Raw genomic sequence first — 526,133 nt, forward strand, 5'->3', positions numbered from 1 at the left:
TTACTATGCATACTTTAGATCAGGGGTGTGCAACAGGCGGCCCGCGGGCCACAACCCGGCCCGCCAAGCCATTTAGTGTGGCCCTAGTTGTTGTAATCTAACCATGTGGCTTGATCTGTAATCCAACGCAAATGGAATATTTTTAAAAGCATCGATCCTACGGGATTCCCAGGCTTCGACTCGACAAACTTCTAAAATTATCTTTGCTAGAGAGGAGCAGGCCGAATTCGATTGGTCGGCCTCCTTAGGGCATGAATAGGTGACGTGCACTAGCACTATTGTCTACGACTCAACGTCATGTCCTGAACCTCGCCTTCGCCCGCTGGCGACAATTTTCCCTAACCTCTGCAGTCAGTCATTCATTACTAGTGAAAATTTTATTACCTTTTACAGTTACTACAAGAGATTGAAGGTAAATTGATTATTATTTAGCATATTGTTGTGACTTTACTGAATTTATTAAAATTTTTGCTTTCAGATGCATCTGATTCTATGTACAGTGTGACCTCGTTATTCGCGGTGGTTACGTTCTTTACCCACCCGCGAATAGCGAAAAACCGCGAATATTGGACGCAGTTTTAAAACGTATATGTATGCGATTATATACTATATGAAATGCTTCCCAAACACTAATGATACTTATACTCATTGATGCAGTAATAATGTAGCAATATTGCATACTGTTATGTATTTCACTAAATTGTACCGTGCGTTACCGGGCTGTGCTTTGCCGTTTGCGTTGTTGGGGAAGCTGAGGCAGTCAGCCAATAGCAGTCCAATCTTGTTTGGTGAAGACGACAATTGATAAAAACGGCTTGATTGAGTAAATACTACAGAAATCTCCTCGAAAAGCCCTTTCAGTCTCTGTGACCTACAAAACGCAGTTCGCGCATAACCCGCGAATATGGGGGCCGCGAATGGCGAACCGCGAATAGGCGAGGTCACACTGTATTTTGCTATTCTCAATTAATTTAAGTACTGGAAGGCTATGATCGGGATGTCAGTTTAGAAACATGTGTTTCTGTCCATAAGAGGTTCCATGTGTAAATAAATTCTATGTTTTTTTCTACTTTGCTATTTTCGTGAGAATAATTTTTGTTTTGATTTCAGGGCTAGTAAAATGTCAGCAGTTAAGAAACGAAAATTGATGATGAGGGAAGGTTATTCAACAGTGAATGGTGCACAAAATATCTTGTTGTCCCACATAATCAAGGTGTTGTCTGCCTCGTCTGTCAAACTACAATTGCAGTCATGAAAGAGTACAATATTAAGCGACATTACGCAACTAAGCACTCCTCCCAGTTTGATGAAATTGTTGGTCAGGCACGAAAGGACAAAATTGAACATTTAAAACATCCATTGAAAAGCAACAAGGTGTTTTACCACTTTCAAGAAAAATTCAGAACTGGTGACAAAACTGAGTTTTAAGCTTTCTGAATGTATGGCAGAAAAGGGAAAGCCTTTCAGTGATGGAGAATTTATTAAAATTGTTTAACAATATTCACAGAATATGCATGTCCAGAGAAAAATATTTGGTGGAGCAAACTAGCCTTTCCCGCTTTACTGTCTCACGCAGGACAAAGATCTTTCAGAGGACATCAAAGAAACTTTGAAAGAGAGATTGAATTCGTGTGAAGCTTTCAGTCTGGCTTTGGATGAAAGCACTGATATCAATGACACATCCCAACTTGTCATTTTCATCAGAGCTGTTACTGCAGGCTTTGATGTTTTCGAAGAGTTTTAGATATGGCAAGCCTTTCCTCCACAACCACAGGACAGGATATTTGTGAACAAGTGCTTAAGGTTGTAGAAAAGTTTGAACTGAATCCTTATAAATTATGTGGTGTTACAACAGATGGTGCTCCTTCCATGACAGGTAGGACAAATGGATTCACCAAGAAATTTCTAACTGCAATTGGAGCACAAGACGTAGTTGTAAGCCATTGCATTATTCACCAAGAGAGCTTGTGCACCAAAGTTCTGGATTTTGCAGAAGTCAGGAAAAATGTCGTCCAATGCGTAAATTATATTCGAACACGAGGATTAAATCATCGACAATTTAAAACTTTTTAGATGAGCTGGACAGTGAGTATTCAGATGTTTTGTACTTCTCTGCTGTACGTTGGCTTAGTAGAGCTGCTACTTTGAAGAGATTCTGGAATCTGCGAGAGGAGATTAAGTTCTTCATGGAGAGCAAACGTCAGAATGTGGACTTCTTGAGCAATGAGAACTGGCTGAATGACTTAGCATTCCTCACAGACATTACACAGCATCTGTCTGATTTAAACTTAAAACTACAAGGGAAAAGTCAACTTGTGAATAAGTTGTTTGAGCATATTTGTGCTTTTGAGAAGAAATTGGAACTTTTCCAGGTTCAGTTGAGAAGAGCCATATTGACCCATTTTACATGTCTTGCAACCAGGAAACTGGAATTTCCTAATCTGGATTGCACCAAATATGGAACCAGTGTACAAAAGCTGCGTGATGAGTTTGCAAACAGATTTCCAGATTTCAGACAAACTGAAATTAGATTGAAATTGTTCGCTCAACCTTTGATTTGGCAGTGGAAGACAGTCCTGATGATTGCCAAATGGAACTCATTGAACTGCAGGCTGACATGGACACTAAAAGGAAATTCTCTGAAAACAGTTTGCTAAACTTTTACAAACTCTGTGTACGTGAAAAGTTTCCCAATTTGTCCCGTCATGCACAAAGAATTGCCTCCCTTTTTGGTAGCACCTGCTGCTGTGAGCAATTTTTCTCCAAAATGAAGCTCATCAAAACCAAATGTAGAAGTCAGCTGACTGATGAACATTTGACCAGTCAGTTAAGAGTGGCAACCACTTCTGTCAAAGCTGATATTGACAAGCTCTGCAAGGACTCTAAATTTCAAGTGTCGCACTAAAATGATCACTCATGCAAAATATAAAATATTATTGCTTGCATTTTGAGAATTTTTTTAATTTATTGTGCATGTACACGAATAAGCTTGTTTTTTAAGTGGCCCCGCTTGATTGATGAAGTTGGTTATATGGCCCACCGACGAAAAATGTTGCACACACCTGCTTTAGATGAATATACTCGTTGAAAATATAATGATGTACTAAGAGTGTATATATTTTATAATAGCAAAGCCTCATCAGGCTATGTGTTGAGTCCACCGTGAACAATCAAACTGCTGATTTGAGCGTTGTAAATCGGTAGACTTACCGCTGTACTAGCGGGGATATGCTAAGCAATTCGACTAAAGTAAATAGTTGATTATTTAAAAACTAGTTTATGATCTGAACCCGTGTTTGTTTATTCACTTTTTTTGGTTATTGTTATATTTATTTATAAACGCACGGAGTAATTTTAAAGTATAGAGAAGGATTCATCGAAAATAAACCCAGGAATAAAAATAGTGGACTAGACCAATAATTGTATCCCACATGCGATTCATAATTTATATAAATAGGTTAATCGCAGTGAACATGTTTCGGGTTAAAGATTTGGTTGTAAGACGATTTTCTATTTGGTTCTGTTTTAGTGACGTTGTAAAAATCTAATAAAGAATCAACTCCATAGGCTTTTTAATTAAGGAACTTCAAACTTACACTCATACGAATACAAATATGAACATCAGGTTTACAACAGTAATTAAAAGAATAAAACCTTTCTATTTAACAACACAGAAATAAGTTTTATTTTTATTTTTACTGTTTTTATATTATAATACATATATTGTGTAAAAAAAGCCTCAACTAATAAATTACAATGCTAATTAACATGTCTAGTAATCTCAGGACGAGAAAATGTAATAAATTACACTTTAAGGTTGCTTGTTGTGTAGTCTTTGAAAAACTTGATTTTTCAGGTTGCTCAGAAAGAGGCGACTTAATATCTAATAAATAAATTAATGAGCAAAGTGTTTCCGAAACTCCTGACTTCATAAAGTCCTGATGAAGAAAGACATTAAAATACTGAAATCTCATTCTTCGAACATAATGGGTTAACTATAAATATTTTCCTTCAGTTTAAAGTTAAATATTTTATGAAGGAAGGTAATTGGTTGATAAACCTCATGGACGATTTCTTTTTGTTAATTTCCTGAGTTAAAAGAATTTTCAAGAATCTTCTGTACCGTGTAATAGTTTATGGTTAAAAAATCAACACTGTTCTTCTTGGCTATAAACGGAAAGTTTACAAAGCTGTTTATAATATTTTTTCTTTAAGTATTGGTTAAAAGGTTTAACGCTTCCTAAAATGTACAGCTTATATTTTCAATAGTCTAGAAGAATGACCTAAATTACAGCTTAAACAAATACTTAAAGTGCAAGCATATCGAAGACCAACGTATGAAGAACGTTAATTGTGATAATTACGAATGAATAATTCGTAATATTATAGATTTTATAGAAATTATAGATTTTTTATATTAAATTTTAAAATATAAGTTTTTTCACTGATAAGATAAAATAAAACAAAACTCACTTGAGAAACATTTTCGTAACTAGGTGGAAGTACTTTCCTTACTCATTTTCAACCATAGTTTATAATTGTAGCTAAAATATTACGCAAAGTAGACCTGATATGGTCAGGTGGTTAGGGCGCTCGACTTGTAATCTGAGAGTCATAGGCTCGAGTCCTCGTTACACCACGCATGCTCACATTTTCAATCATGGGGTCGTTATAATGTTCAATCAATCCAACAATACGTTGGTAAAAGTGTAGCTTAAGAGCTGGCGGTGTGTGGTGATGACCAGCTGCCTTCCCTCTATTCTTACACTGCTAAATTATAAACGGTTAATACAGATAACCCTCGTGTAGCTTTGCGCGAAATTAAAAAAACAACAACAACAAATATTTACGGATAGTAGCGATGGGGCTAGTTCTCATTGTAACACAATAAACATTTACCAACATTATATGAGATGTTAAAATGTTAACACACATCGATAACTATTTCGACAATGGGGTTGGTCAAATATAACAAATATCGCCACAAACTTTAGATTTATAATAACAATAGTAACCATACAGTAAAATTCCCATAGTGATCACGATTTCACAAAAGTTAACATTAGAAACGACACTTTTTAGTAATTTGACACACTCTGCCACGGTTCTTACAACGTTACTGGAGTTACAAACTTAGCTTATTTTTAGTAATTTGACACACTCTGCCACGGTTCTTACAACGTTACTGGAGTTACAAACTTAGCTTATTTTTAAGTGGAACCACAGCACAGCTGTTCATGGATAGGACAGTAGACTTTCCGCCATCAGAAACAGATGTTGCTTGCACGGACATAGAAAACCAAGGTTTCCTGTTTGAGTTGTATGTTTCTTCCAGTGTTCGGTTAAGCTTGAAATGGCGATAGGATCTCTTCAAGAGATGGCGAACCTAGAAAAACAAAACAATTCACCACATCTAAAAACCGCCTAACTGTTTCAAATTTTCCGATAAGTAGAAAGTGTAAAACTTCTTAATATTTCAAAACGTTAATGTCTATATCTCCTTGACTGTGATATAAATCGATCTAAATTTAAATACAATGCAACGAGAGAAAAGTTTCACACGTTTTAAATACATTCTAGATTTCAAACGGTTATATCTGCTAAGTCTTTGGTTTGACAAGAGAAAAAGATTGCTTTAAAACCTTTAATGTCCCCCCGTTGGCTCGTTATTCAACGGAACTCTATGGCTCTATAACGCTACAAATCGGGTTTCGATACTAGCGGTGCGCAACCCATCGTGTAGCTTCGCGCTTAACAAAAAAGAAACTATTATTTTAGTAATATTCCGAAATTAAAATGTCCACGTCTACATCTCTTTAAAAATGTAAAAACATGTTGATAAAATAAATATCATGGAAAAAAGAAATTCTATAGATCCTTCAACACTCTTCAAACCGTTAACCACATGCATTAATGAGCTTCTACACTCATCGTTATTGTTAGAATTTAGGTCCTTTGTAGATCTGGGAGGGTCACACGCACTCTTTCCCTCCTTGAATATTATTTTAATTAAAACTTGTAGTCTATTTTATATTGTTTTATATTTATCCTTTCTTTTTCAGGACCATACATGTGAATGCCATCCATCTGTCCGTGCAGGTGAGGTTCTGGAATAGAGGTGTTTAGGTTTTAAATGTTTTGTTAATTGATTGTGCAGTATTTTGGCTCTAGGACAAGTGTATGATCATAAATTTAAAGTTCACCATACTTCAACTAGTTTTTGAGTCACTGAAGTTAAGAGTAAGTAAATAATCAACATGTAAAATATACAAGATTTCTTTATGGAATACAACGAATATATATGCATGTGCTTAAATGGTGACAGAGTTAGCTGTTTGTGACTAGTGTTGATAAAATCAGTTACAAATTCGTGCATATACTAATTTTATTATTCGTCTACAACAAACTTGTTTTAGTTTTAATAACGAATTTTCCATAATTTCGCTATACATATTAAGATAATAATGTATATTTCCCTCTTATTACGTAAGGATTTCTAACAAGCCGGGAAAAAACAACAACTCTTTCTTAGATCAAATTTACAACAAATTTACCAAAAATATAAAATAATATGTTTGGGCCATTTATGCAACCTCCTGTTGCCATAGAGATGAATAAATAATACTGAAAGGAAAAAAAACATTTCGTAATGTGCATGCAAAAACAAATACCATCCAGAAATGACACGTTATGTGGTCTGTTAACTATTTATATACTAACGGTGTGTTTCTCGTGAGTTGTAGAACGATCGATAAAACTCTCACGTCGCAATTGTTCTAGAGAAATCTATAGTCAGTGGGTGTCAACATTTTAAGCACAACAAAATGTGACCTGATTTCAATAAAAATGATTCACTTATGTAAAAATACACATGATGCTGTACTCGAGGTATAAAATTAGATACCATTTTTGGATTTAATGTACAGAAATTATTGTAGAGCACATATACAAATTAAGACAATAAAACCATCAAGGGCCTGTGTAATCAGACTGATGCAGGTCTACTACATGGAAGAAAGAATGATGAACCAACCTTTAAACAAGGTATATTATTACATATACTTCTTTGTTTATAAATCAAATTTCTGAGTTTCTTTGACATAATGTTTGTTTCAGTCAGACTCATCGTATTGATAAACAATGCTGTGATTTGCTAATTATATACTATTTTATATTTTATTCTAAAGAAAATAAATTATGCTGGCATAAAAGAAATTGTGTAAAAAAATCAAATCCACTGTGAATAATAATCAGTAAAGTAGAAAAAATCAGAGTTAGGTTACTGTACTATTATACAACACAAAGAAACATCTGAATCATCTCATACCTCTTCTATTAGCAACGACCATTACATCACTCTATCAACAATTGAGAGTATATTGAACGTTCATTTTCGGTAGTTCAAGACCCTTTGGTAAAGGAAAACTACATCCAACCAAGGAAGACACCACTGTTACTTCAACAGAGTGGGAAGAATTTATACAGTGGATCTCAAACATTCATGTAGCTGTATAAAACAAAACTGAACAAGATTTCTTTGGAAGCATCGAATCATGTAGTTAGTGTTTCATGTGTTAATAATATCTCCTATTATGTGTTGATTATCACGATATTGATATGTTATTTGATAAGATTGTCTTCGTTTTATCAAATTCAGAATGGTAGAATTTATGTGCACAGATTTCTCATTTTGATAGTTTCTTAAACATTACAGTTCATAATTAAAAGTAACTGAATAGATCTATTAAATTAAATCATATTAATATGTATAAGCCCAACAAGTGTATCCTATTTAACAAAGAAGAAGAAATAACAGTGTGAAATTGACGACCTCTCTCAAATACATCATTTTTGTGACATACTAAATCACGATGAATGTATATGGCTCGTATTTGCGATCACCACTGACAAGAGTTTGGTTCATTTTGAATTTCGCGCAAAGCTACTCAAGGGCTATCTGTGTTAGCCATCCCTAATTTAGTAGTGTAAGGCAGCTAGTCATCACCACCCATAGACAACTCTTAGACTACTCTTTTACCAACGAATAGTGGGATTGAATGTCATATTATAACGCCCCAAGGGCGAGCATGTTTGGTATGACGGGGATTCGAACCCGCGACCCTCAGATTACGAGTCGAGTGCCTTATCCGCCTGGCCATGCCGGGACCTTGACAAGAGTGAATTAATCTATTGTTCAATCTATACTTAACCAAATAGTTAAAGTGATGAGGTTCAATCTCTCGTAGTGGATTCCTTTTCATGATGAGGGACTTCAGTTTGTATTCTCTGAGATATGAAAAAACCACCCACGCCTTTTTCGTACACGGTGATCTGTGATGGGGAGAATAGAATCCTGGTTATTAAGTGGTGTCTGGGGCTCTTCATCACACAATTTTAATTTTGAATTCCTATAGGCAGGTGGGTCTCACAAGGTCAGTTTGTTTGTTATGTTGGGCAAGGGTCAACTGAGTACCAGTGTTAGGTATTCTCAGTGGATGTTGTGAACATTGTATCTGACACTGGTGTTTTGGAAAAGTGCTCATGAATCTCTGGTGTTGTTATATTGTTCTTGTTTATATTATAGTATATCCTCTCATGGGAATACATGGTGGGTGGTGACAATGGACACTAAATCATTATTCTTTAATTATGGATTCCCAAATTCTTAAAAATAAAACAATAAAAAACAGTTGGAAGATTCTATTACATCATCATGATTGAAGTCAGCTTCTGTACCTCGATTTTTAATTATTCATTCTTTTTACGACAAATCCTTAGGGCAAATATCTCCACTTTTCATTCAGAAGGGGTTAAAGTGGTATGCTGACTTCCCAAGTGTGTCAAGAAGTTGTACCATGAAGACATCTTGATGGAAATATCTACACCAACACAGAGTGAACTGTTACTGAATTTAAAGATCCTTGGGGACATACTTATTAAGATTACTCCCCATGCAACTTTGAACTTCTCATGAGGAGGTATTTTTGAGAGAAATATAAAGAACATCCTGGTCAGTTTCTCCGGTCAAGGAGTTTCTGCTGTATGCCATATCTCCACTTTCAAGAAAAGAATTATGCTGCAAACCAATATTTTAATTTTGAAGTTTACATCGTCATATCCAACTGCCTATGCTACTTTGTTAAGGCAGGTTATCTTAACTGTAGGGCACGGCAACATATTTTTAATTCTCTCAGATATGTCTGGTGTCAGCAGTTCAGATATTCTAAAGCATCTTATCGTGGTTATTTGACGTGTGTTTGTTGTGGTGGCAAAGACAATGACGCCCACATATTCTGCTAAACACTATACCAGTTCTAAAGTGGGAATGCAGAGTGACCTTTCTGTGTCTCTATTAGAGTATTTCTCACACCATGTGAAGCGTTTTTGTCCTCCATAGCTGCATGAGTTGACAACCCAATGTTTACTCATGTCTCTGTCCCTTTCACTGCTTCTGGTGACTTCTCGGGTCTAACGTCTTCATCCTCAAAGTGTAAAAAACATTACTTGATCATGCATACAGTCACTGGATCCTCCTTATTCTGTCAGAGATCTATCTAATGGACCGAGGGCAGGTTCCATGGAGCTTGATAGGCCTCCTTCTGATAAAGACAAATGGCATGGTCGAAAGCAGAAGGGTTGACAACCCAGGTATCTTCCACCTAAATGAAAATGGCTACTTTGTTACAGTGGAGCTTTCGAGTTTTCTGTCTAATTTGGATAATATTAAGGCCCTGATAGGTTCCTATTTTCGCCTTATCTCTCCTTACAGGAAACATTCCTAAGGTCTAATACTATCAAAATTTGGTGATTTTCTTTATACAGGAATGACAGGTTGTGTAATGGTCGAATCTATGGAGGGTGGCACTGCTAATTGACCAGCACGTACCATCCTTGTCTATGTCACGTGATACATTCATTTGAGGCTGTTGTTGGTTGTGTCTCTAAGGGTAATACCATTACTGTTTGTTCTCCTCACCTGTTCCCTAGGGAGACATAGTCAGTCAGACCTTGACAGAACAGCTGCTGTTCCCTCTTTTCATTTTGGAACACTTTAATGGACACTATTACCTCTGGGGTGTTACTGATATTGACGGCAAGTCATTCTATGAAGCGTATGCTCTCAAACCACAACCTTTAATGCTGGTACCTTTGCCTATTTTTATGCATATTTTCAGACTTTTACTGCAATTAATCTATTTAATCGTTTCCTTTAATTATTCGTTCATTTATGTGGAGGAATGACAGTGATCATTTTCCCATTGTCAAAGCTAGAGGGAATCTTGGATTACGTTCACCATAAGCATTTCTTTTATCACCAATAACAAATCCATCTGGGACAAGATTTAAAAGGTCAATGAGAAATATTTTCCCGTCCCCTTTCCATCTTGCTCTCAAATTGTCAGGAAGCTGCTAACCTGCAGAGCATTCCTGATACTCTTGGAGAGTGCTTTTCTTACATCTTCATTATTTCTATTTTTCTCAGGCAAGGGAATCATCTTTTACCTTTGAGGTTAATCGTTTCTATAATTATAATTACTCTTTTATACCTGTAAAACTTAACCTTACTGTTATATGACAGTGTACCAGTTGAGCCCAGTTGATATTCACTATGAGATGCTATTCCATCTCTTTCTTAACTCTTTTGCTCTGCTTCTGATTATTTTTAACTGGATCATTCACGAGAAGCGTTTTCCTGATGCAGGGTTGAAGTTATTTGTTCTACCTTTTTTAAAGATCAAAGACTGAAAATAACCCTACATTTCTTCTATCTATCGTCCCTAAGCTTTGACTAGCTATTTTTAAGGATTTGGAAAATGATAGTTAATGCTCGTCTTGTTTGGTTTTAGGGACCAAACAACCTCCTCTCACCCACCCAATGTGGTTTTCGTCGACAATGCTACAGTGTGGGCCACCTTATTCAGCTTGAAACCTCAAATAAAGAAGTTTTCCTCAAAATATAACATCTTGATTCTGTCTTCTTCTAGCCTGATAAGGCTTACCACACTACAAGAAGGAATGACACTTTGCTGGACCTCCATTTGTATAGGTTTTATGGCCACTTATCCATTTTTATTTGTATTTTTTTACATGAGAGACGATTCCAAGTCCATGTAGAGTCCCTCAGGGCTGTGTCTTGTGTATCACACTCTTCAGTGTTAAAATTATTACCATTATTTAACAACTTCCTCCTACTGTTCCAAACAAACTCTATGTGAATGACTTGTCAGTTGTCAAACAGGTTTATTGACCAGCCATTTCTAACTGTCCTAAATCGCTTGTTGAAGTGGACCATTTGCATGCACTTTTTCCACCAACAAATTTTAAACCCTGATTCTAAGCCCAGTTTCTGTGGTGTTGCTCTTTCCATTTTTCAGAAGCAAAGTTGTTGGGGCTTATCTCTGACCATAAACATGCTTTCATTTCTCACAAGAAGCAACTATGTGTCAAGAGTACAAGGACACTGAACATCCTTCATGCCCTTTCTTACACATCCAATGTTCTTTGCTGAAGATCTATTGTGCTCTCATATATTCCAAGTTGGACAATGGGTCTCTAGTTTATGGTCCTGCCACACCATCAGTCTAGAGAATGCTGGCCCTTGTTCACCATCTGGGGTTATGGTTGTACACAGGGGCTTTGCTAATCCAGAGCTTGTACGCTGAGTCCATGAACATTCTCTTCATTTTTTTGCAAAATACTTTACAATGTGCTACTAAGCTTCAATTCACACCACAGCAACTCACATGAGGTTTTCTTTCATCTGCAGTGGGCTATGCCCTTTCAGAATAAACGATCTGCCATTCCTCTATTGTGTCCAGACAGAGCTGGTTGAATTGGGTCTGTCATTTGATGATGTTGCTTCTTCAAGTGATCAGCTAACCTGGTATGGCTCATTACGGTCCTCACTTTGAGTTTTCTGAGAAAGACAGATACTCCTGATTGGAAGTACCATCTCCGTTTTGCCAAACATTTTTAAACCATTCTTCAATTCTACTTTTCGTGAATGGTTAAATATCAAAGGACTCAGTAAGCTCTGACATAGTTTGTTGTGTCTCGCTGGTTGCTCCCAGGATTTCTTCTATAGTTTCAGTGTTTACTGCCTAATTATATGACATTTCTCTTGCCTTGGATCATGTAAAAGTTAAGCACTACACTGATTGTACTGTTTTTACTGACTACCTTAGCTGTTTACTGGTCCTGTAATCGCTTAACGTTAGTTCTCACCTTATTCTCATCGAAATTCAAAACGACTGGGCCATTTTTCTACATATTCCATTTCTGTACAGTTTTTCTGGATGACTGATCCTGTCAGTATTCAGACAAATGAGGTTACTGACACTGCAACTGAGTCTATCAACTCTGACCCAGACACATTCGTGCCTGTCCTATATATGTACTATGGACCTGGATTTATGGTTCAGCTTTACGCCAATTGGCAGTCGTTTTGAAGAGAGCAACTTCACAACAAGCTTTTCCAGATCAAACTTTCTGTTGTTCTTTGACACTTTTGTTTTCATAAAGATTGAAAGGTGGAAACTGTCTTGCCTAGGCCACGCATTGGTCAGAGTTTTAACTCATCTCTTTCTTTTTATCTGGGACTGATCCACCAATGTGTGATTTTTGTGACACTCATCTTTATGGGTTTATTCCTGACGTTGGGTGGCGTCATTGGCAATGGTGACACTGTCCAACGTGATTGTAGCTTTATCTTTTCATAGGCTATCGACCTTTTTTACATCTATTTGAGATTATTTTCTGATTTTTGAGCATTGTTTAACTTTTAACTTGCTTCATTTTACATTTTTCTAGAGTTTTACTTTTTATTCTTATGTTTATTCCAAGTGTTTGACACACATAACCTTGTTGCTTTGCGCAATAAAATGCCAAGCAACCATCTATCAATGAAACTTTTTGGAATACTGTAGAGAAAAACAACTTTATCAGGTTTATCAAGTATAATGTGCAAGCATCCCAACTCTGAATACATTAAGAATAAACAAAATAAGTAAAATAACTGTGATAGCAACAAAACGTTCTCGAGAAATTATTTCAATTGTTATTTCTTATGTTGAAATATATTGTCTTTCACATTTTATAAATCCAATATGTTTACAGTGACTTACAGTCCAATGTAATAATACCTGTGGTATATACATGTTCTAGCTTGTTATAAGTAAAATAAAATAAATCACCATAAATTAAATATAAGGGTTATTCTTCGGGGGATCCAAAGTTTCTTTATTTTAGAAAATTTACAAAATAAACTGCACTTGAAATCTCTAACTAAATTGACTGTCCCCCATCGTTCTGAATATTAAATCAAGATCACGTTACGGTACAGCTTAAAACTGACCTGAGTCATTCTAATATGCCATCTTCAAAATGTGTAAGTAAAGACTTGTAAACTATCACAAATATTCAAATTACGTAAAATATTTAAATATTTAATCATATAACTGTATAAATAAAAATAGTTTATATAAATAAATAAAACTTACACTCACTAAAATGATTTTCAGAGAGATGATAATCCCATATAAGTATTCACCACAAAGTGTATATTCCTAACCAATATCTGTAGATATGTTTATTTAATATTTTCACACACAAATATGTATATAATCAAAATCGAATAAACTTTGTAAAAAGTAACGCTTAAGGATAAGACACTGACTAATGTTTTCAAATTTGTTCACTAGTCATATGACCACCACTTGAGGAATTCAAATAATAAATTCGTTTATACTAAATAAACCAGTTATTCTATTTCTGTAATATTCATTTTTCATATAGTAAAAGAAAGAAATACATGTATTTTATTTCACATTTTATAAATCCATCATGTTTACTGTCTATCATTACAGAATAAATTTTGCAAGCAAATCAAACTGTATATTCACTATACGTTGACTCTGACAATGAAGAATGGATTTTGTATGTCAAAGAAAGTATATTGCAGAAAGTTTAATTCATATAACCTGATAAGTTTAACTATTTGATTAAATATAGATTGAACAATAAATTCATTCACTCTTGTCAGTGCCGATCGCAAATACGAGCCATATACATTCATTGTGATTTAATATGATGCAAAATTGTGTTTGACAAAGATAGTCAATTTCACACAGTTATTTCTTCAGTACTTGTAAAATAGAATACACTTGTTGGACTTATACATATTAATATGATATAATTTAATCGATCTATTCAGTTACTTTTAATTATAAACTGTAATGTTTAAGGAACTATCAAAATGAGAAATCTGTGCACATAAATTCTACCATCCTGAATTTGATAAAATGAAGACAATCTTATCAAATAACATATCAATATCGTGATAATCAACACATAATAGGAGATATTATTAACACATGAAACACTAACTACATGATTCGATGATTAACACATGAAACACTAACTACATGATTCAATGCTTCCAAAGAAATCTTGTTCAGTTTTATTCTGTACAGCCACATGAATGTTTGAGATCCACTGTATAAATTCTTCCCACTCTGTTGAAGTAACAGTGGTGTCTTCCTTGGTTGGATGTAGTTTTCCTTTTCCAAAGGGTCTTGAACTACCGAAAATGAATATTCAATATACTCTCAAAAGTTGATAGAGTGATGTAATGGTCGTTGGTAATAGAATAGGCATGATATGATTCAGATGTTTCTTTGTGTTGTATAATAGTACACTAGCCTAACTGTGATATTTTCTAGCTTACTGATTATTATTCACTGTGGATTTGATTTTTTCCATCACTTCCATAATTTCAGCAGCATTTCTTTCTAACAGACTGAAAAATAGTAAAATATAACAACGTTATTTATTAACGAGGTGACTGAAAACTAACATTACTTTGTCAAAGAAGCACAGAAATTAGATTTATAAGTTTAAAAAGTGTAACAATATACGTACCTTTATAGGCTGGTACCTCATTCTTTCTTTCATATAGTAGAACCACATTAGTTTGTTTATTTATAATGAATGGGATACGACATTTATATTTGAAAAACAACCGAGATTTGACTGAACTTCACACATTTTGTTATAGACAGATATTAAAGTTAAGACATATCTTAACGTATAACTGGTCTCATTAACTTTAATTAGAAATGGCTAACTCTATCATCATTTCAGTACATTGAATCATATAGTGGAATCTCACTCATTTCAGATGTTTATTATTTATTGACTTTTAAAATTCAGTGACATACAAGACCCTTGTTAAATTATATAAAGTTTAAATAACTCATTTTCAGTATTAAGTATAATGTAAATACATAGATAGCGACAATATTTATAAATAACTTTTATTTTAAGGAAAATAGAATGGTCAACACGAGAGCGACCGTTTTCATTAGTCACATTATCGATGATCTTTCTCTCCTTTCAATGTCTTTTCTCTGTTTACCCTTACCATGTTACTAGATTTGTATTTTCTACTCGTTGCTTTGGCTTTGGACTCTTATGAAATGTGATATATGTCTCTATTCTAGAAGAAAGTTCAGGTTTCAAAGAGTTATAAAAAATGGTAAGTATTGTTATTCAGTAAGAGCGTTACAATTCGTTGTATAACAAAATCTCATATGTGTTGAAAATTTATTGTCAGCTAATTATTTTAATGTATAGCTGTTTTGTCTTTATAAATTAAGATCGTGTGTATTCGTCTGCGTGTGTGTGAACAGTACTGTATATATCATGCTTATTAACATTGTAGACAAAACTGATCATGCCATAAAGTTTGTTTGTTTGTTTGTTTTGAATTTCGCGCAACGCTACACGAGGGCTATCTGCACTAGCCGTCCCTAATTTAGCAGTGTAAGACTAGAGGGAAGGCAGGTAGTCATCACCATCCACCTCCAATTCTTGGGCTACTGTTTTGCCAACGAATAGTGGGATTGACCGAAACTTTATAACGCCGCACAGCTGAAAGACCAAGCATGTTTTGAGCGACGGACATTCGAGCTCACGATCTTCAGCTTACGAGTCGAGCACTGTAACGACCTGGCTATGCAGGGCCACCATGTCACGATGAGCGAACACGAAATGCCACTACGGTGTTAATGAACAACAATGCTCATTGGAAGTAAAGAAACATTTTGAAATGTACACAGTTAGGCCCCCCTCCCAGTGGCACAGCAGACTGTGTGCAGATCACAGATATCCCATTGTGTTGCTGTGTGCTTAAATTCAAAACAAACAAACAAATGTACACAATTGAATGTACCTGAAATCTGTATACAACCCTTAATAATATTGCTACCTTTGTAAAACATATGTAATACAAATAAATATATATTATTAAAAATAAAAACATAAGTTGTGATCTCATTCAAATAACGGATAACAGCAGATTTGTTAAAATACAATAAACAGTAAGTTATGGTGAAAGTAATGGTTTAATCATAATTAAATCTAGACACTGATTGCATAATGATATGAGTAAGTAGACTGTCGACCCTTGTAAAAGTCATGTAAGATAAAATTATAAAATAACCTTTGTAAATGAATTATTTTGCTTAGTTATATGGATATAATAAAGTCAAACATGTGTAGCGCCCTCTAACGGCTTATATGCGCAAGAGGTTGTGTAACTACTCTTGTTATTTATGTGTGAGATTTTTATATAATGTCTCTGAACCATTATGTCAAGAGTTTCAAAAGTTGAATCAAATATCTAAGTTTATGTTTTTAATTTTTTAGATGTATTAAAGTGAAAAGGCGAATGATTTTACTCATCCAACATTTCTTATTAAAATGGTATCTACAAAAGAAGACGATTATTGAGATTTCCCATTGTAAGGTTAGAATGAAAACTAGGTAAAAAACATTCTCTACTTGATAAACATTTAATATCTTGAAAGATAATTAGTTATTGATTTGTAAATGTGATTTATTTGAAGTTAATCACAAAGCTACACAATGAGCTATTTGCGCTCTACCCATTACAGGTATCAAAACTAGGTTTCTAGTGTTGTAAAGTCTGGTATAAATTGAAATAATATTATCTGATACAAGGAGCCTTCCTCCTCAGTGGCAAAGCAGTACGTCTGTGGGCATATACTGCTAGAAACCGGGTTTTGATACCTGAAATGGATAAAAAAAATATAGCTTTTTGTGCTTAATAAGAAACAACAACAGAAACCATCGTGATTTAACGAAAATTATAGCATAAAAAATGTCCTGATAATGTTGTCTCTCAGGAGTCAACAGTAAATTTACGAACTAACAAATCTAAAATCGGGTGTTCGATTTCTCGAGATGGACAAAGAACAGAGCCCACTGTTTAGCTTTGAACCAAAACAAAAACACAGTTCCGATAGTGTCTTCCACGAAAATTGATTATAACATCAGAAAACAATGATGATATTATAAAATAATATTTTATCAACGTCTTCTTCCATAAATATGAAATCATCAGTTAATTCTTTCATATACATTATAAAACCCTATAATGTTTTATTAATTCAGTTACAGCTGTTGGCAGCAGTTTTTAGCGCAAAGTAATAAAATGAGTTAACTGTGCTCTGTCCAGTGCATGGAATCGAATTCTGGATTCACACACTCTTAGCTCGGAAACTGACTGCTCATCCCTCCAAGGGACGTTTACAGTATAAATATTAATATAGACATATGTAAGTCACAAAGCATTCATATAAGTAATTCATTTTAAACCATACTTTATGTGTATAAGATTATAAAATGCATAAATTAACTCTTAAGTTTTACTGCAAAAGTTCCGCCAATGAATAGTGTATATGACAAGTAACTTATATCATATTCTGGGTGTTACAAACATCTGAGCACGTTTTGAGGAGTAATATCAATTAAAGGAAAGATGTGTTTGTTTGTTTGCTTATTGAATTTCGCGTAAGATTATTTGAGGGCTTCCCCAACTTAGACAAACACATTGACAAACGTTTGTCCTAGAATTACATCAGTTGTTCTCCCTGATGCGATGTCTGAGGCCATGTAACACGAAGAATTCACGGACTCTGTCGATGACACTAAAAACGTTTTAAATGTGTAACTGAAAATTAATTTTTGAACACATTGTTTCATTTTCGATATGACATTATCAAGTGCAAATATAAACAATCCAGATAAACTATTAATTACAATTAATTATCCTGTAATGCTTTGGAAGAGGGATGTTAAACTTTGCATGAAAAATATGATTTGGCACTTGGCACATAATATTAAAGATCTACCAAGAATCCATAAATGCCCATATAATTTACTGTTTCGTCTTTGATCTGATAATAAAATAATAAAAAAAGAGAGGAGTTTGTTCAAATCACCAGCAGATGTCACAAATGGCTATCTACTGTATTCACCACTGAGAACTGAACCCAGAATTTTATCGTTTTAAGTCTGTAGACTTACAGCTGTCCCATTGTGAGACAAGAAGCTGAATATTTTTACTTCTAAGTTTCCATATTGCTAAAAAATTCATACGTTTAATTAAGGTAGAATCTAAAAAAAAATCATATCATATTTATCTAGCTAAAGGTAAGTTTTATTATTGAAATTCCAAAAGTTTTGGTAAATTATAATACCTTACCTCTCCATTCAAGTAGCAAAATATCAGGGCTACTAAACATCCCTAAAGAAAGACAAGATTTATTTATTAGAATACTTACAAGTTGGCTTAAAAAATAGTTGATTTAAGTTGCTCTTTAATGAAAGAAAGAAAGTTTTGTTAAATTCTATATTCACAGTTATAGCCAGGCCTCGAGTTCAAGGGTTAATCAATATTAAATTACACAGCAAACTTTCTGGCTCCTCACTCTCACGTTCGATAACTCGAGAACCGAAAATATTATCCTAATTTTAAGCAAAAGAATTAATCTACTCGCATTGAAATAATCAATCACTGATAATTCTTTAGGCACTAGTTCTGAGTTTTAAATATTTTACGAACTTTCCATCGAGCTATTCTGGAATACTTTTCTTTTCATAGCCAGTAAATATAATTCACTAAAATTAAAATTAAATTGAGTTTTACTTAAATTTTCTACTGACAACACTAATAATCTAACAAAAGCTATTTTGTGAAACATACACATTGATTAAGAACGAGTTGACTCAAAAAAAGGAAAAATAAGTGGTTAATTGAACTACATTCTATTCTTCTACTTTTGCTTGCCATAAAATGATATTAATAAAAATAAGTAACTTGACTGTTGAACTTATAGTTAAAAATATGGTTACTGCAGAATAGGACTTCTTATGATTGAAAATCTTAATATTTTGTAGAAAAGTCGATAAAATATTTACTTCTAGACCGGATATAAGACTCAGTGTTGCCTGCGAGTTTGTAAAACTGTTGTATATAAACCATCATTTGTAATTACTATTTATATAAACTGTATTGATTTTATTTTTCTATATTAAAATATTATTGTGTTAAAAATATGTGTATCAATCTTGTTGGCAAATTATATAAATTTTATAAATATTAATATTTAATTAATTATTAAGCTCAAATTCAAATTCCCGGTTATTTGAGATAGTAATAAGTAACGTGCATAACGTAATAAATCTGAAACTCATCCAAAATAAAATAATAGTACGTGATAATACTCATTCATTATACAGTATCTGTTGATACTGATCTAACTGTCAAGATCGCTTTTGTTACTTGTTCTGCGATTGGAATTGCACAGATTAGGTCAGTTTTATTAACAATAGTTAAGCAGAATCGACTTCCCCAACTAAAGTTGTGACCAAAACATGATGTGACCAAAACTACGTTTTTCAGCTGATTATGATAAACGTTTTGTCGTCTACGGTGAGTTAACGCATTATTTGTTTCTCTTTCACATTTGTTTTCTTCGCGAAACTTTATTGCAATGCAAATCTGAAACTTCGCTTTAAAAAAATGATTTCTTATATGAATGTGAATTCAAACTATTTTCGCTATACTATATATTCACACACATACACACACACACTCACATATATAAAGTGTTATGTTCCACATAATGTGATACAAGCCACAGCCTAACCGAACTTTAAATTTCAGCATAATCCATAGTCTACCTTAGTCTGACGCACTCCAACCACAGTATAAAATACGTGTAGATATAATTTAGTTCGGTTGAAATTAAGAAAATGAACATTTACCCTAAAATTATCTATTTCTTTTTTATGCACTACGCTGTCTCTGGGATTCACGAGTTACATTTTACTGAGTAATGTATTTATGATTTTTGTTAACCTGACACAACCCTCAGTGTGGCCTAACACAACCTTCAATGCAAAGAAGAATCGATGAAAGAGGGTATAATCATTCATTTTATGTGAAAGACACAAAATTATCCCATCAGAAATGAGTGAGATTACTTATAACGTTGATGGTACTTGTATCTTATTAGGGGATATAACCAATAACGTCGAGAAGACCCAAGCAACTAGAGACACAAATAATTTAGATAAACGACTCTTAAATTAAAATTTAAAACAGCGAATGAAACCTAAGGTCAACTTATAAAGTTATTGGGTAAATAAGCTGATGTATCGTTTATCAAACATGCATACGCCTCAGGCTAATCGCCCTATAGTTTGACTCGTTTGACTTGAATTTCGCGCACTAGCTCTCTCTGGTTTAGCAGCAACAGATTAGAACGAAGATAGTCAATATCGCATAATTGACCATCACGTTATAAAGCTTCCACGGCTGATAGGACGAGTAGATTCGGTGACGATTCGAGCGCCCTCACAACCAGATTACAATAATTTGCAATAAACGATTTATTGCTCCGCTACATTGGTTTGTTTTTGTTTTGTTTTTTGAATTTCGCGCAAAGCTACACGAAGGCTATCTGAGCTAGCCTTCCCTCATTTAGTAGCGTAAGACGAGAGGGAAGGCAGCTAGTCATCACCATCCACCACCAACTCTTGGGCTACTCTTTTACCAATGAATTGTGGGATTGACCGTCACATTATAACGCCCTCACGGCTGAAAGGGCAAGCGTGTTTGTTGCGATGAGGATTCGAACCCGCGATCCTCGGATTACGAGTCGAAGTCTTAACACACCTGGCCATGCCGGGCCTGTTCCAATGGTGAGACGGTAAATATCTTGGTTTATAACGTCAAACACGAGGCTTCATAAACTGCAGTGAGAAGTGCACACATAACCCATAAGGTGCAGTGAGAAGTGCACATATAACTTATTTTGTAGCTTAGTAATTTACAACGACTCATTGTTCACCCTGCACGCATCTTAGCATAAGTTTTTGAAGAACATTTAAAAAGACTTAAATTAACAATTTAAGGCTATTATTTCATGTATATCATAGGTTTTATTTGATCTTACAAGTCTTCAATGCTTTCTAAAGTGACTGATATATGTTTTATTTGTTCTTTTCATGAAGTAAAGTACTGCCATTTACTACAGTTATTTGATTAAAACTATTTAAACGTACGTTAATTTACTCAGAGTGTATTTGAAGTGGCTAAAATATCACGATCAATGCTCTTTAGTACAATGTATTCAAACTTAGACAACTTAATTAAGCCATTTCAACTAATCCAGTGATTTAATATTCGTTGTCGTGTATCACACTTGGCATTTCCTGCATCACTCGTTGTAGATTTTGCTTAATCTAAGAAACTCGAAACTTATTCATTGTAACTCCACCAAATCAAATCTGACGAAATTTCTCGTCAGAAATAACGATATAATTTACACTTGTGCTTTCTTACCTGTAAACCGTCCATGGCATAACTGAAGTAGAAATATGCCTCGATCCAGCCACAGCTCCCTCCAGCGGGCCTATAGATTACTAGTGTAAAGTGGAGACCAAACAAAGGGATCAGAACCAACGTAGCACGGACTGTTTTCCTGTGAAACCATATATACACATTAGAGCCAAACGATAAACCAAACATATTATCAACTCGCACCGATAGACTATAGTGCTTTTTAATATATACCGGGACTCGTACATCACCCCTTAATATTCTTTACTGGCAAATACCGAACCTCAAAGTAATCTTAATAAAAATGTAGATTTTTTTTAAAATCCTATCAAAAATGTCAGACTGTAGCTACTTTATTTGCTGAAAGTAAACACCATGAATTATAGTAGTTTCAATTCCTCAGAAATCGTAACAACAAATATTTCCAGCTAAAACACTATTTTAACAAAGGTTAAATTACTAAACAGTCTTCATAATCATGTTAATGTTTTAAAATATCTTATTATTAAACGTTTCCTTTTGTGCAATAATGTTATAATGTCTACAACCTTATAATGTCTATTGACCGACCTTAACTACAAACTTTTAAGCTATTGGATTTAATAAAACACAAACGAAATAAGTTGTTGAAAATAAAATTATATGTAGACATAACATGTAATAAACTTTCAAATTTAATTTTATTTTTATTCTTCACGTTGTAAACATGCTCTTACTTTTTATCCGAAATAAGCCGTCGATGCAGAGAGAGAGAGATAAAAGACTTTTTATCAATCAAAATAAGTTTAAGTTAAAGAAACAGCGACAGGCAGTTATAAATACTATATAACGCTCGATATCAGAAACTAAAAAAAAAAAAAAGATAATGCCAAACTACCTTGGCAAAGGTTGCCACAGCTAGCTACTATAAACCTTTTATAAAAAATGAAACTATAGATAATTGAAATAAAATTCGTGAAGGACCCGTGATTACAAGGAAAAACAATAAAATAAAAATAAGGTTTAGTTGCTCACTTTTGATGTTATTATGCAGTAGATAAGATCCAGTTTACTTGAAATTAATAGAATCAAATTTGCCCTCAAATTATCTACTTGATTTTTTTACATTTCGCTACCGTTGGAGTCAACATGTTGTTCTTAGCTAATCGATATATGAGTGGTTGCTGTTCATGTTCTGTTTGTATACCACACTACTTACTAGCCAGTGTATTATGTGTTATTATTAATATTACGCCTGGGTGATACACTAATTATTAAAGGCTAGCAGGTGTGTTATGTGTTATTGTTGACACCTCGCCTGGGTGATATACTACTTACTAAAGGATAACCGGTGTAATATGTTTTATTGCTGATAATGTGCCTGGGGTGATACGATACTTACTAAAGGATAACTGGTGCATTATGTGTTATTGTTGATATCCTGCCTGGATGATATACTACTTACTAAAGGATAACAGAGAATTATGTTTTATGGAGTGCGTATCGAAAATATTCGAGTAAGTAATATTAAAACTGTATAAGTCCTACAATCTGGTTATGAGGTTTAGTCTTATTGATGTAAAGTCAATTTATTTCCCTTACCTGAACTGGCTTGGTTCGTTAGTGTGTGGTGCTCGCAATTTTGTCACAAGGACCCGGATAATATTACAGAGAAAGGCCAGGTTTAACTAGAAAAATGTGTTGTTTTTTAATAATACTATTTATAATAGTACATAATTACTTATCAAATACTCTGTATTGACAATGTTTTCATTATTAACTTGTTTATAGTCATATTTTTCATACGTAGTTAAAGTTGATTAGGAAATACGTTTTAATATATCAGGACTAATTATGCAAGACTATTGTCACGTTTTTCAGTACACGAATATTATTAATCATATAAAAATATTTTATGGCCCAAAAGGTAATTTGCAAACATTATACTTGTTTTCATATATTTTAATCTATTTGTTGTTATAAAGATAATTCTGTCTTCGATATTGATTAAAAACAATCAAACGTTTTAAAAGCTGCCGGAACTAAACACAAGAAACAACATGTGTTTTGTACAGGAAGAAGATAACCATTCGGTTTGAAGAGACAAAGATAACACAGCCGATGAAACAGTCTACAGAATTATCCCACTCATAATCACTTAAATTGTTTATGCCTCTCTTTAGGCCTACTTTGTAATCAGCAAAAAGAAGAAAGGTTTAATGTAAAAACCAGAAAAAACTTTTGAAATTCGAGCAGCAATAAGCAACAGAGAAAGACAAATATGTTAAGACAATAAACTAAAAATTAAATTATAAACTAAAATACCTTAGTTGGAATGATTACATACATTAAGACCATTTATCGAGTTTTGAACTGTCTAGAGATGTTGGAGCAAAATTATTTCATTTGAGAGGAGAAAAATTACAAAAATGAATCACACGATGTAGATAACGGTTTGTTTGCTTGATGTTAATTTCTCGCAAAGTTAATTATACGAGGATTATCTGTGCTGTCCATAATTTAGCAGTAAAGATAAGAGGGAAGGTAGATAGTCATCACCATCCTTCGCCAACTTTTGGGCTAGTCGTTTACCAACGAATACTGAGATTGACCATTAAGTTATAACGCTCCCCAGGGGGAGCATGTTTGGTGTGACGGAGATTCGAACCTGCGACCCCAAACTAGGGATGACTAGCGTAGATAGCCCTTATGTAGCTTTGAGGGAAATTCAAATCAAACCGAAATGTGAATTAACAAACGATTTTTGTCTGGTTCTATTCAAAAAGTCTAGCTCATATTTTTAACAATGAAATTATCATAGAATGATTACTTGATGACGAATAATTTTACTCACGTTAATCAAGTATCTATTTAGATATTGTTCTTACTGAAAAAAAACAAACAACAACTGTTGAAACCATTCCATGTTTATTGCATAACTTGTTCGCTAATTGTACGTTACTAATGTACGGCTCAAATTCATCCATAATAACCGGAGGAACTTAGTGCAGCCAATTGTACAGTACAGTTTTATAAACGTTACTAATGTACGGCTCAAATTCATCCATAATATTCGGAGGAACTTAGTGCAGCCAATTGTACAATACAGTTTCATAAACGTTACTAATGTACGGCTCAAATTCATCCATAATATCCGGAGGAACTTAGTGCAGCCAATTGTACAGTACAGTTTCATAAACGTCACTAATGTACAGCTCAAATTCATCCATAATATTCGGAGGAACTTAGTGCAGCCAATTGTACAGTACAGTTTCATAAACGTTACTAATGTACGGCTCAGATTCATTCATAATAACCGGAGGAACTTAGTGCAGTCAATTGTACAGTATAGTTTCATAAACGTTACTAATGTACGGCTCAGATTTATTCATAATAACCGGAGGAACTTAGTGAAGCCAATTGTACAGTACAGTTTCATAAACGTTACTAATGTACGGCTCAGATTCATTCATAATAACCGGAGGAACTTAGTGCAGCCAATTGTACAGTACAGTTTCATAAACGTTACTAATGTACGGCTCAAATTCATTCATAATAACCGGAGGAACTTAGTGCAGCCAACTGTACAGTACAGTTTCATAAAAGTTACTAATGTACGGCTCAAATTCATCCAAAATAACCGGAGGAACTTAGTGCAGCCAATTTTTTTTTATATATCTGGTTTTCGTTGCATTGATCGAGTTTGAATTGTCTTTGCTCACGTGCTCATGGTGGTTGTTAAAAATCTGCAGGATTAATCTTAACGATAACTGGTTAACCATTGAAAAGGAAATAAATACTGTTTACGAGATGGCAATAATTACTTAGTAGAATAATACTCTGATAATCTAACATTTAAAACGATATTCAAAGGTTACTTTAAGCAATACTGAAAGAAATACCTTTAAAGAAGATCTTTCAGTAACATCCGAACAAGTTTGTAAGTTGTTTTAATTTAAAGTGCGATTCCATTTTAACAAAACACATAAAAACTCACCAACAGACTTAATAGATTTGGTGTATTCAATATCCACTCGTACGCTTCTTCAGGTATGGCCCAACAACTACGAAAACAAGAAAATGTTTTCTTCTATTTAAGTTTCTTTTACTTTATGATCTCGTAAGGATGGTCAGTCAATATTAATATCGAACTTTGTATGGTACGATTAATTGTAGCTGAATTATTTATTTTAAAATAAATTCAATATCTTAATTCGCAAGATGCAACAAATACACAGCCGTTACAGTCAATTATTTTACGTTTCTCTTGAGTAGTATGCGAATATTTCTAGAATTTATTTTCCTTCCGAAATGAACAAGATTTACTGTATACACAAATTAATGTATACTTCTAGACCTCACTGACACGTATTCGTATATTACTAGATTTTCTCGTCCTTCCGAAACCACAGGATTTACTGTATATACTACTTAATACGTACTTCCAGACCTTAGGTATACATTTCATTATAGGGTTAAAGAGAGCCCTTAAGAATCTCATCATATCTCGTTGGTGACTTAATATGGAGCTACTGTCGACAAAGTTCACTCTAGTGATATTTATTGATGGATGTTTTTTGTTAGATTGCGCTAGTAACTCCGTGTTTTTTATTATTGTCTTTTTCTTTATATACAGTACTTTATTAATTGTCCAGTTGCTGTTACCTCTGGTATGAGTGACACTTTTGTAATAAAACATTAATTATAGTTCCATTTAGAAATTATTCCTTACTGCATCACCAAAATAACCACACATTTCTGGATAGCCCCTACTGGTAAACTTTGTCTGTACGAAAGAAGAGTAGATCAGACCCATATGGTAAGCCTTGTGTGTGTTAAAAAATTGGGTTAGATATATCTGACAAGTCTTGTGTTTGTGTTAGAAGTAAGAACAGAGACAATATTTCCAGGTTCTACTGGTAATCTTCGTCTGTGTTTCAAAAACAAGAAGAGGAACGCCTCTCCAGATCCTGCTAATAAGTTTCGTTTGTGTGTTAAAAGCTGTATTTCTCCTTGTCCTACATGTCTTTGTCTGTATGTATTGAAAGTAAAGACCCATTACACCAAGTCTCACTGGTAAGGTTTGAATGTGTGTGTGTGCGTCAGATGCAAGAATACAGATCTATCGGTAAACTTTGCGTGTTATCTTAGAAACATGTACAGAGATATTTCTCCAAATCAACTAGTAAACTTCGCCCGCGTGTTGTGTTAGAAACACGTACAGAGATATCTCTCCAGACCTACTCGCAAACTTCGTCCGCCTGTCGTTTTAGAAACATGTACAGAGATATTTCTCCAAATCTACTATGCAAACTTCGCCCTCGTGTTGTATTAGAAACACGTACAGAGATATTTCTCCAGACCAACTAGCAAACTTCGTCAGCGTGTTGTCTTAGAAACACGTACAGAGATATTTCTCCATATCTACCAGCAAACTTCGTCGCGTGTTGTCTTAGAAACACGTACAAAGATATTTCTCCAGATCTACTAGCAAACATCATCCTCTTGTATCAGTTGGTTTGGTTTGGTTTTTGGAATTTCGCACAAAGCTACTCGAGGGCTATCTGTGTTAACCGTCTCTAATTTTGCAGTGTAAGACTAGAGGGAAGACAGCTAGTCATCACCACCCACCATCAGCTCTTGGGCTACTCTTTTACCAACGAATAGTGGGATTGACCGTCACTTATAACGCCCCCACGGTTGGGAGGGCGAGCATGTTTGGCGCGACGCGGGCGCGAACCCGCGACCCTCAGATTACGAGTCGCACGCCTTACGCGCTTGGCCATGCCAGACCCTCTTGTATCAGAAACGCTTATATAGATACATCTCTATACATATCTGTAGACTTCATTTGCTTCTGAGAAGAAAGAATGGAGACAGACATCTCTCTATTAGTAAGCTTTCACTCTGTGTTCCAAGCAAAGTGGAGACATCGTTTTGGATCGCACTGACAAGTTTTATCATTATGTTGTAAACATGACGTTACGAATCTTTTATATTCCACTTCCCATAAAACAATATATCAATTAGCCACATGATATAGTGTTAATTATTCCAGATAGAATCAAAAGGATTAATAAATATAGACTACGTAAGATGTACAGTATTAAGTAATTTATAATAATAATGCACGTTTTATAAACAAAATTCTGATACCAGTTAACATTTTGAATTAGTTTTATTTCTTCATGATATGTTAAAATTAAGATTTCATATAAAGCTCAAAGCAAAGAAAAAATATCAATAAAAAACTGGATTTATTGAAATATATCATACACTGTCAGTTCCGGTTACAGTTAGTTTTTGTCATCATAAAAAAAAATAATTCAATAACTACAAAAGCAAATTATTAACAACTTTTTTCGTCACACACATTCGCATGTTGAAACGTGAAGGCTACTATTTAACAATACTGCTAAAAACCAGTACAACAACGGATACCATGAAGAGATTACTTTTTTATATTTCAAAATATAGTTTTTAAGGAAGATGTCTACTGTTTTGTTTGTGTAAATTTGCCGAAATCAATATAATCTCAGCTTTCTGTTATTGTGAACATTTAAGTTCTATAAATTGCCTTTAATGTACGTTTCTCTACATCGAAATCAAGTTTGTCTTTGTTTTTCTGTGGGAGGGAGGAGCAGAAATTATATAATTTTCAAATCATGGTGAATAAAAGAAATGTCATTCATCACTTACAAACGTATGTTGATAAAATATCTAAATACTTTGTAGCAGCTTACACTGTAACGTGTTACATTCTCACATACCTTTCGTCTGCCAAGGTTTTGCGTATAACGGAATATATGCTTACTGGCAATACAGGAAACGCTATAAATAAGAAAAAACAAACTTCTCATTAGTAGATTTTTTTTTTTAGAAACCAACATTATAAATAACTTATTTACTCCTATATTTTACACACTTTATTACTATTTCAATTGGTTTAAAAATCAGAAAGGGCAATAAACATAGCAAACTATTTGGTGACTTACATAATAGGCCTAGCTTAATACGTCAGTGTGTTTGATTTTCTCGATTTTGGGATTTGTGTTTAAAACTTTCTCTGCCCATGAAAGGTTTGTTTGTTTTTGAATTTCGCGCAAAGCTACACGAGGGTTATCTGCGCTAGCCGTCCCTAATTTAGTAGTGTAAGACTAGAAGGAAGGCAACTAGTCATCACCACCCACCGCCAACTCTTGAGCTACTCTTGGGTTTTACCAACGAGTAGTGGGATTGACCATAACATTATAACGCCCCACGACTGAAAGCTACCCATGAAAGGAGTGATAAGAACTAGCGGACATTTTGAGACACTATGTGATTTCTCGGTAGGTTCTATTATATTTGTCGAAACTTTCTTGTGATGAAGCTTATGAAATTAAAGGAATAACCGTTATTTTCTGGCATGTTATGAATTTTGGAAATTTCAGTGTGAAGACAAGATAGTTAGGACATATTTTAAACGTTTTGTTTAGACTTCAGAAGATAAAGAACAAGGTTCATTTGAAGAAGTCTGGTATGAAAGTATCGAAACGAGTTTTGTAAGTCAACAAATGTTTCCTGACTGTAAACAGATGTGGCATAGACATCGTCCATTTCGTTTACTTGAACGTTTAACAAAGCTAAATTACTGTTTTCTTTCATGAATGCTGTGGTTTGTTTTGTTTTGAATTTTGCACAAAGCTATACGAAAGCTATCTACGCTAGTTGTCCCTAATTTAGCAATGTAAGACTAGAGGGAAGATAACTAGTCATCACCACTCACCGCCAACTCTTGGGTTATTCTTCCACCAACGAATAGTGGGATTGATTGCAATTTATAACGGCCCCACGGCTGAAAGGGCGAATATGTTTAGTGTTAAGGGGGTTTGAACCCGCGACCCTCGGATTACGAGTCAAGTGCCTTAGCCACCTGGCCATGCCGGGCTTGAATGCTGTGAGCTTAGATATTCCAGAAACTTCTTGGCACGACCGGTGTTGTGATAAATTTAATTCTACAGTGTAAGACTAGAGAGAAGGCAGCTAGTCATCACCACCCACCGCTAACTCTTGGGCTACTATTTTAACAACGAATAGTGGAATTGACTGCCACATTATAACTCCTCTACGGCTGAAAGAGGCGAGCATGTTTGGTATAACGAGGATTCAAACCTCGGATTACGAGTCGAGTGCTTTAACCACTTGGCCATGCTGGGTCTTTTATCGTTGACGACAGAGATTGAAACAGTTGCGAAAAACAAGTAAGTGAAGAAGCTTTTACCACATTTCCACCCGATGAGACTTTCGATACACGGGGTGTGCAGAGCACTGGTAAGCCAGTCCAGTTTGAAGTCGAAAAGGCATTGCAGTTAACAGCATGACAATCTGATAGGTCAGTCGTAAACCACTCATATTACTGAAAGAAAATATTGTTGGAGAATTTATGATGGAATCAAGTTCTTTGTTGCAAAACTAAGAAAGTAAACCACTTGATAAATTTGATTGGTGGCTTTTATTTTAAATTTTTACCGAGTTTCTTGATTTTCAGTTTATAATTATGTATGATTCGTGCGCATGCGTAATCACGAGCCTAACTACCCAACAAACATTCAATGTTATCGATTGCATTTACGCAGAGAACCTTATTTCATAAATGCCTAAAGTGTGATGAAAAGGACTATAGAAGTTTTATTATCACCATAACTTCAGCCAGTCCGTTACAGATTGTAAACGAAAAATAAGTAAAAATAGAACTTAGATTTTTAAAACAATCATTCTGGCTTTATTATTCTATTTTGAAACTATCATTATCTTTATGAGCAACAATTATTTGATACTTGTATTTTGAATAACGGAAACCATCAAAGGGTGTATTAAGCAGCCCAGAGAATTGATGGAATATTTATAACAAACATGAAGCCGGTAAAATCAAAGCAATGAAATGTAAGTGAACTAGCTACAAGAGATAAGAGCCGCTTTAAGTCGCTGAAAGGGATGACATTTCACCCGGCAGGTAACACGACACCTAACGATTTCGTATAGAACCTCGTATACGTAAAACAACCTTCAGAATCCGGTGTCTGTTGATATTGATTTCCAATCAACTGTATTCTTGAGACCACTCAAATGTTACACGTATTATCTGCTCGTGTCACTATTTATCTGAAGACGCGTACGTATTTTTAACACTAGTTAACTATCCTATATGTTAACTATATGTTAAAAACAGCAGAACTTACATGAAAGTAAGCGTTAAAAATATCGCAATTTAAAGTAAAACGTATCTTAAAGTCCCAGAAATGACAGGCAAATGTATCTTAAAGAACCAGAACTCATACGAATGTGCGACTTAGAACATCAGAATTTAGTACGTTTTAAAACATTAGAACTTACAAGAAAGTGTGTCTTAAAGCACCAGAACATACAATAATTGGTGTGTTGTACAAAAACAACGTCAGAAGTTAAGAAATTCGTGTTTTACGTCGAATTCAGTTGTGCATTATCACGTGAAATATTCAGCACAAAAAATCAGTTAAGTCATTTTGTACTACCAATAATTGACGAACGTTTGGTGATTACTTTAATCATAAATATTAAACGTACTTCCGCAGTGTTCCCGACAATATTTTGTTTTCAGAGTTAATAAAATCAAAGATGGGAGTAACAAATATTTTTATTTATTGCTTTTGAAGTTTAGATGTCGTGTTGTATTGTAGCCTACAGAAAGCATAATTCTTTTCGCTTTACTGACGTCACAACAGTACAAATTGTGAGTGGTTAAAACAGGTGAACCTTCATAGAGGCTTTCGTCCCTCGTTTAGGAAATTAAAACCAAAAACCAATATCTTTGCTTACCCCATCCAATGGTATAAAACATGAGAAGGTTTTTCTGCTCAGCGAAAGCTGAAGCTATTAGTTTGTGTAGATAGAATCCTTCACATAACATCCACATATACGTGGTCATTCGAAAGTAGCTCTTCAGGATCAACAAAATCTTGCACATCACCTAGTGGTGGTGAAAGAAAACAGTCGCTCACGTTTAATCGTTCACTAGCAATTGTGTGTCCTCAATGACATATCATTGAAATACAAAGTAACGCATTCAATTTCTATCAGTAAAATTTCTTAGAGACAAAGTTTCAACTTAATTAAGTTCAGTCCAACAATAATAGGCTAGCGTCTACCAGCAATCCTGAAAATGTGCTCAAGTAAATTAGTCTTAAAAATGTTTAACTTATCAAAAATTAAAAAAAATTATCACATATGACATTTTAAGGATTTAAAAGACCTCCAGAAAACTCAGTACAGACTAAAGATACTAAATACTTTAAACGAAAAATCACAGCAATTATTGTTAACGTAGACATATTTAGGCACTAATGTACATAATATTTTATTCAAGTTTACTAGGACTATAAATAAATAGTTAAAGTACTTAGTTAGCTGACCTTCAAAATTTCCGATTTGAAACCAATATATATATTTTTTTTGATAACAGGAATTCGAATTAATATATATTATAAAATATCTTAACGTAACATAACGTTTTCGGACAACGTGGGACCCATTCTTAAAATGTGCTTTATGGTAAAGTTTTCTTGTCAAAGTTATAAAGAAGATTATTTGAAAACAAAACAAAACAAAATAAACATTAAACGATTCATAGAAAAGCTTTATTTAGTTAAATTCTAAAGATGATAAAAAGTGGCATTTATATTTACAGTCTCACAGTTTTTGTTGGCGTGGGAAAAACAACAACAGTTAATTTTGATCAAAACAGGTTAAATAATTTTATGTCGGTTTTACAACTGAACTGACCAATCATGGATTTTGTTTTCGAAACGAAAAGTCTTGAAAAAGCATTTCTTAAGATAAGAAGAAACAATACTAAATTTGCAATACTTTCGTTCAATGTACGGTGGATCATAATAACCACTACGTCTATTATACAGGAGAAGTTATAGGAATTCATAAAATATGCTTTACAAATATTAAAAACCTAAGATACTGACCCAAATCCTTATATAACTCACCCCGTTCTGTTTCAGTAAGGAATGTTTATTTCCGACTTCTTCCATTAATACCACAGAGGTAAATGTGATAACAAAGACACCATTCAGCAAGAGAGCCGTAAAAAGATTCTTGTGCATCGTGATTCGATGCACTTGAAGTTGTCTAAAAAATAAACAGGATGAAATAGATTACAATTAATTGGTTATGTATCATAAAGAATCCACTGTTCATGCGAACTCACAAGGTTCCAAGCAAAAGTTAGCAACATGACGCCGCTCTCAACGCCATCTGCCCACATGGTCTCACTTTGGCATCATACTTCTTGATTACATCCTTGTTTCATTCACAGTAAAATCATTTATTTTGTAGAGATTGTCTTCTTGTGTGCATATCGAGCATAATGATTTCGTGTATGTTTCTCTGAAGATCTCTTATCAAAATGTCCAAAAAAATAGATGAAATGACAGCACAGTTGCGATAACGAAAATCAGTTTCGTTGCTAGCTATAATTCATTTGGATGAGAATGGACTGGGTCAGAAGTTTGTAACATTGAGAAACGCCTATTCTTGAGGATTCATGACTTTCTTCTGATCCTTGTGCACAAATGGAGGTCAAAGTGCACATTCCACGACCTTTTTTACAGAGTGCTAATCAACACGATATTATGAATTGTATGCCAGAATTACCAACTATTCATTTTATCCTATATTGTTGATTCCGTGGTAGAGAAGAGTAAATGCCAGATATAAACTAAAAAAAAAGGTAGACATGTGTTTTGGAAGCTTTAGAGATACAATAGATGAACAGATGCAATATGTGAAAGAATGCAATAAATAAAAGTGATTTTATTCTTCATACTAAAAATTATCTTTCACTCTGATTTGTTAGTGTCTGAGTAAGATTGACGTCATCAATTCACAGACATATCTTTGGGATAAATACGTTTGTAACACAACTGAAGTTTTGTGTGCAACAGATTTGTAAATATTAACAATAACTTACTATATTTCATGCAGATACTCAAAGTAAATTAGGTCAATATTCCCTCTCCAATATAGGGTGTTGATCCCGTAGACCGACCCCTTGGACGTTCAGCTAAGAGGATTTTTCAAATTATTCTTTTATTATCTTTTGGGTTCAGGTTTCTAATGTTTTGAATTATTTTAAAGTTTTTTAAACACTTGGAAAAACAATAACGTATTAAAATAAAGTTTAGACATGTAAGTTTTAAATAATTAAGGTAAGTTTTGAATACCATTTAGTCACATATATGGAATGTTCTTACTTGTATACAGAAAATATCACCAAGGCAGGAATCAGAAGGAAGATAGAAACGGCGAAGGTTGCCACTTGAAAATACAACCGGTTCTGTAGATTCTGTAGTCAGAGGAAAAAACAAAACAAATTAGGGAATACTAACAGGTCATTCTATAAGGCACACATTAAGCTTTCTGTATTTATAATTCAATTCTCTTTTGCACCATCTAATCAAAAAGTAAATTACATTTCGAATTTTCCAAGTACAGTTTTGCAGAAAGAGCAGTTTCATCCAATTTAAGTTTAATTTTGATTTTATATTAAAGTTTTCTTTAACTCGTATAAGTTCAACATTGGATCTTCAAGAAGAAAAAAAAAGGTTCAATTTAAATTCTTGGTCGCACCGAGATTTGGCTTCATTATGAACTCGACAAATTGTTAGTGCAGGATTAGCATGTTCCTTCAGTTGTCCTCAAAATATTAAATTGGTGCGTTCTTTTACTGTACGATGGGTAATTTTTTTTGCGAATTCAAAAAGAAATTCCCGATCAAATAAGTCAGGAGTGGATTGGTTCGTTTTGAATTTCGCACAAAGCTAGTAGAGGGCTATCTGCGCTAGCCGTATCTAATTTAACAGTGTAAGACTAGAAGACTTCCAGTCAAGAAAGCAGCTAGTCATCACCACCCATTGCCAACTCTTGAGCTACTACTTTACCAACGAATAGTGGGATTAACCGTCACATTATAACGTCACCACTGCTAGAAAGACGAGCATATTTGATGGGCTAGGGATTCGACCTCGCGACCGTAAGATTACGAGGCGATTGTGTTAACCACCTGTCCATGCTGGATCGGGCCAGGAGTGGATCAAACTACTATTCTACAAAGTTATATGTAAAACTTCAAAATGGAAGTTTGAAAAATGTTAGTACTAATCTTCACAGATTTAATTTTTCTCAAGAATTAAGTTACAATATTTAAAATTTTCTAATTATTTTATTACGTAGTTTTCTGTTTTTCAGCATATATTTACTTTATAATAACGCTAATGGAAATTTACTACCACATCTCTATAATCACAGGTTAGTTGGAACAACTCCACCTTTAAAAAGCAGGTTTCCATATACACTGATGATCCACTACCTTTCACCCTTCACATTTTATCTTTATTTAGCTAGTTTTTAGTTATATAATTAGGTCTTCATAATACGTTCTCCTGAATTAGCAAAATGTACATCATATATGAATATGTTTCTTTGTTCCAAATAAGGCATAAAAGAAGTCCTGAAAGTCGTTTACAGAAATAACATGTGTCGCTGAGAGTTGAAATTAAATAATACACTTATGTGGGCCCGGCATGGCTAGGAAGTTGAGGCACTCGACTCATAATCTGAGGATCGCGGGTTCGAATACCTGTCACACCAAATATGCTCGTCCTTTCAGCTGTAGGGGCGTTATAATGTGTAATTATTCCCGCTATTCATTGGTAAAAGAGTAGCCTAAAAGTTGGCGGTGGGTGGTGATGACTAGCTGCTTTTCCTCTAGTCCTACACTGCTAAATTAGGGACGGGGACGGCTAGCGCAGATAGCCCTCGTGTAGCTTTGCGCGAAATTCAAAAAACAAACACTTATGTGTTACTCATTTAACAATAGGTAGGCCTTACTACATTTAGTTAAGTTCATTTATTTTGTCGTTTCTTAGTTAGTCAAAGTTATGTTTTCTGTTTTTAATCCTAAATCGTTAACAATGCGCCATTCTTGTTTTGTTTCCTCGTTAATTAGTAACGTGTATATTTTTTGTTGCTTTTATCGTCAGTAACGTTTAGGCCTTCATGTTTTGTTTATTGTTTTTACCAGTCAATACAATTTAGAACTAATGTTTTGTTTATTGTGTTTTCCGGTCAGTAACGTTTAGAATTAATGTTTTGTTTATTGTTTTATCGTGTCAGTAACGTTTAGAATTAATGTTTTGTTTATTGTTTTTTCAATCAATAAAGTTTAAAATTAATTATATGTTTATTGTTGGTTTTTTTTTCAGTCTGTATCGTGTATATAAAGTTTTAAGGCATATGAGGTTCTCTCCTACATGTCATAATATCTTGTTTCATTTCCTATAAATATCTCATATTTTACTGTTTATAATGTATTGTCGCTAGAAAACACGTACAAAAGTGACATCACGCTCGTCCAAGTGCCTTTATTTTCTTTATTCCTGATAATTCTATATAGTTATTGCAAAATCGTTCCACAGATACTTGATGAAGAAAAATGAGTTACTCATTTCAGGACTCTTGAACTGAAATGGAACGAAACTTCTAGATTCTTTCATATCGTAATTAAAGCAGAGGAAAACAGTATTGGATAATCAAAACTCCAAGTGCTCGTTTTAATCCGCCTTGACAGTCATGCTTGTTATAAGCCGAATTTCTTTATCTATTATTTTACATTTTGTGTTTAAATACGCATTTCTGCTTTTAAAGAACAAAGAACAAAATGTATCAGTTCAACACTGGAAAGAAGATCGTGATTATAAAATAAGGATGACAAAGTGTAATTTGGTCAGAAAGATACTGATTAAAAGTACGAAACACCTTGCAGACAAAGGCCAAAATATTTTAGTAACTAGTCGTTTCCTGATGATGAACCAGTAATTAATTATCCCACTGCATGGCGCAATAATTAATTAATCTCTTTTTAAACATAATTACGACTAAATGACACTCCCTTCCCTTTGGCATAATGGAGGCTGCTATAAGCAGCTTATTGCATTTTCACTCTTTCGTTGTAAAATTTGTATGGCTAGTCAAGCACTACCACTTTGCAACTCCTTCTTACAATATTATTTGTTTACCCAAAACAAAATGATTGGTAAAGGAATTTCTCTTAAGACAATACCAAGGCTATTTGTGTTTGTTGTTACTAGTTTTGAAGTGACAGACTAAAAGGAATGTAGCTAGTCAATACGATCCACTATCAATTCTAGGCCTACTTTAATTTAATGATAGGATTTTAAGGCTACTTTTATAACGCAACTCACGCGCCAAAGTGTGGAGAGCGAATTTTTATTTTTCTAGTAACAAGTTCTCGAATCCATATGTTGGCTCACCTAAACATTAAGGCATTGTTCGACTTAATTTTGAAGTAACTGTTTAGGGAGAAGTCAGTTAGTAAATATCACCAATCCCATACTCTTAGTCTGATTTAATCGAACAGTAGGTTTGTTTGTTTGTTTTGAATTTTGCGCAAAGCTACACAAGGGCTATCTGCGCAAGCCGTGTGTTTGTGTGTTTTCTCGTAGCAAAGCCACATCGAGTTATCTGCTGAGTCTGCCGAGGAGAATCAAACCTCCGATTTCAGCGTTGTAAATCCATAGACTTACCGCTGTACCAGCGGGGGACGCACTAGTTGTTCTTTATTTAGCAGTGTAAGGCTAGAGGGAAGGCAGCTAGTCATCACTACCCACCGCCAACTCTTGGGCTACTCTTTTACCAACGAATAATGGGGTTGACCGTTATATTATAACGCCCCCACGGCTAGCACAGATAGCCCTCGAGTAGCTTTGTGCGAAATTAAAAAAAAACAATAAAAAATTCTTTTTAATATCAGTTACTAGTAGAGACCCGAAAAAATATTTGCGGTCAAATTATTATCTTTATTACAACAGCACCTCTTTAAATACAGGATTTCTAAAAAAAGTCTAATCGCAAAAACTGAATTTTTAAAGTTCACTTGCTTCAGGCCTAACGTTAGTTAAGCCTTTAAAGGTACGAGCTATATTCGAAAAATCAACACTGTAATTTGTGTACTTTGTTTGCTTTAATTTAGTTAGAGCTAAACTTTCTAGAACTTACTACTATTAATAAATTACCTTATAATGATATTCTACGACCTAACTTTAGAATTAGAAAACAAACATACTTTAAGCTTTGATTATATTGTTGAATAAAATACATTGCTGGCCAAAATCTTAAGGCCAATGAACATAAAGAAAAAATATGCATTTTGCGTTGTTAGGCTCAACCTCTTATTTGAGTAGAGCTTCGAAAGATGAAAATAAGGAAAGGGAAAATATAAAAAAAACTTTTTAGCATTTAATAGGGAAAATGTGATCACTATGAAAATGGCCTAACTACTAGCTGGTCAAAAGTTTAAGACCATACCAAAAAGAAGTCTTAAACAGGGTAGGAAATGCCCAACAAGAGGTCTCAGTAGTGAGTTGCACGGCCGTCATTGCGAATAACTTCAAACATTCGCTTTGACATGGTCGATATAAACGTTTGCGAAAGGCTGCCTGGAATGTTAATCCAAGTGTTGAAGATGGCTTCACAAAGATCATGCATTGTTTGGAATTGACGTCCATTTCTATAGACTTCCCTTGCCATCCACCCCCAAACATTTTCAATGGGGTTCAGTTCGGGTGATCACGCTGGATGGTCCAAAAGAATCACGTTATTCGCCATGAAATTGTCCTTTGTCCTGATAAATAAGGATGCTCTCTCCAACATGCCAGTGTAGCCAGCTGCTGTTTGATGCCCTTGTATAACCTGAAGCTCCATTGTTCCATGAAAGCACCCCAGAACATGATGGAATCTCCTCCACTGTATCGTGTTGAAAGCCATCCGGATCATCCAGGTTAAATTTTTCTCATCAAAGAACAAAACCTTCGTCCACTTTTCTACGTCCCATATTTGGTGCTTCTCAGCAAAGTTTAACCGAGTTGTTTCGTGGTGTGGAAGGAGGCGTGGCCTTTGAAGACGTTTATGGTTTTTAAAGCCTTTCTCTTTTAAATGCTGTCTTATTGTTCTTGAGCTGCATTCTGCGTTCGTAAGGACCTTAATCTGGTTCGACGATCGGCTGGGGTCTTGCCGAACAATCCGTCGAATCCTTCTACTGAATGCCGGCGAAATTTTCTTGGGCCGACCACTTGAAATTCTCGTTCCGTATCCCTCAGGGTCTTTTAAAAATTTTGCAACAGCAGTTTTACTACGCCCAGTCTCACCAGCGATGGCACGTTGAGAGAGATCTTGCTTTTGCAGCTCGACAATTCTGTCACGTTCAAACTCTTTCAAATTTTTAGCCTTTGCCATGTTTTTACCAATGTAACACAGGAGATGTCAGTGGGAGATGTTGACAAAGCTAATGCTTGAACACAAATGACTAAATTTCGTTACGTGTTTACCGATTAACGCTTCGTTTCAGTATGGTCTTAAACTTTTGACTAGCTAGTATTTTGGCTAATTTCATAGAGTTCACATTTTCCCTATTCAATACTAAAAAAAAATTATTTTTACTTCCCCTTTTATTATTTTCATCTTTTGAAGCTCTACTCAGATAAGTGATTGAGTCTAACAACACAAAATGCATATTTTTTCTCTATGTTCATTGGCCTTAAGATTTTGGCCATCAGTGTATTATGTTTTTGACTTCTGTTTTCCTGTTTTTGGCCAGTCTTGTATCAAGTAAAGTTTATAATAATGAAAATGATGTATATGCGCATTTCCAGGACAAACAAAACTGAATGTTGTTATATCTATAATTTTCGATCAGATATAGGCTAGTCACTTCTAAGTGACAGGAAGACAAACTACTTAAATTACATAATAAGTCACAACGAGATCTGTGCGTGACCGAAAGATGAAACAGATACGAATTATCTCTTTTGATCTGTGTTTTACACTGTTAGGTTTGTCGCTATGACAAAAAGAAATAATGTAAATGACGCAAACAAATTCTGTTATATTTGTACTAAATGTTTCTTGGGCTTCATATAAAGAAATTTAATTCAGATGGAAAGTTGGAAAAGTAGCCTAGATTGCATTTAAAAATGTTATTGATAATTTTGTTTAGAAAACAATGAAGACCCACATTACGATAATACTGCCAATAAAATGTTCGATAAAATAAAAGAGAAACCAGGAATTTTCCACAATCGGTCAAGCGTTATTTTTACCTCATTGTTAATGGGAGTATTTTTTGTTGTAATTGTTGTTGCTTCGCTATCTTACACGTTTGTTTGTTTCTTACTTCACATTATAGGATTTTTTCTACCACATACATTTCAGAAGCCCACCTAGTTGTTAACCTTATTTATTCTACACTACATTAAAGGGCATCATTGCAAATTCAGTAGTAAAAAGATTCATCTACACGATGTTAATGTTATTCATAAATTCCATAACTAAAGTAATTTAAAATAAAATGTTTTTTTTTCATTGAAAAATATGTAAATTATTAAACTCAGGAAGTAACTAGCAGTTATATGCTTTTGCTTAAAATATCCACAATAATTTGTAGGGCTTTTGAGTCTATTTTAATCCGCATAAGCATATTTATTTATATACACATCACAATCACAGGTTAAGGCGTGCGACTCGTAATCCGAGGGTCGCGGGTTCGCAACCCCGTCGCGCCAAGCATGCTCGCCCTTTTAGCCGTGGGAGCGTTATAATGATACGGTCAATCCCACTATTCGTTGGTAAAAGAGTAACCCAAGAGTTGGCGGTGGGTGGTGATGACTAACTGCCTTCTCTCTAGTCTTACACTGTTAAATTAGGGACGGCTATCTGCGCTAACAAAACAAACAAACAAACACAATCACAGTAAGTCTAAATGTATTTCTTTGCTTTGTTGACACAAACTGTGCTGATGAGCCTTGAGTAGTCGAAACTGCAATCTACCGCAGAATGTACGGCCAATTAAAGAATGCATCAGGCCTCCACGTCACAGATGGTATTTTTAGTTTTACATTTCGTAAAATATAAAATAAATGTATAACATATGTATATATATATATATATATACACACATAGAATCCATAATAATTGTTTTTATATTTCTATTGCTTGTTCGTTTCGGTTAGGCGCAAGAAGCACAGCAGTGTAAATAATAACTGAGGGCGGCAGTATTATTCTACATTTCAAACATGCTTGTTTGTTTATTTCTGAATTTCGCACAAAGCTACACGAAGACTATCTGCGCTAGCCGTCCCTAATTTAGCTGTGTAAGGCTAGAGAGATTCCAGCCAGTTGTCACCATCCATCGTCAAGATAACATCAGAAAATATGACGAGTTATGAAATTACAAATTATATAAGCATCTATATCCAAATCAAGTTGCAAGTTTTAAATAGGTCAGCTTTATGGGTATATACTTAAATAATTAGAAACAAATGAGACGTGTCAATTTTCTATTACTATTTAATTAGTCTAGGGTTTTCTAACCTACATACCATAATAATGTCCGATATCTCCTGCAACCATCTATACATCTTACTCTCCCACCTATATATCTAAATTTTCATTTTCCCATTACTGAACGCTTCAATGCAGTACATAATGATCCCTTTTCAACTGGTTAAGGAACTTGACTCGTAATCCGAGAGTCGCGGGTTCGAATCCCCGTCGCACCAAACATGCTCGCCCTTTCAGGCGTGGGGCGTTATAATGTTACGACCAATCTCACTATCTGTGGGTAAAAAATGGCCCAAGAGTTGGCGGTGATGACTATCTACCTTCCTTTTAGTCTTACACTACTAAATTATAGTCGGCTAGTGCAGATAGCCCTCGTGTAGCTTTCCGCGAAGTTCAAACTAAAACCATACTTAGAGAAATCATTAGCACAATAATAACTAAAATACCATTTAGCACCTATATAATTCGACTGTTTATTGCGCTCTTCTGTTTATATTATAGAAGAGACTCGCAGCGTATATGGTAATGAATAATAATGAAAAAAAAACGACAAGGAAGGGCTAACGATTTATTTCTTACATTGCACTAATATAAAGAGTAGGACAGACATTCGTAGTGGCAATACTTCTTGAATGGGCCAATATTTTGATCTATATTGTGAGGTTTTCTCCAGGTTGTCTCACTCCAGAATCAAATTTAGGACCGACATTTGTAATGACAGCACTTCTTGAATGGGACAAAATTGTGCCTACATTCTTAGGCCTTCTTCACGTTGTCTGACTCCAGAAACAAAGTTTTAGGATTAAAATTTTGAATGGCCATACTTCTTGAATGAGAAGACATTTGCATCTGTAAACTGAAGCGTTCTCCAGGTAATCTAACTCCGGAAACAAAGAATGAGAAGTCACAATAAATTTGAACCTTATTATATTTACGCTGCTTAAAATGCTGTTGAAACAATTACCCTAAATTAAATTAATTTGTTGTAACATGAATAGACTTTTCTAGTCTTGAGAATATTTATTATGCACACGTTTAATTAACATATTGTTGATTATTTACTTTCATAAAATTATAAAAGTAACACTAATTTAGTCAGGTGGCTTCACTCAGTTTGAGTGGGTTTTAAACAATATTAAAAAAGCATCGTATTATTCATAAAACGAGGTTAACGGAGTAATCGTTATTTCACTTACGGCCGCGTTTTGCTTGTGTCTAAAATGACTTCTCATTAACAACTGCGTTCGGTAAACGCATTTATAAGAGTTTCAACTGGAAAGAAGTTTAATTAATCAACTGTGTTATATAATTCACAGGAACAACAATATATAAACACAAATGCACACACAATGAACGCATTTAAAAAAAAACGGATTCGTTAATCTATCAATAATCAAAGAGTATAAAAAGTATATAGTTCTAGAAGGATTGTTTATTTATTGAATTTCGAGCAAAACTATTAGAGAACTATCTGCACAAGCTGTCCATAATGTAAAGACCCGGCATGGCCAGGTGGTTAAGACACTCGACTCATAATCCGAGGATCGCAGGTTCGAATCACCGTCACACCCACCATACTCGCCTCTTAAGCTGTGGAAGCGTTATAATTTGACGGTCAATCCCACTATGCGTTGGTAAAAGAGTAGCTTAAGAGTCGGCAGTGGGTGGAGATAACTTCCCTCTAGTCTTACACTGCTAAATTAGAGACGGCTAGCGCATATAGCCCTCGTGTAGCTTTGCGTAAAATTCAAAACAAACGAAACCATAATTTAAAAGTGATAGATTAGAGAGAAGACAGCTAGTCCTCACCACCCATTGCCAACTTTTTGGCTACGTGTTACTAACGAAAAATATAACGCTCCAGCGCCTGAAAGGTCGAGCATGTTAGGAGGTAGGGTTCAAACTCCGACTTTCTGATTGTAAATTGAGTTCCTTAAGCAAGTAGTGGGGCTCCGACAGTAAAGCTGTATACATGGTTTAAATAGCTTATTGGTGATACAAAATAAAATATGGAGCTACAACGACAGTGGTAAGATGAAGCACATATTTTAGATAATATGTTCATAGTACAAGCCAAAATACAAATATTTCATTGCGAAGCTCAAATAATTTAAAGGTTTATAAGATACTCGACAGATGGCACTAAAGTAATGCAAACCTTATGAACTGCGACTTTCAGAAAAGGTATTTTCTGGAGGCTACTTACTTACAGGCTTACTTTCTTAAATTTCAGTTTGAACATTTAACAGAACAAAAAGTGTTGGTCATACAACGTTGGTACGTTAATTTTGTTTATTATTTTACTTATAAGGAATCCAGATTTCGTCATTCGAGACTAAAATGAACAGACAATTGTAAAATCATAGCATTTTATTATCATCTGCACTAACAACCTTATTGCTTTGCTATTTGTATGTAACCAATTAACCTTCATACCATATTTGGTGAAGTTACGTCAACAGGGAGAGAAGTAGTAGTAAAAATGACGTAAAAATCTGCAAAACTCATGGTCTATTCAATATAGACTTTCTATTTAAATACATACCTACATGTTATTATATATATATATATACACGCACACACTACGAAAACAATATTACAATAAGATAAACATTTAAAGTTATGTTTCCATTACCGTTCTTGTTGTCATAATAGACATGATCAGTGGTCATAGCTCTTTGTGGATTTTCTGCCTTCCGAACAAAATTCTGACGCTGATGTTAAACTCGCCAATAAGTAAGAGTTGAGAGTTGAGTGCTTAAAAACAAAGTTTCAGCTTCTACTGACTGGTGGTGAAAGAATAATCCTAAATTTAGGTCTCATTATAATGTTGTTTTATTATAAAATTCATTATTGTTTAATAGTGTCGATTTTATTTGCCTATGGACGATCAATGTATGTCATAGCATTAGATATATTGATTTATATATATATATATATATATATACATTTGTGTGTTTGTGTGGGTATGTACGACAATACTTAATAGTTGTGTAAAAAACTAAAAAATCGCAAATTTGAAATGTTGTAGTTATTACATCTTGGATATTACGGCCGGTATGTTTTTTTTAGGATATTTAGTAATGAAATGAATTTTACTTTTGTGTTTTGACTAACGTTTTTTGAAACACTCTTTTTGATTTTTTTAACTATTATACTCATTAATTATTTTAACTGTGATTTAGAAAAATAAGAAAACAAAATAGATATATTATAAAATATACTCTTTCGAAAGAGGGCGTCCTTCGTTTTTTTTTATTTATGTGAAAATACTATGTATGTGTTTTTTTTTATAACAAAGCCACATCGGGTCATCTGCTGAGTCCACCGAGGAGAATCGAAGACAGTACTATGACTTGGATGGAATTGTTAATCATGAACATATTTTGCAGCAAATACTTGTACATTTTAGTTTCAAAATAAATAGTTTAGTGAACAATTTCTGATAGTGTCAGAACATGCGATCATTTTCTACTGAAACTAAATCATTAGCACATCTAAATTTGGACTGGCATGGCCAGGTGATTAAGACACTCGACTCGTAAACTGAGGGTCGCGGGTTCGAATCCCCGTCACATCAGCCGTAGGGGCGTTATAATTGACGATCAATCTCACAATTCGTTGGTACAAGAGTAGCTTAATAGCTTTGCTATAAGAAAACACACTAACACACGGCTAGCGCAAATAACCTTCATGATGGTTTGCACCAAATTAAAAAAAGAAAACAAACGTTATAAGTTGGTGTATTTGTCAGAAAAATTGTCTAAAAGCAATAATGAAAGAAAAGGAATGAAAAATTGAATGCGCTTATTTAAATAACAAAAAAGTTTCCAAAGGCTTCTGACTTTATCGTGTCTTTCTAAATTCGTTGAATGTGTGTTTAAAGCAAATAACACTAGTCAAATGCATTTCCATTAAATTGAAAGGTATATAAAGAAAATACTAAAGACTACATAATTCTACGAGCTCAAAAATATCATCGCATGAAAGACAAAACTGTTTATTCTCTGTCCCCTTTGCAGAGTTTTAGCAGAGATCTAAACTGTATTGTTTCAGGCGAAATGACTTTGTTTGTAGTTAAATATTAGGTTGTTCAGAAATAAATGTCGTAATTCTCACAATGACATTTAGAAGCTGAATATTGAGTTGGTTTAATCCAACTTTTGCCTTAAGTGTCTGTTGTTTCAACTCTACTAAGAATAAGTTTCGTAACCTTCAAGGCAACATGGACAAGAAAGACTTTCGTCTGATTTTCTTCTACGACTTCAATCTTGGACGAAAAGCTACCGAAACTATATGGAACATCAACCAGGCATTTGGCCATGGATCTGTTACTGAAAATATAGTTCAGCGTTGTTCCAAAGATTTCGACGTGGAGATGGAAGTCTTGAAGACCACAAAGGTCGTGGAAGGAAGCCATCCTTAGATGAAAACACATTAAGGAAAGTAGTTGAGACAGACCCTCGCACAACAGTACGTGAGATTGCAGAAAAGCTAGGCACAAGCAAATACTCAGTGCGTTTGGAAAGACTAAAAAGTTGGACAAGTTGGTTCCGCATGAGCTGACTGAAGATCAACAAAATCGGCGTAATGAGACCTGTCAAGGATGACGCTCCAAAAATTGAACGAATTGGGAATCGAGGTTCTGTCTCATTCACCTTATTCCCCAGACCTTTCCCCTGGTGATTTTCTTTCTTTTTTAAAGCAATTTGACAACTTTTGGAACAATAAGCGCTTTCAAAACCAGGCAGCTGCAGAAGAAGCTTTCAGGGAGTTTATTGACCATAGAAACTATGATTTCTACAGCAGGGACATAAACAGTATTGTTACACGTTGGTAAAAGTGTGTTGAAGCAAATGGTGCTTACTTTGATTAAATCATGTTTTACAACACAAGTTTATAATTTTCTAAACCTCGCAGTTCAAAAACGACATTTATTTCTTGAAATCTAATAAAATGTCGTGTATTAAACAGTGTATTAAACTTTTAATTAATTGTTCTAAAATGTTGCCCTGATGAGATATACTGTGACTAGATGATTCAGTTCTAATAAGGTTCTAATAAGTAACTTCGTAAACAGTTCTTGAACAGATTTAGCTACGGATCAACTACGTATCAGATTAAACACTAACTCTTTCAACAGTTGGTAGAAACACTAGATCTGTAAAGTAGAAATTAGAAACCATAGTCAGGCACGACAGTGTAACATCGGGAACTTGCAGGTATAACGGAAATTTTCCTTAACAGTTTTTAGCGCCTGATAAAATCCGTAACATAACCTCAACTTTAAAAAGTCCGAATTTACCTTCACATTCTGATAATATAAGTAATTTGAACCTTGATATAACTTTGCTTTTCTTATTCAATATATACTTAATACAGTCACTATCAAATAATTTCAAGTTTTGGACAAACTTATTCGGAACATTAAAGAGAAATATGTCAAAAACACAAGTAAAACTGTCTTTTAAACGTTCTATAAAATCTTATGATAGATAAAACTGGTTGGTTATTTTGGATATTTGCGTAAAGCTTACACAAAGTTTGTTTTGTTTTGAATTTTGCGCAAAGATACACGAAGACTATCTGTGTTACCCGTCGCTAATTTAGTAGCGATATACTAAAGGGAAAACAGCTAGTCAACATCACCCACTGCCAACTCTTGGAATACTCTTTTACTAACAAATAGTGGGACCGTCACTTTATAACGTCCCTACGGCTGAGATGGCGACCATATTTGGTGAGGGGAAATGGATTCCATGGCCCTCGTTTTGTGAGTGGAGAGTCTCACACTAGGAATATCTTCACTAGCGTCCTAAATAGTTAACTGATAGGCTAGAAAAAAGAAAGCTTACTATTCAACAGCACTCATCCTATTCCTCTGAGTTTCTCTGATCGTATAGTGGGAACGACTGCCAATCTTATAACTCACTCACTGCTCTATAGTATGGGGTCAATGGAACGCGATCCATGGACCCTACGAGTTTCAGTCCGGCAAGCTAAATAATAGGTTACGCCCAATGCGAAAACAGAAACGATTGAAGTAGTTATCTGTTTCAAATTGTATAAACAAGTAGTTGGATCAGCTAATTTTCATGGGTTGAATGGTTTCTCTGTAAAAATGACTCAGACTCTGCAAAAAGAAACTAGCATTAGTGTATGTTTCAGAGCAAACCCACCTTCGGATACCTGCGGTGACCACTGAGGGGAATAAAACCTCTGATTTTGCACTGTAAGTATGGAAACTTGCCGCTGCCCAGGATTTAAATACCGTCACCAAACATGCTTATCCTTTCAGCATTTGGAATATTAGAATGTTAAGATCACTCCCACTACTCGTTGGCGGTGGTTGGCTTAGACTAGCAGCTTTCTCTCTAATCTATAAGTTCTGGATTAGGGGCGATTAGCTCAGGAAGCCCTCTAGTAGCTTTGTGCGAAATTTAGAGACAAAATTATTTCATACATTCCAAATAACTTGCTTAAGTGTTTAATTTTCGTAAACAAAAAAAATATCTTTCCAAGTAGCACTAATCTTTACGGTGTCCGTTTCTCTCAAGTCTTAAAGTTTCGCTTTTGTTCTCACATATATAATATTTGGGGAAAGAAACTTTACGACACAGCTTTTAAACGAATTTGTAGCAGAAGATACTTGAATGCCATAAATCAACATAATTTCTCAACATTACAGTATTTACAAATGATATAGTGTTTTAGTGAGTTTATTGTTGCCAAATAACTTATTATTTATTTTTCTTATTATGTGTTTGTTATAAATCTGTCTGATAGAAATCATATATAATGTATTGTTTGAAATAACATATAATTAAATAATAAACAATCGAAAGTGTTTAGAAGCTCGAGAGAAAACATAAGTGTGTTAGAGTATACTTGTTAGCCAAAAGTGAAAAGTGTTAGTTTTTTACGCATGTATACCGTATAGAATTAAGGTTACTAGATGGTGACGTATTGTTTCAACACATGTATAATGTAGAGGATTAGAGTTACTGGATAGTGAGTTATTGTTTTAGCACATGTATACTGTAGAGGATTAGGTTACTAGATAGTGAGTTATCGTTTCAACACATGTATTGTTTGTTTGTTTTTTTGAATTTCGTGCAAAGCTAATCGAGGGCTATCTGCGCTAGCCGTCCCTAATTTTGCAGTGTAAGACTAGAGGAAAGGCAGCTAGTCATCACCACCCACTGCCAACTCTTGGGCTACTCTTTTACCAACGAACGGTGGGATAGACCGTCACATTATAACGCCCCAACGGCTGAAAGGGCGAGCATGGTTGGTGCGATGGGGATTCGAACCCACGACTCTCAAATCACGAGTCGAACGCCTTAACCCACCTGGCCATGCCGAGCCTCAACACATGCATACTGTATAGGATTAGGGTTACTAAATGGTGAGTTATCGTTTCAACACATGTATACTGTATAGGATTAGGGTTACTACATGGTGAGTTATCGTTTCAACACATGTATACTGTATAGGATTAGGGTTACTAAATGGTGAGTTATCGTTTCAACACATGTATACTGTATAGGATTAGGGTTACTAAATGGTGAGTTATCGTTTCAACACATGTATACTGTATAGGATTAGGGTTACTAAATGGTGAGTTATCGTTTCAACACATGTATACTGTATAGGATTAGGGTTACTAAATGGTGAGTTATCGTTTCAACACATGTATACTGTATAGGATTAGGGTTACTAAATGGTGAGTTATCGTTTCAACACATGTATACTGTATAGGATTAGGGTTACTAAATGGTGAGTTATCGTTTCAACACATGTATACTGTATAGGATTAGGGTTACTACATGGTGAGTTATCGTTTCAACACATGTATACTGTATAGGAGTAGTGTTACTAAATGGTGAGTTATCGTTTCAACACACATACCGTATACCGTATAGGATTAGGGTTACTAAATGGTGAGTTATCGTTTCAACACATGTATACTGTATAGGATTAGGGTTACTAAATGGTGAGTTATCGTTTCAACACATGTATACTGTATAGGATTAGGGTTACTAAATGGTGAGTTATCGTTTCAACACATGTATACTGTATAGGATTAGGGTTACTACATGGTGAGTTATCGTTTCAACACATGTATACTGTATAGGATTAGGGTTACTAAATGGTGAGTTATCGTTTCAACACATGTATACTGTATAGGATTAGGGTTACTACATGGTGAGTTATCGTTTCAACACATGTATACTGTATAGGATTAGGGTTACTACATGGTGAGTTATCGTTTCAACACATGTATACTGTATAGGATTAGGGTTACTACATGGTGAGTTATCGTTTCAACACATGTATACTGTATAGGATTAGTGTTTAATCCGACGAAAGAAACTTTATGAAAGCTTATCATTCAATTCTCAATAAATCCATGATTAAAGTGATTATTCCTAAATCACGAAGCTATTTTATCGCAAAACTTTATGAGATTTAACGTTAAACTTGGAAGATGCAAAAAAAATGTAGTTTCAATTTAGCTATTTCTTCCAGACATTTTATCACTTTCTTATCCCTAAATAACTCTGCGTATCATCTATTAAATTTGCAGGTGGCGAAATGAGAGTTTCGTACATAATTTTAGTTATTGACCTTCCAGGATTATTTTAAGTTTCACATGAGTTTAAATACCTGCTAATTAGAAATATTTTCCTCTAAAATGACTTAAGATTAAAGTTGTTAAAGTCTAAGTTTTCTAATACTTAAAACAGTAGACCTATTTAATCAAGATCCCAATTAGACACATTTTCACGCAACTCACTTAATACTTCTCATGTAGTTGTTGTTGTTTTGAATTAAGCACAAAGCTACACAATGGGCTATCTTTTCTCTGCCCACCACGGGTACTTCCCATGTAAGCCTATCTATCTGATATTAAGAATATTCAAGCATATATATTGCAAAAGTATGAAATCTATTACTAGTTACGATTCTCTTTCAAAGCTACTTAAATTCGTGATTAAATCTGAATTATTCCGAGTTTCAAAATATAGAATACAGAGGCGTTTGGTCATTGCAATAACCAAGAATTGAATCCTTGTCACAGAATGAAATGACACTCTGTTATTCCAATGGCGTAACAAGGTTTTCCACTCAAGGGGGAACCATAAATTAATAGACTGAAATTGATCTAGTTTTTTAAATAAGGTGATCATTAAAATAAATCAAATTAAATCTAATAGTATTTACACAAGTTTTATTTTTTATTAAATGGTACAAAACGAGTTTATTATATATATATGACACCTGAAAATAATATGTGATCGATACGCGCAGTTCTTTTTTCAGGAGGGGACAGTCCATATTGAATATTCCTGAACTCGGAATATAGGATGCTTACGTATTCGATTATCGCAGTAATAAGATATTAGAAAAGTTGTTTAGTGAAATAAAGCGTGATTTACTCGTGGCCCAAAAAACGTAAAAGAGACAAGATAACCTATACAAAAACTAACATATTTTATCCAAACTAGTAGAAAAACAAAAGAATAAATTAAGTGTCAGTCGTCAAGTAAACAAGGTGAAGCAGAGCACATGTCATTATGACTCTCTTATGGTATAATCCAATCTAACAACTAAAACTAAAGTACTATAATTCAATAAATGGTTTAATCCAATCTCACCTAATATTTAAAATAACAATATTCTAACAGGTTTTTACAGTGCATATGATACCGATTATAAATGGATTTTACAGTGTATATAGTGTAAAGTTTAATAAAACTAATGTTTTTAACTTTAAACACTAGTTTTATTACACCACACTGTAGAAAGTCATTGACACTAAATTCAACATACCTGGTTAAATAACAACACACAAAAAACGCCTCTGTTGTCAGTTATTATATTTCTATTTAAAATGTTAACTTACATTTAATTCGAAGTTATTAATAGTTCATAATTAACCTTTATGTTCATCCCACCATTTCAATTACTTAGTTACAAAAAACAGTTCTCATAGGTCGAACTATATAAAGCACTTGGGATAAAACCTTGACATTATAAACAAATAGAATTATATATAACAACAAGCATCACATAATCATATCAAACTTACATAATTAAAGTACTAAATGTGTGTCTTTTTTATGTTGAATGCTGGATATTCTTTTCCATTTATTCTCTATTTATATCTGAATGCAACGTTCAAGCAGAGCGTTGCCTCCCACAGATTATTATCCGTTTGTTGCTCTCAACGCTTCTGCTTCACTCACGTTCATCCATTTATTAAGACTACTGGACTTAACCTCTACTTCGTTTTCCTTCAATTTTTCATGTTAATGTTAAATTCCCTTGTTTGTTCTTTCTAATTGCATGACCTGGTAACTGGAGTTGTATTTGTTATTATCTTATTTCTGTATGGTACAGCTCTTATCAGCACATCTTCATTCATTATATGACATGTCCACGATATCCTTAACATCATCTTTAAGACCACATCTCAATAGCTTATAGTTTGGTTGTCAAAGTTGATGAAATTGTCCACCATTCACCGCTGTATGTAAGAATATATACATAACAATGTGGCGCTCAGAGCTTGATTTCCACCGATACTTTATTACAGCGGTTTTCATTTCTTTCTTGACAATACAGGCTGTCAATTTAACGATAATAAATGTCTGTTTTCTTCTCCTTTTCTCAAATCCTGAATGGTCACTTAATCTTTGTGTTTTTTTTCTGTTTTACTTGTACTTCGTGATTATTTCTGTGACTCCTGCCAAATGACCACCAGAATAGTGGTATAAAAGGAAAAAAAAAACTCATTCAAACACTTGTTTTATGAAGTTGTACTGTTTATACCTCAGCCGCCAGACAATCCACTCCTCTTGTTTATGACGACACTGTCACTTTATTTGTCCTTGTTGTACCTGACTCTTGACATTGTTTGGTTCTTTCTGGAGTTAAACGGTAACAAGTCTAATACAACAGTCAACTCATTAAAAAAGCACCTGAGAACCTATTCATCCATCATATGAGAATTTCTTCAAACATATATTTCTCATACGTTGACAGCCTCATGATAACTCATAAATAATATTTTAAAGCGTATATTTATGATAATTTAAAACATATGTCCCTCATACGTTGGCGACCATGTGCTCATTGAAAAATAATTCTAGATCTCACATTTATAATTGTTTAAAACATACACTCCACACACACTGGCAACGTCAGAGTTAATGATAAACAATCGTAAATTGTATATTTATAATTATTTAAAACATATATTCCTCGTGCACTAGAAACAACATGATAACTGATAAATAATTGCATATTTATAATATGCAATTTATAATCTACATATTTATAATATAAAATTGCATATTTATAATATGCATATTTATAATCTACATATTTATAATAGTTTAAAATACTATACGAGAGCATTAGGTTTCTTTGTTTTAGCTATCAAATGTACATTATTAGAATAAATATACGAAATAGAAATGCAACCAATATTACGATAGTATCGACGTCTAACAAAAACAAATTGTGAATATATTAATATAACATTACATACGCTTTTAAGTTCAACCGGCCAAACAAATGCACCACAGAAGAATAAAAACAGAATCTAAATGAAGCTAAAGTGGTTATATGTCTAAACTAAGCAGGAGAAAGAAACATTAACCAGTAGATGTTACGAGGAATTTAATTGGATATGATTCTTATTTTTTGAAATAGTTTAAGTGAAACTCTCAAAGACTTGCCTGCATGAATGTGAAAACAGCCAATGAAATTTGCTTCTTTTAGATTATTGAGGTTTATATTATCCCATTCAACTTATAATCATCAGAGAGCGTGTGAAAGATTCCTACTTTGTTATACTGAAGATTATAGGGCTGAAATGTTCGAGATTTTTGGTACTAATCACAAGAATTGAAAATAAAAGCATAATATTATTAAGTTATCAATATTTACTATGAAACTGAATTAGCACGCTTGTGTTCAACTCCAGCCATTAATCACATAAAGCGAGGGAAAGAATCGCACATATTTAATATACTTTAAAATTCTGAAATTTAAAATAATTCTTCAGAACTTTTGCTTTGCACACTTATATAGTCGGTTTCATGTTTGCCACGAAACATAAAGAAGTTATGCTACATTTAACTAACATAAAATGAAAACTATCTCACCTTATGGTCAAACATGGAATGAAGTTTCTTAACTACGAATGATAAGATTTGTGCGTAATATAATTTTACGTTTCTCTTCGTCTGGATATTCTATACTTTACTGTTCTTTACATTTGTTGATATTAAGCCGAAAATGGCCACAAACAATATTAAGCTAATACTTAATGAATGTTATTAAACATTAAGGTTTAAACATTAAACTTAAAAACGTTAAGTCTTTAAGTATATCAATCACATTTTAAATAAATTCCCTAAAGATTGGAAAAATGCCAAAAATGTGCTATATACCAATATTCATAAACAAATAAATATTTCCATGCAAAGTTTTTCTACGCCAAGTGAATATGGCAGCGAATCTTATTTCGCATTATTTCAAGTATTTTTAAATTAGTTTTTATAGTGTCTGAAATGACAATTAACTTTAACTTGTAAACAGTAAGAGTTAGTTAAGTTCCCTAACTTGATCCAAATCCATTAAATTTGTTATGTTAATTATTTTATTTTTTTGGTATTGAAATTAAATCTTATATCGTGGATAAAGGTTCAAGGCAAGAAATTAATAACGTTTTAATAACCTTTCCTCGGTATGTTTAAAATAAAGACAAGTCTAGCTAACTTTATAACCCCGTACTAAGAGCAAAGGCCAACCTAAATGTCTTTCGTACCACACTGTAAATTGCTTACTTGTTACGGTTACTGAGCAGAATATTACAATCACCTAAATGCCATACCTTTACGATCCCACACTTCAGATAGTCTGTCCACTCGTTGTTCTGGTCATTGACAAACCACGTACCGTTAGACCAACACACTTTTTCTGCATATCCTGTGTAGATAAAACAAATACAATAACATCCGGGCTGTTTTAAACAAAAACAAGAAAGATAAAATAATTTAAAATTTGAGATTAAAATATAAATTTTAAAAATTTACAAATAAAAACATTACCCATAAGCTCAGTAACTCTTAAGACTATTAAAAACTAGTCTATAAGTAACAGGTATAAAAACATTAAAGTTAAAATGTTTGATGCAACGGGGATTCGATCCCACGACCTTTAGATTAGGAGCCGAATGCCTTAACCCACCTGGCCACGCTGGGCCTAACAGAAACACCTGCATCAGGAATTGTTAATTTTTCGTTATCCAAATTTTAAACAGTTCATGTTTAGTAGTGTTATATATCATGGATATGTATGTATATTGTAGTTTTGTCCAATAATAACATTGGATTTGGAGGTGCTCACAATCATATGCCAAGCCACTCCATATTAATATTAGGTGTTAATTATTTGAAGTTGGAATTTTCCTAAGACTAACTTTTAAGTACAACTTTCTAAAGTAAATTTTACGTTTATTTATACATTACTTCTGACAGAACTGCAAACATTATACGAAGAATATAACTTAAAACGTCAAATATTTAGGCAGTATTCATATCCTCTTTTTGTAGTTTACATTTGCACGTAAACATTAAAACGTTTACGTAACGAATTCAAGACATAGCTAACAACTACTAGTCTCTTATTCTTCTTGCTGTGAAGATTAAAAGATAATTCAAAAATAAAAAATAAAGCATTTTCCTTAAAGGTAGCACTTTTGAAATATTTGTTTCACTCTCCCCTATTGTCTGATTTGTTTTGATTATTTGTGAAGGCGTTGGGGACAAGAATAAGGCTTAATAAGAGGTAAAATGGAGCAACAAAAGTAAAGAAAATATGGAACTAGTTCTGTATGTCATTTGAACTAAAACTACCGATGCTATGAATTATATATAGAAATTCTAGTCATATATATTTATCTCTAAAGCGAAAATAAAATAAGAAAGGTCCTTACTAGGACATTTCGGAGGGTCACTTTTAAAGTAGACATGATCAGGACAAACAGATCTTGTTGTTTTTCCACCTGGTGTGTCTGACCAGCAATGCCAACCATCCCAAGTTCGTGGACAATGCGGGGTGTCTACAAATACACAAAAGTTATAGATAGTGATTCATTACTACACTTTTTACAGAAGAAACATGTTCGATACTTATGTTAAATGCTACAAACTTTGTCCTACTTTTCATCAGCACATTATATCAAAATCTAAATGTATTTTAAAGTAGAAAGAAGTGACACAAATATGGTAAGATAAACGCTTGTTGTAGATTTAACTTCATCAGATAGAATATTTTTCTTCTGATCATTTATAGTTTATTTCTTAGAAGCTGAAATACCCGTTCTTTGTGTGGGTTATGGATTTACAAAAAATGTAGGGAGTGGATGTTACGATAGTTAACAAAATACATGACACATTATTAATTAACACTTCACCTAAAGTTTTTATAACTTTAATAACTAAAGATGTAAATAATTTAAACTATGCGATGGCTAAGGTAACTTTGTAGGAAGAAGTAGCAGATAATGTAGTGATAGAAGTATGTTTTCGTTACCTCTCCCCCTTCAATACCCAGTTTTATATGTCCTTTTACAGTGTTTCACAGTGATTTGTTAGCTGATGGTCATTAGGCCTAGAAATATCTTACAAACTGAACTTGAAATGTCAAGAGTCAAAGTAGAAAGTTGATATAACTCAAGGAACGGCTCTTCATATCAGCCTCATGGTAAATGTTTGAGTAAAAACTTCAGCCGAGTTTATGTATTATTGCAATAATGGCGGCCATTTTTTACCGTATTCCACCATAGAGAGTGTAATAATGGGGGTGGAAAAGGTTTTGAACTACTATTAATGTGCTCGTTGTTCCACATTATCATCCCACAAAGTTTAGTTGCGATTGGACTGGCAATCTAGTATTAGATAAATATCGGACAAACAGACAGGCTTACAGATTTTCTGTGCCTTATACAAGTGTATATGTATCTAGTGCAATATGTATATAGGCTTCTACCAGAAGTAGAATATAATTGGGAACATAAATACTGTACGATTAGGTTTAGCCTTTATGTAAAAAGCATATTCTACGTTTCCTATATCAAGCTGACACTTATATATATAGCGACACATAGACAATGACTTTATTTGAAAAAAACAAAACATTTTTAGTTGAAAGATATATAAAGAGTGTAAAAACAAGACCACCCCACAACCCCGATGTTTATAGCTTTAAAACTTGGGCCAGAAATAAGTAGAGTTCAATATGTGGAATAAGCGGATAATACTACTGTATAATCTAGGGAGTGAAACCCGTAAAGTATTAGTTAGTTTAAAAGGTATCTGAACGATTCGGCCCACGCAATAATGGTAATACACTATCTAATAGTTTGTTTGTTTTGAATTTTCCGCAAAGCTACACGAGGGCTATCTGCGCTAGCTGTCCCTAATATAGTAGTGTAAGACTAGAGGGAGGGCAGCTAGTCATCACCACCCACCGCCAACTCTTAAGCTACTCTTTTACCAACGAATAGTGGGATTAACCGTCACATTATAACGCCCTCACGGCTGAAAGGGCGAGCATGTTTGGTGTGACAGGGATTCGAACCCACGACCCTCATATTATGAGTCGAGTGCCTTAACCACCTGACCATGCCGGGCACTATTTAATAAATTTAACCCCTATTCTCTGGCCTAAAGTATATTTACTATCTGCAGCCAGATGTTCTTTATAAAACAGAAGAACAATGAAAGAAAACAGATTATTAAAAGTAAACCAGTGAAGATGATGAAGAAATCTTGTTTTCTGTGGTTGAAATGTGTGCAGTAGAATAATCTTTGAAGCATTAAAATGGGTTAATATATATGCATTTCTACAAAGAATCGAACTGGGCTCACAGTTATATTGTACCAAGAACCAACCTGATTGCAGTAACAGTTCATAGACTTTTGCGATTGTATTTCATAACAAACATGTATAATTTCTTGAATTTTACAATATGATTTATGAACATTGTTTATGGCAACAATGAATAGAAACATATGTTTGCGTGAGCTAAAAAATCTAACTTATATGAAATCCCTCTGTGTGTGTATGTGTTACTTCACGCTTAATTTCTCAAACCAGGAAGAGTCATAAAAGCTAAAATGCATTTATCCAGATAGGATAGTTCAATCATTGTCTGTTCATTACAATTTTTGACGGGTGTGAAAGAGTCCGTGAAACCTTATAAGTGTAGTGAGTGTTGGTATAATAAGACTAAAAAGTAAAGACGTAGTGTGGGATCACTAGATCTGTAGTTGGCCTAGAGCCAAGTGCATAAAATTTACTATGAAAGTAAAAATATCAATTAAATTTTATACTTGAATCGTTTTACCAGAAGAACCTGGGTTTTCTATGTATTAGAAAGAAATGGTTAACTAACTGATTTGTACCAATAATTATTCTATGAATAATCTTAATTTTCATTTGCTCACAGTGTTATTTATAAGATATTCGTTATATCATTTTTATTAAGCACGTGATTAATGTTTCATGAAGTAAAATCATAACATCAAATTATCAGAGTTGTGTTTACCATATTCAATGTTCTCAGTAGTAGCCATTTTCTTACAGCATTCTCTTGCGGCTTCACAACAAGACACCCATTTCTCAATATAACATGTTGATAAAAATGTCTTAAAAATTGGGTGGCTTCGGTTACTTGTTTCAGCTAGATAGGTAATATTTGTCATCGGGTCCTTCAATCTTCCCATGGACACATACCTGAAATATTAAAAATAATAGACAATTGTCCAACAATTTCTTAATTTACCAAATCTCTCGCAATATTGTGTATTATCTATTTATAACACTATGTAACAAAATTTTTACTTTTTCTTGTTCCTGGGTAGAAAGTTTTTTCTCAATTACTTATGCCTAAAGTAAATGGAAAATACCTATTTTTCTCTTCAAACTTTGCTTTTGTGACCTGGGAGTGTATAACGAAAACATGATGGGAGACTATATTTGGGGGCTGATACATGAAAGTGATTTACATTAAAGTCAAAAATCTCGAAAAACTACTCACTTCTAAACATTTTTGCACAACTTTAGTATAAAAACATGCAAATTTCGATTCATGTGTTGTTTTATTCAGAACTTATGTAAATGAAAATGTGCAAATTTGCCCGTTTTTACATAGAAAATAGGTTAATTTCTAAATTTCATTATCCAGGTCACAAAAGCAAAGTTTGAAGGAAAATAATGGCCATTTTCTGTACTTTTACAACGTAAGCAATTAAGAAATAACACATACTATCCAGGAACAAAATTTGTGTTACATAGTGTAATTATGTTAGGTTTCAGAATCTAACTCGTAAAATATTCAAGCAACCGAATGTTATACAATTAAAGCAAGTTATGGAATTTTGCAAATGCTACACATGGAACTTATTTTGTCACTTTGTTATATTTGTACAACGCACTAGAATCCCCCAACAAAATAACACAGTATGTTAAAGATAAAATTAAAAAAAAAGATACTAAAGTGAGCTCTAATGTCCAAAACTGCTTACCGAAACTTGGGGTTGGTTGTTTTGAAAGCCCAAGTCGGCATATAGAGATAGCAAGAAGCACAAGTGTCATACACGTAATGCTGCCAGGGTAGTTTGTATCCTTTCTGTGTCCGACATTCCACAAATTCTAGTGGTGTAGCTGTGGTGGTAAGGAGTGGAGTCATAGCACGTTCAAAGCGACCTGGGCCCCACAGTGTATTCCAGTTACGACCTGCTCCAGTCAGACCCAAATATTTTGAAGTTACTTTACGTTCTGCAGGAGATACGTCCCACTTTGTTGACAACAGCTCCCATTTGTCACCGAATAATTTTAACGAAGAATCTTCCCATTCATGAACCAAGATGGCAGCACTCCTCTGTTAAACAAAGAAATATCTCTAACATTCATGAACCTAGATGGCAGCACTCCTCTGTCACACAAAGAAATGTTTTTAGCACTCATAAACCTAGATGGCAGCACTCCTATATAAAACAAAGATATGTGAAAAACATTCATGAAACGAGACGGCAACGTTTCTCTGTAAAACAGAGATGTCTTTGGTATTCGTACCCAGAGATTTAGTCTGAAGTTTAAAATATCATGATATACCATTTAGCCCCCGAGTGGCTCAGCGGTATGTCTGCGGACTTACAACGCTAAAAACCGGGTTTCGATACCCGTGATGGGCAGAGCACAGATAGCCCATTGTGTAGCTTTGTGCTTAATTCAAAACAACAACAACATATACCATTTATTACTTTTCACATTATAAGGCCCTGGATCAAGTGAATCTGATTCACGTAACACAATGTACCACAGTGTATTAATTGATATATTGCCCGAGCAACTCGGTATTCTTCTTTCTAAGTTTAAAAATCATAGAAAACAATCATGGAAATAAAATGCTCGCGCTCTTTAATTTGAACGTCTCAGTTTTGACACGAGACGAGCATCTTAGAGTAAATCCATAGTCTGAAGTAGTACAGTATATATTATTAAGAGTCTTATATAAGCATTAGCTAACTAAGAATTATATTACTTTTTATGTTTTTATGGGTAGAAATAAAACTAATACTTTCTCAATAATAGAATGAAATCGGAACGCAGATCCATTGCTGGGTGAAACCTTAAATGAACATGTATTTATGAGGTAGCTCTAATGGCATCCGTATAAAGTCGTCCTATATTACAGGAAATGCACAGGCTTTCAATCAGACCATTCTATCTTTTTAAACAACAAATTATACTTTATTTATACAGCAAATACAAGCTTTCAATGAGTCATAGAATATAATAATATTACTGCTAAATTCTACGTCTGAAAACACTAACGAGGTATCTGAAGTAAATATATTTTGAGCGTTTCATATAATATTACCAGTTGCAATAACAGTTACCCTTAAAGAATAATGTCTCACGAGCCAAAAAGTACCTCAAATCAAACCCCAGAAGCTTGTATGAGATATCAAAGTCTGACTGTTCACAGTATATCTCGATCTGTTAACGCAGTGTATCATTAGCAGGTTAATCGAATACAAAACACTTCAAAATAAGCAATGTATACTTGAGAAAATTGTCATGTAGAGAAATTCATAAAGAATATACGTTTTTATTTTACTTTAGTTTCAGATTTTAGTTAATTTCTTAGTGTGATTTTAGTTAACTTCTTAGTGTGATTTGCCAACAATCTTATTAGTTTCTTAGCAGTTAATAATTCACGTGACCAGTTAAAAGCGGTCAGTATATTAAGAATTGAACTAAATATACTAATAAATGTGAATAATAATATTACTAAAAATAATCGTCACCAATTATATGAATTACATCACTCTTTTCAACGACCTTATTAAATACGTAAGGAGTGGAAACTCAATGTTCGTGTATCTTATCAGTAAACTTATTAATACTGTAACAATTTACAAACCCTACGTACACGTAATATGTAATTAAGCAACAGTAGAAATAATATTAATGTGATATATAGTTCCCTAGACTTAGCGTTCTTACTTTAAAATACTATACGTGTATAGTGTATTTACCATTACATCATCCAAAACTTAACTCTGTCTAAAACAATTTTTATCAAGTAGTTTTGATAGTTTTAGACTATATTATTTGATTCGTTTCTTGTTAAGTACTATGCTACACCATGAACTATCTGTGCTGCGCACATCGTGGATCAGGATATTAAAACCAAACAATCAGCGTTATAAGCCTTTAGACATCTCGCTTAGCCTCCGGCGAGGGAAGGGGAAAGAGGGGTAGAGTAATCAGTCATTCTTTAAAGGAGCAAACTCAAAACATCACTTGTAAGACAGTTTTGATAGTTTTAAAGTAACTAATCAGTGTGTTAAGAAGTAAACTAAAAGCAATACTTATTAGGTATTTGGATAGTTTCAAAGTAACTAATCAGTGTATAAATGAGTAAACTAAAAACAATACTTACTAGGTAGGTGGATAGTTTTAAAGTAACTAATCAGTGTGTTAAGAAGTAAACTAAAACAATACTTACTTGGTAGGTAGATAGTTTTAAAGTAACTAATCAGTGTGTTAAGAAGTAAACTAAAAACAATACTTACTTGGTAGGTAGATAGTTTTAAAGTAACTAATTAGTGTGTTAAGAAGTAAACTAAAAACAATACTTACTTGGTAGGTAGATAGTTTTAAAGTAACTAATCAATGTGTTAAGGAGTAAACTAAAAACAATACTTACTTGGTAGGTAGATAGTTTTAAAGTAACTAATCAATGTGTTAAGGAGTAAACTAAAAACAATACTTACTTGGTAGGTAGATAGTTTTAAAGTAACTAATCAATGTGTTAAGAAATAAACTAAAAACAATACTTACTTGGTAGGTAGATAGTTTTAAAGTAACTAATCAGTGTGTTAAGAAGTAAACTAAAAACAATACTTACTTGGTAGGTAGATAGTTTTAAAGTAACTAATCAATGTGTTAAGGAGTAAACTAAAAACAATACTTACTTGGTAGGTAGATAGTTTTAAAGTAACTAATCAATGTGTTAAGGAGTAAACTAAAAACAATACTTGTCAGGTAGTTTTAAAATAATCTCTCAGTATTTCAAGTAGTAAACCAAAAACATTACTTCCCAGTTAGTTTTGATAGTTTTAAAGCAACCAATCAGTGTGGTAAGAAGTAACCTAAAGACAGTAGACATCAGGTAGTTTTTGTAATATCATTAGAGCAATCAATATTCAAATAAATATGTGCATGTGTTTTTCTTATAGCAAAGATACATTGAGCTATCTGCTGAGTCCACCGAAGGAAATCGAACCCCTGATTTTAGCGTTGTAAATCCGAAGACTTACCGTTCGACCAGCGAGGGACTTTAAATAAATAAGCTTGTTCCTAAATAAAGTTACAGAGAACTATTGTAACTTCTGGATTCTCCACTGACGAAGACCGAAGAGTTTTCTCGTTATCACAGTATTTACGTACAAATACTGGATCCCCTTTCGGTAATTTATGAATCTACTTTAATCATGTGTCACGAACAAAATAACAGCACAGATGTTTATATTTCTATCTCTACTTCCTGTCTCATCTGAACTTTTAATGGGAAAGACGTTGTGTCTTAAAAGGTGACATTGTACAAAACGTAGTCCATGTTCGTTTATCAAAGTTAACAACTACGGTATGTGTAAGTGATAAAATTAAACGAACTTTTCACTTCTTATAAACCAGTTTCAATTGAATAGGGAAAAAACAGTTTACAAGCAAGCTGGTGGGTAAGCATAGTTGTAAAAAATTTGTGCTACAACATCAGACGTATAATAGGCATGCCATAATCCTGTTCATAAGAACGTACTAGAGAAACATTTAAATAAACAATACCATGTCTGCAATCGATTATAGAAAAGAAAATTGTTTGTGTTTTTAACACTACTTATGTATTATGTTTAGACTTATCTGGTTTTGGGAGATACGAATATAATCATGACGTGTTTATAAACTAAAAATAGGTGAAGGGAAAGTAAAGAGAGTCTTTAATAAACTGTTGGATAATTTCCAGCTTTGCATAAAACAACACATGGTAAGTGTTACATGATCACAGCAACGTTAGCAGGATCTCTTTAAAATCAAACAGTTTGGTTTGTTTTGAATTTTGCGCAAAGCTATACGAGGGCTATCTGCGCTAGCCGTCCTTAATTTAACAGTGTAAGACGAGAGGGAAGGCAACTAGTTATCACCACCCATCGACAACTCTTGGGCTATTCTTTTACCAACGAATAGTGGGATTGAATGTCACTTTATAACGCCCCCATGGCTGAAAGGGCGAGCATATCTAATGTGACGGGGATTCAAACCTGCGACCCTCATATTACAAATCGAGTGCCTTAACCACCTGGCCACGCCGGGCCGAAAATCAAATAGAATTTTTTTTCTCTGTTGGATTTTTGTATAAAATGTATTTCTAGTAGTTTTTTCTTTTCGGAATAATGAGGAATTTCCGACTGTTACGTCACAGAGTTTAGAAACTATCATCTTGTTATAAACTCGTCATGTTAAGCCGGAGCTAATTCTCATGTTGAAAAATACAAACTGTAGAAATCCGTTTAGAAACTGTCATCGTGTTAGTAATTCGTCATCTTAAATCACAGCCAATCTTCATGTTGAAAAATACAAACTGTAGAAATCCGTTTAAAAACTGTCATTATCTTGTTATTAACTCGTCATACTAACTCGGAGCCAATATCTATGTTGAAAACATTCCATAAACTACAGATTTTACACTTTTAGAAAGTTAAACATAAGTAATAAAATTAAAAAATAAATAAATCGCTGTTAATCTCATACATTAGAGTTCTTTATTCTTACTACCGTCACTTATTATGGCACATAAAATATCTAAATTAATCTTAATATTGGATTGGTTTATTTTGAATTTAGCGCAAGGCTAGCCGTCCCTAATTTAGCAGTGTAAGACTAGATGGAAAGAAGTTAGTCATCATCACACACCGCCAACTCTGGGCTATTATTTTACCAATGAAAAGTTGGGCCGACCGTCACTTTATAACGCCCTCACGGATGATAGGGCGAGCATGTTTCGTGTCACGGGGATTCGAACCCGCGACTCTCAGTTTATGAGTTGAGTGCCTTAACCACCTGGCTAAGCCGTGCCGAAAATCAAACATAATTTTTTTTTCTCGGTTGGATTTTTATATAAAATGTATTTCTAGCAGTGTTTTTTTCTTTTCGGAATGATGACGACGTTTCGACTCTTACGTCACTGAATTCTGAAACTATCACCTTGTTATTAACTCGTCATGTTACACCGGAACTAATTCCCAAGTTGAAAAATACAAAGTCTAGATAACCGTTTAGAAACTGTCATCTTGTTATTTGCCCACCCCTAGTACAGCAGGGAGCAATGGATTTACAACGCTAATATCAGGGGTTCGATTCCTCTCGGTCGACACAGCAGATAGCCCGATGTGGTTTTGCTATAAGAAAACGCACACACTCATCTTGTTAAAAACTTGTCATGTTGAACCGAAACCAATTTCCAAGTTGAAAAACATAAACTCTAGATATCCGTTTAAAAACTGTCATCTTGTTAATAACTCGTCATGTTAAATCGGAGCCAATCCCCATGTTGAAAACATTACATAAACTAGAGATTTTACACTTTTATAAAGTTAAACACAAGTAATGAAATTTATTAAAAATAAGTCGCTGCTAATCTCATACATCAGAGCTCTTTAATCTTACTACCTACATAAGATCTTTAAATTTATCGTAATACTGGATTGATTTGTTTTGAAATTTGCGTAAAGCTACACGAGGGCTATCTGCGCTAGCCGTTCCTAATTTAGCAGTGTAAGACTAGATGAAAAGCAGATAGTCATCATCATCTACCACCAACTCTTGAGCTACTCTTTTACCAATGAAAAGTTGAATCGACCGTCACTTTATAACGCCCCCAACGGCTGAAAGGGCGTGCATGTTTGGTGTGACAGGAATTCGAACCCGCGACCCTCATATTACAAGTTGAGTGCCTTAATCACCTGGTCATGCCGAACCCTTAATACTGGAAACAACTATTAAATTTATCTTATTATTAGATTTAATTTCGTGCAAATCTACACGAGAGCTATCTGCGCTAGCCGTCACTAATTTAGCAGTGTAAGTCTAGATGGAAAACAACGAGTCATCATCATCCATCGCTAATTCTTGGTGTACTTTTTAAGAACAAGTTGTAGGATTGACCGTCATTATATGTAACTCCCGATGGCTGAAAAGGCGAACATGTTTGGTGTGACAGGTATTCGAACCCGCGACTCTCAGAGTAGGAGTCAAGTGCCTTAACCACCTGGCCATGCCGAACCCTTAATACCTAAAACAAGTATAAAGTAAATAAGAATATGGACGTTCAGAAATACTCAATAATTCACAGTATAACGTTAAGAGAAAAATATGCTATTAGAAAAACTCTGTACAATTAAAACTCAATTTAATATTGCCTTCATCTTTTAACAGTGAATTATTATTAATTTCTTAAACGTTGGAATTCTTATTTACTTTATGAAATTTAAGCACAAAAACGGTCATAGGATATACGAAAGAAAATAATGTGAATTGTTTTAATGACATTAAATTTAATAACATGAGTTTAGTTTTAACGCTATTCGTTTTGATGTTGAATATAACAAGACATAAACTAAAAGTTCATCACTTTTGACTGAGAGGATCTGGTTTATGGATTCTGTACTCTCGTCTAGTGACTTACTGTTTTAAAAAAAAAACAGAGTTATTTGAAAACAAGACGTTTAAGTTAATGTATAAAACTCATAAGAATAAATTATTTTAAAAACTAGTCAAAACGCCGCCCTAAAGATTTTTTTGTCAAGTTCTGCGCGGGAAAAATGTGTTAACTATCGATAATGTTTTGTTAAACATTTAAGACATTAAGTAGAAAATAGTTTTGTAAATGAGTTTTTCGTTTGGAAAATTGCTCAAATTTCCAGAAATATTTTTTCTAGCAAAATCAATGATGTCAATATTTTGAATTAACCGATAAATATTTTACTCATATCGTGATTATTTGCATTCGTTGTGTCCTATTTTAGTTGTTGCCACACCTTAAAGTTTGGTGAGATTGTTTGTATTCTGTTCACTGCAGAGATTGAGCCTGAAATCATACCGTTATATATCCCTATGACATCCCCCTATGGGATAGCAGTAAGCCTAATGAGTTACAACCCTAAAATCTTGGTTTGATTTTGCGTGGAAGGTACAGTAAAACTCAATGTAGCTTTGCTCTGAAAACAAAACAAAAAAAACAACAAAAAAACTAAATGCCTCTGAGCCATGTAGATGGCGTTATTTTTAAAATAAAAATAAAAATTTAATAGGTCAAGCATCATGTTAGCACTGATTTGTAATTTAAATCAAACGTTGGTAAGTAATCTTAATGATAAAGCAGATAGATTAGAAAAAAAAATTCAAAACTATACACGGTCTATAAATAGAGAAATGTTTCTATACTGAAGTTAAGAAATTCCTTGGAAAGTATAGCTAACTCTGTCATTTTTTATTAAGAGAAACGAAATCCCGATCCCACATAATTTATATTTCACGAGCACATTTACTTTGGTCGTCACAGGAGAAATTAGAAATAAATGGACCAGATTTGTGTCCTTCCAAAGAATAAACTAATTATAAATAGATACATTTATAATTTATAACTCTGCTCCTGACCACGGATTTAAGAATTTACGGGTAGATTCAGTTCGAGTATTTTCTTTTCTTACTGCTTGATTCCTTATTTTTCCCAAAGGTAATTTTCTGTTGACCCTAAATTAATCATTATTAAATAACTGGAGATAAAAAAACTGCATCAAAACATCCTGAAGAATCGACATTTTAAAAAATAAACCAAACATGTCTCTATTGAGGAAGCATTTCACTTAAAACTCCACTTAATATTTAAGAAAATGTCAGAAATTTCTTACACTAAAAACAACAACTTAAAAATTAAACTGAGCACCAACAGATAAGGGAGAACTGTTCATTGAAATTCATTTAAGACTTTGAAAAACTCAGTGATAGTTAACACTAAAATAAAACTGTACACAAACACTTTGTGTCCAATTAAGGGAGAACCGTTCATTTGAAACTCCATTCAAGATTGAGGGAAACCCAAAGTTAACTCACGCCCCTCCACTACCAAATCGAATATCCACTGTTTGTTTCAAAATAAGGATGGAAACTGTTTAATTCAAGCTCAATTCAAGTTTAAAAGAAAATTCAGAGTTAGTTAACTCACCCAAAAACAAAACAAAACTGAGTACCAACCTGTCGTGTCAAGACAAAGATGGAAATTGCTTTCTTAAAACTCTGTTGAAAAATTAAAAAGACACAAAAGTTCTATCCACACACTAAAACAACAACGACAAAGATCACGAAACATTGCATAATTCTGATATTCATTAATAATTATATGTATGCAATCTGTATTAAGAAGAAACTTCTTTAGTAGTTATGTATCTTGAAAGCCATTAGTGACGAAAACTATAAAATATATTTACATAAATAAAACATTACATACGTCTCCTACTGCGGTGGCTAAGCAATAATTTTAGTTATAACACTAAACTTATTAATTCGATACCTGAACTGAAAACATCTCAGATAGCTCATGTTATAGCTTTGTGTTTAAACACAAACAATTTATAAAAGTAAACAGACACAAAATAATAAAAATCCTGTAATCCGAGCGCTTTCAAAAGATGGATCATTCTTCAAGGGAAAACAGGGAATCGTAATGTAATCAAATGAATCATATATATTGAGTGACATCTTGAAGATCATCTGGTCTTCTAAGAAATGTTTAATATATTTTATTTCCCATTAGTATTCTTCCACTCTTGTTTTATTATTCTAAGTTACCTCAGTTATCTTCTATTTCTATTTCTAATAGTTCTTTCATCTTCCCCTATCTAAATTCTACATTTCTCCCTACCTCAAGAGACCAAGGTTTCACACTATAATACTTCTATCACTCAGTTCTACCCATTCACTGCTCTTTCATTCTCTCTCAGTCATCCTTCAACTTCTTCTTTATGTTCTGATAATGAATAAACACAAATCACAATTCTCCCAAAACATAACAAATAGCAACATTCGTTCTTCTTTACTCACAAATCCTTCCACTTCTTTGTTTCCAAAACTTCACCAAATCAATATTAGTGTAAACACCACGTGTGCGACACAATCTTCACCTGTTAGTATAAACGCTCACAATGACCCGCAATGCACTTCGTCCATGAGTAATACACGTTGAAGAAGACAACTACCTTTCCCTCCTTCCCTTAAACTTCCTCACTCTCCATCTCACGATTACAACGATATCCTCATACCAACCAACATCGGTTGAACCAAGTGACGAATCACTCAACTACACCAGAAAACAACTACTTCAGAAAGTTAGAAACGTACAAAACATTATCAACTAGCCAAGTCGCTAGTTCATAACATAACCAAAACATATCTCAATCTCTCGCATTAAAAGCACCAATCACAAAGGAGCATATGATCAAAATTTCTGCAACAAGTGGCAACAGATACTTGAAAATATCTTCTTAGAACAAGCGAATATCATTAAAACCTTCTATTAATATTCTAGATAAAGAAACTTCCCATTATTATCACCTGTGCATTTCTTCGCCGGAAAAGAAGAGCTACAAAAATTTACGAACTGATACATTCTTTGATAAAAAAAGAATAACAAAAATCATCTTCCTACCAAGAATACCAATTTAAAAAAAAACATTTCTAAGAGCATTATTTTGAATCCACTTCTTCATCATGAAGAAACTAGCATAGCGCCAAACACTCTACCAAAAATTATCCAACTCCTTTTATCACAATGAGTACCTTAAAAAAAGTTTAACAGCTCCCCCCCCCCAAGAACTAGTGGAGGACAGTTTTGCTAGAAAAAAAAACTATTCAGTTTGGTTTTTCTTAATTTGAACTGATATTTGAACATTTTTATATGCTAAAAAAAGAGCATTTCCTGCAAATTTTTATTGTTGGGGCTGCGAAAAGTGATTTGAAGTGGTAAGGTGGTTGAAATCCTTCAGTGCATCTCAAGCTTAACGGTCAACCACAAGAAGCATGAAAATTTCCATATGACACACAGATGTTTCCAGGAACCGTTTAGAACCACTTTGATAGATAATATGCAACATGCCGAGTAAAATATTATGTCTGTGGCTGCTTTCAAAGTGATTCTGTCTGCTTATCCTACTGCTGACTATCGTGATGCTTCGACCTTCCCTAACGAATCGCAGTTAAAAGCTAAGCATAAAAAGGTGATAGCAAAAGCATAAAAAGTTGACAATTATTAATTAATATTGTTGAGTTTGTTTGTTTGAATTGAATTTCGCCCAAAGCTACACGAGGGCTATCTGCGACAGCCGTCCCTAATTCAGTAGTGTAAAACAAGAGGGAAGGCAGCGAGTCATCACCACCTACCGTCAACTCTTGGGCTACACTTTTAACAATGAGAAGCAGGATTGACCGTAACATTATAACGCTCCCACGACTGAAAGGGTGAGCATGTTTGGTGTGACAGGAATTTGAACCTGCAACCCTAAGATTACTCATTACACCCCATTTCCAGTTTGCTCCTGAGGAAGAAAGATCCACCTTTCAAAAGCGCTAGGGTTACAAGGTTTTTATCATTCTGTATTAAGACTTCTTGAACCTATGTGTTTTTCTAACATCACAAAAGTAAATAAACACTTAAACAGAATTTAAAATAACCATAATAATCATTACAATATTTAGCGATTACTTTAATTTCCAAAGCTGATTTTGGAAACGTCCAAGTATTCGTGGTTATTGTTTGAGTATGAACTGATGACCAGTTACTTGAATAAGCCCAGTTAACATTGTTCAAAAAAAATCGTAAGATTACCGTTCGTCTATTTTTAAGCACAAAGCTGCATGATGGACTATCTGTGTTGTGCTCATTGTAAATTTGAACCTGGTGTTAGAGGTTATAACTTCTCAAGCTTGCCGCTGAACCACAGGGATTTAGAGGTGTGCGTGTGTGTGTGTTTTCTAGCAAATCCACATCAGGCTATTTGTTGTTATCCACCGATGGAAACCGAATCTCTGATTCTAGCGTTGTAAATCTATAGAGCTAACACTTTAAGGGGGCTTAAAGGTACTAATAGTGTCCCAATTTTGTTATCTGAGAGAAGTATTTTAATGAACCACAAACTGTGGCATGTATTCAGTTTAAAGAAGGGGGCGCTACAAGCGTCCCATCCCCAATGGGGCTTTTGAGAATGTTTTCATTCTGCTTCGCTCCACTCGAGAGGGCCAGAATAAGATCGTCGTGGAAGATTGGACATCTTTAGTTACTGCGAGTTTAGATGTTGTTCCTTTTACATATCCGGTTTCAGAAATGTGCGGCCTAGGCAAGAGGTGACAAAACGAGTCAAAATAAAAAAAAAAAAAACTGTTTAACAAGATTAAGCCTTAAGTTAAAAACGAAACACGTCTAAGGTACTGTTTTCTGTTTAGAATCTATTTCTAGCAGTTGAAATATGTAATCGTATTTTTATTATTTAAGGAAACGACTAATAAAATATACTTCATTTTATGTCATTGTCACTAAAGTTTGTCGTTCAGGGTTACAAGGTAACATTTTATGGTCTAAATGTTCCAAACATTTGTCTATTTATTTCGTTACTGAAAGGGGTTTTAGATCCCAATGTAATATGTAGGAGTTTTGATTTGTTTAAGCACAGAACTGCACAGTAGACTGTTTAAGCGTCGAAGAAGAATCGAACGTCAAATTTTAGCTTCCTGGAGAGCATCATTTAGAAATCTTATACACAATTAAAGATAAATATGATTATTTTCTTACTCCCATTATTAATTTCTTACTTTTATGGAAAGGTTTTCACTGAAAAAACATTCAATGTTCTTATACAAATGAAAGTCGTGTGTTGTTTGTCGACCACCAGAGAAATATGAGTTTAATAAAATGGGATAAATCAGCCAAAAAACACTAAACATAGTAGCTAAAACATGCCGCCGAGTTGAAAAGAGCCGTTATTTTGAAATAATTCGTTCTGTATGCCAATAAATGACAACTTCTGTTTTGAACATAGCGAATATTTTTCAAACATTTTTCCAAGATTGAATTTTATTTCAGAAAAATCGCTAGAAAAACAAATAAAAAGGGAGTCTTAGTGGAAAAAACAAAATTATTTCAGCTATTCAGAAATGATGTTTGTGAAATAAAACATTTTAATTATGAGTTGTTGTAAATAATAGTTTATTTTTATAAAGAGTATAAAAATGCACAGTATGTGAATCAGGTTAAAGCTGCAGAACGCGACAAAAGACGATTCTGACAAAAAAACTCCAGTATAAACCAATGCCAGTGAGATTATAAGGTTGAGTTAAGGGATAGAACATCTTCAGGTTTTATTGTTTTATTTGGAATTTAACGGGATGAATGTTCACAATTTTACTTTCGTATTTCTTGGATAACATTATTGTCACGTATATTTTTAGGAGCATAATTTTTATTGGCATTTTCTGGACTTGATACAGATCCAGACGGGGAACGTCTTAAAACATATTTAGTATTCAGTATATAACAGTAAATTAACAAACAACGATTTATAAACATAAAGAAGTGGTTTAACTTTAGGTATTATACTACATGTTTCGACAGAGCATCTGTCTATCTTCTCCAGACTTTTCCTGCTTGTTTTGTATATTATTTAGCCTTAAATTTAAAATTAACTGTATAACTTACATAACAATTTTATACAGTTCAGCATACATCGTATAGGTTTAGTTACCTAGTCGTTTTCCGTTGGAACATCTGTAAGTTTATGGGCTTACAGCGCTAAAATCCGGGGTTCGATTCCTCTTGGAGGATGCAGGGAATAAGCTATTGTGGCTTTACTCTAAACGACTAAAATGGCTCGTTAACGATGGATGTAATTCTTTTTAAGTCATTGGGGTCAATTAAAGTTGCACTTGACAGTGCTCTTGATGACAAAAAAATCAAAAGTACGTACTTGTGTTTTTGATAACCTGGGTATTTGATAACGCGTTTTTTTTTTTTTTTGTGAGTACATTGTTTCTGATAACGTGGGTAATTAACTTACACGATTCCAATATGGCGGTTGCAATTCATGTCTGAGGAATGAGGAACTGGCCCTATGGGAAGTGCATGAAGGAAATGATAGCTCTGAAAAGAGTTATAAGAAATGTGCAATACGGTACCTCAGAAGAGACATTATTTATTGTTAAGGTATAACTTGTGATGTTAATAATATCCGAGGACTGCAGAAAGAAAGTGTAAATCTTTACACAGAACATACCAAAACAAGTTAAAAAAGTTTGAAAGTAGATTTAAAAAAAAAAGGCGTGAATGTGGAAAACCACGTGATAATTCTTTTTCTTTCACGAAGATGGTGCAAATGGTTCTATAATTATATCTAAAGAGTGTTTTTTTTTTATATATGCTTTACAATATTTAATATTATTAGTTTTATCCAAGAATTTATTGATGCAGCTAGAGGGCGTCCCTCTCATTCTCACCTGCAGTAAAACGAAATGAGCGAGCTTTACATTTACTGGGCTGCGAGTTGTGTACATCATGTTTAACTAGTACGATGTGGGTGATGAACGAAGACGTCAGTTAGAGGTAAAAATTTCGGGATATTACTCACGTGCTCGAGATCTTCTCTACTAAATCTGCCATTTTTATTATTTTACTTTTGAAGATAGAGTTTATATACTGAATTATTGCAATAAAAATAATCTAGTTTTTAAACCGAGAAAACTGAGAGACTATAATGTTCCTTTCTTTCTTTTTGTTCCATTTGAATGAAAGTAAATTGCTTGTTTGTTTGTTTTTTAATTTCGCACAAAGCTACTCGAGGGCTATCTGTGCTAGCCGTCCCTAATTTTGCAGTGTAAGACTAGATGGAAGGCAGCTAGTCATCACCACCCACCGCCAACTCTTGAGCTACTCTTTTGCCAACGAATAGTGGGATTGACCGTCACATTTTAACGCCCCCACGGCTGAAAGGGCGAGCATGTTTGGCGCGACGGGGATGCGAACCCGCGACCCTCGGATTATGAGTCGCACCCCTTAACGCGCTTGGCCATGCCGGGCCAGTAAATTGCTACACCGATAACTGATAAACGGCAATCAAGGTGATGGCGTCCTAAACGGGAGCCGTTTCTGAACGAATGTTTTTGGGTTGCTGGATACGAGAAATACAGTTTATCTTGTGCTCTTTATTATGCATAGATTGCTCTGTTTATCATTTCGCGTAACGTTATTAGAATAGGACTTTTCAACTGTATTTGATTGTTTGGTTATTGTTAAATGCAAAGCTACATAACGAACTAGCTACCTGTGCTCTACCAACCACGGGTATCGAAACTTGGTTTTTAGTCTTGTAAACATGTAGTCTTCTGCTGAGTCAGTAGGGAAAGAGTGGGCTTTCAAAGAGAATGGTACTTTATGTGACACATGGGCTAAACCGCTAGGTCACAGAATCTTATAGTTCGGTATAGCGTTATTACAACTGAACTATTCAACTGGAATGGTACCATATGTGACACATGGTATAAACTAGGTCAGAGAACCCTGTATCAATACAGTTTGTTTTCATATTTTTGGACCAATGAGCAAATACAAGAAAGTCATCTGGGAGCATCCAATTCCACAAGACTGTTGTCAAGGTTGACTGTTACTTTTAAAACGCGCCCACAGTTGAAAGTAAGTAGCAGATTTAGTGGCATCTCGGTTCGAACCTTGGAACCTCGATTTGCAGCAGACTAGCCATTATACCATGTCCAGCTTTATTGTTAGACTATTATTAGATGGACTAAGAAAGTTCTCACGAAAATATATTAACCTGAAATAACGTAAGTAACGTTAGAAAAAAAATAACCAAAAAAGATACATTATTAATAGACAGATCACTTCACTATAAACCCTATTTTGTTTCTTCTTAAATAAAGATACCTGTTGAGGAAGAGTGAAATATTTTATTATGCGCACATAAACTTATTCAGCTTTCCACGCAGGATTATTATACAAAATAACCAAATGTATGACAAAAAAGTGTCTAATGTGTTATTCAGTACGTGTAGTAAAATCATGGAAAGGAACCCAGGGTGAGTTATTGAAATTTCTTAAGGATACAGCTGGCACCCACAAAAAAGTCGTGTAATAAGTCTTTTGTTATTTATACTTTGTAAGAGTGAGTTAGTAACAAAAGATCGATTTTGAAAGTTTTTTTTCAATAATAATATTAAATACAGTTCTTCGTTATCGAAAACGTGGGCCAGGTGGTTAGGGTGCTTGACTCGCAATCTGAGAGTCACTGATTCGAATCCCCACGCTTGCTCTTTCAGTTGTGTGTGGGGGGGACGAGGTATAATGTGACTGTCATTGCTGCCACTGTTGATAAAAGAAAGCCCAAGAGTTGGAGGTGGGTGATGATGACTATCTGCCATCCCTCTGGTCTTACACTGCTAAATTAGGGACAAATAGCCCTCGTGTGTCTCTTCGAAAATTCAAAACAATCGTCCCCTACACTTGTGTTTTTTTTACAACAGGCAGTTGCCGTCCATTTCAGTTTACTCACCAAAAAAGTAATATTTAGAAAAATTATAAACTGGAACCTTCTGAGACTAGATAAAACTTGATAAACGGTTTGAATCAGTTTCATCTAAGAACTGTTAAACTCGATAATTTATCTTGTGTCACAAATGACCATTTTTCTGATCTAGAAAAAAGCATGCAACATGTTAGGAATGTGTGACTAAAAAGTAAATACCATAACATACAAAGTAATGTAATGATTGATCTTTTGATAAAGTGAGTACTTAATTATTGTGTTATGAAGCATATTTCTAAAGACATGATCGTACAGGTGTCAGGCCGTGTTATTACCATATAATTATGTGTATGATGTTTTAATAGTGATTTAATAGCAAGGAACTTCTCGCCATCTGGTGTATAATTTTGAAGGTGTGAGCTTAGTTTGCAAACTTTATACATCCGATTCAATGTCAACAGTCAGTAGACCAATAAAAATGAAAGAAGTTTCAACAACACGATCGGATAAACATGTTGAACGGACCATATTTTATTCTTGTTATCCTTACCTCGTCATTCTTCCTTTGTTTCACTGGACACCACTAATCCTGTGTCTCAAATCCCTAATAATCTGCCCGGTTCTTTGTTTCAGTAGACGCTCTGTGTTGTTGTTGTTTGAATTAAGCAAAAAGCTACACAATGGGCTATCTGTGCTCTGCCCACCACTGGTATCGAAACCCGATTTTTAGCGTTATAAGTCCGCAGACATACCGCTGAGCCACTAGGGGGCGACGCTCTGTGAAACTGACATTTTTTTCGTAAGAGCTTACCATATGCTGATTGGTTAAAACATTAATCTCGCTGCTGTCGCAATGTGTCTGGGAAGTGACTCTAAAGCGAAGAAAGAAAACAGAGAGAGAGAAAAGACTGATAGAAGAAACATTTACGGTCAATATATCTTCTAAACAAAATGTTTTTTTTTATTCATACGCTTTATAAAATGTTTCAAAATTTTCAGAATAATAACACCTGTATACAGTGGCTCATCAGCTCACCGTCAGACCTCCATATAAACTTTATTAACTGACTATTAAGAATTTATTTGCTTAAAAATGGTGGGATGAGCAGATAGCACGATGTGGCTTTGCTATAAGAAAAACACACACACATGCTTAAAAATGAAGGAAATCCTACTTTACATAAGCCGTAATAACGTAGTAATGGAAAGTGCAGAAACTTAATTTTATATGTCTTCAAGGAATTAAAAAATATATATATATCCTTCTTACAGTCTTGAACTAATACTTGAACACAATAAAACGAACAGTAAAGTGCTCCTTCTCTACGAAACTCATTATTCGTTCTACACTTCCACATTAGTTGAATTATTGGAGAATTCAGAGACAAATCACAGACTTTGTGATATACAAAATTTGATGGTTCTTGAGAGAATATAAGAAGTTAGGCCATGGTAAATCAGCGTTCCTAAACCCATCAGAAGAAAGTATTAAATTAAAAATGATTGTAAATGAATATTGAAACACACATTCTATCAAACCAGCCCCAGTTCTAACTAGGCCTGCTTTGAGTTTTAATTTCAAACAATGCTCTTATAATAACTCAAATGAATAAATTATATGGAACGTCTTAAGTATATATTTAAAGCATTTTTAATGAGATCGTAAATGTTCTTTTTTAACAACACATGCCTGTTTCAGAGTTTATACGTCACTGTTCTAAGAACGTTGTTTTCTGTCCACTGCGAAGAATCGAACCCTAAATTTTAACATTGTAAATAAACAAATATATCACTGACCCATCAAGGGACTCCTCGATATGTATAATGTTTGTTTTTCAGATGGAGGCCATTTATGACCTCAATAAAGATGCTTGATCTGTATACTATTAAACGTTCCATGTCATTTATTTATTTGACTTCAACTTGTGCACAAGCGTCGATATCCATTATATTCATATAATTCTTTGTTTCATTGTTATCCGTGGGCTTTTATCGTTCAATTCTTATTTATAATTTTCACTGACCGTGACACTTTCAATTTTGACTAATTTTTACTCTTCTGAAAAACTATTTTTTACGTAGTCAAAACTCTTCATAAAAATTCTACAGTTTTTATTCAAAATTGTAATTAAAAATGGCGCAGTGGGATTTATTCATATATATTACGAGACTTAAGATGAATAATCTCAACAAACTGTCTATTTCTCACAAATGCCGCGCCCTATTATCTACAGAAGAACTTCCGAGAAAATACTTCGTAATTTTCTTGAACATTCGGCAAAGCTACTAATTTTGAAGTGTTTCTTCCTTTGAAGTTAAGCACAAAGCTACACAATAAGCTGTCTGTGGTCTGCTAACCACGGGTATCTAAATCCGGTTTCTTGCCTTGTAATTCCGCAGACGTACTGCTGTGTCATTGAGGGGGGGGCAATTCTGAAGTGATAGTCCAGAGGAAAGACAGATAGTCAACCACAAATAACTTTCGAGATACTCTTTATCAATGAAAAATGGAATTAATCGTCACATCCTAACACTATCACGGCTGAAAGAGTGAACATGTTCAGTGACACGTTTCGGTCCCACGACCCATAGGTTATGAGATGAGCACCATAACCGTTAGGTCACTAGCAATGCTGACGTTTAGTTTTAACTAGGGCTGAAGTTTTATCATCACATATAGTCAATACTAATCCATGTTGACTTCATCTGTGTACCCAGTTTCTTGCGCTTAAAGGTGATTCCTGGAAGAATAGTAATAGTACAAATTCAATTTATTCCTTCTATTACTACTCTAACTGTAGAGCAAGTTTTCTTAATATAACAAACTTCTTATAATAAATAAATGAGTTATCTCTATTCTAGGAAAATATTTTCCTTGATGTAAGCTAATCTATGTTCGACAATCACTTTACTAGCACCTCTACTATTTCTTCTTTCGTCATGTATTTCTCTAAACCTCCTTCTGCGACCTCAGAAAAATTTCTCTTTGTCTTGAGTGGTGGGTAAATTTAAATATGGTATACACAACAATTACAATGTCTGCCAACTTTGATTGTGTTCCAGGCTCATTACAAAGTCTGTCAAAAATCATCAGTTCTCACTTCAGACAAAGTTTTTCGCCTTTTAAGCAACTCTCGTTTCTAGAAGGCTTTGCATTATCTCCAGAAGGCTGTCCGTTGTTTCTAGAAGATTGTACATTGTCTTTGTAATCGATTTTTTAAAATTCAATCAGGATGTGGTTTAGTATGAAGATTCTTGAAGATTTTCTATTAAGACTTTTGTGTTGTTATGTTATAGCAATTCTCACGTATGTATTAGCACATTGGACAATGCTGTCAAGTATGGAAGAGAAAATTGAAGACAAAGTTGTGGTTTTTAAAGCGCACCTTGAAAGTACGTTGGACAAGCCATTTCTCAAATGGTGATATTTTGTCAATAATAGGTTGCAGGAGGACAATTGACTAAGATCAGAAAGAGACAGTTGGAAGGCTTAGACCACGTTATAAAAAAAGAACACATTGAAAGTCTGGTTTTAACTGATAAGACTGAAGAAAGGAGAGACCGTGGAAGACAGAAGTTCGTGATGTCAGTAGTCTATCTAAATCGTGAATATATCGACATTGAAAATCCATTGTGCCTCAAGAGAAAGAGATCTGTGAAATACGCCCTGTTTGGATATGGTACATAAAGAAAGAGAGACACTGCAGAGTTGTAGCAAACGCATGTACATCGACGTGTAACGTTGAAAATTCAAGATACGAATTTTCTTTAATATAAAATTTGTTTTCCCATGAAACGTTTTAAAAGCAAATGCAAATTATCCAACTATAAATTTCTACAATACTTTTTGTCACCTGTATGTAAGAGCGCCCGTTCACATCTCCCCCTTCCAACTTGCGTAATTCAAATTGACGTATGTGTTTCTGTTATGAATATTTTTGCGAATCGAAAATCCTGTTGCTGTTGAATATATCATAAAGATGGATAGATAAAGATAGTTGTGAGCGTAGAAAGGTTTATATGAGCATTATTGTTCTAAGCAGTAGGATCACAGGGAGTGGATGAAATGGAACCTCTTGGTAAAAAAAAAAAGTTTATAAATTGTGTGACGGGTGGTTTGAATATTATGTTCCTGACGACTTACGGCATCTGGTCCATTTAGCTTTTCAGAGTTTTTGCATAGCTTTCATATTATTTTCAAACAACAGAAATGTGTTCATTCACATCGCTTGTTTTTCTTTTTCTATGCTGTAACAACATTGTTATATTCTTCTTTCTATGTTGTAACTACACTGTTATATTCTTCTCTCCGTTTTCTAACAACATTGTTATATTCTTCTCTCTGTTTTCTAACAACATTGTTATATTCTTCTTTCTATATTGTAGCTACACTGTTATATTCTTCTCTCTATTTTCTAACAATATTGTTATATTCTTCTCTCTGAGTTCTAACAATATTGTTACATTTTTCTCTCCGTGTTTTAACAACGTTACTATATTCTACTTTTTATGTTGTATCAACATTGTTATATTCTTCTCACCGTGTTCTAATAATATCGTTATATTCTTCTCCCTATTTCCTAACAACATTGTCATATTCTTCTTTCTATGATGGAAGAACATTGCTATATTCTTCTCTCCGTTTTCTGACAACATTGTTATATTCTTCTGTCTATGTTGTAAATACACAGTTATATTCTTTTTTCTATGTTGTAAAACATTGTTATATTCTTATCCTTATATTCTTCTATCTATGTTGTAACTACGTTGTTATATTCTTCTGTCTATGTTGTAAATACACTGTTATATTCTTCTTTCTATGTTGTAAAACATTGTTATATTCCTCTCACCGTGTTCTAACAACATTGTTATATTCTCCTCTCCGTGTTTTAGCAACATTGTTATATTCTTTTTTTTTTATGTTGTAACCACAGTTATATTCTTTTCTCCATTTTCTAACATTGTTTTATTCTTCTCTCCGTGTTTTAGCAACATTGTTATATTCTTGTTGACGTATGCTAACAACTGTTATATTCGTCTTTCTATGTTGTAACTACATTGTTATATTCTTCTCTCTGCGTTCTAACAACGTTGTTATATTCTTCCTTATTGCAATACCATTGCTATTCTAAATTTCAACTTTAGAATTTATATTTTGACATTCTTCGTGGCTTTTCAATATGTTTTGCATTCCTTTTAAAAATACCAATTCGTAAATACCTGGAAAAATAGTGTTTTTAGAACCACGAGTCCTTTCTTTGTTATTTTCATTTTTGGAAACCTTTGTAAATTTCTGGTCACATTATTGACTTTATTTTTTAAGATATATTGGAATTTTTCAACATGCTTGTTTTTGTAATAATTTATTTTTTCTGACTCGTTTTTTCCCTTTTTACATATTTGCCTAACATTTTCTTCTAAGACTACTTTTTAAGGAATTGTAAGATAAAAATTTAATCTTTAGGGCTTAATATATAACTGATAGGTATAATTAGAATAAATCTTGATAATTTAGTGGATAAATAGCAAGTTATAAAGCTATATTAAATTCGTCTTCGGTGAATTAGCGGTTAGTGTACGGACTTACTATTCTGAAGTCTGGGGCCTCGATTTCCCCACGGTAGGTAGAATGCAGGTAGTTTATTGTTTAGTTCTGCACTAAGAAAAATGCAATAAGGTGTTCTTTATAGCAAACTCTTGTGTTGAAAGTCATTAATAGCACCCGAACAGCTTGTGGTATCTGTAATTTTCACGGATTCTGAAACACAGGCAGTTTATCTTAAAACGATCGCAACTTAAGTTGTTTTTTTTTGTATTCTTCATCGACTTAACTCAAGCTATATATTATAACTTAAAATTTTTTTATAGAGAGCCAGGAATATAAATTAGTTCGTGTACCATACGATGCAAATCGTCGAGTGTAACAAGCACTTCCACTGGGAGTCAGGAGCCAGTGTCCTTTTGAGCCAGTCAGAAGCCAGTGGAAAAATTGACATTCAAATACGTGTTTTCCTGCGAGTTGAAGCGTTATGTTATTGTTTTTGTCTTGTAATAAAACTAACTTGTTAGGGACGTAATTGTAGTGGTATAGGGTTTATGAGTTTTCTTGTCAGTACTGGAATCAATCTGAACAGGTACGTACACGGTTCCCTGGATAGACAGCTGTAAGTCTATGGCCTCACAACGCCAAAATCCAGATTTCGATTCCACGTAAAGTAATATGTGATTGAAAAACGTAGTTAGACAGATCTAGAGTATTTTTTTTTTCGATTACGTCATTGATGAAATTTTCAGAAAGATTTACAGTTGCATTTTAAAACTATCATTAATAACATTTTCGACACGAGAACTGAGAAGCCAGATGTTTCTTCTCTTCACCTATTAACGGCGCTGATCTCTTAATTCTTACAGATTTTTACACTAACACTCAAGCAAAGGCCACAGACTGTATTAAAATACATCTTACTATTCATTACATACTTTGTTATTCGGCTCCTTCTGGTTGTCTAAAACATGATACGATTTTGAATACATTAAAAATACGACTTACACAGACATTTGAAGTAAATTCTAAATTTATTACCTTAAAAAAAGTTTGTCATTAAGGCACCGCCATGAACCTAACAACATGAAAACTACAAAAACTAATACAAATTTTTATGTAAAATACAAAATAAGCATCAACGAAACCAGAGCATTTAATTTGTTAAAAAGGTCATTAGGTCAAAACTTTGTTTTCTGCTTTATTTTGGTACAAGTGTTAATACCCATACCAGTTGTCCTGAAATACACTTACATCAAACGAGTTTCTCATCAACACGAACTTATTCAGTCAATTTATTTAACATTGCGTTGTTTGAGGCACGATTCTTCTCTCAAAACACCTAAACTACTTGAACAAATTGTGTTTTAAAATTATAAAATAACCTCACCCATGGTGAGTTTATTTGTTTGTTGCACTTGGCGCAAAGTTACACGAGGGTCATATGTTGTTTGTTTAAAATTAAGCACAAAACTACACAATGGGCTATCTGTGCTCTGCCCACCACGGGTATCGAAACCAGATTTTTAGCGAAGTGAGTTCGCAGACAAACCGCTGTGCCACTGGGGGGGGGGGACGAGGGTTATCAGGATTAGTCGTCCCCAATTTTAAAGTTATAGATTAAAAGACATAGTTCACACCACCTACCTCTATCTTTTGGTGTAGTCATTTTAGGCTAAATATTGGGAGTTGATTTACTATTTTAACGCATTCAGGATTGTTATTATTTTTGTCTAGTAACGAGACACAAACCACGGATCTTCAGATGAACAGTGTGGCACGTTTTTAAAGAATTTTAATAAAAATTACCAGAAAAAAGTATTAAAGAACGAAGTATAACTAGAGTACTGTTAATGTATTCTTTCAAACTCGCTGGGACATTTAAAAACACTAAAGACTGCGTGATACATGACAAAAAAGTTAGGGTTAATCAAAGATAGGAAGTATTCGTAATCCTTAGTGCCTCTTGCGACGGAAACAAACATTAACGTACTGATTAACAGTTTTAGCCGATTCTTGAATTGCTTATCTTTTTGAATTATTAACATTTGTTAAACATGTTCTATTTGTAGTCTAGGAAGTTAAGTACTGAGAGAAATATTTATATTTCTTAATTACATGGGGAAAGTTTAAGCTTCTGGAAATGTTACACTACAGTGGAGAAACGTGATCTTGTTCCTTATTCCAAGGTTGTGTTAGGTATTGTAGACACTATAGATGTAGCTTAATGGACTACTTCTTTGACCACATTTTCAAGCTATCGTTGTTGTTGAATGTAGCCTTCTCATTATAACGAACATTTAAAAACAGGTAGACCTTCTGAAATAAGGCCGAACTGTTAAAATAACTTACAGATGATTAAAAGTAGGGGAAACTATTAACTGTTTTAATGGATTTTTGGAGTAACAACATATAAAGATTATTTTCAACTCTTCTTTAACTGATTCTATAACCAAATAAGTTATCCGCCCATTTTAAAATTATCCTATCGAATTACATGTGTCTATTTGTTAAAATGTTTTACACCAAAGTGGACCAAATGTTTATTTATTTAAAAAGAAGCAAAATGTTAAAATATAAAATGGAAAAATCTTACATTTCAGAATATACCTTATATAAATATTTGGCTAAATTTTGTCTTCTGATCCAGTGAAAGTATTTCCAAATAAAATAATATTACAATAGTATGTTGCACTAGCAGGCACGTTCTACGCTCAGGAGATATTAAACGTCACAGCAAGTTTGAAAGAATACTTCGATACTACTCAAGATTAAGTTATAATTCGTGAATCGCCTGCACAATATGTGTAGATAGTCCTAAAAGCTTGTGAACCGTCCGTGCAATATGTGTAGATAGTCCTAAAAGCTTGTGAATCATCTGTACAGTACATGCAGATAACCCTAAGAGCTTGTGAATCATCTATACAGTATGTGCAGATAACCCTAAAAGCTTGTGAATCATCTATACAGTACGTGCAGATAACCCTAAAAGCTTGTGAATCATCTGCAGTATGTGCACAGAACCCTAAAAGCTGTACAAAGTTATGAGAAAATTAACGTAGTGGAATGAAACTGTTCAGTATCATCAGCTACATTAAATCTACAATAAAAATATATTCCCTAGTCCTATTCTGCCTATTGTCTAAGAACATGGTTAATTCTTGTACTTCGTGTATTTCTCTCTAGAAGTTATATATACTCAGTTTTTTTCGAAAACTTAACTCATCACGTTATACGAGTGAAGTACGTCTTTATCAGAATCGGCCCTTGGGGTTAGAGACGTGTGCCCATATACAGCCACAGTTTTCTTTCGGGCCGGCTCTATTTACTAACATTATGCAAATAACAAGCTCGTTCTTTCTTAGCTTCACACACACACACACAAAGATTATAACTAAATATTTTTTCTAATCACATCATAAGCAATAAATGATGTATAAGCACATGAATCATTTTGAAAACCAATCCCAAATTTAAGTCTCCATTAAAAACAAAAGAACAGGAATTTTTCTACGACAATTAGAAATTAATGCATGATCTTTACACAACTTAGGTGGAAATGGATGTAACTGTGAGGATTCGATCATGCTTTCACATAATGACGCAGAGATATTGCTCTGTTGTAAATGTTTATGATGGTCTCATGTCTCACATCCATCTCTCACCTAATTTGTTTCTCTCACTTAATTTGCTTGATATGTTTGTTTTTAAATTTTGCGCAAAGCTACACGAGGGATATTTGCGCTAGCCGTCCCTAATTTAGCAATTAAACACAAAGCTACACAATGGGCTATCTGTGCTCTGTCCATCACGGGTATCGAAACCCACATTGTAGCATTATAAATCCGCAGACATACTACTATACCACTGCTACAATGTGGATTTCGATACACGTGATGGGCAGAGCACAGATAGCCCATTGTGTAGCTTTGTGTTTAATTGCAAACAAACGAATTATCAAGTTAATTCTAATACACGAACAAATAGCTTACACAATTATAAATACCCTAGTTGTTCATTACTTGAAAAACCAATGACATTTTCCTCATGAGAAACGTTACCTATATGTAATCACAAAAACACTTGAAACTGTAGAATTAATTGAAAACACAAACACAAAAATTTTATTAAATGCGTATCTTAAACCCAAGAATCTTCGTTGTCCCTCTTAGAGGAGCTAATGAATCTTTAACAAATAACAAACACTTTGGAGTACTGGTCTCTGATTGTCGTATCAATGAAACGGCTGATATGAACAATGTACAATACATCTACTCTAAGCCTAACCCTCTTTAATTTGCGAAAATAAGTTTTCGAGGGAGCCAAATTGAAAACACGTAGTTTAAAGCCAACACGACGCAAAGGCGGAGACAAAGAAAGAGATTTTGTTGCACTTCAACCATTAAAGTTGTTCTTACAAAGTTTGATTAGTAAGAAAACTGTTACTGTCACAAGTTGTTTACCAATCATTTAAACAGCTCCGTATTCGGTATGTCCCGATGGTTAAAGCACTCGACTCGTAATCCGAGAATTGTGGGTTCGAATTCTCATTACAATAACATGTTCGCCCTTTCAACCTTGGGGGCGTTATAATTTGAGACGGTCAATACCACTGTTCGTTGGTAAAAGAGTAGCCCAAGAGTTGGCGGTGGATGGTGATGACTAGTTGCTTTCCCTCTAGTCTTACCAACTAAACTAGGGACGGCTAGCACAGATAGCCTTCGTGTAGCTTAGCGCAAAATTCACAAACAAACACATCGTATTGTTAAGCCAACAAAAGCAGAAAAGAGCACCGAACATGGACGTAGATCAGAGTGCGCGAAAAAATATTAAAGTAATACATTACAACAAAAAATATTTTGTAATTTGCATCCACGAATGTAAAACTTACAACATCTAGAAATAACAACAACAACAACAACAAATGCAAGAGTCAACTCATTAATTATCAAATCCATTGAGAATTGCTTCAGACCAAGTTTTATTACAGGTTAATATTTGTAATAGGAGCCGAGATTAATTTCCCAACCTGTAATACAATATCACTTTCTTGATCAAAAATGGTCACTGTGTTAAAATACGAACGTTAAACTTTATATCATACTTAAATTCACAATAACAGGCGAAATGTTGTTTTTTACAGAATACAGTGAGCGTTAACAAAATGTACATAACACTATAGAAAATAACATTTCATTATGAGGAGAAATAACTTCTATATTTGTAGAGAAATAACCCCTTAATATCATATTTAGATAATGAATGTCTGTCGGTGTTTGGGTAAGAAAAGTTCATACCCTGGAAGGTCAGGTTCTCTGTGACCTCTTCCTCCTACCCGTATTTATGTTCTTGACGGATTAGTATTTATAATTGTAGAACTGAATATTATTCTTCGCCAGACTTTATTTTTAATTTCGTTCACGTGGTTGATCCAAGTTAGTTTTGAATCATAGGTCAGACCTAAAATTTTTGCCGATGGGGCAATCTGGAGTAGTGTGCCATTCATATATAATTCTGGTTGTTGTTTTTTGTGTTTTGTCAATTTCGTAAAGACTACGAGTTGTGTTTTTGCTGTGTTTATTTTTATTCTATATTTTTGACAGTATTCACTTATTCTATTTAGTTGCGGTTGTATGTTAGTGGCTGCTTTTTTTTTTTTTTTTTTGGGAATTTCGCACAAAGCTACTCGAGGGCTATCTGTGCTAGCCGTCTCTAATTTAGCAGTGTAAGACTAGAGGGAAGGCAGCTAGTCATCACCACCCACCGCCAACTCTTGGGCTACTCTTTACCAACGAATAGTGGGATTGACCGTCACATTATACACCCCCACGGCTAGGAGGCGAGCATGTTTAGCGCGACGCGGGCGCGAACCCGCGACCCTCGGATTACGAGTCGCACGCCTTACGCGCTAGGCCATGCCGGGCTAGTGGCTGCTATCGTGAATGTTGCGGCACTTTTCCAGACTGCCACATCATCTACGAACTGTGAAGAGAATCCATGATTCGGATCCTTCAATAGCATATTGTTTACATACATGATGAAGAGTATAGGACTAACCACCCCTCCCTGAGGGACACCAGCTTGTGGAGTAAAGTATTCAGAAAATGTTCCTTCAACATTTACTCTACATTTTCTATTTTCCAAAGAGTTAGATAACCAGCGAATAATTCCTCGCGGTAGTTCCATTTCATTCATTCGGAACCTTAGACCATCGTGCCATACAGTGTCGAATGTTTTCTCGATATCAAGGAACCAAGCGACAGTACATTCTTTTTTATTGAAGCTATCTATTATGGTTTTGGTTAATCTGATTAGGTGGTCTGTCGTTTGTCTAAATTTCCTGAATCCATTTTGTTCTTTTACCAATTTTTACTCCAAGAATGTGGAGTGTCTATTACTGATTATTCTTTCAAGAATTTTGCCTACACAGCTAGTCAGGCTGATTGGTCGGTAGCTATTAGGTTTACTTGCTGGCTTTCCTTACTTATGGAACATTAATATACTAGCAAGCTTCCAAGAAACTGGAATGTATCCTGAGGATAGAGATAGGTTAAAAAGTGAATTTAGGTGGTCAAACAATTTCGGAGTATCCTTTTTTAGAAGGATAGCTTGTATTTCATCTTCACCTGGTGCTTTGTTTTTTGTATTTTTTATTGCTTCGACTACTTCTTGAAGGGATATTTCATTTGTTAGTATCGTTCTTGCATAATCTGTGTCGGAAATTGTATTTGTATCAGTTATGTTTATTGGAAAAATTGGTTCAAACTGATGTTTGTTGTTTAATATGTGATTAATGACTTTATTGTAGAAATATGTATCCATATCTGGATCAGTGTGAGTTTTAAAAGTATTTTGAAGTTGATCTTTGAAAGCTTCGGCTATTTCTTTATTTGTGTGTGTTATAATATTATTATGTTCGAGTGGAGGATATTTCTTTGTGTCTGTATTTTCATTTGTGAGTCTTTTAAGATGTGACCAGAAATTTTTTGGGTCAGTTTTATCATTTAGTTTAGAGCAGTAATTGTCCCATTTATTTTGTTTTTGCTGTTTTATTTGTGTTCTGATGTGAGTTCTAATGTTGTTTATTTGCGTTTTGGTTTCTCTGTCTCTTGTTATCATGTACTGTCTTTTTAATTGTCTTCGTTTTTTGATTAGGGTAATTATTTCTGTGGTGGGTTTCCATGTGTTGTTTGTTGTTTTATGGTGTTGTTTTGGTATTGTTAACTTGGCTGCTTTCTGAAGGCACTTCGTAATTGTTTGACAGTAGTTATCCATTTCAATATGGGTTTTAACTTCTTTTATAACTTTATTAGGTAACAGGTTGTCTAATTCCTGTTTGTAATTTTGCCTATCTGCTTTTCTGTATTTAAATTTTTCTTTCCTAAATGTTATATTTTTATGGGAGGCGAGATCAAAGACACAATATATTGGAAGGTGATCACTGTCAACATCTTTTCCCACTTGAAATTGTATTATTTGCTGGCTCAGATTATGTGTACACATACACGGGTCTAGTATGTCACTGGAGTTAGTGGAATACTCTGTATGTGTCGGGGTGGTATCATTTAATAAGACTATATTGTTATCATCTATGAATTGTAATAGAGTTCTTCCATTGTAGTTTGAGCTCCGGCATCCAAAGGTAACATTTTTACTATTTAAGTCACCCATAACTATGGAGTTTTGGTTGTGGGAAAAGATGTTGCTGAGTAATGCCATATCTATGTGTTTATTAGGTGAGCAGTAAATTCCTGCTACGGTTACTTTTGTTTTATTTCTTTGCAGGATATCGACAGTAACATGTTCGTTGTTACTGCTCAATTTAATTTCTGTTACTGAAAGCTCCATTTTGTAGAGCAGCATAATGCCTCTGTTTTCATCATTCTTATTTATTCTGTCTTTCCTTATTGTTGAATAATTTGGTATTTTAAATCTATTGTTATTGTATATCAGAGTTTCGCTTACTATTATAATGTGGGGGTTAGTTTCTTGTATTAGGTCTTCGATCTCATGTTTCTTGGAAGCTATTGCACCTTGGATGTTGATATATACTACTGTGAACATTGTGCTGTGAGCATGTATCCAGTAAGTGTTGATATTATGTCGGGTGTGATGTGTTTTTTGGAGATATTAATCAGTAATTCAGAACACTTAGTTGTCTGGTTTGGTTTGGTGTATTCTGTTACAAATTCTGTAAATATGTTTTTGATTATGGTTGTGAGAAGGGTTGTTTTATCTGGTGTGTTAATATTCGTTTCTTGTATGGTGGTGCTGTTTTCTTGTGGCTTTTGTGTTTGTGTTAAGGTGTTCTTAACCTGAGTAATAATGTTCTGTTCTTGCTGTTTGTGGGGTTCTTTTCATTTTAGCATTTCTGCATATGTGGTTTTAGTTGTTTTATTAAATTCTGTTGATATGTCTGTTTTTGGTTGTCTGTTTGTATTTGGTTGATTCTGTTCTGATGATGGTGTTCTTATCTGATAAATACGTTGTTTTATTTGTTTGTATTTATCACATCCTTTATAATTGGCTGTGTGGGTTTGACCACAGTTACAACATTTGAGTGTTTCCTTATCTTTTTTACACTGATTGATATGGTGTTCCCCGCCACAGCCGCAGGACCTCGGTGTTGCTAGGCAAGCCGCAGAAACATGTCCATATCTTTGGCAATTGTAACATTGTGTTACTACTATTGCTGGAGTTTTTAGTGGTTCTACTTGGTATTTTTGATACCAAAGCGTTATTCCATTATTTTTTAGTTTTAGAATGTTGTAACTGTCGTCTGTGTCTATACGTATAAGATTAGTGGGTGCCTGTGTTTTCTTTGAGATTATTGGCTGTATATTATTATGTGGAATGCCTTGTTCGTCTAAAGTTTGTGTAATTGATTCAAGGTTAATGGTCTGGTGAACCCCTCTTTCTACAATGGCTTTAGGCTGCGGCTTGCTTCCTGGCAGGTGAATTTTAATTTTATCTGGTTTGAAAGCATTCATATTTAGATAACAAAAATTGTTTCTTTGTTTCTGAATTTCGAGCAAAGTTACATGAGGGCTATCTGCGTTGGTCGTCCCTAATTTAGCAGCGTAAGACTAGAGGGAAGACAGCCAGTCTTCACCATCCACCGCCAACTCTTGGGCTACTCTTTTACCAACGAACAGTTAGATTGTCCGTAACATTCTAACGTCCCCACAGTTGAAAGGCTAAGCATGTTTGGTGTGACGGGGATTCAAATCCGCAACCTTCAGATTACAATTCGAGCGCCTTAACCACGTGGTCATGCCAGGCCACATAACAAACTAACACTAATTGATCACTCTCTTCAATATTTCTCCACAATTCAAAAATTAGCGGAACGAAACAACTGACTGATTTAAAAAACAGTTTATTTGAACAATACGTGAAATCAAATTAGCACGTAAACTAAGGTCATTAAAGGTATTTAAGTCAGGGTAGGAAACAAAAGTAAAAATAGAAAAAAACAGAGAACTTTGTAAACATATAAATATCTTTAACTCAAAAACAAAATAAAACACATACTTACTCAAGGCTTACACGTAATACCAGAACACACGAATTGCATATTATTAGCACTTTTTTTAACTTGGCACTTGTCGCATCAATTACCAAAAAATATTGGAACATCAAACTTGTTACCTCGAGGGAGTGTAAGTGTATTTTGGAATAGCTTTTAATCACACTATTCAATAATAAGAACGAATATTTATTAATTTGTTTTGAATTTCACACAAGCTACATAAGGGCTATCTGCGCTAGCCGTCACCAGTTTAGTAGTGTAAGACTAGAGGGAAAGCAACTAGTCATCACCGCCCACAGCCATCTCTTCACTTACTCTTTTACCAACGAATACTAGGATTGACCATCATATTATAACGACCCAGGGTTTATAAGGAAAAGAAAAGTATGAGACAGGGATTCGAACTCATGACCTTCAGAGAGCAGTTGCTTTAACAATATAATTTGTTTTAATAATATAGTTATATTATTAATTTCAAGATAGTAAACTCAGCCCTTATTTTCACTTAAATAGTTTTACCTTTTTATTTCAACAATTTCAGCAAAAATTAATGAACATGTTGTTTACGAAATTCCGAGAAGTTTCAAAATGTGAACCCTGACATTGAAAATCATAAAGCATTTACTTAAAGCGTACCTCAGAAATATCTATATCTGAAATTAAAACGTTTTATGTTATGTGGTTTAGGACTTCATACTGTATTACACTCTGAATTTAAATAAATGTGAAGACGGTGTTACCGTTAGTACCATCATAACTGGTTTAAGTATTATTTTTTACTTACAAAGACACGAAATCTACGTTAAACATTTAATTTGTTGTGAAAAGTCACACGAAAGTCGTTGTGGTATAAATGAATCATTTTTCTGTAAAAAAAAAGGGAAAAAAGAACTTATATCATAAGCAATAAACAGATGTTTTTATTGTTCCCAACGTTTCGTTCTTGGGCTCCTTATTTCTGTGTTCCACCACAGTTTAAAATCAGAATAAAGTGACCATTTATCATTTGTTTGTGATATACTTTTTCCTTTACATTTGTTTTATATAAATTTCATGTTCTTGCTATCAGAAGGCTTATCTATACTCACTTTTTAATATGAAAAGAAAGGGAAAAAATGAACAGTAGAATCTAAGTTTATTCTTACTGTATTAGAAAAATTGGTTTGTTAATGAATGTTTTCTGAAACGTGTACAGACTTTCTCTGCAAGGAAAAAATACATTCAATGTAGCTTCTTTCCCTGAAATATATTCTATCATGACAAAAGATGTTATTTTTACTAACGTGTTATGATTCTACTGCGTTTATTTAATCTTATAAGGTAACATAAACCGCGTGTCTGTTTCTTCCGGAATATTATTTTAAATGAAGAAAACTGAACTTTTTGCCCGCTGAATTTCATGTGGTTCATGATCTGATATTATTATTTATATCCCGCAATGGAACCCTCAGATATATACTCTATTCATATGTCTGATTAATGATGTAAAGTACCCTAATTGTCATTAATACTCTAAAGTACCGTATGTGTCATTTATGGTGTAAAGTACCTTATGCAATGTTAATAATCTAGAGTACCCTATGTGTCATTAACAGTCTAAAGTACCATATATGTGGTAAATGGTGAAGAGTACCCTATACCTGGTTACTGATGTAAAGTAGCATGATGGGTTTCTTCACCTGATACTTTTCACGTTGTCTATTAACTTCTTTCTGGTTCTAAGCCTGTGACAGATTTACTGTTATACATCTATTCTAATATCGATTTTTGTTCAAGTTGAATTTATATTTGGAAATGTACATAACTTATAGTTTTAAATCTGTATTGGTAAGTTCCCATCTATTCATTAAAGTTGTAGAAGATTCTCAAGAGTAAGAACCAACGAGATATGTATGTACATAAACACTAGTGTATCGTGTAAGAACCAACGATATATATATACATAAACACTAGTGTACCGTGTAAGAACCAACGATATATGTGTCTACATAAACACTAGTTTACCGTGTAAGAACCAACGATATATGTGTCTACATAAACACTAGTGTATCGCGTAAGAACCAACGAGATATATATGTACATAAACACTAGTGTATCGTGTAAGAACCAACGATATACGTGTCTACATAAACACTAGTGTATCGTGTAAGAACAAACGATATATGTACGTGAATAAATACTATTATATCGTGTAAGAACCAACGATATATATATGTACATAAACACTAGTGTATCGTGTAAGAACCAACGATATATCTATCTACATAAACACGAGTTTATCGTGTAAGAACCAACGATATGTGTGTACATAAAAATTAGCGTATCTTCAGTATTATTGCCTAAGCTGAAATTTCTAGAAACTCTCCTTACGCCTGTAGATGTACCAAGTCGACGCTTCAAGAAACAGTATATATTATTGGTTAGCCGTAGTAAGCATACTATAAACATTAGAAGCTATAACGTGATTAACATTTAGTAAAAGAACTTCAGATATTTGAGCAGGAATGCTTATAGACTTCTAACCATTTTACTTCAGTGGACTCACATCAGGTATCAGTATTTTTACACAGACATTATGTAACTTTATCAGTAGAAAACTCGATCCAGAGATAACTCGCTTCTCCTTAAGTGAATTATATCTATCATATCAATTCAAAAAATAGTTCGCTCATCGTAAACCATCGATAAGTTATCCAATTCAAAATCAGACAGAAGACTCAATATTGTTTGTAGGTTTGTAAAACTTTTGTACATAAACCTTTATTTGTAATAACTGCCATTAAGGGTATTATTGCTTATATATTAAAATATGTTTGTATTATGGAAAATATAATTAATTTCATACATCTCGATATTTAATTACTGGAAGGCAGCGAAGTTATCACTACATCCTAATGTAAAATCAAATCAATTGTAATAAATGGTAGTGGTGTACTTAGCAGCTGCACCATAAATATAGAGGGCAGTCAAGGAAGTGTGTGTGTGTGTAAACTACACCATTAATTTGATGGAATGATAGGCAAAATATGGTGTTTACTTCTTCCTGAAGTAAACTACAGAATCACAAAGCCTACTGCTTTTCAATTTCCTTCATCTACAAATGAAATTTATTGATTTGTACAGATTGTGAGCTGCTGTCATATATAGCAGTTGTTTTTGCTCAATTGGTTGAAAGCCATTCTCATTATAGTTCGTGTGGTTTTTCTACAGTTAGTCACGTTTAGTCCAGATAATATTCACTTAGTATTCATAAAGTGAAATTTATTTGGACTCAGATAGCCTCCATTTGAATCATTAATTTGGAAGTGCAAAACTAGTGTTTTGAATTCTTGCTACTTTTCCTGATTCAGAACACTTAGTAAAACAGCTAAGAAGCAAATTTTAAAATTCTTAAGAAATGTTTGTCTCATTCAGGTTTTCATTCTTTTTATGACGTCAGTTACATTTCATTATTTAATTAAGAAAGATGACTTCAACTTCCTTATTGAATTCACACGACTTTAGTAAACCAATAGTTACTTGGAATGGCCAGGTGGTTAAGGCACTCGACTCATAATCTGAGAGTCGCGGGTTCGGATCCCCATCACACCAAACACTCCCTTTCAGCCGTGGAAGCGTTACAATGTGACGGTTAATCCCGCTGTTCCCATGAATTGGCGGTGGGTGGTAGTGACTAGCTACCTTCCCTCTAGTATTACACTGCTAAATTAGGGACGGTTAGCGCAGGTAGCCCTGGTGTAGCTTTGCGCGAAATTCAAAACAAACCAAAACATAAGTGGAAGTCGCGGAATCGCCTGCCCTTTAGTCTATCATTTTAAAATTAGAAACAGCGTATAAAAACACGCGACATTCGACTATAACTTACTTCGTGGTCATTACTAAACATAGCGAACCTAAACTGTGTGAACTCAAACTCTCTATTGATACTAAACATCTTTATATTAACACTGTGTTTAATTCAACGTTGTGACATTATTAGACCTGTTGTGTTTAATTCAGTGTTGCGACCTTATTAGCTGTCTCGGAAACGGTAATAACATGACATATTTATTGGTGAAATCCGTTTGGCCATGAATTCGGTTTCTCCTTTTATTGATTATAATATAATGAGTACAATGGTCAGTGTCAATCTCGGTTATTGATTATGATAGAGTGAATACAATGGTTAGTTCCAGTCTCGGTTATTGATTGTGATATAATGAATATGATGGTCAGTGCCAATGCCCTTTTATTGATTATATTATAATTAATACAATGGTCAGTTCCGGTCTCGGTTACTGATTATGATATATTGAATACAATGGTCGATGCCAATGTCCTTGTAGAGATTATAATATAATGAATACCATGGTCAGTGCCAAGCAACTGATTGGAGGTTCTTTCATCCTTATTAAATGGTTTTCACTTCATATCAAGAAGACTGTTACCCTACTTCATTTTGAAAGACTCACATTTCTTTCTTAGCCATCGATCTCGAGAAACATTGGCTTTGTCCACAAACTGTTTTAGAATCTGTGATGTATTGCGTTCAGGTCATAGGTGATTCTTCCCTGTACCATTCATTTTCAAGTTTCATCTACTTCAGAATATTTCCTCCATGATTTGTACGGGTGCACCGAAATCCACATTCATCTCAGTTTTGACAATTTTACTTCTAAAGCTAATTTGACCCCATGCAGATTATTTTATCTGTTGCTATGGTTATAAAAATGTCTGTAGCACACTGAGAATATCTATTCAAAATATACGTTTATTTTTATATTTTTCGCTTTTGCAAACGGGTGAAAACCTTGGGTATAATGGCATCATCTTAGCACTTCAATTACACTGCACAACAAAGTTTTTGCTTCTTGAACACTGTTGGGTGTTCCTTATAGATTTTTGGCTGCTGATCACGAAAATAACATCCAAATTTGCCCATCACGTACCGTTTCATCGAAATCTTCAGTTTTGTCACGTTTTTTCTTATGTTTGTGTCCAAAACGTTTTTATTTCTGTGAGAGACCTATGAACAATATTTTGTGCAGTCTGGGCATGTCCAGGCATGAAATCAGGCCAGGTTGGAAGCTGTTCTGTAGAAGTATGCAGCCCGGGCATGCCAGCTTGACACTGTCTCAGCAGGCTATAAAAGTGGCTTGCATACACAGATGCTGCTCATTGGATTAATATAGACCTTATAGTGTGTACGTATTGTTTCAGAATATTGCATTGCCTCAGTAGCACTGTAACAAGTAAGTTAGATGTTATAGACGTTTTACAGGACAATTGGTGTCGGTCAATATGTCTCGTCAATGTCGTAGAAGCTGCAATACATTTTGCTATATTTGTGGCGAGTACACGCTTGTTCATCAGAGACGCTCAATGACTGTTCTTGTGAAAAAAACATTTCATCTGTTCTTCGGCTGTAAAATTGGTGATCAAGACCAGGAATGGGCACCTCACATTTGTTGTGCAACATGTGCTGTCTGTCTGAGAGCTTGGCTCAGAGGCACTCGAAAGACAAGTGTCTTGTCCCAATTTGCTGTCCCGATGATATGGCGAGAACAGAAAGACCATGTGACAGACTGTTACTTCTGTTTGACTAATGTGTCTGGTTTCTTTGCCAATAACGAGAAGTCAATTGAATACCCTAATCTGTCTTCAGCAATGAGACCCATGCCACATGACGACAGTCTTCCAATTCTGAAACTACCAGAGGAATGGACCTTAGACGAACCAGATGAAGAAACAGCAATGCAGGGAACTGGCAGTGACATTGATCCGGAGTTTGAACCATGCTCCTCAGGCGATCAACATCTCATAACACAGTCAGAATTAAACGATCTGGTCAGAGATTTGAGTCTATCAAAAGCAAAAGCCGGATTGCTGGGTTCAAGACTGCAGGAATGGTGTTTGCTGTCACCAGGTACGAAAATTTATGTTTTTCGAAGCCGCCAAGATGGTATAATCAAATCATTTGCACAAGTTGACAGTCTCTGTTTCTGTGTTGACATCGAAGGATTGTTCTCTGCTTTGGGTTGTGACCATGACCCGCAAGAGTGGCGTCTCCTTATTGATTCATCAATGTTAAGTCTCAAAGCCGTTCTGTTACACAATGACAACGTTCACTCTTCGATACCTGTTGGCTATGCAGCACACATGAAAGACACCTACGAGAACATGGAAATGTTGCTGAAGCAGATCCAGTACAACAAGTACAACTGGAACATCTGTGGAGATCTGAAAGTCGTTGCTCTGTTACTGGGACTGCAGCTCGGCTATACAAAGTACTGTTGTTTCATCTGTGAATGGGACAGTCGTGCCAAAGAGTCACATTATTCTAGACAGAGTTGGCCACTCCGTAAAAAGTTAGTTCCAGGACGGAAAAATGTGGCGCATGAACTGCTTGTCGACCCGACAAAGATTTTTTTTTTGCCTCTTCTTCATATAAAATTGGAACTTATGAAGAATTTCGTAAAAGAAACGAAAGGTTTTCGTTATTTAAGACAGATGTTCCCAAGAATAACTGAGGCCAAGATCAAAGAGGGCATTTTTGTTGGTCCTCAGATCAGACATGCTATGAGTGACAAGCAGTTCAAAGATCTGTTAGTTGGGCCGGAAAAGATTGCCTGGGAAGCCTTCAAATACGTTGTTGACAGATTTCTTGGCAATTACAGAGCCCCACATTATATTCAGCTGGTAGAAAAACTTCTCAAAGCATACAAAACAATGAAGTGCAACATGTCACTCAAGATTCATTTCCTCCACTCACACGTGGACTTCTTCCCCGCAAATCTCGGTGCTGTCAGTGACGAACACGGTGAAAGGTTTTACCAGAACATTGCTACAATGGAAAAATGATATCAGGGCAACTGGAATCCACCAATGCTAGCTGATTACTGTATTATATGTATTGTGTTTGTTTATTCACTTATTACATTTGTACTCCCCAATTATATTTGGTTATCGGTTTTAGACCTCACACTCTAAAGCTTGTTTATAGTGAAAGTACAGTTTTTAAGCATTCTTCTGTTAAAGTACCTTATATATAGTATAACATATTTTTATATAAATGTCTAGTATTAACTTAGTTTGTGATTTAATAATATTTTAAGGAATGAACTATATAAATTGTTTAATAATTGTTTAGTGAAATTTCTTTCAATGTAGGCTAGCGCAGATAGCTTTCGTGTAGCTTTGCGCTAAATTAAAAAAAACAAGCAAACTTTCAGTGTCTGTAAAATAAGTTGTTTCATTTTATAGTTGTTTTATTATTGTGCTTACATTTTTTTCTCCTTGCATACTCCATTTTCTTTTTACAAGAACTTAGTTGTTGGTTGATTGGAAGATCGAAGGTTTTAACCCCGACATGTTGATGTTTACGTCTGCAAAGATATTATAATCATAACAGCCAATCCCACTACTTAGTTAAAAGTAACCACAGAGGTGAAGAATGCTGCTAACTGCCTGCCCTTTCACATCTCTGGTGGGCATTTCAAAATTAGGGACGGCTAGACCTGAATTTTGTGATCTCTGACTCAGCCATTTAGCCTATGCTTCGCAGGTTAAAAATACCTTTTTTTTCTATAACAACTTCTAGGGCATTCTCATATTTCCGTTCTCAATGCGAAACTCATGAAGATAGATGTACGAAGATATTTAAAAGCTTTATAATATTTGAAGCGGAACTTTGGTACAGAGTATGCTCAATTCCTTTTCATACGAAGTTTGTGAACATAGGTTAAATTTGATAGGTATTGTATTCTTAAACCTGTCTAGGGTTCTACCTTTAATGAGAGCCTTAAAAACAAAAACAACTAATGCACATTTTTTCGTTTTTTTGTGTGTATGAGTTTATGTTAAGCATTTTTTTCCGAATCTCGTTTTTTGAAAAGCTTTTTAAACTCAATGTTTTTTTCTTCCTTTAGGCTTAACAATTAGTATAACTGTTGTGAAGATATTTCTCATTATGGAAAAATCATTTTTTTCTAGATTCTGAAGAAAGAAGGCAATACTTTTAACAAAAGTTAGTATTATTTTACCATAGAAACCATGATATTTATTTATTATCTACAACTATTTAAAATTATTATATATTATATAGGCCTATACAATAAAGTGATAAATTGTTCCCCCAGGGCTTGAAAGGGGTGAAAAGAAAATTTCTAGTGAGATACAACTAAATTTTGATAATAAATAAAAGACATAGTCCAAATGGCTACCTGCGATAATCATGTTTCTGCTTGAAATAATAAAAAATATTGGTATCTACGACGTCTACCAATAGTTTGAGTGCGGTGCTTTTCCAAACTGGGTACGTGGGGGAATCCATAATTACGTCATCAGTGCTTGTCAACCAGTCAGCGCTCGCGTAGATGGATATTTCTCGTTTTCTAAGCGGCATAGAAACACCAATGCGATCATTCACAAGATGGAAAAAAGAGGCCTCGTTCACCAGATTGTCTTGTTTCTGGCAAATCTAAAAGGACTAAAACTGTGAATCAAAAATTTAGGAAAGAGTATAGTGCAAAATATCCGGTCATTGCATCAGAAGTCAGTGACAGTCATGCGTTTTGTACAGTTTGTCACATCGATTTTTCTGCGGCGCATGGCGGAATAAACGATTGTTCCAGACATACAAAATCGGCATCTCACCAACAAAAGGCTGAGGCGAAGACAAAAATGATGCAGATAGCGACATTTATTAGTAAGAATTCAGAATATGAAACCATAAATGTAGAAATGATGTTCACGCAATTCGTCATTGCTCATAATTTACCCCTAGCTGTAGCCGATCATACAGGACATCTATTCAGAAAAATGTTCCCAGACTCTGATACAGCAAAAAAAATATGGCTGTGCTAAAACCAAAACCACAATCATTATACAAATGTTGGGTTGTGAAGATGACAAAATGATTTCAAGCATACTTACTGACAGTGTTTACAGTTTAGCCACAGATGGATCCACAGACATGGATGACTCAAAACTGTATCCAGTGATTGTACGATATCTTGACTCTTTGCTTGAAAAAATTGTTTGTTCTCTTTTGACAATGGTAGAATGGAAAGAAGCTTTAACGGGAGAGAATATTTTCAAGCTTTTGGACCACAAACTGACAAAAAGGAAAATTCCATGGGAAAACTATCTAAGTTTTTCTTCAGACAATGCCTCAGTTATGTCTGGTAAAGGTAAAGGTGTGATGGGACACATCTCATGACGACAGCCTAGCATTTACTTCATGGGCTGTGCCTGTCACCTCATGAATATTGCTGCTCAGAAAGCTTCCAGAGAACTGCCCTGCCCAGTTTCTGATATATTGATAGATATCTATTATTTTCTGGACAAAAGTGCTAGCAGAAAACAACATCACTGAACTTGACTACAACAATGAATCCTTACACAAATCTGATGAGGCAGTTTCTATTGGAAATGCTGCCAAGGAATACATTGTTAAATATGAAAAGGACCTGCACCTGATCAGCTTCTATACCAATACCAAGAAATACTATACTGAACCTACAACTTACATGATGAAACATTTCCCTCTAAATGATGAACTTCTGATTCACGCAAAGGTTGCTGATCCAAAACTGAAAGTCAGCAAAGATTTCTCTTCTCTACGCTTCTTTACAGACAGGTATCCTGTCCTTGTCAATACACACGAGCACGACACTATTGACACTATTGAACTATCACATTGATACTTTCTCAGAAACTGTCCTTCAGTTGAATGTTGACAAGTTTTGGGTTCAGCTGTCTACAGTTAAGGATGGAAATGACAACCAGAAGTATGACATTCTGTGTAGGGTTATGCTTGGAATTCTTACAATATTCCATTATAATGCTGACAGTGGAAGGATATTTAGTTTAGTGACTAAAAACAAAGAAAGTTCAGACCAAACTTGAGCACCTCAGTTTTGAGCAGCATTATAACACACAAGATGTGTATGCAGTCAAATGGACAATGTTGTTATAACTCCCAACCATCCAGAGACATTCTCACGAAAGCAAAGGCTGCAACAGCTGCAAAACTATTACAATAAGTGTCATAAACATGATATAAACTAGTCCTTACACAAAGGCTTTTTCTGCTTATTGTTTGTGCATGCTCAATGTTGTTTTACCAGTATGTTTGTTACTCTGAACTAAATAAAGGACACAATTTAAAAAATATATATATTTATTAAATATATAAAACACAGTCATAAATGAGCAATCTATAGCAGTAATAAATGATAATAGTTATAATAATAATATAATAATAAACAGCTTAGAGACATTGGTCAGGCCTAGTAGCCGCGCATGATAAAGGGCTCTGTCTACAATCATTACGCTCAGTCATTTGAAATAGTTGGCATCTCTGGTAATACTACGAATTTACTTATTTATTTCTTGAAAATACTATAAGTTCTAATCAAAAGGGTATAAGGAATTAAAATGTTATCTATGTATCAATCCGTTTTCAAACTGGTAGCATGTCTTTATAAGAAAGCAAGGTATCAGAAAAGTTCCAACACCAATGTTGAATCTCTAAGCCTAACATATGTGACAATATCGGTATCACCATGAATAGAAAGCTTCTGATCAGGCTAAATGTCAAACACATAAAGATATTAGAATTTTTAATTATCTTGCAATATATATCATTAAATACAGAAAGCTCTGGTCAGATTACAAACAAAGGTGTTAGGACTTTTGGCTTTCTGTTTCAATAAATAAGGATATTAGAACTTTTGATTCTTTCTTTCAACAAATAAGGGTATTAGAACTTTTGGTCCTTTGTTTCAATAAATAAGGGTATTAGAGCTTTTGGTTCTTTATTTCAACAAATAAGAGTATTAGAGTTTTTGGTTCTTTGTTTCAATAAATAAGGGTATTAGTGTTTTTGGTTCTTTGTTTCAATAAATAAGAGTATTAGAGTTTTGATTCTCTGTTTCAATAAATAAAAGTATTAGAACTTTTGGTCCTTTGTTTCAATAAATAAGGGTATTAGAGCTTTTGGTTCTTTGTTTCAATAAATAAGAGTATTAGTGTTTTTGGTTCTTTGTTTCAATAAATAAGAGTATTAGAGTTTTGGTTCTTTGTTTCAATAAATAAGGGTATTAGAGCTTTTGGTTCTTTGTTTCAATAAATAAGAGTATTAGAGTTTTTGGCTCTTTGTTTCAACAAATAAGGGTATTAGAGTTTTTGGTTCTTTGTTTCAATAAATAAGAGTATTAGAGTTTTGGTTCTCTGTTTCAATAAATAAGGGTATTAGAGCTTTTGGTTCTTTGTTTCAATAAATAAGAGTATTAGAGTTTTTGGCTCTTTGTTTCAACAAATAAGGGTATTACAGCTTTTGATTCTCTTGCGATATATATCATTAAATACAGAAAGATTTTAGTGAAACTACAAATAAAGGTATTATAACTTTTGGCTCTCTTGCTTCAACAAATAAGGATATTAGAACTTTTGGTTCTTTGTTTCAATAAACAAGGGTACTAGAACTTTTGATTATCTTGTTTCAACAAATGAGGGTATTAAAATCTGCAACTGTTTGATGCGAAATGCGTAATTTGATGAATTAAATATTAGTTTCGACTCATAACAAATGTAGTAAAAATTATACTCTTTAATTTACAATTCTAAATTACTCCATTAACAGTATTGTTACGGAATAAGCCTTATCGAGTGATACTTTAGTACTGAAATATACTCCTGAAAAAAAAATTGTGTATTTTATATAAAAATGTTAGAATTTCAATAATTTTGTAGAAGAAGCATTCTGTGTATCAAATGTTATTGGATAAAATAAAGAAAATCTGACAAAATCACAGAAGAACTGTTATCGGCAACTCTGACTTTGTAGCTTAGTTTATTCCAAGATAAAAAACAACAAACAAACTTCATTTTCATTTTTTCTGAATACTCTCAGAAAAAGTTCAGTGAACTTACAACTACAATTGTTTCATTTATGTTTCTAAATGGATAATATAAGTTTCATTACTTTCAATTTTGTGTTTTTCAAGCAGAAGTACTTCTTGGAAATGCGTTTATTTGTTCAAGTCTTTCGCGACATACTGACAGTCATTTTCGATAAGTTTGTGAAAGGGTTAATAATATGAGCCACAGCTGCTCTTGTTAAAATACAACATATCCACATCAGTGGCTTTGTTGAGATATTTTCTCTCCAGCTGCAGTTGTGTGAGCGTATTATAGGTGGCCTAAAATAAACTCTTTGATCTACGAAGCAATTTATTTATTTTATTTCTCTGCGTGAGAGGATTGGCAAAAAGATTCTCAAGAGATTTTCCTCGTACCATAGAAACTTGGACACAGCGTGGATTTCTTGTAAACGAATTACAAACACTACAACCTTTCGGAAACAACGGCAACAAACGTCTGAAGCAACCCCTCAGCAGTTAGCTGACTAACGAAGTATTACTTATTATATACACAAACATCTTAGAGTGCAGTGTCTGATACAGAACAACCAAAGAACATTCTGCCATTGTCTTGTTAACCAAGTGACAAACGGTCGGTAAAAAATTGGCTGAGGAACAGTCTTAGTGAATGTGTTGTTAACCATTAAAATACCGTTTATTATACATACAAGTGTTTTAAGATAGAACGAGTAATACATGGAAGGAATGAGAAATATATTGCGTTCTTAACACACGTTAGTGCGATTAGTGCAATATCAGGTTGAGTATATTATATTAAAATGATTTTGAAGACAGTATCATATGTTGGCAGCCCCTCTAGTTAATTTTTAAATTTTGTGAAATTTCTGTTGTTTGTTTGTTGTTTTATTTTCTTTGTAGTTTGATAGCTGAAAATCACTTAAGTAAATAACACAGCCTTTCTTTACTTTAGCTGCCCAGGGGCTCAGTAATTCTCTACGAAATGTGTTTTCTTCCAGAAAATGTAGCTGTGGCTTCACTCATGATATCGCGAGATAGACATGTTTTATTTTACTGTGTTGGCGAATCGTGTAATGGCCGGGTATTTCTTAGTTCCTGTGTTGAAGCGTGAACGGATTATTGTCATGTGATTAATGTGCGTGCCGTGAGCAATTTAGCTTTGTTTCTTTTATTGTCATTTGGTTAGTTGAAAACGAGGCTCTTACGCAGTGTTGCTAAGATGAGTTGAGTATTATTATTGTTTAGAGATTATTATGGATTAGAGATTTATAGTCTATAGTTACAGAGATTTTGTGTTTTCACAGTGAGAGGTTAATTTTTTTAATTTTTAGTTTGCTTTTGCTCTTCGTGTAGCTTGCAGTCTCATAGTAAACTAGCAAGAGAGAATCAATGAATGATTCATATCTTTTCTTTACCAATCCACAAACTTATTTCCCTTATTTTATATTTGTGTTGTATTTGTCTTTGACTTTACTTGCTTTAATTAAAGCTATTGTTTTTGTGTATTTGGGGTGTAGACTATTTCTTCAAGACGATCTCGGTCAGAGTTCAGAGATAAACAAATTAGTATTCGACACTCCTTTTCATTGGACACTAAACTGTTTACTCTGTGCGTCTAAACTGTTTACTCTGTGCGTCGAATAAGTAGTTAAGAAAAAGGAAGGTGCAGAAACACCTTTCTTGGTGTTGATGTCGTGTTACGGTTTAGTATAACTGTATAACTGAAAGTTGTTTAAGCAGCTGCTGGACAAGTGCTTTACTTAAATAGTAGGCCCACTGTTTTAACAAGAAAACTTGGGTAACTAGTGTTGTTTTGTTTCAGACAAAGGAGAACGAAATGTACAATCAACATACCATACACTTACAACGAACCCTATGCATTTCTAAGTTCAGTGTTGTTGAGAAAGGGCAAACATCGTCTTCCGTTATTAACCCTTGTGTTCAGAATTGATGGAACTATCTTATTTCCAAAGCCACCTTCTGTTACTACTGAGCTGCGCAAGTGTATACATTAAATAAACCAGCACTTCAACGGCTCAGTCAATCTCACAAGTGAGCGAGTCTGATACACAGAGAAATTGGCGCCTGGAGAAATGTTGACTTTGTATCACACACACACACACCAACCTTGCATGGTAACTGATAACCCTTTCCAACATGACTTGGGTATGAAAAAATATATATATATTGGAAAAAAAATCGATACACTGTAGAGCTCCTGTTTAATTTATTGCCGTTTGGGGGACTGTTTAACGCCATAAGCACTAACAAAAGTTAAATGTAGTTTACGAACTTGGAGTTAGTTTAAATACAAGCCGCTCTATTCATTAATTTTACAATCTAAGAAATAAACGGGGATAATTTGGAAAGAAATGGAAATACGTTAAAGAGAATACTTTGGTAATTATTACAATGTATATTTTTATACAAAGATAAAACATTTATGAAAGATAGACAACACTTTATATGAACGTCGGGTAAACAGGAATCGAATTTTACATGGGTTTAAAGTTGGGATTTTATTACGCACGAGGATAATGATTCTGTGAGTGAACATGATTAAAAATTATTCTAACGGTTATCGGTTTAGCCATGTAGATGAAATGTTTCTTATAAACATAGAATTCCTATTAATCATAAATATTCTTCATAATTTGTATCTCAGGTGCTTATTGTGTGGAATAATAATAACAAAAAGACTCCACGCTTGATTTAAGGACAAATTTCATACTAAAAGTCTGTTATTTATCAACATCTAAATATTTGCATGAAATATGAAGGAACAGCTGCCTTACAGTGAAAAAGTTAGGACACCCTATGAAAGCCTGTGTATTTTTGTAACATTTTTGGATATATAAATATTTAATCTCAATTTTAACAATACTGAGACTTTTCAAGATCTTCTGTAAATGTAATTCTACAAAAATGTATATTCTAACTGAAGAAAACGTTTGGACACCCTACCCCCTAATAGCTAGTGTTACCCCCTTTGGCTGAAATAACTGCAGTGAGACGCTTCTTGTAGCCATCTAACAGTCTCTGACATCGGTTTGACGAAAGTTTACCCCACTCCTCAATGCAGAATTCTGTAAACTGTGAAATGTTTGAGGGGTTTCTTGCATGTACAGCCCGTTTCAAACCACCCCACAGCATCTCAATGGAATTAAGATCTGGGCTTTGACTCGGCCATTCCAGGACTCTCCATTTCTTAGTTTTCAGCCAGTCCTTGGTGGATTTACTGGTATGTTTTGGGTCATTGTCGTGTTGCAGGGTCCAGTTCCGCTTCAGCTTTAATTTTCTTACAGATGGACTCACATATTCCTCAAACACCCTCTGATACATAGTAGAATACATGGTGGATTCTATGATTGTGAGCTGTCCAGGTCCTGCTGCAGTAAAGCAACTCTAAACCATGACACTTCCACCTCCATGCTTCACAGTTGGTATGAGGTATGCTGTATTTGGTTTATGCCAAACATATCCTCTGTTCTTGTGTCCAAATAATTCAAGTTTGGACTCATTATTCCAGAAGTCCTGGTCTTTGTCTACATTATCTCTGGCAAACTTCAGTCTGACCTTGATGTTTTTCTTAGAGAGCAAAGGTTTCCTCCTTGCACACCTCCCATGCAAGTTAAAACAGTCTCTTTCTGATTGTAGAGGCATGCACTTTCACAGTAGCTAGAGCCTGCTGTAGGTCCCGTGATGACATGTTAGGGTGTTTGGAGACCTCTTTTAGCATCTTGCGGTCTGCTCTCGGAGTGAACTTCCTTGGACGACCAGACCTGGGCATGTTGGCAATTGTTTTGAAAGCCTTCCACTTGTTGACTATTTTTCGGACAGTGGATTGGCTGATTTCAAAATCCTTTGGGATCTTTTCAAATCCCTTACCAGACTCATAAGCTGCTATAATTTTCTTTCTGAAGGCTTCAGATGGCTCTTTTGCTTTCACCATGGTGTTCACTCTCACTTCAACAGTCAGGAGCACACCAAACTAAATGTCTGAGGTTTAAATAGGGCAAGCTTCATTCAAAATGCTGAGTAACGATCTTCTAATCATGTGCACCTGGTGTGATACACCTGTGTGTGAGTTGAGCCATATTAAGTAGGTATAAATGTGGGGGTGTCCTAACTTTTCCTCTGTTAGAATATGCATTTTTGTAGAATTACATTTACAAAAGATCTTGAAAAGTCTTTTCTTCAGTTTTAATTGTTTAATTATATTCCTATAATTTCTCAGTATTGTTAAAATTGAGATATATATATCCAAAAATGTTACCAAAAATACACAGACTTTCATAGAGTGTCTTAAATTTTTTACATGACTGTACACGTAGGCCCGGCATAGCCAGGTGGATAAGGCACTCGACTCGTAATTCGCGAGCTCGAATTCCCGTCACACCAAACATGCTCGCCCTTTCATCCGTGCGAGCGTTATAATGTTTCGCTCAATCCCACTACTCGTTGGTAAAAGAGTTGGCGGTGGGTGGTGATGACTAGTTACCTTCCCTCTAGTCTTACACTGCCTAATTAGGGACGGCTAGCGCAAATAGCCCTTGTGTTGCTTTGCGCGAAATTTAAAACAAAGCCTTACATGTACGTATAATGTTTCTTCTGGTTTGCTAAAAAAAATGATTTATTTAAACAATATTATGGCAAAAAATGATTATATCAACAGCCTCGAAGTTAATTTAACCATATTATTTCAACCAACTAAATTCAATAATTTTAAATGTTTTGAGTTATATGAGAGATTGGAATGATGTAGTTTGTTGTTTGTTATTAAGCACAAAGCACGGTTTTTCGCAGTAATAATCAGCAGACGTGCCACTGGGGAGCAAATTGAGATGACCACACTCACAAATTAATATCTAAACTAATTGAAACCATAGCAAGAAACACCGATAAAGTTCCATTCTATGCAAAATAAAACCTTCAAAATTCCTGGTATTCAAAACAAACAAACAATGTTACATGGTAGGTAATCTTCATAAAAAGGTCATTTTAGGAAAGTTAACAGCTAAAGATAAAGTTTATACTTGTTACACCAAAGTGATACGGAATATAAAAAGTGCGAAGTTTTGAAGTAAATACGACAGAAAATTTCACACAAAATAAACACAGACGTTCAGTAAGAACATTTCTAAAACGCACACTATCCATTGAAAACAAAAAAAAATACTGTCCGTACGTTACAGAAAGAATCAATAAATAACCGTTTTTATGTCAACAAAACCACTATAATTAACATTATGTTAAAGAAGTGTTATGACGGATCTCTCACTGAAACATTACTTGACCTCAACCTCTGACCCATTAAGTAGATAATATTAAGTTTCTGAAAAGCAGAAACGAGACAAATGCCACACCTGGTGGATCTTTTTATATATTCTTCCTGATCACAAAGACTGGCGAAACAAAACGTTGATTTTAACCAGAAATCCTGCCCGAATTTTAACATTATTCAAAGCACTCGGCCCACTAAGGTGTAGAACGATACCTAGTGATTTCACTGCATTTAAGAGATCTGTAAAATTATTTTATTTCATACCACATATGTTTACAAACATTTACAGCGAACATATCGCTATTGTATAATAATTAGTGATAAACTCACGTTTTAAATAATTACACTGATCTGTGCAATGTTTACGCGTCTGATATTTCTTTATACCTATTTCATTTCTTTAAGCATTAAACATTTTATACATAACAGAAGGAACCTTCGCATATACAAAACTACACCATGGGCTAGCTATGATTTGCCCATCACGTGTATCGAATCTAGGTTTCTAGCGTTGTAAGTTATACCACTGTACCACTAGGGGATATTGTTTGTTGCTTGTTTTTTTTTTAATTTCGCGCAAAGCTACACGAGGGCTATCTGCGTTAGCGGTCCCTAATTTTGCAGTGTAAGACTAGAGGGAAGGCAGCTAGTCATCACCACCCACTGCCAACTCTTGGGCTACTCTTTTACCAACGAAAAGTGGGGTTGACCGAAACAATATAACACTCCCCCCAGCTGAAAGGGCGAGCATGTTTGGTTTGACGGGTGTTCAAGCCCGTGCCCCTCGGATTATGAGTCGAGTGCCTTAACCACATGGCCATGCCGGGCCGAGGAACATAGAAATAAGTTCCAGTTACATGACGGAATTCGACTGTGTCTGCGTAAAGTGCTGACGTCTGTCATCAATATACATAAAAATATAAAACGGAAAATCTCTGAACTTCAATTAATTTCTTACTGGTTTTACATATTTACAGTAAAAGAAAACATAAAACATAAGAGTTTCAACACCAAAATGATGAACACGTCTCGCAGCTTATGATTTTACTCTTGACACCTATTTTATAGTAACATAAGTACCTCCACCTATCGCATGATCGACAGATAATGCAGTTTTGATTACAATTACAAATTAATTACAGCAACATTATACTCCTATATAATGATGATCTGTCTCCTAATTACATGAGCTCGGGAGGTCAACTGTTATGTTAATTATGTAATGTTCATTTGTCTATCTGAAGATAATTCTTAATAGTAATTTTATAATCAGCATTTGAGATATATATATATATATATATAATACAATTTCTGTTCACTCGACCCTTTTATGTTTACTGCCATTATACTCTTGCTTGATGTTAACATGATTACACTCTTACTTTTACCAACACTTAATATTAACATGATTACACTCTTACTTTTACCAACACTTAATGCTAACATGATTACACTCTTACTTTTACCAACACTTGATGTTAACATGGTTACACTCTTCATTTACCAACACTTAATATTAAAATGATTGCACTCTTACTTTTACCAACACTTGATGTTAACATGGTTACACTCTTACTTTTACCAACACTTAATATTAAAATGATTGCACTCTTACTTTTACCAACACTTGATGTTATGATGATTACACTCTTACTTTTACCAACACTTGATGTTAACATGATTACACTCTTACTTTTACCAACACTTAATATTAAAATGATTACACTCTTACTTTTACCAACACTTGATGTTAACATGATTACACTCTTACTTTTACCAACACTTAATATTAACATGATTACACTCTTACTTTTACCAACACTTAATGCTAACATGATTACACTCTTCCTTTACCAACACTTAATATTAAAATGATTACACTCTTACTTTTACCAACACTTGATGTTAACATGGTTACACTCTTACTTTTACCAACACTTAATATTAAAATGATTGCACTCTTACTTTTACCAACACTTGATGTTAACATGGTTACACTCTTACGTTTACCAACACTTGATGTTATGATGATTACACTCTTACTTTTACCAACACTTGATGTTAAAATGATTACACCCTTACTTTTACCAACACTTAATATTAACATGATTACACTCTTACTTTTACCAACACTTAATGCTAACATGATTACACTCTTACTTTTACCAACACTTGATGTTAACATGGTTACACTCTTACTTTTACCAACACTTAATATTAAAATGATTACACTCTTACTTTTACCAACACTTGATGTTAACATGATTACACTCTTACTTTTACCAACACTTAATATTAACATGATTACACTCTTACTTTTACCAACACTTAATGCTAACATGATTACATTCTTCCTTTACCAACACTTAATATTAAAATGATTATACTCTTACTTTTACCAACACTTGATGTTAACATGGTTACACTCTTACTTTTACCAACACTTAATATTAAAATGATTGCACTCTTACTTTTACCAACACTTGATGTTAACATGGTTACACTCTTACGTTTACCAACACTTGATGTTATGATGATTACACTCTTACTTTTACCAACACTTGATGTTAAAATGATTACACCCTTACTTTTACCAACACTTAATATTAACATGATTACACTCTTACTTTTACCAACACTTAATGCTAACATGATTACACTCTTACTTTTACCAACACTTGATGTTAACATGGTTACACTCTTCATTTACCAACACTTAATATTAAAATGATTACACTCTTACTTTTACCAACACTTAATATTAAAATTATTACACTCTTACTTTTACCAACACTTAATATTAAAATGATTGCACTCTTACTTTTACCAACACTTGATGTTATGATGATTACACTCTTACTTTTACCAACACTTGATGTTATGATGATTACACTCTTACTTTTACCAACACTTGATGTTAAAATGATTACACCCTTACTTTTACCAACACTTAATATTAACATGATTACACTCTTACTTTTACCAACACTTAATGCTAACATGATTACACTCTTACTTTTACCAACACTTGATGTTAACATGGTTACACTCTTCCTTTACCAACACTTAATATTAAAATGATTACACTCTTACTTTTACCAACACTTGATGTTAACATGGTTACACTCTTACTTTTACCAACACTTAATATTAAATTTATTACACTCTTACTTTTACCAACACTAGATGTTAACATGGTTACACTCTTCCTTTACCAACACTTAATATTAAAATGATTACACTCTTACATTTACCAACACTTGATGTTATGATGATTACACTCTTACTTTTACCAACACTTGATGTTAACATGATTACAGTCTTACTTTTACCAACACTTAATATTAAAATGATTACACTCTTACTTTTACCAACACTTGATGTTAACATGGTTACACTCTTACTTTTACCAACACTTAATGTTAACATGATTACACTCTTACTTTACCAACACTTAATATTAAAATGATTACACTCTTACTTTTACCAACACTTAATATTAAAATGATTACACTCTTACTTGTACCAACACTTGATGCTAACATGGTTACACTCTTACTTTTACCAACACTTAATGTTAACATGGTTACCCTCTTACTTTTACTAACACTTGATGTTAACATGGTTACACTCTTACTTTTACCAACACTTGATGTTATGATGATTACACTCTTACTTTTACCAACACTTGATGTTAACATGGCTACACTCTTACTTTTGCCAACACTTGATGTTAACATGGTTACACTCTTACTTTTACCAACACTTGATGTTAACATGATTACACTCTTACTTTTACCAACACTTGATGTTAACATGGTTACACTCTTATTTCTACTTGATATTATCATCGATCTTTTAAAGTTACTGTTTGTTATTAACCACAAAGCTACTCAATGGCCTAACCTGTGTTCTGCCTACCAGAAGTATCGAAATTCCGGTTTCCAATATTAAATTCGCAGATATACCACTGGAGAGGGTGTTAAAGTTATATATTTAAAGTAAACATATAACAGAGATAAATACATTGAAGAGGATATTACACCTATTATTATTCGCCAATTACTGAATGTATCAAACAAAAACTTCTAGGATAAGAGTGATAATAATAATTTGATATTTGAAAATCGATTTTGTCTGTTTCGGATACTTCCACAAAATTACACAAGAGGGCTATCTATCTGTGCTAGCCATTCTTACTTTTGAACTGATAGACTGTACTGAAAGCAACTAGTCAGCAGCCATCTGGTAGCATTGCAAAGATCTAATGATGGTCCAATAGGGTCGATGGTCTAAAAATTCCCCCCCCCCGAAAAAAGGAATAAGTGATAGCGCACATTCGTATATTCCCTTGATACTGGTGGACAGTGGTATGTCTGCGGACTGTTTGTTTCTAACTCTCTGACACTAACTGCAAATACGCGTGACAAGAGTACTGTTAGAAAAGAAAATTTAGATTAAGTATCCAGTACAAATCGTTTAGTTTCACTGTTTAAGGAAGGTGCAATGAAACTAAGTGAAATTTAAAACTAGAATGATGGTACTTAGATATACAAGTGAGTTTTGTACATGCATATAAGTCATATGTTTTCTCTTAACAATACCTTGTAGTTGAAAATGATCCAAACAACAAATATCAAATAGGGGGGAAAAAAATCAAACACTGGACATCCGTTTATACGAATTCGGATCTGAAACTGTATGAAAAGTGAAGGAACACACAAAAGAAATTTATCAAAATTTGGATCTAATCAGTGATGTCGAGAAAACCCACTTGTACAGAAATATATATGTAAAAACGGCTCGTTTGGGTTGAGAAAATATTTTACGTAGAGGAGCGAACAACGTTTCGACCTTCTTCGGTCATCGTCAGGATCGCAGAGAAAGAAAGAGGTAACATATATAAAATTTGGATTTGAATTTATGACACGAGCAAAGGTAAGAAAGTACAAAAGGAATTACGTGAATTTCGTATATTGTGCACCGTCGTTTGTCTCAAAGTTTCAGATCAAAATTTAAGGAATTCCTTTTGTACTTTTTTACCTTTGCTCGTGTCATAAATTCAGATCCAAATTTTATATATGTTACCTCTTTCTTTCTCTGCGATCCTGAAGATGGTTGTAAACTACGAAGCAAACGACGGATCACACAAATGAGATTCCTTAAATTCAGACTTCCTGATATTTTAAATAAAATATTTAAAGCACAGCGCCACCACATCTTCACGTACGAAAATATAAATAAAGAATAAAGCATTAAATCCTATTGTTAAAAAAATATTTAACATTAACTGCGACAAGTAATAGAAACAGTTGCACGAAATATTATTTTGTGTTGTCTATAAGTGATTGACATTCTTAATGTTTCCCCTTTATAACTCGCTCCCCGCTAGTACAGTGGTATGTCTACAGATTTACAACGCTAAAATCAGGGGTTTGATTCCCCTCGGTGGGCTCAGCAGATAGCCTGATGTGGCTTTGCCATAAGAAAATACACACACACTTTGTAACTCCTTCAAAATAACCAACCTATGGCTAGAACTGTCACAGGTCTATAACAACACATACTTTATTTTATGAAATCTTTGTAGCAAAATGTAGCATTGGAAAGGAGATATTTCTATAACAATATATTCAGCGTATTCATGTTTAACAAAATTCTTTCCAAACAACTACGTTTTGACTTACGGTAGTTTAGTGATAAGGAAAAACTTTGTCATCTGTTAAAAATTTATACCAACTTGTAGTAACAGAAGTTCGTACAGTAACATGTAGATTGTAGTAACAGCAGTTCGTACAGTAACATGCAGGTAAAAAAAATTGAGTAAATAGCTAGTTAAAACTGTACCAAAATGTAGTACCAATGTAAGCGAACAGAGAACTTTATCAGCTATTTAAAACTGTAACAAAATGTAGTAACAGCGGTTTGTACAGTCAGATATAGGTAATAAATTATAAGAAAGAACTTCTTTAGCTGTTATAAAAACTGCGCTCTATTTGGAATGGAAGAAAAATCAGCTTTTAAAAGTTCTTTCTCGTTCCTATTAGCTATAAAAGCTTAGAACAGCTCTGTTACCAAGGTAAAAGAAGCCACCTGGCCAGTAAAAATGTTCAAAGAGAACTTTCTCCACAGTAAGAGTAATGGAATCTGACAGTGTCTTTGTCTGAGCATCTCGTTAGTTTCTCGGATCTTGCGTTCTGATAGAAATCTTGTCTCATTAAGAAAGTATATATTTTACACCTTAATAGTTTTTCCTGTCTAACTGGAGCCACCCTGAAATCGGCTAACAATGTTTTAGCTAAATTTATACTTTAAAAGTATAACAGTGAATCAGTTGTTTTGTTTTTCAGCTAAGCGTAGTTCTTCGATCTGTTCACTCACGCAGATGACAATATCTCCTTGTTAACAGCGTTTGGTTTAACATTTCCACAGCCCCAAACTTCGCTAAATGTGAATCACACTGAGTTACAAAACAACACAATTCGTGAGAGTGACAATAGCTTCTAATATTCACAATGTTGCTCAGTCGTGTGTTTTCTCGAAACTAGTTTCCACACAGTATGGCGGACTGTGGATCCAAGGGTTCATGGCTCTCGTCCTTTCTTGTTTTCTGACGTAAGAAAAATAATCAAACCTTACTATTCGATAACAGTAGTCCCAGAGGCGTCGTGGGTGCTATTGACTGACTAGTTTCCTTCCCTCTAGTCTCTCAGTTGAATATTAGGGACGGCTAATGTAGCTGATTTGTGTGACTGTGGGGGAATATACTGAACGTAAGAGAGATGGTTGGCATGGAATTCAAATACTCTCAAACAATCGTTGCTGTTTAAAACTTGCAAATTTTATATTGTCTTGACATGTGTTACACTGCCCTCCAGTGGCACAGCGGTATGTTTGTGGTATCACATTGCTAGAACCCGGTTTCGATATCCGTGGTGGGCAGAACACAGATAGCATATTGTGTAGCTTTGTGCTTAATTATAAACAATATTAAGAAAATGTGGCACGCTTAATGGTAAACACTTAATCCAATAATTTTATCAGACAATACCATGTGTTAATTTAATATTCCGGAACAACATAAAGTGTGTGTACTTATATTATAGGTCGGTTTCATTGTGTATCGGAGTAACATTTTCGTATAGATTGTTTGAGCTAGAAGCACTTAATTTGGGGCACTTTTAGAAGTATTTCACGAAGACCCCTAATTCTGTTTGTGTTTCAAAGTACCGTTTCAGGATTCAGCTGTTAATTAATTCACATAAAAATATATAACACGATACATGAAGACGTTTAGGCATTGGTTAATACTCATAATTTCGTATCAGTTGTTCTAATGTTCATAACAAGGTGGTGAATTGTAATGGTACTTTTTATTATAGGTACATTTGTACCATCAATAACCTGGAGATTTTGTCGGCTTGCTATTTTTGCAACAGTATAGGATCTGTTTAAACAATAATTAACACTAGTGACTTTGTTTGGTCTGGTAATAAGTACAATCGAAGCTGTGTTTGAACAATAGTTAAACATACACGTAATTCTGTTAGACATACTGTTACGTGTATATTCAATTTAAACAATAGTTGATATTATATACTTTGTCAATAAAATTATTTTATCATCTTGAAGGTTAGGTTCATTGTTATTCTCTAACTTTATCGCCAAAATATCTAAATCTCTCCATTATACTCAACAATTTGTGAAAATAAGTTAATACTAAATTTTTTATTTGCTATCACACATGTAAAAGTAGGGGTAGGTTTGAACATCAAATTTCTAGGTATTTGATAACCTACTACAGGAAAGATGACTTGAAAACTCTCGTCACGCTGAGTTTATAACACAAGAAAACTGAGAAAAACATCATATAAACAGAAAATGACCATTATTCCCTTTAAACTTCACTTTTGTGACCTGGATAATGAAATTTGGTTAATTTCTATATAAAAACGGGCAAACTTGCACATTTTCATTTACATAAGGTCTGAATAAAACATCATACGAATCAAGATTTACATGTATTTATACTAAAGTTATACAAAAATGTTTAGAATCGAGTAGTTTTTCGAGATTTCCGGCTGTAATGTAAATCACTTTCACGTATTAGCCCCCAAATATCGTCCCCCATCATGTTTACGTTATACGCTCCCAGGTCATAAAAATAAAGTTTGAAGAGAAAATAGGTCTTTTCCATTTACCTTAGGCATAAGCAATTGGGAAATAACACTTTCTGCCCAGGAACAAGAAAAGGTAAAAATTTTGTTACATAGTGTAATCTGTCTTCATTTACGCACGATCTGTTTGCTAATATTGCATACAATAAGAATCTAATTGTCAGACAGGTGGTAAGTATTTAATCATACGCTTGCTATGAATTTTATAATTAATTGTATTGTTAATTTTAATGAAGCAATGCGTAATATTTTTAGTAGATATGTACGAACAATTCAGATGCACACGATAAACTGTTTTAATTTTCCAGATTTAAGGATATTGTATTTTTTGTTTATTCTAAAAATGCTAGTTATAATATTTATTTTCTCACTTTATCTTTCTTACAACAATATTAGCGCAGATAGCCCTCATGTGGCTTTGCGCGAAATTAAAAACAAATAACAATATTAATAGTTCATCAGAAAACTATTAATTCTAACCAGAACGAAATTAAAATCTCGATATATGGAAATGTTTCATATTTATTAAACGACGACGTTAATAGTTAATTAATTTGTATTTTTTAAGCTTCTATGACAGGATTAACATTTTCTTAAACACGAACTTTTATTCTCCTAGGACGATATTAGTTCCTTGTTAACAAATAACCACTTGCACTCTCAAAAGACCACATTAATTCCTTATCGATCAGCAAAACATTTGACGCACAAAAAAGGCTTTATTATTTTTTATTTTTATTTTCTAAAGATGGCATTAATTCTTTGAGAATAAGAAGTAATACTAACTCTCGAAATACGATATTAATTCATTTCAATCACCAAACGATTCAAAAGAAAACATTAATTGCTCGTCGATCAGCAAACGTTTCACTCCTCAAAGAAAGTACAAGAATTCATTGTTTATTAAAAATTTTTTGGTCCCCTAATGCATTAAGTTATGCATCAAAGATAATATTAACAGCCTTATAATCGTCAACTTTCACGCTATAAAGACACGATATTTTAGCTTTAAACAGAAAAATTAGCATCTTGTTAGTCGCCACACAGTTTACTCTCTAAAGTAAACAGGAACACTAAGTTGGTCAGCAAACCTTTTACTCTCCAAAGAAGACATCACTTTTTTAATAACATCACAGTTCTTACTACAACAAGACAATATTAACACCTTGTTAATGAACAAATATTGTCACTCTGTAATTATCTATTCCTACTCAATAAATGTGTCTCCGACCAAAGAAAAAAAAAACAACTTCATAATTAGCAAACGTTTCGCTTTTAAGTCGAAACATTGGCATCTTCTTTGATCTGCAGATAGAGTCTAGACAGCTTGTTTGTAGGGAGTTTCCGTCTCAATTATTCTTGTGAATCAGTAACATGATGTTAAACATTAGTTCTAAAGTGTGTGTGTGTGTGTTTTCTTATATATAAGCCACATCGGGCTATCTGCTGAGCCTACTGAGGGAAATCGAACCCTTGATTTTAGCGTGGTAAATCAGTAGACTTACCGCTGTACCAGCGGGTGACAGTTTTAAAGCGAATTTTAGGTAGCTGATAGAGTGTTCTCCAGCAGAACAGTGGCATGTCTGCGGATTTACAATAGTAGGAACCGGGTTTCGATACCAGTAATGGGCAGAGCACATATAGCCCTTTGTGTAGCTTTGCTCTTGATATCAGACAACTCTAGTGGTGCTTTTATAATAAAGTTTATACATAGACGAAACCTCTGCCAAAAAATAACAACAACAACAACGGATATATTAGGTCTAAATTATTCCATACGCATGTGGCACAAAAATGCACAAAGAAGCAATGTTAATAAAGATAAGGTTTATAAGGAGAAGCCAAACAAATAATATTAATATATCACAACAACTAAAATAAAGTCATGTTGATACTCTCTAGAAATATTAGTCAAAAACGCAACTGAAACTTACTCGACTATCCGTTTTCTACAGCGGATAACAGAATACTACTTTGCCACGTGGCTATTGTCTGATGATAGATTATTTTAGGGCGGTCAAAGACATTTTTAATACTTTGATTAAAATATGGAAAATAATTATTTTTTTAAACTTCAAATTATGTCTCAAATGATTTTAATGAGAATAACCAGCTGGTGATGATTAGAAACTTGAAAGATGATGCTTAACCATATGTTGTGAGAATAACAAATCTCACGGATTAGCGGAGCACCAGCGGTCGGTAATTATTTTCAAAGGAGAGGCTAGACTTTCAATTTGTATTTCACTTCACGAGATTACTCAATGATACATTGATGCTAAACATAAAGGTGAAGCAGCAGTGGTTCATCAGGAAAAATGTATACAGTATTCATATGAAAACATAAGACGTTCTGTTCACGTTGATATTAAATTTATATGCTAAGCAATTTCTTCAGTGTAAATCACAAAGTTATACGGATCTAACTTCGTATTTAAACTTATGTCTAAATATGTTTTGATTAAAAAATTGTTTGTAAGCTTTCGCTCTGACTTGTAAGTAACCTTTGATTGTGTTAAAGTTAACCTCTCGTTCTGATGTTAAAAATGAACTATTAGGAGTTATTAAGTCAATAATCCTTGTAATTCCTATAGCAAAGCGATTTTTTGGTGCCAGATAGTGGTACCAGGTTCAAACCTCGGATGACATAAAAATGGCTTCCACGAGGTTAGAGATGAAGACGGACTTGGTCTATGAGATGTGGAGTAATGTTTGTTTTTCAATTTTGCGCAAAGCTACACAAGGGCCACGTGCGCTTGCCGTCCCTAATTTAGCAGTGTAAGACAAGAGGAAAGGCAGCCAGCTATTCATCACCACCCACCACCAACTCATGGGCTGCTCTTTTACCAACGAATAGTGGGATTGACCGTACATTTTAACGCCCCCACGGCTGAAAGGGCAAGCATATTTGGTGTAACTGTGATTCGAACCCGCGACCTTCAGAGCACGAGTCAAACGCCTTAACCAGCTGGGAGTGCCGGGCCATGTGGAGTAATATAACAGCTAAGTTGTCTGTAGTTTTTCTTTTGTTAAAGGAGTGCCTTAATTTGTTATCCGAATAACTGTGATATTTTACTGTTGTATTTTTTGCTAAATTTTGATTCCCCCTAATCCTTAATGCGGTATGCATTTATATAAAAAAAATAGAAAATTAGTATTATAGTGCAACATTTAAATTTCACTGAACAAAATATAATACATGTATGTGTGTTTTCCTTATAGCAAAGCCACATCGAGCTATCTGCTGAGTCCACCGAGGGGAATCGGACCCCAGATTTTAGAAAGAGAAAAAAGTAATCAATTTTAAATTTAACAGTTGCGTTATTAAAATGACAATTAACTGACCAATTTTTAAGGTGTCAATAACTCGTGCATTTCCCATAACTGTGCCTCAAGGATTGCATTTAAGATATCTTTTCTAAAATGTTCAAATCTATCACGGCTGATCTCAATTCTCTTTTTTATGTACTGGTCAAGGCAATGGCTTTTAAATTATGTGTTGAGGTAAGTTGCTAGGAATGCCATATAAATCAAGGGTGAAAGGATGTCATCAGTAAAAAAAGTTTGGAAACCACTGGATTAAATCCTTCATTCATCCAGTAACCGTTCCTCAAAGGAAATTTGGGTGGTCTCTGGAAAGATGTTGCGTGTTGCATTGAACAAAAACAATATAAATGATAGTTTTGAATTTTTTTATTTGTATACCCTCGTGTCACAACGAGAAACAAGTGCAATGTGTTGTCATTGCATATAAGCGAACTGTTTCAAAAAAAGCCATACTGATCAGGAAACTACACCATTTTATTAACAGTGTTTTCATGGTTCAGACACCCAGGATTTGGGCTGTATGGCAGATCTTAATGGGCGTCAACCTTAGAAAATATACTTATGGTGTTGTATTGTTGACTTACTCTCCTAGACTTTTCGCTAACATCAAGTATAGTTTGCTGTGTTCTTGGTTATTTGTTTCCGTTCTTGTTCATTATTTCCAGGAGAGATGTCGCGCATTCATTTGGATAAGTAATAATAACCTGGTGCATACCTTCAAGGTTCATTTAGTATGAGTGCAAACTTTCAAGTTTCTGGGTTCTTTCCACTTTGAGTTATGGCGGTCACACGCATACATACAGACATGCCTTTTATCGTAACAGAAAAACCAAAAAATTATCAAAGAAATGGATTGTTTGTTTTGAATTTCACGCAAAGCTACACGAGAGCTATTTGAGCTAGCAGCCATTCTTAATTTTAAAGCAGTATAAGACTAGAGGGAAGGCAACTAGTCATCACCATCCACCGTCAACTCTTGGAGTACTATTTTACCAATGAATGGTGGAATTGACTGCCACATAATAACGCCCCAGGCTGAAAGATCGAGCATGTTTGGTGGAACAGGGATTCGAACTCGCAACTTTCATATTACGAGTCGAGTGCCCCTAACCACTTGGTCATTCCGGACCTGAACTAATGGTTATATATGTCACTTCAGCATATTTCTGACTGCAAAGACCGCCATGCTCGCCCCTTTCAGCCATGGAGGCGTTACAATGGTTCTATTAATTCCACTATTTATTGGTAAAAGAGTAATCTAAGAGTTGACAATGGGTGGCGATGACTATCGTATATAACCCTCGTGTAGCTTTGCGCGAAATTCACACCAAACTGACTGTAAAAGTTAAAGAATACAGTTGGATAATCCCTGAAGACATTCAGAAAGTGTTTTTTTCAATTTTCTCTTTTTTAATCAATATGAGTTTCATTTGTACCTATTGTATGATTTCTGTAAAACAGTGTAAAATAAGTCCTCCTCATAAATCAAAGAAAAATCAATATACCAATCAAGCTCCTCCATTATTTCTAATTACTTTCATAGCTACCCCAAAGGAAATCCATATCTACAAGAAAGAACTGTCAGTAAACTCACCTGTGTGCCAAGTTTGGTCCTAAATGTTTATGACTGTGAGTACAAATACAATTATAACGGTGTTCCCAAGATCTAGAAGAGAAAAAGAGAACACAAATTCTGATGCCATATTCGAGTTCGGCGACCATGTAAGCCTACTCCTAGAAAGACACAGTGTCCCTGTAACTTTTCTAGTGCATTCTAGCTACCCCAAGAAGAACGATGCCCGAATAAAGAGAATGAATACATTCAGCTGTGGTACCTGAGCAATTGTGGTAATTTTGGTCTCACTAGTTGTTTGGGCCCAGCATGGCCAGGTGGATTAAGGCGTTCGACTCGTAATCTGAGGATCGCGAATTCGAGTCCCCGTCGCACCAAATATGCTCGTTCTTCAGCCGTGATGGCGTTATAATGTTATGGTTAAACCCACTATTCGTTGGTAAAAGAGTACTCCAAGAGTTGGAGGTGGGTAGTTATGACTAGCTGCCTTACCTCTAGTCTTACACTGCTAAATTAGGGACGGCTAGTGCAGATAGCCTTCGTGTAGCTTTGCGAGAGATTCCAAAAACAAACAAACAAGCTAGTTGTTTTTTTTTGGGGGGGGTATGACAGAAACACAAATTTCGATGCGATATGAATTCAATGACCATAAAAAATCTTATCTTTATGTATAGTTAATCTTCTGGAATCATTTTAATATTCTTTAGTTGTGGTCTACCTCATATAGATAAGGATATCTCCAAACAACCTCGAATCCGCATTCCAAGTTTGGTTCTGTTATTTCCAAAACGATAAGGAGAAGTTTGCGGAAAAAAAAAATCGTTAAACACAAAATGAAGTAGTACAGGATATCATACAACATACGTATTATGTTACCATGAGGGTCCCTGATGAATGGAAAATACGTTTACGACAAAATGCAATTAGCAGCTTCATAAGATCACGTTAGTTCTTGTTGTAACTTGATTAAAATATACTGGCTTATCTATAGTTTTCTACAGTGAGAATGTGTAGATATATTGACTAATCTGTGGTTTGCTACAGTGAGAATGTGTGAATATACCGACTTGTCTGTAGTTTGCTACAGTGAGAATGTGTAGATATATTGACTAATCTGTGGCTTGCTACAGTGAGAATGCGTAGATATATTGATGACTAATCTGTGGTTTGTTACAGTGAGAATGTGTGAATAGACTGATTTATCTGTAGTTTGCTGCAGTGAGAATATGTGAATATAGTGATTTATCTGTAGTTTGCTACAGTGAGAATGTGTGAATAACAACACAATAAACGTTTCCACTTTCCAATCTTACATATTAAAAAAACTAATCTCTAAATTTAACTACGAACTGAGTTTCCCATGTTGGTATTTTTATCCTAGTCACCGTGCACATATTAACAAATAGTTGTAACGGATGGTGCACATATTAATAAATAGTTGTAACGGGTGGTGCACATATTAATATTTCTTTGCATTGCGCATGCCTTTAAACAAATAGTCCTCTGGACTAATTCCATTAACCTTGGATTCTGTACAACTGAAATAACCCAGTTCTGTTTGTTCACGTCAGAACTTTTGCGCAACGGTATACAATAGGTTTCCTGCGCATAGTCGTCTCTAATTTTGAAATGTTAGATCAGCGGAAACCAGCTTGTTAACTTCACCCAACGCTAACTGTGTGACAGAATATTTAGATCTGACCGTCACTCTTATATCGCGTACTACTGGCTTCCAAATGCGAATTGCGTTTCTGGGACAAGAGGACGTGAACCATAAGTTCTTAGATCGACAGTTAGAGCATGTTAACCACTCTATCTTACATATTTTTGAGCATGGAAGTCCTTACGAGTCATGAATTCGAGTTGAAAGCAGTCTAGTGGTTAAAGTGTTGAACAGTGAATCCGACGGTTAAAACTCATATCCCGTTGCTGCAAATTCGGCCCCGCAGGTGCGTATTAAAAGCGACTGTCAAGTCCCACTATTCAGGCGGAGCAATCTGAGAGTTGGTAAAGGATACTGTTGACTAGCTAGCTGTCTTCCTTTGTAGTCTATCAGTTCAAAATTAGAAATGACTAGCGAATATAGTATTACACTTTGAAATAAATAGATTTTAATCATTCCTGGCTTTCATATTGCGCGTGTTCATTTAATCAAAATAGACTAAAATATGTTGAGCGAAGAATCTCTAATGGAAATGTAAAGTCAATATTACAGTTACAAGGAACTGTACGGTATTTATACAACACCATTACATCGGAAGTTTCTTAAAGTTTGGTGATATATTTTTATCTTAGGAAAACTAGAAACAATAACCTATGTGCGCTGTTTCCGTTGCACGGATCGAGCCCCGAATTTTAGAGTAATAAACCACCTATTTCTCTCATTCTGAGCGACCAATGAGCATTAAAAGTTTTTCTACCCGCTTCCATTCATTTTATTATTGGAAATTTAAAATCATAACAGGATAAAATATGAGCATTACAGAAGCACGCAGTTTAAATCATATTTATACAAAAGGTTGAAAGGTTTGGTTTGGTTTAGTTTGTTTAAATACAAACGTCGGCCCGGCATGTGCAAGCGTGTTAAGGCGTGCGACTCGTAATCTGAGAGTCGCGGGTTCGCATCCCCCTCGCGCCAAACATGCTCGCCTTTTCAGCCGTGGGGGCGTTATAATGTGACGGTCAACCACACTATTCGTTGGTAAAAGAGTAGCCCAAGAGTTGGCGGTGGGTGGTGATGAATAGCTGCCTTCCCTCTAGTCTTACACCACTAAATTAGGGACGGCTAGCACAGATAGCCCTCGAGTATCTTTGTGCGAAATTCAAAAAAACAAACAAGCAAACACAACGTTTTTACAGTGCCTCAATACAATAAAGAACCGATAAAGGATAGTGGATGTACATAAAGTAAATCATAATTGTAATTTAGTATATTTAGGTAAATAAGAAAATAATAATATCCTGCAACTGGTGTAACACTATTTATTTTTGAAATTAATATCTATTCTTTCGTATTAGTTTTAATTTCACATATTTTTATACGTGTACAATATATTGTGAAAGGGTTGGTTTGAATTTCGCGTACAGCCATAGTAGGGCGATCTGCGCTGGCCGTCACTAATTTAGCCGCCACCACTACACACCGTCAACTCTTGGGCTACTCTTTTACCAACGAATAGTGGGATTGACCGATACATTATATGCCTGAAAGGGTGAGCATGTTTGGTGTGATGTGGATTCGAACCCGCACCACTCGGATTACGAGTCGAGTGTCTTAACCACCTAGCCCTGTTGGGTCAAAGCGAAAAGAAAATAAACTCTTACTTAGATGAAATTTACAAAACATGACTACAAGTATAACAGAATATGTTGGTGTCATTTACAAAACTTCTTGTTGGCATAGCAACGATTAACTAACATTCACAAGAAAAAAAATGTCATAGCAAACACGCAAACAAACACTATCAAGAAATGACACGTCATGCAGCCTGTTTGCTGTTTATATACTAGCGGTGAATTTCTCGTGGGTTATTGAACGAACTATAAGACTTTTACGTCGCAATTGATCTAGAAAAATCTATAGTCAATGGTTGTCAATAACAAAAAGTGACCCAATTTCAGTGAAAATGATTCACTTATCTGAAAGAACACATAACGTTTTGTGAAAAATGTATACGCGGTAGAGATAAATGAACATCATTTTCGGATTCAGTGTACATGAATTATTGTCAAAGACAAAAAATTTCAGGTCAATAAAACCATCGTACGCCTGTACAAATGAAAGAGGTTAACGTTCGCGGGCGAATCAATGTCTCAGCCACACAATCGCAACATAGCTAGAAAAATAGAAAAGTCTAACATCTGTGTTTATCAGTGTTTGTTATCTGTAGAAAAATATGTTTGTATACTTGACTCTATTGTAAATTCGTCGAAACAAGGCTAAATAATTGAGGAACACCTGCAAAATTATGGGTTTTTAAACATTTGTATCCCTCTAAATGTAATCGTATCACACACTTTTGTTCGTATGCGTATGAAACCTGTAGAAAGGTATCTTTGTACTAAATCCCATGTAGATTAGCCAAAATACGGTTGAGTAATTGTAAAAAAAAAATGTTTCGTTTGACCCTCGTAACTTTCATAAAGATAATTGGTAAGACTAAAAGATTGAAATCTACCATTTTCGTTTGTCAACGTATGAGGCCTGTAAAAAAATATCTTCGTACCAAATCACATTTAAATTGGGCAAAATATGGCCAAGTAACTAACCTTTAAACAGCTCCTAAAATTATGCTCTTTAGTGAGTTCTGACTCTCCTAAAAAAAAAATCAGAATAAACAAATCCAACTGTTTTGCATGTCAGTGTGTTAAGCTTGTTTTTGAATTTCGCGCAAAGCTATACGAAGGCTATCTTCGCTACCCGTCCTTAATTTTGCAGTGTAAGACAAGAGGGAAGGAAGCTAGTCATCACCACCCACCGCCAACTCTAGGGCTACTCTTTTACCAACGAATAGTGGGATTGACCGTTACATTATAACGCCTCCACGGCTGAAAGGGAGAGTTTGTTTGGTGCGACGGGATTCGGACCCGCGACCCTCGGATTGCGAGTCCAACGCCTTAACCCACTTGGCCATGCCGGGCCTATGTGTTAAACACATGAGAATTTATATTTTTGTCAATTTTCATCTAGACTACTGTAATTATAACCACACAGGATCCAAAAAATACATTTTTAGTTGTTTGACTTTGAACCTTATAATATCTTCAAAAATAGCTATATAGAAAAGAAATATGAAAAAGATAACTAGGCTTATTGGACCGAGGTATAATTCTTCAAGTTTCAAATAACTTTGCCGAGAAATGAAAGAATAGCAGTTGATTAACAAGTGTTTGGAAGAAAAAAATAAATAGAAGGAACAACAGAGAAACGGTGTGTGTCTCTCTGGGGAGACATAAATATCAATATGTTCATATAAGCTCAACAGATGTAATCTCGCTGTTACACATGAGTGAAATATATCGTTTTTGTCTACCCTAGTGAAGACACAAAACTATTTCCTTTACCCACTCCGACAACTTGAAATATGTTTCATTAGTCTAATTTAAAAGTGAGTTTGTTTGTTTCTTGAAATTTACGCAAAGCTACTCGTGGGCTAGCCGTCCACAAATTAGATAACTGTGTAACTGTCAAACACGTTGGTATCCTAGGTAGCTCAACGGTAAAGTTGTAGACTTGGGACGCTAAAAATCGGGTTTCGGTCACGTGGTAGGTAAAGCACGGATAGCCTATTGTACAGCTTTGCGCTTCACAACAAAAAAAACCGAGAATGACTTGGTTACTATTCAGTAAAGAAATCACCACCAAGTGTTAAATATATTTTTTTAGCTTGTCAAACATAAATCTCAGTAAATGTAGAAGCCAATAAAAGTTGTGGTTCTTAATATTGTATATAAAACACATAAATCGTGGGATCTTTGTTCTTGTCTCACAATTGGTTTTTAAGAAGTCATACGTTCTATCATTAAAATAAAACTTCATAAAGTTTAAAGTATTAAAACTTACTACTAATGTGATACCTAACTCACATTTCCTGAGTTGGCGAAACTTTACCAAGTGCTATTGGGATTATGACCGAAAACATCGTTAAATGGGAGAGTACTGAAATAATGATTCACTTTGTGACTTGTACCAAGTTAAGTATTTCTTCGTCAGTTTTGTGTATAGGATTGGCTTTGTAAATTTAGTTACTATTTTCCTTTGATATGCGTACTTTACTAATCTTGGGATAAAATTTCTAATTCACTTATGTAATATACTTTGTTCATTTGTTTCTTGTTAAGTACAAAGCTACACAATGGACTATCTGTGCTCTGCCCAATGAGGGTATCTAAACATATATTTTAGCATTATAAATCTCAAAACTTACCTTTGAGCCTATGAGAGGCTAATGTAATACAGCAAAAGTTTTATTCAGAGACATAAATGCATTATTTATTTTTCGCAAATGTGCCTTTAAAAATGGTCATATGCTCAGATTTGGGGGGATTAATGTATTGTAATTTGAAATATCACCCACAGGCGTCGCTAGGTGCTTAAAAGATTAGGAGATCGGGTCCACAGAGGCGCAGAAATTTTCGGAATTTCAATATGATATCAATTGGGGTTAACTATTCTGATTTTTTTCAAGTTATCAATTGTGAATTCGGAGCACGGGTCCCGATGTCGGTGCCTTGTGAGACCTCTGATATCATCTGTTGTATTGAAGTGCTGTTAACATTATTCATTGGTATCGTGAGCGGGCACTGACGTTCCTTTGAATTCCGTATGTAGCAATTCGGATATTAACCAGCCAAAGATTAAAACCATAGGGAAGGTTTAAAGCAAGTCCGAAGCCAGGGTTCAATAGGACGCTTGTTTGATTGTTGTTCAACGTAGAAACACTATACTCAACCCCGTACCCAGGGGATGCGAACGATTCCTCCCCCCCTCTCCCGCCGGAGTTCCGCTCGCTTGTCATTTTTTCTTTTATTTGATAATGACCTCTCATTACATAATTGCTTTCGTAACGCTGTGCATACGCGTTAAAATAGCACTTTTATACTAATCAGAGAAAAGTTACTAGAACTGTTCATTTGTAGTGATAATAAATAAACCAATACATATTTCGAAATTATTTTTTCGTCCCTGGACACTAAAGTTACACATGAAATGATCTTCACTTTGGACCAAAAATGACCCTCACACTTCGAGACCTGGCTACGTATGGATTTGGTTTAAAAATAAAAGAGAAAGCTTTCATATAGACATACTTTCATGTCGAAAGAACAAAATAAAAAAACTACAAAGAGTAGTAACAGTTTTTTATAGATATTTACCTCACAAATCACACACAAATTATCTTACCTTATTAGCAACAAACATCAAAAGTAGCAGGTAGAACATGGTGGGAAAGTCTACAGAAGCTCTTGAACAGCTAGCTGCAATAAGAGCTGTGTCTATCTCCACTTGTTGTAAACTGACCTTAACAGACATCCAGATGAATCTGGGCGCGCATCGTGCAATTTACTTTTAATGTTATCTCACTAGATGGCGGCGCTGTTCACCACAAAACTTATGTCAGTTGCATCACAGATTCGTATGTTAAAAAGAAAGTTTAAAAAAGTCGAAGAAAAGCAAAAAAAACACATAATTATTTTCTAAATGATATCGTCTCTAAACGGATTAACTTGTTACAGGCACAAGATTAATTGTTTATTTAGTAACATCAATTCATTAGCGAACAGCTACTGCTATGTGAATAGGATACTTTATTTTACGAAAAAAACAAAACAAAAAGGTTTTCACATAACATCGAAGCTTTGCCTTCGGACATTTCACCAAGAGAGTTTCTATTTTCACGTTAAATATATCTGTTTAGACTGTCAAAATGTTGGTGTGTTTGTTTGCTTTCATGAAATATATGTGTGTTAATGAAAACAAAATTGCGAAAAGATATTAAATTAATTATAAAACACAGGCTGTTGCGACCTCCCCAGCGTTTATTTACAGATGTTACAACATAATGGCCATGTTTTGTGTGATTTTTCAAAATAATTTTTATTATCATTTATTCAACTTTTCACTTCCGTTCATAGTGACCAGGAGCGTGTCAGACTTTGACTGAAGGTCCGGAGTTCGAAATATGATGCAGTTGGGTATGTGCCATACTTTCAGCTCTGAGCGCGTCGTAAAGGTAAAGTCAATCCCGTTACTCGGTTCAAAGATCTGGACTAAGCTTGTGGCGGTTGGTGATGTCGATCTTTTGCCTGATCCTGGCCTGGCATGCCCAGGTAGTTAAGACACTCGACTTGTGTAGTTTAAATGCTACACAACCAAATAAATCATTCGCGTTAAGTCTTCTTGATACTGTAGATCTGGACACTTTTTTGTCATTTGGTACATAATTGTTTATCTCATGCTTGTGATTAATGACAGTCTTCTTTCTGTCTCGAAGATGGCCCGGCATGGCCAAGCGTGTTAAGGCGTGCGACTCGTAATCTGAGGGTCGCGGGTTCGAATCCCTGTCGTCTAAACATGCTCGCCCTTCAGCCGTAGGGGCGTTATAATGTGACGATCAATCTTACAATTCGTTGATAAAAGAATATCCCAAGAGTTGGCGGTGGGTGGTGATAACTAACTGCCTTCCCTCTAGTCTTACACTGCTAAATTAGGGACGGCTAACGCAGATAGCCCTCGTGTAGTTTTGCGCGAAATTCAAAACAAACAAACAAACATTCCTATTGATCTTGAGGAGCTTCTAATCGGCACGTTTAACCATCGTGCGTGTAAAGTACTGTTAAAGTTAACATTACTGTTTCGTTGACATAGTTAAACTGGTAACTTAGTCCAACAGTTGGCTTACTTAAACAGGCCTCCCAATGGTACTGAGGCATGTCTGCGGTCTTACAACGCTAGATACCGGATCGCGATACCCGTGTTGGGCAGAGAACAAAGAGTCCATTGTGTAGCTTTGTGCTGAGTTCCAAACAAACAAACATACTTAAATAGTTAACTTAAACAATCTTCTGTAACACACGCACACACACACATATATATATATACATATCGTCAAGTACGATTTATTATTTATGTGCATATTCGTTAAGTTTTCTGATGGTTTTGTACGAGCTCTAAACAATATACAAAAATAGTTGAGAATTTCCCGAATCGGAGAAGCTACTTTATAAATCGCACTTTAAAATCCGAGTTGGAGTAGCCACTTTAGAAATCACACTTTAAAACCTGAGTTGGAGTAATCATTTTACAAATCACACTTTAAAACCAGAGTTGGAGTAGCCACTTTAGAAATCACATTTTGTTTGTTTTTAGAATTTCGCACAAAGCAACTCGAGGGCAATCTGTGCTAGCCGTCCCTAATTTAGCAGTGTAAGACTAGAAGGAAGGCAGCTAGTCATCACCACCCACAGCCAACTCTTAGGCTACTCTTTTACCAACGAATAGTGGGATTGACCGTCACATTATAACGCCCCCACGGCTGGGAGGGCGAGCATATTTGGCGCGACTCGGGCGCGAACCCACGACCCTCAGATTACGAAGCGCACGCTTTAACGCGCTAGGCCATGCCAGGCCCAAAATCACATTTTAAAACCCGAGTTGGAGTAACTACTTTACAAATCATACTTTAAAACCCCAGTTGGAGTAACTTTATTACAAATCATAAGTTTAAACCCGATACGGAGTAACTACACTACAAATCACAATTTAAAACCTAAATCGAAGTAACTACATTACAAATCACAATTTATAACCCCAGTTGAAGTAACTACATTACAAATCATAATTTACAACCCCAGTTGAAGTAAGTACATTACAAATCATACTTTACAACCCCAGTTGAAGTAACTACATTACAAATCACAATTTATAACCCCAGTTGAAGTAACTACATTACAAATCATACTTTACAACCCCAGTTGAAGTAACTACATTACAAATCATACTTTACAACCCCAGTTGAAGTAACTACATTACAAATCATACTTTACAACCCCAGTTGAAGTAACTACATTACAAATCATACTTTATAACCCCAGTTGAAGTAACTACATTACAAATCATAATTTACAACCCAAGTTGAAGTAACTACATTACAAATCATAATTTATAACCCCAGTTGACGTAACTACATTACAAATCATAATTTATAACCCCAGTTGAAGTAACTACATTACAAATCATACTTTATAACCCCAGTTGAAGTAACTACATTACAAATCTAATTTACAACCCAAGATGAAGTAAGTACATTACAAATCATAATTTATAACCCCAGTTGACGTAACTACATTACAAATCATAATTTACAACCCAAGTTGAAGTAAGTACATTACAAATCATACTTTATAAACCCAGCTGAAGTAACTACATTACAAATCATAATTTACAACCCCAGTTGAAGTAACTACATTACAAATCATAATTTATAACCCCAGTTGAAGTAACTACATTACAAATCATAATTTACAACCCAAGTTGAAGTAAGTACATTACAAATCACACTTTATAACCCGAGTCGGAGTAATTATCTTACCAATCAAAATTTAAAATTAAAGTAAGTCCAGGTACTAGAGTATCGAACTGACTGAATTATATTTAAAATTTTAGATAAATTTTGGTTTTTATTTTTAAAACCACACAAGTGTTATGAACTGTACTATTGTGCTTTTAAAACGTAAACTCGGGCACGGGCGGCCAGTTTTTATATGTGAAAGTATACATTAACAAGTTCTACGAATACACAAAAAACAACAACAAAAACAGTGCAACATAAAATGTACCCAAATCAATCAAACAAAGAAGGGAGGTTACAGACTTACAATAATTAACACTAATCGCCCTGTCTTTTGCGTCAGTTATTGATTATATAATAAAACCTTTCTAGAGCGTTCCTAAAACTCATAGGTTTAGGGAAGAGGGGTGGAGATTTTGCTAAAATTCATGAAATTGTGTCTCAAAATTTCTTAATATTTTTTTTTTGTGTGTGTCTTAACAACGAATTGAATTATGTAAGGCAAATGCTTTTGTTGCACGTTTCTTTTAATCAGTCTTTACCAGCCATATATCATGCAAGTTCTGTTTCAAGCCAGTTTTTCCAATGAATTTCACAATGAACATTTATTATTTCATATCATTGTTAACACAGGTAATGATAACTTTGGCGAGGACTAGGACTGGGAGAAACCAGGACTAAATAAAACAAAATAAAAAAGTCATCAACGAGTTTATTTGTTTGGAAAGATTAACCTATGAAACTCAAACATAAAATTACTAAATTTTACCCTATATTTATGCCTAAAGATACTTGAAAGCTTTGCGTAATTTTTCAAATTTTCGAAACATTTTGTTTTTTTCTCTCTGATTAATTTTTTAATGTTAGGCTTGCGAATATGTAGCAACATTTCGTTGCGACATTTGAAACCAGCAAACATAAAAGTGGGGCCTGGCATGGCCAAGCGCGTAAGGCGTGTGACTCGTAATCCGAGGGTCGCGGGTTCGCGCACGCGTCGCGCCAAACATGCTCGCCCTCCCAGCCGTGGGGGCGTTATAATGTGACGGTCAATCCCACTATTCGTTGGTAAAAGAGTAGCCCAAGAGTTGGCGGTGGGTGGTGATGACTAGCTGCCTTCCCTCTAGTCTTACACTCCTAAATTAGGGACGGCACGGTGCAGTGGGCTAACAACCTACTCACTTAAATACTTGTTGAAGAATCCGCAAGCGATTGCGGCCCTATGTTCCTTGATGGAATCTAATGGTGATAACTAACTAACTAACTAAACATAAAAGTGTTTACTGAGTAAGTGAACCTCATCTCAGTAAACAGAAAGGTTGACATTATTTTTAGTAGGAAAAAATAGGACCAACATTAACTGGCACACTTTACCTTCTATTACCATTTACCATAACAACAATAAAAGTCCAACGATGCGTAATTAATATGCATTCTGCTCAAACGCCACTCGAGGCCAAACTGTTCTTAAAATGTGAACAGCTATCAATAAAGTTGCTCACGTACACGGTTGATTGTCTTAGCTGCTAGTTTACTTTGATGTTAACCTTCTCTTAAGAGACATACGTACACCTACATCATTCTGGTAATCTGACATACGTACACCTACATCATTCTGGTAATTTGACATACGTACACCTACATCATTCTGGTAATCTGAAAGCAGTTGAACTTCAACTCTTTAAAACATACTTTTCGAAATGAAAATGGAAATTTATGAAAAGTTTTGTTTGTCAGAAGATTTGCGTAAGACTATAAAAAAGGGTTATCTGCAAATATGTAATTCCAATTTTAAATAAATTAGCTAGAAAGAAGGAAACCAGTCAAGAGCACCCACCGCCAGCGCTTGAGTTACTCGTATCTTCTGAATAATGGAATATAAACGTCACAAATACAGTGCACCTACAGGTGCGAAGCGCGTTTTTATGGTAATTGGTTTCGAACCCTAATCCTTCAGTTTGCGTATACTGACTACTAGGATACGCTCGTCACTATGAAAGGAAGAGAGTAACCAAACTGAGTGAAGTGAAATAACTACTTGAGTGTATTACGAATATTTACCAAACTAACATATTTTTGGTTAAGCCCGGCATAGTCAGGTGGTTAAGGCACTCGACTCGTAATCAGAGGGTCACGAGTTCAAATCCATGTCCCAACAAGCATGTTTGCCCCTTTCAGTTGTAGGGGGCGTTATAATGTGACGGCCAATCCCACTATTTGTTGGTAAAGAGTAGTCCAAGTGTTGGCGGTGGGTGTTGATGACTAGCTACCTTGCCTCTAGTCTTATACTTTTAAATTAGGGACGGCTAGCACAAATAGCTATCGTGTAACTATGCGCGAAATTCAAAAAACAAACAAACATATTTTTATTCCGGTGGATTAGTTGTTGCTACTTATCAGCGAGAGCGTTTCTTTATATTATGGCATTTTATATTGTACGTAATTTGTACAGCAGAACACTTGATTAAGCCCCCTCCTCCATTGACACAGAGGTACAAATACGACAGAAAGTGTTCGTACTCTTGCGTGGTGAGTAGTTTTTTTTTTCTCATAACTTAAAAAAGTATCATAATTAGGATAACGAAAGTATGGTATATTATACTAACACATATCTACATATTTTTTTTATGTAAATTGAACGACAAATAATCTGTTTATAAACAAATAACCAAACATAGGAGGGGCAGAAAGTGTTCGTGCGTCTACTTTAATGGTCAGTTGTGTAGCCTTTCAGGTGAATTACTTGGCGCAGTCTCTCCTCATAGCCCTCCATGATCGTTTGACAGTACTCGACTGGTATTTTCTTCCATTCTTCTTTACAGAAGGCCTCCAACTCTTGCAAGTTTTTCGGATGACGCTGATAAACCCTGGTCTTCAACTCATGCCAAACGTTTTCAATTGGGTTGAGATCGGGTGACTGCGATGGTCACTCCTGAACGCTTATATGGTTCCTCTGCAACCAGGATTGCACATATTTGGATGTGTGCTTAGGGTCATTGTTGTACTAGAAGATCCAACGACGCCCAAGCCGCAAGTTCCGAGCATCATTCTTGATATAAGTGCCTAATATATCAACGTACTCTTCTTTTTTCATGATTCCGTTGACGCGGTGAAGGCTGCCTACACCAGAAGAGCTGAAGGAACCCCATAGCATGATCGAGCCACCTCCGTGTTTAACTGTAGGAACGGTGTTCTTTGGAAGATTTCGTTCCCCCTTCTTACGGAAAATATTGCGAACATCATTGGGCCCGGCATGGTCAAGCATGTTAAGGCGTGCGACTCGTAATTTAAGGGTCGCAGGTTCGGATACCCGTCGCGCCAAACATGCTCGCCCTTTCAGCCGTGGGGGCGTTATAATGTGACGGTCAATCCCACTATTCGTTGGTAAAAGAGTAGTCCAAGAGTTGGCGGTGGGTGGTGATGAATAGCTGCCTTCCCTCTAGTCTTACACCGCTAAATTAGGGACGGCTAGCACAGATAGCCCTCGAGTATCTTTGTGCGAAATTCAAAAAACAAACAAGCAAACACAACGTTTTCACAGTGCCTCAATACAATAAAGAACCGATAAAGGATAGTGGATGTACATAAAGTAAATCATAATTGTAATTTAGTATATTTAGGTAAATAAGAAAATAATAATATCCTGCAACTGGTGTAACACTATTTATTTTTGAAATTAATATCCATTCTTTGCCTTCCCTCTAGTCTTACACTACTAAATTAGGGACGGCTAGCACAGATTTTCAAAATTCAAAAAAAATAACAAAAACAAACAAACAAGCGAACATCATTGTGGCCGAAAAGCTCGATTTTAGTCTCGTCTGACCAAAGAATACTCTTCCAATAGGTAAAGGGTTTATCTACATGCTTTCTTGCATACCTTAATAGTGCTTCTAAATGGACAGGCTTTAAATATGGAGTTCTACGAGGACGGCATGCTTTGAACCCAGAAGACCGTAACATGTTCGTAACTGTATAGGTGCTTACTTCAACCCCAGTTTCCTTTACCAGTTTCTGTATATCATTACGTGTTAAACGAGGGTTCCTACTGACTTCTCTGAGAACCTTCCTCTTGGTTCTCTCTGGAATTTTGGTGAGGCGTCCGGAAAGAGGGAGATTAGCAGTTGATCCTGTAAGCTTAAACTTGGCAATTATGCTTTGAACAGTAGATTTCAGGACATTAAGTTGTGTAGCGATGCCGGAAAGAGACACACGAGTCTTGTATGTTACAATAATTCGTTTTTTTTTTATCACTGGACAGTTATTTCCTGTTCGCCATGACGACCAAGCAGATAATGACGGAGACGGCGCTAAATTGCCGGAAGTACATTTTTTGCTGGCTAAATTCCAATAATTATGAACCAAGTGTCTAATTCTGGAATGGTATAACGTAGTTTATTCACCAAACTAAACAAAATTTTACGGGAATATCAGTTTTTCACACGTTCTGATCTGTACGAACACTTTCTGCCCCTCTTATTTTTGGTTATTTGTTTATAAACAGTTTATTTTTCGTTTAATTTAGATAAAAATATATGTAGATGTGTGTTAGTATAATATTTATAATACACTATACTTCTATCAGCCTACTCGTGATACTTTTTAAGTTATGAGCAAAAAACACTCGGGACACAGTGGTACGAACACTTTCTGCCGTAACTGTATGTCTGCGGACTTGAAACGCAGGATCCATGTTTTGATACCCATAGTGGGAAAAGCACAAGTGGCCAGCTTATTGTGTAGTTTTATTCCTAACTTCAAATATTACCAGGTGGAACAGTGGCAAGTCTTGGGATTTATAACGCTAAAATCACCGGTTTGGCTCCCTCTCTAGAAATGCATGCAAAGTTGATTAATTTTAGTCGTGAATATACAAAATGCAGTATTATTACATTTTGTATCACATTCCGATTATAGCAAACTATCTACTTAAAACACAACTAAAGCAATCTCGTAATAAGTATCGTTAGCTAAATATAGTTTTCTTTTGTTCTAAATTGTAAGAATTAGAATGTACTTTTTCAGGATTTTGCCACCTTGATGTTTGTGGCCGTAAACCCAGTAATATCTCAAGAAGTTTGTTTGTTTCTTTCTTTCTTTGTTTTTCCATGACAGGTTTTTCTATTTAAATTCTCCTGGGAGAAAACTCGGGATACGTACCGGGAGCGCTCAGAAGTGATTTCATCTTTTCATCCCATTCGTAATGGAATTATAGTGTAATGATAATAATAATAATACGTTAAGATAATAAAACTAAATATATTTAACATTCCAACCAATGTTGTTGATGTTTTCTTACAGTTCAGATGAAATCCACTAGGTGTGAGATAAGATGCATATAAGTTCAGGCTTTTTGGGTAAAATGGCCAATTACTCATTTTTCTTTAAAGCATTGTCTGAGATACTTGTATAAAAGAACGCCCGTTCATATAGTACCAATACTCACCATAGAATAAAATGGGTTTAGTTAATATCTTCATAAATCATCAAACAATAATAACTTCTTTAGTTGGCAAGACAGTTCATGTGCTACATGACATATTGTAACAAGACTATTTAACCAGAAGTCACACCTTCCAGACCTTGGAAGTTTATCAGCTAATGGAGAAAGGCAGGATCTACTTAGCCAAATTTTTGGAAAGTACAAATAGTACTGACAACACCGGACACAAGCTACAATTGCTAAACGTTCTTTAACAGTCACATATGAAATTGTTTGTGAAGGCTTAACGGCTGGGATCCCCATATTCTTGAATTAATAGAAAAGAAACCCGAACTTCTTGAAACTGGATTAACCCTTTCCAAAACAAAAGATGGTCGCTGATATTCCTCGATTTTTTCTTCTTCTCATAATGTCATGCTTAATCAAAAGCTGCATAGCCATTTGTTAACTAATGTGGCTTGTTAATTAAACTTTAAACGAAAAAAGGTTAACAGAAAGCCACCTGTACCCAAAAGTAATTACTTACCTTCTGTATACTAAAACGTCCTTCTTGCTGGACAATATGAACGCAGACAAACGCATGTACGAAAAAGTATATGATACAAGCGTTGCTAAGGTAAGGTGACAGTTCCAATAACCAAGTCATTCATGCAAATGCTTAACTTTTTACCAGTCTCTTGTCGTCGCATTAATTTTTCATCGTTTAAGTTAGAAAAGTAACACAGACAATTTAATTACTTTTGAACGTAAATAAATAACAAAATTTAAGACATACAATTAGACAATACTTCAGGACTACTTCATAGCTTATGCAACACCTTTTTCTTCATTATTATTATTATTATTATTATATTTTTAAATTTACACCACGGTATAAAGATGCAAGACCTACGTGACATCTGGCCTCGATTATGCTAAGATACAAAATTTCAGTAAAGAGTGCTTTACAATGCATATAATAATTCACGAAATCCTGTCGGTTCATGGCTACACAGTGATCTACTGTTACGCCTTTCACCCTACCAAGAGAGTACTGGAAATGGAAAGATCTACATATAAATATGTTGAACGATAGAGCTTCTTTACAAGCAGACCTAATACAAAGGTGTGTATTAATATTAGAATATAAGGCTACATAACTTTTTTCTGTCTTCCTTCATACACAAAAAATGTTCCTTGGCGAGGCAGAGGTAAACCTACGTATTTATAAAGCTAAGTTGAAAAGTAGATTCCCCTGGTAGACACAGCAGATAACCTGATGTGGCTTTGGTATGATATTAAAAAACGCACTATACATACATACATAAACCTTACAAAGAAGTACGTCACCAATGAGCATTGTAATCAACAAGTATTTTTGTGTGTGTTGGCGTTTAAGAGTGACTGAGCGTCCAAGAATTTATAGCCACCAACTCTAAATGATTAAACAAGTTTCTAAAGTGCGACAGACATTAATATCTGTCCCAACGTACCGATTTCCTCACCATAAGTTAGGATTATACTAACTATAAATATATTGTAACAACGATATTACCAGGGAAAGCTAACAACCAGTACGAAATCCCATCTCATACATAAACATAAAAGAAAAGCCATAGCGTTAGTTAACTTGGAATCACCAAAACTTTAGTTATCTTCTGACAGTTTCGCTTTTCACACTTTTCTGTAGTGGCGAGAAAATATGGATAATACCATACGAAGCACTTTGTCCTGTTTTCTAACGCCTACATTATGGGCTGCTGGAGGCGGTGTAATGATGTGGAGAGAGTTTTTTGTGCAAGATATTTAGTTCTCTTATTTCTTTGGAAGACAAGTAACACATGACGTTTTAGTCAGTCATCTCCAAACCGTAATGGTATATTTGATGAGGATCAGTGGATCTTAATCTAACTTACATAGTAAGATTGAATCTAAACATCGTGTTCACGTTTACATCCATCTGCTAATAACTTTGTATCAATTGCATAATATATTCATGTGTTGTAAATGCTACTCCAACTTTAAACTATTATTCATTGGATGTGCAGCGATAGGTAATCCAATTCGGTATTAAATGAGGCTTCAATACAATGATCAGTAAAGGTATACGTAACTGTTAATAATATTGTAAAGAAGCGATTTCCTATGAATATACCTTCTTGTTAGAAAGTTTTAAAGTGATATCTAATATCTTCTTTCAAATCAAACTGTTATAACTACAATAAAACTTGGTACTGAACTTCTTATTCCACTATTTTCAATAATGATAATGCATAATAAACAATTAGAAAGGTAATGTAGTTTAAATATTAGCCACTAAACATTAATATTTTAGTTAATCAGTAGTGGAGGTGATACCTGAAGTGCTACACAGATGTTTCTACCCATTTGTCTATTTAAACTTTTTTTTAACGGTACGAACTCTTTATGCTATAGTTTACTGAATCATATTCCTCAAAGGCCCAGCATGGCCAGGTGGTTAGGACGCTCGATTCGTAATCTGAGGGCCGAGGGTTAGAATCCTTGTCACACCAAAGATGCTCGCTTTTTCAGCCGTGAGGGCGTTATAAATTACGGTCAATCCCATTATTCGTTGGTAAAAGAGTAGCCCAAGAGTTGGCGGTGGGAGGTGATGACTAGTTTCCTTCCCTCTAGTAGTACAGTGCTAAATCAGGGATGGCTAGCGCAGATATCCCTCATGTAGCTCTAAGCGAAATTCAAAAACAAACAAACATATTCCTCAAGAAATGGGACGGGATTATTACTCTCTCTCTACTTAATAACTCATATATGATGGTTGAGGCGTTCAACTCGCCATCTGCGAGTTTCGAGATCAAACCCCTTCGCCAAACACGTTCGCCCTTGTTATTATTACGTGAGGTTGATCCCACTGTTTGTTAATAGAGGGTAGCAGGTTTACAATAGGTGGCGTTGACTAACTGCCTTCCATTTAGCTTATTACTTCAAAATTAAGGTCAGCTGACGCAGGTAGCCTTCGAATAGCTTTGAAAGGAATCCAACAGACAAACAGAACTTTAAAAACAATAACCAAAAGAAACATACTAACAGCTCATATTGATCAACAGGAAAAGAAACAGTAGTATATATCATGTGATTCAACACAAAAGGTACTTTAAAAAAAACAACTTAAGTTATCAAAGTCGTTGCTTAAATGCTTATCTTAATGCCACTAGCTTGGTTAATCCCAAAACGCACTTAACGACTATTTGAAGTTAGCCAAAGCGAATGCAAAGCTAATTGCGTGTACTATTATACGTTAGCTTCTTAGGAGCATTACACGCGAAAGTACAGAACTTTAATTTACATTTTACAGCTTTAATAACACACGCGTTGTATGTTTTTAGAAGTTTGTTTGATATTGTTGTTTTGAATAATTCTATACTTATTACACTTGACTTGAAATGGTTCCTGACCATACGACAATATTTAAAGGCCAATGTCAACCTTGTTAAGATTAAAATAATATATATATACACACACACATATACTCTATAAGAAGGAGTTTTGTGGAAATTACCATTTTCACACTATATACGTATGTATAATCGATCAATCTGTTTATATTCAAGTTGTTTTAATGGTTCACTTTGTAGACAACTAAAGATGAACACTGGTTGAACGTATGACTTCCATGGCACTAATTAGTTAGACGTGCAGAATTAGAAACTTAAGACACTTTACATTATTTGTTATTTTTATAGTTTTTATGTTTTTACATAAAACTGAAAATTATTTTTCTATCTCTCTAACTTACTCGCTAGTTTAGAGAAGATAACTTTCTAACCCTTGATTAATAATGCAATAAACATTACATTTGAAGAAAAATGCTTACGAGATTAAACGTATTTATATAAACACTGGAAAGATACAGGACGTTCCTCACATTGTTGAAAATTTAATTTGAAACGTAAACCTCACGAGCAATAGCAACGAAAAAGTCCATATTATAGTGGTAGCAACGTCCCTAGTTTATTTACTAATGTTTTAATAAATGCGATACGAAAAATGTTGTGCTTACTATTAATAATGATGTGACGTAACTAACTCAAGATTCATGACCTGTTAAAGTTCGATCACGTGCCATCAACACAAAAACCTACGCCACCCATACGTTAGAAATGACTGAACATCTTCCAGTTTCCCAGTTATGTAACTTTTCGGCATCATTAATAAACCGTATTCTAAGCTCAACTCCAGACCATAATGGTGTAATGAACGAATAATGTATTGTAGGAAGAAAATATGCACTATTCCTTTCAAAGCCCGTCTTCAGCAGAGACGAACAGCACATTTGCTTAAAATATTATATTCAATGAAGCCTTTGGCTCTCTTTCTTAAAACTACTGCCTATATCCGTTTAATTACTGTAGCAATATATGCAATAAGAGATAATACTAACTAAATAAACACCTATTTGATTTCTTAAACTTTCATCCAATATCTATTTATATCTGTCTTGCAACTCCATTACATGATACATGTGTACTTAAAACTCCTTTGAGTTTATTTACACAATCGGGATTCGACACTCAAGCTGTAAAAGTGCCGTTTAAATTTAGAAAATGGTATGTTTTAAATTACTAAATACGTTGAGGTTAACTTCTGAGAGGCTCTCATCCCTTACCTAGCTACTCACGTCTGCTGATGGCAATGTTTAGGTTTAAACAGAAATAATACGCATGATGGTATGATGTATTATGTGTGATACAGTTGTGTTCTATCCAGTTTAAACAAACATAATATAGTTGATTTCTATCCAGTTCAAACTCACATAATATAGTAATGTTCTTTTCAGCTCAAACACACATAATATAGTAGTGTTATATTCAGTTAAAACAACACGATATAATTGTGCTCTATCCAGTTTAAACACACATAATATAGTAGTGTTATATTCAATTGAAACAACACAACGTAGGTTTGTTCTACCCATTCAAGTCATGAAAACTTTCACAGTCCTATTTAGACACCGAGTAGCTAACATATCAAACCAGGCTTGATGAGACCCGGGTTTCTAATGCAGCTCGCTAGTGGTTCTTCATCAATAACATGGAGGACATTGACCAAGTTCTTCTTAAATTTGGAGTCATAGCGTTTCACGGGCCATATAGTCTTACACTCTACAAAAAGGATGGCGTCACACAGACACAATTGAGTCAAGCGGGACAACTGTAGCCACTTTGACATTTACTGCTTTTATTAGACGATAAATACATTATTTGGCTTTATAGCATCTCAACAAGGGATTTGGTCCTCTTCTGGATGAAGCAGAATTTTGTCAGTAATTTGCCATCAAAACAAATAAGCCTTAAAATGTTCTTGTCTTGTCCTCAACCCTGTCTCCTTTACATTGGCTTGATGTTGTGCTGATGTCAGCTCACGAGCCAACGGTTTGCTAAGAGAGCAAGTAAATCTGCTCACTGTGTAGTTGTTTATTACTAACACTTTAGTATACTATAATATTTATTATAGAACACTATAATACTGATACTGTTGTACATTAGATATACATACGTATATATACAGTATTTATTTTAGTACACTATAGCATCAAAACTGTAGTATTTCTCTAGTAGTAAACTCAAGTATTTTTTCATAAGGTATATAAGAGACACTGCAACACTGTTTGGCTTGACTGCAAAAATCTTTATACTGTAACTACATCGTTATATAGCCGAACTGATAAAACTTTATAAAGGTATTGCAACACCACATGGTCTTATTGTTACATCTCTATAGATAGTGAAACTACGTGACTTAATTGTTAAAACTTTATTCAGGCACTGCAACACTACGTATTTTATTTTTACGTCTGTATTGAGGCATGAACCACTACGTGACTTAATTGTTAAATCTTTATTCAGGCACTGCAACACTACGTATTTTATTTTTACGTGACTTAACCACTACGTGACTAAAAATCTTTATTCAGGCACTGCAACACTACGTACTTTATTTTTACGTCTGTATTGAGGCATGAAACACTACGTGACTTAATTGTTAAATCTTTATTCAGGCACTGCAACATTACGTGTTTTATTGTTACGTCTGTATGGAGAAATGAAACACTACGTGACTTAATTGTTAAATCTTTAGTCAGGCACTGCAATATTATGTGTCTGTATTTTTAAGTCTTCAATCCTGACTTTGTTTTTCAAAATTATTATGAAAAAGATAAATTTATGTTTCCAATTCCAAGAAAACAGGAAAAAATTAAATATACAAATTAGAAAAATGCATTATTCATGGTTCCGTTTTTCTTGAATTAATGTCTGTTATACTGTTAGTCTGTGAACTGATTCCGTACGCTTCAATAAAAAAAACAAATTCTAAATCACTAATTGGTATTAAAAGCACAAATCAATATAAGATGATCACTTGCCTTTATAAATATAAGAGAGGAAAGTTATTCATAATAACAGATGAACAACTTTGCCTTAATATTTTAAAATAGAATAAGATACGAGCCTTATTTCTAGTACTGGGAGAACCAGAACAGAACTTTAAAATACCCTATTCGACCAACCGAGTTCGAATAAAATTATTGTACATTAAAGACTTAAAATAATAAATGAATAACACACAACGTTATTATTTACAAACAATAAAAACATTTAATTCAGGCTAATCTATGGCTTCTGTAACATTGACTCTGCATGACCTTTAAAACGGTTCTAAAAATAGCTTAATACGTATGCCAAACAAAACATTATATGACAAAACATATCTTGTAAACTATTCTATATATAGACCTTTATTTCACATACTATTATTGAACGTACAGAAAGAATCCTTATCTCTAAAAGTGTTGTACAAACATAAGCTTATCTTGTAAGCTATTTTATATACAGTGGATTACCCTGCAAACTATTGTTTATACACAACCTTATAACGCAAACTATTGTACATACAAAAGTTTACCTCATGAATTGTTGTACATACATAGGCATATGACATACAAGCTAATATATATATATATAAGCTTATCCTTCAAACTCTTGCATAAACAAGAACTTATTTCGCAAAATATTGTATATATGGAAGCTTATATTTCAAAGCTATTGCATAAACATAAATTATCTCTCAAACTATTGTATGAACAAAACCTATCTCACAAACTACTGTATATGTAGAAGCGTATCTCTCAAACTGTTGTATCATAAAAACAGAAACTTTTCATTCAAACTATTGTGTAAACAGAAACTTATTTCTCAAGATATTGTGTAAACAGAGACTTATTTCTCAAGATATTGTGTAAACAGAAACTTATTTCTCAAGATATTGTGTAAACAGAAACTTATTTCTCAAGATATTGTGTATACAGAAACTTATTTCTCAAGATATTGTGTAAACAGAAACTTATTTCTCAAGATATTGTGTAAACAGAAACTTATTTCTCAAGATATTGTGTAAACAGAAACTTATTTCTCAAGATATTGTGTAAACAGAAACTTATTTCTCAAGATATTGTGTTTACAGAAACTTATTTCTCAAGATATTGTGTAAACAGAAACTTATTTCTCAAGATATTGTGTAAACAGAAACTTATTTCTCAAGATATTGTGTAAACAGAAACTTATTTCTCAAGATATTGTGTAAACAGAAACTTATTTCTCAAGATACTGTATAAATAGAAACTTGTCTCTCAAACTATTGCATAAATAGAAATGTATCCCTCACACTATTGTATAAACAGTCTTATCTCGCAACTTATTGTTTATAGAGGAGAAATAAAAATGTTCTGAACAATTTTATACAATAAACAAAATGGAATATTATTTAAAGAATGTAATTTTATATTAACTTATGGATATCTGCGCTTCCGTAAAAACAGAAATAACTGAAGATTTGGTTTACGTGTAGTCGTTTCGTTAATTAACGTTCAAACAACAGCACATTGTTACACGGTTTAAACACTGCAGAAGAAAACATATCATACAGCTTAAATGCTCCAGTCACATAACCACAAAAATTCTGAGGCAGTGTAAATTTAGTGTGTTTTCGTGGGTGTTCGTTTTGGTGAAACACATTCAATGTTATGCACTTTGTCACTAAATAGAAACCGTAGAAAATTTGACTTGTATGATTTTGTCCTTTCCCAGGGAGTATTATTGGTAGCATCTGCTAATTGTTACCAAAGTAATCATCGTTATTAAACTTGATGGATTTTAAACAATTCTATGGTGTGTTCATGATAACATTGTTACAACTTGAAACTCAAAACGTTATCGTCTAGTCAAAGCAAAATAAAACTATTATAGCTGAAAACTAATTTTAATATGAGCTAATGTTCGAAAGCCTTAAGTAAAAAAACGGGTAGTTTATTTAAATATTTAGTATTCGTAATCCAACCGACACCTTTTGCACCACATAAACTAAAACTGAGGTGGAAGGATCCCCAGGCTCAAGCGCACTCATCCATAATTAAAAACTGTTTACCTCACAAATTTAGCTATTAAATTAAAATCAGCAAATAGCATCAGCTAAAACTGATGCTAAGATATCTACCCCCCCCCTTCAAGACTAACTGCTGATTAATGCATAGAGTAAATGCTTAGAAATATTAGAATCAACCATAAGTTAGGGACGGCAAGCTTTGCGCGGAAATCAAATAAAATTCAGTAACGTAAGCCAGCGTATTATTTCTAACGTTTGTTTCTTACGGATTTCTACTTTGTACGACTTTGCAGTTTGGTAGGAAAAATCAGATGTGATTTTCGCTAAAAATATATATTACGTATTTAAAGTTAATTTACGAAAACTAGTTTTATCATATTGAACTAAATTCATCAAAATGTTGTGGTTTTTACACATTCTTTAACCCTACAAAAACCAATATTTCATATTTCAGCTATTTCTATTTCTTTGTTATAAAGAAGCAAGCTTTCTGTTTTATAACCACTTAGCTAAAAGCACAGACTTTCAGGGGCATCTATAGAATATGCTCAAATGTTTATTTAATCAAACTTTATTAAATTGTAATATTTTTATAGACAATATAATAATGAATAATAGAACTACGGCATCAACAACGAACATTTGACGTGTGTATGTACAGTAACAAACATTTAATTCTAGAACGTTTCAGAATATACATATTTCATCTTCAGCAAGTTATATTAAACATGGTAAATATAAAAGATTTTGTTCCCTTGTTGGAGCTATGAACACCTGTATTTTAATGGTAAAAGAACTGAAGAACCTAAACACATAAGAACCATCATGATCGGTGTTGAATTTAATGTTTGTCAATGCAGGTGTCGTCGTCTAAACGAACGTAAAGCCCAAGAGGATTTGTTCGTTTGCAACAACGATTAATTTAAGTACGGCGGTCAACAAGTACAACAGGGCAAACTAACATTTATAGTTCATAAAATACGGATAATATATATATATTGTTGGATATACAAATCTGTTTAGTGCAAGCATTATCATTTTGTTTATTTTACTTAATATTTTATTGTTGTACAGTTTTCATAAAAGGAGTCTTGAAGATGGCTTGTTTTAAAAGAGTTGGTTGTAATAAATTTCGTTACGTAACTCTGTACGAGTTGTACGTTGTGTTTGTCTAGGTTTTACTAATACTATAAATAAATCTAGTGTTCCGAAAAATGTTTGACTTCGAAGTCTAAGTACAAGGGAGGTCCAGCTAAATCTGCAGTTAAATCAACGTGTCTTATCGAGTTATATAATGTGAAGAACTGAATAGTGATCAATGACCCCTTTTCTCCATTTCACATATCCAGTGTAAAGGTCTTTCTCACAGTGAATACAAAGCACACTCACACCAACTGTATATTTTTACTCATACATTTGCAATCACTTTACTCAAATCTTCAGTATTTTTTCGTTACCTTAAGAGAGTATCGTTATATTATAGCCTCGCTCGCGCAGCGTCAAGAAAGTTCGAAGCATCAGTGAATAAAATATATAGAGAGATGATTAATGAACGCAAGTTATGTTGGGAAAAGTCAAGTGAGAGATAATTAGATAGATTTGGAATGTGTAACTAGCTGTTTAGTCGTGATGGTCGATTTATAAAGTTAGAAGTTTAGTCACAAAATATTAAGTGAAGTTAAGTATATTTCACTCAGAACAAAACGTAAAGCTATCTTGCATGAGAGTGAATAGCCATAACATGCAATATTTTAAATTTTGAGATACAACTGTGATATCCTCTAGTGTAAAGAATTTTTATACACAAGTTTTAATTGTTTTGAATATATTATTTTTTAAAAAGTGGATTGTGTGCTGTCCGTTAATTTTTCGAATTTATCGTCAACAAGTTACAGACACCTACTGCAGAAGAATCTTCAGCCCACACACATAAAAACCCTAATATGATATATATATATAAAAGAACCTAGATCACCATCGTGTCTGTGCCACATCCCAGCCGGTCTGATGAGCACTGGTATTGGGCGAAATACCTTTTTGACATTTTATATAGCAGCTATTGTGTAGTTGACATATCAGGTATTTCCCCTTGTTTGCAAACGTGTTATTTGAATTATTAATGTAGTTTTCTCCCTTAATTACTGTGGTTACATTACTTGCTCCGGTGAGAGGGTGTATATATTAGGTTGAGGAATAATTCGTGAGCGTTTTTAAATAATTTCATTCAAGCATTACATGCAAGACTATACAATACTTCAATGCATGAACACATTACACCCAAAACATTTATTATGATACTTTATTTCATGTAATACCTTGGTATATAGTATGCATTGTTTTAAACGAAATTGCAAGAAATTAAATGCGAAAAGCAGATGGTGTCGAAAATGCTCGATTTTGTCCACTTGACATTCCATTTAATGAGCTGAAAATGAAAGCAAAAATTAAAGACATATGAAAATCAAACACACAATCTATTAGAGCAAAAAATTATCTACCAAATGACATGAAATATTTTGCGAAAGCGTTTCATTTATGAATATATTTTTTTAACTTGAAAAAACGCTCACGAATTATTCCTCAACCCAATACATCTTGTTCGCCAGTTTTTGTGAATGATAGTTAGTTCAAGACAAATATATCTAAAATTCCATCATTTTCTAATATAAAAAATTGTATGACCTATTGTTTATTATATCTATTAAGTTTCTGGATTTTCAAAAATACATTTTCATTTATTAATAATGGTTTCAAGAAAAGTATTACGAGTTTTGAGTAACATTTAATACTAAAGTTTACATCATGTTTGTATATTTTACGAAATAAATTCTGCATAATTTTTATATTCTATATAAAGAATATTTTTGTAGGTGCGAAATAAACGCTGATTTAAATGAGTGTGATTCTCAGAAATTAAGAGTTAATTTTATGTTAACAAACAAGATAATTTGTATGTCTCTAGAACAGGGTTTTAACCAGGGTGCCTGCACCCCTGTTTCAAGGTGCGAGGATGCCCATGAATAATTAAAGCAAATCTATAGATAATATTGAGCAGAAATGATTACTGATTTGAAAGGTGCAAACACTGAAAAGGTTAAGAACCACTGGTCTGGAGGAAACAACACGGGTACGACAAATACAAATATGAAAGTTTCATATATTTCTTTCACAACTAAGAGTCGTATATTTCTCTGAATAACAAATGATTTTAATTAAATAACGTTAAAACCATCAAATGTTTAGAGCAATCTTAACTATTAAATGAATACAGTTGTGCCAAAACCAAAAGAAAAATATATAATAAATTAATAAACGCACAGATATGCTGCTGTGTAGAAAACGTATTTCATTAACTTCAGGGTAAAACCAAAACAAGAGACCAGATTACATAAAAATTCATACATACTAACTGACGTGCCCCTACAACTTTTAGAGAAAACATAGTACCCCTATAGGATGTATGAAGACCGAACACGTGCCCACTTTTATGTCACAACAGCGGGCTAACGTCTGGCCAATTATTAATGAAAACTCCAGCGAAAACGTGGGAGCTCGGAGTTACGTCACTTCGCGGGGTCCCTAATGATGCTAGTCTTGGTGACAATTAATTTTGTTTGTTTTGTTTTTAAATTTCGCACAAAGCTACTCGAAGGCTATCTGTGCTAGCTGTCCCTAATTTAGCAGTGTAAGACTAGAGGGAAGGCAGCTAGCCATTACCACCCACCACTAACTCTTGGGCTACTCTTTTACCAACGAATATTGGGATTGACCGTCAAATTATAATGCCCACACGGCTGAAAGGGCGAGCATGTTTGGCGCGATGAGGATGCGAACCCGCGACCCTCAGATTACGAGTCGCACGCCTTAACACGCTTGGCCATGCCGGGCCGACAATTAAGTTGCATTTTCCAGTTATAAGTTACCAACCCACATACCTTTGTTAAATAACATATTAAATATATTATTGAAGTTATTGATGAATATTTTAAAGATCATGAAAAACAGGTGGACATGGAACTAAATATGTTATTTATAATTAATATAACACACTACTGGATGTGTTCTTTAGGAACAAGTGGACATGAAACTAAGTATGCTATTTATAATTAACATAACACACTACTGGATGTGTTCTTTAAAAACAAGTGCACAGGGAACTAAATATGCTATATATAATTAATATAACACATTACTGGATGTGTTCTTTAAGAACAAGTGCACAGGGAACTAAATATGCTATTTATAATTAATATAACACACTACTGGATGTGTTCTTCAGGAACAAGTAAACATAGAGCTATATACGGTATTCATAATTAACATAACACACTACTAGATGTGTTCTTCAGGAACAAGTAAACGTAGAGCTATATACGGTATTCATAATTAACATAACACACTACTGGATGTGTTCTTTAGGAACAAGTGGATATTGAACTATATATGTTATTTATAATCAATATAACACACTACTGGATGTGTTCTTTAGGAACAAGTGGACATGGAATTAATGGATGCGTTTTTTAGTTATCAGTAGACATGGAACTAAATATGCTAGTTATAATTAATATAACACACTACTAGTTGAAATTTTTAGGAACAAGTTGGCATGGAACTAAATATGCTACTTATAATTAATGTAACACATTACTGGATAAGCTGTTATCAAACAATGAAATATACTATTAGATGAGTTATTTAAAAACATTGTAACCCATTTCAAAATATTCCTTAGGAACAAGAGATATCAGTGCTGAGTTTTTTTTTTCCTTTATTACACAAAAATAACCCAAAATAATTCAAAATACAAAAGTTTTTGCATTATAAAAGTTACATTATATAATTGGCAGACATCGATTACTGCACATGGAGAAAATGTCTCCACGTTGCCACCAGATCGCCCCATCATGTTCTATAACCTGAGATCTAGTAAACTTCCGCATGTACTAAAGCTACAGTTTGTTAGGTTTCTGTTTTTTTCTACAATTAGTTCTTCAACTCAGTAGCTATAAGGAGAAGTGATAGCCTAGACTTTAAATGTAACTTACACGTACGTTTTGTTTGTGTGCATGTGTTTTCTTATAGCAAAACCACATCGATTTTAGCGTTGTAAATCCGACGACTTGCCATACATTTTGAACATATTATCAGTTTCACGACTTTACACATAATAAAGAATTTGTTGAAAATTTTATCAAACTAAAATTAACTCTGTTTTTATGTTCCGTGTGTAATGCAAAATAGGAAATATTAATGTATTTAAAAAGTTTTGATTATTATCCACATTAAAAGCATATTTGTCTAGCTAATAACTCCACAGTTTCAGACAAATTTGTTCCTAAAATACTTTATTTTGATTTTTTTCAATTAAAAATCTCAAACATTCACTGTTTTTTTTGTTTCTTTTTGCCAAGGAAAAAAATATGACCAAAACACGAGATCAGCCCCTTAACGTGGCGGGGTTGCACCTTAAAACCCTCAAGCTTTTCACATGCTCAGTTTTATGTTGAGTGTTCAAGGGTAGGGACACCAAGAAATCGTTTTGTTTTGATCCAGGGAAGAGGAAAAGGTTCTATTTTTCCCCATCCAGAAGTATTCAGATTATTAAGAAACACTATGGCTGTAGAAAGGGATTACTGAAAATGGTAATATAACTGTAACACGTTTTCCGTAACGTGGAAAAAGTAGGTGTAAAATAAGGTAGGTGTGAATAAACTAGTTGTATAATAAAGTAGATGTAAAGTACATTATGCATATGAATACAAATTCTTGATTTAATTTGTCATCATTTGCGAATGAGCAGTTTTTTATCCCACTCATAACAGACCTTTGTTTATTTATTTGAAGATAAACTCATAGCTACACAATGGGTTATCTATATTGTGCCCATTATTAATAACGAAACCTTACTTTTAGAGTTGGGCCTGGCATGGCCAAGCGCGTAAGGCGTGCGACTCGTAATCTGAGGGTCGCGGGTCCGCGTCCGCGTCGCGCTAAACATGCTCGCCCTTTCAGCTGTGGGGGCGTATAATGTGACGGTCAATCCCACTATTCGTTGGTAAAAGAGTAGCCCAAGAGTTGGCGGTGGGTGGTGATGACTAGCTGCCTTCCCTCTAGTCTTACACTGCTAAATTAGGGACGGCTAACACAGATAGCCCTCGAGTAGCTTTGTGCGAAATTCCAAAACAAACAAACTTTTAGAGTTATAAGACGTCAGACATACCACTGAACCACTTTGAAATACAAATATAGATAATACTGCTAAGTTTTCTGAATTTTTATTGTGGATAATAGCGTTCTTCCTTTCTACTTGTTTTTTGCATCATCTACGACAAAGAATCTTCAGTTGTTATTGACAATATAAAATTATGGTATATATTTTCTGTTGGTAACATTTTTTTATTTTTGATAACGTTTAAGGTTTAGACATATACATTTTACGCAATAAAAATATATGAATATTGGGCTGTTACTAGATGTACTTCCATAGGGCATTCTGTTTCAAGAGTAACTAAATTAGAATTAAGAATAACGAATATTTGTGTTTCTTGCCTTTCGAGTTCCTAAGTCATGCTGCGCTGTAGCCTACAGAGTGCATAGTTCTTGTTGTGATTCATGACACGTGCACATTTTACTGATGTCACGACAGTACAAACTGCAACGTTCAGGGCTCCTTATGTGACGTAATTTTTAATGTCTACTGACTGACTATCAGACAATACATTTCTGCGGTGTGAGTAGTAATCCTCCCAGACTGCCTTCGGCCCCCTTTCGGAAAAAATGAGTAAAACCTTGTGAATGTATTTTTATAATGTAATCATACTGTTTCACAAAAATTAAATAGACGGTTTATTTGGCGACACAGTTAGTTAGAGGTCTTGAGCATAATAACTGGAAATGTGATATCACTGTTCTGCCAGGTACGTCTTAGAGATTAGCGTGTTGAACAATGGAAACGAGATCCAAGTTGTGATACAGCGCTAAATTATTTTCGCACTTTCAACTGTGGACATTATAACATTAACAGTCAAACTCAACCCTACTTTTTATTAAGAGCATCCACAAAGCAAAGTGCTGTTGACTGACTGCTCACCCTTTCGTTAGCATTTCTGAATTAGAAACGTTTATGTTTGTTTTTGAATTTCGCGTAAAGCTACACGAGGGCTAGCTACTCTAGCCATCCCTAATTTAACAGTGTAAGAATAGTGGGAAGGCAGCTGGTCATCACCACCTACCGCCGACTCTTGGACTACTTTTTTACCAAAGAATAGTGGGATTAACCGTTAAATTATAACATCCTCGCCCGCGCCCTTCAGATTACGAGTCGAACGCCATAACCACTTGATTATGCAAGCCTTCTGAATTAGGATTGTTTATGTTTGAGACAAATGAGTCCGTGGTCTGCTCGGTTCATCAATCTGTCTTGTGTAGGCTCAAAATACTAAATACTTTATTTGAAATATTTTGTGCAGAACTGTTTTTCATAATATTACGTTTCCAGTATAAGTTTCAGGTATTTGTGCAAAGCTGCATAAGAGTTACCTTAATGTTGAACTGAGAGAATAGAGAAAACGCTGCTGGTCACACGAACTCGCCACCAACTTTTGGGCTACTCTAAAGAAATAGTAGGATTTAACCGTCATTCTCTTAACACATTCAAGTCCGTGTCACATCTTTACGGTAGCAGGTTGCAATCCATAAGCTCTCGAACCCACATTTCAGTGCGCTAACCACTATGCCAAGCCTGGTCCTTCCACTACAAACTGGCATTCTGGAGTGTATACATCGTTTTAGATGTATTTAGCATCGTTTTTAGCTAAAAAGATCTGGTTTGATAAATTTTCACTAACCACTTGCCAGGAAAGAAAAAGTAAATTCAAAAGTCCAAAATAATTAAAGCTTTATTGGTCTAACCTTCTCCAAGTTTGGAAAACTTAGTCTCACCACCTCGTTACTGCTGTAGTGGATTTATTTACTCAAATAGTTTTTCTAAATTTCCTCGCTCTTAGTTAGTGGTTCTCTCCTTCTTATATGTTTATTTGGAATAATGGTTTAGATAGGTAGTTTAAGGAATGCATCATAACGCACAAGAAACCTGTGTTACTTGTTAAGCCACTGGCAGAGGATGTATAGTGGTCGATATGAGTATGTTGGGCTACTGGCACAGGATGTATAGTGGTCGATATGAGCCTGTTAGGCTACTGGCACAGGATGTATAGTGGTCGATATGAGCATGTTGGGCTACTGGCACAGGATGTATAGTGGTCGATATGAGCCTGTTAGGCTACTGGCACAGGTTGTATACTGGTCGATATAAGCCTGTTAGGATACTGGAACAGGATATATACTGGTCGATATAGGCGTGTTAGGCTACTGGCACAGGTTGTATACCGGTCGATATAAGCCTGTTAGGATACTGGAACAGGATCTATCCTGATTATCCTACTACAAACTCAAGGAATTGAATCTCGAGTTTTATCACAACGTTCAAGATATGTTTTAGTATTATGAAAATCGCTTTAAATTTTATGTATCTAAAGTTTCAATAATTACTATTCACAAGTAATGGTTGGTTATCACTCAATGGAAGATGTAAGTTGTAACTACGACTGTGAATTTGTGGATGACGGTCCGATATAGGCTTATACTCGAATCGTTGCTAATAAACTAAGTTTTTCATTTAGGAATTAAAGGCACACCCAATGTGTTTTTCTTTTTACGATAGCTGCAACTTGATTTTTAAAGTTCACACGTTAGTCTACAATAGTTACAATTTGATTTTTGAAATTCACACTTTAGTCTACGACAGCTACAATTTGATTTTTGAAATTCACACTTTAGTCTACGACAGCTACAATTTGGCCTTTAACTCTCACATCATTGTCCCCAGTAGCCACAACGTGCCCTTAACACTCCTACGAAAAGTGGGGCCTAATAGGCCCCAGAGCAACTTGAAAAGTTATTAATATTAGGCTAATAATTTTGTATTTAAATGAAATTGCCATTTAAATCCATTAATGAATGGATTAACGAGATTCCCACTGTCCCTATCTACTATCTAGCGAAACCACAGCCAGGGGAACGGGCTTGGAGAAATCAGGGCTAGAAACGTCTTTTCGTAGGAGTGTTAACAAACAGCAAGAAAAACCACACAAACACAGAAAAACTTTTTTTCTTACTTCTCTTAAGGTCACTTTCTTTGGACAACGTGTATAACAATTGTTTGATTTGTTTTTGGAATTTCGCACAAAGCAACTCGAGGGCTATCTGTGCTAGCCGTCCCTAATTTAGCAGTGTAAGACTAGAGGGAAGGCAGCTAGTCATCACCACCCACCGCCAACTCTTGGGCTACTCTTTTACCAACGAATAGTGGGATTGACCGTCACATTATAACGCCCCCACAGTTGGGAGGGCGAGCATGTTTGGCGCGACTGGGGCGCGAACCCGCGACCCTCAGATTACGAAGCGCACGCCTTAACGCGCTAGGCCATGCCAGGCCCCATGTGTATAACAATCAATTTTACTTCAGATAGAGAAGTGTTCACGTCTTTCGTTTCACGTCATTTCCGAGACAGTTGCTTGTATTATTTTAATATCGTTGGTCATGATATGTACTTTTAGTGTACCAGTATTGTTTGTTAATCATATATTATTTCATGTGTCTGATTTCTTTGTGTTTCATCTTTTTCCTCTCGCAACTGGAGCAGTAACCGTTTAATAAAAGAACGTAACATATTCAGCACGTAAGTTCAGTAGTGCTATCGAGGAAATGTGTGAAAATTTTTCGGTTTCTCGTTGTGTGATATTTCTGTAGATGTTAGTGTTTTGTTTTCCATCGTAGTTTTAAAAAGATTAAGTTCAATTTCGTACACGCATCGTGTTCATCAAAAATGCTTTGCGTGATTGGAGGTACAGCTGCTTCAATATTATTGGAACTGACAACTGTGTGCTTTAATACCTCTGGTTCAAAAAAAAGAGTTTTTCTGAAATATGTTTTACGAACTAATTTTAAATGGAGATACGTTACAAATGTATCCTTGTCTACGAAACGTTTAGTTCGCTAGCTTTACGCGAATGGTGGGACTACTTCCGTGTGCGAAATGAGTATAAGAACTCGCGCTACAGACGACATTAAACGTCACTTGCATTTGGCGTCGGTTTCACGTATTTTACTGCTAGCATTCTTCTTCAGTTGCGCCTTCATTTGTGGCACCGAAACTATTTTAGGTAGTTCTTTACAGCAACTGGTAACATCAAGACACTAAACATATGGAAAACTCTGCCCTATATATATATATATATATACACACACACATACGCATATAGGTCGTTAAATCTATCAGGAAGAAAATGTCTTTACACTTTATAAATATTTTATATGGTTCTTAGTACGAGCACGTTGGTTATAAACCTGAATTTTTGATAACATACCTGCAATGAAGATGGAAATATAACATCAGTTACACTAAAATCCATTTCCAAGACTGTTTCTTCCAAATCTTCAAGGCATAATTTTTTTCATCAGTAATATACTCTGGTGCTCTTGTTGCATGGTGACTGAAATTGTAAGATAATATTGATTAAAATCTAAGTAAACAGTAATATCTCAGACAAACTAATACTGTACATGCGGCTATTTTGGAAATACTTCGTGGTTAGGGTTGTGAACGTAACCATTTCGTTAACGTCACGGAACCTCTTAAAATCTTCATAAAAGCTTGCTTTCATAAACCTACTCTGAAAATAAATAAGGTAAATGTTACTCGTTCCACCAACTAATCTCTTGGCTAAGCTTTGGTCTCATCGCTACCATTACTACTTACAGAGACTGTACAACTGTTACAGAGCAAAGAGTGATACCACAACAGTTGTATATTGCGTAGGCCTTTTACAAGTAGGCTTAACACTACAAGTAATAATAGGAAAGAAAATTATTTTAATGGTTTTTGTATGACATAAGTGCGTGACATTTAAGATTCCTAAGAATATTTCTATGTAATAGAGTGATTTACTCGCGTTGTAACTGATATTTTGTGTATTCACCTTTGTTACCGCAAAATGAACTGCGACTGAAAACACGTAGGCCTCGTGGCGAAAACAGCGCAACGTATGAACTCGAAAAGCAAGAAATACAAATATTTGTTACTCTTAATTTTGGTTTTATTTTCTCTTGAAATAGAACACTTTCGTGGATCCTGCGGAAGTACGTCTAAAAATATATATATTTATTTAAAGGTTTACGCTTTATATCGTAAATTACTTTTATAAAACACTGTTCTTTTTACACAGATTTTTGCTCTTCTTATCTCGTAACCTCGTGAGCCAGCAGTAAGTTGCGGGATTGCAACTGTGGTTGGATTTCCAGCGGTAGGCGGAACGCAGATACCTTATTATGTACTTGTTATTTAAAATGTGCAACTATACCATTCATTCTACAGCTAAATATGTATGTTTATTTGTACCTTGTGTCTCTCTGCTGCTGAGCCTTATATTTTTTTATTTCGAGTTATAGACCACAAAAAAGGCGACCATTTAACAGAAATCTACTGCTATCGATAACGAATTGTGTCTTCCTTTGTAACGCACCCACAGTTTAAAGTACCTGTAATGTAAATAAACGCTTCTTTGCAGCATTCGGTTATTCCTGCAACGTGTATAGAAGAACGTCCGACAACATTAATGATGAAAAGGAACACATTTCGTCCCGTTGCTAGAATTATATATGAGTTTTTAACGCTACTGAATCAAAACCAATGCCTTCCTCAAACAGTTTTAAAATAAGTTACTGTTTGTTAACTCAAAACTACACAATGGATTATCTGTCATTTGTGAGGATCTGAAACTACACAATGGACTATCTGTAACCTGGAGGTATCTGAAACTACACAATGGACTAACTATAACCTGGAGGGAACTAAAACTACACAATGGACCAGGGGCGTAGATTTTTTACACCCGATGGGGGAGGGATGATTTTTGCAACCACTTATGTGGACTGTTCAATTTGCAAATTGGTAATCTCTGATTACGTGAACCTGAAAGCTGTAAACATGCAGTCACAGAATAATCTTGTTGTCACGATACTTTAAGGTTTCCATGTAGGTTTGTATAAGTGAGGTGTTATGAACAGTTTTCAAAATGTTAATAGAATAAAGACAAATGTGTCACAAATTAACTGCCACATGAATTTATTCCTGCACACTGCACAGTATAAAAGATGGCCATTATACTTGACAAGGTCACTTATAACTTTCATTGCATGAATTACGTTTTCAAATATTAATAAAATTAGTAATTACCCTTGATAAGTTTATATCTACTGAAAAACTGCTCATGCTGTTTGATAAAAATAATTAAAATGTCTTTGCAAACTCTTGAAAATTACACATCAGTACAATGTAGCACATAATTATTCATACTTTTCATTGAAGTAAGATTCATTTAGTCCTCTAGTCTACTTGTTCCCAAACGTAGACCTCCTTTGTGATGATCTGTTTATGAATTCTTTCATAAGCTCTTCTATATTTATCTTGTCGACCTCATCTTTGTGAGTGTGACAAACTGCCACATGGTTGAGGCGGCACTGAGACATAGTTGACCTTAACCACGTCTTCAACCGTCTTAATGCAGAAAAGCTGCGTTCACATTCGCAGCTGGATACTGGACATACAAGCAAATTTTTCATGAGAAGAAACACTTTACTAAACATCTGCTGGCTCGTTTCATGCATTTTACAGTAAACATCCTTCGCACCTTTCAGAGATATTGCTTTTGTTGTTCCTTTGAACATGGGCAACTGAAACTCGAGCCGTTTTGCAGAGATTTCTGAATAGAAGTTTATAACCGAGTTGTCAATCTTGCCAGATGTGATCATGTTCTCAAGTGTCAGATATTGCCTCAAGTCATTGTTGTCTGCATTGAATCTAGTGGTCAGATGTTCTATGACTGTGTCCACAAATTCAAAATATTGGCTTCTGCAGTAATCTCTAGCTGTTGCAGAATGGCGTGCTGATCCATCACCTGTGATCCTAGTGGGGGGTCTGCGAATGCGTGGTAGTTCAATAGGCACCAGATCTAGGGAAGTTACCTTTTTCTCAGTTTCATCAAATATCTTGTTGTAATTTTCCTCTGTTCGCAATACCCGCAATTGCTCAACTGTCATTGCAGATGCTTTAATCACGCCAGATACTGTCGCTGATTTTGCTTGGAATGCACGGTTTAGTTCCTCTAATGCAGTTAATGGATGCTGAGCCATCAACAATCCTAAAACTGTCTTTCCTTTGTCAAATCTGTCCAGCAGACCTCGTGCTTTCACTGCTACATCTAATTTTTCATTTGCTAATTCAGACAAAGAATCACCAATGTCGCTGTAGTGATCATTAGCACATGTAATTGCAGATAAGCGGCACAACCAGCCTGTTGGACACAGTTGGCGGATGTATTTAACTGGACCATTGTGGCTGTCTGACGATACAATATTTTCAAAGATTGTCTTGTATTTGCCTGACGTCTGAAGCAAGACACCAAGTTCATGTACCCACTGGATAGAATCTCAAACACATTCACAAGCTTCAACTGCATGTTGCATTATTAAATTAGCCTTGTGTGCTCAGCAGTGAAAAACAAAGCTGACGGTTGCTTCGCTTCTCTTTTATTTTTGCCTGGCATCCACTGTGCGCACCACTCATGTTAGCGGCTGTATCATAAGTTTGTGCTCTTAATCCTGACAGTGGTAAATTGAGTCTAATCAATACATCAAGTACAGTCGAGGATATTGTTTCAATAGTTGTATTGGAAACACTGTACAAACCAAGAAATGTCTCATGGACGTCAAGGTTCTCATCTACGTATCGTACACATATTGCTTCCTGTTCGGCACCTGTAGCATCTTGAGTGCTATCAACCATTAATGCAAATATTTTACTTTGCTGCACTTCGTGTGCTGTGTTCCTCAGTATTCGATGGCTGAACATCTCCATTATTTCATTCTGAGCCTGGGGTAATGTGAATGTGGTTTTCTTTGACAAGTAGGCCGTCAACTCAGGATCCTTCTCTTCCAGGAGCTTCATTAACTGCAGGAAGTTCCCCTCCGTATCAGTATATCCACGTAATGCTAAACCTTGACGCAGTAAGAAACGTAAACTTCTGAATATTTTGGCTAGACTTCTTTTGCATTCTTCCTGCTGCTTCTCTTTTCCATCACGTAGCTGGACAGTCGTTGGGGTTACATCAAGTGAACCTTCTGGAGATATAGCGAATCTGTTCTGAGAGGAGGACTGGTGTTCGTTGAATTTCTGTTTTGCCTTTTTCCAGTTGCAAAAACCGGTGGATATAAAGGTATACTCCACTGGCCTCTCCAATTTCCCTGTAAAAAAGGCCTCTATATTCCGCCTTGGCACAATAAAAGCATATGACTTTTTAAGTTTGATTGTCGAAGTGCAACCATGGGAACTCATCAAACCACTTGCTTTGGAAGTTGATATTTTGAGATTTTGCTTTCTGTCGTGGTATTAGTTGTGCATCTGGATGGTATGGTTTTCCACATTGTGTCTGTGGAGTGTCAGATGTTTCATTACTGCACAAACTTGTTTCACAACTATCTGGTGGTTCATGATGTGCAATAGTTGCACAAACATTTTCAGACTCGTCCTCTGATGAACATAGTATTTCCTCTGTATGGTAAGTTTCTATTCCTTTACTTGAGGTTGTTGGATTATCTGCATTTGCATTGTCACTTGTAGTACTAGTAACTGGCTTGCAGAACTGTCTGATATCGGAAAGTTTCAGACGCTTGCTTGTCATAATTGGAATCTGTTTCCCAGATGGCTCAACAGGCTAAAATACAGTCTTTATTGAAAAACACTAACGTACAACGAATGAAGATAGAACAGAATGGAAGTAGGACTGAACTGCACAATATATTTAAGTCCAACGCGCGAACCTCACAGTGACTACCGAGCCGACTGACGACCTGGGCATCGCTGGGACAATAATGTGTGTTAGTTACAACACAAGTAATTGCAGGTTTTTCGAAAAATACTTAAACAATCACAAATATATTATATTCCTGTTAAGGTTCATCAAAAGGCAAACACGTTGTGATATAATGTCTATAAGTACGTTTATTAAATAAAAACAACTAAACAAAAACTAGTAATACAATACGAGTAGAGGCTTCAGGCCGTTGAAATCGCTCCTTTTGTGTTCTAATTATACAAGAAAATACAATATTTTTACTATCTATGATAAGAGAATATATTGTTCTTTTACCATAAAGTACCAGCACTTTATTAGAGGGCGGTGATGATCTGAAATTTAATGAATTAATGAAGACCACAAACACAGGTCTAATGAGCTCTGTTGTAAAATCGAGGCTCAGACTAAAGGGAACAGAGGGTGGTGATGTGGGGCGCGTTTGGATCAGAGGGGCCCGAACCTGTCGTTAACTGTACACTGAACTTACACTATGGTCAGCGGATTCGGCAGCTAAGGAGAGTAAGACGTTCGACAATAAAACCGGCTTGACATGCATAAGAAAAAATGGCGCAGGAAAACCGCACAATATACACATAAGATTGATGCTGCTACAAGCTGCAAATGGCCTGCCAGATCTAGATCACAGGAGTTTACGCTTGGGAGTAATATTTTAGAATTTCATGCTCTGTTCTATCTGTTGTGATAAAAATTTTACTTAATCTTACCCTACGTACAAGACGTAGGTAGATTCTGTGATAGTGCTTGCAAGCCTTGCATATATACCTAGGCGTATCGACTGATACTTACGAACTATCGTTTGGATCGAGAAGTTGAGAAGCATGCCTATATTAAAGATGTACATTTCGGCTACTGAAAAAGCCTACATCTAGGCCTAAGTATGTAATTCGATTGGTAACAACAGGAGAATCACAAGAACAAACACACAATTTGTATACGTGTGATGCAATAAAACAATTCAACAGACCAAACTGTAGGGGGATGATTGTATGCACCATATCCCCCACCTAAAATGAAGGGAGGATGTATCCCTCATCCCTTCAGAATCTACGCCCCTGCAATGGACTATCTGTAACCAGTGCACCGCATGGAACTGAAATACAGATAGTTTTAGTGTTATAAGTTCGCAGACTCATCTTTGACCTTCTGAGGACTTGAGAGAAAGAAATGTGTGTTTTTCTACCAGACAACTTATTCTAGTACGAAAACAGTTTAAAAGTGTGATATTTATGTCCGTACATCTGATAGAAGCGTTTAAATATTGAAGAGTCAGGTGGTCTGTATGATAGAATTTATAACGTGAACAAATGTGAAGTAAGACAAAACTCATGTTATGAAGTCATCTCAGAAATATGGCCGTACTTGGAGAGCTAAACGACAAATAAAATATACATCTTAAAAGCCTTGAAGTAATAAATTCACATGTAAAATAAATGCAAGCACTCCTTTTAAGACATTAAGAAACGATGGCCTTTTATAACGAAATGTAAGGGAAAATATATATAATAAATTTCTCTCTTGTTTCAACTCTCACGGGAACTTTTCCAGATCATTTTTGCCTAATATTATTCTTTGATCTTATTTTATAATCCCTTACTTTCTATCTTAGCTCCCTGTTGACTCAGCTATAACTTTGCAACTTTAGCATCAATATTGAGGATTTCTCTGGGTTCAGTATAGTTAGTTTTTCGCTGAACAACAAGCAAACCTCCTCTATTATAACAACTTTAGACTGAGGTCTCTCCTACCTTGCAAACATACACTTTACAAATGGATTTGTTATCTCTCAATGTTTACTTTTTAAATGTTCAGAATGCCTTAAACATTGATTCACAAGAGGTATGGTCAAATATCACTGCCCACATTATTCAAGGATGTGAAATACTATTACTTTAATCTTAGAAAAAAGATTAAAATTCGGTTATAATAGCGACATTTTCTTCTGTAATAGAATAGTTGAGTTTCTAATTAACCACCTGTGTCTTTTAGACAATTATGTATGCCAACCTTGTGTATGGCTATTCTCAGTTCAGATTAATCACCGTATGGTAATTCTGTCTTAAATATTTTAACCGGAAGATAAAACACTTCTTCACAATTTATTCCTCGTGAAACAGATAATCACCACGTCCGTATATGCATATACAAATAAATAAAAGATCAAAAGGTATTTTCATTTGTAATTATTTACTGTACGCAGCCCAACGTAATGTTCAAAATTATTTATTATTGAACAGCTACAAAGTTTTAGCTAAGAGATAATAAAATTTAGTTAAAATGTTCAGGGCTATAAATCCAGTTTTTGTCAGAATATCCGAATATTCGTTGGACCAAATATAAATATAAAAGCGAATTTTAAATGACTCATCATTTTAATGTGTCGATGTATATAAGATAATCAATTTAAGTTAGGATATAAGAACTCGGATATTCATTTAGTTCAGAACATTTTTAAAAAATCATTTTTTATCAGTTTATGTTTTCGTAATCTTATTTATTTTCTATTTTGGTAGTTGATGTAGCTCTGACGAGAAAAAATGTGAAGTTAAATTCACTTAATGGTAAAATATGAATTGCGACTTGTTAGTACAAAATTAAGAGTGGTTTGGTTTGTTTTGAATTTCGCGCAAAGTTACACGAGGGCTATGTGTGCTTGCCGTCCCTAATTTAGCAGTGCAAGATTAGAGGGAAGGCAGGTAGTCATCACCACCCATCGCAAACTCTTGGGCAACTCTTTTACCAACGAATAGTAGGAGTGACCGTCACATTATAATGCCCCCACAGCTGAAAGGGCAAGCATGTTTGGTGTGACGGGGATTCGAATGTGCATGCATGTGAATATATGTATGCAACGCATAGTCGAAGTCTGAGTAATAAAAGTTAAGTAGTTGTTTTGTTTTAAAACGTTTACACTTAAAAATATCTACGAACAAACAAAAGAGCAATAACTATCAGCATATTTGATAAAAACACACACGAGGTGGCGTACTTACGATATTATCACACAATTTCACTTCGTCTTTCACCGGTTGATAACGACAATGTCTTTTGTGTGAAAACGCTAAAAAATTAAACACTAAAACATAAGTTTAAACATCTATATCATGTTACATAATCTAGTTCAACTAGTTCAATTAATTTTACTTGTGAAACGATGGTACTTGAATCAATAAATAGATTAGTTGTTAATTCCTGCTATAATACCATCCTTTTTCATGAACACGTTAATTATATTAAGAAATGGATAGTATTACACGTAAACAATACCATCACCGCATTCCTAGCTTGTCCAATTATGCTTACGAATTGGTAATAACGTCGATGATTTACCGAATAGACGAATGTTTTTTGTTTAGGTCTACTGGGTTTAGTACAAAAACAATCTGTATTAAGATCATCATGTCATCAATACGGTCATGCGTGTTGTTTAACTGGTCCACATGTAGACGTAACCTACATATAAGTATCCTGTACCGTTATTGTGATCGTATTTTGTGACTGATCCAATGCTAATTGTAAAACTTTATACATCATCGTTACGACCAATTTGTTATTGGTCCGCATCTAGACGTAACAACCAGTATTTATACATGCATTAACAGTATTATAATCATAAGTACTTTCTGATTGGTCCAGTGCTAAATTTAAAACTCTATATTATTATGAAGACGTCGAATCAAATGTGATGAATAAAGATGACCTTGAAACATAACATGAAAAAGAGGAATTATTTGCAGTGTCTTATCCGAATCTTAGAAAGGCAAATCGTGGTAGACAGCTATCAAAGTACAAGTAGGTTAGAAACCGTTTCTAACTCTTATCTGGACCTTAGAAACACAAATCTTGGAAGACAGCTATTAAAGTACAAGTAGGTAAGAAACCATTCCTAACTCTTATCTGAACCTTAGGAACACAAATCGTTTTATTAAGGTATTATTAGTTAATACCATTACCATTATTTAAACTACACCAATGAAAGTAGAGAAATATCTCTGATAACCACAACAGTTCAAGTGAAAACTGATTTGCCGTCTTCCTACTACAAACATTATCTTGACTTTGGTGTCTGCATCTCTTACAGCAGACTGAAGTATAATGCATGTAAATAAAACAATTATTAAAACTCTGTAATTAATATTTGATCTGTAAATAAGACAATTATTAAGCCTACTATAAACAATATTTGTTCTGTGAACAAGACAATTATTAAGCCTACTATAAACAATATTTGTTCTGTGAATAAGACAATTATTAAGTCTACTATAAACAATATTTGTTCTGTGAACAAGACAATTATTAAGCCTACTATAAACAATATTTATTCTGTGAATAAAACAATTATTAAGCCTACAATAAACAATATTTGATATGTTAATAAGGAAGTTATTAAGCCTATTATAATCAATATGTGATCTGTAAATAAGAGTTAGATATCTTGTAACCGAGAGTATGTAGCCTACCCTATCATGTCTGTTGAAATATGAACCACGACATCATCTTAGGCTGTTATATCGAATGTACTAGAGAAATTAAGCAACGTTTCGGGAATGGTTGCAAGAGATGTTTCAATGCTTTACGATATGACGTTTCCGGTAGTATTGAGTTATTCGCTATGAACGGAGCTGGTAGCCAGTGCAATCGAAGAAGTAAATTTCGTTACACGACAGAAATTTGGTGAAGCCTTATTTTTCTTTCTTTTTTAGTGAATTAGTGAAAATAAAAAAAACTTTCAGATAAATCAAAACATTTTTATCTAGTGACATATGAGAGTTAAATATTGATATTACTGAAAATAAAGTGTTGCTTATTTGAAAATAAAGCCTCCAATTTCACAATGGTGTGTGTATGCAGACTTATAACATTAGAAACCGGGTTTCGGTACCCGTGGTGGGCAGAGCACAGATAGCTTATGTGAACGTATGTGCTAAACTACAAACAAACAAGTACAATAATTTAAAATAAGCAAATGCAAAGTAAGTCTTATAAAATGCTTGATTTCTTTCTATATTTTCTTTTTTGCAAAGTGTGTACAATTTTCAACCGCATTGCTGTTAATCTGAGATAAACATATATCTTTTGTCAATAAGGCAATAATGACTTTATGAGTCTTACTAGACCACTATTGTGAATAAACTGGCAGTCATACTTGGGAATTATCCAACTCAATTACATTTTAAAATAAAAAACAAAACACAGGCAGAACACTCTAATTGATTAATAAATAAATTCTGGCGTAATTAGTTTGTTGTTTGAACTGCTTGCAAAGCTACATGAGGGCTAACTTCGCTAGCCGTCCTTAATTTAGCAGTGTAAGACTAGAGGGAAAGCAGCTAGTTATCACCACTCACCGCTAACTCTTGGGCTACTATTTTACCAAGGAATAGTGGAAGTAACTGTCACATTATAAAGTCCTTACGGCTGAAAGGGCGTGTATGTCTGGTGTGACGGGGATTCGAACCCGCAACCCTCAGATTTCGAGTCGAATTCTATAACCACCTGGTCATGCCTGGGCCCCTTGAAGTCTGACACAGTTTAGATACATCTAGCATGCGGTATCTTGAAGTCTGACACAGTTTACATGCGTCTAGCATGCAGTAAATTCTCGAAATCAGGCGCAGTTTAGATTCATCCAGAAAATGGAAAGAACTCGAAGTCTGATAGAGTTTAAAAACATTCAAAGTACGTTAAAAAATCAAAGTCTGACTAAGTTTTGATATATCTAGTAAATGGTAAAATTCGTCAGAGCATCTACATATGGTGAAAAATGGAAAAATGACATAGTTTAGATGAATCCAGCTTATGAAAAAAGTCAAAGTTAATATAAGCTGAATATATCTAGCAGTAAGGTTCACTCTGATAAAAATGAAAAACAGTATGGCACAGCTTTGAGACAACTGACAATAAGATTAGTTTTTTGCTGTTCTTGTTTTTTGTAGATAAAATAAAATGAAATATTTCACAATTTTTAACATGGTTAAAAAACGAAACATGTCAATCTATGGATACCCCCAGATTTAAGGTTATGCCTCGTTCGATAGAGAAAAAATAAAAATAAAACAACTGAAACAACTTACTACTAGTAATTTAGATACGTTAGGCTATCACTGTATGTATTATGTAATAATATTTTATGGCTTCAACTGTTAGAACCGAAGGAAGTAGACTTTTATCGAAAGTGACACGTGTGTGTTGTGCTTCACTGAGAACAACTTTTCAATTTAATAAAATAAAAAAACTTCAAAACTTTAACTTTATTTCGACTTCATCTCTCAAATACAGTAACTCGCAAAATAAAACAACGCAAAAAAACAAAATATCAGAAGGGTGTATTGTAATAAAATTAATAACATTATTTTATTTCAAATTTGTTATTTAACTGATGAAATGTAACAAATATTTAAACTTGTTTCTAGAATACGTATGAAAAAATTTGAAGTTTGAATCTTGGAACAACTAAGAGAGGACAGGTATTTATAATCAGTGAGATCAGTTTATAAAAGTATCCTTTAAGGCTCTACACGATCAAAAAACAACAACAGGAACAAGCAAAAAAATCTATGTTTTCAAAATTTAAATCTTAATAATAATAATATATATATATTAATATAAATTTATTAAGCAATAAATTAGACACAAAAAATCAAATAACAATATAAAACCATCAACAAAGAGTTAACTCGTCCTGTGATGGTTAAACACATAATAAAGTAAAATCAAAACTTACAAAATCAAAATAAAGTTCCCAGAATATTATCATCAGTATTTAAGATCCATTGTTTTAAGTATTTCTTTTGATTAACACGATTAATAGAAGATCTTATACTATAAGGAATAAAATTATGAATACGAGGTGCCAAATAAAGATATTGATGAAGTGTAACTGTTTTACGTGGTGTGGGTACATTAATTGGAAAAAAAAATTGAAGTCGTGTAAAATATGAAGTGACTTTAAAAGGCCTATTAAAAGAAACATGCATTGTAGATAAAGCTAAAAAATATAAATAAAGTTTATCATATGAAAGAGGGGAGTTAAATTTACTGAAATCGGTATCAAGCCTATGGGTAAAAATAAGAGAGAAAACACTTTTTTGCAACTTGTGAATAGGAATTAAAAAAAGTCTTATATGTGCCACCCCAAATTGAAATACAATATTGTAAGAAAGATTGAAAGAGAGCATAATATACACTTAACAAAATATGATAAGGAGCACAATGACTAAGTTCAAAAATTAGCATAGAACTATATTTTAATTTATTAACTAAAGAATTAATATGAAATTGCCAATTTAATTTTCGATCTAAAATAATTCCTAAATATTTAACAGAGGAAACTTGAGTCAATTTGGGACACTTACAATTAGGGTAAGTATAACAATCATTGGAATGATAAAAAATAGAAGGAAAAGCTGGAATGACACCATAAAGGTTAAACTGAAGAAGAAAAGATTTAGATATATTTAAGGATAAGCCATTACAGAAAAGCCAATTTTAATTTTATTAAGATCACTAGAAATAATGGCTTCATTAATTAGATTTGGCTTACTATAAACAACAGCAATATCATCGGCATAGGCTTGGATATCTCCAGAAAACTGTTGGTAAAGAATATCATTTATATAAATGAGAAATAATAAAGGGCCCAGAATAGAACCTTGTGGTACTCCAACATTAATTGTAAGCCAATCACTATAATTATTATGGATACAAACCGATTGCTTTCTATTGTGAAAGTAAGAAAAAACCAATCAAAAACAATGCCTCTAAAACCATAATAAGATAATTTATTTAACAAAATTTTATGATTAACAGAATCAAAAGCTTTGGCTAAGTCAAGAAAAACAGCAATTGGATGAAGATCAGAATCCAAAGCTTCTGTAATACTTCCCACAAGTTTAGCAACAGCAACCTCCGTTCCAAGCCCAGGCCGAAAGCCAAATTGAGAAGGAGACAAAACTGAATGTCTATCAAGAAATGATAAAATTCTAATCTTCATAGATTTTTCAAATAGTTTAGAGAAATGTATTAATAAGGAAATAGGTCTATAATTCGTAAAATCAAAAATATTACCAGACTTATAAATAGGAATGACCAATGATAACTTTAAAGCATTAGGAAACTTCCCTTGAGTAAAAGATAAATTAATTAAAAAAGTCAAAATTGGTGCAAAAAGATTAGCATTAGCTTTCAAAATCTTAACCGAAACACCATCTACACCATTAGAAGCTGAATTTGATAAGGAGAAAATATTATTCATAGTTTCAGATACAGTAACAGGATATAGGTAACAAGAAGAAGAAGGAGCAGGAGGCATACCCTGAGAACAAAATTTAGGATCAGAGCAAATAGATTTAGCAACATTAACTCAAAATTCGTGGCTTTCACCAGTATTTTATAAGAAATAAATGTTATGTTTCCCAAGGTTTGTTGTGCTGAAATTATCAAGTGATTTTTCATGTTGTTTTTACAAATTATATTTTTAATATTATAATTTAGTTGTTTGCTAGAGGGAGCTGCAGACCACGATTATGATAATTCTAGATCTAAAAATTTAATAAAATAAGTCCCAAAATAGAAAGTTCGTGACGATCTAATATTAATAGAATTTTGTGGAATTTGGAGAAAGTACAATACATAATAAACACGTGTAATCAATGTGTCAGGATTCAATGAGAATTCATTAAAGTATTCAATTAGTATTTCAATTCATTAGTAGGTAAGAGTTCTCGTGTCTAATCAGTACGTTCACTTGCAAGTTACGCATACCATTACAAAAAAAGTTTAAATTTATACCTACAACTTGAATACAAGTAAACATATAAGAAATAACTTCATTCTTCGTTGCTTGAACTGGACTTGGCAATGTTTTTTTCGTACGTTATTCAAAATAATTCATGGTATGTAACAAAAGATGATCAAGCACATGCGATAAACCGATGACCTTATGTAACAAAATTTTTACTTTTTCTTGTTCCTGGGCAGAAAATATTATTTCCCAATTACTTATGCCTAAAGTAAATGGAAAATACCTATTTTTCTTCAAACTTTGTTTTTGTAACCAGGGAGCGTATAACAAAAACATGATGAGAGACTATATTTGGGGGATGATACGTGGAAGTGATTTACATTACAGTCGCAAATTTCAAAAAACTACTCACTTCTAAAATTTTTGTATAACTTTAGTATAAATACATGTAAATCTTGATTCATATGTTGTTTTATTCAGACCTTATGTAAATGCAAATGTGCAAATTTGCCCGTTTTTACACGAAAATAGGTTTATTTCTAAATTTCATTATTCAGGTCACAAAAGCAAAGTTTGAAGGGAATAATGGCCATTTCCTGTACTTTTACAACGTAAGCAATTAAGAAATAACACATACTATCGAGGAACAAAATTTGTGTTACATAGTGTTATATTTCTACGAGTTGCTAAAAGGTGAATGTTTGATACTGGATGTACTAATAATTTCTTACCTCAATGACAACATCTTAACCAGTCAAAAAATTCAAGGTGGGAAAAGGAAGAGCAATCAAAAAGTGACTTCATAATTTGTCCACAAGATAACTAAAAAAAACCTCTTCACTCGAACTTCTGCGGGATTGTCCCCCTCGTCTAGCCAAAAACTTAATTACGACAACGTAATATTCAAGCGTTCTACAACTATTACACTCTTGTTCTTAACTAAGAACAGATGAAAGAATCTCATAGTTTTCTTCTGGCACGTTTATGTAGTTTCAGATTAATATAAAATCTGGTTAAAAGACTTTTGAGGAACACGAAGCCATCTGGTGACATTTGTATCAAAGGTTGGTTTAGTGTTACAGCTGTGTGGCAAACAATATCAAGTTACGTTTATGACACACAAAATGATGGTATACGATAATATATATATATTTATATCTATATCTTGTACATTAACTCGTCTTGTGTAATCACTGGAAGCTTCGATCTACCTTCCACAGTTTAAAACAATGCATTACTCCAAAGTATTATTTTCATCGCCTATACGTTGCTGTTGATTGATCAAAGTGCCTGGACCAATATTGAAAAAGACATTTACACTGACTGACGTCATAAAGAAACGAAAAGGTAGAAGATAAAGGCCGATGAGAGCGACTTCTCGTGTTACAGGAAATGTGAAAGTGTACATTTTACCTCTTAGATACGACAGACGTTTCCTAACCTAAACTTTAATTCCGTGTATTGTTGAGTAAAACGGCAACACAAAAAGCACCTCGTTTAGTATGTATGAGTTTGAGCGCGTTTAGTCTATTCCCAGCATTTATTAAAACGAATGTTAACACGGTATATTCAAGAAATTTTACAGGGATAATTTTGGATGAACTTCGCGGGCCAAGATTTAATAAAAATAAAGTTACTAGTAATTCTCCATTGCGGTAAAAAAAGGATCAAAACGAAGTTTTAGCGTTTGAAATAAAATTACACCAGACAAATGTTCACTGTAAACTAAGAAATTACCGAAAAAATCTTTAAGGTAGTAATTGAAGTTCTGTCCGAACACTAACTTATGGTTTGTTTTGAAATTCGCACTAGCCGTCCCTAATTTAGCAGTGTAAGGCTAGAGGGATGGCAGCGAGTCGTCATCACCCATCACCAACTCTTTTGCTAACGAATAGTGGGATTAACCGTCACTTTCTAACGTCCCCACGGCTGAAAGGGCGAGCATGTTTGGTGTGACAGGGATCCTAACCTGCAACCCTCAGATTACTAGTCGAGTGCTTTAACCACCTGGCTATGCCGGGCCCACCCACTTATGTATTATAAGAAGATACGAGTTGAATCGTTCCTATAAATTATTATTGTAGAACTGGAAGTTCCTGTTAAATTACCATAAGCCTACCATTATTCAAACACTGTGCATTTTGACCAAGATTATAAAGAAAATGATTCGTTTTCGTCGATTTTTATTCATGAAAACACATTCTTGATTAAAGCACCAAATGTGAAATTCGCTACTTATGACGTCTCAAAACATAAGTCATGTTACAATAGTGTGAAATTCACTATTTATAACGTCTCAATACATAAGAGTTAAGCTACAAAAATATAAAATTCACCACTTACAACGTCTCAAAACATAAGAGTCAAGTTACAATAGTGTGAAATTCGATATTTATAACGTCTCAACACACAAGAGCCAAGTTATAATAGTGTAAAATTTACTATTTACAACTGCTTATTAGAATGACCTTTTAAAGACAAAGGTCAAGCGATATTACGTCAGAACTAACTATAAAGGATAAAAACAAAATTACAGTTTGTTATTACTTCGAATAAACAGCAGAGAAATAATATCCAATTTTCAAGTATCAGTGACAGGGTAAAGTTTTATAGATAAAATGTAGATAGGATATATTACTTAACACCAGCATAATAAATTATCTCGAAGGTATATATAACTTTTTTTACATTTTGTCTTTTTATAAAGTAAGAAAAATTACACCAATAAGCTTTGTTTACTTCTTATTTTAAGAAATGAGTTATAACCATTCACTTCCGACGTCAGTAAAATTAGCACTTCTTTCTTTGTAAGTTCCAAACACCTTCACTAACAATTACAGCTTGCCATAATTAATAATAAGGCAAGGAGACTTAGCACCACACTTAGTAAGCATTTGATTTTTTTCTTAATATGAAACATAAGCTCTAAACTCTAAAGGATATATCGAGAACAAGTCGGAAACCTCAATTAGATCTAAAGTCGGTCAAGAGATGGGGCTACGAGTCAAAAGTATTAAACAAAAACTCGGAGCAATTCTACGAGCTCTTACGCCGCAGCTAAAATAATATTTGTCGTCTTACTTCTAGGTAAGTGTGATCAAACAGGCTTTGTTCGTTTCTGACGACACGAGATGTTCGAATTACATACCATTTTCAAACGCTTTACATATAGTCCGGTGTAGTTTTACGTATGAAACATGCCCGTTTCTTCTCCTTTCTGGGCCTGGCATGGCCTAGCGCGTTAAGGCGTGCGCTTCGTAATCTAAGAGTCGCGCCAAACATGCTCGCCCTTTCAGCCGTAGGGGGCGTTATAATGTTACAGTCAATCCCACTATTTGTTGGTAAAAGAGTAGCCCAAGAGTTGACGGTGGGTGGTGATGACTAGCTGCCTTCCCTCTCGTCTTACACTGCTAAATTAGGGACGGCTAGCACAGATAACCCTCGAGTAGCTTTGTGCGAAATTTCAAAACAAATCTTCTCCTTTCAAATTCAAACAGCTTGCTTATGTTTTATCTTTGCGTTTTTGATATTATAGATTTCGGCTTTGTTGCCCGTTGGTCCGGCACGGCCAGGTGGGTTAAGGCATACGACTCATAATCTGAGGGTCGCGGGTTCACATCCCCGTCGCGCCAAACATGCTCGCCCTTTCACCCGTAGGGGGCGTTATAATGTTACGGTCAATCCCACTATTCGTTGGTAAAAGAGTAGCCCAAGAGTTGACGGTGGGTGGTGATGACTAGCTGCCTTCCCTCTAGTCTTACACTGCTAAATTAGGGACGGCTAGCACAGATAGCCCTCGAGTAGCTTTGTGAGAAATTCACAAACAAATAAACAAACTTGTAGCTTTATAAAGGTTATATGGGTTATAAACGTAACGCTAAGTTCCTTTTTTTTCCCCCCTCAAGGAATCGGATAAAGTCCTCTTCAGATGACATACCGCACCTCCTCCGTCCATTAGTTCATAATTAAGAACTACTACATCTCAAGACCAGGGGTGTTCGTGCCCGGTCAAATAGTTCTCTTCCTCCAAAGTCGTCGTCAATACGATAGAAAGTTTGTTTGTTTTTTGAATTTCGCACAAAGCTACTCGAGAGCTATCTGTGCTAGCCGTCCCTAGCTTAGCAGTGTAAGATTAGAGGGAAAGCAGCTAGTCATCACCACCCACTGCCAACTCTTGGACTACTCTTTTACCAACGAATAGTGGGATTCACTGTTACATTATAACGCCCCCACGGCTCAAAGAGCGAGCATGTTTGGCGCGACGGGGGTGCGAACCCGCGACCCTCAGATTACGGGTCGCACGCCTTAACACGCTTGGCCATGCCAGGCCCAATACGACAGAAAACTGCAAGTAACGTATTAATTTGACCCACAGTAATGTGTCGTGCGACCAAAACAACCTACAAGACACACTGTGTGTTATAAACAGGAGTGACAGATTAGTAATTTTCCACTCTGGACTTTGGTAACCTAAATTATCATATATTTTCAGTTGATGTGTTCTACTGGACCATTACTTCGCACACTAAATTTCGAGGCAATCCGTTAAGAAACACACGATATATAAACTTCCATTTTTGATTGAATTAAGTTTTTTTCTTTTCGCACCGAAAGTACGGAAACTTATTTGATAGAAAACATAGTTAGCTTTCATAGGTTTGTTTTTCAATCTATAAGTAGGTTTCATATTTGGTCTAGATATTAGCTACAGGTGCAAAGTTTTCCAACAAAAACAGCTCAATTTTGGCCAAAATTTTTGCTCACGTCTACACAAAAAGTAACTTGAGCTATCGGTCTGGAATTTTTACTACAGCTTTTCCTAAAAGTATAGGAGGTGCATTTTTATTTTTTATCTTTCAAAGTAAAGACAACTGATTTACAGCAGTAAAATTATATGGTGAAAGCACAAATATTGGTTAGGCCAGGCAAACTAGATTAGCAGTTTCTAGGTCAAATTTTCAAAATATTGTAAAGATGAATGGTTATTGTTAATTATTAATTGTCAACTTTTAAGCACAAATTTCTAAATTTTATGAACTTATCTTAATTAAAGAGCGTTTAACGTGACGTCACATTAGTGCAAATAATGATGCTTGATAACGGCTAATCTAGTTTTCATACTGTTATTACAAAGGAAGCTACTAACACTGTTTAAGAAAGGAAAACTATCACCACATACGTTTAAAAATCTGGTTCGTTCTGTAAAGTATAGGACTGTTTCGAATAATAGGGTTAGGATCCCAAAGTTAATGTATGTGACAACAGTGTCACTTTCTTACTTGCTGTGGTTTGTTGGTGTGTCAACAAAAGACATAATATCGAATCAAAAACAACTTAGCTGTGAATAAAAACGTTCTGCCAAAAGAAAACTGAGTGTCCGTCTAGAGAGTCGGTGTTTGTTTTACGGTAAAGCCACATTGGGCCATCTCATGTGCACATTATGGGGAATCGAACCTTGGATTTTGGTGTTTTAAGTATTTAAACTTACCGTTGTCTCAACAGGGAACAGAGAATCATTAACAGATTATCAAACAACACTCACGACTAGTTTATCTTTGTTTACAATATTTTTGCAGTTTTTTTTTCTGTTTGTACGCGCATTACTACATTTCTTTAACCTTTATAAGTTCATTTATATTTCATGTACTGATAAGCTTTGTTTCTTCTACACCACTTTTCATCAAACTTGATTTAAATGAAAGTTATTTATAATTATTAAAAATACTATTAACTGCACTGTTAACTTTGTTTGTCGATTTAAGCGTTGGTTATTATAAAGCAGAAAGCTACACCATGAGCTATCTGTGTTCTGCCCATCACGGGTGTCGAAACTAATCAATATAGCGCTCGTGTAGCTTTATACGAAATTCAAAAACAAACAATCCCTTGTAACCATTTCTACAAGTTCTACAAGTTGTGACAGAATGTGTCACTATTTTGTTCCCCTTGTTTTTATTGAACTTACTACATTGTATTTATTAGAAAGGCAGTTTATGGTTGATAATATATCAAAAAATAAACGGCAGAAAGTAGGTAACTCGTAATTATCTTTCATTAATACATTTTTTGCACAAAAAAGGGCAAGATAAAGTCTTAATAACCTTAAGAAATTTCAATTCTAAACCATTCTACAATTTTCTTTTCTTTTTTTGCCGAACACGTACTATCAACACTTGCATCAATCAGCCGCAAAGATAATCAGAGAGGAAAGAAAACTGAATATAATTATTTTCTGATATTCTTCAAATACATCCTTAATATGTTAATTCTCTAGAGATAAAACAAACGAGCTAGTGGCTCAGCAGTACGTCTGCTGATTTATAACGTTAAAAAGTGGGTTTCTATACCCGTGGTGGGCACGACACACAGAGTCCATTCTGTAGTTTTGTATTTAACAACAAATAAAATTGACAAGATTTAAATTCCCAACATGTGTAAGTGTGCAGCGACTTACTCCTACCTTACGATACTCATATTAATGGTTCGATTCCACACCGTGCGTTCTTGTTTTTTAAACATACAGATAACGCCAGGCCATTATAAAAAAAAAAACACTTAACTCTTGTGCATAGTTAATTATCAATTGTGTTGTTTCTTTTTCTTATTGTCTATTACTATAAGTGCAAAAATTTAGGATTCTAAACTATCTTATAAACAGCATCCACTACCGTCAAAAAATTTCAAAAAATAAACTTCAGTTATTTAGAATGTAAAAATGTGATGTTTAAACATTTTATTTTTTAAAAGAAACAATGTTACCTTTAAAATTCCAAATGGAATTTCAAAAATTAATTTATTTTAATCATATAAATTTTAATGCTAATCTCAGCATCCTGTTGATACAGTATTTGTTAAATAGTATAAAAATCTTCTTGTTGTATTGAATTAACATGAAATAATAGAACGTATTCTAGTAAATTGTTTTTGTTTGCTTGTTGAATTTCGCACAAAGCTACAAGACGGCTATCTTCGCTATCCGTTATTTGCCAGGTCTCGCGAGTGTAGAAACCCGAATTTTTCTGGAGTATCGTAGTTCAGCCACTGAATATTAACCATCAAATAGCAAAATTTCTATAACACTGCAACATATGACAGAAGTACATGGTAATGACAGTACTTAAATAGGCTAAAAATGCAAGAAACGTTAGTTCTACATGCCTGTATTCGCAACGTCGTCATTTATGCATTTTCCAAAAGCCCAATAAACCACGAATGATATTTACATTTTGTTATTTATTTAGAATGACGCACAAAGCTACATAATGACCTATCTGTTCTCTGCCCACCATGGGTATTGAAACCCGGTTTCTAGCGCCGTGATTGTAGGAAGCAGGTATTTATCAACCAGAAACTACTGACTGATCGCCATGTTTATTTAAACGTTATGCTTGGTGAAAAGCGTAACTTTCAAGACATAGTGGCTTTAAAATAATCTAATTAATGCTGAACAGTTGGTCTTACAATCGGATTCCAGACTAAGACAAAGACGGGTACGTAAATATAGTTCTATAACTGTGAATTCTGCACTTAAAAACAATAGAAGTTATAGTAGCTTGTTTAAATAAGAACACATCTCAGCCCACAGATGAGTGCAGTTTTTATATAAACTATGGCTGAAGTGGAAGAATGTTCGAAGTTATTGTATATGCTTACAATACTTCTTGTCGCCAATAGATGAAAAAACAGCAATCGAACGGAATACTCCTTAACCTTTCGCATACTTTTCTATTTATTTCCTTTTTCGTATATTGAAATATGCTGTTTCATACTTTACTGGGTAAAATACTTCTGTTTTCAGTTCCCGTTTCTGCCTCCAAACTCTTCTTTCCTCAAGTTTAGTCACAGTTGTTGCGAACATCGCTAGTCTGTGTCACAGTTGTTGCGAACATCGCTAGTCTGTCACCGAATTCTTTATTTATGTCTTTAAATCTCACTCTTTATTCCTTAACACTTTTTATCCACATCTGTGACATTTTAACCTTATATACGTTTTTAATGTGGTTATTTTTCTTTCCATCGAACGTTTATTTTTCCTTCCACGTTTCTTTATTCTACGTTTCCTCATCTACTGTAGAACCATCTAATCTCTCTTCTCCTTTACGACTACCTCTGACGTCACTTTAAAGTTCAACAGAAGTCAGTCAAATGAAAGTTTACAGAGCATGGGAAGTTGTTATTGGACAGTCTTTCCCAACTTTAGTCCTGATCCAACTTCGGATCAGGATTCTGCATCACTTTGAAATATTTTTTTATAATGGGACAGATAGAGAATTTTCGCAGTTTTGGGATAATAACTCTGTAAAGTTTGATCTGGTTTGTATCACATTTCACGGACACTTTGAGGCTGAGACAATTATTCGGATCATTGATCAATAAATGCCAACACTTGGGCTATTATTTAACCAACGAATAGTAGGATTGACCCTAGTTCACCTTTTCATTTCACCTTGACATCGGATTTTTGTAGTTGTTGGCTACACTCACGTCGTAAATCTGCAGGAGTTATTTGTTGTTGTTGTTTTTAAGACACAACGCCATTACGATAAATCCTTCTTCAGGTGTTTTTTTTTTAATTTATTAGTAACAGCGTGATGTACCCTTACTAGCCGCTTATAAGTGTATTTGTAATTTTTGGAAATAAGTTAAGTGCTTTTACATGACCTTAGTTAACATCATACACAAGACGCAATTTTTACAACCAGCTGTAACTTGAAATAGCAACCATTTGTTTGTCTTAGTAACGCCATGTGGGAAAATGTTCTATGAAACTCATCCTTAGTTTCGTAAAACCGAGAGAAAGGATACATATCTAAAGATGCGTAGAAACGTTCAAAATGACGTGTGTAAATCGTTTAAAACAACACATAGTTGGCTATAAGCTATTTTTAACCACTACTTGTTCCTTTTGTGTTTAGACGGTATTTCTTGTCGTTACATGTCATTAATAGACAGTAAAATGATTTTATTTCTCACGTGCAAATATAATTTTATTTGATACAAAATTACTAAAGTCACAAGACAGCCTACACATATCACCGAGAATAGAGAACATACCTATATCTAGAAGAATATCAATAGGAAACAACTCGCTGTCTGTAGTAATGATAACATGTTACTGTGGTAGTGGTAACAGATGACTGTGGTAATTATTACAAGTGACTGTGATAATGGTAACAGGTGACTTTGGTAATGATAATAGGCGAATGTGGTAATGATTACAGGTGAATATGGTAATGGTAACAGGTGACTGTGGTAAGGGTAACAGATGACTGTGGTAATTATTACAAGTGACTATGATAATGGTAACAGGTGACTTTAGTAATGATAATAGGCGAATGTGGTAATGATTACAGGTGAATATGGTAATGGTAACAGGTGAATGTGGTAATGGTAACAGGTGACTATGGTAATGATAACAGGTGAATGTGGTAATTATAACAGGTGAATGTGGTAATGGTAACAGGTGAATGTGGTAATGATAACAGGTAACCGTGGCAATGATAATAGATGAATGTGGTAATGATAACAGGTAACCGTGGCAATGATAATAGATGAATGTGGTAATGATAACAGGTGACTGTGGTAATGGTAACAGGTGAATGTCTTCCATAGTCTTTAAATAAATATTACAACGCTAAAAATCGGGTTTCGATACACGTGGTGGGCAGAGCACAGATAGCCCATTGTGTAGCTTTGTGCTTAATTCAAAAACAAACAAACAAACTTTAAATAAATACTTACAGTCCTCTTCTACTCCATCCTCTGCGCCAGCGTCTGTTACAAATCCTAGGTATATTAGATATTTATTATACATAAGGAATACTGACATCTAGTGGTGAAGAATTATCTCAGTGATGAATGTGTGTAGCACCTGTCTACCCATCACTGTCTTCTAGTAGGTAAACACACTAATTGATTGGTGTCTGTTAGGTCTTCGTAAATCTTCATTGCCTCAATTTCAAAGGACAGTGATTCAATGATGAAACATACATTCTTATCCTGTAAAACACAAGTAAAGAATTTTTCTTCTAAATATGGTTGTTTTTTGTTTCTTGTTTTAACCCACTGAGGGCTGTGAGGCGTAATATTGATAGGAGTGGCTCAAATAAATCCCATTACCAGTACTAAAGAGATGTTTTACTTATTTCACAACCTTATTCACCTGTGAAGCACTAATACTTATTTATTGTGTATAATACAGAATGGAACAGATAAGACTTTGGAAGAGCTTAAACAATTGAAGATTATTAGCTTTATTTCCTGCTGTAACTTTCTGTGGATTGATGCACTTGGTAGTTCTGGTTAATATATGGCTAATGATAACCATCAAAGGTTATCCCAAGCTCTTTACTGCTTCTTAGAGACGAATAATAATGTTTGAAAAAGAACAGTCATATCTCGTTCTCGTCAACTTGAAGAGTAGTGACGAAAGAAGTGGTTCTTGAAACAGATCAGTGTTGATAGAACAACAGTCTTATTCCATACTTCATAATGCGTCTTCTGGTTGTCTTACGTGTGCTACACGAATTATCAATCTTGGCATTTTGTCGGTAAAAATAGACAGCTGGACTCTATTGTAAGCAGCTTCCAGATTTGAAGTAACTGCTAAATCGTTTTGGCCAATTTTAAAACATTACAGTGTATCAGATATTCACCATCGTCGATCCAGTTTGTTTTTGTCCACTGTTATATTCATCTAGTAATAATTATAATAGTGGTTTAAGATTACAGGTAAGTCTCCTAATTACGACATTATCTTTGATATTTTCAATAATGCTATGTAGAACAACGAATCGATGGTCTTTAAGACAAGAATGGTCCTTCATGAATTTTATAAAGGAATGTTTCCCTTGCCCAGCTACACTGGTAACCCAACAGTAACTATGGCAGTTTGACTTCGAAAGTTACTCAGAAGTGAAGGTTTTGACATTACCTGTGCTGGAAAGTCCATCGTTAGATGTATTTTTGATTTATGTATTTCCTCCAAAATGAAAACAACTTCCATATTTGAATGAAATTGTTGCTCGTATACGGACTACCATTGCTTGAGCTTTTCTTGCAAGTCACCAAGTATACCTTAATTTATGTGTCTACGTATGAAGGCTTTGTTTTAGGCTTCATTAATACAGAATAAGGTAAATAAATAGCTTTAATTTTTCTTTTGGTTTCTGTGAAAACTTCAGAATTAATTACTTGTGAGACTGGCCTCGCTACACAATAATACCAGTTATTGACACATGCTTTGAAGATTGATCAACTTTACATTAGGGAGTACAGGCTTTGTTCAATGCAGTCGTTGACTCCTGCGCTTGGTTTAGGACTATATCAACTCTGTTTCAACAATACCTGCATGTCTTCCAGGCTTCATCAAAATCACTATTGCATCATTAGGGTTTTTTAATAGCGTTTATTGATTTAAAATATAGCAAGCGGAACTATTTGACGTTGTAAATCCTGCGTAACCTCAACTTTACGTCTCCTATATCTGTACATGCTACATTACAATCTAACGTCTACGTCCTGCGTAAAATGACCTAAAAATTATGCTCTGTATATAAGTGAAACGTATACAATAGTCTTAATTTCACTTTACATGTATTTGTTTAACATATAGGATGATTTGATGTTCAAATTGCTGAAGACTTAAAATTCTCCCCAAACACCATATACCGTGAGACCGAGACAGGTAAACTTGGAAGTAGGAATGGAAGATGCAGAACACCTAAACTCAATGATACTGATATTAAATATCTTTGTTTATGCAGTCTTCGAGACAGAAGGAAGACTGTCATTGATCACAAGTATGAGATAAACAGCCATATACCAAATGACAGAAAAGTGTCCAGATCTACAGTATCAAAAAGACTTAATAAGAATGGAATATTTGGTTGTGTAGCAGTTAAAGTACCCTTTACTTTGATCTCCGAATATTTTCAAGAAATTGAAGTTTGCTAAAAATTACAACAATTAAATTTTCGATGACTGACAAAGAATGTTATGGACGGATGAATCCAAGTTTGCAATATTTGATTTAAATGAGGTTGTATGTCTGGCGGAAGAAAGGTGAACGGTACTCTTACCTCAATGCATTACGTCTACCATGATACATGAGGGGCACAGTGTGACGGTTTAGGGTTTTTTTTTTCTGCTGAAGCAACTCGAAATATTTGCAAAATAGATGGAATAATAGGCCAATGCAACTACTATCAAGTACTGAACCGATAATCACCACAAAGACTCACTAAACCTATGTAGAAATTACTTAGTTAAGAAAAAAGATGCTGGAGTCGTTCAAATAATGCAATGGTCCTCACAGAGCCCTGATCTCAACCCAATTGAGCAGATCTGGGATTTGACAGATCAGAAACTTGACAAGTCAAAATGCAAATCCAAAGAAACTTTATTTGAGTGTATTAGTGCAGTTTGAAGTAAAATTCCAAAGGACATTGCCTGAAAAACTGTCTACAGTTATTAAAACAAAAGGAAGACACAAGATATTAACTGTTTGCTGAACTGTATCACTTCCATTAAGTTTCTGCTGTGTTAAATATGAAGATTAATATAATATTAATGTTTCACCTGTGATTTATTTTCCGTTGTTCTTTGAAAGTAGCCTGTAATATGGGTTTTTTTACTTTGCCCTAACATTTTTAACAGTACTGCATACAATAGCCTAAATACCACTTTATTTTTGTTTGTAAAACATATAGGATGACTAGAATTTGATGCTTTGGATGTTTCTACAACATATACAGTAGTCTGAGTGTCACTTTCTTTGTGTTTGTATAACACACAGGATGGCTAGAACTTGACAGCAAAGATGTGTGTGCAATATTTGTCTTTTCAAAATTACAAGAAAATATCTTCAGCTATCCTTAATATTTTATAAATGTCGTGAGTAAAATTTAGACTCTAGAGACATGACAAAAATGTAATTAAAGTGGTAAAAATATTGTTGTTTTTCTGCCTTTTGTTGAATAGGCCAACTATATAGAAAACTGTTTCTAGAGAGATCGAAACATTATCACATTACAGCAACAGCGCATTAGGATAAAAATTAAAAAAGGGATAAAATGATTGTTGTTCTTTTGCCTTTTGTTGAACAGACGAAAGAAAGACGGGTCTGAAAACCATTCCACTTGTGGATATTAATTTAAACTAGGGTTAAGACAATACAGATTAATATTTTAGGTAATTTTGACACTGAGTTATTCTCCATAGTGACAAGGAACACGCAAACAAATATCAAATGAAGAAATAATATTATGGTCTAAGATACTTTACTTATGTTAATAGCTTCCCCTGGCGGCGTTTCTTGACGCTAAAATTTGGGTTTCGATACCCGTGATGAATAGAGCACAGACATTCCATTGTGTAACTTTCTACTTAACAACAGCCAAACCAAACCACCTGCATCTAGGTTTTGAAACATACTTTGAGTGGAATCTTATTTTGAGTAATTTTTAACGAATTTCTCCGTCAGCCATGCTTACTATGTAAATTCAAGCAACAAAGAACGTTCCACAAGAGATCCCGAAATCGAGATAAGTTGGAATAATATCAAAAGATTTGTAGATGTTTGATCTAATGAGTCACACGCTGTGGCTTTGTTTATGGTTGTAGTATTTTTTTTATTTCCTCAAAGTCAACCACTTTCACCGCTTTGATCATGGCTGCCCACGTTTTCTAACAATTCTGTGAATATACTCGGTCGATATGTAGATGTTTGTTTTTTTCAAATGTTTAGCACATTCACTCGTACCAATAAATATTTTTACCTGTCCTCTTTTTCGACTTGATTTTTTTGGAACCATAAGCGAACAGAATGAGGAGGGAGGGAGGAGATTGCAGCCCCACTCAATCTCACTTTTATGAGAATTCACGTAAGTTCTTTTGGTTTGGCTATTAATATCAAACTACCAACCAATTACTTTAGTTCATTTCACAAAAGATTAAAATACTTTTTTTCACACTGATCAGAAATTTTAAAGCAAACAAAATTCACCTTCCTTCTCCCCACATAAAAAAATCTCCCACACGCCTAGGCAAGACTAGAACTATATCTAGTCCTGATCGCATATTGAGTTTGATTTGTTTTGAATTTCGCGCAAAGTTACACACCTACCTGCCCTATCCGTCCCTAATTTAACAGTGAACTATTAGAGAGAAGGCAACTAGTCATCACAATCCACCGCCAAGTCTTGGGCTACTCTTTTATCAATAAATAGTGGGATTGACTGGCATATTATAGCTACACCCCAATGGCTGAAAGGACAAGTATGTTAGACCCTCAAACTGAGCGTCAAGTATTTTAAACACCTGGCCAAACTTGTTGAAAAGTTTGGTATCTTACAACTTCAAGTAAGCTTTGAATCTGATGTCTCTGGCATCTGATACGCAAGATATCTGTCATATTGACATAAGATTTACAGGTTATTCTTAAAGCTCTTCATAATTACTGGCTTTGTAAGAAGATCTGTGCATTTTGTATTTTATAACTCCATGATCTCAGTCAATACTTAATTACGAAAATGCCCCACACCTGCACGGCGATATATCAGCGGACTTAAAACGCTATAATCCAAGTTTCGATATTCGTGGTGGGCAAAGCACAAATAGCTTATTGTACTTAACTTCAAGTAAGTAAAATTACGAAAATATTTAATGACTAAAAATGTAAAAAACGATGTATTTCTTCCAGACAATAAAACGCTTTTTTATAATTTTTATGTGGCTCGGCACGGCCAGGTGGGTTAAGGCGTTCGACTTGTGATCTGAGAGTCACGGATTCGAATCCCCGTCGCACCAAACATGTTCGCCCTTTCAGCCGTGGGAGGCGTTATAATGTGACGGTCAATCCCACTGTTCGTTGGTAAAAGAGTAGCCAAAGAGTCGGCGGTGTGTGGTGATGACTAGCTGTTTTTCCTCAACTCTTACACTGCAAAATGAGGGACCGCTAACGCAAATAACCCTCGTGTAGCTTTGCGCGAAACTCAAACCAAACCTAAAAAAAGGTAAGTACTGAATTTCAAACGGTCGTTTTTAGCTTTACGTAATTCACTTGGAAACGAAATTTCGAAAAATCTGATGAGATAATTGGAAGAGGCAGTAAGTTTTAAAAAAGTTCGTAATTAACGTTACTAATTGGTTTTGGTATATTCGTATGGCAATCAATTATGTTTCAGATACGTTTAATTATATGTTAAGTTAAATTAACTTAGTCATTGTTGTTTGTTGTTGTTGTTGATTTTTTCTTGTAGTTCAGGTAGTCAGTGGTGGCGACTTAATTAATTTTAGTGTAATTACAAAGATTATTTTTTGAACGGCTTGGACAAATATATGGTGAGTATCAATGTATTCATTTAACTAGGCCTCTTCTTATCAGCAAGTCAATTAAATGTCTCATTATTCAATTAATTGAGTTAGGTTTAAACTTTTTTTAAAACGTATCGTTTATATCTTAAAACATATCTTGTGTTAAATAAACAACTTTAAATATACACAACAAAGGAGGAACGGCGAGCTTGCCTGTCTATTTTACAGCAAAGTCACATTAAGATATCTACTGTGTTCACCACTGTGAATCGATCCCCGGATTTTACTGTTGTAAGCCCATGCGTTGTAAAAAAAACACACAAAAAACAACACATTTTGTACTTTCATCTACGTCCAGGCCCGGCATGGCCAGGTGGGTTAAGGCGTTCGACTAGTAATCTAAGGGTTGTGGGTTCGCATCCCCGTCGCGCCAAACATGTTCGCCCCTTCAGCCGTGGGGGCGTTGTAATGTAGGTCAAACCCACTATTCGTGGCTAAAGGAGTAGCCCAAGAGTTGGCGGTGGGTGGTGATGACTAGCTACCTTCCCTAAATTAGGAACGGCTAGCACAGATAGCCCTCTAGTAGTTTTGGGCGAAATTCAAAAACAAACTTCTACATCCATTCCTATTACAGATTAAATAAAAACGTTTGTGTATCTATAAGAAAACCTATACGTTTTTTTATATTTTATTAATCACTTCTCTTTTACTAGAATACGTTCTGTTATTTCATGTTGATTTTATACATCAAGGAGATTTTTATACTACTTAACAAATACTGTATCAACAGAATGCTGAGATTTATATGATCAAAATAGATTATTTTTGAAATTCCATTTGGAATTCTAAACATAAAAGTGCTTGTTTAATAAAAAAAAATGTATTTCGACAGAATAGTTTGACATTTTTAAGCAAAATCATAGTGGGCTATCTGTTGTATCTACCACGGGAAATCGAACGCTGAATTTTAGGGTTTTGAGGCCATAGATGTACGATTGTCCCACCAGGGAACAGGAACGCTATGTCATAGAGTTTTATTATTTTTTATGTTCCTACACTGTTCCATTTGATTACATCTATATTGTTTTCAGCCGATTAAGAAGTGCTTTAAATTTGATTTTGAGCAAAGCCACGTTGGGCTATCAGCTGCGTTCAGTGCGTGGGTGAAATCAGGGTCCAGATTTTGTATGAATTGCAAGCAGTTGCTCAACCATTTTGAAAGAAAATAACTAAACTTTAAACCTAGAAATAACTAAAATGTTAATGAATACAAAAACTAAACCTAAGCTGCAGGAAGCTCAAAATAAAAAAAAAATGTTTTTAACAGCTTTGACAAAAATTATTAGCAAATTATAAAACTTTTAAATTACTCAGTATTTTTGTTTTAACACGTTCTGAATAATCAGAACAACATAAGATAAACAGGGTGTGTATAGGTTAGTACAGGTTAAAAAATACACAATGTGTAAGAGTGTCTACAGCTGTAATGCCAAGCTCCACTTTGCAAGATAAAATCATGCCTCTCTCTCTCTTATCGTTATTTGGAGGAATCGCGACATTTTCTCACCACTGATTCGAATATCATCCATCATGTGGTTATGGTTAATACAAGAGTGTAAAACAGTTTCTAATCACATTAGAATCTGTACAAGTGACTGATAAAAATGTCATAGTTTAATACGCTTTTTTTGGATTATACTCTAACTGCAAAATGTTGACTCTGCTCAATTACTCAAAAAACTGTTAGTTTCTAAACGCTGATGGAAAGGAAACTTATTAACTAAATATTTCGAAACACACTCGGGAAAGACTTTACTTAGTAGCATGCACATATAACATGCCTTAAGGTCAGTAATCAGCCATCCTTGAGAAGGCTCGGCATGACCAGGTGGTTAAGGCACTCGACTCGTAATCCGAGGGTCACGGGTTCGAATCCCCGTCACAACAAGCATGCTCGCCCTTTCAGCCGTGGGAGCGTTATGACGTGACGGTCAATCCAGCTTTTCGTTGGTAAAAGAATAACCCAAGAGTTGGCGGTGAGTGGTGATGACTAGTTACCTTCCCTCTAGTTTAACACTGCTAAATTAGAGACGGCTAGCGTAGATAGACCTCGTGTAGCTCTGCGCGAAATTCAAAACAAAACAAATTTATTGAGAAATGGACAAACCACAAGTAAGCATAAAAGGTCTAAACATGAAAAAAGAACCGTTGTTAACAGAAAATATGCTATAAAAATAATTGTAAAAATCCCAAGTAGCATATTTTGAACAGCAACAATAAGAATAAAAAGCTCACTTAACAATAAAAACAACTCAAAGATTAACTTTAACCACACATGGACTTAGTAAAACGTAACAAAATACTCATTAAATATGTAAAGATAAGTCGAATATAAGTGAATTATAGTGCAAATGTTAAACTAACGTGCAATACTTATACTAACTCTGATCGTGAAACTATTTGTAAATACGACAAATTCATCATTCTTCCCTGAAAAAGTCTGAAAAACAATGAACCAAAGAAGGCTTGAACCGTAATATCCTCCATTTTTTTTATCCTCCACTGAATTCTACTCGATCTTTGTTTTACTGCATCAGAATAAACTCAATTACTATGAAAATTAGAAAAACTCGTAATTAAAGAAAAGCTTTATTCTATAGCTGCAAGTCTCTCTCAGTTTTGGTTATTTAAACAGTTTATTTAAAAAAAAACGCTATATGAATTATGTTCAACACGGAGATCAAAACCCGGTTTCTAGTAGTAGATGTCCGCAGACATACTGCTGTGCCACTGAGATCTTTTGAAAGAAACTTGGATTTTTGAGTTTCAGTGGATGAAAATTTATGACGTTATTGCTAGTTTACCTTTGATTTTTTGGGGGGATATAAATTTTCCTACTAGGTTTGAGACAAAAGCAAATTATTTGTATCCTTTCAGAAAATCTGTTCTGTCTGTTATAATATATTTTGTTGTTGGTCTAACTTATGATCCTCGAAATCTCGCAATAAAAAAGCGTGGGTGTTTAAGTTCAGTTTATTTTAAAGAGACACCTGCAGCGTTAACTAGTTTTGGACATAGGATATTAAAACTATGAATTTAATCAACCATTAACACAGCTTTTTCAATCTATGTATTACCCAAGAAATTTCCTCTCTTTATTTTGCATACAGACAGAGTTTTAGTTTACCAGTCCTTGTATGTAGACAAGACTGGTCATCTGTAATTGGTGAACCTGACTGATGAATTATCACACTGTAATAACCACCATCTCTCCAAAGGCTCAGCGGCAGGTCCAAAGACTTATAACACTAAATACCTGGTTTCGATACCTTTTATAGGCAGAGCATATTTACTCTTTTGTGTAGATATGTGCTTAACAACGGCAATTATAAAAAAATAAATAACAATCTTCTGGCTTGATGGGCTTCAAATTATAACATACCAACAACTATGAGATAGTGGCAGGTAGAAGCCATATAGAAAATGGTCAAAGGACATCTCTTCTGCGTTAGATGTAACAACTCCAAGTGATGGAATGAGTGTCTTCCGTACCAGTTATGTTGATTGTAGAGACAATACTACTTAGATTCCTCTTTGTTTTTATTTCCTGACCTTTGTAAATTTTAACTGTAACTGTTTATGTGAATCATTAGTAGCCATACCGCGTGAGTAATTCGTTCATGTTGTTTCTGCTGTTACCAAGGGGCGGTAACTGGAATTTCATTAGCACTCTACTGTACCCCATAATTCACGTTTTCTACAAACACAAACAGCCGTACTACCTTTTTGGAGTGATCAGATCAGAGTGAATGTGCTTAATTTCCAGTTTTTACATGTTTCTCAGAGTCTGGTATGGTCTGGTGGTTATGGCTCTCAACTCGCAAGTTACAATGCTGTCACTGAACATGCTTACCTGAACATGTGATGGTAATTAATTGGTAAAAAGAATATCCGAAGAGTTAGCGGTTGGTGGTATTGACCAATTGCCTTTCCTCTAGCCTATCATTTTTAAATTAGCGAACTTAGTGTTAATAACTCTCGAACAATTTCGCGCGAAATGAACTGTCTGTCCAAAGAAAGACTAAATTTTCCTCTAGATTCACAACTTTATGTCGAAATATAAGTGTATTTAGTAGAACGTGCAACATTTTAGTTATGCCAAATAGCCACTATGATTTATACTGTATAGTTTTCATTATCGTTTACTTTCAAGACTTTAAGGTTTTATTTCTCGGGTATTTGTAGCACCCTCTTTCTTAAGATAATTTTTATTCCCATATTAATATTTTGTTTCTTTTTCTCTTGATCCTACTTTATGATTAAAACGTAATAAAAGTGTATGCATTTTGTGAAATTATAATATACTTATTTTATAAAGTAATTCAGTTTCATATATTTATGTAGATTTTTCAAGTATTTATGTGTAAACAATTACAGTAGAGCTACCTCAGAAAAGTGTAAGGTTTCATGTTACATGAAGAGAGAACACGCAATACCTTTCTCCAGTTGTTGAGTGCTTCATGAATATATTTTTATATTAGTTTTTGTTTGTTTGTTGTTCTGTGTTGTGCCCACTACAAATATTTAAACCCAAATTTAATGTTATAATCTTATCGGGGAACCACAGTGAGATCATATTTATCAGTAGATGATTACTCTTAATTAATAAGGTTTTAGGTTTTGTTATCGTCTTTTAGATTACTACTGACACCTAGTGACCTTTTTTGCTATTAAAATCCATTAAATGATACATTTTCGTTTTTTTGGTTGCAAAATTGAAATGTGCACCATTCTTTTTATTGTCGTATCAGAAACATTACAATCGCTTATCTTCTTCTGCCGTATACTTCCCTTTCGTGCGTAATTATATAAAAGAAAATACTTGTGTTTAAAGTCATGGCAAAAATTTACCTGGGATCTTCGATTTCTTATTTAACTTCTTATGTAGCAGCTACTGCCATCTATGAGTTCTAGTGATAATTTCCCAATAAATCTTAACGTTCTCTGAATTAAGTACACCCTAAATCGTAAGACCGAGACAGGTAAACTTGAGATCAGGAAAGGAAGAAGCAGAACACCTAAACTCAATAATACTGATATTAAGCATCTTTGTTCATGCAGTCTTCGAGACAGTATTTTTTTTTTTAATTTCGCACAAAGCTACTCGAGGGCTATCTGCGCTAGCCGTTCTTAATTTAGCAGTGTAAGACTAGAGGGAAAGCAACTAGTCATCACTGCCAACTCTGGGGCTTCTATTTTACCAACGAATAGTGGGGTTGACTGTCACATTACAACGCCCCCACGGCTGAAAGGGCGAACATGTTTGGCGCGACGGGGATGCGAACCCGCGACCCTCGGATTACGAATGGCACGCCTTAACACGCTTGGCCATGCCGAGCCATCTTCGAGACAGAAAGTTTGTTTGTTTTGGAAATTCGCACAAAACTACACAAGGGTTATCTGCTCTAGCCGTCCCTAATTTAGCAGTGTAAGACTAGAAGGAAGGCAGGTAGTCATCACCACCCACAGCCAACTCTTGGGCTACTCTTTTACTAACGAATAGTAGGATTGACCGTCACATTATAACGCCCCCACGGCTCAAAGGGCGAGCATGTTTGGCGCGACGGGGATGCGAACCCGCGCCCCTCAGATTACGAGTCGCACGCCTTAACACGCTTGGCCATGCCGGGCCATCTTCGAGACAGAAAGAAGACTGTCATTAATCACAAGCATGAGATAAACAATCATGTACCAAATGACAAAAAAGTGTCCAGATCTACAGTATCAAGAAGACTTAACGCGAATGATTTATTTGGTTGTGTAGCAATTAAAAATCCTTTACTTTGATCCCTAGATATTGTCAAGAGATTGAAATTTGCTAAAAATAAAAACAATTAGATTTTCGATGACTGGCAAAGATACTTGCAAAATAAATGGAACACTGGACCATCTCGAGTATCTTCAGTTGTTTGTGTGTGTTTTCTTATAACAAAGCCACATCAGGCTATCTGCTGAGTCCACCAAGGGGAATCGAACTTCTGATTTTATCGTTGTAAATCCGTAGACTTACCGCTGTACCAGCGAGGAACTACTGTCAGTAGTTGTTTATTTTTAGTGTCCCTTTTCTTACTTTCATCTTTCGAAGCTCTACTCAAATAAGTAGTTGAGTCTAACAACGCAAAATGCATATTTTTTCTTTATGTTCATTGGTCTTAAGATTTTGCCCAGCAGTGTATTAGAGTGAGTCTAGCAGTGTTGAAGGAGATCAGAAAAACAGTTTATTTCATCAAAATGACTTTTAAAATAATTGAACTTACCATTTGTGGACTTTTACAGAAAGTAGACGATTATTGGGAAACATATAACAGACCTAAATACGAAAATGGAGCAGACGATTTTACAAGCATAGGATACAACAGTAATAACTCGACGAAATGTAAGTGAACTTTGCTCAAATGGTTTTGAGATCATAACAGAGAAAATAGTTCGACTTGTCAACTAAAATTATAAAATAATTAAATAAATCTCAGTTCACGTTTAACAAGAAAAAAAGAACTATATAGTGTTTATGATATGCTTATGATCGTTTATAGTGTAAAGAATTTGTTGAACATGCATTTAACTATATATATATTATTTTAAACACAACTGAAGTATTGTTTGTTTGTTTGTTTGTTTTTGAATTTCGCACAAAGCTACTCGAGGGCTATCTGTGCTAGCCATCCCTAATTTAGCAGTGTAAGACTAGAGGGAAGGCAGCTAGTCATCACCACCCACCGCCAACTCTTGGGCTACTCTTTTACCAACGAATAGTGGGATTGACTGTAACATTATAACGCCCCCACGGCTGAAAGGGCGAACATGTTTGGCGCGACGGGGATGCGAACCCGCGATCCTCAGATTACGAGTCGCACGCCTTAACGCGCTTGGCCATGCCGGGCCTACAAGTAAAGTAAGTGCTGTTTGTTTATTTTATTTCTCAAATATACTAACAATAAATTACAGACACCTACTGTAATCTAAACGAATCCTTATCCCAACAACAACACGGTATATGTTTGCACTATTAAGAAGTAACAATAAAAGCCTTTATTTGACAATTGGTTAAGATAACACAACCTCAACATCTGACATTGACCAATAACTGTTTAAATCGAGACAGCTTGCTTCATTCTCATTTGTGGAACTCTTTCTTCTTCTTCTTTTTTAAGTACTAGATTTGTCTTGTAAATATATATTTAGATATCTCTTAAGAATACTTGGTTAGTTTGGTATGCCGTCGTTGTATCTGCATGCTATTTTAATTTGTACAACTTTATGGGGGTCTTACAAGAGAAGTTTTGTGGTGCATTGACGGTCAAGTTAAAATATAAGCAAATCTGCTGCTTGTGGGCTAAATCTACTGCCCGTCGGTATGACTTGTGTGTGTTTAAAAGATGTCTGAAACAAATCGTATGAATATGTTCCTGAGCAAGAAAAAAAAAAAAACCTATATGAAGTCGTTCAGTTTAAAAACACCAATAGTTTTTGTGGTTTGATTAGGTTTGTTTTGAATTTCGCGCAAAGCTACTCGAAGGTCTGCGCTAGCCGTCCCTACTTTAGCAATGTAAGACTAGAGGGAAGGCATCTAGTCATCACCACCAACCGCCAACTCATGGACTACTCTTTTACCAACGAATAGTGGGATTGACCGTCACATTATAATGTCCCCACAGCTGAAAGGGCGAGCATGTGTGGTGTGACAAGAATTTGAACCCGCAACCCTCAGATTGCGAGTCAACTCTTGGGCTACTCTTTTACCAACGAATAGTGGGATCAACTGTCACATTATAACCCCCCACGGCTGAAAGGGCGAGCATGTTTGGCGCGAAGGGGATGCGAATCCGCGACCCTCAGATTACAAGTCGTACGCCTTAACACGCTTGGCCATGCTGGGCCCTTGCGAGTTATAATTAACAATATATATTTTACGAAAACACTAGCGTATCTTCGAATATTGTTGACAAATGAATTTTTGAGAATTTCGCCTAAAGATGATAAATTTCCGCGCCAATAAACGCTTAAAATGTTCTTTGGTCGCTGTATAGTGTATACTTATAAGCCTCGGAAGCTATAAGTGTGATAAACGTTTATTAATCGGAAAACTACAGATATTTGATCAGGAACATTTATAGATTTTGAATATTAAGAACTGTTCAACTTCAGAGAATTAACTTCGGACGTTAGTATTTCTACGAGGACATTAGATACTGTCGTCGGTTAAAAACTTTCGCGTGCTTCCAGCCATCAAGAGAAGTGTACCTCTGTATCAACATAAAATTAATTCGCTCTCCGTGAACGTCGATAAAAGGCTCGCTTCCCGACCTGATAGAAGACTCAATATTGTTTGTAAGCTTGTAAAACGATTATTTGTAATATCTATTTGTTTTTGAATTTCGCGCAAAGCTATATAAGGGCTATCTACACTAGCCGTCCCTAATTTAGTAGTGCGAGACTGGTAGTTAGGCAGTTAGTCATCACCACCCACCGCCAACTCTTTTACCAACGAATAGTGGGACTGAACAAACATTATAACGTCTCAACGAACATATTTGGTGTGACGGGAATTCGAACCGTCGAGTGTCAGATTAGGAATCGAGCGCCTTAACCAATTGGCCATTTTTAATAATTGTTAGTATAAATTGTATTGTTGTTTGTTTATTAAAATATATTTGTGGCGGGAAAGAAAATTGTGTGTATCAATCTTGTTGGCAAATATCATAAACTTAATACATAACGACATTTAATTAACTTATAAATTCAAATTTCTTGTTTGTTTGAAATCCTAATACGTAACGTACGTAAAATAATAAATAGAAGGTCCGTCCGATATAAATTATAATACGTAACAAATAATTACTGTATGAAAACTCCCCCCGCTAGTAAAGCCGTAAGTCTACAGATTTACAACGCTAAAATCAGCGGTTTGATTAGCCTGGGTGAACATAGCAGATAGCCCGATATGGCTTTGCAATAAGAAAACACACACCGTATGAAAAGATCTAGAAAGTGTAAGGAAGATAAAAATCAAAATATTTTGTGTTATATGTAAAAACAAAGGTGAATATGATATGAGTAATCAGTAATTATTGAATCAGTTCAATGTCAGTGAAGTGAGTTATCACCTTTATTCGGTTACTCAACGAGTTAATGTGTTTGTTTATAGATCTAAGATATATAAATTGGACGTACGTATCAATAGCGTCGGCATTTCTATCGAAATATGTATTTGAAGTCACGCCTTTAAGTGAACATGGCTGTAACATATGTTTATTTATGAAGTAAATTAAATCTTTATCGTGATGTGGATTGGACTTGGGCTTATTTTTCGCCAAATAATCCCCTACAAAAAACCCATCTGATAATAGAACACGTTACAAAATACATAATTTGCGGCACTAAATAAATAACAACGTAAGTAAATCTTAAGTTAGAACTCGAATTGAGCGTAATTTTAAATCTTCTTGATCAGTTTAACATAATGATTCGCAATTTATGGGAATATATAATCATGAAATTATATGGATGGATATATGTAAGTATATGGGTTTCTAACAAAGGAGTTAGCTTGTTGTCCCCCAGCAGCACAGAAGTATGTCTACGGACTTTGAACGGTAAACCAGCTTTCGATACCAGGGGTGGGCAGTGCACAAATTGCTCATTGTGATTAACTTCAAACAACAACGGTTTAGCTTGAAATGTTCTAAATACAGATACTATTTTCACTAAGACATCATGGATAATTATTTCCCTTAACAATATTCTAACAACACTAAACATCACATTTAAACTAGCTAATAAATGAATAACTTTGTGTTAATTTGTGTTAATAATAGCAAAATTATATCATTATATCAACGCGAAATTAGCATTTCTTCTAGCAGGATCATTCTCTGTTTCGAAAATTACAATAAAACTTTCTCGTTTAAGTTCGACTTAAAGTTTCGTATAAAAAAGTCGTGAAATAGCGAGTCATTTTAATATTTCTTGCTTTGAGAATGCAGCATTACGTTAGTGTACTTTACTGATTTCGAACGAAGACGTTTAATTTTAAACTGATTCTCTCAAATATGTGACAAATTTAAGTATTAATAACAAAGCGTTTCTAACTTATACATTACTTAAGGAAATAGCCGTATTAATTGTGGACTCCCCTTTGTTAAAAATATGTTTAATTTTCCTGAATTACACTTTGATAAATATGTATATTGGAAGTTACTTTTATAAATGGTTTATCTTTTCAAATCCCTTTTGAGAAATGTTTTTTGATATATTTGTTCTTCGCAATCGCGTTTTCTAGCTTTCAACCTTTATTTTTCATGATGTTGGCGCCATTAAGAGGAATACTAGGTTTTTATCTTTAAAGATATTTATGTTTTGTTCTCGTAGAGGCTCTTGACTCGTAAGTACTTCATGCAAGATTTTCTTTCTTAATTATTGTAATTTCAGGTTATGATAACTTAAGGAAATTGATATTTTTTTTGTAATTAGATTTTGGTTCAAATAAAATGTATAGATTTTGAAAGTGTTTTTCTGAACGTAGTACAAGAAAACGTAGCCACGTTGTTTTATAGGCCTAAAATATATTAGCTACGTAAAGCTTTAAGGGCAACGTAAGAACTTTTGTAACGTTATTTTGAATTCAGTTTTCTTTTTGTAGATATTATTTTCATTTCTTTCGCCTGCAAATTATAAACCAAAAAATATTATTTTTAACATTGCTACTGTTAAGAAAAGTTTAACATTCGATACTAAATAAGTAAATTACGTGCTATTGTTACCATGATGACCGAATACAGATAAGTTCGTTGGGAAGTTAATTCACTATTTTCGGTCATTTTCCGCTACTCATTTTCAGGACGGTTAACCATATATGCCTTTCTTGTTAAGAGTTATGTATTTAAGTCGTAATTTGGTTCGTGGGTTTTCAATTTGAGGCACACATTTTTGCACAAAATTGCATTACCTCATCGAGTGATAATTCGCATCCACAGTTGCCCTTATTCTTCATACTGAAAAGTAATAATTTGCCTTTAATTTTAGTTGAACTGTGTTCATGAAAGTAATTCAAAACACAGTATGTATGAAGATATTTTTTTGGTATAGAGAACAGAACATTTTATTTTCCTGTTAAATGTTTTGCTTGTTTTTGTTTTTTAATTATTTTTGTTTTAAGTAGATCTGGGTAATTAGTGGTATTTGTTATATAAATGGGCAATGTTCATTAATCAGTTACATCCAGTTAATTGGTTAGTTCAGAGGGACTGCCATGGCCTGGTACTTACGATACTCCACTTGCAATCTAAGGGTTGTGATTGGTACCCTAGGCAACAAACATGCTTGTCTTGTATGGTTGCCACCTGGGTGTAAATATTGTTGATTTACATGGGATTAAAGTTGTTACAAGAAAGCAGAAAAAGATGAATTGATTAGTACATTGTTCCTGATGACATGGTAAATGTGCCCCTTTGCTGTATACCACCTTCATTCGTTTTGTGTTGCACTGCATTAATCTTAATATTTTCACCTAGTTTTATTGGATTTTTTTAAAGCAATTTTTAAGTTACTTTAGTATGGTAAGACATCTGGAGGTAATTTCCTTCTGCATTTTGCAAAAGAATGTATTTTCTGGTTAAAAATGTTGGCATGCATTTTCTCTAAAGATAATTAAGAAATTCCTGTCTGACAACTAACTGATGTCAGTTACAGATTATAGTGCAATATCGTTTTGTTTGTATATTAAAATATGCAGGAATTCTCACACTGACCCTGTGTAAATCAAATTGATAGTTAAATAAAGAAAATGTTGGGCCCTGCATGGCCAGGTGGGTTAAGGCGTTCGACTCGTAATCTGAGGGTTGCAGGTTCAAATCCCTGTTACACCAAACATGCTCACCCTTTCAGCCATAGGAGCATTATAATGTGTGGTCAATCTCACTATTCATTGGTAAAAGAGTAGCCCAAGAGTTGGCAGTAGGTTGTGATGACTAGCTGCCTTCCCTTGCACTGCTAAATTAGGAATGGCTAATGCAGGTAGCCCTTGTGCAGCTTTGAACGAAATTTAAAAAACAAACAAGGGAAATGTTTTATTTTGCAAACAATGCTACAAATCATAATTACAATTGGAAATAATTTAAGTAATCAGTTTATTCATAAACCTCATATGATGGGGATAAACATTAAAATATTTGTGAAAATTTGAGTCACAAGTTTATTTTGCATTTGCTTATCACACTCAGTAAACAGTAAATTTAACTGAGAATAGCTGATTTGATTTAATTTGGTAAATTAAATAGTCTCTTATTTTACAAGTATTGTAGCTTTAAAAATCATAGTACATCTATTAAACGTCAAAGAATAAATAAAGACCCATACATCAACAGTGTAATAGTACAAGGCCTTTAGTAATTTCCAGTCATCCGACTTCTTTTTATATATATATGTATACCAGTGTCTAGGTAAGCAACTTGTATCTACTTTTGACAAAACCTTCTTGAAACTCTGCACTGTGTTAAACTTGAAATAGGGGTCTTTGTTATCCATTCAACCACTCTCTTCAGCTGTGTAAGCTTCCTTATCTTCGTGGAGAAACTTTTAGTAGCTTTCAAACAAATAAAATTTAATATATATTCTTTTACAATTTCCAAACAAAAAAAGAACCTTCAGAAACACATATTTACTGTGCTGTGACAAATTAGCCTCTTTCAATAATATTTAAACTTTGACTGTTTTGAAAGTTGTATTTCACCAGTAAATTATTGTACCACAAGATATGAATCAAGATCTATACAAAAATTAAAAGGAATGCTTTGAAATTGAAAAATAGATGATATATTCTTAATGGGTGATAGGCTTGTGGGTTCTTGGCAAAAATACTTTCTCTGAATGGTATGGTAATTATTTTATTTTAAAAAAAACATTTTGTTTCTTTGCAGACAAAACTTTTCATAGCTATGCAGAAATATGATTTTTTTTCCATATTTCTTCATGGGTTACATTAGGTAAATGTTTGAAAAATGACAAAATATTAATCATAAAATATTTTTTTTAGATTAAATTATTGAAATATAGTTCAAATTAACATACAAAATTTACCTGAAAACTTGTCTCTCAAAAAAAAATTAACTAGCAAAAAATATGACTACCAGACTTCTGGTACAATAATTTAGAATCAAATTATTTTTATGATAAATTTTTTATTCCATTGTTTAACATTTAGAAACAATGAAACCTATTAAAACAATATTATGTACATTTTTCCAGACTTGTTATCACAGACAATTCATTATTGTTGTGCATGTTAATATGTTTGTGACAGTGGTGTATCTACTTGCAACTATGCAACTAAATAAAACCTGTACCTCTGGACTTCTGTTTAAAGTGTATATGCATTCTCTTTCCTTACAACTATCCAGTTACTCAGATACTTTGTAATAAACCAAGAGAAATGAATAATAATAAATTATATGTAATTAATGCATACTTTACGAAAATAAAAACTATTATTTTTCAATATTATGCAAGAATTCTAAATCTAAAGCCAAACAACATAAAATTTAGAATAATTATGTTTATTTTTCAAAACAATGCTTGATAGTTACAAATATGTTACTGAGCTAAAAATAATTAAAGGAGAAGTAAGAATAAAACAACATTATTCAGATAATACAATATTGTTAACAAATAACATTGTTTAATTTTTTCATGCCAACTGCAATATTGTGTTATGTTACAATAATGTTGTGATACCAGTTACTGTTTTAAACCATAGCTGTGGAGTAACACCAACTAAACTTCCATTATACTAATACAGTATCTTGGAACAGTGTTAAAATAAAGTTAATATGTTCTGTAAATAATTAGCTTAGGTGAGCTATAATCCAGTTATTTCACAGCTTATATCTATTTCTAATTATATGATTATAATTGAAATAGTTATCAGTTAATATTGACTACATGAGCCAGCTTAGCATCTTGATGTGGATATAAAAAAGTTATTCTAGAAAGGTTTGGGTTGTTTTTCATAGGCATAAAACATTTGGCACTTATTTTCAAGGTGTAGGTTGCTGGACCTGACCTGAGATCATGAGAACCAACATGGAAAAGTTAACTTGTAGAATAATATAGTAGTGAAACATGCTTGAATTGTTCCAGATGTTGTTGTTTTTTTAAGCGTAGTAATTAAGTTAAACTATGAGTCCAGGTCAGATGAGAAAGAACTTGTTCAAAGATATTCCAATTTGATTTACCATCTGAATTGGAGATTCATTAATTGATTACTGCATTAACAGCAAAACATAATATTATAATAGCTGTTTTTTTTTTTATTTGGGAGGTGGGGTAGAATTGTATGTAAGAAATCACTTATTTCATTTTTTTGTGAAACTGCACAGTAGTGCACAAAGATGCATTTTTGTTCAAGCATGATGCATCACAAGATTGCTTTGCTAGTGATTCTCAAATTTAAAAAATGCCATTTCTCAATAAATATAATGCCCAGTATGGTACCACTAAAGTATAATCCATATAGATTTCATCATGTCAAATTTTCATTAATATTTAGTTGTTTTTATTTTTATAAGCTGTTCTAAGTTTTATTCATTGTGAACTATTGAAATAACCATAAATCACTGTTTTTCAGAGTTATTTCCATATTTACCATTTTAAAATCCTCTGGGCTCATGTGGCAAGTGTTAAAAACAGACATTTCAAATTTTTAAATTGTATGTAGAGAAAAAATTGTTACTACTAGCTAGCTAACTAACTTTGATGAAATATATCTAAAGGAAGCACATTGGTGGTATCCAGAAAAAACTAAGGTAAAAGAATAGCAGCCTTTAACTGAGTTCATATTGTTGTACAGGGTGTTCGGAAAGTCACTGTGCAGTTTTGTCTGTCAATAAACATATAAGTGCACAATGACTTTCCGAACACCCTGTGTAAGCTTAGAAATAAGTTACTGGCTGAATAGAATTGCTGCTTACTCCAGCTGTGTTGACTCAGTAATGATTCTTTAAAAAAAATCTTTTGTGGTAATTAAAAGCTCAATCACATAAAAGCAAAACTTTGAAGACAGCTATAAGAATTGTTTAAATATTGGGTAAAATAAGACATGAATGTCACATAATAGTACAATAAATATAAGGGTATAAGAGTTGTGTTTATTTTTATACAGTGTATGTAAATATTTATATTAGTTTTATTTGCTTATGAATTATAATTTTTTGTATATTGAGTGATATCTTTGAAAGCTACAAACAATTTTCAGTGAAAAAGATAACTTGAGACAAGGTAAGCTTGTGCAATTTGAAAATCAGATGAATGAGCAATGAGGATAACTTTAACACATGAACAAATATACAATGTATACACACACAAACAGACTGTAGTATGAAACAAAGTCACATGGCAGGAAATTGCTTAAGGCTTAATAAAGATACCTTTTTGATGTTTGGTTCTCTGTTTAAAATTATGATTCTGGTACAGTATTTGCCTCCCCTCACAAGCTATTCTTGTTCAGTGCTACCCTCTATATTCAAACTTTTTTTCATGTGTGCCACAAGCCTTCTGCTTCCTCCTGATGGAAGTGGAGGATTTCAACATGTCTATCGTGCCAAGTGCCAATCATTGTACATCATTAATTATACAATTAGAGCATGATGTCCCTAATTTCCTGTACACCCCACAGGTATCCTGAATTCATTTCTTTGTTTTACCATGCCAGTGTTATTGTGGTACCTATCCTTAATCTATCTCCTGTCAGCAGCTCTTCGCTAGACCATGGGAGCTTCACCAAGGTTCTTATCCTTGAGAACCTCAAAGTGTTGATTTCTGTTCTTTTGTTATTATCTGACTACCCTTCTCTTGTCTTTATTGTGTGTCACTGAGGAAACTTGCATCTGGAACTCTCCCAGTTTGTTCACTTGTGAACTCAATTTATTAAAGAATATTGGATTACACAGTGGTTTTCCCTAGTCTTCCACTCTAAATACTCTCTTTCCCATATCTATGTGTCTTTTGCTACTCTTTCAAATTCTTTTTTTATTCAGCTTTTGGAGGAGGCTGTCTTCTTTTTTCCATTTATGAATGTCTTTAAAACATGGAGCTTCTGGTTATCAAACCTCTCCTGTCTGCTACTGTTCCTACTAGAGAGGTTCTGTCACTTGAACATTTGAATCCCTTGTACTCCTCTGATGCACCAATATTCATAATCTTAGCAAATTCTGGATGATTATTGGAGTATATCCAGAAATTCACTATATTTTTGTGTGTGTCTCCTTCGTTCACTTTACTTGTTGCTGTTGTGATGGCTCAGTTGAACCCTAGGCATTCTTCACATTATCTTCACAAACATAGCAGCTTTGTTAGTTTACACCTGCATCATTTCTGGGGTCTGGTCTCCAGAGAGAGGCCTCCCAGGTATCATCCTTTTTCATGTGAAATTGTTCAGATCCTGCTTTTCTTTGTCTTTGGACAGTTTCTTGTTCATACTGTTTATACCTATGGGATTCTTCTTTCTTGTTTCCTTTTTAGGTGTGATAGTTTGTTAGGTTAGCTTATTCTTCTGTAGATAACTACACTTTCCATCTTTTTCATGTCTCCTTTCATCAGATATGTCATCTGATGGCTTGTCTTGCCTCTAGCTGTTTACATTTTCTGGATATCTTAAAGACAGGGGTGTGAATGTAGTTGCCCTTTTCAACTTTTTGTGTCAGATTACTTGCACTACAGTTTCATCTTCCCCAGTTTTTCTTTTCCCTCTGGGTGACTAGAGATAGGAAAGATAGGAATATGCAGATAAGAATGGGAGACATCCAACTCAGTCACTCATACACCTACAGAAAGGAATAAACTTTGTTTCATCAGCTCCAAGCCACCAGCTAGGTCAGTATGGGGAAGTTCCCCTTTGAAGCATTGTAAACCCACTGGTATGATATCAGGTAGGGCTATGGTGTTACTTGAAAATGTAACCTTATCCTGGTGGTTATACCAGAAAGATGGGTCTTCAGTTTGTTCCAGAGGACAGGTGTGGGATATTTTACTGTATCTGTTTATTTTAGTGTTTATACTTTATACGGCGTGATTTACTTTCCAAGCTACTCTGCACATCCATTCTTAGCCCACTGCCTGAGATATACTATGTGATATTTAAGCACCATTTAGAAGGTTCTTTTGACAGTATCATTTGATCTACCACCTTTATTAAATAAAGAGTACTTGTTGCATGAGAAGATTGTAGCCTCGAGCATGGAGGAGGTGTCACCCTCTTATTATTGAAGGGTTGTGTCTATTGTAATTACATCATCAAAGACTTGTGCAGTACATATTAGTATGCGTAGAGGTGAGAGTTTCATTTGAATATTGTTGCATTTGCAGAATGATTTTGCAGTTTCATCAGGTAATAGTTATTAGTTCTGTGAAGAGATGGGTATCTATTTGAAATATGCTTTCAGGTAAAAAAAAAAATGTTAAATTTTATGAGATGCTTACATTAACCCTTTATTAGTGTATCATGGGTCAAAGATCATGTCATGATGTTTATTGGCTTGAATTCCAAATTTTATTGAACTACTATTTTAAGAATTTATGTCAATATAAGTTTGGAATTAAATTGTACATAATAATTAAGACTAACATTATATACAAGTTATTTTTTTAAATTTAAAAGTAAATATTAAAAGAATACATCTAAATATAAATTTTAGTGAGTTGCATGGTATGTTGAATGCAGCAGTGTTTAAAATTAGATGTTTGTGATGTCAGAATATTAAATCTATAATTTTGTACAAATTAGGAACTTAAATTACTAATGTTATAAAGTTAGAATATAAAATAAGAACCTATCTTTTTATTTTTCTGAGATGTGGATTATGTACTGAATCAAATGCAGTGGTCCCATTCACCTCTTTCTGTTTTCGTAAATATTCCCTTGCATAAATTTACTTCAATGTATGACGTGAATAACCAATCAGCAGCTTAGAATGTCCCCAGAGTGATTTTAAAAGCCATTTTAATCTGTGAAAAAAGCTATCATGTTCTTTCAATCCAAGATTTCAAGGAAGTAGGTTGTGTCTTTAGTCTGTTTGAAGTTTTATATTTTTTAAATCTGAATACACCTTAGTTGCTAAGCTTAATAAATTAGTGAAATTCTATGGTATCAGTATAATTACTATAGTTATTTATGATTTTTTGGTTTTTCAACTGTATATATGAAAACTTAAAAATTGTTTGATATCTTCCAACAGCAAAATTTTAAAAGGCTTAGTAACCTATGTCCAGCAACAAGCAAATTCAAAGGTCATGGTGAGAAGAAATAATTGTTTGCTTTATTTCATGATTTATTGTTCTATATTTTAAGAGAAATAACTAATTTATTTCTGAATAGTAATAATCCATATACATAAATAATACATAATAATTGAAGTGTGACTATATTACAAAATACTAGTCCACTAAAACAACCAAGATTGGGAAGACTAAAGGTCAGTTTTATATTACTGGATATGTAACATGAGTGCACATGCATAACTGGAAGGTCAGTAAAATAAAACAATAAATATATTGTGTTATGAGACTTAAGTTACTTAGACTAAACATTTGTATTTTTGTGCTAGTCATTCTAGCATATAAAATGCATAACTTATATTTATTTCGTTTTTTTTTAATGATGGTTACGAGGTTGGTCAAGTGACAGGCGTTACATAGAGTATAGAAAATAACAAAATATAAAGTCTTACTGAAAATAAAAGTTAGAAATATATTTAGATTTTAGAGATTACATATAATATTTAAGATTTTTGAGACAATAGTTTTTTTAATTGTAACATGAAATCACTTTGCACTCAGACTAGTAATGAAAAAGGTTCTGTTATCACAAACAAATATTTAGTAAAAATACTTCAGTAAAACATCTGATTTTTTATACAAAATACTTGTAACTTTTGCTGAAAGTCTAACAAGTTTTGTGAAGATATACATGCTGTACCAAAAGTTATAATGTAAGTACTTAACATGTGCAAATATGTAAGCAAACTTGCAATATATTATACCGAGCACATAGCACGAAGGTTAATAAAGAGTATTTGATGCTTTTTTTTCTTTTCATTTAGAATTACTCAACATTGAGTAGTACAGCTGGATTAACCTATGCTCAACCTGTGGGGTTTCTAGCAAGGAAGTTGTTGAAAACATTGTTGGAGCAGTACACTTGCATATATTTTGAGAATGGCAGACTTTGAAGATAAAAGTGAAGAAGGTAACTCGACCAGGAATGGTAGTGATGACATTTGTCGTGATTTCTTGCGTAACTTGTGCAGACGTGGATCTAACTGCAAATATAGACATCCAGAGCCAAAACAAGAATCGCAAGAAGGAGAAAGAGAGGAGATCAAATTTTGTCATGATTTTCAGAATAAAGGTTGTCGACGAGCAAATTGCAAGTTTATGCATTGCACAAAGAGGGAAGAAGAATATTATCTAAGTACAGGAAAATTACCAAAGCATGTACAGGATGCCTTGGGAGATAACAGAAGTGAGGTTCCAGTCTGTAAAGACTTCTTGAGGGGCTTTTGTAAGAGAGGAATTTATTGTAAGTTCCGACACTTAACGCCAGAAGAATATGATATGGAGATGCGTGGGGAGAGTGGACCTCACATTATGGATGAGCCTGATAGTTTCGATTTTCAACTAAAACGTAAAAGGTCAGTTTTTGATGATGGTTTTGGTCCGTTTGATGGGCCAGGAGTCCCAGGGGTCTTACTGCCAACCCCTGGCCCTGACCGAATGCCTGATGTCCAAATCTTAGAAGGGGAGAACTCAATCCTCCGACGTAAAATAGATGAACTTAAGAAACAAGTTACAGAATTAACTTCAACTGTAGAATACTTGCTGGAGCAAAATGCACAGTTACGTGCAAATAAACTTTCTGGTGTTCCTCCACCTCCTAAACCTCGCACCTCATATCCTGGAGGTGGACAAGGTGCTGGTGTACCATGGTAATTTTTGTTAATACAAAACTTGATTGATTGATCTTTCACTTTCATCATTCTTTTTAAAGGTAAGATTTCTGTATTACTGGCATGTGACATTCTGTAGAAGGAAAGTTTGACTATTACTGCCTCTCTTGTTTTTTTGTTGTTGTTTTAACAAGTTTGGTTCCCATTTGGGTGACATTTAGCTCCATTAGAGATTTTTAACAATACATAAACTTGTGTTATCAATTCATTCTCACACTGTTGTTAAGTAACCTCATAATCTGCATTCGTAAAATAAACAATATCACAGTCTTTGTTGTAATTTGTACTGAAAGATGAACTTAGTCATTGCTAATGTATCAAATGATGGCTTTTATTGATGTTAAGCAGTGTGGCAAATACACATGCAACAACTGTATTTGTACATTAGAATTTTTGTGATAGCATATCGAAGTCATACAAACTTAAGATATTTGATATGTTCTGTATGAAATGTTTTAGATAAATCAGCACATAAAATGTAATTCAACTTTTATATAGAATATATTGTATTTCAACTATATATTTAGTAGACTTGTACTTATTAATTGCCCTGACTAATTAAGTATAATTGGTGGATCAACTTTTTCTTGGTAGCTGTTCTCTGGTTTTCATTTTTAGTAAAACTTAGAAACCTTTGTAAGATTCATACCACTGTATATTTTCAAGGGTGTATTTGATCTCTAATATGTCTACTTGGTTATAAGGGAATTATTTTGTGGCACTACTTCAGACATGTAAAGGTTTTTGATGTGTGTCTGAACTAAGTACTTTACCAGAAATTCTCATTTATTGTATGGTATTCATATCATTGTCAATAAATGTGTGGTGTCTTTAACATGTCCATTGTATTGTATTCATTTTTGACACAAGAGTTGTAACAGGCTTAAAAGAATCACAAACAAATCAAATGTTTGTACATAAAACATTATAAGATCAAAAAATCATAGAAAATGAAACTGTTAGAAAATAGAATCGTAAATCCATGACAAAGTGAGATAAATGTAATCAATAGGTTTGAATAAAAGATTCAGTTCATGAAATACAGTTTAGAAGATTGAATATCAGGGCGTTAGAAAACAGCACCGACCCATTTGCGTAGATAAAAATTTTTTTAAAAGAATATGAAGTAGTAGATTACAATAGCTACCTATAAAGAAACTCAAAATTACGTGACGTACAAAACGATTTTAGGAAATGTTGGCAAAATCGCGCTGCGTGACTGAAACAGAATCAATTGTCTATATTTTCTGAGTGTTCACCATCATCTGGATTCTTTCGTTTTCGAATTATACACTTATCCATATTATCGGATTAAAAATAAAATATATTTAAACACTTGAAAGCTGCACAATGCAAATATTTTCAAGCGCATGCGAAACAACGTACACTCGATAACAAACATCTAAACCAGACTGACGTTACAAAATGGGCGGAGTCTATGGCAATGATGAAGAGCGCAGTGTAGTTGCTGATTACCAAATTTGCGATAAAAATAAATAATTGGAAAAGTTGATTCCTTAACTCGAGCTGGCCACCCCTGCACTAGTATTTATGTACAATGTACGTTGTTGATTCTTACACTCGAAAATTGTCTACAGCTTTAGTGAATTGGCGGGAATTTAACAGTATAAGTTACATGCATTTCTAAATATATATTTAATTGACACAGACTGATATTAAAATAAATATATAATAGTAACTCCGTTTCAGATCATACACGACCAAATGAAGCTAAATACCACGGTACGAACTATTTGTTAGTAATGTGACCAAATTAAGAGAATTAATATTTTAATAATTGCTACTAGTATTCTACCAAAGGACACAGCCCTGAAAACAAAAGAAGATAGATCGGTGTTTTATGTCGCGGAATACCGCTGGTAGCATTTCTCAGTGTTTAATCAACAATTGGGGACGGGTTGAAGAGGAAAAAATGTATCTGACCCTTCCAAGCTCTCAACGACCTAAAACCCAGTGCCGAACATACAAACGACACGGTATGTAAATACAGTACTTTCTACGAAAATATTTAAAATCTGATTCACATAAAATTGTGAGATTTGCCAACAAATTATTTTAAATGATTTTCTGTACTGCCTGGGATTGTACAGTTGGCTTTCCGGCAGATCATGAAATGTAAAAATGTTGGAAGTGCAGGCAAACAGAACAAAACTGTGACGTAACGTAGATCGAGTAACAGAAAAGGGGGCTAAATTTGACATACTTCAGATAACTTTTTCTAAAATCTCTGAAATATTGGATAAAATGCATCCGTGTAGCAGAAAAATCTACGTTGGGGTGTTTCAGTAGGCTGACAAGTGTCACTGGACTCAGCCTAATGTTACGCTTTGATAATTAACGTTAACTTTAAGCTATAATGTCACGTCTATCTAACATTTAGGTTTGGTTTGGCCTAGCCGAAGCCAAAATAATGGCCTATAAATTATACAGAATATATCAGTTTCTCATTAATATATCAAAGAGTCTGATATAGTTAAGGCTTTAGCCTAAAACGAAATTTTAGACCCTATACGAAACAATGAAATACCCAACAAAATATTAAGCATAATGCAAGCTGAATCATTTGTAAGCTTGTCTTATCTTAACTCGGGAAAACTACAAAAATGAAAATCATTCACCCTTCCAGAGACACGTGGTTAAATATCTTTAACAAAACATCAGGAAGAAAAATAAAGTTATATTCCTTAATAAGTAACAAACCAGGAACATAAAATCTTCATTGTTTACCTTGCAAACACTGTACTTATACATAGCTTTCATCACTCTCGCGGGACTGGTAATAGGCTCCAGGTGAACCTATCATGGCGTTTCAATAATGACGTAACAAATTACCCTCTTTTTGGCTTTGAGCGCCTCTAACGGAACAACAGTGTGACTTGCATCGTTACGTCGCGCCTATAGTTTAGTCACATCGTCATGAGTAAGGTATTACGCACGCTTATACTGGTATAACAAAAAATGTTATCGCTTTGACACTTAAAGTATCATTTGCATGTTATGTGAAAGGTTACAATCTAAAAATTTAAATGTGCAATCTGCTTTTATTGTTAGCAACTAAGATGAAATAATTTACTGACGTGAAAGCCGGAGAAGATATATATTTTTCAGGTATTGTTTCTTAATATAATGTGACATTGTTTTACTGGGGAGATGATTGGTTTAAATTTCCTTGGTTTGAAAGTTTATCTTCAGTTCAAGATCTCCATGACAACTTCACAAAGAAAATTGAATGTTACTTTTTATCACAGAACAGACAAAGAAAGATATAAAGAAATCAACACATTATAATGAGAGTTTTATGTCTAGACTCTTTTATCTTTATAGTTTATTACGTATTTATCTCCATTATATCACGTACATGCTTTTAATTCAAACTTAAATTTTAATCGATATCTCCCATGAATATATAGTTTGGGAATAAACAATGAAACACGTTATTTTGATTACTGTGTTTAAAACGCATGTCCATATATATACTGTTGTAACTATTGCTATAACTTTGTGATCTAATATACAAAGGAAGAGTTTAATTAGATTTCGAATTCTCTATTTGATTTTAAATGAGACTGGAAGGTGTCTTTCTCGATGAAAGGTTTCCAGGTATAAAACCAACTAGCCAAACAAAAATAATTCGCTTTTTTTTGTCAACGAGCTCCCTCTACTATTTGAACTTCTTTTTCCTGTGAATGTTTTTGGAAACTACAAAAAAGTGATAACTAGTCTTCGAAATAGAAAATAAGATACGTTGTGACATCAAAATTATCATTCATGTAATTTCACTGAAAGTTAAGACTTTAATATGAACACTTGCTTTACAACATAGTTTAGTTATGACACCTATTATATCTGTGACTTGTTATCATCTAACAACAGAAACAAAGTTTATGTGATGTTTGTTTTCTGAATTTCACGCAAAGCTACATGAGGGCTATCTGCGCTAGCCGTTCTTAATTTAGCAGTGTAAGACTAGAGGGAAAGCAACTAGTCATCACTGCCAACTCTGGGGCTTCTATTTTACCAACGAATAGTGGGATGACCACACATTACAACGCCCCTACGGTTGAAATGGCGAGCATGTTTGGTGCGACGGGGATTTATGTGATGTGTCGACCAGAAAAAAAAACAACAGTAGTAATGCTCATTAAGAAATAGGTTACGTGATATGCTGCACAAAAAACTGTAGTGTTTACGTGACATATCAGTTACTGTCTTCCGCATCTTGATTTATTTTTCGTTTTTTTTTTTTCAATCCCTGAATTAATTAAAGTACGTTCATTGTTAATATAACGTACTCTTATAATAGGATATTGAATAATCCAAGTAATAATTTGTATAGTGAACTCTGTTTTTCTACGGTTAGTGAGGTGTATATGGGCTGTTTGATATCTGTAACACACTATTAGCAGCTATAATTTTTATCCTAATATGTATGACTGAACGTGCAAAATAGTATTTTGAATTTTTTTATTGAATTCGTAAAGGATACTATGAAGGCTAATATTTCGCTATATGATTATTTTGTACTTAAAGACGTTTCCAGTAAAGCAAGAGACACACTATAACTCTATTGTTACTGTACACACACTACTAAAATGAAGTTGAGTATTATCGAACTGTGTCGAAGGAAAAAGAATATTCCAAGTTTACAACACTGTAACATGTAATCAAAAATGTTCATGTCATTCATTTACGAGGTATCGAATCTGGTCGTTTACATTTGTACCCTGTTGGGGCAGCGGTAAGTTTTCGAATTTACAACGCTAAAATCAAGGGTTTGATTCTTCTCGGTGAATATAGTAGATGACCTGCTGTGGTTTTGTTTTTAGAAAAAACATACACGTACCCGTTTACATTTTGTTAAGTTACTCAATGTTACTTGTATTTGGTATCTATCAACCTTGTTGTGAAGTTAGTTATACTGGCTAGCTCACTGTTTATCGATTTTATAACACTACATTATAGACGGGCCAACGAATTACACCTTCCAGTGTTCTGTGATCAAGAGTCCTTTCCTCAGTTAAGTTTACGTCACAATCATGAGCTGTCCTATTTAGGTACACAGAAAACGAACTAAACACAATAATGAAATATAACATGAGACAGGGTCAAATATTAATCGGGATAATATAATTAAGTCATCTTTACTTTGAGAAAAAGTTTCCTAAATCAACCTTTTATCGATTAACAAATTAGTCATTAAATTAATCAACTAATACATGTACCTAATAGAACTAAGCGTCATCATTTAGTGGATGACGTCATAATACCTCATAAACTTCACTCGACGTCACCACAAAAAGCTTACTCTGATTGGTATGATGTAGCTAAAATTATAAACTTAAAAAAGGTCAAAGTAATCTTATTCTCTCCAGTGTAAACTTTCTATAACTTTTGACTTCCATAGAAGGCATACATATGTACTACACGGTATAAGGTGGTTAGGTTATGCTCGTCTCGTGAGCTGGGTCGCGGTTTTGAATCCCCGTCACATTAAACGTGCTCACCTTTTCAGTCGTAAACTTACCATTGTCCCATTGGAAACACCAACTGAGCTGAAGGCTTAATTCGCAACCTATTGCGAGTAAGGCACATTTTTAAAAACACGGAAACTCGATTTATTACACTGGTGTTTGTACACCGTGTTAACTATTGGGTTGAGGAATAATTCGTGAGCGTTTTTTTCAAGTTAAAAAAATATATTCATAAATGAAACGCTTTCGCAAAATATTTCATGTCATTTGGTAGATAATTTTTTGCTCTAATAGATTGTGTGTTTGATTTTCATATGTCTTTAATTTTTGCTTTCATTTTCAGCTCATTAAATGGAATGTCAAGTGGACAAAATCGAGCATTTTCGACACCATCTGCTTTTCGCATTTAATTTCTTGCAATTTCGTTTAAAACAATGCATACTATATACCTAGGTATTACATGAAATAAAGAATCATAATAAATGTTTTGGGTGTAATGTGTTCATGAATTGAAGTATTGTATAGTCTTGCATGTAATGCTTGAATGAAATTATTTAAAAACGCTCACGAATTATTCCTCAACCTAATAGAATAAACTTGACTATTTTCTTCCGTCCTTCGAATAGTTTGATGGAAATAATATGGATGCCCTTATTTCAAGTTGACGTGCATTACAACAGTTTCCTTTGTTCCTGGGGTTTTCGTAAATGGCACAATTAACTTCCCATCAGAACATGCTACCTGTTGTTATAAAGTATGTTATCGTTGAAGGGTTACCTTGAATTATTTGGTAAGAATAATTCGAAGTTACGTTTATGTAACAGTAGCAAATTAATGTATTTCTTCTTTTCTTCGTATGACATTTCTATCGACATGTTCATTTATAAGTCGTAAATCCAACTACACAAAACGTTTTCATCACTACATCACAACTAAATGTAAGATTAACCTTAAATGGCTAGTTGTGGTCAGTTGGTTAGGGCGCTTGGTTCTGATTGTGAGAGTCGTTGTTTCGAATCTCCTTCCATCAGTCATGCTCGCCCTTTCAGCGGTGGGAACGTTATAAGTGGCAGTCAATCCCACTATTCGTTGGTAAAAGAGTTGGTGGTTAATTAGCTGCATTCTCTCTAGTATTATACTACAAAAGTAAAGACGACTAGCGCAGATAGCTCTCGTGTAGCTTTGCGCGAAATTCAAAACAAACAAACAATTAATACAGTATAGTTTATAGTGTTGTATACTATTAGCAGAGCTCAACTTAATCCGAGGTGACTTCACCCTACACACACGGCGATAACAGCTTTCATCCCAGTTTGTCGGCTATCTTCTTTGTTCTTATATCTTTAATTACAACCCTTTCTTCCTACGAAAAAAGAATAGTTTTACGAACAAGTTATTGGAAAGATTAAACTACGTCAATTGTCTTAAAACTACAGTCATAAAAAATATAGAGAGTTAAAAGCAGAATAAACTCTGATGGCAAAAATTGTTCGAATGTTGATAAGTATCCTGTATTTGTTCAACTTACTCATTTGCAAAACAGTAATTACTTTTTATCTTTTGTTAAATCGAATAATTTTGATTCTCAAATTTAAGAAGTCAGGCAAACTTTAAATGTACAATCACACATTGGTCCATTGATAATGTGGAAAGACTAAAATCATATATGTTAAATATCAAAGCCATGATCGCATTTCATTTAGTTTATCACTTATTTTTACTGCCAATTATAGAGATTTAAATATATATATAATATGTATATTTGTAAAACATGGCTACTAATTTTTACACAAGTACACTTTAAAATACGAAATACGTTATCATATTACATCATGTTAAGTGCTTAACCTTTGGTGCATAAATGTATTTTAAAACAAAAATTTAGTTGGCCCGGCATGGCCAAGCGCGTTAAGGCGTGCGACTCGTACTCCGAGGGGCGTGGGTTCACATCCCCGTCGCGCCAAGTTTGTTTGTTTGTTTTGGAATTTCGCACAAAGCTACTCGAGGGCTATCTATGCTAGCCGTCCCTAATTTAGCAGTGTAAAACTAGAGGGAAGGCAGCTAGTCATCACCACCCACCGCCAACTCTTGGGCTACTGTTTTACCAACGAATAGTGGGATTGACTGTCACATTATAACGCCCCCCCACGGATGGGAGGGCGAGCATGTTTAGCGCGACGCGGGCACGAACCCGCGACCCTCGGATTACGAGTCGCACGCCTTACGCGCTTAGCCATGCAATCAATAACAATGAATCTGATGCTTAAAGCTACAAACAACTGTTAACAGTACTCGACGAACGTGCTAAAACAAAGAGAACCGGTGAAAAAAATCAAAATAGTTACGACACTTCAAGATTACACTGAGACTGACCGATTGAAATAAAAATCCAATAAAACATTAATTATTTGCTGTTTTAGTTTCTAATAGGCCTAAAACAACGTATTTATTTCTTATGCTTATCAAACTCAATCAATATTTCCCAAATCGCACTTCACTAACAAAATCATTTTCTCCTTGTTCTATGAACTCTTCCAGAGGTATATTTTTAAAAACTATTTATTTTGGTTTTAAATGAATATTTTCCGTAGTTGTAACCATGAATGTAGTTTCCTTGTTGAAGAAAATTACAAAAAACTTCTTATTAGATTTTATTATCACTGTTGTCCACTTTCTTGACGGTCAGACTAATCCATGACTACCAAGACTGCTGGTTATCTATTTAAATATCTACTGGCCGTCCATAATTTAGAAATGATAGACTAAAGGCAAGGCAATTAATCAACACCACCCACCGTCAACTCTTGGACTAATCTTTGTCAACAAATAGTGTGATTGATCGTACATTACAACGCTCCCACAACTGAAAGGGTGGGTATACTAGGCGTCTTCAATTGTCACAACAAAAGGTTTTTTTTTCCTTACACTATTGTTGTTGGGCTTAGGATTCTTCTACAGTAGATGTCTGTGACTTGTTGATGATAAATTCAGCAATGACTGAACAGCATGCACTTCACTTGTTTTCAAATGAATATATATTCGGAATAAGTTAAACATATCTACAATGAATTCTTCAAATTACAAAGATTATACGCGTACCATAAACACTGTATATATAATTGTTTTCCTCTTGTTAAAAGTCCACTTAGGCCTATTTAGTTACTTTAGAATTTTAGTTGACAAGTCCAATTATCTTCTCTATTACTATCTCCACACTATCCAAATGTAATTCACTTTGTCGTCGAGTTGTATCCTCTACTTTTTAAAATAGTCTGCTCCCATTTCTTTTGTTTTTACGAGAATCTTCTGTCTATTATTTAAAGTCCAGTTCAAAGGCTAGTTCAGTTACATTATAAAGTTTCTTTGACTAAATATACAATTCTGTTCACCTTTTTGTATTCTACTGTTGATTTTCCTGTAACATATTAATCGTTAGACCTTTTTTTCCAACGATGATCGAGCTCATTCTTTTTACTCCATTCCCTCATTTGCTCGTGTCTATCTGTTGTTTCCAGGTTATGTCATACTATTTATATGTTTATTACCAAATCGTATGCTCACTATATTCTCGATATCAGTGAGTTACGAACAGTTTCTAATACTCGTCTGCTTTTAACCATCTTATAATAAAAATGAAAACTAAACAATAATAAAATATTCATTCACAAAATTAATAATATCTCAGCTAAAGAACCTTTTATATCATGACATAAACACCTCTTCAAAATAAATATTTACAGTATTTTTCACCATATATACCAAGATTGTCCTTAGGTCATCCACAAAATCTGCTTCAACAATTTCAGTCTCTCTGATAGCTTCAATATGGAATTTGTAATTCTGAAGGTACAACACTCATTTCATGATCCTCGTTCTGTCGATATTGCACTTCTAAAGTATGCAACTGGTTGATGGTCTGTCTGTATGATGAATTCCTTCCTGTATAGGTAGTCCTGGAACTTCCAAATGGCACAATGATGGCGAGACACTCTTTTTCAGTCGCAAATTAGTTTTTCTAACTATTTGACAGCGTTTTACTTGGTCCCCACTTTATGCCCAACACTCTCCAGCACAGAATGTTCAATGTGGCACTTGGGTGGTCTGGTAGTGAAATTTACTGCCCTAATTCGCGGGAACAACTGTTCAAGTCTCTTCAGGTAGTCTTTCAATCTTGTAGTGTGTGTCAGAATGTCATTCATATAATGCTTTATGTTGGTGGTGTTGCACAACATAATCCTTATCATGTGGTTGAATGTTGGTGCTGAATTGACTAATCCAAATGTCATTCTCTTAAATTGGAAACATCCATCTGATGTCACAAATGTTGTCTCCTTATTAGATCCCATCTCCACCAGGATTTTCCGATAAATTTATTGAAGTCGATCTTTGAGAAAACCTGGCTTTCTCTAGTTTTGCCATGATGACCTCTGGGTTGTCCATAGGCTTAGAGTCGAATTTCGTCACAAGGTTGAGCTTTGGGAAGTCTATACATAAACAGTTTGATCCATCCCTTTTCTTCACAAATTACAACAGGTGAACAGTAGGCTGAATTTGAGGGCTCAATGACTCCAGCTTCGAACATTGCCTCGACTTTTTGCTTTATCAAATCTCACATTGCATAAAGCATCTGATAAGACTTCACTTTTAATGCATCCCTGGCTGTGGTCTTGATCTTGTGTTGTACAAGATATGTCTTTCCTGTTTTATCTGTGATGATATTTGCATTCTGTCACAGTAGGTTTTGTAATGCTTTTTTATTTGCCAGTCAGTTCGTCACTGATGTTGATATCTTTATATGTCTCATCTTCACCTTGTGATCTTAGCTCTAGGAGATCTTCATCTTCTAAGACAAAATCACTTCTGTTTCTGCACATATGAGAGCTACACCTGCAACAACCATCCATGTTTCAGTATTTCATGAGTATATGTTCAACCGACATGTCACTGTTCTTAAGGGAGATAGCAACAAAAGATCTAGAGGAGATGATCAAGTTGGCAGAACGTATATGGAAGTCAATGAAGGTATACCAAGTCAGTCCAAGAACGTCCAGTTAAATTTGAAACCATTAATGGCTGACCAGAAGTTAGAGCATATCAAAGATGACAAGAGGTTAATATACAGAAGGAAGAGATGATATGTTTGTTATAAAATGGGACACAATGCAAAGGAACGCAAGTCCATTACCAGCAAACAATAGCAAAAACCTCAACATAAAGCAGCTAGAGCTATTTACAAATACGGTGTTGGTAAGACCCGTTAGGTCTTCTTTCCCCAAATACTTCTTCGACATAATGGAATGGTAGTTCTTAGCATTCCTGTTTGCATTTACCTTTTAGTTCATTCTATTGAGTACTACCTGGACTTTGAAGGGCCCTAAGGTGAGTTTATTGTAGTCTGTGGGCAGCAAAATTAAGACCTTTTGTCCAGCCTTGAGACCTCAATCTTGGATCTTCTTGTCTTGGGCTGCATACAAACTTTGTCAAGTGAATTAAAAGATCTTTTCCAGTCGAATTCTTACTTCTAACTGTTCTTATCCCATCAATATCTCTTTCAATATTTACATCGGACCTCGTATTGTTCTTCCATACAGTAAGTCGAAGGAAGAAAATCCCGTACTTGCTTGTGGGACTGCTTGGTAAGAGAATATTACAGCCTGGAAGTATCTGTTCCAGTTACATGTTCTCTTTTGGCACATCTTCTTTACCATGCTCTTTAAAACTCGTTTGATTCTCTCACAAAATCCATTACAGTTGGATTGTACAGGGTGATAAAGAATTGATGGAGTTCTGATGAGTCTGCAGCCTTCCTGCATCATTTCTGAAGTAAACTCGGTCCCTCTGTCACTAAGGATTTTTCTCAGAAATCCTACCATGCAAAATATCTTCAGGAGGGTTTCTGATGTTCTCTCTTTGTCACTACCTACACAAGTGTTATCAGATAAATTGTCACATAGTCGAGTATGGTCATCACATATCAGTTGCCCTTGTTAGACTCAGGCATTAATGGCACAATCAAGTCTGCAGCTACTCTGCCGAATCGCTCTTCTATGAGAGGGATCTCCCACAGAGGTACTTCCCTATATGCATTGTTCTTTGGCAGATGTCACATGACCTGCAGAATCTTCTCGCATCTCTGATGACTCTTGATCAATGGAGTTACTAATGATTCTGTCTACCACTTTCTTTGTTCCTAGGTTTCCTCCCAAAATTGATTCATGAGCCAACCACGTCACTTAAGTCTCGTATTCTGTTGATATTATGATCTGTTTAATTTCCCCAGTATAAGTGCCTTCATAGAGTAAGCATAGAATTCCCTTCCAGTCCTCTATTCTATAACAATCTTTTCCTATTGTTTCGTGCTCGACTTTCTCCTGGACATTGTCCCAGAGTTCTGCAGTTAGCGGTCTTTCTTATGTGCTTGCATTAGTTCCTATAAACCTAAATTTGGGATGTCGTCTTTTGACAATTGCAGGAGCTTGATGTCTTATTGCTCTTCTTTTCTTTAGTTCTAGTGGCGATAGCAGATGCTTCATCAATCTGTCTACTTCCTCCAAATTTCTACTATCTGGTACGTTTCCTATCACCAAGTCATGTATTGGTTCCTTGAAACACGTGGCTTTAAGTTCTCCTACATAGTAAGGAAGGAGTACCCACCTTTATTTTTGCTATAGAAAATTTTCTTACTGTCCCATCAATTAGCACATACAGGCGTACCCTCTTTATCATCTGATCGTCAAATACTATACTGGTTCTCACTGCTACACTACTGTAACCAGTGTTTCTTAGAACCTTCACTTTCTTTTCCCGAACATAGCTTTCACATATTGGCATATTATGATTTGTTAATACTTTTGATATTTGTCGCATGCTGTCATCACTATTTACACTGAAGATCCATTTGCTAACTTGAACTGACCATTAGTCGTACACTGATCAATCATGCTTTCTTGTACTAAATTTGACAAGCAGTTTCTATTTTCTTTCTTCTGGCAGCAGCATCCATGCTACTAGTTGCTCTATTTTTGTTTCTTACCAACACTGTATTTGTAAATAGCTCTAGCTGCTTTATGTTAAGGTTTTTGCTATTGTTTGCTGGTAATGGACTTGCGTTCCTTTGCATTGTGTCCCATTTTATAACAAACATATCATCTCTTCCTTCTGTATATTAACCTCCTGTCACCTTTTATATCCTCTTACTTCTGGTTAGCCATTAATGGTTTCAAATTTAACTGACGTTCTTGGACTGACTTGGTATACCTTCATTGACTTCCATATACGTTTTGCCAACTTGATCATCTCCTCTACATCTTTTGATGCTATCTCCCTTAAGAACAGTAACATGTCGGTTGAACATATAATCATGGAATATTCACGTTGGTCTGCCAGTCCCTCGAATCTATTTCCATGTCTGGTCATGTCAGTCTATCTACTGAAATGTCACTGCAGAAGTCCAACAAACTGAAATAGTTTTTCCAAAGTCATTTTTGGCTCCTCTGAACGTCCAATAAAAATCATCTTCAGTAAGTTCGTATCATTTCAGTAAAGCCACTTTTAATTTATCATAATATATGAGATTTTCTGATATGATGCCTACATATACTTGTATTCATTTACTTGTGAAAAATGGGCTGAGACAGACTGTCCGGTCGCCTTTGTCCCAGTTCTGACTTTTCGAACGATTCATTGTTCAGGTTGATGTTTCAGACGTTGGAAATGGAGCAGTACTCTTACAAGAACATGAAGATGAATTGATTCTGAAAACATATGTAAATAAAAAGCAGTTAAATAGTGAGGAAAATTACTTCGTGATTGTGCAAGAGTGCCATTTGGAAGCTTCAGAACTATTTATACAGGAAGGAGCTTATCATACAGACAGATCATCAATCACTTGCATATAGTCAGAGATGCAAGATCGACAATGCGAGAATCATGAGGTGGGTGTTGTATCTTCAGAACTACAAGTTTCACATTGAAGCTATCAAAGAGACTGCAAATGTTGAAGCAGACCTTGTGGATGAAATAAGGACAGTCTTTGTATATAGTTTAAAAAAGTAAACATTCCTCTTGAAGAGGGGTTATGTTATGATATAAAACACTCTTTAGTGTGAATATTATTAATGAGTTTATTTTGTGAATGAATATTTTATTATTGTTTGGTTGTTTTTTTCTTATAAGAGAGTAGAAAACAGACAGTTGTATTCTCTAGACCTGAAGATTACCTAAAAAGGTTAAAACCTTGTTCTGTACTTTATCTTATTTAAATTGCTAACACTCATACCAACCATCTTGAGAATACAATTTTACTTCAAGTGGGTTTCTCATCATCACGAAAATCAGGCAATTATTGAAGGTTGTGTTTGTAACTCATTTATATCGAGAATATAGCGAAGACGCTGATTAAGTAATAAATATGTAAATAGTATAAGTTGAGCGGGAAACATAAGGCAGAAAAGGACAATGGTAGAAGAGAGTAAAGTCACAGCCAAGGAAAAATTCATCGTGAAGTTAAATGTAGTAGAAGCGATAAGCCTAACTTTTAATAAGTCAGAGTAACACTAGCAGTAGAAAAGGAAGAATAACATATTTCTGTCAAATCGTAGTTTTAAAGTAACTGAATCAGCCCGAGAAGATATTTAAAAGAATGAAGACCAAACAATTACTGGAAATGGAAGAGCATTATACGACGACAGTACCTCGCGCTATATTGTAGGTGAATTATACACGGAGATTAAAGTAATTGAATACGCCTAAGTGGACTTTTAGCAAGAAGAAGAAAACTATATATATAGCGTTTGTTATATGCCTATAATCTCTATGTATATTTCGAATATACATATACATTTTATTTTGAAAGTACGTGGAGAGTGCGCTGTTCTTTGAATTTATCACCAACAAGTCACAGACACCTGCTGTAGAAGAATCTTAAGACCAACAACAACATAGTATATATATTTATATTATAAAGAAGTATTATTAAAACATTTCAATTGACAACCGGCGAATATAACACAACCTTCACATCTGACAGTCAATAAACATCATTGAGACATTAGAAGTAATAAAAGGAAACTTCTTACGCATATATATATCTTATACATATATATACATTCGCACTTGAGCGCCCTAAGACTCTACCCACTCACAGCATTTCGGACTGGTTCATTTTCACCACTGAAAACGTGAATAACATATCATTGATAAAAACACGAGAAGCAATATAAAAATAGACATAAAACCACTCCTGTAGCATAAGAACTAAATAGAGAATTGGATTGAACATTGGTTTCTCTCTTTTTGAACTTTGTGCAAATCTACACAAGGACTATCTGCACGAGCTGCTCCTAATTTAGCAATGAAAGACTATAGGTAAGGTAGCTAGTCATCACCACCTACTGCCATCGTTTGATCTTCTCTTTTACTAACAGATAGTGGGATTGAGCACCACATTATAACGCTTCTACAGTTGATAGGGAGAGCATGTTTGGTGGGAAGGGAATTCGAACCCGCGACCTTAAGGTTGCTAGTCGAACGCCCTAACCAGCTAGCCATGATTTTACGAGAAGATATACGAGGGTTGTGTTCGCTAGTCGACCCTAATTTAGCAAATAAGAGTGTGTGCGTGTGTGTGTTTTTTGTAAAAGCAAAGCCACATCGGAGTATCTGATGAGTCCACCGAGGGTAATCGAACCTCTGATTTTAGTATTGTAAATCTGTAGAGTTACCGCTGTACCAGCGGAGAACTAGCAGATAAGAGGAATTGCAATTAGTAAACACCATTCATCGCCAACTATTGGGTAAGTAGGACAAAACTAACATTTTCTATAAAACTATTTAGAACCAATATCCTAACTGGTTATCTCACATGGCCACATCTTATACAAACTTCTTTTTAAAATTTATTCTTAATAAAATATTTCAGAGTCTAATCTTCTGTACCAGAAATACTTTCCTCGAAAGGAAGTCGAAGCCCGCCTGAAAGGTTCACCTGTCTTAACCACTCACATCACTTTACAGCACTGTATTTCTGTCAGTCAGTCAATAGAAACTAAAATGACGTCACAAAACAGACCTTACACTGCAATTTGTGCTGTTGTGAAGTTTGTGAAACGTGCAAATGTCATGTTTCTTTATTTGAAATTAAAACCAAAGCTACACAATTGGATATCTGTGCTCTGCTCATCAAGGGTATTGAAGCCCGGTCTCTAGTAGTTAAGTCCGCAGACATACAGCTATGCAACTGGAAGGCACACATGCCATGAATTACGAGGAGAATTATGTATTCTGTAGGTTACAAGACAACATGATATGCGAACCTAAAAACTAAAAATATTTGTTGCTCTTAATTTTAAGTTTATTTCCTCTTGAAACAGAACACTTTCTGAAACAGAACACTTTCTGGAACTTTGCAGAAGTACATATATATATATAGTCTAATACATAGGTATATACATACATAGAAATGTCCACGCATACTCTTACTTTTATTTCATTATACAATCTTTATAAAATATAATGATTATATATTATATACCCTGTTTTAATGTCATTTAAATGTGTTGCATTTCCGCGTATAGAGAAAATTTACAAGCTGAAGAACCACTTTCAAATGTTGATTTGTTTGTTGATTTTTGTAACCTATAAGCTTTCCAGCGCTAAAACTTGTAGCTTAATAAATGTTTTGCATTTCAACGTGGTACTTGTTAGTGAGTTAGGATTCTGTTGTTGTTTTTCTTCAGGATTATACATTTAGCTTTTCTCAACAATACTTTTTCACTAAATAATGCCATCATAAGTAAGTTTGTACAATAATAACGTCGCTCGCTGTAATTCAAATTTCAATCTGTTAAACGTTCTTTTATTTACTGCAGGAGAAAGCGGTCGATAGTCCCTGAGTCTCCTAGGTCTTTAAGACCTAAAATGCAACAAAGGAAGTGCAAATTCATTTAATCCTTAAACTCTGATAGAGTTTTCATCAGTTCGAGATCTGACGACTATATAAACTAAACGTTTCTGGTTTTTTCTAAGCTAAACACATCTCTTAAACTAAAGATTATTTTGTTCATGTGCAAAGTTAAACATTAAAAGCATAATTCTGTGTTTTTCTGTGATTATTTTTGTTTAAAGGAATATATGGTTTTTTCAAAGTGTACACACATCTAAGAGAAGGTTAAAACTGTATTATGTGTAAAAGGCTAACTTTATAGGTCATTGTCAACAATATCGCTCATAAATGACTGCCTAATATATAATTTGATATGCTGGGAATGTTGGCAATTGTTTTTTGCAAGATGTATTTCTAGGTATTTAAAAGATTGGGAGATTGGGCTTATAGGTGCGGGAATTTTCGGCGTTTCAGTACGATGTTATTCATGGTTTTTATTCTGATTTTTAAAGACACCAGTTGGGGATTCAGTTCAGGTGCAAAAACGTAGATTGAAAGGTCACAAATCAGTGTAATGGTCTCTTTCTGTGTATAATCAAGGTGTTTTAACTTGACTTCAGAGTAAATGAATCTGTTTAAGCCAAAACTCGCACAGTAATAGGACAAACCAAGTTTTGAAACAAAGAAGCTTTCCAAAGAAATCAGGGATAAAGCAGTAGAGAAGCGTAGACCAGGAGAAGATTCCAAAAAAAATTCAATGTCGCCGATTACCCCTTTGAGTACAGTGAAGTACATTATTAAGAAGTAGAAAGCACTTCATATTACTCAGTCACTACTCAGATCAGACCACCTATATAAACTAAGCAGTCAGACAAGCAGGAAGTTGGTTAGGGATGCTACTGTGATAGTGATTTTGAAATATTTGTAAAGTTCCATGTTTGGGCTCCATTGGTGAGCGGCACGAAAGAAGCTATTATTGAAAAAGAATCAACTTAAATTTCCTATTGAGTTTGCAATAAAGCATGTGAATTATACATCATATACGTAGCAGAAGGTTTTGTGGTCAAACGAGAGAAAAATTAAGCAAAAATTCTAAAATTAACCAAAAAGTCTAAATTCAAAGAGTTGCGTCTGGCACAAACCCAGCACAACATATCACCCAATCAACACCATTCTAACTGTCAAGAATGGTGGCGACAGCACCATGATATAGGGATGCTTCTCATCAGCAGAGATTAGGAAGCTTGTCAGGATTGATGGGAAGGTTGATAGTGCAAAGAATCTAAAACTGGGTCGAAAATTCACATTTAAGCAGGACAATGATCCAAAACACGAGACCAGAGTCACACTGAAGTGGTTTTGAAACAAAAAGTGAATGTCCTGGAGTAGCCCAGTCAAAGTACTAACTTGAATTCCAGATAAACTATATGGGAAAACTTGATGATTGAAGCCCATCAACGATCTTCAACGAACTTGTTAAAACTGGAGCAATTATGCTAGAAAGAATGAGCAAAAATTACACCACCTTACAGTGCAAAACTGGTAGAAACATATAAAGAAAAGACTCACAGCAGTAATTGACGTCAGAGGTGCTTCCACCGAGTATTGACTTAGGGGCTGAATACTTATGCAATCAACAAATTTTGATTTATGTATTTTTTGGATATTTTACTAATATTCAACCTTCTTCACATGCAACAGTGTTAAGTTTAATCATTGGAGATTTGAATAAAAACAAGTTCATTAAAAATGATTACATTATTTGTATATTGTAAAAAAAATATGACATTATCGGTAGGAGTAAATATATTTGCAAGGCATTGTAGGTAAAATGAAAGGAGAAAAACATCATCATGAACAACAAAAAACACTACAGTTAGGCTAATATAGCTCCGCGTACGTTGGAAAAACATCTATTCTATCATTCCTTAAGTAAGGTCTGAAAAGCTAAATTACACTAATTTTGTGACCTTCCAAACTAATCTTCCGCATCTGAACTGATTTAGAGTTGCTGCAACAAAGGGACTGAATACTTATGCAATTGGGAATATTTTAATAATCTTTAGAAATCTAATTTACTTACATTGTCAGCGTTATTTTTGATTTTGATTTCTTAGTTCGTCAGTAGTGGCTTTCTTTCGTTTATTTTTCTTTCTTAAACAATTGCAGTTATGCGTCCGTCGAAGAGGGAACAACAAAATTCCATAAGAATTTTACCATTTGTGTTTTTTCTCTTATTTCCAACAATTTTGAATCCAATGTAAATTACCTCATTAAAACTCTGAACGCATTTAAACTTACCCTGAATCTTACTTATGACTTTAAAAAAATTCTTGGTGTTGATCATAGTTTTTAGTTACTCACTTTAGTCAGATTCTTACGAATTCACTATTCGGAGATGGTATTTCTCTAGTATTTCAGTTTTGGAGTTCTGCTTTCATGTTTCTCTTTCGTTTTTTTAAATTACCAATATTCTTTCAACTTGTTTGGAGAAATAAATTAATAAGACAAAAAATACATCTCCTATTTTATAAAATTGGGATTTCTCCTTAATTTTAGTCAATGAACAATATCTTTCATTTTGTCTATTTTTTATATATTAAACATTTCTTTTTCATGTTTTTCTTATTTAATGATATTTATTGGAAATTGTGTTTTATAAAATTAATATTTTGATAAAATTATTAGTGTTAATATTGTATATCCTAACCCGGAACTTGTATGGAAATAGTTGCCACCCTCTGTGATATTAATGAATGGAGAGAGGGAGAGAGAACGGAAATGGTGCTATGTGTCTATATAAAAAGACTCAGCTAAGTCGTTGCTTGTGGTATATGTTTACGTTTAAAAGTGGTACAGATGAAGGCCAGTGAAATGTTCTTAATATTATCGTTGTTATGTGGAATTGGAAATAAGTATCTTGGAGTTTATTAAAGTTTACGATGAGTAAGAATCTTTTTATATAATCAGTCTATATGTAAAGCAACGCAGGAAGAAACACTTATTAAATATCTTCTACTAGTTTGCTACTATGACTTAGTTTCAAAATGTGTTTGTAGTAGTACTTTTAATAAACATTATTTTACATTAAAGACATGATATTGTAATCAATAAGTAAAGTTATAGAAAAACAAAACTAGATTTCTGTCTGCGTTTAGTTTTATTTCCCCTAATTTTAACTATTTTGTAAAACGAAGTAGTGGTATAGTAAAAGTACTGGGGTATTCTATATTTTTAATTCTGGTTTCTGGACCTTTTAAAATTCAGTTTCGGAAATTTTTATCCTATCTTTGAATTTCTTAACGTAGAAAAATGGATTAAAATTTAAAAGTAAGAGCAGACTTTAAAATGAGAATGATGTGTAACTGTACTCTGCCTCTAACTAACAAGTTAGTCTTATTCTTTTGTGTCTACTGTAAATCAAAGTAACATTGGTTATTCATCATAACACTAGATTAAAATCGATCAACAACACATAATTTGCCTTACTCTAAATTGCTTATGTTATTACTTTCATTAGCACAGCAAAAAACAAACAAACAACAACAACAAAAAACTTAAATAAGTTTTTAAGTTCTTATATTGCAAGCATTACTGTAATATTACTACAATATTACTTGCTGTTACTGATACATAGTATCAGTATTTTATTACATTGTTCCTAATAGATACTGATTAGTTCAAAATATAGTCTTGTTCATATTAATGTAAGTAGCATTTTCTTTAATCTTTTATTTTAACAATACATAATTTTTTAAAACATTTTACTATCTCTAATGTTTTTCCAAAGTTGGCTTGCTTTTTGTTGTTATGTCAATGTAATAGATAGTTCTTTATACTGGTTATGGCTACCTTGTGTCCTCAAAAACATGTGAAAGAAATTTAGTGGTAGATGATGACTTTCTATCCTCCAGAACACCAAAAAAACATTTAGTGGTATTATAGTAACATCTTATCCACCAAGATAGAAAAAAAAATTTCAATGGTATCTTGGTTACCTTCTATCCCCTAGGACATCAAAAACAAATTCAGATGCAATCCCTCTTAAAATATGATAGTTTAGATTCTTTTATGCCTTAAAACAAACATCACAGCATGGGTGAAATTTCACAAAGTTCTAGTTTTCTAAAATAACAAGTCTACATTTTGCAAACCAAACATTACACTTGTTTTTTTTTCATATTTGAATTTATATTTTCCACATTTTTATTTCACTCTTGTAGAGACAACTCTCAGAAGGATTTTGAATGCCTAAATCTAGCCATATCTGTATCTAACCTTCAGATACATCAAATTCAAAATTTCAAACTTCTTATCATAGCTCAAACATTAAAAAGAATGTGTTATACTAGTACATGTTCATATCTGCTGTATTCCTAACATAATTATGTCCAGCTAATAGTACAGAACTAATAATGCTTAGTATTATGAAGGGACTTTGCCAGTGTTGTGTGTTACAGTTCATCATTTATTAGAGTTTTTTGATGGATTTGGAAGTGTTATTGTCTTGTAAGGCCTGTCCAGAGCATTCTATAAAAGGGGGAAAATGCCCATTTATCATTAAACAAATTTTTAATTGACTTCCCAGCATTTCCATCAATCACATAAGAATATTAATACTTGTAATTCAACTTATATGACATCATATTTCCAGGGTTCTAAACAAAAATAATTTTATCAACATGTTTTAGTAACTACTAAAATTTTGTGTGTTAATGTTATCTCCCTTTATAATTTAAATTTTTTTTATCTACATGTTTTCCTTTACAAAATGCACAAAATTCATAATATGCACTTGTACTGGCTCCAGTCCTCTCTGTTAAGGAATATAGGTCATCTATGATGGGGGGGAGGGGAGGGGAGGTTGATTTAAAGATTTAGGTACGAGGTAATTTTAAGTATTTAAAAGCAATTGTTCTGAAAATTATTGATTATCTGAACATATCTAGGATTAAGCCTGTTGACAAGAAGTATCTAAAGAATACTTTGTAGAATAGACGACAACTGCCAGTTGTGGAGTCAGAAGTGTATAAGCTGATGTTTCGAAAGTCTTCTGCCATTCATTTTCAAGTCAGTGTGTGCGTGTAGGTGTTGTTGGTCTTTTATTGTGTCCTGGCAGATAGTGAAGAGCGTGTTATGATTGGTTAGATTATCACTGTTTCTGATTCGAGATTTACTGTAGATTCAACCAATGGCAGCCACAGGTTATTCACCTCTAATCCAGAATCTCTGTTTAGTGAAGGTTTAATAGTGTTAATATGAAAAGATTCTTTGATTTGACTGACAACACCTATACACACACTGAGTTGAAGACGAAAGGCGGAAGACTTTTGAAACATCATCCTCCACACTTGTATCTCCACGATAGGCAGTTGCCATCCATTCTACAAAGTCCCATCATGAATACTCTGCCTGAACAATCTGTCAAAGAATAGCTGAAGAAAGATTAGTTTGGTTGTTTATGATTTTTTAAATATTAATTTCTGTTTGTAAGTTAATCTTAATACCCTACTAATAAAAATAATATAGGTTTAGTTGTTAGGACTATAAGTGAGTTATAAGTAACAAATTAATTAGCTGTTTTATTGGAAAGCTTTAGGAAAGCTCATAATAATAGTCTTTACTTAAGTCTTATATTAAACATTTAAAAGTTTTCTAAGATACTGAAGAGAATGTGTTAATTTACTCTTGAGAGCAACTGATATTTTATTTATGATGTATCTGATGTTTTCTTTTACTTTCATACCTATAGGATGTGCATTTTCAGCATCATACTTCTGAAACATATATATGTATACACTAGCATCAAATATTTAGTTTCTTCTAAAGGCACACATACAATACAAAATTTTCCATTATTATTGATTAATCTACTTCAAAAATTATATCTAATATTCTTACTTAACTACTTTAAAAACATTCACAAACAGTAACATTACCAAAACATTGGATCTTTTATACCAGTTTTACTGTTTTATGGATAAAATGTTTTTTACGTGTTTTTACAGTCCAACTTTCATTCAGTGCATTTACTGTCGATTTATAACATCCAGAGTGGTTGACAGTAAATAGCATAAGAGAAACACTAAGCTTATTGCACCTTTAAGAATGAGAAGTATTGCTGTATCTTGTACATTTTACAAGATGTGTAAATTATGTATTACTTTTGGTAGTATAACTATTATCATATACTCATATTCTATTTTCCTCGTAAGATGTACGGAAGAGCTGCAAACTTGTAGAAAAGCAGTAGATTATGCAAGCTTTTACATACAATACACATTAATGTATATATAGAAGTTCAATAGAATTTTAATTTGGATTAGAATGTTTTAATTGTATTTGTAATATTTTATCAGAAGAGTAAGATGGAATTAACATTTCCATACATTATGTTGATCCTATTGAAAAGATAAGTTCTATCAGGTCATGCCTTAAGTAATGTCTGATTTTAGGTTCAGAAAAAGAGAAAGGATTTAAAATACTTTTAATATTATTTAATCAATAATGTATGTTCCATTATTATTAATTACTTTCTGCCAATGATTCACAAACTTCTGAATGCCACTTTTATAAAATTCTTGGGTTTTGGATGAAAAGAATGTAGAGAGGGTACTTTTGATATCTTTGTGTTCAAAGCTCTTTTCCATCAAGATAGTTATGCAGACGTCAGAATAGATGATAATCAGATAAGGCAAGGTCTGGAGAATAAGGAGGATGTGGAAGTTTTTCCCAGTCTAGCTCTTCAATCTTTGCAGATGTGATCCTTGCTGTATGGGGCCATACATTATCCTAGTGTAACACAGCACCTTTATGATTGAACAAAGTAGGCCTCTTTTCTTTCAGTGCAATATTCAAGTGCTCTAATTGTTAACAGTAGAAGTATGATGTAATTGTTACATTGAGTGGTAGCAACTCAAAGTGGATCACACCAACAATATCCCACCAAATGCTTAACAAGACTTTCCTAGAGTGGTGGTTCATTTTGGGCTGTGCTTTAGCCAGTTTACATGCACTGAACCATTGTCTGCAACACTTAACATTTTTATAAAATATCCATTTTTGATCTCCAGTCAGTAGCCTGTCCAGAGAAGGTGAGTTATGTTCACGAGAGTGCAGACAAGTGCAAATGCCCACTCTTACTCTAAGGTTGGCTGTCAAATCATGGGGACCCACTTACCAAGTTGTGGTGCCTTTCCAAGCTGTTGCAGATGATGGTGAACTGTTGAATGGGTTGAATTAAGCTTCTGTGCTAGTTTTTCAACTGTTACAGCACAATCTTCATCAAGTACAGACAGCAGAAAGTCATCATTAAATTGAATAGGACTACTTTAATGTGGTGCATCACGTAAGCTGTAGTCACCTGATCATAAACACCTTGAATGTTTCGTGTAGTTTCTGCTGCACCATTGACGTTTTTAAACTAATAAAGCATTATATGCTTAATGGGCTCCTCAGACACAGCCATCTTTGTAAGGGTTTATTTGATTAATGAGCTGATAAAGTTTATTGGGTTAGTTTATTTTATTTGTCTGAACATTTTTATATATGTCCTACTACATATTTTAGTCATTAAAGCCTTCTACAAAGACAAAAATAATGATGTACTTTCTGTATTACATTTTCAAATATTACTTATAGGATGACCTGATATAAATGTAGGTAACACACATTGGCATTCCAGAAATTTTTCCAAGGGAAGGGGGCAAAGTAGTATGAAATTGTGAAGTAAAAAAAGAATTTCATATACATATGCTAAATGCATGGCAGCACTTGTATCTTATTACATTGTACATGTAAGTTTAATGTAGTATTAAATCTGTGGTAAAAACTTGTTCTAATTTGCCTGCAGTGGTAGCTGGTAAAGACAGGTGTCTTGTTTCCTGTCTGTTCAAGTGTATATATTTCACTGGCTTGCTGTTTGTTGTCATTTATGAATACTTGGACATTTACACTTGTTTGAACTAAATTTATCATTGAATCATAAAATTTATAATTGTGTTGAATCTGTTTACTTAATTTAATGTGAGTGAGAAATTCTCTTCAGTTGACATATATCTTAAAGTTTTGCACTATTAAATGCATGTATTTTGTACACTGCACACTTTATTGTTAGGACTAATATGGATCAGGTGATGAAGTGGGAAGACCCTAAATTTGTCATCAATAAATCTATCCCAAATTTACTTTAACATTTTATTAATATTGTTTTTTTTTAATTTTATTAATTGGTATTTGAGGTCATATCAAATAACTGATCTTTCTGTTCTTCCTTTGAACATAAAATCTATGTGTGTGTATCTGTACATTTTTCACCACTTTGTTGTTGTTTAAATTTATGAAATATCCAATGAAATCTTTTACACCAGTTCTTGACCTAAGCAGAATGTCGTGTTTAAATTCTTACTGTGTTCATGTAAAACTTACCTCTTTGTAGTCATAAAATCTCTGTACTTTGATACAAGCTCAGTAGTTACCTTTTCATTTTGTGATGTAGTTTTAACATATATTAACATGCTCACTGCTCTGAAAATGGGAATGTGTACCTAGCATTTATTTGCATGTGCTCTTGATGCACACGTCATAAATAAAAATGTATTACGTGTTTTAGATTTATTATTGCTATTGTCTAAACTGAAAACATAACTAAAAACTCTAATTAGCACTTGCCGTAGATAATGTCAGGTATCTTAACAGTTGATGTGTTAAAGTGCACTGTTATTAGTTATCATAGTTGTAATTGTTTTATTTTTTTTTAGCTCATGTGCCAGATAAGACATTGATACAGCCATGTCCGTAGACCCGGATGTTATTGTGCAGGCCCTCTATGATTTCAGCTATGTCACTGATGATGGTAGGCAAATATCCTTGAAGAAAGGAGAAGAATATTTACTTTTGAAGAAAACAAACAAAGATTGGTGGCAAGTAATACGTGATGGAGAAAATAAAGCATTTTACATACCGGCAAGTTATGTAGTAGTTGTATCTGGTGTTGGGACCAATCTCAAGGAAAAACCTTTAGATAAAACTGACACCAATGCTAACATAGTGTTGCAAGATAATTTCAGAAGTAATTTTAACAAAGCTGAAGATCATCAGCTGTTGCCTAAAAACAAAGTTGTTACTAATGGAACCAACAACACTAATATTTCAGCTAAGATCATCAGCATTCAGAAACAGTCAGCACTGTCTTTCAAAAATCCACTTTGTAATGATGATGGATTTGAAGAACCAGAAGCTGACTACACTGATGAAGATAGAGAAACTGAAGAAAGTCTGGATGATGATGGAAATAAGTCAACTGATAGTGCATCAGGAGATATTATTAGGAAAGTGGATGAGAGTGAAAACAGCAATAATGCAACTCGTACGTCAGCCGAGGAGACACAGAATGTTCAGGTATGACGTGCTGACAGACGAGTTCAGATAATGAAGGTTTAAACAAATTGCATCCTTTGTACTCAAAAACTCTAGAAGAGAGTTGCTTATTAAATGAAAGTTAAGAAATGGACAATAAAACTTCTAACAACAATTCAGCTTAATTTACTAACAAAATTATTATCATGCACACCATCTTTTTTTCTCAATGTGCTTTATCTTTGCATAAAACATTATTAAAATTACTGTTTTTATGATGAGAGAATGCTACTAATCTGTCTACACATCTGTAAAAAAAAATTATTATACTGGACAGTGAAACAAGGTTAAATATATATGAATAGGACAGACCTTTAATTAAAGTGTTATTTTCTTATTCTTTCTAATTCACTTTTGACCTGATGATAGTTTCCATAAATTTAAGATGCAGCTGAGTATATTTTTTAGTGTATTATAATAACATTTTACATTAATTTTTGACATGAAAAAGCTATGCAAAGAGAAAATATTTTATAAATTTCAACTGTTTCAGTTTGTTTGAAATTACATTGGCTCAGTATGGCCCAAACAACAGATATACATAAATTCTGAACATAATAAGATGGTTAATGAAATGTAATATACTTTAGAAGGTTTTCATAAACTGAATGAATGCACTAGATTCAATGTAAATGTTTACTTCTAAACAATCTCCCCACATGTAATTTAGGCCAAGTAATAAAAAAAAAAAGCTATCTACAGTATTCCAAGGGAAAGAAGATGATCTTTCCTTTTTAATGACCTCTTTTAAAAGAAAATTTACACTCTCTCTTTATTTTTTAAAGTGCTTATATAGCTTCCTGTGGCCTTTTTAGTGGCATATAGTTGATTATAAGAAAAGAACAGAGTTTATAAGTGTGTGAAATGTAAAAATGAATGACATGGTTATACCTTGGATTCTTTAGAATGAAAGATTTCTTTAAAATGTTTTTTAATTTAGAAGGGACTGTGAGTACACACGTATGTTGTACAAGTTTCATTAAAACATCCTCTCAAACCTACAGCAGTGTATGTATTCACAAAGTTTTGTTATTTCTTGTGGAGTTAAGTGGTTTGTTCAAGTTAGTAAAAAAAAAATTAATTTTTTTTACGACCTTCCATTCATCTAATGTAAACCTGTCTGCCACTTACAGAACAAGATGTGTGATGTATGTTGTGTACTTGTACAATCTCCCTTTATTCATAGCATCCAACATTAGGGCCAACTTGTACCACTTTAAATGTATTGAGTTACAACCAGTAAAGGTAATTTAACTCCTTGTGAGGGAGGGCGTTTTCACTCAGTACTCACTGCATGTTTACAGTATCAGAAACGTTCTGTCTAAACTGGTGTTATGTATGACTAGAATAGAAACTTTCTTTGTACTTAAACCAACTAGTTTGTTCCTTAAAGAATTAAATTGCTAAACTTCCAGATATTCCTTGGCAAAATACAGTAGGCTATCTTAACTTTTGAGTGTATATATTTAACAATAAGAGAATGGTTCTATTGATGTGCTCTTACATCCATATAGAATTACCTGATTTCTAGCCTAGTTTATAGAGATGCAAAAAGAATTTGGAATGAAAAGGGTTTCAGAGGTTGAGGTACTCAAATCATTTATATATTTAATTTCTTAGGTTCTTAATATTGTAATGACAGGATGTGTTAGGTTTTCACAGTTGGTTCTTGACATACCCTTTGATATATTATTTTCTGGTTATTGAAAGACTTTTAGTATTGACATTTGCCATGTATTTGTTGTTTGCCTTCGTCTTGTTTGACATTTTTTAAACCTACAGAAAGCTGTTAACATTGAATGTAAGAGGCTTTGGTATCTATAAAATGTGTTCTGTATGTTTGTGTGTGTATTGATTTAAAACATATCAGGATGCTTTTTACTATGATGGTAATTTATATAAATGTAATTGTGTGTGTGCTTAAAAGTGTGCAAGTGTAAGTTTGTCATTATTTTAAGTATAATGTGTACAGAACCTTCAATTTTCTAGATTTGTAAAATGAAGATAAAAGAACAATTTTTCTGATATAAAACAAAAACTTTTTTTAGTAATTTGTATCATAGTTGATGACTAAATATACCAAGTCCAACTCTGGATCATATAAAGTGTGTATGAACATTGATAATACTTAAAATCTATTCATAAGAAAGTGATTATAAATTTAATGCATTACTCATAACCTACATGAACAATTATGTCATGCATTCCAAAACATTAAATTACATATGCATGCCCACATTAGAATGTATTATTCCCTACTTTCAAATAAAATACAAGAAATAATCCTGTATCAGGCCTGGAAGTGCAATGACTGTGTAAATTAATTAAAACTGACAACTGAAAGAGTTCCTTTTATAAAGTTGGTTATTTGACTGTAAATTAATTACACCTGATAACTGATGGAGTTATTTTTTATAAAGTTGGTTATTTGACTATAAATTAATTAAACCTGATAACTGATGGAGTTATTTTTATAAAGTTGGTTATTTTGTTTTCTAAAGATCAAAGGAATGTAGAATATTGATATATTTATAAATTTAATAGTAAACTTCACAGTATCATTTTCAATGATGTTTAGTTTGTGAGAACAACTAAGTTTACTGTAGTTAACATACAGTCAATAGTAAAACATTTGTTCTGCACAAAAGTATTTCTGAAAAAAGGGTGATTTTGATTTTTTTTCCCAATATATCTACTTTTCATATATGAAAAAATACTATATATGATGATTTATGTTACTTGTAAATAAGACAAAATGAGTAATGTATTACAGTTAGAGCTGGGTGATTAACCTATTTGATTACCCATGAGTATTACTTACATCGACCACTGTCATGAAAAATCAACTAATCCGATTTGATGTTTATTTCTGTTTCTGATTATCTCAGCTATTAAAAGTATTGCCATTATAATTTCCCATTATTGTTTTCTATTTGTTGAGGTTGTTCAACTTAATTAATTAGTGTCACAACTAATGAAAATAATTAACTAAATGAAATTAGTGTTTTCAATTATTACTGTTTTTGATTATTGCAACTATTCAGGCCTTATATCATAACAATTAATTTGTTTAATGTAATCAACTTATGAGCTTGAATATTAATCAATTATCAAACTATATTAATTTCCCAGTTCTAAGTATAGTCATAGAATAATGAAATAGAACACAATCCAGTCTTCATGATTTTGAATATAGTAGTCAATACTATTTTCATAAGATATTTAAGTAGACATATAAAACATTAGTTTTATTTGATTATTAAAATGACTGAATTATTTGAAGGGTCAATTGTACTTATAAAAATATTGAAGAAATTTAATAGAATAAAGTCATTTGCTTAGAATTTAAGAAATTAAACATGATGAACCAACAAAATTTTTTTATATCAGTTCTATTTCATGTAGGCATGAATGGCAGTGTATAGATACACTAAACAGTATATATACACTCGTATGCACACACACACACATGGACAGTATTTTGTGTTTACAATTCTGTGAAGAATTTTTTGGATGATAATTCTGAGTGTTTTAAGAACTGACAGACTGTCATTTCTCATCAAATGTACACTAAGCTGCATTTATTATGTGAGTATAACTTTCTAGTGGTAGATACAACCTAGCAGTTGAACAGAACCTTTCATAATTATGACCTAGCATAATAGATAAAATTAGAATGTCAGTGTTTATAAAGTCTACTTTATTATTTGCAGTGCTAAAAACAAACATACCCACATGCATGCACACACTGATCCACATATGAATGCTTCAGTTAAAAGCTTTGATACAGACTTACTCTTTTGTTTAGTGTTTTGGATATCAACATATATATGTAAGAAGGGTTGAGAAACTACTAGTGATTGTTCATGTTCTAAATCTAATCAATGTATGTGTGCTTCAAAAAAGTATTAGTTATTTATGTCTTATAAATGTTACCGAATAAAATTTAGGTATTACTTTTAGTTTTATTAATTTCTGTTTTTTCTTTTTTCAGCAACTGTCCAGTCCTATCTATGCCAACCTACCAGTTGTGTCAAGAATGACCCCACCTTTTCCCTCTCCAAGCGATTTCCCCCTACGTACTTTACTTGATGACTGGGCAGAATATGCAGATGAAACTGGTAGAAAATTTTACTTTAATAAATTAACTCATGAGAAATCTTGGAAACCACCACGACGAAAGAACAATAAACAGGTATTCATATATTCACCCATGATATCTATGAATGTCCTTTGATAATTGTGAAAAATCTTCTACAACCAGGGTTTGGAAAGAAAGAAAAAATAATAGTTTTAGTACTTCACAATGTATGGAAATTTGAATTTCTGTGAAGTGTAATTTTAAATCAACATTTCAATTAGAAGAAAACTACAACAAAATTATAAGCAGAACTAAATCTATACTTTAATGTAATAGTGATTTCCATTGGTCCTTGTGCAAAGAGATCATAAAATACTTATTTATGCTTGTGTTAGTAATAAGTTATCTGCAAGTCTTGCAACTTTAATAGATGACTACTTGTGTCCTTGCAGAATGACTGTTGAATGACAAGCTACATGAATTCTTTAATTTTGTTGTTTCATGAAATGTTAATTACATAAGTCAATATATGAGTTACTGGCTTTTCATTACTGAGAAAACTAAAAATATCTTAGTGATGCAACACTTGCTCTTTGTTTTGGTATCATCCTTTTGTTTTATCAGGCAATAAATGTAAATTAGTTCAGTCTTGTTACTTCATTTTGATCAAAGTATGACTTTTATTATCTTTTATAAACTTTCATGTTAATAAATAATAAAGTATTTATAAAACTTTGAATTTTTGTTGTGGCAGAGTGACTCATATAGTTGAAAAACAACTCAATAGAGGGCTGTGTTAAGAAAAGTAATCCATATTTTATCATGAAAATTAATATGTGCAAGAGTTGGTGATGTTTGTTTTTTCTCTCCTTTACTTTTGAAATTATAGAAAAAGTAATATTGGAATAATTGACTTGTATTTCCTGCTTTTCTTAATGGAAATCTCAAGTACATATATTGTAAACCAAATAATATTACTATTTTAAATGTTTGTGCTATAATACACTGAATGGTGTTATTTATTCATTTCCCCTTATGCCACATTTGTGTTCTGCTATTAAGATTTGTGTATATGATTACTTAGTAGCTAATAAAGTGTCATGCTGGTTAAAAATGGATGCCATAAATTTGTCTTATGTTCTCTCAGCTAAGATAAATCCCTTTATTTTCTCTGTTTCTCTTGTAACTTGTATTCTTGAGGGACTTTTGAGTTTAAAGGGTAAACAATTAGTTAGGATGCCATAATATACAGCTGGAGAGAGTGTTTTTGTCATCTGGACACCATACCCAATTAACATAAAGGTGATATAAGATATGTAACATGAAATTGAACAGTTAATGAAAAATAAAGTTCTGATGAGTTTGCTGTTATAGCTGTTAGTACATTAAAACAGTAGAAAAAAATAAATTCAATAACTCAATTTTCTCTTGGACAACTGGGAAAGGATAAAAAAGCAGTTTTTCTAAAGGCTGCCTAATAGTAGCTAGAATTTGGCCTTATGGGTAGTTGGTCAAGTGCAAACATCATTAATAGGCTGGGAATCAGATGGTATGAACTGCTAATAACGACTTGGAGCATTAGCTAAACTTGTTAGAAATGATAATTTAATCATCCTGATCAGAACTGGATTTAAATTTTGGTTTCTAATGCTTTGTTTAATTAGGCTGGGAACACAACTCTTGAACTAATTTAGTTGTATTTTAATGTTTTGTCTACTTTTACAATTAAATGCGTTATCTTTACATACAGAAATCATTTTCATTTGTAATTTTGAGTATAATGGTTATTTTTATTATATCAGTGTACTAAAAGTTTGACTTTACTAAATTCACTTTGTTGTACTCCTCTTATTTTCAGGACAGCTCTAGTAACAGTAAAAGCAACAGTTCATTGGCAGATACCAGTCCAGATGTTACTAGGCCTTTTTTTCAGTGTGAAATAAAGCAGGATAACTATAGGACAAGTGAAGAGGATGTGTTACATAAAAATGTTGTATGCCTCTCACCACCAAAGTCACCTAAGTCTCAGAATCAAAAGTGGGATTTAAAACTCAATCCTCGATATCATGGAAGCAGTACTGATAGTTTAGACTCCCCTGAGTTACCCTCTACCTTGTCTGGTAAAGAAGATTGGATGAGGTTTCCCCTACCTAATATTCCCAACGGATGGAGACAAGAAGTAGATAAAGCAACAAACGAAGTTTACTTCATCAATAATTTTGCCAGTAAAAAGGTCAGTATCATGTAAACACAACAGTTGCTATACTTTAATGGTAGTTAAGTATATTGGGATGTTAATAACCTCTTTCTGACATGTTCAAAGACATTTATGGGAAATTATTAAAATTGAGATGTAGAAATACAAATAAAATGTCTATTTGTCTTCTATTTGTCTTTTTAGATACAAAAATACTTTTCTCTTATCCTCCCTCTTTTAAATTTTCTCCCAGATTGTGTTTGATCACTGTATGTCACTTCTCGCAACTTCTGTATGTATACAATTATGCCCAATCTCTCCTTTCACTCACAAATAAACAAAATAATGTTAATCAAGGAATTCATGGGCACTGAAAATCAAATAACCCCAAAACAGGTGAATTATGAAGCATCTTGAGAACAATGTTAAAATTTTGAGGCTAGAGACCAAATGTGTACTTGGTTTGCTGAGTGAAAATCATTAATGAAAAACATAACAGTTTTATTATTATATTTGTGTAATAGAATGAATAGCTTTACATATGCTTCCTGATGGTTCAGCTGGAAATTTTTTGGCTTACAATTCTAATAATTTGAACTAAATACATGTGGTTGGCACAATGAGCTATATAGTCTACACTTAAATAAAAAATTATATTACACATTTTTTTCATTTGCAAACAGCTCTTGTTTGTTAATTTTATTTGTCTATCTACAGTGTATTTAGTCACATAATGCATGCAATACAACATATTATTTTTGCTCACAGAATAGGTTTTATTAACTAGAACCACACTATATCAGCACAGATGTTCAATGCACACCACTAGCCTTCCACCTCCTGCTGTTTTCATTGTACTAATAACTTAGTTTTTCTTTACTATTTATTTAAATATTTGTGTTTTAGTATTGTGAAAGGTTGATTTTTTTTTCCCAACCTTTTTGCTGGTGTATTGTGGATCCCAGTCTATGGTATGTGGTTCATAATCAAGTTTTTTTTTGTTTTTTTAAAAGTCCACACTGTGAAATCTGTGACTGTACTTTATGTCAATTATATTGTAATCTTTCCTATTGCAGGCCCAATATGCAAATCCAGATGCCACCAGGTTTTGGTTGATTGACTCTGTCAATGTGGTAGATCTGCTTTTTATAATAGGGTGTAGCAGTCACCTGTGTGCCTTCTCTGGTAATGTTGTCCTCCACGTTCTCCAATATGTTTTTAACCCCCTTTCTTATAGTAAAGCCCAAGAGTCCCTACCAGTTCCAAGCCACTGGGATGGTGGACCATGGAGGCCTATCCTCCTGAGTGATGAATCTCATTTGAGAGTGGGATGGAATCATTTTGCACATGTCACTGGCATACCACACTTCATAACACAGACATGATGTACAATTCCAGATGCTGCCAGGTTTTGGTTATAGTACCATGGCTTATTCTTGTCTGTATGGCTGACTGATTGCTCTTCCCTGTTGTGGCATTCCTCCTTCTTACCATCTTTCAGATGTACATTGCCAGTAGTTCTGACTTTGGTTGGAGATAGCCTGGTCACCACTAGTATCATGTGTAGACCTGATGTACAATTCTAGATTCTGCTAGGTTTTAATGGATGCAGTCTGCCATGTTACAAATATATATATATTATTGCAGTTTGCTCCTATGGTGAAGAGCTGCTACATGATTATTTACATGTAGATATGCAGAAGTAAGAAATTAAAGGCTAGTGGCATGTGTGTGTTGAAAAGTTGTACCAACAGAGAGCAGTGCTAGTCAAGAAAAACTGTTTTTGTTACAGAAGTGAGTACCTGTTGGAAATATGTTTCCAGTGTAGCGAAAAGTCAACTTTTAGCTTGAAATAATAAAATATATACACAATTTGGCAAATTTAAATAAATACTTTCAGATGCAGGTTTCATTTTTACCAAATGTTTTTCTAACTGTTTTTTGTACATAATGTAGTTAACCATAAAAGAATCTAGAGCATTAATATTTAACTAAATTAGGCCTAAAGCATAATTATTTTAAGGTAATTGCACTAAATTATCATGAAACTGAAAACTGTATAAATGCTTATAGCTAACATTTGATGTGCTGTAAAAACTATTGCAAGCTGTGGCCTTGGATGTTTGAAAAATTTGTTTAAGAGTTATCCTTAAACAAGAGAAAGTTTTGTAAGATGTTTCAAATTTATTTGCTTAGTACTTAAAAATCATTTCAACTTTAAGTTTGTGTCAGGTTTCAAAAACTATATGAAATAAAAATTGTATATTACACATTATTGTTGTTTTCTAAAGCTGTAGAAAATTTCAGGATAAGAGTTATTTCACAAACCTGTCTCAATCATGTATCTAATAATAGATTCATACCTGAACATGGTTAATTTCACAATCTTTTATCTGGATACATGGATAAGTTATTTTTAAATGAAATAAACTGCCATTTATGAGAAAACTTCAAAATAAATTGAACTTACCTAGAATACGAAATTGTGAGAGTTAACTTGGACATGTTTCAAGCAATTGAATCTCTTACAAAGTGTGATAGACACAGGAAGTCAGCAAGACACCTTCTTCCTGTGGGTGTGTAAGAAGTCTATTTCCTTTCATAATGTTAGTGCCAAGAATGTTAAAATATCTTAAGTTGTAAAACTAATTCCATTTTGTTTTTTCTCAAGACAAAAATATATTTTGTGTGTGTTTAGCTCGTAGCATAAAATGCATAATTTGTAGTGTTTGTGGTAAGAGCTAATTTCTGATGTGTTTCCAAACTTTATTGATTGATCCTTAAAATTAAGACTCAGTGGTATTATTGCAGAAGTAAAGATACATTTTCTGTCACTTAATTGTTATCTTTATTTCTTAGTTCTCTTAAATAACAACACTCACTTCAATCATTTAAATATTGACTGATAAAATTATGTTAACATGAATATAAAATTTAAAAAGAACAACAACAGAAACCAGAGCTAGCCCTAATCATTAAGATATTATAAACTACTGAAATTTTCCTTTGTAGGGAAATTCTTGCTGGAAACCAAACATCTGAAGTACTTAATGTTGTTTACAGTTTCAATTGTATGGAATATTTAGTAAATACCAATATCACTAGCAGGTTTTTCTGGTTACCTTTTTGTGGAATTACCTATCAGAGTTTGTTTTTTAGTTTGAAGTACAAAGCACATCAGTTTGTAAAACATATCTATGTAATCTTTATTTATTGAATCAAACTCATTAATCATAGCAGTAGCTTTGTGTGTAACAAAAAGAAGTTTCTTTTTTAATAGATATTACAAGTTCTTTATAATATATTTTATTCAGTGAATATTATTGTATTCATATGTAATTTTTTTTGTTTAAACCTTATTTATTGTTCTACTGGTTTTTACAAGTGTTAATAGTTTCTTTCACTTTTTAATTCCATACCTGAAATAGTACTGGTAGTTTTCTTCACCTGGAATACCATAGCTCAAGTGGTAATGTCTTCAAGTGTTGGTAGTTTTTTCACTTGGGATATCCTAGCTCAAGAACTAATGTCTTCAAGTGTTGGTAGTTTTCTTCACCTGGAATACCATAGCTCAAGTTGTAATGTTATGAAGTGTTAGTAATTTTTTCACTTGGGATATCCTAGCTCAAGAACTAATGTCTTCAAGTGTTGGTAGTTTTCTTTACTTGGAATACCATAAACTCAGGTAGTAATGTTTTCATGTGTTGGTAGTTTTCTTTACTTGGGATACCCTGGCTGAAGCTGCAGTGTCTTGAAGTAATAATATATCTAGTTTATCGTGTTTAGAGTATCTTGATTTAATGTTTTGTGAGAGTGCACAGCATGAGTTATTAATGCAGTTACACTGAACTTTAAGGAAGATAAAACACAGATAAAATATAATCTGATCAAGATTATGGAAGATATGTTTTAGTTACGCACACACACACACACACACACACACACACTATATATACTAAGAATTGATTAAACTTTTTGAGGTTTAAATGAGTTACTCTCAGTCAGTCTGGTTGTAAATGAAGGTGAAGATGTCAGGCTCGTGGAGTTTGCTTATAAACATTATAGGTTGCAGCAGTTCATTCGATTTGTGGTCATATGGTAGCAAGTTTAAGGCTTGTGCTCATAATGCTGTTGTGTCCTTTTGAGTAAGAAACTTCAACCAAGTTATGCTATGGGTACCAGCTGTTAACTGGAGGTTGTTAAGCTGTGATATTCATGTGGAATGTGCCACCATTTTCTTGTGCCAATTAAACCAAAGTTCAACACTAGATTCTTTAGGCCATCTTGACATGAGAGATATTTGAACTTGATTGTAGATAGTTATATCTCAATTTGGCTAGCATAAGATGTTTAAACTTCCACTTGTGTAATACCCAAGACTAGCAGATTTTGATTTCAGGATACCATGAGTTCTGTAGATACCAGTCTAGGTTTAATGTATTTCTGCTTGCATGAAATGTGTGTATGTGTATAAATTTATTAAAGCTTACAAAAATACTGTATGTTGTTTGTTTTCTTTCAAAGCAATAAATATCCAATATCACTGAAATTTTTGTTAACTTGTTTACCAGTGGTAGTTTTATCCATCATAAGCTTGATATACAAACTTTGTTACTGAGTTGTTAGTTAAAATGTGAAGTTACTTAGTTTTGTGTTTATAATATCTTATAATCTAGATGGTTGTTTTATTGGGATTACAACAGTTATAAGGTAAATTTGTATTAATATGAGTGAAACAGTTTTATCTGGGCAAAATGACTCTTTAACTGCCTATTCAGAAATAAATGGCCTTGTTCCCAGGTATGCTGAAAAAAAGACAAGATTTTCTGAATGTTTGATTCCTGTGTTATTAATGTTGTTGTTTTCTTTAATCATAAATGTAGACTGGATAATCTGCCCAGAAATTTTAAATTTTTATACATGAATATATTCTACAGGAAATGTTTTCAATATGTTAGGAATACCAGTCTGACATGTGTAGACTTGTTAACCTACCCACAGATTTTGTATCTTTAAAATGCTTTCTCAGTTGACTTTCTAACCACAATCTTTGTGACTTGTCCATAATTAAATGCTTCTTTTGTGAAATACGAGTCTGTATATTGTAATTGCCCTTAAAGGGGACAAAAATCATCTGAAAAGACACTTGTTTTAACCACTTGCACTACTATACAGTAGTACTATGTTGTCTGTCAGTCAGTCAGTACATTAAAATGACATCAGATAAGGAACACTTAATGTCATAGTTCATAATTTCGTAGTATCAGTGAAACGTGCACATACCATGAATTATGCCCTTTGTGGGTTACAACACAGCATAACATACAAACTTCAAAAGCAAGAAATAAAAATATATATTAGTCTTAATTTTATTTCTATATATTCTTGAAACAGAACATTTTTGGAAACCCTGTGGAAGTGCTTCTAGTGAATAAAATATAAAAATAAAATATAAAGTTATGTGGAATGCTTTCACATGGATTTGTTTTTTGTCACACTTCATTTTTATTTCACAATTAGTTAATAGTTATTCTTGTTGGAATGAGAAGGGTTTTGAATAATTCTAGCTACAGTTTTTTTAATATAATATTGCATATATCTGTTAACTTTTTTATTTTATTTCTCAGTGGTTTTCCTCTGTTGATGATAATGGAAGAAGGTATTTCTTTGCTGAAGATAGCAGTGAATCCTTTTGGGATCTTCCTACTATTTCACTCGCTGATGTTAAGTATGTAAAGGTAAGAACCTTCAGTTATTTATGTGTTGAATAATAAACTTTTAAAAGTGCGGTAAAGACATTTGGCTTGATTCAAATGTTGCCTAAACCTTTCTGTATATGTCAAAAGAATATTGCATATATTGTATTTTGAACAAATATATTTTTAGTAGTGTGATGATTGTATGTATGCAGATGGGGAGATGTATCATGTAGGATTTTAATACTGTGACATAACTTTATTTCTGTTGTTTTTAATCTTAAAAATATTTTTGGTAATGCATAGTTTGTGACTAATTTTTGTAGTTAGATTATTTGAGTTTGATAGGATTTTTGTAATGTTGTAACTAAGTAATCAGGATTTACATAGAATAATTGATTCTGGGACTTGAATACTCTATAATTTACAACATATTCTCATCAAGTGAGAAATTAGCAGGAAGAAAAACTTTCTTTACATTCCAATACTATGTTGGAAGACCCTAAACATCTCATGGTTGGTAGGAAACTAATAATGTTTTGATGTACAGATTCAGTTACACCTAGGCCTTATCTTGCAATAGTCTTTCATTTCTTATGTGAAAGGTATTTGCCATTAAGTTTTTTTTCCATCTAACCAATGTATGGAGAAGCAGCTTGTGCACTGGTAGTTTATAAGTGCAAAATCTTTGTTAGTTGTCAAATACATGTTAAATGAGATATATTGAATGTGTTAGCAGTCATCTTCTAGATGGGCAAAGAAGGGTGTCCTTGGCTGACCAGTCTATACACTTCAGCAGTTGTAGTGGCAGGTCTATTATGTGTAGTGGGATGGCAATAGTGGTGTGATGTCCTGCCCATGCTGATGCTGTTTACTGTGTTATAGGTAGTCATCCTTTGGGTATTACATTATGTTGATGTACAAATATCATTCTTGAGAATGGACTGTCATATTTATTCTGTCACAAGTCTTCTCGCATCAACATTGCACAGTAAAATGATAAGGAATTTTTATGAACCATTTTTTAAACAAATATCTGTTTAGCAAATTTTTTTACCTGTGTCAGTTTTCAATTGCACTAATGTATAAATGATTCTTTTAAAGTATAATTAATCCTCTGTAGTTATGTGCCTTTTATTATCACTTGTACCAGACACTCAGAGACATTTAAACATCAAAAGAAAATGTACTGTGCTGCCAAGCCTTCTTTGATGTTTATTTTATCTTTTCAGATCATAATCCAAAATTAAGTTAACTGTTTTTTTTCTACATCACATTATTCTTTTCTTCTTTAATCTTTCAAAATCATAAATGAATTATTTTGATAAATAATCATTTTGCTATGATTTTATCCATTGTCCACTTTCAGTTGATGTCTAAGTTATAGTGTGTGTGTGTATGTGCAGTGTAATTACTTACTGGACTGTTATATGTTTTGGTTATTATATGTTATATGTGACAATTTGAAGGTGTAATAAGTACAGTAGGAATGAGAACCAATGAAGTCTTTGTTATGGTGTAAACTCTATAAATTAAGTAACTACTGCTTTATTAGTTATTAACTCAGATTCAGTTTAATTGGTAATCAAAATGTGATTATTGTGGTTCTTATGTTACTTAGGATACCAGAGATGAAGTTTCACCATTCAAATCCAGACAGAAGAACATCTCACCCCCAAATAGTCTGTCTTCTAGCTTTGTAACGAGAAAAGTTAATTTCTCCACTCAAGGGTTGTCTAGGGCTGATAGGTGTTTACGAACCAGGTCATTGGTTCTTCCAGAAGCTGTCACCTCTTCCTCTCTGGATGATTCTGAAAAAATCCATAATCCTTGTTCAGATAGAGACTTAATGAATCTACAGTGGCCTTTGTTTCAAGATGGGAAATTGGTAAAAAGGTTAAATCTAATTTGTATGACTTAAAAATATTTCAGTAGATCTTAAAACAATTCTTTTTTTTAATCCCCTAATCACTGATGCTTAATATTCAGTTATATACTTAGTATGTAATATAATGTATAGCTAGTAAACATTGAAATTCTATTACTACACACTTCTGAATCTTGAAAATCTCTGTAAGACTAGAATAAGTATGTGTTTAAAAATGTAACAGTCCTAATTCTAATGTATTACGAACAGTATAATTTTATTCATCCTTGCCAGTTTGTAAAGGTGAACACACCATTACAACTGTATTTATTGTATCCCAGTACATTGTTAGCAATGGATATGACAAATATAGTGTGGTTGGAATGCTATTCTTATTCTAATTGTTGAAAATCCCTGAGGGACTAGATTAAAGATGTAGTGTTTAAAAATGTAATAGGCGTAATACAAATGTTTTATGACATTTATAACAGTAAAAGTTGCATGTTCTAACATGTATTGAAGTGTACAAAGTGTGATGGTACTAATGCCTAATTATTCACACTTCACTGGGCACTTTAAGTTTCTTGGTGCCCCCCTCCCCTTTCGAGTGGCACAGCGTATCTCTGTGGACTTGTACTACTAGAAACTGGGTTTTGATATCTGTGGTGGGGAGAGCACAGATAGTCATTTGTGTAGCTTTGTGTTTAATAACAAACAACAACTACTTCCTTAATTTTTTCGTTGATTCTTTGACTACTGTTTAATGTATGAAAGTATCACAGACAGCCCATTTTAGTCTTTCACGTCTAACTAAAACAGACAGTAAAAAAGGTTTCCTATTTATCATATTCTAGAATATTTATAAAAATTGTTCAAAAATAATTTTTGTTATGTAGATTCTTTTCAAAAATTCCCATCAAGTGGATAAAATATTGTGATAAGATACGTTTATGTTTTCAAAGACAAATTTGTAAACATTTGCAAATAAATGATGGAGTTTTCTTTAATTCATCAAAATTTCAAGAAAGAAAAACATTTTGTTACCACTGTCACATGCTAATGCTAATTATTACATTTTTGGAGGTAGTTTATAAAAAAAATAAATTTTTGTTAATGTTTAGTAATGCATATAACTTTTGAAAATAAGTGCAGTAGCATTTATTTTCAATTGGTTTTACAATTAAATATACAGTGGTGGTTAAACACACTTGTTTATCATATTGTAGCTTGTTAGTTTTCTAAAGTAATTTAGATATGAAATAAAAAAGATTATTTTTTTTTCAGTCTGTAATAAAACAAGGAACTCTTAACCGAACCAAAATAACAGAAGGCTCACGACGCCAGAAAAAGAATTGGTCTTCATGCTGTGTTATCCTTACTGATTTGTTTTTGCTTATATACAGAGATATCCGACCAAGTAACATGGTAAGTAAGTAATTTGATGTGGTTAAGAAACAGCATTGGTCTTGTGCAAATGTAATTTACCACATATAATAAGCCTGTGACAATATTCTCTCCCCTTGAACAAGATTTTAATGAAAAAGGATTCCCAAAGAAATTAGTGTGTTTTTATTTCAAGATCTCATTTTGTACCTGCCAATACCAATCTTTCATACTTGTTAAGCTATTTTCACTTTGTAAAGTCAGTCAGAGATATAGTAATGTTACATGCCACTTAACCCAAAAAACTTAAGATTTCCTAAATTTTTACACAAGCTGTAGCCTTTTCCAAAGTTGCAATTCAGTGAGATTGTCCGATAACTCCAGTGCAGGACTTGGCTATGCTATTCCTTCATTTAACATTACACATATTTATATTAACTAAAATACACTTCCTTTTTTTTTTGGAATTTTTACATGGGAACTGGAAAAAGTGATACATTACTATTATTTTCAAATACCTGTTAATATATTTTTAAAAAAGTTATATTTATAATAATTATTTAAATTGTAATGTAAAGTTTAAAGTACTTTTTATTTAGACTGTGATGGATACAAAGCCTGAAATGTGTGTGGACCTGAAGGGTACTTTGGTTGAGTGGTGCCCAGACAAGTCTTCAAGAAAAAATGTATTTCAAGTAAGAACACTTTGCCTTTTTGTGGATTATGCATTAAAGTAAAATAATATTGAATATAGTTGTCTAAAATTTACAGTTTATTTATTTGAAGCTAGTAAAAGTGTTTTTGTTTAGAATTAACAGTACAATACTTTAAAACAAAATTTCATAGATCATTGAAGAGGTTTTTTTGGAAAATAAGACAGGAACAAGATATTACAAGTGTCAGTATCTCTGTGTGTGTGTTGCAGTTGTTTGTTTCAAATGATCATGTGTCTACCATATTGATACAAATGTTTGTTCTATTGTCTTTAGATTTCTATTTTGCATTGGAATTTGACAAATAATTTAAACTTCTTTTAACTTTATTTTTATTAAATCTCTAATTTCTTGTTTAAATATATTTTTATATCTAACAGATTCAGAATCTTTGAAACAATAGAAATAAATTTTATGCCTTTATAATAAAATTCTGCATGATGTGTTTTAGTAATTTTCCTGTCATTGACACTCAGTCATATAATATTTAATATAATAGTTGAAAATCCTTTCCATTTCAGCAAGATACCAATAATTTTAATAGAAACAAAAAAGGTTAAATTTTTCTGTTTTTATTGAATGATTGATTGAATAACAAACTCTGGCAAAACAGTTGTATGTTAATTGTAAAATATTTTCAAATCAGATGGACTTTCATTTCATAATTATGCATTATTTTCAGCTCACATTAAAACCAAAAATATAACACTCATTTTATAAACTGTTTTATTAGAACACTGTAGACATTTTTTGAATACCAGAGACTCTTCATTATACATTTAGTCACAGCTGTAGACATGTACTTACTGAATTATTTTAATATTAATAGATAAGTACAGTGTTGGGACAAAGAATACTGCTTCAGGATAATAATGCTCAGACAAGTATGGATTGGTTCAATTCCATCAAAACTGCAGTGATGCAGCTGGTGAGAAGGTTTTGTACAGTTATGTGATGTATTGTTTTCTACAGTTTTAACAGGTTGTGCTGAGTGAGAATACATTTACTTGAGCTTATGGTCTAAAATTTAAAAAAATAAATGTAATATTTGGAAACATTTAAGTGGTATCTTAATGTATATTAACATTTTAACTAATTAATTAATTAACTACAGTAATAATTTTTGAAGTTTCCTTAATACATTAGTAGATGCTGTAGCATCCTACTGGTATAGTAAGTTAACAAAATTTCCTTCACTTTGAAACTTAAGTTATATTAAAAGAAGAGGCACATCTTGTAAACATAAATAATGGCTATTGGATAGTAAAATATGGGACTTTAAATTAAACATTTGTTTCAGATTATACTTTATTTTCTCCATACTTTACTTGTATGTAGTTATACTGAAGTGTTTGAAATCTGTTACAGGGTTAATATTTGCTCCAATAATTATTTTCTTTCACTGAATTGGAGAGATATTCTCAAATTGAATGATATATTAATAGTCTCTTGGCTTCTCACCATTACTATTTTTATTGTTAGCCCTAACATATTTTCTTATTGAATAATATATTAATAGTCTCTTGGCTTCTCACCATTATTATTTTTATTGTTAGCCCTAACATAATTTCTTATTGAATAATATATTAATAGGCTCTTGGCTTCTCACTATTACTAATTTTACTGTTAGCCTTAACTCTTGAGAAGAAATGAAATTGAACATGATATTATTTAAGGTTTATAGCACAAACTGGAAAGTTCTATTTATTTTTAAAAGGAGAAATAAAATTCCAGAAAAAGTAATTGGTTTTACTTAACCTTATAGAGAGAAGTCTTCCTGTAGCCATGAATCAAAGGTTGCATTATTGCATTTCTTGACTTGCATTCAGAATTTATTTGAATGATTATGTTATGAATTTATATTTATACCTTTGGTGTGAAATTATAGAATATAATTTAAATTTTAATATTATACCTCAGTTAATTTCTTTATATTAAAATATATTAAAAAACACACCTAAACGTTGATTTTTGTATGTCTTGTGGTATGTTGAATGCAGCATTGGTTGAAATTAGGTGTTTGTGTTGTCAAAACATAAAGTTTATAGCTTCATATGAATTAGGAATTCAAATTACCAATATTGACAAGCTAGAATATAAAATAATCTATCTTTTCTATTTACTGAGATACCACTTGTGTAATGAATTACACACTGGTCCTACTCATTTGTTTCCATTTTTGAAAATGCTCCCTTATATACATTTACTTCTACTTAAGACTTGTGAATAACCAATTTGAAACTCAAATTTTGTCAAATCTATTGAACATGTACAGAAATTCAAATTCAATAGTAAAAATAGCAGTTAATTTTTTTTTCTTTTTAAAAACATTTGATAAATATCTGGAGGTTATAAATATTTCACATGTGAAATATAAATATTTTATGGTACATGAAACTATTTTTAATCTTAAATGAAAATTACTTTGGATATTGAACAATCCACATTCTGAAAGGCAAATTTTACAAGAAAATCTTAATACTTAATTCAAAACCTGATATTTTGTGTACAAAGGCCTTTTAATGTTTACCAGTAACCTGCAAAATTTTGTAAACATATGCATGCATTATTAAAAATTATAGTACAATTATTCTTGTGGATACTTTTGTGGTTATGAGCTGGGTGGATTCCATTCAACTCATAATGTAGAGGGTTAAACTTACATTGGGGCTTGTATGAAAAAAAGCTATAATGGCAAAATGTTAGCTTAAATAAAACCAATTATATCATCTGTAGTAATTTTTTACCAAGTTACAGAGCAAAAATAGTGTGAAAAAAATTGCTCTTCATGTTAATAGATAAGGATATTTTGGATTTTAGTGACCTAAACCATTGGTCCTCCAAAACTAAACACTTCTGATGTAGATCAGAGTCTAAATGTATACCATCTTTTGTCCAAATTCATTCAGCCATTTTCAAGAACTTGTGGTGATAAATATACACAAAAGTGAAAACACAACCTACGTCCACTTACAGTGTCAAAGTTAAATATTAAAAACAAAAATGTGTGAATTTTACTTTTTATACTTGGAATAGCTTCAGTAATCTAAGGTTTTCCCTATGTTAAACTGTTGCATAAGTTAAGGAAGAGGTGAGAAAGAAAGTTTTGGTTTTACAGCTGTTGTTTGTGTTTGTTGTAGTATATTGTTAAATATTACCCTTATAGCCATCAGGCTTTGATCGTCAACCTACACATACAGACCAACAGGACCATAATGTGAAAAGGTTGAAAGATGAAAAAAAAAGAAATAAGGTAGCACGGTCAAAATCAACAAAACGTGAGTTCAAAACCTTTTATTTGCTTTTATATGTCTTATTTATTTTAAAGCACATTGTTCAAGTAATGTAATGACAACTTCTGGGTGGTTTTACTTTCATAAAAAGTGTTTTTGGAGGGGATAGGTACAGTTGATGTAACTGTATAATGAATAAAAAAAAATCATATTGTTGGTAGTCAAACATTTACTGTAACTAAGAGATTTCCATTATTGTTAATTATTGTTGTTATCTCAATAAAAATAAAAAATGAAAATAAAAAAAATATAAACTTGTTAGGTTGAGTATCAGTATCTAAGGGTTGCTTTTATCCAAAATAATTAAAGGAATTATATTTTTTGATTGGCATTAAAACTTGTGAAACAATCCATGTATTTCAGCAATTAGAGGAAATGGTGATGAAAACCTTGAAACTAGTCCATTAGAAAAAAAAAGAAAGATACGTGACAGATTACGCAACTTCTTCCTTAGAAGACCTACAATAGAAAGTCTCAAAGAAAAGGGAATCATTAAAGGTACAACACCTTATCCTTTTTTTGAAAAATGCAACTGAATTGATTTTGGATAAAACTTTGTATTATGTTTGTTTAATTTTTGAAAGAAATTTTGAAATTTTAAATTTTTAAACTATTTTTCCATGTTGAAATAAATTAAGAAGTGTAAAGGTGAAGTTGGTGCCATCATCTTAGTTGCCTAAAAGAAAAGAAAATTTCACTAGGTAAATAGCATCAAAATATCCTGAGTGATTACTCGTGAGTTGTTAAAAGTAAGAAAAGATTTAATATTACAGTAAATCAAGAAATGTATTGAAATATTAACTTAAAGTTCTTTATTCTGTATTTTATTATGTGTTTGCCTTATCAGATGTTGGTATTATTGAATTGAATTACAACTTGTATTGTTAGCTTTGACTTTTCAAATCTATATTATTGTTATTTTATAATTAAAAACTCCATTATGAAATGTTTTCTAGTAGATTATAATAACTTTCTTTAACCTATGTTTGTGTAAAGGCTAAGAAATAATATCTTTTATCTATTTCTGCAGTTTCCTTTACATTTATGTGGTTCTAGATTTATATGATTAGTTTGACCAGTAGTAACTGGCTCGTAATGATGACATTTTGACTTTTTCCTAGATGAACCAGTCTTTGGATGTAATCTATATAGTTTGTGTTCAAGAGAGAAAGGGGAAGTACCAAAGTTTGTAAAAAAATGTGTACAGGCTATAGAGAATCGAGGCAAGTTTGTTGGTAAACTAGGAATCTGAACTTAAGTTTTGCTTTTAAGTGATCAGTTATATTCTTTCATTTATATTTTAATGTAGTGCATCTATAGCTACACAACAGCAGAAATATGTTGTAACTCCAAATAAGTACATGTATATATAGTATTTAATTTTGTGCTAGAAAGTTTATTGTTATGGTAGTAAGTTATTATAGTTTTTATTTATTTTTATTTTTCTGAAGTAAAAAAAATAAGGTTATTCTTCATCCAGCTTTTGATTTAGCTCGTGCTGTTTGTTATTTTTAATGTTTTGTTATGCACAATACTAAATGATCACTGGTGTACAACATTCACAGACTTGTCAGCTGATGGGATCTATCGAGTAAGTGGAAACCTGGCACAAGTCCAGAAAATCAGATTTCATGTCAATCAAGGTAAGCATGGCAGATTATGTTTCAACTTTAAATGCACTTGGAAAATTTCCTTGTGTTTGAGGAAATGTTAGCTGTGTATTTCTTTGAAGTAAACTATAAAACTATTAGTGAAGAAAAGTTAAATGTATTTTCCATCTAGTTTTTGAAGTTTGACCCACAAACATAGAGAGAGGGAGTAAATACCTAGGGGTCAGACAATTTATAGAATTCTAGGTAGGTGGGATAAATGTTTTTCTATATTTAAAATCAAGATTTTCAACAAAATAATTATCTGTTTCCTATTGTTACTGTGAGGATAAGCAAGCATTCAGCACTTCTGTTTAAGGGGATTACTGACTGTTTTGCTCTGGAGCCCAGAATTGTTACTTTGACTTATTTGCCAGCATTGTTTGTATGTTTCTGAACAACAAAAACCACAGAAAAGAAAAAAATATTAGTTTCCTGTCAGTAGCCACAGTAAATGAAGCTGTGTTGTTATTGTTAATGTTAAAACTGGTACTATTTCATATCTAAAACAAAGATGCTGAACAATTCTAGTAGCTTTGAGTTTATTTATTTCTGTCTCAGTTGAGATTGACTTAATAAAAAAAAAAACGTCAGGTAATTTGTTTTTGTATACAATGAAGTTACTCTAGACTGATATTTAGTCCCTCAGATTCCAAGATGACACTATTTAGACAAGTATTAATTGCTAATAAAATAAATCCCTCTCTAAATCCATATATGTTTCAGATGTTCTGAAGAGATACATAACAAAATAGAAGTACTGGGTAAATATTGAAAAATTGGTCAGTAATTGCTCAACAAAAGTTTCCAGTATGGCACATCTTTCTATAAATAAATATATATTTTAAAGTAACATTTATGACATTGGTATGGAAGAGAAAGTAGTCTACTCAAATGTGACACTGCTTTTAGGTTTTATAAAAGAATTTTCAAGCGATTGTATCTGTCAAAAAATTTTATAAATATTATAATACAAGTTTTATTCAAGAACTATATGTATATTTATAAAATTATTTTCTGGGTGTGGCACTAAATTCTAAGTAAGGATCATGGAGATAAGACTTGAGATAAGAATGTGATTAAAAAAATGAAAGCTTGGATGAAATTATGAGGTACTTAGGTTACAAATTTGAGTTACTGTCTGAAGTTTTCTAGGAAGAAAAATGTTGATTTGCTTGTGAGAAATTATACAGAACTGAATAACACTTTCATACCAGAGCCATTTTTTCTTACCATGAGCACAAAATTGCATTTGTGAATTGAAAACAATTATAGAGAATGTATATTTTATTGGCTTTTATATTTTATTTTTGTAAATAGTGATATAAAATTAAATTATTTGTACTAAATTGTATTATTTAATGAAGTCTGAAGTGAAATTTTATAGCAACAACAAAAAAAAACTGAAATATTAAGGGCTGTCTGAGAAAAAAAATTTTTTTAAACATTTAAATTATTTTTCCTTGCACTTTAGCACAGGTTCTGCCATCTATGATTGGTATCTAAACCTTTTTTCTAGTCTGCTTTCTTTATAAAACAGCATTTCAGCATCCTAGATCTCAGTTGTAAGAATTTTAGCCAATCATAGTTGAAGGTGCCAATTTCAGTACCATGTTACTCCAAGCAGCATATTTCACATATGACAAATCATAGAATAAGTAATGCATGTGACCAAATGTTGTTCTCTAGATTTTACAACATAAATGTGGGTGGTGCTCATAATTGTAACTGCAATTTTATGCAGAGGTTGTATTTAGTAGTGGTCACTAGTACTTTTATATAAGCCATGGAAAATTTGCTTCTGGAAAAAATTATATTGGATGAATGTGACTTTTATTATTTTTCTAGAGTAATGTAAATCATGCTACATCATATATACAATTTATATTTTTCTTTATATTGAAAAATTAATTCAAAATAGATATAATATTTAGGAAAGAAGTTGATAAACAAACGTTAGGGTTAAGATCTATCAGGTGGTGAGTACATGGTCTTTACATGATATTAGGTTTAGTAATTTGAACTGAAAGAGTTTGTGATTTTTATATTTTTTTGGATTTAAATCAGCAGTTTTAAGTTCAGTAACTTAACAATTTTATATTTAGTTCAGAATAAAAATATGATTCAGCATTTAGAGTAATGATCTTGTGGGATTTGTATGTACTACTAGTACCATGTAAGAATGTTGTTTTCCTTATTACTGTCTTTACTTTGTAGTAAGACCCACACTTATGTTGTTGTTGCTTTATAATTAAAACAGCCTAATAGATATGTATTGAAGTCATTCTGATATTTTGTAAAGGGCTTAAAACTCTCTGCATGAGTAACAACAATAAAATCCATATGTTTTATTGTGAAGCAGACTAAATACATTTGCTTAGATAATATTGGGGAAGCTGCAGTATTCTCACAGTTGTTTTGTCAATACACTGAATAGTACAAATTTCAGTATAAATTTTATCTTTTTTTTTGTACTTTATAGTGTCTATATCCTTTAGTAGTCTCTTGTAACAGGATGTATCATGTAACTAGGGTCAGGTAGTGTTATTCAACCACTAATATGTTAAACTGTCACATACATTCACTGGTAGTGATAATTAAGGTTTCTGTCTGTGTAGTAAAACAACATACAGGTACATGTGCTGAAATAACCTTGTTTGAAAGTTCAAAGAGGTCATATTCAAGTACCAAAAATCTTTTTTACTATAATACCTACAGTAATATTCAAATACTCCTGTGCTGGATTGAACAAAGGTGACCCCCAGTGGTATGATAGTTTAGGGCAAACATGTGAAGTAACTAACCTCTTGGTTTTTTGGTGCAGTAAACAAAAGTATGGCTGCAGTGAAATATGAAGTAGAAATAAAAATATATTTATGAAATTAAAATGTTTTTATATACACATATAAACATGAAATTCAGTTTAAAAATAAAAAGTAATCATTTGTTGTTTAGGCTTAGTTATAAATGTTACTTTTGGTCTTGTATATTACTTGAAACTGTGGGGGTGTACACAACAACATTTTCATTTTATGGACAATAAAAGTTTCTAGAAATTTTAAAATGATGTACTAAAACATATAAGAAGTTCAAATCTCAAATAAATATGAACATTGTGATCATACCTTATAAATACCATTTTCTGACATTAAAATGATAATGTTAAAAAAACAAAATTTATCAAAACAAAAGTAACAGGCTTTATATATCTTGGCCTATGTGCACTTATGAAGTTTCCAACAATTTTACCCACTAGTTATATTTTGGGAACAAACTGCAGCAACAGTTGTGTTGGTTACATAAAGTTAGTAGCTGGTAGTGATTGTGTTAGAATGTAAACAGTGTGACTGACTACTTATTTAACTTAAGTAATGAAATACATAAAGTAGTTAGCAGACACTAAATTCTAATCAGCTTTAGCTGTCTTAAGAGAATACAAAAGTTCAATCGTATATGAAATGTTTTTAGTTGAATAACAGTCGTATTAGTTATTATGGTGAATAATCTAATATTTTTTTATTTAAATTTACAAGAAATCAGTATTTCCATGGGGGAAAAAAATAAAGGATAGATAAGATCCTCAATAGATAGCTGTGAGGAGCTTCTATTACTGAAAGGTTTTAGTTTCGTAAATATTCAACAGTTGATAGTGTTCTCTACAAACCTTTTGTTTCAGGTTCACAAATAACAGATATTTTCTTCAAGCAGTGTTCAATTACTTTTAAATGATGCAAGATGTTAAATTTTGTTTGCAGATGACTACTCTGTTTTAGAGGAAGAGGAAGACATTCATGTACTGACAGGGGCTCTAAAAATGTTTTTCAGGGAGATGAAAGAGCCACTGATTCCTTTTAAAGCATTACCACAGTTTCTGTCTGCTATGGGTAAGTTGTTGGTCCAAGAAAGCTGTTTACATTGTATAGCAACAGATTCTCTTTATCTTTTTTTTTGTACAGATAAATGTAAGAAATGAAACCATTTAAATCAACTTTTTTTTTTTTTTTTTTTTACTTTACTTGTAAACATTCAAGTTAACTTTTGACCTCTTCTGGTATTTTACCAAACAACATTAATAATAATACTTTTTTCTGAGATTTTTAGAAGCTGGAAAGGCAAGTGGCAAAAAGTGTATTTTTAATCCTAAATATCTCTGACACTGTTCATCTTGCAATCTGCAGGTTGCAGGATCAAACTCATCATCACACATATCAGATGTGGGGGTATTATAATGTAATGTGGTGGTCAATCCCACTATTCATTAGTAAATAATAGTTTAAGTAGTCTAAGAGTTGGCAGTGAGTGGTGTTGGTTGTTTGATTTTCCTTTAGCCTGTCATTTCAAAATTAGTGTAGCTAAACTTCAAGTTGCTTTGCATTAAATTCAACAAACCAAATTGAGTTTAAACCTTTTTATTTCATTCTTCACTTGTTTAAAATTTCATATTTTCATAAATCATTAAATTTATTAAAATTATTAATGAATATTGGTCTTGTTGCTACATATAGTAGTAAGTTGTAGTGTATGTTTTCAACACAATAGTGTTTACACATGCAGCTGCAAGTTGCTGCCCTATTGTAGTATTATTATATTCAGATGTAGCTGCATACATTAAGCATTTAATACAACACATTGCTAACTCATACAGCAGTGTGCAAACAGTTTATTCAAAACAGGCTGGCAAGTGCAGCTATGTGTAAGGTAGAATATACAGTTTTAAACAACATAAACTATCCCTGGCAGCTAAAGTTAATTCAGTAAAATTATTCATGACTATTTTGAAATAAAGTAATTATTTTATTTTTCAAAATTGATGTAAAAACCCATCCATTAAAAAATTAGCAAAGTTATGTGGTATTCAAATTTAAGTTAAACCTGCACTGATGATGCCTCTAGAGAAGATTATAGTGTAATATTACCACAATAAGTCTCTGTAATAATCTCTGACATGTCATAGGCTACCATCACTTTTACTTTTAATTAGAATAATACGAACAGTGATGTAATTGATTAAAAACAAAATTATTAAAGTTGTATCTTTATAGTACTGACAAGAATTAATTATAGTGAATTAAAAACTGTAATAAATAATTTCATGACTATTTTGTTATGATAATACAAAGTGTTAATTTAGCACAAAATAGAAGGTTATTTTTGAAGTCGTTAGTTTCTGATGGAAGCAGCACTTTCAACAAGCACAATTATATTGAAAGTTATTCGTAGTCAATAATGTTGGCCCAGCATGGCCTGGTGGTTAAGGCACTCGACTTGTAATCTGAGGGTCGCGTGTTTGAATCTGTGTCACACCACACATGCTCGCCCTTTCAGCTGTGAGGGCATTATAATGTGATGGTAAATCGTACTCTTTGTTGGTAAAAGCGTAGCCCAAGAGTTGGCGGTGGGTAGTGATGACTAGCTGCCTTCCCTCCAGTCTTACACTGCTAAATTAGGGACAGTTAGTGCAGACAGACCTTGTGTAGCTTTACATGAAATTCCAAACCAAAACCAGTAATGTCATTTTTTGTGCAAAGAAAGGATTATGATATAAAAAGTTAAATTAGTAAGCTATGTGTACATTTATCACATCTGAATTTTCTATTACAGTTTGACATAATTTATTAATTACAATATCACCAAATTTGAGATTTTTTGGTTTTTTAGAAATATTTATGATTAGTAAGTAAAAATAAATAAGTATATGCTATTTTAGTCTAACATATTATAAAATATAATATTTGCAAAAGAACTATTTTATATTTGATTAGTCTTAAAACAACAATTTGCTTTAATATTCTGCGAGTAGATCTACAGGTCCAAAACTTTACCATACTTTCCTGTTTTATATTCAATAACCATAGCTTATTCAAGAATTAGGAAGCAGGACCACATATTTTACTTTTCCAACTCAAAAAAATTAAATTAGAATAATTTTACACCACTTAATAACAAACAGAATTACTAACTTAGTTTTCTCCTGCTGCCACTGTGGTTTCTTGCCTCACTCTGGGAACAAGAACACTAGATTGGTGGCTCACCAATTCTTCTGAGTGATTTTAAATTAATTCAACTAATGAATAACCAGTGTTAAAAATAAATAAATAACAATGTGTTATTGATATTTACCCAAATATCTAACTTATAAATGATTTAGATAAAATAGCCTGTAATTACACTTCACCCTATAACAGTCATTGTTCAGGAAATCTGATGACAAAAATAGCACCTAGACCACTACTAGATATCCTAGCTGACTTAATGAGCCTTAGATTTGGACCAAGAGTGCCTCATTGGTACTGGATGTGGCAGATATAGTATGGTTGGCATATAGCATATTTTTCTTTAATGTCACTCATAAGTTCTTAGAATATGGTAGTACCATGTAATATGTGCTAAGTTGTCAAAGTTAGAATGCTTTGATATGGAACTATGTATATTTTTTCAGTCTTAGTATGTTTTATTTTATAACTATACAGTTTAATGACATCAGAGTGTTTCAACATATAATTGTGTGTAAATTTTATATCCAGGACATTGTTTATTAAATATAACTGTATGGTAGTTCTATATCTGAAATAATATTAGTATCTGTAGCTGTGTGGGAAAATGTCATATCCAGGATAGAATTGTTACGTGTGGCTGTATAGGAATATTATATACAGGCTAGTATTATTCCCTGTAGCTGTATATCAGTTTCATATCCTGAGTAGTATTTATATTTTAGGTTTTTTAATAATTATGTGAAATACCTGCATAGTAGTGTTAAAGTTATATAATTAAGATATTAGTACACATTGCATAGGTAAGGTATTATATTAATATCTAGGGAGTTGCATATATGTTCTATAAATGGGACATTGTTACTACACAGAACTGTGTGTTAGTTATATGTGCAGGAATATTTGTCTAAAATATAAACAGTTTTTAATTGCAGCTGTAATTAGAGTCATTCCCTGTAGTGATAGTTTTAGCCAAATGTTGTTCTTTCATTCTTTTATTTACTCTCTTTCATACAGAACAAAGTACAAAACAAGAGAAGTTGAAACATTTCAAGAAGCTTGTACGTTCTCTTCCTCGACCAAACTATTCAACCTTAAAATTTCTTTTCAGTCACTTGCTCAAGTAAGTTTCAGAGTACAATACTGTATTACACACAAGTTAATTTTCTGTATAAATCTAATATGTTGTTATACAATTCACTGTGGAAGTACAATGTCTTATTCTATTTTGCTGGAATTTAAATTACCTTTTGCTAACTTGCATCAGTATTATTAACTCTTTCAACACTGGCTCAATCAATCTGAGAGACCGCTTGACCCCTCTGTACTCATTTGAAGTCTATAGATTTAATACTTCAACTTTTCAGTATAGTGAGTATGTCTTCACAAAATTTGGTAGTTTTTCGGTTGACATTGTCTTTTACACTAAAAAATAATCGTATTCTTTAGTGAAGTATTTTTAATAAACAAAAAAAAGCTGTCCATTAATGTGTTGAGTATTTGTTTTGAATTGCCATGTGTGAAGTAATTTTTATATTAAAATTAAAAATACTATTTCTCATCGCATATTTCCTTATTGTAATCCCTAAAAATCTTCCAAATACATTTCAATTTTTTTTCGGGAAAATTTTATATTTTATCTGTTAATCTTTCTACCCTAAATCAAAATGAAATCGGTTAATTTGACCAACCTTGTAACCATAAAAAAAATCAAAATAAATCTAAAGTATCTTTTTTTCTTTCTAGAATGACTTCAGATTGTAACATGAAATGTTAATTTCTCCTAAGCATCTTTAAGCTCATAATAGTATACATCTATTCACAATTAACTTTTGCCCTTTGACTTTGGTATAACTAGTATCTTTGCCATTATATCCCTATTTTTACATGTTACTTAATATCAGATAAGGTAAAATAAATATAAATCTTATAAAAATGTTATAAAAATATCCTTTTTTTTTACATGTTAGTTACTTTTATATTAATAAATGAAGAATAAACATGAACAACATGAAATAAAATACCCAATATTTTTTTTTATTGCTATTGATTGTTGAGGACACTTAAGCTTACTTTTTTTATACTGATGGTAGCGATTCACTATATAACTTTTATTTTATTAAATAATGCATCAAAGTATGTAGGCTAATAACATGCAAAAAGTAAACAATTTTTTCTACCTCTCATAATTTTTCTTATCATGCGATAAGAGCCGTTACAAATTTTTCCAAGCTAGGCATTAAAGTTCTAACTGAAACATTGCTTGTACTCTGAATGAGATTGATTATTATCAGTTCAGAATACAACATTATGCAATATGCCATTTGATAAATGAAAACCTTTGACTTTCTATCAGCTACATGTACTGTATAGTTAAACGTATAAGAGAACTGTTAACATACTCTGAAAGAGAGGATGTAACAGGTGAGTGTGGCAGGAAGGGTCTAATTTTCTATTGAAAACTCAATAATCAAACAGAATTTAAAGCTATAAAAAATTATGGTTTGTCTGAGCAATAATGATTCTGTAGTGAGTAATTTCTGTTGAAGTTTTTCAGTGAGTGGTGGTAAAATAGGTAAGAAAAGATGTTACGTGTGTTACATTAGGGGAAACTCAAGATTTTTAAAAATATTGCCTTGTAGAGTTAGGAATTTAAAATGTAGCTAACAATTCATATTCTAATACTGCACAAGATTTTATGCTATACTAATTGGTATAACATAAACAAAAGGTAGTTTTATAAAATTTTGAATGTAAGACATTAAAACTTTGTGTCATGCTCAGTAAAGGATACCTGGGGCAAAAGAGTTAAACAGAATGTACTGTTAAAAGTGGCATAGAAGTGTTTTTCCCAGTGCTTTGTAAACCTTGAAAATGTCATATTATTTTAAAATATTAATCTTCAAATCTAAATCTCCAAGTTGTAACCAAATATTTTAAATAATTTACAGATTACAACAAACTTTATTTTGTTGTTGATTAGTGAGTTTTTGTTTTTTGGTAATTAGGAACTGTTGAACTGCTCTTAATTGATACACACTCCTTTTACATTTCGGACTTTTACGAGTTTAATGGGTATTTTCCACTGCACATTTTTCCTTGCTGTGCATAATTTTCCAATTTGAGAACATTTGTTTGACTCACAAAGTCTATATGTTTCTTCCTTTGTCCATTTTTGCTTCATTGTATCTTCTTTCAAAATGTATTTTTAGTCATGGCTTCAGGTTGTCATTAATTTTGCTTGTATATCTTATTGATTTTTTCTACCTTGCTCTTGGTAGTACACTGTTATGTCTGCAGACTTGCAATGTTAGAAACTAGGTTTTGATTTTTGTGGGGGCAGAGCATTGTGTAACTTTGTGCTTAACTTCAAACAAACTTTCTGCCTCTTGTTTGGAGTGAATCATTTTATATTTCTCTAAAGAACTGTTTGTGAAGATGATGATGGAATAATTTTTTCTCAACATGACTTGTTATTAATTCAGTTAACTTACTCTTACACAAACTTATTTTTCTCAGTTTCTGTGATACAGAATCTTTCTGAGTAATTGCAGATGGGTTCCCTTACATAGCATTCTTCTGGTTAACACTTTCACTATGGATATCTTTTTCTGCACATCATGAGGTTTTAGTGAGTTCATTCAAAATTTAATAAAAATACTTTGTTATCATGGTATACAAACAAACCTGGTGTAAAAACATATTTATTAATTTAAATTTTAATATTATGTATTTTAAGTTCTTAGTTTTATAAGGTAAGCCTTTAGAAAATTCTCTCTTTTTACCTAGTGTGAGAATTGTAACATTTGCTCTTTAGGTATCCTCTCTTCTCTAATTTATTTACCACCATGCTGAAAAGTATGAACTTTATTTCATGTAAGTTATAATGTTGTCATCAATCAGACAGAGCATATTTTACATCCTTCGACTTTATTTGCTTACATAGCCATAAAGTAGGAAATCATATCTCTCTTGCCATGACCACCAGTTATAATCCTCTTATTTCACAAAATCCCAATAGTTCTTTCTGATGTTTAATAATATGTTATTTATAACCAATGGAAAGCCCCAGTTTTAGTCTATCAAATGGCATATTACATTGTTTTTGTACATTGTTTATTTGTTTTGGTTATACATTCAGTCCACCTTCCTTGCCATATCAGATCCAAAGATGATGGTTTAACATTGCCCTTTCTGGTAATTTCCTGGTTATGTAGATTTTCATTGTTCACTAAATACTAAACACCCTTTCTTACATATACATTTTAAAATGTTTATCATGAGGTACCTATTACACCTTTTTGCAGAAGAACCTATGGTATCTTCATGAACCCTAATGAATCTTTGGACCTTTTACTGCTTGGTTCTGTTTATTTTTTCACATCTCAGTTGTCTAGTAGTAAAGATACCATGGGTTTACCAGATCTTTAAACCTAAAGGCAGATTTGTTTGGGATTGAGTGGGTAATTTATCTCTGTTAACCAAACCTTGAGTAACTGTCACCTACCACATTCCCTTTCTTACTGTTGAACATTTTACTCTGTGCAGTCTGTTAGACATGGTGAAATTTAACATGTACCTTTTACTGTTTGAGATGGATGTCTGTTTTTTCTAACCCCTTTAATCTAGGGATTCTGGCTCATATTATACTTCTAAATGTGGTGTCAGGGCATTGGATTGTAGATATATATTGTCTAATACTGTGTGAAATGTGTGCAAACAAACATCAAAGAACCATTGACTACACAGGCAATCTCATGCTCGAGTTAATATAATAAATGGCATCACAAGTGTCAAGGAAATGACAGGTCTAGTTTCAAACTCATGCAAAATTCTGAATTTTCTTATTTAAATGCATGTAAAGAATATTTGTTGGTATCATACTTTCTGTTTCAATCTCTTCTTTTCTGGCTAGGACCACTGAAGCTAGTGAACAGAACAGAATGCACGTACAGAACTTAGCCATAGTGTTTGGACCGACACTGATGTGGTCTGAGAAGGAGTCTTCCAACATTGCTTTAGACTTCATGCAACAGAATTTAGTGATTGAATTTCTACTCTTGGAGTTTGATGAAGTGTTTGGATAGTTTTATTTTGCAAACTCGTTGGCAAGTTGCTCATGCTTCAATGTTACGCAGGTGTAACCGAGACTTTAGCTCAATGTTTGTGCAACAGGTTTAACTGCAGCAACAGTATTATGTCTGTGGCATGTAAATATTGTTTTTTGAACTGAATGAACACAGGTTTTGATAATTGTGGTGGAAACGGTGATTATGCAGCTAATATTGCACCTATAACTTTATTTTTTAGGAAGGTTTGAATGGGTACACCAGTTTGAGTAACACATGTGAAATGTGTATATATATTCATGAAAATGTTTAGATCAACCATGTACGTATTACATGTTTTCCACCAACACTATCAGTCCACCAAGAGAACTTAATGTAAACCATGAAATTATCTTTGTTTGTTTCAAAAAGAATATTTCATGGAAAAATATTACACCATTCCAGTTTTTGATTAAGGAATCAAAAAGTGAGAGTTTGAAAACATTCCATTTTCCTGTTTTTTTATATGTAAATCCTTATTTAAGGTAACCAAATTAAAAATCTTGTATTTTGATGAATCTTTAGTATATTAACTGAGTGATTCCAGTAACAAGTCCATGATTCAGTGCCTTTATAAAATTGTTTAATTTCAGTTTTAAAAAAATGTATATAACACTGTTTACAACTTTTATAAAAAAAATATATATATATATATATGTGTGTTAAAAGTGTATAGATTATTCAGAGTCAAATAAAAACCAGTATTTTCACACATACACAAATACTATAAATTGAAAAAAAAATTAAGTAGTTTAGCAAAAAGTTCCTTTTTTTAAGGAGGAAAGTAAAGAAAAAATTATTTGATTTTCCTAAAGTTTATAAAAGTAGCTGATTTATAAAAACTTTATTTTTGGTTTGCAAGTGTTGACTAGTCTGTATGTTGAGTACTAGTTTAGTAGGAGCAAAAGTAAACAATTTCAACACCATAATCCATTTAAAATATTTTAGTTTACATAACTAAAATATTTGTGAAATTCCAAGTACTTTACAGTTGTTGGAACATTTAATAGCAGTGCAATTGACAAGAACATGTCTTTTGCTGTTAATAACCTTATGGTTTGAGCTCGTACAGTAAATTTTATTGACAGTAGATTTGGTAATTTTATGAAATGGTACGATTTGAACGAAACAATGCCTCAATGAAAAATTTGTGAAAATAAACATAAATCTGGCCTTTCAGTGAAAACCTTTACCTTTGTCCCATTGTTTATTTTTGCTTAAAATAGGCATAAAAAATATAGATTTGAAGGTAACCATACATTTTTAACCAGAAATGCAATTTTCAAAATGGTACTTGTTACATAACTATAACTAATCAAGACAGATCGATAGAAAAGCAATGATTTTGTACCATTCTTTTGTGTTTGGATAAGCCAGACTTGATCACAACTGACATGGTAAAATATTTGTCATCACACTCAGAATAATGGATGTCTCCATGAACATTTTACAGATATAAAAATTTGCATTTATTATTAGTCTAATATAAATTACTTAACATTTTAAAAATATTTATTTTTGCAGAGGTCCACTAGCAAGCTTGATAAATTAATTTTTAGTTTTATAGAAGTCATAAGATTTCAGGAACTGTAATTGACATTTTTTGGATCCTGTCAAACTACAGATCCTCCACACACTTTATTAGCAGCAATAATAATAATTAAAAAATTGTGTAGAATTATATTATACTATATCTATTCACGTCCTTGCTATTACTATTCATGTGGATTGTTTTAGAAACACTCCATGCATCTGTTTATACTTGGTATATTTGGTGTTAGAATGAAGTCAGTTAAGTAGTTTTTTGTTGCTTTTTTACCAATAAATAATTGAAATATTTAAATTTATTATGCTTGTACTGATTGAGCACATTTCAAAGTTGATTCCACGACCGTATAAATAGTTGTTAAGCTAATTGGCTAAAATGAAATTATTGTATTTTTACCTCTGTGTAATCATTAACTATCTTGATAATTAGTGTTTGCTTCAGTGAATAAGTTTTGATTATTTAACATTTTACTGCAGTAACAGTAAGTTCATCTGGAAGAACCATAGTTCTGTACATGTTTTGGTGGTGTGTCATGTGATGTGAATAATTGTTTTCCAGAAACCTTTACTCCATACACTAAGATGTAATAATTGTGTGATAAATGTATGTTAAAAGAGGAGTAAATACAAACAGTTCAAGCTCACTACCTGGTATTGCAACAGTTATGTTTGCACATATGTTATTATCGGTTTTGAAATATGTTTGAAAACCTATGTTTAACCTACCCGGGTCATTATATGTTGCTATAATCAGACTGATAATGTTAATATAAGCATAGAAGCTATACAAAAAAAAAAGATAAATATGGTAAAATGTATTGAGTATCAGACTTTCATGTAACAAAATTTAAACTCTATACATTAATTAAAACCACTGAAAGACATAGTATAGAATTAAAGTTTCCAAGGATCTCAAGGTTGAAAGTTACTACAGTATTATTGGATGACATTTTTTTTTTAGCTTGGAAAATATGGGGTTCTTAGGAAGAACTTGTTAAATGGTTTAAGCCAAAGACTTCTGAATTAAAAATAAAATCAGTTCTTTAACTTTGGTTTTTGAAAGACAAGCTTTTCAGTTCAAGAAATAATATTAACTTCTTCAAACCAAAGATATTTACTTGTACAATAGAGGTTTAAGTAGTCTTCCTGTTGGATATTCTAGGAGAAACAGTTTCCAAACTTAAAAATATTTTGATGTGAAACCTGATGAAGGTAGTTCGTTTGTAATATTGCTATAAAGCAAAACGTTTTTCTTTGAAGATGTATTAGCTGTTTCACACCATTCAGTACTTACTGAATGTCAGCAATATAGCATCTTAATTGTTTATAAAATTTTTTAAAAAAGTTATGTTTAGCTAGCACATTGTTTGTTTGTTTCATACCCAAGAATATTTTAGCATGAAAAGTACAGTACCTTGGATTCATTTTTGTTTTTAATTTGTAATTACAAATATATAAATCAAAATATTTTTCTAAATTTTTGTCTTAAGTCAGGTTGCTGTAATAATCAAAATACAGAAATGCATTTTGATGTTAAAAGTATGTTTGTTTTTTAAAGATAAAGACCATTTATTTACCATTTGCTAATTATTGATGTTGATATAATAAAATGTTAAATAAAAAGAATTATTTTATATATGTGTGATTAAAATTACCTGTATTAAAATTCAAAAATATAGTTAGGCCTACTTTCTCATACAAAATGATACAACCTACACAGTTACTTGAAAATAATAAAACGTTACTGGGTTTTATGGTTTGGAAATCATGAACATTACCAAATCAAATTTTAGTAACCATAAGTTTATATTTTTTATTTTGTTTTAATACATATCTATTTGTGAAAAATGAACTATGTGCAAATGTATGTTCTGCATAATGAACAAGTGCCCTGTACTGAGAACATTAATGAACTTCTGGAGTATAAATAGCTACATGAACTATTGTGTGAGGTTTAAACAGTCCAGTAGGTACATGCAATGAAAAAATAGTTACATTAGAAGTCAAAATAAATTATAAATTATCTAGAGAACGAAAAGTATGTAAATGTTGAGCATATAGTATACTGATGTGAAAGTATGGTGACAAACTCAATCATGGTTGTTAAATTATTAACAGTTAACGTTGATGTAGATTCATGTTTTAATTAAACTGAACACAAAGTTCAGTGATATATATATTTAATTAATGTTTATTAAACCTTAAAGTTTTAAAAACAGGTTAATATCATTTGTTACCTAGCCTTATGAAAGTACAACAGAACAGTTACTCGAATTATAAACATAACACTTTACCTTGGTCTTTACACAAGTTTTTTCCAATGATATGATACAAAGATTGTTTAACCTTTCTAACTCGTATGATATTTATTTTGCTTTTTTCTTTTAATTAAAGCAGTAACACCAGATAGCCACACCCACAGTTATTAAGCTCACTATGTTACCTCCTCTTTACAGATTTATCATGCCAATCCAGAAACACCCTTCACCTGATAAGTGTAAAAATATTAGTTGATAACATAGTTTTAACAGTAATGTTTACTTGTGTAATTTCCAGTTTCAGTGTGGAATACAAGTAGCTGTTCAAAGCCTTGTGAAATAGATTATCCTGACTTTATAAAGGCGATGAGAAAATGAAAAAATATTTTACTTCATAAACATTTTTATCTTTATTTATCCAAACTTTGGGAAAAACAAATGTAAATCCTGACCGTTTGGGCTACATTACACTCCTGCATAAATAAACGAGCTATGATTAAAATTTGGAATAATCTAATATTGTGCTAAAGATTAAAGTTCTTAAAAGCAGCACTTTTTTGACAGTACTCGTAACAAAGGAAAATGTTATATTTGTATCTGTGCCAAAACCTTTAGTTGTTAGATAACAGCTGTAAGGGCAGACTTAGCTATAATTGTTCTTCAAAATCTATTATAAAACAGGCAATATAAATTTTTAAAACATTTCTCACATTAAAAATGAAAAGAAATATATTAAATTCCTACCTGGTTTTTAAGATTAAAGAAAGATGTAACATTTTTAAAGAGTTGTTTCTTCATATCATTATGTATATTTAAGGTTATTATTAAATTTCTAAAATGAGTGTTTTCTAATTAATATTTCTTACTAAAGTATATTATCCATCCATTTTTTTTAACAGTAAATACCTATTGTTCAGAAAGAAAGTTTGTAATATTTAACTTTTCCTAGCTACAAAATTGAGGAGACATCACTCAATATAATTGTAGTAACGTGAGTGTTCGTGATATTCTCACCAGTGAAGGAAAGGAGAGGAACTGTGTCATTGTTATTAGAAATAAGAAAGATTAGTTAACACATGATTACACAGTTTGTTTTTTCATAGTATCAAGAAAGAAAGTTGATTTATGATTTTTTTAAAAGTTGAAGCAACAGAAGGTGTCTCACTATACTGAACATTACTAAGACCAAATTGTAGTTGATTTATGGTTTTAAACAGTTATTACAGGAGAATATGTGAAGTTCATACATCATTGTAACTAGCTCGTTACCAAAGTGAAAGTTGGTGAATTATTGTCACAGAAAGAAAAAAAAAAGAAGGTAGATCTAAGTTGGTTGGTGTAAGGAACAAGAAAAAAAGCAAATTGTATCACTGTTTCTTGTTAAGAGGAAAATTTTCCAAATCATTCTTTACAGATGTAAGAACAGAATTAGAAGAGTACTATTTGATGTTCAGTAGCTGTAATATTAATTTCTGTAATATGCAAATATTCTCCCATAGTACATAATTTCTTATCTACAAAATTCTTATATTTTTCAAGTCCTTAATTCAATTGAGATCGTGTCCAAAATTAAGCCTGAACTGTTACTTTTTCTCAGTGATGTCGAGAAACCCACTTGTTGAGAAATTTATATGCAAAAACGGCTCGTTTGGGTTGAGAAAATATTTTACATAGAAGAGCGAACAACGTTTCGACCTTCTTCGGTCATCGTCAGGTTCACAAAGAAAGAGGTAACTGACCGGAAGCTGACCACGTTCGAAAGGGATTCTGTAACTGAGTGTCGGAACGTAGAGGGCGGTATTAGATGTTTGAATATATAATTTTATTTATTTTATTATATTAATATAGTTATAAAGGCGTTCCTTTATATTGGTTTATTTTGGGTTTAAGTTGTTGTATAACTAAGGCTTCTTTAATTTTGCGTTTGTTTATGTTTGTTTCTTTATTTAGTATTTGAGTGTTTTTTTATGGTTATGTTGTGTTTATTTGAGTTGCAGTGTTCGAAAACGTGTGAAGGTGACTTTTTATGTTCTTTGAATCTGGTTTCCATTTTTCTACTTGTTTCTCCAATATAGAAGTCGTGGCAGTTATCACATTGTATTTTGTAAATAATGTTGGTGTGGTGTTTGTCAGTGTAGTTTTTACATAGTATAGACCTCAGTTTTGTGCCTGGTTTTTGAATAAATTTGGTATTAACTGGAATGTCATATTTTGTTACTAGTTTTTGCCAAATGTTGGTTATTTGTGTGCTGATGTCAGGAATATATGGTATACAGCAGTATATGGTTTCGTGATTTTTTGATTCGTGAGATATATTTACTTTAGTTGGTTGATTTTGCTTTCTGTCTAGGTGTGTGCGTATAATGTTTTTTACGGTTTGTGGAGGAAACTTATTGATGTTGATGAAGTATTGTTTTATTTTGTCTAATTCATCGTTAATTTTATCTGGTGAGCATAGTTTTATGGCTGTGTTTATTTGCCATAAAGGTATGACTTTATACCTATATTAATATAATAAAATAAATAAAATTATATATTCAAACATCTAATACCGCCCTCTACGTTCCGACACTCAGTTACACAACCCCTTTCAAACATGTGGTCAGCTTCCGGTCAGTTACCTCTTTCTTTGTGAACAATCAATAGAAAAATAACCACAACCGAACTAAAGATTAATATCAAAAACTTGAAGAACACTTCCCCCGGAATGACCAAATACCAAATATTATTCTCAAAAAAAGTTCCACTCTCCTACTACAACACCTCACAAACATCATGAACATTTCACTAGCGACCGGGTATTACCCTGACACGTGGAAAAAAGCCATCATAACAACGATCCCCAAGAACCAAACTAACAGAACAAATCCAGATAATTTCCGCCCAATCAGTCTGTTAAGCTGCCTTGGCAAACTGATGGAGAGAATTATCTCCAACCGTCTCCTCCATTTTTGCGAATCAAACAACATCCTTCCAGAATCTCAAAATGCCTCCAGAAAAAATAGACAAACAACAGATCACCTCACACGACTCACCGAATCAATCTACAAAGCTTACAACAACAATCAAGTAACCATCGGGGTATTCCTAGATGTCAAAAAAGCATTCGACAGCGTTTGGCACAACGCCATCATATACAAACTAAATCACCTATAAATAAATCCCACGATAGTCAAATGGATTTCAAATTTCTTAACTAATAGAACAGCACAAGTAAAAGTCAATAAAACCATATCCAAATTATTTAATATAACGGCAGGAGTGCCCCAAGGATCAGTCCTCTCTCCACTTCTATACATAATTTTCGTCAGTGACATACCTTTTCCAAATCTAACATACACACACAATTCACAATACGCAGACGACATCGCAATCTGGAGCACCTCCAGAAACCCAGTAATGGCCATGTCTCGCGTACAAGAATCACTAAACAACGTCTCAACATGGAGCAACAAGTGGAGGGTCGTGTTAAATCCGACAAAAACACAAGCAATCACCTTCTATAGAAAACTAAAGAAGCAAAGAAAAAATCTAGAAAAAATAAAACTATCACTTGGAAACACAACCATTAACATGAGCAAAAACATCACATTCCTTGGCGTCATTTTCGACACAAAACTAACATGGAAAAAACACATAAACAATATACACTCATCAATCAGAAAAAGGATTTCATATCTAAAGACTATAACTGGTAAACAATCGAAATGCGCACCGAACACCATTATACAAATATACAAGGCTTACATCCGTCCACTAATGTCAAGTAACATACAATATGTCAAACAACACACTCCAAAAAATCCAAGTGCAACAAAACAGAATATTAAAATCCGCATTCAGTTTACCATCATTTACGCCAACAAATTATCTACACCAAATTAGTAATTTACCAACTATAAGAGATAGAATAACAGAACTTTCTCTCAAATATTATCTAAAAGCAGAAAATAGAAACAAACTAACGGCATCACCACACAAATTATCAAGTGCACCAACAAAATACATATCACCTTACAACATATTTGAAGAATCACAATCCACTCAACAAAGAATCTAAATAAATAAAATCCATGTTATTAACATGAATTCCTTTTTTTCAGGTACAGGGCACACGACAGGCAAAACTTTCGGCGCCTGTCGTGTGAAAGTGGGTTTTCTCGGGGCATTCCCGTTTCCCCCCCCACATCAAAATCTTCAGGCATTGGATTTCTAGATCCCAGCCCAGGCAACTTTTTTGCCAGACCCTGAATCGGGCCGTTTGATTTGATCTGGATTTGAATGAATTACATTCATGTTCACATCTGCCCAACTTTTTCCTTTCGGGACAGGTCCCGGCCTTTCTTTCCACTGCTGCCTTTGCCTCCAAAACAACATTTAGAGAGACATTCTCCACCCAAAAAGTCAAGAATAATAACGATAATTAATTTATTAAAATAATAATAAAAAAAACCACCACTTAATCTTAATAACAATCCACGAAAGGGGACGAAGAGGAACTACAAAGTTCCTGAACACCCCAGTTGGAGAGAGAACTCTTCTGATTTCTCTCTCTCTAAACTGAACCCCTGCCACGTTAGTTTAGTTTTTCTTTGTGAACCTGACGATGACCGAAGAAGGTCGAAACGTTGTTCGCTCTTCTATGTAAAATATTTTCTCAACCCAAACGAGCCGTTTTTGCATATAAATGTTACTTTTTCTATTTTGACTTGTTCAATAAACCTATTTACTGTTCCATGGAATAGTTTTATTGCACTTTTCTTAACTTTATGATTGTCATGTGAAGTAGAAATACTTCTGTATTTTGAAGTTCCCTTTTTTAACTAATTGATCAGATAAAGAGAGAGAGAGAATGTGATTTGCATGCAATTTTGGTGCTTTTAGACTCAGACTCACTGTGATTGTTGAGAAGTTCAGTTAATTTTTTAAGAGAGCTAAAATTCAACATGAAGTCCTGTTCCTGTGTCGCCATATATCTATCAACTCATTGTACACATTTTATACAAACATTGCTCTGGTTCATATTTACTTTAATCTACACTAATTTGAAATACAATTTATTTAATTCTCTTTTAGTTTTTCTCACCTTCCAATACAAGGTCTTGCCACCAAAGATGATCAGCAGCACTGTACTTACCCTTTAAATAAAACATTTCCATTCAACTTCATACCATCTCTGCCCTTTTCATTTCACACTCAAGAAAGCACTATCCTGTTCTTTTGCATATTAAATTCACAAATTTCTTGTTTTGCGGCGATTGAAAGGTACTGTAAGCTAGGCATACGCTTGAATCACCATACCTTATGTTATCTAGTAGCTACAAAGACAGGTATAGAAAATTACAGTTTGATATTTAATAGGTATTAGAATAAGAGAGAAGGTTATGTTTGGTATATTAGTAATTACAAGAACAAGAGTTGAAAGTGATTTTCTGATATTTCATAGCAATAGGAGTAACAAAACTACCATTAAATATATGTAACTGTAGTTTAAGCCTTGTAAGATGCTACACTGTGAAAGATGTACCCTAATTTTGGAAAGTCAATTCTAAGAAAATATTTTGACTCGGCAACCAACACCTTGATGTAACCTTGACTCTTTTTCAACCGAGTAAATACAGTAAAATACATCATATTCTTCACAGTATATCAACAATATTAGTTAAGTTGAATGTTTTATACTATTGAAAATAATTGTAATTGGTAAGTAATGAGATTACGATCTGTGTGAGAGGCCACTTTGTGTTGAACCAAAGCTAGTCTTTTGCCTTAACCCATCACTTTGTCTTGGAAGATGCATGGGGATTTTTCAACGTATTTTACAAGGCATAAAATACAATAGCTTTAAAAACAAGTGAAAGTTATTATTCTATATCTACGTGTAACAGAGAAGAAGAAACTTCCTGTTGTTAAGTATTTATAAAAACAGGAGAACAAAGTTACATGTACTTTCTTGTATTTACACGTAGCTAAAAGAAGAGTGCTGTTAAATTATATGTGTCATTCTTAATAGATATTGAGTTATTAGTTACAAGAACAAATAGTCAAGGAATCAGTCTCAGTAAAATATAAATAAAATATATATTTATCGAGTATAGTAAAAGATAAAAAGAAATTGCCTTGAACTGGAACACCCACTTTTCCTCACCTTAGTATGAACAAATATATAGAATCAATTTACTATTAGTAACCTGAGGAAACATGATGAGTTACTGGACAGTAATGAGTATACCCAAGTGTCCCTCTGAAACATACATGTAGAATACCAATATACAGACATATTCCACTTGTTTCATAAATGTTACAGATTTATAACTTTTTTTGTCTTATTCAAAGAATAGTGGCAAAAAGGGGAGATATTTCTTCTTGTATGTTTATATAACTATAATACAAAAATAACATTTTTAACTTAAAACTACACAAATCCCATACCCATTGGACAAACTCACTTATACTGGAACTTACTACAAAATTATGTTTGAGAGGATCTCTAATTACCCTTTAACAGTAATTCTGCAATGTACAATAAACAACTTTATTTTTGAATTTTTTTTAAAGAGAGTAATGTTCTAAAAGTATTAGAAAAAAATTACTTGTGGTGCAGTAAGACATAATAGGTATTCAAAATACAATACTTGCAAAAATAGTTTGGATTTTTAATTTCTACTGTTAATGAATTTACATGGCACTTAGTGCCATGTTTTTATATCAATTTAGACAAAATATTTCATGATAAAATTAAATTGATTGTGAGACAATTTTGCATATGACAATCACTAGAATATTTAAGAGTTGTTAGAATAACTTGCATATGTGGTCAGGAATATGGACCGTGTTTCAAGGTCACTTCTGTGTTCTTACCACCATTTAAGTATGTTGTTATTATCACTCTTAAGTATCCTATCAAAATAAACTTTCGTTCATTCCCCACGTAAAAAAAAGATTAAGAAATTTATATCACATTACAAATATTGTAATGCTGTAAAACATTCGTTCTATTAATGAAGCCACTACAATTTTGTGTAGATACTTAAACTCTTAATCATTGAAAATTTATGTAATTTAAGACAATAAAGTCGTAAACCATGAAGAGCCACCATAAGTTTGTTTTTGTCATTAAAATAGTGTTATATGTATAATTCATTGTACTAGCAAAATATGATTACCAAAACAATATATTTCAGAATGGTAAGTTTCTCAATTTATTCAACTTTCATTTGCAACAATGAACAAAATGCACACAACACTAATAAGTGCTTGTATTACACAGTATATCTGAGGTATGTAACCATTATGCTCAATTTACTAACTCTATCAAAGCTGCAAGAAAGACATATCAAAACATACCAATGTGTTACAAAAATCAGTGGTCATATCTTAGCAAGAGGTTGAGTTACAGGTGTGAAATTCACAATATAACATTTTTAGTTACAAGTCTCATAAAGATATATAAATATATAGCCACAAAACTATCGTCTCACTAAAACCAGTTTCATATACATTCACTATAAAAACCACTTTAGCACCAAATCTCATGTTAAAAGTACAAATTCAATAAAGTAACAATAAGTTTTAATTATTTATCATATATTTATATACATATATCAATTATGCACCAAGTATACTGACTGCCAGGTGAAAAATCTAACAGATTTCAATTACATAATTTGGAGAGTTTATTCAACTAGAAAGTAGCAGTCATAAGGATGTCATTAAATACGAATGAGCCATTTTGAACCTATAGCATGACATCAGTATTTTACTTTCCTGATGTAATGGTCTATAACTATGTACTTTTAAACAGTTTCATTCTGATATATGTAGTTTACTTTCAATTTATCAGTTCTTACTCATTTGTGCCAGTGAGAAATTCAAATACAATTTTTTTAACTGATCAGTATTTCTATCCCGTTTGCTTCTAGTTGAATCATGTTTTCAGTATCTTCAAACATTGCTTGTTTCAGTTAATCAATGTCTAAATTCTTTGTTTTACAACTGTAGTTACTTTTAGTTTATAAACCTTTGTAATATCAAGATTATTTAAAACAACAATTTCAACTGATTACCTTAAGTCTGAAACAAATAAAATAATTTTAGTTTCACTAATTAATTTTTTTACACATTCTAAACCAGTGTTGATTTTACCAGATCAGTTTCAAATTGTAACAAGAGTATGAAATAAAAAAGCAGGTTAGTTAAAGAATTTTTTGACTACATTTAACATTTGCTCTGAAATATGACTGTGTTAAATTTTTAATGTTATAATTTTCTTACACTGGAAATGTATTTCCCATAGGTACTTAACTCCTCCCACAGAAATAACTATTCTCATTCAGTGCTTCCCTCTATATGCAAAAAAAAAAAAATTATGCATGCTACAAATTTTTTCTCCCCTCCATTGGAATTGGACGATTCCAATGCACTTCAATGCAAGTCATCATGCATCAATTCACCCTCCACTAAATAGAGTGTGACATCTCTCATGTGGCTCCCTCTATTCAATTCTAGTATACTATCATTTTTAGTTTTGGCAGAAGATGGAAACACCAATTTTCAGTGTGGAGGAAGAATTAGAAGTGTATGATGATGTGAGTACATATTTGAAATACATTTTCAGTGTAGGAAAATTATAACTTCTGATGTGGTACATCAGCCCCTCTCACAAAAATAGCCAGAATCCCATGTCGAATAGGTGGAGGGATCAGTGTAAGGGAAAGAAAGAATCATCCTTCAAAAGTTCCAAAGGACATTCCCTAAGATGAGACAGATTCTGATGTGGGGAACTGCACCACTTTTGAAACAAATATACTCTTTGTTCATCTCAAAACAATGGATAGGGAAAAAACAGAGTGCAGCATTTATGAAACTTAATCCCAAAAACAGGGCTCACGCTGTCGCTCGCCATATTTGCCAATGGCTATTATTTTTGTTTTTTGGCGAAGAAAAATTGTAATTGGCGAATATACCGGCGAAACACTGTTTGTTTACAAAATGCTAGACTGGTTCACTACATCAACGTTTTTTTAATGCAAGTATGTGGTAAGCAGATAAAAATCAATAACCCGTCTGCATTCATGCAAGGTCATGGTCAGGATTGACAAACGTGTGAAAAATTGTTCAATCAACAGCGACCTAACGGCTTGACACGAATAACTCATTTATATGTGGCTGATTAGCGGCGCTATAATAAAAGGACGACCACGAAGACTGTGATGGCTCTCACACGTGTAATTACATTATCTAATGGCGCATGGCTTGGCTGGTAAGTTTAATTAAAAGTGGTTACTGGATTCGTACCATAATAAACACGTACTTGTAAAAAACTAAATGTTAATTAGTGGAAAATTTCTCTATAAGTTGAGCCAATATGCAGCAAATTCATCAGATCTCAGAATGGCTTCTTCGCGCAGGCCAAACGCCCCTTAGACAGTGAAAGTTGTCTAATGCCTCCATCAAAAAAATCCAAATCTGAAACTGACAGTTCACGATCATTCCAAGAAAAATGGTTGAATGAATTTAACTGGCTCAAATATGAAGCCTCTACAAAGCAAATGTTTTGCACATTGTGCATTAAAGTACAGAACTCAAACACTTTCACAACTGGTTGTGCAGTGATGAAAAAAGACAACCTAACCAAGCATCAGAAAACAAAAGGTATTTATTGACTGAGTAAATGTTGAGACTTATTTAGATAGTTAAACTTATAAAATTATTAAATATAATAAAAAAATATGCCCATGTCAATTTATTTCCTAATATTTTAGCAGTGTTATTACATTAAAAAGATGTTGTGATGCATGAGGTATTCATTTTTTTTATCAATTATTTCAGACCACAGAGATGCAATGGAGGCGTCCAAGCTATCTACAGCGATGACGAAGGCCACAGTCTCAGCCACAAACAAAAGTGAGACTGCCATCATAGCTGCAATGCACAATGTTTACTTTGCAGCAAAGCATGACCTACCAAGTTCCCTAATTCCAGATCTAAACAGACTATGTAAGATGCAGGTAAGTTATTATGTATACAATACAGTTTTTCTGTTCTTGTCACAAGTGGATTTTATTTGTTGTTCTTAATGAAAAATTTGTTATAGTTACTGATTTACGTATTCATGTTCCACAATTACTAATCTCACAAATTATTTATTATGTATATAATACAGTTTTTATGTTCTTAAATTGTTGAAGGATTATCAGCTAATGTTTTACAAGTGGAATTTCTCTGTTGTTCTTGATTAAATTTGTTACTGATTTATGTATTCATGTTCTAGAGTTACTACTCCCACGAATTATTTATTTATGCATTTATTATTTTTGTTTTAATTCCAGGGTGCAACACAGCTCCAGGATCTGGTAGTAGACCAACATATTACCTATGAACACAACACTAGTATTAGTGACTTCAAAGATTGTATGGCAGAAGTGTTGAGAGAAAATTTAAAAAAACAAACTAGCCAAAAATGGAAAATTCAGCATCATGATTGATGAAAGTACAGACATTTCAGTAAAGCAGAACCTTGTCAGCTACATCCGTGTACTAGAGATGGATCAGTTCGGTACAGTGACACCACAGACCTATTTCCTTGGAATCTGTGAACTTTACAAAGCTAATGCTGAGAACATTTTTACAAAAGTCATTAGTATGTTATCAGAGAAGGGTATTGAAGTGAAAAATTTATGTAGTGTCAGCTCTGATGGTGCTGCTGTGATGGTTGGCTCAAAGTCTGGGGTAGTTACTAGACTAAAGCAATTTGTACCAGGTGTCCTAGCCACACACTGTATCGCACACAGACTAGCTTTGAGTTGTGCCACAGGAGCTGACAGCATACCATATCTTGTCAAGTACCAGGATATTATGAATTCCATCTTTACGTTTTTTAAGTACTCACCAAAAAAATATGGCAACTTTGACTGCAGTGCAGAGCATTATTAATACAGAAGAAAAGGGGTTTCAAGAGATCTTTCACACAAGGTGGTTAAGTTTTGAAGGTACAGTAGATGCACTGCTTTCCAACTACTCCAGCCTTGTGTCTGTATTTGTGGAAGAGACCTCTGGTAAAGCTCTTAGCTTGTATAAACCCATCACTTCATTCAAATTTCTGTATGTGTCACATTACTTGGCTGATTGTTTGAAGCCATTAGCAATTTTGTCAAAAACATTTCAGAGGAAAAATCTTAATTTCTCTGAAGTTCACCCAATGCTTGCTTCAACTATTGAGTGTCTGGAGGAAATGAAACAAAACAAATCTGGTGAAATGCTGTCAACGTTTCTGAATGAGGTGCCAGCTGAGCCTCAGTTAGATTCAGATGGACTGTACACTTTTCAGTTTGGTGAGCATACCATAAGAGACAGTGCAGTTTAAAGGTCTGAGGCAGAAAACATATGTGATAAGTTCACAGAAAATATGATATGTCTGAATGACAGGTTTTCAGATAATGATGATACAGCTATTTTGATTTCCCTCACAAATTTCTTCAACCCACTGCTCAAAGACACAGACATTTCAGCAGTCATTGACATAATCAATGATTATTTGCCAACCTTTGGCCACGAGGGAACAAAACAAGAATTGAAATCATTTTCAAAATTTGCTAGATCTACTTTTGAAAGTGGAAGCAAGTCTGTAACAGACATTAAAAGTTTCTACAGTAAAATACAGAGAGTCCTTTCCTGCAAGTGCAGAACTGGCAGAGAGACTGCTGGTAGCTCCAGTTTCAACAGCTGATTGTGAGAGAGGTTTTAGTAAGCAGAATTTGATAAAAATGTGTCTGAGGAATTCAAGGAGTACTAGAAACCTGGAAAATATCATGTGTCTGTCAATAGATGGTCCAAACACTGGAAATTTTGATTTTAAATGTGCCTTTAAGATCTGGAGTACAAAAAAGAACAGACATATTCTAATGTAATCATTGAAACAAAGGCACCAGTTGTAACTGTAAATGAGTAGTAAGGCACAACAAAATGACATGCTTCAAGGCATGTACATATTTTTTCATTTTTTCATGAATTTGTGTTCAGATTTTCAGCATGAATGTTACTGAAACTTGTCAACTTTAGTTTGGTGATGTTTGAGTGATGATATATATTTTATTAAGCAGGGCTCTCACTAGAGAGACTTGGGAGAAGTGGTCTCCCAAAACAGACCAAACCTCACCTTTCGTAAGCTCAAGGAAAAGTCATCTTATACAGATTATATTATAGAAGAAAAGAATGCTATTGACTGTAAACTTTTCCATAATTTTGTAAAATTAGAGCAAAACTTCTCCCTGGTTTGCAAGTCTAGAGAGGCCCCTGTTTAGCAGCATGTAATAACAGTTACTTTTAATTTAGTGACTCGTCTTCCCATGTCATTATTGTAATGATTTGTTGTGTGAAAAACATTGAACTTTGTAACTGTGAAACTGTTGTTTTATAATAAATTTAATAAATGATAAATTCATTGAAATAAAATATATGATAAGAACTTAGTTGTCATTTATTCTTTGACTGTCTTATCGTATGTGACTGGCTGGAGGGTTGGATACGGATCAAACCTATCTGGCTAAAACACTGGCTAAAATTGGCTACCAAAAAAATCATTTGGCTAATAGCCTTGCTACAGAAAAATTTGGTCCAGGGTAAGCCCTACAAAAATTATAAAAGTGGTTAAAATGAAAAGGATGCAACTCCAGATGTAGAGTGGCTAAGGCAATGCAGATGGAGGTAGGATGATGATCATACCATCTGTAAGTCAACTACAATCCAAATCCTGGCAGCCATGTAGGAGTAGAAAAAAGGATCATACTACATTCTCCTTGAGTTAATGAGACCAAAGGGAATCTTGTATCTCCTGGCTCATGAAGGAGGCACATGTGAATATAAGCTAGCAGATCAAATCACAGAACACAACAGCCAGTATCAAACAGTTGCCTATGTAATGTAAATCATTTTCCTCAAAAGCGAAGTTTATCAAAACCACCCCAAGTGCATTAACGTCCTTGGAATAAGAAACATTGAGGGCTAGCAAAAAGGTTTGGTTTGTTTTGAATTGTGCACAAAGCTACACTGGAACTATCTGTGCTAGTTATCCCTAATTTAGCAGTGAAAGACTAGATTGAAAGTAGCTAGTCATCACAAACCACCAGCAGCAACTCTTGTACTAACAAATAATATGACTGACCATTACATTATATAACATTCCCATGGCTAAAAAGGCAAGCATGTTTGGGAGGATGGGAATATTGGAGGACATTGGTTATCTGCACCAACACAACACTACTGTCCTACTCTCAGCAGAGGGTTTTATAACCATTTCTACATTTTTTTTTGTATTTCATTAACCCATTCAGGAAGATACCTTCATAGACCACCATCCCAGCAGCATAAAATTAAAAAAAGATAAGGACTCTCAAACTCCACTAGAAGAAAAGGAGAGTAAAAATGCAGTAAAGAGTCTAGAGAAATGACAACAACTAAGATGGTCACATAATGGGTAATCACAAAACCCTATTTTTTAAAAGAAAACCTCAACGATTTAATCAAGGCATGGCACAGATGGGCAGCTATTCCCTTTTGCTATAAGTATAATGTGGGACAGGCAAACTTATGAAACAATTCTATCATGAGTATAAACCCACAAGTGACCTTGTGTAACTTCCCACATCTGCAGTGTGCATTTCCTGGCCATGGAATTACAATAGGCAAGTCGATACTGCTGGAAAACGTGGATTCAAACAGTTAAAGAATAACTGGTCATGCAACACTTGCCACAGAGCAATATCAAAAACAAAGAGCATATATAAAAGGAAAAAGTAAGTATGAAAAGGAAAACAAAAAAAAAACTTACCCTGTCAAAGTCTCGCTAAATTCTGATATTCCAGAAATGAAATGGTGCTTACTCTTGTTTTAACTTTGTAACTTTAGTAACACCATTGAATTTGATTACTATTTTATGTATTATTACCCCCAGAAAAGCTGCAAAGACAAAACTATGGTTAAAATAAAAGATTACTTATAATTATTTGGAGTTATGTAAAGGTGTTTTTTTTTTTCTAATTTAATTATAAAAACGTATTAATCCCTCCAGTAAGCACAGCAAATTTTGAAAGACAACTATAAATGGATTCATCATGAGTCAAAACAATTAACACTGACTTCACTCCATTTAAATCAATACAATTTAGTATTTGACCCAAAAGCAACTACATAAACTTTCAACAAACCCTTATATATGATAAAAATTAGTATTTATTTTATTCTTTAAATTTTTATATCACAGATTATCAAAAACACCAGACTATATCTGACTACAGTAACTTGACTGGAAATTGCACATACTTTTACATAAAGCAAAGTCCCAGAAAACAACAACATGAAATTAACAAGAATGCAAAATTGTTATTTTTGATCTGGCTAAAGCATTTCAGTATAATTACCACTCCTTAAGGAGACATCAAACAGAGGTGAATCATCAGTCTGTAACTCGTCTGTCACATGGTTAGAGATCACATAAACATTCATGTTTGTGAAAACAAACAGAACAAACAATACAAGCATCACTACAAATTGCTGAATGTCACACATACATATATATATGTATGTGTCATTATCTACTAAAAAGTATTATTAAATATGTATGTATACATAACAATGATCCAGCCATGTTTAAAGAGTCCTTTCACCTAACCTTTCATTTCACCAGTGATCAGATTCCAATGTGTGTATCATATGCAAAACAAAATAAAAGTTACATTTGGATAAAGTTTTACCACCATATGAAATATAAAATACATAAACACTTAGGTACTAGCCTTCACAAAATATTATACAAACTCACCTGTATCAAACTGGCTTCAAGCTGGATGAATATGCCTTGTATGTCTTCTAAATTAATATTACATACCATTACTTTGTAAAACACAATATATCTGCTCAAACCTCTTGTGCGTTTTCATTACATTCCAGAGTTTATAATAAACAGTTTAATTAAATCACAACCTTTTAGGTACATTTATCTTAAAAACTAGACATTAATCATTCAAGGCCTGTGGATGGAATGAAAAGTGTCTTTCACTTTTGTCTTTTCTCGTTTTCAAAATATATTTTTTCTTCTAATATTGTTTTTCCTTACATAAATACACCAAAATATAAAACCTTGGTGAAAACTGCTTACACCGAGTAGAGAACCAACAAGTAGTTTTGTTGTTCCTCATTAGTCATATCTTTTCAATGAATTAAAAAAAAAAATTTTTATGTTACTTACGAGCATTCGCAATTTAACGAGAAAAATACTCAACGTGTCAGTTTCAAAACACAAAATTCAGTGGCTCCTCAAAGAGTCCAGAGAAAAACTGAACAATGAGCCAAAACTAACAAGATCAGATCTATACTAACAGATGACTAATGATTTAGAAAATGTATTAGTCTGAAATTTATTACTCAACACAGCAAAGCTCTTGAAGAGTGACTAACATTTCCTCTAAAAATAATAATAATTCATCATTTGTTAATATTTCAATACTAACGATCATTGACCATTTAAATTTATATCCAATAAATTCTGTCTTCAAAAACCAAAAACACTAATCAAAACTAAAAATGTTTTTATAAAATATGACTTTTAGTCACTCCAAAACATCCCATATCTCAGCCAGAAATGGTGGAAGTTTTTTGTTTTGAACCTTAAGTGAGAAACACATTTCAGAGTTCATGTTTCCCAGAGTTCTGAGTTCAGTCAATACTGCCAACAGTTTGGCAAAACAATTTTTTCCTGGGGGTCGATGATTTTCGACGTAAGCCTGTAGTGTATCCAAATAAAATTCTTGAATCTTCTCAACTTTTTGTGGTTCTACAAGACTTGGTCTCTCTAACATAAGCATGGAAAGAAATTTCAACAAGTTAATGAAGTGTCTTATAAGTTAACCAAACAACTTATTACTGAATGAACTGTAAAATAGGTGACAACTGCCCATTAGGCGTATATTAGTGACCACCTGTATTAAAGATACATAATAAGGTACTATAGCCACAAATATATTCCTACAAGTGTTTCTCTAATAGGCAGTCATCATCCATTTCATACTCAATGCAATAGGATACTCTTCCTAAACTATTCAACCAAAAAAATAACTTAATGCTCTTTTTAAGAAAAGAGTATTTACTACAGAAATCTTAACATTATCTACAGAGAAAGTAAGGGAGAAATACATGATCTGAGACAATACAATCTGACACCACACTAGCAGTCAAATGAATGTATAACTACAGAGATGACTGTCTCTTTATCATGCTGTTCTAATAATTATAACAATATTAAACAAAAGATCAAATCTACTATATAAAGTCAAAATGTTGTCTGTCACACTGCCACCTCAGTTGTTGCAGCATCAAGCAACATGCAGTATGTTCAAAATAAGATGGCACTTCGGCTGCAACAAGCAAGTTTGTCTTTTCAAAATTCCTCTATCTATATACTGTGCCATATATACACTATTTGGGGTATATAATTAGACTTAAGGGTAGCTTGGTAAAGATTGTGATAAAATTTTATCATGTATACGAGGACCCCATGCTTTGTGTTGCTGGTATACAAACATCACTAAATTTTGTGCAATCTGAGCCCTTGATTTCAACTCTATGCTAACCCATATTTTAACCACAACAGATTTCTACTTTAAAATGCCCAAACTAAAGTGATCTTTGTTCAGCTCAGTAGGCTAACAAAGCCAAAAACAGGACAGTCCAAAGAGTACTCTAAAATTCATAATCAAATTCACTGCTTTCACCACCACAATTAACAGTTTGCAGAGTAAGACAGTTGACCAAGTAGGAACATGTCTTTGAGAATCAGTTGTTTTGCATGTTTCAGTCTATAAGGATTAATCAAGAAGAAAATCTGGGCATAACTTAAGGATATACAAAAGTCAAAATGCTGATCAAGCAATAATTAAAGAAGATACAGGTATACATATATATATATATATGTTGTGTTTGTAAAATACTAAAAACAGAACAGACTTTCTCCACACATTTATTATTACATAAAACACTTATTTACATGTAATTTCAGAAGAAAAATTGACCACTTCCCATCATATAATGGGCAATCAGCTTGTATATACGAGGTCTAATCAAAACGTTCTGAGACTTTTGTTACATCTGTCATTACAGAGGAAGTGAGCTTCACTGTGGTGTGTACAAAATACAAATAGTGATCTACCTCAGGAACAAGCCATTTCTCCGCACCTTATACCCATGTTGTGAAAAACATGTTCAAAGACAGACGTATCCCTTTCCCGTCATAATAAAAATGGACAGAAAAGAAGAGCAACGTGTTTGCATCAAGTTTTGTGTAAAAAACAGCAAAGGACGAACGGAAATCCTTGAAATGTTAAAAACTGCCTTTAGTGGTGACTGATTAAATAAGGCTGTTGTTTATTAGTGGATAAAACGCTTCCAAGATGGCCGGGAATTGGTCGTAGATGACCCACGTTCTGGGCAATCGTTGACACTGTCCACTGATGAAATGGTTGCTAAGGTAAAACACAGTTAACCAGGCCTTTTATAAAAGAGGTCTTAATTTGCTTGAGGGAGAAAGTTAGAATAAGTTGCCATGAGTTATGGGAGAATAATTACTGGTTTCTTCACCATGACAACTTGCCTTCAGACACTGCTGTGTCTGTTCAAGAATTTTGGGCATAAAAAAACATTCCTGTGATACCACACCCTCTGTTTTTTCTCGATCTTGCCCCGTGTGATTTTTTTCTGTTCCCAAAGATCAAAATTAAGTTGAAGAAAAGAGATTTGATGACACTCCAACCATCTATAATAATGTGAAAGCAGAACTTAGTTGCATAACAGTTGAAGACTTCCAGCATTGCTTCCAAAAATGGTAGGAACATTGGAACAAGTGTGTATCAGCTAGGGGAGATTACTTTGAAGGAGATAACATATAATACTGATGTATGTACATTATTCTTCGGGATAAAAGTGAAGCCTTAGAACTTTTTTTATCGCACCTTGTATATTTTAATTTTCAATTATGAGTGATTAGTTAGGACTTAAATATTCCAAGTGATATCATACATTTCATATTAACAAAATATTTACAATTTTTTAAGTCTTAAAACCAATTTGATACTAATACTACCATTCATTTGATTTCTATTCCTGTTATCCTCTAGCACAAATAATGTAGCTAAACAAAACACTATAAAATCAAAAGATCTGGTGTAAGACTTTAGAATTCTCTGTTTATATGTGGGTACATAAGTAAATATATAACAGGGGTGGTTACTTTCCCAGGGGCTATGGGTGAGGAATGTAGTTTTATACACACTTTCTTATATCTGTTTTAATGTATGCCTTTTGATTCCATTACCAAGAGTACAACTTGTGCAAATAGGCCTAATCTGGAAGATGGTATATCCACCACTGTAGTACAAGTCAATAATGTTATATTCAGTGGTTTGGTATACTTTTTCCATTTACTCTGCTGGAAATCCTCATACTAGATAATACCATAGTGGTATCAAAATACTTGTATATTCCATATCTCATCTTGACTATCCACTCAAATGAGTTAATCTTTTTATTTTTATATTTTGTCACACACAAACCTTTGAATTTTAAAACAAAATGTAGAGTAAAATTAAAATATTTCTCATAATTTAACTTTTTTTTTAACTAACATGAAAATTACCTTCTCAAGAATGGTACTTTTTTCAGTTCTGTTGATACAGTTTGTTAGCAAACAATACATTTGACTAATTTGATCAATTACCTGAGAAGATGACGATAGCAGTAAGTAAAGCATACTCTGCATTATCAACCTTCATCATACACATATGACGACAGAAATTAAATAGGGCATCAGCAGAATCTCCAACACTGGCACTGCGATAATTTTCTCTAGTGTAGGGTTGGTTGTTGGCAAAGACAATAGAATCTGTTTGGCTGTCATATTTTCTAGCTGTTCTGAGCATCATTACTTCACTGGAACAGGCCTAAACAGTCCATAATATGAATCCAAACTAATTTACTTTAACTCAAGCTCAGATTACACATAATTTTATATTTGTTTAAATCAAGAGCTTTCACAGTTTGTATAGATTAATACAAAAAAATTACTTTTTTTTGGTAGCTCCTAAACAATTTCTAATATAAAAAATCAAGTATTTACATTGAATCAAAGCATTATTTTATTTTTCTCTCATTCATAAATTGAATAAAACTGATGGAAATATTATGATGTTTTTCCATACTCATTGCATGAGAGGGTAATCAAAGTCATATGTTCAAATGATTTAATTTCTTCATACAGCTAAACTCACTGTAAATTTTCTGTGATTATACTGGTGAAAACATTAGGGTTAACTATTACGATAAACAACCAGAAGCTATAAGCAAGAATTATTAACGGTAGATAATAATATGTACCATATAAAAAAAGGAAGAAGTATAAAAAATACAGGCATTTATTACATAGACTTCTCATGATCCCATAAATGTTTGTGAGTTTAGGTGACGATGTTATGTGTTACAGTAAAAGCAATTTTAATGTGAAAGACACTTTTCATAAAAATTTCATTCATCTCATATTTAATTTGTTACACCTAATTAATCAAAAACCCACTTAGTATCACAACATTTGTTTATAACTTCATTCTAATTCAAACTCATCAAAAATAAAACAAAAAAAATGTAAAACTGAAAAGCCAGAAAGTTAATTATGGCCACAGTAAAATACACGCTCTGAAGGCCCAGCATTTCCAGGTGGTTAAAACACTCGACTCATAATCTGAGAGTCGTGGGTTCGAATCCCCATCACACCAAACATGTTCGCCATTTTAGCTGTGGGGTGTTATAATGTGACAGTCAATCCAACTATTTATTGGAAAAAGAGCAGCCCAACAATTTGCAATGGGTGGTGATGACTCGCTGCCTTCCCTCTTGTCTTACACGGCTAAATTAGGGACGGCTAGCCCAGATAGTTCTCGTGTAGCTTTGCAGGAAATTCAAAAACCAAACCAAGCTCTGAAATAGGGCATGGCCAGAGTGGAAAAAAAAGACATGGGTCACCACTAATTTTTAGTTCTAAAAACATTTGTGATGTGTGCATCAGAGATAGAGAAACGAGTTCAGTATATAGCAGATTAAAATTTTGCTTTGCATTTCATTGACTTGACTTTTTTGTTCTGTTTTCAATGAAGCTCACAGTGATACTGTTTCATATATTGATTCAAAACCTAACAGTTGGCTACTTTGTTTTATTTAGTTTTAGTTAAAAGAAAATTAATAAGTAATTTTATGACATGTATAGGTTGTTTAATAAATCACTTCATGTCATTCACTTTGCATTAATAATTACCAAATTGTCGAACATAAAATGCAAGCATTTGTAAGTGTCAAGTGGGAAAGTATGATTACTTTCAGAAATATATTGCTTTGTTTCAGTTTAGTTTTAAAGTGAATAATCATTCATGTTTATGTCACAATTACACATTAAAAGACAACCTATACAAACTGAACTACACAGATATTGTTCAAAAATGGTGCCACAACAGTATGTTATGGGATTAAACTTTAACATCAGGCATCACAGATGCAATGACAGATAAACTACTCATAATTAAAGTTAACAAGTTTTATGTAGAATCCATTATTATACACATAACAGGCAATAACACTTGCATTGTCTGCAGCATACCAACTCCAAGACAAGAAAATGCCAGCATAAATTTATTACAGTATGTACATTTTAGCTTGTACCTAGGCAAAGTTCTAATAAGGCATGTGCCAGTTAAAAACATACATGCATTATTCTCTTTTTAATAAAAACTAGCACAAATGAGTCATCCATAGAGCATACTTTTAAATAATGTACAAGTTAATACTTTTCCCCTATTGGCAACCATCTACCAACATATGCACGATTTGTTTTTCTTTTCTGTAATTTTCCAAATATGTCAAGTTATAACTACAAAAATTATTTTTGTCTCTGAACAAAAACGTGTACTCCCAGAAGCCCAGCCTGCTAACATTCATGCCATGAAAATTCATTCATTTGAAGGATGCAAATAAGTTCACCCAAAAGAAAAATCACCCTAAAACAAAAACCATATTTTTATGACATAATTGAAAACAAATGCACAATGGCAGGGATACCTCATCTACTGCAGACTAATGCTATTTGCTTTGTGTCAGCTTTTAAGTATTTCAAAGATCATTTGAATATTAAACAGGACAGGAATATGAAACAATCTGTGTATGAACATCAGCCAATCTCTTTTATAAACTATTTTGCTTGGAACTATATTCAAGTTTAAACTCTATTAGGGCTTCCCAAAATGCTGTGTAATGCAATTTTTATGACATATTCCATTAATTAGAGAAAACTAATGTTTACAACTCTTCAGTCTTCTTACATGACTAACAATCAGGACATCTGACTGCGACTTATTCAACAAGTTATCCAGCATCAGACCAAGTGGCAACACAGGTATATGAATGTATGGCAACAAACTCTAAAAGCAGGATTACGAAGTTGACACAGAGATGTCCGAGTACACACAATTATATTGCAATCTCAAGAAAAAACAAAAAACATGAGATCAAAATAAAAGTATTTGAATTATCAAAGGGTTATACACAGCCAATACATGTACTTGGATACTACATTAGTAAGCTACATACCTTCAAGTGGGATCTCTTGTGATTGGTAGATTGGTTAGATACTTGTTGAGGCCCCCTGGTGGTTCAGCAGTAAGTCAGAAAGCTAATGATTCTATACACTGGGTTTTAATATTCACAGTGGGCAGAACACAAATACTCCAATGTATAATGTCACTCTGAACAACAACCACCCAAATGTTGAGTAATTGAATTAGGTAATATATGGAAGGACAAGCACTTAAGTTCATAAACCCAATATAACACTGGGTGGAAGTTCCAGTCCTCTTGTGTATTCTGTCTTGCAATTTGTCTAATGAAACATGATCATATTTCTACCCTAACTGTCCCATATGCAATCAAAGAAAAAATGTAAACAATGTAGCTGTTAAACCTACCGGGGCTTATGATCAAAAGTCCACACATTTTGCCATTTTCTATTTGTACAAACCAATTAAGAAATGACTAAACATGTTACAAATTTTGCTGTTTAAATTTATTAAACTCATCTGTTCAGCAAAGTAGATTTGCTGGGTCATTTGACATTGTTTTACTTTTTTTCAGAGACTTCCTTACAATATTCTAGAAGGTCAAAGTTAATCAATATCTCCATCATTTTAATACAACCACAAACAGTGATATCCACTGGCCATATTTGGAAATAATTACTGTAACAATTAATGAAATAATTTTCATTCAAAAAAGAAAATGTGGCATTGTATGAATTGTATTTTTAATAATTGTTTTTCATTTTAAAAATTAAGACAGAGTAAAATTTTGTAATAAACAGAACAAGTAACATATTCTATTTGTTCAATTTGAAATCAAGAAAAGGGTTAAACCACAACAAATTTTTAATTATAAAATTTAAATCTACCAGAAATCAGAAAAATTGTTTCTATCCATCTACCTTCAAGAGTGTGATTTGATCTTCTTGCAGCAAGGTGTTGAAGCCAACAACACGTTTAGAAAATTCTACAATCAGCTGCACAGTGAGAATGGTGATTTCTGTAATATGCTGAAATCGCCGAAAACTGTCTTCTTCACTGTCACCAGTTGGAAAGGTCTGTAGTGAAAAGTAATATAATATGATCAAACTCGTGTGAGTTACCTCGATTGTAGTAAACAATAACACGAAGAATGTGATGTGTGTCTGGTAATTACTTTTGGAAGTCATCATGAATGACTGATCAAATAAATATTGTATCCAAGAATCTACTGGATTTTAAAGAAACAAACACTAATGCCTTACAACAAGGTTTACACCTTTAGAAGACACAATTGTAACTAAAACCACTATGTTAAGATAAAACTAACCCAAGTGAGTATTTCTATTCACATATTAAAATGTTTTTACAATACCTGCATAACAATCCACCATGATGTATCTATTCAAAGATAACACTATGTAGCATAATTTTTACTTTTTCTTGTTCCTGGGTAGAAAGTTATTTCCCAATTGCTTATGCCAAAAGTAAATGGAACAGACCTATTTTTCTTTTCAAACTTGGGAGCATATAACAAAAAACATGATGGGAGACTATATTTGGGGGCTGATATGTGAAAGTGATTTACATTAAAGTCGCAAATCTCAAGAAGCTACTCACTTCTAAACATTTTTGTTCACATTTGTATAACTTTAGTATAAATACATGTAAATCTTGATTCATATGTTGTTTTATTCAGACCTTATGTAAATGAAAATATGCAAATTTGCCCGTTTTTACATAGAAAATAAGTTAATTTCTAAATTTCATTATCCAGGTCACAAAAGCAAAGTTTGAAGGGAATAATGGCCATTTTCTGTACTTTTACAACACAAACAATTAAGAAATAACACAGACTATCCAGGAACAAAATTTGTGTTACATAATGTAATTCTTTTATGATTTTTTTCATGCATGGACAAACTATATATAACTAGAAAGACAACTATTTCATAATTAATGTAAGTAACTAAGAGCAAGCTTAGAAGTCTATGCTTAAAGATTACACCCAGATTTTATGAAAGTGCATTACATTTTTTAACATAATACTTACAGAAATCTTTTTTAAATCATCTTCTGATGGAGATTCAAATTCTTCTTGGAATATGACTAGTTTGTTAATAACCTCTTCTTGGGAGGAATCTAAAGGCTTTACACCTAAATTTTCAATTTTCTCCTCCTTGACAAAGCAACCTCCTTCCTTTGTCGTGCTATTCGGTTTGTCTTTTTCTCTGCAACCTTTTTTTAGATTCCCTCTTTATGGCACACTGGTACTCTGGAACTACACCTTTTAACCAATAATTCACAAACACATTAGTATATTTTAATGCACCATAATAAATAATCACAACTCACTACATTTTCATACTCTTCAAACGGCATTAAATAAATGTTTTATATATTTTTGCATATGATAGACAACATGTTTTTAAGCTAAAACAACTGTTAACTATTTGGAATTTTATATGGGGATAAGGTGTACCCTCTCCCTCATATTTTGATTTCCAATGCTTTTCTTCTGAAAGTTTTAAACATTTCATACTGTAAATTCCTTCTTTACATACAGCTTTTATTTTAGTGATTATCACATCCATACACAAAACAATAATTACAGGGATGTTTAATAATTATTTTAATTGGGTCTATTTTGGAACTATTTTAACATGTTATATATACAGATATTGAATACAATGCTGTTAAACTCCTCTTATAGAGACTTACACATAAACTGCTCAAAACAATTAAGGGATATGATTTTATAGCTACAATTATTCCTCAAACAACTGAATAACACAGATGAAATTATAATATCAGTTATGGGTCCAATTATTCACCAAACACAGTTAAACAGTTTTACTGGCAATGTATCACTAGCTATAACCCATGAAATGTGAGTATCTTCAAGTTCAAAGCAATCCAAACAAATTAATCCAAACTTGTTAAAATGAAACATTTTGTAATGAGTCTGGGAACCACCCTCGTATTATGATATATTCACATCTGTGAAGTATATGTCTAATGAATTACAATAAGACCTTATGGAAGATCCTGCTGTAGTCAGTGCAATTTGAAGCTCTCTAATTGGATATGATGAGTTAAAGTGCTGACTTACATGATGTCTAGAATTTATATTAAGACTTGTTCCTGACCAATTCATAAATAGTATGGATTCTTGTTCAAGTCATCTTGACTCTTTGACACCGGGTATTATTTTGTATACATATGCAGGGGCAGGTTGCATCATAAAAGATCATAAAATTGAGTCCAACTTCATTTCAATAGATCATCAAGCAATAAGATCATTCCCAGAAGTAACTGATAAAACTTGTACACATCCATTCAAAGAAATACTTCCACATGCACACATCATATCAGAACCACTACTAAAGTAGTCACATTCAAAGACACTACATCAAAACTTCAATCACGTTTGATTCTTCATACATGAATACACTGTTCAGTGGTTAAACCATAAAAACTTCACTTACATAACATTGCTGATATTGCTAGCTATTCAACAATTCTGCCAACGAAAATCAAAATAAGTTGAACAGTCAACTTTAAACAAAATTTGTGAAGTTTTACTAGGTTTCTGATTATCACTGCAGTTGCTCAACAGACATGGCTAATAATTCTTAATAGTCGTGTATTGAAGACACTGATCGCTACAATTTCCCAATGATCAGTTGTTTGAATCTAATTTCTAACAAAAATACTCACCCCTAACCAGTAGGAAATACCATCACACAATAGGTGGAAAGCTTAATGAAAATTGAAGTGATTACTGAAACAAAAAGTCAGTGAATGATAAAATCTCACAATAAAGTAAGGGTTATGCATTTCCAAAACGGTATTGAAAAAGTCAATTCCCTCTACAGCAGGAGACATAATCAATCAACTAAACAATATAAACACATAAAGTATGTTTTGGATGAGAACATTATTTGCAATTACATGACATGCTCACACCCATTGTTAGACAGTCAAACTTCTACTTTAAAACATTACCAACTATAACATGTAACCACATTTTCAATTATTAAGAATGTAATTAACATCTAACAACAGCTGATGTTATACGTACAGAGTAATGGAAAATATGCATAAAAATTACCAGAAAAGGAAATAGATTTGTAAGAATAAAATTAAGCAATTACTTCTGATTCGGTCTCTACCACCACAGTAATTTAATTACTTCTGATTCGGTCTCTACCACCACAGCAATTTAATTACTTCTGATTCAGTCTCTACCACCACAGTAATTTAATTCTGAAATAAATAAAATAATTTAATATATAAACATCAGACATTCCATTGCACTGACCCCAACATCCACTTCATAACAGTACGGCTTAAAGTGACAAGTAAAGGAAACTTTATGAATTGTTCCACAAAACAAAAAAACTTCAACTATGGAAATGATGAAAGCCCTTAAAAAGATAAAGCAATTTCCATAAGAAATAAAAGTAAATAAACAAGTGTATTTTACAATCTCAATGCTTCTACATTATTAAGGAGTAGCACTTATAAGAATTATATCAAGGTTAGGAATATGTTGAAAGAATATTCTACCTCTACAATGATTCTGAATGAAGCTGACTCTGAAGTAATGTATAACACTTCACAATTAAAAATTCTCAAAACAAATTAGTTTCATGAAAAAGCCAACAAAGGTGAGTAGTGTTTTAGCAACATCCATTCATCAGTGAGATGTCTTGAATTATACAGGGTGTTTGGAAAGTCACTGTGCAGTTTTGTCTGTTAATAAATATACAAGTGCACAGTGACTTTCCAAACACCATGTTTAAGACCCGAGACTTTTTAATATGATTAATTCCATTAACACTTAATATCTATAATTCTTTATATAAACTCAAAGTTATACAAAATGGAGACAGCATTTTCATATAAGTTATTTCTTGCACACATGCCATACATAACTTTAAACAAGGACATATCTAATGATGTATTTAATTTAAAGTTTGAATCTATACAAGAAGCCTAATCTGTATGTCTACATTTTTTATCAATCTCAACTAAACTTGATATGTAACTCAGTGGGCCTGGTGAGTATCAAAGGGTGGTTGTCATTTAGATCTGATCCCCCCCATGCTACTTCCCAGGGGACCACTGTTAGTTTGACCTATGCTATGCTTCCAGATTTTATCTTATGTCAACCTATGCTATAAATATTCCCAATATCATTCTTTACATATCTTCCAAACTTCAGTGTACCCTTTGGGCAATCTAGTGAGTGCAATGTGGAGGGGTCAGAATTTGAAACTGTCTTCCTATTTCACGTCCTGACAATCTTGTGTCTGCTTTGTGCTTTGAATAATTATATCACCTAGTGTCTACTAAATTTGCTAAAATTTACACCTTTCATAAGAACATGCCATTTGTTAATCTTTGTATTTTATAAATAAGAACATGCCATTTGTTAACCTTGTTTGTATTTTATAAATAAGAACATGCCATTTGTTATTCTTTGTATTTTATAAATAAGAACATGCCATTTGTTAACCTTGTTTGTATTTTATAAATAAGAACATGCCATTTGTTAACCTTGTTTGTATTTTATAAATTTGATAATTTCCCACATATGTTCCAAATTTCCAACATTACAACTTGTTTCAGATATTTTGTTTCATGTTTTTCTTCTGCCTTCATTTCAACTTAGAATTACGTTTCTTGTCCCTTTCTATCTCTTCTTTTGCATGTGTGTATGTGTTAAAGTGAACTTTCTAGGACTAAATCTATCCTTCATCATACTTACACAATAACTTACATTCTGGCCTCATTCCAACATTGAGACATTTCTTCATTCGGCACTCCTGACACTTCCTTCTCATGTACATGTCAATCTCGCAATTATTTCCATATTTACACTGATAAACAGCATTCTTGTTGATACTTCTTCTGAAGAATCCTGTAATATGTATAGAGTTAATTGGTACTCTAGTATCAGGATAATAATGTAATGTACCCAGTTGTAAATTTACATAGCTTCTTGATAAAATACCTGTGTGTAGTAAGTTTCACCAATAGGCATAAACTGATGATGTCACTGTTTAGTATAATTTTATTGTTTTGTATTATTATGTTTATCCCAAAACTTCCTGACTGCTAGGCACACAAGAACGTCTCACTCAGAGGAAAACATATCAGAACCAAAGTGAGATTATCTTAAACATTAATAGATATATTAATGAACTGCTTCTTGCTTACATTATTTGACTAAAACAATAATCCAAGAAAACCATCACAGGTTAGCAATAATGATTACAAACATTGTGAAATAGCAATTTCTATGTAATTTTTATTTATGATTTCGTTTATTGTTTACATATTTTCCTTTCTACTATTTGGTTTGATATAATCCTATTTGCCTTAAACACTAGCCCACTTGTCTAAAAAATATTATAATAAACATTAAACAAATGATTTTTAGATTAAGATACCAATGCAAGGTTACCCTAATAGTTACATGTGGACAGTTGATATGTTGAGTAAAACAAACATTAAATAGTTAGTCATGTAATGTGTAGTCTTATTATTTGTCAAGACAAAAATCTCTAAAACTTGAAAAGTTAGACAAACAAAAGAGGTGTTATGTTAGAAACTTGTATCACTGATACATGAGATATTTGGTTTGTTGAACTATATTACAGCAAGTACCGTATTTTACGCCTTGTAAGATGCACTTTTCTCTTTAAAAATACCTTGAAAAATTCCCATGCATCTTCCACAACACAAATGATGGGTTAAGGCAATAGGTTAGCTTAGGATCTACTCAAAACAGCCTCTCATAAAGATGGTAATCTCATTACTTACCAGTATTTTCAATAGCATAAAACATTCAATTTAACTAATCTTGTAGATATACTGAAGAATATAATGTATTTTACTGTAATTACTCAGTAGGTCAAAAAAAATTCAAGGTGTTGGTTGCCAAGTCAAAATATTTTTTTCTTGGAATTGTGTTTCCAAAATTAGGGTACATCTTACAAGGTGTACAATATGGTACTCATTCTTCTATTTGTGACTTAACACTACTTCTTTAAGAAGTGTCTAATGTCGTTATTGTGAAGAATGTTACAAACAGGTTTCTTTCCTCTGACACTTTTCTCATGATGTTTTTATTGTTGTCATTATTTTGTGATTTTAATAATTGCTTTTTACATTTCTTGTTGTTTGTGTTTGGAGATGAAGTTCTTTACTTATAAAGTCCTGGTCAGGATCTCTTCTATTATTGTTTAATATATTGTGAATCTTCTATTGTGTTTAATAAATATCCTAAAGTTTTGTATCATGGTAGTAATTCTGTATTTTCATCTTGCAGAGAATATCTGAAATATTTTAATTGCTTTGGAAAAGGTTATAAACAGTTATCATATAAGGACAAAACAAAATCTCTTATAGAACTAAGAGTGTATAGAATAATTCTAATTTATCATCCCTAGAAGCATCTTAAAAGTGTATGGTTTCATGGGATCACAGTCACTATAAGAAAATCATTCCAGATAAACACATGCAACTACATCAACATATTTCTTGGAAAGATTTTTTTAAGTTGCCATGGAAGTAAAACATGCAAAAAATCTCTGATAAGAGAGGAGAATCTTTGTGCTCCAAATATTGTATATGTGAAGTGGGTGTATTAACCCAGCAAAGAAAGCATGTTAAGTCTGGAAAAAAGTTACCTACAGTCAACACTTATTTTGTAACAACTGAACATTATGCTACAAACTACATACATCAGTGTCCTGAAGATCTACTCACATTGAACATAACTGAAAGGAAACTTATTGTAGCTGGCAAGAGCATTATAATCATGACTATAACAATAAAAGCTACAATGACAATAAAAAGGCAGCTAAAGGCTCTACCTGAAGAGTTGTGAGATTCATCCTATAAGCTGCTAGAACATAAAGTCATACCAGTATAAAAACATACTTTATGCCATTCATAAATTAGGCCACTACCACTTCTAGTGATGAACTACACGTTACATTGTAAGGCCTCATGTTTACTTCTAAAACTCGATATACCACTTTCTCTAATGTATGATTGATTTTATTTATTTGGAATTAAGCAAAAAGCTACTTAATGCACTTGGCCATGCTGAACCCATTGTTAAACACATTTTTAAAAATAGGCTTATGGATTTGTTTCAAATCAACATCATCGTTAGAGCAACCATACAGCCCCCAGTGGCACAGCGGCATTTCTGCAAACTCACACTGCTAAAAACCAAGTTTCGATACCTGTGGTGGGCAGAACACATATAGCCCATTAAGTAGCTTTTTGCTAAATTAGGGATGGCTAGCTCAGATAACCCTCGTGTAACTTTGCACAAAATTCCAAAACAAACCCATTTGAAGCTGGCCTATAAGAATAAAGCAACACCAACTTATTTAAAACTCATCTATGCTTAATCAACATACTTTATTTAAAGAATATTATGCTCTCTGAATCAATTTTTTTTAAATTTTCAATGCACTTTTTGTACAGTGACTAATTACATATTACACAGTATAATCTTACAGTTACTCTCCTTCCTTCTAATTCTACAGGATAATAAATGCATTACCTTTACACCCTTCACAAGTTAGAGCATTGTAGTGATATCCAGATGCTCTATCACCACAAACTAAACACAGTTCTTCCTGCAATCGGGGAATTGAACCTTTGGTCTTTCTCTTTGAAAATCCAAAATTGTCTGCAAAACAACCATCTGTAACACTGCTTGGACTTCTCTCTTCTTTAACTTTTAAAAAAACATTAATAATTACATAACTGCTAATATTTCTAGACCAGAATACATGAAAAATTCATCTTGCATTACTTTTATAATTAGTAAGAATATATTAGAGCATTCGTACGTGTCATGTTTAACCCATTATCTCAGCACCAAGTACCATTATTAACTAAAGTTTTTGTCGTTAGGAGTAGCCTAATAGATTTCAATCTGTCCTGTATCCCATGAAAAGGTTGAAACCTGAATTTTAGCACAATAAGCTCTCAAGTCACAATATTACTAATTTATTATTGATTATTATAAGTTTTACAACTCACAATTATTTTATACTATTATTGCGTACTTGAACATTTTTGTGTACTTGCATAAAGTGCATATCTTCACATTCTGTTGAACCCGTCTTTAATACTTTCAGCTCATTAAATTTTTTATTGTATTTCATTTCGCGTTTAAAGTTCCATAACTCACATTAATATTGTGTAAAAACAAAGTATCAGTTAACATCATACGATTTAGTTTGTTTCACGTAATCTGTAAGTACGTGTTTCCTACATCAAGTCTTTTTAGCTGAATTGTATTTTAGAGGGTTTACAAATGTAACACAATTAAAATTAACTCTAAATAATTTCAACTAGACTTATGAAGTGTAAGACAACAACTTATAATAACTGAAGTGCATCGATTCATCAACTGGGTACCTTCGCTGTTTCGATTTATCATTAAACGTAAAGCTACATAATGGATTATTTTTAACTGTGCCCACCACGGGTATCGAAACCCGATTTTAGCATCAGAACTCTAAATACTTACCTCATAGCATTGGGCCCGGCATGGCTAAGCGTGTTAAGGCGTTCGACTCGTAATCCGAGGGTCGCGGGTTCGAATCCCGGTCACACCAAATATGCTCGCTCTCCCAGCCGTGGGGGCGTTATAATTATAACAAGCTGCCTTCCCTCCAGTCTTACACTGCTAAATTAGGGACGGCTAGCGCAGATAGCTCTCGAGTAGCTTTGCGCAAAATTCAAAAAACAAATAAAACAACCTCATAGCCACTGGAGGGCGTTGTTTCAGATTATTTATTGTTAAACATAAAGCTACACTTTTCTAGCGGTATAAGACAGCAGACATTCCGCTGTGCCATTGGGGTGCTTGTTTCAAATACTTAAAGGAAAATTAAGCTTTCGATTATTATCTAAATCTGGATCCGATCATGGATTCTAAGATAGTTATATTATGTTCTAATTTGTCTTGTGTATGGGGTAACGACTCCACGACTGCCACACGAAACAGAGATACTTCCTGAATGTTGTTTTCAAGTTTTATAATTAACACGCTAACTTATAAAGGTGAAACAAATACACAGATAAAGGTAATTAATTCGTGATGATGAGAAACCCACTTTATTTTGGTAAAAGTGTTAATACCCACACCAGCCGTCCTGAGATGTAGTTAAAAGTGTTTTTCAAAGATGCCAGAACTCACTGTAAATTATTATCTTTTCACCCAAAAATTTCCAGCGTCAACACATAGTGTTGATTTAACTTCATTCACATTAATATTTCATTCAATAATTCTACATATTTAAATAAGTTTCCTTAAACTTTAAGTTTGCTTATTACATTGCAATAGTCCAGTCACTAACACAACCAGCCTTTCTTTTTGTTGCTTTAATAATAAACTGATTGTTTTTATTTTAACTTCTACATTGAATTTTGTCTTCTTGTTCGGCTATCTCAACTCACTACGCCCTTAATTCTGTGGTATTTTCAGGTCGAACCGATTTTCCTTAGTGATAAGATGGTTGGCAGAATAACGGAAGTTTGACCACGAAATCTATCACAAAATGATTCTATGTAAAAGAGTTCGTAAGAATCAAACCGTTACCGAGTTAGAACTGTACAAAGATACAATGAACAATCTCTGTTGGAACACACTGTGTTTGTTTTCATGATAAGACAGACGGTTGCTTTTATTGGGCCTATCTATCTTTTCTTCAGACTGTCTTGGTTGAAATATTGACTGGTTATTCCAGCTTGAAAATAAGATAACTTGTACTTTCGAAACATCACTGCCTTCCTTTCTTGTTATAGAACATTATAACTAGAGAGTTATAGCTTATAACTCCTACGAATATATACCAGTTGTTATCTCAGTAGAATGAGTCAGAACAATAAGTAGCTAGAATCTTGAGTAATCATGCATTATGTGAAGAGCGCATATACATTTGATAACTGAAACATTTTTTTTTTTTATATAAAAATGAGAAAAAATAGGGTATGGAATTTCTAACGTCACATTTTCACATACTAAGTCCTCAAATCTTTATTCTTGCAGAGTTCAGATAACCATGGTGAATTTATTTTATGGTGGTTAATAACGTAAGTTTGAAAAGTTGTTGTGCAACAGCTGGAAATAGAACATTACAACTAAACAGTTATCTGGGTAAAAAGTATTGTTTCGAGAATGAAAAAAATTTCCTGATTGAAGACCTACAAGCATTACCACTGTAAACATGTTTACTTAAAACAGGATGTTACAGTAACTTCCTTACACTACACTTGACTATGGATTACATCGCTACAACAGTAACAAGTTTTAACAACAACCATTACAGACGTTGAATTCTACCTTACTTAATCTTCTCAAATATATATATATATATATATATGGTAAAACCTGTCTAAGGCGGAATCGCACGGGACCGACACAGTGAACACGGATTTCCTTAATTATATATAGTTTTTGAGCGGAACGTTATACTTGCTTGACTCAAGGGAAGTAAGATGTTTGTGAATAAAGTTATTATACTGTTTATGCTATATTCATCAGAATACGTACAAAAACAGGCATTCAAAATATACATAAGTACACAAAGTCTAGGAAAAGTAGAATATTCCTATTTCTTTGTTCCATTCTTTTGTTTAATTTGTTAAAAAATTCCTTGAATATAGCACTTGTCATCCACGCTTTATTATTCGCTTTCCATTCCCCAGGCTCCCCGCTAGTACAGCGGTAAATCTACGAATTCACAACGCTAAAATCAGGGACTCGATTCCCCTCGGTGAGCTCAGCAGACAGCTCGATGTGGCTTTGCTATAAGAAAAACACACACCCACTCCACAGGAAGTTGATTCTTCCTTAAATTTTTGACACAGCGTGGATTTTCACTTTTACCTATTACACATGGTAAATTTTCCCTAAATTTTAAAATTAGGGAAGATAGGAATTTATTTTTTCATGAGAATTATTTAAAGAGTGGAATTTTTCACTTTAAAGACAAATATATTTTTATAAATCATGAATCTAATTTAACTGCAAAAATAATGACGGCAGAAAAAGAACAGAATATATTTAACCAATACTTACTGTAACAAAATGTCCGAGAATTTATTAATATTTAAACAGATTATTAATTAAACAATAAATTAATATTTCATCAAAACCTTTTATTTCCGCCTTACTCAGGATTATCCTACTTGATAGATGAGGTAGGTGAGAGGTTCCGTCCGCATTACGCAGGTTTCGCCATATAGATGGCCTTTTATAAGAGAAATCTTAAGATAATACTGCAAAATTTTGATATTTCCGGCTTAAACAGGTTTTTTCTTATATATTTAAATTACAGATAACAGATGGCAGCACTCTAGCTTTTACCCAATAATATATTTTTGACAGCGCACAGTTAACCTAATATCCACAAAGGCAAATAACCACTCATTCCAGTTCTTAGGAACAGTTATAGTCCACATCAGGGGCGTAGATCCTGGGGGGGATGAGGGATATACACCCCCCTTCATCTTAGGTGGGGGGTATGGTGCATACAATCATCCCTTCCCCCTACAGTTTGGTCTGTTGAATTGTTTTATTGCATCACAGACATACAAATTTATATGCAAAAACAGCTCGTTTGGGTTGAGAAAATATTTTACATAGAAGAGCGAACAACGTTTCGACCTTCTTCGGTCATCGTCAGGTTCACAAAAAAAGAGGTAACTGACCGGAAGCTGACCACATGTTTGAAAGGGGTTGTGTAACTGTGTGTCGAAATGTAGAGGGCGGTATTATTGTTGTTCGCTCTCCTATGTAAAATATTTTCTCAACCCAAACGAGCCGTTTTTGCATATAAATTTCTCAACAAGTGGGTTTCTCGACATCACTGAGACATACAAATTGTGTGTTTGTTCTTGTGATTCTCGTGTTCTTACCAATCGAATTACATACTTAGGCCTAGATGTAGGCTTTTTCAGTAGCCGAAATGTACATCTTTAATATAGGCATACTTCTAAGCTTTTCGATCTAAGCGATAGTTCATAAGTATCAGTCAGTAGGCCTAAATATACATGCAAGTATTGTGGCAACAAGATTACACTGTGACTGCATGTTTACAGCTTTCAGGTTCACGTAATCAGAGATTACCAATTTGCAAATTGAACAGTCCACATAAGCGGTTGCAAAAATCATCCCCCCCCAATCGGGGGTAAAAAATCTACGCCCCTGGTCCACATATAATTGTCCTCCTCCCCCTGTATTTCATATTACTTCGTATTATTAAAAATATTAAATATTATAGTTTATTAAACTTCAAAACTTGAGTTACTTAGAAATATTTGGAAGAGCAACAATATATGAACGTAATTCTGCCAAAGTTGCTTCTAAACTGTTTGAAAGTTCTTTTAGCTTGGCCATAAACAACAAGTGAATGAACATAACTCTGATTGTTATATATTAAATAGTTTTAATAACCCTCACAAACATCGTAGCTCCACGTCATATCATATACGAGTACATGAGAGAAGTTTGTTACACAATATAGTAATAACAGTTATGATAATTCCCAGCTGCAAAACTATCAAATGATCTACGGCTTCATATAAATTAACTATAAGCGTAGATGTACGTACAAAAATAAATTAATAAACACCTAAAAAATGTGCGTCTCTATTCGTGTAAAATACGGGTGTATGGTCAAGGTCGGATAACCACCTGATGGTGATTACGTTCCAGGAAAACAAGTTCATTGGCACCGAGAAAAGATCGCCTGTAATTAACTTGATGATCCATCAACCAATCACGAAGAAGAACACATGTATTCAAAAATAACCACTTCAACTTTATATTGGTGCATTGAAACTATTTGGGTTATATAATGTATAGATTAAAAAGAGAAGTAGAAAATGAATACACTAAAAGTACTTGAAGTAAACGAATAAGCCTGATCATCCATTGATATTTTTAAAAAAATCAAAAATCTAACAAAGCAACTCTTAATTTATTTCCTATCATATACCAAAAACAAACATTTAATATACGTTAGGACAGGTGGGTTAAGGCGTTCGACTTGTAATCCGAGGATCGCGGGTTCGAATCCCCGTCGCACCAAGCATGTTCGTCCTTTCAGCCGTGGGGGCGTTATAATGTTACGGTCAATTCAACTATTCGTTGATAAAAGAATAGCCCAAGAGTTGGCGGTGGGTGGTGATGATTAGTTGCCTTCCCACTGCTCAATTAGGGACGGCTAGCGTAGATAACCCTCGAGTAGCTTTGCGCGAAATTCAAAACAAAGAAAGTTTAATAGGCGCTCCTTTATTTTCTCTTCAGAATCTTATACAAAATGCATCAAATAATTCGAGTTTTCACACTAATTCCTACAAAGATTTCCCCTCGGGTGAAAGGTACTTGGCAAAGGTTACAAGTTTCAAAGGCATACTGTGTAAAATGAAAAGAAAATATATTGTTGTTGTTTGAATTAAGCACAAAACTATACAATGGGTTGTCTGTGCTCTGCCCACCACGGGTATTGAAACCCGGTTTTTAGCGTTGTAAGTCCGCAGACATACCGCTGAGCTAAAAACAAATGAAAAAACACTCAGTGGTTCAGCGGTACATAAGTTTATAGGCTTATAACGCTAAAAACCTAGTTTTTATACCCATGGTAAAAGGAAAAGAAAAAAAGATGTAATATCCATTACACCTCACACAAAAGGTTTACTACATAAACAAATACAAATATATCAAATTACATGTACAACTTTTTCTAATTATTTTTTTAATGATTGGTACAAAAGCTAAATAAATAGTAAACAATTCTGTTTAATCTTTGTTGCTGTTGTATAGTATTACGAATCATAAAGCTACACAATGGGCTGACTATTTTCATGTCCACCAAAGGTATCGAAACTCGAGTTTTAGCGTTATAAGTCCTTAGATTTCTGTTTATTGCATGAATAAGGTTATATATCATTTGATTTTCAAATGTTGTATGTGCATCGTATATGTAAGGTTGCTGTGTTTTTCACGGCAATCAAGAATTATGTGCGAACTTCTTGTACTAGTGTTTATTTACATGTTGTGGGCCTCTCGTAGCACAGCGGTAAGTAAAAGAGCTTACAACACTAGAAACCGGGTTTCGACGCCTGTGGCAGCTGGCCACAGCACAGATGGCCCAATGAGTAGCTTTGTTATTATTTATAATCCTGTATGTTGAAAACAGCGGTAAGATAATGGACTTAGAACGTTAAAATCCGAAGAGGACATAGCAAACCGTTATTATCCCGTTGAGACAGCAATAAGTTATGGGTTTTCAACACTAAAATTCGGAGTGGATATAGCAGATAGCTCATTTGTGACTTTGCTTAAAAAAAACAAAAAAAACAGTACAATACATGCAAGTGTGCTTCTGTTACTGCAGTTATAAGTTTTTTAATCAAATTTCATTAAAAATTATCCTGCATATTTGTTATCCAAAATGGCACCTTACGTACTTAAATGGTTAAACGGTCAAACCAGACTCTTTAGTTCAATCCTCAATTTTGAGCTGTAAATTAAATGGAGTTTTTGTGTGTATATATTTCTCACAGCAAAGCCACATCGGGCTATCTGCTGTGTTCACCGAGGAGAATCGAACCCCTAATTTTAGCGTTTTAAATCCGAAGAGTTATCGATGTCCTAACGGTAAAAGTGAATTAAATGGAAAGCAACTGGTCAGAAGCGTCGTTAGGCCCTGGTACTGGGAGTGGGGGATGATCCTATTCTATTCGACAGTGCCTCAAATTCCCGGGTGCTGTCTTGAAAAAAAAAAAAAATAGAGAAACCTTAATCGATATCGTTTTGAAACGCCTCAAACACCCAAGCGTATGGGACCAAACTCCGAACGTTTTAAGATATGCGTGTGTGTGCGTTCTTTTATAGCAAAGTCACACTGAACTATTTGCTGTATCCACCGAGGGGAATCGAACCCTTGATTTTAACGTTGTAAATCCAAATACGCACCGCTGTACCAGCGGGAGACTTTCAGGATATCTAGCGACGCCATTGGAAAAAGGCTACTTTTAATCAAATAACAGAGTAAATGCACCAAAAGCCGAAATCACTAAGTTTGTTTGGTAGTAAGATATTTCAGGTCCAAGACCCTCTGATACCACAAGAATTAGGCCACTAAAACAACGTCTTAAGAGTTGTTGAGAAACTATTAAAATACTGAACATACTATTTGGTTTCCTTTACCCTGGTAGTGGTTATCAACACACTGTGTATATGATGCTTAATTATTTGGTTATGAGACATCGGTAAGAATCTGACCGAACCCCACTAATACAGTATCATTCAAGGCTGACCAATAGGAGGACATCTGGCAAGCCACCTCAAGAAAGTTCGTTATATTCATTCCCAGAAAAGCTAACTGGAGGTGTTGTATTCTGCTCTTTGATGAATGTAATAAAGAACAGAACTAAAATGTAGTGCGGCTATTAGTTAACGAAATTAAAGAGCTAAAAGATAGTGCTTGTGGTTCATATCTAGTATGTGGCGGTACCGAACGAGAGATGTTGTCTCTAACGTAACTTTCACCATGTTATATTATTGTAAACGCGAAATGCTACTGTTCAAACACTTACGTGGACATCTATTAGAGTAAAGCATGTGTACTTCTATATTATAACCATTTAGCTCCGAAAGTTCTCATCATGAAAACAAAATACGCCCAGGAGTAGCACTAAACTTGATTCATTACTCTTCTGGAGCCACCCGCTGGCTCAGTGAGCTTGAGGGTTTATAACACTAAAATTCAGAGTTCTCACCTTAGGGTGGGCACAACACACGTAGTTCATTGTTCCACTCTGCGCTTAGTAACAAACCCTGAACAATTTTGTGTGGAGGTTAGACGGCAACCTTGATTACAGAAAAACAATTTTTTGTTGTTTTTTAATATGGCCGTGACTCTAACTAGCTCAGCGGCAAGTCTGCAGACTTATGACACAAAAAATTGGGTGTCGACACCTGTTTTGGGCAGAGCACAGATTGCCCATTATGTAGCTTTGTGTTAAGTAACAACCAAACTAAACCAAAAACAAGGCCATACAGAAACAGAGGCCTGGAGGGTTTTCATCCCACACATTTTTGGAGTAACAATTCAGAAAACAACAACACACATTTCAATAAAAAATAAATATATTAAGTAAATATTATCTAGGGAAAAATATAAGAAAATAGCTTCCATGAAGCTGTTATAGTTGTAAAGTATATTACTAATAGTACAATCTATAATAATGCCAAGATGTTTCAATGAAAGTCTGTAGTGGGCCACTTATGTCTCCTCACACTACAAAAATCTTATCCAAAGCCTTGAAAATAATATGTGCAGTCTCTGAAGGCCCCACTTTACTTGGTGGTTAAGGGACTTGACTCATAATTTGAGGGTCGCGGGTTCGAATCCCCGTCGCACTAAACATGCTCGCCTTTCCAGCCCTGGGGACGTTATAATGTGAGAGTCATTCCCACTATTCGTTGACAAAAGAATAGTCCAAGCGTTGACGATGGGTGGTGATGACTAGCTGCCTTCCCTCTAGTCTTACACTGCTAAATTAGGGATGGCTAGAGCAGATAACCCTCGTGTAGTTTTTCGCAAAATTCAAAACAAACAAACACGTGGTGAAACATCTTTTAAATTTTACTGAAACAGACTGCTCGTAGCTTCACGATTGTTCCCAAAATTTTTCACTCACTTTTATCACCAGATCCGTATTAAAAGTTACTCAATTTTATTATAAATGTCAGTTTTAAATTAAAAATTAAAACAAAATCATCACTGTTCGATTCACCTACTACTTAAAAATTCCCTTAAAATTCAACCAGTGGTCTTTTTAAATTTCTTTTTCCTTGATATTACAATTACACTTCTTTAAAGAAAATGATTTTATATTTGAGCCTTACAAAGAAAGCACGTTACCCAAGGTTTACTCATACATTAATTAAAATTAGTGCAGCATTTAGTTGGACAATTTTCTACGTTTTTCACCAACTTATTATGTTGATTAATTTTAAATTACACATATTATTTTTTAATTTAGATAAAAGTTTTAAATTTGAATACATAAGAGGGGGTAAATCCCCTTCAAACATGTTTTCTCTGACGAAATAAAACAAGCACCTCCGCAATGTTTTCAGCATTGATAAAGGTTAACCACAAGATGGTTTAGATGGTGTAATTCTCTGAAGTACACAGTAGAGGGCGTCTTACACATGATGTGTTTCCACACAAACAATAGTCTTCTTTTTATTTAAGAGTTAAAAAACTACTCTGAGATAATTAGTTGTATTAGGAGTGGTTAATTTCTTAATAAAGTGTCCCTCGTGGGAATAGCGGTAAGTCTTCGGATTTACAACGCTAAAATCAGGGGTTCGATTCCCTCGATTGACATAGCAGATAGCTTGATTTGATTTTGCTGTAAGAAAACGCACATATTTCTTAATAAAACCCCCTAGTGGTACAGCGGCATGTCTGCGAACTCACGTCGCTGAAAAGCGAATTTCGATACTCGTGATGGGCAGAGCATAGATAGCCCATTGTGTAGCTTTGCGCTTAATTCTGAACAAACAAACTAAATTCTTAATAAAGGTGTGATAATTGTATTTGGAGTGGTTGATTTGATTTCTTAATAAAGGTGTTATAGTTGTATTCGAAGTGGTTGATTTCGTAATAAAGGTATTATAGTTGTAATGGTGTTAAATAAGAGTGTTATATATATATATATATGCACACACACATGTGCATATAAAGAGATGTCCTTCTATCTGTTCTAGGAATACGGTAGACGAACTCAAATGAATTCCTCAAAAATAGAATTTAAATTGACAAACAACCAGACAGTTTCAATTTGGCAATTCTTCTTGTTTAACCGTCTTAAGTCTACAAAAGTCAATAAAGAAGAAATTTGTCTGGTTTGGTTTGTTTGGAATTTCGCGTAAAGTTACTCGAGGGCTATCTGCGCTAGCCGTCCCAAGTTTAGCAGTGTAAGACCAGAGGAAAGGCAACTAGTCATCACCATCAACCGCCAACTCTTGGGCTACTCTTTTACCAACGAACAGTGGGATTGACCGTAACATTATAACGCCCCCACTGCTGAAAGAGTAAGCATGTTTGATGCGACGGGGATTCGAACCTGCGACCCCAAGATTACGAGTCGAACGCCTTAACCACTTGGCGATGTCGGACCGCACTCAATGTGACAAGGTTTTCTTATGAATTGTATTATATTTCAGAAAATTTAGACCTATTTCCTGACCACTTGGCGCATTCACTTGACACATTGTTTAGTTATACAAAGATCAAATGTTATGATCAGAAAGACAGAATAATGCTTTGCCGTAACATACAGTATCTTCCCGCCAACATAAATCTCTTTATTACGCTTATGAATCGTTGTTTGTCAACTCATAGAGAAACACGACACCTTTTCTTAACAGGAATCGCAGGGAATTGGACTAATCGAACGTTTCGGCAAAAAGCACCTTAAGCTGTAAAAATTCAGTTCAGAAGATTGTTTAAAACATTTACTTAAGCTGTAAAGATTCAGTTCAGAAGGTTGTTTAAAACATTTACTTACGCTGTAGAGATTCAGTTCTTGGGATTGTTTAAAACATTTACTTAAGCTCTAAAGATTCAGTTCAGAGGGTTGTTCAAAACATTCACTTAAGCTGTAAAGATTCAGTTCAGAGGGTTGTTTAAAACATTTACTTAAGATATACAGATTCAGTTCAGAGGGTTGTTTAAAACATTTACTTAAGCTGTAAAGATTCAGCTCAAAAAGTTGTTTAAAACATTTACTTACGCTGTAAATACTCAGTTCAGAAGGATGTTTAAAACATTTACTAAAGCTGTAAAGATTCAGTTGAGAGGGTTGTTTAAAACATTTACTTAAGCTGTAAAGATTCAGTTCAGAGGGTTGTTCAAAACATTCATTTAAGCTGTAAAGATTCAGTTCAGAGGGTTGTTCAAAACATTTACTTAAGCTGTAAAGATTCAGTTCAGAGGGTTATTTAAAACATTTACTTAAGCTCTAAAGATTTAGTTCAGAGGGTTGTTTAAAACATTTACTTAAGCTGTAAATATTCAATTCAGAAGGGTGTTTAAAACATTTACTTAAGCTGTAAAGATTCAGTTCAAAAAGTTGTTTAAAACATTTACTAAAGCTGTAAAGATTCAGTTGAAAGGGTTGTTTAAAACATTTACTTAAACTGTAAAGATAGAAGTGCAGTGGGTTCTTTAAAACATTTACTTAAGCTCTAAAGATTTAGTTCAGAGGGTTGTTTAAAACATTTACTTGAGCTGTAAATATTCAATTCAGAAGGGTGTTTGAAACATTTACTTAAGCTGTAGAGATTCAGTTCTTAGGGTTGTTTAAAACATTTACTTAAGCTGTATAGATTCAGTTCAGAGGGTTCTTTAAAACATTCACTTAATCTGTAAAGGTTCAATGCACAGGGTTGTTTAAAACATTTACTTAAGCTGTAAAGATTCAATTCTGAAGGTTGTTTAAAACATTTACTTAAGCTGTAAAAATTCAGTTCAGAAGGTTGTTTAAAACATTTACTTACGCTGTAGAGATTCAGTTCTTGGGATTGTTTAAAACATTTACTTAAGCTGTAAAGATTCAGTTCAGAGGGTTGTTCAAAACATTCATTTAAGCTGTAAAGATTCAGTTCAGAGGGTTGTTTAAAACATTTACTTAAGATATACAGATTCAGTTCAGAGGGTTGTTTAAAACATTTACTTAAGCTGTAAAGATTCAGTTCAAAAAGTTGTTTAAAACATTTACTTAAGCTGTAAATACTCAGTTCAGAAGGATGTTTAAAACATTTACTTAAGCTGTAAAGATTCAGTTCAAAAAGTTGTTTAAAACATTTACTTAAGCTGTAAAGATTCAGTTCAAAAAGTTGTTTAAAACATTTACTTAAGCTGTAAATACTCAGTTCAGAAGGATGTTTAAAACATTTACTTAAACTGTAAAGATATAAGTGCAGTGGGTTCTTTAAAACATTTACTTAAGCTGTAAAGATTTAGTTTCTAGGGTTGTTTAAAACATTTACTTAAGCTGTAAAGATTCAGTTCAGAAGGTCGTTTAAAACATGTACTTAAGCTGTAAATATTCAGTTCAGAAGGTGGTTTGAAACATTTATTTAAGCTGTAAAAATTCAGTTCAGAGGGTTGTTCAAAACATTTACTTAAAATGTAGATTTTCAGTTAAGAGGGTTGTTGTTTAAAACGTTTACTTAAGCTGAAGAGATTCAGTTCAGAGGGTTGTTTAAAACATTTACTTAAGCTGTAAAGTTTCAGTTCAGATGGTTGTTGTTTAAAACGTTTACTTAAGCTGAAGAGATTCAGTTCAGAGGGTTGTTTAAAACATTTACTTAAGCTGTAAAGTTTCAGTTCAGATGGTTGTTTAAAACATTTACTTAAGCTGTACAGATTCAGTTCAGAAGGTTGTTTAAAACATTTACTTAAGCTGTACAGATTCAGTTCAGAGGGTTGTTTAAAACATTTACTTAAGCTGTAAATATTCAGTTAAGGAGGTTGTTTGAAACATTTACTTAAACTGTAAATATTCAGTTAAGGAGGTTGTTTAAAACATTTACTATTAATTGCTAAGGCTGTACACGTAAAAATTCACAAAGAACAACACATGTTAGACTTAGAAGGGAAAGAAATGTGCTAAAAACGGCCCATTTGTAATTATTCTTAGTATTATTTTCTTATCAGCGTACAAAAAAGATGGCTTGGTATTTTACACCGAAATCTTTCGTCGAATACTGAATAACTAAATAAGCCTCGGAGGTTTGTTTCTTTTCCTTTTTCATAGTTCTAGTGCAAATGACGTTATCATTACCCTCTGAAGTGAGAATTTTTACAAATACATGATTTCCTTTTTAAAGCCTAAGTACAGAGTAAAAGAGAAATTATTAGTGAATAAGAAATATACATAGATAGAACATTAGGTGACTGTTACATGTTGATACTCAATGCTTTGTTCATTATACAATCAGAGTCTTTAGGGATCCAATCCTTATTTTATGTATGAAATGAAGAAATAAAAGAAAAAAAGCAACAAGACATATAATATTAAAATTTATCACACCAATCACAGAAATAATTACTTTAAAAGATACAAAGATTTATTCGAAGCGATGTTTTAGACATATATGTTTTATTTGAAAAGGTTACTTTTCTACTGGTAAAATTGTATATGCGTTTAGTGGAGGCTGGGGCTTAGTCCAGGCATTTATCTACCATTGCTACGCATTTGACATAGAGAGAATTCAGTAACACAAAAACTGTAAATGCTAACTATATTCACAAATACAACTCTATTACAATATTCAGCTACAGCTACAGAACAAATGTGATCAACTAACCAGTAGCTACAATAAATTATCATGAACCGTATCTGCTAGCTACTAGCTATGTTTATTATCATTACAATGTATAAAGTTAGCTACCATGTCAAGTGATCCTTTGCCCAGTGTTAAGCATAAAAAATCTAGCAAAGAAGATAAGTAAAAAACTAGGAATTTGAAAACCTGAAAACAGGTCCGTTTGTTTGAAGTTAATCATTAAGTTTCTAGCGCTGTAAGTCCCCAGGCATTCTGCTGTGCCACTAGAGGTCTGCAAACAGGGATCGTAAAAAAGTAAGGAAACCAAGACAGAGATACAGTAGACATTATTTACTTAAACTACAATTTTAAGACCACCAAATGTAATTCTAGGTAAGAGCGTAGAGCCAAAATAAGGGTTTGTAATTTGAGTAAATAATGTCTACAGTAACTCCAGCCTTAGTGCCTTACTTTTTACGCTACATCTATTTGCAGGTTTTTAAATTCCCATTTTTTTATTTATCCTGTTATTATACAAGTATAATATGCTTCCTTATTCAAGCACCTACCGTATCTATTTCTCTCAATATATTTGTGTCTCCTTACAGACTGACTAACAGGTTGTAGTCCCTAAAGCCTAAGGTTAGAAATAACCTTGTTAACACTGAGGAATTAAACAGTTGTCTAATGCTTTTGTTGGTAAATCACCCTCAAAGGGTGCAAGTCCTACGAAGTATAAATAAAACACACGTAACGAAAATAACACTTTCTTACACACTTCGATATTTTGTTGTTGACGATACGCAACACCCCTCGGAGGTGGCATGTATCACAGCTTAGAAGTTAACGGAAAAACAGGCAGATACTGTTTAGGGTTAACAGTATTTGACAGATGTACAATAAATATAAAGTAGAAAGAAAGAGAGAAATCCGAGCATACTATGTTACACAAATTATGTTCCTAGATAGTCTGTATTATTTATTAATTACTTATGTTGTAAGAGTACAGAAAATGGCCATTATTTCCTTCAAACTTTGCTTTTGTGACCTGGATATTGAAATTTAGAAATTAGCCTATTTTCTATATAAAAACGGGCAAATTTGCACATTTTCATTCACACAAGGTCTGAATAAAACAAACACATGAATCAAGATTTACATGTATTTATACTAAAGTTATTCAAGGATGTTTAGAAGTGAGTATTTTTTCGAAATTTGCTACTGTAATGTAAATCACTTTCACGTATCAGCCCCCAAATACAGTCTTCCATTATGTTTTCGTTATACGCCCCTTGGTAGCGGCATTCAAAGTCCAGTATATCTTGGTGGAAGGGCTCGCCTTGCTCCTCTGAGTATGCTCCCATGTTCTTCTTGAATTTATCAAGATGACCGTCAAGGATATGGACTTTCAGGGGCATCCTGCAGCTCATTTTGCCGTAGTACTTCCCCAGAGACACAACCAGTTCCATATAATTTTCGGCCTTGTAATTACCCAAGAAGCCCCGAACTACTGCGACAAAGCTGCCCCAAGCTTTTTTTCTCTTCTCAATGAGCTTCTTGGGGAATTCTGTGCACTCCAAGATCTTCTTTATTTGTGGTCGAATGAAGACAACAGCTTTGACCTTTGCCTCAGGCAGCTTAGGGAAGAAGTCTCGAAGGTGCTTGAAGGCTGTAGACTCCTAATCAAGAGCTGTGACAAATTGTTTCGTAAGACCCAATTTTATGTGCAATGGTGGGAACAACACCTTCTGAAGGTCCGCTAGTGGACCACACTTAACATTGTGCCTCCCCACAGAGAACTCGGTTCGTGGTGGCCAGTGCTTCCTGTTGTAGTGCACTACAGTGTTTCTGCTGTCCCAAAGGGCAAAGATAGCAGGTAAACTTGGTAAAGCCTCCTTGGATAGATCTATATGTTCACTTAGGCAGCTAGAACTAAACTGAAGTGGTGAGTGGTGAGCCCCTGTATATATATTACTATGGAAAGTTCTAGAAAATTCTTGTAAGTTCTACAGCATTCAAGAAAGTTCTTGAAAATTCGTGTAAGTTAGAGAAAATTCTCTATCAGCTACTCAGCACTGAATCTACCTGAAATGTTCTGGAAAATGGGTACATTTAAACATTTCATTACCCAGGTTACAAAAGCAAAGTTTTAAGTTCTTTTCCAATTACTTTTGGCATAAGCAATTGGGAAATAACATTTTCTGTCCAGGAACAAGAAAAAGTAAACATTTTGTTACATGGTGTTATGTTTTCGGTTTCTAAGAAGAAAGAGAAATGTTAATATGAAGCTATCTTTTTAGCATTTCAGAAGGAAAAGAGAAGCAGTAATATGGAACTCTGTTTTCTGTATATCAGGAAAACATGGAGAAACGAGATTAGAAAACTATCTTTTTAGTATATCAGAAATTTTGCTGCGTACGAATTCGTTTATTGACATGCGCTGTTTAATTAGAGGTGAAGGAAATCGTCTGACGTTTGTCAAAATGGTTAAACTTGTATTCATCAACCGATATTTCACACAAGTTCGCTATCCGAAACTTTGATAAGCAATTCAAACAAATAATATCAAATCTCACCGTTTCACATTCACACGTTGCATTTGCATTGTTTTCGCTAATTGCGTGGATTAATGGCTAGCGTTTTTAACTGTGAATCCAGGAGTCCGTATTTCATGTCCTGTTTTCGCAAACTTACGCCACGCAATTTAAGGACAATATTGTGTTATATAAGTAAGTGTCACACATCACTATTCGATTAGAGTAGGCTACGTTGACAACGTAAATTGTCTTTAAACTATCGGTTGAAATTAAAGGTGGCTAGCGCAGATTATCTATTATAATATTACTATCTTCTCGTCTGTCATGAAAATGACACTGTATTTCAGTGGATGTAAACAAAAGTTTGTTTGTTTGTTTGTTTTGGAATTTCGCACAAAGCTACTCGAGGGCTATCTGTGCTAGCCGTCCCTAATTTAGCAGTGTAAGACTAGAGGGAAGGCAGCTAGTCATCACCACCCACCGCCAACTCTTGGGCTACTCTTTTACCAACGAATAGTGGGATTGACCATCACATTGTAACGCCCCCACGGCTGGGAGGGCGAGCATGTTTGGCGCGATGCGGGCGCGAACCCGCGACCCTCGGATCTCGAGTCGCACGCCTTACGCGCTAGGCCATGCCAGGCCCCGTAAACAAAAGGCGGATGTACATGTATTTTTTTTTTAGCAGACATTTTGTAAAACAATAAACTGAAAACATATCAAACTTTAAAAAATATATCTAACGTTAGGTCAAAAAATAACATTATAAACTTATTTATTCATAGTATCAAGTACGGTAAAGTTTAGCCCTTACTAAACTAAAGTAAAAAAACGTTAACAAGTTACAATGATAAATTTATCATTTATTCATACTCATTAGCCAAGATTCCGAATGTTCAACAATATTCGAAGACACGCTAGTGTTTTCGGAAAAACCTATATTGTTGATTCTTGCTTTCAAAATCTTCTACAACTTAAGAGAATAAGCGGGGCCTCCGTAATACACATCCAACAATATATGTCACATGCATCAAACTGAAACGAACGTAGGTATTGAACATAAACGTGTAACAGTAAATCCATTACAGTTAAAATCGCTATCCGTACTTCGGAGTCTTAGATGCGTAAGCGTAACAGTTTGTTTGTTTGTTTTTTGGAATTTCGCACAAAGCTACTCGAGGGCTATCTGTGCTAGCCGTCCCTAATTTAGCAGTGTAAGACTAGAGGGAAGGCAGCTAGTCATCACCACCCACCGCCAACTCTTGGGCTACTCTTTTACCAACGAATAGTGGGATTGACCGTCACATTATACACCCCCACGGCTGGGAGGGCGAGCATGTTTAGCGCGACCCTCGGATTACGAGTCGCACGCCTTACGTGCTAGGCCATGCCGGGCCACATAGTAGCAAGAAAAAGGTTTAACGAGATTTGTTGCTTTCTATAAACACCTCAAAAGTAAGAGTTGTGTCGAACGTGGCATGTTGTGTTCCTCTTATTAGGTTTAACATGGTCAGGTCTTGTATTATTTTATGAATTATTGTTTTGTCTCTTCATAAATATTAATTTATTTGTTGCAATGTGAGAAACATACTGCTACTAACTCGACACAGCTTAAATTATATCTCAAACTGTCACAAACATGTCAGTGCTAACCTAAATATTTTAAGCTAGCCAAATTTAAACATTAATTTAAAACTGTAATAAACAGAGTAAGCAAGTTAGAAACAGCGCCCGTGCAACTGTCATTAACCAAATATATTAAAAACTATAACCAATAGTACGAGCAATACACGTTGTTGAGGTAGTGATACTGTTATTACCAAAATTCATTACAAACAGTAACTAATAGAATAAGAAAGATTGGTGGTTGTTCCTGTGTTACTTTTATACTTAAAAAATCATTTAAACAATATATATAACTAACAGAATAAGAAAGATAAGTAACTCAGACCGTGTTATTGTTATTAATTTATATAAGTCGGAAATATTAAATTATGTACACTAATAAAGGATATAAATAGCAGAAAAAATTAACAAAGTAATAAGAGACAACAAATTATTACTAATTCAGCCAGTAATTATATACCAAAGATAAATCAGCAGTCAAAGAATATCAGCTGTCAAGGAAACTAAATTGTATATTAGTCAATAGACACAGTTCAAAGAAGTGAGCAGTCAAGAGAAACGAAGGCCAACAATACAAAAGATCGGAGATAAGATCCATAAAACGTAACAAAATCACAGGTAAATAAATAGTCCGAGAGCTCAGGGTATCAGATATCAGAAAGACTATAAAGTATGGGTCACTGAGTAGTCAAAGAGCTCAGGGATATCAGATATCCACAAAACTAAACTAGATCAGGTATTAAAGAAAACAATAAAAATCAAAGATTTTTTTAAAGAAATCGAGAACTCGGTAATGAATCCAATCAATAAAAAACACATTAAATAATTCACAAGCGCAGAACAATCTAGAGTAAAACAATGAGCAATCAGGGATAACTAATAACGAATTTTAACAAAAATATAGAAAAGTTACAAACGTAAAACCAATATAGTCACTGAGGAAAGAGAAACTGGGATTAGTAATAAGAAGAGTCGAATAACAAAACATGAGATGCAAAAAACGTGAACGAAAGTGGCGTTTCTTAACCATTTCGAAAGTAACGTGACATTTAAAAATCAGTTACGTCATTTACAAGCTGTAGCACTAACTCGATACGGAACATAGGTTTTTCACGGTCGTCTGGTTAGACCAGTTGAACCAGTTTGAAAATGGATGAAAGACTGTATATGTATGTATGTGTGTGTGAGGACTTATGTGTCTATGCTAACGAAGGTAGGACTAAGTGAAATATTTTGGTTTTATACGCATTTATAAAGCAAATAATATCTCAAGCCAAGCCTACCAGTATTGTGTACCTCTTAAAGAGACCGTCTACAACATTTTTATTTTAAAACAACTTCTCGCCTAGACGATCAAGAACTATGTAAAGGTGCTATTTTGTTATTACTTTATAAATTTATAACTGTATCACTTGGAACAGGACGAGCGGGGAGATACAGTTGCAGTTTTGTTTTTGATTTTTGTTATTATCTGACTTCAGGCTCACATCTACTAAATTATTATGTGTTGATTTAACCTAAATAACAGTCGGCAAGTATTATGTGTTTAAAAACGGCTGGTATGGGCAGAGAAAGCACTAGTAGAGGAGCGAACAATGTTTCAACCTTCTTCGGTTTTGTTGTTTGTTTTTGGAATTTCGCACAAAGCTACTCGAGGGCTATCTGTGCTAGCCGTCCCTAATTTAGCAGTGTAAGACTAGAGGGAAGGCAGCTAGTCATCACCACCCACCGCCAACTCTTGGGCTACTCTTTTACCAACGAATAGTGGGATTGACCCCACTTTATAACGCCCCCACGGCTGGGAGGGCGAGCATGTTTGGCGCGACTCGGGCGCGAACCCGCGACCCTCAGATTACGAAGCGCACGCCTTAACGCGCTAGGCCATGCCGGGCCTCCCTTCTTCGGTCATCGTCATGTTCAGCAAGTATCACAAGCGAATATAGGGACACTTGTTTACACTTATTAGAAACAATTAAGTTCGACACATTAGTATTTAGAGCCTTTAATTTCCCCAGAAATCATGTTCTTTCGCTTCTCTTGCTTCTTGGTAATGGCCCTCTAGCGATGTTGTTAAAATCATTTTTTTTTTTCGAAGAACGTCTGTCACTGGCGGATTCAGGATTTTCAGAAAGTCAAGGAGCAACGTGTCAGCGGGGGTAAAAGGTCCCATTTTTAACTGACAAGAGATTACTGAAAGCGACTTCTGAACTTCTTCTTTTGGGGTAGAGGGGGAGTTACATGCTATAGCCCATGTTTGACCTACCAGTGACTATTTCATCTGTGTCTTAATTATAAGAAAGTGAACGTTAGAAAGAACGTACAAGAAAGTTGACTCTCCATCGTTTAAAAATTTGTATCTGTGAATATTTATCTTAGGAAAGAGAGATCACATACCCTAAAGTGACGAGTCAAGTTTGCAGATATTTTACAAAACCCATTAGCGTAGTTACTTTAATACACAGGACTAATTCATGTCCATCACGTGTCAATAATTCCAGATACATCTTAACATTCACAGCATATATATTAGTAAAACTATAAAGACTAACTGGTAATAAAGTACATAATAGTGACACCATATATTTTTTTTATGGCCAACTATTTAAATCAAATTAAAGTAGAATATATGCCACTATAAATTTATATAGTCTAAAAATATAGAAAATATTTCCACATCCTCCTTAGCGCGGTATAAAATTTTATTTTTTATTTTTAAAAATTGTTACTTTTATTTTTCCATCAAGTGAGTTTTTATCAGACTTAACTAAGAGCCTCATTGTTTTTGCATGAACATTCTTTTACTAGCAGAACAACCTTTCATAAAATGAAAGAAAAAGGAAACTTCAATTCATAAATATGTATAAAATAACCAAAATTGTTACAGTTTTTTTTATAGAATATGCCTCTGTCTAGCATAACTAGTTCCAACATTTCAAGAAATGTATTCGAGTTTGTTTTTTTTTGTTTTTTCTGGACTCAAATTTATAAGATCTTATTCGGATTAGACTAAGGTGCTTTTACAACATAAGTCCGCAGATATATCGCTGTGCCACTTGAAGTGGTTCCCATCGTGTTATGTGGTGATTAAGGCGCTCGACTCGCAATCTGCGGATCGCGGGTTCGAATTTCTTCACCGAAATTATCGCCTTTCCAACCTTGTGGACGTGATAACATGACGGCAACCCCCACTTTTCGTTGGTAAAGAGTTGGGTAGGGGGTAGTGTTGCCTTCTCTCCAGTTTATAGCTTCAAAATTAGTAACCACAATCCCCACAGACAGTCCTCCAGCGTCTTTACACGAAATTCAATTATACAAAAAAGAAAAACAAAAATGAAACGAAGAATGCAGTTATCGATTAACACTGGCTTTCATCGAAAAAAAGTTACACAAGGAATACGCCTTTTTATACGAAAATATTAAACAACTCGACAAATAAATATCCAGTAATAAATCTAATATTCCTAAAGGGCCCGGCATGGCCAGGTGGGAGAAGGCGTTCGACTCGTAATCTGAGGGTTGCAGGTTCGAATCCCCGTCGCACCAAACATGCTCGCCCTTTCAGCCGTGGGGGTGTTATAATGTGACGGTCAATCGTTGGTAAAAGAGTAGCCCAAGAGTTGGCGGTGGGTGGTGATGACTAGCTGCCTTCCCTCTAGTCTTACACTGTTAAATTAGGGGCGGCTATCGCAGATAGCCCTCGAGTAGCTTTGCGCGAAATTCAAAACCAAAAAATTCCTGAACCGCTCTTTGTTTCTTTTATGTTTTCACTGAAAATGACACGGTACTTGTATAAATACAAAACAAAACGTAAAACGTGACTTGGTATATTTCATGAGCTATGGACACTAATTACACTATGTAACAAAATGTTTACTTTTTCTTGTTCCTGGGCAGAAAGTGTTATTTCCCAATTGCTTATGTCTAAAGTGAATGGAAAAGACCTATTTTTCTCTTCAAACTTTGCTTTTGTGACCTGGGTAATGAAATTTTCAAATTTACCCATTTTCCAGAAAATTCCAAGTAGATTCAGTGCTGAGCAGCCGATAGAGAATTTTCTCGAACTTACAAGAATTTTTTAGAATGTTGTAGAACTTTCCATAGTAATATATATACAAGGGCTCACCACTCACCATTTCAGTTTAGTTCTAGTTGCCTAAGTGAATACATAGACTTATCTGAAGGTGTTGTTCCCACCACTGCACATAAAATTGGGTCTTATGAAACAATTTAACACACCTCTTGATAAGGAGTCTGCAGCCTTCAAGTGTGTGTTTTCTTATAGCAAAGCTACATCGGGCTATCTGCTGAGCCCACCGAGGGGAATCAACCCCTGATTTTAGCATATAAATCCATAGACATACCGCTGTACTAGCGGGGACCCTGCAGGCTTCAAGTACCTTCGAAACTTCTTCCATGAGCTGTCTGAGGCAAAGGTCAAATAAAGAAGATCTTGGAGTGCACAGAATTCCTCAAGAAGCTCAATAGGAAGGGAAAAAAAGCTTGGGGCAGCTTTGTCGCAGTGGTACGGGGTTTCTTGGGCAATCACAAGGCCGAAAATTATTTAGAACTGGTTGAGGCTCTGGTTAAGAACTACGGCAAAATGGGCTGCAGGATGTCCCTGAAAGTCCATATCCTTGACACTCATCTTGATAAATTCAAGAAGAACATGGCAGCATACTCAGAGGAGCAAGGCGAGCGCTTCCACCAAGATATACTGGACTTTGAATGCCGCTACCAAGGAGCGTATAACGAAAACATGAGGGAGACTGTATTTGGGGGCTGATACGTGAAAGTGATTTACATTACAGTAGCAAATTTCGAAAAAATACTCACTTCTAAACATCCTTGAATAACTTTAGTATAAATACATGTAAATCTTGATTCATATGTTGTTTTATTCAGACCTTATGTAAATAACAATGTGCAAATTTGGCCGTTTTTATATAGAAGATAGGTTAATTTCTAAATTTCATTATCCAGGTCACAAAAAACAAAGTTTGAAGGGAATAATGGCTATTTTCTGTACTTTTAACACATAAGCAATTATGAACTAGCACATACTATCCAGGAACGTAATTTGTGTTACATAGTGTTACGTAAACTGGAAAATGCTTGACCGTCCTCGAACTGAAGTAAAATAATTGACGAAGTGGAAACAAAAAAGAAAGATGTGTTGTAACAAATTTATTTACACGTAAAAGCATAATTAGAATAATGTGTGGTTGATAAAAGCTCGTTCACACGTTCTTAAAGTTGTCAATAATCGAACACCAAATGAAAGATCAACTGGCACTCACTCATTCCTGATAAATACATTTCGTTCTAATTTATAACAAGTGTAAGATTTCGTTTATAGCACTATCCTTTTAAACTAACTACAACATTAATTTCAACAGTTTTGGTGAACATCTTTATATCTTGCGACATAAAGATATCTCTAGACAAACCAAAAAAAGAAACAGCATAAAGTTCAACTTCCTGACCAAAATTGTTAACATTTTTGCAGTTTGTTTGTTTCTTTGTTTTGTAATTTTGAGTAAAGCCACAGAAGGGTTGTATGTATACAGTCGTCCCTAATTTTGAACTCACAGACTAGAGGAAAGACAACTCTAGTCTGTATTAGTCACGGCCAAGTCTTGAGCTGCACTTATCTAACTGAATAGTAGGATTGGACTGTCACTCTTATTGCACGCACACACACACACACGGCCTTAAAATGCGTATTGCCATTCTTCGGTGAAGAGACGCAAACCATGAGCCCATTAATTCACAATCGAGGCACAATAACCACTTGGCCACGAACGACTGCTGTATATGTATGGAGCTACGTGTTTAAGTACAGGTAAAACTTAAATCGGTTAATTTCTGAGATGAACGCATAACTCCTATAAAATATTCCTATTTTAAATATTCCCAAATATCGTTTGTAATTCACAGCAACATTCGGTGTAAAGTAAGGCTCAATGCACGACGTTTTATAAATTATACAAATAAAATAAAATAGATTCTGTGAAATGTAAATCAAACGGATATTTTAATTAGATAAGTACCTGTGTATAACCTATTTATCAATGTTGAGTCCTTCAAAGTTTGTCTTCTTCATTTTAAGAAAGCTGGTTAATAAATTTGTTTTTAACCTTATTAATCTCGCGTTCTGGTATGGCCAGGTGAATAGGGGCGCTCTATTCATTAGCTGAGGGTGGTGGGTTCGAATATCCGTCACACCAAACATGCTCATCCTTTCAGCCGTGGGAGCTTTATAATGTGACGGCCAAACCCACTATTCTTTGGTGAAAGAGAAGCTCAAGAGATGGCGGTAGGTGGTGATGACTAGCGCAGATAGTCCTCGTGTAGCTTTGCACGAAATACATTACAAAATACTGCTCCTGGTGTTATTTGTCGTTGAATTCATTTGTGCTTTGTACGTCAAACTATCGTATGCAATGTGTGTATATAAACACATAAAAGGTTAAATTCACATAAAATAAAAAGTTAAAACTAGTGATAGCCAAACAGAAAACAAAAGCCTTTTAGTTTTGTTAACTACACTAAATGAGTGTTAATCGCAGACAAAAACATTGATTAGATATTTGTAGATAGACTCACGGATATCAGTATTCCATAAACCGGGATCATCATGTCGAATATTCGATGAGTTTAAACTGGGAACAGGATTCACGTATGTTCCATGGTTTGGACTAACGTTAGAGGACGATACTTCTGACGAACTCTCGTTTAATCGACAACTGACAACATCAGGCTTAGTAGGGGCTTCTTTAATGGACTCATTTTTCGTTAGTTTCCATCTGCTGGACTCCCTGTATACTTTGCTTGGCCTAGTCTGTCTGAACCAGAACAGGACCAAGGGGTCCAACTTAATCGTTTTGGTCTTGATCTCCAGGGTTGATCACGTTGGACTATTTCTGGATCCACTTCATACTTATGTAAAATAATTATTTACTCCAACTCCACTTGCCTGTTGATTTGCTTTAAGACAGTAGCTCACAACCTTTTAGAAAACTGAAAGTAAAGTTAATGTTAAGCTTCTAATACTGGGGAACATTACTGGTGAGTTACGGACTGATTCAACCAGTCAGCATTCAACATTCTCGTATTGTTGACTCACACGTGAATTTTAGTATTTACCTTTTTGTAAATATAAACAACTTTTAAGTTTTAATAACAAAGTACCTGTATCAGGGGTACATCGCTTCCTTATAGGTATTAGCGGTATAAAATGTTTGAAGTCCACTGTTTTACAATATTATCCACCGGAAATCTCTAAACTTCAACGACTGTCAGTTCTAAGTTGTCGACACCAAACGATACAAAACTAATAAAATAAAATCCTCCAAAATCAAAACTTCCGTTATTGTTATCACAATACATCTCATAGAGGTTATTCACCTGTATTCAAAACCCAGGTTTATACAAGGTTTCGTGACATCTGCGAAGATGTATAACTCTTTAATCGAGAGCTCACATCAGGAAACAAAGGAATCTATAGTCACATATAGGTCATATCGTCTACTGAGTGTTGCAGTAAATTTCTTCAATGTGTATGTGAGATTTCTGTAAACATAAACAAGTTTTTACACGTATACAGATGTGTATAATCAGTCCAGAAGCTTCAGCTAATTTGTAATAAAACTTTTCATCCACAAGAAACATGATGTGAAAAATAAGCATCACAACTTCGCAATTTTACCTTCACGACCACACGACCGACGTTAGACTCGTCAAACACACTTGAGTTTGAAAATAAAATTGCATACTTAAAACTTCTTCTTACGAAGAATTACAAAACCAGATAACTAACGAACAAAAAGCGTCAAGTGTAACTTCGTAACTTCTTTTACTCAGGAACAACGGTTTGAACTCAACAATATCAGCTCGAGCTTAAAAGTAGGTTTTACTGACAATTACAATTGGTTAAAACAAGGCCTCATCGGGTGTTCAGGTGTCGCTCATTTTGGTTCACCCTCAAGAACTTGAACTTAAGCTTCAAATGGATATTCTGTATTTAACATTGGTTTACATCAAGCAGTTCAGGTTTATGCTTCCAAACAGATAAGGCTTGCGCTTCTAAACAGGCGTTCTTATTTAACAATGGTTGGTTTATACTCAGCAAATAAGGCTTGGACTTCCAAACAATTGTTCTTACTTCACAGTAATTGGTTTACACACAAGAAATAAGGTTTGATCCACAACTTTCATTGCTGAACAAAACTGATCTTGCGTTACTGTTAAGCAACTAAAATTCATCCCATGCTAACACAAGAGCTTGTATCTGATCCTTTTCCGATTCATCAGTTAATCCTCCAATGAAAAACGTAAAGGCACTGATGCAAACGACAATAATTTTGCCACTCTCGAAGACAATTTTTCAAAACTTAGCTGATTTGGACTTCAATTCATATTAACTACAGATCTTTATGACAACAATGTAGTTTCAACAGAGCATATTAATCCTCCGTCAATGAGACAATGATGACATCGGAATTCTACTTACGAACAAGAGAGCTAATGATATCAGGCTACAAATAATTTCCGTGTTTTAGATATTTCGAGGTTGAACAATATGTGACGAATCAAAGACCACAACGTTCTTGAACTTTTTTTCGACGGTTGATTTCCATCCAAAGTAAATAAATAGACAGATACGCGCAACAACCAACCACAAGCTGCTATCAGACAACTAGTTCTAGTCGATGCGCGAGGTCAAAGCAATGTGTTCCATTCACCCTTTACCATAATTCGTAAGGTGGTAGATGCTACGTGCTCGCCGCAGGTGAATTATTTACCCGAGATTTCACCACGTCATTCGCTTTCACTCATTTCGAGGTGCCGCTGGGTTAAGTCTGGAAAGAGTCAGCTAAAGCCTCTTCGACGCTGGATATAACAGATATAGTGTGGTTGAGATATTATGGAACTATCCTTTACTTTCACTCATAAGTTCTTATACATAGGCGCCCATAGAAATATTTTCAAGGTGGGCTGGGCGGCAAAACATTGCATGTAACGAATCTGCTTTTACAGTGCGAGTGAACAGACAAAAATAATTTTGTCTAATGTGCCTAAACACAAAAAAAATTACAGTTTAAAAAATACTAAAAATACTTACTATAACTACGATGTTTACTTTATATAGTAAAACTCATTTGTGTGTGAAATGTAGGTGAGAAGAAAATACTCGTGTTGCCCCTCCCTACAGGCGCCCATATTCTTATGGCGCCCTAGGCTATAATAAAGACTCTTCCAGTAGTAGCGTACTATTTGCAAGTTGTGACATAAGCGTAAATATTCTTTAATTAGTAAGTCTACTTGGTCGTTTTGATGAACTAATTAAGAGTTATCAGTATGTGTGTGTGATCTTATAGCAAAGCCACATCAGGCTATCTATTGTGTCTACAGAGAGGATTCGAACTCCAAATTTTAGCATTGTAGATCCAAAGAAGGAGTTGCCAGAACGCAACTGTTCACCTGATTAACAAAACTAGTGAAACCAAACAAAGGCGTTACAGTTTCGAAACTAGAAATAAAAAAATATTCTCAAAATCAAACAAATAAACCTTAAAATATTCATTTTGACACGAACTAAATTATACAAGTACTGTAGCAACTGAACGTCTTTAATAAGTACAAAAAAAAGGGTAGTTTTAAACTTAAGTATTTGTTAACACATAATATAATTAGCTAAGTTATTATAATTTGTTCCCCGCTGGAACGGCGGTAAATCTATGGATTTGCAACGCTTAAATCAGGGGGCACAGCAAATAGCCCGATGTGACTTTGCTACAAGAAAAAAAACGCGCGCGAACACACACACTAACACTCATTATACCTTAATTTTCAGTTACACGAAAAAGGAAAACAAACGAGGCGACTCCAGACTGTTAATTAACATTAACCACGTAACGTTATCGGCAGGCAATTATACTTTTTGTTATTAATCAAGCATCAATACAACTGAAATATACATGTCAAAAACGTAAAAGACTTTGGAATTTTCAATCATGAACTTAAGGACTAAGTCAAAGACTTCTGGGATTTGGGTACAAGCTTTCCTAATTTAGAAGTAGTAATTGAGAGGGGGGTATCAGTCAGCAGCAGCCGTCCCCTTATATAAGATTTCTTCTTGCTCTTTTGTTTGTTCTTGGGCACAAAGTTACATACTGGCCTATCTGGACTGTGTCACCAAGAGTACTGATTTTTTTTAGTGTTATAAGCCTTTATATTTACCGATAACCCATTGGAAAGCAGGGCTTTCTTCTTAGCGAATATAGAGATTGACTGTCACTGTCAAAACACCTCCACAGCTAAAGAAAAACGAAGGCGTTCAGCGAGATACCAAAACTCGAACCCTGGAACTTGTAATATGCAACCAGACACGCTAACCACTGAGTAACATGCGCCCGAATAAATCAAGTTATAACATTATTGGGTCAATACTGTCCTCCACTGGTACAGCGGCAAGTCTTCGGATTTACAACACTAAAATCAGGGGTTCTTTTCGCCTCGATGGACTAAGCAGATAGCCCAAGGTGGCTTTGCTATAACAAAACACACGCGCGCGCGCGCGCGTCAATACTGTTCACGCATATTTCAAAATAAACATACGAAGTAGAGGCACGTATTTCGTTCATCTGTGTGCTTGTCTTCTGGTAACTCATTGGCAACCCACAGTGTTTGCAACGCTAAAAACCGGGTGTCGATACCTACGGTAGGCAGATCACACACAGCCCTTTCTATGTGTTTTTCTGTGATAATAATATACAGTCATGGGCACTAAAACCAAATATCCAGAATGGGATTAAAAACAAAAATTAGAACAAGTTTTTTAATGCTCTCTTATGATAACTGTACACTAGTTGGAATTCACGTCCGAGGACTAGGATTCACAGCAAATATATATATATATATCAAGCTTTTTTTTTTTATATTCACATACGTGTTTCTGTATGGTAAAACCCTTAAAGACAATAATTTTTTTTGTAAATCATCTTATTGAAAACATACTTCACCAGTCACAAGTGTGAATACACTAACAAGCCGCATATGTAAAGAGAAAACAAAAACTCTTATTAGGAAAAAAACATTGTAGCAGATTCACACATGCAGATATCAGTAACAAAACATGAACTAAATGTGAATCAGTGTGTGGTGACCGATAATTCGAATGAACACACTGAAAGCACCCCACTCCCTGAAACAATAATACAAATCACTGGGTAAAAATTGTAAGCAGACGAAAATCAAGAAAAATGTAAAGGAAAAAAAACCAAAAAAAAACAGTAATGCTGTAAATCAAGTTTAATATTGTTTTGTGGAAACATACAACTAATTAAGAGGTTCATATGATTCCCCCAAAATTTAATTCATCAACTGTTGAAGAATCACCTCCCCCGGTGAATCAGCGATAACTTTAAGTTTTATAACACTAACGGTCAGGGTTCGAACCTCGCAGTGAGAACAACCCAGGTAGTCTATTCTGTAGCTTTCTGCGTAGCTATAAAGCACATAAACTTAAAGGAAATAAGTCCCCGAATGACTCTGTGATAAGGTTGAGGAGTTACTACGCTAAATTTCGAGATTCGATCCTCGCATTGACTACCGCTCGCATATTTCATTGTATAGCTTTAAGCGTAACCTAAAGACGCACAAACTTAGAGGTAATAAGCCCCCGAACGGCCCTGTAGTAAGTCTAAAAACGTACAACTTTCAATTTCGAGGTTCGATCCTCGTGGTGGACGCAGCCTGTGTTCCATTGTGTAACTCTGTGCGTAACTACGAACCAATGAGTTTTAAAGGTAGGGATATATACTGACGAAAAACGTCATCATTTTTTGTAATGTGAGCGTGTAGACGGCACGAAACAACACATGTCAAACCTAAAGCATTGTTATGGAAATACTAATGTAAATTATTACTCAACAAATTATTACTAAAAGTAGGTAAAGAAAGAGGATGTGACAGGATGGTAAAGCAAAAATTAAAAATGAGCGCGAAAGAGAAAATAACAAACTAGGAGAAAAGCGCGAAAAAACACACAATTTGCTGATAAGTGTAATCCGGGCCAATTTCTTTGCGTTTTAACAATCGTTTCTCTATTCACTTCCTACAATAACTTTACTTACCATGTATTTTGCAATGGCTCAGCGATAAATCTGAGAAGTTATAATGGTAAAAACCTGGTTTCAATACTGGCGGTGGGGATAGTAAAAATAGCCCGTTGTATAGTTTTGTACTTAACAATAAACAAACAAATAAAAGCATGAACCCCACCTGGATACTGTACACCATTATCTGTGGTCGATCACTGTTAACTTGGATAATTGTGTTTCTTTATCAATGATTTGGTTTCTGATTTAGTAAATGCTTCCAGTCTGTGAATGTTTTGAAGTTATTGACCCTGCAATTTTCCACAGACAGTTATTTAAACCTACTTAACCGGAATTATGAATTGATTTGATGAGTTTTCAGTTGCCAAAGACCGAGAAATGCGTAATTTAAACTGGTTCCGTTTTATCTTGTCTATTTCACAGTTTGATGACTTATATTGATCATAAATCAGATATATATGAATTTAATCAACACTCAACACACATGAGAACCTAAATAAAAGTACATAAATAATAAATAAAATCATAAATGGCAGTATTTGCCTTCACCGTTTCGCGGGGCAGCAAAGTAAACTTAGTCTGTTCTTTGGTAGTTTTTTCAATGATAACCACAAAGCAACACAAAAAAAGCTGTTTTTCATTTCACTCGAGCAATACAGCACGATCTCTACATTACTTTAGTCTACAGGGAGAAATGTTGATCTTAGGTTGTCTATTCGTCACATGTCTTTAACGTTGCTCTATGATACAGTCTCTGTAGAATTAAAGCATTTGAAACTGTATCTGCAGCTACCGAACGCGCCCAGTTGGGGTGGGGGTGAAATGTTGTATATAGAAATTATATAATATGCCTCTTTCACTAAAATATTACTGAATCGAAAGACGAGCTCGTGCGCCCGAAACATCACTTTAAATTATATAGTTTAGTCTGCCTTGAATTTCGTGCAAAGCTATTAGAAGACTATCTGCGTTAGCCGTCCCTAATTTAGCAGTGATAGAAGAGAGTGTGTGTGTTTTTCTTATGACAGAGCCAGATTGGGCTATCTGCTGGGTCCACCGAAGGGAATTGAACCCCTGATTTTAGCGTTGTAAATCCGTAGACTTACCGCTGCATCAGCGAGAGACTAGAGGGAAGGCAGCTGGTCAACACCACCAACACTCGGGCTGCTCTTTTACCAACGAATAATGGGATTGATCATAACATTATTATACCTTAGGGCTGAGGACCAGCATATTCATTGATAGTGATTCAAATCTGCGGCCCTCTAGCTAGAAGGCCAGCACCGTAACCATCAGGTCATGCCAGGCCTCGAATAATTAAATTTAAATGTTTAATTTCACATTTGTTTGTTTATAATTTTAGCCCCTTTCTTCCTGCCTTCGTCTCAAAGAACGACTCACTACTCTTATTAAACGATATCCTAAAAACAAGATGGTTATTACTGTAGTAATACAGCCATTTCTCTTATTAGTAACTAATCGGAAAGTTTTTGTCCAACAGTTTTAATAGTCGAATGTTAGAGAGACGTTCCGGCTCAAGATATTACTAGTCCATCTCATAGTTTATTTGTTTACAAAAGTACATTTTGGTAACTCCATTAGCTTTTCTGGGTTACAATTGCCAAACTTTAGGTGATGCTTGATACAGTATATTATTGAATTTGATGTTTATTATAACGGTTTGACAAAATTACCAAAAAGTTTTACTTTTATGGTTATTGTTACGTAATATTTATCATTTCTTCTGTTTTGTAACCGATGTTTCTTTGTGGTTATGTAGCTCTCGTTTCTTTATGTGTTATTACGTAACTGCTGTTTGAAATGTTTTATTCAATGTAGCCTCATACCATAAACGTGCCGACATAACAACATGGTCAGGGCGCTTGCCTTATAATCTGAAGGTCGCAGATTCGAATCCCCGTCGCACCAATTATGCTCGCCCATTTAATCGTCGGGGCGTTATAATGTGACAGTCAATCCCAGTATTCATTGGTAAAAGAGTAGCCCTAGAGTTGGCAATGAGTGGTGTTTACTAGTTACCCTTCATCTAGTCTCTCAAAGCTGAATTAGGGATGGCTAGCGCAGATAGCCCTCGTGTAGCTTTGCGCGAAATTAAAAACAACTAAACAAACCATGTTCAATCTATTTCCTATAACAAAGCTTGAAATTTATGGTTTTGCTATAATCTACTTTATTACCAGTCAGACTTTATAGTTTTGTTAATATATACGCTGTGAATGTTAAGATGTATCTGGAATGATTGGCACATGATGGACATGAATTAGTCCTGTGTATTAAAGTAACTACGCTAATGGGTTTTGTAAAATATCTGCAAACTTGACTCGTCACTTTAGGGTATATGATTTCTCTTTCCTAAGATAAATATTCATAGATACAAATTTGTAAACGATGGAGAGTCAAAACTCACAAGATATTTGAAAAAAAAATCCTAGGAAATCTTTTTAGAAGCGGATTGTTTTTTCAACAGAGTATTTATAACATCAACGAGCTTTTGAACCGTCACTAATTCAATGAGGACTAACGCCTTTGTCCACAAAGTGAAGGCTGTGGTACGTAAGAGAACCTTCCGACCCAAAATGTCATTGTCAAGAAGCCATGTATATTTTCTGGTAGCATTAGCAGGATTAATAATAATAATAAAAAAGAGTTTAATGTTGTCGAAGGAAAATAAACTTCCTCCACACTAAATAATCATAAACAAATAGCCAAAACAATGGAATAAATCAATTTCTGTTGAAGCTCTCGGTGGTAGCTACAAATAATGTTTGTGCATTTGGTGTGCTTAACCGGGCGCGTGGATGTCATAAATTTATATTTCTTGTATTCCAGCCGGCTTGATAAGATTACTTCTGGGCAGAAAACTACGTCAGCAGCTGATATAGCAGATGTAATTTGGTTAACACTTTCTTGTACGTTCTTTCTAACGTTCACTTTCTTATAATTAAGACACAGATGAAATAGTCACTGGTAGGTCAAACATGGGCTATAGCATGTAACTCCCCCTCTACCCCAAAAGAAGAAGTTCAGAAGTCGCTTCCAGTAATCTCTTGTAAGTTAAAAATGGGACCTTTAACCCCCGCTGACACGTTAAGGTTATGCTCCTTGACTTTCTGAAAATCCTGAATCCGCCAGTGACAGACGTTCTTCGAAAAAAAAAATGATTTTAACAACATCGCTAGAGGGCCATTACCAAGAAGCAAGAGAAGCGAAAGAACATGATTTCTGCGGAAATTAAAGGCTCTAAATACTAACATGTCGAACTTAATTGTTTCTAATAAGTGTAAACAAGTGTCCCTATATTCACTTGTGATACTTGCCGAACATGACGATGACAGAAGAAGGTCGAAACATTGTTCGCTCCTCTACTAGTGCTTTATCTACCCATACCAGCCGTTTTTAAATATATAATACTTGGCGACTGTTATTTAGATTAAATCAACACAGAATAATATAGTAGATTAAACTGAAACTGTATCTTCCCGCTAGTCCTGTTCCAAGTGACACAGTTATAAATTTATAAAGTAATACAAAATAACACCTTTGCACAGTTCTTGATCGTCTAGGAGAGAAGTTGTTGGAAAAAAAATGTTGTAGTCGGTCTCTTTAAGAGGTATACAATACTGGTAGGCTTGGCTTGAGATATTATTTGCTTTATAAATGCGTATAAAACCAAAATATTTCACTTAGTCCTACCTTCGTTAGCATAGACACATAAGTCCTCACACATACACACACACATACGTACATATACAGTCTTTCATCCATTTTCAAACTGGTTCAACTGGTCTAACCAGACGACCGTGAAAAACCTATGTTCCGTATCGAGTTAGTGCTACAGCTTGTAAATGACGTAACTGATTTTTAAATGTCACGTTACTTTCGAAATGGTTAAGAAACGCTACTTTCGTTCACGTTTTTTGCATCTCATGTTTTGTTATTCGACTCTTCTTATTACTAATCCCAGTTTCTCTTTCCTCAGTGACTATATTGGTTTTACGTTTGTAACTTTTCTATATTTTTGTTAAAATTCGTTATTAGTTATCCCTGATTGCTCATTGTTTTACTCTAGATTGTTCTGCGTTTGTGAATTATTTAATGTGTTTTTTATTGATTGGATTCATTACCGAGTTCTCGATTTCTTTAAAAAAATCTGTGATTTTTATTGTTTTCTTTAATACCTGATCTAGTTTAGTTTTGTGGATATCTGATATCCCTGAGCTCTTTGACTACTCAGTGACCCATACTTTATAGTCTTTCTGATATCTGATACCCTGAGCTCTCGGACTATTTATTTACCTGTGATTTTGTTACCTTTTATGGATCTTATCTCCGATCTTTTGTATTGTTGGCCTTCGTTTCTCTTGACTGCTCACTTCTTTGAACTGTGTCTATTGACTAATATACAATTTAGTTTCCTTGACAGCTGATATTCTTTGACTGCTGATTTATCTGTGGTATATAATTACTGGCTGAATTAGTAATAATTTGTCGTCTCTTATTACTTTGTTAATTTTTTCTGCTATTTATATCCTTCATTAGTGTACATAATTTAATATTTCCGACTTATATAAATTAATAACAATAACACGGTCTGAGTTACTTATCTTTCTTATTCTGTTAGTTATATATATTGTTTAAATGATTTTTTAAGTATAAAAGTAACACAGGAACAACCACCAATCTTTCTTATTCTATTAGTTACTGTTTGTAATGAATTTTGGTAATAACAGTATCACTACCTCAACAACGTGTATTGCTCATACTATTGGTTATAGTTTTTAATACATTTGGTTAATAACAGTAGCACGGGCGCTGCTTCTAACTTGCTTACTCTGTTTATTACAGTTTTAAATTAATGTTTATTAATTACATTATTAAAGATATAACCACCTATCTTACCGGCTGGAGTAGTTCCACAGTAACCCCCTTCTCCCATCTAATTTTCCCACAGGGGTAATCCAGTAAGGTCTAGTTGCGCCAATGGACAGAAAACACAGTTTATAACATTTTGAAATTGTATTAGCAACGTATGTTCGGTTCATTTGATGTGAGATGCGATAAAAACTGTAATTTAGTTTATCCAGATCGGTTATCAGACTAGTAAATTCAGAATTCGAGCGATTTATATATTACGCCTTTGTGATTCTAATAAGTAGGAGAGAGATGTTCGAATAAGATAGAATATAATGAACCGAATTAAGAGAGACTGGTCTAATTAACCATCGTTTCTACCCAGATATCAAATTTGTATTTCTGGAAGCAGGAAATCGTATATTTCAGTGATTTGATTGATAATTTATGTTGTCATGGTATGATTACAACGTTTATTCTCGCTAGGACTTGTGTTTGGTTTGTTATGAATTTTGCGCAAAGATACACAGTAGTTATCTGCGCTAGCCGTCTCTAATTTAGCAATGAAAGACAGGAAGGAATGTAGGTAGTCATACTCACCCATCGCCAACTCTTGGGCTACTCTTTTAGCAATGAAGAGTGGGATTGACTGTTACATTATAATGCCCCTACGGCTGAGAGGGCAAGCATGTTTGGTGTGACGGGCTTTCGAACCCACGACCCTCAGGTTACAAGTCAAGCGTCCTAACCACCTGGCTATGCCATTAAACATCGTACAACACAAATTATCCTATGATACATAACAATTTAGTGTGAATTCTATCGATGAAAATTACACCAGTAAACAATAACACATGATAAAAAGTAATAATAGTTTTCGATCAGAGTAAACTACGTACTTTGGGCAAAACTCAAAATCAGCCGTACTGTCAAAATAGCTAAATAAATAAACGTTTCTTACGGTTCAATTTATAAAGATTAGAAAACGCCGTTTCATCGGTTGGGTTCCCTAAGTATTAACTATATTATCGGCCGTACTTCTAACTGTGCCTTACGGGTTTGGCTAGCTTAAAATACTTAGGTTAACACTGAATACATATTCATGTTTGTGACAGTTTAAAATATAATTTAAGCTGTGTCGTGTTAGCAGCAGTATGTTTCTCACATTGCAACAAATAAATTAATATTTATGAAGAGACAAAACAATAATTCATAAAATAATACAAGAACTGAACATGTTAAACCTAATAAGAGGAACACAACATGCCACGTTCGACACAACCCTTACTTTTGAGGTGTTTATAGAAAGCAACAAATCTCGTTAAACCTTTTTCTTGCTACTATGTATGTTTTGTTCATCACGGTAATCAAAACTCAGTTTTTATCGTTATAAGCCTATAGAGGAGGGTGGAACTTTTCGTAAAAGGTGAAAAGGAAACAAGCCTCTAGAAAGATGAAAGTTCTACAAAATTAATAATACATCATTAGGAAAACGATCAAGAGACGTTAGTATGACGAACAAAGTAATTTATATTCGGTAATTTTATCCTTTATACGGGGATGTTATATAGCTTATATGAACTGTTCATCTTCCTTGTTTGAAGTTGAGCACAAAGCTGCACAAAGGGTTATCTGTGCTCTGTCCACTAAAGGTATTGAAACCCGGTTTCTAGTAGTTTTTGTCACAGACATACATACATAAATAGTACAGTCAATCGAACGTATTCATGCACTATGAGTTAAAGAAATGTGGATTTCACTTGTAAGGCAAAAAGTGAGTACACATAACTGTATTTAAAATTTTTCTTTCTTGTGACCCCTGTTATCCTGTTCTTTCAGGTCCTCTATTTTTGTCGAAAACCTACATATTTTCATAACTTTGCCCTATTTGAGAGGAAAAGGGAAAATGTTTGTGTTAATTTTTCTGGTCGATCGTTTGTATTTATGTGACTATATGGCTGACACAGGTGTTCCAGATTTTACTGACTGAATTTGTGCAACTTTTTGTACGGAAATATCCAGATGTGTGAAACATCTACAAAAAGAACAAATTACATCTTTAGCTGATAAAATATTTATTAAGTATCAATCACATGAATAACAGGTCATTCTATAACCGTGATATTCTATTATTGTGTGAAGAATCTTTTATATTGTCATATAAACTCAGTTGATGTCATGGTAACGGTAACAAATTTAAGATCCAGCAATTTTTGAAAAAACTTGTAAGGTTTCTCATTTGACTAATAAAGTACAAACATGTCATCAAAATACAGGGTTTAATTATTCTTCAACAAATTATTTCTTTTTAACTTGGCAATAAGCATAGCATTTTTTGCTATGCTGTTGTTTCCAAAACCAGGACTCGAACCACACTACTCTAGGCAGAGTAACCTGTTTCGCAATAACTTTAAGAACAAAAAATTACTTATAAGTACGGATAGCGATTTTACACTGTAACGGATTTACTGTTACACATTTATTTTAATACCTATGTTCGTTTCAGTTTTATGCATGTGACATATATTGTTTGATGTGTATTGCGGAAAATCCGCCTGTTCTCTAAATTTGTAGAAGATTCTCGAGAGCAAGAATCAACGATATAGGTTTCTCCGAAAACACTGGCGTGTCTTCAAATATCGTTGAACATTCGGAATATTGGCTAATGAATATACAATCCGACGTGCCGAGAGATAATAGATTACTGGTCAGCTTCAAATAAGCCTCGGAAGCTATAATTGCGATTAACGCTTATTAATTGTAAAACCACAGAATTTAACCAGCAACGTTTATAGATTTCGAACATTACAACCCGTTCAACTTCAGGGAATTAACTTCAAATATTAGTGTTTCTACAAGGACATTAAATCTCTTTGTCAGTAAAAGTTACCTTGTAAGTGGAGTGAGGCCAGCAAAGAATAAAGAGCTGGTTAGCTTAAGCGAGGTGTAACAACATCAAGTCAAAATTGCTCGACCTGGACCGTCGATAAAATATTTAGTTCTAGACCAGATAGAAGACTCAGTATAGTTTGTATAACTCTTGTACATAAATCAATATTTTTAATAACGTAATAATACTAATGGATCACAAACCATGGACCCCAGGACTCACAATCTAGAGTGAAAACCAATAGACCACGCATGATACAACAAAAACAAACAGCTTAAGAACACCAATATGTCCTATATACGTGATCATATAGCATTGATAATAATTTTATAGCAGATATTCGTGAAGTTACCAGTTTGGTCACCAGTTGTGATTTCATTCCTTTAATTTTCACGCTGAATCCCTTTTTTGACTGCACTTTTTTCACACCTAAGGAGTTTTTAATTAGATATTATGACTTTTTGTCATGACACACCAAATAAGACACTCGATAGTAACCCACATTAGCTTTAACATCGGAACACATCTTTTCTTTATAGAACCAACCAGATTCTTTGAAATATATGGTGGTAGTTTTTACTCCACAAAACAGTGATAATAGCTTCCTTTATAACAACACCATGCAATATAGATTAACAGTTTCTTTTCATCACCCCCATGCAATCGATATCCGTATCAAACATTATTATTTATGCTAATTGCTTAAGCTAATATTAGAACAATTTCATAAGATTTAGTATATCTGTGCTGTAAAGTTGGCAATGAATAACCAACAATAACCATCAGCACGTATAATTGTTTTGAATAGCTGAGCTGGAAACTGCTAATCTAGTCTGCTTGGCATAACCAGTACTTCTGTAACTGCACATTATTTCACGTTATAGTTTTACTGCTCTAAATCAGTCATCTTTAATCTAAATGAGAAAAAACGGTGCACTTTTATTCCTAGATGAAACTGTAATAAAGATGTTTGACTGATATATATGTAAAAACGGCTGGTTTAGGTTGAGAAATTGTTTATGTAGAGGAGCGAACAACGTTTCGACCTTCTTCGGTCATCGTCAGGTTCCCTAAGAAAGAAAGAGGTAACTGACCGATAGCTGACCACATGTTTAAAGCTATTTAAATATAGCTTTACAACCCAACGTAACAAATAAGTTACCTGAGTCCTCTATACTCAGGTTGTGTAACTGAGTATAGGAATGTAGAGTTAATTCGTACTCAATAATACTTAGCTTCAACGCTAGATGTCAGCACCATACATGCATTTGGCCTACTTACAAATTGTTTCACTTTCGATCCAAAATGGCGTCACAAAAAAGTTACAAAATGAAGAAGTATTAGAGTTGTATTGTAGCAGCTGAAATACTTGGCAGTCAACAGGTTAAAATTCCCACTTTTTTTGTGTTATAATCCCATATGCTTACCGTTGAGCCACAACGGGGTTGGAACTACAACAAATATAAGTAAAAAATAAACGAATTAAGGAAATTTAAAGCAATCAAATTTGTATTAAATAATTATATATTAGGTTAGATTACATTTTATGGTGTGTGGAGATTAATTTGTTAATTTATGATTGGTTTGATTTTACATAACCTTTCTGAGTGATAATAATGTAAGCTGTGCCTTTCTTTATTTTGCCCAAAACGATTTTCCGGAAAGAAGAATCAGTGTATAATAGCTCTCCAATTATATCCTGTTTATTGTACTCTTCTGCCAACCCTGACTTTCAATACACACGACAGCCACAGCTCATCAACTGGTTGGGCCGTAACACACAAAGTTTAATGCAAACGCTATTTTTATCAATCGATTATGAGACAGTAGGTTCTAGGCCGTAGAAATCTAACATTAAAGAGTTTAGATATGCAAAGTGTAGTCTCCAAATTTAATGATATTTTGATTTTTCCTAGAAATTCCTGGTTTTAATATCTCCAGTCATATGAAGCGGATTCACGGTATGTCCAGGCAAAAGTTTCTTGTTCTTCGTTTTGTTGAAACTGTGTCGATAAGCTTGCGCTAAAACCAAATATCGTTCTTAAATTAAAATACTGGAACCGATTCAAGCTAAACTGTTCCACTTAGTTGCCTAGCAACACAGGAAAGAGTTCCTAAACACGTGTCTGCTAAAAGGAAGTTAATCATGCGTAACTAAAAGTGATTTTTTTTTTATATATATGGTGCTGGAAAGTGAATACAAAGATATAAATCTCAATATAGACTTCATCCTTCGTTCACACAGTTAACTAAATTCTAACAAAAAAAAACACACTTAGACTTGTGCATGAAAACTAGGATAAAAATCATTCTAGGTATTTACGTGGGAGCCTCTTTACCGAAAATGGAATCAGCAACAAGAGTCACACGCTATAAGTTATTAGAATTTGAAATAAACCTTTGTAAAGAAGACATTTCTATCATATATCAGACACAAATTTATTAAGTTTCAGTTTCATTCATTCAAAAGAATCGAAACTATATTCGTTTCTTTTTTCTTCCTAAGGAGTTAGCCTTAAATGTGATAAACATGTACTGGAGGTGAAATATTCTAACATTTTCCACTTTGAAGGTAATACACACACATATAGAGCGAAGTTTATCCAAGAAAGTGTGAGAGAAAACAACATCTGTAGCTCCACGTGTTTTGTTTGTCCAATGTCTGAGCCAGTAACAGAGACAATTTCTTTATTTTATTGCCACGTGGCCAAACCCAGATGAATAAAATTGCCTCACTAAGTATAATTTACTATGGTGGGCTATTCGCACGTTGTTGTTGCTCAATACGATACATTGATCAATGTTCAAATATTCGACTTCTTCATAAATAAAGACGAATTACTTTGGCTTCTAGCTTAACAAACATGTTATTACTAGTGGTGAAAATCCAACTTTAACAACTCAGCACTTTACACCGACATTAGCTTCTTAAAAACATCCTTATGCTAGATTACTCTTAACTTCCACCCACGTGCTTTCTAAAACAGTCTATTTCACCTTAATAAACTACCTCCACATTGTACGTTCTACAAGCACTTTAATATCCTTTTTTTCTTTCTTTTAAAAACATTGTTCAAAAACACAAAATGCACTGACCTCTAACTTGCCATATACAGTTTTACGTTTACTAACAGCACTTTAATTAATCTAAAACTATGTTCTTTCTGTTTTACAAACATTAGCAATTTCATTTAACATCGTTTTTTCTTTCTTTCCCACCAACACTATTTTACACCACGTTCTTTATTTTTCACAAACTTTATTTTTCTTGGAAAATAATGTAATAATTTGCTTTAAGAAATTAATTCATAGTGAAACAAGTTATTCTACATTTACATTTACAATTATATTATTTCCAGTCGACAATGCTACATGGAGTCGATTGTGACTGTTTCTGATAGCCTATTTTTGTGACGGCCCGGCATGGTTAGGTGATTAGGGCACCCGACTCGTAATCCGTGGGTCGCGGGTTCGAATCCCCGTCACACCAAACATGCTCGCCCTTTCAGACGCGGGGACGTTACAATGTTACGGTCAATCCTACTATTCGTTGATAAAAGAATAGCTTAAGAGTTGGCGGTGAGTGGTAATGACTATCTTTAGTTTTACACTACTAAGTTAAGGACGGCTAGTGCAGATATCCCTCGTGTAGCTTTGCGCGAAATTCAAAACAAACCAAACCTTTTTTTTTGTCTTGTTTTCAAATTGTGAACACATATCTTCTATACGGTTTTGTTCGATCTAGATAACATTCAACATTTCAATTAATTTCTCCATCTGCATTACATTGTGTTACGTTACTTCATTTAAAACACCTGTTTTCAACTGTATGAAAATATTTGCAAACTTGGAACACGCATTTTAAAATCGTAGTAGCTGAAACTGTAAGATTGGTCAACGACAGAAAACTTTCGACTAAAGTTTGGACAGCAACGTCTTTCATTGTTTGATATCGCTGTTGCTGCTGTCTTAAATTTTAGTATTAAACATTTTCCATCTGACAAATTCTAATGAAGACGAGTTTGAAAACTTATGCTCTGTCATCACAAAGGCCACAACGACATTTGTAAAGTAGGAAATACAGAGTCGATATTAGTGTGTTCTGTTATTTATTTTCGATAGAAATTGGGTACGAACTTACCTCATCTGTTCCTAAGTGCCTGTTACAGAAATATATGAGAGATAATGATATATTATTTAAATTGATATACGCACTTGACTATAAACAAACCTCACAAACGTGACCTTCATACATGGTTTCAATGGAACTGTAATTAGTATTTGCTATTAAAATAACGTAAAACTTAATGATTTTAAAATTCGAACCCATGCATGTAATGGATTTACCACATTTACTATAATATTGTGTTTGTTTCCGTACATTCTTGACTATGTATTGCGCAAGGCCCGTCTGTTATCGGAACATGTAGAGAATTTTGAAATCGAGAAACAACAATATGTGTTTACGAAAACGCGTCAGATCACTATTCCCAAGCGAACTTTGGTGAAGGTTCTAGAAACTCGCGTGATTTGTGTAGAAAGTAACGCGCCAAAAAGAGGTTATTACTATTGGACAGTTACAGTCAGTGTGCTATAGGCCTAGGAAGCTATAATTGTGATCGACGTGTATTATTTGGAAAACTACAGAATTTGACCAGGAACGTTATATATTTCAAACATTACAAATCATTCAACTTTAGTGAATTACTTTGGACGTTATTATTTCTAGGAAGACATTAAAAACTTTGCTGGAAGAAGTGAACTTCTAACTGGTTTGAGTCCAGCCAAGAAAGACATCGTTAACTTAAGCGAGGTGCAAAAATATCAACTCGGAATTAATTCGCTCGTCGTGAACTTGGATCGTCGATAAAATATTCAGTTCTAGACCAGATATAAGACTCAGTATTGTTTGTAAGTTTGTAAACCCTTGTATATAAACAATCATTTGAATTGATTAATAATAATAATAACCGTTATTATAAACTGTATTGTTTTCATGTTTGTATATTGAAATATATTTGTGCTAAAAAAGGAAATTGTGTGTATCAGTCTTGTGGGCAAATAACATAAATGTAATATATATTAACATTTAATTAACTACTAAGCTGAACTTCATATTTCCAGTTAGAGTAATACGAAACGCGCATAACATAATGCATCGGTTTGTTTTGTTTGTTTTTGAATTTCGCACAAAGCTACTCGAGGGCTATCTGTGCTAGCCGTCCCTAATTTTGCACTGTAAGACTAGAAGGAAGGCAGCTAGTCATTACCACCCACCGCCAACTCTTGGGCTACTCTTTTACCAACGAACAGTGGGATTGACCGTCACTTATAACGCCCTCATGGCTGAAAGTGCGAGCACGTTTGGCGCGACGGGGATGCGAACCCGCGACCCTCGGATTACGAGTCGCACGCCTTAACGCGCTTGGCCATGCCTAATACATCGGAGACTCTTTCGTAATAAACTTATAATACGTAGCAATGCAAGATTTCTTACAGATGCTCGATATGTAATTCAATGTTTTGCTGTTATGTCACTATAAGCAGCTCAATATGTTGCTGCCATCATACATAGCTCAATGTTTTGCTGCTATACCACTGTGGAATGTTGGTCTTACTTAACTCACACCTTGATTTATCACATAATTCACTATTAGCCATTGTGTATCAAAGATGGCGTCGCAATCTATTCTGCATGTTTTTACCTTGTGCATCATAATAGCGAAAACTGTAATATGGTTGTTTGTTTGTTTGTTTTGAATTTCGCACAAAGCTACTCGAGAGCTATCTGCGGTAGCCGTCCCTAATTTAGCAGTGTAAGACTAGAGGGAAGGCAGCTAGTCATTACCACCTACCGCCAATTCTTGGGCTACTCTTTTACCAACAAATAGTGGGATTGACCGTAACATTATAACGCCCCCACGGCTAAAAGAGCGAGCATGTTTGGCGCGACCGGGATGCGAACACGCGACCCTCGGATTACGAGTCGCACGCCTTAACCCACCTGGCCATGCCGGACCATAATATGGTTGAATGACTAAAACGTTTCGATTCTGTTTACACAGCAAAGTCTTTCACTGCTTAAACATAAGTAATGATGACGACTTAATTACCTTTATTCAAAATATATTTCACCTTAAAAATTCTACCGAAGATTGGTTTGAAAACTAATATTCTTGGATTAAATAATTTTGAAACGTAGGTGGATGTAACGCAGATAGCCCTCGTGTAGTTTTGGACGAAATTCAAACAAAACAAACAAACGATTACGTGGAAACGTTGATCTTGAACCAATCATATTAAGTCAGATCCTCCATTCAAGGTCAAGAACCATGCAGTAAAATGTTACCTGTTAGAACATTTGAATAGGTAATAAAAGATTTGAACGTTTCCTAAACCAATACTGAGAAAGACTTCGGTGTCTTGTAACCCCATAAGTTACTTTATGTTGCATGTTTCGTGGCTGAACTATTTTCCGTGTTAAATAGAGTTCTCTAAAATGATTGGAAGTGTTTGCAATTATGTGACAGTACTGATTGAAACATAAAACTACTTGAGGGCTATCTGTGCTAGCCGTCCCTAATTTAGCAGTATAAGATTAGAGAGAAGGTAGCTAGTCATCACCACCTACCGCCAACTCTTGGGCTACTCTTTTACCAACGAATAGTGGGACTGACCGTCACATTATAACGCCCCCACGGCTGAAATGGCGAGCATGTTTGGTGCGACGGGGATGTGAACCCGAGACTCTCAGATTACGACTCAAACGCCTTAACACACTTGGCCATGCCGGGTCTGCGCGAAATTTAAAAAACAAACAAACAATTCTAGCAGTGTAAGTCCACAGATATACCGCTTTGCAACTGGTCGGGGGGCTGAGAAATGACAGCTTGGCGTTAAGAACAAATAGCTGCATCAGTGCAGCAGAAACTGAAGTACAGTATGAAATAGGCAACGTGTAAAAAACATGTTAAATACACCATGTTTCGTGCTGCATTTGGTCGCATTTTAAGCCTTCTCTTTCAGTTTTAATAAGATCATCTATTTTGATTACACTTTCGCTAACACGCTGTATTAACCAACAGTGAAGATGGTGCAGAAAGGTATTCTAAAACAAGCGGTACAACACGACATATAGAAAAGTAATCAAATACCTCAATGTGTGGGTTACAATAATTTATTAAAGACCCAGTAAGCTACGCCAAAAGCAGAAAATGTGCGCCTTTAACGGACAAACCGTAATATAGTATAAACATTTCGATCCATATACATTAAATATTTATACAGTCACGTCATTTTTAGTGTGTTGCTTATGAAACTGTGATTCGCACATGTGGAATGGGTTTAACTTACATTATGTAATTATAAAAAAGCCATCGTGTAACTGATGGCTTGCGCATGCCCTCCAATGGCTTAAGTTTGCAGGCTTACAATGCTAAAAATCGAGTTCTGATGCTCGTGGGGGACACAACACAGATAGGCCACTGTAAGGTTTTGCACTTAAGAACAACTAAAACTCGTACACTTAAACTTTGATTTGAGATGTGACTAGACGATTTTACAAAATATTTATACAAAAGGCAATTAGTTTGCTACTACGAAAGGATGCTATATAATTTTCTTCGACTACAGTGTATGTTATATTTTAACGTTTGTAAACAAGATGAAAGTGTTAAAGTTTACTAAATCAAACTTAATACTTAGTAATTAGGGTACTCTACAACTAATTTGAGGGTCGCGAGATCAAAACCTTTTGCTGAACGTGCTCCCTCTTTAAACCGTAGAAACATTATCGTATTAGAATCAGTCCCACTATTCGTTGGTAATGTGTTGTCCAAAAGATGTTTGTGAGTGGTATTCACTAATCAGCTGCATTCTGTCCACTCTATCACCTCTAAATTGGTGACAGTTAATATAGATAACATTCGAGTAGCTTTAGGAAAAACCTGAACAGGCAGCACTGATTAGAATCAGCAAAAGACCAAATTAAATGTTCGTATATTTTCATAATCTGACGACAAACAATATTAAAAACTTCTAAAACAATAATAAATAAAAATTACTGTTTACTACAAAGAAATGACTGCTGAGACGAAGATAAAAACGATTATGTCGAGGCCCGGCATGGCCAGGTAGTAGGGGCACTCGACTTGCAATCTGGAGGTCGCGGGTTCGAATCCCCGTCGCACCAAACATGCTTGCTCTTTCAGCCGTGAGGGCGTTATAATGTGACGGGCAATCCCACTATTTGTTGGTAAAAGAATAGCCCAAGAGTTGACGGTGGACGGTGATTACTATCTACCTTCCCTCTAGTCTTACACTGTAAAATTAGGGACGGTTAGCGCAGATAATCCTTGTGTAGCTTTGTATGAGATCCAAAACAAATCAAACCAACAAACCAGAACCAAAATATTAGGATAATTAAGTAATAACACTGGATGTTGGTCTTCATCCCATGCTTAATACTATGATTAAGTAATGTCTCCAAACAGTGGTGTTTCCCGCTGGTACAGCGGTAAGTCAACGGATTTACAGTATTACAATCAGGGCTCGATTCCCCTCGGTAAACTCAGCAGATACCCCATTGTGGCTTTGCTGTAAGAAAAGCACACGTCAAACAGTGGTATCCATTCAATATCTAGCATTATAATTAAGTAATACCACTGGATTCTGGTCTACATCCAGTACTTAACTCTATAATTAAGTAATGCCACTAGATTCTGGTCTCCATCCAGTACTTAACTCTATAATTAAATAATGACACTGGATTCTGGTCTCCATCCAGTACTTAACTCTATAATTAAATAATGACACTGGATTCTGGTCTCCACCCAGTACTTAACTCTATAATTAAATAATGACACTGGATTCTGGTCTCCATCCAGTACTTAACTCTATAATTAAATAATGACACTGGATTCTGGTCTCCATCCAGTACTTAACTCTATGATTAAGTAATGACGCTGGATTCTGGTCTCCACCCAGTACTTAACTCTATAATTAAATAATGACACTGGATTCTGGTCTCCATCCAGTACTTAACTCTATAATTAAATAATGACACTGGATTCTGATCTCCCCCAGTACTTAACTCTATAATTAAATAATGACACTGGATTCTGGTCTCCATCCAGTACTTAACTCTATGATTAAGTAATGACGCTGGATTCTGGTCTCCACCCAGTACTTAACTCTATAATTAAATAATGACACTGGATTCTGGTCTCCACCCAGTACTTAACTCTATAATTAAATAATGACACTGGATTCTGGTCTCCATCCAGTACTTACTTAACTCTATAATTAAATTATGACACTGGATTCTGGTCTCCATCCAGTACTTACTTAACTCTATAATTAAATAATGACACTGGATTCTGGTCTCCATCCAGTACTTAACTCTATAATTAAATAATGACACTGGATTCTGGTCTCCACCCGGTACTTAACTCTATAATTAAATAATGACACTGGATTCTAGTCTCCATCCAGTACTTAACTCTATAATTAAATAATGACACTGAATTCTGGTCTCCATCCAGTACTTAACTCTATGATTAAGTAATAACACTGGATTCTGGTCTCCACCCAGTACATTACTCTATAGTTAAGTAATGACACTGAATTCTGGTCTCCACCCGGTACTTAACTCTATAATTAAATAATGACACTGGATTCTGGTCTCCACCCAGTACCTAACTCTTTAATTAAGTAATGACACTGGATTCTGGTCTCCATCCAGTACTTAACTCTATAGTTGAGTAATGACACTGGATTCTGGTCTCCATCCAGTACTTAACTCTATGATTAAATAATAACACTTGATTCTGGTCTCCACCCAGTACATTACTCTATAGTTAAGTAATGACACTGAATTCTGGTCTCCACCCGGTACTTAACTCTATAATTAAATAATGACACTGGATTCTGGTCTCCACCCAGTACCTAACTCTATAATTAAGTAATGATGCTGGATTCTGGTCTCCACCCAGTACTTAATTCTATAATTAAATAATAACACTGGATTCTGGTCTCCATCCAGCACTTAACTCTATAATTAAATAATGACACTGGATTCTGGTCTCCATCCAGCACATAACTCTATAATTAAGTAATTACACTGGATTCTGGTCTCCATCCAGTACTTAACTCTATAATTAAATAATGACACTGGATTCTGGTCTCCATCAGTACTTAACTCTATAGTTAAGTAATGACACTGGATTCTGGTCTCCATCCAGTACTTCACTCTATAATTAAATAATGACACTGGATTCTGGTCTCCACCCGGTACTTAACTCTATAATTAAATAATGACACTGGATTCTGGTCTCCATCCAGTACTTAACTCTATAGTTAAGTAATGACACTGGATTCTAATCTCCATCCAGTACTTAACTCTATGATTAAGTAGTAACACTGGATTCTGGTCTCCACCCAGTACATTACTCTATAGTTAAGTAATGACACTGAATTCTGGTCTCCACCCGGTACTTAACTCTATAATTAAATAATGACACTGGATTCTGGTCTCCATCCAGTACTTAACTCTATAGTTAAGTAATGACACTGGATTCTGGTCTCCATCCAGTACTTAACTCTATAATTAAGTAATAACACTGGATTCTGGTCTCCATCCAGTACTTAACTCTATGATTAAGTAATGACACTGGATTCTGGTCTCCATCCAGCACTTAACTCTACAATTAAATAATGGCACTGGATTCTGGTCTCCATCCAGTACTTAACTCTATGATTAAGTAATAACACTGGATTCTGGTCTCCACCCAGTACATTACTCTACAATTAAGTAATGACACTGAATTCTTGTCTTCACCTGGTACTTAACTCTATAATTAAATAATGACACTGGATTCTGGTCTCCATCCAGCACTTAACTCTATAATTAAATAATAACACTGGATTCTGGTCTCCATCCAGCACTTAACTCTATAATTAAATAATGACACTGGATTCTGGTCTCCATCCAGTACTTAACTCTATAGTTAAGTAATGACACTGGATTCTGGTCTCCATCCAGTACTTAACTCTATAAATAAATAATGACACTGGATTCTGGTCTCCACCCGGTACTTAACTCTATAGTTAAGAAATGACACTGGATTCTGGTCTCCATCCAGTACTTAACTCTATAGTTGAGTAATGACACTGGATTCTGGTCTCCATCCAGTACTTAACTCTATGATTAAATAATAACACTTGATTCTGGTCTCCACCCAGTACATTACTCTATAGTTAAGTAATGACACTGAATTCTGGTCTCCACCCGGTACTTAACTCTATAATTAAATAATGACACTGGATTCTGGTCTCCACCCAGTACCTAACTCTATAATTAAGTAATGATGCTGGATTCTGGTCTCCACCCAGTACTTAATTCTAGAATTAAATAATAACACTGGATTCTGGTCTCCATCCAGCACTTAACTCTATAATTAAATAATGACACTGGATTCTGGTCTCCATCCAGCACATAACTCTATAATTAAGTAATACACTGGATTCTGGTCTCCATCCAGTACTTAACTCTATAATTAAATAATGACACTGGATTCTGGTCTCCATCAGTACTTAACTCTATAGTTAAGTAATGACACTGGATTCTGGTCTCCATCCAGTACTTCACTCTATAATTAAATAATGACACTGGATTCTGGTCTCCACCCGGTACTTAACTCTATAATTAAATAATGACACTGGATTCTGGTCTCCATCCAGTACTTAACTCTATAGTTAAGTAATGACACTGGATTCTAGTCTGCATCCAGTACTTAACTCTATGATTAAGTAATAACACTGGATTCTGGTCTCCACCCAGTACTTAACTCTATAATTAAATAATGATACTGGATTCTGGTCTCCATCCAGTACTTAACTCTATAATTAAATAATGACACTGGATTCTGGTCTCCATCCAGTACTTAACTCTATAATTAAGTAATAACACTGGATTCTGGTCTCCATCCAGTACTTAACTCTATAGTTAAGTAATAACACTGGATTCTGGTCTCCATCCAGTACTTAACTCTATGATTAAGTAATGACACTGGATTCTGGTCTCCATCCAGCACTTAACTCTACAATTAAATAATGGCACTGGATTCTGGTCTCCATCCAGTACTTAACTCTATGATTAAATAATAACACTTGATTCTGGTCTCCACCCAGTACATTACTCTATAGTTAAGTAATGACACTGAATTCTGGTCTCCACCCGGTACTTAACTCTATAATTAAATAATGACACTGGATTCTGGTCTCCACCCAGTACCTAACTCTATAATTAAGTAATGATGCTGGATTCTGGTCTCCACCCAGTACTTAATTCTAGAATTAAATAATAACACTGGATTCTGGTCTCCATCCAGCACTTAACTCTATAATTAAATAATGACACTGGATTCTGGTCTCCATCCAGCACATAACTCTATAATTAAGTAATTACACTGGATTCTGGTCTCCATCCAGTACTTAACTCTATAATTAAATAATGACACTGGATTCTGGTCTCCATCAGTACTTAACTCTATAGTTAAGTAATGACACTGGATTCTGGTCTCCATCCAGTACTTCACTCTATAATTAAATAATGACACTGGATTCTGGTCTCCACCCGGTACTTAACTCTATAATTAAATAATGACACTGGATTCTGGTCTCCATCCAGTACTTAACTCTATAGTTAAGTAATGACACTGGATTCTAGTCTGCATCCAGTACTTAACTCTATGATTAAGTAATAACACTGGATTCTGGTCTCCACCCAGTACTTAACTCTATAATTAAATAATGATACTGGATTCTGGTCTCCATCCAGTACTTAACTCTATAATTAAATAATGACACTGGATTCTGGTCTCCATCCAGTACTTAACTCTATAATTAGTAATAACACTGGATTCTGGTCTCCATCCAGTACTTAACTCTATAGTTAAGTAATAACACTGGATTCTGGTCTCCATCCAGTACTTATCTCTATAATTAAGTAATAACACTGGATTCTGGTCTCCATCCAGTACTTAACTCTATGATTAAGTAATGACACTGGATTCTGGTCTCCATCCAGCACTTAACTCTACAATTAAATAATGGCACTGGATTCTGGTCTCCATCCAGTACTTAACTCTATGATTAAGTAATAACACTGGATTCTGGTCTCCACCCAGTACATTACTCTATAGTTAAGTAATGACACTGAATTCTTGTCTTCACCTGGTACTTAACTCTATAATTAAATAATGACACTGGATTCTGGTCTCCATCCAGCACTTAACTCTATAATTAAATAATAACACTGGATTCTGGTCTTCATCCAGCACTTAACTCTATAATTAAATAATGACACTGGATTCTGGTCTCCATCCAGTACTTAACTCTATAGTTAAGTAATGACACTGGATTCTGGTCTCCATCCAGTACTTAACTCTATAAATAAATAATGACACTGGATTCTGGTCTCCACCCGGTACTTAACTCTATAGTTAAGAAATGACACTAGATTCTGGTCTCCATCAGTACTTAACTCTATAGTTAAGTAATGACACTGGATTCTGGTCTCCATCCAGCACTTAACTCTACAATTAAATAATGGCACTGGATTCTGGTCTCCATCCAGTACTTAACTCTATGATTAAGTAATAACACTGGATTCTGGTCTCCACCCAGTACATTACTCTACAATTAAGTAATGACACTGAATTCTTGTCTTCACCTGGTACTTAACTCTATAATTAAATAATGACACTGGATTCTGGTCTCCATCCAGCACTTAACTCTATAATTAAATAATAACACTGGATTCTGGTCTCCATCCAGCACTTAACTCTATAATTAAATAATGACACTGGATTCTGGTCTCCATCCAGTACTTAACTCTATAGTTAAGTAATGACACTGGATTCTGGTCTCCATCCAGTACTTAACTCTATAAATAAATAATGACACTGGATTCTGGTCTCCACCCGGTACTTAACTCTATAGTTAAGAAATGACACTGGATTCTGGTCTCCATCCAGTACTTAACTCTATAGTTGAGTAATGACACTGGATTCTGGTCTCCATCCAGTACTTAACTCTATGATTAAATAATAACACTTGATTCTGGTCTCCACCCAGTACATTACTCTATAGTTAAGTAATGACACTGAATTCTGGTCTCCACCCGTACTTAACTCTATAATTAAATAATGACACTGGATTCTGGTCTCCACCCAGTACCTAACTCTATAATTAAGTAATGATGCTGGATTCTGGTCTCCACCCAGTACTTAATTCTAGAATTAAATAACACTGGATTCTGGTCTCCATCCAGCACTTAACTCTATAATTAAATAATGACACTGGATTCTGGTCTCCATCCAGCACATAACTCTATAATTAAGTAATACACTGGATTCTGGTCTCCATCCAGTACTTAACTCTATAATTAAATAATGACACTGGATTCTGGTCTCCATCAGTACTTAACTCTATAGTTAAGTAATGACACTGGATTCTGGTCTCCATCCAGTACTTCACTCTATAATTAAATAATGACACTGGATTCTGGTCTCCACCCGGTACTTAACTCTATAATTAAATAATGACACTGGATTCTGGTCTCCATCCAGTACTTAACTCTATAGTTAAGTAATGACACTGGATTCTAGTCTGCATCCAGTACTTAACTCTATGATTAAGTAATAACACTGGATTCTGGTCTCCACCCAGTACTTAACTCTATAATTAAATAATGATACTGGATTCTGGTCTCCATCCAGTACTTAACTCTATAATTAAATAATGACACTGGATTCTGGTCTCCATCCAGTACTTAACTCTATAATTAAGTAATAACACTGGATTCTGGTCTCCATCCAGTACTTAACTCTATAGTTAAGTAATAACACTGGATTCTGGTCTCCATCCAGTACTTATCTCTATAATTAAGTAATAACACTGGATTCTGGTCTCCATCCAGTACTTAACTCTATGATTAAGTAATGACACTGGATTCTGGTCTCCATCCAGCACTTAACTCTACAATTAAATAATGGCACTGGATTCTGGTCTCCATCCAGTACTTAACTCTATGATTAAGTAATAACACTGGATTCTGGTCTCCACCCAGTACATTACTCTATAGTTAAGTAATGACACTGAATTCTTGTCTTCACCTGGTACTTAACTCTATAATTAAATAATGACACTGGATTCTGGTCTCCATCCAGCACTTAACTCTATAATTAAATAATAACACTGGATTCTGGTCTCCATCCAGCACTTAACTCTATAATTAAATAATGACACTGGATTCTGGTCTCCATCCAGTACTTAACTCTATAGTTAAGTAATGACACTGGATTCTGGTCTCCATCCAGTACTTAACTCTATAAATAAATAATGACACTGGATTCTGGTCTCCACCCGGTACTTAACTCTATAGTTAAGAAATGACACTAGATTCTGGTCTCCATCAGTACTTAACTCTATAGTTAAGTAATGACACTGGATTCTGGTCTCCACCCAATACTTAACTCTATAATTAAATAATGACACTGGATTCTGGTCTCCATCCAGTACTTAACTCTATAGTTAAGTAATGACACTGGATTCTGGTCTCCATCCAGTACTTAACTCTATGAATAAGTAATAACACTGGATTCTGGTCTCCACCCAGTACTTAACTCTATAATTAAATAATGACACTGGATTCTGGTCTCCATCCAGTACTTAACTCCATAGTTAAGTAATGACACTGGATTCTGGTCTCCATCCAGTACTTAACTCTATGATTAAGTAATAACACTGGATTCTGGTCTCCACCCAGTACTTAACTCTATAATTAAATAATGACACTGGATTCTGGTCTCCATCCAGTACTTAACTCTATGATTAAGTAATAACACTGGATTCTGGTCTCCACCCAGTACTTAACTCTATAATTAAATAATGACACTGGATTCTGGTCTCCATCCAGTACTTAACTCTATAATTAAATAATGACACTGGATTCTGGTCTCCATCCAGTACTTAACTCTATAATTAAGTAATAACACTGGATTCTGGTCTCCATCCAGTACATAACTCTATAGTTAAGTAATGACACTGGATTCTGGTCTCCATCCAGTACTTAACTCTATAATTAAGTAATAACACTGAATTCTGGTCTCCATCCAGTACTTAACTCTATAGTTAAGTAATGACACTGGATTCTGGTCTCCATCCAGCACTTAACTCTACAATTAAATAATGGCACTGGATTCTGGTCTCCATCCAGTACTTAACTCTATGATTAAGTAATGACGCTGGATTCTGGTCTCCACCCAGTACATTACTCTATAGTTAAGTAATGACACTGAATTCTGGTCTCCACCCGGTACTTAACTCTATAATTAAATAATGACACTGGATTCTGGTCTCCACCCAGTACCTAACTCTTTAATTAAGTAATGACACTGGATTCTGGTCTCCATCCAGTACTTAACTCTATAGTTGAGTAATGACACTGGATTCTGGTCTCCATCCAGTACTTAACTCTATGATTAAATAATAACACTTGATTCTGGTCTCCTCCCAGTACATTACTCTATAGTTAAGTAATGACACTGAATTCTGGTCTCCACCCGGTACTTAACTCTATAATTAAATAATGACACTGGATTCTGGTCTCCACCCAGTACCTAACTCTATAATTAAGTAATGATGCTGGATTCTGGTCTCCACCCAGTACTTAATTCTAGAATTAAATAATAACACTGGATTCTGGTCTCCATCCAGCACTTAACTCTATAATTAAATAATGACACTGGATTCTGGTCTCCATCCAGCACATAACTCTATAATTAAGTAATTATACTGGATTCTGGTCTCCATCCAGTACTTAACTCTATAATTAAATAATGACACTGGATTCTGGTCTCCATCAGTACTTAACTCTATAGTTAAGTAATGACACTGGATTCTGGTCTCCATCCAGTACTTCACTCTATAATTAAATAATGACACTGGATTCTGGTCTCCACCTGGTACTTAACTCTATAATTAAATAATGACACTGGATTCTGGTCTCCATCCAGTACTTAACTCTATAGTTAAGTAATGACACTGGATTCTAGTCTCCATCCAGTACTTAACTCTATGATTAAGTAATAACACTGGATTCTGGTCTCCACCCAGTACATTACTCTATAGTTAAGTAATGACACTGAATTCTGGTCTCCACCCGGTACTTAACTCTATAATTAAATAATGACACTGGATTCTGGTCTCCATCCAGTACTTAACTCTATAGTTAAGTAATGACACTGGATTCTGGTCTCCATCCAGTACTTAACTCTATAATTAAGTAATAACACTGGATTCTGGTCTCCATCCAGTACTTAACTCTATGATTAAGTAATGACACTGGATTCTGGTCTCCATCCAGCACTTAACTCTACAATTAAATAATGGCACTGGATTCTGGTCTCCATCCAGTACTTAACTCTATGATTAAGTAATAACACTGGATTCTGGTCTCCACCCAGTACATTACTCTATAGTTAAGTAATGACACTGAATTCTTGTCTTCACCTGGTACTTAACTCTATAATTAAATAATGACACTGGATTCTGGTCTCCATCCAGCACTTAACTCTATAGTTAAGTAATGACACTGGATTCTGGTCACCACCCAGTACATTACTCTATAGTTAAGTAATGACACTGAATTCTTGTCTTCACCTGGTACTTAACTCTATAATTAAATAATGACACTGGATTCTGGTCTCCATCCAGTACTTAACTCTATAGTTAAGTAATAACACTGGATTCTGGTCTCCATCCAGTACTTATCTCTATAATTAAGTAATAACACTGGATTCTGGTCTCCATCCAGTACTTAACTCTATGATTAAGTAATGACACTGGATTCTGGTCTCCATCCAGCACTTAACTCTACAATTAAGTAATGGCACTGGATTCTGGTCTCCATCCAGTACTTAACTCTATGATTAAGTAATAACACTGGATTCTGGTCTCCACCCAGTACATTACTCTATAGTTAAGTAATGACACTGAATTCTTGTCTTCACCTGGTACTTAACTCTATAATTAAATAATGACACTGGATTCTGGTCTCCATCCAGCACTTAACTCTATAATTAAATAATAACACTGGATTCTGGTCTCCATCCAGCACTTAACTCTATAATTAAATAATGACACTGGATTCTGGTCTCCATCCAGTACTTAACTCTATAGTTAAGTAATGACACTGGATTCTGGTCTCCATCCAGTACTTAACTCTATAAATAAATAATGACACTGGATTCTGGTCTCCACCCGGTACTTAACTCTATAGTTAAGAAATGACACTAGATTCTGGTCTCCATCAGTACTTAACTCTATAGTTAAGTAATGACACTGGATTCTGGTCTCCACCCGGTACTTAACTCTATAATTAAATAATGACACTGGATTCTGGTCTCCATCCAGTACTTAACTCTATAGTTAAGTAATGACACTGGATTCTGGTCTCCATCCAGTACTTAACTCTATGAATAAGTAATAACACTGGATTCTGGTCTCCACCCAGTACTTAACTCTATAATTAAATAATGACACTGGATTCTGGTCTCCATCCAGTACTTAACTCTATAGTTAAGTAATGACACTGGATTCTGGTCTCCATCCAGTACTTAACTCTATGATTAAGTAATAACACTGGATTCTGGTCTCCACCCAGTACTTAACTCTATAGTTAAATAATGACACTGGATTCTGGTCTCCATCCAGTACTTAACTCTATAGTTAAGTAATGACACTGGATTCTGGTCTCCATCCAGTACTTAACTCTATGATTAAGTAATAACACTGGATTCTGGTCTCCACCCAGTACTTAACTCTATAATTAAATAATGACACTGGATTCTGGTCTCCATCCAGTACTTAACTCTATAATTAAATAATGACACTGGATTCTGGTCTCCATCCAGTACTTAACTCTATAATTAAGTAATAACACTGGATTCTGGTCTCCATCCAGTACATAACTCTATAGTTAAGTAATGACACTGGATTCTGGTCTCCATCCAGTACTTAACTCTATAATTAAGTAATAACACTGAATTCTGGTCTCCATCCAGTACTTAACTCTATAGTTAAGTAATGACACTGGATTCTGGTCTCCATCCAGCACTTAACTCTACAATTAAATAATGGCACTGGATTCTGGTCTCCATCCAGTACTTAACTCTATGATTAAGTAATGACGCTGGATTCTGGTCTCCACCCAGTACATTACTCTATAGTTAAGTAATGACACTGAATTCTGGTCTCCACCCGGTACTTAACTCTATAATTAAATAATGACACTGGATTCTGGTCTCCACCCAGTACCTAACTCTTTAATTAAGTAATGACACTGGATTCTGGTCTCCATCCAGTACTTAACTCTATAGTTGAGTAATGACACTGGATTCTGGTCTCCATCCAGTACTTAACTCTATGATTAAATAATAACACTTGATTCTGGTCTCCTCCCAGTACATTACTCTATAGTTAAGTAATGACACTGAATTCTGGTCTCCACCCGGTACTTAACTCTATAATTAAATAATGACACTGGATTCTGGTCTCCACCCAGTACTTAACTCTATAATTAAGTAATGATGCTGGATTCTGGTCTCCACCCAGTACTTAATTCTAGAATTAAATAATAACACTGGATTCTGGTCTCCATCCAGCACTTAACTCTATAATTAAATAATGACACTGGATTCTGGTCTCCATCCAGCACATAACTCTATAATTAAGTAATTACACTGGATTCTGGTCTCCATCCAGTATTTAACTCTATAATTAAATAATGACACTGGATTCTGGTCTCCATCAGTACTTAACTCTATAGTTAAGTAATGACACTGGATTCTGGTCTCCATCCAGTACTTAACTCTATAATTAAATAATGACACTGGATTCTGGTCTCCACCTGGTACTTAACTCTATAATTAAATAATGACACTGGATTCTGGTCTCCATCCAGTACTTAACTCTATAGTTAAGTAATGACACTGGATTCTGGTCTCCATCCAGTACTTAACTCTATGATTAAGTAATAACACTGGATTCTGGTCTCCACCCAGTACATTACTCTATAGTTAAGTAATGACACTGAATTCTGGTCTCCACCCGGTACTTAACTCTATAATTAAATAATGACACTGGATTCTGGTCTCCATCCAGTACTTAACTCTATAGTTAAGTAATGACACTGGATTCTGGTCTCCATCCAGTACTTAACTCTATAATTAAGTAATAACACTGGATTCTGGTCTCCATCCAGTACTTAACTCTATGATTAAGTAATGACACTGGATTCTGGTCTCCATCCAGCACTTAACTCTACAATTAAATAATGGCACTGGATTCTGGTCTCCATCCAGTACTTAACTCTATGATTAAGTAATAACACTGGATTCTGGTCTCCACCCAGTACATTACTCTATAGTTAAGTAATGACACTGAATTCTTGTCTTCACCTGGTACTTAACTCTATAATTAAATAATGACACTGGATTCTGGTCTCCATCCAGCACTTAACTCTATAATTAAATAATGACACTGGATTCTGGTCTCCATCCAGCACTTAACTCTATAATTAAATAATGACACTGGATTCTGGTCTCCATCCAGTACTTAACTCTATAGTTAAGTAATGACACTGGATTCTGGTCTCCATCCAGTACTTAACTCTATAAATAAATAATGACACTGGATTCTGGTCTCCACCCGGTACTTAACTCTATAGTTAAGAAATGACACTGGATTCTGGTCTCCATCCAGTACTTAACTCTATAGTTAAGTAATGACACTGGATTCTGGTCTCCATCCAGTACTTAACTCTATGATTAAATAATAACACTTGATTCTGGTCTCCACCCAGTACATTACTCTATAGTTAAGTAATGACACTGAATTCTGGTCTCCACCCGGTACTTAATTCTATAATTAAATAATGACACTGGATTCTGGTCTCCACCCAGTACCTAACTCTATAATTAAGTAATGATGCTGGATTCTGGTCTCCACCCAGTACTTAATTCTAGAATTAAATAATAACACTGGATTCTGGTCTCCATCCAGCACTTAACTCTATAATTAAATAATGACACTGGATTCTGGTCTCCATCCAGCACATAACTCTATAATTAAGTAATTACACTGGATTCTGGTCTCCATCCAGTACTTAACTCTATAATTAAATAATGACACTGGATTCTGGTCTCCATCAGTACTTAACTCTATAGTTAAGTAATGACACTGGATTCTGGTCTCCATCCAGTACTTCACTCTATAATTAAATAATGACACTGGATTCTGGTCTCCACCCGGTACTTAACTCTATAATTAAATAATGACACTGGATTCTGGTCTCCATCCAGTACTTAACTCTATAGTTAAGTAATGACACTGGATTCTAGTCTCCATCCAGTACTTAACTCTATGATTAAGTAATAACACTGGATTCTGGTCTCCACCCAGTACTTAACTCTATAATTAAATAATGATACTGGATTCTGGTCTCCATCCAGTACTTAACTCTATAATTAAATAATGACACTGGATTCTGGTCTCCATCCAGTACTTAACTCTATAATTAAGTAATAACACTGGATTCTGGTCTCCATCCAGTACTTAACTCTATAGTTAAGTAATAACACTGGATTCTGGTCTCCATCCAGTACTTAACTCTATAATTAAGTAATAACACTGGATTCTGGTCTCCATCCAGTACTTAACTCTATGATTAAGTAATGACACTGGATTCTGGTCTCCATCCAGCACTTAACTCTACAATTAAATAATGGCACTGGATTCTGGTCTCCATCCAGTACTTAACTCTATGATTAAGTAATAACACTGGATTCTGGTCTCCACCCAGTACATTACTCTATAGTTAAGTAATGACACTGAATTCTTGTCTTCACCTGGTACTTAACTCTATAATTAAATAATGACACTGGATTCTGGTCTCCATCCAGCACTTAACTCTATAATTAAATAATAACACTGGATTCTGGTCTCCATCCAGCACTTAACTCTATAATTAAATAATGACACTGGATTCTGGTCTCCATCCAGTACTTAACTCTATAGTTAAGTAATGACACTGGATTCTGGTCTCCATCCAGTACTTAACTCTATAAATAAATAATGACACTGGATTCTGGTCTCCACCCGGTACTTAACTCTATAGTTAAGAAATGACACTGGATTCTGGTCTCCATCAGTACTTAACTCTATAGTTAAGTAATGACACTGGATTCTGGTCTCCATCCAGTACTTAACTCTATAATTAAATAATGACACTGGATTCTGGTCTCCATCCAGTACTTAACTCTATAGTTAAGTAATGACACTGGATTCTGGTCTCCATCCAGTACTTAACTCTATGATTAAGTAATAACACTGGATTCTGGTCTCCACCCAGTACTTAACTCTATAGTTAAGTAATGACACTGGATTCTGGTCTCCATCCAGTACTTAACTCTATGATTAAGTAATAACACTGGATTCTGGTCTCCACCCAGTACTTAACTCTATAATTAAATAATGACACTGGATTCTGGTCTCCATCCAGTACTTAACTCTATAGTTAAGTAATGACACTGGATTCTGGTCTCCATCCAGTACTTAACTCTATGATTAAGTAATAACACTGGATTCTGGTCTCCACCCAGTACTTAACTCTATAATTAAATAATGACACTGGATTCTGGTCTCCATCCAGTACTTAACTCTATAATTAAATAATGACACTGGATTCTGGTCTCCATCCAGTACTTAACTCTATAATTAAGTAATAACACTGGATTCTGGTCTCCATCCAGTACTTAACTCTATAGTTAAGTAATGACACTGGATTCTGGTCTCCATCCAGTACTTAACTCTATAATTAAGTAATAACACTGAATTCTGGTCTCCATCCAGTACTTAACTCTATGATTAAGTAATGACACTGGATTCTGGTCTCCATCCAGCACTTAACTCTACAATTAAATAATGGCACTGGATTCTGGTCTCCATCCAGTACTTAACTCTATGATTAAGTAATGACGCTGGATTCTGGTCTCTACCCAGTAGTTAACTCTATAATTAAATAGTGACACTGGATTCTGGTCTCCATCCAGTACTTAACTCTATAATTAAGTAATGACACTGGATTCTGGTCTCCATCTAGTACTTATAACTATATTTGAGTAATTGTTTAAAAGGGGGCGGGGTGAGATGGGCTCAAACTCTTGCCTTTCTGCTTTTATACTCAAAAAGTGTTGATTTTCTCAGTCAAACAATACTTCCACAACTACTAAAACCACGCGTAATAATTAAGTCATAATATTGGATTGTAATTTCAGTGTCAGACGTGGCACTATAATTGTTTTTGTTGTTCTATACAGCATATGGTGGACAGACGTAATCGAATGTTTTCCTTACCCACAAAGACGAGAAAGTAGCAAAGGTATTGAAAACAGTTATGTGGTAGGAATTTAATAAAGACACGATAATAAAGTAGCGTTTTAACAACACCAGAAAAGCTTTTCCACAACATTTTGTTTAGCCAAGCCGATCTTTCCTTTCCTGGTGTTAGTGCTCTGCCCAGGTTGAATTGTTAGTGTTTCAACTGCTTCAAAAGTTTCTGAACTCGTATATAGTACACACAAGAAAACTCGGAATACTTCTTCTGACCTTAGCCTACATCATAGACAGCTCACATCGTATGCACTGTAGAAAAGACATTTCATACGCTTATTAGTTTACGAACGAGTCGGTGACAAGCGAGCCCAAAGGCGCACAGCCATGACCCCATTAATCACCTCCCAACTGTGGTAATAGTATACAGAAAATCATGCTAACAGAGAGCATGCGGAGAATAATTCCGAAGACAGGCAGTAAAGAAAACAAATGACACAAATTAGCAAGTAAACATTGGAGGTGTAGGTCTTGTCTTACTAGCTACTTTCTATTGCGTTGTACTAACTGTAACTGGATGCTGGATGGTGAGGGCTTGGATTTCCAAGTACGTCTACAGGACTCAAATAGAGAAAGAGATATAAGCTCATTCTAGTTTTATCTTAGAAATATTAGTGCGATATTCAGTAATCATTAGGCACGTGATTTCTTATTTCCTGCGTCATCCTTATTTTTTCTTTCTGTTTTATTATTTGTTTCCCATCTTTTATTTTAATGAATGACAGTCGCTATAGAAGCAGCAGTTTTAGGCTAGCTTGATGAAACTCGTGTGTTGAAGTTAATAAACACTGTACTGCTTCTACACGCTTCACGTTGAACTGCAACATTTTTCTTGTTTACGTAAATCATCGCAACAACTTCAACCACTGTTGAGCTAGCCCTTCTGACGTCAGAATTAAAATAATATCAGAACATTTCAGTGCTACGATACTCGCCAGATCTCTACTTTAGCGATGTTTTTTGGCTAAATTGAGAGTCTTAATAGCTTAAAAGAAACCTACGTTATTTGTTTATAAAAGTCTCTTACATTGTTATAATAGAGATTTGAGACTATAGTGAACAGTACATTATATGACACAGCCATTTCTCTCAACCTATTCCTGCATACTAAGCGCTACTGTGCTTAGTGATATTTAAGACATATAAACCCCTATACATCCTAACTTGTACAAGTATCTGCATAAACCCTTGAAATAAGCATATTCTCGATCCATGGAGCCGACATAAACAGGATCAACATTTCAAACAATTATTTATATCAACTACAGTATTCAAGTACGGGTGAAATTAACAGCTATTTCAACTGCAACACTTGTAAAGAATGCAGAACTAGAAAATGTAAACATTCTTAGATATCATTTGTACTATCCGAAACAAAATGTGAACATAAATATTTGTAACTCCTTAAACCTCTCATTTCTTCTTATTTATTTTGCAAATCTATGACGGTTGGGTAGAAAGTATGACTGAAAACTTTATCTTGGTGAACCCACACCCTTTTACTACAGACCTTTGTGTTCTTGGATTTTCATTATTATAAGACGCCACGTTCTGCTTACCACGGCTAGTGTACGACTTATTGTAGGTCTCGTTTGGGGTTTATTTATATTTTACACTGATATTGAAACGCAAATTAGTTAAATGGCCAGAAAAGACACCTTTCAGGTGCAGTTTTAACCATCCCTAATTCTAAGCCCTCCCTCCGATGGCTCAGCGGGAAGGTGTGAGGACGGATAATTCTAAAAGTTGGGTTTCGATACCCGAGGTGAGTTGAGCACAAATAGTGTATCTTTGCAGTTAATAACAAGCTGTAATTTTCAAATATTGAACAGAGGGAAGATAGCACCAACAGCCAAAGGAGCCTTAAACTGAGCAACAGAATTCACTGCATCTTTTATAACGCACACATATAACAAAATGCTAAGCATTCTCAGCAGCAATGTGACTTGAACCATGGACCATCAGTAAGTCCAGCATGTTAACAATTATACCCTGCCTGACAGTATACATAACCTCCGAAGTGTTAGATATTTTAAACACAGGTGTAAATAAATAGGTCAAATACAGATACGTTACAGTCTGAGCTAACCGTGTGATATTAGGTGTGCTAAATAGAATGAAGCACGGCGCACGTTGAAACAAGTCAGACTCCCAGGTTTAGCAGAAAGACATCATCTTACAGTTGGTTCATACTTTTAAGTGAGGACGGAACAGCAACGTATAGTTCTTACCTGTTTCGAATGGGAAAGCTCAGCCGTTAGGTTATAGTTCGTTTTTGTTTTGTTTTTTTACTTTTGCTAAAAGCTGAATGAGAATCATCTGCGCTAGTCATTCCCAAGCAGTGAAAAACTAGAAGGAAGGCAGTTTTTGGTAACGAATAGTGGGATTAACCATTACTTATAACGCCACCATAGCTGAAAAGTTTGGTGGAATGCGAATTCGAACCTGCGACCCTAAGATTGTGAGTGAAGCGCTCTAACCGTTTGGCCAAGCCAGGTCCGGTTAGTTCGTACCATTTCTGAAGGTGTGTTAAATACACGTTAAAACAGATAACATGTTAAAGAAACGTAACTTCATTTTTCACCTTCAATACATGATTCAAAATATTTCACGTAAAGCATTAATATTGTTCTCAACACTTACTTAAATTTAGAGAGTTTTCATTTTTCGCTATGATTTTTATATTTTAAGTCGGGTTTTGCTGCTTCTGAAATCCGATTCACATTTCTACTTGTGAAGATATTTTCCCATGTAAGTATAAAGTCTCCTAGTGGTACAGCGGTATGTCTGCGGACTTGCAACGGGAGAAACTGGGTTCAATACCGATGGTTTGTTTTTGAATTTCGCGGAAAGCTACACGAGGACTTTGTGCGCTTAATGACCCTAATTTAGCTGTGCAAGACTAGAGGGAAGGCAGATAGTCGTCACCGCCAACCCTTGAGATACTCTTTCACCAACTAATAGTCGGAATAGCCGTTACATTATAAAGACTCCACGTCTGAAAAAGCTAGCATGTTTGGTGTGGCGGGGATTCGAACCCTCGACCCGCCGATTACGAGTCGAGTGCCTTAACCACCTGGTCATGCCGGGCTTAATATGCCCATGGTGAGCAGAGCATATATAGGCCTTTGTTCTTAACTACAAACAAAGTTTATTTTAAACAAATATAACTTTCAAATACTAATTTTTGTAAAATTTGAAAAATTAGTTTTAGTTCTTTCTTCAACAGAGAGTAAATTTTCTCCCTCAATAAACGACCTGCATTTATTTCCATCAGAAACTGTCGCTAAAGCGTCTGTAATGGAAAAAAAATACAGGCAAAGAGAAAACTCCTTAATTTGCCCTGATTGAACAGCATCCATTTGTTCATTTGCACATCTCGCTTTCACTAGGAAGCTGTTATGGCATCATAAAATAAATGTTGTGATTTTTAATTACGGCCGAAAGTGTTGCTAATAGCGTGGGTTTGGTTTGGTTTGTTTTGAATTTCGCGCAAAACTACACGAGGGCTATCTGCGCTAGCCGTCACTAATTTAGCAATGTAAATCTAGAGGGAAGACAGCTAGTCATCACCACCCACCGCCAACTTCTGGACTACTCTTTTACCAACAAATAGTTATATTATAACTATTTATAACGCCCACACGGCTGAAAGGGCGAGCATGTTTGGTGTGACGGGGATTCGAACCCACGACCCACGGATTACAAGTCAGGTGCCCTAACCACCTGGCCATGCAGGGCCTGAACAACGTGGGTAACCAACTGGCGAATCAACTGGCAGCCTTATAACTAAACATTTAAACCTTATACATAATTTATATTATGTATAATATTCCAGCAACTACTTTAATAGCCAGAGATTTAAACTATACTGTAGAAAAGGTTAACCAAAAATTTGATCGTTAACCAAAATAGCAGTTTTTAGTAATAAAAAAATGGCTTGTTCGAGACCAATTTGATATCACTTCAATAGAACTTGCTCACTGAACACTGTTTGCAGCTACAAACATGGTGAAAACTAAAAACTCTTAAGGTAAAATAAGACCCGAGCCAAGTAATACACAATTTCGCCTATTTCTTTATGAATATTCAACTAATTTGAATCATTTCAAATATCCCAAGCGAATGTGAAAAGAGAAAACAGTTAAGTATTTTTACTGCATTTTAGCCACAATCTTAATAAACCCAGACTGGAGAAAAAATGTAACATCATTTGTGCAGTCTGCTTGTTTGTTTCAGCACAAAGCTATAACAGCACGCTCGTTTCGACCGCGAGGATTCCAATCATGCATTTTAGCGTGAAACGGTACTCTTCCACACAGGAAGACTGCTGTTCTAATCAAAACCCCGGATATGATTGATATCAATTACTCATCGCTTCATCGTCGCTCAATCTACTGGCACAGCGACGTGTCTGCGGACTCACACCACTAAAAACCGTGTTTCCATACCATTGGTGGTCAGAGCGTAGATAGTCCATTGTGTATCTTTATGCTAAATTCTGAAAAACAAAATCTACTATGAATGCGTAATATCAATAAATAAATCAGGCGAGTTTTATATTAGCCCACTAAAAAAAATTGTACAATGTTCATGTTTATTAAAACTAATTTGTTTAAACTCAAGTTTTGTCAAACGACCAGCTGTAACCCATAAGTAATAAAATCATTTAAAATTGAATATAATAGTTAATTTAAAAAATCGTTGTCCAGGTGCGTGAGAGACTGGAGAAATGTATAAAGCAGCGAAAGTGTTGCCCTCTATATTGTTTTTAAAATGAAATCAGGAATCTTCTCACGTTTGTTAGTCTTCATACAAGGGATATTTTCTGTTGGAATGACACACACATTTAATTGTATACATGCATGTGTGTACGTGTTTAGGCCAATAACGAGATGGGCCTGGCACAGCCAGGTGGTTAGGGTGCTCGACTCGCAATCTAATGGTCGCGGGTTCAAATCCACGTCACACCAAACATGCTCGTCCTTTTAACTATGGCGGCGTTATAATGTGACGGTCAATCCCCCTATTGTTGGTAAAAGAATAGCCCAAGAGTTGTCGATGGGTGGTGATGACTAGCTGATTTCTCTCTAGTCTTACACTGTTGAATTAAGGACGCCTAGCGCAGATAACCCTGGTGTAGATTTGCGCGAAATTAAAACAACCAATCAAAAACGAGCTACAATGCGTTAGTTTAGTAACTTCAAACTTCATTTCCAGTGTTACACTTTCTACAGTCTTTACTGAATTTACATATTATAGCAGTGTAAGACAAGAGGGAAGGAAGCTAGTCATCACCACTCACCGCCAACTCTTGAGCTACTCTTTTACCAACGAATAGTGAGATTGATCAACACATTAAACACTCCTACGTCTGAAATGGCGAGCAGGTTTGTTGTGAAGGGGAGTTAAACCCACAACACTCAGATTACGAGTCGAATCCCTTAACCACTTCGCCATGCTGGACCATCGCAAAAAAGGTTTTAATTAGATTCCACTGCAACATAGGACACTGACAATACCTTGACATAAGTAGTCATATAAATATGAATAATTATAAAACATCTGTCGAAATCATAATCTATGAAGATTTTGTGCAGTGTGTATGGGTGTAAAATTAGAATGAATGAACATCCGATCATGGTCCGTCTGAAAACCTTGCATCTTTACAATAGTCCTTCAGCATAAATAGACTGTAAAACTTTCCGTCGTAAGGCTGCCATGTAAACAAAGCACACTCCTCCTCCCTGATTCATTCTATAAGCCATAGTGTACGAGCGCCTGTTTCAATAATAAATTGCACAGAAGTTCATAGGCGATTTTTAAAAAACGTATTGAATAAACTTTCATGATAGCTATTTTGCTCCATGAAGATTTACTCTAGTATCGATTGTGTTTACTTCACACAGCTCATTCATTATAAAAAATTACTTATAAAAAGCTGGAATTGTGAATTCATGATTAATGAAAGGTTATCTTAGGTCATGAGAAATTGCTTCCCTTATATGTAATTATATAAATAAACGCCCATAAAAACTGCAAAACACAAAGTATGAATCTACAATTTTTCATGTATCTCTGCAGGGGTCCAACAAACCTTCATGTCAAATTTTGTGAAGATCCATTAAACTCGGACAAAGACGTGAGAAAATACGCCCAGAAAAACCGCAAGACTAAAATATTGAATACATCGCTATAGACCCAAAGAAAAACATCATTATGTCAAATTTGTTGAGATCCACATAAGGTAATGGTAAAAAAGCAAAAACGCCCATAAAAACTACAACACTGAACATTTGTATGTATCATCCAATAGACCCAATGAACCTCCATGCCAAATTTGGTAAATATCCATCCACATGAGACGAAGCAGTGGTAAGAAATACTAACAAAGACCAGAAAACGCAAAATTGAAAATTTGTATGTAGTTCCGCATGGAACTAATGAACCCCTACATCAATTTTGGTGAAGATCCACCAATATCCTGCGAAGTAATTACATGGACATACAACACCGAATACTACTACATTTATTTTAATAAATAACTACAATGATAACTAGAGAGGCATTCTGTAAAGGACATTCCTTCGCCACACAGCGTTTTTCATATTAATCTTTCAACAAATACAAATATGTGCCCATATATACGTCATTATTAACGGACACTGGTCAGTTTGGGCAGAATAATGAGGAATAATATTCTAGATATGTATACCAAGTTGAGTCGTTTTCGAGAAATCTTGTTGACAACACCCATGGGGTCGAAAACACAACCTCCGTCCACCTTCTGTTAACAGTTATTAACACCTTAACAATTATTGGAAAGACAAATTTCAAGCACATATTAACAATGTTTAATACATACTATTTTATATTTTAAATATTCGCAAGCCAATATGTCTTCGTATTTAACAGTTTGATTTCCAGTTTTCCTTCATCTGTTTGAAGTAGCGACGGTTAAATGAATATCTCGAGGAAACAACTAATCACATTATTGTGCCATTTTTCTAGATAAAGATTCTTCTTTATTATATTACGTACTGCTACTCGAAGACAATGGACAATTTTTGCCACAGACCATTGTATTTGTGGATTCTTCTCTTTTACAAGAAACTACGTCTTTCTTTTCAAGATTGGGGAACGACCTGTTACAGGTCTTTTTTTAAATGATCCTGATAACCCATGTTGATTTATGTTCCTTGGATTTTCAATGCCATTAATAGGAAGGGATATTCCTGCTTCGGAAATTCTAAATATCCAGTCCAAACACATCTTGATAATTAGATTAAATGCATATTTTGTGTCGGAAAGGGCTGTTACATATCCTTCCCAAAAGCGATAAATTTGTCGACGGCACCACACTACTTACTGAAGCCAAACAATGTCAAAATTTAGTTGTGAAACATTCCGTTCAACTGTGACTTAGGATACATTATCGTTGTTAAAGTGACTTGCTGATAATCATATTGAAAATAGTTTTTAATATAATGTTTTTTGTTTTTTTAATTTCGCGCAAAGTTACCTGAAGGCTATCTGTGCTAGACGTCTCTAATTTAGCAGTGACAGACTAGAGAGAAAGAAGCTATTCAACGTCGACAATCGCCAACTCTTGGGCTACTCTTGTACTAACCAATAGCGGGATTGACTGTAAAATTATAACTATCCCACGGCTGAAAAGGCGAGAATGTTCGGTAAAGGGGATTCGAACCCGTGACCCGTATATTGCGTTAATATAACGTACTTCACCCTCTTTTTATTTCTATGACGACAGTTCAAGACAAGAACTGGTGTTTGTGCGTTTCCTAAGTAAGGTATACTATATATATTGTTTATTAACTGTTGCTTTAATTTACCATATTAATTATAACGATGAATATACGTATTATAATTACTCTTTATTTAAGGTTATTGTTTATTATAGTAATTTTATTATAAAAATGTTTTTCACTGTTAACTTAGATTTTTATTTAAGAATAACTTATATCTTCTAAGATTGCCAAACCTTGTGAGATATTACTAGGATTATGGTCGAATATACTGTCAGCCACAAGTGTTACTAATACATTCTAATCTTTATAAATACAAGCGTAAAAAACGTAAATTTAGTTATCTATACACCGATGGTTCGGTTGATTTTTCTTTCGCTCTAAGTACATAAGTCACTTTGATCAGAAATTATTATTATTTATTATGTGTGTGTGTATAAATATATATTACATATACAAATTGAAAATAACGTATCATCTGAAACATGAATGAAGCTTTTCACGTGAAACAGGGCTTCTTATTAATCGCTCAACCATTAAATAAACACTTAGAAACAGGTACAGCACTGAAAGCATTTTCGTGTTAGATATAAGTAAATCTGTTATGAATCTAAAGGATAGATCATTTAAAATATATCTGAAAACCAAAAACTCATAAAGAAATCGCAAAACGAAGTCACTGAATAACCCTAAACTACATATTTACGTAGTTACAGTTTAACTTAGAGAAAATGCAGTTATATATAACTCATAATCGAAAGGAGTATGTGTGCGTTATCCTTACAGCAAAACCACATCGGGCTGTCTGTTGAGTCCACCGAGGGTAATCGAACCCTTGATTTTAGTGTTGTAATAATCGAAAGGAAACTGAATAAACATGACCGCCACGTAAGATATTATAAAATTAGATTTTTCGTTTCGAAACCACCAACAGATGAATTCATTATTCACATTAAACGTTTTCAGCAAGTGCAGTTTTTGTCTGCTGTTATGAGTGAATTTAGCATACTGATATATAAAAGCTGTTGTTAAAACATTCTTAAATTCAATGTGGTAATAATAATAATAACATGTAACGCATTTGTTTTAACTTGAACGGTAAACATGAGTAAAACGTGCGCTAAACGACCGATTCTTCTCAGTTTCACACATGACCATTAGTAATTTAGAATTTCTTATCAAAGGGAAGGCAAACCAGTTATTTATGTAACAAATCTCGCACAAACAGCATGGCCGACTGTCACTTTTATAATATCCTCACAACCGTAAGTACGGAGCATGCGTAGTGGCACACCGTTGATCGAACATTGAACTTACCGAACTGCAGCCTGGCACATTAGCCACTATTTCACACCTGGTCAAGTAACACGTAAGATTCAAACGTTCTACACGGTGGTTAAATAATTCAGAAGTTGCGAGGTTTGTGTAAATAAAATGAATCAATTTGTGGCTCTCGAGAAACGGACAAATAACAGCAGAATATCGCGGTGTATCTTCGTTTGTGACGAGCACTTAGCCATTGTGTCACCCCTTATGTTTGTAAGCCCACCACTCTACGATACTGTTCATAATACTATGTTTTCTGTTACACGTTTAAACATTGGCGCCACGAATGTTGCCAAAATTTTGGATTTACGACTTAAATTTTCATAGAGCAAAAACAGCCAATTGGTCTTACATGTTATTACAGAAATTATGTTGATGAATACTTGAAAATATAGTACGTGATTTAATTATAATCACGAGCTTTATTAACATAATAGAATTTTTTTTAAATTACTTGTGTTTAAATATATGTATTTGTTTTCCAAGTTTAGTCATTTTTGTTTCACAACAGTAGTAAAATTATCGGATAGGGTTTTGTTTCTAGATGATAACACGTGGTGTGAAAGAGGTAAATATCCTTTTAATCTTGGGTAATCATACCATGTTTACAGACATAGTGCGACATCCAACTTGAATACTCTGAGCTACACTAGTCACCAAATACAATTTTAACTCCCCTTACTGGTAAGTGATGTATATATATATACAATTAACGATTATTCTACTTTACATAAGATAATGATTGTTTTAGTTCTCTAAATAAAAGGGATATTTCCATATATTAATTGTGACTGTATTAAGCCTTACCTGGAGGGCTGCATGTATCATAGCTACTAACTGAAGCTGGCGAGTGTCCCATGTTGGTCACTACTGAATGGCTGTTTGTAGGAGAGCTTGGAGAGAGAGACCCCACAGAGGTCTGATATGAAGAAGACAACCACAAGCCTCCATCCGAACTAACTCTGTTGGAATAAAACGGGAATGCTGGCTCTCCTAGTTCCATGGGGCAAGACACGTGGGGTTCTATCTTGACCATACAAGGAACGTTAGGAGACATACTTGGAGGACGTGAAAGCCCACCCACCGCTCCTACGCAACTAGTTTCACTAAACCGTACTGCGGATGGTAGTAGCCCGGGTTTCATGGGCATACGGACACCGGTAGAACTGACTACCGGTACCAAGTCATCCATTGCCTGCCGCAGGCTACCGGCATAGGGTGTTAACGTTGATAATCACTCCACACACTGGCTTTCCAACAAACACCGCTGTCTTCCGCTAGTTGGCGTCTGTAGGCGAGAAAAAGACGAAACGTTAAGAACTTGAACTTGGTCTAAAAACACACGTGTAAAACATTTCAGGAATCTTGAAATTTTTGTTTTTAACACACTGAAAGCACAAAAGAAAAATTATAAAAACAGCGACCTCAGTCTTGAATAAAACAACAACAACAACAATATAATAGAAATAAATTTTTAGAATAATTAAACAACAGTGTACTATACAGAGAAGAAAAATTACATCAACTCATAATACAATTCTTTAATCTTAAAAGTGTGAATTTCATGTTTAACTAGAATATATAACTTACGTTCCAATTTCGTACTATAACCGCCAACTTTGTTCCCTTGTGTCCAATATTATTTTGTAAGGATTGGGTAGAATTCTTATTAAAAATGCTAAATAAATAGTTCTGAATTCAAGAAATAATACAGATGTTACAAAATAGCAAAGGTTAGCTTCAACACAAAAATTACACATAGGTCAGGTATTGCTTAATTTTAGCGTGCCCTGACAGTCAATCCAAGAACACGTTCTGAACAGTGTGCCAGTAAAAGCGCTATACGAGTGGCACATAACTCCCACTATTCGGTCAATTTGATTGTTGAATTTCGCGTGAAGTTACTTGAAAACCACCTGCACAAAACGGCTATAATTTAGAAATAACATGCATGAGAGGATTTAACCAATTAATACCACCCGCCGCTGTCTCCCGGGCAACCCTCTAACCCAGAAAAAGAGTGGGAGTGATCGTAACATTATAACACCTCCATGGCTGAAGAAGGAAGCATGTTCAACGACGGGATTCGAACATACAACTCGCATAGTTGACGGTTGACGCTGTTAACTCATTGTTTTCCTTCTATATCTTCAAAGTAAGGAAGGGCTATGCGGAGATGGCCCTTGTATAACTTTACGCGAAAATTGTACAATGAACAATTGAATTGCATCATTTACGTAACTTGAGTTGTATATAACAGCATAATGTGACCACGGGAAGAGAATTTACCGTTCTCTGCTTCGTTTTTTTAACCTTACTCGTTCAGTGACTTTTAAAGACTTAAAGTTATACCAAAAGCAGGAAGGAAACGAATTATTATTAATAATTTTAGTAACTAGGTAACCAATGAATAGTTTCTAAGAGTCCTTAAAACATGACATATCAGAGTTAAATTGAAGACAATAAGGGCCACCAAGCATCAGCGTCTTGAACGAGTATTCCTAGCCTAGGGTTTTTATGTAATATTTAATGCAGGGGTAGGATACAGTATCATAAACCCTGTATGAGCAGAAATTTAACCTTAATCTACTCTGGTTAGTCTACGTGTTGTCTGTTCATTGGCTGTCCTAACTTCCGGTAAGATGGCACGCAATTGCTGGAACGTCAAGCTGTTCTATTCTTACGCTAACTTTTGCATTTATTTTTAATTTTCAGCGATGTTTTCATTGGCAACATGAATGCCTTCCCAAACAAGAGAGACGAAAAAAGATAAAACGTCCCTCCCCCAAATTTTAGTTAAATAAATAATTTACCTACGGTATGATAATAACTGGAAATAGACCTGGAGTTACAATGTCACTGCGTGCTCAGATAACATGGTAAGGTTAGGAAATTTGAAAATAGGGTCGAAGTATCTGGAAATTTCTGGAACATCCTTAAAAATCTACAAATGACAGGAGAAAATATATATATATCTCCCCCTTTCTGTATCAGAATTTACACGTGAGTCCCTCATCTTACCTATCCTAATAATTGGTATATACATAAATAAAGTTTGATTAGTCACGTTATGACATTTTATTTGGCAGCAGTTACATCAAATATCAAGCGTCTCATCGTCTGGGCCTGGCATGACCAGGTGGTTAGGTCGTAATATGAGACCCGCAGATTTGAATTGTTGTCATCCCAACATGCTTGCTCTTTCAGCCGTGGGGACATTATAAAGTTACGCTCAATCCCACTATTCGTTAGTAAAAGAGCAGTCCAAGAGTTGGTGGTGGGTAGTGATGACTAGCTGCCTTTCCTCTAATCTTACACTTATAAATTAGGGACGGCTAGCACAGATAGCTCTTGCGTTACTTTGCGCGAAATTCAAAACAAACAAACTCATCGCCTTCCATCAAGTTGCAGTGTTTAGCTTGAAAACATTCTGTAGTCTGAAGTATATATATTTCCATTGTTTTTTCTATAAACAGATTAAAATATAAAGTGAAGTTAGTTAAGGTTAGTTAGGTAGAATTAAGGAAATGTTGAAATATCAGTTGTGTCGTGCACCTGTAAGTGCTTGGCAAACAATATCGGAATCTTGCCTAGAAAATCAGAGAAATGTTTTTGGAAAGAATGTGGCCTCTTTGGGTCAAATAAGCGTAAAAGAAAACAGAAGATAAAATGCGCTCAAAAATATTCGGTAAAATGATAATACCTAGCATAGAGAAGAAACAAAATTACAATATTATATGCAGTCTTATAAAACGGATTCCTAGTTGCTGATAAGCACATAGATAGTTTTCCAAAGACCCATCTGCGCTGTACCAACTACAGGGATTAAAACCAGAATTTCTACGTTGTTTGTTTGTAATAAAGCAGAAAGTTACACAATGGGCTATATGTGTTCTGCCTGTCACGGGTATTGAAACCCTGATTCTAGCGTTATAAGCCCTCAAACGTTCCACTGACCCACCGGGAGAGCAGCACATTCTGTTTAACTGTGGCATATAAATATATATCTTATTAAAAGGGATTTTCTCTGTCTTTCTAATAAAGTTTGGATGAAAATGTATATCACACGTAACATACGTGTTTGAAAATTATTTATCGAGTTTACATCTTGCAGTTTATTCACACTTTTTCATGATCGATATTGGAACAGAAACCATTAATCACGTGTCATATCAAGAAAAGATCGTATATTTATTAAAAAAGGAAAACTGGGCTGAGCATGACGTAATGATTAGAGCAATACTGTATTTTATCTGACTATATCTGAGCCTGAAGAAAACGAGCACGCACTGATACACAATCCACAACAGGCATAAAAATCCTTCATTAGAGAGAACCTGAGATTTCCATACGAAAATAGAGTAAAACCTAGTAGAGTAATCTCTAGCACATTTTCTAGTAATCTGAATTTTAGTATTCTTATGACAAAGAGAAAACCTGACCGCCGCCACCGGTACTTTAGAGGTAAATATTAGGGTTTATAATGCTAAAAAACGGGTTTCGATACCCGTGGTGGACGTAGCACATATAGCTGTTAATTATAACAATGCGCATAGCAACAAACAAAAGAGAAAAAAACTGGCTTTACACACATAAAAGAAACACAGGGCAGGCAAACCAGCGTTTTGGTTTGCACATCAGCCGTGCAACACAAGATCACTCTTGGTTTAATTGAATAGTTCTTAGATCATCAGAAAGATGGTGCTGTATATTTTGGTATGTAATAAGTAAAGTTACATCTATATTTCACTGAGAAAGTATGGTCGATGACATCACTAGAGTAACCTCGTTTCCTGCACGTAACTAGGGTGAGAAGAACTTAGTTTTTTCCCCTTTGACCAATATTCTAAAACAGGAGGTAAACATGCCCTGTATACATAGGAACGTTGAAAATCCTGCACAGACAGTGGAAAAAGCATAGTATACATGCATATAACAGAGTGAAACTCAAATCGGATGGGATTCGATCAATGATATAGTGATGAAAACAAGAAGGATTTTTAAACAATACCAGCTAAGATACCTCTCACGTTTTCACTTATTTGATTGTTAAATATTAGTTGACTGACTGGTGTAAAGGACAAAGCTACACAGTGGGGTATCTATGCTCTGCCCACCACGGATATCGAAAGTCGGTTTCTAGCTGCGTGAGTTCACAGACATACCGCTGTGCCACTGGTAGTTGGGATAGCTGTTAAACACGAAATCTAACGAGAAATGTTAATAAGCTTACAACAGAAAGTGTAGTGTTGGAAAAAAAAATTATTTACCTTTTTTTCAAAGACGTGTCAATCGTTTTTTGCTCTTGACCCCTAAACCCAATCTTCTTATTTAGTTACTTGATATAAAAATAACGATTTTGGTATCCAGTTTACTGAGCTTTACCAGCAATGATAATATGTATATATATTTTAACCACACTTAACATTAACATAGTTATCACAACAATACTATGACATTTTTTCTTTTGAATGGATACTTCACTATTAATAATGATACATAGAAATTCCAAGAACTGTTGATACAGTTACAGAAAAAGCTTTTCTTGTCTGCTGATGAATTTACGAAAGTTTCTGAGTAAAAGTAGAACCACTGTTTACCTAATAAGTGCACTGTTAAACATCAATTAAACGATTAAGTACAGTAATAGAGAAATTAAATAGAAGAAAGAAACCATACGAAGTAAACATTTACTAGTCATGTTTGTTAACATAATATGCAATAAAACAAAACAGCTTATAAATAAAGCGATTTTGATAACAATTTTTGAGAAATATCCAACAATTCAGTTAAGTCAATAAAAATTACTCAATACATATCGGTTTGTAGTTTTGAAATAGAGGGATCTGGAGATGTTTTGATAGTCGAGTTATTACAAAATGGAGGATGGCTTGATGATCAAATTGTTAAGAAATGTTGAATGACTTGATGATCAAGTTAAGAAATGTTGAATGACTTGATGATCAAGTTATTAAGAAATGGAGGACGACTTGATGATCAAATTGTTAAGAAATGTTGAATGACTTGATGATCAAGTTATTAAGAAATGGGGGACAACTTGATGATCAAATTGTTAAAAATGAAAGATGTCTTTATAATCAAGTTAAGAAATGAATTTTCAGTGTCATTCCCGCAGTTCCAAGTCAATTTTTTACACCGATAAAATAGCTTTAGAATATAATCCCATATCTTAATTTTATAACACTACTAACAGATTCATTAGACGGGAATCGAAGTTTAATAACGAATAACAGCAGGAACAGCAGGACGGCAATACCAAGAAACATTTGACTCGTGTGGAACGATAATAAGTTTTTATTTCTTGAACGTTTAAGAATAAATATATTCTATATAGAAGCTTGCTGAATCTGGAATGTATATATTTCGAAGAAGTCGGAAATTAAATGTTTGTTACTCGCCTCAAAAAGTTGTTGCTGTCGCCGTCGCACTGTTATTTATTATACATTATTCCTACTTCAGATCTTAGCTGGTCTTCGTGATTCCACATACTGCCATGTTACAAATATATCTCACAAAAACCTGAAGAACATCTGACTGCGAAATCATCTGAAAAACTTACACAATCTTAGATTTCCATGACAACTGCGTGTTACTTACAAAGTTCTTTTGACAACCTGAAATAAATGCACCTTTTTCCTTCGCAGCGACAGAGAAAACACGAAAGTTGAAGGTGTTTGTCCTGGTGAGGGCGCTCGAATCACTCAGTTTTTCTTGTAGAAACTAGAGCTAGATTTACTTTCATTCTGTTACTTCTTGCTGACTTGGCCCGGCATGACCAGGTGGTTAAGGCACTTTACTCGTAATTGGAGGGCCGCGGGTTCAAATCCCCTTCCCACCAAATATGCTCGCACTTTCAGCCGTGGGGGCGTTATAATGTGACGGTCAATCCCACTACTCGTTGGTAAAAGAGTAACTCAAGAGTTGGCGGTTGGTTGTGATGATTAGCTGCCTTCCCTCTAGCCTTACACTGATAAATTAGGGACGGCAAGCGCAGATAGACCTCGTGTAGCTTTGCGCGAAATTCCAAAAACAAACAAGCGAATAAACCTTTCAGTATGTAGCTAACAAGATACCTGCAGAATGGTATGAGTAAATAAAATATCTAAAAGTAACGTAACAAAATAAGCTTATCCATTTTAGGTTTGGTTTGTTTTGTTTTGAATTTCGCGCAAAGCTACACGAGGGCTATCTGCGCTATCCTAATTTAGCAGTATAAATGTCCATTTGGTGAATGTCACAGAAAGCTGAAATCAAAGGAATCTTAAACAACATCAACATATCCTAACAATACAAGTGACTGTACTTATACTTATCATTAGATATTGATATTCAACGTATTATATTTCTAACACTGCATCCATTATTTAGACCCTAAGCGATTTTCAAGAACTTGTTTGTTTGTTCTGGAATTTCGCACAAAGCTACTTCAGGGCTATCTGTGCTAGCCGTCCCTAATATAGCAGTGTAAGACTAGAGGGAAGGCAGCTAGTCATCACCACCCACCGCCAACTCTTGGGCTACTCTTTTTACTAACGAATAGTGAGATTGACCGTCACTTTATAACGCCCCCACGGCTGGGAGGGCGAGCATGTTTGGCGCGAGAGGGATGCGAACCCGCGACCCTCAGATTACTAGTCGCATGCCTTAACACGCTTGGCCATGGCGGGCCGTTCAAGAACTAGATCATACAGTAACAGTATACGAGCAACACTGCATTCGTTATATCCATTGCCGACAAGGTGTTTCGATCAATACCAGAATTTATTTGATTGGCTGGTACAAACACAGTGATGTTCGGCTGTTAATATATATTATTCTAACTGTTAGAAGCGTTATAATACGACAGTCGAAACTCTTTTATCGTTAGTTAAAAAAATAGTCCAAGAGTCGGCGGTGAACGGTGTTGACTAGAAATATACCCCCTAGTCTCTCACTTCTAAACTAGAGACAGCTAACCGAGATAACATTCCTGTAGTTTTGCACAAAATTAAAAAACACTGAAAAAGAATCACCACTTGATAAATTCCGTTACAGTGTTTCACGTAATTATAGTTCGAGTGAAACAACTTGAATATTAATAGTGTTTCTATGACGCCACTGAACAAAACACATCAGAGCACCTCACAAGCCGGCTGGGTTAGAATGAACGTAAAAGAAAAAAAATCGTGTCAGGTATTTAGTTTTTAAGGAAAGATCTTACACATTCCTAGACTGGGGTTTTCGGGGATAATGTTATCCCCTTCGCCCCGCTCGTACAGCTGTTAAGTTTCTGATAAGATCGGGGAGGGGGATTAATAGCAATTTTAGAGACTGTAATTTGTTGACAGAGTTCTCTGGCTAGTCCTATGGCTTCCAACATTTATCCCAACAAGTTATTTACACAAAACATTCAAACAATAAACGACAGACTAACACCCCTTTCATTTGAATACAACTATAAAGCAGAAAAGGAACTTACTTTCGCCCTCCACACAATGACAATATCCCCCAATAGCACAGCGGGATGTCTGCGGACTTCCAACTGTATATTTGTGCTGAATTCTAAAACAAACAAACACAATGACAAGCGCATCATACAAAACATTGTTCCCGTACAACGAATAGCTGATCACGAAAGAAACCTAAAAACACTCGAAAAGTCTGACTAATCCATTTATGTTGTTTCATTTTCAGCTCTAGGCACAGGGCAGGTAGATTATTCGGTGCCTGTCCTGTGAAAGTGGGATTTCTCGGGGATTCCCCCACCACCAGAAATTTCCCTGTAAGTTTGAATTTTGTGATTCCAGCCATGGCATTGGATTTATAGACCCCATCCACTCGTTGACCCTGTTAAAAGGGCGTCCATTGTGGCATACTTTGCACAAATACTGTCGTTCTGGTTGTTCTCGTTAACGTCATTTACATCAACGTCCTCACCAATGCCACGGGTCTTGGTCTTCTCTCTGCTTCTCTCATCCACCAAACATCCGCCTAGTTTCTCCACCAACAATGAACGTTACAACAGTGAGAACTTCTCAAATTCACAACTGTTATAGTGTGTAGGCCCTTACTGGCGAACCATAATATATATCAAATTAGACGTATTATTATCAGACTTACTCTATTTTTAAACACCACATTCTTTATTCGATCTCATATACATAGCTTTCCGAATATGTTTGTTGTATCTCAGCTGGCGTGATGAGCTCTGGTATTGATCGAAAAGCATCGTTGGAAATGAATATGGTGACATAGTGTGGTTGAAATACTATTTGATATTATTTTTCTCAGAAACACGATAAGAGACCGAGTAAAAATTGTGTATAAAAATATAATAAGCCCAATACTATTACTTACTGTTTAAACACCGAAAGCTGGCAAAACGTTACCAATCAACACGTCTAAAAATTTAGGTCTCTTGGTTGTTCATACTTCTACAGCTTTCAGCGATAAAAACAAAAATTCTAAATGTTTATACTACATGTATAAGTAATGTTTCTCATCGTCCAGTATAACTGATTACTTCTGGTAATGAAGGAAAGGTCTCTTGCTTTGTGGGAGACAGAAGACATATCTGAAATGTTTTTTTCTTTACATGTCCCTGATTTTGAATCCAAGATGGATAATTTCAGGGGAATATATTTAGCTTAAATCAGTTTGTCAATTTTATGTCTATCTGCTGCTAACACTGTAACCTTTCTTATTCGTCGTGTCAAACATTTTGATTGATAATGTGAATATTGTTATCAGGTCAATTTATCATGCAAGCGTCATGATTCTCCTAGCGTTGAGCTTTCTTAATGTTCAAGTGGAAGTTTTAAAAAGAAGAAAATTTGATACGTATATTGTATCTTGCGACCAATTTTACTGTGTAGTTGAATATTAAAATATTGGCATTGGTTGTTTTTTGTTTCTAATTTCGCGAAAAGCTACATGAGGGGTATCTGCGCTAGCCGTCCCTAATTTAGCAGTTTAAGACTAGGGAAAGGCAGCTAGTCATCACCGCCCACCGCCAACTCTTGAATTATTCTTTTACTAAAGAATGGTGAGATTGACCTTCACATTATAACGGCCCCACGGCTTAAAGGACGATCATGTTTAGTGTGACAGAGATTCGAATCCGCAACCCTCGGATCACGAGTCGAGTGCCTTAACACCCTGGCCATGCCGGGCCCAAATATTTAAAAAAACGGACGCAGAAACAATACACCTATTTTTACCATAAATAGATAACAGTCATAAAGAACAACTACAATCAGTCTACACATTATTTAATGGCAAACTTGTTTAAACAACTAGACAGACAAACGTACGTATAAAGAAAAGAAAAATATTCATTATTTATTTGAACAATACTATATTACCTCCAAGATAAAAATAGTTTCTGTCTTTCTCTTTGTTAATGTATTTTACTTTTGTGCATTCTTTACATCGTAAGTTTGGTCTAGAGTCTTGATTTTCTTATATCTATATCGTAAATGCACGTTTTACAAAAGAAAAACACCAATAGTAATTAATGTTATCTTCGACCATAGCAACAGAGATTGTAATTTGTTTCCCATTAATTTGTGAGCTTGAAATGTTATAGATACATTTTAATCACGGTTCACATCTCAAGGTAATGTTACGCTCGATCAGTTTACTCGGTTATACTCCCATGAACATCTTTGAAACTGCAGTGAATGCTATATATGGATAATAAACTGGTCGGCGATTTGCGCCCCCTTTTGGTGATCTTCGTTATAAGACAGGCAACATTAAAAAAAAAGATAAATGTTATACAAATACAAATATTATTTAATATATATATATATATTAATACATTTTACGTTAATTGTATTTTTAACTGTGCTATTGTGGAAAGATTCAAATAACAGAAATTACTACTGCTTACATTTGATTCTTGAATACTCTATATGGCCCAAGAGACACGGAAGAGGAATGGTGATCCATACAGAAGTAGCAAAAAACAAAGACACCAGAGGCTTTTCAGAATAAATATATGTATTTTTTCGCTTACAGGTATAAATAAATAGATAAATTTATCGTTTCGCATTTTGATTATGCGCTCTTTTCTTTCGATATTTTTAAAAAGAATGAATTATACGTTGTTTGCTAAAGGTAAATAACGTTGCAATTGCTAAAGATTTTTGTGCAACGTTTCAGAAACCTTTGCTCTTAGAGTTGTTTCTCCCACTTCCAAAACGAATAAAATAAACATTTGCATTAAAAGAAGAAATCAGAGAGCAGAGGACAGTTACAAGGGCTATCTGTGCTAGCAGTCCCTAATTTAGCAGTGTAAGACTAGAGGAAAGGCAGCTAGTCATCACTACCCACCGCCAACTCTTGGTCTATTCTTTTACCAACAAATAGTGGGATTGATCGTCACATTATAACGCCCCCACAGCTGAAAGCGCGAGAATGTTTGGTTGGACGGGGATTCGAATCTGCGACCCTCGAATCACGAGTCAAGCGCCATAACTACCTGGCCATGCTGGGCCTTGACAAGAAGATAGACAACAGCACCCATCACCGACTCTTGAGCTACTGCAACAAAATAATGGAAACCGACTGTTACTATTATAGCGCATCCATCCACGGCCTTAACGTCGGAGAGTGGTTTTGTTGAAAAGGAACGTAAACCATGGATCTTCGGATTCTTACTGCAGCACGCTAACAATAAGCACAATCACGCACCCCTGATGATGAGCGAAAAAGGAAACATGCAATAGATCTATCTTATCAAGTGCGACGCTTAATGCCTCATTGGTCAATACCATGTAGTACTGATCAACGGCTACTCAGCAACTTATTTATATTGATATTAAATAAACTGAAAAATTAATGTAACTAAGATTTTTGGAAAATGTAAGCGTTATACAATAGGTGTTTACTAGAGTAAAAGTTCCCCTGCGGATGTGGCTTGTTTCAAGTTAAGCACAATGATCTATCTGTGCTCTTTCTACCACGGGTATCGAAACCCTGTTTCTAACGCTGTAACTCCGTAAACACACCGCTGTGCCACTGGTGGATCCATTCCCCCAACCCCCAAGTGGGACAGCAGTAAATTTACGGAATTATAACGCTAAAAATCCTGGGTTCGATTTCACACGCTTGACATAGCAGATAGGCCAGTGTGGCACTGCTCTAAACAAACAACCATAACTACTAGGGTAAAACTGAGATTAAAAAAAAAAAAAGCTTTGTTGTTAAGCCTAAAAGCACACACTGAGCTATCTATGCTGTGCCCATCGTATGAAATCTCGATTTTTCGTTTTAAGTCCTCAGACCTACTGGTCAGCCAGGGGAAGGGGAGGAAGAAGTTTAGAAATAATTATAACATATTACCAACGCACTCTGAATCGACTTAAGTGTTCTGGGTTAAGCAGTTCTAGGGACGTGACAATTAACCTACATTTTAGTCAGTACGTAAAGTTTTCTTAAACGTTTTACAACAGTGGCAGCCCTTGCGTGATTTCCGTAACTCAAAATAACATGCGTGGTCACAAACGGTCGTGCAACTTGAAGCTATTCCTGTATACAAAAAAAAAAGCTATACTATAAACGTTTGAAAACTACCTGGCTTCACGAGCTGCATTCCGTCAATAGGTTTCGAAGTCAAACCGAATAAAAGTTGTTGCTTTAGTGCAAAGCTACACAATGGGCTATCTGTCGTAAGCGCGTAAACGTACCACTGACCTATGTGAGGACTTGAATAAAATCGCTTATATCGTGCTAGCTTTATTTTTTCTGCTTTTGATGTACATAAGAGACATATAGATATTGAAATAATATAGAAATTACAAAGAGATCAAAAGGAATTTAAGGATTATGCGATGGTAACGACGGTTAAATTTGTATTATTACACGTTGACTTTCACTCCCGCTTTAACTGTTTATATAACTTTCGGGTGTCACTGTAGCATTGTCGAATTTATGCGACACATGAAGGTCTCAAAGAGTCTCAAGCCCCAAGAAAGAGAGCCTCCAGCGTCCAGTATACATCTGGTCCTGAACGATAAAGTATGGGTTCGAATTCTGGTCGCATCAAACATGCTCGCCCTTTCAGCCGTGGAGGCGTTATAATTTGATGGTCAATCCCACTATTCGTTGGTAAAAGAGTAGCCCAAGCGTTGGCGGTGAGTGGTGATGACTAGCTGCCTTCCCACTAGTCTTACACTGCTAAATTAGGGACGGCTAGCGCAGATAGCCCTCAAGTAGCTTTGTGCGAAATTCCAAAACAAACAAACAAATGTATTTTGAAGTGTGTAAGATTCCTCCTTCACCTGCTGAAAACTTAATTAGTCAGTCTAATTCTCTGACATACGTGGTAATAATGCTGAAGAACTAGAAAATGGGGTGGGGTAACTTTTTTCTTAACTTTCGTGTTTCTTTTTCAATCAAGCCATACTAAAATGATCAAAGACCAATTTAACTGGATAATTTGGTTTTAGCGAGAAATAAACTAAAGTGGTTTCTGGCTAAATGCTGTATTTGCAGTTTGTATTTATGGCAAAACGACTTTAACTAACTAACACTGTCCCTAAGTTTGAACAAATAACCAGATACTTTGGTTTGTTTCAAGTTAAGTACAAAGCTTCGCACGGGGCTATATATGCTCTGCCCACCACGGGTATCGAAATCTAATTTCTAACGTTGCAAGTCCGCTGACATACTGCTGTGCTACTGGTCAGCGTAACCAGACGAAGGGCTGCTTGTCAGCGTCACCCATCAGTCACGATGAGGGATTACCTGACACACTTATAAAACAACCACAGCTTAAAGTGGTGTGAGGGCATATTTTATAGCACTGATCGGACTGAACCCAGTTTATCAGCTACGAAATCCAGAGCTTTATAAGGAACAAAGTGCTAGTTCGAAGGAACTACATGTTTACTTTAGCGTAGACTCTCTGAATTCGTTTAAGATACAAGTTCCAGTTAAAGAAAGAAACGCAAAACGAAAACGTTTTACATCCATAAAAAGTTACATAAATTTTTACTCGACAAAGTGAGTACCATGTTTACTGTTTACATCAGTGTGGAATTGCTGGTATTCTAATAAAGTAACAAAAAATCTCGCATGCAAGACAACTTCGGTAGTTTTAATTAAGACGAAGTTCATTCGAAAACAGCCATGTGGAGCGCATTAGCACACCGAGATAATACATCACTCTGTAGAAGTCACTGTGGTATTTTTTGTTATTTTTAATATTTCCTTCGTTCACATCCGCGTATGTGTTATATTTCTAAATTTTCTGCTGAAATACAAAAGTCGTACGACGTTAGAATTCAACTAAGGCCGTATGTTGCTATAAGCAACAGAAAACTAATTATCCCAAATATTAGGCTATATATGTCTCGTTACATGTATAGTTCTAATTAAACGGCATTTCTTTCTTTTCCGAGTTCTCAGGGCTAATATTACATGTAACGATTTTTGAAAATTTGGTTATTGACAGTACAGAATAAATTAATCTCTTCGAGAGAAAAAACAACAACAATCAACAATATACAATATTTTGTGCAAAAGCAGTCGCGATACACACAGATTAAAACTTGGTAACTACTTTTAGCAATACCAAGCCTCATTTCCTTCGCTTACAATTGTCTAACTACAAGCTGGCCTGGCATGGCCAAGTGGTTAAGGCGTTCGACTCGTAATCTGAGGGTCGCATATTCGAATCCCCGTTACACTAAACATGCTCGCCCTTTCAGCCGTGGGGGCGTTATAATGATACGGTCAATCCCACTGTTCGTTGGTAAAAGAGTAGCCCAAGAGTTGACGGTGAGTGATGATGACTAGCTGCCTTCCCTCTAGTCTCACGCTGCTAGATTAGGATAGAAACGGCTAACTCAGATAGCTCTCGAGTAGCTTTGCGCGAAAACCAAAACACACAAACTAACTACAAGTTAAATTACTTTATATAAAGATGTTATCGCAGCTTATTGTACATGCAAAAACATCTAACATTGTAACGTTTATTGTTCCAGCAAATGGTCGACAGTATACATGTGTACTCATTATTCGCCTGTTAGTGTTTATGTTTGTACTTAGCCTACTTGGCTTATGGCAGTTACATAATCCAGTCTAATCAGTGTTTGTGGCTGTACTTAATCCACGGTTATTAGGTTTTATTGTAGTTTTAATCAATATTCTGTTATTAATTATAAGTTAGGATGTCAGATTTAATTAAGCATTACGTAAACTATAATTTTCCCCAAGTTGGTTTGATAAATGTGTTTATTTCTACAATCTCTCAATAAATAATAATTCGGCCATGGTGGTTTTAATTAAATTGTACTTTCAAATTTCTATATTTTATTAAATATTAAATTACGAGAAGTTACTTCATTTCCTATGGGAAGAAGACGGAGTATTCCAATCGTATCCATCTGTGTAAATGTTATGAAATTAAGTTCAGTGCTACTAGTACTCATATCTCAGTGATGTCTCACTTCGAGATGTTCATCGAAGACACTAGATTTTTCGTGACGTCATCTAGATGTTCTAGCGCTTACTTTATTTTGAAATTATTAAATATTAAATAAAGTATCTGGATGAATTCTTCTTACTTGTATTATAAATTATGAGGTAAAACAGAAGTTTACACGTCTAACAAACGGATATTAGTCTAAACATAAAGGTTCACTTCAAAGTCGTCTGAACGCACAAAAGAATCGATGAAGGTAACAGCCTGTAAACCGGATACACATGTATATATGTATATATAAAAATCAGCACAGTAATGTAAACTGTTTTACATATGAAGGAGAGATATTGTAATTGAGTGTTATCCTCACATTTACTGAACAAACGTCACTGACACCCAAGAAACATATATTGAAACAGTCATTATAAATAAAAGTAAACGTTATAATGATTTCCCGGATGCTTTAAAAAGTAGCCACGTGATAGTGGGAACTTTAGGAAGAAGATAATAATAATAATTATTATTATTGTGCATTCGCTACCCACACCCACACTTTGAAGAAGTGTAACATCTATTGTTGTTCTAGGACTACAGAATAATATAAAGTTGAAAACAGAGGTCAGCAGGATTGGTTTGTTTTGAATTTCGCGCAAAGCTACACAAGGGTTATCTGCGCTAGCCGTCCCTAATTTAGCAGTGTAAGACTAGAGAGAAGGCAGCTAGTCATCATCACCCACCGCCAATCCTTGGGCTACTTTTTACGAACGAATAGTGGGACTGACCGTCACATTATAACTCGCCCACGGCTGAAAGGACGATCATGTTGATGTGACGGGTATTCGAACCCTCGACCCTCCAATTACGAGTCAAGTGCCTTAACCACCTGGTCATGCCGGGCCAAGTCAGCAAGAAGTAACAGAATGAAAGTAAATCTAGCTCTAGTTTCTACAAGAAAAACTGAGTTAAAAATAGTACCATACCACTTAAGGGGGTACCGGAAATCTGATGGCTACAGCTGTCGTAACACTGATGATGGATAAAGATGTGTAACTCTTCCTGTCCTGGGGTTCCTTCCAAGCATCATAAAATCCACCTTCCACCCATATGGATAGTTATAGTCTCGTGTTATTATGTTATGACTTTGATTTAATGCATTATCATTATTGTAGGTTTTAGTTTAATTGGCATTGAATTGTGGCACAAAGTCCTCCGAATCAGTTTCTCACACGTAATTAGATTTCTATAACGGTAAATAAAATCACGACCTATGTCTTCAAAATATAACTTTATTAACTGAATATTTCACTATTATAGCTTCGTCAAGAGCTATCGATGTTGTACATGTTCACCAATCAAGTTAAATCTAAATTAAGAGATTAACGAACTTCTAAGATAACGGTAGCACTTGATGAAACTGTAATAGCGGAATATTGAGCTTGTAAAGTTACATTCTGAGGACATAGGTTGTGATTTTATATACGGTTATAGAAATTCTTCATGATAAACTCGAGTTACCGTTAAACAATGTTAAGAAAACAGAATCAGATTCGTTAACTTATTTTGATCTACAGATTTGGCTTACTTTTTAATGATTGTCTAGTCATGCAAAGAGATTAATTTGTGATCTGTACGTCATAGTAACTGTCTATACAAATAAACACAACAAAGTGCTTCATGTAACAACAGGTATCAGAAGACCAGCCAAAGTAAGGATTAAAAATCGTTTCAAGATTGTAATACTTTCTGTGAGCCGTTATGCCGCAGCTTAAAAAAAAGAAAGAAAACGGCTATTGTTAAATAATGTTTATCAGAGGAAGGGCATCTCGGTCTGTAAGGTTATGAACATTAATACACTACATATATTTAACGTTAACCTTTTGTGTGTGTGTGCGCGCGTGTGTGTATGGGGTTCAAGTTTTCCCTTCTTTTATTGATAGATAGAAAACCTGGAACATTCTAAAGGTGTAACATAAAGTTTTTCTCCTACGAATGTGACGTAGATTCCTAGTACATTTGAACGTAGCTTATATAATGATTTCCGTAAAATATTAGTTAGTTGAGTTCAAGACGGACTGAAAGTGAGTTATTTCATGAGTGAACGTATTTTTAACTATTCCACTAATCTGTAGATGTTACAAATTTGTCGATGTTCACGTTGTATAGTTAGAAAGGCTAGAAACGTAGATCAACACGTTACAACAGTGTTCAGAGGTTTAAAAAACATTACAAGAAGAAGAAGTATACTTAACAGTTTTAATTTAAGTGGACATCGTATTAATTTCACCTGATAATTTTAAATAACTCGCAAAAGAAAAAACCGCGTAAAAACAGCATTCTCACAATTATAAATGGTCTTTGCGGAATGGTTACACAACCTACAAATATATCTGAAACATACCTACTTTTCGTTGGTTTGGTTCGAATTTCGCACAAAGCTACACAAGGGCTATCTGTGCTAGCCGTCCCTAATTTAGCAGTGTAAGACTACAGGAAAGGCACCTAGTCATCACCACCCACCGCCATCTCTTGGGCTACTATTTTACCAACGAATAGTGGGATTGACCTACACATTATAACGCCCGCACAGATGAAAAGGCGAGCATGTTTGATGTGACGGGGATTCAAATCCGCAACCCTTGGATTACGAGTCGAGTGAGTGCCTTAACCACCTGGCCATGCCGGGCCCCAATATTAAATAAAAGGAAGCAGAAAAAAATACACCTATTTTTACCATAAATAGATAACAGTCATAAAGTACACCTACAATCAGTCAAAAATACTATTGTAATTAGATCTACAGCTTTCTTTCAATGTCTTACTAAACATGGTGATCTTAAATGGAGTAGGTAAGCTCGGTTTTCATCCAATCGAAAGCATCACATCGTGACCTTTGTTTTCTCACAGCTTTGCTCGGCTGTAAAATTCAGACAATGTCAACACGCATAGGATATTACAATAACTATTTCTTTCAATCCACATATTGTACATCATTGCAATATCTTCTTAGATAAAACAGCCTGTGAACAAAACAACTGTAAAATGGCTATCACAATGACTTTCTGAACCACCTCAGTAAACGAAAAATTAAAAGAACTGTATCACTAGAGCAGGTAGAGAGCATATGAAATGCTAACTTATCACACTTATATGTGTATAAATAAATATTACGTTTTTCATGTTATTGTTGTAACATGTTTTTATTAATTTGGACAAGTTCGTTTGGATTATTTAGTAAACATAATGCCAACTCGAGTAGATTTCACAATAACAAATTAGTTTATTTCTTCTACAACGTAAAAATAACAAATCACTTTATTTCATCTGCGTTCGACTCGTAATCCGAGGGTCGCGGGTTCGAATCCCGGTCGCACTAAACATGATCGCCCTTTCAGCCGTGGGGGCGTTATAATGTGACGGTCAATCCCACTATTCGTTGGTAAAAGAGTAGCCCAAGAGTTGGCGGTGGGTAGTGATGACTAGCTGCCTTCCCTCTAGTCTCACATCGCTCAATTAGGGACGGCAAGCGCAGATAGCCCTCGAGTAGCTTTGTGCGAATCTCAAAACAAACAAACAAACAAATTATTTCATCTACAACGTAAAAATAACAAATCAATTTATTTCTTCTACTTTTTCACAGATTATGTTCACTCGTCCTTTGTGTACCCAAGTTCATGAACAGTGTTGCAACAGAAATTCCGAGACTAACGGTACCAGGGTCCGGCATGGTCAGGTTTTTAAGGCACTCGACTCGTAATCTAAGGGTCACGGGTTCGAATCTCCGTCATACCAAACACACTCGCCCTATCATCTGTGCGGGAGTTATAATGTGACGGTCAATCCCACTATTCGTTGGTAAAAGAGTAGCCCAAGAGTCTCACATCGCTAAATTAGGGACGGCAAGTGCAGATAGCCCTCGAGTAGCTTTGTGCGAATCTCAAAACAAACAAACAAACAAATTATTTCATCTACAACGTAAAAATAACAAATCAATTTATTTCTTCTACTTTTTCACAGATTATGTTCACTCGTACTTTGTGTACCCAAGTTCATGAACAGTGTTGCAACAGAAATTCCGAGACTAACGGTACCAGGGTCCGGCATGGTCAGGTTTTTAAGGCACTCGACTCGTAATCTAAGGGTCACGGGTTCGAATCTCCGTCATACCAAACACACTCGCCCTATCATCTGTGCGGGAGTTATTATGTGACGGTCAATCCCACTATTCGTTGGTAAAAGAGTAGCCCAAGAGACGGCGGTGGGTGCTGATGACTAGCTGCCTTCCCTCTAGTCCCACATCGCTAAATTAGGAACGGCTAGCGCAGATAGCTCTTGTGTAACTTTGCGCGAAATTCAAAACTAAACAAAAACAAACCAACAGTACCTACACCTAATTTATAAATAACATATACAGAATTTCCTCACTAATCAATAATAAGACAAAAAATCTCGCTTCTGACAATGAACTCACAAACTAATTGAATCTCACGGACTTCACTAACTGCTCATTTGTATTAATAAATACTATACTCTTGTCTCTAAATATTTAACGAAGTTTCTAGATTATTCCATCATCACGATTAGCAGCTCTTTTTAATAAACAAACAACAAAATTATAGTATTAAACATATATACAATTATAATCAATGTGTTTAGATTACTGGTTAGGTCGGAGCATGGTTTTATTGACCTGCAATGTCTGTAAAAATAAATTATATTAATTATGTCCACAAAAAATCGTCATCAAACACATGGGTTAAATTTAATGTTCAGCGAGTATATCAGATAAGAGAAAAATATTGTGACGACTCAAATCTCAAGTGAATATTAATATTTTTGTTTATCCTCTCTATTTATTGTTGTTTGTAATTAAGCACAACGCTACATAAAGAGCTAGCTGTGGTCTGCCAACGACGGATATCGAAACCCAGTTTTTTGGCGGTGTGAGTCCGCAGACACGCCGTTGTGCCACTAGGGGGGTATCCTCTTCGTATAACGTAAATAAATAAATTAGTTGGCTAATTGACTACTTAATTATTTTAATTGCAAACGTAATACGCGTTACATAAAACATTAATACCCTTATCCGGTGATGGTAAGGCAAAACAAAATCGCGTTCCTTATTTTAGAGCAGTGGGGTCTGTGTTATAAGAGTGACCGTCAAATTTCACTTTTCGTGAAAGTGTTGACAGAGTTATTTTGCCTCTAGTCTATCGATTTAAAAATTAGCGACTGCTTAGTACAGATAGCCCTCGCGTAACTTTGCACAAAATTCAACAAATGAAACATACTGTTTTCATAGAAATAAATATTGTTTTTATAATACTGTCTTTAGGTCATTTTAACAGCTGTGATGGTAAACAGAAACAACAGAATTTGAAACAACTTACTACTTTACTCACAGATGGTGTATTTTGTTTACATTCGACAATATTTTGAGCTTAAACTTTTCACCACCATAGTCATAGTTTTATATATATGTATAATATCGCTTAGGGATGACGTAATGTCTCGGCGTTCTCGATACGTCGAATGAATTACCCTTGTGGTAAGAATACTAATAAAATATTCAGACCCAAGAGTTTGACAAACTAGCTAAATTGACTAGTTTTCGTTTCAGCAGATTTGAAAATATTACTTGAATTTTTAAAATTTTCACTGTAATAAGCACCTCCTTTCGATTTGTTTGTTAGTTCAAAGTCGGGCCCCGAACTGCAGCGTGTAAGTCCATAAACTTATCGCTATCCGATTGCGGTATCCTTTCTTCGACAATTTTCACAGCAAACACAGAAATACAACAGTCTATACTTTCAAATCAGTGATCCAGCCGTCATGGTGCTGAACTGTGGATGAAATTAGGTAGTTCGCGTTCTTTTATTATCAAAAAATAAAAATTCGTACTCCACAATTAGGGGCTTTGAGTGTATTGTAGCAGTCACGATCGAAACCACCTTTATCCGTATTGACGATAGAAGAATTGACGATAGGTGATGTTGACTAGGTATCTTTTTCTCTGATATATCACTCCAAAATTACGGACAACAAACGGAGATGGATAGTTCTCATGCAACTTCCCGCGATCACTACCCACCGCCAACTCTTGGGCTATTCTTTTACCAACGAATAGTGCGACTGACCGTAACATTATAACGTCCCTACGGCCGAAAGAATAAGCATGTTAAGTTTTCTAAGTAGCCCTAATCATATGTAAATTCATTTAATGTTTTTTTTGTGTGTAAATATCGCAGAAAAAGTTGCAGCGAAATTATCAAAAATAATATTAAAAAACTGACATCATTAATAACGTATTTAGTTAATATGTCAATGGAAGGAGTTCCACCAGATATTTTAAAAATTGCTCTCATTATACCAAAAATTAAAAGGAAGAAATAAAGATGATTTAAATAATTACAAATTGATTACTTTATTATTAGTTATATTAAATATTCTTGAGAAGACTGCTAAAAAAAAAGAATAAATTTTTAGATTCAATAATTTTGTTCTCAAATTGTCATTTTGACTATCGTGAAAATATGAATATAGTAGATGCAAATATTACAGTAGTTAATAAATTAAAGCAATACATTAATAATGTTTAAATAACATATACTACTTTTCCAGCCCGGTATGGCCTGGTAGGTTAAGGCGTGCGACTCGTAATCTGAGGATTGCGGGTTCGCATCCCCGTCACACCAAACATGCTCGCCTTTTTAGCCGTGGGGGCGTTATAATTTTACAGTCAATTCCAATATTCGTTGGTAAAAGAGTAGCCCAAGAGTTGGCGGTGGGTGGGTGGTGATGACTAGCTGCCTTCCCTCTAGTCTTACACTGCTAAATTAGGGACGGCTAGCACAGATAGCCTTCGTGAAGCTTTGCGCAAAATTCAAAACAAACCAAACGAAACATTACTACAATACGGCCATACCAATTATATTTTCAAAACTTAAATATACTATCATAACGCATATTTGTAAAATACTAAATCGATTCAGTTAAGATCTTCAAAATTGGGGGGAAAAATAAAATAAATATAAGAAACACAAACTGAAGTACACAGAAACTTAAAACTTCTAAAGCAAACAAGGAAATATTTCTGTGTGTTTTGTTATAAGAAAGCCACATCGGGATATCTGTTGTGTCCACCTAGGGAATCGAACCCCCAATTGTAGCGTTGTAAATCTGTAGATTTACTGCTGTACCAGCGGAGGACAGAAAATACTGAAAAAATTTTAAAAAATAAATGAAAGGTAAGCGGTTAGACATACATAAAGAAAAAAAAAGGGTTAGCTGGTTGCTTGAAGACAGACAGAAAAAAAACAACTGATTCCTAGATTTGGAAGAAGCGATATATCAAAACAAAATCCTAGGAATCCAATAAGTATTTTTAAATACATTGTTTCCGAAGCTTATCATAAATATTAAACTGCTTGCATATGAATTTCAGAACTGAGATTCTAGTACTCAATTGCGAGTGCAAATTTCAAAATATATACGGCGTGCATTATTACTATGAAACGAACTATAAAGCCACATCATTTCCTTACGAAGATTGCAACCCGAAATGTCTCGTGCGAAATTTGATTCTTTGCAAGAGAATACAGCTAATTAACATCGTGCAAGGAGTGCAAAACAACACGAAAACAACCGTCAACTGGAACATCATTGAGGAAATGTCGAAATACTCCAAAATGCTCAGAAACTGCAATCTTAATTTGAACGTTTTTAACTGTCATGATAACTTTAGGTTTAACTCTTGAATGATAAATTTTGTCCTTACATTTTATAAAAATATGTTGAAATTACATGAATTATAGTTTCTTAACCCCTTACACCTCTTTGACCACACGTTCACGCATGCGCATTAATTTGTAGACAGCAAAAGAGATTTTTAATTACATGTTATTTCTTGAACCAAACTAGCAGGTGAAACTTGAATGACTTTACAGTTAAAGTTCTGTTGAAAACGATGTGCGTATATTTCAGACATTCCATTGTCTCTTTTGGTTTTTTGCCAGACAGAAGTGGAATAATATGAAATATGTTATCAGCTCCTATATTTAAAAAATAAAATAACAAGACCATACCTCAGAAGAGTGGCTTCGAATTAGCGTTTGTCCATTTCAATATACATATGTAATAACCTATGCAGTGGCGTAGCTAGGGCTTTTAGAGTCCGGGGACAAAGTCAATTTTCGCGCCCCCTCGTGACAAAATGTAAGCCATAATTCCTAATCATGTAACATCAATTTGGCGACCCTCCGATGCTGCGCCCGGGGACAGATGTACCCCCTTGCCCCCCCTAGCTACGCCACTGAATCTATGTTGTCACAATACTTCCTTTTTAACAAGTAATAAGACTCAAAATTATTTGAAAACTGGCAAACACGAATCATTTTGCCTTCCAATTACCGACTTGTGTTTATACCGATCGCTACACGTGAGGTCCACACATTGCATCATGCTAAGTAATTTTATTTTTTTAAGCTATTATAACACTCAGTATAAAAAAAAATAGTCAAACAAGTATTTTGTTTGTTTGTTCGTTTCTTATTAAACACAAAGATGCACGATAGGATATCTGTATTTTGCCCACTATGATTATGGAAACCCAGTTTTGTTTTACTATACATACCGCTGTGCCACTTTGGGACCGAAAAACAGTATATTTAAAAGACCTCAGCAATAATTACAAGACTGATATCAATATTAGTATCATTTTTGTTAATTATATTTCTTTCTGTGGCTCATGTTTTATTAAAAAACCTGTAACCCTTAAAAACATAGACCCATATGCAATTTGGTAAATAAATCATTCGTTTGTTTGAATTTCGCGCAAAGCTGCACGAGGGCTATCTGCACTAGCCGTCCGTAATTTAGCAGTGTAAGACTATATGAAAGGCAGCTAGTCTTCACCACCCACCGCCAACACTTGAACTACTCTTTTACCAACGAACAGTGAGATTGACTGTAACATTATAACGCCCCATGGCTGAAAGGGCAAGCATGTTTAGTGCGACGGGGATTCGAACCCGCGAATTTACATCACTTAACATCAAAAATGGAAATGACGGAATTTATATCGTAGTTATTAACGTGAATGAACTTTGTAATGATGGAGAAAAGTTTGGTACTCTGAAAATTAAACATCACAACAAAATACGTAAACAGCACTTTAAATATTTGTCACATACATTAGTATTAGATCTATAATATTTTTAAGCATAACATTCTTTATCTAGTCCATTAGTGGATTTCAAGTATTGTAACTGTTAATATATGGTTTATGAATTTTGTTCCCACTGGTACTGTGTTTTTTGTATCACAGCCGGCCACAAAAGCTCTCAAATGAACAAAACTCGTCGTCAGTGATGGACATACAGTGTGGTTGGAACACCATTAGTATATACTTTTTAAAACCCTTGAGACAGGAGATAAAGAACATAGTGTTTTAAAATACAATAGGCCTAATATTAATGTTTTATTACAAGTATAATTATAACTATGCTTCGCCAGCTTGTAAAAGGCGTTCATATCATAACCTTTTTACAAAAGTAAAAAATTAATATATATATTGTCGACAGGACTGTTTGTTAACCAATTTCATACCCTCTTCCTTATATATTATTAAAAATATTACGAAACTATCGATTTTGAAAAAATCACATTTTATTACTTGTGATAATTTAAAAAAATACACTTAAGATAACAAAAAATATAGTAAATCAGATTCACAAAACCCAATAAAACCCTTTAGCGCTTTCGACAGGTGAACTGTGTTCTTCATATATAAAAACTTAGAACCTGACGGAACCTTGTATAGATAGGTGGACTGTCGTCTTCGTGGGTAAAGGCTGAGAACCCAATAAACTAATTTAATAATAAAACTGGTTTAACAGTGGTTAATGCACTGGACGGTGGATCCATGGTTTGAGCCCCATTACTACCAGAAAAAGAAATCGGGATCTACACTTTGAAACTATATACGTTATAAGAGTGACGTTCAACTCCCATTGTTTGATTAGAATAGCCTACGAGTTGTTGATAGTTGGTGTTGCGTAACTGCTTTCCTTCTAGACTATTGCTTCGATATTGAAGGGGCCGGCATGGCCAGGTGGGTTAAGGCGTTCGATTCGTAATCTGAGGGTCGCGGGTTCGAATCCCCGTCGCACCAAACATGCTCACCCTTTCAGCCGTGGGGGCGTTGTAACGTGCGGTCAATCCCCATATTCATTGGTAAAAGAGTAGCAAACTCTTGGCTACTCTTTTATTACTAGTTGGTGGCGATGACTAGTTGCCTTCCTTCTAATCTTACTGTGCTAAATTAACAACGGCTAGCGCAGATAGCACTCGTGTAACTCTGCGCGAAATTCCAAACAAACAAAATTAATATTGCGGGTGGTTAGCTCAGTTTGCCCTGGCACCGCTAACTATGCATAAAATTCAGAAAAATCATGTGAACATATTTTTCATTGCCCACATGAGAAATTAAAATATTAAACACCTTCTTCTTTCGTTGGAAATACTTCTCAATACAATTTAGTACACCCTTGATACCGGGAAAGTTAACACGACGAATGCGAGGAGGTCAAGAAACCCGACTACGGTTCCAGCTAAAAACAGTCGATATTTCTTTAACGAAACAAATAATTAGTAATTCTTTGTCGTGTCCTGAAAATTACGAATAGTTAGCCTAAATAACGTCAGTCTGTTTGTTTTTTAATTTTGCGCAAAGTTACTCTCGGTCTATCTACACTAACTGTCCATAATTATAAAGTGATGCAAAGAAGGCTGCTAGTCAACAACATCCACCAACAACTCTTAGAATATTTTTTACTAACAAATGGTGGGATTGTCTATCAATTTATAACAACCCCACGCTTGAAATATCGAGCATATTCGGTGATGAGATTCGAACCAACAACCTAGAGATTACGCGCCCGAAGTACTCTGTCTACTAGGCGATGCTAGGCCTCACACTAGTAAGAACTTTCAGTGAGGAAACTTATTTCATGAAATAATAATCATACCTATGAAAATATTGATCAGTTTAATAATAGTTGAAAAACAATAAGACAAGCAGGAACGCCTTGAACATTTATTTACACAATAGCTGAATAGGCTTGTTTTAGTTCTAAGTCGTCCATAAATATCTAGCATAATAACCGATTAGAAATCAAATGTCTTCTTGGCTAACAGTGCAGCTAACAAGCAAACAAATAAACAGTAATCTGATTTGACTGTATAGGAAATTTGCCAAAACATAAATACAAGTTTGTGTCGGTAAGCCTTTTAGACGTCAGTCTCGTTTGAGTTTGGCGATAAACCAACAACAATCTGAAAGTATATAAAAAAACAAAAAAACATGGTTCTTCCACTGACAACTCCAGTTATGCTCCAGCAACGTATTAATAAGAACATATTGACAGCTCTCTGGACTAAATCGTTGAAGGACGGAATTCTTCTTCCGAAAGAATTTTACTCCTGTGCGAAAATCAAGTCTTTTTATAGAATTGGCAATACACAACCTTTTGCTTGCAAAAGGAAAAAAAAAACCCGTCAGTTTGATGTGCGAAATCATGAAATAAACATTATTTTACCAAACCAATATCATTTTATATGATGAACAGGCTGAAATCGTTATATGCGCTGCATGTAATCGGTCACGAGGTATGATCAGATGGAAGCGTGTATGTCACACAGTAACTAGACTAGACACATCTCATTTAACAGTTCTGTAGCTCCAGTACCAGTGACTAGATGCGCACTGAAACATTTTAAATAAAAACGATGTGGACCACAAATCGTCACTGGCGTTGTGCCAATAACATGCCACCACCATCCCAATGCCTTCCACACACTTTTTTAATAATCCCAAATCCACGTGTAAACATTTCATTAAATATATTCATAATATCGTCTGTATCTGAAACCAGCAAGTGAATCAAAGTAACAACAGATGTTTAACTATAAGAAAATTATAAGACATGTCACTTATTATGGTACTTTGTTTTACTGCTCAGTCTCTCCAAAGTTGTTTAAATGCATGACACCACCTAAAAGCTACATTCAACGCAACGGTTTTGGTCACTAGGTGCGGAATAAACAGTCGAGCGAATATAATTCAAACTTTAAAACGTCTGTATGACTTATTTAATTTTTCGGTTCTCGAAAGTTCTTAACCCTTAAAAAAATTAGTCTATCTACTCAATGATGCATATGAAATTTCCCTTCTAGCTAGGAATCAAGGTATAAGTGTTTCGAATACGTTATCACCTGCTACATGACATTGTTTAACATAACGGCAATTCAGCTTTACGTTACATCCAACATATAAAACAGTAATTTATTCATTACCAAAGAAAATTATTATTAGAAAGGCACTTTTCTATTATAATCCAGACTGTTAGACAGCCGACCTTAATAACTGAACATATTTATAGCATTATTAGTGCATCAGTCTCTCTAAGTTTTCACAATACTACATAATTTCTTTTATTCACACGTCTACCCATTTTTTAGCCGCGGTATAGTGGCTCATAGAACGGCTATGAGTTTGTTTATTGTTGTTGTTTCTTTTTTTTTTCAAATACAAACTTTTTGCACATAGTTCCGTCATCTCTTGACGAATTTGTAATCTAATTACAGTTTTGGACTCAGGAGGCCAAACCCTTTCGATTCATGTATTTGACTAGGCCTAAGGTCTCATAAATTAATTCACTCTAATCATGCCTAAAAGATTTCAATTTGAGGGTAGGTTATTATAGATCCTGACGAATAATAAAATATGATCAGGTATACGTGTCCCACGCGCACAAAGGTATAGCTAATAAATAAATAAAAAAAAGTTTCATAAATTAGTTTACTCTAATCTTGCCCCAAAGAATTTCAACTGCCGCAGCTATTGAGGATTCACTCTTGTTATTAATAAGTTCATGGTATTGTGTCTTCTACGAAGTAGCACGGCAGTTATCTAGCCAACCATTTAAAACCAGAAATGTTTGCAAGAATCAAAGAGATTCTACTTATAAATAATCGTATTGTTCACCCCACATAGTAACAATTATTAACTACATAAGATTGGCCTGAGTCTGAATCGGCACACAGAGTTAAGTACGTTACATTAAAACAATTTTCAGTATGCAAACGAGGTGACAACAACACACGATATAAAGTCGCGATGGAACAATTGTTACAAATTATAACTTTATTATACCGGATGAGCCTCCGACTTATCTACGTTAAGTATGTCAACGTATTGCTATTTCACATAACCGGAAATCTGAATTTGAATTGAGTAGTTAATTAACTGTTAATGTGTATCAAATTTATAATATTTACTAAGAAGATTAATACAAAAAATTCTCTTTTTTAACACAAATATATTTTAGCATACAAGCATAAAAACAATACATTTACAATAACGGTTACTATTATAATAAGTCAATGCAGTTGATGGTTTATATGCAAGAGTTTTAGAAACTTACAGACAATACTTAATTTTACATCCGGTTTAGAACTAAATATTTTATTGGCAATCCAGGTCCACGACGAACAAATTACTTCCGAGTTGATATTGTCACACACTTCGTTCAAGCTAGCTAGCTTGATTGGCCTCACACCACTACAAGTTCACTTATTCCCGATGAAAATATTTAATGTCCTCGTAGAAATACTAACACATAAAGTTATTCACTAAAGTTGAACTGTTGGTAATGTTCGAAATCAATAAACATTTCTGGTCCAATTCTGTTGTTTTACGATTAAAAGACGTTAATCACAATTGTAACTTCCTGGGCCTAGAGTGAACTGACTGTAGCTGTCAAATTATATTCTCTCTTCACGTTACTCTTATACAAATCACGCGAATCTCTAAAACATTTATCAATATTCTTGCGTGCAATACTGTCAATCACTAATATTACATATATGTACACACATAGTACATTGTTGATCCTTACTCAAGAATTCTCTACAAGTTTCGAGAACAGGCAGGACTTGCTCATTACACAGTCAACAACATACGTCACATGCAAAAAGAAAACTATAAAGGAAGACATGTAAGCATTATGATATATAAATCCGTTACACAATGTATTAGAACTATATTTTGACATTATTTGGTATTTTGCGAGAAGAATGATGCCATCGAAAATAGATCATGTTTTCAGAAGGTATGCAACAATCTTTTCTGATGTAAAATATTCGTACAAACATGCAATAAAGAATCGTTAAAATCTAAGAGTTAAATATTCTTGAAGTTAACAGCATTGGAAAACAAAGGAATATGGATTAGCTTGTGGACCCAGGGTCGTCCAGAAACAGACCTGCAACAAGTCGGACCTCATACAGCTGTAATCAGCAGAGTGCAGAGTCTTGTAACTGGTGAGAATACACGAACATAAAGTGTTTACCAAAACAAGACTTCCAGTAACACCTATGTATAATCGACGCATAGCTAAAGTAGCTGAATAAATATCACACAATAATCTAACGATTAACTTGATAAATGCAGCATCAATAGATTTCTTTGCAATCAAGTTGTTGAAACGCTCGTTAGAAAACCATTATTTTCCTACACTTTACAGATTATGGAAAGGCCTCAGAAAGGTTGGCATGCTTTGGGCGTGATAGCTTTGCGACGGAGTCTTTTCCAATAAAATCTATACTTCAGCGCTATTGTCAAGATGCACGGTTGTAAGATTATGCATGACTAGGCATTGCAATATGGACCGTAACGGCATGATGATGTCCAGAATCGTTTAATGGAACGTATTCAACCCACCGTGCTCCAAGGACCACAAATAAGCACCTTAATACTCCTACAAGAAAGCAGGGTGTAACAATAACACAAATGTTGACTGCGTTTCACTTAATAACGATTTTGTTGCCATTAACAGCGTCAGTGATGAACGGAAGATGCATCTGAAGGAGCCATCATTCGTCGTCTTCTTATACCTGTACTGAAGTGAGACCAATCATCCTACTGTCAGTACGAAAAAAGACGATATGAGAATAAGTCTGAGTAGTCGAACTATTAATAACAAAAAATAAACGTCCAGTTGCAAACTAAAATTAGAACCCTCCTGGAGGGTCTGAAGAATGGAACTGATTAAACAACGGGTTACAAGGAGTCTTATGGATATTATGTCGAATAATTCATCTCTCTAGCTTATCAACCCTAAAATTTCCGATAGGTTCCTATCTCATTGCCATTTTAACTGCTTAAACCCAAGAGGATGCTACAAGCGTCTGTCTTAAGTTCACGATTTACCCATCGAACAATGTCACCATATGTCCAAGATGGAGACTTTGGAGGCTATTTACTCAACAGTGCTTCACGTGGGTACCTCTCATCCTGATGGGGAAAACAAAATTAAGAAGCTTGAAATTTTATAATGGTAATTATTAAGAAATCGTGAAAACAATTCTGGAAGAACACGCAAAACAATGAGTTTAAAGAGTTAAACACATTTTTCCGCTATTTATGTTTGTTTTGAATTTCGTGCAAAGCTACAAGAGGGCTATCTGCACTAGCCTTCCTTAATTTAAGAGTATAAGACAAGAGAAAAGACAGCTAGTCATCACCGCCAGCTCTTGTGCTAGTATTTTATCGACGAATAGTGGAATTGAAAGACACAATATAACACCCCCACCGCTGAAAGAACGAGTATGTTTGGTGCGACGGGGATTCGAACTCGCGACTCTCAGATTACGAGTCGAGCGCCCTAACCAGCTATTTATATACCAAGTTGAATACAGTATCATGGCTTTGTTGGTTAAGTTGTCTTTATAAACATAATAGGCACACAAAATATGTGAGCGCAGACAGCCCTCGAGTAGCTTTGCGCGAAATTCAACACAAACCAAACCAAAATATGTGAACAAAAATACTGACAGCATTGCACTAAATTTAGTTCACTACTGCTATTATATTCCAGGTATTTTATATAAAAATTAGTAATTCTACCGAATTTCCTCAGATTAGTTCTCTGCCGTGAGAGTTATAACAGGCAAAACATAATATTTAAAAATAAACTGCTGATTAATTATATTTGCTCCAGCCAGGAGGGATGGTACACAGTTGGAAGAATTCTTTATCTATTATACTGAATTAAAGCCACACAAGATTAATTTGGGATATGTGTTCGTAATTCAAATAAAATGCTTCATAAGTAAAACACAGCATGGCAGATTGGTACTCAAAATCAATATAAAGACTGACTACAACACCTTCCTGCAGTACTTAGAACCGAAATTATCTCCCCTTTGTTAATTATATTAGGTTGAGGAATAATTCGTGAGCGCTTTTAAATAATTTCATTCAAGCATTACATGCAAGACTATACAATACTTCAATGCATGAACACATTACACCCAAAACATTTATTATGATACTTTATTTCATGTAATACCTAGGTATATAGTATGCATTGTTTTAAACGAAATTGCAAGAAATTACATGCGAAAAGCAGATGGTGTCGAAAATGCTCGATTTTGTCCACTTGACATTCCATTTAATGAGCTAAAAATGAAAGCAAAAATTAAAGACATATGAAAATCAAACACACCATCTATTAGAGCAAAAAATTATCTACCAAATGACATGAAATATTTTGCGAAAGCGTTTCATTTATGAATATATTTTTTTAACTTGAAAAACGCTCACGAATTATTCCTCAACCCAATATTAACAATGCTCATTAAAAACAAAGTAAAAATTAAGTGCTACACCTTTATGCAATACTCAGAACTGGAACTGCCTTCCCATTATTAATTGTATGTACTACGTTCACCAGAAACAAAATTGTTTGGGTTTCTTTTTATTTCCCGCAAAGCTACATGAGGGCTATCTGCGCTAGCCGTCCCTAATTTAGCAGTGTAAGACTAGAGGGAAGACAGCTAGTCATTACCACCTACAGCCAACTCTTGAGTTACATTTTTACCAACGAATAGTGAGATTGACCATTACTTTATAACATCCGCACGGTTGAAAGGGCGAGCATGTTTGATGTGAAAGGTATTCGAACCCATGATTCTCAGATTACGAACCGAGTGCCCTAACCACCTGCCCATATCGGGCCTAACAAAATTGTTCCAAGGAATGATTATATATGCTTGATTTTCAACAGAAGGTCAAACTTAAATAGCTACAACAAGCAAATACCTAATGCAATAGCTCATTATCTTGACGATATGAATAGAAATAAAACGACTTTTTGACAGTGGGTTAGCATACAATGCAGTGGAAGAACAAGTTCGTTTTAAATCGCGAAAATTGACTTGTCTGCTACGATAGACAAACGTATTTTACATAAGACTTTGTATTATTAAAAAACACAGAAAACTTGTACAGAGCTTTCGGGTGTTATATTAATTTTTAAAAGATAAAAAATAACACTGGCTTGCAAGCTAAGTTCAGCTACTCTGTAAGGGTTGCTAAAAAATAAAGCCGCTTCCTCTGCCGCTGATACCCGTACATGATTATGCGAATAATTCAACCAGCCTACACCACAGAAAATTAGTTTCAAGCGACAGCTTGAAAGTTACTTATGGCTGGAATTCAAGGACATGCGAAGGTTTATTTGTACGTGAACTGGACGCTTCATAAACAAAAAACCTGGCATAACTTTAGAAATGATAAGAATTTACTAGAAGGTGTTTGTTCGTTACGCACAAAGTTATACAATAAGCTACCTGTACTCTGCCCACCACAGGTATCGAATCCCGGTTTCTAGCGTAGTAAGTCCGTAGACATACTGCTGTACCACTGTGGGTGGGGCAATTAGAAAGTGCAAAGCAAAATTTAGTTCAAATAGAACAGATCTGAAGACAAAGTTTACAACAATTTCAATTAACTAACTCTTACAATTTTCTTCAGACATCGTCTCTAAATCCAAAGCCTTACTACTGTTGAGCAAATAAGAAATTATGTAAATTCTTTAACATATTTCTTTACAGTTATTTCACGTTTACTTTAGAGTGCTTTAGAATCTACTGTGTGTATAGTTCGCTTGCATAAGCAATATGCTAATAACTTGTGAATGTGCACCTAAAAAACAAACATACTTTTGAATACATAATCCACGTGACTGATTCTACTCATACGTATATTTAAAAGTTACACAATGTGTAATTGGAAATAAAAAATGCTACTACAACTAGTAAGCACCAACAAATGCCAATTTTAGGGCAATGTTTTACCAACGAAAAGTTGCATTAACTTTCATATTATATTATCCCCACAGCTGAAATGATGAACACATTCTGTGTCGAGATTCGAGTACCTCAACCACTAGGCCGACGAAATATGATCATCTGTACTTAAGGCATGGTATGGTGGTTAGGGCACTCGACATATAACCTCAAGGTCGTAGGGTCGAATCCCATCCCCCAAGATGCTTGCCCTTTTCACCTGTATAAGCATATGTGCCGGCAAACAACCCTGAACTCGACACGTTGTTCATTCCTCTACATAGAGTTTTTTCTACCCATACCAGCCGTTTTTTACATATATATTTAACCCTGAACTCTCAACAGTTACGAGTGTCGCATTTAACGTTACTATAACGTTTAATACAAGAATTTCAGGGTTTGCACAGACTGAGGAATTGTGGATAGTCGAGCCAATATGCAACATAAGGATACCGAATGCTCTTCGAATAAACTACCTATATTTGGATGTGATTAAACAGAATGAAATGTCTTGGATATTCAAACAACCAATTATGTTTTATCCTCTTTGAAGCGTCTTTCCACTTGCCATATGGACTTAACTGATTAGCTGCGGCAGCTCTCGACATTTATAAACTATGAGAAACAAAAAATTCACATGTAAGCCGAGCGAGGACAGGTTTATTACCAGCTGATAGTACAATGTGTGTACATATATATCATCTGTGAGCGTTATTTCCGATAAGTTAAGTTCTAGAAAAGTTATTCGCATAAATTCGCTGTGTATTGCCAACCCGAAACTCCTTGTCTTCTAAGTTTCAACAAAAACTTCCAAAGATTACTGTTGTTTCGTCTGCCATAACGTGAAATATAGTACACATAAAATAGGTTCCCATCCAAGAAAGATATAAATTATTAAAATTGTAGTTTTGTGCTCAATAATAAACAAACAAAAACTACCAAAACTGTACATCATCATATTATTTTTCACACCGAAACCTAAGCAGGACTACTGTCTCACGTTGCAATATCTAGGGGGAAAAAAACTTTGTATCAATTTCTTCCACTCCAAACTAAGTAAAATACGCCACTTACCAGAACAAGTAATCACTACTGATTAAACGCTTGTCATATCACTCGTCTACTTCAAGCTACACAGCGTGTTAATGCAGTCGTTAAAAAAGTAGTTTTTATCGATTGTCTACTTCTTCAAGAACAAATGTCTTATTTTTTCGTTTCACTAAAAACATATAACCTTAGTATCTCTTAAATGTTTCTGAACACAGGAAGCACTGGAAGTGTATCTGCTAATATATACAATTAATCAAAAACACTTAGGTGTGGAGAAAAGGAGCGGTTAAAAAAAATGGGTGTTCGACTTAAAGGAATAGAATTAAAATTGGAGGACAAACTGGTGTCTACATTTATAGCACTGATAATAAGTTTACGGTAAATATTCATTCATTAGTTAGTTAGATGGCGTATTTTGTTTTACCCGCTACTATGCCACAAACTGACCAACTGTGTGTATTATGTCTTATATGTAGAATTTTATTATGTATGACTAATTATTATGGTTATTTTACATTGTCAGTTTAGTATATCCACTTACGAATGAGCTACATCTTTCAAGCTAAACAAACTTCCTAAGGTATTATTGGGTTTACGGCCGAAAATATCACTAATAGCTAAGGTACCAGTAATTCAGAATCTAAGCAGGTTTATTAAATTATCTATATTAATTACTGCGTTACGTTTTAGTTTTGATCTCTGGAAATAGTTTGTTTTTATCAGAAGCTCATGACAGTGATTATCGAACTTGAAAATGACAATTAAATCGTCATAAAAAAGAGAAAGTTTTTTTTAAAAGCTCATTTAACAACTCCTGTTTTTCAGGTATCAACTAGCATTACCTTATTATATCACTGGCATTATTTAACCAGATATATATGCGACTGAAATGGTTTACAGAAACGTATATATATATAATAATAATAATACTGATACTGTTTAACCAAATCTATGCATACGAGATGGAATTTGTTTAAACAAATATATATATAACACTGACACTGTTTAAATACAGGTATATATAACAGGCTGAAATAGTCTAAACACATACATATGCGTGTATATATATGTACATAACTGACTTTGATTAACCATATATATATATATTTATTTATAATTGAAATGATTTAAACACACACACACATAAATATATATCACACTGGCATGCTTTAACGAGATCTACGTGCATACATTTGTCCCTTCTCTTGGTTTATTTATCATTGGCAAATAGTTCATAAAATGAAAATAACACAATAACTACATGTATTAAATAACATAATGTATTTCCATGTTCTGAGGTTAGCAACATCGATAACTTAATGAAAGAAACCCAATGTTGGTGTTTGTTGATATTTTATTTTTTAATTTTTAGCGTGTTATTTTTTTCTATAGGAATCACTGCAAGTGAAGTGAAATTGTGTTCTTCAAGTAAACTACATTTCTTTTTTTACGAAGCTTTAAATTGGCTTCACATAATTAAAGTATATTTAGGACACTTATAATAACCATGTCAGTTGATATGCGCTATTTTTGCCTTTTCTTCGGATTCAATAAAAAATTCACGAAGTAGGATGTCGGTTTCATCTATACAGTAAGACTTAGCACAAAAGAGAAATTAACTTTTCACGGTGATTTGAAGTTCGTACAGTGCTAGAAACCGGGTTTCGATACCCGTGATGAGCAGAGCACGAATAGCCCATTGTGTAGCTTTCTGCTTAATTTCAAACATAATTAACACACATTTACGAATTTCCCTTGTGGATGTTTTACTTTGGTTCTATGGATATGTGGTTTTGGTTTCAAAGTATGTCCAACAGTATTCGAAACCAGAAAAATTGCACCGTTGTAAGTTTCCTGTTTTCTACCAAAGAAAGAAACTGCCGAAAAGTGAAAGAACAGCTAAAAAGTAAGATCTAAAAGTCGTGTATTATATCAAAAGTCATAACGTTTGTTTTGTCCTATTTAAATTTTAGCAATCAGATCTATGATGTCAGAAGTTGTAGCATACATCTTTGTGTTGTCCTTTAAATATCTAGCTGTCAGATATAGCTGCATTATTCCGCCCACAACCAAACACTCCCCCTTGTCCTTCCAAACAAGAATATTTTTGCCGGCAGAAGAAAATACAAAAACACGTGAAGAAAAGTGTGAATATGTGTATTTGTTCTAGAGCAAAGCCATGTTGAGATATCTGCTGTGTCCACCATGGAGACTCGAACTTCAAATTTTAGCCCAGTAAACCTGTAGACCTACCATTATTCCATCGAGGTGGGGCATAGCTAGCTGGTTAGGCTCTCGACTTGTAATCTGAGGGTCGTGGGTTCGAATCCTCTCATCCGTAGGAACGTTGTAAAATGACCGTCAATCCCACTATTCGTTGGTAAAAGAGTAGCCCAAGAGTTGGCGGTGGGTGGTGATGACTAGCTGCCTCCCTCTAGTCTTACACTGATAAATTAGGGACGGTTAGCGCAGGTAGCTTTCGTGCAACTTTGCGCGAAATTAAAAAATCAAACAAACCAATAACTTCATAGATCTATAACAATCTATATAGCATTTAACTATGGCGCCACAGTTCTTCATAGTATTGATCAAATACAAACTAAAATTACCAATAAAAATGATATAATATTTCACTATAAGGTTGGGGGCCTTTGGTCATGTGGCACTCATTTTAAATTTTTTTTTTCCATCACATGAAAATATCGTAAATAGAGAAACCACTAGACAGTTAAATTTCGAATATTTTGCACGAACTTTGTTCTGTTTCTTCTTAATAATTTAAGGAACGACAGGCGTCTGGCAAATATCAATATCGTGACCTTGGTAATAAAAAAAGGGTAATATAACAGCTTAACGATTATTACTAGAGAATTATGTTTATATATATCCACATATCAACACAAACTTTTCGTGAAATAAATCAAATAATAATTTGATTTATTAAACTGAGCGACAGGGTTACACAAAAACTAGATAAATCGTTGAAGGATGTTGTTTTGAATTAAGCACAAAGCTACACAATGGGCTATCTGTACTCTGCCCACCACGGATATCGAAACCCAATTTTTAGCGTTGTAAGTCCGCAGACATACTGCTGAACTACTAGGGGACTCGTTGAAGGAAATAAAATGAAAATTTTTCATTATTTTCGTTTAATACAAAACCGCTTATCTTGTTTTGTCCAAATTTATGCACCAGACTACTTCTAAGTTTGGGAGATTCAAGTTTAAAGTAAAAACTTTAAAGTAAAAATGTGTCTTTTACACTCTATGATAAAACGTAATAATAAATACAATTTCAAACGTGTCTCGTGTTTTATACCTTAGATGTTTTTAATATGGAAACTTATACTGCTATCACTACTAACAAAACTCTGACATGCTATTAAGTTTAGGCCTATTAAATGGGTTTCAACCAGTTATTTTAAGTACGTAAAAATAAAAAAAAATAATGAAGAAAACGTTTGGATTCACCATCTCTTACAGTCATGAGTTTATTCAAAATCCGAATCCTCTTGAAGAGAGAAGTGTTAAGCGATAGTTGAAGAGAAATACCTTTCAGGTCGAAATAATAATAATTTAAATATGGAAGTTGGTTTGAATTTCATGCATAGTTACACGAGGGCTATTTGCGTTACTGTCGCTAATTTAGCAATGAATTAATAAAACCATCACCACGCACCGCCCAACTCTTAGGGTTACTCTTTTATCAACGAATAGTGAGATTAGCCGATACTTTATAACACCCCCACAGATGAAAGGACGAGCATATTTGGTGGGACGAGGATTCGATCCTCCGACCCTCAGATTGTGAGTCAAGTGCCCTAACCTCCTGGAGATAGCGAGGCTATATCTTTCTGTTAAAAACAACAGCTTTAAAACAGGCGACCTCCAGGATCAAAAACGTTTACGATTAGTCATCTAAGGTGTTCAGGAAGTGTACCATGTTTGGCTGAGCACAAAGCCACTTTTTAAGGATAATACAATCGGTCATCAATATAGATTATAGCGAAATATCTGTTTGTCTGTCACGCTCTGAATATCTTGAACAAATATTATATATCAAAAATTTTACATATCAAAGTATTTCGTTTCAAGAGCACATTAGAGAAAATTATTGTTTCTTTTGTTGTTTTTTTGCATTTCCTAATATTTCATATCGATCCGTCAGTTTTAGTATATGCTAAACGGTCAATCTAAAAAAAAAATAAAAAATCCTTTTTTTCTGTGAGGAAATTTCACGAAAAAAAAAGGATTTTTATCCGTACTGACTGGAAGAAACGGTTCCAAGATAGAAAAATGAAGGAAAAAAACGTATATACATAAAAATGCGTTTTAAGTATACATTTGTTGTTCTTCAACACATAGTTTTCTTATTTGTTTTTCACGTCAGTGTTATACACCTGCGTGATTTTATTGTACCATGTCGATGATATAATTTAAATTGAAATGAGTGTCTCTATTTGATATTTCTTATAGAAATGCCAACTGTCAAAAAGCGCTAACTTCAATAGTGGTATTTTCTCATGCTCAATGAAATGACAAATAACGGTGTCATCCACAAGAAAAAACAGAAGAAAAAAACATGGCTACTTAGCGAACCTGAATGCTCTATTGTGCTGGATGCACTCAAACAATTTTGCCAACGTGTTGCAGTTCGTCTCCTTTGCATAAAAACAAACGCAAAGCAATTTTCCTAATAGAAAATTAAACATGGAGTGAAAAGACAGTTCTAAACAGCCCACTATACAATCACATTGTATATACATTCTGATCCAAAGGACTGAATTGACTGGATTATTTTTGGATAAATTACCACTGAATTGTTTTGACGGACATCTGCTTCTTAAGACTGTATTCACTTTTCAACATATATTTAACAGTTACAACATTTATAATCAAAGGTTATCACGCTAAAAGAATTACAGTGAACTTAGCATGTGCTTCGTACAAGCTTATAACACTGTAATTCAAGCATTCACACCTAAGGTTGCTTAATTAAACAGTTTCCTAATCGTGTTTGAGTGTGGTTTAAACCTAAATCTGATAAAATTGTAGATGGTTATCAAACTGGGAGGAAGTGAAAAGACTAGGGAAAAAAGTAACAAAAAACGTAACTGTAATAATTATTTAATGCAATGAACAACGAGACTACAATAAAAGCACTACAGTTAGCACTCACATATCTGACCGCAATTTATTCTATGTCAGTAAAGTAGCTATTGAATAATGTGAGATATATGTTTATTTCAGTTGTAAGGTGGAGCGAATGGGTCAACGATATTGGCCTATTACCGCTCAAATTTTTGAAGACGGTAAAAGAAAGAACTCTTTTAAAACAGGCGAAACAGTCATAATTTGTCACAAACATGCAGCATTATTATTTGAATGTTTTGTAGAAGAACAAGATGTTTTGACGTAACTCTGACCAAAATGTCGTCAACGTTTTTCATCATTTAGAGTACACTTTCTCAAGGTATAAGACAATTCTTAAGAAAGGTAGTGCAACTTCAAACGACACTGTAACGTTAACCAAGTTATACACATGAATCAACAAACCGTAGCTTTACAAAAAAACGTAAACTCGTTGGTCATGGCCTCTTGAACTGTATACTTGTAAAACAATGATATTGTTAGAAACATTACTTCATTCAAACAACATGGTATGTACGTTAATAGTATATGTCAGTATACACAACGCTGTATTGATTTATGTCTAACTTAGTATGAACATGTGACTGATTTTAAGTGGTTGAAAGCAAGATTTTGTAATCAATCGTGAAAAGCCTAAGAAATAAAAATGAACAATGTGTTCGGACAGTGACATAAAACTTACAAAAAAGGTTGATCATAGCTGGAAACTGAAATAAAGAAAAAATTAAACTGATTCGACAGTTCACTACAGCAACGATTCTAATATCAGTTATGTAACAATAACGAAGAAATTTTTATCCAAATGGAATTAAAAATCGCTCTCTCATTCTCTTTCAGAAATATATATGTTTACACCAACAAAGCAGAAATTTAACAATGCCAAAAACACTTTTACTTTCATCTGACAAGTTACAGTTAGTTTTAGATTGTAGAATGTTAATTTTAAAGCACTTTTAAAATCTGCGAACTTGGAAATGATCGAAACGTCAGACCTGTTTTTTAAAAAATCCTTACTCCCTCTAAAGGCCCGTCATAGCCACGTGGTTAAGACACTCGACTCGTAATCTGTGGGTCATGGGTTCAAATCCCCATCCTACCAAACATGCTCGCCCTTTCAGCCGTGGGGGCGTTATAATGTGACGGTCAATCCCACTAGTCGAGTTGGCGATGGGTGGTGATGACTAACAGCCTTCCTTCTAGTCTTACACTGTTAAATTAGAGACGGCTAGCGATGATCGCCCTCGTGTAGCTTTGCGCGAAATTAAAAAAACAAACATACCTGTAAAACACGCTGGTGTGAGTTGTGCGGCCTGTAGGGGGCGCGAGTTTGCATCTTGAAAGGCAAAGGTAGGTGCATTTTTTAAGGAGGTGGGCAAAAATGTACATTTCATGAGGAATATCACGAAATCTGTAACTCATTAAACACACATAAACATATGATCAGTAAGTCAAAAGGCGCAGAGAGCCTAGTTACTTTGCGCCATAAAACACCAAACCAACTAGTAAGTAAATTAAACCGGAAATATTTTTGCTTTATGTTGTAGTTAATATCGTTAGAACAATAACAAACAATATAAATTGTTATAATATACTTACTTGGCAGCTTGCAATACATATTAAGTAGGTCGTTGTACTAAAAATGTGAAATAAAACAAGATTCACTGTTATTTTTTTTGCAATATAATATAATAATCGTTATCATTAGAAATGGGGATTTTCCCAATAACTTATACCTGTTCATTCACTTCTGAACTTTCCATTTTTCATACATATATAATAAATAGAAAATTAGGGGATTCTTTAATTAGAAACTGATGGAATCCTTTGTGAAAATTCAGTTTCTACAACACCCGAAAACATTGCGTGGATGTAAATTCTTCCTCGGCACGTGCTGGCTTCTCTAAAATCGATATCCTAACAAATTCAAAGGTATATGAGAAACTTGCATACGATTGATATAAACATAATGATTGAGAAAATGCTTTTACGACACAGACTGGAATAATTCTCAGCTTCGCCGTCTGATATGAATAGTTTTATATTGTAAACTGCACTGAAAAGAATGTCTTCGAAATCGAAACTTAAAATTCGGTATAACACAAGTTATTTTTCTGTATTGAAAACAGGATAAATATAATCATGGCATTTAACTGGTTTGTTTTGAATTTCGCGCAAAGCTACACGAGGGCTGTCTGCCCTAGCCGTCCCTAATTTAGCGGTGTAAGACAAAAGGGAAGGCAGTTATCTTTTACCACTGAAGAGGGGGATTGATCGTCACGTTATAACGCTCCCATGGCTGAAAGGGCGAGCATGTTTGGTGTGGCGGGGATTCGAACACGAGACCCTCGGATTACGAGTCGAGTGCCTTAACCACCTGGCCATGTCAGGCCTCATAATGTTTAAAATTTAATCAACCATACCCTCTTTTTTTAAACACAAAGCTGCACAACTGGCCCTCTGTGTTATGCCCACTGCAGGAGAGCATACATACTTATTTAAAGTACGTAATAAATAAATACAACTAAAAGGTATTCAACAAAAATGATTTCATACTATCTCGATATCTTGCATGTCGTTTTATTAAGATGTAACTTCCAATCCTCTGTGGCCCAGCACGGCCAAGCGTGTTAAGGCGTTCGACTCGTAATCCGAGGGTCGCGGGTTCGAATTCCAGTCAAACCAAACATGCTCGCCCTTTCAGCCGTGGGGTCGCTATATTGTGAGGGTCAATCCTATTATTCGTTGGTAAAAAATTAGCCCAAGTGTTGACGGTGGGTGGTGATGACTAGATCCCTTCCCTTAGTCTTACACTACTAAATTAGGAATGGCTAGTGTAGATAGCCATCGTGTAGGTTTGCGCGAAATTTAAAAACAAACAAACATACAATACCAAAAACTGTTCCTTGTAATATTAGCCCCGATAAAGCCGTATGGAACAAAGGTCTTTTCTGTATTGTCTAAATTAAACGACACTGACACACAGCAATATATATCTGAAACCTCAATTGTTACTTATTATTTATATAAGTAATAATATATTTCTATTAATATCACACTAATTTTGAAATAATAGTGATTTTCTTGTACGAAATTAAGTACAAAGCTACACAATGGGTTATCGGTGGTTTGCACAACAGGAGTATCGAAACCTGAATTCTAGAGTTGTAAGTCCGTAGACATTCTGCTATGTCACTGGTGGGGGAAGTGATTCGCTCATGATTCACGAATATACCTATTTCTATTTGTTGTACACTACTGAATTCGAACGTTTTTGGTAGACCTTTATTGCATCAAACATTTTGCACTATCAGAGTATAAAATTGCCAAATGAAGAGCATCTTGGTCCGAAACGTGGTGAAAATTAAAACATATATTTATCATCTGACTTTTTCCTGGTATAAGGTTTTCCCCACATTTTCCGTTGTTAACTTAATTGCACCATAGAAGTCTTTGACCTTTCTTTCTATATATTATCGTAAAAAGAGTTAACAACAACAACGTCAAAACTGAGTTACGTCACAATTATAATCTATAATCTTTACACATATTCTATGTTTGAGAACTCTTTGTTACACCAAAGTTTATAATCATCAAAGAAAGGGTGTCCCAATTCGAAACGTTGAGAACATTAAAACCACAACATATCATTTACCTCCTCTTTTTGGCGGTATATTCTTCCCCTCTTTACTCGTGGCATAGCGGCTAACAGAACGGCTCTGAGTTGTTGTTGTTTTCAAGTACAAACTTCTAACTCATAGCTCCGTCTCATCTTGACCGACCTGAGATCTAATTACATTTCTGAGCTCATAAGATCAACCCCTTTTTTTTTTGACAAGGCTTAAGGTCTCATATATTAATTTATTCTAATCTTGCCTAAATGAATATCAATCTTAGGGTAGATTGGTAGAGATCCTGACGAGTAATAAAATATTATCGGGCACAAGTGTCCCACGCTTGGTATTGCTGACGCCCGAAAACACAGCTAATAAAAAGGGAAGGTGAGGAAGAGATTTCTCATATATTACCTTACTTCTGCCTCATACAAAATTTCAAGTGCCGCGGCCATTGAAAATTCCTTGTTTCTTTGTTGTTGTTGTTTTAGATTTAAGAAGGTTTGGTTTCATAATAGTGAAATTACAAATGGATCAAATAATTTCAACAACTAAAAAAAAGTAATTCCAAATAGGACTAACTATTACATCACACTCTCTGTTAAGTCAGTTACCAGGATCAAGTTGAGTTTTTAAGTTAGCTTTTACAGTGATGATTTTCGGTACTATTTCCTTTCCTTCGATGGCTGAGAGTTTGTGCATTTCAGAACATAGATCTGATATTCCAAAAAGTCAGAGCTTTACTTAAAAATGGACTTGTGTTGGGGTGTTCTTTGTACCATATGTACAGTAGGTGTTCTTTCCATCTACATACTCTTTAATACTCACAGGCCACTTTGCATACTATATTCTTTTGATGTGTTGGTGTTCTGATATTTACGAGACAGTTCGTAAACGTTTTAACTGAATACGATTGTCAGCTCAACTTACTTTCAAAGACACACTGAAGTCTCAGTGTTGAGCCATGATAGCTTGGTTGGTTGGTCTGGCACTTTATGGCGCAAAGCAACAAGGCTATCTACGCTAAACATCCGGTAAAAAGCCAAAATTAAAGTAAAATTATTAAAATTTGTAAAAAGGAATTAAGGTAAAACAAAACAAAGTTTAATTTTTAATTTAAAAACATAAATAGCGTTAAATCCAATTTTTAAATTTAGTTTACTGCAGTGAGAGAGAGAGTAAAATATTACAAGTTGTAAAGGATTTTCTGTGGCATAATTTTAATTATCATAACTCGCCAGAATGACTAACGGGTAAATTCAAACATCAGTGTTAGTCACCTGAAGTTTCGAGTTATTTGAAGTTACTGCAAAGAGGTTCATAAGACTCTCTGTATACGCTCTGAACTGGGGTAGTGCAGAAAGCTCCAGTGTAGAGCCGAAGTCCCTAACAATGAATGGGGTACAGCATCTTCAAGGCCGTAGTCTAGCAGAGTCATAGACCAGTGACCAATAGTCTAGTTTTGATCGAATAAGAGCACGATATATCTTTAGCATAGAACATCGATCCACTTCCAAAGTGGAGGACGAGAGGACACGGAGGATGTTCAGTGCTCTTGTACATTTGACCCGTAGCTGCTTGATGTGTGGTAAAAAGGTCAGCTTACGGTCAAAGATAAGCCTCAAGAACTTTGTCTAAGAGACCACAGGCAGCACAACTTTACCGATACGGAGTTCAGAATCAGAGTGAGTACCCCGTTAGCGGCAAAAGTGCATGCAAACAGATTTAGAGAAAGAGAAGTTAAAACAGTTTGCTGTGGTCCAGTTCAGTAAACGATTGAGGGCAGTCTGTAGCTGCCACTCAATATACCTCATGTTCGACGACTTTCACTTCTCATGTCAGTAAGAGGAAATTGTTCAATGATGGCATAAACCTTTATACTGAAAAGTGTGACACTCAGAACACAGCCCCGAGGGACTCCAAGTTCCTGTAGAAAAAAAATGGGAATGTGTCTGCCGAACCCACACGAACTTAGAATCTCCTGCCCATTAAAATTTTTTTAATAAAAATGGGCCAATGGCCATGTAACCCATATATATGGAGGTCTCGCAAAATGCCATACCTCCATGTTGTATCATAAGCTTTCTCAATGTCACAGAATATTGATACAAGATGTTGTCGTTTGAGAAAGGCTTCTCTGATTCACGTTTCAAGTTGAATTAGATAGCCCATGGTGGAGTGCTGTCGTCGGAACCCACACTGGGTGGACAAGAGGTGGTTGTTTGATTCGAGGAACCAAATAAGACGAGCATTAACCATCCTGTCTAAGGTCTTACATATACAGCTCGTCAAAGCAATTGGACGGTAGTTTAAAGGAATATTAGGATCCTTTCCAGGCTTAGAGAAAGGTAGGACAATAGCCCGGCGCCAAGCATCAGGAAAAACATTCTTCTGCCAGATCCAATTAGAATCAATCAAACGAATAGCAAGAGAAACAGGAGATAGATGGCGCAGCATCTCGTAGTGTACATCATCAGGTCCAACCGATGTACTGCCAGACCGATGAAAGGCCAGTTTGAGTTCAACCAGTGTAAAGGGACGATTATATTCATAGAGACAATCAGTTCCAAAGGAAAGAGATGATCGCTCTGCCCGAGTCTTGATGGCTAAGATGAATAAAGCAGAAGTGCCAGATACACGATAAAAGTTTTCATCCAGAGTATCGGCGATGCTCCGGGTATGAGCTACTTCCTGGCCATCAGAGAGCAAGATCGAGAGGGGGACAGAATTGTAGTGCCACACTCCACTGACCTTTCGAATACTGTCCCATATGACTTTGGAACTGGTGGTAGAAGATATGCTGGTTGTGAACTTAATCCAAGATTCCTTCTGGCTTTGACGTCTCACCCGCCGAGTATGTGCACAGGCCTGCTGGAAAGCGATGCAGATCGAGAGTGTGGGATACCTACAAAAAGTATCCTAGGCCCATTTTTGAGCCTTCTATGCCATGTGGCAGGTAGGATTCCACCACGGATAAAGATATCGCGGAAAACGTGTCAAGGTTTTAGAAATAAATTGAGCAGCTGCTTGTATAATACAGTCAGTCATGCTGTCACGCAGTCATCTATTGATGGCTTACAGATGATGGTAGAATCAAGTTCTGCAAGAGCAGTGAAAGAGGGCCAGTTTACTTGATTCAGCTTCCACCGAGGCACGCGGGTCGGATGGCATCGACCACGGCCAGTATCTTTCAAAATTATAGGAAAATTATCACTGCCTCGTGGTTTATTGTCAACCCTCCATGAAAAATGGGAGAATAGTGAAGGGGAGCAAACTGGGAGATCAATAGCAGTAAAGGACTGACTAGGTGTATGAAAATAAGTATAAGAACCAGTATTAAAAAGAGAAAGGTTGTGATCTGAGAGAATACACTCTACAGAGCGACCTCTCCCATCAATATCAGCACCTCCCCAGAGTGGAGTATATCCATTAAAATCTCCCAGGATTAAAAAGCAAGACGGCAACTGTTCAACGAGAGCATCAAGATCTGATTGATCATAAGTCTCTTCAAGAGACGGGTAAAGAGAACGTGCGATCAAAGGAAACACGCATGGTTACAGTCTCCAAGGGTGTGTCGTGTGGCAAAGACAGGGTGGACACATGCTGATCAACCAACAGCGACACCCATAAATGCACTCGTCCATCACACAGCCTGTAATTTATGTACAAAGAAAACTGCCGAAAGGTGACTGTATTGGCAGGTTTCAGAAATGTTTCCTGTAAAGAAATACATACAGGATGGTAGGAAGCAATCAGTACTTTGATGTCATCCAGATTAGAGCGCAAACCTCGACAGTTCCATTGTATCAAGGTGGCCATTTTTATTTATGTTCAGACGAATTGGGTGGAGAGCCCTTCTGTTTACGACAATGTCTTTTTCTTTATTGTTTTTATTCGAGAAAATTCTGTCGACCTCCATGGATCCTGCTCTGGGTCGATTGGGCAGATCTTTGTTGTTCGAAGGGGATTCCAGAGACTGAGTATGTGAACGAATAATTTTTTTTTTGCATCTTGGGATGGAAGAAGATGTATCCGAGGAAATGCCTGTACCCAGAACCAAAGGATGTAGGTCTTGGGGTTTGCTGGGATGTATGTTGCGGCCAGAGATGGGTGTTGACGTTGATTCATCAACTTTTTTAACCATAGAGGTCAAAATACTTTTCATTTGGTTTAAGAACGATTCTTTTGGAGGCACAGAGAGATCTGTCTGCACTCCCACTGTAGTAGTGGAACGAAGTGCAGCAGCATACATCCGAGATAAAGTGGTGGACAGCAACTTTCGAGTCTCAGAGTAAGTAATGTTTTGAATCCTTTTCAAACGCTGCACCTCTTTTTCTTCTAAATACTTAGGACAAGAACGAAAACAAAACGGGTGAGAGCCATTGCATTTGATACAATGATGGTCCATTTCACACTCATAGGCATCGTAGTCCTTGCTATCGCAACGAGCACACGTCAAAGAACTACAACATGACACTTTCGAGTGACCAAACCGCTGACGCTGGAGACATCTGAGAGGGTTTGGAATATATGGCTGTAGCCTGCAATTAAGATAACCTGCCTTGATGGTAGCAGGTAGTAGCAGTGATGTGAATGTAAAAATGAGGACATTGGTCAGCATCATAATTCCATCTCTGTGGTTGAAAATACGCCTCACTGCAGAAACTCCTTGGGTGGAGAAACCAGCGAGAATCTTCGACTCGGGGATGCTCTTCAAATCTCTCTCAACAATAACTCCTCGTGAGAAATTCAAAGTAGCATGAGACGAAACCTCAAAAGGTATATCCCAAATCGCCTTTGAATGTAAGGTAAGTTCACTGTGTTTAGATGTGGATGTCTCCATCACTATGTCACCGGAGCGAAGCTTTTTGAATGAGCATGGAGAGCCAGTAACTCTCTTGTCCTTTCTGAATAAAACATGAGAGACATTTGCCCTAAATGTTTGTCTGAAAGAGAATGTAGTATAAGAAAATGAGGTACAACAGGCGTTACAGATGTTGAAGACTGCTGCTCAGAATCTTCAAGACGTGGTAGTTTATCTATGAACTGTTTTTTCACTATTTTATTTAAGTTTGTATTTGAAGGAACCATAATAAAAAGGAATGTTTCGATGCCCACTCATCATTGAGCCATACAAGGGGATGCACTACAATGCCAAACAAGAACATTGCAGCAACGCCAGGGTTTCGTGAGCACTATACCCAAACACCACCATCAGACACAATGTCCACAACACCCATTTAGGACATCCAACACTGGTACTTGGTTAACCCTAGCCCAAGTGGACCAGCCTATTGACCCTAGGGGCCACCCCAAGGCCACCCGTCTACAGGAATTCAAGGCCAAAGTGGTGTGTTAGGGTTGGACCCCTCAACCACCAGGATCCTCTCCTCCCCTTCACAACATGATAGTGATGGTGGATAGTGGACAGATATTTAGATCCCAAAGAAGATAAATTGAAAACATATAACCTTCCCTGGGAATCGTGACAGGATTCAACACCGTTGTTTGTTGTTCTGATGTTAGTTTCTTGTTAAAGATGTTACCTGAATATACAGGTTGGTATGCTGAGTTCAGTCTAAAGGGTGATCTTGATCACATATACGTTATAAGGCACTTCAAAGTTACTGATGATACATGGTACAGTGTGTAATCCAGGTCGTTACTCTAAAGTTACTGATGGTGGATGGTAAAGTGCGTAACCCTCGTATTTACTCCCAAATTACTAATACCGGATGATAAAGTGTGCAATCGAGGTATTTACTGCAAGGTTACTGATAGTAGATAGTAAAGTGTGTAATCCAGGTATTTACTTCAGAGTTACTGATGGTGTATATATGGCACAGTGTGTAATTCAGGTAATGGTGTATAGTACAGTGTGTAATTCAGGTAATGGTGTATAGTACAGTGTGTAATTCAGGTAATGGTGTATAGTACAGTGTGTAATCCAAGTGATAGTGTACGCTACAGTGTGTAAATCAGGGATTTATTTGTGTCGGTAATTTCTCGGGATAATGTAGTTCTTCACCTACTTGTCTATGTGTCAATATAATCAGAAAGAGAATGAAAAAAGTGGAGTTTGCTCGGTTGCCTGAGTCAAAAACATGTCATGACGGAGCAAAGCGGCCCGGCATGACCATATGGTTAGAGCGCTCGACTCGTAATCTAACGATCATGGGTTCGAATCCCCGTCACACCAAAATATGTTCGCCCTTTCAACCGTGGGGGCGTTATAATGTTAATGTCAATCTCACTATTCGTTAGTAAAGGAGTAGCCCAACAGTAGGCGATGGGTGGTGATGACTAGCTGCCTTCTCTCTAGTCTTGCACTAGTAAATTAAGGACGTCTAGCGCAGGTAACCCTCGTGTAGCTTTGCGCGAAATTCAACAAACAAACAAACGTCGCAAAATCAAAGGAACTGGGGATACAGTAGTTTCTCCTGGTCTCCTCGTCTGAACTTCCTTTTTGTGTGGTTTCTAGTAAACAGTAGTGAGTTCATGTACGCTCCTCATCTCATCATGTTGAACTGATCTCATTATCCTACGTAAATGAATCGTTAACCTAGCAGTCACTCTATTTAAGTTAAGTTTAATTATGATATTATTATAAAAATGATTAAATATGAGACCATAATGGAGGACGACTTGAACCGGAACCTTAATTAATAACTAATATCAAATTAAAGTGGAAACAAAAAGTAAATAAATGCAAAATATTAACCAAATAATATTTCAATTAATTAAATTTTATATCATTATAAAATAAATTGTAATGAAGAGTTGATCTCATAATAAGTGGGTTTAGATGTTTAACACCACTTTTATAGTGCACCAGCGGGCCCAAAGAATTTAGTGCCTTTTTTGAACGAGTAGCGAACCACGAACCCTCGTATTTACAATATAAGCACGCTAACCATAAATCACCACTTGCCAAAACACGTTTGTATAATAATCTCAGCAAAAGTCCGTAACTTCGCGCCGCCGATATTATTTACAAAATCAAATTCACAATAATTACGGAAATTACAATGTTCTCCTATAAAATGTTTAACATCCTGTATGTTTTTCGACAGAAAGCCAACTCACAGTACCAACGGGAAATAAGTTCACATTACTCGTTATTTTTTTTAGAACAACGCATCAAGAACCAACGTATAAACAGCGAACATACGCACAGATACGCATTAATATACATCGAAAATGAATGATAGATAACATGTTTACATGTAATATATGCACGATCTCATATATAGTAAATTTATCCTTTTAACAGCAAAACTACATTGGGCTCTTTGTCGAGTCCACCGTCGGGAATCGAAACCAGGAGTTTAGCGTTGTAAGTCCATAGTGGTACCTCTCTCACTGGGGAGCCTCGTATGTAAGTCTAAGACGTTTAGAATTTGTATGGAATAAACGAATACATGTACATGTTTTTGTGTAATTGTGGAATGTGTGCTATTGTTTTCATCCATAGGATTTCAATAAGCTTCAGGAGGTTAGAAACAACAAACTTTCGACATTTTGTTCATTGAATAAAAATACAAATAATTAATAAGTTTTAAATACTTTTAAGATTGTAACTAGTAAATCACCAAAGTGTTAGTTACTATATTTAATCAAACTACGAAAAAATATTTGAAATTATTATAACTATGCGGATTCCAAATAACTAAGTCATGAGAATAATATTCAAGAACATATTTCTCGGTGTTTCCTTTACAATTGAAACTGCTCTTGTATACAAGAGAACACGATAAAACTATGGCAGCACTAACACTGGTCTTCTAAACTTTTTAACAAACAAAAATTCCAAGTGTCTAATTGTATCCAAAGTAAGGAATCTGTAATATACACTGTACTCTTATACGTGTTTTCACTGCTTTCCTTTACTATTAATTAAATATCATAAGAATCTGAAGATATTTAAACACACATAGTTGAATTACAATAAATATACCGAAAGCAACAAAGTATAAATGCACTTGTAATGTAATTTAATTTACTAATCCGTGATGACGAGAAAAATATATATATAAGAGCATAAAAAATTTTCTCAACCCATACCAGCCGTTTTTACATATCAATTTAGTTTACTGTAATTTACATGGTGGGTCCAGAATAATTTACAGTCTGTTACAGATATAAAATACAGTATGTAATTTATGTTGTACTCTTCTGTAAACTGCTTCTTGAACAAACACATACAGTATTTTGAGGGCTTTTTTTCTTCTTCTTCAAAACATTCTCTGTTTTATGTCACTTCACATATCACACACGCAACGTTTTGTCATACTTTCCGTAATACTTTTAGAAACGCGTGAAGTCTTCATTCTGACACAATGACCACACGCTGATCGACATACTTGTTTATTTGTTTGTTTGTTTGATGAATTTGTTGAAGCTACTCGAGGGCTATCTGTGCTAGCCGTCCCTAATTTAGCAGTGTAAGACTAGAGGGAAGGCAGCTAGTCATCACCACCCACCGCCAACTCTTGAGTTACTCTTTTACCAACGAATAGTGGGACTGACCGCAACACTATAACGCCCACACGGCTGAAAGGGCGAGCATGTTTGGCACGACTCGGGCGCGAACTCGCGACCCTCAGATTACGAAGCGCACGCCTTAACGCCCTTGGCCATGCCAGGCCGATCAACATGCTTAAATACAATGGTCATTCTCCACAGTGGTGGATTTAAGGTTGTGTGGAACCTACAACCCATGTAATTTTACAAAGAGTAAAAATTATCCATGGACTCCTATTAAGACCATGGGACCTGGGGCTGAGCCCCTTCTATCTCCTACCTAAATACGTCACTAATTCTTCATTTAGTCCTGAAAAAAGAAGGCCCACTTTTCGAAATCGCTGAGGTTATGGAGTTTTTTCTCTCTCTGCACGTGTGTGTGTGTGTGTTTATAACAAAGCCGCATCGGGCTATCTGCTGTATCCACCGAGGGGAATCGAATAACTTATTTTAGCGTTGTAAATCCAAAGACTTACCACTGGCCAATCGGGGGACGTTTTTTTTTTTTTCTGGTATTGAAAGACGGTAACAGCAGTGCAGAAAGAAATGTATCTATATACCTTATGATATCGAGTTTAATTACACTTTCGTTGAAACACGAACTACTTTAACAATTGCACTTGAAATTCAGTAAATAAAACTACGTATACTAAACAAGGGAAAAAATTTAGCTCCTGAAGTAGTACATACCTGCAACCAATATTCGGTTTATGAAATAAGTTGAAAAATTCGAAAATAATGTTTACAGAATTTGTAATCTCAGAAAGCAAAATTTGTGAATTTTTTTTCGTTAATAATTCGACAGGAACTGGCAGGAGAAAGGATGTTGAACGAAAAGCAAACCAGTCCTGCTGTATTAAGCCTTTTCAATACACTTGAAAACGTATCCGTTTCATTATTACGTATGCTTATTATCATAAACATCATTGTCCTCACGAAAGCTGATGACAACCGCTGACAACAATGTATTGTATATTACTTTTCCCCAATATTTCAAAACTGAGATTATGTTCAAACGTGACATGACGGTCGACATGACACAATAAAATTATAAGCCGTTTATGTTTAAATAAATCAGGATGATGCTTTTCTCTCTATTTTTTTATTATCTAGAAATTATTAATGCATAATAGCCACAATTTCGGCATAAATACCGCGCACAAAAGCATGTTAAATTGTCCCAGCAGCCACTGTTAAACGTCTTCGTTATTACCGATAAACTGATCTACGTTCCAAAACACTGATGTATTGTGACAGTTTTATCCTCTGATGTAGGCCTAATACAGAAATCAGCAGATATGATTCTTCTAATGAAGTTGTATGGCTTTTCTTTGTAGTCCATCGCTATAACCATTCGCAGAAGTTTTCTAAGAGGATATGAACGGCGTTTAGACACTTACAGGTCTTGACTGAACAGCACTTTAGTCCCTTAAATAAATCTTAAAGTACAACGCCTTCGATACAGAAACTCAAAACATTATCACGTCTTTCCTGAAATCTGAGCCATTGAATACGATATTTTTTTTTAAAAAAGGGGACATATCACGAAAAATAACTGAATTTCACTCTTTTAAGTTGTAGATGAATTAGCCCGTGAAAACGAAGGAAAACTGACAATATTAGACAACGTAGAAAAGTTTGTTTTTCCTACAAACGGCCACACTTGTATATTCAGAACAATACACACTTGAAAACGGACTCTTGAATGGTGGGAAGACAACTCTGAAGAAAATCCTTCATATGAAAATAAATGTCATCTTCTTTCATGTTCACATAATGCTGTCATTTAATGTTCTTCCAGCGAAGGAATAAAAATACCCACCTGTACCTTTAGTTTTTGATAACTTACAATCACTTAGTCAAAACGAGCCACCCTACGAGAAACTCTTTCTAGCCTGTTCCGATACAAATCTATGGTAGCTAACCAATATTGTTTTGTTGTTTTTTTTCATTTCAGAAAACAAAAATGAGAAGAACAGAACCTATATATATATTTTTTTCTATTACAAATTTGTTATTTGTGGTTTATTCGCGCAAAACTCATACATATCCATAACTAGGCCAAACTAACTTGTTATATTCCACATTCAGTAATTTAGTACGTAGCCAAGCATTCGCGACGATGACCTGCTGTTTACTCCAGACAGATAAAAGGGCCCGGTACTCAGGATTATTAATGCATAAATAAGGGTACAAGCGTACAAGGTCACAAGACAGCATTCTACTGATAAGGGTATTTTAACATAATATTAAAATAAACACAAGCGTCATCACATCCTGCATAATAAAATTGATTTAATTTAAAGTTACCTAACGATAAGAAGCAAATATTTAAAATTATATCCGTATAAGACGGATGCTTACATTATATTAAAGATTATAAAATATACAAATTACATGTTAGGTGTATTAATTATTTTGTAAATTTGGAACCTCTTCAAAATTACAGCAACAATAAACGAGACAGAGAAATGTTGAATTTGAACTTAATTGCAGTTTTTCATCAGATTTATAAAGTGACTTTTGTTCTTGTTCCTCTTTTTTAGGGCCTGGCATGGCCTAGCGCGTTAAGGCGTGCGCTTCGTAATCTGAGGGTCGCGGGTTCGCGCCCGAGTCGTGCCAAACATGCTCCCCTCCCAGCCGTGGGGGCGTTATAATGTGACGGTCAATCCCACTTTTCGTTGGTAAAAGAGTTGGCGGTGGGTGGTGATGACTATCTGCCTTCCCTCTAGTCTTACACTACTAAATTAAGGACGGCTAGTACAGATAACCCTCGAGTATCTTTGTGCGAAATTCCAAAAAACAACAATCCTCTTTTTTACGATTACTAATCATTTTTATGGATTTCGCTGTGTGCCATAATGAAATTCTAAAGCAAAATTAAAACAATTATATACCGGAACTCATTAAAATTATTTTGCTAATTATATATATGTAAAGTATATCTTAAGGACAAAGTCTTAACTGTTTTCCCTAGTCTCCAATTTGTTTTTTTCATTCTACGCAAAGCTACTAGAGAGCTATATGCACTGGCAGTCTCAAATTATAAGTGACAGATAATGTGGAAGGCAGTTACTCAACAGCACCAACTCTTAGTCTACTCGTATATCAAACAAAATGGGATTGACCAACACATAATAATACCTCCACAGCTGAGAGGGCAAGCATGTTCGTTGATGTGATTCTAACTCGCTACCTGCAGATTGCTAGTCAAACAACCCTAACCACCAGGCCTTATATTCAGTTATTGCAGATCGTAATTCTTGTTAGTCTAAAGAGGGTAGTTCTCTAGTTCTAAATAACACTGATCTTAAGGCTTGTTGGTTCTAATCAGGATTCATCATACTAGTGTATGTGAAAGCAAAAAAAAGTAATGGGGCAGTGAGCAAAACCTGTACCATAACAGTGCCATGCCATCTATGCTTTGTAGTGTATCAAGTGAGCCAATTCAAGCAACGTGTATCTAGAAGTTCTAAAATAAAAACAGACCCTATTGTGATGAAGACCAAAATATTAGTTTAACGTGGTGGTAGAAAAGGTATAATTGTTTTAAAACAAAATCAAACAGGGATAAAACAGTAGAGGAATTGTGAAGTGTCTTCTTGCAGTTAATTCATATAATTAATGAAATGCCCTAGAAAAAGATTATAAATGTTTTTTTTGTTGTTGTTGCTAACAACGTAATAACAAATAAATAGATAATAGTAACTTGATACTTGCTTGTCTGGACTCAATACTAGGTTTTCTCGACTCGTTACTGACTACTGCTACTTACTTTACTCATTTTGTTACTTCCTACACAAGAAGAGTAAACCCTCAGCCCCATGAAGAATTTGTTTTTTTTGTTTTTTTGAATTTCGCACAAAGCTACTCGAGGGCTATCTGTGCTAGCCGTCCCTAATTTAGCAGTGTAAGACTAGAGGGAAATCACCACCCACCGCCAACTCTTGGGCTCTCTTTTACCAAAGAATAGTGAGATTGACCGTCACATTATAACGCCCCCACGGCTGAAAGGGCGAGCATGTTTGGCGCGAAGGGGATGCGAACCCGCGACCATCGGATTACGAGTCGCACGCCTTAACACGCTTGACCATGCCGGACCCCCATGAAGAAACCTACTGTTTTAGAACCAATTGGCCTTAGGTCTATAGACGTGGTACTAAAAACATACCGTCATACATAAAGCTTTGTTATATACATACCGTCATACATAGAGCTTTGTTATTTTCCATCAGTTATCAGTTATTTTGTTGCCTCAAGAAATACATAACACTCACATCGCTGTCAACAGAATTTCGGTCAGTTATTTCTGCCTTGTTTAAGCGCCAAACCACACAATGGGCTTCTTGCGCGCTGATACCGAGGGGTGCTGAAGCCTGGATTTATTGTTTTCATATGAAATAAAAGCATGCAATATTTTATTCACATCTACTCATATTCTTCAACATTTCTTCAAGTCGTACATGTAATGTAACAGCCAAGTAAATTGGCATGTTCTCTGATGCTTTTCAAGCACTAAAACAAACTTACTGTATCCATCAATGCAAGTAAAATATGACACATTTGTTTAGTTGTTCTGTCATGGCGCAACAACATCATAATAAGGTTATCGGACTTCAGGGCCGCTGATGGCAAACTGTTGTTGTGTCTGTTAAATTGGATGGTTTCTTCAAGGTAAAACTAGGTCACCTAATTACTTCTTTCGTGGATTTGGGTTTTCCACGTGTTTGCTGTTAACAAGCAAAAACTGCCACGAGAAACCATGGGGCTGTAACAAAGGCTTAGTACAAATTCAGATATAATGACCTGCATAATTCAAATGTGAATGTTATATATACATATACACGTGTGTGTATGTATATGTAAGAAAGAGCAATCCAAAATAACTCACTTGCATTATAAGATACATCTCACGAATCTCACCTTGAACAGTACACTTTGTTTCAAAATAACTTGATTTATAATCAACAGGGAGCAACGAACCACATACATCAGACGAAGGTCAAACTGGAGTAGGCCAACATGTCAATTTGCTTGAATATACAGTAACGTTTCCTTTAATAACAACCAGCGTTTTCTTATATCTACGTTCGAATGAAAGAAAAAAAAAATCTCTTCGAGACTTTATTCATATCTTTAAATAGCGATTAGTTATTCCTTTATATTTTATTTGTTCCTTTTGTAACAAAGTCAAGGCTTTACTTCGCTAATAATGAAAATATCTGTTACATTTAGTTATTTTCTTCAAAATGACTACGTTTAGATGAAATCAAAAGTCAAGTAGTTATCAAACTACTGTTAAATTTCACAGTTTTAATAGTTATATATCAATACATAGTTACCTGTTACCAGCTATCTCAATAACATTACTACAGTGGCAGTAGTAATGAACTGAATCAACGTGTTTCTAGTATGTTAATAATTACATTTATCATCGTCCCCCGCTGGATTTACCAGGCTAAAATCAGGGGTTCGATTCCCCTCGGTGGCCTCATTAGATAGCCCAACGTGGCTTTGCTGTAAGAAAACACACACACATTTACCATCGAATGTTAAGTTCACGATGGTTTACAGCAATAGTAATCACTGTAATTTAAACTGTTAGTATTACATATTACTTTGGTAGTAGCCACCAGTCTAAAGACCCTAAAAAATACAAAACGTTTATGGTTTCCGTTTTAAGAGCAAGGTTAGATATATGTTGTATCAAGCTTAACAAATTCTCACCAACTTTGGTATTTACTTCAGTTGTTCGAGAATCTAGTACTAATAATGTCTGAATTCAAATTCTAGTGATATTCAAACTTTTTCCTCTTAGGCTTAGTTTGATCCACTATGTATTATTAGTATAAATAACACTGTTGTCAACATACCAGCATATTAACAATATTGTTGTCGGCTTACCTATGCAATAAGAAAATAGGTCTCTACTTACCAGAAAACAAATTTCGAGTGAATCAAAAAAGTAAATGTAGGAATCTTTGGTTTTTCGTAATTTCGTGTTAAAGAATTTCTATGTTCACGGCACTCACCTATATCTCATTATATTTAAAATAACATGTAAGCATCACGTTTTAAAATGTTATTACAGTTAATCAGGTAGACCTCGACACTGACACAGTACTCTACATTAGGGAACGCGTTCGTATGATCTCGTTCACGGTCGTCGAGGAAAACTCATAAGCAAGATAAAATACGCGAAAAAATTTTAACTTTAAACCTTACAACTAGTGTTAAGATTGCGGCAATTAGTCCACTGGAGGTGCTCGTCTCACCTTTGGAAAGAAGCCTCAGACGAAAGCTTTGCCAAAACGATGACAGAAACTTGGTCAGAGTGTTCGTTTAAGACTCTTAGGTCTCAGCAACACTACAAAAATACTTCCATGTGTTATTCGATGTGCGCATGCGGGTGGTTGGTGTCGCGCGCTAAGCTGATTGCCATTACCACAATCGCGTTAACAAGCTACACTTTTCATTTCTTAGTACCTACAAGTGGTGCTATCTGGTGATGAAAGACGGTTGATGTAACATTTTCCTGCAACTTAATTATAAGTAGCATATACTGAAAATTTTATCCACCCTTAAAAATATTCTATTTTAACTACAGAACTTATTATTATAATAGGCATGTTAATATATTAATTTTTATATTAATCGTCTGTACTAGGCCAAAGCATCTTGATATGACAGCAATTTGGGTTAGATTAAAGGTAAAGTGTGTGTGTTTTCTTATAGTAAAACCACATCGGGCTATCTGCTGAGTCCACCGATAAAGTCAATAATTCTTTGTAACATCTGAGGATGGAATTTATCGAAGTGTTGATTTATTACTTTTTTACTTTGGTTTTGTATATGATAACAATTTAACTTCATGCTTCTCCTCAAGAAATTTGTACATTAAGAACATTTTTTGTGCGACGTTAACTTTCTGTCTTAAACCTATCAATAACACTGCAGAAAAAAAGGCCAGAACTGATTTATAGGTGTGTGTTTCTATACTATATAATTCATGGTTGGCCAAACTGCGACTCGCGAGCTACATGCGGCTCTCTGACATATAATGTACAGCTCGCGGAAATATATTAGCTGAGCTCCTTTTTGCATCACAATTAATATAAAAGGTAAATAAAAAATTTTCAAGCTTTATAATTATTTACTGGGTATAAACTGAGAGTCCACTGGATTAAAGCGTAAGTTTAATGTTCATGGTGAGTAGATATATTGAAGAATTTAAATTCTAATTTTAATGCTAGATTTGAGTCAGAGATTAAAGAAATCTTGGATCATCAAGGATTACAGAGAAATTGTGCTAGAGAATCAGTAATCATACAAGCTGGTGCTGACAATGTTAGTTGTAGTGAGCGTGGTTTGCGATCGCCTAATTGTGGCGTGTGTGGCTGTGTTGAGGGCAGAGAATTTAGTTGGGTATTAGTGCAATACTGGGCGCTGTAGAGTTTGTTGCGTGGCGCGTGTTGAAGCTTATTGTTTCTTTTCACTTTAATTTTTTAGAAGTGTTCGTGAACATTTTGTGAAGGAACATGACGTCATCAAATTGTAAGAAGCAAAAGTAGGAAGACAAAAACAGAAATTTTAAGCCAGAGTAAGAGGAAGATTTTGCATTCACCGTTAAAGGAGGTAAACCTTTGCGTCTTATCTGCAATGTGTTACTGGTCAAAACAAAGCCAGTAACTTGAAATGCCGCAGTGAAACAAATCACAAAAACTTTTCGTCTGATTATTCATCTAAATCAGAATTACGGAAAAAGAAGTTAACTGTGTTAAAACCATCTTTAAGTAGCCAGCAGACACTGTTGACAATGTTCAGTAAGAAACTTGATACAACAACTGAAGCTAGTTTTGTCATACCATGGAATACTGCTCGTGCTAAACGCCCATATTTTGATGGTGAATTTGTTAAGAAGAATATAGCTGAAGTTGTTGCAGTGTTAGATCCAAATAACACAAAACTTCAGCAACTAATAGCACAAACACTAGCTTCATGCCATACTACAGAGAGACGTATCTTTGAGATCAGTGCTAATGTTACAGACAAAATGCAAAATGATTTAAAGAATTCCCTTTCATTCAGCTTAACCCTTGACGAGTCTAGAAACATACAAGACAACCCACAACTAACGGTATTTATTCATTATGTTTCCTCTGATGTAATTATGAAAGAAGAGATGTTGGACTGAGTTGCACTAAAAGAAACAACTCGTGATGTTGACATTAAAAAATGCGTTTGACACAGCCTTAATAAATGCTGATATTCTACTGGATAAACTCGTTAGTGTTGCAACAGATGGAATACCTGTAATGGTGGGGAAAAATGCAGGATTAATTGCGCTTATGAAAAGTGATCTCAGCTTTCCAGAGTTTCTCCCTGTTCATTGCATTATTCATCGTGAACATCTGACAGCCAGTTACTTCAAGCATGAAATTGTTCTTGAAATTGCTAATTTCATACGCTTAAATGGGAAGACCCACCGACAGTTCAAAAATGTTATTGAAGAACTAGAGTTTGAAGATAAACCCAGTGATATCTCTTTCTACTGCATTGTGAGGTGGCTGTCAACCAGCAATGTCTTAATTAGGCTTGTGGATCTGTTGGAGCCTATTATTACTCTTCTTGAAGAAAAGAAAATATTATATCCTCAACAGGGAAATGATGAATGGATGCAAGATATAATGTTCCTTACTAATATTAAGAATTACATGTACGTAATAATGTTTATTCATGTATGTAGTTTTTAAACAGTTAATTTGTATTAGTTTCAATAATCACCAAGTACACATATATATATACTAAATATTTTCAAAATCCTATCTGATTATCGCTTTAACTATATTGAACGTATTTAATACGGTAATGAACTACAGAAACATCTAAGAAAAATATGCGAATTTGCATTTTATTAACATTAAACGAGACTACCAAAAATAAAAATAAAAAACGGCAAAAACAGATATTTGTAATGATATTTATTTGTCTTAGTAAATATCTGGTCGCAAAATGGAGGAAAATATGTAAAACAATAAAATTAGAAATATTTTAATCAGATATCACTTTACAAAATTTTAGTCTTATCATAATATTTTTTCTGACACAAACAGACATTGATTGATACAAGTATCCGGCTATTTACTGCTAGTAGAGGTCTTGTGAGTTTCCATCTTAATTGTGAGTCGTTGAAATTCCGGTTGATATGTTGTCAAGGCTGTACGAATTAGCTCCGTCAGGTGTTGATTAGTAAGGATTGCACAATGCTTTGACTTCACAAACTTCATTACAGAGTACAGTGATTCACAGCAGTATGTTATGCTGAAAATTGAAATGAGTCGCACAATTCTCGAATATCTGGTTATAGAATAATCTACTGTGGAAATGGAACAAACAGAACTACAGGAGGACCTGGGTCTAAAGATGATCCATAATCCCATTCTACAATTGGAAAACCATCATTGATCACATCAACCATGAATGGATTTACAAAAAAGACGAAGCAGAGCTTCAGGTTCTGCAAGTCCTCAAACTTGTCTATGAAATTATCAAGCACTCCTTAAGTTATCTTTATATTCTTCCAGTTTGTGGTCTTTTATTTCAATATCAGGGAATGTATTTCTCTCCTTTTGAGATTGGGAAAGTAACTGAAGTTTCTTCACAATATGTCTCTTTGAAAAAGTTTTATTTTATTCTGAAAGCTGAAAATTGTATAAGTAAGATCAGAAACAATCTTGTCTTTCCCCTGGAGTGCCAAGTTGAGAGTTTGTAGATGATTCATTATATCATAGTGTAATTTATACAGTAAAGCCTGTCTAACGTGGAATCGCACGGGACCGAGTAAAATTTCCAGCTTAAGCATGTTTTCCGGCTTAGACAGTGAATATGGATTTCCTTAATTATACATAGTTTTTGAACGGAAAGTTATGCTGGCTTCACTCAAGGGAAGTAAGACGTTTATAAATAAAGTTATTATTCTATTCATGTTATATTTATTAGAATGAAAACAAAAATAGATATTCAAAATAGACATAATTACACAAAATTTTAATCAAATCTATTCCAAGAAAATGTCCAATTTCAATTGTTTCGTTTTTTAATGGGTTTTCTCATTCGGTTAAAAGAGAACGCCAATTCTACTGCCTTTTCACGAAGTTCATTTTCCTCCTTCATTTTTGCATACAATTTGAAAGCGTTAATATAACTTAACACTTGCGATGAAGTAGGAATTTCTATTTCCTCACTATCTTTTCCATTTTGTTCATCTTCTGAATCTCTCATACTGTTACCATCTTGTGATTCTATTATATCAGTTTCATGAGTTTTTGTGAAAACATTCTTTTCAACGTTCACAAAATTTTCCGCGTTCACAGAATCATCTGTATCAATCTTTCCAATCAGATTTGGATTGTCATAACAAACAACTTATCCACAATTATCAAGAATAAATCCACAGTTTCGAAAGCACTTTAATACGCATTCATCTTTTACACATTTGATTGAATGACTTAAAAATGCAATTGCATCTAACACGTCAATTTTCATGGTCATTTCAGATGCTCTCTTACAGTCGTCCATGTTTGCAATAATATACTGAAACATAATTTTTCTGTATTTCAGTTTTATACACTGTATAATTCCATTATCTAGTGTCTGTAGAACTGATGTTGTACATGGAGGTAGAAAGACTAAACTAAACTAAACTAAACTAACGTGGCAGGGGTTCAGTTTAGAGAGAGAGAAATCCGAAGAGTTCTCTCTCCAACTGGGGTGTTTCAGGAACTTTGTAGTTCCTCTTCGTCCCCTTTCGTGGATTGTTATTAGGATTAAGTGGTGGTTTTATTATTATTTTAATAAATTATTTATCGTTATTATTCTTGACTTTTTGGGTGGGGAATGTCTCACTAAATGGTCTTTTGGGTGGAGGCAAAGGTAGCAGTGGAAAGAAGGAAAGGTCGGGACCTGTCTCGAAAAGAAAAAGTTGGGTAGATGTGAACATGAATGTAATTCATTCAAGTTCAGATCAAATCAAACGGCCCGATTCTGGGTCGGGCAAAAAGGTTGCCTGGGCTGGGATCTAGAAATCCAATGCCTGAAGATTTTGATGTGGGGGGAAACGGGAGTACCCCGAGAAAACCCACTTTCACACGACAGGCGCCGAAAGTTTTGCCTGTCGTGTGCCCTGTACCTGAAAAAAAAAGGAATTCATGTTAATAACATAGTTTTTATGTATTTAGACTCTTTGTTGAGTGGATTGTGATTCTTGAAATATGTTGTATGGTGATATGTATTTTGTTGGTGCACTTGATAATTTGTGTAGTGATGCCGTTAGTTTGTTTCTGTTTTCTGCTTTTCGATAATATTTCATAGAAAGTTCTGTTATTCTATCTCTTATAGTTGGTAAATTACTAATTTGGTGTAGATAATTTGTTGGTGTAAAGGATGGTAAACTGAATGCGGATTTTAATATTTTGTTTTGTTGCACTTGGATTTTTTGGAGTGTGTTGTTTGACATGTTGTATGTTACTTGACATCCGTACTCTATTAGTGGACGGATGTAAGCCTTGTATATTTGTATAATGGTGTTCGGTGCGCATTTTGATTGTTTACCAGTTATAGTCTTTAGATATGAAATCCTTTTTCTTATTGATGAGTGTATATTGTTTATGTGTTTTTTCCATGTTAGTTTTGTGTCGAAAGTGACGCCAAGGAATGTGATGTTTTTGCTCATGTTAATGGTTGTGTTTCCAAGTGATAGATTTATTTTTTCTAGATTTTTTCTTTGCTTCTTTAGTTTTCTATAGAAGGTGATTGCTTGTGTTTTTGTCGGATTTAACACGACCCTCCACTTGTTGCTCCATGTTGAGACGTTGTTTAGTGATTCTTGTACGCGAGACATGGCCATTACTGGGTTTCTGGAGGTGCTCCAGATTGCGATGTCGTCTGCGTATTGTGAATTGTGTGTGTATGTTAGATTTGGAAAAGGTATGTCACTGACGAAAATTATGTAAAGAAGTGGAGAGAGGACTGATCCTTGGGGCACTCCTGCCGTTATATTAAATAATTTGGATATGGTTTTATTGACTTTTACTTGTGCTGTTCTATTGGTTAAAAAATTTGAAATCCATTTGACTATCGTAGGATTTATTTGTAGGTGGTTTAGTTTGTATATGATGGCATTGTGCCAAACGCTGTCGAATGCTTTTTTGACATCTAGGAATACCCCGATGGTTACTTGATTGTTGTTGTAAGCTTTGTATATTGATTCGGTGAGTCGTGTGAGGTGGTCTGTTGTTTGTCTATTTTTTCTGGAGGCATTTTGAGATTCTGGAAGGATGTTGTTTGATTCGCAAAAATGGAGGAGACGGTTGGAGATAATTCTCTCCATCAGTTTGCCAAGTAGAAAGACTAAACGAACATTTGAAAGTTGAACTTTTGGGTGGCAAGTTCCATTAACTAGGAAAAGTAGAATATTCCTATTTTTCTTGTTCCATTTTTTGTTTAATTTGTTCAAAAATTCCTCGAATATAACACTTGTCATCCACGCTTTATTATTCGCCTTCCATTTCATAGGAAGTTGCTTTTTCTTAAATTTTTGAAACAGCGGGGATTTTCATTTTTACCTATTACTCATGTTACATTTTCCCTACATTTTAAAGTTAGAGAAGATAGGAATTTATTTTTTCGTGAGAATTATTTAAAGAGTAAAATTTTGCACTTATAAGACAAATTTATTTCAACAAATCATAATCTAACTGCAAAAATAATGACGGCAGAAAAAAGAACAGAATATATTTAACCAATACTCACTGTAACAAAATATCCGAGAATTTATTAATATTTAAACAGATTATTAATTAAACAATAAATTAATATTTAATCAAAAAACATTTTTCCGCTTTACTCAGGATTATCCTACTTGTTGCTAGATGAGGTAAGTGAAAGATAGTTTTCGATCCGCATTGGCCCCGCACAGCCAAGCGTGCTAAGGCGTTCGACTCGTAATCGCAGGGTTCGAATCCCGGTCGCACTAAATATGCTCGTCCTTTCAGCCGTGGAGGCGTTATAATGTGACGGTCAATCCCACTATTAGTTGGTAAAAGAGTAGCCCAAGAGTTGGCGGTGGGTGGTGATGACTAACTGTTTTCCCTCTAGTCTTACGCTGCTAAATTAGGGACGGCTAGCGCAGATAGCCCTCGAGTAGCTTTGCGTGAAATTCAAAACAAACAAACCATCTGCATTACGCAGGTTTCGCCACATAGAGGGCCTTTTGTAAGAGAAACCTTGAGATAATGCTGCAAACTTGTGATATTTACGGCTTATTTACGACATGGTTTTACTGTATAAAATTTATATAACAAAATGTGCATGTAACAATAAAAACATGTGTGTAATATTTGTTCATGTCTTGTACCTCTCAAACATCTGAAGTTTATCGTATGTGGTTCTTAGTGTTAAGCAAGTTTGGCCACCCCAGTATATATAGCTGTTACATGGTTAACGTTACACTCCAAGAACAGCCTTACGCGTTCCCGCTAACTGAAGTTATGTTCATAAAAAATACCTGTAGAGATTGAAGAGTGTGACCCCTGGACACCAGATATTTGCAGCTAATCAGTAGCATTCTTCGCAAAATTTTAGAATACTATTACGCATTATAATCTATCTCGGATACGTCAGTGTCCGATTTATTCTGTCACATGTATTACCCATTACGATTTCAAATAGTCGGGAATTTAATATTAATTTATCAGTCAATGGAATTTCGATATTTATCAAATTTATGTTATTTGCTAACAAGATTGATACATACTATTTTATTTCTTAACACAAATATATTTCGATATACAAACAAACAATACAATTTATAATAACGGTTTTTACAAATAATGATTTATATACAACAGTTTTACAAGCTAACAGACAATACTGAGTCTTATGTTCAATCCACGACGAACAAATTAATTCTGAGTTGATTTTGTTACACCTCGCATAAGCTAACGCCGTCCTTTCTTGGCTGACTTCACACCCATACAAGCTGACTCTTTACCGAGCAAAATATCTAATTTTCTCATAGAGTACTAACATCCGAAGTTAATTCAGTGAAGTTGCATGGTCTGTAATGTTCGAAATCTATAAACGTTCCTGGTCAAATTCTGAGCTTTGCCGATTAATAGGCGTTCATTACAATTATAGCTTTCGAAGCTTATGGTATACTTACTGTAGCTTACCAACAATAATAACTGACTCTCGGCTAGCTGCTTTTATACGAATTACGCGGGATTCTCGAACTGTCAACAATGTTCAAAAACATGCTAGTGTTTTTTTAAAACAAGTATTATTGATTCTTACTCTCAAAAATCTTTTTCAAATTTAGAGAAAAGGAGGGACTTACGGCATACATCTAACTATATTCGTCACATGCATCAAACTGAAACACACGTAAGTACTAAAATAAATGTATAATAGGCAATCCGTTACACTACTCACTTGTCCGAATAGTAAGATTTGACCGTTAATTTTATAGTGAATCATAGCTTCAACATGCGGATTGTGTTTTTACAATATGAGCACACTGACACCTGGGATACGCCCGGCCTCCTGACAAAAGTAGTGTATATTTTCATGATAAAAAAACCTGTGTAGTTTATATGAAACTTTCAAGTAACTATTTATTTTGGCTCGCTCAAAGTTAATACTGAAGTAACACCTAGGGACATTGTATTTTGTTTCAATGACATTTAGTATGTTATCGATAATGCAACGTGAAGTCCGTGTCGTTATGACAGCTTTACCTGAGCCCTCAACAACCTGGAGAAATAATTACCTATCATAATCTTTGTTTGTACATTTTGACAACCACAGGCATTACATTCAATTCGTAAATCCACGCACAAACAGGGTACAGTGAAAAAGCACGTTATTTAATTAGCCACACCTGATGTCAACAATATATATGTTAAAATAAATGTCTCCCAATCATTTTGAAGGAAACCAGCATATTTTTTGGTGCATATAAAGTTATATAAAAATTATGTATTGAAGTAGGGGAACCATGCCACTAGGCGACCAGACTTTAAGGAGATTATTTTCGATTATTAACTCAGTATATATGGGTTTAGGACTGACCTAAAATTTACAAAGCTGGTTGCATTTTGTAAGATGCTTTTGGACTTATGGCAGAAAAGATAATAGACGAAACAATGCATTCTAATATCTATCAATGTATGAAAGTACAAAAAGTATATTTTGTTAGCTTAACTAACTACCAATTTGATTTTCATCTTTGATAGAAAGTTAATATTAATTTCTTGATAGCTCAGATAGCAGCTTCCCCTCAACTATTTTTCCTACAATCAAATGACCTTCCAAGCTAGTGGTTTTTGCAGTTATTACCAACCATAACGATCGGGCTTTATTATCGTTTTTTTTTCTATGAAGGTTACTTTCAAGAGTTCGTGTTTATTTAAAGTTTGTAACCAAACTGGAGAAAACACACCGAGAAAGTTTAAAAATGTGAACTTTTTTTAAAATATACAACATAAACAAGTAAACAAACAAAAGACAGCATGATTATGCAACTAATGTTGGTTCTTTTTTACGATTATTATTATTCTGGTCTGAGTGTGACCAAGCGGTTAATGTATCGAACAGAGGATCCGAAGGTCTCAAGTTTGAGACGTGGTTTCATAACAAATATCCATTGCACATTCCCTTGTGGGTTCATTGTAAGAATGACAATCAATCTCTCCATTTTATTCCCTCTGGGGAGACCTTACCCGAAATCAAAGGGGTCATTGATTTGGCCTTTTAACCAGCTGTGAGCACGAGTTGTCTTTCGAGCGAACAAACATTTATAACATCAGGTTTCCGTTCCAGCAACAACTAATAAACGACTAAAATTATGCCACTGCTATGCCACATGACTGTTTGTTTTTGAATTTCGTACAAAGCCACACGAGGGCTATCTGCGCCAGCCGTCCCTGATTTAGCAGTGTAAGACTATAGGGAAAGCAGCTGGTCATCACTACCCACCACCAGCTCTTGTGCTACTCTTTTACCAACGAATAATAGGATTGACCGTTACAATATAACGCCCCCCGCCTGAAAGGGCAAGCATGTTTGATGGGACGAGATTACGAATCGAGCGCCTTAATCACCTGGCCATGCCGGGCCTATGCCAAATGACTTGCAACTATATTTATTTCACCAATGAAAATAAACTTTCTAACCAGTATTAGGGTAAGTGAAGATGCCAATAAATGAAAAGAAACTCTGGGTCCGGGACCAATGCTCAAACCAACTGTCTTTCAGTGGCACAGCGGTATATCTACGGACTTACAATTTAGAAACCGGGTTGCGATACCCGGGATGGGTAGAGCACGGGTAGGCCATTGTGTTGCTTTGTTGTAAACTTTAAACAAACAAACAAACACATCTATTCAACGGAACTATTCAAAACGGCGACGATTCGTACTCTTGGACGACTTGAAAACCAGTGTCCTTATAGGTTCAACATTTGAACATTATAAGAGTGGTCGTGTCGAGACAAAACCTCATATCATAAAACAGTAAAGTAGAAACTTTTATACAACTTGTTTTGTCTGCGGATGCACAAGTCAAATACATTAACTCTTTTTCATTTACGTCGGGGATGCATTCCCAGAAAATTAAACGCTAGGCGGACCGAGGTAAATCGGTCTTTATTTTCTTATTAACTTAGTATTGTAAAGAGAGAATGCATTCCTGGAGAAACATTTCAGAAAATTCAAATTTATTCTAACCTCTCATAAAGCCATAGAAAAAAAAATCAACATACAACATACTTAAGGCTTAAAGGTTTTTGAAAACTTTCACACAAACGTTATCGCAGGGAAAAATACCAGATACAACGTAATAGGACAGACAACGTGCCGTGAGAAGTGCGTGAAGGCTAGATTTAACTTGACTCCTAAGAATGGAAAAATACCTGCTTGCACAGAAGAACATTCTATACACAAAAACAGAACGTTTCATAAAAATAAAAAACAACAACAGAGAAACAAATAAACATGGTTTATGATTACATACAGGAACCACAAGATATCCAAAGTCTAATATCTAGAGATAATATTTTAGTAATAACAGAGATTTCAGGTTGAAGAGACCAAAACGTCCGTTATTATTGTTACCCTGTATAATTACAACCGTCACAACAACGTGCAGGTCTTTCCCAAGATGTGCGAGTTACGTTGGTCATTACTGTGATTCAAACTGCCCTAGACACCAAAATCCTTTGTTCTGTAACTGTCAACAGTAACACGTTGCCAGTTAGAAAGGATGCCTAAATATAAGGAGACCAAAACATGAATTTAAAACATGTACAATAACTCAAAGCCCACAGAAACAATTTGTTTGTTTATTCTTGAATTTCGCGCAAAGCTACACGAGGACTATCTGCGCTAGTCGTCACTAATTTATCAGAGGGAAAGCAGCGAGTTATCAACGACCACCGCCAATTCTTGAGCTACTCTTTTACCAGCAAACAATGAGGTTCACTGTAACGTTATAGCGACCCTACGGATGAAAGGACGAGCATACTTGATGGGACGAAGGACTCGGACCTGCGATCTACAGATTGCGTGTCGAGCTCCCTAACCATCTGGCCGTGCTGGGTCCAGAGAAACAAACACGCAACATCTGGAAACAACCGTATACGAAGCAAAGAGAAAAACATCACTTCTGCCTCTACAGTTAACACAGATCACAAATTTATACACACAACCTACATCATGTACCTGCGCAGAGACAGCATTCATACCGCCACAGAATCAAAATATTCAAGCCAACAAACAAACAAAAATTATTTCCAAGTAAGTCAAGAAACAAATATCTCAGAAACAGTACTGATAAATACAAAACAAATCCAATCATAAAAGCAGTTAAAAATACATTCATGAACTTTTTCATACTGTACTGGCACCTCCCACATTCGTTCATACACACCTCAAGTACATTGTAAATATAGTATAGTATCATTATTTTCATATAAATTGCCAAGCAATACTTTGAACCTGTAATGCCAGTTGTCCTTATTCGTTAACTCCCTTATCACAAATACAACTACGAGAAGGTCCAGGGTCAGAAACAATTAAGCCACTCACATCCAGAGTTTACAACATCATCTATATCGAAGTATCATAAGTGTGTTGATATAATATTTGTGTATTAATACACCTTTGATAATGTGATCTCATGACAAGCGACGATTACCAACGAAAAGTTTCACGAAATATGAATGTGATTATAGTATGGAAGGTGATAAATAGCACGAAATGCTATAAGATAAAACTTATGGACATAACCCTGAAAAGAATAACAGGAAATGAGAAACTAAATTCATTATTTATGCACAGAATTTTCGTGTATTATATTATCGTTTAAAATAACGATAGTCGATGGGAGAAGAAGGGATCTCAATTCGACTTAAATATCAACCGGCTTAGAAACCAACATCAAACCAGATTTAAGAAACTTATTTGGGATATTGTTGCCTAATTTCTTAACGACTTTTTATCGGATCGACGTAAGAGGGGGAGCTACTACATACGTGAAACAGAGTGAAATTAATGGGAAAATATCGTCATAAATATTTATAGCTAGCGTTTCCATAACATATTCTATTATTTATTCAGTACAGGGTTTTATTAATATTGTTCGATTAAACATAATAATAATTATATTAATACGTTGTAACAGATACATCTGTTTAGGGGTTGGAAAATCTGGTCAAATGCTGGAAAGCTTTGATTTTACGTATTAAATCATCACTTTATGGATGGCAAAATATTTTAATTTAAAGACACAGGAGTATAAATATATATATTTTTAATATGCAAATGAACAAATTACGTGACAAATATAGCCGATATAAGTCTTGATGAAACGGGATATATCACAAACAAATTTTGTCATTGTTATTCGGTTTTTGGAAGAGCATGTTTGTTTGTTTTTGAATTTCGCACAAAGCTACTCGAGAGCTATCTGTGCTAGCCGTCCCTAATTTAGCAGTGTAAGACAAAAGGGAAGGCAGCTAGTCATCATCACCCACCGCCAACTCTTGTGCTACTCTTCTACCAACGAATAGTGGAATTGACCATCACATTATAACGCCCCCACGGCTGAAAGGGCGAGCATGTTTGGCGCGACGGGGATGCGAACCCGCGGCCCTCAGATTACGAGTCGCACGCCTTAACGCGCTTGGCCATGCCAGGCCGGAAGAGCATATAACAATCCTTTTCAACCCAAAATATTTCGACACTTAGGTTACAAATATGTATTCAAATCAATGATTTAAAATTTCCAAATCGGGGCTATTCTCTGTAGTTTAAGAAACTGGTAAAGAAAGAAAAATCTGTCAATGTTAGGCAGCAGGGTTATCCAGAAAAGACCCGTAAAAAATCGTACTCTATACATAGTTAGGGGCAATAGGCATCCACAAGACCCAGCAACAGTATATAACATGGCCAAGTAGGATGTCCGTCTGGAAAAGTGACATAAGTCACGAGTGCACAGGCCGTTCTCACACTCTTCAACAGTCTCGTGCCTCACGTACCTAGAGGATGACACCTGTATCGATTTTATTCGTTTCACTTGCCTGATCTAATTTACACAACAACAGTTGTTGCTCATGTAATTAATAATGTAAGTACCGCTTAGATCAGTACAAAATCTTTTGTATTCGCCAGTCTTGCGACTCCTGGTATTAATCGAAAAGCTTAGACAGTGCAGAGCGTGTCTCATATGGCGTGGCTCACTTTTTTTTTTTTTTTTGCTTTGACTCATGCGTTCTGAGGATCCCTGGGTGATCGAACTATTCAAACGGAACTTGGAAAATCTCCGTGGCGACTTCTTAATTTTTTTTCTCGGTGCTTCGGTTAGGACCAAGAAAAGTAAATATTATTTTGGAGGTTGAAATATTTAAAACAAAAATTTAATGAAACTCATCCTCCACAGAAGTGTCACATTTTTATTTTATTGAAACTTTGTTATTACGAAAACCGTAAGTTTTCTAATGATATATTTTGTTGCAAATACAACATGACTCATAAAATCATATCTGATTAAACACAAGTTCAGTAATGATAACGTTAACGTGGCGAATTTATTTTGTGATAAACAAAACATCAATCAGAACACATCGATAAGAGCGAATTGATCACAGCACTAACCGCAGTGCTAAGGCTACACAAGAATTGGTCGAATATTGTTGTAAACTATATTTTTAATGTTAGCTAATTGTCGCAGGAAATTAATGTTTTGTAAATTCGCTTAAAGTATAGATAGATGCATTAATTGTGAATACAAGTGAACATTCAGTTCGTGGAGTGATAGTCCAAGCGAAGTATTCAATGAGATTGTAGTATCTGTTCTGTTATTCATCTATTTGGTGAGTCACGTGTTTATTATTCAAAGCTAGAAATATGTCTCGCGGTTTGTATTGAAATGTTGTATTTGAAGTTAGGCCTACATAGAGTTGGTGTTACGGCCCGGCATGGGCAAGCGTGATAAGGCATTCAACTAGTAATCCCAAGGTCACGGGTTCAAATCCCGGTGATAAGCCGTTGGGGCGTTATAATGTGACGGTCAATCCCACTATACTTTGGTAAAAGAGCAGCCTAAGAGTTTGCGGTGGGTGATGATGACTAGCTGCCTTCCCTCTAGTTTTACACTTCTAAATTAGGGACGGCTAGCACAGATAGCTCTCGAGTAGCTTTGTGCGAAATTCAACACAAACAAAGAGTTAGTGTTGAAACACCGTTTGTGCTCTTAAACACGAGTGAATGTGGCTTGTAGAAACGTTACAAAATGTTATTGTTAAATGTTCTAAAAGAATGGGTGGTACGATAGAAGTGATAGAAAACGATGCAATAATATATTTATTGTGTGTTATTTATAGATATTCTATTATAATGTATCCGACCTAACTGGAAACGAAACATGCCTAAAACTCGTAGTATAGCTATGCATTGGAGAAAGGTGGTTAATTATGACGAATCTTGTGGACATTTCCTTTGCCTATCGTATTAATTTCTCTTGTCAACCTAAACTCATATTTTCACCATACTATCATAGATTGAAACTTCAGTGGTGTAGAAAGGATATGCAAACTGAGGTTCCTTGGCTAGACATGCAAGTAATATAATCATATAATTTTCGGTAGCTATACAAGTCAAATATATATTATTGTTTCTTCCACGTAATACGTTTGTTTGTTTTAAATTTCGCGCAAAGCTACTCGAGGGCTATCTGTGCTAGCCGTTCCTAATTTAGTAGTGTAAGACTAGAGGGAAAGCAGCTAGTCATCCCCACCCACCACCAACTCTTGGGCTACTCTTTTACCAACGAATAATGGGATTGACCGTCATATTATAACATCCCCACGTCTGAAAGGGCGAGCTTGTTTGGCGCGACCCTCGGATGACGAGTTAAACGCCTTAACCCTTCTGCACATGCCGGGTCACTACATTTTCAAAAAGTAATTGTTACAAATAGTGAGGTACAAAACTCGTGGAACTACTGTTTGTTGTTGTTGTTTTTTAATATTTTTGTTTTACTTTTGATTTAAAATGAATTTATTATTTACCAAAATATATATTTACAGGTTTTCAATTTACTACATAGAGTTGCGTGCACTTCTATATTATTACCAGTTAAAGGTTAATTTTGAGTGCCACCACAACTTCTTTGGACGTCATAAATGAAGTTGCCTCTAGAATGGTTTTTAAAAAGTTTGCCACGATCACTTTCACAGCAGCTGCCAGTCGAATATATCAGAATCTTGTAGATGATTGAAAAAATAACTGTAACTAATAAATACATGACTTAGAGCAGGGGTCACCAAACGTTTTTCACAGTGGGCCAAATTACTTGGGGAATGATTACTGTGATTCAAACTGCCCTAGACACCAAAATCCTTTGTTCTGTAACTGTCAACGGTAACACGTTGCCAGTTAAAAAGGATGCCTAAATATAAAGAGACCAAAACATGAATTTAAAACATGTACAATAACTCAAAGCCCACAGAAACAATTTGTTTGTTTATTCTTGAATTTCGCGCAAAGCTGCATGTTCGTTATGTTCAATACTCATAAGCTAGAACGAAAGCTCTTTGTGAAACACTAGGTTAGGATGCCACATTAGCCATGTAGGAGTAGCATGCAATACACACATATAATAAAAAAACAAACAGAAATACGACCAACATTTTTATTTACCAAAGGGTTATCAAAGAAGGTGACATCAGCAAAAACAATTGTCAAATCGCACATAGTGAGTACATATCTAAATTTCGCTAAGCCGCAAAAAAGTTAGTGAGATTTATGAAATTGGCGTTTGACTTTCAAAATATCTTTAATGTTCGGTTTTGAATTGCTGCATCCAATCATTAGAATTGCTTTCAAATGTTCATCAGTCAACCTTGATCGATGTACCGACTTCACATACTTCATTTTTGAAAATGCTTGATCATAGACGTAAATTGATCCGAACACTGATGCCATACCAGATACAAACTGCTTAATTTTTGGAAAATCATCTTCAGGTATGCAGCTGTAAAATTCAATAAGTTACCCCTATCTATATTTTGCTTTCAATGAGTCATTTCCTTGCAAATCGATGACCTCCAGCTGAAATTCCACTGGCACGTCATCAATGACACAATCAAAAGGAGAATGTCACTTTACTTTCGATTCTGTCGAGATCCAAAAATCTCTCTAAAAATGCTTATTTAAATCACCAATAATCTTTTTCTGAAACTCCAGGTTGACATCTTCTGTGATTTCAGCATGAAACTCATTGAAACACTGAAAATGAGAGAGGTTTCCTCCTTCCAAATGTGCTTCAAACAATGACAGCTTTCTCCGAAATCCTTTAATGATTCTATAGAGATCACAGACAAGGTTATTTTTCCCCTGAAGTTTCAAGTTCAATTCATTCATGTGGGATGTGATGTCAACCAAAAATGACAACTTTGACAACTAGGTTGGATCCGACAGAAGTGGATCGGCTCTATATTTCTCTTCTCAGCTTTTAAAAATGAGACAAGACTTTACCGCAGCTGAACCACCTCACCGCCGTGTGATAAGGCAAGTCACAGAAATCCGCATCAATTTCTTCAAAAAACGCCTTGAACTGGCGATGATTAAGTGCATGACCCCGAATGAAGTTCACTGCAGAAATGACTGGTTTCAGTACGCAAGAAATATCTAAGTCTTTTCCACAGAGTGCTTGCTGATGTATGATGCAGTGTATGAACAGAGTGCTTGGTAGCTGAAGATCTTCCAACTTTTTCCTGATCAGCCCCACCAGACCCTTCTTTACTTCAGTCATGTTTTTTCCTCCATCAACTGTTACATCTCTAGGCTGATTCCACTGAAGGTTATAGTCTTTCAAAGTTTTATGCACTTCCATGAAAATGTCTTCTCCAGTTGTTCTTCCGTGCATGCTGCAAACTGATACTAACTCTTCCGTGATCTGAAAGTCCAAATTAACTCCACGAATGAACACGAGAAGTTGTGACGTACTCAAGAGATTAGTAGACTCATCCACTGCCAGAGAATACCAGATGAAGTTTCTAGCTTTTTGACGTATCTGTAATGCGATGTTCTCTCCAAGTTCTTCTGCTCTCCGTACAACTGAAGTTGCTGAAAAGCTGATACTTTCAAAGAAATTGGCTTTTTCAGCACACAGTTCATTTGCTGCTTCTATCATACACTCTTTGATGAAGTTGCTGTCAGTAAAAGGTTTTCCTCGCTCTACTATCCTATGCACTATTTTGTAACTTGTACGAGTGACAGATTCATTTTCAGCAAACTTTCTCATGAAGAGATTCTTTTGAGATTTAAAAACACGTGGATTCAAATTTCTCAGAATGGAACTTTCCTGAAAATTTCAAATATGTTGATAGATGTTTTGTTTCATATTGACGCCGAAGATTGTACTCTTTCAAAACGGCAACACTTTCTGTGCATATCACACAAGTAACTTTCTGTTTTTTGTTTCCACAAAGAAGTACTTTTCTCCCCATTCTTCATTGAAAGCACAACATTCAGAGTCCACTTTTCTTCTTTTAAAAGCAGCCATAACGATGTGTGAGAAAAAACAGGATCTGAAAATGAAAAACACAGAACGCTGTGAGAAAAGTATTGTACTGGTCCAAGAACGCACAAACAAAATATATTGAAACGTACGTTTGCCCCGACACTTACCTAAGAACGAGTTACGAAAAGCGCATAACCCGACTACTAAGAGAAATAAGCTTACTGAAGCGGTAACCCTAGGCTGCTGAATTTAAAAGACGAGTCGATAGGACGAGTGTTAGTCTGTACTTGTTTTCGAAATCCTAATGCTTTCATAAATACGTGCCTCGATATGAATAAACGGGCAGCAAGGACGAAAGAAGAATTTTCCTATTGGTTAAAATGCGCGTGACAGCCTTGTTTCTTTTTATCATAACGTCTTGTGTTTGCCAGCTTAAAGCGACCATCGGTGTGATTTATTTTGTTATGACAGTCGGAGATTTGATGAAATGTCACTTTTATTTTCAAGCGGCTAGCTGTTGGCGGGCCGGACAAAATTACCTCGATGGCCGTAATTTGATGACCTCTGACTTAGAGTAACAACGGTCCATTCACAGTCAGCGGGTCTTGGAACTATCTGCTGAAAAATATATTGGACTCTGGTGTGAGAAACAGATGCAACGACGAGCGAAGAAGAGGATGGCAGTCTTGGCAGACCCATCAATTTTATAACAAAAAGTAGTGCCATTGGTGATGTTACGAGAACACGTAATTTCCAAAAAATAAATCTTATACAAAAATACAAAACTCTATAACCCGAAAGCTTTCGAAAGCGCTTGTGTTATAGGGTTTCGTATTTGTGTGAAAAGTACTGTCTTTGACTATGGGTTCTTTGGTGATCATGTGGCCAGTCGTGACGTGATCTATGTTTTGTCTGTCTTAGAAACTGTAAAGTGTAATTGTCATATCTCTCTATATGTTACACCACTTGTAAGTTCCACTGAAACTGGATAAACCACAACAGAGGTGCCTCTGGTGGAGAAAGATAACATTATGTAATTAAAAAAATCGAGATAAGAATATATTTCATATTCTAAACAATAACAATTTCTTTGAAAAAGATGGAATGAAAGTAATTATAGAATAATTGTTTTTATGATACTAGATATCTAATGCTTCATCAGTATTAAAATCTTGTTGCAAAGTAGTATCCATAAGATCTTAAGACATAATAACTGTTTTGAATGTGAGTTGGATTTCATAATGAAATTTTAAATCTCAATATGTTTAAATCTATGTAATCGAATTCCTCCTAAATATTACATGACAATAAATCTCCACGCGCTTGGTCAGCAACAGTACCCTAAATAAACAAATGTTATTTTGGTTAGTAATTTGTATTATACACTTACACTTTTATACTTTACTACTCAGTTCGTGATGGCCAGATGGTTAAGGCCCTTGACTCTTAATCTGAGGGTCTCGGGTTTGAATCCCCTTCGTACCCAACATGCTCGCCCTTTCAGCCGTGGGGACATTATAAAGTTATGGTCAATCTCACTATTTGTTGGTAAGAGAGTTGTCCAAGAGTTGGCGGTTGGTGGTGATGACTAGCTACCTGCTCTCTAGTCTTACACTGCTAAATAAAGGACGACTATCGCAAATAGCCCTCGTGTAGCTTTGCACGAAATTCAAACCAGCTTACTATTCAAAGAAAGTAATAACGTGATAATTGCTTTCTTTTACGTGTGACATTTGAACACGATTAATATCCAATATAAATCATTATGTTCCTAAAACTCCTTAATAAGCAACGCTAAAATTTTCGAAATTTCATCTTACTAAAAATCCATAATAATTTCCCCGATTCTCCAAACAATAATAAAGATATTCTGTTATAAAGAATCATTGTGTAATCCATGTAAATGATCGTTTCCTTGTATAACTTATAATAAATAAACGATTTACTCTTCCTATTGCTCGAAATCTAAATGAATATCTTTTGAAAACTTAAATAACGACGTTCTATGTTGATATTGAGTTAAGCCTAACAAATTAGAAGAATCCCCTTTCTCCCCACATCAAATTTCACGTCACTCTTGGATTTTCAGATTCCAACCACAAGATGACCGAACCTATTCATGGGTAGTTTACTTGTTTGTTTGAATTTCGCGCAAAGCTACATGAGGGCTATCTGCGCTAGACATCCCTGATTTAGCAGTGTAAGACTAGATGGAAAGCAATTAGTCATCACCACCCACCACAAATTTGGGAGATACTCTTTTACCAACGAATAGTAGGATTGACCGTCACGTTATAACGCCTACATGGCTGAAAGGGCGAGCATGATTGGTGCGATGGGGCTTCAAATCCGCGACCCTCAGATTAAGAGTCCAACGTCTTAACCCACCTGGCCATGCAAGGCTTGCGTAGTTTATTGGATATGTTTTGTCGAATGCTCGCCGCCTTGTTTCTTCTCTCTTTTTCAACGACGCCACGTCAACAGCTTTGTTCTATTTCACTGCCGTGGAACCCGCCGGAAATGGTTCTGCCTCTCTCTATTTTTCTTATATTTCTATGAGTACGTAAGTTTATTAGGTAACGTAATACCGAGCTATCTCTTAAAAAATAAATAAATACTACATGAAAGTTAAAAACCAAATTCTCACGAACGGAGCGAAAAATGATAAAAATATCCCTGAACACCCCTGTTTGAGGAAAGTCTATATTCTTCACAAATTAAATTCTTGTTAGGGTATTTTTCGTTTTCGAACCTGATTGGTTGTTAAAATCATTATAACTTGGTTTATTTGATAATCATCGTTCATCTATCAACATATTCGCCATACTTTCTTTTTCTGAGAAGGAATTATGTTTTCAATAAATATTGTATTTGATAATTTTCTGTCGTTCTGTGTATTTTTATTTAATATTTTCTTTTATATTTGCCATATTTTAAGGAATGTAGAACAATACTTCGTTTTTCTAATGTAGATATATTGTTATAATTTAATTCTGAATGACAATTCCTCATAAAACTGCGCATGATTGTTAAAAACGATTTCTGTTGTGGGTATTGATGTTTTCCAGTTTCAAAGAAAATATATAAAACTTTTGAAAACTAATAATGATAAATTAACTTACAAATAAATGACACAGAAAGTAACTTGCATAGTAACAGGGATAAATTGTACTTAGCTTATGACAGAACTATCGATGCTCCGAACAGAAGTATGGCTGAATCTATATATTAATAAGAAAAAATCACATTCAAACACACCATCATAATGTCAACTTTATATTCTTACATAAACCATATTTTTTTATAAATTATTTAGATACTACAAAAGCTCATTAAGTCGTTAATTAGAGTTTTGACAGTATAAGGTACATTTCTCAATTCTGGTAAAAACATCGCATTTATTCATAATGGACAGGGTAAGATGGTAGTTTGTACCTCAACATATAGTGATAGAAATATTATAACACTAACAGATACAATAAGTCTTTCGTGTTGATAGAACACTTATTTCGATTATAATAAATCTTACTTTCACTGAAAATAATAATCCTATTTTTTAATCAAAATATCAAAGTTAGTGATTGCTTCTCAAACTCTGAATAGAAGAATGTTTTACGCAATCGAACACGTTTTCGGACACCAACGAAAGTTTTAATAAATCAAAGCGAAGCACTGTTTATCTCATTAATTAAAATATCAACAGCCAAACTTCACGTATATTTAAAATCTTGAGTATTTGAAAATTTAACCATCATTTCTAAATGCTAAAAAATAAAACACAGCCCTGATAAAAACGTTTGCATACCGTTCTATGCTGACGTTATTGTCTACATGCATGGAGTAGTTATTGAGTAAGGTTGATTCAATTTGTTTTGAATTTCGCGTAAAGTTACACGAGAGCTTTCTGCGATAGTCGTCCCTAATTTAGCAGTGAAAGACCACAGAGAAACAGGGCTGGCAACTCAGAGAAGGCAGCTAATCGTCATCTCCCACAGCCAGCTATTGAGCTACTCTTTTACCTACAGTTTTTGGGATTGACCGACAGTCATAGCATACCCACAGCTGAAAGGGTGAGTATGTTTGGTGGGACGGGGATTCGAAGGGCCTTTACACCTGGCTATGCTGGACCTACTCAGTAAATGCCTGACTAGTAACAGAGAAGGTAGGAACTGTTAGAACAAACATGTACGAGTTGTTATTCTGGTCTGTATAATTTGTTTTGAGCATTTGCTCGTCAAAACACATACATATCTGTTTCGTATCTAACGGTGTGCTTTTGGTATAACCTTTTTATAAATAGATCAACGCTTTCTCTGTACTTGGTGTTGGTCATGCCTCGTCACAGGCCAGAAGTTGTAGAGCATAAGATTGTTCGACAGCCCATAAATGGTAAGAAGCACACAAACATTACAAGCACAGTAGGGTACCTCCACTGCACCTTATTCAGAATCCTCAAACGTCATCAGATTACAGAAAACGTTGTTTCAGGAAAGCCAACTGATAGAATCGAAAATTTTCTTCGAGAAATGACCGTGTTTGTTTTTTTTTTTTTTATCAGGCTCGCGCGTTAAGGTCGAAAGAAGTCTTGCAACACCCTACCACAAAAATAGCATGAACAAATTCATTCCTGAACAGCCACAGAAATATTGAATAATAGACTGACCAAACAGATTATTTTGTAAGAAGGGCTCTCTGCAAACCGATATTAACCAGAATTCACTGCCATCATCCTGTTACTTGGGCAAGACATCATGCCAAATTATAGTTAGGACAGTGGTGGTGGCATGTCATCTTTTGAGATGAATCCCGTTTCTCGCTTTTAAAACTTGTGGTAAGATTCATGTTCGTTGTTTACCTGGAGAAAAGATGAGGAAAGATTGCCTTTATGACAGGAAACACACAGGATGTAGTGCAGTACATGTTTGGCTAGCTGTTCATCATGATGGAAAAATTGATTTTTATATCCTTTAGAAAAACATCAATGACTCTTTCTAGAGACATCACACGGAGACAATAATTCTGCCATATGCTAAGGCAAGGTTTCGTAATAACATTGTCACTGTCCACAGTACGCATATCGTACAGGATTATCTCTATCAGAAGGACGTTACAAGATTGCCATGACTATCAAAGTGTCTAGATTTTGTTATGTATTATACTGTATTTTGGATGAGCCTCCGATTTATTGTTACGTATGTTAATGTATTACTATTTCAAATAATCGGAAATTTGAATTTGAATTTAGAAGTTAATTAACTGTTACTATGTATGACAACAAAATTGACACATGCAATTTTCTTTTTTCACATAAATATATTTTAATATACAAAGAAAAAGAAAATTTATAATAACGGTTATTACTAATAGTTATTACAAATGATGGTTTATATACAAGAGTTGTAGAAACTTACAAATAATACTGAGTCGCATATCTGGTCTGGAACTCAACTTTTTATCGACGTTTACTGAGAGAAAATTAATTATTTGTTGATACACCTGTACACTTCTTTTGACAGCTGGCTGAACTTGAATCACCCGTAAGTTTTCACTGGCGACTATATATAATGGTTTCATTAAACTATTAATGTCCGAAGTAATTCACTGAGGTAAAACGGTTTGTAATGTTCAAAATCTATAAACGTTTCTGGCCAAATTCTGTAGTTTTCTGATTAATAGACGTTAATCACAATTATAGCTTACTAGGCCTTTATTACACTGACTGTAACTGACCAATAACATTCTTCTTCTGTCTCTCGGTAGTAGCCCGGCATGGCCAGGTGGTTAGGGTACTCGACTCGTAATCTGAGGGTCGCGGGTTCGAATCCCGGTCACACCAAACATGCTTGCCCTTTCAACCGTGGAAGCGTTACAAGGTGACGGTCAATTCCACTATTTGTTGGTGAAAGAGTAGCCCAAAAGTTGGCGGTGGGTGGTGATGACTAGCTGTCTTCCCTCTAATCTTATACTGCTAAATTAGGGACGGCTAGCACAGAGGGTGGTATGCTGTCAAAGAGGTTATTGATATAATTCACCGTGATTTCATCCTAACTTGTCACTAGAAGCTTTTTATAAAGTCATGCGAGACTCTAGAACGTTCCCCAAAGATCACTTGACAACGGTACTGTCAGTTACTAATATTATAAACACACTTAGTACATTGTCGATTCTTACGCTCAATAATCTTCTACAAATTGCGAGAACAAGCGAACTTGCGCAATATACAGCCAAGAATACACTTCAGATGTTAAATAGAAAACTATACTGAAACAAGCTCAGGTATTAAAATAAACGTTTAACGTTACAATTGTAACCCCATTGAGAACTGTTGGGCAGAACTGAGCTGGAAAATTGCTAACCACAACCATAAACTACCTCCTGTAGCTTCTAGTGACAAGTTAGGATGAAATCAAGGTGAATTATATCAATAACCTCGCTGACAGCATACCACCTTGCCTTGTGGAGGTTATTAGGGTATGAGGAGAACCGACTAAATACTGAATGTTTAATACGAACCGATATGAGATTCAAGACGCTATTTTATAATAATTTGATGTTATATTTTACCATTATATATGTTTTGATAAGGCTTTGTTATAATAGGTGAAGTACTGAATTGCATATCTTACTATGGGTGCTTGATAAAGTTCTTTGTTATTCTGATAAATCATTCACGATGTCGAAAGAACCTTTCGCATTTTACAAATTGAATAAATAGATATTTATTTGTTTGAAGTTAAGCACAGAGCTACACAATGGGCTACCTGTGCACTGCCCACCACAGGTATCGAAATCCGGTTTTCATCGAAGTCCGCAGACCTGTCTCTGTGAAAGTAGATGTTTAATATAACATACATTTCTCAGTTTCAAAGCGATAGGAGTATCTCTAGTCATTAAGCAAATAAATTAAACGATATTTTAGTGTGTGTGTGTTTCCTTATAACAAAGCCACATCAGGCTATCTGCTGCATCTACCGAGAGAATTCGAACCTCTGGTTTTAGCGTTATAAATCCCAGCTGGGGACATAATATTTGAAACGTCTCATTTCTTGACTATTCACACTGCCAGCGGTTCATTTATATATCTACATTTTAGCACTTTTAGCAATGTTAACTTAAGCCTAATTACGTGACTCTATATATTAAATTAAGCTTAATATCATTTGCATTATAATGGCTTAATACAACGTAAACCTAAGTTACACTTTCATTTCATAATCATGACAATCACTTTATTAGGATTTCATAGTCGGCGAACAGGTGAAGTTTCTCCTGAAACCAATACTGTTTTCTTCGAAACATACCTAAAATCAACCACCTCTGCAGTCTCATCAAAGTTTTGACGTTGAAACGTATATATTAAAGAATACAAATGTAATAAACATACTTGTGAGACATTTTCCAAGTGAGATGTAAGAATATCACGGAACCATCCATCTTCATATTCGAAGTTCTGGAAAAATATAAAGCATTTCATGATTTATTTTGTTTTAACTGAAAGTAAATATAAAATCGTTTAATGAAAAAAGCCAGTGTATGTGTGTGTTTCCTAATAGCAAAGCCACATTGGGCTATCTGCTGTGTCCACCAAGGGGAATTGAACTCTTAATTTTAGCACTGTAAGTCCGTAGACCTGCCGCTGTTGCAGCGGTGGGCCCAGTGTATCTCTTATTACATATTATGAGTTAAATACCCTAAAACTTAGTTAAATGATAATTTAAATTTAAAAGTTAAATCAATGTTGATACGTATCCAAATTGTGATATTTGCCAACAAGAATCATTCACACAGTTTTTGTTTTATTTTTTTCAAATACATTTTCATATACAAACAACAATAAAATTTATAATAACGAATGTTACAAATAGTTTATACAGGCAATGATTTATATACAAAGGTTTTACCAACTTACAAACAATATAGAGTCTTCTATCCCATCCGGAACTTCCTTGACTCTTATGATTATTCCTATTTCGAGAAATCACGCCTGATGTGACGTGACACACTAATTAGTTCTCCTTGAAGTTAATTGTTCCTATACCAACTCAGAATTAAATCACTTGTCGTGAAAACTCGAAATAGGAGTAGTCATAAAAGCCAAACTGGCATTATCCAGATATAATATTTAAATCACTCTGTCTGTTCATTACGATTTTAGCGACGGGGTTGTAAGGGAGCTGTAAAACGTGTGTGTCGTGAAACCTTATAAGTGTTGGTATAATAAGTTTTATAGTTTGTTTGTTTCTTTTTGAATTTCGCACAAAGCTACTCGAGGGCTATCTGTGCTAGCCGTCCCTAATTTAGCAGTGTAAGACAAGAGGGAAAGCAGCTAGTCATCACCACCCACCTACCGCCAACTCTTGGGCTACTCTTTTACCAACGAATAGTGGGACTGACCGTCACATTATAACGCCCCCACGGCTGAAAGGGCGAACATGTTTGGCGCGACGGGGTGCGAACCCGCGACCCTCAGATTACGAGTCGCACGCCTTAACACGCTTGGCATTCTGGGCCAATAAGTTTAAAGTAAAGACGTGGTGTGAATCACCTAGCCTAGTGCCAACTGCAAAAAATTTATCTTGAAAGTAAAAGTATCTACTCAATTTTAAATTTAAATTGTTTCAGAATTAAGCTATTTTTCGCTTATTGTACCAACGTTTTAAATAAAAAAACCTACTTAATCAACTAAATCTCTAAATTAGGAAATTAACAAATGTTTTTTCCACTTTGTTTTCTATACATTTAATTTTAATATCTCAGTACATAGATTAACAACAATACGAGGTTATACTTTTGTTCTGGGCCCCGCATGACCAGGTGATTAAAACACTCGACTCGTAATTCGCGGGTTCGCGCCCGCGTCGCGCTAAACATGCTTGCCCTCCCAGCCGTGGGGGCGTATAATGTGACGGTCAATCCCACTATTCGTTGGTAAAAGAGTAGCCCAAGAGTTGGCAGTGGGTGGTGATGACTAGCTGCCTTCCCTCTAGTCTTACACTGCTAAATTAGGGACGGCTAGCACAGATAGCCCTCGAGTAGCTTTGTGCGAAATTCCAAAACAAACAAACAAACAATATACAAAGGGATATGTGAGCTCTGCTCATCACGGGTATCAAAACGCGGTTTCTAGTGTTGTAAGTCCACAAACATATCGCACAGATGGGGGGCGTGTTGGAACGCAGAGTTACCAAATTGTCCTGGCTTTTCTACATATTATTATTTTTTTTAATCTAGCTGATTTTACCAATAATTATTCTATAATTACGCCACGAATTCATATCATGGACGACCTTAATATCAATTGACAAACAAAGGAATTTACTAAAGCTTAACTGCCTCGATTGCACTTTTCTGCATCTTTGTTGATCAAACTTGATTTCGCAAAATTCAGTTATTTCAATTACCTATGAAATGTCAGATTAGGATTATATGGTGTAATGGGAATGATAATACTTGAACCGTCATTATTGGTGGGCTATATGCTAGTATAAAAATAAATCCCGTGATCAAACATATTTTTAATAAATCTCAAACTTCAACTAATCAGGCTGAAGCACTGTCTCTTTAAATGGTTGATATAATTATTGTGAACAAATACATTTAGAACATTTGACTGCTTAAAAAATAATCCTTGAAATACTCTTAATTCATATAAATTGAACTCTTATTCTAATGATCAATCATCATTATATGTATATTATTACATTAGAACATTCAACCCTTATCTATATTTTCCCATGAAAAGGTAACATTAACTTATACAAACACATCAGTGTTAGGCCTATTAAATTTTAAACAAATATATCCTTAATCTAATCCCTTAAGGACCATTACCGACTACGAGGTTCGCTCAATCCCAAGATTTAATAGTGATATGTTGAAACAAATACAATTGTAATAATTCTTCACCGGTTTATAAAAGACGTGCGCACCATGACAACTATCATTGTATCAAATAGCTTATTTAAATAGTATTTTGCCCACTACTATGTTCGTTGTTTCCCAGCCAGCCTGAAGAGCTCTGGATTAAGCGAAACCCGCGTTAGCAACGGATATGACAAATAGAGAGTAGTTCGAATAATATTACTATACACTTTTCTACTTAAAAATTTTAAAGAGGCTAGGTTAAGAATATAGTGCTTAGAAGCCTAATATTAATGTCTTATGTCAAAGATAATTGTAACATTCTTTGCCAGTTTCTAAACGCTGTACACACCCTAACCTTTCCTTTGCAGTAGACTTAACACAAGTTAAGTCACATTTACTATATATATATATATATCATTTACTTATATACTTTTATAGTAAGTTAAGTTTGGCATGCATTTTAGTTATTACATTGTATTAATCACTAATCTTCATCTCAGATTGGTGAAAAATAATTCTTCTAAAGATAAAGGCTTCGTTATTTGAACGAGGCCCGGCATGGCCTAGTGCGTAAGGCGTGCGACTCGTAATCCGCGGGTTCGCGCCCGAGTCGCGCTAAACATGCTCGCCCTCCCAGCCGTGGGGGTGTATAATGTGACGGTCAATCCCACTATTCGTTGGTAAAATAGTAGCCCAAGAGTTCGCGGTGGGTGGTGATGACTAGCTGCCTTCCCTCTAGTCTTACACTGCTAAATTAGGGACGGCTAGCACAGATAGCCCTCGAGTATCTTTGTGCGAAATTCCCAAACAAACAAACAAACAAAAATCGTTATTTGAAATAGTAATTTTATTAGTTGTTCAAACAGAATAACTGTATCATGAAAACCATTGTTATGATATAATTGTTCTGCTATTAGTAGTTTTAGCAACTGAAAGTGTGTGTGTGTACAATACTAGTGAGTGACCGCATTGTTGCAAGCGAACTTTGATGAAAGTTCTAGAGATTTGCCTGATTTGTATAAAAACGATGCATCAAAAGTGGAGATTATTATTAATGGGCAGCTGTATTCATAGGAAGCCATAATTATGATTAACGCCTACTAATCGGAAAAATACAGAATTCGACGAGGAATGTCTATAGATTTTGAACATTAACAACCGATCAACTTCAATGAATTACTTCGGACGTTATAATTTCTACGCGGAAATTAAATATATTCCTCAGTAAGAAGTGAACTTACTGAGCCTCGTCTGAAATGAAATAAAGTACAATACGTAACAATGTAAATTTCACTTAAGTACAGTTACTTAGTGTTTAGGCAGTATCGTAAAAAGTATTTAATGTTTATAATGGATGGCTAGTACTTACTAGTTGGATTAAATTATTTTACCTTTAAATTGGTAAACGATTTTTAAATAATAATCGTATTTATGTTATTTTCTGTCCTACTTTTAAGTTTCTCAATATTAATGCCCACAAGTTTATTACGTGGTAAGAAACTATCACATGTTTTATACAGAAACGTTACCAATGCAATGCCATTTTATGTAATGATCTAGATGGAAGGCTACATTCTAGTGGCAACGTTGATCCAAGCAACAGTGAGGAATTATTGAAAGCAGCAAGCCTCAGTTCTCATTTGTTTGGTTGTGAAGTGAAGGAAATTGAGAGCTTTTTAGGAAATGAAATTAGAAAAATAGTTATATTCAAAGTTTACTTTGGAAGTAAATTATTGTAAATAATTAAATACACGTGGAAGTTTTCTTTTTAATGAATCTGCGAAAGTTGCTTGCAACTTATACGTTTAAACTATCAATCTTTGAATAAAACAAAGTATATGTTGCGTTTTCCTGTGTAACCAACATTTACATCACCTGACTGAAGTAGCCTTGGAATTATCTATCTACACTCCATAGAAAATATGAAGGGCTCATTAAACTGGCGAATTTTATCATATGATTTGACTGTGTATTTGTGGCTACGATATACATTTTCTATAGCCCGTTGTACTTTTGTCTTGTTGCGTCTTCTATTGAAGATAAAAGATCATTGAATATTATGTACGTTTAAGGTCTATTGATTGTAAATGATAAGATATCTTTAAAACTTACTTATATGTATATGCACCATCTCCAGTGACTCAGCGGCAGGTCGCAGAATTACAATGCTAAAAACCAGATTTCGATACTCGTTGTTGTCACAGCACAGACAGCCCATTTCGTAACAAAGCAACACATACGAAGTACATCCAAACGTCTTATTCGAAAAGCATCGTGACCAAAATATACTAAATTAAATGTGCACAACTAATGATTAAACAAGTGAAAAGTAACATTTATCACAAAACCTGCACTTTTCATGTTATCATTCTATCTTGTGCTGCAAATATAGAATGACCTTCAGCGACTATTTATTTAAATATTCCCAAAAAGCTACACAATAGATTATCGAAGCAAAACCATTTTCATATTGGAACTAATGAATTAGAGAGAATGAATCCCCCCATGGTCGTTCGCATGAGGGAGAGAACAAATGACAATTGTCCCCCTTGGAAAATGGAAAACATGATTCTTTCTTTATTCTTTCAATATAGAAAGTTAATACTTAAAACAGTCAAGCAAATTAAAACCAAAAGGAAGGACTGTGTTTGACTATTTGAATATTAATTTTCTATACATATATTCAATGAATATGACTTGTTGCTGACTATTCTATTATATTTTTAAATCTTGATACAGTTAAGTGTCATTGCCAAATTTAAATATACATGTATGTACTTTTACATATACCTTTAATTTATACTTTGCCCTCCCCTCCTCGAGAAATGTCTGTAGTCGTCCTTGTAACCATCACTTTTAGACTTCCTCTGTCTAAATGAATGATAGGAAATGACAATTGCTCTTATACTGCATCTACGGCTTCACAGTGCAGCGTGCATTTACTTGTCATTGGGTCGCAAACCACGAATTCTCGGGTTCACAATCCGAGCACGCTAATCACTGAGCCACACCTGATCTAATTATAAAAGCAGAGAACTGAATGTGGTGGATTGAGCGACTGCGATAACATATTTTGAAAACAAAACACACGTATAAAAATTTGGTAGGAGAGAGGAAGAAAATCCACAAAACATTACGAATGGTGAAGCTGATCACAGAACTGTTAGAATTATCTAGTTTTAGCTTCTGTATAGACAGACTGGGAGAAACAGATTGGAAAGAAAGCCACAAAAAACAAAATACTTAAAGGCCATTAATGTAATTGAATAATCAAAAATAAACATGCGTTGAAGAGTGAAAACCTAGACACACCTACTACTAATAGATAAAAAGTGTTTTATTGACTTTGCATTACTTATTTAGCATACTGTGTTCATTCCAGCGGAATTTCGGTTTCAACGCCTACACTGCCGTTCAGAGTTTTGATATTTGTCATCTCTTCTGCACATATTCCCTCATCTTTCAAGGAACACATTTACATTGACGTCACATTGACGTCATATAAGTGCTGAAGAAGAGCTCAATTTGCCATTAGCTTTCAGATTATAACCATATGAATCTACGATCTTCTCTTGAGATCCATATGCACCAACTGTTTATAATTCACATAATGGAATTCAACTTCTAAAATGTAATTTACTTTTCTTTATTTCGGACCAATATTTTATACATATGTCTCCAATATTGCAGTTGTTCTTAAAAAACGTTATATGATATATACATAAGTTTACACCATGTATACACGATTTGTATCGCTCGAAAATTCAATTCTTAGTTTAAAACACAGCACATTAGTATTTTCTGATACCGTTGTATACTGTTTATAATACATGGTGGTGCCCCCTGTAGCACAGTGGTATGTATGCCTGCGAACTTATACTACTAAAAACTAAGTTTTCATATTTGTTATTGTCAGAACAAAGATAACCCTTACTGTAGCTTTGTGCTTAATAACAAACAACTACTACATGGTGGCCCAAAATTATATTTCCCATTTTAAAATTTAATAATTAAATAACTAAAGAAGTATAAATATGCAGTTTGCAACGTCTTGTAGTCGAACCCAGTTTTTATTGTTGCGTTTTGTTTAACTCTAGTGAGGAGGTTTACCTCTTCAAATGGCAACTGTGCAAGGAAAGGTGCAATGCGTCGTCTTCTAAGGTGAACCAGTTCCGTGGCCTCCACGTTCTCCAGACATCACTGTACTAAACTTTTTTCTTTTGGAGTATGTTGAGGGCATCGTGTAACGCACAAATATAGCAAACATATAGAGCTAAAGACCAAGATTACGTATTCCATTGCCACTGTAACTATGGGTATGACGCAGCGAACATAGACTAAAATCGAATATCGGTCAGATGTTCTGAAAGCCACTAATAGTGCAGACATATAAGTCTGTTAACATATCATAAAAAAACTATTTGAATTCGGCTACAAAATGTTGAAAACTACATAGTTGTATGTTTTCAGTTAGTCAACTGTTAAATTTTAAAATTTAAAATAAGAAAGATAATTTTGGACCACCATCTGTAAAGTTAGGGAAATTATATGAGTACTTATATTTAACGAGAGGAATCGATTTTACAACGCTAAAATCAGGGGTTCGATTCCCCTCGGTGGACACAACAAATAGCTCAATGTGGCTTTGCTATAAGAAAACACAAACACAGGAATCGATTTACAACTTTATCTCTGTACCGTGTTTCATAATACAGTTACACTTATTACAGTTTACTTTGATTCAATTTCGACGATTATAGATCATTTAACATGAACATGTTTGCTTATTTATTACAAGTAAGCCTAACAGATAGCACAATGTAGTTTTGCTCAAAAAGTAAACCAACCAACCCAGAAGACAGAACTAAAACATTATTAAACACAAATAATTATTTCAATGGTTTTTTGGAGAGGGCAACTCATTTACTGTGTTTGTCTATTGATTTTGCTTTTTTAAAATCCTGGTTTATTCTGTGATTTTATTTAATTACGAGTTGTAACGTTATTGCTTTTGGCCCGGTATGGCCAGGTGGTTAGGGCACTTGACCCACAACCTGAGGATCGCAGGTTCGAATCCAAGTCACACCAAACACTCTCGCTCTTTCAGCCATGGGGGATGCTATAATGTGATGGTCAATCCCATTATTCGTTGGTAAAAGAGTAGTCCAAGAGTTTGCGTGGGCAGTGATGATCAGCTGCTTTCCCTTTAATCTGGCTGCTAAATTAGGGACGGCTAGCGAAGATAGCACTTGTATAGCTTTGCGCGAAATTCAAACCAAAAACAAATAAATTGAAGAGTTTTTATATCGACTGTTTAAATCTGCCGCTTCTTGTGTGCTGAAAATGTTTAATAATAATCAAGTATAACTTGTGAGATCAAATTATGAATGTATGTAGGATTTTGGAAGCTCCAGAACTCTTTACTTGGAAGGAACAAATGTGCTTAAAAATGTATCTGAGAACGGCTGTTATGGGTATTAACACTTTTATTGATAAGCAGAGAACAACCTAGAAAAGTCGAAACGTTGTTCTCTGCTTATCAATAAATGTGTTAATACCCATACCAGCCATTCTGAGACACATTTTTATTTCAAGTGGGTTTCTCGTCATCAAGCAAATATGCTTGTCTTCCCAGCGCTTTATAATTTTATATTGTTTCCTGTGTTCTACAAATTTTTGTCTACAAAGTAATGTTCAGTTATATTTTAGTTTACAGTAACCTGCTAACGCTACTGTTGTTATTAACTGTTGTGCTGTAATAAAATGGGAATACCAGTTTCTCCGAATTGCAAATCCGAGGTTTCATGGTTCGGTGGATGGATATAAAACTGATGGTCATATTCCACTATTCAGGTAGGAAAGTCTTAAAGTAATTCAAAACTTGACCGTAGGTTCTGTTAATTAGCTGCCTTTCCTCTGAACCGTTAATTCACAATTAAAGGCGGCCATATGTAGGTGAGTCCTTGAATAGCTTCATGTAAATATTTTAAAACAATTACAAAAACAAATAAGTAATTTTGCTGTTTAAAACTCTATTATCTGCTCTGTTTGTGTCTTTCGTATTTGCCAATACAAATGCACGGTTTACAAACAGACTCTAGTCTGGCGTTGTGAAGGCAAGCCTTGATTTTTGTGTTTAATTTGATGTAGCACATAGTTGAAAGATATGTAATTTCACGTTACAAAAACCATACATAGTAACAATTGTAAGAGTGGAATTTCTAAAGAACTATTCTTGCCTTGACCCCTGAAGTAGACAATATTAGAGCCTTCACTGCTTCTGCCTTCATTACAAAAGAGGACCATGTTCAAACAAAGCAAACAGTGGGGAGGGATACTTCCCCTAGATTTATAAAGAAGGAGCAATCAAGAGCGGTAGTGGTCCTCCTCAAACATATGAATTATTTTGGGGACCAAAACAACAAAAGACATTTATATTTTTAGTTTCGAAATTTTCAGCAGTAAAATATTTATTAAAAACGTATATATATAGTACAATGTCACTAATTTACCTCCAGTTACTAACTCAACAACAATGTCACTAATTTACCTCTAGTTACTAACTCAACAACAATGTCACTAATTTACCTCTAGTTACTCACTTAACAACAATGACACTAATTTACCTCTAGTTACTAACTCAACAACAATGACACTAATTTACCTCTAGTTACTAACTCAACAACAATGTCACTAATTTACCTCTAGTTACTCACTTAACAACAATGACACTAATTTACCTCTAGTTACTAACTCAACAACAATGACACTAATTTACCTCTAGTTACTAACTCAACAACAATGACACTAATTTACCTCTAGTTACTCACTCAACAACAATGACACTAATTTACTTCTAGTTACTCACTCAACAACAATGACACTAATTTACCTCTAGTTACTAACTCAACAACAATGACACTAATTTACCTCTAGTTACTAACTCAACAACAATGTCACTAATTTACCTCTAGTTACTCACTCAACAACAATGACACTAATTTACCTCTAGTTACTCACTCAAGAACAATGATACTAATTTACCTCTAGTTACTAACTCAACAACAATGACACTAATTTACCTCTAGTTATTCACTCAACAACAATGTCACTAATTTACCTCTAGTTACTAACTCAACAGCAATGTCACTAATTTACCTCTAGTTACTCACTCAACAACAATGTCACTAATTTACCTCTAGTTACTCACTCAACAACAATGACACTAATTTACCTCTAGTTACTCACTCAACAACAATGACACTAATTTACTTCTAGTTACTCACTCAACAACAATGATACTAATTTACCTCTAGTTACTCACTCAACAACAATGTCACTAATTTACCTCTAGTTACTAACTAAACAGCAATGTCACTAATTTACCTCTAGTTACTCACTCAACAACAATTTCACTAATTTACCTCTAGTTACTCACTCAACAGCAATGCCCTCTGCAATAAATTTTAATTTAATAAATGAATTTAAAACAAACAAGAATTGAAAACAAACAAATAATGCTCTTCTTGTTTGTTTCTTTTTTAATTTCGCGCAAAGCTACTCGAGGACTATCTGCGCTAGCCGTCCATAACTCTACAGTGTAAGATTAGAGGGAAAATAGCTAGTCACCATCACCCACTGCCAACTCTTGGGTTATTATTTTACCAACGAATAGTGGGATTGACCGTCACATTATAACGCCACCACGTCTGAAAGGGTGAGCGTTTTTGATGCGACGGGGATTTGAACCACGACCCTCAGATTACGAGTCGAACGCCTTAACCCAACAGGCCATGCTGGGCCGCTCTTTTTGTATTAGCAAATATAAGCGCTATAAATGGTTTCTACAGTATCAATTAAACAATGTTATTCAGAATCGAATTACGAGTCAAGTATCATAACCTTCTGGCCAAGCCGAGCCTCAAGAAAAGGCTGAATTTGACATTTTTTTTATTGCAAAGTATCTTTTTAAATTTAATTACAAAATTCTGTTCAGGGAACGAGTACTGTTTATTTGTTTGTTTTTTGAATTTCGCACAAAGCTACTCGAGGGCTATCTGTGCTATGCGTCCCTAATTTAGTAGTGTAAGGCTAGAGGGAAGGCAGCTAGTCATCACCACCCACCGCCAACTCTTGGGCTACTCTTTTACCAACGAATAATGGGATTGACCATCATATTATAACGCCCTCACGGCTGAAAGGGCGAGCATGTTTGGCGCAACGGGGATGCGAACCCGCGCCTTTCAGATTACGAGTCGCACGCCTTAACACGCTTGGCCATGCCGGGCCCGGAACGAGTACTCCAGCTAGTAGTTTTTTATAACAAAACCTGATCGGGCTGTCTGCTGAGTCCACCGAGGGCAATCAAACCCCTGATTTTAGCGTTGTAAATCCGCAAACTTACCACTGTACCAGCTGGAGAGAAATTTATGTAAAGTCTTAATTATTGAAAGGTTATTTTAAGACAACTTTCTTCCATTATATGTAATTGTAACAAATGCAAAAACGTCCATAGAAACTGCAAAGCATAAAACATAAAACAGCAGTTTTGTGTGTATCTCCGCGTGGATCCAACAAACCTTCTTGCCAAATTCGGCGAAGATTCATTTATAGGAGACTAATTCGTGTTAGAAAACGCAAAAGACTACTATAAAAATGACAAAACTGAAAATTTGTATGTAACCCCGCATGGACCTAATGAACTACAATCCACACCCTGCGAAGTAGTTAAGTGGAGAGACCACAGATGGTACTATATTAGTTATATATATTTTATCGTATACTAATTACTTTGAGTCACTATTGTATTATTTTCCGCGATGGCCCGGCATGGCCAAGCGTGTTAAGGCGTGCGACTCGTAATCTGAGGGTCGCGGGTTCGCATCCCCGTCGCACCAAACGTGCTCGCCCTTTTAGCTGCGGGGGCGTTATAATGTGACGTTTAATCCCATTATTCGTTGGTAAAATAGTAGCCCAAGAGTTGGCGATGGGTGGTAATGACTAACTGCCTTCCCTCTAGTCTTACACTGCTAAATTAGGGACGGCTAGCACAGATAGCCCTCGAGTAGCTTTGTGCGAAATTCAAAACCAAAAAAAACAAACAAAATTTTCCGCGATACCGTTGAACACATTTCACATTTTCACTTGTGAGAGCGATATTCAGTTCAAATCCGGATAAAATCTTTGTGGAAGTGGATGATGCTGACGGGCTGGCTACTTTCTCTCTCAACAGCACTTCGAAATTACTGAAGAAAACTCTTTAATAGAAGTGTATTTTCAGCTAGCCGCTTATCCCAGTACGCATAAGTTACCATTCAAATTGAAAATACCAATAGTGGTCCGTTATTATTTATTCCCTGTGGGTCAGTGGTGCGTTTACGGACTGGCAACCCTAAAATTCGGGATTCATGTCCCTGGAGTAGACAACCACAGGTAGTTTGTTATCTAACGTTGCGAAGAAACGTTCATAGCGGTAAAAGCAATTTTAAAAGAGGACCATTAGTAAATAAAAACAAGTCTATAAGAAGTTACGGTATATGAAAACGACCGTTTTTTGTTTTGTTTTTCCTTTGGGCGTGTAAGTCATCCAGTCGAGTTTGTTGACATCAAACAGATGTAATCCGTACAAACATTTTCCACGTTAAAATTCAGAAACCAAGAAAGTAATCACGCATTGGAAGAGATAGATGTATGACGTGACAAATTCACAAATGTGCGCAACCTGAGTTTTCGCTTACTTGCATGAAGATTGGTTGGATGTAATATAACACTATAAATTTGACAAACACTATTCTACATACGTGTAAATTATACGTTCTTGACAAAATAACAAAGATAGCATAATTGCAGACAAATACATGATCGTTTGTTTATTTGAAGTTAAGCACAAAGTTACACAATGAGCTATCTGTATTCCGACCACCATGGGTATGGAAACCCAGTTTCTAGCGTTGTAAGTGTAACTTTTTGTGTAATTTCAAACATTTTTTTTACGTCTAATCTTCCTCAAAATGAAAATACTTCATTTTCAACTCTGCACCATAAATCACTAAACCATCCAACCGAACCATAATTTGGAATAAAGGGTGTGTCTGTATGTGTGTGTGTTTTTATAGCAAAGTCACAGCGGGCTATCTGCTGAACCCACAGAGGGGAATCGAACCCCTAATTTTAGCGTTGTAAATCCGTAGACTTACCGCTGTACTAGAGGAGGGCTGAAATACAGGAAAAATATACAAATAAAATTAAAAATAGCTTCTTCTCTCATTGCCATTCTTATATCTTGTTCAGGGCTATCAATTGTATATCTGCTATATTTAACATAAAATATCCGACAAAAAACTCAGAAAGTCGTGTTTTAATATAAACTTTCTATAACAAGATGAATTATCTTTTGATACAGACTAAGAAGTTAACACATACAAAACTTATAATAGTTTTCAAAGGAGACTCGAAACTCGAGCGCTTTCAAATATTTCGCTATTTTATGTTATCAAAGTATACGAGGAACGAATTGAATGATGTGAACTAGGTTACTTTGGTGAACTATTATTTTGTTATTTTATCAATTTTGTAAGAGTCACCTACAAATCGTAATAAGTACTATTAACATAGTTTAGGAATATGAGATTGCAGAAAAATTACTTTAGGTTTCAAATTATAATTAAAAAAATTATTAAAATAAATAAACCCACTGATATATTAAATCAAGTTTGCTTAAATCACACGCATAAAACGTCTCTAAATCTACAAACTTTGATCGGTTTGTCTACACATTTTAGTTAAATTGAGCTACTCGATCTTTCAAAATTGCATTTTAAAACTAACTGCTAAAACCGAAGAATGTGATATTTTCTGTTGTTGTAGCCCACTGACGAAAATAATTGTGAGTATATCATTTAAAAGTTATTTTAATACAAGGTACTGTTATTTAAGGCACTTATTCCGATAATCCAGCATGTTCAGATAATTGGGTACTTGACTTACAATTTGAGGGTCGCAGATTTGAATCTTAGTCCCACTAAACATGGTCGTCCTTTCGGCCGTGGGGGTGTTATAATTTTACTATCTATCCCACTCTTCGTTGGTAAAAGTGTATCCCAATAGTTGGCGGTGGCTGGTGATGATTAGCAGTCTTACACTACTAAATCAAGGACGGCTAGCGCTTGATAGAAATTAAATTACGTGAAATTAAAAAACAAACAAATATTTCTTCCAAATATAAAATAAGAAACAACACTTTGTCAACTGAGAATAGTTAAAAAGTTGCACTCAAGAAACTTTGTTAAGACATTGTGATTATGGACAATTTAACTTTTCATGTTCTCTGTGTTCACTTACCCTTCAAAAGAAATGTAATAGCTGTATTTTAATGATATACAAAAACGTACTTGTTAATTAGTCCAAGCTTTTGATCAGATCCCACTTCTCCATAACTTTTACCATAATAAAATATGTTGTTCTTTTTTATCTGGCTGTGAAACTTTAACTTGTTGTGATCAATAAAAAAAATAAGGGTAACAAAATATTTAAGTATATCAAAGCATGTGCACTTTTTCAGCTTTGTTTGATAACAATGTACTTGTGTAATTCGATCTTGCTTATCTTTTAAATGCTTTGTTATTATAATTTTCCTAATTGTTCAATATTTCTTTGTTCTCATTTTTACTGTCTAAAACTTTGTCATGATTCGTCAGTTTCTATTTTTGCTTCGTTATTCTATTTATTTAACGTTTTCACTCACATATTAATAAGTACAGAAGAGACTTTGCTGTGGTACGCATAGTGACCAAGATTAACCTAACGTTGTTAACTCAATTTTATTCCACTTTTAATGTTCTTTATGTTATTTTAAGTACCTTGTAGGCAGACTTTTCATTACCCTAACATCTAATATTACTTCAGTATTAATACTCTATTTCAATTATATTTGAATCCGACTCTATTTATTTTCCTGATCTATCTCATGCTGTCTTACGCAATTTATAGGTTCCGACATCAGATTACTGCTCAACCATGTAGTGCGACAATACAAAATGCAGAAATTAATATTAAGGCTCTTAGTAACCCATTGGTTAGTTAAACATTTCTTTATTTAGACTGCTTCTCTGACTCAAAAACTTACTTTTAATACTGTGAAGTGGTATACGTCATCAGTCCGTTAGGTTTGTTTAACATTCTCAGCTAACTCCTGATAATGTAGCCATGTTACTTCACCTTCAGAGATGTATTGACTGGTGGAAATGTTTTCTTTTCCTTATAAGGAATATATATGTTGACTGTTTAGGTTTCTGTGTCGTTTGTCGTATTCCCAATACTGCATGAATGAGCTTATCGTAATCCGGTGATTTTTTTTCTAACTTTATTACTAAGACCCATTAAAATAACTGCACAATAAATAATCCATTTTCTGAAGTAGCAGGCTTAGAAAATGTCGTGTTTTTTTTTATCCTATAATAGCTACGGACCTACTCCTTTCCATTTTTTCTTCGTTTTCTACCATGTTGTGACAGCTTTGAGCTTAGATTTTTTTTTAATTTCGCGCAAAGCTGCTCAAGGGTTATCTGCGCTAGCCGTCCTTAATTTAGCAGTGTAAGACTAGAGTGAAGACAGGTAGTCATTACTACCCACCGCCAACTCTTGGGTTATTCTTTTACCAACGAATAGTGAGATTGATCGTCACATTATAAGGCCCCCACGGCTAAAAGGGCGAGCATGTTTGGTGCGATGGAAATTCAAACCCGCGACCCTCAGATTACGAGTCGAACGCCTTAACCCACCTTGCCATGCAGAGCCTGAGCTTAAATACTTTTTTCCTAATAATAAATTTTAATTGCATTAACGTCTTTCAATTGAAATTTTCAAGTTCGTATTTTGTTACAGTTATTCACGAATCTCAGTGATTTGAGCTATTTTTTATTGAACAAACTTCTGTTCTTAGGCCTACTATGCAATGAATAGTTATTAATTTTGATTTTCTTGAATTATTGTCTTTCGTCTGTGTTGATTACTTTAACGTACAACCGAGTTTCCACCTGATAGCAAAATCCATGTTATTCTTTCCTCTTTGATAAGACAGTAGGCACATTTGATTTAATAAACTACTCTGTAGGTAATTCGTAATTTCACATAAGTTTTTTCCTTAATCTGTTTATGGCTGTGTATATTGGAATTATACACCTACATAAAACTAAATTTAAACTTTAATTCATTCAGTAAACATCTGTTATTTTCTAAAGTGTGGCTTATTTTGTACACAGGTTTATATATGCAGTTTAATTAAACTTAAGAACAACTGTACTGTAGAACCTGGCACATAGAAAAGCTATACAGAAAGTATGCCCATCAACACTCATTTCTGTATTCCAGTATTATATACAGATATTCGATTCTTTTTGTCGGATAGATAGATTACAGGAAGTAGTAATATAACCCTTTTTTCTGATTTTTTTTTATAAAAGATACAAAAATGATAAAGAATAAAAATGAGCGTTGGTAGCTAACATATTCCTTTTCAGTCGTCTTAAATGAAATTTATTTCTGTGTTATCTTTGGTAATAAGCTAAAACGGATGATATTTGTTAACTTTCAAATTATTACACATCAGAAAAAAACCAACTCTCTTTGTTAATCTGAAGATGACCTAAAAAGGTCGAAATGTTGTTTTCTACTTTATTTTAATAAAAGCTTTACAAAGCGAGTCTGTTGTCATCGCGTGAGACATGTACGTTTCATACATAATTATGTTAGTTATACAATGTGTAGATAGATAACTAATATCCTAGTATAAATACGAATGTGATGTCAGGAAAAAAAACATTTTACAATTTTTGGTTTTCATTGAACAAAAACTACGTACAAAAGAGTTACTCACAAACAAAATGGGTAAGCTCAGCTATTTGTATTGAACATTTTTCCCGTAATACTTTAATCAAATTTAAACAATCTCCCCCCTTCCCTAGTGGCTGAGTGGTATGTCTGCGGATTTATACTGCTATAAACTGAGTTTCGATACCCGTGATGGGAAGATCGCAAATAGACCTTCATGTATCTTTGTCCTTAATAACAAGACCCGGCATGCAAGGTGGATAACGCACTTGACTCGTAATCTCAGTGTCGCGGGTTTGAATTCCTGTTCACACCAAACATGCTCGCCCTTTCAGCCGTGGGGCATTATAAGTGACAGTCAGTCTCACTATTCGTTGGTAAAGAGTATCCCAAGAGTTGGCGGTTGGTGGTGATGACTAGTTGCCTTCCCTCTATTCTTACACTGCTAATTTAGGGACGGCTAGCGCAAATAGCTCTTGTGTAGTTTTGCACGAAATTCAGAAACAAACAAACAGTACTCCTAGACTTGTTAACATGTAACTATTGTGTATTTGGTGTTAGGTTTTTTGAACTGCATCCACAATAACTGTCATTACTGGAAGTAAAAGGGTATAATGTGATGGTCAATCCCACTATTCGTTGGTAAAAGAGTAGCCCAAGAGTTGGCGGTGGGTGGTGATGACTAGCTGCCTTCCCTCTAGTCTTAGACTGCTAAATTAGGGACGGCTAGCACAGATAGCCCTCGAGTTGCTTTGTGCGAAATTCCAAAAAACAAACAAACAAAACAATGTTTTTATCGTAATTTTGATTTAAAAATATAATAATTTTACCTTTTTAGTATTTTAAAAATTCCAGCTAAGCTTTTTGTGAAATATAGGTCAAAAGGTGCTTAACATTCTTTAATCTATTTTTTTTCGTAGTGTTGTTTGAAGAATATCACAGTAATATATTAATAAATATATTAAAAAATATATATGAGTGATTCCTGCTAGGTGACGTCTAAAATTATGCGTATTCAAATATCGCGTATTACATGAAATTATTCACTTTCCAGCTCTACAAAACAATGGATGTTATATGTGAAGGTATTTTTGACAGGCTTTAATATATTCAGATCCATTGACTTAAAAAGCAATTCTTTGTAGTTTGATAAGTAGAGCTGAAGCAAAACTGGATGGCATATCTGTTATAAAATAACTATTCGTAATTTTTGCAATGCGTATTCACAAAATAAAGATTGGTTAAATTTTTGGCATGTGGTGGTGTTATATCTTTATTTGTATAACAAATTATGATTGGCCTATAGTTTATGACGAAAGCTTACAATGGCGGCTTCCATGAAACATGAGGAAAAAGTAACTAACGGTATAGTTGAAGAAATTAATAATAAATCAACAAAAAGACTTTGTGTAAGGTTGAAAGCTGGTGCAAGTTTAGTGCGATTTAAACCTTTATTTTCATACGATGCAAAGTAAGTACATTTAAAACGCAGTAGTATTACATTTGCAATTTACTTATTTCAGTAATGCCAAATCTGAAAATAATATTAACACTAAGCCTAATTATATGTAGTGATTCCCTATTAATATTAAACAAATTTATAGTTCTACTGATTGTAGCATTGTATTTGTAATACTTAGTATATAGCAACATGTTAGACACGTTTTCTATTAAATAGAATATGCAATACAAGATATCCTATTATTAAATTTAGAGTAAGATTAATTCTAAAAGTAGTATTTGATTATTCCAATAATTACAAATCAATATTGCAGTAAGGATTTAAAATGCGAAGTATACAAAATGCTGTATATCTCGGAATACCCATACTAGTTGTTCAGAGATACATTTTTATGTCAAGTGGGTTTCTCGTCGTCAAGAAATACAGAATCTTACTGTTAGGATGGGAAAAGGACTTTTTGAGGGATAATTGCAGAAGATGTCGTAATTAGTAATGACTGAATTGCTAAATTCAACTTTTCATTCTTTATTAATGAAGATCTAACTAGTATTTTTCATCTTAATATATTTTTTAAGAGTACAGGGAAATGCGAGTGAAGAACAGACCTATTACACTATTTCTGAGCCTGTTTGGGATGTTTAAAGAGTGAAAATACTTCAACATCACATGGTATTTAACAAAGAATTTTAATGGAGGTTAAAGATTAGAGATGTGAGCTATTTGCTGGTATTTTTAGAAGTCCTTGAGCAGTGGGCTAGTGCCAGATAATTGAAAGCTGGCTAATGCTACTCCTTTTTTTTTAAAGGAAAGTATTAAAAACTGGTCAGGAAACTAATAAATGCCTGCAGATATATTAATCTTATATCTGTGGTGAGAAATTATTTTAAAGTCTAGTAGTGATAATTGAGGCTGTGCAAAGTCATTAAAAAATGTAAAGTTTCATTGGATAGTCAACATGGATTCACTGGGGAAGATTTTGTCTTAATCTTTTGAGTTTTTTGAAGAGGTTACTTATGTTGATGAGGGTAAAGGTATGAATTCAGTATGTTTGTATCTTCAGAAATAATTGGACAAGGTATCATTTAAAAGGCTTGTTAAAAACAATTTATTTTGGGTTGGAGATGAGATAGCTCATTGGATTGATAAAAATGATTGAAGGGAAGAAATCAGAAGGTTGTTATAATAGTGATTTCTGTCACAAGTGGGATACCTCAGGATTCAGTGTTGGAACCTTATTGGCTTATATCAATGACAGTTAGAGGAATGGTTGATAGTTTTCAGTTTATATTAAGGTACTGGGTTTTGCTGATGACTAGGAAGAGGAGGATGCTTTATAATAAAACTTACATTATTTGATGAATCAGGCAAAAAACTTGTAGGTGGTTTTTAACTATAATAAATGCAGGGTAATACATATGAGTTATAATAATTTAAAAGTATAATTTTGTTGAAAATAACCTTAACAGTGTTGTGGAAGAAAATGTTCTTGATTTGATTGGATAGTATCTGAAGCCATCTGAGCAGTGTGATTTACTAATGGTAATGCAAGTAAAACTTTGGATTGTGTTTAAAGAATTAATGAAGACAATGCTATAAAATATATCATTTCTCTATATAGTTTATTGATTTTGTCTTGTTTAAAATATTATTTTTAGTCTGAAGGGGAACTTATCTTAAGAAGGACATTGAATTGTATGAAAAGGTTTAGAAAATGGCTGCTTGTGTGATACCTGGTTGTCATACAAGGATAGGTTAAGATCCTTGAAATTTCTTGTTTTATTTCGTAAATAAAATATTCTTAATTAATTTAGTGACGAAGAAAATAAATACTTTAGACAATATTCAGGGCTACTGAAAAAAGCTATATACATTCATTTTAGAGGCTCTAGAGATTATGCATATTTTATTACAATAAACAAGTGTTTTTATTCTTCACAAATTTTCACTTGCACTCTGCTTCCATAAGTGTCGGAAAGAGGAAGTTGTTCTAACTAGACTACACATTAGTCACAGATTTTTAACTCATTGTTTTCTTTTATCTGGAACTGATGCACCATTGTGTAGTCTGTGTAACACTCAGGTCACAGTAAACCACATTTTACTTTCTTGCCATTGTTATGACTCTCAACGACGGTGCCATTTTTACCATATTCTCCCCAATGTTTGTCCATAACGCTAGACAGTGTTATTGATAATGGTGACACTGTCCACCTTGGAAATGTTTTTAGTTTTTTTAAAGACCATTAATCTTTTTAATGTTATTTAAGTTTTTTAATTTATACGTTAGACGTTTTTTATGTGATTCACTTTTAAGAATCACAGTCCATCTAGTTTGATTTGAAATTAGAAAATGGCCGTAAAGTCAAATGATTCAAAACCGGGACTGGAAAGGCCAACTTTAGGTTACTACATTGTTGTTTGAACTACCAGTTAGTCATTTTGGCAAGTTATTAAAATTTTGCTACGAGTCTTTTAAAATTTGCATTACTTTGCTTTTTGAAAATGGCCATAACATCAAATAACACGGAACCAGGACTGGAAAGGCCAACTTCAGGTGACTGACAGTGGTTTTTGTACTTACCTGTTACTCTTCCTGGCAAATTATGATAATTAAAGTTATGCTACAGAAAGTCTTTTACAACTTGTATTACTGTAGTTTTTCTCTTTATGCTGTAGACTAGATGTAAACATTGGTTTTATGCTTTTGTTTTCAACTTTGTTTTATTTTACCTTAATTTCCTTTTATAAATTTCCTAATTTTACTTTAACTGGATGTTTGGCACAGATAACCTAACTGCTTTGTGCCATAAAACACCAAATCAACCAACCAATCACTTGCACTCCAGTTTGTCAGAATTACAGTCAGGTTGACGTCATAAATTCACTGACATACTTTGCCTCTTTTTGTATGGATATATAGTAAATTGAGAATTATAATCAACATTTCTTCTCATCAGTGGATCTGTTTTATGCATATTTGGCTATTATGCTGTTTCTGGAGATAGAATGGTTATCATACAGGGGTATGTTGACGTGTTATCTTGCTTTCTTTAAAAAAAAAAGGATGAGATGTGATCTGTTAAAATTTACAAGATTATATAGGGGTACCAAGTGGATTAAGCTTCTACTTTATTTGTACTGTGTTATGAAGACAACAGGATGAAAGGACATGGGCTAAAGATTTAGAAAAGGAAAGCTAGGCTTTAGTTGAGAAAGCTTTACTTTTTTATTAGGATAATTATTGTATGGAATGAGTTTCAATGGCATTAATAAATATGGCATTTTTTGGCAATTTAAGAAGGTAATTAGGGATTTCTTTTGAAATAAATGGTGGGTTTATATTTGTATTTTTCTTAAAGGTGAGTATGCAAGGACAGCTGTTTAAGATTAAATAATCCTTTGTTGTCTGTACACCAGGCCTTGATAAATTCTGAATGGCAGGTTTCCTTGTGGCACCTGGTATTTTCTCCAATCTTATTTGTGTGTAGAAATGCACTAAATAGAAATTGGATCTAAAACAGTTCTGACATCTTTGAAGTCCAGAACTATTATTGCATTCTTCAAGTCCAAAATCAAACTTTGTTTCCAGGATTTTAATGGTGGATCCAGCACTTCTTGTTTTTCAGGAAAGAAGCACTGCAATTGTGCAACACAACACATTACTAATTTTGCACCATTTTATTTTTCTCTCACAATTTCACCAGTCAGTGCATACATTTAGCCCAGGGCAGAAGTTTAGGTAGTACTATCAAATAATTGTTGATGTCATGTTGTCATTAGCATACACTTATTGCTGTGAAATTCAAATAAATATAGCCTCCACTTTTTAGTACAAACAATAGTGAAGTTAGACACATCATAAGGCCTTTACTTATTGTTGTACAGTGTTATAGTGACGAGTAGATTAGACTTATTCTGAAACAATTGACTTGACATATCAATATCACAGTGATCATTTTAATTTAATTCATTGTGAGAATTTGCCTAAGTTATAATTATTTAGTCTACTATTTTAATAAGTGCACATATTGAAGTTTAGTAAATATTATATAATAAAGGTTTTTAATGTAAATCTGTATACCTTGTAACATAACCACGTAACTGACTCAGAATAATTTTTCTATATTAGACCTGGCTCCTGTGTTTTTGGGTTGGCTTCTAGATCTGAAAATATTTGTCAAGACTTACTATACACTGTATATATTTTTTCAAAACTATTCACAAATAATTTTTCCATTTTGATAATTCTTGTATACACAAATAATTAATCATATTGTATGAGTGTTCACTATAGTGCTATTAATTATTTATAGATACTTACTTGTACCTTCTGGAAATGTTGTTAAAGTCTTTAGTACTGTAAGTGGAGAATGCATTAGAAGTCTTAAAGGACACAAACTTCTAGTTGTTTCACTTCAGAGAAATCCTACAAACCATGTACAGGTGAGTTCATAATATTTAAAAAACAGGGTTTCTGAGAGTTATGTTACATATTACAAACTTAAATCACATTAAGATAAAAGTTACAAATGTATAGTTTGTAGTAGATGGTCATCTGTATGTAGCTATTTTGTAATAATGAGGGTAATGTGTAATGCATCCTTATCACTAAATATACCACTAACAAACATGATGACAGTTCAAGAGAAGGCTGTGTATAACCTGTGGCTAGCAGAGGTTAAATTGCTTATCCTAGTAAAAAGATAATATTATGGAGTGTATGGAAATTATTTACAAGTTAGAATTCAATTAAAAAGTGATACTGACATTTCAAAGAGTTAAGGTATGTTGCATAGAAAGGAGCTGCATAGGACCAATTCTAGGAATGGTATGGTCACCGGTTATCACTCCTCTGGGGATATGTGAAGGACATAGAAATCCCATTGTAACTCAGTTCTTGAGGGCCACAAATGGAACACATTTTGAGGTGTATACTGATAGGGAATAGTTTGTGGCAAAAAACTGCATTTGTGCCCTTTGTTCCTGATGGACTCTGAATTTGTAACTGTTACTATCATCTTTAGAGTGAAGTTTATAGTATACCATACAATTTTCAGACACCCTGTATGTATCAGTAAGTTTCTAAGGATAATACAGGATGTACAATATATAAATATTTAGATAAATGTGTATAATTTATTGTACAGTTGCATTCCACTTCAAAATTAAAAGAAAATTTTGTGTCTTGTTAAATAAATTAAATTTTTGCTTTTTTGTAAAATATTTATCACAGTATAGTACAACTATACATTTGTTTTAAATATCAGTATTAAATGACTAGAAAACATCAGAAACTTAGTCATGTATTAATTTAAAAAAATAAAGGTCATATTTAATGATAGGTTGTTGATTTTGATTTGTTTGGAATTAAGCACAAATCCAGACAATGGGCTATCTGTGCTCTGCCAATCACGGGTATCAAAACCTGGTTTTTAGTGATGTGGGTCCGTAGACATGGTGCTGTGCCACTGGGGGATGATAAGTTAACACAACTATTAGAATTATTAAAAGTGATGTTATAAAAGCTTAGTTTCTGTTGCAATAGGAATTTAAAAGTGATTAAATTATTTGTTTCAGATACTCAGCTGTGATGAAGGTGGTGTCGTCATTCAGTGGGATTATGTTGATGGGACAGCCATTAAGGTAATGCAATTTAAACTTCCAAATGTGAAAGCTGTTTCAAACATATTCACTGTGAAACTGCTTTAAGACTATAGGATCATAATTACTTGTATTTCTGTAAAAAATGCAATTTTTGTCATCACTTTTGTAGTTTGAAAGGAAAAAAATGTAAAGTTTGAAGTCTTGAGTGAGTGAAAGGTGTAATTTTATAAAATGAATTGCAAGTTTAGCAAATTGCAGGCAACATATATATGATGATTTATATGTGTAATAATTTAAAGATATTATAGAATTAACTTGTATATTAAGGAATTTAAGTTGACAAAGAAGGCATTCACGCTGCTCAGTTTTAGTTATTTACAAATGTACAAGTCTGTGGTGACAGGTATATTTAGTAATCATTTCTAATCTTATTAGTCAGAATGTATGAACTATTTTCATATCTTTTAAGTAGTTTAAATATCTAATTGTTTGGCAGTATTTAAGTCTGAAGAAATTACCTTTGAGGTACATCACTGGAAAGGAAAGGTCTTGTTTTTTAACTTTGTGTTTCATCAGTTATCAGAAAATATTAACTTGGAGAATTTAATATCTTTTCAATGTTTGAGGCTAAAGAAGGGAGATTTTTTTCAACTCTTTGTTTTTTATTATCAGAATTTGTTTTTAGAGAGGGGAGAATTTCATGTTTTTCATTAGGGTTAGGTTTCACAATAGAAATGCAAATGATTAAATATCTCAAACTAAATTACCTTTGGAAAGAATAGGCAGGTTTAACAATACTATTAATAGTCTCATTACTACCTTAGTATCCATAAGCAGGTTTAATTTTGTTATTATAATTCATATTTTATATGAATCAACACAACATCAAGAGTATGCTGTTGAAATTATTTGTTGTAGTATTTCACTTTTATATTTATATTTTTACTTTCTTATTCTATGATGTCATATTTTAGTATAAAATTTTCCAACTTTGTATTTTCCTTGATTTGCAATTTATGTTCTTAGGTGTACAGATTGACTTTGAAGCATTCAGTAAGAGCATTTTATGCACCTCATTCTAGTCAACCTTGGTATGTTATCACACAGGTTGAAGGAAAAGGTTTGTGTATTATTGTTTTAGCATATTTATTTGGTAGCCTTCGGTTAAAAATTTTAACATTTAAAAGTGAGTGAAAAATATATTGGTGAATGAGTGTGCTGTTGGATGGAATCTTATGAGAGTAGTAACTGAGATTTGAAGTTCTTCAAGTATATTTGTTGTGTTAAATATATGTGGGTAAAAAAATTGTATGTAACATATACATGTTAGGATGAGGAATTTACAATAAAACGAGGAAAGAGAAAGGCCAGGGATTATCTAAAATATATATATTTTAATCATATCTTGAGAATTTAAAACCTAGTTTGAAATAAAATTGTTTTCAATTTAAGAATACTGTGGCATGTAACTTGCAGGTTACAATTAAATTAGAATCAATCCTTAATTTCTGTTATCAATTATTGGGTAAGAAAAGTTTAATAAAAGTTGTTGTTAAAATAATAATTTTTGCTGCAAAATGGAAGTTTTTATTTTGTTACAGATGTATATCAGCTTCTGTCAGTATCAAAGGATGCCCAAACAAAAACGCGATTCATTCTTCAGCCTGTTAACCCTCAGCAGAATTGTGTGGCCTTTGGAGAAAAGGTGAAGACACAAAAAATAAAACAAAAGAAACTGCTGACCACTTGATTTGAAAGTGAACAGTGATTATTGATATATCCAGTTGATTTATTCTGTTAATATTTTTTTGATAATTTTGGGTTAAAAATTTAACCTTTAAAAGAAAGTGAAAAATATATTGGTGAATGAGTTTATTTGGTAACTTTAAAAGTGAACAAGGATTACTGATATATCCAGTTGATTTACTCCATTTTTGATTGCTGTACTTAACAGTAATAACGTAATCCATTGTCTTGCGTACATTTAGAGTTTCAGTCATAATTTTCTTTACAAACAATGTATTTTTAAATTGTATTAAGCCGAATATACTTTTTGCTTAATTATACTCTTATGAAATAATGTAGAGTTTAGAATTTCCTTACCAATTTTGTTAACACTTATTAATTTTTATCATTTAGGGCCAGTTTGTTGCAGCTGTATATGAAAATGAACTTCGTGTTTTTGACTTAAAAAGTAAAAGTTTTAATATGTAAGTTCAGATATTTTTCACACTTAATACTTCTGCTAAGTTAATAAATATAACAAGCTTGTTTATTTAAACAAGTTTTATTTTTTATTTGCTTGCTGGTGCATTCCTTTTACAGTACAAAATAATTGTTAGGATTTTCAATAAAACTGATTTATTTAGTGTTACATATTAAAGGGCGAAAGTATATCAGTTTACACATTTTGATTAATAAAGTTGGAAAAACCCATTTTTACACTCCTGATTACTATAAGAGAACTTTTATTTGAACCAGTTTTACTTTTGTATCCTCTTTCAGGCCAGTGCGTAAAACTGTTATTTTAATATTGTATTTATTTGTGTCAGTAATAGGATATATTTTGTAATGAAAATGGCATCATATCACTACGATTTTGTAACTGTAACTTAATGTCAGTGTTACAAAAAATTTTTACAGTATTTGTTAATTTGGAAATAAAAATTTTGGAAAATAAATATTTAAATCTATTCACATTTTTTAAAGGAGGTTGTTTTATATATCAGTAATCACGATTATCAACAGTTTGTAGAAAAGTATTATTTGAGGCACTTTACAGTGATTTATTCTGAGAGTAGTAAATGCTGATCTTAATATATTTTTTATTTGAAATGTTATTTATTTAAATAAATATCCAAACTTTCTTTGTAACATGTGAAACATGAAATATTAGCTTTCTTTGTGTGCATGCTTTTAATAAGCTATATGCCATTGTTAATTGTACTTTGATACCAATATTTCAAAAGAGACCATCTGTTGAGAGTATAGCTATTCATTGACATCATTTTTGCCTATCTGAGCATTGTTCTTGCATGCTTCAGTATTTTATACCCCACTTGAATGCCCTTAGCAATATTTGATTTGCACATTTCTCCATCCTTGTCAATATGCCTTCTATCCTGGTACTGTATTTAAGAATCTCATCTAGATAATATTACCACTTTTTCATGACAAAGCATTAGTCATGGTTTTCTCTGAAGTGTTATGCATCATCCGATTATGGATTGCAATTTTTCACTACCTCATGATTTTCAGTATAATTATAATTTTAGAAAAAACAACTAAATTATGTGTGATATTGTAGGTATGATTTCCTGTGTTACTGTTGTGAGAGAGGTGGCAAATTTAATTTCCCCTATAACTATAATAACTCCTTGTTATCTGGGATCTCTCTATGGTAAGGGTGGCCACTTTGAGTTGGAATTGTCCATGTCTTTTTATCTGTCAAGGCATGGAAACATTTACTTGGCCTGGCATGTTTTCTTCTATGGTTTCGAAAGTTGCTTTTTTTCTTCATTATGGGGAGAATGTGGATTCTGTTTTGTGGCACCTTTCTTTATTAAGTGGGTTAAGTTCTCAGTATCAAAAATCATTAGGGTATTTTTTATCACTTTCTTAGGAATTGTTTGGAAAGACCACTGAATTTTCTGAACTTAAGAGTTAGCTGCCTCTTGTATCCACTATTCTTTTTGTAATTTAGTATTGATTTTTGGTTACGTAACTATTTCTCTTTCTGATCTACAATATTCCACTGTATTTCTTATCTGCAAGTTTTCTGCTGAAGCTACTTGTGTCATGAAATTACAAAAAAAAAATTCTGGATTTTGTCACAGACTGACTGACTCCTGAAAATTTCCAGCCTTAGAATCAGTTATAAGTCAATAATGTCCTGTAATAATCACATTAATTTATTTTAATTTGGTAATTTTATTATGTTTGATTCTGAGATGGATGTATTTGGGATTAATGTTTTATTAGATACTTCTGTTTAAAATTTTGTCACCTTTATTTTTCACACTTAGTTGCTATTGTTTTATTTGTATGTAGTTAAGCAAATTAAATCCTTGTGTATCATCCTAATTTTTCTTGTGTTTAACTAAATGTTTTTTAATAAAAATATAAGAATTTAGGACAAGCATCATGAAGTTATTTAATTTTTCTTGTTTTTTTTCTTTTATTTATTGTCAAAATTTTCGTTTAGGGTATCATGCATTATGAGGTGTTAGTAAGATTCATTTTACATTGTATGTTGACAGTATATATATATATATATCAAAAGCCCCCCGTTAGTACAGCAGTAAGTTTACGGATTTACAACGCTAAAATCAGGTGTTTGATTCCCCTCGGTGGGCTCAGCAGACGCTTGATGTGGTTTTGCTATGAGAAAACACACACATGCATTTCAAAAGTGGCATTTACATTTTTGTGATTACAGGGTTTTGACACATTTTATGAAATGCTTTAACTTGAGAATTTCAGAGAAATAAGAGCAATTGAAGATGTGGCTTTGATTTGTTTTGTTTTTATTTCAGTCATAAAGCTGGAAACGTCAGATTAACTTGTGTAGCTTGTCATCCTTCCCGAGGCTTTATAGCAACAGGTGATGATATGGGGAAGATAATAGTTTGGTATGTCGAGCATGAAATGTAATGATTTAAAACTGTGTAACTTATAACAGTTGTCAGAAGCCCAAAATAGTACTTATATGAATTCATTAACAAGTAGCAGTAGTTTTCTTATGAATATGTAGTAAAGCTTGGTAACTATAAAATTTTTGAAATATTTAACTTGAATATTCATTGAATGTCAGCAGACATACTTATTTCTCTTCAAATGTGAGACATCTTAATAAATAGTGTATTTTTAAAATATTACGTTATTGATCTATTTTAATTTTTAGGAAAATATGTTTTCAAATCTTGCTGGCATTTTTACATAGATATACTAGATAAAATTACCTGAGAAATTTAAATTGTATAAATTTTATAAAAATTATGTTTCAGGGTACTCTACATTAAGTTGAAGAACTTAAAAGAATAAACTGTATTCATCTATCCTCTGAACTTTGTATCCATTATGATATTATATATATATTAGTGCTTTTTTATTTACAAATTATCATCATCATTTGATATGCATGTCTAGATATTTTTTGATCAGTTAAAACATTAATATTTCTTTCTATTGTACAGTGATAGACACTGAGCATGCTTAAGTAAAAACAGTAAAATTTCAATAATCTCCATCGTCTAAGTAAAAATGTATCCCAGTATTACTCGTAAAATAAAAATAAGTATATTTTGTGCTTAAGTGAAAGAATATGAAGACAAAGTGATACATCTTCTATACATATGTAGCACTGTCTTTTATTTGTTAACTCTAATGAGCAAACTTATTTTATTTTGTAAACAATTATGGTATACTTGCTTATCTAGAAAGTAAACAATTGTTGCCATTAAAATACAACCCTGGAGTAGTTTACTTTTGTTATATATTAATTGAGAAGATCTCTTTGATGTAATTTCCTATCCTATGTACATTTCTGAATTATGTAAAACTCAACTGTATTCCCAGGACATTTCTAAACAAGCAGATTAGACTTTAATATTAATGCTTTTTCACCACCAACCTTTGGTAATTTGTGTTTCATTTCTAGAATGAGTTTTTTACTCAAAGTAATTTACAATGAATTTTTATAAAGATTTCTCATTTTAAATCCCAATTTCATTTTGCAACATTACACTTTATAGTCTTTTATATTATTAAATATTCATGGATAACTCTCCTCCACTAAAGTACAGGTTTCTCTTTCTTTGTGTTCCATTACTTTTCTTTATACTATTGAGATTTTATGACAATATCTCCATATTCTATTTGTTTGTGGCCACTGCATAGGTTTCATAAAGAAAACCAGATTACGTTACCATTGTTATAACATATTATTATTTATCAAGTTTATTGGGTATATCATTGCACCTAATACTGGTTCCATAAGCACTTCATTTTAAATCTTATGAAATATTACACCCGTAAGAGTGACTAATAAAATTCAATATAAAAATGTGTTATTTTTGGTGTATTGTAACAATATTAATTTAGTTTCACACATTGTTTTATACAGATGTGTTTGTGTAAAGTATCTCTGCTTTCTGTGTGATTAGTGGTGAAGATTTATTAACAGATGCTGTTAAGGTTACAAGCCTTCAGTTTGTTCTGTGTGTGCATATGATACAATGATTTATTAAGAATCATATTTTCTGTTTTTTTTAGGGCAAATTTTATCAAAAATAACCATCCAACAAGGTCAATCTATCATTGGCACACACTCTTAGTAGCAGATCTTGAATTTTCGGCAGAAGGTATATTTATTGTCAGTTTATTTACTTGTTTCTGTCTACGTATTTTTAAATATTAACATTTTAGACACTTTGAAATAAGTATTGTCTTTTAATACTGAAATTGTATCAGTTAGTTTGAAACAAATATCAATAAGAAAGGTACCATTCTCATTTTTTAGAATATTGTATGAAAGGTCATGATATTAATACAGAAGCCTAGACAATCACAAGATTAAAAACAGTTTCAGTTCCACAAGATTTTGACAACTTGAATTTAATATCTTGAGAAGGTAATTCAGTGCTTTTTGGTAACATTTTTTCTGACCATTTGTTTTTATGCTAAATCCCTTTTTAAGTAAAAGATAGTCTTGTAATTCTCACAGTAACCATTTCACAATAAGCTTGGTATGATAAACATGAGTTAAGTATTTATACTATAACCTTTGATGTATTATGTGGTAGACTTTTAGCAATAATTAGAAACAAACAGATTTTTAATGAACTATTTTTAACTAAAGATTTATTTGTAGAAATATTGTACCTGTTTCATTGCTAGTCCAAGTATTTTATGTGATTTTCATGTTATGATTAAAAGAGAATTTTTGTTAAAAATCTCATATCTAGGTAATCTCTAAAACTTTCTCAAGTACATTTCAAATGTTTGTTTTCATCAAAATGTTATATTTTGTCAGTTATTTTCTCTATCCAACTTATATAAAGGCTGTCAATTTTACCAACTTAGTAACAACTGTAAAACAAATGAGGAAATAAATATAAATTGTTTTTTCTTTCTAGAATGACCACTGATTATAACACAGAAACACAAGTGTTTAGTCTAAGTTTCTTAAATCTCATAATATTATAAATTTATATATATATATTTTTTTATTTTATTAACCTTCCAGTTGTGCCTGGCTAACACACAGATGTCACAATTATGCAGAGCCCATGCACTTGTTACCATATCCAATAATATAAAACTGACCTTTAGTCTTTACAAAATGATGACCTGTTTTCACAGTGCTTCAGTAGACTATTATTTTATAAAATGGTCACATTTCAGTCATTATACATTATATATGTATATAGATTATATACAGATTCTTCAACTTGTTTTTCATAAAGCACATAACAGTAAATAAATTAGTATAGGAAACAATTATGTCTTCTATTTACAACAATCTTTGTACTCCCTGCTTCCTGTAGGTTGCTGAACTTTTTCAAATTTCACACATAGAGAATGTGAAACTTAACTAAGCTGTATTTGGATTTAAAAAATATAAAACTTCAAGCCAAGTAAAGATTCAGTTTACTAGCTTGAAATTTTGGGTTGAAAGAATGAGTTGGTGTCATAATATTTCAAAATGGCTGAGAAGGTGATTAGAGGGAGATTCTGAGCTTTTGATTGGTTACTCATGTGACATAGACAGAAATATGCATACATAAGGAAGTGTTTCCAAAATTGGAAAGAGGTGGGTGGGGGCCACTGTGTGTTGTGGAATATGAGCACATCTTCGCATATAGAAAAGATAGGAGGTTATTATTTCATATTCTAGCTTGTTAATATTTGTAAATTAAGTTTGTACTTTGCACAAAACTATAGAATTAGCATTTGGACATCTCAAACATATAATCTGATACAATATTCTATTCAACATACCACATGACACACAAAAATCAATATTTAGGTGTGTTATTTTAATATTTACTTTTAAACTAAGAAATTAACTAATATATAATACTCACATTTGAATTATATTATTTGATACCAAACTTACTGACATAAATTCATAACATAGTAGTCAATAAAATTTTGAATGCAAGTCAACAGACAGGATGACCAGTCGTGATAAGGTTAAGGGATATTTAAACTGTTTTGGTTCTTTGTCTTACTTTGAGTCAATGGAACTGTATTGTTCAACAGCATATATATTCAAAATAAATAACTTTAAATTATCATCAACAAATACAAAACTTGTTATTTATATAACACATCAGAAGCTATGAAGCTTAAATGCATTCTACTCATTTGGTCTGGTGATTTCATACTGACTTAGCATTCACTATGGCATAATACATTAACAAAGAATATTCTATATGTTTTAGGGAGATTATCTTAGAGTATCTATATTTTTTGTATTTACACAACTCTGATTAAAAATGAATATGAATTTTAATTTTAATAACATTGAATCAGAGTGACTGAAGATATTTATTACAGATGTATATATTGTTGTCAAAAATGAAATTTGTCCTAGTATTTAGAAAGAACCTTTTATTCCAATATACCCTATTATGTACACAAGAAAATTGTAAAAGGTAAATGTTTTATGAGACTAGTTAATAAATAGCTCTAAATTTTACTCTTATTTTAAAAATTATATTTTATAATCTGTCTGTCACAAACAACAGATAAATGCCTAATTGTGCTGTCTTCATATTTTAAAAGTCTTGTTTTAACATTATAATTTTGCTAACTTTTTTCCAAAAAAATAAGCCTGGTGGTGTGCAGTTATATAACAATCAAATGCAACACAGTACACCATAGAAAGAGACAATTTTGACCTTATAACGATGTGCCATAGGTCAAAGGCTATGTTATACATTTGTTGACTTGCATTCAAAATTTTATTGAAATGCTATTTTAAGAATTTATGTCAATAATTGTAATATCAAATTTTACATTATAATTCAGATTTCTTAGTTTAAAGAAATATTAAAAGAACACACCCAAATATCAATCTTGGTGAGTTACATGGAATATGGAATGCAGCACTGGTTCATATTAGGTGTTTGTGATGTCAAAGTACGAAGTCTCGTTTCATGTGAATTAAAAACTCAAATTACCAATACTGATAAACTAAAATATAAAGTAACCTTGTTTCTTTTCATTTTGCTGAGGTATGGCTTGTGTACCAAATTAAATACAGTGGCCCCATTCACCTCTTTACATTTTTGGAAATTATCCCTTATATACACTAATATATGACATACGAATAACCAATTGACGGCTTATAATGACACCCTAGTGGTTTTCTCAATCATTTTAACCTGTTAGAAGACTTCCTCATTTTTTCAAACCAAGATTTCCATGAAGTAGGCTGTCTTTAGTTTGTTTGAAGTTTCTTATTTTTTTTATACCTAAATACAGTTTGGTTACTGAGCTTGATAAATTATAGTGGAATTCTATGATATTGATATCGAAATGTATGATTTTTTGGTTATTCAACTGTATATATTTAAAACCAAAAAAATTTTTTTTTCATATCTTCCACATGCAAACTTTTAAAAGGCTTAACAACCTACGTCAAGAAGCAACAGAGTTCAAAGGTTATAGCTAGAAGAGATATAGTTACTTACACCAATTTTTATTTACTGTTTTTATTTTAAGCAAAATAAGTTCAATAACATATTTGTGAAGTAGGTATAATCTGTATACATGCAAAATGTATAATAATTGAAATGTGTCTAAATATTACAAAATATTACTAGTCCACTAAAACACAGCCAAAGCAAGGTCACTTTTAAAGACTAAAAGTCAGTTTTATATTATTGGATACAGTAACATAAGTGCACACGAGCCATGTCAATGCATGTTCTGTAATGTTAGCCAAGCATGACTGGAAGGTCAGTACAATAAATATGTGTGAATGTATAATGTTATGAGATTTACATTATTTAGTCTAAACACTTGTGTCCTTGAGTAGTCATACTAGGATGAAAAAAAGCATTTTTTTAATTCCTAATTTTTATGGTGGTTACAAAAGTCAGTCAAATTTACACACATCTCAGTAGTAAAGATATCAGACAAAATATAAAGTCTTACTGAAAACAAACATTTGAAATGTATTTAGGAGGTTTTAGAGGTTACATGAATATTTCAGATTTTTGGGACAAAGAACAGATTTTTAATCATAATATGAAAATTACTTCACACTCGAGTTAGTAATGAATAACACACTTTGTTTTCACAAATAAATCATTCATAAAAATACTTCATTAAAAAATATTATTTTTTTGTGCACAAATGATTTGCAACCTTGACCAAAAGTTTACTAAATTTTAAGATAGACAAAGTGCATCAGAAGCTATAAGTACTTAATGTGTGTATGATTTATTTATTTTATACTGAGTCCATTGCAAACCAGCAAGCAAACTGGCAATATAAATGACCATACCACAAATTGAAGTGGTTATGCTACGCTGTGGTTTTTGATATCTCACATTTTCATGTTATGGAAACACATGGCCATTTTACATATCCAGTGTGTGAAAGAGTGCTTGTATATTGTTAACCCTCAACTGTTTAATTGAAATGTTTGTATCATACATAATATGGTGAGTCACAATAACTCTTGTGTAATAATCTTTAGGAATATTTTCTTTACAAAATGGTGGGTTTAAAATTACCCATTTGTAATAAACTTCAGAAATATTATCTTTACACAGTTGGGTGGAAATGACCTACAAATGATAAACTATTCCAACAATAAAAAAGAATTGGAACAGCACATCTGTTCTGCTCAATACTTAAGGACTGCCTGAATATAAAATACAGAAAATATCAAGTAGGGAACAGATCTAGCCGAGTTGAAATACTGACTTGAAAAATTGGTTTGGGTCTTTATAACTCTACTATACTAGTTGAGGGTTTAAAAAACATTATAAATAAAGTTAGTTTTTCAACAATGTATTTATTAATTAGAGTAATAGGAATAGACACCAACTTCTGGATTTAACTTAACAAAATTGCAAATGCTGTTTAAATGCCCTTTAAGTGAATACAGTTTTATTTTCTGTAATGAATATTGTAACACAGAATATGTCTCTTACTTACATGGTACTTAGAAGGTAATGATCCTCTAAGAGCTCAAGGACAGTATTTATTTATTTTTAGTATATTCAATAGTAATGTTTGTGTAAGTATGCATTTATGTCGACTTTTGTTAAAACATTTTTTTTTCTTTTCAATGTTTGAATATTAAATCTTTACATTATTATGCTGTTTAGGATCTTATTTGTACAGTGGTGGAGGAGAATGTGTTCTTGTGAAGTGGAAACTTGATTCTGATAATCGCTATTTTTTACCTCGCATGGGTCTGCCTATCTGCCATGTTACAGTGGCATTAACTAATAGTTATGTTGCAACATCTCACGTGGATAATGGTAAGTTCAGTTAAGTTTGCTCCTGGATTTAACTTACAAAATCTACATAATTCTGTAGTCTCTGGAAGCTGGTAACCAGAAAATCTCCAAATAATTAAGTTTTTTTTTTTATATCAAATTTTTAGAATGCCTTTCCAAAATATGAAAGCAACTAACTAGAAACAAATAAGAAACTGAAGTATTTATGAGCAAAGAATTTATTGGTGTTTTGATATTTTAAAGATAAATCTATATTATTTTGTGAAAAATAGTTTCACCAAATTGCTGGTGACATTTTATTCACACCACATTTTAAGTTAGGTTTTGTCCAGAGTGAGTGTGTATCAGTAAAATATGTTTTAATAATCACTTTTCTCTATACTGGCACTGTTTTGAATGTGCTGTAATAATAGTAATTGATATATAGAGCATGAAGGGAATAACTTGTTTGTTTCTTATGAATGTTGTGTGTGTGTGTGTGTGTGTGTGTATACATACACACAAACACACACAGGTACATGTTTTATTGCTCATAAGATTAAACCAGTTACCAAAGTAAAGTGTTTTTACGATTTCTTTGAGACACTTTTGACTTTCGAATCAACTTCTCAGACTTGTGTTTTTATTCACCAGTTATTTGTCTATTTTTATGATCAGTTTTCATATTTTTTTCCCACAGTTTGTTTCTTTATATTTGTTCATTTTGGAAATTTTTCATTTGGACTTGAGTGTCTTAGTTTGAATTATTAACTTAGCAGTTTTATTTAGTTTCACAGAATTGCCCATTTCTATTCATCTGTTTAGTAAAGTCCTTTGCATTTTCCTCTTTATTGAGTTGGATTTCTTCATGAGCATACCCCTAGTGGAGATTTCAATCTTCAGAGTTTATTTTATTCGTTATTGTTTTTGATGTGAGAGGAGAGGAAGGGAGAACCTCATGGGGACTTCTAAAATTTTAAATCAATATTGGATGCTATGTAAACATAAGCTGCTTTGTTGTCTGATATGTTATATTAAAATGCTTAAGTATTGCAGACTGTAATGAATAATTTCAATGAATTTCTCCTTATTTGTATCTTTTGACATAGAACTTCTGATGTGTATAGAACATTTTGTTAAGATATTTTATGCTCATAAGTTTATTTTTAATGTATTGTGATTAACATATTTTATTTTTTGCATAATGAGTTTGAACAGCTGTTTTAAATTCTGTTTCCTTTATGCAACAGTTCACATTTCATCAGGATGCTGGCCCAGTGGTCTTAAATCATAGTTTTTGTTATTCCAGATCTATTAATCTACAGATTAATAAAAGATAATATATATGTTAATCAGATGTTTCATCCTTTTCAGTTTCTTGAAGCATTTATAACCAGTAGATTTCTCCTTTCTCTTGTGATTGCTGTTGATGAATATCCAGTTATTTTTGTAGTGTCCTGCTTTTTATGACACTTGAGAGGTGCACCTGTTTGATTTCTTCATGGCATACCAAGGCATGTTGACCTAAAAAATCTAGAATACATTGAATTTAATGTAGATTAACTTTCCTTTTTTTTCTTCAGCCATCCACTTAGTGAATCCACAGAACAGGATAGTACAGGTGTATCAAGGTTTGACTCTTGGTCATTTTGGAGGTATTGTTGGAAAACATCTTCCTCCTGTTAAACAAATGGAAAGCTCACTGTCTACTGGTCTTTTCATGATCCACGTACTAATGCCCTGGTTCTAAATGGGAAACCAGGGCACTTGCAGTTTTATCACCTTGAAAGTGATAAACAGATGTTTAACGTAAGTAAAAGTACATTTCTGGATTTTATTTTGATATGTAAAGAATAATTATACTACTTAGTGATACCAACTCTTTAAAGATCCTGGAAAACTTGAAGGATTAGAAAACTGGTGTTGCAGTGTGGAAAATGATCACAAAGAAATTTAATAAACCTAAATAGCTATCTAAACCTGTGTACTGGGAAAGATAAGTGCAGTTATGAGAATTTCCTGTGAAGTGACAATAAACAATTGTGAGGTTGATCCAATGAGAAAACTTATGATATATTGAACATATGGTTGAGTTAGTAACTGGAAACTGAATTCTTTTGCACATGCTGTAGAAAAGGTTTTTTACAAGTCCCATAAGTAAAGTCTTCTTGACCAGAGACAGATGGTATTTTTAAATTAGATTTGGTTCTTCTTGATGGGTCAGTACCTTATTAGAACTAGAATAAAAATGAAATAGAAACTCTGTAACCCAGTCGCTTAAGAAAGGTTCATCTTTCGAGAGTGCTTGGGTAGTAGGATTTCTATTTCATTTTTATCAAGATTTCTTGGACCTACGAGTTGAAGGCTATATCGTCTCATTTGTAAACTTGCATTCAAACTTTTATTAAACTACTATTTCATGAATATATGCCAATTAAGTTGGAATCAAATTGGAGATTATAATTCAAATTTTATTATTATATATGTTAATTTCTTAATTTAAAAGTAAATATTAAAAGGACACATCTAAAAATAAATTTAGTGAGTCGTGTTATGTTGAGTGCAGCATTATTTAAGATGAAATGTTTGTGATGTAAAAACACTAAGTCTGTAGTTCTGTACAAATTAGAAAATCAAATTATTAATATTAACAAACTAGAATATAAAATAAGAACCTCATATCTTTATATTTTGCTGAGATATGACTTACGCACTGAATCAAACACAGTGGCTCTGTTCACCTCTTTCTATTTTGAAAATGGTCCTTATGTACACGTACTTCAAAAAATGACGTGTATAACTAATTAATGGCTTAGAATGTCACCTTAGTGGTTTTCTCAGCCATTTTAATCTGTGAAAAGACTACCATGTTCTCTTTAACCAAGATTTCAAGAAGGTAGGTTGTGTCTTTAGTCTGCTTCAATTTTCATATTTTTTTAAAAATCTAAATACATCTTAGTTACTAAGCTTAATAAACTATAGTGTTATCAGTGTAGTTATTATACCTATTTATTATTTTTTGGTTTTTCAACTATATATATGAAACCTAAAAAAAATTTGATAGTCTCTACTTGCAAAATTTTAAGACATTTTTTAAAATTTTAAAATGTTATAAAATGTAGTCATTCTAGCATGAAAAAGCATAATTTATGTTTCTTAAATTTTTATGATGATTGAGGTTACTTAAATGACAGACTTTACATAGTAAGAGTAAAGAAAATGACATAGAATATAAAGTCTTACTGAAAACAAACATTAAAATGTATTTAGGAGGTTTTAGAGATTACATGTATGATATTTAAGATTTTGAGGACAAAGAATATTTTATTTAATCAAAACATGAAATCTCTTCACACTCCAACTAGTTACAAAACGGACTTGATATTTTCACAAACATATCTCTAGTAAAACTATTTTATTAAAGAATCTGATTTTTTATACAAAATATTTATAGTCTTTACTAAAAGTCTACCAGATTTTGTGAAGATACACATATTGTATCAAAAGTTACAGTGCAAATTCTTAATGTGTGCAGATGTTTAGGCCAACTCGTGTATGTTATACTGAGCCCATCCTGAAAAGGTTAATAGAAATGTGTAACAACATAGTTCTTTCTTCATATGTAATAACTATGTATTAGATACAGGGGTTGAGTACGTTGTGTTCTAATGCACCATGAATTTTAAGAATGGTTCTGCAGTGCAGTTTCTATTTTAAAAGGCTCTATCATAAGGCTGTCATGTTTGAAGCATCACACACTCTTCTTTCATACCCTTAATAAGGACCATCAAATGTTTTATTGACAGAGATGATGCAAATAAAGTTTTGGTTTATTTTAAAGAATGATGTAAAATTAATAGAGAACTAATGAAGTCAGTCTGAGAGAAAGGTGATTTTTGTGCTAAGAATAAAAATACATCTTTTCATTTGCATAACCTCAGTGTAGCACTAATAAATGTCATTCCGTGTGTGAATTTATATTGACTATGGTTGTCACATGACAGCCTTACGATATTCTTTTGCAACATGTACAAATTTAACTCTGTTCAAATGCTGTTGGCCAATTGAGTAATAAGATTTTAGTAAACAGTATACAAGTCAATCTGTTGAACACAAAAACCAGATTTTCTAATATTTATTACTGAAGACAGGTCAGAATTAATGAAGCAATTACTGACCAATTCTGAGTAATTTTTTCGCTAAAACGAAAAATGTATCTTTTTTTTATTTGACATTTTATTTACATAACTTCTAAAACCTTCTAAATGAACTTCAAAAGTTTGAATACAGATTTATATTTTATCTATTATTTTCTCTACACTAAAAGAACTGTAGCAACAATAGTTAAGGTATCAAAAAGTATGAAATAAAACAGTGGCCAATTTGTTTTTTCCTAGAATGGCTGTGGATTGTAACAGTACAGAGAGACAAAAATGGCATATTAAAAAAAGCTGCCACAGAAGATCTAAGACAAAGTTTAAGAAATAACTCCTTGTGTATGATTGTATCTCAGAATAGCTGGTATGGGTGTGAACACTTTTACTAATAAAGCAGAGAACAACATTTTGACCTTCGTAGGCTATCTTCAGGTTAACAAAGAGGGAGTTTGCAACTGACCATTGCCAGGCAAATGTCTTATGGATTACAGTATAAGTGGAAATGGGACTGTAGGGGCATTGCAGTTAGATGTTAGGTTTTTAGTTAGTATAGGTATAAAGGTGTTCCTTTATCTTTATATTGGTTTAAATTTGGTTTTAGTTATTGTATAAGTAGTGCTTCTTTGTATCTCAGAATGGCTGGTATGGGTATTAATACATTTATTGATAAGGAGTGAACAGTATTTCAACCTTCCTGGGTTGTCATCTTATTTCAAGTGGGTTTCTTGTGATCAAGAAGTAGGGCTTCTTTGATTTTGCATTTGTTTATATTTGTTTACCTACTTAGTATCTGTATGTTTTCTATGGTTATGTTGTGTTTATTTGATTTGCAGTATTCAAAATTTTGTGAAGGTGTTTTTTGTTCTTTGAATCTGGTTTCCATTTTTCTGCTTATTTCTCTAATATAAAAGTCATGGCAGCTGTTCCATTGTATTTTGTAAATTATGTTGGTGTTGTGTTTATCAGTGTAGTTTTTATAAAGCATGGACTTTAGTTTTGTACCTGGTTGTTGAATAAGTTTGGTGTTCACTGGAATGTTATGTTTTACTAGTTTTTTCCAAATGGGAAGATATGGTCTGCAACAATGTAAGGTTTTGTAAGATCTTGTATTTTAGGATTTATTATTGTTTGTTGTTCATATAGGTGTGTTGTGCATATAATTTTTTCAATGGTTTTTGGATGAAATTTGTTTATATTGGTGAAATGTTTTATTTGTTTCATGTCATGTTGAATTTTATTGGGTGAGCATAGTTTTGTGGCTGTGTTTATTTGGTTTCCCAATATTTTGAGTTTTCGTTTTGGTTCATTTGCTAAGTTCCAGGGAACATATAATCCAGTGTGGGTGATTTTTCTGTGGATTTCTGTTTTGAATTGTGTATTGGTTCTTGTGAGCTTGAGGTTAAGAAATGCTATTTGATTAGTTTTTTTTCCTGTTCACAGGCTAAATTAATGTTGGGGTGGATAGAGTTGACGTGGTTAAAAAAAATAATAATGTGTTCTGTATGTGTTAATCCAGCAATTGTATCATCAATTTAGCCTTATGCCCACCATTATACTGGTACATTTTTATTTGAAGTGGGTTTCTCGTCATCAAGACTTCTTATGTATGTTTCAGGTCTGAACCCTTTTTTTGGTGATATTTATTAAAATTGTATAAACAGAGTACATTCAAATATCCTTGTAAAAGATATTAGTAGGACAGTAGATATTTGACATATCTTTGACTTTCTAAACATTTCACAAAGACTTGCTTTTAGTACTCTCTGATGCTCTTTTGACCCTATCTAATAATGTAGCAGTCAATTAACCATTAGAGGAGAATTTGGTTTAAACAACCATTCAATTTACGATTATGTGAAACAGTTAAGTCAGATACCAAAATAACCTATCTTGTTTCAATTTTTGCATTTGAAGAACTTCCATTTAAAATGTAACAAGAATTAAAGATATAGCTAAGCAAACAAGTCTGTTTGTTCTTGGGATTGTGTCTCGAGAGGACTGCTTTGTTTCGCACTTATGCTGGTTATCCACAAAATAATTGGTGTTGCTTTCAGATGTACATTTTATAACATAAAAAATATAATGGACCTAAAACAAAATGTCCAAAAACTACAATTGAATTTACTTTTTAGTGAAATAGTGACTTAAATCAACTCTTCTTAAGATTTCCATGTACATTACTGTCTTTGAGTACCAAAACAAAATAGAAAATTGTAAGATTCATGTGAGTTAGAAACTGCTATTTCTATTTCTTATGAATATGGCTTGTAGTGATGTCAGAAATAATTGTAGACATGATTTGAAAGTCAGAAATAGGATGGTGTGTCATGCATTTGTTTCAAAAATAATATTTCATACAGTAAAGGAGATTGGATGTTCAATATTATGTGTTATATTCTGGGTTGTTGAAATCTGTAGTTTGCATATCTAATTTAGTAGACTCTGAAATGCTCATAAGGATATAAAGAAAAAGTAAAATGGGAAATCCAAGCTCCAAGTTGTCGTGTGACATGGAGTTCAGGATACAAAGAATTTATTTAAATAGTTTCTCTGTTTAAAATTAACTCATTAAAACTTAGATATTAATAAATTTATAAATTGTATTTTTAAACCAGTAAAAGCTTTATTATTATGCAGCATATTCCTGACCTGGTCAGTGCCAAATAGATAAAAATCCCAGTTACAAAAGTGTTTTCTTTATATATTGTAATAAATAAAGAGGAAAAAACAAAAGGTGACAACATAAAGAAATTATGCCTGTGGAGGTAAATCACCTCAAAAACTGTTGCCACAAAAATAATATCCAATCATAGTTTTTTAAGTTGGTTTATCTCCAAATGTCTAATTTCAATATATTGTAATGTATTCATCAATTATATATACTGGTAAAAGCTTGTCAGTTTAAGGTTCAGGTTTTGAAGGTCACAAATAGTAATTTAAATATTAATGAGCCACGGTATAGGTGGCTTGCAACTGAAACTGTAAACATAGCATTAAATTTGTAAGTTCACACAATCCTTGTTCACAAGAATATCAACAGTAGGATCCACTGGTTAAAATATGTAAACTAAAGAGTATGTAACTGTAGTACCAAATGTTGTATGAAGTTAGAATATAAACCGAAAGAGAGAGCAGAAAACAAAAATTGGTTACTCTGAAAATAACTGAACATGGATAGACTAAATAAACTATCCAGTGAACACAAGGAAACAACACAAATACTTTTTTCAACTGTTCAGTTTAAATTTCTTTAAAATAGTAAAACTGATTTGGTAGGAGTGTTAAAACACATGAAAAAATATTATACTTTTGATTATGGCTAGAATCAAGAACAACAAGTTGAATATGGTAGGTGAGGGTATGGCAGGAGTAGATACTATTTAATTTATACAAATGGAAATGATTTTTAACATGAGGTCTAGAAATTATGTATATATGTTCACTGAAATCCCTAGTTGATGTAATATTTTTTCTCTCCCTACTTAATGTTTGTTTTGATTAGTTTATATTTTTTTATTGATAGTGCCTATTCATCAGCATTGTATTTGACTCCTAGAGACACCTGATATTATATAATTAAATTTTATTTAATATTTAGATGGATGTAGTGTTTGTCTAAATGTTACTTATTGTTCAGTAACTGTTCATTATACGCAACACTCTTCATTGGTAAAAGAGTAGTCCAAAAGTTTGCAGTGGGTGGTGATAACTAGTTGCCTTCCCTTTAGTCTTACACTGCTAAAATAGGAATAGCTAGTGCAGATAGCCTTCGAGTAGTGTTACACAAAATTCAACACAATTGGCTAAAGTAACATAATGCATTTTTTACCTGTTTGATATCTGGTTAAATTTAGTTAATCAAAACAGCATAATTGCAGTATATATTTTGTTTATTGTTTAACAAAGTTGGCTAAGATGTACTCATTATGATATTCTTTTATTTGATACATAGTTAGATATAGTTAACCAAAACCTTGCGACCCAAGAAAGGCATCAATGTGTCATCAATAGAGAGGTAACTAAGGCTTGTATAGATAACAACGGTGAATGGCTTGGAACAGTTGAACTTCGTGATGATGGGGAGACAAATATAGAGATTAAACTAAAATTTTGGTGGTTTGATTCACTTCCTCAGAGGTAAGTAAATTTGCATTTAGTTCAGTTATAAAACTCTTTGTTACTTTTATATCACATAGGGTAGTTGTATTTGTAACTATTTGTTTGAAAGGTGACCAGCATAATTCACTATTGAGGATTAACTCTCAAATCATGAACATTTTTTAACCATTTGCTAGTAATGAGGTTCATGTCTTACATTATACTGAATAATTTTATGTCTTTGCCAGTTACAATACACTTTGTAAATAATTGAATAAATGTAGGGTGAAATTTCTCATTTACTATCCAAAATACAGTAATAATTAGTGGTATTAATAGCAATGTTCATATCTTTGTTTTTACTTATTGTGCAACTCATGTTTAGAGACACTGTAGTCAACAAAACTATGTATCAGTAATCACTTTCATCTTTAAACAGTTATAGGAAATGTGTTGGAAAAGTAGATGTCCTTTATCTTGATAATTCTAGGGTTAAGATGGTCTATATTTTAACTAGACTTGTGTTTTAATTCATGTGACATTGGTTAAGAATTACTGCAGCCAATCTTCCAGAAATTCACAAGAAAATGAATAACATTTTAAAATCTGACAATATTTGCTTTGTAGGTAAGTATATCTTTCAAAATTGGTCAAACCAGAAATTTAGATAAAATTACCTCAGAGGTTTATTCATGGTTTCTCAGGAAATTTCTGTGATGTTTTGTTTCAGTGTTCTAACATTATGAAAAATGTGCAGTTTCATGAATGATTGGTGAGAAAAATAACATAATTAATAGATGCACCAATTTTAAACATTACAGTGACTTAAATATTAACATCTAGTTTACCTGTCACAAAAAATACTTGTATATATTGGCATGGCTGAGAGTTAGAATGAGGGGTTTTAAGTTTTATTATAGTACTATTCAGTATGATTCATAACATAGAAGGAACAATAACTGCTTACTTTGACCAAAAAGGTACACCAAAGACAGAATAATTTAGTATGACCAAACAAATACACAAAAGGTACAATAATACTTTATTGTCAATCCAGTATGTGAAATAAATTTAAAGCTTTAAAATAAAATATGAACACTTTATATTAAAAGCAGGCAATGTTTTTTCTTAATTTCCAATTAATTGCACAAATTGATTATTTATATTGGGATAACCAGATAAATAGTTTAATTTGTCAATGCGAAATTGCTACATAATAACCAAATTGTAAATTTTGCATATGTAACAAAGTGTAAAGTAAATGCAGTTAATTGCATTGTAAATGAGTGAATGACAACTTGTAATATATACAGCATATATAATGATTATCTAATAATACTTTTTTTTTTCAGTATACTACAGAATGTAGTTTATTATTAGCTCAGTCATGTAAATATATAGTCTATATTTCAGTTGGTGAAAAAAAATTTTTTTTTTTTCCTCTATCTCTCTTCATTGTAGAAATGGTCCAATCTTTGGACCTGTTTTAAGCCTAAATGAAACTTTGCACATGGAGTATCATTCTGTTCTTATCATGTATTCCAAAAGCTGAAGTGTTGATGTTTGTTTTTATCATAATTAAAGATATCTGTCTTTATGTAAATTCATTAATCATATTAAATACATTTTGTGTTGTTTTAAGGTCAATCATATATGACTAGAACACATGTGTTCACTCTCCTCATTGACACTTCATGATTTATTTCTCTCAATAGTAAGTAGTTTCATGGTAGTGCTTCTTGGCCTTGAAACACTTAAAATACAACTGAGTTGTTTTTTCTTTTGCAAGCACTTTCATTAAAAAATCACAAGTAATTCTAGTATCTGGAATAAATGCTTGGGAAGAAAAAATCTTGTCTGTGTAGTTTATTCTTAAGTAGGTGTCCAAAATATTTTGATATATAAATATAACACTGCATATGTCTGTGTGTGTACATTTCTTGTGTTTTGTTTGAGTTTTGAATTGTTTTTAAAGAGTTTGTAAAATCTTGATAGAATTTCTCACTTTTGACAATTAAAAGTTCTCAGAAAATTTTATGTATTTATAATAGCTACTTCTTAATTCTGCAATTAGTCCTATATTCTCAAATAAAATTAACTGATTTAGAATTTAAATGATTTTGAATGATCAAAAGGTGAAAAAATTTTATTTTCATGAAAATGTTTTTAAAAAAGCTGCAATTAAAATATGAAAAATTAAATATGCTTAAAGATATAAAGTGTGTAGATTTTATAATATCATGACATGTATTTGTGCTCTCTTTTCTTTGTACAAGGTGTTTCATGCATTAAAGATCTAAGCTACCACATTTAATAAGTGTAGTAGAGCAAAGCACTTACAAATGGTATAATTCATTTTACAGCTTCACTTTAAACACTTGTGTCAATCTTCCTCATCATAAGAAAATCTATGTTATCAAATTTAAACCAGTATATAAATATCAAGATAAGTCTCTGAAACAGCCTTTAGCAGTTACGACGAGTGAAGATAGAAAATTCAAACTATGGGGCTTAGTTGATGATGCTGACACAGACATTCATGGTACGTCTGAAACTTTGTTCCACTTGTGAACTGTTATTCGTATACTTCATAGTGTTATGTGGTCAACCAAATGATGTATGTGTGAATGTCTAATGATAATGAATATTTTTGGGCTGTTGTTAGAATAAAGGAGATTTATGTCAACATTTATGAACTACTGGCTGAAGTCATTTATTCTGTATAAAGACCCTTCATTTATGTTCAGTGATATAATTTTTGTGGTCTGTTCTGATATGCTAATGTTTTTCATTGGTTTCATTAACTGAAGATTTAAAAAGTCAGAAGTGGCTGTGAAAATTGCAGTAAACATTATCTTTGTCTAACAGTTTGTTTGACACTTGGGTTATATGATTGGTTTGCTTTTGTTAATTGTATTTAGACTTGCTGCACTACTCGGAAACACTTGTAATTTAAATTATGCTGGTAGACAAACAACTTCCACAAACCATATAAATAGGTGTGAAAGAGTGTTTGTAATTGTGGTATGTTTTGGCAGAGCTTATGGTTATTAGTGATTTGAGATGTAATGTATAATAATGATTTTGTGAGGCTGTACACATAAATATAGGTAGTTTTATTTTAAAAAGGTATAGTGTACCCTGGCAAAATCAGTAGCTAAACTACAGATAAAAGTTATATGATAAAGCATTTATAAAGAATTGTCAACTGATTTTAAATATACATTCGAAACTAAGTGAAACTATTTGTTCTCCAGATGCTTCAAAGCTAAATAAATTTATCCCCTAGTTATCTTTAACTTCAAAATATTTACTATAAAAATATTGTAATACAGTAAAACTTGTCTAAGGCAGAATTGTACAGGACCAAGTAAAATTAGACAGTGAACATGCATTTCGTTAATTATATGTAATTTTTGAATGGAACATTATACTTGCTTAACTCAAGGGAAGTAAGACTTTTGTGAATAAAGCAGGGGTAGAAATATTCTAACTTTTCAGCAGGACACGTGTCCTGCTGGACAGTGAAACTTGTCGGGCATTTGAAATTTTAGCAGGACACCTCAAAATTGTCACTGGACATTACCAAAAACAAGAAATCAAGTACAGACAATTATTATATAAAACAGAATCATTTTATTTATGGCACTGAAACATTATTTCAAAGCAAGTAGCAACAAGCCTTGTATCCATAAAAAAATGACACATCAATCTAACTTAGATTTAGTCATCCAACACTAAGACATCAGCTGATGTAGAGTTAGTATCTCTATTGAAACATTATATCAAAGCAAGTAGCAACAAGCCTTGTATCCATAAAAAAATGACACATCAATCTAACTTAGATTTAGTCATCCAACACTAAGACATCAGCTGATGTAGAGTTAGTATCTCTATTGTCATTACGTGTGTGAATTTCATGTGGACACACAAATCGTCTGGTATTTTATTGTTCTTCCACCAGGATTCTACAGACTTGCACAGTAATTCTGTGCTTGCAAGATCACAGGTCTTATTCTTAGCTAATTTTATTGTCATCAAGTCATTAAGAGAATCATTTATTAATTTGAACTGCCAGTCATCCTTAATAACTGCCATCTGGGAAAATCCATGTTCTGGTTCAGCAGATGACACGGAAATCACCTGCATGAGGCATACCAAGGCCAACACTGTTGATCTTGGGAAAGGTTTACTGTCCTCAACATTAATTTGGCTTAACATGTGGGCCCACAATCCACTTGCACTACTAGCCAGGAACTCATCTGATTTGGCAAGTCTTGTGGCTTTGAGCAGTGTCTCATGTAAGTCAGCTTGGCAAATATCAGCTGCAATGTTGAAACCCTTAGCTTCTAGCAGAGCATCAAAGTTGTCCAATAGTGTCTGGAGTTTATTATGGCCATAAGATGACAATGCTTCCTTGCTTTTAGGCCATTTGCTTGGTTCAAAAATTTGAAAGGCACCAATAAAATTCTTATCAAATTATTCGAATCTCTCATTCAGATATGTGAAAATTTTACCTATGAAGATGGCAGTTTCTTCAGCCACGGATTGAGCAACTGTCTCTTTTGTGGCACTTTTTGAGCCTCTGGCCCTTGTCTGACCACTAATAACAATCACCTTTCCTCTATGTAACCACTTGCCAGTTTGTTAACATGTTGTGAGCTCTTTAACAATTTTCTGGGATCTCTCAACATGATTCAGATTGCCCAGCTTCTCTTTGCAAACAGTGAGTTTGTCAGAAACAATGTTCACAGTAGCAGAATTGTCTTGCATTTTGAGACTAAGAGATGTCAAAACAGGCTGAACTGCCAAGAGTATGTCCATGTACAGGATGAATTTAAGGCTTGTCAAAGTACTGTATAATCTTGCAGCTTTCTGTCCACGTTCCCCTTTGTCATGCAGCTTTACTTGATACAGATGCTCCGCTAAAGCTGGCCAGTCATGAGAAACTGACTTCAGAGTGCGCTCTTTGTAGGATACCCACTGGGTTCCTGTCCCTTTTGTTGGCTTTACCAGCTTCTTTGAGGCCAGCCCAGTTCTGTGGCAAATTGTCATAAAACTTCCATAGGTTTTCTAAAAAGGTTTGGATACTATCAAGGTAAGGGATGTCCTTGATGATCTTCTTAATTGCAAGTTCCAATCTATGACTAACACAGTGGATCCCTATCAAATAAGGTTTTTGCACCTTCGATCTGTTGACAAGTCCTTTATTTGTGCCAAAATTGACAGCTGCTCCATCAGCTGTTAGGCATACAGTTGATTCAAGCCAGTCGGGAAACTTGCCATATATGGACAATGTTGCAAGTACAAAAAATTAGTACCCAATATTAATTACTTTCTGTAAAAAAACAAAAACAAAATGTAAATTTGTACTTTGGAAAATTCAATTGCTCCATTATCTATCACGCTATTTGCATTAGGTTAAGCTTCAATTCTGTCAGTGGTAAATACATGGTTCTTCTTGGTTTAAATCAATTGAAAAATGCTTGAGTTTTCACTGATGTATATTAATAATGGAATGACTATGTAAACCTGAATTAAAACACAAATGTACATGAAATATTGTCCATTTTAATTTTTCTTAATTAGGAATTCAGGATAAATCCAGAAAATTCTCATCTCAGGTAATTAAGAAACCTTTATCTGAACTAAGTGTCTGTAGCAAGTGTTCAGAATCAGCCTTCACAGCAGACACAGGAAGTGGGTTACTGGGTAACAGTCACTGTCCAAGTATCTTACATAGACTATCTCCTGCTCAATGTTAGCAGTGTCTGTTGAGCCATCAGTCATAATGTCAAAGAATAATGAGGTGTGCAGGTAAGATCTGACATTAATTCTAATTGTTTCTGCAATATACTTTGTAATGATAACTGCTTGTTTGTCATTGGCATAATGTTCTGTTAAGTTCATACCAAAGTTGTGCTCCTGTGACAAAACACGTTTTGATAGGTAACAGTTTTTGCTTTAACACTTGGGCTTGGGTCAACAAGCTTGGGTTTTTTCACTGGGGTTCCGTAGTATTGTCTTTTGATTCATTAGTCTTGCTTGTGAAGCCAAACTGAAATAGATCGTGAGACTCCCGTTTGAAAATCTTTGAATGGTTTGGCATTTAAAGCCATATAAAGGGCAGTTCTGAACAGCACAAGCAAACGATCTTTCTCAGTCTGGTTAAGTTTGCTCAATTCTTTCATCATGGGAGTTAAATCAGGTGTTTATTTTACTGTCTTAGCTTGACAACTTAGACTGTGGGCGTGACTGTTTTCATGCTCCTTAACAGCACTTGCTCTCAAATTGGAAGATCTTGGTATGAAGGTGTTCTTCTGCCTTCCACTACTTTGGTCATATTCCTGACAAATTGAGCAAAATATCAGTCCGGTAGCATTATTATACTCCAGCCATGGTCAGCTTCTATTCCATTCATCCTGGAAACAACGAGTAGGCTTAGCGCTAGTACTAGCTGTAACAGTTTTTGCTTTAACACTTGGGCTTGGGTCAACAAGCTTGGGTTTTTTCACTGGGGTTCCGTAGTATTGTCTTCTGATTCATTAGTCTTGCTTGTGAAGCCAAACTGAAATAGATCGTGAGACTCCCGTTTGTTTACTATCAGAAGCCATGGTCAGATCATCGTGAATGTTTGGCAGTCACATGACTATCCGGACGGCACTGATAAGGCAACCTAAAAAGTGCATTTTGTGAGTGTTCACAACCGTTTTTTTAAAATTTGCTTTTTTTTTTCTCTTGAATTAAATCTTAAATTTTGCAAGTTATTTTCCACTCATTATAGAATATACTTTTAAGCAAAATCTTTGGGCTGTGCATACACAGCTTTTGCCTCACTTATTTTTGAGGGGACGATGTATTTGTGTCCAATATGTTAAGAATATAACCACCTGTCACAATGTTCAGGAATAAATGGGAAAGTGCTGGTTAAACTTGCTTTTTTAATGGACATGTTCGGCTTTAAATAGAAACTTTCAAACCATGTAAAGTTATACTGTTTATGCTATATTTATTAGAATAAGAACAAAAATAGACATTCAACATATACATAATTATACAAAATCTTAATCAAATTTATTTAAAGAAAGTGTCCAATTTCAATTATTTCGTTTTTTTTTTTCTCGTGTGGTTAAAAGAGAACGCCAATTCTGCTGCCTTTTCAGGAAGTTTATTTTCCTCCATTTTTGCATACAAGTTGGTAGCATTAATATAACTTAACACTTGCGATGAAGTAGGAATTTCTATTTCTTCACTATCTTTTCCATTTTGTTCATCTTCTGAATCTCTCGCATTGTTACCATCTTGTGATTCTATTATAGATTTTAAATCTATTTCATCAGTTTCTGTGAAAACATTCTTGTCAACATTCACAAAACTTTCTACGTTCACAGAATTATGTACGTCAGTCTTCTCAGAGTTTGGATTTCACTAGAATCATCATAACAAACAACTTCACAATTTCCACCATTATCAAGAATAAATCCACAGTTTTGAAAGCACTTTACTATGCATTCATCTTTTATGCATTTGATTGAATTGTATCTAACACGTCAATTTTCATGGTCATTTCACATGCTCTCTTACAGTTGTCCATGTTTGCAATAATATGCTGAAGCATCAGTTTTCTGTATTTCAATTTTATACACTGTAAAATTCCATTACCTAGTGTCTGTAGAACTGATGTTGTACATGGAGGTAGAAAGACTAAACGAACATTTGAAAGTTGAACTTTTGGGTGGCAAGTTCCATTAACTAGGAAAAATAGAATATTCCTATTTTTCTTGTTCCATTCTTTTGTTTAATTTGTTCAAAAATTCCTCGAATATAGCACGTGTCATCCACGCTTTATTATTCTCTTTCCATTTCATAGGAAGTTGATTTTTTCTTAAATTTATGAAACAGCGTGGATTTTCACTTGTACTTATTACCCATGGTTTCTATCATTTTCCATCAGCAAATGCAACCAAAAGTGCAGTCAATCGTTCTTTCGAATAGTGACCTCCTGAATAATGATGGCAGAAAAAAGAACAGAATATATTTAATCAGTGCTTACTGTAACACAATGTCCAAGAATTTATTAATATTTAAACAAATTATTAATTACATAAGAAATTAATATTTAATCAAAAACATTTTTCTGCCTTACTCAGGTTCTAAACCTACTTGTTGATAGATGAGGTAGGTGAAAGGTAGTTTTTCATCTGTGTTATGCAGGTTCTGTTAAGAGGACTTTTTATGAGAGAAATCTTAAGATAATGCTGCAAAATTTTGATATTTTTGGACTGCACAGGTTTCCACCCTGTGCAGTTTTCGGCTTAGACAGGTTTTGCTGTATTATCAAGTTCTTCTAAGTGTTGCACAATGCTAGTTCAAATAAAATAAGATAAAAAAAAATGGTTTTAAAATAATGTGATGTTAATTAAAATTATAAACTTAATTCTGGTGTGTAATGGCATAAACAAAATTGATAAAACTTGCATTTCATTAACTTAATCTAGTTCACACTGAAACATTTGTTTGACTAATTGATGGTATTACAGCCAGCCTGATCACCTCTGCTGTTGGAAGAAAGATATTATTAGCAGATAGAAAATATATTGTATTTGAAATATTATTACATTTGTTTACTTTAATTCATAAGCTCTTGTAAATAGAACAAAGCAATTAAATTCGTAAAGTTTGTCATTGTTACATTAGTAAAAGTGTAATGAAAAAATTAATGTTTAAGTTATGGATTTTTTTTTAACCTTTGAAGGAAGAGGGGTTATATTGTTAATTAGTAATAAAGTTGTCTAGAGGCTGGATCATTCACATTTTTAACATAATTGTGAATTAATCATAATTTTCCTTTCCACTGATAGAAATATTGGTTAGGTAGTATTCTCATACATTTTGTTAAGTACAGTGACTTAGAAAAATTATAACCACAAAGTAATTGATCATATTGTATTTGTTTCTGTTATATAAAGGAAAGTTTATGTGGAAGAATTAGAAATTTCATGAAATTAGCAGCATTTATAGTGTTTTAGTTTTCTTGACATATAAAATCTTTCCTGAATAAATTATATGATACAAGAATATATCTGCATCAATTAGAACTGGGTGATTGGTGTAATTTGCTAATTGATTAATTGTCACTGTCATTAAATAGTTACACTCAATTAGTTGATTATTCTCTCAAGAGACTTGGGTAGTTGGAATAATTGTAAACACTAGTTTTGATTATTTTTAAGTTGACACTAATTGGTTAAACTGAAAAAAGTAGAATTAGTCAGAAATAATGATGAGAAACCATATTAGCAGTCTTTTGACTGTTTAGAGACTTGGAATAATTAAAAACACTAATTTGCATTAGTAATTGAGGTAATTGCTCAGTTCAAGTTATAAATTGGTAAAATTTGTTTTGCTACCATATAATACTAGTTTATTTTACTTTTCATAGTTGAAAAGTGAGCTTTTGTTTGCCTTTTATTACTCAGTGTGGAAAATGGTTTTTAACATAGTGTTCATTTAAAATTCAGGTTTTGATTTTTATTGTTTTATAAATCTGTTCATGTAGTCTGTTTTTTTTGGTATTTTTATACTTGCTGGTAATTTGTAAGTTTTAATTTTATTAGGTAAACAACTGTGTTGGAACTGTCAGTCTGTTGGCTTTTACCGTAACATGGTTGCCAAGGATGCTGATTTCTCCACAGATGGGTCCCTTCTTGCTGTAAGTTTCGACCACATAGCTACACTTTGGGAATCGGAGACAAATGCTTTAAAGGCAACATTGTGTCATCCAAAAAGTGAAGAAAATATCAGGTGAGCCAATTATTATTAAAAGAAAATAATTGGTTTTTATTCACATTTACTTGTAGTTGAGCACAAAGCTACACAAAGGTCTGTATTGACACTGAAGCTGTACGAAGAGTTTGTTACTAAGTTTGTTATTAACATTATCTTATTTAAGTACTTCACACTACAGTGCTTTTTGAAATTCTCAGGTTTGATCAATTAAATGGCAGCTGATAAGAGAAGTGAAAAAAAAAAATTTGGTATTGTTAATTTCAATGTTACTATGCATGTGGTGTTTTTCATAAAACAAATGAAGATAACATGTAATACTCATTTTCCTCTATTGAATCATTAATTTTGAACAAATATACTTTATTAGAAATTCTTATTTTTTCTGTACAAAAGACATTATGTTTACTGAAGGTGTGCTAAATTTTGTGAAGATAAATAATATATCATTAAATAATATATTGATACAATTGTATCACGGCATCATGATACAACACTTGTACTGCTGTATCATCACAACTTTAGACATTAAGATATATCCAACTTTCTGTATTACATACAAATTACAGACACATACAGTTGAACTTTTAAACAGTTTTAATAAATAATGCTTGTTTTTTACTTCTTAAACAGATACAAAACATCTTTATTTGTTTTTTAATTAGCCAAATATTGTTTGGTCAGAAAAGTTGCTGTCACCTGGTGGTTTGTGCAACCCCTACTTCAATCACTGTGTGGAATATTTTATCTTTGACAGGTATGAATACATGTTAACTGTGTGGATACATACTAGGTTAAAGGTTTGTTATTTCTCTAATTGGAACACGTTGGTTTCTGCTTTTCATGTGTGTCATTACATAATTTTTTAATATGTCTGTTTTGGTTTTTTGTGTATCATTACCTTAACTTTTAACATATATCTGTTTGTTTGTTTTTTTTGTTAATTCTCAGTTTAAGTGTTTAGTAGAGAACTGTAATCAGTTGAGCAGATGCACCAGCTGGATCTTAATAAGGGTTTGTTACATGAAGCCTTCCTTGTGTTGGGAGGTCTGCTGAACTTCTAGTATTATCATAATGCTGGTGTAAACATCCAATCATTGAATGGCTGGCATTCAGTATTCCTTCTGTAGTTCTGATCAGCTTGGAGTGCATTAATTGCCCTGTCCCTTTGAGACTGAGTCAATCATTGCATCGTGAATGCTGTGAATTACATTTGTTTTATTGGTACCATTTTAAAAGAGTTTGGATGCACCGTTTTGAGGTGAGGTCATTGGGATGGTTGTGTTGGCTCGTGAATGTTGGACAAACAGCAGATTTGTACACTTCATTTGGTTCACCAAAACTACTGAAGCATAATCATCAACACTGCCTGTTTTTATTTCATTGTTTAACTCAACAAACAAATGCCATAATTTGGATTAGTTTTGTTTTCCAACAGCAACAAAAATGGTGCATTTTAAAATTTATCTCAGCATGTATTGGATTTTGTTTTTCCTGGTTTTAATTGCTCAGTTTAATGTTTTAACGTGTTTCCTGTTTCAGTGGCATGGAACATCCAGTGTGAAATTTGTCTCCTTGCTAGAGATCTATCCTCAGATATTATGGCAACTTTCAGTAAAGACAAAACTTGTAAGCAAGCAGTTTGTTAAACATTGAAATTTATCCTGTACTGTTCTGTAATATTTGATGATTGAGCATGTTTTATGATTTTCTTTTATTGTAAAGACTTGTTTTTAATTTTTTAACTAGCAGGTGTGTTTTGTTCTCATAGTGTGAACAAAATAAAAATATTTTAATGTGTGTTGTTTTTAATATAAGTTTTACTGCTACTCACTTTAAATAAAATGAACTGTAAAAAATCAGTAGTTAAGCTTTATTGTTACTAAGTAAATAGAACTTTCCAGTATGAAAAAATGGAATTCAAAACTTGTTATTTATGTGTTTCTACCCAAGATACATAAAGAAGTGTTAAAAAATAAAATTAAACTAATTTCTTTATTACTTATGATTTTTATAGTAGGATTATGTTTTAAAATCGTAAAGAAGGTTGAAATCTGTGTACTTGATAGTGATCACATCAGAGACTGAAGCACCGTACCTGTTTAAAAAATATTCCTTACTGTACAAACTGTAATTTGTAAAAAAAAACAACTTATAACAAATAATTAAACTAAAATGAACTAATTTCAGTAGTGTTTCACAATTGCAAATCTTGAAAGACAGAAATATAATTTGATTGTTGTTTTGGAAATCTATTCAAGTACATTTTTTGATAGACTTGGCTCAATGCATAGTGTGGTGTGGTTTCAATGTGTACACAGCTTTCATTTATTAATAATGTTCTTTGTTGATGTGTATACAAACTTACAATTATAAACTTAATTAGAACTAAAGAAAGCATGTACATTTGTCAAATATTTAATGTTACATAAACTGTTTTGGTTACATGTCTTGTATAAGCAACTTGGTATCATTGATAGTTGATTTCAGTTTGAAAACCTGTATATGTAAAAGTGTAGTTCAACATCAGATATCAGAAGCTGATTTGAATAATTTTAGTCATCTGTTCAAATGTTATTAAAAGTCGTTTTTTTGCTACCAAATATTTTATACAAGATTATTAGCATTATATTAATTGAAAAAATTCCATTTCGATTTAAAGGGTATAACTGATGGTGTATTTGTTTAATGACAACTCATATTCATTTTTACAGAATTACTTAAGACTGCTTCAGATGAACAGTGAAATGTCTAACAGAAGTATTACATGAAAGTTTTGGTTTCCAAAAAAAAATAATTATGCTTGCTGAACTGATAGTTATTTAAGAAGGATGTTCTTTGGTCATTTTATTGTAATATTTCATCTGTATATGTGTATGTATTTAAGTATTATGTTTGTAAGTAGAGTAGAGGTGTCACAAATTGTTGTGAGAAACTGGCTGACCCAGATGAATGTCATAGTGGAACTCAAGAGGAACTACCAAAGATTTGTTGAAATGGATAAGCAGTTGAAGGAACTGTTTAAGTCTGGTAGCCATTTTAAGTTTCACTTCTTTAATGGCATGAGTGAGGGCAAGAAAAAGTGAATAGATTTTAACAAAATACCTGAAGCTGTATCAAATGAAAGTGGAATTTAATGACACACTTAGCATCGGTATTTTTACATCAGACAACAAAACCGTGCACTTCAGTTTAGAGCAGTGGAAGGGGGTGGTCCATGCTCCCCTTCTAATTTATAACTGTTTTTTATTTGTGTTTAAAAGTATGCCAAGTGATATTATAGTCAAGGGTTCTGAGGATATTTATAAGTGAATTAAAAAAATGAGACAGCATTTATTCAGCAAAATTTTAAGAATACAAAAAAATTATTTTGTTATTGATGTATGTTAAATATAGCTTTGAATAAAATATAACATTAAATTAATTATTTGCATTTCAGTTTTTCTGCAGTTGACTGAATGAAGTAATTACTGTTCACATCTGAAAGTGTCATAAAGTGTAGTTTTTTGTTTTTTTTGTCTCAAACTACTAAACTTTAAACATTTGTGACTGAGTGAGAGGCTGGACAAACTATATTATTTTAAGTTCTTTATATGAAATGAAACATGAAGGCATCCTTTGCATCAGTATTTTTTGTTTATAGTGTATATCTTCAGACCTAGCAATCCTGAGCCTGTATACATCCATGAAAACATTACTTGTGATTCAGTTCTTGGTGCAGCATTTATTCCAAAAACAACTGTTTCTAGTGGTGACCTCTGGTGGCAATGCAACAGTCAGCTGTACTTTATGACAGAGAAACAGGTATGAGTTAATGCAGTAGTATAGTGTTGAAAAAAAATTATGTTGTATACCTTTATAGAAAAAGGGAAAGATGCCCAACAATAAAGTTAATGTTAAGATTTTAAACTCATAGGTTTACATGCTTTAACACTTATCATGGCCTGGTTGTTAGGGCACTTAAATCTCAGTTTCCATACCTTTGGTTCATATTTTATCATCAAACATACTCTGTTTTTCAGCTGTTGTAGCATTAAAATGTTACAATCAGTCCCACAACTTTGTGAAAGAGTAACCCATGGGTTGGCAGTGGATGGTGATAACTAGCTGCCTTCCCTCTAGGCTGTCACTTTTAAATTAGGAATGACTAGTGCAATGTGTCATCGTGGAGCTGTGTGAAGTTCAACAAAGAAACAAATACGTGTTTTAAGACTAATTTTCTTCCAGTATACTGTGATATCTGGAACTTTTACATCTCAATCTTAACATTATTACTTATCAGTAAATTATATCTTGTAATATAGAATTGGTTAGTTAGCATTTCTTCTATAAAAATTGAAAATTGTTTGATAACCGTTAAAAAAGTGACTGATACCAAAAAAACTTGCTGGTCAAAAATTCCACACCAAAATTCTAATTTCTCTTAGTTATTTAATTAAAAGAGTAATGTATATGCATGCATAGAGATCCATTTACACTTAATTGAGTGTAGAAAGTACTTTGCATTGCAAAGACAATAGTCCCCCAGAGCACCCCCATATCAGACACCAGTGTGAATCTGTTTATTTTATTTATAGGTGCTTAGAGTATTAATACTAACAGAGTTTTTATTCGGGGCCTGGGAGCAATATCACTGAGTTTTATTACTTGCCCCATTATACAAGGTTTTGAAAGTTTAACCAGATCAGTCACCTTTTACTGGATAAATCAGTCAGTCAGTTAATTTATCATTTTTTGATCAGACCATTTGGCTCAAGGCTTTTGTACTTAAGGTGTTGTTTGGTGTGTATAACACATTGAAGAACATATATTTAACATTACAGTCACTGAGATCCCCAGTCTAACTGTCAGATTCAGAGCTCTGTATACTGAATCTCTTATGTATGTACTTTAGCTGTATCTCTCAATTACAAGGCAACAAAAGTGATCCTCGTAAGTTTTACATTTTATAAATTTTGTGCATTCAAATACAAAATACCATAATAAAAAAAAAATGTTCCATATGCAAACCACAAGTTTTTTTCTCTTAGTATTCTATTATAAAACAGTTTTGGTTGTGTAGGGTATAGAAAGGGTTATTTTTGTTTTAAAATATTAATTCAATATGTATAATAAAATTTAATAAAGGATTGAGATAGGGAAAATATGATATTTAAATAAAAGAAGATATAATCATAGATTTTCTTTCATCTAGCCTTCTGTTTCGTGTTTACATGAAAGTTTTTTGTTTTGTTTTTCACTTCAGGAACTGTTAACTATAACTGATGAACCAGATCCAGAACCTGAAGATTCACAGGTGAAATGTTTTTGGCTATTTATTTCAATTAAATATATGAGTTATGTATAAAAACTTTTTATAGTTTGAAGAAGAGTGTAGTATGCCTAATATGAAGAGATTTATTTTAGGAGCCTGGGCAAAGCTAAGTGGTTAGCTTGCTATACTGGACTGTGGTTTGCATCCTGTTGCCTCACAACTGTGCTCCTCAGTTTGGGGCTATGGATGCCTAAAAAGAGTGACAGTCAAATCCCACTATTCAACTAAAGTAACCCAACAGTTGGCAGTAAGTGCTGTTGACTGTTTATCTTTCATGTAGTCTACCAATTAAAAATTGGCAACAGTTTATTGGTGCAGTTAGCTCTTCTGTAGCTTTACTCAAATATCCTAAATATACACATTTGATAGAATTTTTGAAAAGAGTACATCTTTATTTTCAGTGTTGGTACCTTAATATATTTTTACTACACTTAATGTTCATTACGTTAAGAATAAGAAAATAGAAGCACAGTTTCAGGTCCTTTGTTACATATTTATTTCATCTGTCCAATGGATAGATATTCCAGCTTGTAGGTTAACAAAAGTATTTAATCCAAAGTGTTATTTTCTTAAAAAGGTCTTAGAATGCTTTTTTATATTAGTAAATAATATCCATACCTCACTATGTACATTCTAGAAGTTTATATTCTTTATATTATATTGATAGTAGGTTTTAAGGAACTTATGTACATAATTATTTTAAAATGTGCCTTTTTTGCTAACTTTTGAACTGTTTTAAACAGAACAAGCATGAAATCTAAGGGTTATTCACACTAGGCTGACATAAAATTATAGACTACAAATTTCCAGGCTCTCTTTAATCCTCAACTGTTTAATTAACTACAACATTATGCTCAGATAAATATTTATAGACATTAATAGTTGCATTTCCTGGCCACAGTGACTTCTGATCTATTATTGTAATGGATGAGTCTCCTGATGAATGTAACATTTATATATAATCAAGTTTTTAATGAATAAGCTCGAACAATTCTTAATTTAAAATACATCATGCAACAACTTTGCCCTCCACTAGTACAGCGGTAAGTCCTTGGATTTACAACTCTAAAATCAGGGTTTGATTCCCCTCATTGCACTCAGCAGATAGCCCAATGTGGCTTTGCTACAAGAAAACACGCACACATGCAGCAACTTTAATATCAGTAGTGAAGCTAATGGTGTGTTAAGGTTTTTTTAACCTGAAAGTTGTCTTTTTTTCAGACTAACTTAGCATGCTATCTTTACATTATTTATTTTTTTCGAATTGATATTGAAAGAACAATTAAACTATAGCTTTGCTAGATTGTATGCATTTTCTCAGAAACTATAAAAGTAAAACGGGGTGGAGTAAGTAATATTTAAAAAAAAAAAGAAATCTCATTATGTAATTATGATTCATGTTGCTGTGTTTGATAATGCCCTGTCTAATGACTTTAGAGTAGCTTTGCAATGTCACTTCCATTGCAAAAGACTCCATTTTAATGCCATCATGTCCAGAGGCCACTCCACCTACTTGCATGCTTTCCATAAGCCAATCTAGTATAGAAGGACAGTAGTTTTTTAGCATGTTTCGTTGATTGTACATATACCCAAATGCACTACATTCCGAGATTGACCAGTACATTTTCATATGAAATAAAATTAATACCTATTTTGTCCTCCAGTTACTTGAGGCATGCAATGGTTGAATGAATGTTTCATAAAGCAGATTTTGAAGCTTTTCCAGTTGAAGATCTTTTTGATTATGTTGCATACTGTTGCCTGACATAATCACTATAATTTGCTGTAAAATTAAGTCATTACTGCAGTAGAATGTGTTAGTTTTGATTCTTTTACTATATACCAGCACTATCACTGTTCAAGTATATTGTAAAGTACTGTGGATTTAATAGCATTTTCTCAAACATGGTGTTTGTTGAACAAAATACTGGTCACTACTCTTCCATACTGAAATGATCAAAATTGTTAACATTTAAAACATGCATGCTATTGTTAAATGAAGAATATAAGTAAAAATATGATTTTTTAAAATATAACCAAATTATGATTTGTAACATTTTTAAAAATCTAGCTTAAGTTGCAACAAAATTTATCCACCACACCATTTGGACAACTGATAGCTCGGAAGCATAAGACAGATGTTGAGCCATCAAAACATGAAACTCAACTTTTCCAAGGAATTCTAGGATTAAAAGAGGTCAACCAGGTAAGAATTACTTTTAATTAACAGGGAAATACTGCTAAGTATTTATAACACCAAATTAACATTAAAATTTGTTTATAGTTTTTTTTATGTTTATTGCAGTCAAATATTTTGTACTTGAAAGTCATCCAGATACAGTAGTTTTCTAGAAATTGTCTATGACTTGTTACTTGACAACGAGGCAGGATTACTTTTGGTGCATTACTAACAACTAAAAATGATGAATTCAGAATTATTCTTTGATGTTTTTTGTAATCTGCTAAGGTTCATGTTAGGGTCAGGAAACCTATAAACAGACTGGAATTTTCTCTTGCCAATTCTAGGACCTGAAAAATCATTGAAGTTGAGTATATCTTTAAAATGTCATGAAAATTTCAATACTGTTTTTGTTTAGTTTTTATTGTAAAAGAAAATAATTCCTGTATTAAGAATTGAAATGCAAAACTAAATAGAGCTAAGTGGTTTAAATCAGTACAGATAGACAAGTTTTTCTTTCAACCAATTAATGCAATTCAAGTTATGTATGGTGAGCTGACACAAGGTGCAATGAAACAGTAACATAACAGCCACATTCTTCATTTAGGTACATGTAAGATATGAATCTGATTTCACAGCAATCAAAAGATCCATTAAATCTAAAAATAAGGATATTAGGATTGTTCCATTTATAGTTCTTTTCCTCATTCATGCGTTTAGAATAAAGAGAGGATAAAGGAATGAAATTGTCTTCTCTAAAAATGTTACAATTGAGGTCATACTATGAGCTCATGCATGTATTAGTTATTTATTTAAACAAAGCATGCCACTTAAACAGAATTGTAATTTTTTTTTGATCCATTAATTCATTGCTAGTTAATAAAAACTTGGTTGGTATAGATTTTAATGTATTGCACAACTTAATTTTCATTTGATTTTGATGTCAAATTTAGGAGATTGAGTGTGTGAAAGTTTTGTTTGATTTTATTTGTAAGAATTCGGAAATGGACACTATGTAGCTTTTATTATCTGGAGATACTTATCAGAGAAAAAACACAGCGTGAAAGACAGTAAGTGTGTTTTGTTAAAGTCACTGGAGCTATTGTAAAACTGAACTGTGCTTTATGCTAAAACCAAATATGATATACTTTATTGGATATTGCAAATTTCTCATATTTTGAATAGTAAAAGCTGTTATGTACACACTGCTATTTCACTTTTAATTACATTTTGAGCAGTATTTGCAAATGTTTTTATCTAAATAACAAAATAGTTTTCAGCAAGATAAAACATTTTTTATGAGTTTAGTATGTATACAGTAGTCTATATATAAAAGTTCTTTGCACATGTTTGGGTAAAATGTTTGGATAAGGTTATTTTGTTAGAATTGTTTTGCTACACTAGTTTTGCAGGTAATGATAACAGTTAAAATATAAGTCAGTATCACTAAAGTAAATACATTACAATGTACTAGGTTTTTGTGGTAAAACTGTTCGTAATTCTAAGAACCCATAAGTGAAAGCAAAGAAAAATATGTTATATGTCAACCATGCTATATCTGCCATATCCAGTGCTGATGAGGCCTTCTATCAAATACCAGGGTTTTTCGGACTGGCTGGAATATGGCAGACATATTAATTGGCTAAGTACTAATATATCGTCACTTTTCCTGAACAGCAGTTGTTATGATGTGAATCAGATAAAGGAAGTGAATTGTATTTCATATCAGTTATTTGATAGTGTTTTTAACCATGTGTATGGTGAAAGGGTAGAATGCACTTGTGCCTTTTCATGGCCTTTTTGCAGAGTTACAATCAAACTTTATGGATCAATATATGTGAATAAAGTTACCAAAACAACATAGATTATAATTCAAAGTTTTGCATTATATAATTTTAACTTTTGAATTTTGAAAGGAAATATTTATTAATATTCTGCACATAACATGCTCACAAAAAGAATGAGAATTTTGCTCTTTACAATAATCAGCTAAAGGTTGTAACTTTTCCCTGTGTATTTTCATCTTGTACTTTTTGTGAATTATTATTATTGAGCTCCAAGCAACTGATGGAATTTTTTAAAACCTACTTGTAGCTTAGTTAGAAAATCAATTAAACTATAGTAATTTTGTGACATTATGATGATATTTTGTATTATAAATTTCATATTTGAAATAAACACTTAAAACATTCTAACAGAAAAGTAGGCCTTCTGTGTTCCATTCATGTACAGCAGTAAACAGGAATCTGGTGATAAATGCTAAATTTATTGTTTTTTATATGTATATTTATTTATTGCTACGAACATAAGTAATATGTAAAAATTAGAAATTTACTAGGTTAGCTTAAAGAAAAATAAATTGATCATGATGGTTAGTACAATAGTATGTTATATTAATCAGTTATGTTTGTAATTTGTTGTGTTGTGCTCTTGTTTACATAAATCTATCTGGCTGTTATGCTTCATGCATACTACTCCTGGACAGTTTAAGTGCAGCTGTAAAGCAATAAATCCATATAACCCAGGTTTAAAAAGTCTGTTCTCTTTGGTTGTAAGAAAAATTAGTTTGTGATTATCTGTTACAATGTGTGATCATTCTAGAAATAAAAAAAAGTTTAATTATATTTACTTCATACTTTTCAGTTTTTTATTTTATGTAGTGATAGGGAAGAGAAAGTAAGACACAATATAAATTTTTAGTGAAAGATTTGATGTTCGTACAAAATGTTCTCAAGATTATATAAATGTGAAAAATGTAATAGAGTAAAATATTCTTAACATGAAAATCAACTTTTACTCAGATTAAACAGAGGCTGAGTCAAACTCAGAGTAATTTAGAATACTTTATTAAAAATATTAATATTTTTGAGTATGCAACACACTTTGTAATGTTTATTATCAGCATATGCAATTTCATGAAGGTGTATTTAGTAAACTCAGAATTATAATTAGCATTACTGTAAATAGCTTCATATAAAATGGTTTGTTGCTTAGCACCACTGCAATTTTGGTTAGGGTTAGTAATTTCAGTAATTTTAAACATATTCATAATTCACAGATCCTTGAAGTCCCTTCTCATGTTCTCCCTCCAGTAGGACTTTTGTGCTCAAATTTCATGACATCATTGCTGACTCATCAAACAAGAAAGTAAGTATATAACATGATTGTAATGGATGAAACTTTAACAAATTATGAAAATTAAAATGCTCAACATTGCTTACATTAAGAATATGTACTTTAATCTTAAGACTAATTCACTGATATAAAGAAGAAAATGTATAAGTTTAATACTTAGGCAGAGCTGTTTACCAGTAGTACTGAGAATAGTATATTAGAATGGTAATCTTGTTAAAGATAGTTGTATCTCTTATGATTCTAGCCTAGTAAAATGGTAGGTTTATATTAGGACTGTGACTATAGAATAATGACAGTTTAAAATTTGTTGTCTTTTTTTTTATGGTAATGGAGTTATCCTTAAATGAAAAAAAAAGTTAAATATTTTAACTCCCTTCTGAAAAGCAAACAAAATAATACCTCAATATATCAAGTAGATGCAATCCTGGAGCTTTTTTTATACATTGAATAACTTGTAACCTTAATACTATGAGGATACATTCCAGCCTCCATAACTATTTCATACTTTAAACACTTCATAACTTACCATTTGTATTGTAAGTGAAGACAATTTAAGAAAATAATATTATACAGTGTTAGAACTAGCATAATTATTAAAAAAATAGAGTACTATCGCCATGGCTTCAGTGGGAAAAGGGTGTGGAATTAGTTGTGGGGAGGGGTGACAAAATCCATCAGTGAGGAAGGCCCAAGTTGAGGCTCTTCTTCCTCTTTTGCTATCCATCGGTAGGACAGCAGTAAGTCTTGGATTTACAATACTAAATTTGGGTTCAGCTCCTCTTGGTGGACACAGCAAATAACATGGTGTGGCTGTTCTGTAAGAAAAACACACTCTTTTGGTGAAGAGGAACACTGTTTTTTAGTAAAAGAAACGAAGTTTGGATTGTTTTGCTTTCTTCCACTTTCCAGACACCTATTGTAAAGAATCCTGCCCAATGCATAAAACCTGACAGCTGAGATGAATGTTAACAATTGGTGACCATCTTGATGTGCTGAGCTTACAAATCCATATCTTATTATAATATTATTCATACTTATACCATGTTGTAGATCAATGAATTTATTATGTATTTATTATTTTACTTGATTTTTAGCTTTCTGTGTAAAATATAGGTAAAATCCAAAGTTCTTTATATTGAAACTACAGTTATTGAATATACACATATTGAGGTAATAACATATTTTTTAAAACAATGCATAATAATAATTTTGTGTTGTTAATGATGATAGAAAAATGCAAAGCTATGATTTTTTACAACCACTAATTTGTGAGTGTAATTTATCACATTCCATTTAAATTACTCTTGTGTTTTCCACATGCAGTTCGATGTTGATTTTGTTCAATATTTTCAGTTCTTGTAGTGAGACCATCTGCAAGATTTGCTTTTATATTAAAGAAACCTTTATATGATAAAAGTATTCTTTTGTAGAACGTGGAATGTTCGAGAAAGTGATGAAGAGGATGAAGACGGGAAAGAAAAAGAGACCAGTCAGTCAGAAACAGATGAAGAAGATAAACAGGGAGTCAAAATTGCTAAAAATGACAATGAAACTGAAATAAAGAATGACAAACTGGCTGGAGGTGAATTAAATGTAACACAGGAACAGTTACTAGAAAAGTTAACCTCTGTTGAGTCAGAAAACTATAGTTGGTTAAAAGAATTATGGTGTGCATGAAGTGGCTAAACTGTAACACATTCAAGGATTGACAATCAAGAAATACATGCTGAAGAGGAAAATACACTGTTACAAAAAGTTCCAAGATATTTTGTATATTTTTACAAGAAATAAAAGTAGTGTGTAAGGTTTATCTTGTACATTTGTTTTCAGTTGTTCTTTAAGACATTGTAGATAAATAGTATATTTTATTTTCCAGGAAATCATACACTGAGAAGTGAATTAATTTACAAATAAATAGCTTCACATTACTGTTTTGGTACACTTTTCACAATTTTTGACAGACCTTGAACAAGCAAGTTTTACATATATCTGAATATATTCCAACATTTATAATTCAGAATATTTGTGAGAAACTAAAAGTTCTATTTTGTACAGACTTTTGAGTTGGGCAATACAAAAGTAGAATACAATCCTTGAGATCTTAGTTTATGATGAAAGATTACATTCAGTTATCAGTTAAGTATTTAACCCTTTTGCTATGGGCTTGGTATAATATACACAGGTTTGTCTACACATTTGTACACGTTAAGTATTTGCACTATGATTTTTGATACAAGTATATCTTCACAAAATTTGGAGGACTTTCAGTAAAGATTACAAGTATTTTGTGTCCAAAAAATCAGATTTTTACTAAAGATTTATTTGTGAAAGTAGTTGTTACCAGTCTGAGTGCAAAGTGATTTCATGTGATGACTATAAAACTATTCTTCATCCAAAAACTTCAAATATTTTTTTGAATATTCTCTAAAACCTCCTAAATATTTCAAATGTTTGTTTTCAGTAAGATTTTATATTCTGTTATTTTCTGTAGTCTTAACTGTATGGGATCTGTCACTTGATCAACCTCATAACCATCATAAAAAAATTAGGAAATAAATATAAATTATGTTGTTTTTTTTCATGCTAGAATGGCTACATATTATAACACAAAAATTTAAATGTTCAGTTTAAATATCATAATACTATATATTTATTATATTGACCTTCCAGTCATGCCTAGCTAACATTACATAATTTGCATTGATATGGTGCATGTGCACTTGTTACGCATCCAGTAATATAAAAATTACCTTTAGTCTTCCCTGTGTTTCAGTGGACAAGTATTTTGTAGTATGCAGTTGCATTTTAATTATTATACATTAGACATATATACATTGCTGGCCAAAATTTTAAGGCCAATGAACATAAAGAAAAAATATGCATTCTGCATTGTTAGACTCAACAACTTATTTGAGTAGAGCTTCAAAAGATGAAAATAAGTAAAGGGAAAATAAAAATAAAAATATTTTAGCATTTAATAGGGAAAATGTGAACACTATGAAATTAGCCTAAATATAGTTGGTCAAAACTTTAACACCATACTGAAACGAAGCGTTAATCTGTATACACGTAACAAAATTTAGTCATTTGTGTTCAAGCATTAGCATTGTCAACATCTTTCACTGACATCTCCTGTGTTACATTAGGTAAAAACATGGCAAAGGCTAAAACGTTGACGGAGTTTGAACGTGGCAGAATTGCCGAGCTGCAAAAGCAAGGTCTTTCTCAATGTGCCATTGCTGGTGAGATTGGACAGTAAAACTGCTGTTGCAAATTTCTTAAAAGACCCTGAGGGATACAGAACGAGAATTTCAAGTGGTTGGCCCAAGAAAATTTCCCTGGCATTGAGCAGGAGGATTCGACGGGTTGTTAGGCAAGACAGCAGCCGATCATCAAACCAGATTAAAGCCCTTACGGATGCAGAATGTAGCTCAAGAACAATAAGACAGCATCTCCGAGCGAAAGGCTTTAAAAACTGTAAACATCTTCAAAGGCCACACCACGTGAAACAGCTCGGTTAAACTTTGCTGAGAAGCACCATACATGGGATATAGAAAAGTAGATGAAGGTTTTGTTCTCTGATGAGAAAAATTTAACCTAGATTGTCTAGATGGCTTCCAACATTATTGGCACGATAAGGATATCCCACTGGAGGAGGTTCCATCATGATCTGGGGTGCTTTCTCCTTCCATGGAACAATGGAGCTTCAGGTTATACAGGGGCATCAAACAGCAACTGGCTACATTGGCATGTTGGAGAGAGCATCCTTATTGACTGAAGGCCCTTGCTTGTGTGGAAATGACTGGATCTTTCAGCAGAACAATGCTGCAATCCACAATGACCACAGGACAAAGAACGTTTTCATGGCGAATAACGTGATTCTTTTGGACCATCCACTGTGTTTGCCTGAACTGAACCCCATTGAAAATGTCTGGGAGTGGATAGCAAGGGAAGTCTATAGAAATGGACGTCAATTCCAAACAGAATGTGATCTTCATGAAGCCATATTCACCACTTGGAATAACATTCCAGCCAGCCTTCTGCAAACGCTTATATTGACCATGCCAAAGTGAATGTTTGAAGTTATTCTCAATGATGGCCGTGTAACTCACTACTTAGACAGACCTCTTGTTGGGCATTTCCTACCCTGTTTTGGACTTCTTTTTGGTATGGTCTTAAACTTTTGATCAGCCAGTATTTTAATTTCATTGTGTTCACATTTTCCCTATTAAATGCTAAAAAAGTTTTTTATTTTTATATTCCCTTTTCGTATTTTCATCTTTTGAAGCTTTACTCAAATAATCAGTGATGACGAGAAATCCCACTTGTAGAGAAAAATATATATGTAAAAACATTGTTCGCTTTTTTACATAAAAAATTTCTCAACCCAAACAAGTGATTTTTAAATATATATTTTTCTTTACTGAAATACATAGTTAAGTCTAACAGTGCAAAATGCATATTTTTTCTTTATGTTCATCGGCCTTAAGATTTTGGCTAGCAGTGTATATATGTACATAGATTATTACTATTTAGAAATAAATTATTAAACTTTTTTTTTTTAATGTAGAACAACAAATCAAGAAGCAAAGCAAACAATTATCTCTTCTCACTACAACCTTTATACTTAGTTGCTGTTGAACATAGGTTATTGAGCCTTTTAAAATGTGAAGCTTATCAAACATTTTTTAAGGTTTTATATATACAGTTGAATAACCAAAAATCATAAATAACTAAAACCACAGGATTCCAATATAATTTAAGATTAGTAACTAAGATGTATTTAGATTTTAAAAAATATGAAACTTTTAGCAGACTATAGACACAACCTACCTTCTTGAAATCTTGGTTTTAAATAATATGGTATCATTTTTGGAGATTAAAATGGCTGATTCTAAGCTGTTGATTGGCTGTTCACATGTCTATACTGTGGTAAGAGTATATAAAGGACAGTTTCAACAAATGAAAAAGAGTTGAAAGGGGCAGCAGTGTTTGATTCAGTACATAAATCATCTCTCAGCTTAATAAAAATATGAGGTTCTTATATTATATTCTAGCTTAATGAAATCAGTAATTTAAGTTCCCAATTTGTATGAAACTATAGACTTAGTATTTCAACATCATTAACATCTAATTTTAAACAGTGCTGTATTTAACATACCACGGCTCACTATAATCTACATTTGTAATTTTAATATTTACTCTTCAATTAAGATATTAACTCCTATATAATATTAAATTTTGAATTAAAATCTAGTTTGTTTCTAAACTTATTGACATAAATTCATAGAATAGTGGTTCAACAAAATTTTGAATAGAAGTCAACAAATATGGTGACACGGCCTTCGACCTGTCACAAAAGGGCTAAACAGATTTTTCATCCTCGATAATTAGTAAATAATTTAAAGTTTTTCTTTATATTTCTTTTATCATCATTTTGAATATTCATTTTTATGTGTGTATTTCCTTGTTTTATAATTGCCTAAGTGTATTGGGTTAAATCCTACAGGTTACTCTTACAATAACCCTAATCTTTCACTCATTGTGAATTACAACTGCAAAATTACAATGAAATATTCAAATTATTTCTCACAAAATTTCGGTTTTTTTTTAAATATGGAATACATTTCTCTATAAATTTGCAAAGAAAATGGATTTCTCACATTATTAGTACTGAACAATTGCAATATCTACCTTATGAAGATTAAATCAGATTTATAATGGTGTTTGTGAAACATTAAACCAAGTTGTGAAGCTAACCAACTGGAACAAAGTACTATCTCACTGACATATTTTTATCAAGAATTGAAAAATTATTATCACACTACGAAAAAAAAAAAATTCTGCTTTCAACCACTTTATTTTAGACTGAACACTTTTGACTAGTCATTTCTGTCAGCCTTCTGGAGAAAGTGGTTTACAATTGTCATACGACCTTCAAACAAAATTATGAAGTTATTCCAGTGAATTCTGTATTTAAAAATTACTTTTTATTGATTTTTTTTCCTCTGCATACATTTTTTGAATGAGGTTTATGTTCCTTGTTAAAAAAAAATCTGAAATGTTCTCAAAAGGCATATAGAGGTAGAAATGGTTCTTGAAAAATAAATTAGATAGTACACAGTATGTAAACTTCATAAATTAAAGTAGTAAGAATCAGTGAATTTACTTCATGAAAACCAGAAAACTGTGTATTGTGTCAAACAGCTCTGATACTCAGAAGTTGCATTCTTGATCAAATAGTTTTCCACCACTACTGGTATGTAGTTATTAAAAAAATTATCAAATCTACTCTTGGTGTGAACATGTTTTGAAGTCACTATGAAGAAAACAAAACCTATTCACTGGATAGGTTTTCTGATAGTGACTACAAAGCACATTTATACCAACAGTATGTTAGTTTAGGACTTGTTAGCCAATATTCTTACTAGTATTGTCTTTTTTATTTGGTCTGGTAATCAATCTTCTTTCATAGATGTATAAAACAAACACAACCTATTACACTATCAATTAGTCTTCAAGTGTTTTTTCAACATTATCATCTTGTTCTATTTCTTCTGAAGTTAGTTTCTCTCACAAAAACATTGTCTATAAAGCAGTTACATCCAATTACTTCAAATATTTACTATTCCTAGGTCATTTTAACATTAAAATATCCAGCTGTTTAGAAGATTACAATGAATTGTCTGATTAAAATTATGTTGGTCATATTACCTGCCTTAGTTGTTTTTTTTTGCTAAATATTGTGGCATTTACCATGGAAAGGGGTTTTCCTGCAGACCAGTCAATTAAACCTGCTAACTGGAAATTCTTGGAATACATGACTACTATTGATTTCTTTAATATACAACTGGAATTACCCAAGAGAAAGACTCAATAACAGTATAATGAAAATAAAAAATGTTTATTCACAAAAAAGCACAATCACAGAAATAAAATAAGGGCACATGATAAGCAAAAAGTGAAGACTTAATTCAATAGCTCTTATCAGTTCTGTCTCCCTTGTAAGTTAAATCCTAAACACAAAACACCCAAAATCAATTAACTAGAACTAAAGTTACAGTTTAATGTTACTGTTACACAAAACTAAATCCAAATTACAACTGTAGTGACAATACAAATAATTTCTAAAACTTAATTAAAGTACTGTCAAAGCATAAGAGACTAAAATAACAAAGAAGCTAACACGCTTTTAAATTTTAATACAAAACATTGACCTTGGTGACAAAGTTCCAAGCAAGTTACTTTGACTCAAATGTTAAGTGAATGTAGCATAAAAGTTAGTAAAAGGTGTAAAGTTATTCTTAAAAATATCCTTGGAACAATTTCAAAACTCTCCAGTTCTCATTGAAAGTGGTGAAACTGGTTTTTCAATTATTAACAAAAAAGCCAAATACAGAAAGCCAAGTTTGTACACAAAATTCACCCCACATTCAAGATCCGTGTCCAATGGAGTTGAGCTTTAGGGTGTGACTGTTCCTCACCCTTTTTCCAATCCATCAAGAAGAAAATATCTTTTTAGTTTTAAAGGTGCTTTCTCTTCCCAGTGGCTCAGTGGTAACTCTGAATATTTTGTAACACTAAAAACCAGGTTTCAATAGCCCATTGCTCAGTTTTGTGTTTAATAAGAAACAAACAAAAGAAAAGCTGTTACCCTAAAAAAAAATTTTGGCTAACTTCCAATTAGCAAATTTACATCTTACTCTAAAAGTAAAGAAATTTTAAATATTATTTCAGCAAATCTCTGTGTCCAAACTAAGTAATTTTGAAAAAAAATTACATTTAACTAAGAGTATAACAGGCATATAGTAATATCTTGTACTAACAATATTTTACTTTTCATATTTCATTATTTCTGTATCCATGGCAAGTTGGTCCAAACATGATTACAGATACATATTTTTTTTGTACATGTGCCTGACTCTATAGGTATTTCACGTATAACAAATTCTTAGCAAATTTGAGGAATAGTCAGTATCTAGTGCTTATACATGTACATAAACTACAGTAGGCACAGACTCACTGCACTGAAGGTGGTCTACAAATTAGTGTTATATCCTCTAATCCTGAAAATCTTCAACTAGTTTCTTGTTACCACAAAATAAACCCAAAGAACTAAGCTCTTCACTCTAGAGTAGTGATGCATTATAAGAATTCCAGCATTCAAGTTCACAGTAGTATCTCAAAAGTTAGTGGTGTTAACTGGTTGCTTTCTCTTTAGCCAATGACTTCAAAATTCAGGATGACTAGCATAGATAACATTCAGGCTTTTTGTGAAATAAAACAAAAATTCATCTTTCACAACTTATAACTATTATTCATTCTTTCTCTAATAACACATTCACTATCTACTTTTTAAAACACATTTATCAGTCTGTGTGCCTGACTTACAAAATATTCACTGCCATGCCACTTATAAGATATTCTATTTCATCTGACAAGGTATGCACATGTAGTATTCCATCACGTATGTTTCCAGGGCATTCCTGTGTGGAGTTATCCACTATTAATTTCACAGAAAGTATTTGAGAATTTATTTGTTGAGAATTTATTTGTCTGAGAACACATCCCACAGTTTTGAACTTAGTAGGTGGACTCAGGATGTCCCTATCCATATGAGATAACCTCCTTGCTGTTATTTATAGTCAAGTACCATGGGGTGCTAAAATACACTTGAATGACACTCAGGCATCATGTAGGCCTAGGAATTGATTTATATAGCTACTAAATTTGAATATGACATCAGAATTCGTGTTTCAGGCCACATTGGGAATCCTTGGAGAATTATGTTTGATTGTTTTTGAATTTCACGCAAAGCTACTCGAGGCTATCTGCACTAGCCATCCTTAATTTAGAGTGTAAGACTAGAGGGAAGGCAGCTAGTCATCACCACCCACTGCCAACGCATGGGCTACTCTTTTAGCAATGAATAATGGGATTGACCATCACATATAATGTCCCCATGGCTGAAATGGTGAGCATGTTTGGTGCGTAGGGGGGGGGTCGAATCCGTGACACTCAGATTATAAGTCGAATGCCTTAACCCACCTCGCTATGTAGGGCCAATCATCTTTCAATCCTTGTTTATATAGCCAATCATGGACTGGCAGAACCAAACTTATCACATATGCTTAAGCATCATGGGCAACCATGTGTCCTAAAAGTTTTTTTTTTTGGGGGGGGGATAAAGATCACTTTTAACTGATTGTTAAAATGAAATTGTAACTCATAGCTGGATTAATGATTGTTACAACCAAGCAACAGGTTGGGGACTCCAAAAAAGCCACCAAACATTTTAAAGTAGTCAATGACTGTTTACAATCCATATTTCATAATTCCCATTTTCTGATTCTCTCAAGAATAAATCAATTTTAAGTTACAATCTATAAACAGATCAAATATAAAATTTTTCTTTTAAATATATGTATATTGTACAAGAATAAATATTTTGTGCTCTTGCTGTACTGTTTTTGTTCAACATACAAATACCACTTGTATATCTATAATTCTGTAATACATGTGAACCTGTCCCTCACTGGGACAGCAGTAAGTATATGGATTTACAATGCTAAAATCAAGGGTTCAATCACCCTCGGTGAACACAGCAGATAGCCCAATGTGGCTTTGCTATAAGATAAAAAAACATGCATGTGGACATGTATATAAGGGCCCCCATGAGACCTTAGTCTGACCCTGCATATGACCATTTACTTTGGGAGGGTACTGACAGATATCTACTCATTCTGCTTTCTTTTTGTTTGTTTCTAGTCTATACAGTTTTCTGTCTTTCAGAATGTTTTGTTGCTCAAGTAGGATATCCTCTTTCATTAAAGTACATACTTTAATTACAAATCTTGTTACTGAAATGCTCACCAATTCAACCATGGGTACTTTGTTACAATGTGCTGGTAAACTCCAGTTTTCTTTAATGAAAAGTACCCCAAGAGTAGGCAGTGAGTGTTGTTGTCTATCTGCTTTCTTTCTAGTCTACTGCTTCTAAACTGGGAACAGCTAACATAAAGAGACTTCAAGTACCTTTGTGTGAATTTTTTTCTTACTGAAATGCTCATCACCCTTTCACCCATGGGGCTTTGTTATAATGTACTGGTGAACCCCAATTTTCTTTGATAAAAAGTACCCCAAGAGTAGTGAGTTTTGTTGTCTAGCTGCTTTCTTTCTAGTCTATTGGTTCTAAATTTGGAGCATCTAGCATAGACAGACTTCAAATTGCTTTCTGTGAAATTCAGCAAAGAGATATACAGTTTTATGTTTACATCTGTGTTGATTCCATTTCTAAGATAGATATTTTAAGACATTCATTCATCTGCTCTTTTATTATGAGTTTATACAGAATTTTGTTTTTATTTAAGAGAAATTATAAAAAATATCCAGGTACAAAGAAAGTACATTGAAACTTTATTTTGAAATAGTTATTGTTCACAATAATTTCAAGAGTGATTATGATTTTATACTTCAAAGGCTTGGTTTGTTTTGAATTATGTGCAAAGCTACACTAAGGCTATTTACGCTAGCCATCCCTAAGCTAGCAGTGTAAGACTAGAGGGAAGGCAACTAGTCATCACCACCCACTGCCAACTCTTGGGCTGCTCTTTTACCAACGAACAGTTAGATTGTCCGTAATATTCTAATGCTTCCACTGTTGAAAGGCTAAGTATGTTTCGTGTGATGGGGATTTGAACCCGCGACCTTCAGATTATGAGTTGAGTGCCTTAACCACCAGGCCATGCCAGGCTACTTCAAAGGAAAGAAAATTTCTAAAAAATCAAAGATTCATTTTTCAGGTAGAATTAAATTATCAAATGACATCTTTCAGTTTACTGATTGATTTATCAATAATTTATTCTAAGTGTTATTTGCAGGTCTGAAAATAAACAATAACAAACTGTTTGATCAGTATTGCTAGCAAAAGCCACAAAACACAACAGAAAAGTAGCTAATACACTTTACAGGAGAAAAATTCACTGGTTCTTGCTGTCAAATATCAATTAATTATAATGCAGAATCCTGAGTATAGGTTATGATAATTGTGGTTAATAGGTTTCAGTGTTTAGCTGTACTTGCTGGTGATATGCCAGTTTTGTGATCCTCATTGGTACTGCAAGGTATACTGAGGCTAGATTAAATATTAGGAAGTAGGGGTTGCAACACTACAGATTATTCTTAATTTTGAGCAATTGTCTGATTGGATACCGAGGCAACTAGTATATTGGCCAACCTGCTAGACTCGTATCATGAGGCCTTTGTAATGCAATATTCTGGTAAGAATTAGTATGCTCAAGTGCTTGCTCATTGTGGTTATAATTAAAAAGAAAGCATTTACAGCTGCAGAAGATCCCCCCAAGGTGCATGATTAATACAGATTTTAGGCTAATTGGTTTCAAACTTTGCAATTTTCAGCATTTAAACCATAATTAACTTTTAATAATAAAATACAGTAGAGCATTAATTGCAGATTTTAGGTTCTTGAACTTGTCCCTTGCCTACTTATCTTGGCACATAATCATTCCAGAATTTATGCTATAAACTAGACTTATGGGGCACTCTCACTGAAGAAGGTAACTTTATGACAGTCTCCACCCCTACCACACACAGACACACTGACTCTGATCCATAAGAAATAGGCACAAAGGTAGTTCTAATTTTGTGTTGCTCTACAGCCTGACTTATGACATAGCTTTGTCGGGACAAGATAACTATGCCAGCCCTTCCCTCCACTGACTTGAATCCATACAAGTCTTTATACACATTTAACTGACAAAACTGTATAAACTTATTAAAAATAACAATACCCAAGAAATGTAATTTAGTTTTAAAGTTTCTTCTGCCTTCTCTAACAAGTACTATAACTTTTTATTTTTAAAACATATTATCCACAGTTTAACATTACTTTTGACTTATTTAAAGCATTTCTTTAATTATAGCCGAGTATGAGTATATAATGTTAAAATACCCAAGTTTTGAAATGCTGTACCAATGTACAAAACTGAAAAGATTTCATCTAATAACAATACACTGATAAAAGCTCTACACCTTGTAAATATTGTTATGAATAATTTGTTCCTAAGTAAAGGCATGCAATTTGTTTGGAACAGCTCTCATAAGAAATGTAATGCTGTAAGTAAAATCATAAGAATGTAGACAAATAACCAATAAAAAGTTACCTTTAAATTTCAGTTCCTTGATGTATTTTAACTTGAGGTGATACTTTAATTTACATTCTCAATTTAGTTAACTATAATGTGTAAAGCTAGAATGACAAGTTACCACTTTCAAAGTGTATCAGTAATAATTAATTTGCATGTTTGTAAACTGAAACAGAGTTATGAAGAATTGCTTCAAAAAAGGACTTGTATAACTGATGTAACAGAAATTGTATACAATGAGAAGAAATAATATCGAATAAGCCGTTACACTTACGATAACCAAAGTTCAATTATATTTGTCACAAGATAATGTTAATCAGTTAATTGTACATGTAACACTATGTTCTTTATTTAGCCTCTTAGCTTTTCCAAGAAGAGTGTATAAAAGTATTTCAATCACAATGTATCTGCCATATCCATTGCAGTGACACATTTGACTCAATACCATAGCTTATGACAAACATAATTGATTATGATCTTGCTTCACAAGCTTTAAAAAGGTATTCACACCTAATAGTTCATGATTTCACAAGAAACCTTTTTTATTAATTGCACATGTAGATCTAACGTAAAGTTAGATATACCGCGTATTGATACTGGCAGTACTCTGCAACTTACTTTACAAGCCATGAATACGTGGGAATTTTTCTGTCCCATACACTGTAGATAAACCAAATAACTGCTTTCATTGATAAAAAATCTAACTTATTTTTAGGAGAAATGCCTATTAAAATCATAAAGGTTCCTCAACACTTATAAAAGTTAAAACATTCCCATAGTTTTAGCTTGTGAGAGTAATGATTGCTCCAGTAATTTTTTTCCCACTTGGGGACAACTGAGGTATATACATACATGAATATTTCATATGTGTGTATGTATACACACACATTTTCACTGCTTATCTTTTTCTATATATGTGTGGCTGGGCATAGTTGATGAGACATTAATTCAACTGTCCTGGTAAGTTTATGCTAATAAATGGACCAGCACTACCACATGTAAATTTGCATATAAATCCCATGATGCAGTATTGTATAACTTGAAAAATTATTTACCACATAAACAGAGCATCATTTCTTTGGAAAACATTATGCCAGGTAAGTAACATAAAACACTATTCGTTATGTTAGCTTTCTGAAATATTTATTTTGCAAGAGGAGATGGACTGATGAGCACTTTTAAAATAATTTCTTTGCAGTACATTTCAAAATAAATGAGTGAGTAACCACATAAAAATAATGCATATTATGTTTTTTTTACTGATTTCTGAATAACTAAATATTAACAAGTAATATATTAATTTAAAAATTACGAGAATGAATTTGCTCAGATGCATGTATTATTACACTATAGATTGGTGTTTAAATTTTTTAACAGTTTAATAGAAAGTAATCCATACTAAGATTTTCTTTTTGTGATACTCAAACGTATTAAAAAAAACACATAATTGTGAATCTATACACAGTACAATGTATGCCTTACTTTCTCTTAATCAGACAAATGCAATTGTGGGATTTATGTAGTATTTCCTGTTTTCGTACAAACTGATTTCTAGTTTATATAGATATTGTAAACGTACATGCATACAAAATAGCACAATATTGCACAATTTTCATAAATAATAGACCACTATGAGAGTATTAAATCATATTCAGAAAACATAACCTAGTAAATACAGCTCAAACATTTTTCTTCTACAAACATATAAGAATTTCAAATTAAAATGCTCAAAATCTTTGGAACCTGAATTTCACAGCTTACATGAAAATTATAACTGTCGAAATAGATCTCTGACTTTTGTTATGGCAAGTTACACTGATATAAACTTCAATTATCATGTGACATAAAGTTCAACATTCAAGCAGTCCCATAAATATACAAAAAAGTTTTAAACAGAAAGAAAATGGTTTCTAATTTTAAACGCATTTATCCCGAAAAGATAGCATTGTTTCTTAACGTAGAATGTACTACCACTGTTAACACTTGCATCTAGATCATGATACTGGCTATTTATTATGTTCTTAATTACTTTTCGTTTTATTCTTTTCTGAAACTAAGAGGTGTGGAATAA

General features: G+C 34.0%; 4 protein-coding genes, 1 long non-coding RNA gene and 1 pseudogene across 10 annotated transcripts; 3 read left to right on the forward strand and 3 right to left on the reverse strand.

Annotated features, from left to right (window-relative positions):
- Positions 1-3,654: 3,654 nt before the first annotated feature.
- LOC143252614 (calcitonin gene-related peptide type 1 receptor-like) lies at positions 3,655-154,207 on the reverse strand. Its single transcript, XM_076505017.1, has 14 exons — positions 154,020-154,207; positions 58,744-59,099; positions 57,765-57,952; positions 55,149-55,274; positions 54,045-54,139; positions 33,973-34,064; positions 32,707-32,848; positions 31,529-31,679; positions 28,462-28,522; positions 25,689-25,755; positions 23,294-23,379; positions 21,716-21,854; positions 18,569-18,610; positions 3,655-5,386 (listed from the first exon to the last, which is right to left on the reverse strand). The coding sequence occupies exons 1-14, from the start codon at positions 154,062-154,064 to the stop codon at positions 5,192-5,194; spliced, it is 1,785 nt and encodes a 594-aa protein (XP_076361132.1). The 5' UTR covers positions 154,065-154,207; the 3' UTR covers positions 3,655-5,191.
- A 38,569-nt stretch (positions 154,208-192,776) lies between these two features.
- LOC143252616 (zinc finger CCCH domain-containing protein 10-like) lies at positions 192,777-203,529 on the forward strand. Of its 2 annotated transcripts, XM_076505021.1 has the most exons (3): positions 192,777-193,081; positions 200,925-200,982; positions 201,789-203,529. In XM_076505021.1, exon 3 carries the CDS (start codon positions 201,904-201,906, stop codon positions 202,675-202,677), a length of 774 nt encoding a protein of 257 aa, XP_076361136.1. In that variant the 5' UTR covers positions 192,777-193,081; positions 200,925-200,982; positions 201,789-201,903; the 3' UTR covers positions 202,678-203,529. The 2 variants fall into 2 exon arrangements, with proteins under 2 accessions (XP_076361136.1, XP_076361135.1); XM_076505020.1 differs by lacking the exon at positions 200,925-200,982 and having other exon boundaries at positions 192,786-193,081.
- On the reverse strand, positions 194,843-237,327 carry LOC143252618 (uncharacterized). Its single transcript, XR_013029076.1, has 3 exons — positions 237,234-237,327; positions 205,443-209,549; positions 194,843-195,280 (listed from the first exon to the last, which is right to left on the reverse strand). It is a non-coding gene; the product is annotated as an uncharacterized LOC143252618 (long non-coding RNA).
- Positions 221,779-263,687, forward strand: LOC143252615 (rho GTPase-activating protein 12-like). Of its 2 annotated transcripts, none has more exons than XM_076505018.1 (16): positions 221,779-222,014; positions 227,828-228,467; positions 232,480-232,680; positions 234,425-234,799; positions 240,391-240,501; positions 242,081-242,347; positions 243,611-243,751; positions 244,309-244,404; positions 245,252-245,350; positions 247,589-247,700; positions 248,079-248,213; positions 248,837-248,938; positions 249,281-249,358; positions 253,120-253,248; positions 256,375-256,480; positions 260,273-263,687. In XM_076505018.1, exons 2-16 carry the CDS (start codon positions 227,859-227,861, stop codon positions 260,442-260,444), a joined length of 2,733 nt encoding a protein of 910 aa, XP_076361133.1. In that variant the 5' UTR covers positions 221,779-222,014; positions 227,828-227,858; the 3' UTR covers positions 260,445-263,687. The 2 variants fall into 2 exon arrangements, with proteins under 2 accessions (XP_076361133.1, XP_076361134.1); XM_076505019.1 differs by lacking the exon at positions 221,779-222,014 and adding an exon at positions 225,599-225,894.
- A 14,796-nt stretch (positions 263,688-278,483) lies between these two features.
- LOC143252619 (ecdysone receptor-like) lies at positions 278,484-423,344 on the reverse strand (annotated as a pseudogene). The gene is made up of 8 exons (XR_013029077.1): positions 422,862-423,344; positions 365,775-366,255; positions 294,503-294,679; positions 291,698-291,838; positions 287,963-288,196; positions 286,833-286,988; positions 283,035-283,257; positions 278,484-280,118 (listed from the first exon to the last, which is right to left on the reverse strand). The product of XR_013029077.1 is annotated as an ecdysone receptor-like (transcript).
- A 42,573-nt stretch (positions 423,345-465,917) lies between these two features.
- l(2)05287 (WD repeat-containing protein l(2)05287) lies at positions 465,918-513,706 on the forward strand. 3 transcript variants are annotated; one of them, XR_013029079.1, is made up of 12 exons: positions 484,898-485,038; positions 491,339-491,523; positions 493,848-494,026; positions 501,102-501,288; positions 501,936-502,027; positions 502,813-502,899; positions 504,914-505,074; positions 506,516-506,566; positions 508,656-508,790; positions 509,759-509,833; positions 511,822-511,910; positions 513,329-513,351. XR_013029079.1 is itself a non-coding variant. In XM_076505022.1 (11 exons), the coding sequence occupies exons 1-11, from the start codon at positions 485,030-485,032 to the stop codon at positions 513,573-513,575; spliced, it is 1,422 nt and encodes a 473-aa protein (XP_076361137.1). In that variant the 5' UTR covers positions 484,898-485,029; the 3' UTR covers positions 513,576-513,706. The 3 variants fall into 3 exon arrangements, 1 of the variants encoding a protein (XP_076361137.1); XR_013029078.1 differs by lacking the exons at positions 493,848-494,026; positions 501,102-501,288; positions 501,936-502,027; ... (5 more) ...; positions 511,822-511,910; positions 513,329-513,351 and adding exons at positions 465,918-466,169; positions 470,474-470,603; positions 471,738-471,803; ... (4 more) ...; positions 478,038-478,126; positions 483,116-483,271 and having other exon boundaries at positions 484,813-485,038; positions 491,339-491,478; XM_076505022.1 differs by lacking the exon at positions 509,759-509,833 and having other exon boundaries at positions 513,329-513,706.
- The last annotated feature ends 12,427 nt before the right edge of the window (positions 513,707-526,133 follow it).

This window comes from Tachypleus tridentatus, chromosome 6, assembly GCF_004210375.1.
Source record: "Tachypleus tridentatus isolate NWPU-2018 chromosome 6, ASM421037v1, whole genome shotgun sequence".
NCBI classification, from domain to species: Eukaryota; Metazoa; Arthropoda; class Merostomata; order Xiphosura; family Limulidae; genus Tachypleus; species Tachypleus tridentatus.

Coding starts and splice junctions, on each gene's coding strand:
- LOC143252614 (XM_076505017.1), bottom strand. CDS start 154,064: ATGGATTTTAGTGTAACTGATGTTATATTTCCATCTTCATTGCAG. Junction 31,680..32,706: donor CCTTACTGAAACAGAACGGG/GTGAGTTATATA, acceptor CACCACCACTAG/GTGATGTGCAAGATTTTGTT. Junction 21,855..23,293: donor AACGAACCAAGCCAGTTCAG/GTAAGGGAAATA, acceptor ATGGTTTCACAG/GAAAACAGTCCGTGCTACGT.
- LOC143252616 (XM_076505021.1), top strand. CDS start 201,904: ATGGCAGACTTTGAAGATAAAAGTGAAGAAGGTAACTCGACCAGGAAT.
- LOC143252615 (XM_076505018.1), top strand. CDS start 227,859: ATGTCCGTAGACCCGGATGTTATTGTGCAGGCCCTCTATGATTTCAGC. Junction 234,800..240,390: donor ATAATTTTGCCAGTAAAAAG/GTCAGTATCATG, acceptor TTTATTTCTCAG/TGGTTTTCCTCTGTTGATGA. Junction 256,481..260,272: donor CTTTTCAGTCACTTGCTCAA/GTAAGTTTCAGA, acceptor TTTTCTGGCTAG/GACCACTGAAGCTAGTGAAC.